General features: G+C 37.7%; 1 protein-coding gene and 1 long non-coding RNA gene across 2 annotated transcripts; both read right to left on the reverse strand.

Moving 5' to 3' along the window:
- Positions 1-28976: 28976 nt before the first annotated feature.
- Positions 28977-393581, reverse strand: LOC121657225 (CUB and sushi domain-containing protein 3-like). Its single transcript, XM_042012632.1, has 72 exons — positions 393506-393581; positions 304714-304936; positions 265537-265649; positions 235965-236162; positions 196440-196647; positions 178421-178533; positions 163845-163922; positions 158567-158654; positions 158319-158443; positions 145268-145389; positions 134952-135055; positions 133959-134071; positions 120995-121177; positions 120434-120760; positions 118364-118558; positions 117410-117548; positions 116831-117018; positions 113591-113779; positions 108638-108754; positions 108079-108294; positions 106740-106928; positions 102293-102393; positions 101997-102065; positions 101710-101866; positions 100050-100241; positions 97141-97267; positions 96596-96798; positions 95136-95327; positions 94709-94847; positions 94213-94400; positions 91908-92026; positions 91667-91742; positions 91406-91522; positions 85253-85366; positions 85032-85127; positions 84487-84690; positions 84171-84295; positions 83555-83651; positions 80951-81055; positions 80749-80867; positions 80222-80291; positions 79632-79748; positions 79161-79370; positions 77749-77937; positions 76989-77166; positions 72586-72731; positions 70413-70493; positions 68730-68843; positions 68450-68638; positions 68084-68230; positions 65645-65833; positions 63962-64147; positions 63478-63672; positions 62272-62445; positions 60313-60486; positions 56522-56695; positions 55629-55814; positions 55271-55444; positions 50319-50501; positions 50011-50187; positions 46813-46992; positions 46158-46331; positions 45795-45968; positions 42037-42110; positions 39633-39744; positions 39364-39543; positions 36944-37003; positions 34681-34839; positions 33404-33540; positions 33173-33260; positions 32652-32787; positions 28977-32012 (listed from the first exon to the last, which is right to left on the reverse strand). Exons 1-72 carry the CDS (start codon positions 393567-393569, stop codon positions 31853-31855), a joined length of 10719 nt encoding a protein of 3572 aa, XP_041868566.1. The 5' UTR covers positions 393570-393581; the 3' UTR covers positions 28977-31852.
- A 1137-nt stretch (positions 393582-394718) lies between these two features.
- On the reverse strand, positions 394719-426517 carry LOC121628221. The gene is made up of 3 exons (XR_006008111.1): positions 426467-426517; positions 422890-422974; positions 394719-394765 (listed from the first exon to the last, which is right to left on the reverse strand). It is a non-coding gene; the product is annotated as an uncharacterized LOC121628221 (long non-coding RNA).
- Positions 426518-555211: the final 128694 nt, after the last annotated feature.

Consider the following 555211-nt stretch of genomic DNA (forward strand, 5'->3'; position numbering starts at 1 on the left):
CAGAATAAATATCACACAATACGTATAAAACTGCACATTTGCTTGGAATAAATATATATTTTAGTGTTACCATATTCTGCAAGTGACAGTATTTTATTATCAAATATGTGTGTGGATGCAGCGAAGGGTTGTTTCAGTTTGTGGTTAGCACCACCCTTTGGTAGCGCCCAGTATTGTGTTCTGGAAGCACAGCATGTGTGGTTCATGTTAATTAACCTTAATGCACGAAGCCTACATGAATTACAACTTTAATTTAAGCACAGTTTTGTATGTTGTATGCAAACATGCCATCATTCAATCATGCAATGATTTGTAGCTGCAGGTCGACTCTTTTTTTTCCTTCTGCAATCATCCAAAACAAAGGTAACAATGAACTGATGAGATACAATGAAAATATTGAAGTTTATTTTAAACATTTAAGTAATTGTTTCAAGAGAGGCTGCTTTTCTGAAAGGGGGAGGGAAAATTCATTTAGAGAATTACCAAGAAATAATACTTGTATTGAACATTCAATAACTATACATATATATCAGAAAAAATATTAGCAGCCAAGAAAATGGAAGCGACAACTGAGGTAGTCTGAGACTGAGAATCGTCAGGGAGCATTAGCTTTGTGAGTAAAGTGAAGTGACTGAAATAACAGCAGTGGTAGAAAAAGAAGCAGCTATTTCGCTTATACTCTCCATTTGATAAATGTGCCTTTTGTGTAAAAGTAATCCTGATATTTCGTGCTGTCACTTCCTATTTAATTGCTTGCCTTGGAGACCTGTGTTCCTGCGATGCTGTGTTGCAATTTGACTGAAGACACAGAAGACCGACACACACCAATTAAAGAGGCTGCAGTGCAAGTTTTAGTCACTTGCACCAGGAGCACCTGACAAGTTAATTCTTTGCAATCATGTCAAGGCCTGCATGAGAATATTGTGGCAAACAATGCTCAATTACAGTCACAAGTCTATCAGGTGAACGTTTTAACAAGATACTCAAACAAGATGTTCAGTTGTTTTCTGCATCAGGAGGTGGATGTACTGCAACGTGTGCACAGAAAGTCTGACTTCTCCTTTTTGCAAGGTTGGTGTCACTGAACAGCATCATTAAAGAAATTAAATAATCAAATAAGTGCTTAAACTGACTTTAAAAGCAACCTTTTTTTAAGTTTCCAAATCAATTAATTAATTATTTTTGGCCAAAGATTAAACAAATAAAAATAAAATCACAAACAGGTCAAAAATGTATATTTAGAGAAGTGCATTTTTAACATTATAACTAACAAATTAAGCAAACACAGGCAAGTTCCTAGTGGATTTTAAGGTGTCTGTTTAGATGGAAGAACTTTTAGTGACGTTAAATCTGATTAAAACAGATGGAGATAAAACATAAATACAACATATGTTATTATTTTCATATAGATTTGTATTCAAGCAATTCTTTTGTGACTGATTTTTTTTTTTTTTTTTTTTTTTCAGTTTTGGGTGTAACCCATAATTTGTATTTTAGGTCAGTAAAAGTGAGTTAACTTTGAGAAGAAAACTATGTTTGCAGAGAGACAGAGAAAATCTGAAAAGAATTTTCCTTCTCTCCTTCAAATTGCTGCACATATTTCCATGGGTAAAAGAACTGATGAGTGAAGCTTGTTTACCCGTAAATGTTTCTATCTGCAGCTTTGATAGAACAATTTTTTAACCTGAGTGTCAGACTGGGGATGATAATCTGTGGCTCGAAATGATAATCAATGTTTTAAAGTTCTCTAAAGTTGCTGCATATCCATGAGCCATCTAAGGGGCTTCCTAATTAAGAAGTTACCACTCAGGCATTTTTTGGTGTTTCTTTTTTTTATCTAAAGCTGTTAAAAACTTCCTTAACTTCCATCGGTCCTGTACACTTTGTAGTGCCGGAGCATCAACTCTCTAAGTCAAGGAGCTTGGCTAGATTTCCCTCTGGAGACCATCTCTGAGATTTCCCTTTGTACATTTCCGAAAGACTACTGAGAAAGGCGAGTGATAACGCGGTTTAAGATGCTAACACCTCGCCATTAACATGTGGCCAGTCCTAGCGCCCTCTCATCAGCGCCCCAAGGGTTTCCTCCTCTGAAATGCTCTTTTAGCAGCTCCCTGACAGGCAAGCGCTTGGCTTTCTAGTTAATTAAAGGGAAAAACATGGCCTTAACTGGTGCATGGTCGCACCCAGCCTGCATAATGGGACGTAATTAACTTCCCCTCATCGTTACTTCACTTCAAAGGGTCGGTTTTGAGTCAGCCATGCAGACACACACACACACAGTCACACATACATATAAGATGTGTATGTATGACTGCTTGTGCACGAAATAGATCCCTATAACTCTCCTCGGGGAGTTGCTTATGAGAGCCCAAATTGTCTGGAAAATTCTGGGGAAAAAAAAATAAATAAAAACTTATGAGTAAACGTTGCCTATGAACACACACACATTCGGTGCAGTCTGTAAAGAGAGGTCTGCTCTACCAGTCTGAAGATGATGTTAAATCTTGGCTGTTGCTTTGCTCTGCTCAACTGCCTTCCTCTTGTTCCATGTGACAAAGAAACATAAATCTTGAAGGAGGGAGATTGTTGCACAGACATTACAAAGCACCTTTCATCGTTGTCTCATCTGTTCTCATCTTCTTTTTGCTGAGCCAGGGCAAATTGTAAAGTTTCAAGGTCACCTAATGGAGATAAAACAGTAGTACTTGAAAGGTCCTGCACGTGAGGATGAAAATTCATATTAGTTTAGTTTTTACGTAATTCATTTAATGTTATTTTGTATGAAAAGTCAGCAAATTTTGACTGCACACTCTAAATTTAAAAGACTTATTTAAAAGTACTGTTTTTCAATAAGAAGAAGAAAAATGTGGCTTGGGTTGCAATTTATCATACTGTCCTCAGTCTTTTTGCCATACATACTCAGAAATTCTAATTTAAAGTACCTTACACTAAGGCACACACATCACTGCAGGGTAGAAGAGAGAAAAAAACAACAAAACAAACAAAGAAAAAAACTTAATGCTGACATCTGCCACATACATTTGGCTGCTTCCGACATCGAGGTGAGCCCAGTGTTGAGACATTTTTTCCCCTCTTCCTCAACAAAAACCAAGTTACCGTGAATTTCCCAGCTGTGAGTAAACGAGCAGGCGACAAGCCTTGGTCAAATCGGACTGATAGCAGGGCTCTGTTTGCTTTTTGCTGTTATTTATTCATGTGTTTATTCTTCCTGTCGTTATCCCCTCTGATCCAACGCTCCTCCATCCTTTCCTGTCTCTCTCGCCGCCGGGTCAACGAGGAAACAGTGTCTCATTACATCAGGTGTGATGTACCCACCAATCCCTGTGTACGTGCCTCTGACAGAGAACAGTTGTAAAAGTTATAGTGAAGTAAACCTCACAGACGTCAAATTTTGAAAGAGTAAAGATAATTTATTAACATCTGTAGCTTGATAAGAACCTCAAAATTGTTTTTTCAAATACTTCAAATAATAGCTGTCTTGGTAATATTCCACTTATCTTGACTGTTAACATTTCTAACAAATGTTAATCTGTGCCCAGTGTGACATTTCACAGGATGAAATTTGCTTGGTGGCTGCTACAAGTGATGATGGTCAAATGGTTAGTCACAGCATGGGGTCTAACACGAGTGCAGGACGGGCCATCATTGGTCAACAGTGGTGGGCACCTCTCTAACCCTTGTATCATTCATGTGTAAACTCAGTGAACCACACACACGCATACACAGTCACCCCTGACACGCACACACACATCATGAACAGTTGCCGTGTTGCAGTTGCTTGTCCCTGATGTGCTCCACAGTTACTCTGAATTTACATGTGTGCTAATTAGACTGGAAAAAATGATTGGCCGCTCACAACATCGCAGTAAAAAGGGCTGCATACATACACAAACACACACGCTCGCCTGCACTTGCAGACACATATGGGCTTCTGCATACACAAAGCCCTGGTGGACAGTAATGCATTGGGGCGTGCCCCATCACACTGTGTCAAGAGACACACCTCGGCCAAGCTTGGGCTTTGTCACATGTGATTTACTTGCCGTCACACAACCTCACACCCCTCCTTCCTGAGTGTACAAATCTATCTCCTTCCAAATCTCCTGCATGCGTGCGTTCCATACCATTTCCTCCATATTGTGAAAGCTTTAAGCTGTGCTGTTGTGTTTTCCTCAGGGTGGTTAGCAATGAAACCCCCACAGAGCTTCACCATAATAGTCCTAAATCAGCCTTGTAATAATAACACCTCACCCTGTATTATTCCTCCTGCAATCATATGTGCTCAGGCCCCCTCCAACCTCTGCCAAATGGCCCCTTTTGATGTCTCCACTGCTGGCAGGACACAGCAGACCCTTTACTCTGAGCTTCACACAGTCACACAGTGTGAAGAAACAAGCATATGAAGAGCAAGAGGCAATGGGATCCACACAGCAATGCATGCAGTAGATCGAAAACAGAAAAATCTCATTACCTCCTCAGAGTTATGAATGTTCAGCTTTTAGTCATTGCTTCTTCCAAAAATGATTCTAGACTAAATAAATTTCACAGAATGGGAAAAAAAGTTCCTATAATTTTCAGATTTTTTTTCTCTCTTAGTCAATCTGAATGTCACTGAGCTCCGTTTTTCAGCTGGTGAGCTGAGACCCTAAAAGTGGGTCACGAGTTCTGCCAGCGTTGTGCTCAGAAGAATGTTATTCACTGGACCGTCAATTCATAGACAAGGTCAAATTGGATTACTAAGTTCAGAACCTCTGTGTTCTTAACTATTAGTTTCACACCAGTGCAGAACGATGTCTGCCTCCATTCAGCTTCAGCTTTATAATTTAAAAACAAGGTCAGTTGTTCACAGGTCCTCCTCTGGTGTGTGTGTGTGTGTGTATATGTTAAAGAGAAGAATACACATGCAGTAACAACAGCTCCAAAGACTCCATGCAGCAATATTGCTGAGAGACCACTACCTGATTCACTGAGACAAGGAGGAAATACTTGTGTCAGACATTTCATTCTCTTCCCTCCTCACTTTCATTTTGCAACATGCTCTTTTCTTTTCTTTTTACTTGTTTTGTCTCCTTTTTAAAATGATAGAAGCCAAACATCCTCAATTACTTGTGTGCTAGCAACAAAAGAGCAAATTTCCCATTCAAACCCCCTTTTAAATCATTTGATAATTTATGCATGAGCCATACAGCCATGCTCACAGTAATTACATATGTTTATGTACATTTCATGCGTTGCAAATTCCAAACCATCTGTGTCTGTGTTATAAGGTGTTTGACTTACTTTAATTAAATATATCTGTTAGCAATCCTCTGAAATGGTTAGACGGAGCTGGAATTACTGGTCCAAGATGTTACAACTAATAGGACATGTTTGCTGATTCCTGTTTCATCAATTTGTAGAGATGCCTTTATTAATTAAGCAGTAATTATTCTGTTTTAGTATAAATTTTCACTCAATTAAGATACGTAGATATATAAAAAAAAAAACAATGTTTAACAGTTCAACCTGCAAGCAGAAAACTAATCAAGGAATAAATTACACTTAAAAGCACAAATCTAATAAAACAATCAACTCTTTACTAATTTCAGTGTTCATTTCCTTTGCAGTAGGTGACAGAAATATGCAGCAAACACCACAAACAAATGTCTTTACCACATCCAACCTTTGAGGAATTGGAGCATGTGTGAGAACATGTGAAAGAAAACACTAATAATACATCTGAAATGGAACAAAAACTGTTTTCAATTTCACCCCACATCTCCCCAAAAAGTCCTGATGTATCTATCATCCCTTCACCAAAAAAAAAAAGAGAAAAGGAAATCATCCAATTTACCAAAAGAGGGACGAGCCAGAGAAAAAATCTGAAGCCCCAATTATGAGTAATTACCACTTTTCGCTCTCGACATGGTGAAATGATTTGATGCCTTTCAGAAGGTAGTCTGTTTAAGCTCAGCACAGACATCTCCCTCTGCCTTGTGTTAGTCTTTGGCGGTGGTTAATATGATCATCTGGTGGAGATAAAAGACACAGCGTTTAAAAATGATGGCGCTGAAGTTGGATCTGCTGGTCATAAATCATGCAAGGTGGTACAGTTCTGAGATGAAGCAAAAACTATACGTGCCACGACAGCCTTTAGCTGGGACCAAGACTGGAATAAAGATTAAAATACCTCTGAGGTGTACATGAGGTGGAGTGTGGTGCTGTGCATGTATTGTGCGTGTTTGTTTGTGTTTTAATGCCATTGTCTTAATGCAAAAGAACTTTTTTTTTCATTTCACAAACTAGTTTAGCTTTTTTGCGTGAGAGGAATTAAACTGTAAACTTTCACCAAGTCTAAATGGGTTAAATGAGTCACATTTTGCTCCTGATGTCAACACTTAGAAAATCCATCATTGCCTTATTAGCCTTTACAGTACCGAAAGTTTGGGACTTTAAATTATAATAATCCTAATTTTTCAGTTGTAGCTGAATATGCTAAATAGCAGGCTGATTTGTAGTACCTCTATTGGGACTGCTGGCATGGTGAAGACAACTGCTGTGTATAAGTAAACAAACAGGTTAATCTTTGTTTGTTACGCCACCATTTATGGTATATCCCCTATAACTATATCAACCATTCCCAGACTACGCAACAAAGTTGGCATATTATACACAGAGATTGAACATTGGGTCCAGCAGATTCTAGAGCGCCCTCTGCTGGACTAGAGGGCAAACTAAAGCCCTAATAGTTATAATCAAAAATAAAGTTCTTCCCCAATAATGTATCAATAATTTTCCAAGGTGATTTTCTACTGTAATTTATTTCTTTTCCTGGTCACATGTCAGCTATTCTGCTCCGCGCTTTCCACACAATTTCTGGTGGTATTGTGCGTCACATGATGGATAGCTAAGCTCAATGAAAACAACCAAATTACGTGCAAGGCAGAAGATGGACAGAAACTGTTCATCCATCTGCGTATCCATCTTCTGCATCGAGCATAAATGGGCCTTTAGTAATATGGAAAAACTCCAGTAACCACATCGTGTTTGAAAAGTTGGTCCTACAGCATTATAGTTGTGCAGCAGTTATCGACCTCGCTGTACAACTAAATAAATTATACAACTAACAGACTAACCAGATAGAAAATTACTAATCTATATTGCCCGACGAGGTGGCCATTATTATAAATTAATGGAAGATGAGGAGGCGTGAACCGTCCGATGCAAAGGGTCGTCCATTAATTTATGATAATGGCCACCTCAGAGGGCATTATCCCGCTTATACCATTGTCCATTGAGAAAGAAAAATATATTAAATAAATTATTAATGCGTTAATGTTGTTTTTTACCGGTAAAATCGGAAGTTTTTCACAAGAAGCGGCTGAGTGGACTATTTCGTTGTGACGCATTGCCAAGGTAACCGGCTCTGACACAGAACCTGCAGCTCGGTGGGCAGTTATGTTACACAAACATTTCAGAGGGCAGGTGCAGCTCTTACAGCTTGTGTGTGTCCAGAGGATGATGCGACATGTTATTTCAAACAGTCAAAGTCCACAGATAGTTTCCTACATCGTTAAATAAGTCTGCAGGCTGCTTTAACAGCGACACCCCGTCACAGACGTGATCTGGAGGGTCTCCAGCGGCGATTCTTAACCGGCTCTGACACAGAACCTGCAGATCGGTTTGCGGCAACTGTTATATTAGACCAGATCAGTGCAGAGAAGGGAGATGATTGCTTAACGTTATGTTACGTGACACAAAGTGTCATTTCAGAGGGCGGGTGCAGCTCTTACAGTTTGTGTGTGTCCAGAGGATGATGCGACATTTTGTTTCAAACAGTCAAAGCCCACAGATAGTTTCCTAAATCGTTCAATAAGCCTGCAGGCTGCTCTGATCTGGTGTCTGCTGCCCAGCATCTGAGTTTCTGTTGCCACGGTTACCAACTACCATTTAGTCAGCGCAATAATTTACAACAATAAGTCTATTTGACCGGAACTTCTTTTATAGGTGTCCATTATCACTTTTTAATGGACACCTTCCAGCCAATCAGAGCCGAGTATTCACCCAGACCATGGTATATATATATATATATATATATATATATATATATATATATATATATATATATATATATATATATATACTTTTTTTTTTACATCTTTTAAATTAGCTGGGAGAGCACTTCTTCTTGAACAGGCTGGGTCAGAGGGCCAGTAATAGAGAACTGTGTGAAGTCTGTGGTTAAATACTGTTTACTCAGAAACCCAACAACAAATACACAAAAGATGGCTTTTACACCCCAGGAGAAACTGTAAAATGAAAAGCTACTAGTTCTGAAAGTGCTGTGACCCCTCTTATACCTAAAATCACAACAAAAGCCTTTGGAAAGACAAGCAGAGAATGTCTGTCTATCTCAAAAAACTGCAACTCATATACACAGACACAGTGGTGTGTGTGATTCAGACAGCATTCATACACAGGCACAAACACACACAGGCATTCAAACCAACACCTGCTAACCCTCGGTACTGCATCTCAGCATCGACAAAAGGTAAATACAGTTCCAATCCACCTGGTCGTTTGATGGTTCACAGACTCACACATGACAATGCATTGATTTTTATTTTTCCCTCCCCCACTCTTTTAGCTCTGCTGGGCGTGTAGACAGAGCAGTGTGGAGAAATCCATTAAGCCGACACTTCTCGTTTCCATTGACTGACAGGCCTTGACGCGCTCGGGCTTTTGGCCCACCCGCTTGACTGGCAGCTCGACAGTTAAACAAGCCTTCCAGTTGCTATAATAGTTTAAAACACTTTCAATTACCCGAGTCAAACAAATCCAGCAGACAAGTGCTCGGGTGCTCTTCTACAAGCAATCCCACACCCCAGCAGGTCCCTCTCTGCCTATCGTTTGGTTTATCAGAAGACAGCAACAACCATGAGGAAAGGATTTTTTTTTTTTTTTTTGTTTGGACAAAGAAGGCAGGAAGTCAGTGAGAAAGTACAAACTGCAGGACATCTTGAAATAATTTTAGTTGTTTTTTTTTCTTTTTTCTTTCTTGTTGTTTCAGAACTCTTCAGCTCTTTGTCCATTGTTGTATTATTTCCCACTTAGAAAACAGAGCCAATCCATGTGCATGTGCCCGTAAGATTTATAACAAAACTCATTAAGCATTAAGTAAATGAGTTTTGACCAACCTTCTGACTTCTGCTGCAAAAATCAGACAATAACAGGGGGTTGGGTACTTTCCACAAATCAATGAAATCTCACAGTAATAAGATAGACTCATAAATCTCTTGTTAACAAGCACTTCACAGCAGCTCAGCTACATTTCCAGTTGCCTCTCAGGTTTAAACACTCCTTACAGCCTCTGAGACCTTAACTAGAATGAGAAAAGTAAAAAATATAAAGTCAGATTTTTTTTTATTAAAAATTAATTTAATTTATTTATTATTAATATAAAAATTGCAAATACTTAAAGGCGATTGTATAATTGATTACTATTCCAAATAATAAGAAAATGTAATTGTTTGACGGGAAGCACCTTTGCAAATCACCACATTTCACTTGTTTTTATCTTCTGAAATTTCAAAGACTCTTACCTGCTGATGCTGAGTTGATTTTTCATTTTCGCTATAGCGCTGTCTCAATCAATAACAGACAAGGCATTAATGAAATCAGCTAAATCAAAAGCAATGTTAAAAATTAATACACACACACATACACAAACCTTTCTGGCCCTGAAAATAATCCTTAAAAGCAAAAATGTTCACAGAAATACCAGAAACCTGGTCTGAAGCTTTATTTTTGACTGCAAAAATGAAGAAATTGTGTTTTCCTGTTAAAACTGACAACTAACCAAATTGCACAAAATGCTCCAGGATGTAAAAAAAAATCTGTTTTTTAAATCCAATAATTCTATATTTTCATATTTCTTCTGGTTTCCTATTATGTTGTCTGATATAAGCTGAGAGCCTTAGCAACACACTCCTTTACTGGAGGTTTGTTTGTTTATGCATAATTATCTGACATCAGCAGCACCTTCAGCTCCTGCTGCAGAAGCAATCTCCTTGTTGCCCCAGAAACACAACTCTTTCTCTCTCTCTCTCTCTCTCTCTCTCTCACTCTCTCTCGCTCTGAAAACACTAAAGTCATTCCCTCTTTATCCTTGAATTGCTGAGAGTTGTGGAGCTGACAGAGTGTAAGGTGTATGGCTGACACAGTAAAATACACTGTGGGGGAGTCTATAGTTGGCTATCCTTCAGTATTTTCTAATGTGGATTTAGAAGTTGCAAGTCAAAAAGTTTCGGTGGAAATAGCCTAAAAGAACTTCCTTTACTTCCTTAAATAAGTTTTGATGATTTTATTATGTGCAGTAGGACAGCTGGAAATGACCAATCACATCAATGAAAAGCTGTTACATAGAGTAAACATGGCAGATAAAAATTAACACGACCATCACAATTTACCAAGGTAAAACACATTACTGGAAACCAGAAATCCTTATATGGTCACTACTACTTTTTAATAAAATATAGACGCATTTTATAAGGACAACATCTTGTTTTGTTTTGTTTTCTAGCTTTCTCTGTTTACCAACTACTGCATTGTTTATTAAAGCCCTATAGCACTGTTGATACCAAACCTGCAGATGACAATATACAGTCGGGCACATTTGCTCCTAATCAGGAAATGGAAACACACTCTCTGGTGTGCATTTTCTATAAAGCAACATTGTAAAAGTTTAATTCAAATTTGTAACATTACACAAATGTGTCCGCAATACATGCACAATCAAATCATGTAAAAATAATGACAGCACCAATGAGCTGAGCTGTTGCTACAGCAGTATTGTAATTTTTACGTATTAAAAACTTAATAAAAAAGGACCAATTTAAGAGCAACAAACTGGAACATCTGCAGTAAAAAAATCCAGGACGCTGGATCCACCACATCTACCTTCGTCCGCCATAAAACGCACATGCGGAGGTTAGTCACTGTAACACGAAAGCTAATGTTACCGTTGATGTTAACAACAAGCTTAGAGCCACAGCGTGAGCTTGTTACTACTTTTCTGGCATCAGATTGGCTCCACTGAATGTGTTCAGAAGAAGAATCAAACATGGTCACGTTAAACTGGGTAACTGCAAGTACTGGCTCTAAATTAATATAAATTTTGAGTTTATTTTATTTAATTTTAAAAGGTTCAGATTTTCTGTACTCATCTTACACAGATGAAATAAAATTTTCTCATGCACTAGTGCAAGGATCACCAACTGTGGACCTCATGAGCCACTGTCCTGCAGATTTTAAAAGTTTACCTGCTGCGATATCTGCAGTATAACTTCATTCCAAGTATTTATGAGTCATTAAGAGGCTTGTGCAGAACTTGACAACAAGCTGACATTTGAATCAGGTGTGTTGCAGCAGTGAAATGTCTTAAACCTGCAGGACAGATGTTGATCCTGCACTAAAGTGTAACATTGGCCCTCCTTGTAAACTTCTCTGCCAGAAGAGCACAACAGATCATTCTAACACACCAACATGCCACGCTCAGATCTCCAAAATTTATTGCATTTGCCGATCTTCGCTAACTTTCTCTAGCTTAGGAATAAATCAATATTTCAGAAAGAAAATCTATCTGAACGCCGTTACAATCAGGGCAGATATACAGGAGGGCAAGAGGGTCGCACCAGTCCCCCTACTTTAGAACCTTTCCCCACTTAAACCAGCTCAGTTAAACCAGGTTACATCCTCACTGTCAGACTGGGAGAGAAAAAAAAAGGAAAAAAAAAGGGCTATGACAGTTATAAGTAATCTTAATGGATGCATCCTTTCATTCCTGCTGGACCACATGGGATGCTTTTATTCTCAACATAAAATTCCAGTGCAGAGATGTGGTTCAAACATGTGCAAAAACAACATAGATCACACCAGAATGAGTGCAGACATGATTTTTTTTTCCTGTTTATCACATCATGGAAAGGTTTAAACTATCACTCTGGGTTAAAAGTTCAATGCTATCAGGGCTGATCGGATAAACTGAAGTTTTATGTGGCGCATTTTATGCTGACTGAATGCTCGACTGGATCAATAGTGCTCCATGTAACCCAACTAATGCCACCCTGTCTAGACCTGTTGCTCCTCCTTTGCCACCCCATGTGAAATTTTCTAGATCCACCATTGGTTATAATGATTAGAACATTATGATGGTAATTACAGGAAATGGTTGTGATATGATAGTCCTTCACCTGGAACGCAATAGCTGGATGAAGTAAACAAATACATGTTTTTCTACGTTGTTTTAAAACCATTTGGTAGAGCCGGCTGACTGATAGGTGGCATCCTTTTGATGACATCACCAGAGGTGTGTCTGTCTTCTGCTGCAGCTTGATGGGAAATAGGTGGAGATTTACAACCTGCAACTTTTCAGGCACAGTTTATATTTGACTGATCACATTTCACATAAACGTCATGGATTGTGTTCTGCAGTCCAAAAACACTGCAGCCCTGTGGGCTGATGTTGTGTTTCCTAACACTAACACTAATCTAAAAGACCTTGACTCAATTCCAGTTCTAGTATTAATGCCCAAGAAACAGCTGTTATTTTCATAATAATTATGTGCATTATTATGTTTCTACAAAATCTTAAGAATGGCATAAAAACGAACAGAAAAAGTCAGTTAAATCTTTAATCACATGTATCTGTTTGACAACTCTTCAAGCAAATAAAACTTGAAGAATATCCAAGCCAGTTTAATTATTTATATGGAGTTAAACATTGTGTGCATATTTCTTTCTATCTTCCACAGCAGTAAATGTACTTATTAGTCTTTTTTTTTCTTAAGATTTTCAGAAGATTCTTTACTGATTTATTGATTAGCAGATGACTTTTACTTTTATCAATAAAAAACAATTTCTGTATTTTTAAGGGAAAGGGAAACATTTTTTTCTCTCTCTCTCTGAAACATGATGCTGAACTGAACCCTGCCGGAGCTGTTGGTCAGACAAAACAGACATCTGAAAATGTCAATTTAGCAAAAGAAAAAAAAAATGTTTTTTTTAGATAATAAATCATAAATGTTATTCTTAGTTTTAGCTCTATAAAAGTACAGCAAGAAGCTACTACATATATATATACACACACATTATATACACATATATATATATGTTTCTTCTCTTTCAGGCTATTTTGCTAATAGCACTTAATTATTGCTTCCCAGCTGCGTCGACTTGGTGAAGTGACACAACATTATGACAAGCAGTACCAATGCAGCAAGTGGATGTGACTTATGTGTTCAAAACACTGCAACTGTGGGAGACTATCCTCACACACGCCAGACCAGAAATGTCATTCTGCTTACCATGGTCTGGCAGGACTCAACAGGCATTAGATTTCACCAAGACTGTAAATGACAGCCAAACAGAAGAGCTTCACAGATGACTGGATCAGCTTTTTAACAGAGAATAATTATTATAAAATGAGCTTTTCTTTGGTGAGACATCAATGCAAACCTTTTCTACACCTATATTTACTTAATTCAAACAATTTATTAACTTAAGCACCCTTTCTGAATCATTCCAATCAAAGTGCTACACATTAGCAGCAACACACTATGTTAACTATGCCTTTGACGTCTCGTTGTTACCTGAACCACTTGCTGCTGCTCACAGAGCATCTTCTGGCTGCTGCACTCTGTAATCTATTAATTAATCATTTTGGACTAATAAAAAAACCACAAAGGTTGAATTCTGAGTATTCTTGTGAGGTCTGTGGATGCTTCTTCTAATACCAATTAAAGCCGCTTTCAGAAGTCAGTTTTTAATGCTTTGACATGTTGGGAATATGATAATATCCAAAGCAGTTTGTGCCTTTAAAAACTAAATATATAATAATAATTAAAACAAAAGGTTTTGGTTGGGAAAATTTACTATGTCACCTGCCACTGGAAATGAAAGTACAAAAGGAAAAAAATACCACTGTTTGGTTCCACACAATGTCAGCGCTGAACAAAAATGACAAAAATGTTCAGAGCTTTATTGGCAGGTGTGTGAACGGTAAAAAGGCAACAGAATAAAGCATATCTTAAAGAATATTGGATTTGTTAATTGTGCATGCAGAAAAATACATATATTTTTATAACAAGTTACATAAATGTCTTACATAAATTGTTGTAAACACAATTAAAAGTCTTTGAATGAATCTGTAAAGTAAAAAAAAAAAAAAAAAAAAACAGCCTGCTAACATAAAAATGGGACTTTGTCAACCGCATGTAACAAACATTTTACGTGATCCTTAATAAAAACATTTAAGTGGTCAAAATTTGATCAATTACAGATTAGATTTCTTAAATGTTTACAACTCAATACAAAAAGTTATCTCTAACCTCCTAATTTTCATGTAAATGGTTAGTTGTCACTTTTTTTCTAAGTATTAAAAGTCCAACTCTAATGACCTGAATCCCTGAAGCTGAAATCAATATTCACTATTCACTTGTCCTTATTTAGTTTTACATATAGTTAGAGAACTATGGTGACAAATTCTCCCTCTAATCTTTACCCAGGCTTTTTCTCCAGGTCAATATACGCAGGCGCCACATTGCAAACGGCCCAAGACCGACCGTGTAAAGTGACTCTACAATCCTCCATCCCCCAGCCTCTGTCGTTGGACACAACCCACCCTTAACAACCACCATTGATTTTTTTTTTTTTTTTTTTTTCCCCCCTGCCCTCTTCTGATGAGGATCTGGTCGGCATTTAATCTAACATTGTAGCCTCCTGCTGTAGGCCATGGCTGAGCATGCCATGCTAATCAATTGGCCACCACAACCACGGTTGAGCACTTATCTTTACTTCTGCTGATGGGAAGTAAGCAGCTGTGACGAAGATCTGTTTAAAATTGATCTATCCAGTTATCTATCTGTAAAGGCTGAATATCAAACTCAAAAAACACACAATGGATAACATGGTATGTCTTCAATCAGAAAACTTTCCCATGTCCATAGAGGATTATAATATTGCAAATGCCTCTAAGCCAAATGATAATTTCCATTTAGTTCCAGCACTTAAAGGAATGTTTGCCTAAACACTCCACTGAGCATCTTGAGTAGCTGTCTTGTTTGTGGAAATATGACTAGACCAAGAGTGCTGCTATCAAATCACAGGTGAGTCTTTACTGATAATCTTTTTGTCTGCAAACTGTCTTTAGGCAAGGACACGTTAAATACAGCTATATGCAAATTATTACATGAAATTAGCATTTTTAAGTACTGCGAGCACCTTTGATTCACTGGACTCTCAGGGCACGATGGGAGGTCTGTCAATCACATTTCAGCACTCTGATGCATTTTAACAATAATTCAGGAATGTGTATAAATTTAATTAGACCTCGTGTGAGATCATTTCTGACCTGGAAAAGAAAAATATGTATCTACATGTTTTGGGGCACCCTCAGCTATTAAGCTAGATTCAGTCCTCTCTAATGAGCGCTGTCTGAATGCTCGGCTTCAGGTAGAAGACATTAAAACTTGTAATTAAGCAATTTGTTTTAGGGCTGAATGATGTAGCTTTGCTTCTGCTAACACTGCACATTTAATTCTTAATCTTCAACCACAGCAGCATGTATTCAGCTGTGAAACAGAAGAAATATACATAGAAAGTGTTAAATAAAAATAAAAGATATTTATAAATGCTGCACAGACACTGATCTTCCTTATTTGTTTACCATCATTCCAGCAATGGCCATAGTTGTAAAACACAAGCGGCCATAAAAAAACATTTTATCTAGGTCTCCGTTTCATCACACGCAGCATCTCCATCACCACATGAATAAATAACAAACATATAGACCGCATCCCTGTTGTATATCAAACACAGCCAAGATTATATGTGACAAGTCTGGCAATTAACAATTTCTCTCACTCTGAATTCAAACCATAAAAAACGATGATCAAGGCTAGTTGATATCCACAGACTATGCATAATTTATGTGGCTGGTACAAAATACCGTTCTGTTGCAGTTCTGTTCACTCACTTGACTAATTCATTGAAATAAAGCGTCCCAAAGGGGTATATATGCAATCAAGCCTAATCCCAGATTGATTTGAGAGCAGTCAAAGACACAAAGCTGCCCAGAAATCTGGGGAAGCTCTGTGTTACAAGAAGAAGGAGAGAAGCAGGCTGATCAGGAAAAAACTGTTCAGAAGATCCACTTAAGAAAAGTATGAAATTAGCTCCTGGAACTGATAATTGTTTAAAGTAGAAATGTGGAGTTTAAAGGTGTTATTATTCAGTTTCTAAAAAACCTTCAGGGATCTTTCATATATCAGCAATTAAATTCCTCTTTTTCCTCCTAGGGTGGGCCCATTTTTACTAGTCCAACTGAAGCTGTTTACTGTCCGAAAGCACCAACAGAAAAGCTGAGATTTCAGGAAAGCACATGAGAAAATACAGAATAAAAAGTTAAAGAAAACACAGGATTTCTTTTACTGCTTGCCAGAGAGCCGATTGCAGCAACTACAGAAAGCAGTGAGGACAAACATGCATTACAGTAATATTCTAGGATTTGATAGATTCTGCACTTCGGAGCCAGAGAGAACTGCAAGAGATGGTGGGATTCATGCTTTAGCTATTCTTCAAAAAGTATCAAACATTTTTAACATTTAAAACTTAAATCAATTTCTGTTTCAACAACATCAACCTGGTCCCAAACTATTTTTTTCTCTCCCTCTAAAGACAAATTATGATCCCTGCCTTTGTCTTTGTTGCAATTACCCTCCTGACACACTCGTCTCCACACACACACACAGACTACATGGGGTTTCATACTCTGTAGGACTTCTCAGGGAGCTTCACTGCATCATTATCTTTCCCCACAGACCCTGAAGCTTCAGCTTGTCCCACTTTGACTAACACACAGCAGGCTCCATGTTCCTCTTTGTCCCTCGCTGTCACCACCAGAGAGAGAATTAAAATGAAAAACATTTAAAAGGAAGCTGATACTTAGAAAGAAAGCAAATACTTGGTACTAGACACTAATTATCTAATCTACTTCTTTAAAACTCCAGTTCTATAAAATAAAATAAATGAAAAAAATGCAATTAGAAGGAAAAAGTAGGTAATGCTGTTTTGTTCATTTCTTTTTAAATAAAAGTAACATTCTTTCTGGTTGAGGCTGCTTCACTGGAGACGTGCTCTAAAGTTAATCAGCAATATCTGTCATGTTTTATGCTTGTGATTCAAATACAAGAATATGAACATTAAGCATCACAGGTCATCGAGCTCCATCTACTGACGACATATACCCAATAAAACCCAGTGCAAATACACACATCACACCAGCAGGCTACTTTGGTGCGTCATTCATGTTTTTCTCTTTCTATAACTACACTTTAATTATCCATTTCTCAACTTATTCAAAGGCATCAAACAAAGCAGCCCTTTTATTCAAAATGTATACTTCACTTGGGCACATTTTCTTAAGAATTTTTTTTATTCATCTATACTTTTAACTCAGTCTGTCCTGGGAGAGCTTACAGTTTCTTTTTTTTAACTCCTTGTATCATTACAATTTATCATACCTAAGCCCACGTCCACATACCTCCTGCTTACTTAGATACTCTAAGTAATTTACAGTTGCATCCTGCCAACACTGGAGAAGCAGTTGCACAGAGAGAAAACTAAATTCATTTTGAGGTCAGCTGGTGCCACCTACTGTCGTTACATGTCCAACACATGCATTTGAATAGAGCTTGAGCAACAAACATGTACACTAACTACTGGCTGGAAACAACAACTCCATAAATGGCACCTTGTATTAACATGTGCACCTCCAGTAAGTACTTGAAGTCATTTCCCTCTTGTATGTATGAAAATGAGAGACTACATGACACACAACCAGCTTGGAGCATCATCTAAAAAAATGTAATCAGATATTAAGGTGTTTTACATCAACTGTAGACATTTCAATTAGTTATGCTGTAGAACTGATGGAAAATTAAATAAATAAACAATGAAAATATATGAGATGTTTAGTAATGATGTTTGAGAGTCTTGTGTGAGCAGATCCTGCACATTAAAATTGAGACTAGACCTTGTATTAAAACTCCCAAAGAGGTATGTTTGTTACATGTGAATTGTTTGCCTGTTTGTTAATAAAATCCCTCAAAAAGCCACAAAGTTGCAGTAACTTTTCTCTTGGAGCATGACTAAATAACTCTTAGTAGAGCTATGCGCTCTATGGCTACCTTTGGCATAAACATTTCTGTACAAGAATATTAAGGAAGTCTGCATAATAGAAAGAATTCTGTTCATCCCAGCATGTAACATAACTGCTTGAAATATAATCCCATCTCCAATACTACATATTAAATTCTCCTGGTCTTATCCCTCAGATCTTAATATAGCTAGGCTAATTACACCTGAATCAGAGAACTCCACTCTAAGTAGATTGCACCTGCATGCTAATGTCAAGTATAAAGATGATACACAACACAATATAAAAGATGCTAAATAAAAGCATTTTGATTATATCACAGACTTACACAGCTTTGATAATTTTATACATTTAAATTGTCTAATGAAACACTGTATATTGGCAGTTGACTGCTAAATGATGCACATCCTAACAGAGGAACGTTTCGCAGATCAGCTGGCTCCATCTACCTATACAGTGAGTGAAGGCTGAATCAAATCATGGATAACTGCACTGATCAAAACAATTTTACCTCTTCTCTCATTTCTAGCTGAGCTTCTTTAATTTAATTATCTTAATTTTAAAACCTATTTTTACTCATACTTGGAACACAGATCATATAAAATAGGGCAGGCAGCTCCAGTTTGATTAAAAGAGACTTGAAAAATGTTGACTTTCATCCAAGCTCTGGCACGACCACATCAGCAATTAGTTCCAAAAAACTTAATTATTGAAAAAAAAAAATAATGATAAAAAAATAGGCCATGCTTTCTTAAAAGAGACATGGTTGAACAGATTAATCATTGATGTTTTGTGAGCAAAATTCCTTAAGTTTATTTCCATCTTGGTATAATAGTTGGCAGAAGTGCTAATGAAGAAGTTAAAGAGCTCAGCTGGCACCATCTAGTGGCCAGTAGATGAATAACTGTCTGATCCAACTCCCACATGTTCTAGTTAACATCTTGGATTTCATCATTTGATTCAGACAAATGTGAAATTCTCTATAACTGATTTAAAAAACTCTACTAAATCATGTACAGATAATGGATAATATAAGGACAGACAACATTAGATGTTGATATATCCCCAAACAAGACACTCAGTGAAACAACACTCTGCAAGTCTATAATCCCTCTGCAAGACTCATCATGGCTGAAAAATTATTCCACTTAATTAAAGAGGAAAACAGAGCCAGCTTAATTAACTCAGACATGACGGTCATCTTCCATGCACAATATGTACAGAAATGACATCTCTCACAGCTACTCAGACTACCAGCCTGTCCACAGAGCATGCAAAATGAGATAAAATATTTGCCTTTTGTTTGTGAACAGAGCTCACTGAATAAACCGGTTAATCACGTCAAATGTGGGCAACTAAAATTAAGTTCATGTGGAAATTGGCTTAAGCCAATCATCTCTCATTCATATTGTTTAAAAGTCAATATGGACGATATATATCAATCAAGTGACATGTTCATCCTCAGATCCTTGTGTTATAACTTTTAGCCAACAACAGCCACTGAAAACCAGCTACTTCACTCACTGTTTAGATGAACACCTGAATCCAAGATAGAAGATATTCTCTTTCGAAATAACCGAAGAAGCTTGTGTTTGTGCCGTAAAACAAACAGACTCATTACACTTAAGTCCATAATACGCATTCCTTTCTTTCTCACCACGACAATGTGTATAAAGTAACGTTGAAGAGCAGGTATTGTAATGATCTCCAGTTACTGTAATGTCATGTCATGTCATGAGGAAGGTTACCATGACCACATGCTCCTGCTGATTTCTTCTGGAGACAATAAATACATACAGTGGAGGCAAAAAGTTTTCTGACACACCCATGTATTTGTGAAATATTGTATTAAGAACCACTCTTATGTCTTCAAGTACAACTTCTTTTAGTACAGTTGAAGCCAAAATACTAAACAAATCCTAAAACAGAAACATTTCAAACTAAAATATTTCATTATATTTTCCATCACTGTAGAACAGCCTCATAATTCCACTTCCTATTAGATAACTTGCAGGTCTGTTGATCTATTTTCTTTACCTGCTTTATCCTACTTGGGATCACTCACATTCACTTTTACAGTCAATACAGAATGACCAGTTGATATGCTTTTTATTTTATTTATTTATTTTTTTCTGGACGGTGGAAGGAAGTGGGAGAGTATGCGAAGTCCACATAAAAAGTCTCCAGCCAAGACTAAACCGGGAACCTTCTTGCTGTGATGCAACTAACCACCAATCAGCCTGTCACAGGTCTCCATCTCTGTAGGCTGATTCAACCATGATAAGATTTTACTCCGTAGTTTTACTCGTAGAATAAAATAGAATGTAGGAGTTATTTTAAAGCTCAGAGTGACATCTGGTCAGATGGAAGTTTAGAAAATGATCAAAATCTTTATTTACTCCTAATTCCAAACTTATCTGAGCTGTCTTCACCTCCATTATCACAGAAATGAATAAAATGCTTTGTTCTGTGAACCAAAACTATCAAGTTGGATCAAGTTTAGTGGAAGAAGTTGCTTCTTCTATTTCTGGATCTGTTTGGTCTTTTTCTCCTAAGATCTGATTCACCTTCTCTGTCTCTGGATCTTCATGTCCTCTCTAATGGGCAACCTAACATAATTTTAGCTGTTTCTTGAATAATGAACTCCATATTTATTTGGGTCAGAGTTCCTCTTAAATCCTTTAGACTCACTTCCTCAGCAGATGTCCCTGTCCTCTCTGTCCCTGTCCTGTCTCAGTCTGGATACAGCTGACGAAAATGATGGAGTGATAATTAGTTATCTTTTTAATTGATGATAACAGCTAGAGAACAAACTTTTTTTTACTAAATAGAGCTAGCAAGTCTTTTATTTGTAAAATATTTAGCATCTACTTTATCAATAACAGCCAAGTTTCTGCTGTTAACTAGCTGGAATTATTGACTTCTACTTACTTTCATCCTTTTCAAAAACTCCCTGTACATCCATTTTGATCATGGACTCATGTTACCTGCAGGTGTAGCTGCAATTAAGTCAAAGGTGGGAAGGAAAACCTGGAGCAGTGATAAACAGACCGGATTTGGCTGCAGGGATTTCAAATTTGTTCCAGACCTTCTGAACACAGCTCAAACTATTACTAACACCTCAATTATTAAAGCAAATGTTTAAATAAATGTACTTATGATTTTTAGGGGGGTTTAAGAACATTTTAGGGTGGCACAAAACCCCCTAAAATAGGCCTAACTACAGCACCTCCAGTCATTCAAACTTTGCCACAGACTCAAAGTTTAAGTAAAAGTGCTGTTAACACCAAACTTTTTACAAAGCCAGGGTAGTATGATTGTGTTTTGAATTATTTTTGCCACTAATGGTAACTCAACTATGCATTCTAATAAATATTCCAATCTGGACATATTGAATGATTAGCATGTAGCATATGGCTAATCAGACAGAAGTGCTAACTCATTACTCAACGCTCATGTCAGTTCAGACCTCCAACTGCACTTTATAGAGGACAAGTAAAAAATCTTACCCCTCATTTCCATTGGGTGTGTGTGCGCCATGTTACAGCTGCACCATGGTTTTGTTCTGACCGGAATACCGGAACATACACTCCTCCGTGTCTGATTTCCTATCTGAACTGCGGAGTTTGAGATATTCTGGTTGCGTGCTCTGTCAAAAATAGACTCGGCACATTTAGCAGAGAGCCGCAACAAGGCGCTTCTGGGATGCTACTGACACGCGCTATGGCGCACCCGGTGGGAACCAAACCATTGACTAAAATGGCCGCGAATAGCAGCGGAAGCCGCGGCGCAGCAGTAACGTGTGGAAATGAAGGGTTAGGGATTTAATGTTTGTGCTAAAAAATTGTTATTCATAGAAAGTAATGTCTATAGTTCCATGTGGTATGCATATTTAAAAAATATGGAGTAATAACTTTACAGGACAAAGTTAAATGTAATGTACTTGTACGAGGACACTGGGACATACTTTATAACATTTTACCACCCATGCAGAGTAAAAGTAAGTAAACTTAGTGGAATATTTAGGAGAGACTGTCTAGTTATAAGCATCAATTCTAAGTTTCTACATAATTTTGGATGTTAGCTACATTAAAAATGTTATTCTGGATCCCTGCTACTGAGAGACGTTTGAGATCACTATTCCTAATGAAGGTAGCTAAAATTTGCATGGGAAGAAGGAATAGATAAAGTGACCCATGACCTCCCTGACAGATCCCACTTTATATTTTAAATCAGTGTGGACTGATTTTTTTTTTTTTTTTTTTTATTCTCCAAAACTAAATAAGTTGAGGGCTTTGAATATAAACTTGTGTTCTATTTAATCAAATGCCTTGTGAAAAAATCTAGAAACAAAATGAAATCGTCATCTGGTACTATTTAAGAGTAGCCTAAATGATCAATTTTCCAAAATCATTTTATCTTTCTGGGGTTTAGAAATTGGAGTTATTAATCTCAGAGTTATTGATGGAGGAAGTTTTTCATTGTTGATGTTTTCATTGAAAACACAATGCAATGAGTTCTGCCAAAAACATCTTATAAAATTCAGACATTAGGCCATCTGAACAAGGGGATTTATTTGATGTAAGATTTTTAATAGCCTCTTTAATTTTATCAGCTGTGACTGGAGTATCACACATGCAATCATCAATTATTTTAGTGTCCTTTTAATGTGTTAAAGAAATTTTTCAGGCAGAACATGAGACAATGAGATTAGTTCAAATACCAAACTATTTACTATTTTATTTTTTTGTACTTCTGCACCTTTTCTCATTATGTTTTTTTTTTATTCATAATTTAGAAGTTTCCAATAATGTAATTCAAGCTTTACCAATTTAAGAAATGTTGCAATTTTCAGCTTCCAACATCCAGGAGTCCTTTTTATTGACTCTTTCAGAGGACATTTGTACATATAGCAGAATGACTTTATGACCTGTTAAAGGTGCCTGAATAATATCAGCAAAACAACTTGAAATATGTAAAGAGTCAGATTTTAACCATGTCTATTCTTGAGAGCTCCAAATTCTATTAGGCCTCTCTCATTCATAAAATCAAGGATGTGAAAATTAAATTTTATCATTTACAAGGATGTTGAAATCACCACCAAGATAATCTTTAAATCAATAAATTGTACCAAGAACATCAATGAAAGTGCTCTAAGCATCAAGGGTATCCTTAACATTTTTGTTTCCATAGATGTTACCGATAGTTATTGTGAGTGGTAACCATGACAACAAAAGTGTCCAGAGGGGTCGGTTTCAGTGAGGATGATTTTCCCATTAAATTTGTGTTTAAGAGTTAATGTTCCAGCTGCATGATGACTTCCATGTGACATCCATAAGTCCTCTCCCCGTTGAGATTTTCACAGTTTATTATCACTGTCAAGGGAACAAGTCTCCTGGTCCAAACAAACATCAATACCAAAGTTTTTTGCAAAAACACATAATGCCTTTCTTTTAGTGATGTCTCCTAGACCTTGAGCATTACCTGAGAAAAACTTCAACGTAGAATTTTATAAACAAAATAAGTGTTACTGTATTAAAGGACCCGCGACCCGAAATGGAATAAGCGGTCAAGATAATGGATGGATGGATGGATGTATTAAAGGACATATAATAGAACTTTTCCTCCATGGCAAGTTAGAAGTGAATTGCCAAAACTACTAAAGGTACTGAATGTCCATGCCATCCTAAAGCTCTCCCTCTCACGAAGTAGGCAATTTTCTTTTCTGTGTGTGCTTGTTGAATTACTGGCTAGATCCAGCTCCCTTTCTTGCAGTCTTCTGGGAAAAGATCTTCTTTGAAAAGTTTTTTTTTCTTTTTTTTTTTTTCCTCAAGTAGCAAGAATTCTTCAGCATTTTTCTAATCTGGTCATAGAAATGCTGAATTAAGAACTAAATGACGATATCACAAGGTTGTATTTTAGTTGGCTGTTTTCTGCCTAGTCAATGCATCTAATCCATAACTTCCAGAAGCTTTTCTTTATGAATGGCGATCACATTTTGACAAACCTTCTGGGGTCTTACTGTTTCTTCTTTGGGCAGCCCTCATGCAGATTCTATTATCTTCTGTAACGTGTAAGCTCCAGCAGCTGTATTTTTTCTTTGCTGACTCTTACTGTGGTCTGTGAGGTACATTTGATATCTTGTATGTCGGCAGAAAGAAAGTTGATGGATCCCAATGGCTGTGCCTCGCTCCTGGATAGCTAGCTTCTATACAGCTACAGTCCGGCATGGCTTGTTATATTTGACCTTTTTTTGGTGGAAGATGACATTGTAGTGGTGACTAGTAGGTTATGTTCAGTTTTGTATTGCGTTGTAGAAATTGAAGACAGTAGAACATTTGTTCTGACAAAGTTGTCGAAAAAAAAGTTGGAGCATGACTAAATAACTCTTGGTGGAGCTTTGCACTCTATGGCTACCTTTGGCATGAGCATTTCTGTGCATGAATATTAAGGAATTCTGCTTAATGGAGGGAAGCAGCGTCTATTGCCCAGCCCCCATCTTGGTCTCTGCTCCTCGATGGAGACTATATGCTTCCTGGTTGTCAGTAGGTGCATTTCCAGTACTCCTTGAATTGTGCAAAAACTAAATATTGCAATTAAAAAAAACGGTAATGGAAACACTTACATTTTGAAAAACCTCCAACACCTCTTTTGAAAAATACCCGCAGTATAGATAATGGATGGATGGACTTTACAAGTCCCGCGAAAAGCAGAAATTCAATGGAACATGTCACGTGACCAGTATAAACCAATGACATTGTCCGAATTTAAGATAGCCAATGAGAGTCTGCGCTCAGCATGAAATCCTCCCTTTTACTATAAGGTTTAGTTGCTAATACAAAGGGAAATGTCATGTTTGGATAAGATGACATTGTTCAGCAGAGCAAGAACTTTCAAAGGATACCAAACATGGTGCAGACGGGGTTCCAGAGTATTAATACACCCATCCTCATTTGAAAATAGAGAACTTGGCTGTAATAAGTACATTGTTGTCCAGATGTCTACAGAACTGTTCCTGAGGACTTTTTGAAGAAATTACAAGAATGCTTGTTTAAGAAGGTTCAGACTGTGTTGAAGAACAACACTGAATTCCACATATTTACTTTCAAACATGACATATATTATAGCTCCATTTTTGCTATTCTTTCAATAAATTTATTCACCAATTTCCTGTTTTCCTGGCAATTTATGATAAAATGAGAGGTGACTTTAAGATTTTGAGACTGTAAATAATCTAAGTCATGTATTTATCTTTACAACATCTTTGTCAAATGCTAACTGCAACAAAAATAGTTTCACATATAAAATATATATTTAGGACAAATGGAAAAAACACCAGGTGGCACACTAGAGCAGCAGAATCTCATTGCAGAACCTAAATTCCTCATGCAGTTTGTGGATCTTATCTCATGAAATTTAAAGGGACGTGTGCAGTAGACTATGTTTCTTTGTAGGAAGTTTTTTTGATGAAGTGATTTATTCAGGGAAGAAAAATCAGGAAGGCTTTCTTGCTCCTAGGAAAATTACCTCAGTTGGTTTTGATGTTCTATAGTTTGTGAAGATTAACTTTTTTTTTGTTTTGTTTTTCGTTTGTTCCCATTACTTTTTTTTACTCATTCTTTTTTAGTTAGACTGTACTTGACTGAACTTTAAAAGAGTAAATACCAACAGGAGAATATAGCAGAGGATTTTGGCATTTTTTGGAGGCATTACCCACACCTTTAGCTGTGTTGCTTATTCCATAGACGCACAACCCCTACAAGTTGTGTGTCATTAAAAAGGTGACTAATCAGGGTTTCCCACAGTGTACATTACAACACTTATAGGTATTATTAAAGGATAGAAATAATCAACCAAATTCAAATTTCCTTCAAGGACTCCTTTTTCTCAATTGGATGGCCAAGTCTCTGAATTTACAACATTTCTAGCTCCTCCAATATAGGACAATGCAGGCGTACATGCTGTGTGTACTTCCATGCAGTTGAGGGAGGGGAGTGTTCTGTGTTGAAAACATAAGCCAAGTTGTGACCACCTTTGTTTTTTATCTCTTTGACACGGATAGTAAAAGGAGGCAACATTAAGTAGATTTTAAGCTGTGCATGCAAACAGGCCATCCAAGTCTAAATATGTATTAGAGACAAAATTAGAAACACTCAGATTTGCTTACCCCTTAAATCCAGTAGCTGATTGGTCGGCCCACTGTCTCCTCATGGCATCCATGAAAACAACTATTACATTCACAATGTTATAATATGAATAAAGCTGAACCTGCTCTTCTTGTTGCATTTTCTCTGCACGGAACCTTCAAAGCTTGTAGAAAAACTTCAATCTGCTTCACTTGATTCTTGTGACCAGTTCAATGACTAAAATATGCTTTCCATAAATACACAACAAAGTGGAGTCTGTTATGCACGATTCATTTATTTCTAATCTCAAGGTCTCAGAATTTCATTTGGCTTTCCTATTATCTGCCTGTGTTGCAGAAAGTCACACCGGTGCTCACAGGTGCAGCAGCAAAAATATAATGCTGGATTTCAGGTGATAAAGACCACAGTGAGCAAATAAAATAGAAAAAAAAAACAGTTTATCTGAAGGTGAGATAGCTACGCTGTATTTCTATTTTTTTTACACACATTTATTTGGTTTTACAGTTCTTCCCTACAAGGAATGCGCTGCTGTTTGCCAGAAAGTGAAGAAAAAAGACACTTTTTACAAAAGCAATTAGCCTTTTTTAATTTTACATTGCATTGAAAATTTACATAATAGATTCATACATTTTACAAATAATTTCATCATAAAAATATATTTCTGTACAAAACACTTTTTTATTCTATATTTCATCTTTTCTTTTTTTTTCTTTTTTTTTTTTTTCTTTTTCTTTTTTCAAATGGTGAATATTTCCAATGTCCCCCAGGCAGGAACGGCTATAAGTCTTTCAAATCACTTGGGTCTTATTGCGGTCAATCATTAGGAAAAGCTTGTGGCAAAATAGACTGAAGCTTAGAAAAAAATTACCTCTGATGAAGGGGGTGTGTGTGTGGTGTGCTGGAGCAGGTGCATGTGTGTGGGTGTACCTGTGTGAGCGTAACATAGGATGTATGTTGGTTGATGGCTGGGAGGGTCCCATGGTTTTGGTAGGCACTGTGTCAGATTCTTACCAAAAAGAACAACAACAAGAGCAGCAACAATCAATCCAAACTGTGATAATAAGAAATGTAACCATAGCGATGCAGTACAGGACGGTCACAGCGTAGGTAAACAAGGAAGCCCCAGCTACTGCTGCTTTTAAATCAGTAATGACTTTAAAAGGAGTTTTATGTCAGCTGGTGGCAGTTGGCGCCCATGGTCAGAGCAGCGGGGGTGTTGAAAACACAGTGGATGTTTCCATGCACCCTGGCACCCTGTCTCATTAAGAATCACAGTTTTTCATTATTTGACAGAGCCAAACTTGCTGAACCACCAGACTCTCAAAATGAAGTAAGTACTTTTCTGAATTCTTCCATTTTCATGTCAGCTCTGGTTAATATGCTACATTTTCACACCTTACCCTTGAAATAATTTTACATTATTCAGGTGTGATGAATTGTTTCATACAAAAATCAAACATCTAATGTCTCAGCAGTGGTTTGTTGGTGGCACTTGGAACCACAAGAAAAGGCTGATGTCATGTGTAGCAGCTTCCACAAGCTGACAGAACAAAATATTGTAATAGTGGCCAGGTTTATAAAATGTTTTCATGAGAAGGCGGCAGATCAGATGTAAAAATTGGTGCCAGCTTTGGAACACTGAGCTGAGAATATATGGCTATACTTATAATGAAATAAAAATAAGTTATAAAATAAGGGGGTCTGTTCATACTAAAGCTTAACAATCTTATATGCACACAAAAAGCCATGTGTGGGGGCAATAAAATGTTTTTTTACACCAAATGTTTAGTGATTGTTTAGATGTACCAAAGCTTTTATGAAGTCTTGTACTGTCATTTATAATTCATGCTGATTGAAATTGAGTTGGAGAAAACAAATGGGGAGTGATAAATAAAGCAAAAATGTCAAAGATCATAGTTGTAAACATAGGAACTTGAATATTCACTGAGATCAAAATCATCTGTTTTCAATGAAAAAGCCACAAATATACAACAACAACAACAAAAAAAAAACTTGGTAAATGTGTTTTTTCCACCTTCATCAGGCATGTATAATGCCTGCTGTTGATGCTAAAATCCAACTATATTTTGCAATCACATTTAGCAGTATGGTAATGATCATTATTTAAGCTCAGAAATACTATACTGTAAGTGTCTATACTTCCTGTATAAGTATAGTATACTTACTTACAAACATTGCTGTGAATTGGACCTGCTCAGAGAAAAGGTACTAATGAGGATGAGACAGTAAGTGTCCAGTACTGGTGCATTTAGTTTGGGCGTCCCTGTTTACCACTGTTGTCTAATAGTTTTTCTTTTTAATGACAGAGGTTTGTCTGTTTTTTTAACCTTTCAAAATAAATCCCAAATCCCAAAGATTATTTATTATCACGATTGATAAATTTAGGATTTTTTTTCTTTTACATCTGCCTCTTTCACCTCAGAGGATGTCCCCCCCAGAAATTTACACATTTAATTTACAATTAGTTAAAACAACAAAAATAAAATAAAATAAAAAATAAGTAATAAATAATAATTATTAAAATAATCCCTCCAAAAATAATAATAATAATAATAATCCCTCTATTTTTCTTGTCTAAAAGTTATAATGTCCTATATGAGATTTTAAAACAAAGGCAAAATAGATATTATAAAAGCAATAAAATCAAATTAAAATGAAATGAAATTGAAATCAGTTATTTGGACAGGTCAGTATTATTAGGTGAAGCAAAATAAGTCTTTTCCACAAAAATAAATACCAGGTTTGAAGTAGTCCCATTTGCTATCCAATGAAATCAAACATTCCCTCCCAAATCCATCAACTGATCCTATGTGTGTTTGCGTTGACTCTTCAGCATGATACAAAAACACAAACATGAAAAAACAAGCATGTCAATGTACAACACAAAGTTTCTTAAGCCATCACATACAGACATGTTCATCAGCAAGGATCTCCATTACTATAATTAATGTTTCTTCATCCCCAGTTGCACATTTTTTAATTACTGTCTGTGTTGCCATGACGATATTGGATTTGTCAGCATCTCTCATGTGTGGATAAAATACAATTTGCACATGAAAACTATGTGCAAAAGTCTGTTTACAGTACCAGTTAGATAAGAAAACATCGCTGTAACTCAAGCTTGTCATTAAAAGGATGACATTGTTATGTATCCATCTACCAGTGAATGAGCTGGATCACGGCAACCAAAGATACACTAATTAAGGGTTTTAATAAATCTGCCATCTGGGATGAGTATTAGACAAAAACTTCAGTTTAAAGATCATGATTGTTGCTGGCAATCCTTGCATCTCAACAATTAGGACAACAACAATACCACTAACACTCACGATTGCCCCACTGGGAAAGACAGTGGTGGTGAGAGGAACTTCATGCTATGCAACAGATTAAAACAAACCAATTTCGTGTTACAATGGAACCAAAATTCTGTCAGTGACTTCTGTAATTTCTTTTATTCAGATATTTCTTTCACTTTTTTCTAAAAACTCTGCTATAATCTGTCTTTCCCCTTCAGCCCCTCCCTTGTGGTAAATATATAGCACAAAAATATAGGTGGTGAATGCTCCCGAATATATATGCAATAAATTTACAGATCAGAAGATTCTGCAGCAGTAACAAAGAAAGAAAATAAGCACTCTCAGAGTGCAGAATAACAGTGGAACATCGTCCACAGTCAAAGGGCAACAACCCTGTTTGTCTTTCTTCTAACCTGTCTGTCTGTAAGCCGGCTAGTCTGTGTTTATACCTGTTTGTCTTGTAGTGACAGTAAACAGCCTTTTTTGTTTCATTGTGAGACTTGTCTTAATCCCAACTGTCTGTGTCTGACTCTGTTGCTTTTAAGTGTGTAACTGTCATATTTCGTGTTGTTAGTTCACTCTGTCAGTCCTGTCTCTATAACCTTTCTCTCCCTGCGTTAGTTCACCTCTCAGTGAGTAGACAGGTAGTGTCCCTGTAAAATGTGCTTTAGTGCCAGAGCTCTCCATTTTCTCAAAGTCTTTTTCTTTGTTAGTCCATCAGAGTCCTCTGTTTCATTCAGTCCATTTCTGATCAAATTCCTTTGAAATTCACAGGATTGGGAACATCTTTCCTAAAGACCATACTCTGTCTGATCTGACTCAATATGTAGAGGGAGGGTTGACCTCTCTCACCAGATGATTTCAGGTTAGACAGACTCTGATTGGCTGTGTAAGACTTGTAAGATCTCATCTCTTCTCTTAATGACTCCCTTGCTCTCCTTCCAGTTCAGTTTGGGGCTGTCTCCATTCCGTTATTCTCCTCTCTTATCCATTGGATGGGAAGGGGCAGTTTATCCATTAGATGAGTCAGTCTCTCATCTGTTCTATTAGTGCTAGCTCCCCTTTAGGCTTCTTGTAGTTTTGCTTCACTCTAATCCCAGCTCAGTTAGGATTACAGCTCCATCTCCAGGGATGCCCTCATCCTCCTCTTGGGAGTTAGTCTTTTTTCAAAGCAACTTTTGCTACTGTCTGCTAGCATTAGCCTTCTTAGATTCCATTTAGGTAGGAAAAAAGGGAGGAAAAAAAGACTAGAGACTAGTAACACTGGTCTCTGGTTGCCATGGAGACAGGAGATTGTCCTGTCTGGTTTTTTTTACTCCGTGGTCATTTTAGAAATAGGCTTTTGTTCACAACTAGTTAGTCGGTGTACTGATGGTCTGCTGGTGACAGTGTTTTTCAGACTGCCAGGGTTGAATCTAAATTGATAACCAGTCCTTAGTTCACAGTGTCTTTGATGAAAAAGTTCTCGTGTCTCATTCCTCCGCCTGCGACTCCTGCAACGCAGTTGGTGTGAAAACATGTTTTAATAAAATCACCTTTTTTTTCTTATTGTGTTTTTTTTTTTAGCACTTTATGATGTATAATCATGGCTGGAGCACTCAGGGTTGGTGCTCTACTTCTCCATGAAGCAATGGCTGTAGAACTCGAGTGCTGTGGTGACATGATGAGATCAGACTAGCAGGTCATGGCTTACTTGTTAGTAATGATGTTACTGACATAAAGTGAGGTTAAATAAGAGTTCAAAGTACAATGGCTGTGTGCGGTTTAGGATCAGATCATAATAAAGTGTCCATGACCTGCAGTAATTTGGGATTAGAGTAAGGTGGTTTTCTGTTGCGTTGCATCTTGTTTTCTTTCACTTGATGTCACATCTCGCAGTGAGTTCCTTCCTGGTTGTTTGCATTTTTTTAAAGGCAGCAGACCATTTTCATTTTTGGATACAGAGTGCTGTTATTGAGGGGAACCAACGCTGGCTTTTGGTTTCAGCTGAAGACTTCTTCCTCTGGTGGGGAGAGATTGGGTTTCTAAATGGGGAGCGAAGGTCTTTTATAATCAGACTGTGCTGCTGGCGAGGCTGAAGTTTGACTCGAAGCACACAGTTTCCCTCTTCCACAGTCTCGTACCATTTGTGGTCCCATTAGGTATCATTAAGCTCAAGTAAGGATAATGGATCCTCATACCATGGTGCACACAGTATTTAAATTCGGATCAAATCTAACAGCTTTCCCCTCCACAGCCTTGGTGTTGGTGTTGTACATGGGGTTCTCAAAGGCAGCCTGGCCGTTGTTGTTTTCATGGACCGAGCAGCCTGTGTACTGTGTTTTTGGTGTAGTTCTGTGAAAAGAAATGGCAGCAAAGAGAAGCATGAACAAACTATGAAATATAAATTTCACTAATTTTCTATTAATATTAGCATAATTAAGTAGCCTGCAGACAATAGTGAATGCAGTCTTGGGAGTAGTGGCATAGTAAACAGGCTTTAAGAGGGATTAGAGAGAGTGTGTTGTGCTTTTTAGTAAGCCTGGTGAGATTCCAAACAGTCCATCCAAAACTAATTCCTTCAGCAAGCCTTTTTTTAAAGATATTAACAGCAGAACAGACGTTATCTGCATCTGTTAACAATGCAAACACCAGTCAGATGTATTTTAAATCTTGTCTCTGAAAAATCCAATTTACCACCTTCTAAACAAGGATTGTTTTGCAGCAGTGTTTGTAACAGACAGTGACTTAACTGCCTCTTAGCACCTCAACAACCAAACCACTCAAGCAGGAATTGTTTTCACAAATTAGACATCTTCTTAAAATGTTAATGATGCCCTTTTTCCTATTTTGAATGACAGTAATGAAAAAGAAAAAAACCAAAAGAGGAGCGAAGACTCTCTGACAGGAACATAATTTCCTTTTTTTTTTTTTTTTTTCTTTTTTGCTACGGCACTTCAAAGTGAGACATGCATGATTTTTTTAAGCACATACCTTTGTTTGTAGAGATAGAAGCCAAAGCCAGTAAAGATCAAAGCAAAGAAAGGCACCAGAATAGCGATAGCCACTGAACTGCTGTTGGTACCGAGCTGGGGAGGTGGGGAGTTTTGACTCTCTGACATGTTCAGACCTGTCACAGATGAGAAAATATGGAGTTAGAGTCCACATTACTTGACTGGATGATATCATAAGTTTATAAAATGGCACTTAAAGCTATCCTGGAAAAACCCTATAAAAATAGTTGATTGTTTAAGAATTCTGTGTTGCTGTTCGTAGCTTTAACTGTAATATCTGTGGCAGAGATGCTGGTAAAAAACAAATGTTTGACGTGGCCTAGTTCAGTAGTTTCAAGTAAAACCCCGTCAACATCATAATCACAATGAAGTCACTAGGAACTCCTTGATCATGCAAGCGGTTTGTCAGATATTTTTCTAACCGTTGTCACCTTTTATAGTTGACCTATGAGAAAGATGTTATTGTCTGGTGCTTCTACAAAACCTAAAAGAAAGAATTACCCAGTCGTTGCAGTCCAAACTGTCCATAGTCTTTTCCCTGAATGAAACCCTGGAAGACGTAGCTGGAACCATCAGGCTCTGCTGATACCTTGAAAGATGGAGAAAGGACAGAAACTAAGATTAGTTGCAAATAAACTAAGATTGGTTGCAAATAGTTTTTACAGAATTCGTGGTTATGGGTAGGTCATATATTGATTATATTATATTATATTTCTCTCCTCCAGGGCTTACAAATCCATCCATGGTCCAGGAGTCTTCAATAATCTTGGCTGGTGAGATGGCTGAGTCCTTCAGCTGGTTTCCCTGGTTCACATAGTTCACCTGGTACATCAGCAGAAGCAGCCTGGCCTCAGAAGCCTTATAAACCCCTAAAAAGGTAAGGACAGACACACAGCTTATGATATAATTGGGAATATAATAAAACCTTTGAAGTAATTGGATTGTTCAGCACAAGTTTCTTCTTCCCCTGGAGCATCAGCAAAAGACATATATCATGCTCAATTAGAAACTTGTAGAAAAGATGTTTCATGAGGACATAAAAGGAGAACAACAACCTGAATTCAGCAGTAAAATAAATTAATGTTGATTAAAAAAAAATCTAGGTAAAACTGGGAGGCAGTATTTAGACAACATATTTAGACAGAATATGTATATGTTGTAATTCCCTCGAATATTACAAATCATCTTAACAATATATTTTGTCAGTAAGACAGCTTTAGAGGTGCTTGCAGGAATATTTATCATCCTGAGCGGAGCCTGCTGTTTTCTCATGCCTCCAGTTTTTATGCTAAGCTAGACGGCACATGTCTCAGCATATTATGACTCCAGCTTCTCACTTAATGGCCAGACATATGATTGATATCATTTTCAGTCTCAGAAAAACAGCAAATGTGTCATTTTTCCAAATATGAGAATAAAAAGTTAGTGCTAGTCATACTCAAAAAAACTACTATCAGAGTGCTGCACAGCTATGAAAAAAACCCTAATATCTTAAGAAGGAAATTGTGAAAGTGTTAAGTAACTGGGTATTGGTCTTTCTTTGTGTGAGTGCAGCTTTAGTTGTTATTGCTCCTTCAAGCCAGAACATGATTGCTAAAAGTGGGATAGCAGCGTAATTTTGCGATATGGTTGCAACAGAGTTTAGCTTCAACAGGATTTGTGTTTTAATAGGGTCTTAACCCCCTACTGATGATGTTGAGGGACCTTGGAGGAATGCGTCTGAGTAAGTATGTGTGTTAGTTTAGAGGTACAATAACAACATTAAAAAGAAGCATGGCAGCTTCAAGAGTTTAAGAGACACCCATAGTCCACCATTAGAAAATCAGTAAAAGTGTTGATAGCAGGAAGTTAGTGCATATTTACTGTATTACCCATAGATCAATACAGCATCCTGTAGTACTAGACCATAAACATGACATATTTTCATGACATACAGCATCCCATCATGCCATGCTGTAGCATTACAGGTATAAATGCAGTACTTTATATAGAACCATTAAGTCACATGCCTGACAGGAGCAGTTCCATGTTGCCGTTGCTAAGGGTAACATTAACTCTCCAAGTTGTGGAGTTAAAGCTGGTGATACTCAGTGTCATAGGCTGCTTCCTCCCACGGTAATTGTAAGAACCTTTCCATATGTAGTTCGGAGCAAAGACATCATCTGGAACTAGAGAAAAGAACAGAAGAAAAATTACTTTCATATACTGATAATCCCTTTTTCCCTTCTTGTGTCCTGTCTTTTTATTTATTTTTTTAAATAAACAATAACATATACCTTTATGCAATGGTGCCCCTTTAAATCAAAATAATCTTTCATCTCCTTGCTTTCAAGAGGTAATCCAGTCCAAATGAAATCCTGATCTTCCACCAAAGATCCCAGCGGGTCAGATAAGTGAATTGATGTTTTATTTCTCCTGGTGTACAGCTCATATTACTATCCATTCTTTGCGATGACTGGGCTGCCAGGAGTCAGGTTTATGTAGAGCATAATGTTGCAGGTGCTGGTGACTTGTTCTCAAATGACACATCATTATCCTATTGGTCCCAGTATTCTATACCAGGGCTACTCAATTCGGTCCTACGAGGGCCGCAATCCAGCAGGTTTTCCATGTATCCCTGTACCAACACACCTGAGTCAAATTAATGAGTCATTGTGTAGAACCTGATTGGCTGTTAGAGCCACCTAATTGAGTAGCCCTGTTCTATACCATAAGCCAACATTAAGTTATTAAAGTAGCACTATGTAACTTTCCAACTTTAAAACTCCACGTTCCTGACTTGTTAGGTGGCACAGTGACATTTATTATGTACATTTCTGGAGCCATCCGTCCTGATCCTGAGAAACCTCACTTCACAATTTTTGCTTCCAGGACACCGTCTAATGTTGCAGGTGAGTTTTGCTTTACGCACCATGTCACACACTAGCAAGCAGATATTAACACTACAGCAGTCCTGAAAGCACACAGAGGCTGACTCAGCAGAAATGTTAATCATCATCAGAGGAACAGAAAAACAAAAAAATCTTCTGAAGTTTCGTAGTGCTTCTTTAATGAGTTATCTGAGCTGTGTTAATGTTGTATGGTTCATAGTATCCTGGGAAATAACTAGATAAAGCATGAGTTATTAGGTTGTGGGCTCATCATTGGTCCTGCTTTACCACTTCCCAGTTCTTTTTTTCTGGTGTCGCATCCAATGTCTTTCTGAGCTTTGCTCAGGTGCTGACTCGTGCCTACTCAATATAGCTGCTATGTTGCCTGAGGGAAGCTTCCACTACACTGTAGACCTGTAGTTGAAAGGTGTTGAACACTTGTGCTGATCCCACATGATCAGTATTGTCCCTAAAAGTGTTAAGCAGTCTCCTTAAATCTTAACAGTGTTCACCTCTTTGTGCTTTCAGGTAGTCTGGCTGTTCTTGCTCTGATAGTTTGCTGTGACCTACTCTTAAATCTGTTAGCATGGGATGGATGTTGTCATGCCTTTTTCTGCCACATGCCTTTCCAGTTTTGCCCAGTTTCAGCTCTGGGTGTATCTATCCTTGTGTGCTGGCTCCCTTGCAGCTGGGAGTTCATTCTGGATGGCAGAACAGGCCATTTATTTACTTAGCCTCTGCCTCTGTGGAGTTTCTCCTCTGTCCCCAAGGCAGAACTGAGAGCCTTTGTTGGATTCTTAATAAAAGACCAAATTTTGGCTTCATGTTAGAGAACAAAAAAAAAAAAAAAATCATGTAAACACATAGTCATACATTTAATGTTATCACAACGTATACAGCTCACTGGTGAGCAGTAAGAAATGAAGCTCACCAGTGAGCTTTAGGAAAAATCTTTAGCATATTTAAAGGTTACTTCCTGCTATGATATAAACAGAAACTTGTGAAACTTCTTCCTGCTACAGATGCTGGAACATGTCTGAGTTACAACAGTACGGGGAAGCCTACCACAGGGCAAAGCTGAAACAATAAATTAAAAAATGTTGACAAATTTGTAGCAAAGAAAAGAGCAGAACATTACAGTCGGTAATTTACCTTTCTGTGTGTAGTGAAGAAAGATAAATAATTTAGAACTACGATAGAGAGGCGTAAAGTACCTTAAAATCGACTAACAAGAGGAACAACACTGTGGCGCAGAACTGAGCAGACTGAGAAGGAGTAAATCAGAATTTATTAAACCAAACACTAAACCAGACTGGAAAGGAAGAGATAAGGAAGGCCATGAATAGAAAGAGAGAAAAAAAAAACTTCTAGCCTGGAATAGGAAAGTCTGTAATGAACTGACCATTAAGTTTTGGGCTGGGGGTTCCTGTTACTGGCTTCACAGGTTTCTTCTTCTCTCCGGCTGCAAATATAGAAGACAGAAATAAAGATATAACATCCTGTTACATCTTATTAGCAAAAGGTTGTAAAATGTTTTGGTTTGCATCATGTTTATCTTAAAAGTTTTCCATCCGGGTGAAAGCACACTTAGTACAACAAAATAATCACATTTAGACACATTGCTGGTGACTGTTAGTTACATGTGCACAAAATGACCTAGAAGTATGTTAAAAACATTGAGATCTGACCATTCACAATGACCTCTCTTCTCTTCTCAAAGACAAGCAAGGGAGAAGGCCTGTGTCCTAGAATCTCAAATTGGATCAGAGTGCTCTGATTTTGAAGATTTCTTCGGGGCAACTGGCGTGAGGCGGGATGGGAGGGTTTACCAGTGGTAGTGTTTTTTTTTTTGTTTGTTTTTTTGCAGAAACAAAGTTTCCCAGTTTTAGTCATTAGAATTCATTGCTGATTAACACCACAAGCTTATCATAGAGTGAATCTTTATGTTTACAGATCTTTATGTATTTAAAACTTATATTTGCTGAGGTTTCTGTGACCTGTATGGTTTTGGGTTGTGAGATTGCTCTGTCTATAACTGTTTATGTAATACACTTTAAAACCCAACTTTTCAGCCAGAATATAGGATTGAAAAATACACACTTTGGTCATTACCAGAAATTTATACAGTAGATATCATCTGGAGGAGATCTCCTACGTTGTGTGCCATCCATTGCTTGGGCCCAGATGTATGTTAGAAAGTTGTATAATAATCTGTATTATTTAGGTGTACTCTGATTAGGATTTGTTTGTTTATTTATATCAATGTGCTATTTTTAAGAACATTCTTTGACAATTATTGGATTAAGAGATGAGAAGGTCATAATGTGCCACATATGCATTTTATAACTCTTTTAAAACATAGCTATGATCTTAAAACAAATATATAGTTGTCATAGGGGTTAAGAGAAGGTACATTTTATTAAAAAAAAAAAAAAACTAACGAGAACAACACTTTAAATTAGGACTAAATTATACTGAGGCATTTAAATGAAAGTACCCCCCCGATTTTGTTTTAATTTTGTGTTGTGGGCTCGGGGTCCTGAACCATCATGCTGTGAAGCATTAGTTACGGGGCCACAAGTGGTTTGCAGAAAAACCAGTAAATAAACAAACCGAATTTGCTTATAAATTCAAAAGTTTGTTGTCCCATGATAACACTGAACACAGCTGTTTGTGCCACAATGACACTGACTAGTGTGACTGGAACATTCTGCTGAGTCATGTTTCACCTTCATCTTTTCACTAGACAATTACAACTGATAATTCAATCTTGGTAAAGGTTTTTTTTTCTCCTTTCCTGTAAATTCATGCGAGAAAATAAAAGCTGTTTGTTATCAATGATGTAAAAAGGTAGCTACAGCTAGAGAAATAGCTTCTGTTATGATATCTGTAGCCCTATGCTAATTAGCCTTGTGCTAGCTACTTTAATAACATATGTACCAAGTTTCTGGTTGTGTGTGTTTAAAAGAAACTCACCTGTCAATTGTTCATTTATGATGGAACATTTATTAAAGTTTTTTTCTTCAAATTATGGTACATTTAAGGACTTGAAATCAACTCTAGTAGTATTTTCATACTATTTTCAACTATTCGATTTTAACATCTGCTGCTTGCGGAGTTGACATTATCAGGCAGTTGGGAGGTTTTTTGTTTATATTATTTACTTGTGTGTGGGTGTGTATTATCTGATCTGGTGATGAAGCCTCAATAGCTCAATATAATCACTTAACTTCAGGTCTGAGTGGTATTGGTGCAGTTTAATGGCCTCTCTGATCGAGCGTTTTAGTCACTACAGATCAAATTATTTAGGAAAACTATCTGCAAATAACAATTGTTGCCCATCAATTAGAGCACCCGTAGAACTGTAATTAGACAAGACTAAAAATTTACTTTGAAAATGTGTTTTGCATCTTTTCATTTCCATAATTTGTGTTTGAATGCATGGAACCTAAGCCTGCTTAGATGTTATTAGTCAATACTGCAGATAAAAACTAGCAATCTTTCAGTGAGAAGAGGAAAAAATAAATAAATAAATATTCAACTGCCTTTAAATTTTTTATTCTGCGAACTTTTTGCAAACCTTCCAAAGGGACTAAAGAAAAACATGGTTGTTTTTGTGTCTTTTGCATCCAGACCACTTTACCTTACTCCAGATGGCCACTGACAAAGTGTCCTTAAGCAAGAGACAATAAGATATTCCTTCTTGTCTACTCGAGTGTAACTGCTCAGGGTAAGATCACCAAATCAACACACATTTTATTCATAATGACACATGCACACACAGACATACAATTAATAAATAAATCTGAATTAAACACATACCTCGACAAATGGGCATCTTTCCAGTCCAAGTGCCATCACTCTTGCATACTCTGTGTTCAGAACCCCCTGCCAGGAAGTAGCCATGTTGACAGCTGTACACCAAGGTGTAGCCAAAGCCAGGCAGATCCATCCCCACCACGTCCACATGGAGTGGGCTCTCCGGCTGCTTACATGCATGAGCTGAAAGTTGGAGAGCTTGATTGTTCACTTCAGATGGTTACAACGGATTGGTAAAGATGAATATAGTACAAAGACGTATAACTCCTTACGTATGCACTCGGGTTGTGTCCCGCTCCATGTCAGATCGGGTTGACAGGTTCTGGAAGATGATCCCTGAATCAAATGACCTGGCTGGCACTGAAATGAAACCACATTCCCCACCTGTGTCCAAAAAGAGATGGGTTTTGTTTACTGTCCAACAACCTTCAGAGGAACCTCATGGCACCGGAGTGCTATGATAAATGACACTAATTCAGCTTATAGAGGGCAGCAATTGTAAAAGATGGATTAGTGTGGTGCTGGCAAATATTAAACAAGTAAAATGCTTACTCATCTAATTACTTTAAAGCATTTGTTATGAGGGCTTGACCCAGACAGACATATTAGTCAGAAAGTCATGGAAAAGAAATATTGTGCAGTGACTGCACAATTGCAAATAGTTGTTTATTCAGACTTCAAAAAGCTCTGAGTTATAAAATAAACATAAATTAAATGTACTTGCTCAGTTTTGTCTTCCAGAAAATGTTTTATAAACCCTCTATCAACAGTCCTTGTTCTGAGCATAAATGCCATTTAAAGTTCAACCACAGCCTCAATAATGTGCGACCTGAGCAGTATGAGTCAGATCAAGCTGAAGTTTACAACTCTGCTGTCATTTTGGTGAAAATGCCTCTTTATGCCTTCCAAGGACAATGTTTACTTGTCAGCACAAAACATCAGCTTCATATTTCACACATAAGATGGCGGAAGCTGTAACTTAATTGCCATGAGGTATAATATTTGTGGTTAGTTGAGACCTTTGTTTCAGAATCTCCTCTCCTTTGCTGCAGTATATTGCAGAAGTAGCAAAGGAAGGTAAAATACCTAAAATATTTTTTTAAAAGGAACACTGGGCCATATAACATCTTTCATGTCATGGCTGGTTTTAAAAGGTCCCTCTGTGCAGCTCGGCTACGTCCCATTGCTTTCATTATCAGTTATCTTGCCAAATAAGCTCCCACATAGAAGTTTGTGGAGGGTATAGTCTCTAAAATTTTTCATCTCCACTAGCAAATGTTTTTGGTACTAAAAGTAAATAACAACTAACTGATGAATATTTTGGAGTGATCACTCACTGTTGTGTATACCTGCAGAGTGTTTCTAAGAGGATGTGTCAGGTGGGATATTCAGTGAATAAAGTGCACTCTGACTCTGTATGTTTGTCCTGTAGACCACCTGTCCTGTTGTAATTTATCTTTTTTTCATTGTGATCTGAAAACACCTTAGATCACAGGTGTCAAACTCTGGTCCTTGGGGCCGCTATCCAACAGTTTTTGTTGCTTCTTTGCTCTAACACACCTGACTAAAATTAATGGGTCATTGTCAAGAACTTATATACTTATATAGTATATAAGACAGTACAGTTATACAGTTTGACCCCTCAAAGCACTTTACACTACACATCACATTCACACACACATTCACACCCTGATAGGCACATCGGGAGGCAATGAGGGGTCTTGCCCAAGGACACTTCGACATGGAGGGAATCGATTCGCCTACCTTCTGGTTGGAAGATGACTGCTCTTCTTCCTGAGCTACAGCTACTGTTAGATCCATTTTCTTTGAATCAGGAATGTTGGATCACGAAAACAATAAAAATCCAGAGGATAGCAGCCCTCAAGGACTGGAATTTGACACCCCTGCCTTAGGCCTTATAATGTTTAAAACCTTTGTAACCCTGTTTTCATGTTATTAGCTGTCAGCACTGTGTGATATATGCTAAGACTGTCCAGATGGGTGGACATACAGTATCAATGTGTATTCTTTTGTTTTTTTCTTGATGATTCATAATCTCTCTGGACTTCTTTGCTCCAACTTTAATCTGTCAGCATCAAACCTCTTCAAGCATTTATTTATATTATTTATCACGGTAGCTGAGAATTATCAACCTAAAATTGAAACATTTTTGTTTGAGGGTCAATTTGTGAAACAACAAGAATAAATACACATTCCTGCACTGGAACACAATGTATCATCATGATGCAAAGTTAATTTTGGATCAGTCGAATTGGCCAGATGTACCACAGTGTTGGCATTTGGATGATTGTTGCTTAGTCTATAATCAATAATGGACAAAACTCCATGATGGGTAATTTTTTTTACACATATTTGAAGTAGTAGTAACTATAATCTGTCTAGGCAACAGTTGTTCATATAGAGTATTTTTTATCATGTGTTGGATTTATAAGCCAATCAGCAATATATTCATATCACTTTGCACTCAACAGCATTAAAACTGAGATGTAAATTGTAAATGATCTGAAGGGAGATGTGAACCTAAATTGCCTACTTATTTTAAAAGGTTTCATACCTTTTTGTCTTGGTTATGACTCCTGCAATAAATATTCCGAAACTTGGATCATTTTAGGTCTGTTGTACAATATTTTTAACTTGTCAGGACAGATGCTTTACCTTGAAACCATAGGTCCGATTTAAGGAGCCATATCGTGGCGTTCCTGGGTTATCACAGCTGGTTTTGGTTGGTTCTAAAAAGAAAGAAAGAAAACAACATGAGAGTTTAAGTAATTACACACAACACTAGGTGAAAGATAAATTAGCAGCAGCATTATATATCCTCTCTCAAGTCTGCATTCCTCTCCTCTGTTGTCATGGTAACAGTGGGTTATATATGCCATCAGAACAGCAGGGGGCAGTAGTACTTTATCAGAAAACGAAGCAGCGCCTGGTATGAGAGTTTGAGTGTGTGAGCTGGTGTGTGTGTGTGTGTGTGTGTGTGTGGCAGGGTCATCAGCATGTAGAGCACATCCTGACGCAGAGCTCGATTCAATACAGCTTCCGAAATGACAGATTCACTCTCCACCTCTGTTTCTCTCTCCTCCTGTACCTCTCTATCTGCCCTCTTTCCCTCTCGTTCCCTTTTTCAGTGTTGCTAACGCTCTCGATCTGCCCCCGCCCCCTTTCCCCCTTTTGCCTCGTCTGTCTTATTTAAAGAGCAGGCTGTTTAGCTCAAAACTCATTCTGTTTCAGTGACATTGTAATACACATCACACACTAACGTACAGCTGCAATCACACGTTAATAAATCATCCCAACACACACACACACACAGATGCAGTGTAAGTCAAACACTCAACAGAGCATTCTGAGCTCATTTCAATCATAGAAAAAAGCTGAAATAGCACACTGTAACTATCTCACTCTTAAAAACAATTAGAAAACAGAAAAGAAATATTTAATCTTTTAAGGACCATATTATTGCTGTAAATACTTCTCCTTCAGCAGTTATAGATTACATCTTTACATGAATGAAGCAAAACTTCACAGCCAGTGTTCTATTTTTAGATTGTCCATTACACAAGCAAAATTCAACTTTGTAGCAGCGATACAAGTGCTGGATGTATGCCTTATCAATTGCTGCGAGGGAAGACAAAGTCAGGTGTCTGTTCCTGTTACAAAAGCTCTGATTTATTACAATTCAACTCCATGCTTGTTGTTGAAGCACCCGCTTTGAATCAGACATGTGAAGTGGTGCTCTAAGCATCATATGTGGTGGTGAACTGACCCAGCGGGACCATTTGTAATATGTGCTGAATATCCCTTCTCATTTCCTTCTTAATCCATGGACAGTAGCTTGTTTGAAGTCGGATATGGATGCCTGCTCCTGGAAGCCTTTGACTAATACTGTAAGTTGCACCATGTACTGGTGTTGTATCACTTGTGAGCAAGCACTTTCATTCTCACAAAAATCTTTGTCCTCTTAAGCAGAGAGCAGTTCAGTTTTGCAATTATCAATCTTCGGTTGCAGATAATTCAGTAGTTATATGACAAGATAACAGTGAGTGTGCTCCAATATGCTTTGGAGGCTCTGTGTTGTAGGTGACAACCCACTGCTCTTCTAGCTGATGTGGCAATGCACATAAAAAGCCTGACCGCTGAGGAACAAACAGCTTGGATGCGTGTTCAACCTCATTCAAGATAGAAGGCGCATTCTGCAATTTCCCCTCATGTTCTTTTGATATGAAATATCATGTGAACCATGCTTAATCATATGTAACTCTATATTAATTACTTGTGAAATAGCATACAACCATAATATTATAATATAATATGCTTGCAAACAGCCTTTGTCATACAGTCCACTGGAGTGCATTTAATGAGTCAGGGTACAACTGGCCAATTTTTAAAAGCTAAAACGAAAATGAAGATGGCTGAAATCTTCTCAAGGTACTCAAAAGTTAGAATACTGAGAGTACATGGAGACCAAGTCCACATCTTAGATATTGACTTTAACAGTGGGAAAAAAAAAAAAGTTTTTTCAAGAATAGTTTTCAGTCTGAAAGTGATGCTTTCTCACTCAAAGGAATCCTTCAAGGTTCGTCCTGAAGGCTGCTGTTCCATTAACAAGACTTTCTCAGATAAGCTTCCAGTCACTATTCATTATTAATCTGATAACTTTCAAATTTGAACTTTTACTGAGCAAAAAAAAAAAAAAAAAAAAAAAAAACCTTCGCTGCAGACCCACGAGTAAACTGAAATGTGTCCGTCAACTCTACAATAATGAGTCCTTTACGGCCTGTGTCATCAAGCAGGTGATAATTAACAAAGCACATAAACTAAATAATGTGTCTCATTGGTTATAAAGCCGCAGGATACAGAACATTAAAACTTTGTTCTATCTAAGACAATTCTAATTAGATTTAAAAACCCATTAACTAACAAAACTTAACGCCTGAACCAGAATGATCATGGGTGCAGTAAAACCGTTCTGCCGCAGCTCTGTGCTGATCAGTCTGGCCTGGCGAGGGTGTCATATTATTTATCAAAAGAGAAACATATGTACAGCAAGGGGACTTTAAAAAAAACACTGTACTACTAAGCTTTGATATGTTATTTAAAAGAATATATTTATTTTACAAGAATGACCTCCTGAGGAATCTCACTCAGAAGTTTGGAAGCTCTGGTGGACCAACTAACACCGCCTTTTAATATCAACCCAAACTTTGAAGTAGGGAGGACACCCCTATTTGGGGATGCTTGGCTGTGCTCCAGCTCATGCGAGGATAAATTATTGATGATGAATAATTCTGAAAATGCTAAAAAGCAATTATTTAAAGCTTAGCTAATATTTTTGGAGCAGTTAAAAACCTTGGTGCTGTATTATGAAAAAAGTGTGAGACTAAAGACAGTCTATAGATAGAAATGCACAGTCATTGAACATCACAAAAAACTGGATATCACAGATAACGAGATATTACTATTCTACACTATCCAAAGAACATCTAAGACAGGAATTGGTGAATCTAGGAAGCGCTCTTACACACGTTTTTAAGTTTTAATTAAATTGGATAAGAACTATAAGACTAATTGAGTATTAAAACTTTTCATACTGAGCAGTGCTTATCTGCAACTTACTGTTTTGACTTATTTAAGCATTATTACTCATTAACACTCCAACTAACGACCATAGAATAAGTTGTGGACTTTGTTCAGTAAAGAAAAGAGAGAAAAATGACAGAGCAAGAGATAACTTTTACTACTTTGGGATTGAGACAAGAGAGAAGAAACAAGATGAAAGAGAGATGGTAAATTAGCCTCGTTAGGTGGCACCAATGGGCAAAAATATCAAAGTTCAGCTCTGCCACTATAAACCACATAATGCCCCTAAAGGTGGAAAGTGGCATGTCCACAACAGAGATGATGGCATTCTTTATTTTTAGAGGTCACAAATTCATTATAAGGAGCTAGGACTAGGAGGTTGGATGTGCCAGTGGTTCAATTTAAGCCCCAACATATCACAACTAGTTATCTTTTCTGAGTTTTGTTCAGATGACAATTCCCTTTTGTCCCTTCCTAACTGAAAATTCAACAAATACTTAGTATTAGCAAAACAAATCATGGTGAGAACTAAAACACACTCCTGTAACAAAACAACCATCCACCACTTGGTTGTCTTGGTTAACTTCATAACTCATCATAATAAAACTTTGTCACTTCCTGGTAGGGTTTAGGCAAAACCTTCATTTGATCAGCGTTAGAAAAAGATCATTATTAGGGCTGTGATATATTTTTATAATGCAGACTCTAGTTAATGGACACTGTTTTTTCATTTCACATGTTGATGTACGCTGCTTTATCTTAGGGAGGAGTTACTGCTTGATCAGCACTTCTGTGAAAGTTAGGCTTTTAGGTAAAATAATTAATAAACTTACCGATACAGCGTGGTTGCGTTCCACTCCAAGTGCCGTCACTTTCGCAAAGTCGGGTTGCCGTGCCAACCAGTATTAGAGGTGGAGAACAGCCGAAGGACACTTCTGATTGATAGATGAAACTGCGTCCCTCTCTGAAACCACCTACTGGAGTGCCTGGGTCACCACAAAACTTGGCTGCAAACACGCAGACAAACACAAAGTTACATATTAGTTGTGCTAAAATGCTGACAAGCGCAACACTTATTTTAGAACTAATATAGATTTTGCCTTTTGTTGTGACTGGTGGTTGCCATAGAGTACGTTCTTAAGCCAAGGCAAATGTATGTGTGCTGAATATTTGTGCTTGTGTTTGCAGATGCTTACGTAAGCACTGTGGGAGCATGCCGCTCCAGGTGCCATTGGACACGCAGGTCAGGACAGCTGGGAATGAGAGCTCATATCCAGGTGAGCAACTGTAACTCACACTGCTGCCCCACTCAAAGTCACTGCCTTGCAGTACCCCATTGCTGATGGCAAGGGGGGGCGGGCAGGTCACCGCTGGAGGAAAAGGAGGGGGTGGGGTTGGGGAAAAAAGAGTGTTAATAAAAAAAAAAAAAGATATGTATCCTGTTTTAAGCCGGTGTATATGCCTCACTTAACATCACTCTAAACTCATTCAGGAGTAAAAAAGATTGCTTAAGTAGAAAACTGATGTCAGCTACTGTGTTTCAGTTTAAATAACTGGTTTGTTTAAAAATACTTCCAGTGTCATCTGACTTTACTTGAAGGTCATCATGATTACTGAATATTACCAGCTGCAGTTGCATGTGACTGATTTAATTTATTTGTTAGTGATTGCTTCTCCTTCATGAAACAGTGACTAAAAAGTGAACACAATTAGCTCTGTCAGTCTTGATAAAGCTAGTGTTATCCAAGGGTTGTAATGAATAAATAGATTTAAGATAGAATCAGCTCTTTTTTTTCTTTAATAAGGACATTATTTGTGGCTTAAACAAAGTAGGAGGTTTGGATATAATACCTGTGCAGATGGGCATGTTTCCACTCCAAGTCTCATTTTGGGTGCACATCCTCACAGGTGATCCGTCCTCCTCCATTCTATATCCTGGTTGGCATTGGAAGGAAACATTCTGACCAATCGTGAAGTCCTCTCCATAACGAAGGCCGTTAGCTGGCAAGCCGGGATCCCCACAGTTTATCACTGTGGAATTGAACAAGTCAAGTTTACAATATGGCTTGAAAGGGGCAACTCTGGTCCTTGAGAACCACCATCCTGCAAGTTTTAGATGTTTCCTTAATTCAACACACCAAAACACCTGATTCAAATCGAATGGATCCAGCAGCATATGGTTAAGTTCTGCACAATGACCCATTCATGTGAGTCAGGTGGGTTGAAAGAGGGAAAGATCTAAAACCTGCAGGACTGTGGCCCTAAAGGACTGGAGTTGCCCATCTCTGCAATATAGGATGAAAAGTTTACCTTACAGGTCACTCTATGGCACAAGATAACTGGCATTTTAATCTGCATATTACCACTTTATAATTTTCTTTGGGGATTATTAAAGTAGGTTCTCATTTCATTTAATTAGTTTTATCCATGCTTTCTAAATTTTTTTAAAGGTAATTAACAAAAGGGTATTACACAACAAAGGAGATGGAGAGAAAGGCAGAGGAACAAATAGTAATAATATTTTTATTTTAATAATCCCCACTGGAAAATCAGTTCTGCATTTGACCCATTTACTGTATAGACGTGCTAACAAGCAGTGGGCTGCCATGTTTTGGTGCCCAGGGGAAAACGTTGGAAAGTGCCTTGCTTAAGTTCCCACAGTGGTTCACTTTTGTTGGCACACCAGGGACTTAAACTCCAGACCCAAGCCAACCTCTGTAACTACTAGGCTACCCCAGCACACCCACCCCTTAATAAGTGTGACCAAACTGATGACAAAGCAGAAAAACTGATCATGACATAAACCTTAATAAGCTTCTGAGTTCAAAATGTGATGTTTTATATCCTTTGATTATGGCAGTTTTACTACGGTGAAGTTTTTAGGATGCTGGGTTATTTTTTATTATTCAATTACTTTGATGTTAGATTTCGCTTAAAATATGAAAACAATTATTTCTTATTCTTAGTCAGTATGTGAGCTATCGGTTAAGAATGATAATGAAGAGGATTTTATTTCATTAATCCCGATTGGGAATGCTCTGTGTTTTACTCGTCTCTAGATTTACTAGAGAGCAGTCAGCTGCCATGTTTTAGCACACAGGGAGCAGTTTGGAGGGTTAAGGGCCTTGCTAAGGGGCCCAGGAGTGGTTTACCTCTGGTGGGACTTGAACTCTCTATATCTGTTAGCAACCACTAGGGCAGTGGTTCCAACCTTTTTTCCTCGGGGACCCCCTTTCATGCATATACTAAAATGCCGTGGCCTGCTTCACCCTGAGCTGAAACCATCCTGGTTTTAGGCTTTCAAAAGTGAGATTCTCACCATATATAATGTATTCTGGTTGAGTCCTGTCCTTTGATATAAACAAGATATAAACAAACAAACAAACAAAAAAAACCCAAAAAACATTTTAGGATAAATATGAATATCCTTTGGGAATGATTCAGCTGTAATCACAGTTCAAAATGTAAACATTATCTCCATAAAGGCCAACTGTGATAAAGCGCATCCGAACTAAAATGATAGTTTTACTACAGGCAGTTCAGATGAGGTCTCGGAAATGGCATTTTTTGGCAGTGTTTTATTTATTTATTTATTATTAGATTGTTAAATTTATTATTTTCATCTTTCATTAGGTTTGGTTCACCAGGTCTTATTGTTCTGTAAACCTAATTGTGACTAAAAGTGGAAAAAAAGGAAAACTGTGAATCAGCCAAGTTTAACAGCTGGCATGATATTTATTTTTTTTTTTTTTTTTTTTTTTTTTTTGGCTTCAAGAACCAAAAGTTCGATGTTATGGGTGAAAGTCCAGTGCTGAAGATATTCGTCCATTTTCCTTTTCTGACATAAACTAATTTGACTTTCTAATGGTAACATGATGGCAAACTTCTCCTAATACCAGCCCTCTCTGCACCTCTCAGTCACTCTCTTGTGGTTAAAGTAATAAAAACTAAATAAATAAATTTAACTCTGTACCCTGCAAAACTTTTTAACCAGTTTTCACATACAGTAAGTGCAAATAAATTGCTTCTGAACCTGAATACCAATGTTAAAAACATTTGTTCTAATTGGTACTGTATAATTAACACTGAAAGTTCCTGTTTTCTTACTTGCTTGCAGACTGAATAATAATTAACTGAATTGTAATATTAGATTTACAATTCCTAATGGACTTTACTGTTCATGAATAAAATAACTGGGATATTAAAAATGGCTGTTGCCATCTTGGGACTCTTTTAAGGAGCATTAGGATTCCCTTGGCAGTACTTTAAGGGTACTGTCCTTCATAGTCTAAAAGGCAGTTTAACTGCTTTTAAACCGGCCCTAGATGCTTGTTAATATATGTGGAGTAATCTACTCTAAAAGGCAGCCATTCTAATAAAATTTGGTTTCTTTTCAGAAACCCCTATTTAAAGATTTTGGTTTCTCAGCACTTTAATGTCTTTGTCCATTTATTCCGTCATTCTGGATAATTTATTATGTATTTCTATGCATAGTGCATTAAAGTAAAACAAGTCACTAAACGGGAAAACAGAATGACAAAAGTTCCTCTCCAGTGTTTTCATAAAGAAGTTGAAATATAAATTCTTTTAAGAGTAAATATTAGCACTATGATCCCCCGCCAGCTGATGCTTTCATCTTTAAAGGCATGCAAGCAAGCAAATCCTGCATAACACTTGATTCAACACATGATAAACTATGGCTTTGGTTATATTTCATACAGGAGTGTTGCGTTTTACGGTTATTTACTTTCTGGAATTTTCCCACAGGCTTCCAAAAGCAAATTAGCTAAACAACAATCAAGGTTATTTACGTCAGTTTATAAATTGTGTGTATTAGGAGGATAAAGATTTGAGACTCATTTCATTATTCAGACCATTACGATGATACAGAGTAATATAAAACAAGACATAAAACTGTGTCATCAAAGGGTGGGAAGGACTTATCTGAAGGGTTACAAACTTCTGAGAAGCAGGGATGATGCAGTGTGTTGTGTATGCAGCTGCAAATGTTGCGTGCACCTCTTTGCAAAGTCTCAGCAGCTGACTTACTGGTACAGTTGGGTTGTGCTCCTGACCACGTTCCATTGGCCTGGCACTGCCGGGTGGTAGCGCCAGTTAGCAGGTAGCCATCCATACAGGAGTAAATGACAGAATGAGAGAATGTAGTTCCATCCAGACGAAATACTCTGCCATTACTGGGAGTGCCCGGATTACCACACTGGACAGCTGCAGGGAAGACCATACAATGAAAGGACAATGACAATGGCTATTTTAGCAGACATAGTTGAACAGATAACCCAAAAAGTGTCAAAGTGCTCATAGGGATAGACTGGGATCAATTGACAGCATGTCCTTACGTTTACAGAAAGGTTGCATGCCAGACCAGGTCCCATTGGGGAAGCACATCCTCTCTAAAGAACCAATGAGCTCATAGCCCTCTGAGCAGGTAAAGTAGACTTTAGAACGGATTCTGAAATCTGTTTGTTCCCTTGAACCATGGGAGGGAATGCCAGGATCGCCACAAGAACCGGCAACGTCACCTACGGAGAGAAAAAGGAGGCAAACTCATATTCCAGGTGTCCTGATGGTCTGTACAGCCACAAAATCATTTTACCAAAAGTGTATTAGACAAATGACTTTAACAGATCAAATTATTAAATAAATAAAACAAACAAAAACTCTAATTTAATTAATTATACACTGCTAATCAATTACAGAGACAGCACTACCTGAAGAGATACTAAATGATTTATTAGTTTATTTATGTAGGTTCTGTGAAGTAGTTTTAAATAGTAAATATGTTATCTGTGGTAGATGGCAGTCAGAGCATTCCTGCTTTCCTGATGGGTTAAGCTAAAGCTAAGGCCAGGAATATATTTGTTTTTAATTATATGTACACTTGTTTACCATGGATACCTCAATTATCCATGACCTTAACATTAACCTATTTTATTTTCCTTCTGTTCGCTGTTTTCATTCTGCAAATTTAGCAGCTCTGTCCAGTGGGAATTATCTGGTGTGCCCCCTAGTGGAATCCTCAAGTAACAACAGTAGAACACACACAAGTATGTGAACTATTACACCTTTGACAGAGCTAATTTCAGTCCGCTTACATATTGTTCTTGATGCCAAGCTCTGCACAAGTCTGAGTCTGAATCAGATGTGTTGCAGCAGAGAAACTTGTAAAACCTGAGGACCAGCGTCGAGGATCACTACTCTATTGCAAGAACCTGCAAGAACCAGGACACGGTGCACAGTGCAGGCTATGCAAAGTAACACTGGCCTTTATCAGTTGCCAAAATGGTGACTAAGTAATCAACAGTTGTTCAATAAAACTACTATGGGCTTTTTGAGGTTTTCAGATGTTTTAGAAAATTCATTCCTGTGACAATTCCCATTCTGGTGAACTTAACTCTCAGGAATGCTTGTGATTCCCCAAACTGTTTGGGCCAGGTAAGAAAGTAGTACTTTTAACTACCTCATTAAAAAAAGGGGGGAAAAAAAAGAAAAAAAATCCCTTTAATATAATTTGAATTCTGATGATACACAAATGTGAAACAGCTGTTTACAAATAGCAACGGACTGCACACATTATGTTGGAAACAAGGGGCATATGTTTGCTCTCAAAATATGTGTGTATGGGCATGCATGCTGACCGGCAGCTGGTAGGCAGTGTGTATGTTTGTGCATGTGAGTCCTGCTCTGCCCTTGCAGAGCCGCCTAGTCAGCAAATTCTGTCTGACATACCGAGCATGCTCCTGGGAACACATACACTTCCACACACACACACACACAAAAAAACATTATAACACATATACACAAGCCTAGACTAATATATTGTCATTTAAATATTTCTTTTCCATACTGCTTATTTCATTAATGGTCTAAGATTTACACTGGGTGATGTGTGCATTTGAAGAATGATAGATTTCTGGGAGTTTTTCTAACTAACTTTAACTGTAATGTTTTAAAAAGTCGGAACACCATTTCGATAGATGACCATGGGTCCAGGGTTTGTAGTAAATTACTTTGTATGTAAAACTGCTGTTTCTTAATGTATGTGCAATGTGTTTGTGGTTCTCCCTCATAGTTTTGACAAATAGCCTAATTTCATACTGGCTCTGTTTGTTCTATATGGCAAATACCTAGAGGCTTGATGTCTAATTGAGCTCATCAATAGCAGAGACACAACACATTATGACATAACAGCTTTGGTGATGCTTTAGGTTTCTAGATTGTTTCTTAGAAGAAACAAACCCAACTTCACAATAGATTTAAATGCTCTGTAAAATGTCAACAAAAACAGAATTTAGTGATTTGTGCATGTTATTAAACAGCATTTCCCTATTAACAGTATATATTAAATATATTAAATGGTGAAAATGACACATTTTACATCTCATTCACAAAACATTACCTCATTTAAATTTGATGGCAGAAACTTTAAAAATAATTGGGACAGGTTTAACAAAAGGCTAGAAAAGTAAGCTGGAGGAATGTTGCAGCCTATCAGACTAACTGGAGGCAGATCAGTAACATAAGGATTAAAGAGCACCTTAGAGAGGCAGAGTTTCAGAGACAGAAATGCTCAGAGGTTCAGTAAACACTTTTCTGTTTTTTTTTTTTTACAAATTGTGGAGCAATTCAAGACTAATGATCCTAGACCCAAAATTGCAAACACTTTAAGTGTCCCATTATGTAAAGAATATGATATCATCAAATGATTTAGAGAATATAAAGTCTGTGCAGCCAAAAGTTAATATTGGGTGCTCATGGTCTTCAGGCTCTCAGACTGTTTTAAAAACAAAAACGATTCTGTCATGGAAATCACTGCATGAACACAGGAGCTCCTTTAGAAAATATTGACTGTGAACAGATTTCACCATGCAATCCACAAATGCAGGCTAATGCTCTTTCATGCAAAGAAGGAGCCATATTTAAACAAAAACCATAAATATTACGGTGAAGCTTATTTAAATTGGAATGAGGGAAACTCTTCTGTGATCAGATATGCTAAGATTTGAAATTTCATTTAGAAATCATGGTTATTATATCTTCCAGACAACATTGTTATCAACGCTCATTCCTAAAGTTTGATTTTCTGGATGCACCTATCAATTATTTTCAAGGAAGCCCTTGTGTTTTTCAGCAGGACAATGCTAACCTGCGTACTGCAGGTATTAGTCTGCATGCTGGACAGGCCTTGTTAAAACATTTGGTGAATTGTTAATTCAAAATATGACTAAAAAACCTGTTACTGTATTACAGCTAGAATTCTATGTCAAAAAAGAAATGGAACCTGTTTAACATGTTTACAGACTGTAGTTTAAAGAAGACCGTGGTAAATGTGTCCCAGTTTTTTTTTTTGTTTTTTTTTCTGACATTAAATTCAAGATCAGCTTATCTTTTTTTCATGGAATGATAAAATATCTCTATATTAGCCACATCTTTCATGTTCTGTTGTGGAGAAAATATTGTATGGGATCCAGAAATCCTGGTATTTCATTTTCTTTACATTCACTCTCAAATTTTCATATTTCTTTTTGGAAATGGAGTTGTATTTCACTCACTTAGCTTGTGATTATCAGACTTTAAAGCAACTGTTGAACACTTTTGGAAACGCATTTATTTAATTTCCATTGTCCTTTAAATGTAAAACTGAACCCAATAGCTAATTAGCTTAATTTAGCATAAAGACTAGAGATGGATGAATAATTTAACTTGGCTCAACCCAAAGATAATCTTCCTTCCAGCTGCTTTAAAGTTAAGTAATTAACACAGTATATTTAACTCAGTTTCAAATAGACAGACGTGATTGTTCTGGCTCCACTCATTTTCGTATCAAAGGAAACACTCTCTTGGTTGTTTATATTGCTTTAAACTAATTACAGTCATCTCAGGCACAGTTTGGCTAACATCAGAATTGAACCTATTTATTATAGCTGCATGTTAAATTGACAGATGCAAGTAATCTCATATAAATTACACTTACAAAAGCAAAAATTTACTTTTCTCAGGAGGTTGTGGAGATGTTGGACATTGATTGGATCAAGTCAATACCTAAGTAGTTGTTGTCTGCTTGTGACTGTCTAAACAGGAAAACAAGATATTTTTCTTTTTTTTCAAGTATCAGATTTTAAGGAGACACGACCTCACAAATGTCAAGATTTCCAACATTCAAGTAAATTACAACCAAATCCCAGTGTGGAATTTTTGCTGTAGCCAAATAGCTCCCAAATATTAAATGCTATGTTTAGACACATTACAATGACACCTGTTTAGAAATGTATATTAACTTTTCTCAGATATCATAAACAGCATTATATCAGAAATAACATTTGCTCATCAGTTATTATGAAACAAAACCACAGAGCGAGCGAGCGCCGCTACTCTGGGCTGAACTCTTATCTCTGCAGGACTCTGGTACAGACCTGCCATGTAGAAACCGTGAATCACTGCTTCCTAAACTATTACCCTCCCTCACCCCTCATCTCCCCCAGGCTACTGCTGTAAATAACAATGTATTCTTAGTCAAGTTGTCTGGAATGCGTTCTCACCCAGCTTGTTATATAAGCTGCAGCTGGGAGCCTCTTAGTCTGTAGAGCCATAATCATGCCCCGGTCAGCCTACTGAGAGCCATATTACTTAGAATGTTTGTGTACATGGTGGAAGGTAAGGAGGATTCCTATCTGCAGAGAAAATCGAGCTAAATAAGTGTTGGGATATGCATATACTGGGAATTCAGAGGGGAGAATATGTGCTTGTGTAAAGTATTTACTTTACTGAACAATGACAGCAGTGCAACTAGACTTCAGAATATTTTCATAAAATCCACTCATGATTCAGATAAAACAGCTAAAGGTAAAAAAAGAACACTGGAAATGCAAACACATGACTGTTACAACGTGTGTCTCATTTTATCTATCACAATATCCCTGAAAACTGATGAAACATTTCTAAAATAACCATTAAAAGTTAAAAAGTTGTTGATATTAAGTGACTAAAGGAAAAATGAATGTGGTTTAGAGTCTGAATATTGGGAGAAGTTATGCTCCAGAGGCCTTTCAACAGACACATACCGATATATTCAGTTCACATGCACAAACTTTCTTCATCCATCTCCTCGATCATCCCCCTGACTGAGATTAAAGTGTGCCAGCAGGATATAAAGGCATGAGCTGCTTTACACTCTGGTGAGTCTACATGTTTTAGATGTCTCACCTTTCATCTAAACCCCTGTCCATCTATCACTCCGTCTGATAAGGTGGACATTAAAGCCTGTATATTTAATAGAGGTTAAAGCGGTTACCGGAGCAGAAGGGCATTGGGGCACTCCACATCCCATTGAGCTGACATGTCCGGGATGATTCTCCTTTCAGCTGTCTCCCGCCCAAACAGGAGTATCGAACCGTTGAACCAAATGTAAACTTATCTCCGCTCAGCACACCGTTTGGGGGCGAGCCCGGATGACCACAATCTACGACTAGAGATTGAGAGAGATGCAGGGAGAGACATGGAGGAGGGATTGACAGGTCATTCTGACTCGGAGAGAAGAAGCTGTGAAGAACTAAAGACATAAATTCAGACACTAGCAGCTTTCCACGATCTCAAAAATAAGACAAGGAAAGTAAAAGGAAGAAACAATGTAATAATATTTCTCTACAAACCTATACACTCTGGAAGGGGTTTGTCCCATTGCCCAGTGGGCTGGCATGTCAGTACAGGTGATCCAAACAGGTAATAACCAGGGTTGCAGTCGTAGAAAACCACTGTGCCAAAGGTAAAGTTGCCATGCTCTATTTTACTCTGCCGAATGGAGTTGGCAGGGATACCTGGATCAGAGCAGTTGACCACTATACACAGAGAGACACAGACACAGATACAAACAGAAACAGAGACGAGGAAGAATGCATGTGTTATTTGGCATGAACCAGAGAGGGTCATCTCTCTTCCCTCCCTTCTATTTTTCGATGCTCTTGCACTTCAAATGCATTTCTAAGGAATAATTCTTCTTATTAAGTAAGGATAATAAGAAGGATGTGATGAAAAGGGAAGAAATAAACACAATTGCTGTTTAAAAGGGTGGATGAAGGAGATAATCAACAACAATATGGTGAGTCAGGTTTGTCTGTGTTCGATTCAGCATCCCAGCAACATTAGGACTTATTGTTATGCAGGTTCTTTTAATTTCGGTCGGTTCATTGGCACTTCATCCTGTAAACTGGGCAGAATGTCGATAGTTTGTGTACAAACTGAAACACACCCTCAAATGCTTGATGTGATTGTTATTTCAACAAGTCTTGTGTATAAATTGGAAGAGACAGGTGCAGGGCAGATTAAAATGTTCAAAAACTTAGACATTTTTATATTAGGAGACATATTTAGGAGAAATTATAGTCCTATTAAAGTCAGGTAGAAATTAAGTGAAATGAAAATGATGGGGGTAAATAAGGTTGTTGCAGTAAAAGGAAGAAAGGGTAAATAAAATAGTGGTTAGGGGAGTGATAAAAGTTAGTAATAAATAAGGTTAGGGGTGAATACACTTAACTTTTCTCCCCACCTTTACATGTTGGGGGCGGGTGGCTCCACTGGCGGTTGGCTTGGCACTGAGCACGTGCAGGCCCCTCCATTTCATAACCCCGATTACAAACAAAGCTGACCACGTCGTTAAGGTTGAAGCCATTTCCCACCGTACGACCATATATGGGACTTCCTGGATGGCCACAGCTGATTGCTAAAGGAATAACAGTTTGAATCATCAAAACATGTAGTTGCATACAAATGCAAATACAAACACAAATGCTAATACAAGTACAAATACAAATATATGTAGTTTTTTTTTTTTTTTTTTTTTCTTTATTGCATCTTAAAGGAACACAATGCAATGCATCATTCTGCAAACATCACTTCCACAAACACGTGTCAGGATAACGTGAGATTTTTCCATCTGTGGTCCTTAAACCTAAATTTACATTCTACATTAAAAACATAAATATCTAAAATGGATCAGAAATATACTGTACAGTGTAGTGTGACATTTCAAATAGGATAGTATTTCATCAGTAGATGGAATCCTCAGTTTTTAGCCACCACTCATCAAATAAAAAGTTCCAATCGATGGAGGACTGTTCTCAACATTTTTGTTTGGTCAGTTATTTCTCTGGTTTATTAATACCTGTTGGTATTATATTACATTGTTAGAAAGGATGATTAGTCACCTTTACAATGAGGCATGACTTATATGGATCGAAACAAGAGTGAATACCAACAGGAGACTGTAGCAGAGGATATTGGCACACTACCAACATGTTAAGTTGTGTTGCTCATTCCACAAATGCAGATGTGGAATGTGTAATACAACACCAATTTGAATTATTAAAAGAGAGAAATAATCGATCGAACACAATAACCTTGTTGCAATAACCTTGTTCATCTTTTCCCTTTTAACTTGAGATAATGACACTTTCACAGGATGAAAATTATAAACTGTTCTTGTCATCTAACTAGCAGAGCAGCAAAGCACCATAACTCCTTCTCTTGTGTGGATATTCCTATACCATTATGTTTATGCATATATCTTATCATTAACATTCTGCTGCAATGATAAGGCATGCCTGTGATTTAGTTTTTTCTGTGCCAGCAGTGCTGCTTCGACAGTCACTGTGAAATAACCGCAGCTGACCACTAATGCGACTTAGATGCAGCTCTAAGTTTTTCATGACCTATTTCTTCTTTTACTTATTTATTTGCAACAACGTAATCATATACTTTATTTATCATATAAAATACACATGTATAATTTAAACAATGCATACCCTCTCAAGCTGTGTGGTATTATTTTTCTTTCAGCAGTCGTTCACAAATAATCATAAGAATAACAAATGACTGACAGGACAAAGCTGAGATCCCAGTCTACAGTCATTATTTTGGAAATTGTAGGACTTTCCATTATTCTGTGTTAGCACTCAGTGTCCTCTGTTTGCCATTGTGTGTCATAATTATTCATCTTGTTAACTTCATGCACTGGAGCTTCTTGGGGTTTGCGTGATGTTTGTGTAAACAGGCAGTTTACAATTACTGCCCGACTCTCTCCCTCTCACCCGCCTCTCAAAATATCCAGTTTAAAATTTATTGGGGAAGAGACGAGAGGGGAAGAGAGGATTCCAACGGAAGTAAAACAGAATTGCTGGCTGCTAAAAACATGGTAGATAAAAAAAAAAAGTGGGGAGAGAAAGAGTGAGTACAGGAGGGAGGACCAGAAAAGAGAGGACAGGATGAATGGAGATGGGGAGATGATGTAGACGAGGGATGATGAGGGAGAAGCAGAAGCCAAGTAAGTAGATCAGAGAGAATCACAAGTTTGTTTGCATGCCTAAAATACAAATTTATCTGACACCGTATGGATGCCCTGCAGCTCAGCGCACATAGATACACACACGCACACATTCAAACACGCATCATAGTCTCATCATCATTCTGTGTTTGTGTCTCTAAACAAGAGCCTCTCATCTCCATAATTACAGTATAATTTGGCTGTAAAATGATTTCCCTCTATAACTCCTGCATGAATAACCTCAATAAAAACAGCACAGCTCAGAAACAGCAATAGAAACACACACCATCCAGACCACATAGACACTGAAACACACACACACACACATGAAAGCATACTATTAAGTCCCTATATTAAACAGCGCTTTGTTTTCAGGTCATGATCAAAAACAAAAAGCTCCATCTACTGTACTATAGACACTCAGAGACCGCCTCTGTGTTTTGAACATGGTCCTAATTTAGTGATGAAATGGGCTGTCGCTCCTGGGAGGAGGGACCCAGTAATTGGCCTCATCATCGCCACCTCAGCTGTGCCCTGCATGCTGCTTAAAAACATTCATGAGACTAGCAGCAAGCGACCAATTTTAGAAAATCTTCACAGTAGCCTGGTCACATCAAAGCCTTCTGTTGTATCCTCGAGCCCTGATAATAATCTCACTCAGATCAGTCTGACATATTTGGCCCTCTGGCCCGCTTCAAGCCTGCTGGTGTGAATCTGCAGATCCCAAACACCATCGGGTGTATAATTTAAAAATGGAGATATTTTTCGAATACAAATCACTGATTAGCTGTAATAAAATCCTGATCATTGCGCATGACTTCACTTCCCCCTTCCCCATTTTGGATTTTTTATTATCATCAAAGTGAAATTTAATTGGTATATAGATAAAGTTTTAATTCACCACTATGTAACAGTAATTCTACGTTCACATCAAAATAGACTCAATCAACTATATGTTTGTACATATTGTCATCTGCATCCTTAATGTACAGATTTTCTCCATCCACCGGAGTAAAACTTATTCTTGATTTCACTATTAGACATATTTTGGAGCACTACCACACACTGCCAGCGTACAGTAACAAGCATCCTGGCTTTGAAATGTAACCATATGTTAGTATTTCTATTATAATCTCAACCTAAGCTCTTGAGATTTTGATGTAAACATTAAAATCTTTTGTAAATAAATAAATATTCTACTGCACATACACATTCACAACCACACCAAAGTGTGCTTCATAGTCAGGTTTTCCTGACTTTTGCTATCACTGAATCACAACAAAGATATTTATTAACTGACGAGCTGGCTCGCATCATAGCCAAGGCTGCACTCCTGGTATAGTCATCTCCCACTGACTGACTCAACCCTGTCCAGTTTTAAAGGATTTTTCTCTCTCTAAATGAAACCATGTTAATCTTCAAAGCCAAAGAATGACTGGATTTTATCTGCTACATTACAGACATTACAGAATATACTTGAAGACTGCAAACTCATTTAGCAGTTATCATTTGCCCATTTTGCCTGCTTTACTTTGCTACTCAGCCAGTTCTTCTTCAACGCCTTAGACTAATTTTATCATGCAATAGGTTTCAATTCCTTGCCTCCAAAATGATTTGTTATATGTTCCAAAGATGTTTTATATTGATTGTTCCTCTCTAAGAGCAAGATAAATCTATAACAAAATCAAACAAGCTGAGCTTTTTAACTTTGCATCTAAAACGCCGCTGTATTCATTTTCCAATCCTAGTTAAAGATGCACTTTATAACCAGATCACAGCAATTTTAACGTGTGAAAGATGCACGACTGTCCTTTAGAGCAAGTTGGTGCATGGCCTGTATTTTTATTATTCACTTGGTCTAAGATAAGGGCTGAATCCAACATATGCACACTTGTATAGGATTTAATAGAAGACACAATGCAGGCATCGAGTTGTCATGGATACAGAAGGAAGTTAAAAGCATTAATTTGTCATTTAAGGCAGTGGAAGGTAAATGTGTGTTTGTGTGTTGCTCTTACGTATACAGATGGGCAACTGTCCTGACCACTGGTTGTCTTGGAGACAAATTCGGACTGATGAGCCAATGAGGCGATAGCCTGGCAGACACTGATACACAACTGTGTCACGGTACCCAAAGTTCTCCCCGATCACCTGGCCATTTACGATGCCCTCTGGGATTCCACAGTGACCAGCTAGAAGACAAACACACAGGACTATTTGAGAAGGCACTTCCTTTACAGCAACAGCTACTTTAATATTGCAAATCTTTGGTTTCTATATTTACAGAGTATGTATTACTGTTATGACATAGCATCAGAATAGGAGGTATATCTACCTCACTGTGCCCATTAGATAGGGACTATTGAAATACTTTGTTGTTAAAATTAAAAATATCCATTATGCATTTTGCATTCATATAAAAGCAACTATCTGCACCTTTTGCATCATCACCTTCATTGCATATATAAAAACATTGGTTTCTTAGAAAACACCTCATAAAACAGGAAAGAGATTAAAAAGCAAACATTCAGGGCACCAGGTAGCTGAACTGTCCAAAGTCATCATCGCAGTGGGTCTTGTCCCCCCCCGTCTGCCCACTTTCCTTTCCTTTCTACACTATTTGCAAAGGCTACCAGAGCCCACCAAGTCTTTAAAAAAGAAAACAAACAAGAGTTTCTGTTACAAATTGAAAGGCCACTCAGTTTCACTTCACTATTCTTTACAACACCTTCACAACACCTTTGCGCCTTTAAAAAATCTGACTTGGTAAAAATAAAACCTTACTAAACTTTTTTTTTTTTTCTTTCTTTCTTCTTCTTTTTTTCAAATGATCAGATTCAGCCACAGAGGTCTGATTGATGCACAGTGCTAAAACGAGACGCTTTAAAAGCCATTTCACAAAGTCAGAAGGGAATGTGTGTTTTCTGCTCACAGAGATTTTTTGGATTGAGTATTGATTTTGTTCTTTACAGTAGATAAAACCTTCACTGCATCCCTGATGTCAGCAATGATGCTAACGATTTAACCACAGCCAGGGAAGTAGAACCGAAAAGGGAAAGAAAAGGTTACTTCGTATTAAGTTTATCTCATTGTCATTTGACATATTTGAGTTGTTGATTTTTGATGTTAAAAAACTTACTAGAGAGACAAATTTTACCTTTTTACTTTTACGTTGCAGACACCTGTGTGTTTTATGGAAGGAAATCACAGTAGTTCACAAAGATTCACCTATTTACAGCAAACTATTACATCATACTTATACTACATACAAAGTTTTGCAAAATTTTGTGTATATTAACCGTAATTATAGTGGTGACTGAAAAAAAGTCAAATAACTGCACCAGTGTGCTTTTTAAAAATGCAGTAATGCCAGTTTAGTTTTGAAAGATAAGTTAATTAATGAAGTTGCTATTTTTAGATACTTCTTGTGGGTTTACATTTTGACAGAATCATGCCTCTTCATCAGTTTACGTTAACTTTTATTGAACTTTTCCTGTACAAACGGCATTGCAGATCCACCTTCAGCTTGTGAAGTTTTCTGGGAAGCTCTGGCGAGGTGACAGCACCATGTCATAACACCTTTTACCTCTGGCTTTGGCACACCGACAGAAGAAAGCTACATTCTACCTGGTTTATAAATAAAAAAGAACATTCTGAATTAGATTAGAAAGAGAGCTCAGCTGAAGCTCGGTGGTGATAGTTTTCCTTGTGAGGTAGACGAGGTCTGAGGGGATCAGCTGTTCAGCCAGATACGAGCTATAGGGCACAGACCTTCCTTTGATACTTGTCCTCGTTAGATTGAGTTAAAAAAATCACATCTTTCCTGCTCCCTCTTTAATGATGGGTGTTTCTTTGTGTGTGAATGGTAAGGTATTTTATATATATCATTAGCCTTGAATTTAAGATAAAAAAAAAATTATCACACTGTCTAGATATTGAAATATACTATAAAGAATAGCATTTCTACCAATACACACCCAAACACCGTGTCTCTGTTCCACTCCAAAGCCCTGATGACAGGCACTCTCTGACAGCTGACCCCACCAGCATGAAGCCAGCATCGCAGGTGAAAATGGCTGTTGCACCAAATGTTGTCTGAGTACCAATCTTCTTCCCATTGGGTGGAGAAGGCAGCTCACCGCAGGAGATAACTGTAACACATGGTCAGACATGAGCAATTTAAAAGCAGTTGAGTGCTAGTTTAACACTGGGTTAATCTGAGTAGCTGCTTGAGCTCATTGGTTTCATTAAGAAATGTTACTGTTCATCAGGCAACTCTGGAACCATCACCCCCCCCCCAGTAAATATCCACATATCATGGGATTTTTTTAAGTAAAACGAACAGTTATACAAAATGTTATTAAATCCCAATGCAATTTCTTCAAGGTTAGCTCATGTATTGAAAGGATTAGCATTGCATGACAGCTGTGTCACCTTAAGTTTGCATCAAATTAACAGAAAAGAAAAAAAAAATCAAAACAAACAAACGCAACATTCTCCATTAATGATAGTGAATGATATTTTTCTTTCATATGTGCCGACATAAAACTGTCAGTTGAGTTTACATGTAAGCATGATTTGATTTATGCTAACTTTAGCTGTCACAAAGCTAGCTGTTGCTCCATTATCCCAAAAGTGAAGCACTGGGTATTACATGGAACATGATTTGTATGGTCACATGTCTGGCTTGTATGAATCTCTTCACATGAGCTGAGATTTGACGTCATTAGCTGAATTAGATGAGTAAATAAAAGACTAATGGGTACACTTTGCGTGAGATGTAGAGACTTCACAGCTTGTTATGTGTTCAAACACATTCAGACAAACAGTCTCTTCTGGTTTTTCAATTTCCTGTGTGGCTCACACAGAGAAAACAGATTTAGCACTAAGCAACAGTCACATGTAAATTTTGCAGTATATGTTTATATCTAAAAATGCATATGCTGCAAAAGAAACTGATCTTGCCAAGCTTGAAGACCTTATCAACAAGGATGATAAACACAAGAAAATAGCTAGTCTTTCTCAATCCTATACTAAAAACTCCATCGCTCACAGATATATTTTTTAGTTTGATTTGAGTTATAAAATGTTTGCTAACTGGGACATGTATACTAGTATTGTAAAGCATAGTATGAATGTATGTTGTTCTAATTTTTAAATCATCACATATATGAGTCACGTACTCTGGCAGTGCGGCCGCTCGTTCTTCCAGCTCCACAGTCCGATGGCTAAACACTGGATGTGAGCAGGACCTAATCTGTAGTAGCCTGGGTCGCAGGTGAACACAATGCGAGTTCTGTACTCGTAGTGTGAGCCGTTGACAATCCTCCAACGGCCATGCTCTAGAGAAAAGGACCCGATGCTGGGACATACCACAACTACAGAGATAAAGGGAGAGTGGAGAGAAAACACAGCTTCATTGCTTCTGTTTGTATTGAGGAATAAACACTGTCCTGAAATCATGACAGAGCAAATACCTGTCTAAGAACATGGCAAAGCACCTGTGTCGTATTTATTTTTGACTATTTCTTATGTGGATTTTTTTTTTTTTTTTAAAGGAAATAATAATTTTTTCAGGTTAAAAAATGTGCATATTTGTGGCATCTACATCAATAAAGGGACACAATCAGATTTGGGATGTGTGTTTAAAGTTTAAGTGTTACCAACCAGAACATCTTGGTATCTTGTTGTGGTTGCTCCATGTTCCATCAGGCTGACAGATGGCTGACGTCACTTCTTTACTGGACAGTTTGTACCCGTCGTTACAGAAATAGGAAACTCTTGTTCCCACGGAGTAGTCAGCCGTTAGAACACCACCGTTTATAGGCGCCTTGGGTGGTCCGCATGAGACAGCTAAAAGAGGAGGAATACACACTGATTATTTAGGTAAAACAAAACAGAAACCCACCAGCATCTGTCACATGCTCAGAGTAAGTTTGTAATGTTGAACTATTCTGGGATTTCTTCAGTGCAGATATTCAGCTAAATTATGCAGTCATAAGATGCTTTACAACTTATTAAAAGCTATTCTGATAAAACATATCCATGCTGCAAAAACTGCTTCACCGTTGCTTTAAAAAGATCAGTGTGTAGCACCACTTAACCCTGATTTTACAAAGTTTTGACAGTCAGCCATACTTCTGTCAAACTTTCTGCAATAGCAGCTGTGGGCTGAGCCTTCTTATACTTATCTGGTGTGTGAAATGGTACAATGGTCATAGCTGAAATTTAATCAATTTAAATTATAACAAGATTAAAAAAATATTTACTTGTTTACTTGTAATTTTGAAGAGATATTATTTCTGTTTTGGCGGTTACATTAAGCACATTAGCTGCAATTAAACAGAGTTAAATGTAATATGGAGTTATTTTACAGACAAAGCTCATCACTTGCTGCAGTTTGTACTGAAGGACTGACACGACAGTAATGTCAAACACCGGTTATCGAGGCCTACTGTCCTGCATGTTTTAAATGTCACCCTGCTTTTAATAGGCTAGATTCAGATTAACCCTTTGAATGCATATTGTTTATAGTTCTCCTTGGATATTGCAAACCTACAATGAAATGAGTATATCTCTGGAACCACAAGGTCTATTTGAATACTTTTGGAGTCATACCAAAGGGAACACTGTTGAGACTTGTTAAGATGGGTACATTTCAGTATATATGTAAATAGTGAAGAAAAACTAAAGATGCCACAAGAGCACAAATGAAAAAAAAAAAAAATCAGGCTCAGCTAAAAAAAAAAACAAAAAAACAAACAAACAAACAAACAAAAAAAAAAAAACACTTTCAGGATAAATTTGAAAATCCATTTGGACTGATGCAGCTGTAGCTCGAAACCTCTATCAAATCATAACATGTAATGTGAACATTATGTCTGCAAAGGGCTCTACAATAAAAGGAAACAGAACAAAATAAAAAAAAATCAACATCTATCCTCATAGATTTTTCTTTAATTTTTGTAGACTTTCTTAAATATGCTGAAACATTGTGTTGTGGTTGGCTGCCATAAACAGTTGTTCCACAGACAACAAGAGATTGTTTTTCAACCTACCGAAAAGACACAAAAGCCCAGAAAGATGTGATAACTAGCTAGTGGCTATCAAGCTGGCTAATGCTGACGACACTGGGAGTCCTTCGAAATATTCAACAATTTGTTCAGATTATTTTGTGACTGATGAATAAAACATTTATTATACCTGTTTAAAACTTGTGCTTGTTTTTGTTTAGAAGATCAAATCAACCCTACAAACATCTCATCATTTGTAATTTGTTTACCTGCTTATTCATCTTTCCAAACCCTTTACTATAGAAACATACGATGATAAAAACTCATGCCAACACACCTTGACATGCAGGTACAGGAGAGTCCCAGGCATGGTAGCCCAGTGGTGTGCGGCGGCAGGTTGCTGTGGCATTTCCTATGAGACGGTAACCACGGTCACATGCCCACCGCACCACACTGTTAACATGTCCACCACTCTGAGAGGAGATGGAGCCGTGGAGGGGCGAGTCTGGGGTAGAGCAGTACAGGGCTGCAGTAAAAAAACACATTTAAAAGAAAAAGCTTTGAGATTGTTTCACTGTCATTGAAACAGAATGTAGACAGAAGCAACACTTTTACAATTTCCTTCTTTGCTGTTCAACATCTTTCTATAAATGTACAAGAACTAAAACAATGTTTTTGCAACAATGTTGTTTAGTACTTTACTACTCGTATATCTACTGTAGAAAAACTCAGATTTATACAGCAAATGTGCACCATAAGAGAGGATTAGGAATAATTGCAGTCTCACTGAAATGTTGGTTTATTGTCATAAAACTGCAGTTTGTGACTGTGAATGCCCTTAACATTTCCTCAGTGTTAGTCCCTACTTATTTATGAAACAAGATCCCTTCCAAAAGACTGATGTATAGTACATGATGGCTTGTTTGTGTATAGCATATCAATTTTAGAGACAGCAGTTTTGGAAAACATTGCACAAAATTGTGTTGTGCAGAATATGCTATGCAATTGGTGGCAATGAGAGGGCATCATACCTCAACATATATCTCCTACAACTAGACAAAATGTACAAGTATTAATAGCCATGTTCATACTAGTGATTATACCTTGCCATTAAATCTTGAAGAACAAGTGTTTTTCAGCCAGTTAGCATTCATCTACAGCAACAAGCTTTATGGATTTCAAATAATAAAATGAAAAATCCCCCTTGGCAAAGCCCTTTAATCGAGCTGTCAATGATCAGACTTACAGCAGATGTCAGACATTACACTGGACACAATGTTCACAAAGTCATCAATTTTTATAAGCAATTTCATAAAATTATCTTACAACAAGAAACATTAATTTTCAACTCCAGACAATATTGGCATCTACAGGAGGAAGTCCTGTTGTGGCTGCCAACAACCTGGCAACAAAATTAAGTAGCTGTCTAAGTTTGCAGATTATTCACATCCCTGTTTGTGTCAGTGTGTACAGCAATGTAAAGATTACCATACAATGATGCCAATATGTACTATAATAAGTTACTTGTGATGGTTTGATTATGTTTCTCCCTCCGTCATATCATGGAAAGGTTACTGAGGTGTATATCCAATTTTCAAAACTGCGCAAAACAAAGTTAACTGGCCTGGTTTTATACTCTTGAGTATACTGACCCTGCATCTGTGGTGGACTAAAAGAAAATGGCCCCACTTAAGAATTAGTATGTGCTCCTTTTAGGTTGCCATTGAGGCTTTTACAAGCATAGTGCAATAAATAGTCTTTTAAAAGAGTTGATTTTTACATGTATTAAAGTTGAATCATTTTATAAGAAAAGCAGACTACCTGTATTTACAGTGATTGAAAATATCTTTTCCTTGCAGTGATTTAACACCAAAGGCTGTAAATGGTTGATATCAGTCACACTTCTATTCATTTTAAATGAAAAGGACAACTTATCTTGATATAATTAAAAACATATTTTAATAAAATCTACATTTCTTTCTTTATAATTAAACTCTGCACATTCTGGTCTCTTACAGGAAGAACTGTGGTGTCATCCGCCTGATTTTGCAGGTTAAAAACCCTCTTGTAGTTGAACTCTGTTATTAGTAGGCTTACAACATATGTTTAGCGCTTTTTGCCGATGCTCACATTAATCACAGCTACCAAAGAAGGTTACTGAGTGTCTTCAGAGGCTTTTCTGTTACTCTTCAGCATATAATTCATCATACAGCACAGTGGTGCTTTAAAGGTTAAGGCAGCAGCCTCCTGACAAGAGCCTGGCGAGTGCATAAGCAAAGTGAACAGGTAAAATTGTCTCCTACTCTTTAACTGTCAAAAATGCCCTTGAATAAAGCACTCAAGCCTCATTACCCAACAGTTTGAAGTTACACTCAGCAGGCCGAGACAAAAGACCGACTGAATGCAAAGCCTGCTGTAAAACAGCAGCTGCGCTCATCCAGCCTTCTTTGGACAGATAAAACTTAAGCGCTAACCCATAATGCAATTCAGTAAACCCCTTTAGGAGACAGACAGAAGTTGGGTAGGACAACATGCAGAAGATGAATAAATAAAGTGCAAATATGAGCTGAATTGCTGATACTGTAGATACATTTTTCAAAAATATCTCCTCATAAAATCACCAAGTGTGCAAGTTTCACACCTTTAAAAACTCAGGTGGAAAAGGTGCCTTTTTTAATCCTTCGGTCTGTCTCTGTCTACCTCCTGTCCTTATTTCCATGCATTATATTATAAAGTAGTAGTAAAGTAAAGTTGGGATACATACTTTGGTACTCACCAACATAGCGAATTCTGAAGCCTTTCTTGTTGGTGCCATGGTCTGATGACCAGCGGACTAGAAACTGGTGACCAGAGGTTGTGATGTTAAAGGGTGTGGGCGGATCTCCACTCAGTGTAGCCAGAGTGGGACTGTTGGGTGTGGAACCTGAAAGACATCGAGAAAAAGAGCAGAAAGAAAGAGAAAAAAAAGACGAAGAATAAATGACGAACTGCCATCCGTTCTTATGTTTTGTTTCGTTTTCTTTTACTTTACCTCTTTAATAAAATGTGTTAAGATGTCATTCTGACAAATGTTGTGCTTCAAAGCTGTAATCTTATTAAAACATGTGTCACTGTGTCTGTTAAAGAATGTTTTTCTTTTTACCATCAAAAATCTCCAGTACATCGAATTCTCTCTCAGTGTGAAAACTCTCAAAGGTTATGGTGACATTGTATCCTTTCTCTACTGTAACGCTCCACGAGCACATCTGGAGGTTGGGGTAGCTTTCTGGCCAGCCGGGGCTCAGGATGACACCCGAGGAGTCGTATCGCACGTCGTGCGCAGGACATTGAACTAAAGGGTGAGAAAATTTGCAGTTTTAGGTGAGTACACGCTTTTATCTTCAAAGTAGTCAGGATCAGGTGTTTGAAATCTTAATTCACACCTTGGCATGTCGGAGGTGGTGCATCCATCTGTAGTCTCTCTCCTAATCGACAGGTCAGAATGTCACTGCCGACCAATGAGAATCCAGGGTGGCATTTGTACCTGATGATGTCACCTAGAAACACAAAATTAGTGTAAGGGGTAGAGGTAGGAATAAAAGGACAATCTAATGATAGAACTCTTTTATTCTCTAACATACAGTCAGTGATGTCTTTATTCATCCTTTACAGATTATAGCTACTTAAATATTTTCATTTCACACCATTTTAGGCTTCTGTTCTTGTGCATTTCTGCCATAAATCCATTAAACTTACAGAGAAATGCTGTACTTTTTACTCCTCAACCCCACCAGCTTTGTTTTTTGGCCTTTTTCAGTCTTCAAATATTTTCTTTACTTCTTACTTACTGTGAATCACACAGACTAAAGTTATATTTCCAGTCTAGGGCATTTACAAACCTGGTAAAATAAATAAATAAAAAAAACAAAACAAAAAAAAAAACATAGGCATTGTTTTGTATTGAATTTGAGGGTAGTAAAAAACGCTGGAATACAGCAGCTTCAAAAGGAACCTTATTACAGTCCTGTAGGTTTTATATGTTTCCCTGCTCCAACACCCCTCCAAATTAAATGAATTAATTAACAGGTCATTATAGAGAATTTAACAACAACCTGTTTGATCCATTTAATTTGTATCAGGTATGTTAGAACAGGGCAGCACCTAAAACCTGCAGGCTAGTGGCCCACAGGGATCAGAGCTTGATTTCCAGAAATAAAAAACTGGGTACATAGAGCAGCATTCTTGAGTCTTTCAGGAGTAAAGCCTGTATTGGCAAATTGTTAATCAATTTATAATAATCTATAATCATTTACATTATTCTGAAAGATCTTCGGGCTCTCAGCAGTCTGTTTAGTTTTAATACTCGGTCAGGATTTAGACAGAATTCTCAGCTGGATCATCCATTCTTGGTAAAGTAGAATTAGGTTCACAGTTTTGCTTCAAAACATTCTATAAAAAATACATTACCAACATTGTAATTAGAAGTCATTAATCCGCATTGTAAGTTTTTAGTTATTGTTCCCCAGGGCTTTCAGGGCAGGAATGACCTTCTATACCATTAAGAAGAAAAAGACTCAGTAAGAGTCTGGCCTTGCATGGAAAACACTCAGCTAATAAATATAGGCAAGGCTTTGCTCATTTTTGCTGGAATACAAATCACATTCTGCATGTACAACAATGGTATAGCTTCATGGTAAAAATTGTCTGACTTGACTGTAATCCAAATATGTCCTCAGCTTAAATACTCACTACATTATTTAATAAAAACGTATAAAAACAACCCTAAATAGTTGTTCACAATAAATTTTACATTGGAACAGAACACATTTTGCTCTCAAACCCACAGCAACTTGTCTCTTCAGATCTAAGGGAAAAGAAATGATGCAACGCAGTAGTAAAAATACACCTGTCCAAAATGTTTAAGTTCATGTCCTTCACCTAAGGCCAGGATACAAAAATGTTTCACCAGTAATGTAGGGAATATGATTCAAATGATAAAATACATAAAAATGTATTGCAAAAAGCACCAAATGCACCATCGCTTAGCAACTGGAAAGTTTCAAGTTTCCAGTTTGCATTCTCCGTCAAATTGACCCATCTAAAGGCATGACAGGTAGACAGCTCACCGATCTCCAGCTCGCCATCTTCCATCAGTATGTCAGCGTTGGGCACTTCTGGGGGAGGCTGGCAAACCCTTAATTGGTAGGCTGGGAGCACAGACAGCAGAGGAGAGGAGAGAGGATGAAGAGAGGGACATTATATAAAATCCACTGAAAAGGGATGTGATCTGTAAACCTGGATGGATTGAGAATGAAAGAGGGGGAAAAAAAGCTAAGTCATTGTTTACTGTAAGTGCCCAGACATCTGCAGTCCAAAGCACCAAACAGCGACACACCCTGTTTTGATTTTTAATTGTGGTTATATCAGTTAAACTTCACTTTTTAAGTTCAGATGGTCAGGTCAGCCAAGCATGGAATGAAAAACAGAGCAGCTGCATAGATTCAACACTGCCTTGAATCATAAGAAGGAACTGACTTCACAGCATCTGAGCTGAAGGCTGTAATCAATATTACTGCATGAGTGTAGATCACTCGCTAACAGAGAGAGAGGGCGAAAATATAGACAGACAGACAGAGTGGAGGACGAGAGAGGGAGAGAGGGCTGAGGGCTATAAGTCAGGATGAAATTGACTATGAAAATGAGACCTGCCAATAGTATCTGCTGCTCTCATGCATATCAAAGCCCTGTGGTGTGTGTGCGTGTGTGCCAACATGTCTGAATGTCTGCATGTTTGTGAGGTCCACACTGTCTATGCCTCTGAGCGTTAGGAAAGGATGATTGCAAGCAGTCACTGATTTCACTAAGCTCGAAGACCATTTTTATATCTACCTTCACATTCATGTCACATCTGCTTTCTCAGTCTCATATCCATGACAACATTACAACATTTTCCACCACTGTATGGCCCTTGTGTCTGTATGGAAGCACTGGCATTCAGTCTTGACCCAAAGATAAATAAATAGAAGGACAACGACAGAGATAAATATCCCCAACAGTGGATTTATGTTGCTTTTTGGGTTTATTTGGCATTTGAAAGTAAATTTGCACTTTCACAGCCCGCCTGGATGCCAGCAGTGACATTCTGAATTTCAATTTGGTCACCAAAGGACACCGAGTAAGAAACACAGGCTTATTGTGTTTCATTGTTATATCTTATTTCTAAAGAAATTTCAGCACAGCCTGTTGATAATCAAACAGGACACACTGCACTGTCTGACAGATCGGAAGGGACCAGAAAATATAATAACAAACACCACCATGATCCGTCACCTCTACATTTTCTCCATCTTCTGTGTCATTTCCTTCTCATTGTCCAATAAAACAGAAATTGGAAACACACTTGGACCCACCAGATGGTGGTGTTCATGATTGTGACAGCTGATAGTTAAAACCTGCCAGCAAAAATTCATGCACTACATGTTCTCCATATGGGAAAAGGGAAGGCCTTCTCAGAAGCGACCCGTAAAATTCTCCCTAAAAAGAGCTGAAGGGAAACCTCTAGAAGAAGTGAACACAGGCTGCATGAGGAAAAGGGACAGAGGCTTAGATGTGAAGTATGGAAAGAGGAAGGAAAGCTGAACTCATTTAAAGGCATGCTGTCCAATCAAATCTCATCTGAGGATGATATGGTCTGCTGACAATGTTGTGTCTGCAAAAATTCATGCACAGCATGATGACAGCTTATCATGGTGGCTGTAAAGAGCATATGGTAGGGTGACCAGATCTGAGTTGGTCAAAAAGAGGACGCTCTAGTAAAGCGTGTGTGTGTGTGTGTAGTATATCATATGAGCCATCATGATTGTGTGGACTGGCTACTACTGAGCTTCCCAAGAATTATCACCAAGATGAAAACTTTTTCTGTAGTTTGTCCGTGAATTTACATTTATGTTTCTGCATTTTCTGTCTTTACTAGATACTGAACAATCAAATCTAAAACTCCAGAACAGCTTCTTCTCCAAGCCATCATAACCATCACTCTAAAACTTGCACAATTATTCAAAAGAAGCAGTCTGAGACAAACTTATGAGGTTGAGGGTAAAATTAATTCAGCTCAACAAATAAGTATCAAGTCTCATCACAGCAGCTACAACTAATGACACCGCAATCACTTTACCCTGAGAAAGGCACAGTAGCTCCAGAGAAAACAGTCAATAAGAGTGATAGAGAATCCACTTTTACTGTACATTTCACAAATATTCCCCCTTTGCTCAGTGAAAGTGTGTATGGCCACTGTCTTACCATGATAACTTAAGACGAAGAAGCCAGATCCAGAGAAGTCAGAGTGGAATTTAATGAGGATGATGTTGGAGGTTGAGTAGACAGACTCCAAAGCCGTGTTCCCACTGAACTGGCCAATCTGAGGGGATGACTGATCTGGACCATCCCTGTTGGCAAACACAAACAGAAAAAACACTCTCAATTGTTGGGGGAAAAAAGTGTGTTACAAAGAAAACGAGCGGTTAGAAATGAAAAACCCTTAAAAGGAATGGACCTGATCTGTTGTTATTGAACAATGGGGCAGAAAATCTACCTAAAACATCATTTTTAGAAGCTACTGCAGTCATCTCTGACAGTTTGATGGCTGTTTGCGATCAGAAATTGGTTTCTCGCAGCTAGAATAAAAGATGGAGGGGAACTGGTAATATTTATGAGGAGAAAACTGGAGCTGCTCCATTGACTGCACATGCAGATGGATATTTTATGACAAAGTGCTGGAGCACAGGAGATACCGCAATATCTCAACTCTACTCCGGACGTCAGATGACCTTGACAGCAACAGTTCTTCTTTGTGAATGTTATTGGTTATTCGGTGCTTACTGGAAATTGAACTTTTTTTGTTCAAACTTTATTGGATGTGAAGATTGTAAACAATCACAGATAAAAGGCAAAGTTGGACTAGTGATGTAGAGAAAGAATGGTAAGAGAAAGCATTTTAATTGTTGTTTCTCTGTACCAGTTTGTATCATAAATCCACTAGTAAGTAATCTGTTGACTTCTTTTTCAGGTATGCGGCTATCATAAAAAAAAGTGCCTATGTGGAGTAAACAAGGATGTTGTCTTCTGGGTTTGAGTGCCCTCTCTACCCCAAAGTCATCAATGCAAGTGATATTGTGATCCAGAGGCAGTTCTGTGTTTTTATGACCACCAGCAGACCAACCAGGACCAGTAACAGACCAGTACCAGATGTTCAAGGGCTGGCTACACAAAGATTGTGCTGGAAAATACCACAAAAATCTCAATGACTCATTCTACAGTGGATACAAAGACACAACTGACAACCTTAGGTACAACACCAGTTACTACTTAAGCCTAATTAAACACATGGCTGACCTCCTAAACCTGCCCCTCTGTAAAATAAAGTAAATATTTTTTTTTCTTTTTAACATAATGACAAAATACCAGCTTTGTAGTGTTGCTAATCTCAAATTTTAGCAGTTTTCAGAAGAAATGTGAAAAAAGTACCCTTCTTTTGTCTAAAATGTCCTGTAAAGAAATTAATCCTAAAAGAATTTGAAGTTGTTATTATAAACATAACAGATTTTACCTACAAGAATTACAGCCAAATTTTAATTACAAACAATCAGCTGGATTATATTCCTGTCTGTACTCTGAAAATGTTCCGAATGTTCCTGTGCCAGAATAAAACTGAGGATGCAGAAGTTTAGTTACATGTAAGTTTACTTGGATATTCATCTCTTTTTGTACTTTAACAGTATAAAATCTACATTCAGCACTATTTCTATTTAGTAAGAAATTAAATATATCATGTAAATTTTGCTTTGCTGTAAATCTTAAATTTGTACACTAGAGATCATTAAAGATGTACACATTATTATTATTATTTCCACTATTTCAGCAGTATAAGAATAATGACAGCAGAATACAGCTGTTTACTGTTTGACTCATCTTCCAATACTGTTAATACTATTTGGTTTTTCTTACAAATGATGAAATAGATCCACTTACGGGTGCACCGATGTTCAATAAATTAGGCTTTACTACTTTTCTATAGGGATACCATTTAAACCGGAGAAATGTAATAAGCATGTTTGTGTTAAACAGAGACAATTAACCACATCTGCTCTGGAGTAAAACCTGCTTCTGCTTTTTCTTTAACTTTTGAGCATCTGTCACTGATTATTATTGAACACTTTATTGCATTAAAGTTTTAAACTTTATTCACCATAAATTCAAATATCAAAAACCCCAATCAGCTGCTAAATTCATAAACGGTTAACATCTAATTCAGTTTAAATGCAACAACCAATAAGTTGTTTTAGTCTAAGGAGTTCTCTACCTGCAGTCAGAAACTTGGCGCATCCAGCTTGGCTATAACCTCATCCTCCATCTCCAAACAATCCCAACTACAATGTCACAAAGTTCATTGAGATATAACCTGATTCACTTACAAAAGAACACATTCTGCTTAATGTGTAACTCTGATCTTTCTGTGAAGATGCTCAAGATCATAAATGCTGATCAAATTGTCAGATCTAAAGAAGGATGGACTCCTGACGTAGACTTGGGTTTACTTAAGTTAGTATGAAAGTTATACGATTACCACAGAAAGCACTCAGAAAGTTTTCGATGAACTCGCAGGTCAGCTTCACAGCGTGACATCATGAGCATATTTCACCTCTAATGACAGCAACCCCCAACTGTCAGACTGGAACTAACCAACACAGCCGACTCATTACCTGTGATTAAAAAGGATCATGATGGAGCTAAATGAAATGATTATTTCCAGCTGTTAGGTGATTTTGGATGGGGCTAATTATCCATGTCAGGCTACATAGGAAATCCACCCCTTCTTTGATTTACAGTCAGTGATTAAGAGAGTAGTTTTTCTCTTTGCTTTGCTGTTAACAGTTATTAGTACACGATGTCAACATATACAGTGAGAGGTTGCACAATACAGGGTAGCATCTGACACATCTGATGAGTCCTGCAAAGATTTCCTGTAGTAAGTCTCCCAGTATGAGACCAATTAGCAGACTTAGTGACTGTCAGGTTAGCTGGCTCTGGACACTGAAGACCGCTGAGAAAATCACACCTTATCAGTGACACTGTGCTCTCTGCAGGGAGCCAACATTATGAGTTGTGTGACTGAGTTTGTAGCATGTTCTTGTGCCGTCGCTGCCTTTGCTTTGTGCGAGTTCAGCTTTTTGCCCTCTTTTCCGACAGACTGCGGGGTCAGAAAACAAGCTGTGCGACCAATTCATGGATGTCACACAGCTGCCTTTGGGTGGGCGGTGCATGGTTCATCTGTCTTGAGGTGTTTGGCGTGGGACGGAGTGACTGAAATGTTAGAAATGCATAACCTCACTAAAAGGATCAACAAATAAACGACCACTCCCCAGTTGCTGAAGAAAACAACCTGTTTTTGTTTTTGTAATGTCAAATATGTTAAGTTGAAGTCAGATTTAGACGTTCAGTTCAGCTATGAAGTGAAATGGCAAATATTTTATGGACAAATGTAATTTCTAATCCATTCATTAAATTGATGAAGACAGCTCTGTGGAAATTATATTAAAACAAACAGAATTAAAGAGTGTGATTGTTGGTATAAATAAATAAATAGATTCTGAGAAATTAGGTGAGGCATTTTGTGTGGAAGCTCCATAAATGGTTCTTATTAACGACAGGGGGAGGTTTCAAATAAATTACAACCCCAGCTTCTCTTAACTTAGACCCCACTTTCGTTTCAATTTAACTTTATCTACCTGACTGTTGCCAGACTTTCTTTAAAAATTACTTTTTTAGTGATATAATGATTTAACTGTTTCCTGATGATGTAATCTACATGATTTATATTGCTTAAATAATCACAGGCTAAGACAGATATTTGCTCTTGATGTTTTCCAAAATTAGAATATTTGTAGGAAAATTTATCTGCAAACATGCTGTTGTATCATCCCTGCTTAGTCCTGCTTTGACACCTCCACGGTTTGTGCCAGAGGGACACTGCACCCTGTTGTCCATTTATAGGAAATAGGATTTAGAGAAGGTACTATAGAGAAGGGGCAGCGACATGGCAGCTGTAGAAATAGACTTAACAGTCTATTTATGGTTCTCCTGCCACCTTGTACCTGCAGATAACTACACAACATGGTATCAGAGCACCATTTAAACACCCACATTGACAAAATGTCTGCTGTTGCCAATGGTCGCCCTCCTCAAGAAGAATAATGAAGAGAAAAGTAAAGAAGGAGCAGGTAGAAAGCGAAAGATGTATTGTGTATTACTTACAGGACCGACTGAGCCTTAGAGATAATGTGAGGTGAAGGGATGGGGATAGAAAAACGAAATGCACCTCAATGGGGAGGGGTATGTCAAGCAACATTATATCTAAGGAAAGATGGTTGTAGTCATAGCAACCCTTCCAGGAACTAAGCCAATTAGTAGCTAACTGTAGAGCATAACATCCTTTTAAGAAGAAAGTCTAATGTGGTCGAAGTTTTTAGAATAGATGGTACAAATGAAATGGTAATTCAGTTAAATAAAAAGAACATTTTTTTTGTAAATAAATAATAACGAAGTAGAGAGAACAACAAAGCTCATAAATATACAGAATATCACATCAAGTCAACAAGTAGAGCAAATGTAAAAATAGTACATAAGAAGAAATAAACAGCACCTACCACACAGTGATGTAGTCATATATGGGCTCAGTGCTAAGAACCGTAAAGTTGATATAAATCCCATGGCCAGGAGGAACTCGAACACTCCACACACAGTCCTGGAAGTTTGGGTATTCCTCAGGGTGACCGGGAGAGTAAATGGTTCCATTTAAGGAAGTGATATTTCCTCCACACAGGGCTGTTAGGTAAGAAATCAACAGAATATCCATTAATAAATTACCAGCTAATTAGAATCACCATTGTAAAGCTTTGGTAACTGTCTAATTCACTGAGAGATAAAATGTCTTAAAGAGTCATGTAAGAACCACAGACTAATTTAAGCCTTTGTTAATTAGCAATTCGATTTTTGTGTCGGTTTTATGGTTCAGGTGCTAAACAGGTGCTGCTCAGTAATATTATGTTACCACCACTAAGAACCATATGACTCTGTATTTGCAGTTACTTCATTTTATGAAAAGAAAAAAAAAACTGCAAAAAATATGTAGATTAATCTGTATCCATTTTTTTTATTATGTGCTGGACAGACCCAGTCCAGTTTCAGGCATCAGCATTCTGCTTGTATTTCTGCAACCAGGGCTTACATTTGTTTTGCTTAGGTGACTGAGATATTCAATACTAGCAGAACTAAAAGAGTTAGCATGATTGCATTCCCTTTACAGCACTTTCACCTCTAGCATGTTGTGTGAAACCTCTTGGACTGAAGAAAAGAGCTGCAGCAGAGACACGGACAGGAGCATAGATGGTTTATATAATCAATCACCTTCACACCGTGGTAGAGCATGGTTCCAGTTCCTGCTGATTCCATGTAAACATGTAAGTGAAGCTTCACCAGTCAAAGAGTATCCGGGCAGACATTCAAACGATACTGTCATCCCAACGCTGAAGTCTGTGCCGATTACGATGCCGTTTCGAAAAGGTCGAGGGTCTGGACAACTCTGGAGCTGGTAGGCTGAAGACAGAGTAAACAAAATTATTAAAGAAAAGCAGCTACAACAAAGAACTATTTTGTACATTTCAGTTAAGAGTAGCAGTAAGACATGAATTTCTTTCCTTAAAAAAACAAAAAAAGACACAAAAAAGTATTAAAAGTATGTAAGAACATCCTTCCATTTTTACCTTGAGTAACAAGCAGTCAGTCAATAGATGGAATCTACAGGTTAGGTGGTTAAAAAGTACCAAAATAATAACCTAACATACTTGAACCCCTACAAGGTAACACCTAATCAAAATGAGGCATTCAAGCAGCAATCAATGACTAAACAAAGATGTTTAACATTGCAACATGCACGGCAGCTGTTAGTAAAACATATATTCTTTGTTTCTGAGCCATTAAATGTAAAATCCCTTCATCTGTTGCCACAAAACCAAGAATTCACCGCACTCTGAGCAAGCTGATTGATATGGATTCTCCTATTTAAAAGCTGTTGGTCTGTACCAAGGTTTTTGAGAAAAAGACAAACAAATAATGCTTTTTGAATTGTTTCAGAAAAAATGTTACTCCAAACTGAAACTTAGACACTGTAACACTGAAATACCTAATTCTCAAGAAAAATAGAGGCACACACATCATGCAGTGAAAAAAGCTTGTAATTTTCTTTCACTTCACATTTAACTTGTCAAGGTAACTTTCACAATCAGTGTTGTGAAGGAGTTTTCTGACTGAGAAAATTAGTTTTCTTTCTTCTGGAAAAATGACTGTGGAAATAATCAGGTTTTTTCTTCTTCTTCTTTTTTATATATAAAAAGAGTGTTTAATAAGCACTGCTGATGTTAACAGAAAAAAAAGATCACCAGCCAATGTAATTTTCATAAGAATAGAACTGGGTTGAATAAATATTGGATGCCTAAAAGATTTGTCTAAATAAAAGCTATATTTCAGTGGGTGATAGCATGAATTTAAAAATCATCTGAAATGTATCCTGATGAAGAAGCTGCACGTCCCTTGTAACATGTTTGATAAGCTGGCTTTTGACTCAAAAAATGTTCCCATTCAGTGTAATTTGGTTGTTAAAAGCTCCCAGAGGAGTGAAATCACACGGTTGTTTAAGCAACAGTTGGTCTTTTCCGCTAAACAAGCAGCACAGTCAGATGTCTGCGTTTTTGTTGTCTTTGCTCGGGGAAGGATCACAGCAAACAAGATGTTGGAAGGAAAACTGTAGAAACAACATTTACCTTGATACGTGATGTGGAACCCTGGTTTGTTTTGCGAATAGTCGCTGTGGAAAAAAAAGCTGGTTTGATGGGTGGTGCTGAACAGAGGTTTAGGAATGATTGGGCCGCTGAACCGGTCAATCACTGAGCCCGTCTCCAGTGTTCCACTTCGGATCTCTAAGTAATCATGGATCGCTTCAGTGGAGAAGTTCAAAAACTGGAGATGAATCCCTGAGAGAGAAATAACATAACTTCTGACTAAAAAAATACAGGCATTAAAAGTGAGAGTGAGACCTGCAACGAAACCTTGAGTGCAAAAATTGCCTTCTCAAAAACAACAATGATAAACGATACAAACCCTAACCAATGAAACAAGTGCACAAACAACTCAATATGGAAAATATACGAGACACACAGATGAAACATACCAAAGCAAATGGAAGGAGAGTCTAACTCTGTTTTTACTCTGGTCAAATGTTGACCGATTCTTACCAAAGCCAACAGGTAGGTTGACTGTCCACGTGCAGTCTAATCCACTGGGATAGTTGCCGGGGTAACCAGGACTTAAAATCACTCCACTTACATCCGTCATGGACCCACCACACTGAGCTGAACACAGAAACACACACAAATGTAAAACAAAGAAAAGGAGACGATAGATAGATAGATAGATAGATAGATAGATAGATAGATAGATAGATAGATAGATAGATAGATAGATCTGACATTTTGCATAATTTTACATAAAATTTGAAATGTAAATAAGTGCATGATAAGCTTGCATCTTTTACTTTTCCTCAGTGCACGCACATGTGCTTGTATATTCTGCGTGTCTGCAGCTGAGTCTGACATTGCATCAGTTTAAAAGCCTAATCATGCTGGGCACAGAATACTAAGTAATCAGGTCATCAAATAACAGTAAATTGATCAAACAGCTTATTTTCAGGAAAGTCAGGGAAACAGCAGTGGGAACAGCATGCATAATTTCTGCTGCACTGTAGTTCTGCATGTTTTTCAGCACCACCGCGCTTGAATGCATGAGTGGTATGGCTGTGCACATGAGAGAGATGCACAAGACCCACCAAGACACAGCGGTACAGGGTAGTTCCATCTTCTGACTGGTCCAGGCATGCAGGTGATATGTGCATTACCCTGGAAGTGGAAAAACAACCAGTTTATATTCATGCAACATGAGATTAATTAGCACAGAGTAGCTTTAAATGCTTTTGTAAAAAGTTCTCAACAATCATGTATTATAATGACAAGAAATCTGTATGAACTGTGAGTGTGTTCATTAAATAAGGACAAGGAAAGCATTGCCACAAATGCATCATATACCAAACACACCACACCAGAGACATCCATTATGCACAAGTGGTGCAAACCATACCAGAATTAAATTTTTAGTTAAAAATCTAAGAGTTGTTTTTTCTTTAGACTCATTTCAGATAGTTTTTGCTTGTGCAGTCGAGGGATTAAACAAATGAATGTTGGCACATTAGAAAACAAGAGCAAGCTTTAATGATTCCACATACAAATCTGGCAGAGAAATCACTGTGTATGCCGTGTGTCTGGCATGAGATATCTGCAACACAAGTAGAACTGTTACCTGAAGAGAGTACCCTTGTTCACATGAAAACTGTACAACATCTCCCACCATGAATCTGTCTCCAAGTCTAATTCCAAAGTTTGGAGTTTGAGGCTCTGGACATGACTCCAGACCAATGGCTGAAAAAAAAAAGTTACAAAGATCTCAGTCACTGCTTTGCATATTTTTTATTAGCTGCAGATGAAGCTGTATGAACACTCACCTGTATATTCCAGGTGAAATCCAGCAGCTGAGACACTAATATCAGAGCTGAAGCTGAGATAGAGGTTGTTAGATGTACTATTCAGGAGAGGGGGGATAGTTGTGCCTGAGAGCAAGGAAAGAGAGCAAGAATGAGGATAAGGATTTTTTTTTATTTTCTTCTTACCAATGCTAAAAACAAACGATCTTATTTATAAGGAGCACAGGAAACAACAAAGGCCTCCTAAACCTACATTTTTTTCTTAGTGAAGAGTTCTTCAACTAGAGAGAAGGAAATTACTTTTATTTGAGGGATCTATTTCATTTGAAATCATTTTTCAAATTTTAGCTTGACCTACTTAGAAAGGCAAAGGGAAGTATAAAGTTTATATATAAAAAAAGGTACTGCCTTTTTGAAGCAAATCTGGCCTGCACAATAATGTTTTTGATGATTCACATGGTAATGGAATAGTAGCTTGGGTAATATATTAACTTATTATTTAAAAAAGGCCTCAGTTATTTCAGTGGCAGGTGTGTCATCAAAACATATGAAAGTTGAGTGATTCCTCTAAATGAATTAACGCTGAATTAGGTCAGTAAATGTTATTGGCTGCCTGTTGTGATGGGAATTCATAAGCAGGATTTCTAAGCATCTGTAGCCCCCTCTGCAGCTCGGTTTCACATCCTAGAGGAAATCTAATTCATTATTGTCAGGAAAGATGATTAATAATTAACTGCATTGATTTAACAATATCTGCTATTTGGGGATGTATGGCAGAATTAATCAAGAGCTGTGATTAACCTCAATGAAAGTTTTATCTCCTCCCTGCATGAATTCACTCATTAATGATTGTTACATGGAAACAGAATCATCTTCCTGTTATTTCATTTCTCATCACATGATCTCTTCTCCAGTTTGTCACAAAGATGTCTGCCTGTAGAGGCTCCCTATAGATTATTTAATACAACTAGGAGATACCCAGACGACGTAGCTTCCTTAAAAGCATTGTTACTATCCCAGAAGAGGGGTGAAAATGAGTTGCTGAAGCAGCGAAGCAGAAGCACTTCCACTGCAGTCAGTGTGGACATTCAGGCGAGCTACACTAATGGCACATTAATGTACAACACTGTTCTTGGTAGTCTGTCAAGTATACTTTTTGTTCCTGCAGGCAAAGGATGGAAGGAAAAATGTAGTTTTTTTTTTTTTTCCTCTTTATATATGAGTGAAAAATGGGCATAAAACTCAACGGCTGTATAATAGATAAATATACAGTATAGATTCATAACATCTAAGCTGATATCACTAATGTCTTTATAAACATGTGTTTCAGATTCAGATTTTTTCTGAGAGTTATGTTTTAAATGCTACATTATGATAAAATGTTCAAAGCTACAAAGAGAGGTTTGATGTTTAAACAATTCTGCTGTGGATAGACGCAAAACTGCACCTGAGAAATCTCTGTGAAATTTGATTTTGAGTAACTAGGCTTTACATTCGAGGTGATAAATCAATGTACAGTAATACTTGCAGTCAGGGTTTATACTTGCTATACAGTACCCAGATAGCAGACGTGTTTGGGCCAAATCTGGGATACTTTTGGCTCAGTTATGGCACTGGCAAGTGTTGCCAGCCTGGCTTGGATTATGGCAAGTCTTCTGTGGGCCACATGTGAACCAGATGCCACTTGTTGGCCTGGACATGGACTATGGCAAGTATTTTGTGGGCAGAAATGTTTTGCCAAAAAGGCAGAAGCCTGTCTTTTGCGGATTTTCTTGTGGGCCACGTGGTGGTCATGTGACTGAGTTTTGGGAGCCAAAATCACATTTAGTCAACAGCATAAGTCAAGGCCCGATTTGGGCCAAACAGTTTGTTTGGCCATACAGTTTTTGCTATCTGCGATAGCTTCTTGTAATATTCCAAGGTAAGGACTGAACATGCTGCATCTTGAATGAGTGAACAAAACAGAGCCTCACATTCATTTTCACTAAGGTTTACATTTGAAAGCATTAAAAAAAGGTTAAATATTGATAATTACTTTGCTTCACAGATCATCTTACAGGCTGATTAAATACTTAATTTTAGAAAAAGAATTAGCCTCTAAGAGGATCAGCTAGTCATGTGACAAATTTATCATAAGTCTTTCAAGGAATCGCGGATAAACAAACAGTTGTGTCACTGGGCTCCTGCTGGGAGACTCAGAAAGCAACCAGTTTAGCTCTAACCGCGCTCTAAACTCGAAATAGCTACAAAGCCAACAGCTCTTGTCGCTCACAACACTGGGACAAGCTGTGATGTCTTCAGCATCTTGTTTTAATCTCTTTCCTGCTTTGTAATTTTAGGTAAAAAGAGTTTGAAAGGGGCTCTGCCTCAAAAAGAGCCTTCTGATATATTCCACTCCAAGCCACCACTAACCTGTTTTGCATTTCTTGTTTATTTATTTTTATTTTATTTTTTGTTTTAACAGTACTTAGTGATGTTTCACTATCAAATTACTTTAGAAAAGCTCACATTTCAGTTCTAAAGGGCACACATTATTAAATTCTTACTGAAAGTAGCTTTGATGTTAGCTGCCAAGAATAGCAAATGTGTCAGACACCAAAAAATATCATAATTTTTTTTGTTTACCAGAGTAGCTGCCCAGTCTTGGAGCATGGTTGTCGGCACCATCGTAGAAATCCAAGGAGTCCCAGTTATGCTCTGTGGCAAAACTTACTACTTGTATCTGGATGGACAGACAGGAAAAGTAAAATGTGGGAAAGAAGAGAAATTATCATTAGCTAGGGCTTAACTGTTAACTGCTGTTTCATGGCAAGTGAAGCAATAAACAACACATTTTCTTCATCAAGATACAAATTAATTAAACACATTAGGTATATTAATGCAAACTGAAAAGAAATTGTGAAACTGTGCTGTTTCCAAAACAATTATTTGCTATTGTATAACATGAGAAGAAAAACTAAATATTATGAGGTGTCCGTCAAATATTCACAATTGGCTCTACTTTGTGTAAGAGGCATCTTTGCCTTTGTATTTGTCCGTGAAAGCAGTTTAGCTTACACACAATCATGCCTTATCTTTCATGATTAGATCCTATCTAGTTATCTCTGATGGCCCTTCTCTCAGAAACCATCCATCCATTCATCCTACTAATAATATCTTATCTTCCCTGAGATCCTGCCTGCTCAGCTTTTAAGCCAATGATACATAGGTCAACTGGGAAGCAGCGTGTGACAGTTACAACCTGTATTCCAGCCCCTTCAGGAACGGAGACCTTCCACACACAGTTCTGGTTGTTGTCATATGGCTCTGGGTAACCGGGCGACAGAATGGTCCCACGGCGAGAGGTCAATACACCCCCGCAGGGAACTGGGAGTAAGCACATTGAGCAAAAGAGAGGAGAAAAGAGAGAAAAGCAGAGGTTAAAACAACACTTTCTCTACAAGTTTGTTCCAGTCTTCCCTACTGCAGAGAAGGAGAGCAATGCTTGAACATAGCTGCTTTTCAGTTGTTCTGCACAATGCACAGTATGACTTAGCTTGGCTTCACGTTTATTATACCTATGCATGTTGGCAGGGTGTCATTCCATTGTGCTAGATTGTCCGGTACGCTCTCACAACGAATGGAGGTAGAGCCATGCAGCATGTAACCAGGGTTACACTCAAATTGTACCAAAGAGCCAACTGCAAAGTCATTGCCAAGGCGTTTCCCGAAGCGTGGCTCCGGGACTGAACTGCACTGGGTGGAGCTGGTCCGAGGAACAGCTGAAGATGAGAGGGAAGTACCAAAATCATTAAATTGTCTTAACAGCACCAAGGATTTTAAAATCTGCTGCCAGTGCTGCTTGCGAATGGATGAAAATAATGTATTAAAACTCAATGTGACATTTCTAGTGAGGCAATATAAAGACATTAATTCCACAGCATAAACAATGTGGAAACTTTTACAAAATTTAAATAGTTTTATGAGGTCAATCGATTTAAAGATGATGTCCAGTTTTGGAAAAGCTTAAGCTCTTTAACATCCAATAAAATGTTTTTACAGGTGAAGGCTACATTAATGTAGCAAAAATATATAATCAGTAAAAGAAAGAAAAAGATATAACCTTGGTAGACAAAATGAAATCCCTTAGCAGTTTCTGGTCCAACTGTGGTAAACTTTATCGTAATCTGGTTTCCTGAACTCAGAGGGAGGGATTCACCTGAAGAGTGAAGGAGGAAAGAGTCAAAATTAGGATTGAAATCCGAACGACTAAGCTATGGCTCTGGCTTAGTTTGTGTCTGTATTTATTTCTCTCCTTATTTAAAGCCAACCTTCCATTCTTACCAGAGTGGGAGCCAGACAGAGAAGAGAGTAGTGTGTTCTGTTGGGTTGGTCCATCATAGATCTCCACCACATCATTTAGAGATGTCTGGAACATCACAAACTGACCAAAGAGAACTGGAGACAAAAGATGGAGAAAAGCAGAAAAAGAGATGAGTGAACCACTACCGAATGGTGGCAAATTATTATTCCATGCCGCTGTCTGCGTCTGACCTTCCAATGATAAAATTAACCTGTAATAGCCAATTTAAATGTTATTAAGCGGCGGTGTCAACTTCTATTTGAAGCAAACTGTTGGCACAAAATTACATATCAACACACTTAACAGTCAAAACATCACCTTATCTTCATCATGCACTTGTCAGACCTCATCCCCCTTTCACCCACCCATCTTCAGTTACAGCGTATCAGTGATGTCAGTGAGTGTGAAATGCTAACGTCGGCAAAAATGTACTTACATTTAGAAACACATTTCTTTGTGGGGATATATATATATATATATATATATATATGTATACACATATATAGCCTTTTCAACTGTCAGAAAAAACTGAATAAAAGGTTAACTTGATCTCCTTGCATCTGGTCACATTGGTCCAGAATATGTTGCAGTTTCTCCATAAAGACTAGATTCCTTCCTTGGTTTTCTACAGAGAAGCAGCTTACTGTAGGTCTTAATGTGTAATTGCTCTGACATTCACAGCAATTTGTGCTGGAGTGTTGCTAACTACATCATTATTTCCACTTTCTTTATAAGGCTACATCTAAACACTGTTATTTAGCTACACAGACACATAGGAGGGTGCAGAATGGTGAAAATGTTACTTATAAACCAAGGACTGTGCCACTGTTATGTTTAGGTAAAGTGGACAAATTTACTTATCGCCCATTTTCTTCTAAGACTTGGCTGAAAAGGTAAGAATGATGGCAGCCAAACTGTTTTTAAAGCAACATGAACAGTTGCACATTTTCGAACTAGTAAAGATGTCCAGCAAGAAACTATTAATTACACACTGTAGATGTTATACAGATGCACCAATTTTGACTTTTGTCATTGTCAGATTGTGACATGTATTTTTGTTGTATGTATTTTTTATTCAGAGACTCATTCAAAGACTGATCCATGATAGCACACTTATTTATCACATTTTCATCATAAACAAAGATTGCTATCACTACTATGCTGTTAAGAGACCTCTATTTTTAAGAAGCATGACTTACCGAAAATAGCAAAAGAAAAAAAAAAAAGAAAAAAAAGAAAGAAATTAAACTAACTTAGAGTTTTAAGGGTTAAAGTTTAAAAAAAAAACTATAGTTATAATATAAACACACCATAGAAACAAAAAAATGTATTTTATGAAAATTTGCATTTATGTGAGACTCTATCCCTGACTGCACACATATATCTCCTCTCCATCTCCTCCACCCACTCATTCTGGCCCCATGGGCTGAGTTGTAAAGGATTTAAAATGAACATTGCCAAGGATATATGGCTATAAGAAGGTCAGTGGCCACTTTGAACAAGGCTGCTTCTCTCATATTTCTTTTAAAGCCAAAGATCTTCTCTTAGCCTTCATGCAAAACCTTATTTCATTTTAAATTAATGACAAGCAATATCATGCAGAAATAAAAAAAAAAAAAAAAAAAACCTGGAGTTTCAGTTGGCAGTTAATTATACCTGCAGAACTGAATGGGGATTGGACTATGAAATAAATAATCAAGAGAGTTTTACTCCAGAAGGTAAGTTGAAGTCCCAACCAACAACAACGACAAACAAAAACATTGTTAACATGGCCATGAAATCTCTTATGTGTTATAATACTTCTCATGAGTCATCAGCCACAAGTACAATAGCCCACTTACAGCCTCAGAACGGTGAGGGTAAGGGTCATACACCCCATACTCCACATTAAAGATTGGAGGAACCAATTCTGACTATTTGCAGGATGTCTCAGTACAAGCAATATCAAATGAAGCAAGTAATGAAATAAGGGACAAGTACAAGCTACGGGTATAAAACAGTGGTGGGCTAGCAGCCACTTAACATGGCTTAGTGAGAGGCACTGGCCTCTATAGCCACTTGGCTGAGCTAGCAGTCGCTGTTACTCCCCAATATGAGTCGCTAGTAGATGTACTGTAAGTTGCACAAGCACCACAGGGTGATGTATGATCTATAAAAGCCAGGTGTTAGACAAATGTTGGTATATAAGCTTCAGTCATCTCTGAAACAAAACTTAACCGTTTTTGCTGCACCAACTATTTGAAATGATTAACAGAGTATTAGCTAGCTGCTATTAGTGTGGACCCTAGCAAGCAGATGCTAGCTGCCAGGACTTTTGTTAGCTGAGTGTTAGTTGTTAGTTGGCATTTCTAATCTTGTGTGTGAGAAAGGGTACCTTTATTACATAGCAGCAACAATTACTTATGATAATGGACTACTAGCAAGCTGCAAGTAGCTAGAACCCTCTCCAGCAACTATGTACACCCAAGCAACCAGGTGCTATCTGACAGGATTCCATAGCCTGGGGCCTTTTTCATAAAACCACATGTAGGAAAGATCACTACAAATGCCGTATGGAGGGAACTCAGGAAATCTGGCAGTGTGTTTAATATTCACAACCCTTTTTTTCCCTAGCAAGCTAGGGTTTGTCACAGGCGGACAAAAACTTCCTGATTTATAAAAGACCGACATCCTGCACCTGTTTCCGTTCATAAATCACAATCAAGTGTAAAGTTGGCATGCTTTGCCCCACCTATACGGTGGCAATAAAAGGTCAGGTGAATGTCCCTGATAAATATTCATGATATAATTTCCATGATGGTTCAAGAGGAGAGAAGATCAAAGAAATGGAATTTTACACAAAGTGAGATCCTCATAGACCAGTAGGTTTCACCAGTACTAGAAAGGCTGAGAACTGGTAGCAGGTCACAGACATAGAATTTAAAAAAGTGGTCCAATGCAAAAATGGAGGCAAAAAAGTGCATCATTCTACACAGGAAGAGTGGGCAGGGATAATTGGGGAGTCCTGCCTGGCACATTCCTGAGAAACGAATGTGCCAGAGCCACGGGATGATGTAAATAATTTATAATTTTTTAGAATAGATTAAATGAACATGTACGAACACTACAGTTTACTTTATTGAGTATTAAATTATATTTATTAATAGTCCCTTGGTGTTCCAGATGGGTCAGTGGAAAAGGGTGAGCAGCCACAGGTGAGAGAACATCCTCTGTCACCTGCTTTTCGGCAGCTCTTACTGTTCACCTTATTATTTAGCTATGTAAATAGATTTCATATTAACATGTAAAATACTCTGCCAGAAGTATCATTATCAATTATGCCTTTTTATTCATTTTTACAAATAACTTAAATATATGATATGTGGCGTGAAAAGTAATGTTTTATTTAGCATAAATGTATCACATTCCACATTTTTTATTTGGTTTTATCCTGATGCCGTAGGCGTCACAGTTTCCTGTTTCTCCAGATTTTGTGTGTGCAGCAGGGTCAGCGTTAACATGGAGGTTCAGACATTCTCCCACCAGGTTTTCTTTGTAAATCCCAAAAAGTTGTCTAAAAGTGGGGAGCGCTGTACCATGTACATATGCCAGCTTTATAAATGAGGACCCAGGTCACTTGGCCGGCAACTCTGTTTTACTTCCACTTACTCTGAAACTTAATGTGCCATAAATTGCTCCTCTGGGACAAATAAAGTTTTTTTTTTTTTATTGGATTGAAGGCAAGGCAAGTTTATTTATTTGATATTTTATGTGCAAAACAACTTAGAGTGCTTTGCATAAAACATTAAAAGCATTACAGAAAATGCACAAGAAACATTAAGAATAGGAGAACTGCAAAGAGAGAGAGAGAGAGAGAGAGAGAAATCAGTCTCCAGTGTTAACCACAATCTCCTCGACTGTGCCTTCTACTGTTTAATCAAAACATTTGATGTTTCTTTTCCCCATCTGAATGGTGTGGACAGAAACCTGGAATTCCTTTTCTTCTGATATTTGAGTCCAGGCTCTGTAAATGATTTCATTCATGCACAAACTTAGAACAAATCACCATCACACCTAAGCAATCGTTAGCTTCATAATGCTTTAGTGACATATTTGAAGAAGGTGGCGGCCAAACCTTTGAAAAGTTTTCAGGGGATTATAACTGCTGGAGTGGGAGTTAAAGTTATCCACGTTGTATGTGGGGTATACTTTTGTGCAGTGTAAATGTAAAGTGTTGAGTGAACATAGTGTAAAGAATCTGCCCGTCTGGTTAAACTTTAATAAAAAGTGTTTACCATGTGTGCTGGTGTGTAGGAGTTCACAGCTGAAAAATATTGAACAGCACAGATTTCCAGCTGGAGGACAAATATACACCAATACTCACACAGATCCATAAACAACATATTACTGCATGCAGTAAAAAACGTAATATCACTGGAGAATTTCTCTCTCATACTGAGACAACAAAGCATGGCCAACAGTATTTACATTCTAACACCCACAGGGAGAAGTGATCACAGCAGTGCTGTCCCTCACTGTGTTTACCACATGGCTCATTGATGCCTCTACACTCCACTCACATACACCCAGGAGAGCCATGCAGTCATCTGGGTTTTAAACTGTCCAGCAAAGTTTGAATCAATCCACTAGACGTGTTATCAGATGATTGAAAATGTTTCAGTGTTCTATTTAAAAGGATTCTCAAGCTCTTGACATCAGACAGAGAAAACCTGGGCATCGATCCCTGTGGAGCTGCCATGCCTCCCAATGAGCTGCCTGAGTGGGCGTCCTCAGCCATGCCATCATCTAACAGAAGGTATAGCATCTCCAAAAGAGATATATGGCAAAGGTTTTCCTCCACCTGGTGTTTCAACTGCAGGAGCTATTAGCATAAATGGTGAAACATTACCAGCTATTTAATAATAACAAGCCCAGTGGATCAATTTAAACATCACTGTTTTTACAACATAGCTATCGCAACCTTGAGCCCATTTCCTTCAATTTGCTGTGAGATACAAGATAAATAAATGAATAAACATGTGTAAAGTGAAAACCTTGTTATTTTACACAAAAATGAGAGCTCTCCTGTTTTATATGAGAGATTTACGATGGTAAGGCCATTTTCTAATATAAAACAAAGGCTGGCCAAATGTTAACACATCCTTGTAGAAATTTCTTTAAGCTTATATCCCAAAAGTGAAAATGTAAAAATACTACAACCACATCTGTCTCAGTAAATGGTGTTATGTATTCACAACACATATTTAAATGTCAGAATGAACAATTACTGACTGTTAAATCTGAAGTCACACTCACTGTGAATTGATATTAATGGGAATTTGTACAAAGATAAAGCAACGTTCTGTTGAATTTGAACAGCCAATGAGCTAGATTTAAGCCTATAATAAGTTTAAAGGCCACAAGAATTGTCTATCAAGACTTAATATTAGTTTTGCTTGCACTAAAATAAGTGGACATTGTCTTAAATTCAACAATTCTTAGAAGTTTTGTGGACATTTAGTCTGAATATAATTTGACACTGATGTTAAATATTCCAGCAGATAACATTAATAGCTGTGATAATAAAATTGCATATAACTTCTTGACAGCAACCTTCTGACTAATCTCTTTCCTCTGATGACCACACTCATAGCACAGGCTCACTTAATATGAAGAATCCCCTGCAATATTCATATCACTCATAAAGTGTCATTTAAGTCTGGCTCAAGGACCAATGATCAAATGTGCCCAGATTAAAAACAGTCTCATCTTTAAATGTCACTTCAATTATGAAACCCTGACCTGGAATCAAATGAATAGCAAGTAAGTGTCTTTTCATCACATGTAATATCACAGCTAGTTTCTCAGCATGCCTTAAAAAGCCCTCCATAGGCGTCCTTTAGGGGCTGCAGAGCATCCCCATTAAAAACCAGGCATGTTTTAATGTCAGTTTGTTTCATTCAGTAACAGTCAAAATAAGAACTCTTGTCAAGTAAAATGTTTGTCAAAGACTCAGGCTTTTTATGGAACCCTTTTTTTTAACATAGCACACTTGTAATTACATTAAATATTCCAAAATAATTTTTGACATACATGCAAGTGCTGAATTCAGCTGCTCGTCTCATTTGAGATGTACTGTGTGTGGATGAACTTACCGAACTCTTTTGGTACAGATATAGAGTAGACGCAGGTCTGTCCGGAAGTATAGTTTCTGGGGAAGTTCGGAGATAAAACCGTTCCTTCTGATCCCGTAGACCGACTTCCACAGGGAGCTAGAAATGTGCACATGTTCACATAAACACGTCAAAAATCGGCATGCTTCAAGGTTTTACAATCACAGGAAATAATAGAAAGTTGACATTAAATTAACTTCAGAAGTATTTCAATGTGAACGGGTTATTTACTCAAATTTTTACCTTGACAACTCGGCAAAGCTCTGTTCCATCCTGGTCTGCCGTCATCCCCCATAAGGCAGAGTAGAGTAGAATAGCCCTAAAAAAAAACAATGAGATACACACACACACACACAATTCTACCCATCATATCACCATACAACTGACAAACAAAACACTTCAGAAATCCACCTAATCATTCCCCAATCCCACATCCAATCAGTTAAACATTTCTCCAGTTTTTTCATATTCCAGCTGTCGGTACCTGCAGTACATATCCTGCTTCACAGTAGAAGGTGACGGTGGAGCCCAGCTTATAATCTGATCCCAACCTGGTCCCATTCAGAACCACACCTGGGTCGAAACAGGATTCCCTCAGCTTGGCTGAGAAGGAGAAAAAGTCAGTTAAGGAGTTGGTGAGGCAAAGAAAAAGTGACAAGCACACATGAGTAATAAGGCAAATTAATAATAAGTAAGTCCCATACAATAATCACACAAGGCAGGCGTAGCATTGGCCTTTCTAACAGTCTGTTTGACTTAGCCTCCCTTACCAAGATGGAGTAAGAAGGATAACTTCATCCCTCAGCTTTTGTGTGCTACATGACCCTCGTAAATTATGGCTCTATGTAAACTATGGCCTCCCCTTCTAAAAGATTACCAGCCACCCGCATCAACCTCAGGCTTAATGCCTGAGCCCACGCACATTCTTTATTGAAAGTGAATCCAACTCACACCTCATGACAGACATTTCAACACCCAAATCAACAGGGATTTTACAGTGAAGACAATCACTCTTTCATCTTGAAATTAGAACATTATATTATGTCATTATGTCTGCTTCTACATGGGCTCAGCTTGCAGTGGTAGCTTAATATGAAAAATGAAATATTTCTCAACACATTTAACACGCACCCCTGTCATGACAAGAGAAACATTCTGTCACGTTAACAGTGAAAACTTTAAAGAGTAATTTCCCATGCTGCTTTGTTTATGAAAAACAGATAAGACTAAAAAAGTCCCTGATGCAATCCCTTCAAGCAGACTGGATTAAAATGATTTTTCACCAACTGACAGTTACAAATTGGCAATAAAATCCGTCTCTCTTGGGATGTGTCTCTACTCTCTGTTTCTATACGACTGTCTTCAAAACAATTGCGAGTGTGTGAAATGTAGATGAATGCAATGCTTTCAAATAGTTCAACTACACACTGACATACAACATATCAGATGCTGAAACTGAGATTTATATACATGTATAAATCTTAGTTATAGACATATATATATATATAGATATATATAGATATATATCTATATATATCTATACATAGATATATTGAAAAAGATTTCATTATAAACTCTAAAAAGTTTAAATGGGGCCGTGCTTACCGCTCAGTTGCATCACCTCCTCTGTTAACAGTACTGTGAGATTTTGGCAACCCAGAGAACCAGCTGCTGTAGTTTAAAGGGTAAATAGGATCCCTGCGGTGTGCAAACTGTTTGTTACTTTTCTTCTTTTATCTTTGAAAGAGAAACGTTTTTTCATAAAATCCTGATATAAACTTTCAGCTGCCCAGAAGTTTGGGGACATCTTTTTTCTGTCTTTTTATCTTTTTATAGAGATGTGCTAAAAGAAGATATTTAGACACTAAAAAGAAAAAAGCATTTTTTATTTATTTATTTTTTTTTAGAATATTCTTGGGTACTGAATTCATTACCAACTCAAGAACTGAAAAATAATCCTCTCACTTTATTTGGTGAGATCTTTGTTTCAAAATATATCATTCAGCTGTTCAGATTTTCAGAAAGTTATTGCATCACCCTTCCAGTTTTGTGTAGAATTATTCATTCTCCTCATCTTTATCTCCACCCAACCTCACTTAGGAATAATTGGCTTTATCAGTGTTTTATTTAATGGTTTATATACCAAGCGGGAAACTCTAAGTGCTTATTTGCATTCTCTAATGCCCTCCCAGCTGAAAGCTGGACATTCTGATTCCCCACATGTCAGTGAATGCATCGTTTGTAATGCAAAATAATTCTTAAAAAACAAAAAACTAATAAACAAACAAAAAAAAAACTATAAAGTTGAAGCATTGCTCATAAAACCAACAATTTTTAGTGTTAACCTTTAAAATTTTACAGAAGAGGTGGCAGAAAATGTAAATCTGTTTCAAACAAATAAATAAATCAATAAAAAAACCTGAACATGTTCTGATATGCTGTGTGCAGTTTAAATAATTTGCATTTGATTGCATTGGTTTTATTTACATTTTTGATGTTGCCCCAACTCTTTTGGAAAAAGGCACATCGAGTTTATTAAAAACTGACCTCTGATTTTACAGAAAACCTTTATTAACCGTACGCCGCTTCATCTTGTACTCAGATAAACTGTATGCCATGTAACTAGTAAACACATGTACAAAACAATTAATATAAAGTCTTCTTGACAACTTGTGTGTGCTTCATGCTCATGTCTGCTGTAGTTTTTCTTTAAGTATTTCAGAATTGATTCAATCACCATTCACTTTAAGTACTGGAAGTAAAGAGGTACCATTAGCAGAATATTTTACCTTTGTATTCCAGGTGAAAGCCAGTGTAGGAAACAGACCCATCACTGCGGAATGCTAAGTGCATGGTGTTTGAACTGCTCTCGATCCGCTCTGGGAGTTTGCTGTCCTGGAAACTACCAATGAGAGGACTGTTGCTATCTGGACCGTCATAGATGTACAGGAAGTCATAGTTTGGCTCAATGTTGAAGCTGGAAAAACACAAGCAAACAGAGTGAGAAAGAAAAACAAAAAAAGTGTCAGCAGCTGAAGTGATAGTGAAGAAAGCTAAACATCTCAGCAGGAAGCTAAACGTTGGTTAAACTTTCCTAAACTTAAATCAATGGGAAACATTGTTTCCCTGTCAATGCTACAACTAATTTTCAATTTCAGCCTTCTTGGTTTGAACAAAGCTTCAATCCATTGTCCAGTTAGTTGCAAATATCAAGTCTTGAGGAAAATAAAACATCACACATGGATAAAACATTATTTAAAAAGCTCAGTTGACTTGGACCGATACCTGATGAAGGCCAATGACAGGACATAATCAGGGTTAACAGCAATAAGCCAATCACAGTCCTTTGAGTGAGGGTAGGGATGTGGGTAGTTAGGAGAGAGGATGAATCCATTGGAGCCAGTTAGGTTTCCTCCACAAGGAGCTACGATGAGAATGGAAAAAAGTAAGCACATATTAAAACATAATTAATGTAAAATATTATTATATCCTAATCTATGCTAAATTAAACATAATTTAAATTAGGCTGTGATGTAATGCATCAGTATAGAGACATGTTTGTATGTTTGTACAACATTTTTAAACAGCCTTCCTTGAAGTCAGCAACGCCTGTGCCCTGTCCTTGAGTCAAGTACTGAACTTTAAACAACTCCAGCTGTGTATGCAGTACATCTATTTTATGTCTCTATGGGATACACTGAAGCCTTTTCACCTATGCAGACAGGCGGGCTTGGCTGCCAGTAGTATCTGTTATCCACTTGTATGCAGGTTATTTTGTCGTCCCCCTGGAGCTCGTATCCGGGGTCGCACTGAAAGGACACCGAATCCCCCGGCTCACGGCCATCTCCGCTACGACTGCCATTCATTGGAACACCTGGGTCCCGGCAGGCTGTAGCTACTGAGCCTGGACAGAAAGGAGACAGGGACATTATAGGAAATGGAAGACAAATAGGACAGCAATTTCCAAAAACAGGGTCACACTCAATATTTAAGGCAGTTGAATAAATGCCCAATGCTTTGTTTAAAAAAAGTAGTAATTTAAATCATTACTTTATTATTATTGTTATTATTATTATTATTATTATTATTATAGAATAACTGAACCATTGTTATTCCAGTTTGAATTTGGGCTATTTTGCATCCATTATACTCTAGTTGCATACAAATAAAATGTAACAATAAAACACAGATGTTTATCTGAAATTAATGCTAATGCTAAAATGCTAAAAATGAAAATACCATTTATGCACATCTGAGAATATTAGATTTTTTTTCAGTTTGTAAAACTAGCAAAAGAAATTTCTCTATATGCAACAAATATTTAACTACAAAAATTTGATGGTGGAATCTGTTAAAATTTAAGCAAAACAGTATTTTCCAATGAAAATGTGGAATATTTTATGATTTATTAACTTTAATTAAAGACTGCTGTCCTAAAAAGGGTATTTCCTTATACTATTAGGCAGAAGCCCTCACAGCTCTTAAATAAATGTAACTTCTCTGTTATTTATTGTTATCTACTGTATATGGTGAACATTTTACACAAAGGTTTGCTCATCTGTCCTATAGTTGGGTTTGTATACTTATTTCTAAAAATAGGGTGGAAACATTTTTTTTTTCTACCTGGTAACATGTTTCTCTAAAATAATAATAAAAAAAATCAGAGGAAAAAAAAAATAAACAAAAACAGTGTTCATATTTGTAAAAAAAAAAAAATACTGACTAGTATGTGAAAAAAATTAAACAAGAAATTATATTCAGGACATTAACAAATTATTGGTCATTTGAGTAATAAAACCAAATTTAAATACTTACACATAAAATTATTACCTCAATGTATGTAACAATCTAAGAAATTATATTGTAATTTCAATTAGTTTAAACAAAGATATATTATTTGTCACCATAAGGATGATTTAAGTTGATCAAGCTGCTCCTTTTGTGGAGGTTTATGAGAAATATAGTCACTTATTCTTACATAAAAATATCAAATTCAGACTTTTAGTCAGTGTGTGGACAAAAAATTTCCACTTAAATTCTATTTAATATTATATATTGTTTTGTTAATGACTACCCGAGTGTGTTGTTGATGCACACAAAAGATACTGCATGTACATATTTCAAGGACGTACATATCAGAAATCAAAGCTAAGCTAATAGAACAACACTTACTCGAGAACTGAATAGCAAATCCTGACTTGCTGATGTAAAAGTCAGTCTCAAACTGAACTGTGACTGTATTCAGTGTTGAGTGGATTCCTTCAGGAAGTAGAGACCCGCTGAGTTCAGCTAAAGACATTTCATTCTCAGGTGGTCCATCCCAAACCTTCAACATGTCATGGCTGGCTTCTGTGTCAAAGGCCAGGAACTGAAGACTGTGATTTAGAGGAAAAAAAAAAACAAAAACTCAGATTGAGTCTGCTACTCAAAGTGCATCTGTATGTCTGCATTTTGAAAGTTGCTTCTTTTGATGGCAAAAATAAAAAATAAATAAATCATGCACAATAATTCTCCTTATTAATCTTTACAAGCACATAAGAAACTTCATATATAAACAGATCCTTTGTCAACTGAGTATTCACTGAACATAGTGAAAATATGTAAAGGTTTTAGAAATATACTCATCTTTAATAGTACAAAAGTTTTCAATTTGCACTAAAATGACTAGCACAGGCATAATAACTAATAATTCAAAGACCCAGGGAGACCCACTTTACCTCACAATATTTCCTGAATCCACCTCGATGGTCCAGGTGCAGCGGAGGTTGTTGTCATAAGGAAAAGGGTAACCAGGTGAGAGAATCCGCCCTGAAGACTCACCCTTAAAACGACCACCACACTCCGCTACAGGTGTCACAAACACAGACAAAACAGAGTGCACGCAGTTTAAAATGCACACGCTTTGAGAATATCTGTTTAACACGCTAAATTATCCCACATGCCACATTACACACTCCTTCCAAAGCACCACAAATTTCAAATTGGTGTAAGAGCGTTTCAGCATGTTTGTGAGGTATGACAAGTCAGCCATTTATCTATCTGCGGCCATTGTTTTTCAAAGCAATCAGATCCACCAGGTGCGCCTTGGCGACAACAGCGCAGTGATTAAACGATCACCGTGGAGACGAATGGACCTTAAAAGAAGCTAACGCTCTTCTTCTGAGTCTTGCTGTCTTTCTGTCTCTCTTTCTCTCTCTCTTACGAGCAGAAGATGAAGACCAAAAGAGAGAAGACACAAAATTTGCTGATCTTGCATTCCTCCCTAAAGAAATCACCTTACATTATATAACTGAAAAAGTTCCTTCTCCGTGCTTTGTCTCTCTCTCACTTCTATATTTTTACAAATTTTATTCCCTTTCTGCTTTTCCTCCCTCTGCAAGTACCTCCTCCCTCAGGCTTCCTCATCACAGGAATATATTATCTTGGGTAATAGGAGCAATATGAAGAGGTTGGATGGAGAGAGGATACAGAGGAAGGAAGTAAAAGAGAAGGGGGGGGGGGACCAAAGGGGTAAAGACAGAAACACTGGGAGTAATAATAATAAGAAATATAATATTAAGACTGGCAGTTTGATGAGGTCACCGTGTGTCACTGCTAAAATATAAAGGCAGAGAATTTTAGCCAGTGGTTTTATGACTCTTTCATTATTGATAGTAAGAAGGAAAGAGACTTATTAAGCTGAATTCAAAATCAGAAAGTTGAGAGGCAGGAATGAAGGAAGAAAGGTCTTAAAATTCTGGGCTGGTGTAACGTCTGCAGCTCCCATGTGTGGCAAACCTGCAACAGCAATTTTGTGAGTCACTTTCAAAAGACTTGGCATTTGTTTGGATCTAATTATAAGATGCAACACTTACTCTAAAGGAATGACAACATGTCCCAATGAAGTCTAAATAACATACAATTCAATGTACTTCATAATAACAAACTGATGAATGTAGGAGTGTGTATTTTAGCATGCATGTGTGAGTCCTGGCCTAAATTGATTGCAAAGCTATTGACCGAACATTATTGATGTGTTGACATCAATATTTGGACTGTGGTGTGATAATTTCCCATCAGTTTGAAGCCTTGGAGAATGAATTAAAAAGGCAATGATGTTCCAAGTGAATATTTAGAAACATGACTAAACTTGAAGGGAAGCTGCTTATAATGATTTTATTCTTTCTGTAAAATAGCTGGTGCTTTGATGTCACAAAAACAAATCAATTCAAATCTGTTTATGGGTCAGTTCTCATAAAAGGTGCTAAGTCCTTCATAGACTAAGTTAATAACAAGAATGTTTGTATATGTGAAAGGGCATGTTTGAGCACTGGGAGCTGATTATTGTTCCCGCCAGGTGTGGGAAAGAAAATCGGCCACAACAAAAGAGAACAAAAAAAAAAAAAAAAAAAAAAAAAAAAGAAAGAAAGAAAGAAAGAAAGAAAGAAAAAGAAAAAGGAAAGTGTATTATAGACAGAAGGAGTCCAGGTGGTGTAATCCTGAGTAAATGTGATTTTTATTTAAAACCACTGCAGGGGAGTGATATCCAGAAAAAAAAAATTGAACAGGAATTTGGGTTCCCATCTGTTTTCTTTTTTTTCCTGAGTTTAATCTGTCTTTGCATAAAGCAGAAAACCAGTTTATACTGTATTACAAACCTGGTACAGTAACGCATGCTGCTGTCAAAAAAGTCTGAATACACACTGGATGATTTCTCTAAACACTATATCTTTAGATTTGTTTCTAGATATTAAATTGCTCTTGATTGTGGTGTGTGCCCAAGTTCTATATGTGGAAATGTGGTCAGGGCACATTTGAATTCATAGGATGCTGCTTTGTTTTGTTTTTTTTGTTTTTTTTTACCTTTCAGTTTTCAGTGTTTAGGGTCACGACCTTTATCTGCATGTTGCTGGGTGAAGACTTAATGATGGACAAAGCATGCAGTTTCACACTGGAAGTGTGGTGGAGGAAAAAAAACAAAATAACAAAATAGTCCTCAGTCACTGTAGTTGACTCCTTTGGCTTTTATATTAGATTTATTTACAAAATTGCTTGATTTACAGAACAAAAATTACTATTATTCAATGATAATGTTACTTTCACTCCCTGCATTAAACCTCCATCATTTTTTGTTGACTGTGAAGCTATGGAAGTAAATCTGTCTCACCAGATGTTTTAATTGAACAAGCCTTTGAATTTCTTTTTACAATTAAATTATTTCTATGACCTTATTGTATCTGAATTATGCTTTTCAAAGGTTTAATAATCTACTTTTAGATTTAATTCCATTTGAACCTGCATCCATGGGATAGTGACATCACCCGCAGACAATATTTTGCTATTATTTTATGGCATCATGTTAACAAGAAGTCGCATTCACAAAGTGTCCTTTCGACGCAACTTAAAAGTAAAAACAGTTTGATACACTAAATCTAAACTTTTTAAAATAAATGTGAAAGTGATGGGATGCATATGAAAGTGTTGTGTAACAGATGCAGGAAGCTGCCTTTCCTTCCTTTCTTCTTGCTTTTAAAAGAGCATATTCATGGTTCTTTTGCTTAGTCTTGTAAGTCTACATAAATATGTGTCTGTTTTTTCAATAGACCTCTATTCAAAGTGTAAATGGCTTTGCAAGGCAAGGACGTACCTATACAGGAAGGCAGAGGGTTATCCCAGGCTCGCCTTTCACCTGTCATGCACTTCAGCGTGGATGCACCATGCAGAGTATATCCAGGCTCACATTTGTATGTGATGCTGCTGCCAGAGAAATGGCCTTGGTCATTGACTTTGAAGCCAAACTGAGGGACACCTGGGTCCTCACAATGAGATAACTCGAAACCTAGAAAGAAAAAGACAGAAATATTAACACAGTGTGAACTTTTTAAAGTGCTCACAAAGGGAGATCTTAGACCCACAAGAGAGAACAGAATCAGTTTTATGTAGAAGCACAGCAACACTCCCATAATATCAGGAACACTTAAGTATTCTGTTTATGAGCTTTCTGATATCACAGATCCTGGTAAGCTCTCAATGCAATTTAATAAGAAAACCTAAAACGTACATGAGAAACCATTATTGGCAGTGATACTGAAGCATTTATACACCTTATCCAATTTAATGTTGTTTTTCCACAATCTGTCTGAGCTCAGTTTCCATGGTAATATTCAGAATATTTGGTTAGCGCACAGTTTTAAAGCGTGGGATATGAATAGGTTTATAAATATCCTAGAAGACCATAACCAGTATTTGATCTACGGCATTGCCCAGAAGACAAGGTGTTGTTGAGTTATCTCCTGGAAGACTGATGTGGGTGCACGTCTAAATCCTTAAAAATAGCCATTGAGAAAGTTGCACATTTACCACAGACCAGCGTAAACACATTTGTCACCGTCCTGACATCCACTGTGAACGGTTGCCCATCTAAAATTATTCTGTTTTTTAGACGTATCAGAAAACATAACACCATGTATTATTCATCTAAGTACACCTCAAGAGTTAGACTGAATTACATCCTTTATCCGCCATATCAAAAATAACCATAAACAAAGTGAAATTACACCACAAACATAAAAAAGGGTTACTGCAGTTCTTTTAAAGCAGGCGCTCTTGTTTTTTTGTATGCTAAAATAACCTTACAAAAGCACAAGAAAGGTGCAGCAACAAGACAATAAAACCTCAAAGCACTATGCAAATCATCCCAGCAATCATTCCCCATGACTGCTTTTAAACTAATTACACTTTCTAATTCTAACTGCACATCTAAGAGGGGTACTGTCAACATCAGTGTGCTTTGGTGAACATCAGGATACACCTTTAACATCATCCTACACTGATATCTCTGAGAACTTTGTTAATCAAATGAGGCAAATATATTGTGATCGCTTCAGTGTTGGAAAACACTATCTTTGATGGTTTCACAAATGAGCCTGTTTAAAGATAAACTGATTCAGTAACTGTTTCATTTGTAAGCAATGAGCAGATTTGTGACGTGGTATTTAATGGCTGGATTGATGTGACTGAGATGATAATAATCTTTAATTTTGTCCACTTCAGTTTTTCTTTGTGTAGCTGCTCAGAGCTAAAGGTTTTATGTTGTGTAGTGTGTTAATGACACTATACTTAACCATACTGCAGAATCAAAATTTAATGCTGTAATTTACATTTTTGTTATTGTAAAAAAATTTCATGACACAATTGTTGATAGATTTTTCTTCTTCCAAACAACATAAAAGTTTGAAGTTAGTGAGCTTTACAAGATAAGGTTGTGTGACAGTAAAAATCAATGAATAAAAATCATATTAACTCACTTGAATACACTAATTTGAATCCCTCTCCTGTACTTTCAGCATCACTATAAAATTCCAGCCAGAGATGGTTTGATGTGGAAATCAACGTCAGGCCCAACATGGATGACCCGGTGAATGCTCCAAGAACCTGGGCAGTGTTGTCTTTGCCGTCATAAATCTGTAATAAGATTACAGCACAATGTGCTTGTGAAGCAGCATACTTGACCAAGCATGAACAGATCAGTGTTAGACACAGATATCAGGTAAGAATGACACAGAAATTCCCAAAAGTATGTGCATGTGCTTACCTTGAGAATATCGCCTTGGGCGAGATGAAAGGTTCTAGCAGAGATGTTGATGCCTTTCCCAGCTTGCACCTGGAGACAGCATTGAATGCAGATCAGGTATACTGACAACAGCTGCTTTTCAAAAAAATTGAAAATGGCTAAAAAAAAAGAAAAAAACAAAAACAATTCCCAATTTCTCAAAAGGAACTTATGATCTCTCATACACTCATAAATAATGGTGATTAGATTTTATTTTATTCAATAAAACGACCTGGGATGAACTGCATACTAAAATGTAGAAAAATGTACACTATTACCTGGATGCTGTAGATGCACTCATGGTTGTTATCGTAGTTCATTGGGTAGTTTGGAGACAGCAGAATTCCTTCGTTATTTATAACTGAGGAGCCGCATTCAGCTGGGAAAAAAGACACAAGGCAGGGAAATTAGAAAAGAAATAAAAGATATAGAGACATATTTTTTTGCAAGTAAGTGATCATCATTTAGGATTTTTTATTTGTAAAACAACTATAGTTTGGGGTGTTTTGAAGTGGTTCAGACTGACTCAGTGAATATTTTTGCTGACTGAATGATCAGTTGGAGAGAGTACAGGCTGTCCTTGGAGTGGTGACAGTTTCCAAAATCTTTCAGAAAACAAAAAGACCTTTTTTTTCATATGAAAGGAAAAACAATTCAGTGATTTCTGAATGTTTTTATGTGCACAAAAGTAATATAATAACCCTTTTAAACAGTCAAATTGTCAACTCTCTACTTCAACTGAGGAGAGTGTGAATTCAAAAAGTAATTTACCCAAACATACCCACTTTCTGTGATTATCCCACCTGCCCTCTATCTAAAGAGTTCATGTCCCCCATATTCATTTTTTCACTTTCTCTCCCTCCCACTCTCCCCCTGCTCTGTGTCGGTACTTGTGTAATCGTCATATTACAGCTGTCATATCATCAATAAATCACCTAGCTATAGTTTCCATTTAGAAAATTACCTCTCCACCCTGTCCCTCTTTCTGCTTTAATTCTCCCACTCTCGCGCTTTCACTCTCTCTTCCGCTCTGTATGAATAGTGCCTCCTTTACTGTCCTCTACTTCATTCAACCTTCCTCTTCCACTTATCCAGTTTCTTCCTCTGTTCTCCATCTTACTCTTTTTTCCTGTTTTTTCTCTTTACAAAATTACCTCTCCTTTTCCATCTGGTTGCTAATAGTGAAATCTAACAAAATGTTTTACCTAATGTTTTACCACTAAACCTCTGTGGTGCCTATCTAACTCTGTTCTGGGCAGTTTTACTCATGTAAAACCAAAAACAATATTTAATCAGAAGAAAAACAAAATCCTCTCTCAAACCTGCATCTCATTTGCAAGGAGCCCATTTAATGCTTAGGTTAATTTAGGATAGGATTACATACTTTAATGTTCACAAGCTACATTATTTTTCTAAAATTATATAACAATTTCAGATCTTGTGTCTTCAAAGAACAGCCCATGAAACTCAGTTTGCTTCAACTGGTCAAAAAGTGTCATGTGCAAGCTATTATTTAAGCCATGCTACAACCACTAGGCAGGTGTTGTGTGTATTTCATGGTGATGTAGACAAACTTGGACCTTTTTAACTTATTAGAAATTTTATAGAAATGTTTTACAAGACAAAAGAGAAAAAGGGAAAAGGAAGAAAAAAAATCCATCCACTAACAGACTGGGAAAAAGCACTTTGGAGGTGCTCTAATCTTTTCCTTTCTCTTCTCTTCACCTCCTCCTCAGTGATGAGTACCACACCACGCAGCGATGCAACACAACACACAGGAACTAAATATAGCAAAACTGCACTATGCCACAGAAAACCGACACACCACACCACTCCCACCTCTTTGCATTATCAGTCTTGTCACGTTGATGACAGAGGCAAAGATGTTACACACTGTCACTGTAAACACACAAAGCTGAAAATAAGACTGGAGTGTGTAAAATGTAATCTCAGTTGCTGCATGGTCTGAATTGCTCTGGCTTGCTGCACACTTTTTTATGCATAAAACACGTTATGGGGCAAGTGAGGAAGCAGGTAGTGTTGCTTCTTTTGCAAGGTAATTTTATTACTGGCCCTTACTCATGCTACATCTGCACCAAGATCGAATCCCATTTTACACTTTTTTTTTTTTTTGTACTTACCCCAAGGTTACTCATATCTTGTATTCATGCTTTGCATGAAACTTATCCTATCTAGTAAAGGGCAGGGGGATGCAATTCTCTGGTGGACAGGAAGCAATTGTAAGGCCAGTGTTGTGGTCAAGGACAGTTGCTCCTCAAACATCTGGTGGAAGCCAAATATCACATTTCTGCTTAAATTCCTTTTAGTCAGTCACTACTTTTTAATTTGCTTTATTAGAACAATTTTGACTATAATTACATGACATGCCAATTGTTAATATATGTTAGTTTAAACCTAAAAACCCTTTATTTTACTCCTTTTTTCCTTTTTGCATCAGACTCTGTACAGATTAAGAACTAGTACAGCTCAGGACACAAATTTACCAGTAAAAGTGAAAGATTTGAATCTCCAGTGCATGGCTTGTTTCTAATTGTTATCTGGAGCATATGATTCAACATGCAGCATTTTCTTACTCTTGCAGCCATTCAAACTACATGAAAATCTACTTCATGTTGTGCATTCCCCTCTTTGTCTGCCTCTTGTATAACTCTATAGGTGGTGGTATACAGCTGCATTTATGTTATGTTGGATTAGCACATAAGCCCACTGTAAAGCTGTTCCTACATTATCATTACAGCCTTTGTGGGTCTGTGCTCTGACTCATATATTGTATCTTCTGTAAAATTCTCAATGGAGTTACATTATGGAAAAATTGGCGTGACACAGCTGAACCCGATATTTTCTTGTACCAAAGACCTTTTTTTTCCCCTTTTTTTTAATGTGATATCCATTAGAATAGAGTACATCCCTGTGCAATATGAGCTGAATACCAAAAATTTAAATTACCTGTCAATAATCAACCAAATTATCTATTTTCTCTTTAAAATATAATACAGCACTGTTCCACTTTATCCAGAGTTAATGCCTGGTTGTGGTTTTAATTTTTTTCTAATCCAAGTTCAATAAAATACTAAACAATAAAAGCTTAGGGAGACAGGGAGTCAACTTGTCAGGTAGCCATTTTGGTTACAGTCATTCATAATATCAATAAGGTCACTCGTGGTTGCATGTCATCACACTCTTAACCAGTGACCTTCTAGGTGACTGGTTCGCGCCTCGGCTTGGGGGAGGTTGGATCAGTGGCCTTTCTGTGTGGAGTTCGCATGTTCTCCCCGTGTATGCGTGGGTTCTCTACGGGTACTTCGGTTTCCTCCCACCGTTCTAAGACATCCACGCTAGGTTAATTGGTCACTCTAAATATTTATACATATACATATATACAGCACTTTGGGCACTTTGTGTTGTTTTAAATGTGGTATATAAATAAACTTGACCTTGACTACGCATTTACTTAACTCTTAATTGGTTACCTATATCTTCCTGTATCTTTTCTATAGTAGAGGTACTTTTCTGTAGTAAAGCTGTGTTGTAGACATTTAAATCCAGCAAGACTAGGAAAGGTGAGGTTTTCACAGGTTATTTTTTGTCTAACTGACTGTCTAATTATGCTAACTGAAAAGCACAGAAAACACAAATTTATCTCAAGGATCATATGTTACAAATTGTATGTCTGTGATCAGAGATATATTCAAAATCAAAATAGGATGAAAAAGTTGCAAAACAAAATCAGACATTAAATGATCATACAAGTTCATTTTTTGTGGATATTCATACTTAAAATAAAGAGTGGTGGGATTGCGTAAGTGCAGCAGCACAACAGCTTGAACATTTTCAGAGCTGATAGGTGACAATCTTATTCGTCTTTGTACATAAAACACACAATAACTAACACACTTGTTCCTGCAATATGTTAAAGTCATGACATCACCCTGAAAAATCAAGAAATCTCTGACTTGAAATCTGTTTGCCTGTCTTCACCACACCTCATCACATCTAATCTTGGATGCTGTGTTGCTGCAAAGCCAAGAAAATGTAGAGTTAAATTTAAAGACAGTCTAACAAAGGATGGTATCACTTTTGGTCTTTTTCTGTTTTGTGTTTGACATAACTACAACATCATCTGTGACTTCACAGATCCTGCACACTCCTACTGGAAACCCATGACGATGTCACCAGTTTTCGTAAACAGTCTGGATTAAAACTCTCCATGAATGTGACAGCGACGTGGCAGGAAATGTGGTTTTTGGACCCAACCATCATTGGTTTGCTATTACCAAGCCATTTTACCAGCTAAAAGATATGCTAGTGTTGGTTTATTAAAGTTGTAATGACATGATAATGAATGCTTTAACAAGGAAATACTTAATTGTATTTGAGTATCTCATGTGGATATTTAGTTCAAAGATGTGTAATACCTCCTGCTGTCTGAAGGAGTGCTAGTTTAAAGGATGAAGTTATGGGTCATTTTCAAGGGTATGGATGCGATTTGAAGATTTGTTGCAGAGTGTAAATGTATTACCTTTTATAGAATACAGACAATTGCAAACAGCAACACTAGCTTAAAGATACATGCACACGGAGACAAAAAAAAAAAAAAATTAAAAAAGGTTTTACTGTGGAAGAAATATCCAAATAATAAAATGTTTTTAGTGGATTCACCTAAACTCATCTCCATGGAGACATGGCCAAAAAATGATAACATACCAACACATCTGGGTAAAGGAGCGCTCCACATTCTCCGCCCACCTCCCAGACAGATTAACTCTGGTGCCCCCTCCAGGCGGTATCCCATATTGCAGGAAAAAGACAAAGTGTCTCCAACTCCAAAACTGTAACCGTTTCTCCTGCCGAACCTAGGCATCCCAGGGTCCTCACATGGTTCCAAAGTATACTCTGCAGGAAAAACAAAAAGCTTTTTAAATGGGTGAAAATCAATTAGATGAGGAAAATCCACTATTATGACTACAATAAAACCAACATTAAAATATTTTAAAATGAGTTGAAATTAAGAAAGAAAAATTAGCCATGTTCCATCTTGCTCTTGGTGAATCAACATTTTAAATCATTCAGTACCTCTTGTGATTAAAAAAGGTCTTGACAAAGAAAACTAATGAATAAAATATATGCATGACAACTTATATATAGGTGTGAACAATTAGCACACAAGTTGTTAGTATTCATCACCATCAGCATATCTGAGTTAGGTCTGTTGAGTTAGTATTTACCAAAGGTACACCAATAGATTCATCTTTTTTTAGTGGAACAAGATGGATGATGAGATATCTATTTCTGAGAAGGCTGCAGTATGTTCGAGCACGCAGACTCTAGAAACTCAAATCTTTTTTGACACCTCCCATGTGTTACATTCTGAGTATCAGCTTATACCATCTGGGAGGCAATAAAATGTCCCTCAGTGCAGAATTAGATTCAAGTGCTCCTTAACACCAAAGATACTGAGACAGCACTGAAAGGCTAATTAGGCACAGGACCTTTTATATGAGAGGCAGATGAACCTCGAACTTTATCCTCCTAACTCTGCCCCTAAAAGCTCCGATAATCACTGTAGTATCATCACACTAGTATATTACATAAATCAGTGTATTGAATGGGCATGTCATATTTGTGTTTCATAAATAAATATATTTTCTTTGATAATTAAACACACAATCTATTTGACCACTTTAGAGTTCAGCAAGATCAGGAACCGACATACATTAGTGACCTCCTTCAGCTTTACGTCATCAAGGGGTCACTGATGTCAGACGATCTCAGGGCTTGTTGGCTGTGCCTTACTTCATGCTCTAAGCTACAACGCTTCACATGGGTGTCATACACAAGTCCTGTCAACTGTTCCTGAGCAGTTGTTGTTGAGCACAATTCATACTGCACGAATTTTCTCGTTATTTTGAATTGACAGAAAGTAAATTAAGAGGAAAAACCAATTTCCTATGATATCAAAACTGACATCTATCTGAAGCAAGACTTTCTTAGAATGTAATATTACATTGACATTATTGAGTATGACAACAATGAAGTAAAATACCAGAGAAAGTTATGTTGAAGCCTTCATATGAAATGGAAAAGTCAGAGATGAATCGTAGCTGGGCTTTGAAGTTTCCATAGAGACCAGCATTGATGTTGCTAGGCAACTCATTGCCGGTCAGTCGAGCCAATGGTTGCAGGAAACTCCCGTTTTCAGTAACCAAGAGGTAGTCATGTTGGTCCTCCAAATGAAAGGAATTGAACTGAAACTGGACCCCTGTTTAAAACACATACGCAGACCTCAAATTATACTCTGAACAAATCATGTTTGTGCAAGTTAGCAGGAGACGGTAACTCTAAGCGACAAATATCATCACTACACAAAACCTGCAAACATTACCTTTTAAACACTTGAACAACATTTTGCTTAAAAATATGCACACTACACGCTACAGCCTGAGCACTTTGATACAAACCTCCGAATACCTAAAAGTATAAGAGCTTTGTGTAATGTGAGTTTGTAGTTTTAATACAACAGGAACTGAACTACTGTGCTCATGGTACTGTCTGTCCGCCTGTCTCTGTGTATTAAGGAGCGTGCATTTGTGTGTGTCCCTTGCCTTTCCCGTGGCTGACTTCTACAGTCCAGGTACAGTTGAGAGATGAAGGGTAGCTGTCTGGATAACCGGGACTGAGGATGGTTCCCCAGGGACCTCTAACATCCCCGCCGCACAGAGCTGGATAGATTGAGAGAGACAGAGTGGGAGAGAGGGGGCAGAAGGAGAGAGATGAGCAGAGACAGGGGACAGAGGCAGAGAGAGGTTAGCATCATAGACATAGACTGTTGATTGCTAAAACAGATAATGCTTCCCTGTGGACCTTTAATACCACTCCTATAGTACATACACACATGCATAACCACACATAAATGCTACAAGAGTGGGAGAGGGAGATGGAGACAGATCGACAGGGAAGGAGAAAGACGTATCCTCTAAGAGCTGTGGGTTAAAAGGTCTGCATGCACTGCACGCTGCAAAATCTGTGTCCTTTCACACATTAGTGAATGGGAAAATGTTTCAAAGTGTATTCCCCTTAAAATTTGTTTTTAAGTCAGATTTTGTGATTTGTTTCTGACACTTTTGCAGACATATGATACGTGAATACAACTAAATCTGCCACACAGAGTAATAAATATATTATTTTTTGTTCATACAGTTTAAACTTAATGAAATAGACGGCAGCTTTATATCTACTTCAGTGATTCTTCTTATATAGATGCTAAAAATGTTAGGAAAGGAACTAAAAGTGTTTCCATTTCTTTTTGACATAAAATGCGAGTTGAATTCTAAGAATGTGAGTAATGTGAGCATGGTTTTAGCTGTAAAATGTTTCCATAAAATACACAGTATGCACAATCCCTTGGAGGATGATTATGACAACATTATTCTATTTGCAGTAGAAAACTACTGCGGTGATGGCCTTTTGTAAAGAGTAGTATTAACTAACTATTGCTATGCAACAACCAAAAAGAGATACTCAGCCATCTGATCAACTAACCAGCCAAATAACGAGCACAGTCTACTGCAAAAGCAAACCGGACACATTAGTGCTGTTTAAACACAAGGGGAGCTGAGGATAACCTAACTGATTATTTGGTTTCTACATGATCTGTATTATAATGTATTATAATATTATGTGTAGTGGTGAATGGGCAGCTGATGTGTGTCATGTTCCCTTTGACAAACCACCTGTTCACCTCCTGTGTAGCTTAAACTGGTCAGATTAAATGCTTGGTTGAATTAAATTCTTGCCAAAATTAAAGAAGAAAAGTCCGTCTCCACTGCTAAAAGCTCTCTGTATCTTTGTTTCCTCTATTTACTGCACTGATGAAGTTCTTTCCAGTTAAGTTTTGACTGACAGCAAAGCAGAATATATGCTAACTTCTTTAGCAGCAGATGTTGTTGATCCTGACTGTTCTGAAGCAACTTGTGACATTTATGTCCACTATAGCCTAACCCTAACCCTTGGGGCCTGGCTAAGATAACCAAGGTCCAAGGGAGCTAATTTAGATATGCAAGTGCTTACATGTGCTGCATAAACTGCTTAATTAAAAATAAATAAGCCTTAAAATCCATATTAGTAATTAAATGTAACCCAATATTATGGATATTTCTCAGAACTTCATGTTCATATATATCAGTGCTTTTTTGTATGTCTGACATGGAATAACTGGTTATATTTATGTTGCTTTTAGCTTTAATTCTATTCAGGCCTTGCATAACAGTTCCAAGTCAGAATCATAACATCATATGCAATGGAAATTCTGATATATGCAGCAAACTGCGTGGGAAACAGAGTTGCTGTCTAAAATGCAAAGGTCCTTGTTACATAACAAGTGACCATCTGGACAATAAGTGTTTTTTTCTGTTACTGTCAAGACCTGAAACCTATTTGAGGATTTTGTTTTGGAATATGCAACACTCTAGCTGTTGTTTTGAATCAGGAAATAGAGATTAAAAAAAAAAAAAAAAGATCTCCAGAAAATGAGGCAAAAATATTATCCAACCTATTTATTTATTTATTTATTTTAATGAAAATAGACTCTGGGTGTGTTTTGTCTCATAATTTTTTCTAGTTTGATTTAAAGTCAAACATAATGATATTCAGGTTTGTGACTGAAGATAACGGCTTCTTACAGATTATACTAAAAAACATTTTTAAAATCACATATGTCCTCAGCATGAACCTGGGAAACTTGCCCAAATTGAACATTGCTATGCTGGATGACAGCTGTGCTTCACAGATACCGGGTCCAAAAAGCATAACAAAATGTGTCGTTCATTCTGTACATTTCATGTTGTAAGGTGCTTCACTTGAGCCCCGCTCCAGTTGGTTTATCATAGAATGTGGTGGAAGAAGTACCAATTTGCCTTACAATAAATCTACAAAATGCCATAGCATTAGCTCAAAAGTGCATCAATGGAAAAGGAAGCAGGGAGGTCAGACCTGAAAGTTTCCTTTACTTTTTAAAAGTTACTGTTCAAGTGGAGGAGAAAAATCACCAACTCTGGCAACTCCAAATGGAATAAAAATCTATGCAGACCTTTTTATTTACTGAGTGCTACTGTACAGCCACTACAACATGGTCAGCTAGGAAGTGAATGTGTGCTCAAACCACATCAGGGCATCCGTATCTTCACACTCAACCCCTGCAGTTTTAACATCTGCAGAGTGAGAAGCGAGAAGTGAGAATATTTCCAAACTAAACAAATACACAGCAGGCACGAACATGCAGACACACGCAGCACTATTAATAATTAATACTTTTCTGCCAAGACGCCCTTCCTTTGAATGCTGAGTTGTGTGAGAAATCTGAAACACTGCATTGCTATCTTTATCTTTGCCAGTTAATCTTTGTCTGTCTTGCACTTGATCTGTCTGTTTGATCTCTACACCCCCCTACCTCAATCTATTTATCTATATATCAAATGTCTTTCATTTTCTGTGTCTGGGTTGGGTTGACTGATTCCCCTTCAGTTTCTGTACTTCATAAAACTTGACTAAGCGAACGAAGTTGATTGATTTAACTCATAACTGCTTCATAATTTATCTGTAACACATCTAGCTTTGCCAAAGTCTGATTGATTGGTGCTCTGTGAACAATGCATTAAAATGTTGAGTTCAACATCTAGATATCTTTAAAATATTCAGTTATATTTTAGTCGTTTTCTCCTTCATATTGCATTACATATATCTATCAAAGCTGGAGGAATGGAATGAATTTTATGTTAATCTCTGCAGATCATAAACATTTGCTTACTGTTGAATTTTTATATCTGAGTCAAATGTCTTTGGTGATGCCTTCAGTGTTAACTAGTTGTCAATAAAGAAGGTTGAAAACATACCAGATGAGGTTACAGTACATCTTGTGTATACACAGCGTAATAGTATGCAGCATGTACACTCTAGGCAGTCTTCTTGATGTTTATATGCTCAAACTGCCTCCTCGGAAGAAAACGACTTCCAGTACCAGGAATTGTGCGATTCTAATGTGCTTCAAAAGCCAATGAGTCAACAAGCCGAACTAAGTGAGCCACCGCAAAACTGATGCTGCAGTGCCGCATCCGTCTTTCCTCCCACCTCTCCTGCACCACCATGATTGGAATGGGAGAGACAGCAAAGAGAGAGACAGGTCTCCCCCCACCTCTCCTCTGCCCCCAAGCTCCTGATTTGAGAGAGAAGAGAGAGGAGGTGACAGCCAACACAAGCTCTCGTCAACCTTACCTCAAACCTTCCTGTGTTGGGAGTTCACACAGAAGAGGAGGTGACAGGAGGCACATGGATAAAGGCACCACATGCACACATGTATGTATAAAGTGCACATGCACATACACACACACTTAGTTTTTGCCCACAGATCTCTTATCTTTTCAAATCAGTGTGTATAAGCCCCAGCAGCCTGCAACTTGTCCCTGAGTTTTGTCGCATAACATGTGACTCGATTTCAAATACCTGGCTGCTGGTTTAACTTCTCTTCCTATATACCTCATCCTCTTTCTGTCCATTATAAAGAATATGGGAGATTATTTTGGTATAATACTTTTTGAAAGTGTGTATTTTAAAGCTTTTCATTTATTCTGGAAAATATGAACGTATATCATCTCCAGGTCTGCGTTGAAGTTAGCTTTAATAATCACGGCTAGGTGCTTCCAGATAGCATGTTGTCCATCTTCTCTCTGTACTAACGTTAATATGGTCTTTCTTTTTCACTGCTTGCAGCTTTCTGTTTTTTGGTAAAGGCTGCTGTGGGGTCTAATTAGCTTTAAACCTTACACTCCTGACAGCTAGATGCATGCACTGGATATGAGCATGTGGAGAGCAGTATCTGCCAGTAAATAGGATTTGTCAACAGGCAGCTAATCATCCTCTGATAGGGCACTGATCATTATCAGCTGACATTGATCTGTGGTCATTATAAAGCCCAATCAGAAGGATTCATCTATTATTTTTCTTTTAAATTATTGTGATAAGCCTATTATTTTTAAAAGGAGGGGAGAACATTTAGCACATGGCCAATTAGGTTATGGACACAGATAGTCACACTGAAGCCATTTCTCTACCACTCTCTTACAAATGATTATTTAATGTTTTCATTTTAAATTGATTACAGAATGTATTAATGCAGATTGACGTATTGGTACATTCCAAGGTTTCAGCTTGCAAATACTAATCCCAATGCAGCACCTTTTTGAGGCATGAGATATTTGAGATGCCATATTTGTATCTTCATACATAAATAATGCAAGGCAGGATTTTTCATATCTTTGGTATTCATCCACATTAAGTTATGAGGTCATGTGTGTAATTATGTCAGTTTGAAAAACAAGCCAGCTTATGTTTTTAAGATGAATTACTTCATTAATGCTTTTCCCTTAACTACTATGTTGCTCCAACATACTTAAGCATAATGTGGAAAAAGAACACACTATTTTATTGTTACTGTGGCCTGATAATGAACCTCTTTTTCTCATTTATCTTATGTTCCAATTAAAGACCCTTTTGGCCAAATTTACCATCACATGTGGGTAAAGGGTGGCTCCACCAGTGGTTCTTTTCGCACACCAGTGGCTCCTCGTGGCTAAGTCTGTATCCAGAGTCACAGCCAAAGGACACTGTTGACCCTATGGAAAAATCTTGTCCATACCGAATACCGTTAACAGGGATACCAGGGTCCAAGCACGAATAGCTGTCCACTGTAACACCTGCAGAAAAACATAAATAAATAACTTAAGTTGATCTAAATATCTGAAACCTTACAGTTTACAGAAAGCACCATGGTGTTCAACCATATCTGCTTACTTCTCTATCAGTAAAGACCACATGGAACTAATGACTGTAAAACTGCATCTGCGGGTGTCACGGTTTCTGGGTTTTGGTGGGTGTTTTGATTGTTTAGGATTTTGGTTTTTGTCATGATTAGTTTGGTCATGTTCTTGGTTTGTAGTTCTTATGTTCATGCTTTAGTTTTCAGTTTTGTCATGCTTGGTTTTCCCTCTTGTGTTCCTGTGGTTTTCTGTTCCTGCCTCGTTAGTTCACCTGGTCTGATTAGTCATCCACTTCACCTGTGTCTTGTTACTCCCTCTGTGTATAAGTACTCCCGGTTTTCAGTCATTCATTGTCAGATCCTCATTTTGTCATGTTTGGTTTTTGTTCTCTGGAGTTTATCCCCGTCGTCTATGGTTGCCTGTCTTGTGTTCCTGGGAAATAAACCTTTTACCTGCACCAGTTCTGCCTCCTGCCTGCATTTGGGTCCTCACCTCCACCGCCATTCGTGACAGTAGGATCTGACCACAACTGGACCCAGCAGGTTTGATGGCTTGGTATCAGTTTTACGGTTCTGAGGTTGCTGACTGGTTCCCAACGGTGGAGGAGCCAGACCTGTGGTTTCCTGATCCTCCTCCCACAAGGTCCAGGAGGAGGAGGACGTCCAGGCACCAGGGGCGGCAGCCCATCGAGTACATGACGTCAAATGAACTGGTGGGAATGCTCCTTGGACTGGACACGGAGCCTGAGCCGCTGGAATATCCAGAGTGGTCGCCGTTCTGGGGAACCAGATTGGCGATTAGCCCAAAACCACTGGGGCAGGCCAGGTCTCGGAGGTCGACACCAGCTCCTCGGTCCACGTCTCGAGTGACGCCATCAGCTCCACGGTCACGGGTGTCGTCACGGGCTCCCAGGCCCACGCCTCCAGTTTCACCTCCAGCTCCAGTGGCTCAGCCTGCGGAGGTCCTGTCAGCTCAGCCTGCGGAGGTCCTGCCTGCTCCCAGGTCTGCTCCAGTGCCCCAGCTCTCCACGCCTGCTCCCAGGTCTGCTCCAGCTCTTCAGCGTCCCACACCTGCTCCGAGGTCCTGCCCTACGCCGCAGCATCCGACGCCAGCTCCGAGGTCCTGCCCTGCTCTGCGGCGTCCCACGCCAGCTCCGAGGTCCTGCCCTGCTCTGCAGCGTCCCACGCCAGCTCCGAGGTCCTGCCCTGCTCTGCAGCGTCCCACGCCAGCTCCGAGGTCCTGCCCTGCTCTGCAGCGTCCCACGCCGGTGCCCAGGTCCTGCCCAGCTCTTCGGCGTCCCACGCCGGTGCCCAGGTCCTGCCCGTCTCTTCTGGTCCCAGTTCCTGAGGGGGTCAACGATTGTGACGCTCCTCTTCTGGTCCCTGTCCCTGAGGGGGTCTCCAGTGGTGACGCCTCTCTTCTGGTCCCTGTCCCTGAGGGGGTCTCCAGTGGTGACGCCTCTCTTCTGGTCCCTGTCCCTGAGGGGGTCTCCAGTGGTGACGCCTCTCTTCTGGTCCCTGTCCCTGAGGGGGTCTCCAGTGGTGACGCCTCTCTTCTGGTCCCTGTCCCTGAGGGGGTCTCCAGTGGTGACGCCTCTCTTCTGATTCCTGTTCCTGAGGGGGTCTTCAGTGGTGATGCTTCTCTTCTGATTCCTGTTTCCGAGGGGGTCTCGGGTCGAGACGCCCCTTACCCACTACTGGTGCCCAACCCAGAGATCCAGTCTGCCCGTCCGCCGCCAGAGATCCAGTCTGCCCGTCCGCCGCCAGAGATCCAGTCCAAGCCTGCCCGTCCTCCAGAGATCCAGTCCAAGCCTGCCCGTCCTCCAGAGCGCCAGTCCAAGCCTGCCCGTCCTCCAGAGCGCCAGTCCAAGCCTGCCCGTCCTCCAGAGCGCCAGTCCAAGCCTGCCCGTCCTCCAGAGCGCCAGTCCAAGCCTGCCCGTCTGCCTGGAAACCTGTCTGTGCGTCCTCCGGGTCGTCCTCTGGAGGTTCTGCCCCGGTTCGTCCGGCCTCCTGACCGGAGCCTGCTGTCTGCACGGCCTCCGGGTCGTCCTCCGGAGGTTCTGCCCCGGTCCGTCCGGCCCCCTGGCCGGCCGCCTGAACTGATCCGGCTGTCTGCACGGCCTCCGGGCCGTCCACCGGAGGTTCTGCCCCGGTCCTTCCGGCCCCCCGGCCGGCCTCCTGACCTAATCCTGCCGTCTGTTCTGCCTCCAGGTGGCCCCCCCTGAACTTTGTCCTGGGGCCTGTCTTGTTTTGGTCGGTCCCTCCGGGCCCCCTCCGCCCACCCTGGGTGGCCTGCTTGGGGTTTTTCTCTTTTGTGGACTTTGTTGGGCCGTCTGGTATCCGGCCCTTGAGGGGGGGGTTCTGTCACGGTTTCTGGGTTTTGGTGGGTGTTTTGATTGTTTAGGATTTTGGTTTTTGTCATGATTAGTTTGGTCATGTTCTTGGTTTGTAGTTATGTTCATGCTTTAGTTTTCAGTTTTGTCATGCTTGGTTTTCCCTCTTGTGTTCCTGTGGTTTTCTGTTCCTGCCTCGTTAGTTCACCTGGTCTGATTAGTCATCCACTTCACCTGTGTCTTGTTACTCCCTCTGTGTATAAGTACTCCCGGTTTTCAGTCATTCATTGTCAGATCCTCATTTTGTCATGTTTGGTTTTTGTTCTCTGGAGTTTATCCCCGTCGTCTATGGTTGCCTGTCTTGTGTTCCTGGGAAATAAACCTTTTACCTGCACCAGTTCTGCCTCCTGCCTGCATTTGGGTCCTCACCTCCACCGCCATTCGTGACAGCGGGACTATTATTGGCATGACATCACCCAACTACCATTAGTGTTACCAAAAAATTGGCGAGAGTAAAGCATCTCCCAAAATACATTTCCATTTTTTCCTTATATGCTCAATGTACACACATTTTTCCAATCCGTATAAGGACGGGCACAGACAGCATTACTCCTGGATCATCCCATGCATGAATATTGTATTTGTTTCCAACTTACTTTCATAGAGTATTTTGAAGCCAGCATTGGACCGGCTGTTATCAGTGGTGAACAGCAGATAAAGGAAGTTACTGCTGCTGAACAGGAACTGGGGCACCTGGGTGCCGTTAAAGGAGCCAATCAGAGAAGATAAGAGGTTTGGTCCATCGTGAATCTCTAGGAAGTCATAACCCAGCTCTGTCTGGAACCTGTTAGAAGAGAATATCAAACTGACTCAATCCTGACTTCAACACAAATCTTACTTGTTACTTTAAAATTTTGTAAAAAAAAACACCAATGAAAATAGATTTTAGAGGTATTTTCTGGCCACTATTGCTGGTGCAAAGCTGAGGGAAGACATAATATGAATAAAAATCACACCTGCCTTTAACTATCACTCTTAAATTTATAGCCTATAAAATGAATAATTTGCCCTATGTTAGTAATAAATCCTTATAAACGTCATGTTTTGCCTTTTTTTTTTTTTTTTTTTTGCTTGTTGCATGCAATTGATTGTGGTTGTGATGAATCTACACTTGCTTTCTCAAAGCCCTAAGAGTTTTCATAATATGTAGAACCAAAATAATTTATGTTGCTCACCTGTCAAATGTAATTTTGATAGAACGTCCAGGCTCTGCTTCAATTACCCACTCACAGTTGAGGGAGTCTTTATAGTAACCAGGCCACCCAGGAGACAAAATCACTCCATTTGGAGCTGAATAGTGGCCTCCACATGGTGCTGTGAGAGGAAAAGAAGAAGGGAATTAGAAGGGCAAATGTGGGGACATGCATCTATAATCTCGGTCTCAATGTAAATGAAGCTGATGTGAAATGTATGAGAAGTGGTGCCACACATATTTTGCAGGATTCACAAGTAGCTTAGGTTGGTGAATCTTCACCAGCAGCTGACATGCAGTCAAGTTAATTACATCTTGTATTCAGGCTTTTAAAAGTTGGTTTGCTGCATAAGCACAGCGTATGATGCTCGGATTTCACAGTTCAGCAGTAACACTATGATTCACATTTACTTAACAGGCTACACACTACAGATGATTCAATTTATCATTTCTGACCAGATCTGAGAGGTGCAAAAAAAAGTTGTAAATGCAGCACCGAAAGGTTTGTAGAATCTCTTATGCTGCCTTTTAACCTTTTATAAAATTAGCACCGATTTGGAGTTTATCACTGCAAGTTCATTATTCACTATGCATCAATCTCCACTAACTCATCCATCACTTCAGATGATGAAATGCTCCATTAGGTCTTGTTTGAGCAAAACCTTTGGCTGACTGTAAAACAAAATTTGAAATTTGTGTGCCGTACAAGCAAAAATTTTGGGTTTTTAACAACAATAGCTGCATTTAAAGTGTCTTGACTTGACTTGAGCCATATATTAACAACTATTTTTCTGAATGTTTGTGTCAGCTGGCCACCTTCATATAGTCCCCTTCTGTTTCCAACCTCATAGGTCTTAAAATTGTGGTAATAATTATATTTTGTATGATATACTGTTTCCTAGATAATAGCACAAGCAGTATTGTAGACAATATTTACCTTCACATTTAGGAATGGGCCCACTCCACATGACTTTTCCTCTTTCTAACTGACAAGAGATTGTCTCAGATCCTTGAGTTTTGATAAAGCCGTCCTCACACACCACAGAGATGGAGCTGCCAAGCTGGAAGCTGTCTCCAAAGCGACGAGCGTTAATGGGAATACCAGGATCTGGGCACTCGTTATGGCCAAATGCTGTGGTAAAAAATAAAAAAAAAAAAAAGATTGCACACAGATATGATGAGAAAGATATTGCAGGTAGACATATATACAAGAAATGATATTAAGGAAAATGAAACCTATACCTCACAGGTGTTTACACACTACACATTGCCCATCATTTTGATGAAATTTCAGCAGTCCAATCTTAAGATCTACAGCTGCAACATGGCATCACTGAATGTCCAGTGCCAGGAAAAAACTAAATTTCTCTTTTAATCTACCAGCTATATATTCCCATCCTGTCTTTCTATATCTTTGCTAATAAGATCACATCTTGTAGTTAAACAAACAGCACCCTGCAAAAGTGTGGGCATGCCTGGTCACAACAGCTGCCACTGTGCAGAATCAGTCATTCTTCCTCCAAAAGGCTTTAAGTTTTTTAAGATTTTTGGACCATTCAGGATGCATCGCTCTTTTGAGATTATGTCACATCCCTTCAATCATTTGTGGGCATTGACTCCTTTAAATTTTCAGAGACCTAAGCAGCTGCTTAGAGGAAACCTTGGCTGGTGATTTCTGGGGCAGCTAAAAGCATTTATAAAGCTTTAAAATATGCATCGCCTGGCCTTTTTCCCTCTAAGTTCACCTTGTGCTTAATTATTCACAGGAACAAAAATGTTGAGCAGTTTCCCAGTTTTTACATGTCGCTGTGTTTGTATTGTACCTTGGTTGGACCCGGGCAAACGTAGTTAGTTTCACAACTCATCTGAATGAGTCTGAGGATGTAGCCTGATTTAAGCCAGTAAAGTCCAACCTAAAAATACCCTTAAAGTATTCTGATGTAAACCAGCAATAGAACTTGTGGTGCAAATCTTTCCATAAAGGTGTCACATTTTAGAACAACAAATATGTAACTGTCTTGTGCCCATAAATGAGAACCATTTGTCTAAATTAACACAAAGACTGCAAATGCAAGCAAATACTTCCTATTTACAATATATCTTGTATTCTGTTGTCTGGTAAGCTACTAATTAGCACATACAAGCTTCACTTGGATGCTGATCAGTTACAAAAGTGTGCAGCTGACAACTTTATAATAAAGACAGTTTTTCTGAGAAGCAAACTGCTCCTAAAAGAACTACAATTTATGGCAGAACAAGGCTATTTACTTTCTACTGCTTTCCTGCTTTGTGCTAACTGAGCCTAAGCACATCCTGCACATCTTTCTACACTAAATGCAAAGAAAATAACCTTTTTTATGTGTCTCTGGTTATAAAAAAAAATAAAAAATACAAAATGTTCCCAAAAATTGCTCCTTTAAAGCCTATCCTATTTTACATTCCTTATGTCCTGCTAACAACACCTCTGTTCTGAGCTATTATAGTAACCACATGGTCCACCTTGAATAAGAAAAGCTTGCCTTTAGTCTTTTATAAAACATCTCTTTGCAGTGTTGAGGCTTTCTGTGTGATCCAACACTTAGTTAATCAAAAGAAACATCTAATACAAGAGAGGGGAAGCTGTGCCTGCTCAGATGACAGTTAAGAGACTTAAAAGTACTATTTGTGAGCCACTTTGAGACTGCTTTGTTTTGATCCTGTCACACAAATGAAGTTCAGAAAACAACAATTTCAGGTCTTGATGGCTGTCTGCTGTTTCGGAAAGTAAATGGATCACATTTAGTGGATGCAGATGTCTTAAAGTTATTCTTTATGCAGTAAAAAGAGAGGTGCTGCATTAAGGGAGACTATTAAGGTTCGGCATCATATTTTGTTTCTGCTGTTTTCAGCTTCAACTTACGGGAAAAAACATCAATTTTTGATCATATTTAACATTTTAACATAAAATTGGTAACTTTTGCTTTATTTCAGCAAAAAAGAAAAAAAAAGTAATGAAAGTAAAACATACTGCTGTATGTGATATTGAATCCTCTTCCGGACATGGAGTGATCAGCCTGAAACTCCAGCCTCAGCGTGTTGGTGTTGGACGTCAGATGGGAAGGACTCTCGGCTCCGGAGAACCTCCCAATGACGACGGCATCATTTGTCTCGCCATCTTTCACAGTTAGGGAATCATACGGTGCCTCGAGGTCAAAGTCATTAAATGCCAAGTGTATTCTTGAGCCTGGATCTGATTGGATGAGCCAGACACAATTCATGTTGTTCCCATAGCCTTCTGGGTAATCTGGGGAGAGGACGGTTCCTGAGGGGGCTGTGAAGTTCGACATGCAGGGGACTATGGGAGGAGAAAAAACGCATGCAGAGAGAGACATTTTCTGTTAAATATTCATCTTCACAACATCATCGGTCATCATCTGCCCCAGGCCATAATAAACTCTGTGCTGTCACCATGGTGACAGGTCAGACTGAACATTATCAACAGCAGGCATGCCATGCACACATGCCATATTTCTTAAGTTAGTCTTTTCCAAACACAGTTCTGAAAATAACATGTATTTCTAATACTTACATATACAAATGGGGATGTTAGCAGACCACTGATTGTTGTCTTGGCAGGAGATAGTTTTTTCTCCAATCAGCTCAAAGCCAAACTGGCACTCAAACCTTAGGATTCCCCCATTTGAAAAGCTGTCACCGTCTCTGATTCCATAGAGAGGAGTTCCCGGGTCACCACAACTCTCTTTGTCTATTTCTGGAATGACACAGATTCATAAGAGGACATCAACATCGGCATTGACCTAAGAGACTAGGATGAAAAGAGCTATGTTGATAAGAATCCTGAACTAAACTAATGTGGGTAACATCAGACACTGCACAAAGATAACTTAAAAATGTCTTGCAAAAGATTGCAGAAAATGATGCCATGAACAAACAAGCACTCTGCAGTTACTTGAAGCTGGAAACAGAACAACAAAGGCCAGATGAGAGAGGTAAAGAAGAAAAACTGATAAGATAAATAAAGGAAATAAGCATAGGACATATCTGAAAAATGTACAGTAGAGAAGAATACAGCACACTAACCCAAAAAAACCAAGCCAGGCTTATTATACTGAAACTATCTGAGACCCCTGGTGACACACAAGTTGCAAATGGAGCAGTATTATATTTTACAAACGACTTCTGCTCAAAAATGTTACACTGTGTGCAGAATTATTAGGCAAATGAGTATTTTGATAACATCATCCTCTTTATGTATGTTGTTCTACTCCAACCGGTACAGGCTTGAAAGCCTACTACCAATTAAGCATATCAGGTGATGTGCATCTCTGTAATGAGAAGGGGTGTGGTCTAATGACATCAACACCCTATATCAGGTGTGCATAATTATTAGGCAACTTCCATTCCTTTGGCAAAATGGGTCAGAAGAGAGATTTGACAGACTCTGAAAAGTCAAAATTAGTGAGACGTCTTGCAGAGGGATGCAGCACTCTTAAAATTGCCAAGCTTTTGAGGCATGATCATCGAACAATCAAGCGTTTCATTCAAAATAGTCAACAGGGTTGCAAGAAGCGTGTTGAAAAAACAAGGCGCAAAATAACTGCCCATGAACTGAGGAAAATCAAGCGTGAAGCTGCCAAGATGCCATTGGCCACCAGTTTTGCCATATTTCAGAGCTGCAACATCACTGGAGTGCCAAGAAGCACAAGGTGTGCAATACTCAGGGACATGGCCAAGGTAAGGAAGGCTGAAAAACGACCACCACTGAACAAGATACACAAGATAAAACGCCAAGACTGGGCCAAGAAATATCATAAGACTGATTTTTCTAAGGTTTTGTGGACTGATGAAATGAGAGTGAGTCTTGATGGGCCAGATGGATGGGCCCGTGGCTGGATCAGTACAGGGCAGAGAGCTCCACTCCGACTCAGACACCAGCAAGGAGGAGATGGGGTACTGGTATAGGCTGGTATCATCAAAGATGAGCTTGTGGGACCTTTTTGGGTTGAGAATGGAGTCAAGCTCAACTCCCAGTCCTACTGCCCTGGTGAAAATAAATAAGTGAAATGGGTATATATTTGGTTTTTGTTAAGTTGCCTAATAATTATGCACAGTAAGTATGTTTATTTGCAACTTCTGCTCGGGCAGGCTGAGTGACACCCCTGATTTTAAGCACAGAATTCCAAAAAAATGTCAGAAACAACTGCAGATATCAATAAAATGTTCAATGCTTTAGAAAACGAGAAAAAAAAAGGAGAGATTTTTTTTTTTTTTTGCATTTTTTCTGTTTCTTTTCTGTAGTGGAGAAGAAGGTGATGTGCATCATAGCAGACATTGTCATAAAACATAACAGTTCCAAAGGTTATAAGAGAATGACCAAAGATCCTGAAATCCCTGCAATGCCGCAGTCTCTGGTGGTGAGGCACTGGATATATCAAAGGAATAATGAAATCTGAATATTACCAGGACTTATTTAAGGCAAATGTTTCTAGAAAGTCAGAAAACTAGGTTTGCACTGAAGATCTTAGACTTTAACCTGAGCAACAACTCCAGAGGCCCACTCTTTTCAGCAGTCTGAAACTAGCAGTTCTGACCTTAATCCCATTAAAGACATTTAAAGAGAGAGAATTTACATTTGAGATTGAAACTAAAGTGCCAGACCCATATATATATACATACATACATACACACACATATATATATATATATATATATATATATATATATATATATATATATATATATATATATATATATACACACATACACACATATAGAGAAGTCTGGACATTCAACAGTTGCTTGGCATTTGCAATGTCTTTTCCTTCACTGACCAGTCTGTCAGCTGTTCTTTTTAAAGCCCCACCAACTCCGTCTGGCGCACCTTTCCCGTGGCCTGCTTCAAAGAAGCTCCATGTGCCCGCCTTAAAGCCCTTCTTAAACAGCTCTGTGCTGAACATATAGAAGTTACCCTTCTGGTGATACTGGGTGCAAGGTCCATCACTAAAGAAATGAACCACATTGCCAAGCCTGCATCTCTCCTTTTGTGCCCTCTCTGCTTGTTTTGCTGCCCTCCTTACAGGGTCGGCATCTCGCCGTGCCCTGTATTGCTGCTTCCTTTCTGCTGCTGACAGCTTCATCTCACCTACATCTCTCAACAAAAAATAAGACAAATATTTAACCGGGAATGTTCTTATACAAATTTAACCTTTAAGATAAAATTGGCATGCATAAAAGCAGAATTTTATGAGTTTTCATCATATCATTGTTTCTTTAAAAAAGAGATTCATTACAATATCACGATAACAGATTTGACACATAATTAATCTACTTTGGGTGTATTCTCAACATTTTGTACAAATTAATAAGAGAAGAAATTAAACATACCATTTTTCCCTTACAAAAGATCTCTGTGACAGGAAATGACATCACTGGGTGCATGTCACATGTTTTTATTTGAATGCTATATAGTTTTTTTTATGTGATTTTGTAACAGAGATAACGGAGTTGACCTGATCCCAAGGACTGATAGAAAATATATTTTCTTAATGTCATAATCTAATTTAATACAGCAAATAAGTACTCTGGGTAAATAATTGTATAGCTATTAAATGAATGAGCACAAAAAAACTGTACATTATACGTGTCACCATAATTCTGTTTAACATTATTTCATGTTAATTCAAGTTGAATATGTGACTCATGAGCTGAAGACAGCCAAAAACTGGTGGGGTGGGAATATTGAAATTAATATTTTATATATAAATTGTGCCAAAAATAAACACGAAGCATTATTATTAGTGAATATTCAACATAATTAGTGATATTAATCAAAACAAATCCAAAACATGATTTTTTAGGGCAATTAACTGAAGACTTTTCTCAGAGACATTAAATGTACCAGTAATTCTGAAATGACCCATATACATATCTATCTATCTATCTATCTATCTATCTATCTATCTATCTATCTATCTATCTATCTATCTATCTATCTATCTATCTATCTATCTATATATATATATATATATATCTATATATATATATATATATATATATATATATATATATATATATATATATATATATATGCTGTTATTTTGTTGTCTATATCTAGCAACAGATGAGGGAAGAGCATCTAGGGTAGTTATTATAAGTACTGACATCGTCTCTGAATCTTTAGAAAAAAAGGAGTTTACTATTTGCATTGGTAAATGTTTAAGCTTTTTTTTAATGTTATCAGTTAATAACAGTGTTGGACAGACAGCTCATTGAGGGTTGCTCCTGGAAATTTGCCTGAACAACATTTGTGCAAATGTCACCATGAAGTGTTTACAGCTTCAAATCTTCTGAATTGTGGGTTGTTTGAAGATGATTGACCCGTGGTTTGCTGAGTCAGACAAAACTTTGAATGACGACCACTTCTCAGTGCACTTAGCCTGGAGCAAGTTTGTATTTATCCCTTTCTGTATGCCTCCTTCCCCTGAGTTTGCAACTATTCACAACTCTTCTTTCGTTCTCGTAGTCGGTGTGACCGTAAGGTTATACAGATTCCACTTTGATTCCACATTGAAGTGCCACTGTGTCACCATAATTCTGTTTAAAATGTTGTGTGTGGGAATTCTGAAAATATACCCTCCATTTCCCCGGCGTTCCTCTGCTTTATTCCCCTGCTCTCCTCTCCTGCTTTCAGTATTATTTACAGGAGTGGCCCATGGCGGGAACAAAAGTGTGCACTTGGTGTGTGCTTTGCTGTTAGTGTGAGCGCCCCGTGCATGTCCGTGTGCTTGTGTGCGTGTTTGTGATGTATTGCATTAATTTCCATCATGACATCGTCTTTATGAGAACCACAGACTCAACCAATCACGGTCTGACCTAACACACATGCGTGTATGTGCACACACACACAGTCACACACACACATAGCGAAAGAATCGAGAACAAATTGCTTAGGAGAGAAAACAGGCATACTGTCGAAACATTCCTGTAGTGAGTCCCTCACACCAACTGCCGCACATGCAGGCAACACACACTCCTAAACAAAGCCAAGCACAAATCCTCAGTCAGTGTCTGTCTTTGATTCATGCACATTTCCTACTCTCTCTCTCTCTCTCTCTCTCTCTCACTCTCTCACACACACACACACACAAATAATCCTATTGTATTTGTAACAACAAGGCTGACAGATTCACAAAGGGGATTAGGCCCCTTAAAAAGAATATGTGTGTACTTGTGTAAGTATGTAAGAGTGTGAATGTGTGCGTGGTCGCAACTTCAATTTCATGTTTGCAATTGCACATTGAGCCCAATTCCATTCTGTTCAGTAATATTCCATCATGTTCACACCATATTGTCCATGGGAATACATACTGTATGTAGGCACACAAACAAACACAAACACACATACACATAAATATATGTAAAAGGAAAACAAATGCATGACTACTGCAGATCTGAGAGTGTAAGTAATAGATTTTGGGAGGGATAATGAGATTGGGGAAAAAGCTCATTGGCTGCTTCACTTTTGTGACCAAAGCGAAATTGATTTTAAGGCTAGGTTGCTAATAGTGATGGAATACTGAATCCACAGTTGCATAGGCTAATGTATGATATGTGGTGCCTACTGCTCTTCAATCTTAACAGCATTTCCTAAACAAAACCGGGGTGTGTTTAACGTAATAAACAGCAACGAGTAACATTTTAACATAGCTACAAAAAGCACAGAAGAAACATAATTGTGGTCTCCCCACTGTGTGTTAGTACTCTGAAGCAAAGTGAGGAATGAATGAGAACTTTAGCCAGTGTAATTATACTGCAGTCTTATTCTTTGTCCACGAAGTAGACACCAGAGAGAATGATCTCATTCATCACACTTACAATACTGTCATTTTTCCATCTCTGTCAGGCTCAAAACGGGAACACCGATGAGCCTTTGATGAGTTATTTGAGGGGAGATACAGTACAAGATATCATGTGTCAACACTCAGTAAAATGCATCTGTGGGCTTGTTACGTGAAGTGTAAAAAAATGTTTTAACATCAGAGATGTGTCTCCCAAACACCCATAACTCTTTGTAAATTGGTCTATGCGAAGACAGATAATAACCAAGCTGCTTTCTCTGATCTGGACGCCTTACAGTGCAGAAATACATCACTAAAATCTGCTGTAAAAAAAAATCCTCCCAGACTTTGTCTCATGACCTCATAATAAGCCTACGAATCTAACACCATCACTGAGTTTCAGGATGTACATGTCCTCAGAAAAATTCCTGCAATCATCTGTGCAGAAGGTACAGGTGAGAGAACAGGACACCCACATCTCGGGGGGCATTCTTGTCATTTTTCTTCGACTAAGATGTTTCTGCCTCCTCCTCCTCTGCCCATCTGAAAACATGTCAGAAAATCTAAAGGAAAACCGAGCAAAATAAACATAAGCACACATCTGCTCTATGCACAAAGCAGGAGAGTAAAACCAATAAAAACCTGCCAAGAATCCACTTACGAATGGTTAAAGCAGCATTTTTCAAACATCTCCTCTGCTTAAAGTAAACACAAAGAGCCAAATGAGCTCTAAACCATCTGCTTCTTCTCCTCAATGAGCGCTTCAAATTATTCACTACCTGTGAAAACGTAAGAAAAAACAGTTTCTAGGACGTCACTGTTCATTTCAATTATCCCAATGAAATGCACAATTTGAAATGAATGGAATTCATTATTTAGTTTTAATAAGAGAAACGCATCCACTTTTACAGTGAATTTGGACTGAATGAACCGCATAGCCCTGTGATATCACTGACCAGACAGAATATTGTTTGAGTCAATTATTCATGAGCAACAGATGAAATTCGGTTTACAGTGCTGTGATTAAGTAAGCCCTGACCTTCACGTTACCTATGGAGCTCACATGTAAGCATACATGCTCAGGGGAAAGCAGCCAGATTTGGCTCACTACCCCACCAGTAAGGTTGTAAACCATAAAACTCTGATTATGTCGTGAATGAATATTTCATAGATTCATATTTGGTCCACTCTGTAGGGAATTGGTGCTTAGTACTGTGAGAATAAAAGAGCCACGCTTACTACCTGGATTACAAGACAGAGAACTGCACAATCTAAAGACAGTTTTTTCTGATTGGAAACCCATGCAAGGAGGCATTAATTATACAAAGATGACCATGCACTTTATTTCTGTCCCTCTCGGCACATGCGAACACTCAAGACTCATTGAAGCAGGGGTCATCAGTGCAGTAAAAATCCACCTTGGCAACCTTTCATCTTATAAAAATCACATCATATATTAGAAACCATAAAAAGCTGATGAAAAATCTAGAACGTGAGGGCTGAAATCATGACTGAGTGATGGGATCCTGATGAGATAACAAAAGGAAAGAAAACAGAGAACAGAATTGAAATACATTATCCTGTGCTACTGATGATATATTTTAATTCAGTGGTTGCTACGTTTTGCATAATTTTTATTTGGTTTTATGTGTGATTTAGGCTAATAGTTGGCAATCAGCACACAAATATATTAACCTTGTAGCATCCAGTATTTTGTGGGGGGGGACTATTAAAAACATTTCTCAAAAGATTAAAACCATTTTTACCTTCTCTGTCAACTGGCTGTAAAGCAGGCACTTATTACTGTATGTATGCTGCATTTTGCAGTTTCCAGCATCAGAGTTATGTAACACAGGATGATGGGATAATGTGAGAATAGTGCACATAAAAAAATAAAAATAAAAATAAAAAAGCTGGGGCTCAGGGGAATGACTCATTAGCAAAAACATACTCTCAAAATCACCATTTATACTGTTTGTGTTTCAGTGAAAATGGATGACAGGTCAGGCAAATTGTGGCATTTCAGAGCTGTCAAAAAAAAAAAATAAATAAATAAATAAATGAGAATAAATAACTCATTATATTATTGTGTATTATTGCTTATATGTTGCTACATCAATGCTAATACAGTATGGTATACTTAAATAATCACTTGCTCTTACTTAACATTTATAATAAATACTGTTATCCTGCTTCAACTAGTCATGACTAGTAGCTCATATATTTCATTACACACATCACGCCAGGCATGATAAAAGACTCATCATATACTGCTGTCTCCCTGGCAGTTTAATCAATCTGAGGTGTCCTTAATGGCCACATCTCTTGTCAAAACAATGCTCCAGCGACTAGTGGGTGAGTGAGGGAAATTGAGCACCTGTGCCTGTTTTAAATGGCAGGAATCAGCTAGCACTTCGAAATAGAGCAGAGGGTTTCCTCTGCTTGGTGTTGCTTCTTGCATCAATCCAAATGGCAGCTGTTATCTTTAAATTATAGAAAGCAGTAGTGGTGTTATAAAATCCCTAAACTGTGACGGCACCTAAACTCTCCAAAAAAGATGAGGTGGTGCTGATGGAGGACTGGTGAAGGCTCACAGGGATCAAATCACTGATCACAAAAACACAGATGAGGAACAAAAACAGTTGCACACCACACATTAAATGTCTGTTCTTCTTTATATATACATATATATATAGGAGGCAGGAAGGAGACAGAGGACTAGTGAGTGTCAGAACCACTATCCAGGATTAAACATCCAACATCCTTGAATACATCAGGAAGATGGCCTCAACGGACAAAGTGCTCGGTGAATGTCTCAGGCAGTGGAAAACAGATCATGTGGTGATGGAGGAACCATCATGGGAGGAAAAGCCCCTCCTTGGGATGTACCACCGACAGATAACTGACTGATATCGAGAAATCCTACCAATGGCTAGAAAGGGCTGGACTGAAAGACAGCACACAGGCACTGCTCATAGCTGCACAGGAGCAGGCGTTGAGCACCAGAGCAATAGAGTCCCAGATCTACCGTACAAGACAAGACCCCAGGTGTAGACTGTGCAAAGAGGCCCCTGAGACAATCCAGCACATAACTGCAGGGTAAGATGCTGGCAGGGAAAGCTTACAAGGAGAGTCATAACCAAGTGGCTGGTATGGTGTACAGGAACATCTGTGCGTAGTACAGACTGGAAGCCCCGAGGTCAAGGTGGGAAACACCTCCGAAGGTGGTGGAGAATAACCGAGCTAAGATCCTGTGGGACTTCCAGATCCAGACCAACAAAATGGTAATGGCAAACCAGCCGGACATTGTGGTGATGGACAAACAACAGAGGAAAGCCGTTGTGGTTGACATCGCAATACTAAGCGATTGCAACATCAGGAAAAAGGAACATGAGAAACTGGAGAAATACCAAGGCCTGAAAGAAGAACTTGAGAAGGCCTGGAAAGTGAAGGCAACAGTGGTGCCCGTGGTCATCAGAGCACTTGAGGCAGTAACCTCCAAACTGGAAGAGTGGCTACAGCAGATCCCAGGACAAACCTCAGACATCTCGGTCCAGAAGAGAGCAGTCCTAAGACTGTGCAGAACCCTCAAGCTCCCAGGACCCGAGCTTGGATGGATGAGAGACCGCCCATAGTAGTTTAAGAATAAAAAAATACAGAGAAATTCACAGAAAAAAAGGAAATGACTTCTGTGTGTTTCTTTAATACTGTTGGTATGCTCACTTAAATCTTTAACTGTGACATGTCATTGCTTACATTAATGTAACAACTGACACTCTCTAGGGGCCTTTTAAAGTTGTGGAGACATAAATGCATTTGAGAAGTCACAACATGCAGTGTTGCATACCTTTTGGGGACAAAAAGCCCACCTATGTAATGTAGATCATAAAATCTAGGATTAGTTTTATTTATTCATTATTATTTTTGTAAGCATAATAAAGTGCAAAAGCAGGTGACCACAATATTACAGTAATTAAAATGCATTTCATGTCTTTTAAAGTGGCAAAACATGGCTGCATGTTTGAATGCACGTCTGTGTGATTTGTATACCTCACAACAGGAGAGGAGTCAAAGTGCTGCCAGGTTGGTGACCTTGGCTTCAGTAATAGATGAATGATGACAAGAAAAAGAAAGAGGGACATGGTCAGAGACAGGGAGTGAGAGAAAGCCAGAGAGAGAGAGAGAGACTGAGAGCATGTTCAAAAGAGAAGGAGAAAGATGCACTGCAAATTACTTGACAGACAACAGAAGAGAAAAGGAAAGTCTGACACAGAAATGTGCTGATGGGGAGAAAAAGGGAGAAGCTGTGGAACCAAACAACAGTGCATTAGAGAACAACTGACACAGAAAATGTTATGATTTCTGACAGAAGGGAATGAGAGGATGGTGGATAGACAGATGTCTAATGAGGAAAAATGAGACTCACAGAGACAGAAAGAAGGGAACTGAAGGGAAAATGTGAGGAGTGAAATAGGTGAGTGAGTTGTTGGGAGAGCTTCAGTGGCTCGCTGATGGAGGACCTGTCCTAACACACACACACACTTACATAGAAACACACATACACAAGTGACTTTGCAGCCGGGGTAGTTGCTGATAATGTTTATATTTCATAACCAAGGTCTTAGTATGTGCCTCTAGAAGCAAACACACACACACACACACACACACACACACACACACACACACACACACACACACACACACACACACACACACACACACACCCTGTCTATCTTTTCTTCTCTTTCACATTTTTTTCACACAACCATCCACCTTTATAGTAAATCTTGTGGGTGATGGAGCCAGCCAAATACTTCGAGACAAACACATTTATCTTCCACTGACTGTTGGTAGAACCGTTCATGGTATTTGGGTTCCAAACAAAAAGACAAATTTACTCATCCGGGTAACTGTTTGGTTTATTTTCTGTTTTTTGGTGGTGGGTGATGACTGGGGTCAGAAATGCTAAGGCTATTGAGACAGGTCATTTATGTTTCTACAATAAATTTAAGCAGAGAATCTAGTCATAATTCAAACATAAAGACTTGTAATAAAAAGTTAACCTTGAATAAGGCTCCTTTTACTGTTCTGGTCTGTATGAGAAAAAAGAAAAAAAAAAGCTTAACATAAGGCCATGTGTTGAGGTTCATTAAAGAAAAGCTAAAACTGAGTTCCACAACAACATAAATTATCATTATAATAACAAAGGCTAAACAGACAAATGCATAATGCTAACTGTCACTTTACACATGCCAGTAATTTACGCTAACCTTGAAAAAATCAAAGATAACAATAATCAAATACAACATTTAAAAACATTTATTGCAGCAAATAATGATACGACATTCACTGTCCTTCCAGTTAAACTTAAATCAACTTATTGTCCATGAACCCAGAGGGTAAAGAATGGATGCAGATTGTTGCCTTACCTAGATGTGCTTTCATCAAAAAAATACAAAATGACCACTTAACCACTTGGCAGGAATAGGAAGAAAATAAAAAAATAAAGAAAGAAAAGTGTCTACTTCAAAATAAAATTCACAAAACACTACATGAATGCTGATTACATTCAACTGACTCAAATGTTAACACTAGTGGAAAACTCAGCCATCTAAGCATCTTCAGTACACTACCACACATAGACTGTATACAAAAGATGGATGTAGCCATCCATCCATCCATCCATCCATCGGTCTGTGGAGCACTGCTCTGAAGCCTTGAGTGACATGATTCATGTTCACTGGGTAGCAGCCTCTGCAGTTCTTGTCTTTCAAAGCAGCCTTGGCTGTTGTAAATAGTCTTATTGCAATTTAAAAAGTATAGCTACAGAAAAATTGACAGGTAATAAAGAGTGGGTTGGTTCCAGTCAAAAGGATGTTTGGAATGTATATCAGAGTGCTTTAGAGATGCATTGAGAGTATTTCACCTTCATTCGTGCCCTTGCATGCTTTGCAGATGTTTGCTATAACATTTAGAAGAGTTTTTTCAGAAGTCAATAGCTTGTCTCTACTGACTTTTATGCCTTTTTTCTTTCTTTTCAAATAATTACAACACTTTTAGAAGGGTGTTATTGGCAGGAATGCTAAAACTCTTCTATAGCTGAAATGTACAACACATTAGCCTCCAAAAAGGACAATTACTTACTAAAATACAAGGCAAAAACACTTTTAAATGTTCATATAGATGAAAAGATTTTCCAGTTTCATTTTTTTTTTATGTTTGCATTATTTTATTTTTATTTTATTTTATGAAGAAATCTGAGTTTTTGTTTCAGCCTTTTGCTATCTTCACCTTAGTGTGAAAATATCATTGCTGTCAGCAGCATCCTAGTGTGAGGATTTAAATATTCTGACCACCTACTAAGATATAGGTTGGTACAAATAACTTTAGGAAGAGAACGATAACTATCTGAGCTTGTATATGTTATTTTTACCTTATGGATGGAAATGTTTCTGCTAAACAATAAACATATCATTTCAGTCCTAAAGCTTCTTTTGTTTTAAGCTCATTTATAAATTATGTCTTTTTCAACCATTATCTTGAATCTATATTTTGGAAATTCTGACCTGTGTTGGAAAAATACATTGTAATGTGGATACTTGTAGATCAAAGAAGGTATTCATCCCTGGCATTCATGCGTTCAAACTATGGTTTAATCCATAATTCTATAATTCTATTGATCTCTAAGGGATAAAATAAACGAGAACAATTAATGAGGACATGGGGAAATTTTGCTCAGCTCCTAAGCAGATGTAATTAATGATTCCAAGGTGATGCAGCTGCTCGGATATTAGAGAATAAACCTTTTGTCTACTCAGCTGAGAACACAGTGTATTATTTACAGCCTTTAATAATGGATTTGAATGATTTTGGGATTATGTTCTTTTAATCACTGTACTGTCAGTATATCATTTGAACACTGAAGCTCAAAAACTATAAAAGGCAAAACGGTGTGTCACTGTCACAGCATTTTTGGAACTCACTGCGTTTCCAGACGCAGCACTGTGACCTCATTATGACAATAAATCCACAGATGATGGCACCTAAATGAGGCACACAAAGTTCATTTCTGCAGCAAAGCTCCCCACTACGTCTCATAGACTCTGATCAAATGAAGACTACATCTATCAAACAGGAAACTTAGGAAAGGTCAATATTTTTAGTATGCCAGAAGCTGAAATGACAGCAGAGAAAAATACTTTGTTCTTAAGGGATATTAAGATAAAGGTCAGGTGTTGCTTGGCAAGCATTCATTTTGAAAGAAAAATAATTCATTGAACAAACCAAAAATACACATATCCCCTGCCTGATCATGAGGAATCATTTCTTTCTTCAGTGGGTTTTCATGGTGAAACATCAAACTGAGAAAAGTTTAATCCTTATTGTAGCTCCAGTGCAAACATCCTATCCATTCAACATGCCAGTAACAATAAAAACCATAATGACAGACTCATTAGAAGAGTCTAATCTGATGACCATCCCAGAATACCTCAGACTGAATCGAGAATTTTTTTCCACATTAGGACAAGAAAATATACACATAGCTTTATTTACCCTTAAAGAAACACATACACATGTTCCTTTCTTGGTTTTTCTAAATATACATAAAGAAAGAGTTATTTACATTACATCAATTTCTCCAACTCTTTAAAAAAACAACCAAACAAACAAAGAACCAACATGCTTATTACTTACCCTTATAATTGACCTTAAACCCTATAGATCCAACGCTCTCATCTGACTGCAGGTGCAGCCACATCTGGTGAGTCATACTGACAATCAGGTCAGGCACAAAACTACCTGATAAGCTGAAACACAAAATACATAACTATTAAATCATTGTTATCATAATTACCTGTATGAAAAGTAGAATTTTCATCAATGCAATCAGAGCCATAATCAGTTCCTCAAGTGCTTCTCTGAGTATGGACAAATTGCTGGAACACACTAAACTGGAGCCAAATGCTTTGTGTAATTCTGCCACAGGAAAGCACATCCACAATATCCAGCATTTCTTCAAATTTCCAATGCCATGCAAACTCTAACGCTGACAAGATTATCTTTGCAACTGGTCAACATCCATTATCCCTTGATGCACTTCAGAGTAGCTTGCAGGTAAATATAGGTAATCATTAAAGGGGAGCTCGCATGACGCATCCTGTTATATGGTTGTGTCAAGGATTTTATATAGTGGATGTGGACATTCAAACCAGAATGAACATTAACAAGAAAGAAAAAAAAAAAAAAAAACATGCAAGCAGGTTTTTGGCTTTGCTAATTTTAACATGAAGCATCTTAAATGTGGTGTGAAGAGTTTGATTGGCCGGCAGTAACACTGCTGCTTATGAGGGCAGCTGGTCAGTCTGGAAGTGCATGGTGTGTTGTACAATCTGCTACATGTCAGTGATAATTATTTGCCTCTGGAAACATCTACTCATAGGAGAATAATGCAGATCCATGTGACAACTCGAATTGGTCTTGTTGTCATTGTTTAAGTATTTATGCAGGAATCTCTACTTCTATCTTACAAAAACAAAACAAACAAACAAAAAAAAACATTATAGTCAAATTATCTTTATTTCCTTATTTATCTCACTAAACTCACTGTCTTACGATGCTCATCAGGAACAGGGATATTATACATTGTAATTGTAATTACATTGTAATGTATTGTAATGTAATACTTACACTTGTAGTATAGTTGTAGGATCTCCCACCTCCCCTCCATCTCCTATAGTTAGGGTGTCATATGCTATTTCCAGGTCAAACTCCTCAAAGTTGATCTGGATTACCTAAAGTTGACACACAAACATTCACAAAATACATACACATTACCATCAGTTAAAAGACAAATCAATTTAATTAAGTTCTACAAGAATTTCTAATTATTCAAAATTCCTAAATTTTCAAAAAACACAGACCCCCCCAAACAAGGTCTCCTTGCTTTGTGAATCCACTAATGGTGGGATTCATGTCCAAAAGTTTTTATTTTATTTTATTTTAGACTAATAACTGGCTTATGACCTTCATAAAAATTAGAACTTCCAAGGTTAATTTGGCTGAGGCAGTTAAATATTAAAAAAAAAAAATCTTTTATATAATACTGGTCTCCTATCTGAACTAAAATATTTTCCATTTCAGGGTTTGTAGTCAGACATTGACTTGATCAAAGATGACTCATTAAAATTTCTTGATGCACCACACAGTATGGTGTGACTTCATTCAACAGTGCAAGATGAAAAATGAAAAGATACGGCACACCTACAGTATGCTCTGCAATCGAACCAGTGCGGAAAAGCACATAGTGCAAAACTCTGATCAGGAATTATTGAACCACACTTTCTGTTTCATCTAAGACCAGAGAGAAACACATTTGGCAGAAGAGAAGAGAGAATAGAAGGAGGCTTGAAAGATAGAAGGAGGAAGATGGAGGCAGATGGAAGTGGGGAGAACAGAGCAAAAGAGGAATCGAGGGTAATAATGAGAACATCTTTGATGCTAGGAGTGTTAGAATATTTCAAACTTGAATTTTGACTGGACTCTCAGAAGAATTTTAAAACCACCATCTGCCTCCTTCCCCCTCATTCTCTTCTCACAAGGAACTTTCAACTTTGCCGATACAATATTCTGCAAATGGACTTCAAGCAGATCCAAAAAGTTCCTGCAGGTTAACACTGACCACATTCGCATAAATATCAACATCTTATCTCTTAAAACATTCTACTTGTAAATGTGTTCTTTCACTATTTGTAGCCTAACATGATACCACTGCTGTGATTGTTTGGAACAACAGCTTATACCTGGGGTGATATAAACAACTAAATCAGTAAAGAACAAGGGAACAAAGGGGAAAAAAACAAATACACTTGTTCATGAATTCAAGTTTTATTCCACTTAACTCAGGGGCCCAGTATGTTTTTGATTTGATCCCAGCAGCAAAGGTAGACTTACATTTAGTCTGAATTTACATCTGAAGAAACTATGGATGATGTGGCCAAACTAAAGCACAGATGCCAAAATCACTTCACTTGACTGGAGACAAGTGAAACAAGAGGCATTCAAAGACAAAGCAGTGATCTTCTTGCCACTCACAGTGCTGACTCAGTCTGTAAGACTGCAGATCTGATTGACGCATCACCTACAAACCTGCTAAACTCTCTCTAAAAGGCACACGGGCAGATACAGTTCTATCTTTGTCTGTGATTACACAGTTGTCATTTTCAGATACTTGAAAAATCAGCTAAAGCAAATGTTACTGACACAATTGCCTTGACATTTTTTTTATTAAGAGGAGAGATAAGAACCTGCAATCATTACAGCTATCCTCGTGAAAATACAACTTTTTCACTTTTCTTTATTTTGCACGGTGCTTGAAATAATAAAAACATGAGCCAAGAACAAAATGATTTACTTTGGTTAATTTTTAATGTGTATTTAACTGCAAAAAATGTATTTACCATTTGATTGTAGAGAACTACCAGTTGGAGATGCTGCCCTGCATCACAGTAAGAGGTGCTTGCAGAAACTCTCGTGGAAACAGCTTTAGGGCTCGTCAAAATACAAGTGTCTGAATGTTTTATGTGCTACTGTATGAAATAAAGCCCTCTGGACTTTTACATTCTTTGTGTCAGTGTGTTTCCAAGAGTATATTTTTGTTTTTAGCAGCTCCAACTTTATTGAAGAATTTCACACGGTGATCCACTAACAGCTTATATCCACTAGCAACTGTGGAAAGAAGCTATGCTCCTAGAGCGTAACTACGATTCACCAGAGAGAATGTGTATGTTCTAATAATGATGGTTGTTACTTAGCTTGCCTTTAAATATACATAGGGGGATAGCAAAGCGATAAGGACTAATATGATAGCAAAATCGTGACAATGTGATGATTTTATGGTACCAAGGGTACCAACATGTAACAGACACTGGAGATATTGAAGTCTGGGAAGGGTGGCGCTCATATGCTGCAATTTGGTGGAACTTTAATGTCTGGCCCACCAAATCGGCCACCTACAGTCTACTTTAGGGGTGTTGCATATGTACTGATATTTGTGAAAACAGTCATGTGAAAAAGAAAGAAAAAGATATTTTAGCATCATGCTAATAATAGGAATCATAACTAATCAAGAAAATAAGAAGGTTTATATAGTTCTTTCTTTCTTTCTTTCTTTCTTTCTTTCTTTCTTTTCAAGGATAATATATTTCTCTCCCACAAAATTCTAAAAGTCCTTGTGTACATATGGCTTGTTTCACCTTTGAATGATGTTTATGCTCTTAGATTCACTGCTAATTGTGCAAATGCTCTATTCTCCAGCTCCGCTCTTCTCCTTGCACTCATGATTCCTCTGTGCACTTGCAAAACTCATTTTTGCTCTTGAACTGGCCTCAGAAAACATAGTAAAAAAAACAAAACAAACAAACAAAAAAAAAAACCTTAGACCACTTCACTTCCCAGCAGCCCATCCAGACTGGAGGAGAGAGTGTATTTGCACACAAGCAAGGACTTATGACTGTTAGGACAAACTTTGGAAAGAACACAGTAACATGCAAAAGAATTAAATCAAGAAACCTTGCTATGAATAATAAAAGATAAGAATCTTGATTAGATACATCAGTGTACTGTAGATTTAACAGGCTGCAGGAAACAGAAATAACCTAGCTTTACATCTTGAGTGAGACAAGCCAAAAGGCCTCTTTGACTGTATATTGAAAGGACACAGAGAGGGGCCCATGTATTCTGATAGATGTGGTCTATGCCCTTGTGTGCATCCTTTACAGAGCAACCTGATGCCACATCAGCACTGTTCACACAGCATTAAACACAGCCAGGAATTTGCTACACTACACTGAACCCACTTGTGCCTGGATAAATGCACGTCTCTGAATGTTGTACTAAACATACAGTATCTCACAAAAGTGAGTACACCCCTCACATTTCTGCAAATATTAATTTTTTTCTTTTCATGGGACGACACTTCAGAAATGACACTTTGACACAATATAAAGTAGTCTGTAAACAGCTTGTTTAATAGAGTAAATCTACTTTCCCCTCAATATAACTCAGCAAACAGCCATTAATGTCTAAACTGCTGGCAACAAAAGTAGTACATCCCTAAGTGAAAATGTCCAAATTCGGCCCAAAGTGTCAATATTTTCCAGCTCTGTTTTAAACCTCTTGGTGTGTCATTTCTGCAGTGTTGTCCCATGAAAAAATAAAATTAAATATTTGCAGAAATGTGAGGGGTGTACTCACTTTTGTGTGATACTGTAACTTAGATAGAAGGCTCATTACTGACTGGGTCAGAGTTTATGCATGTGTTTGTTACATTGTGTGGTCATTACAGGTGATTCTAACACTCAACACATTTCTTCCACTTCTATAATTGGTGTTAATGCAAACATCTGTCCCACTCACTTAAAATCGTTCCTGCCTCCTTCTGTCTCTCCCACACTGTCATCCCCTCTCGCTCTATTTCTAATTGGGTGTTGTGTGTGTTCTTCTCATCCATCAATGGCTTTTAGCCAATGAGAATTTGATTTCTGCTTGATAAAGCACTTCCTTTGGTTGTCGTGGAGACAATGAAGTGTGTAAGGCTCCTTCTTGTTCATATCAGTATAAGATATAACCCACCTTGAAGATACAGTTACCATAGAAATTTCTGAAACACCTGCTGAGCAACACAGTAAGTGATGTAAAGCGGTCACTGTCAGGACTGAGGAATTACAGCTCATGCGTTACCGTGTTAGAGAAAATTCTCTTCCACCCACTCTCACTAAACCTGCTCCGGCCTACAATGTATAAATTGTGTCACTGTGAGGAGAGTTTGGCTTTAGCTGATGAAGATTGATAGCTGAAGCCCACTGCTGTTTAATGTTTTACCTCTTACTTCTATTTCATGGAACTAGGTGCCTCCTTCTCAGATGTCAATTCTTAGCAGGAACCAGTAAGAAAGGCTATGTGTACCTGATGCTGTTGCTATGCAACTATGGCACTATAAGATGAATTTGACACACAGTTGCTTGTTTAAACCCAATCCCCCTAGAAAGTGCTCAACCTGTCAAGAAGATGCAGGGATACACCATTTTAGGAATATGAAGTAAAGGAAGCAAGTACTGCTTTTAAGTGTGTGTGTGTTGGAAGTTTCATTTCTACAAGGTCTCAAGTCTACAAGGTATTCAAAGCCTGCAAAGTAGAAATGAAGATGTGCTTCCTTTGTGTTTGTCATAGCAATCTGGTCTCTAACAAATAAAGAAATTGTTATAAAATAAAAGTGTTTGGCGCACTTTGGCTCACACAGCACAATCTATAAGTAAAATATTTCTTTTTGAATTTAAAGGACAGGACATATAACCTTGGCAACCTAAAAACAGGAATTTTGGGTATTTTATGGACTTATTAAAGGAAGCTCACTGGAACACTAAACACAAAGTCTAATTATCTGATTTGGATACTTGCATTCTCACAAGCAGCCCCTCTGGAAAGTGTGAGATAAATCCAAGCTGCAGTGCATAAAAAAACCCCCAAAAAACCAAAACAAAACAAAACAAAAAAAATAACAAAAATAAAAGACATTGTTTTTTCGTAAATCTGTGGTACTATTTTGTCATAATGGTGCTTCACGAACTGAAAAGTGTGTGAGGACAGGAACATAGTAGCAAGTCAGTACATACAGTATTTTTATTGCTAACAGAGATAGGGACTCGAATCTGGGACTCGTACTTAAGCAGCATTTCCAGTGACTTGAGACTCAACTTGGACTTGCACTTAAAAGAGTTGAGACTCGTGAACAATCTTATTATTATGTTTTTTTAAATGATCGTCTCTCTGTCTGATCTCCTGTCTGCAGTCATTTCCCCAGAGGTAAGAAAGGTGGAAGAATGGACTTGTGGAAATCTCTGATTTCTAATAATAAAGCAGTCTAGAAATTTGCATGCTAGTGCTGTGTTTGGCTAAGACATAAAACTAAAAGATAAGTTAACCTGTCTTTATGTGTGGCTTCCACAGATGTCACCTTATCTAATGCATCATAAACAAATGCTATTAAGAAATAAATGCTTTCATTTGCTGATAGCAAAGGAGATGGAAACACATTGAAGAAAAGAAGAAGAAAGGGAAAATACAGGAGGAGAAGAGAAGAGAAGAGAAGAGAAGAGAAGAGAAGAGAAGAGAAGAGAAAATGACCATCCTGTCCTACCATCCTCAAGGTTAAATGAGAACAGGGGAGAATGAATTGGCTCTAAAGGCTCATTCTGCCAAAACTAAATGAAGCAATAACATCAGAGAGCTAAAGAACTCCATTAACACTTAACCTGGAAAAGAAGAAGCAGTGAAATAGATCGGCAGAAGAAGAGAAGGATGGAGGGAATGGGGCTTATGAAGAGAAATGAAAAGAAGAAATGATGAGCTACAGAAACATGTATTTTTACCTGTGAGAGTGTGAGAACCAAACAGTTTGTGATTAGGTGCAATGGAGGGAAAGATATGAGTAAAACAATGAAAACAAATGATTTTCCCCCTCTAGTGCCCCCTTCTTTCCTGTATTCTTTCTCTCCCTTTATAATGATTTGATGGTTTCAGCCTGAGCTCCTTAATGAAGAATCTGGGTAATTCTAAGGACAGAGCCTCTGGGATTGAAGGAGGAGGAGGGCTGGAAAGCATAAAAAAGAGGAACGAGGCATCAGACAGGAAGAATGAGAGAAAGGGAGTATGAGATAAAATTGGGAGAGACATGTACGATTAGTTAATAAAAAGTGCTGCTGCTGGTGGAGGTAGGATCAGTTGAGGCCATTCCTTCACTCTGAATGTGTTATTCTGCTTCCTCCACCTCCTCATCAGCCTCACGCTCCAAATCTCACTCTCATTCTTCCCAGGGTTATCTTGATGCCTTTTCCCTCCAAACATCAACTGACCACCCCCCATGTCTGCAAAGCTGCTCCTCATTCTCTCATCATCCTCCTAATTGAGAGCAGCTTTTTACAGCCGGTAAGCCAGATAGTCAATGCTCGTGTTTTGCTCCTGCCATTTTTGCCAGTTACCTGATGTTTACTTGCCAGTTTCCCACTGTGTGTTTGTCTCTGCCACCTGCCCAACATAAGCTTGCTTTTGAACAACTAAATTACCTTTTACACCACGAGAGGCATCTTTCCATCTGCAATTTTCTGTTGACTAAACATTTGAACTGTGGCAGAAAGCATATACCTAAACACACAATGAACTCATAAAACACCTAAACTGGCTCAACACCAACTGTGAGAAAAGCTTTGACCAGTGAAAGAAATAATAGTAATTGCAAAGAGAGCTCTTATGGCTTACTGTGTTTTTCAACTTTTAAAATGAATTGATACAAGCTTCCCTTATTCATTTTCCAACAGTTTGAATTGCTTAAATTTGGCACCTTTACAAGAAGCAGAGTTCATATTGATGGGCCAAACTTTTGGAGTAACAGACATGCTTAAAAAGCCAAAGGCAGAAGTAAAGCACCGTGGCAGTCGATAACATAAGATCACTTACTGAAATGGTGCAATCTGACCACCACCATCTGCTATGAAAATTAGCAAATGAAAGCCCTCCAGCTTCTAAGTTGAACTAAAATGTTTAAAAAAAAAAACAAAAAAAAAAACAAAACAAAAAAAATAGGGACTTAAACTTGGGGAGATTGTTTTTAACTTGTTGCTTTTTAATAAAAGACTTTAGATGTCACTTTGTCTTGTCTTTTTTTTTTCTTCCCCCAAATCAGTCATAGTATGCATTCAAAACAGCCAGTGTACTGATATCCAGTTTCTGGCTCCAGGAATGTGCATAATAAATGTCAGTGTCCCATAAAAATGAGTCAGACGCACAGAGTTTTAAGCTTGGAAACGTATAATATTGCTTTAATCTCATGTTTGCATAGACAATGAGCTCTATTATGAGTGTAATTGTTCGCATACTTGCATGTGTACTACACTTGTTACTGAAGGATTCCATTAGGGGGAACAGCAGAGATTTCAGACTGGTGAGAGCTGCTGAAGTTGTTGGGTATTTCAACATGTTAAACAAGGTGACAGTAAAGGAGGTTAGTACTTGAAATCACAGCTGAAAACTAGAAGCATTTAGACAGCACAGACCTCTGCCAAGCCATAGGGTCACTCACCTGAGACAATTGAATGTTGAATTATACCATCTACCATAATGTCATCTATATATATATATATATATATATATATATATATATATATATTTATATATTTATAAACATTTTTTTGACAATCATTGTGGACATTATCTGATTAGTTTGAAGCTATAATAGCAAAAATTAATGAGGAAGACTAAGATCGGGGAGACAAAAGTCAGCTCCTCTGATTAGAATAAGACCAAATTTAGACATCCTTGACAAGATGCCGAGGCAGTTTTCATTTCAAGCTGCAACTAGAAGATGGCCTGTTGTGGTGTTTTACAACATTTTTGGACATCACTGCACTGAATGCTTGGGTCCTCTACTGGAGCTAAACCAATACAAGAATGTCCCGCCGTCATAACATCCAGCATTTTGTTTCATTACTTTAGCATTATGATGCTTTTTCTGATTGTTCCCCATCAAATAATTGATAAAACTATAAATGTATTTAAAAATGGCTTTATTTGGTCAAATGTTAGTTGATAAGTGAATTTTCTATTTGAAATACGAGCCCAAAGTAATCCCACATGCTAATCAATTAATTCATTATTTATTTAAGCTGTGTCTACTTCCAAATGATAAAAATAAAGATTCAATGAAAAAAACAAACAAACAAACAAATAAACAATCGGCCTCAGTAAATGCCACCATTTTAATTTTTATGCTGTGTTGGTAACCCGGATTACCCCCAAAATCTAATCAGTTGTTCCTTATTCCATTTCAGAGATTTCCTGAAAATTTGATCAAAATCCACCCATTACTTTTTCAGTTATGCTGCTAATAGACAGACAGACAGACGGACAGACAGACAGATGTTCGCCACTGAAAATGTAACCTCCACCTTGGCGGAGGTAAAAAATACAGCAGAGGCATCATAGATGGAGCATTAAGACCCTATGAGACATGTTTTATTCAAATTTAGAATGATATATTGTATATAAACTACCCTACTATAACACAAAACTATAACACAAACAGGTGTTTCCAAGATGAGAGACTACCCATCTTTCATCTCACACACATTTAATAGCAACTCTGGTTTAGTGTTCTGTGGCTGAGATGCCTGCTAGGATTTGTCTCTTAATTGAAACAAATTTGTTTTCTTTTCTTTGACTAAATAAAAATATTTGAAGCGCTAAGTAGATTATGAGGTACAGGTACTATCCACCAGACACTGACTGGGTGTTTGTTCCAAACTTATATCCATCCATGTCATGTAATAAGGTTCTGTTCAAATTTATGGACCCCTGAAAACCTCAGGTTTGATTAAGTGTCTTGCAAGACACGTGTAACACGTGGTAAAGTGTGGTAAAAGACATGATTTAGGATAGTGCATGACAATCTATATTTAATGTGCTGTGATAAGAAGAATGGACATGATTCAGTAGGTGCAAGACAGGGCTATGGTTCAGCAGCTAAGACCACACTGTACCTGTAGAGCCTTTAAAGATATGGATTATAAAATATCTATGTAACCTCAGTCATTTTCATCAAACTGTTTGGTAACAGATATACTCAGTCTAAATACATACATATCATACATAGGATGCAAAGACACATACGCACACGTATCCCAAAGTCTTCAGCAGGGAATTAGTAACATAGCCTTCAGCAGTCACATAGGGTGTAGCCTTCAACAGAAAATGTATTGCTGGAGGCCATAAACCAGAAGCCTTGGGCAGTGGCGGAAAGGGCAGTGTGTGGGAATCGAGAAGGGAGGGAGAAGTTAAGCTTTTAAGATAGAGCAAATTTACAAAATGTGTGTGTGTGTGAGAGTCATATATGTAAAAGTATTTCAATGTGTGAACGGATGTGTGTGTGCAGCTCTATCATGCTGATGCAGGTGTTGTCCTTGACAACAATGTGGTCACTACAGAAGCCCAGAGTCAAATAGGGATGTGTTTCTGAATACCAATCAGATTTCTCCAGGGACATCAAAGGAACCAGTGGCAGATATCCATCTAACCTCCAACCTATTGTCTGCCCCTTTGTAGGATTAACCTATCACACAGGATTAGACACTAATATATTTTGACCATCATATAATCTATAATACCGCCAACTTGAATAATTATTGACCCATTCCAATTAGGTAAAATGCTGCTAAACTAACTTTGTAAATTCCTTATAGAAGTGCAGAGTTATATCGATTGAAATGACAGTGAATCCATGTATTTCAGATGAGCAAAGCCTTCAAGCAACTTCATGCAGATAACTTCATGCTGCTACACTTCCACACATCACACTCAACTCAGTGCAAGGCATACTTCACATACAACACATCCCTTACAGAATGGCAGAATTTAAGCTGACATGCATGCCCCACTCTGCCTCCATCAATGCTGCAGTTGTTGATTTAATATTTCATAAACCTCACTTCAACCCTGCTTAAAATCTTTAGATATTAAGTTCTTATTTTGGTGGATTTAATAACCCTAATCTGGTCCCCATTACATTTAGCTCAGGTAATGTAATGAGATCCCAGCTTGTATGAAACGTATTATATCTTAAAAGTGTACACTTTCATAATAGTTGTAAGGTGTGTTGGCTGACTGAAAAGACATTATGATGAAGTAAAAAAAAATTAAAACTATACCATTAACTGTAAATTACTGGCAAGGTTATTCTTAACAATAAAGCGCACATCATTCATCTCTGTGGCCCATTAATTATTTTCCAACTGAAGGTAATCTGGCTTGTGATGGGGACATGTTTGAATACGGTAGATAAACCAAATGGTCAAATTCAACTTGATTTCAAAAAGATGGACATTGATGATTGTGAACAGCTTGAAACTGAGTTTGTTCGGCAAAGTGAGAGACTTTGTCAAAAAAAAAGGGAACTCTACCTTATTGGGATTTGATGCCGTAATTACCCACACACACTGTGCATTGCTCTCATATTGAATTGGGAAGTTAGGAGATGTAAAGGTCCCAGATGGCCCCTGAAGATTACTGCCACAAGTCTTCACTGTGGAAAGGAGAAGAAGAAAAAAAACAATGTCATTGTTATTAGAGGGAACTGTAAATTTAGCAGTGGCATTAGTGAAAGCAGTTGCACACTGTTGAGTCATAACACTACAACACAGTGACAATTACCTTTATAATTAAACCATTTAGGAGATGCTTAGCTAGAGACTCTTGTAATAAATGCAACAACAAATTCTTAGCATGTGTGGGTCACGGTAGAAGTTCAGTGAAGAACAATTAAAAGTGACATCAATACAGCTGAGAGCTGAAGAGAAAGAGTGTGATGACAGGAAGAGAAGAAAAACAGAGGAAAAGAGAAGATTCAAGTACACAGAAGAGAAGGTCACATAGATGTTATTGATACTGTCAGCAACATCTCCCTGGGTAACATTACTTAATTGGGAGCTATTGGGTGTGAAATACCACAGGATTAGCTAGAGTTGTGGTATGGACTGATAAAGATATTTACCAGCTATTTACTCTTAAAATGTATTCAATGTCAACAACTTCCAAGTACTACTTGAGCTGGAATGATATTCCCCATTGAAAGAAGCAAAACCCCTAAACAGACTATCACTGCAGACAGAAATGATGACGATAGTTTGGTTGACGACTGTATTAAAAGTGCACAGTGACTGCATGTCATTTGAAAAGAGATTCTCTTTCCAAAACCATATGGTTTTTTGTCAACTCTGAAATAGTATTAACTCACAGTAATGAGGATGCTACATTCAGTGGGGTGTTGAAAATGACACATGCTAGGTGTTGGATAAACCAACTAAGCTTTTATTAGGCTTATTGCTCTGACTGGATGTGATAGAGAACCTGCTCGTCTGTCCTTGGGTCGTCCTGTTAAACTTGGGAGGTAATTTTCTGGTTGAATTGAAGCAGCGTTTGTGCCTTAATTAGTTTGTTCAGTGGCAGGCAGCGAGAATACTTACAGTCAACAGTCGCACACGCATGGAAAACAAAAGACTATAAGCATTAATGATTATATGCTTTTTTTTCTTTTTTTTTTTTTAAAGCTGGCAAGAAATATGCACATCTCGTTGCACATAGACACAAGTTGACAACATTCAGGAAAGAATTGCTACTAAATAAAATAAATAAATAACAGACTTATTAGGCCAATGTTTTTGCTAATTACATAGTCTACACAAGCGCATACTTTTAAGCACTCCCACTCAAATAATCACTCTTATGGATGCTACATCAGCTTAGTGGTCAGGGTATAGGAGAGGGATGAATAAAGAGTCATACCACAGCGTGTTTGTGAGCATGTTTCTTCTTTGTGTGTTTAATGGAGTGTATATTTGAGGTGCTACACAGCAGTTTCAGAACAAGTACAAGATCCCTTGGTGACAAGCTTATATAACTCGTCTGTGATTCCTTGTCTCTCCATGTACTGAACCCCTACCTTGGCTAGGCCCAGCTGATTCTTTTTTCTCTAATTTTCAATGCATCTTGAGTTGACCTTCTCTCGTGTTCAGCTCATTTCGATTTATACGCTGAGAGATACGCAGATTTAAAGTGTGTGTGCACGCTTGAGTTGCACGACAGAAATGATTTATCTACATGTCTCCAAAAGTATGTGGGCCTTTGTAAGTATGCGTGCGCACTGACAGCTCAATCAGCGTGTCTTGAACAAATGGCCAGCCCATCACCGTGCCAACAGCAAAATGGGCACCATGTTGCTATAGCGATAGTGCGGAGAGAGTTATCACCAGAATTACCAGAGAAGCTAACATCCCATAATTTATTTTAAAACTTCATCCATCTTTCAGGCTGTATCTGTATGTCTCTTGTTCTTTTTGTGGTCCCTGTAGAAGACATTTTATGTTGTTAACAGTTTATTGTTTAATGACAGTTACACCTCAGTGTTACCTTTTGTCAATGTTTCTCTCCCTGTCTCTTCTCAAATATTTTCTAGGTCTGTATGTACTTATTTACTTTTAGGATTCTAAGGACTGCCTTTTGCTTTTATTACAGCATGCATTCGCTGTGGCATTGTTTTGATAAGTTTCTGCGATGTCATGGGATTTATTTCCAATCCAGTGTTGCATTCATTTTTCACCATGATCTTATATTGATGATGGGAGAGTTTGACCACTGCTCGAAGCCTTCTCCAGGGCATCCCAAAGATTCCCAGTGGGGTAAAGGTCTGGACCCTGGTATGTCAAATGTGTGAAAATGATGTCCCATGCTCCCTGAACCACTCTTTCACAATTTGAGCCTAATGGGACTGTCATCTTGGAATATGGCTGAGCCATCAAGGAAGAAAAAATCTATTATTAATGTAATCATTTTGTATATTCAGGTAGTCAGCTGACCTCATTCTTTAGGCACATAATGTTGCTAAACCTAGAACTTACCAACAGAAGCAACCCCAGATCATGGCAAATCACAGCCTTTTTCTTCAGTTAGCCCCACGGATTAGTGGTTTTCTTGTGGCTACACAGCTGTTCAGTCCCCATCCCTCGAGTTCCCTTTGCATTGTACATGTGGAAATGCTCTTACTTTCATTATTAAGCACAGCCCTGAGTTCTACTGTTGTTTTTCTTTTATTTGATTTCACCCAAAGTGATCACTCATCATTTAGGATCTTCTTCCAAACACATTTCTTCCTTGAAGACAATCATTCTCCACTGTCTTTTCAGTTTTTAGTAATGCATTGGACAGTGCCTTACTCAGTTTTAGTAGTTTCTGCCATCTCCTTAGATGTTTTGCTTGATACATTATTTAACCCCTCTTAAATAGGCTAACATATTTTCTGTGACCCCAGGATGTTTCTTTCGACATGGTTGTTTAAGAAATGAGAATCCACTCATTGCATCAGTTGAGGTTAAATAACTTGTTGCCATCTGGAAAATAATTGTCCATGCCATAATTCTTAGTTAAATCCAAGTGGTGACCAGGCAGTGTATTAATCTATGTGACCAGAATTTCCCATCTGCTCAGCTATAGTCTAAAGTGTGCCTTGCAGTAAATGTTTACATAAATGATGCGTTTTGTCACAAAAACCATCTTGAAACCAGTGAGCTCAGCTCTAACCAGCCTATACTTGTAGATGAAGCAGAATCTTTCTGCTGCTCTAGGAAGGATGAATTTCTTTCCCAGTTACACGTCTCCACTGGTCATCCTCACCTTTAAAAAAGCATGTAATATCCAAAACACATCTGAGCCACTACTCCATTACCTGCCAAGTGTGCATACTCTCTCACTGTGTTGTGGTACAGACATGCCAGGTGGCACCAGCTCCACACTTAAAGGTCGCAGTCGAGGTCCAAACTGAAGCCCCAGACATGAAGGACTATGGAGTGGATTCTAGCAGAATGGTTGTGTTCACAAAATAATCTGTGTTGCCAGACAATAAGCTATATGTTAGTCACAAAGGCATTATGGCTCAGACCAGTCAGCATTCTGTAGTGGTATGTACTGGCCAGGTTTAGGTGTAACAAAAGGTTAACCTGTTGCTAAATGGTGATTTGATCAAACTGAAAAACTAGGGACTAGACACTGGGAGCCTTTCTCAAGGGAAAAAATAAATAAATAAAAATTGTTTTAGCGTCTGCTAAATGACTGCAGAACAGAATTATTTTCCTAAGTGCTTATGGAAAGAATTTCAGTCCAACTGGTTCTGCTGGTAGATGGTGGCAGATGTTTCATCCAATGAACTCTGCTCTTTTTCAACAAGCATCCATAGACACCTTCCAGATGGTTCTGTTTAACAAACCATCTGGCACATTAGGTGACTATATTGTTAAAAAAAAAAAAGAAAAAATGCTAAAATCAGTCATGATGTAATCAACCCACCAAGAACATGAATCATATCTTTAGTGCAACAAAAATAATCTATTCATATTAATACACTGTATCCAATTAAAAGCAGTAATATTTCAATTTGCAGGACTATTGTAAGACCTTTAGCAAAATGTCTGGGGTCTGACTCTCATATAGGACAAATAGTCTGTTGCTTATTTACTGGATCTTTGCTATTTGTTACTTCTTCTTTCAGTAATTGCTTTTTAATTTTAAAGTTCAGGCAGACTGTCGAAAAAAATGTGTTTTGTGAAGCAGGATGAAAAAAGTAATCTTTTTTTCATACTGTCACTAAAAAAACATGTACAGTATTTGATCCTTTTTACAGAAGTGGACATGTAGTAACCACAAATTGTGGAGAGACTCTTAAGCCCAGTAGCTTTGCTGCTTTCTATATCAAAACAATAACACAATATGTGCCTCACAAGCCCAGATTTTAAATTATATTGTTTTTGGTCTGTACCTCTTAAACTCTACAGTGGAATAAATAATAGTCCACTCTACTACCATAATTGGTAACTGTATTGTCTATTCATTTGGTGCTGAAATGGTAGTACATGGAAAGGCAGTGGGTTTTAGAGCTTTTTTGGTAAAAAGCTGTTTGGATTAACAAGGTAACAATAATAAGAGTGATGTTTCCAAGCCATGAAAATTAAAATCAGTAAGCTAAAAGAGGCTAAAAAGTCAAAAACAAAATCCCAAACATGTCTATCCTCTCTGTGTGTCAGTCTATCTAACCAACCTAGTCTTGCTTCAAGCATATCCTATGCCACTGTTCTGTCCCTTATGAGAAAACTGTTTTTTTTTTTTTTTAACTTAGATAGTTTTCATGCCTGAATTTAAACAATAAAGAGAAAAATAAATTATCTTAAATGGGAATCAAGAGACTGGAACTGCTGTGTCTGTGTTTAAAGTAAAAAGTTAACAATGTTCATACATAGGAACTGAACCAGGGACCCTGAAAGAGAACAAATAGTCATTTAAAAAGTGTGATTGTTTAAAGGCTTTTTGTTTTAAGCAGAAATGACCTCCTGCAATAGTTCTTATAGGAACAAACTTAAAGAAGTGTCTGATTGAAGACACTTAGCTGTTTAATCACTTTGTGACATAGGATCTGTGCAGTGTTGTCCAAAATGTTTAGCAACTTGTGCAACTTTTTACACAACAGTACACACAGCAGTGTAACTGTATAATTCGAGGTGGGTACAGTAGCATAGGTGGGAGGATAAGGGTGTTATAACAACCACACTTATAAAAAAAACAAAACAAAAAAACTTTTCCAGCAATTTTTGAACAAATCCCACTGTGCTAGTAACTCTCTGGTCCTATCTGTGTTTGTGTAGCATGGCTGCCTCCTCCTCTCCTCTTCCTCTCCTCCTCCTCTCCTGTTGTTCCGTGAATCGTGACACATCGGCTGTCAGTGATCAGCTGATTGGCTTTTCCTTACCAAGTACCTACTCTCTTGTTGCATTTGATTATCGTTCAGCTGAGGAGGAAAATAACATTCATGGATCACACCGACACGTATTTATCCAAAAATATCGTTTTTGGATGAGCTAGAAAAATTAAGCAACATCTTGCAGTCTCATGTTAATCAGGTCCATCATTATCACCTGAAGCTGATGAATGAAAAATGTTGATAACAACAGCAGCGTATTTCAGTTAGTGTGCATTTATTTCATATAACTTTTCAGTATTAATGAGGGTTGCTAGTGACACAGCTGTTAAATCTACTAAACATTAGACAGCAATGCAAAATTCTATGAAGATAGAGAGGTATAGGTTCAGCTATCTACTGAGAGTGAAACAGCAAAAGAAAGCAAGGAGAAGGAAATCTAAAATAAAGTGATCATCTAATTAGTTTTGGTGATACTGCATTGGAGGACTTGTCACTGCTACAGATATACTTCATGGTAAAAAGAAAAAAAAAACATTTTTTCAGAGTTTCTTCATTAATATTGACTGATAGGTGATGTCACCTCTGATGGTTGTATGATACATATTATCACCATTAAGATGGTTGGTGAGATGATGCTGTATGACTTCTGCATTATAATCAAGAACATGGTAGAGATTATGCAGAACAACATACAGAAGCACATTGTCATGTTGTCTGCAGGACAGCAACAAAACAACAAAATGTAAAAACTGCAGAAAAAAATTTTTTTGCTGAGAAACCCACGGTGGTTCACTTCAGTTGCCAGCACGGAGACTTTAACCCAGGTTTTCCAGACCACCTCTGTAACCACTAGGCTACCAATACCCACATATTGTTTATATTTGTAGCTTCTGTTTCATAGGACCCTTAGTGTGTATCTCAGAGATGCTATTAGTTTTAACAAGACATCAGTATTTGTTGCCCTTAAAGATGAAAATTGAATGGTACAACTTTGAGGCTGCATGATGATGTGGTGTTCAGCATTGTCCTCCAACATGTCGAATGTTCCCAGTTCCAACCTCAGCTGTGGCTTTTCTGTATTTGCATGTTCTGCTTTCTCCTACAGCTCAAAGAGATGTACATTAGGTTAATTTGTTACTGAATATCAACAGTAAGTGTTATTTATCTCATTCATCTCCATGTTGGTGACCTGTCCAGTACATATCCTGCTCCTCGTCCAATTGTAGCAGGGATAGGTTTAAGCTCTTCAGAACAATCTAGGCATAGAAAATTAATAAATTTTGTTTCTATCTTTATATCTCTCTCTCTTTATTGCTTTCCCTCCCTCCCTTCATTATCCACACTGGCAAATGGTCACATGATTATCAGAGTTGATGAAATCCGGGTCAAATTAAAAATTTTGATAAGATCTATCTGGTACTTAAAGCTTACCATTGAAATCAAGGCTGAAATTAATTGAAAGCTTTTGGTAGGAGGTCCATAGAGAATGGGGATCCATGTTTATTTATGTGTAAAATCACATATATTTCTATTCAGATCAATTCCCAGAGAACACACCTTCTTTGTCTCGTTACACTCACACACACCCACATAAATCACTGGGATGACAATTAAATGAGCTTTCAGGCAAAGATCCCTATGCCAAAGTCTCCTGTACTCTATGTCCTTGCTTATATTTTCCAAAGTTTAGTTTTATGGCTTTAGAGCATTACTGACGTGGCCCATAAGCTCTAGGAACATTGCTGTTAGGATGTTTTAAATTTTAATGCTAGCCAGCTTCAATATTTGGGCTCATAAGTATTTCCGTTAGTCTGAACTGTCTTACATTCAAGGTTTATACTGTAAGTTTGCTGCTTCCTAAGCCGAATGGCCTTTGCGGTTATTGGATCGTCCCTGCAGTGGAGGCTCGGCTTCAATCATCCATACAGCAATAGCTACTGAAGCATACCAAAGACAGTTAACCCTTACCGGCTCCAGATTATCTCCCTGACCCTGCACCTCAGTCAGACAGCATAAAGAGGACTGGAGGGGAGGTAAATCAGATAGAAACTAAAATCAAATCATACGGATGAGTTTTCAAAAGTTCACAATCCGGAGGCAGATTTGGAGATGGCATGATAGTAAAGCATGCCCCTGTGGAGCAGAAACATCTCTGACATTTTACTGTCTAGATAAAAATGACAATTTACCTTGGTTTGACCCAAGTATTTTAAAGTAGCCTGGTGAGACATTGTGTCTTTGTTTATAACGGTGCATTCTTCATCAAGAAAGTTTATTAATTAAATGTATTACTGAACTGACATCATCATGAAAGGAATATCTGCTACCAAAAAGCAAAGTTTAAAAGCATCCTATAGAAATCCTATTGATGGCTAAAGGAAACAGAAATAGTCAGATTGTCAAGTTATCTCAAATAAGTAGAGCTTCAGATCATAATGTTACATCAGATTAGCAATCAGAAGTTTAAGCTGGATGATCAAACTGGCTCTTAAACCAAACTGCCTACAGTAGCAAATAGATTGACCAATGGATACAGAGAATGATTGATGACATCATTAAGCTGGCACACAGCTTTCGGATGGCTCACATTTTGGTTGGAGCTTTAATGGATACACGCGCACAAAAACACACACACACACACACACACACACACACACACACACACACACACACACACACACACACAGTCATTTAGTAAAGTTGCTGTAAAGTGCTCCCCCTCATCTGCTCTCTTCTTTGTCTTCCTCTTTGCTCTTAAAAAATCAACATATGCGCATGCATGTGCATGTGACTGTGCATGTGTGTGTATCTGGCTGACATATAGTAGCCTTCATTGAGTCAGTATATTCAGGCGGATCAGCTGAACTCTCCTGGAGTTCACACACACACAGACAGAGAGAAAGAGTTGGCTCAGTGGCCTTGCCATCTGTCCATTAATCAAGGTGCCACATGGAGCCCCTTCTCTCTCTCTTTCTCTCTCTCTGTCTCTGTCACTGCTCACTCTCATAAACTGTTATAAGTGGAAAAGGAACATTGTAGTTTGATTACTGTTTTCTAGTTTATTTTTATATGGTTCTCTATTCGTTCTGTTGAAACTAATAAAGAGATTACAACTACAAATGGACTCTGTTTTCTTTTTTTTTATAGTTAATTAGCTCTTTCTGTTGATTTGCTGCTACAATGTTAGGACATTTTTTTAGGAGAAATGCACTCCATACTCTCGTCAACGTTCCAAATGACACATTTAGCTATATGAAAGTGTTTTGACAGAAGTGCCTCTTTAATAAGTTAGCTGGCTTGATGCTTCCCAACAGATTGCCTCTACCTCAATTTTATTCATGAGTTTTCACTGTAGCTGTTGGCTGGTAGAATGTAAAGGTCAAATCTGAGCTGTGTGCAGCAAGACACTGCAGTCCTCTCATTCCAGTTTTGTTTAATATGATGAGACAAAACAGGCTAAATAAGGACACTGTGGTTCAGAGAACATGATGCCATCTCACTTAAGAACAAATATATGTTTATGTGATTACCTACTGTACTTGCTGCGGACCCTTATTCAATTTCATGGGCTGACAAAGCCAAAAGAGGTGCAATTACAGGCACAAGGCCATTTTGTTGGGATCAAGTACCTAGTTTTTCTGCTTGCATCTGTTCAGTAAACTTCTGGCTGAAAATAAACACACTGGTGCAGAGATGTAGTGTCAATCACCTTGTGTCTATTTGGATGACGCACAGTATCTATGTTGGCCTACACCACTTGAAATAGTGTAACAGATGTTTCTAGCCTGGACAACCTCTTGGACATTATTGGTAACTTAATAAATCAAATTTTCTGTCAAAATAGGAAATTAACCTTCAGAGTTTTTCCAGAAGAATAGTTAGTCACACACAGCAGACAGTTATGCAGTTTACATAAATACCTGATGTTAACAGATTTGCTACTGCTGATATAAACATATATAATTTTTGAAGGGTAGGAAACATCTTCCCACTTCAGATTTGCTATTAAAAGCTGGGTCATTATTTACAATTATACAGGAGTTCATCATCCCAACATCTGTTAACATAAAACTGTATTTCTACAAATAAACGACAGTATTTAACAGGCAAGCCTCTTTGGGCTGTTTTATACCTTCATAGATATATCTTTCTGCATAGGTCTCAGAGAAAGTTCTCCAAAAAGCTAATGACACATAGGCTACGGATATGACCATATGCAGTGGTCAAATGGAGATCAGTTGAATGCAGCACCTATTAATTTCTCTCCATCACAAAGTAGATTTTTGCCTGCTTTGACTTGACTGTCTTGTCCCCAGAAGAGCTAAGCTAGAGGACCAACAACAGCATGTGAATAGCTAAGCGCAGCCCACAGCACAGACATATCTAAGGCTGCCCTCAAGTGGCAGCAAAATTTAACATGTAGTTGATAACGCTGTACAACAAATCTTCCATTAGTGAGAAGTGATCATCGTCTCTGCACTGAATCTATATCACAAATCCACAGTCATAACTATAGTCTGTATATATGGCTATTATAAAATGACTGACCCTAAGATAACAATGTATGTTATCTTGGGAGTCGTAGCTCAAAAAGTTTGGTAACCACTAACAGTGAGTATAAAGTGCAAATACCTACATTCAGCCGAGGGGCAGGGTTCGACAAAAACAGCTAAAGGGCAGTAAATCATAACATTTTGTCTTGGACTAAACTCAGAAAAGCTTCATAAGCTACTAGCTACCACTTTCTTTTTCCAACTTACTGACAAACAGTGCAGGCTCTCTCAACAATCCGCAAAAGTGAAACTTTTTCATTGTATTTGAGGCAAATCCCATAAGGACAATGCAAATAAATAAAGCTAGACTTTTACATACCTATCGTAGATTCCAATGGGAATTAACAGACTTTCCACTGACTTGGGTATAAAAACAAAGGAATGTGTAAACAAGGTAAACAAAGGAGATTTAGTTTTGAGGCAGTAAAATAAGGCCGAAAAAGATGACACTTCATTCTAAAAAGAACAATATATATGTATATGGTACTCTAAGTAGAAGTAGATAAAGATAAAGCCCTCAGTCTTTAAATGAGGATATACTGCAGTATAATACCAACAGTATAATTCTGCTGCAGATTTTGCCCCTTTGGTTACTATAATTGCTTATAAATGCATTAAATGCAGTAGAGCCCATTGTATAAGATTGACACTCTTTGGCTCAAATGTATAAAAACAGCTAAACCTACATCTGCCTGGTTTCTTACCCTTAATAAGAAGTCTGGCAGCTCATTGAATTAGAAACTAGTAACACAACATTGCCAGACATCTTTATTAGCTCTAAAGGAGCCTTTCTTTACTCCCTTCAAGAAATCTTTACTTTAAAAATTTCAATATTAGATTACTGTCCCGAGGGAAGACATTTTTATGAATAGGTTTAAAATTAGAAGAACAGCTTTCCTACTAAACTCCTTAGTTTTCAGCTATACACAAAGTCCCCTGCAAAATACCCTGCAAAATGCTCAATTTCCAGCTCAAATTGCATATCTGCAATTTCTATAGTTTTCAGTTTTCAGCGTTTCACTTTTGAGTGATTATGTTAGATAGTGCAAATAAAGCCTCATCATTGTTGTCAAGAAGAAAAGATTCCAGTGTTACAAAGATCTTGTCCTTCAAGCAACCTCTGTGTGGTTTCTCTGGGATTCATGAGACTTCTGAAGGCAAATTTCTTTAAGCTTCATCAAAGTACATCAATACATAACAATGGCACACTGCAGTGCTGGTAAGAGTTGCGCATCATAAAACTCCTGCTTCCCGTTTCAGCAACATTACTCTCTTAACTAGCACTGTATGAAATTATGCAACAAACAATAAAATGTAACTCAAGTTTAAATGTTTCTATTGTTTGCCTTACAGCGACTGGTTACCTAAACTTTCTTCATGCAACTTGTGTCATGGGAACATGCGGTGCCCTCTGTTATGAGATGCTTAAAATAAAGATGAAGTAACACAGACTTATTAGTTACTTAGCAACAGCTATAAATGGTGCAAATTGCCAAATAATGTTGGGAAAATTGAGAACTGTGTTTTACATTAAACAGTGGTTTAACAATGAACATGTGGGTCTTAGACAATACAGCTGCTCAGTGAATATGTCTCCCACTGCCCACATAATTTTCCCTGCAAAGAACCCTGCTGACTACTGGCTCTGTTTCCAAGTGATACAAGTCTTCCTTTTTAACCATGCTCTGCTCCAGGGGAACACATCAATGACTTTTAATGTCATGTTCTCCTTTGGGGGGCCTTAGCCCTTCATTGCATGCAGGTAAACGCATGACTTGATGGGTTTAATGTCAGTGGGACTATTTAACTTCTCATTATAAAGTATTTAGTGAAGATGAATCTCTCAGAGCCATTCAAAATAATAAAGAGCCAATCAAAAGTATCACCACTGTGATATCTCTAATAATGAGCTAGATGATAAGGTTGCCTGGCAGGAACCAACAAGAACCCAAGCAAGGCAGCTATACCCTGGTTGTACCTGCTTACAAAGATATGTGCTGTCATATGAGATATGAGCTTTATGGAAGTCAGTCCCACGGTGTGTCTAGTTTACAGAGGAACCCAGGGCAGCAGTTGAAGCTAGTGGTTAGACTGTGTCCTTTAACCACAGGGCAAGAGAGCACAACCCTCAACTAGCTATAACGTCTTCCCTGCTCAGGTGTCTCTGAGTAAAATAATAAATCCCCCACAGGCTCCCAGGGTGCACCTCGTTTTCCCTTCGTCAAAGGTTCAGCTGCTGTTTACAAGCAAATGTTTTGTGGAGGATTTACTGATTTTACTTCCACACATTATAATTTGAGCAAACACAAGGAGGTGACATTTTCCAGCTTTTTCCTGCCTCTTTGCTTTCTCTGCCACCATCCTATTTCATCTTCCCTCTGTGGTCTGCTGTTTGTCTCAGTCATTATTTGCTAGATGGTAAGTTATCACACTCATTTTTTTTTCTTTTACTCCCACACAACTACACACACCCACACACAAGTAGACCCACGCCCAGTGAATATTGTGTTTTATGTTAAAGTATGTGTGTCCAGCCACAGTCTGAAGCCTGCTGAAGGAAGACATGACAAACGACTTTGGCATTTAACATGACAGACACCCCCTCTCTCTGGCTCACTCCCTGTTTGTGTGTGTGTGTGTGTGTGTGTATGTATGTGTGAGAAAAAGTGTCTTGCAAGTCTTAGCTCACCTGCCACCAGGTAAATAAACAATGAAATCTGCAGACTGTCAATAACGAAGCAGATTACAAGTCTCTTGTCACGTAAATGTAGTTGTGCAATTTATTTAGCACATTTTTGTTTGATTTGTGTGCTATATTAATCATCACTGATCAAACCTGCTGCATGGTTACATTACTGTTTACGGTGTTTGCATATTTTTTGGTCTAGAACAAAAACTATTGTTCTTGTGATGACAGCACAAAATGTAGTGTATTGATGAGGCTCAATATTACAAACATCTGGACTATTTTCTTTCAGAATTTCATAGCCAATGATTTGAAACATTTGTCCCCGCTACTAACTGGACCCTATTCAATGCAGCTCTACTGAGGAGAGGCCAAGAAAAATGTGCATTTTCAGACTTTTCAGGTTTTCTTGCCTTCACATCTGTTTGTGTGCTACTGCGGTAATAAAGTCTGAGTGGCATGTGAAGTCTTACCTTTGCAGACGGGTCTGTGGTCACTCCAGGCTGCAAAGACTTCTGCCACTCGCTGGCAGCTGATGGTTTTACTGCCCTGAAGTACGTAGTCCTCTCCACAACTGAACTGCACCACACTGCCAATGCTGCAATAACAAACACATAAATAATCACGCACAGTGAAGGAGCTGACAGTGAAACAAATAAAAGTTATTTTTATTACAAACATATTTATGAGTGTAAAACATGTTTGTAGGTTTTAATTGCACCTGAAGTCATTGCCATGACGTTTTCCATTCTCGGGCTCTCCAGGGTCAGGGCAGGAGTTAGAAGCCTGTCTCACACCACCTTCATTTACTACACAGAGAGATAGACAGGTGGACAGCCAGACAGGTTAGAAAGAGACAGAGACATTTATTAGTATTTGCAAATGCTTCATCCACACAAACACCACAGAACTGCTTCATTGTTCCCTGGCAATTTTCTAAAACCATGAGTTTTTTGATCAATAACATTCAGCACGAGCCTCCCCGGGTAAATTTCCAGCTCTTTGCTTTTAGTTTTGGTTTTGGAAACCTGCCCGGCTTATCACTTATTCACTTCAAAGGCAGCAGGAAAGAGATCTGACAGAACAGGAGATCGACAGACAGTTGGATGGTTAGGTATGCAGACAGAGACAATAAACCTCTTTAGACATTTAATTTTCTCACAAACACAAGAGCTTATCTTGACATAAGACATGAAAACAGAGATAACAGTCAAATCTAAAACTACTTGCAACACAACACTTATATTTCCTCATCTTTTTTTAAAGAGTCCATTTATACTGATCTTCTGTTAAATGCTTGTAGTTTTTATTACTTTTCCCTTTTCTTCTTCTCTTCCTTCATTTAAAAATATTTTTTTGCTTCTGTGCAGTTTTCATATGTGAGTAAACATAAAGCTTTTTACATCTAGTGTTCATTGACTTGCATTGTGACAGACTTTTTAAATCTATAAACATTAAGTTAGTCCATCCAGCCCCCTGTTTCTCTTTAGCATTTGCAGTTTAAAACTTGTCAAGAAACATAGCTGCAAGGTTAAAGCCAAAAGACAGGTCTTGTGCACATTTCTTTGTGGATAATTGGAAAAAAAAATTACAGAAAGGTTTTGTGACTTTTGTGAAAAGCCAAAGACATGCCAGTTAGCTAGGTGAAAGGGTGCAAAACACGAATAATTTCTGAAATGTTTTTCATTGAAAAACTTTTCCAATTTACAATAATGTGTACGCTAAGGCTTTTTTTTTTTTCTGGTGCTTTTTTTAAGATTTAAAAAGTCCAACATTTGCTAAAAGCTGTTTCTTGTCTGTCAACACAGCTAAAGTGTCAGTGTTAATAAAGTGTCTTAATAAGATGCATTCCTACAATGACTTTGGAAGTCTGGTATTTATTTATGAGATGGCTGTAAAGTCATAATAAACCTTGTGTTCAGTGAATTTTTCTCTACATGTGTTTCTTCAGTCAGTCACCCTTTTCTAATGTCTGCTGTCAGTAGATACTACCCTGCTGGTGTTTAATTGTTTTAGATCTACAGCAAACAAAACAGCCGACAGCGTCTTGTCACATTCAGATGAATGGGCTGATATTTAAATCAGTGGGAATTATGTAATTTCCTGTCCGATAAGGTTCTGCTTATTTCTAAATGAGCAACTATGATAGTAATAATAAGTCATTGATTTCATTAGTCTGATTAAAGTTTCCAACTGAAAAATTGTGACCCGTTTTGATGTCACACTGGCATTCATCAAGCACAATCCTGGAGCTGTTGTTGCCCTGTAACGTCCAGGGGCCGAGACACTGCACTTTACCAATTTATTTATTCATTTTTTTTAATGTCCTTGAACAACATATCACAGATGTGTTTCACTTTACAGCTTCTCTGCCAAAGTTCAATTGTGTTGCTTTAAACTGCAATGGAAGAAAGAAAGCCACTGCTATACAGTCATTTTTTCCTTCTGCACATTTATTGCAATAATTTCACTTTTTTTTTTATCTTTTTGTTTTTCATTAATGTACATTTTAATGTCCAAGTTATAGTTGTTGCTCTAATAGGTCAAAATTAATCGCATCAAAACATGTTTCAACTGTCTTGGGGAAGAAAAATGTCTAAGTAAAAGGAAGATGGAAATTTTAATGAGCTTTTAAATATGCAAGCGATCCTTTCAAATAAGTACAAAAATATATAATTTCAGCCATTAATATTAAAAGGCAAATCATGTCCTAAATTTTCTTTTCAATCTAATTTTGAAATTTATCAATTTACAATACAAAGCAAAGAAAGAGTCAGAAATATTATACTCTCTCTGCAAAATGTTACACAGGTTATGCTGCTTGCAAAACAATTAGAGGTGTAAAATGATTAAGTAAAATTTCTCTCTACACAACAACAAAATCAGATCCCAGTGAAGTCAATTAGGTAGCAAACACAGGCCAAGCAGTAATACTGTCCATTGCTGCTGTCACACAACCACCTTCTCACCCACGCTGTCTGGGCTATCTGGCTAACATGCAACTACATGTTTAGTCCGTATCAACAAACCCAGCAGGTGGCTGTGAGTATGTGTGTGTGTTTGTATTTGTTCGAGTAGATAGTTTGTTGCTTTGTTGGAGCGGCTAATTTGACCATCTGGACTATTAACACTACAACAGAGGGAGTGGTTACAGTATACATACTGGGTACACACACTTAAACACAAAGTACACAAAAGGCAACCCAAATACACACACATACACAAATATAAGAAACAACATCTACAGAACATGAATGTATATCTATGGACAGACACAGACAGACTTTGTGCTTCACTGAAGAGTTGAACCTGTCTGAGCAGAGCAAATTAGCTCCCCAACCAATCAGAGCCAGACGAATTAACATACAAATTCACATCTGTAGAACAAACCTCAACCATGGCTTTCCAACCTGTCAGGAAATCTGATGAATCTCCGATGTGCTGTGCCTCTGTGCTGTGCCTAGCCCAGCCATTGCTTTTCCATCAACTTATACAGTATTTGAGAGATTCACACATGAAATTGCAATCACACAATTACAAGCAGTTAAGAAAAACAAGCAAATTAATTACAGATACTTTAAGGTGCAATTTTACAAAGCATGCAAAATGATCAAATACAAGCAAGGTTCATCACGGTTGTGTTTTGGCTTGCATTTTTTAGGAGTGGTACCTTTGACTTGTTGATGTGTGCACATTTGCTCTTGTGGGTGTTCAAAAATGTGCACATGAATGAGAGGCCATTGGAAGGCATGTAATCCTTTGGTTACATTGAACAACTAACTTATGCTGGATGTCTGCAGGGAAGATGTGCAGTGCAATATATTTTTTATATTTGCGGTGAACGTTTGGCATGTGATTGTGTGAGTCACCAGTTCAAAAAAACTGAATTTTCACTCTTAGAAAAAAAAAATGAAATCATGCTTGGTTTAATGCTCTTATTAGCAAAATTTTTAACACAAATACTGTATTCTGCCTAAGCCCTGTCCTTCAATGAGGCCAAAGTTAAATTAACAACATATAGCCTGACAAATTATCTTCTCTGTGGTGTTTGTCCAGACATGTTTTATTGATTAAATGTTGCAGGAAAAGCACGGTTACCAAGATAGAGATGAAGTGTTGCACTACTGTAGCTCCACCTGCTCACTGACCTCACTAAACCTCAGTGCATGAATGGAAATTTTTTGGAAGTTGTAGGCTTAAAAGTGGCTTTTTATTTATTTATTTACTAAAGATACACATGTTAAAATATTGTACAGCAGATTTTGACGATCCCCATTTATTTACTTTGGGATCTGTTTAAAATTTGAGTGGACACACATCAATTCGTTTCTGTGTGGACATGGTCTCAATTTTTAATCACAATGGTCTCGGGGACCCCCTGTGCTCTTTGGGGGACCCCCATGGGGGCTCCCAGACCTCAGGGTGAGGGAAAGACTGTTCTAAGGGATACAGTTACAAACAGCTTGCTGGTGCTGGCAGCATCATTGCTAAAGCTGAAGCAATGTTCTCTATACGTTGACTCTTTTGACCCATTTCTGTGATAAGTGCCATGCAAACATTGTGAAAAAAAACTTGTAAATAGATGCAAATGCACACTGCTCTCATGGTTGTTCGAGCCTGATTACAGTGAAAGGCTAATGTATCAGACACATTACACATTTACTGCAGCCACTTCATAAGTGTAATCGCCACTTCAGTGTGTGCTCCATTGTTTGTGATATGTGGAAAACACAGAATGACATCAATATATAATCACTATTATACACCTGACCTTCATAGAGGAGTATAATGTGTGCGGTATGGCTGTGTAAATGAAAAAAGTAGAAAAAAAGAGTAGAAGCACTGTAACAAAGATGTAGGGAAATGTAAAAGTAATGGAGAACTGCATTTGAAATAAATCTTTCAGGCGCTAACAGCTTTAAAAGGGAAAACTTTCCTGACAAAGCTGCAACTCTTGGAAATTTTTCATGCTTTCTATGCATGCCCTTCCAAAGTCAGAATGTTGAAAAAGGCTGAGTCAAATTAAATAATATCCACATGGCCATTTTTCTACTATAGTGCATCAGATGACAGGGGACCCATTAGCACTCATACTATTACCCTTCAGGGTGCCTAATGTAAGAGCTTGTTCCCAGAGGGGCTTATAGGTATTTCACAAGCAGTTGCATCTGCAGCAGCTCCAACAGGAGAGCAGCAAAAGAATTTATTGAGGTTGCACGTCTTTCAATTTAGATAGCATGATTGGAAAACCAAATCCGAAATAGTTTTATAATAAGCTGCAGACTAAGAGCGGTTACAGATCACCATACATACAGAAATACAGTACATTACATTCTCTTCTGTAATCAAATGGTTGAGGGTATGTTTTGATAAACTCGAAAATTGCTTTAATGACCTTAGTGGCCTGAGTATGAAGGTGCATAAATATGAAGAGAAGAGAAGAGAAGAGAAGAGAAGAGAAGAGGGGAATGAGGATAAGGAAAGAGGAACAGAAAAGTGACTGATAAACAATAGTACAACAGTTGATTCACATTCCCTGATCAGGCCTACAGCGAGCCAAAACAAACTGTGATTAAGCTTATCAGAGCAAGCCATGATTAAATATATCAATGCAAACAATGAAGAGGCAAGACACCGTGACCTGAACATACATTCACAGAAAGTCAAACCAGAGAAAAACACACAGCAGCCATGCAGAATGCAAAAGCAGTCTTTGTGCAAAGGCCTTGATGCTTTCAACACATTTGTGTCTGAATTATGTCATTTAAATATGTGAGTCATATATTTTAGCATTATGTGTCATTTTTCAGCGAAAGGTTTCATATTCTGGTTTTGGATTGTTCCTTATAAAAGGCACAAAAGTGTTGAAAATGAAAGCCTTTTTTTAAAAAAAAAAGAAAACAAAGAAAACAACTTAAAACTTAAAAACAAAGTCCTTGCCAAACCAAGCCATTACATGTTAGTTCATTAGCCAAAGGAACATTGAGATGTAAACTCACATATTGAAAACTTGTTGCCGGAGTCTTTGCCAGGGAATAATTTAACGCCCCGCGATTTAAAATCTACTGATCGCTTCACTGCAGAAGAGAACAGAATACAGAACAGAGAAGGAAAATCAGATAACAGATTGGATAAAGTGGAAAAAAATTAGACCTAGCAAAGGGTTTTTATCTTTTTTTTTTGTTTTGTTTTGTTTTTCTTATGGCAACTTCTTCTCCCTCACAATGCTGAGAGAGAGAAGAGCAAAGCGAAAAAGAAAGTCACAAAGGCAAAATAAATTTTAAAATGGTGAAACAGCAGGAGGGTCAAAAAGACAAACTAGGAAAGAGGCATTGAGAAGGAAGAACGTTGGAAAAAAATATTTCAGGAGGAGAATTGTTGATCGTGACAATATTTCTCTTTCTGTCACTTTTATCACACTTATGCAAAATGTGTAAAATGCTGGGATGTTCTGCTGGAAGCTCCATCATATTTTGAACAAAAGCGGATTGAGAAAATTGCAACCTTAATCAAAATTACTATGATGCTGCACTGTAATCAAAGCCTTCGGATAATGAAACGTTTGGAAATAACTGGCTGGACGGAATAAATCATAGACAAGAGGAGTAATCTGTGACTGCTTGAGCTTTGTTTTCCGACACCGGTGACATCATTTCATCGTGATGGAGGCTGGGCTATGTTAACACTCAATGCTGAGCCCAGATGTTCATGTAGCTCAGCAGGTGTGGCTCTAAATACAGATAGGCAATATCGGCACTGATGCACTTGGAATAAAAACACCTGAGGTGAGTGTGATTTCACTTCTTCAAGATTGTCTTTTTCTGCTCTGCCTTATAAATGAATATATAACCAATATTAGTAATGAAAACACAATGAAATCTCACCCTTAATGACAAACTACAGTGACAAATCACTTTAATGAATGTGTGACAGACGTCGCTATCATAATGACCTGACTATTCCATTGAATGCTGACAAATGGCAGAAGAGTTAATGTGCTTCAATTATCCTAATGTTATACAGTGGCCACATCTACGCACATGCATCAAAAGTATTCTGCTTGACATGGATGATTTACATCATGTGTATATTATGCAAACAATTATCCTAATGCTGCGCCCACATAAAAGCACATATGCTAGTGGTGCTACTCACCATGTTGACAAATTAGCATGTCAATTAATGTGCTAACAATTAATTTAATCTGAAGTGGCCAAGTCAACATGAGCTTCCTTTGAACATTAATGTGGGAACTTGCAGCATAACAATTAGAAAAGGTTCATTAGTGAGTGTGTGAAAATACAAGGGCCAGATACAGAAATCCCCAATTTACAGTTTTTTTATTGACTAAAAATAAATAATAATGAATAGCTGAGTAAATGCTGCCTGCTGGACTTCAACATGTATTAAAAACATTGTGACAGAAGTGAACATTAGATCAGACAGTAAATTTATTGAGTTCCACTGTTCATCATGTTAAAAACATCACTGCATGTGACACTTGAATCGTTGATTAAACTGAACCTTGATGTTATTACTTTATTATTGATTATGGCTTCAATAACATACTTGACAGTAAAAATGTAATTTGGATATTAAAAAAAAACAGTTTTAATCAGCCACAGAAAAAAAAAAAGGAATTAATACATATATTTTATGTTGAATCTTTTTGTGAGCACTAGGGACTCACATAAGAACTGCTTTGTAACTGGCAAGATGGGCAAATGCTTGGGGCCTCCGGCCAGAAGGGGGCCCCAGAAGGGCTGACCAGCTTTGAATCACTACAGAGAAGTTACAATGTGCAGAGTTTGCAACTAAAGTAGGAACTGGACTCTAAAGGGGACCCACCCCATGTGCTGCTCGTGTATGGATGAAAGTTATTGGTTGTTGTTTGCAAGTAGTGTTTATATCTCATTTTCCCCATATGTGCTCTGTGCTGAAAATGATTTATTTATATGCTGTATTATGCTGTAAATGTAATCCTACACAAGCTTCAGCACACAGTAGTTTAATCTCCTGTACTGGAACCATGATAAATCATCTCACCCCTGTATAATGACATGGACATTGCAAATAATAAAGTAAGAATAAGTAGAAGAAAAGCAAAAGACATACGAAAGAATACTTAAAAGTTGTATTTGTATTTAATGTTATAATACCAAAGCCTTAGGATTTACCTGTTACTGTTATGAGTATAAAGGTAATAAATGCTGGTTAGAGGGACCCACTTTCAGTTTTTGCCTTGGGTCCCATAAAACTCTAAAAGCTTTTTCATATCTAGTTGTAATTATTTAGCTTTTTCTTTTTTTAAAAAAACATTTTTCCCTTAACCTTATGTTAAAAGATCTTTCCATATACATTTACAAGCTCAGCTTTATGTTGTGTGTGTATAAGCATGTGCTGTCAATACACATATTTTTAATCTAGGAAAGAAGTTTTATTCAAACAAATCATTAACCAGGGTAGTTCCCCACATTTTAAAATAACTCTGTTATTAAACTCTCGAATTAAAATGTTCACTCCAGACGCTGATGGCAAAACAGAAAGTAAAGAAAAAACTTCTTAACAGCAATCCACCTAAACAAAGAATGAATTTTATCATTTCCAACACAAGTGTCATAGCTATAAATGAGAAAACAGGGCTGATAACTGATGAAGTAACTGCTGCCTATATATATATATATATATATATATATATATATATATATATATATATATATATATATATATGTATATGATGAGTCAAACAGTTTAAAGTTGTTTATTTTTGTTTGCTGCATCAAGCTCTGTTAATATGCATCATAAAACCTGTCCTATGTGAATATGCATCAAAGTTAAATGGGCCCTTCTTAATATTCTAGCCTACATGCTGCAGTTCCACTGCAAACAACAGATGGAAGGGCAGATGCATTTAAGTAAACCATATTTCTGCAGTTTAAAAAAAGAAAAAAAGAACATTTGACAAAACTATGTTTAGTAAGAGGATAACAAAGAGTTGAGATACAGTCACTGGGGAAAAATCTGATACTGAATTGAAAAATGGTTCAAATAAATTTAAGCCAACTGCAACTTATTCCACTACCCTGGTGCCCGATGACAACTTCGAAAACATTAAATAATATCTATACTTTTAGTGCAAACCAGAATTTATTATGAAAAGTAACAGCTACATTGCCACCCATGGCGTGATCCAAATCAGTGACAGGCTTATTTCACTCATACTGAATTGTTACACACAATACCATCTGGATTTCATATTTCGTGAGAATGGTAGCGGAGCAGCAAAACTTTCTCTAAGGACAAAAACAATCAGTAAAACAAATAGCTTTTGGACTAAATGCCCTTAGTTGGGGATCTTAATGTGAAATATTTGTAAAATATTTGTTTTCAAGAAAATGGAAAGTGGTCTAGACTGAGGGCTGAGAGATAATTGGCACATATAGTAATATCTGTCTTCTTTATGCATGTGGGAGAGTCCAGCCCATCATAAAGTAATAACAGAATCAACTGGTTAAGGTCAAAGATATAGCAATAATCTCATGTAGATAAAAAAGTGCTAAATAATCACAACATTAGGATAAAACAGTTGATGCTGCAAAAGAGGTTGAAATGCAGCAATCATTCAGCCTCACCACAATGGGCATATGCAAAATACCTGAATTAATTCAACCTTGTTCATCCTCCAATACACTTACGGTAATAATCTTTGTGCTAACGGCACTTTCCATAAAGCAAAAGCAGAACACCAAGTAAATAATGAAAGCTGGTACTGGTAAAATGCAAGCTCCCACAATTATTGAAGATGAAAAGGGGCAGTTCATAGATTTATGAGCTCTTATGATCCCCCTGAAGCTTGCAGTATCTCTACTCAGTTTGACTAATGAGTCTTAAGCTAAGGTTGACAAGGAAAAGGGCCTGGGGATTTATTTACACAAAAACAAAATTGTATATTCCACATGAGCTAAATGCTCTCTTTTTCTCTGGTGGCAATTATCCACCACTTAGCATTTTGAGATGTGTGCACTTGATCATGAATGGGTTTGAGACATTATGAGGGTCATAGAATGAAGCACCATGTAGCTGACAATATTCAATATATCAGCCTTCCTGAGGGTTATACTGTCTCACTGCTCGAGTTAAATTATGTTTCCATACCCATGGTTGACTGGTGTTTCTTTTGTGCTGACTGACTTATTTGTTGCCACAGCACTGGCTGACTGATAATGCCGTCAGCTGTTCATTAAGGGCCAATCACAGCCCTGCAGACACAGAAACTCATGAATACGTAATGAAGAGAGATGATGGAGGGATATGATTGGTAGGTTCTGCCACAGGGAAGGAAACAGATTGTTCATACCTGACACAGACATGGAGGCACACATAAAAACGCACCAGAATCAAGAAGACAGGAAGAAAACTATACACACACACTGTCACATCACATCAACAAACAACAAATACATTTATCACCCCAAAACGGACACATGTGTTCATAAAAGCCCAACTTCAAATGTAAAGAGACAAATTCAGAGCAGAAGATGAACAACACTGAACTCATGGGTGAAAAATCCCTCTGTGTACATAAAAACACAGATCATGTTTATAGATAGAACATACACAGATACAAATACATGAACATGAGCCAGGTTTTGAGGGTTGGACATTAAAACAGTACCATAGAGGGCCAAATGTGGATAGAATATGCAATCCATGTAACGTTTTTTTTTTTTGTTGTTGTTTTTCTTTTGCATTGGGTGTGAATTAGTAGAAAGAGAATTAAATATAAAGCCACAAACAATAAGTAAGAATGGTTAACAGTCATTATATTACTTTTATGGCCACAAGGGGGCAGACAGGCTGAGTGTACAGTTCAGTACAAATAAACGCATACAATGAGTAAGCTGTTGCAAATATCCTGAACTGAATTTTTTTTCCCATTCACATTTTGAGAGAAAACCTCTCATTGCACTGCTCTTGCTTTATGTGTTTTGCTCGTTTTAAAAACTGGCACAATTTGAGGTCAGTCAAGATGCTACTGAACAGGAGAGTGTTGTGACATTTTCAATATGCTGATGTAGGAGGAAAGATGCTTTTTAAACATTCAAAATTTTAAATGCAGAAACAGTCTATTGATTTAGAGGTGCTATCTAGAATTCAAACACACAGAAGGTCACAGAGAGCAGTGAGTTCAACTGCTTTCACTGTTTTATCTTGGACATGTTTCCATCACATGAAGCCCAGTCATTTTAAAAACTCCAGATCGAAGTTTCCTACAAACTACAAACTTTAATAGTTTTTGATGTAATACCAAACCAAATGAAATAGTTTTAGTAACTAAAAGAAAGACCCTGCAAGTTGTTTAAGGAGGTGGTCATATAACCTCCTTTGTCTTTGAGTAAATGGAATTTGCCACCTAAAGAACTTGACCTGCCAGTACAGTATGCTTCTCTTTAACTGTTACTCTAATCTGGTTTTAGAAGACACAAAGTAAAAACTGTAAAAGGCTTGAAGAGACCCTGGAAGCTCTCGCTCTACTTTTACAGCCCAATCAATATTTGGAAAAAATAAATAAATAAATAAAAAATAAAATATATATATATATATATATATATATATATATATATATATATATATATATATATATATATATATATATATATATATATATATTCTTTTTTCCAAATATTGATTGGGCTGTAAAAGTAAAAGCTCTCACTCTACTTTTACAGCCCAATCAATATTTGGAAAAAAAAAAAAAATAAAAATAAAAAAAAAAAAAAAAAAAAAAAAAAAAATATATATATATATATATATATATATATATATGAACAGGAGAGTGTTGTGACATTTTCAATATGCTGATGTAGGAGGAAAGATGCTTTTTAAACATTCAAAATTTTAAATGCAGAAACAGTCTATTGATTTAGAGGTGCTATCTAGAATTCAAACACACAGAAGGTCACAGAGAGCAGTGAGTTCAACTGCTTTCACTGTTTTATCTTGGACATGTTTCCATCACATGAAGCCCAGTCATTTTAAAAACTCCAGATCGAAGTTTCCTACAAACTACAAACTTTAATAGTTTTTGATGTAATACCAAACCAAATGAAATAGTTTTAGTAACTAAAAGAAAGACCCTGCAAGTTGTTTAAGGAGGTGGTCATATAACCTCCTTTGTCTTTGAGTAAATGGAATTTGCCACCTAAAGAACTTGACCTGCCAGTACAGTATGCTTCTCTTTAACTGTTACTCTAATCTGGTTTTAGAAGACACAAAGTAAAAACTGTAAAAGGCTTGAAGAGACCCTGGAAGCTCTCGCTCTACTTTTACAGCCCAATCAATATTTGGAAAAAATAAATAAATAAATAAAAAATAAAATATATATATATATATATATATATATATATATATATATATATATATATATATTCTTTTTTCCAAATATTGATTGGGCTGTAAAAGTAAAAGCTCTCACTCTACTTTTACAGCCCAATCAATATTTGGAAAAAATAAATAAATAAATAAAAAAAAAAAAAAAAAAAAAAAAAAAAAATATATATATATATATATATATATATATATATATATATACATATATTTTCTTTTTTCCAAATATTGATTGGGCTGTAAAAGTAAAAGCTCTCACTCTACTTTTACAGCCCAATCAATATTTGGAGAAAAGGTCTTGAGGGTCTCCTCAAGCCTATATTGCAATAAGAACCAGAATTTCTTTTTTTTTTTTTTTTTTTTACTTATTTGGAATTATTACCTCCGCCAAAGTGGAAGTTATTTTTTCGGCATTGTATGTCTCTCTGTCTTTTAGCAACACAACGGCTGTAGCTTAGGAGAAAGAGCAGTCATCCACCAACTGGAAAGTCAGTGGATTGATTCCAAGCTTCCCCTAACTCCATGTCGAAGTGTCCTTGGGCAAGACACTGAACTCCACGTTGCCAGTGTGTCAATTAGAGTATGAATATGTGTGATAGTAGAAAGCACTTGGTTTATAAGAATAGAAGCAGTGTATGAGTGTGTGTGTGTGTGTGTGTGTGTGTGTGTGTGTGTGTGTGTGTGTGTGTGTGTGTGTGTGAATGTGACATGCAGTATAAACATGCTTTGAGTTGTCAATATGACTAGAAAAGTGCTATATAAGAACAGAACCATTTACCATAACTCAGAAAGTTAAGGACAGATTTTGATGAAATCTTCAGGAAATCTCCGAAAAGGAATATGGAAGAACTGATTAGATTTTGGGGGTGATCCGGATCACCACCTGGATCCAAATAGGAGAAAATAGGAGAGTTAAGGGGACACTGACCCTTAATACTTCATTCCTTCTTGCCGTTGTTATTTATAATATTTTGACTCCATATAAAGTGCCCTTACTTAATAATCTATATTGGTGTATTAGAATAATATATCGTATAATTTGCATGGTGCTGTTTTTGTCTTGAGACTGACTGTCAGCTTATGTATGTTTGCATGTGTGTTATTGTTCTTGTTAAGTAATGTCTGATTTTTATCACTGACATTTAGACCTTTTGGAGAGCAAATCTTGGTCCTAATGAGGCGAAACTTTCTGGACTCCTGGTCAGAGTTGAGTGTAAGGTGTCAATTGATATTAAGTGTAAAACAGTGTCATCATGGGGAAATGTCATCCTTCTGAAACCTACTGTAGTGGAAACTACTAGTGAGGAAGTCAGAGATCTTAAGGCAATTTTTATACATCTGTTAGTGTTTAATCAGATTTCATTTGGGAAATAGTGTCACATCTGGGGCAGATGCAGTCATTAGCCTGGATGGATTTGGTCTGAAAATTCCCTGCCATTACTGCTTTTGTTGTCCTTTTGCAATTTGGTCTCTACTTTGTTATTTTTAAGAAGCATTTCCATGATGTATGAAAAGAAGGAATGATGGTGTAATATGGATACTCAGACAAGACTAAATGAATTGCATCGTCGTATTCTGAGCTGCTCTCCTATTTGTATATAGTATTGATCACACTTTCTATCTTTTAAGTCTATTGAAAAGATTTAGACTTTTTAGACAATTGTTCAGTATTATTAGATAGACTTTTGATCCTTACTTTGGCTTATAGCCAGACATTAATGTTCAGTGTTGTGACTAACATTTGTGTGGTTAATATAACGTTCGGCAGCCATTCAGTTTACTAAATAGCTTGCTGACAGAGTTGCTAACTGGTTGATATGCTTAGTTTGCAATGAATAAACAAAACTGAGCAGACGGTGACATACACAACTATAAGAATGTAGATGCTAAACAGGTCAGTGGTCACTAACTGGAAACTGCTAGAGGAAGAAAAATACATAAAACTTTGATTGTAAACTGGATATGGGTCTTCAGGGTTTTGTTTTTATTTTATTTTATCTTTCCCCCCCAAGAAGGCATGTTATATACTTAAATATCAGTGACTATATGCTACATTTATATTTCTGAAGCAAAAACAGATGACTAATTATGTAATCAGCCAAAAGAAAAAAGCAACGAAAAACATATCTGTATATACTTAGCTATATTTTACTCTGCCTTTTCATCGTTTTTATAAACTATTTCTGGTGTACGACTTTGAAATGCTCGTTTTTGTAGTGACAGAGTTGCTAATATCATCACACATTCTGACAATAAAAGAGTAACTTGGATCTGCTTGTACCACTGCTGTATGAAGGACTGAATACAGGCTTTCTCTTGGCTCCCTGTAATCATGCACAGCTTGAAATGATGATGATTATCCACATGTGTATAATTCTAATTTGTACATAATTGTACAGGGGGTTGTGAAGATGCATTAAAAGTTTTACAGTCACCACTTTTTCAATTATTGTATTAGGGATAATGTTTTCATGCCAGAGTCCACCAAGTGATCACCAATGTTTGCATGTGATTCATATACTTCTGATTTAATTTAATGACTATAGTTTAAAGTTGCCTAAAAGAATATGTAACTGACTGACAAAAGTCACATGGGGCATACTAGCGCAAAAGAACCCACAGCTTTCTTTACTAGATTCCCTGCAGAAAAGTAATTTCTGAAAGCCTTTTTCTGAAAATGATGATTACTTATTACAATTAGCTATTATTTATTTATTTATTTATTGTGACCAGTGCACCTTAAGCTGGATTCAATATCATGATTAATTGGTTTCAAGCATCGATGGTCACATTTGTTTTTATTTAAAAAGGCAACTTAACTTATTTCTTTGAAATAAGGGTCTTTTTGACAAAGATAGTAGATCGAAATGTACAAAGTTCAATCAGGAAGATAACTTGTTCAACCACAGTCATAATATACTAAATATTGTTTACAGAAAAACACTTATCACTGTGATTCCAGACCCCATTATTATCCAATGGCCTTAAGGGGAATTGAAAGCAGTACATGTTCTTATAATCTTCTCCTACAAAATGATTTTGTTTGTTTTCTCTTTAAATTTAATATTTACGTTAATATCTTTAGATCTTAAGCTACTGATCAAATAAAATACATTAGCTATGGAGGGTTGTTAATGTTACTCTATCAAGCTATAAGTCAAAAAGGCTGTTAAAAAGATTTTAAGTGACTGATGATGTTTTGGAAACCCCACATGGAGTTAAATCTTAGAGTCAATTGGGGGGGACCAAAAGTATAAAAGTGGAACATTTAGTATGCCACCAGACTATTGATGGAGCTCTACCTTTCCCAAATGACACATTCTGGGTACAAAGATGCCATTCCAGCAGCTTCCTCAGTGGGAAACTACATTAACACTAATTTCATCTTGGCCTATAAAGATAGGAGTAAATTCCTATAGTGTCTTTAAACACACCCAGAAATCATTTATTGGGTTTTTATATTAAGCTAAAATGAATATTTACTGTAAATGTGTTTTTATTTCTCCTTTTTGTCCTCAGGTACAAAACATTTACTCCTACTCAAAAATGTTGACATAGCTACATAAATATGGAGCTTTAATTAAATATGGTAATGGACACTTACTTGCTGAATTATATATACAGTAGCTGTGAGGAGACAGTTGGCTGCAGTAATGGTGACACATTTACTGCTTAAAAAATAGTTTTCATTTTAAACTATTTATGATGTATACATTTTAAATGTGAACATTTCCTGCCATATTCCTTCATTTTCTTAATACTTAAAGGGCTGCCAGGTTTATTGTGAATAAATATGTGATTCAAATAGGAGGGATATAACCCCTCCACAAAAACATGCTGTCCTTAGGGGGAGATATTTGAATCGAAATGCCTAATTCCTTTAATTTAGGTCTATCAACATAAAGCCTTTGACAGTTTTTGAAAGCCCTGCCAGTGTGAATTATTTTGAAGCATTAATTAGGCATTTAAATGGACAATTAATTTCGTAGAATTGGGTTTGCTATGTAGAGAAGCTGCTGGCTTTTATTTACAAAAAAGACAAATTCATAAACAGGCTCTTTTTCTGAGTCCAAGAATATATGAATATATCCTCACACACACAAGCAGACAAGTGTGTGCACACAAGTATTGGACTTTAACCTCCTCCCCTTAAAATGGACAACAGCAGCCATATTTGACAGCAGGATATTGAGATTTCTCCTTTTTTTTTTTTTTTTTTTTTAGCCATTTAGCCATACCGTGTTGCCAAATGACTTGTTTCTTTAAAACCCCCCGTCGCTCTCTGGCTATCAGTCTCTTTTTTCTGCTTCTCTGGCTCCATTAATCATTTCTCTGAACCTCCCCACTGTTTTACGTCCTCCCTTCGCCCCTTTCTTCTGGCGTTCCTTTGTAATTACCTTTTTTTTTTTTCTTTCTTTTCTTTTTTTTTCTGCCTTGCCCTCCCCATCACCCCTTCTCACCAAACTTATCTGAATCATTATGCCATTATTATTAATTCAAAACTTCATCATTTGGGCAGTGGCAGCAGGAGGAGATTTTTATGACCAGAAAGACTGAAACTTAAACACACACATGCACAAATACACACACAAGCACACAGAAGGAAAACAGTCTGGCAGCACCTTAAGCCAAATGTGTCCCTCTGTGGTCTCATAGCAGTGTCTTATAAACTCAACTAACCCTGCCAAAGCAGATTTGTTCATTTAGAGACAAATTTGGAACTGTTTTTATGCACTATTTGCCATGAAAATTTACTAACCCTGCACCATGGTTCCACCATCGCTATTTATACTCATGGATTGAGCAGAAGAACATATGATTTTTCTAAAATAAATGATGTTTTTAATCATTTAGAGTTGATGAACACTGAATAAGTTATAACAAAAGTAAGTATATCATGCCATCTGCAGTGACAAAGTAGTGTTTTATATAGTGCTACTTGTTTTTATTTTATTTGAACCTACTAAATTCATTTAATAATAATACGTAAATTTTCAATCATATGACCTTTTGAACCACCCACCCTGCCCTTCTGCTAATATGTAAATTGAATAATGGAGTTGACTGACAGCTGACAGGAAATAGATTATCAATCATAGACCTGTTAAAAGCTCTTCTAATTGATCAACTAACTTATCAAGTGACACCCCTCATTAACATGTTGATTAACCTTTTAGACTAATTAAGATCAATTAAACCAATTAGGAATAAATATCAAGTGGAGGGGGTCAGGTTGACAGTCAATCAGTCAAGGAAGTGAGGAAGTGGATGTAGAATGTGTGGATAGCTTCAGGTGGAGACGACAGGGAAGTAAGATAGACGAGAGGAAGAGGAGGGAGGAAGGAGGGGTTAAAAAGAGGGGTGTTTTCAAGAAAGATAAAGAGGATAGAAAAACTTTACACTTTAAAATCATTAATTATGTTCATTTTCAACTCTAAAATTTTATTTGTAGTGAGTTATGGTTATGAAACAAAATTCAGGCACTAGGTTTTTCCTTTGCAAAGAGCTGTTTTAACTCATGGTCGTTAATATTGGATGCTTGTTGGGGGAAAGGTTTTCACTGTCTAAAGTTTGTGTTCACATAGACGAACTGGCATAAACTCAAGAAAATACAGATGAGAACTATTAAAAACTGAGTAAATAGAGCCACTTGCTGCTTTAGCTTTTGGTTTGCATGTGCAACTTTATTTATGGTTATATTGTTATTTGAAACATCTCCCATAAACTTGTAGTTATGAGAAAAAAAATGAATGAAAGCTCCACATGAAGGCACTAAAAGCGCTGATATATGTCACACATATAAAAATAAACATCATCAACAAAGAAATATCGATTCATTTTTAGAAGTTAGTTTGGCTTGTTAACTTTGATCCCTGGATTTATTGTCATTCTTGCTGTTTTCAGTATATATTGTCACCTTTATTAAACAGCTGAAACTTGACGTTTCTGAGCTGGATTCAGCTCCATCATGTCACACTGATTCTACACAGTCACACAGATGCCCTCCCAATGGCCTCTTTGAAACTCAGGCAACAAGCAGTGAGGTATCATCTGGACTCATTTGCAACTTAATAAGCCAGTCATACCCACAGACTGGAAAATCACACAGTTAGTTTTAAATTACCACTTAAGTAATTATGTTTTCAGTTACTTTAGTTGGTTTAATTGAACAGATCCTGCAAATGCCACAAGAACTCATGACCTCCTGAAAAAAATATTTTCCTTCTAAATAGTATTTGTCAGTATTCTAACTGGGTACTTATATAATTTAGAAAAAAAAAACAAAACAAAACATGCTAAATAGGCAAAAACTACTATCTGGAGTGCATCAGTAGTTCTAAAACAACTATTACAAAATGTATTCGGGCGACACCTGTAGAGGTAGATAAAGGTCAATGTAATTAATCATACTTTAAGACTTAATGCTCAGTTCTGATATTTTGTTGTTCACATGGTTGTGAAGTGAACCACATGCACAGTTAATATGGTAAATATGGATGCTACACATGTTAGCATGTGTGTTTCAGTTATTGTGCAATTGAAGCCGAAAACAATGATGATATAATGTTCCATCCATTGCTGCTGCATCCTGCCTCCTCTGGCACAGAATTGTTAAGTCTTTCTTACTTCACGTAAACGTCCAAACTAAGGTTGCTTTGAAAAAGAAATGATTTGGTGCCACATATGACACTGGCCTGAGTGGGATTTGGAAAAAAAAAGATTTGTGCTGTTCAAACTGTCATTTAAAAATCCAATATGGGTCACACATGGACAAAAATGTCCAATTTTTTTGGAGTGTGAACGTAGCCTATGTCAGAGTGAATGAAACCTTTGGATTACAGCCCTTTAACAGCATTTCTGGGTTACACTGACTCATGCCAGTCTCAACACTTGCTCACTTCTACTTCAAAAGTCAATTTCTCAGATACTAAATATTCATGTCAGTCAACATTATGCAGAAGACTATAACTTTTCTATCTGAGGAGACCAGCATTGGTCCAAGGACATTCAGAAATTGTCATAAGCTTCCAAGATGAGCAAATATGTGATGAGAAAGAAGCTTAATTAGTGTTCATCAGTGTCTCTAAAATACCCTGTTGTTCATGATAAGATGCTGTTAAGAAGATAAGGAGGATAAGCAGGAGTACATAGTGGGTCATTTGTGTATATTTCTGCCATATCAACAGTTTGCATGGTGTTACTCATGTCAGTTTGTGTCTTATAAATTATTTCTATCTCTTGAATGTGAACTTTGATAACCTCTAGCAAACTTGAATGTGCTGGAGAAAAAATTAAACACAGGTCCAAGCCAACTCATAACCTGTGGGTCAAGTGGGCTGACCCTGAGGACAGGCAGGTTGAGTAAGTTTAATAGAAAATATTGCAGCTAAATTATAAATAACTCCCAGAAATCTTGACTACAATCAGAAAGGTGGTGATTATTAGTCGAACTGTCCCTCTATCAGTAGGCCATAGAGCACTCGCTGATTTTAATCACACAATGTTTTCCGACTGCCCACCACATGCCTCTGGCCAAAACAATGCCAAAATCCAAGTGTCTTGTGAAGCTGAATGGACTTATGGGGCAATATGAGACTAAAACTGAAAGCAAAAGAGTTACAAAAACAAGTCAAGTGTAAATAAAAACACTGTCTCTTCCCGCCTGTCTGAGCAGCACAAATTCAGCTCTCATTATCGCTGTTAGGGGGCATGGATACTGCCAAATGAATTTCCAACTGTTTTCCACCAGTTATGGTTTGCAACAAAGAAAAATAACTGTTTGTGTATGAGCAGTTACCCAGGAGAAAAAGAAAGGCCAAACCACACAGACAACAGAGAGAGAACGAAAGGGAGGCAGAAAGATGGAGACAGTGGAGGAAAGCGTAGTAGAAAACACAAGACGATTGGGGTCAACAAGCGTAATTAAAGAGAGTTAGAAGGAGGGCTGACTGTCAGGGAGAAACAAAAAAGAACACTGCGAAACTGCTGGAAAAAGAAAAGGAAACGGTGAAACAGAAAAAAGCTGAATTTTAAAAAAAATCATTTAAAATATATAATTGCAGAGGATTTATATACAATATATAGAATGCTGTTTAGCATAAATGTTTAGTCTGTTTTGTGTTTGCATGTTTATGTGTGTACATTTAACGAATCATCTCCATAGGTACTCTCATCTTACCCATCTTACCTTGATAATGTGCGCTGAAACCTCGGTAACGATGGTTGTTATCAGTCACAAAATGCAGCCGGAGCCAGTTTTTGTTGCTAACGATAGGAGAGGGGACGTTACTGCCTGACAACCTGCGAGACAAAAAGAAAGAATGTGTTTATGAAACAGAACAAACACTTACACCTCCTTGTACCCACACAAAAACCTCCATCCACCTGACATTTAAAATAAATATAAAGAATGACCAAGTATTGCCTCACCGCAGTCTTAACTTCAAAATGCACCATTAAAGACACACATGCCTTGTGCTACCTGCACGAATACTCATATCGAAAAAACTTAAAACTGTGTAATCATTCTGTAAAAGAACAAACAAGGTACAAACTTTCTTTTGTTGTAGTGAAAGTAAAAAGGAGTTTTTTTTTTTTTTTGCCCATTGTTACCTTTGTATCTCAGTCGCGTATATGACAGGGTGGAAGATATGCTTAAAGTTTTTCAAGTGAGTCTTTGTGTGTGCAGCAGGGGTCTTAAATGAATTGAACACAAAGCCTGTTCTACCTGTAATGGGGAAGACTGAATTAGGTGTACTGTCAGTTCTTCATAAGCCAATTCGAGCAGTCTGTTTTAGCAGCTCCATTGGTGTTATTTGAGATTTTGCTGTCCTCTCAAGGGAATCTGGTTTGCTCTTAACAAAATAGGAAATGCTATTTTTTCATTGTTCCATGCTGGTGTTGAGATACTCAGAAAGTGTGATCCCAAACTCAGTTTCTGAATCTGTAGTTAGTAGCTAAGAAAACTGTACCAAGGCTAGCAGAAAGGATTCAATTTGCAGCACTTTCATGAACAGGTAGGGTCAAGAGTGGTAGGTCACTACTGGTAAAACCAAAATAATCTACTGCTTTCTGGTCAATACCTGGAGAATAAAACACTTTTGTTATCCTGTGACAACAAACATATACGGCTGAAATACAGTCTATGCTGGCAGTAACCCTCTTCTACACATCAGTTCCTTGATGTATGGTTCTTTTATCTTGTAGCGTCAAGCAGCAGGTGCTGTTTTTCCTCTTTCTACGTTTTCATAGCTGCACTTTTAGTAGTATCACCTTGGCTGTTACACTTCAGACAAAAACATTCACTTCAGTTTTGACATGAACTGTCCTCTCCACATTCCCTCAGCACCTTCTATAAACTGTAGTTATCTATTACCATCAACGCATGCAGGCCCAAAAAGGAATGCTCATCCACAGAAATCATGTTGCTGTTGTATATAGCATAGTTTTCAACACCTGTACCCTCTAATGACAGGAGTAATAATAATGCCAGGTGGGTGTTTTAGATCTTGTGTGTTTGTGAACAGATAGGGGGTCACCTTGTGCTACAAATCAGTAGGGCTCTTTGATGTCTGTGATTAGTCACAAACACATGGTTAGCCACATGCAAACTGCCTGATTTAAATGCCAGCACAACAACACAGTACCACACCTGCGGATACAAGTGAATACACAAAGAAAAAAATAAAGTATTTTTTTACAATATTAACATGTTTTTGTAATTGTATTTGTCATGATGTATCAGCAGTGTCTTATGAATCTTAAATCAATAACATAAGTTGACTTCTCTTTGAGAAATCTACTGTAGTAGTTCACAAACCATGCTAAACATTAAATTCAACACTTCAAATATTGCGGTGAGGTGAAAATCCTTGATTATAAATTATTAGATCTATGCTTGTTATCTGGTAAAGCAGCTGCTATTTACTTTAAGGACTTTGTTAAGGCACCAGTACCCATAATAAATTAACCTTTCCTGATACATTTTGGCAAGTACATCTAAAGTATTGCAATTGTCCTTCTTATGATGTGCAATGCTATTAATGTTAAAAATAGTTTAAATGTTGTCATTCGGAATGCAGCACCATCAAGGAAGCATCTGATTAGACACATATACATTAGCAGGGTGGCAAAGATGCCAAATATTCTAGGTCTAAAAGATCAACCTTAGGTCTAAAAGATCAACCTTAGATCTTCACATGAGTGACTGAGTCCAGGGTTTTGTTAACCTGAATTTCCTAAATGAACTGAGACATATTATAGTCACACAACTTAACTTTTGCACATTTTCACACTGTGGTGCCACCTGACAACAGTTAATTTGGCATCTGTCCTGCATCCTGTCTCTTCTCTTAGTTCTTTCCAGCCAGTAAAAGTCAATCCAATGTTGACTATGGTCTCTTTATTTGCCCCACTTCTCTGATATCTTCATGTGTTTCTTTTTTTTTTTTTTTTTTTTTGGTGAATCACCAGCAGTGTGTGTTTAAAACATAGGGAAACTTGCACAGATGTAACATGGATACACGCCATGGCTTAGGCTAGCTTTTTAATGTTGTGTCTGTGCTTAGCTTCGACTTAGAACATGCACCCTATTGCATGTATTTTAGTGCCTCACTTGCAAAGAATAACTTGGGCTAAACATCTTACATCATATTTTAATGTCACCAAGCTGAAAGTACACACCCAAGACAATTGCTGTGGTGGTAAAATGTAAAATTTAGCTTGGGCTATGTTTTTGAGGCATTTGCTGTCCTCGCCCTTTTTTTTTTTTTTACACAATCTCTTGCCTTATTCCCGTTTTTACTTTCATTACCTTTTACTGCCCGTCCTTTAATTTCTCCAGCACTACTCTTTTTGTCTTTTCACATATGCAATCTCTTTTACACTGTATTATTCATGTTTACAGCTCCTCTTATATTTCCTGCAAGGGCATCATTATCCAGAGTACACTGTATGCATATTCAATTAGTTTCAATATTAAAACAGGGGTAAAATCGTAAATCTATACTGAGAGCTCATGGATGTGACATTTAAATATTTAACTCCATGCTCAGCAAGCACTCCAGAACTCTAACCTTCAAGATGAAGGTATAATTATAGAAATATCTCTTAGTAGTAGTATTGGATGGGAGAACAAGCTTGCAAATTAAAAGGTCATCAGTCTGTACCTCAACAGCTGGAATCATCTCTCCAACCGTTCTCTGTCTCAACAACTTTATTTGACATGCAATACTGCATCCTATGCATGAATGTACATCAAAGATGAAAAAGGACTGTGTCAGTTTACCAACTACTTACATGGAAAATTAAATATAAAGCTCACCAGCAAACCAAAAACATTGTCAGAGTAGCTACCTGATCTTCCCCATGTGGACAATTTGTAATGCATTATTAAACCATTCATCTATGCTGATGGCTTCCGTCCATGACTGTTAAGAGTTCTCCCAGGATATCTGCTATAAAAGCACTTTAGAGCAGCCCTGAGGTATTATAGATCATAGTCAGATGGTCTCTAATGATTTTTTTTTTCTTTTTTAATGACGTGAACTAAGAGGGTGCCCCATTCCATGAACTGACAGCAACAGTGGTGTGAAAGACAGGCTTCCTACGAAGGAACGCTAACATGTTCAAACATCTGACTGGAAAAGTGGTAAAAAAAAATATGTTATGTGAAAATACCATGAAGAAGGGCCGTGTTATTTCTGTGATATGAAGACTGAAAGATATATGGCATGCAATACTTTGAACATTTATCTATAATTTTAATGTCTTATACATTAAAAAAAAGTTTGTGCTGTCTTGATGGTAAAATGTCTCTGTAATATAAAATGAGATAAACTGTTAGTTGGGGCAAATTATTTGCTCTGATGACATTTTTCTCTTGCAAAAACAAACAAAAGCTTCCTATGTTTATTCTGGGGTATACTAATTTTAGGTAAAATGTAAAATAAAATAAAAAAAAAACACAAAGAAAAAGAACATTGATGTGTGTGTGTGTGTGAGAGAGAGAAAGAGTGTGCAGTAGTGAGAATATGAAGTGGAGTGTTGCCAGAGGGAGCAAGAGAATATAATTGATTAAATACACTTGACCAAAAGAGCATCCCCCCCTCCATCTCTCTGTCTACCATCCACCCATCTATCCTACCCCTCCACAAAAAGTACAAACCAGCTTTTCCACTGGCAGCAGTGGAATGAAAAAGGAGGAAGAGGAGGAAGGAAATAAAGAACCATTGGGTGGAAGAAAGGTGAAAGGAGGAAAAGATCAATGAAGCTTTGACACTGAGGAAGAGAGCAGTAGAGGCTGGGGGTGGGGTTTGGGGGCAGAGGCTGACAGAGGTGCATCACTTTGTTTGCTGGCTTTTTAATTATTCATCTTTATGTGGAATATAATCACACAAAACAAAAGCAGTGTTATGCTTATCTGTGTGTGGGCAATTTATGCATATCATATATATACTGTATATATAGGCTATATTAGCACGGTGGTCTTACAACAAGAAGGTCACTGGTTCGAGCCCTGAATAGGGAGGGGTTTGAAAAGTGGCCTTTCTGTGCAGTTTGCATTCTCCCCATGTATGCGTGGGTTTCCTCCCACAGTCCAAAGACAGGCATGTTTGGTCACTCTAAATTCTCCTTGGAAGTAAATGTGAGTGTGAGGGGTTGTTTGTCTCTCTATGCTAACCCTGCAATGGACTGGCGACCGGTCCAGGATGCCTCTTGACAACAAATTGCTGGGATCGGCTCTAGCTTCCCCATGACCCTGATTGGAATGAGCAGTATAGAAACTGAATGAATGAATAAAACATTTTAACTAATATAAAAAGCCATGCTGAATACATGAAGTACACATATAAGACAGGGTGTGCAGAATTATTAGGCAAGTTGTATTTTTGAGGATTAATTTTATTATAGAACAACAACTATGTTTGCAATGAACACAAAAGACTCATAAATATCAAAGCTGAATATTTTTGGAAGTTGGAGTGGGGCTTTTTTAGTTTTAGTATGTTAGGAGGATATCTGTGTGTGCAGGTGACTATTACTGTGTATAATTATTAGGTAACTTAACAAAAACCAAATATATACCCATTTCACTTATTATTTTCACCAGGGAAACCAATATAACAACTCAAAATTTACAAATATACATTTCTGGCATTCAAAAACAAAACAAAAACAAATCAGTGACCAATATAACCACCTTTCTTTACGAGGACAATCAAAAGCCTGCCATCCATAGATTCTGTCAGTGTCTTGATCTGTTCATGATCAACATTGCGTGCAGCAGCAACCACAGCCTCCCAGACACTGTTCAGAGAGGTGTACTGTTTTCCCTCCCTGTAGATCTCACATTTGATGAGGGACCACAGGTTCTCTATGGGGTTAAGATCAGGTGAACAAGGAGGCCATGTCATTATTTTTTCTTCTTTTAGACCTTTTCTGTCCAGCCACGCAGTGGAGTACTTGGATGCGTGTGATGGAGCATTGTCCTGCATGAAAATCATGTTTTTCTTGAATGATGCTGACTTCTTCCTGTACCACTGCTTGAAGAAGGTGTCTTCCAGAAACTGGCAGTAGGACTGGGAGTTGAGCTTGACTCCATCCTCAACCCGAAAAGGTCCCACAAGCTCATCTTTGATGATACCAGCCCATACCAGTATCCCACCTCCACCTTGCTGGCGTCTGAGTCGGAGTGGAGCTCTCTGCCCTGTACTGATCCAGCCACGGGCCCATCCATCTGGCCCATCAAGACTCACTCTCATTTCATCAGTCCATAAAACCTTAGAAAAGTCAGTCTTATGATATTTCTTGGCCCAGTCTTGACGTTTTATCTTGTGTGTCTTGTTCAGTGGTGGTCGTTTTTCAGCCTTGCTTACCTTGGCCATGTCCCTGAGTATTGCACACCTTGTGCTTCTTAGCACTCCAGTGATGTTGCAGCTCTGAAATATGGCAAAACTGGTGGCCAATGGCATCTTGGCAGCTTCACGCTTGATTTTCCTCAGTTCATGGGCAGTTATTTTGTGCCTTGTTTTTTCAACACGCTTCTTGCGACCCTGTTGACTATTTTGAATGAAACGCTTGATTGTTCGATGATCGCGCCTCAAAAGCTTGGCAATTTTAAGAGTGCTGCATCCTTCTGCAAGACGTCTCACTATTTTTGACTTTTCAGAGTCTGTCAAATCTCTCTTCTGACCCATTTTGCCAAAGGAATGGAAGTTGCCTAATAATTATGCACACCTGATATAGGATGTTGATGTCATTAGCCCACACCCCTTCTCATTACAGAGATGCACATCACCTGATATGCTTAATTGGTAGTAGGCTTTCAAGCCTGTACCGGTTGGAGTAGAACAACATACATAAAGAGGATGATGTTATCAAAATAAATAATAATTCTGCACACACTGTAGTCACGAATAGTTGTGATTTATGTAAACTTGAGATTTACTTACAATTGTGTCAGCTGTATCAGAGACTTAATTTGTTTTTTTTTTTATATAGTTTTGTTTTATTTTTAAATTTTATTAAATTGTGGACTGTGTTTAAATCCACTGCGAAACACCTCGATTAATGTAGTTAAAGTTAATACATTTTATTCAAGACTGTCTTCTGTGTGCAGGTATACTAAATTTTTACTGATCTTGCTCTCTTTCAAGACCTTTCCAGTTGTGGTTCAAGCCAAAGATTTAATCAATCAGCTTTCAACTGAAGAACAGCATCATTGTGGAGGACAAGTTTCTGTTAGGGTTAATGTATGTTCAATGTTAAATACACATATGCATATGAACAGAGCCTTTTGTCCATCCTCTCCATTCAATTTGTGTTGTTCAGTATTTTGTCGAGAGCTAGCAAGGGCATACCCAAATGCAGACAGAATAATACCACTGGAAATGTTGGGGGAAATGCGCAGTATAGCTCATGTATAACTAGAGAAAGGAACAAAGAAGAAACTGCAGTGTATTTAATGGTTGCACAGACCACTACTGTCTACTGTGTTGCGTCTTTTTCTCTATCTCTGTCATGACTTTCTCCACCGTCATCAGTTTTGCTATATTTCTATTAAAAGTGTCAGAACTTTGAATTAAACTATGAACTCTGTTTTGCCCCCTAGAGCAGTGGTTCCCAATCTATTTTCCCTGAGCTCACCCTTCATGTAACTACCAAAAATTATGGACAGCACCAGCCATGTGTTGAAACCATGCTTAGTTTAATGCTTTCATTAACTAGCTTCTCACCATAAATTCTCTATTCTGACTCCTTTTCTTTGACAAAAGTTAAAGTAATTATAAACATACAACCTTACTTTTTTTTTTTTTTTTTTAAATAAGGAGAAATATTTTTTACTGTGGCATTTCTCAGACATGTCTCGTTAATTAAATGGTGCAAGGTTAGGTGTTTTTGGGCTCCCATAATACTGGTCTATGTGAATAAAATATCTAATTGATCATTTAAAAAAAAGATCAAATAAAAGATATAAAACTAAAGGAAATACAACTCAACTTGTCTCTGTGTGGACATGGCCTTAATTTAAATCACAAGGCTCTGAAAAGTCAATGCCCTTGGTGCCTATTTATGTACATAGAAGGAGCTTAAAGGAGCCCTTTGCCATGTGGAGCAAGTCTGTCTCCATATGGTATACCCATATTCCTTTACAGGAGATGTGTTTTCTGGGAGGTGTGCAACACTGAAGGGCACCTATCACAAATGACTTGAGTGTAGGAAATAATCCTGTTTGCAAGGAGACTGTGTTATTTCACATTTATCACATGTCCAACAGAGATTTTTGTTCTTTTCCACATAGAAGTTTGCTCAAATGGAAAACCTTTAGTTACCTATAAGATACTGCCTCACAAGTAAGATCTTGTTCATAATTGATCTGACTTAATAATTCCAACATGCTTCCCTATGGATCACTCTGAATACGCATGCTAAATTCTTACATAAACGTGAATTGCTAACTGTTGTGTGTTCATGTACAGAATGTGAAATATCTGGTTGTTTGTTGTTCATTCAGCATAGAAATGCCACTTAATCAGTCAATCTGTCTTAATAGCCTCCTCTAATTAAGACAGGTGGAGCCTACTGTGCACATACACCCACAATCACACATTTATTTTGAGTGGTAGAGGCAGAAATTGCACATCACACATGCATGCACACACACATTGCTTAGCTGTTGTACAGAATGCAGTCTTGGAAGAGCCATCATCAATCAGTATGGAGAAATCAAGGAGTCTTTTTGTGTGTCTTTATGTTTGCGTGCGCTGTTGTTTAGGTATTAGTGTGTATTGTTTGTATGTGCGCATGTGGTCATGCTCGTGTGAGCATGCCTGCTGTGTCACTCTCCATCAATCTCAAGTTGGCAGAGAGTAATCAGTGTTCACAACAGGACCCTGCTCTGTCTCTCCCTCTTTTACCTTCATCTCATCTAAATTTCTAGTCTCCTTACAGTTTTGTCCATGTGAATGAGCCAGATGTTTTTAAAACGACATGTTCTAAAGGGCAATCAAGGGCTGAAAGAAAGCAAAGGTGTGTGACTGTGGACAGAAAAAAAACTTTAAGAACAAGGATGATTAATATAATGAGGAAAAACAGAGTATTAGAATGACAACTCTATGGCTGGTCATTATTTTGGTTTAGCTCCCTTGGGTCCAAATAAGGAAATATACTCTACGTTTGTGTACCCAATAAAAAAGCAGACCCGGGTCTTGTTCAGGAGTAGTTGTGATATCTATTTGATCCATTTGATATACATAATGTTCCAAAAGCAGCATTAGAACCACGTTTTATAATGGAAAGGTTCCCCAGAGCAACTATTAGCTACCTTTCAACACAGTTTAATTCTTGCATTAAGTTTTGTCAGAATAGAGTCATAACACAACCCATCTTACCAGGCTTCATGTTTAATCTAATGGACCGAATCTCTGCATGATCAATATATTATCCAACTAGTTTGTAAAATTGTTTTGTGAAATGACTGAGCAGATGGCTTATCTCTCCTGCACATGAAGTCAGAACAGCAGATTATTGATGTAAATCTTTAATGATGGTGATACTGTTCAAGTTCACACACTGTTGGTCAAGTACTGTGTCCTAAAACTACATCTAAATAAATGCTGAAATGAGCCCTGGTTAAAATGATACAGAAATCTCAATGCATTGACCATGAATACTAATGAAATGAAATCAGGTGTGTTGCAGCAGGGAAACCTAAAACCTGCAGGAGAGTTGGTGATCCTGTACTAAAGTGTACCATACTTTCTACAGTCAGAAAAAGAAAATGCTATGAACTGCAGTATTAATTTTGAACATTGCTCTGTGGGTCCAGATGGATTTTTATACACATTAAAACTCTTGGATAAGTTATGTTAAGAATATATTTTCTAATTTGAATAAATGCCCATGTTCATTTACAGGGTTTAAGAATGCAGTCAAGTAAAGAAATTGTCCTGGGGAGAGGGACTTGAGACTTGACTAGGACTTGCAAAAAAGAAGGACTTGTGAACGTCTCTGCCACCACGAACCAAATCAGATTAAATATCATTCTGTAGAGATCTATTTCAATGCCTGTATCTTTCTACGGGTGAAACCGTGAGCTTTAAATGAGTTGATTATTATTATTATATTATATACTTGTTTGTTTTATTTCTATATTCTTTTACAATCCTTTGCTAAAACCTGAGAAAATGGGTTCTTAATTTCCTCAGATTCCTCCCTCCTTCCTGAGCTGTTTTACAGACTGTCAAAATGAAAGCTTTTTTATTAATGTTATACATTTACTTTAGCCTGAAACAGCTATATTTTGCTCTTCAATGATCTTCGTTGGCCTGGGGTCTTGGATTTGACTCAGCAACATCTGGAAAAGCCGCTTGCTGTTGGAACAAGAAATAAATGCTTTACCCCCTATGAAGCATCAACAACAACAGCCCTCCTGCAGCAATGACAAGAGTGAAGACTGACACCATCTTTTGCATGGTAAGTATATTTTTTATATTTGATATTCTTTAGATGTAACTACCTTGAGCCATGATTACAAAAAAAAGTTAACTGGAGAAAATTAATAAATGCAATAATTGTTTTAGATTAAGGAATTTTAAATGAGTGTATGAAAAGATCAAATGAATATAAGTTTGCCAAGATTTAGTTCTGTCAGATGTCTTAAAGCCCTGGTGAGGAAGTGACCTAAATAGAGCTTTAACAAAAAACGAAGAAAAAAGAAAAAAAGAAAAAAAAATCTATCCTGAGCTAATGTGTATTACCTGACTTTGTTTGCATAAACATTAATCTAATTAACACACACTAATCTAATTATAGACTTTACTTTGATTCTAAGAGTAATTTCATTAAGCTGTTTACATGCATGACAGAGGAAGATTTATCTTGATATACCAATCTTTATGCAATCTTGCATAGTGTGTGTTGACTAAATTAGATGTTTTTTTTTAATTTTTTTATTTTTGCTTTTTGCTCTTAGAGTCAACAAGTAAATTCAGGAAATACAAGAAATTTAGATGTGAGTATTTTTTAGCAGGGCTTATAAGAAATGTTTAATTTGTACAGATATAAAACACTTAAGTTAATGTGTGTTGTTTGCATCTCTAAACAACTTCCTTATACAGCTAATTTCTCATGTCTCCACACACTTTAATCCGATCCTGAAGATTATTTGACCAAGTTAAAGAGACCGTGGGTTAAGTTGTCTGCATGGCTTTCATATAACTGTTGTATTTTTAGGATTACATGAAGCCTTTTGTACAGATGGCAACTGTCAGATAGTTTTTTTGTGCATGTCTATCTGCCCTTCTTTGCCTTTCTCAACCCTGCTCAATGTCTTTGTCTTTTTCTATCTACAATCACTTTCCTCCCCCATGAGTCCCCCTGATGGCTTTCTCTTCCTGTGTCTCCCCCTCTTTTCCCCTGATTCTTGCTTCCACTTCCCTTCTCCTGTCAACTCTCATCTCCCCCACCCCTTGTCCCTGATTCTGCATCTCTGCTTTCGTCTCCGCCTTACCTCCACCCTCTTACCTTTCATCTCCTCCTTTTCCCTCCTGACACTTCTTGTCACCTCAATTGCCCTTTTTGGCTCCTTATATCTTCCCGTTGGTTTCTTGTCTCCTCTCTTTTTTCCTGTCTTGTGTTCTTCTGCATGACCTGACACTTTCTCCCTAAAACACAATGACACCTCTTACACTGTTCTCTCATTTTTGCTTCTCTTGTTTTGTGGTTGGGGTCTCATGAAAGAGAGTGCTTTCTGAAAGCCTATCAGAGGTAAGGGTTAATAATGGGTGAATTTACCTAGACAATAGTCTTTTAGAACTAAATTATGCTTTGGGTTAGATTGGATTTAAAAATTGATGCCCCCAGCGAAACGTTGTGAAGGTCATTGCTATAACCTATAAGCCCCAATGTTGCAAACGGATTCAGAGGAAAATGGTCTGCATCATGAACTTGTTTACGAGCTCTCTAAGAATCATTTGGCCTGTGGATGAGGGAGGTAATGGATTCTCTCGAGTCCTCCTTCACTCTGAAATAAGTGGTTGATGTTATTTGCTGCAGCTCATTTTGGAGAAAAAAAGGGCCTCATTTTCTATGTATTTGAGATACACTGATGACAACACCTACTATGCAACAATGGATACAATGGGTTTATTAACATTTGATGTGTGTGTGCTAGATAAATACATTTCCATTTACTATCAAAAAGGCAGAATTATTTTTTTTAAATTGTGCCTGGTGAAAACTCTGTTTTATGGTTTTAAAAAAAAAATATAATGTTGATATTTACTTGCGAGGGACAGTTGTAAGTTAATGCATACAAGTTGTGGATACAATGATGTATTGTGTGTATATACATTTGCGTCCCTTTTAGACACACAGACTTGTATATTAAGCTCTGTCCTTGCAATTCACTGCTATTTTATTTACATCTGAAAACAGCTTGTTTTAGCTTTTGCGATTCACATGGCTGTGATAGTTGATGTACTGACTACACACAGGTGTTTCATAACATCTGCTGGAGAAGAGCATACAAGGTACATATTCCTTAATTTACAGGAGGAAATATAAGACAAGCTGCAACCTATATCAAGGGGAACCCATTCAATACTGCACATTTTTGCATCTCTTAATTTTTTTGTTTGTTATTTTATTTAGTTATTTAGTTTTCATTGATATTTGCTATTAAATTATGGAATTGTGATGTCATCTACAAATTCATTTGTGTTTTTGTCCAAATGAAGAGAATTAATATGTAGTGACTCACTGTCTAACACTTTGTTATTATTTGGCCACATACTGACTGATTCGGTCTTTATGTAAATAACAAAAGTCTATTTAGCCAACTTGGCCAATACAAACTTTGGGCCCAAGAGAATAAACAAACAAACAAACAACGAAAAAAGAAAAAAAAAGACTTTAACAGAGAACATTTATGTTGCTTTGCAGAGGTAATATGGTCAGAGACTCTGGTAACCCAGACAATGGATAAGTTTAGCACTAAAAAAATTTAAATGTGTCTCTTTTAACCTAATTTTTTTTTCTAAACAAAACCCTAAAGAAAAAAAAAGTAACTACTAAGAAGTTAATAAAGACAGCTAAAAAGTATACTGTAGGTACTTCAAGCTACGTGAATGCCAGTGCCCTGGGTGAAACTCTTGAAAATGATCCAAACAGAAAAAAACAAAGTATAAAGTAATTGTTCCAAAATCGAATTTCTAGGCGTTGGTGCGCTTAATAATGTCTAATTTAGCATCCACCTTGCACCCTGTCTCTTCTCTGATCTCTCCAGCCAGTAAAAATCATTTAAATTATTCTGTCTCTTTTCTTTTTCTTGCTTTCTCCAATAATGTTCTCTTGTGTTTATTTGCTAAATCAGCCACGGTGTGCGTTCAGAATAACCAGTGTACTGATATCCAGTTTCTGGGGCGTGATGCAGTTCAGCCTGGGGACACTGCAGGGTAACCACAGCTCAAGGGAATGGGCATATTGAATGTCAATTTCCAAAATACCAACACACTCTTTTTTTGTTTGTTGTTGTGTTTTGTCTTTTGTCTTAATACAATAACCAACTTAACTTACTTCTGGGAATGGTACTCATATTTCTGCTTTATCTACAACTTGCATTTATTTTATGTTTGCAAACAGTTTTAATATAATATGAACAGTAATAATGCCCTGATCTATTCCCTTAAGTTCAATTTGTTTTTTCTTTCTTTTTTTTTTTTTTTTTTTACTAGCTTACAGATACATTGTAAAATTTAAACCCATGTTCTGCTTACATTTAGCTTTTCTTGAGTTTTAACACATGCTTTGAGGCCATTTCTATCCTCATTAAACATTTGAAAAATAAATATTTTAAAAACCCAAACCATGTTTTTCTGTTTTTGAGTCCTTGCTTTTTACTGATACATGACCAGATTTCTTGGTTCATTGCTCATACATCATCTTCTTGCATAGTTAGAAACAGTTGTGCGATAATGGCTTTACTCATGTGTCTCCGTGCATGAGCTCTTAATGCACTTGCAGAAAATAATGTGAAAACAAGGATTTCTTAATCAAAACAGTAAATTCCCTTTTACAGAATACTTTAAAATGCGAGCCACAAAGTCAATATTGACAAGACTTATTTAAATGACTAATCTATGACAAAATATGCATGCGGACTGCCTATATAAGCCTGTACATCTTTAGATACATATTTAAAAGTATCTGGTATGTGTGTGTGTGTGTGTTGGTGAAAGAAACAAAAGTTGTGAGTTTCTGCTCAAGGTCACCGCTCCATTTCCGATTCGGGGTGGTGCTGCTATCCCAGCATCCTCTCTGCCAGCAGCATTGATTAGCACTCGGCAAGCATAACATCACTCACACACATCCACACCCACACAAACACACACCCATACCCACACAGCCTCTTTGTCTTTTACACCCTGCTTCTTTTGCATCTCTCAAAAGAATGCTAATGATCGAGCAGAGCACATCCCTCGTGCAAACCAACATGCAAAGTTGTGATGTGTTAGATTTGTATAAAGAGACAGAGTAGACTAAACCATATAAAGATGAGCCAAGCACAAGAACAGACCTATTTCAGCTCCCAAAGAGGAGGTAAATTTTGATTGATGATGCCGGATGAATTGGGCTTGTAACACAGGGATTAACCTGGCCTTGTTCCAGTCATACAGTACTCAGCTGATTATCTCTATTGAATGAAACAGTGGAAGCAGGTTGACATATAAAGCTTAATGTTAATTAAATGGGATAAATGTTATTTCATTTAGTTTCTTGAGACATTTTGGATCGGGCTTAGTGTTATTTCAGGCACTACATAACTTTAAAAATCAGTATTTCCTATTTAACCACATAGTTTTATGATATGGTTTTAATCAACAATGATCAGTAGCAGTATGTACTTGTGCTTTAAAAAAAAACAAAGAAAAAAACAAAAACAAACAAACGATATCAGCTCTTTTAACAGTACACTCAGATAAGATTTCAAGACTTTTGGACCTTTTTTAGGAAAGACAAAGTGATACACACTTCAAAAATTTTTAAAAACTCTGATTTTTCAAGCTCCAAAAATAAACATAGTTTTTGTCCAAAAATTGAAGTAGCCTTAAATCAGATAGCAAAGGATTTCAGATTTCGTTTCATTTATTTATTTATTCATTTATTTATTTATGTTGTGGTTTAATTAAATGGAAATTAACTGAGTAAATTAGATCAAGTTGAAACATCAGAAGTTTGGAGATGAAGATCTAAAGAAGCCTGATGCGTTTAAAAAAAGTAAATTGCTGGCTGATGAAGTTATCTTTTTTTGGGGGGGGGGGGGCTGCAAAGATCAAAGGTTTGTTAGAAGAGAAGAAGGATTTAAACAAAAATAGCACCTCTCAAACTGTGGAAAATTGGACTGGATCAATGCAACTTTGTACTTGTGTTGCTTTTCTAAGGTAAGTGGGAGAAAAGATTTAGATAAATACCTGTAACTTCTGCAGGCAAGCATCATTTCTGTTGTTGGCAAGAAGAGCAAAGCTTTGATGGTAGGATAATGACCCAGAACATCTCCTGAAATCCACTGTGCAAGAGCTGCAAGCTCCAGCTTTTGCCATGGCCCCGATCAGCCTTGGACATAAACATCATTAAAAGTCTGTGGACTGAACTCAGAAGGGCTGGCTACAAGAAATGTTTACAAGCTGTGATACTTGCCAAATGGGTTATTATCAATCGGAGATCATGCCTCATGCCTAAACCTCTTGAGAAATGTAACATCCTTTCTATTTTTTTTTCTTTAAATCTTTAAGCAATGATGTCTTTTGTAAATTAAAACTTGTTTTACTTACACTCTTGCCAAAATTTTGATAAGCCTGTGCATACCAATAGCAGTGTGCAGTTGCTTAGCTTGTGTACATGCTTTATATTTGAATTGGAAACTATATCTTGTATTTATGTTGTATAGTGTTTAGAGGTAAGAATCCATGTTGTAAGTCGATGTTGAGCCGAAATAAAGTGTCTACCAAACCTATAGTATTTGGCCTGAAGACGCCTTCCCAAAACCTTACAAATTTAATTTCTGTTGGGACTTTATTTGTTTTCATTTTGAAAAACAAAAAGAGGAAAAGTGAATGGCATGACTTTTTTTAACCTTTTCCACCACTGCCAAAGATTTTAAAAACATAATGGGCTGTCAAGTAGAGCACTAAAAGCTGTGTTTTCTGTTACTGTGAAACAGGTGGAAAGTCACAGGCTGAAGGAAAAAAGACAGAGAAATGGAGAGATATTTTTCATTTTAAGATTTTGTACTTTGTTGCAAAGGATTGGAAAAAAAACAACAAAATAACAAATGTGTGTGCTTGAATGTGCATGTGTATTGTTACTTGTGCATAGTGTTAGGATAGGATTACAGACATTTAGCTCACAGGGATATACATGTCTCATCAACGTAAGCACACCCTTCTGCATACTGATGAGATACTCACTGTGTGTGCAAAGTTTCTGAAAGTGTGTAAGGACTAACAGTATGTCTGTAGGCTTTGTGTGTGAACACTGAGAAAGGCTACATTATTGTGCATTGTTGAGTGAAAAACTGCAGCCCTGCAGCAACTAATAAACACAAATTCATCCAAACTCACTCAGTGTTAGCCATTAGCTTTCTCAGCCAATAGCCTTTGGAAATTAGCATTTGGTAATTAGCTTTGGCTATATTGCAAATGGAGGTTAGTACATTAGCACTAGGTGGTGTGCGGCAATCAGGCAATTTGGCTCCAAATTTATAAAGCTAATACAGAAACAAAAGGGTCAAATGTGTACATTTAGCAAGAATTAAGTTGTTTTAGTGTGGTTTATATTTACATTTGTGTCACCTCTCCTCTGTTAAGCTGTCTGTGTTTGTGACAAAGCAGAGCAGATGGGAGATGGCCATAGAGAAGATTAGAGTAATGTGGCAACTTGCAATATTATTGTAAGTGTAATTAAAAAAAAAATAAAAATCTGCCCAAGTTTCCTGTTGATAACTTCAGCTGAACCCAGAACAAACCACAAACATAAAAAAAAATCTAATAAATGAATAATAATAATGACATAAGTGAGTGTGGGTATTGAGCAGATGTGCTCCATTGTTGCCTATTAATGTAATTTAAGAACACTGACCAGCTGCTGGAGAACAGTAATGCTATGAGAACATCAGCACATGAACATTAATATTTGGTACTCCAGTCAGTGTAGAGCATAAATAACTAAGCAATGATAAGCTGTAACAATAGTTAATAACTTATACGTGTCATTACCATATTTCTCACCCAAAGTTGCTTTCTATTTAATTCTATTTAATATTAATTTTTTTTCTTCTTTTTTAATTTATTTCATATTTATTTGTTTATTCTTTTTTACAGCAGCCAGGAATTTTAGTTGCTTCAAAATGACACTAAATACAAATTTATCTCCTGTGTTTAAAAACATAAGGTTGTGATTAACTGTGACAAGCAGAGCATGACCGACGAGATAAATCCCTAAAAGTCTTTCATTTCTAAGTATTCTGCTTTTGTGTTCTAGGTAACCCCTGCCTAATCAATGATTACTGCGCATACACTCACATACAAACACACACAAACATACAGGTAATCACAAAGGAGCATGATGGTCTGCACCTGTGTAGCCATACTTAGGTGTGCCTGTAAGCCGTTACTATTACTGCTTCCAAATCAATAGACATGCGCACACTAATATCCCTAACCATGATTAGATTCAAATTGGTTACAGCAACAGCAATGGCTGATCAATACCCTAATTTACCAACAATCAATGAGCAGCCAGAGCCATGAAATGCTGATATGAGTGAACCATCTGAAAACACATGGAGGGCTGTAAAGTCTAACTAACAAAGATCAGTTAATATCTCTGTGATATATGAGACCCCTGCAGGTGGGCTAAATGTAAAGCAAGTGTCTTTGAAACGCAGCCTCATACATACACATGTGAACATAAATCATACTTAAAAACCTAACTTTATACTTTTAAAGATGTTTTTTTGTGATTTGTTTGTTTTAAATGTTGATTCTTTGAAAAAAACAGTTCCTTCTGCAGATTAATGAAATATTACTAACGAAGTTCAGCACTGGGTTCAGTTGTACTGTGATGCATCAGCTACACAGCCATACCAGCTTTGTATGAACTGTCCACACAAAAATGTTAACCAGACTTATAAATTTGAAAAAAAAAAGAAAAAAAAAAACATGGATCATAGCTAATACATCAACCTTTTTAAAACTTTAAAATTTAAAAAAAAAAAAAAAAAAACACTACCTAAGCTACATTTGTTTTGCTGCCTAACTCAATGATTCCTGCTGCATACAAAGCTCTACTTCCCACCTTTGACTTTATATGTAAAATTAGCTTGCCTGCACATGTAGCAGAAAGTGATGGATTAACATAAAAGGCATGTTTAATCCTTGGGTAAACCTCTCTAACTTTTATTTCAGGATGTTTTGGTGAAGCAAATGTGCATAGTTTCAGTTTTTCCCATGGGGCTCGTTGTAAATCTCTTCAATGTGAATGTATTCTGGACAGTTTTCCAATTCAACATTGAACCATGACTCATTTCTATTCTGCAACTGTTCTGAATAAATTTGGTGCAGATTAGCAGAGTCATAGCACTTTTACTCGTAACTCGATAAACGGAGCATACAGACATGAATGAATGAATGGAGAAAATAACTCACCAAATAGTTGGTGGTTCAGAGCCCTCCACTTCCAGGTAGTCATACTTTTCCTCGGTCTGGAAGTCTGTAAAGATGACAGAGATGGTGTCTCCAGGTTCGGCCAATAGGATCCAAGTACAGTCGGCTTGGTTACCATAGTTGCCGGGGTAACCGGGACTGGTCACCACCCCACTGCCGCCCCTCACAGTGCCCCCACATGTGTCCTCAGCTGTCAATCAAATCAGAGTGACAAATAGAAAACCTGGGTTAGGGAGAGGAGGAGGGACCGAGGGGCGGACTTTTTGAAATTTCAATTACTTGTTTTTGGGATAAATTGTGTTATTTTTTCTGCAATTGCAGATTAGGTGAGTCAATTAAGAAATGACTGAACAGATTCAGGTAATTTACCAAATTAGTGTTCAAGATCTCAATGTACCTGGGATCATTTATGAACCACTCTAGAAGATTACAAGTCAGCCAGCCCAACTCCCCAACTCTCCCTTCTAGGAGGTGATTTTTCTCAGTTAGCTTAATTTTAGTATTATAGATTCTTGCTTCTAAATCTGAATGTTATTTTGTGGCTTGAATGTTAGAAATGGGTGACTTTCTCATGACACAAACTGTCAAGTCATATTTATAAATCATATTGTGATAATATGGAGCTCTCACATCACACTTTAGATATGAAGTAAATATGAAAGATTGCAAGTAGAGGGTACATCTGAACAGTCCTCCTGTTTATCGACTGTCAGTTCTCTACATTTAAGCAAGTACATTTTGTAGAGTGACTGATTTAATTAAGCCAGGTAAAATTAGGGGTGATGTTTAGGGGTTAAGCTGCAGTTCCTGTCACACTCAGAGCTGCTGTCCTCTCCTTCAATAATATGGTATGTTTTAAGTTTCTCCAATCAGAGAGCTCCGCTCTCATCTCCTCCAATCACCACCTAGAAATTTTAGATTTGATTGTTTCTTTTTTTAATTTTCCAATTGTCTGATTTGAGTCAATTACTTAAACCTGAAATTTCCTCTGAGATCATGGATAAGATGTGAACTGTCAATCACATCTGATTGATAGCATTATGTAATTGATAGTAGTACTGATTACTATTTAACAGATAAAGACACATGGATTGCGCTGTGTACGCGGCATAAATTATACACATATAATTTATACAGATACACTCACTGAGAAAAAACATACTACATTGGATCTTGATTTGTCACTGAGACGCTGGCAGTTTGGCGAATCATTTTAGAAGGTAGCTCATATCAGCTTTTTAGAACATGTTGTTATACCCTTTTTTATATAAAAAAAAGAATGAATGCCTATACTTATTTACTTTGCATTCTTTGGATTATAATAGCCAAACCAAAGTCCCAATGACAAAAGATACAATGTTGAACCTTTTTTTCCAAGAGTCCAACTGTAAGTTTGGTATAAATTATACCTGTATAATTTATAGTTATACATAAAAAATGCAATAGTGCATGTAACACACTCTTATAGCAGACAGATATTTTCTTACCCACCAGTAAGTGCAATTTAAGGTGACACAGGATTTATGCTATTCTACCACCCAGTACACGTGTTGTTATCATCAGTATTTTCAGAAGACACAGACACACCTGAGGTGTGTCATCCTTTAACAGCACTCACTGATAAGCTGAAAAAGACATCTTTTATAAGAGTGTAGACAAGCGCTGTCAGGTGTACATGCACATGCTTTGGGCTCCATCTCGGGGGCGGGGGGCTGGCGGGCGGGGGGGGGGGGGGGGGGGTGGGGGGGGGGGTTGCATGTACAGATGACAGAGATAAGGGACCAAGCCAAACTCCTCCCATAAGATGGGTAAAGAGAATTACTCTGGTCCGAGACTCACATCTAGCAACAGATGATAACCAATAGACATGAATATAAACATTAGTTAGATATATTAGAAACTGGACAGAACACTGAGAGGAGACAGGAAATACATAGAGGCTAATAGGAGGGGACATAAATAGACAGGAACAAACAGACAACAAAACCAGAATAGGTTGGGATGGTACACACTGTACCAGACAGAAAGCACAAAGCAGAATGAAACAGAGTGCTCAGAAATAAATTTTAAGGTAGACGTAGCCCTTTTCAATAGATCAGCAAGTTAAGTTAAAGACACACTACATAGCTTTTGCTGATTTTTGTGACATGTTCCCTATTGACGGCTAATATGTCATCCATGTTGCATCCTACCTGTACTGTGAGCTCTCTCCAGCCAGTAAAAGACAGTGTTATTGTGACTTGTCTTATCTTTTGCCCTGTCCCTTTTTCAGCAGTGGCTCAGATGATAGAGCAGGTCGTCCAATGACCGGAAGGTTGGCAAACTTCAATTCCACTTGCAGTCATCTGTTCTTGTGTCTTTGGGCAAGACATTTCACCCTCCTTGCCTCCAGAGTCAGCATTGCTGGTGTATGAATGTTTTAGTAGTGATCGTGGGATCAGCCACGGTGCGTGTTCAAAAAGCTCAGTGTGTTGATCTCAGGAGGCTGGTGGGCAGCAACTGCTCAAGAAATGTGTGTAATAAATGTCACTTTGCCATCAAACATGTCAGGAACACAGAGTTTTAAGGTCAAAAAGTTAGGTAGTGTGTCTTTAAGAGCAATTAAAATTTTAGTTGTAACTGTCTCCATAGAAATGCTGCTTGCTGAACTGAAAAAATTGTTGTGCATCATCTCAAACTGTTGATGATGCACAACAAGTGCGGGCATTTGTTATTAATAAATTGACAAAGCATTCATCTAAACAGACTTAAATATGCAATTGAACAGTCACTAAGACAGACAGAAAGACAGACAGACGGAAACATTCACTTATCCAGATATTCAGTCATTCTGCTAGATAGTCAAGGAGATTTGTGTAAATGACCCAACACCCCAAACCAAAACGTGCTGAGACCCCATCGCATTTGCAGAAGAGCAATGAAGCATTGCAGTGTGTGTGTGTGTGTGTAATGAGTCTGTGTGAGTTTGCATCCACACCATGAGAGACAGCCCTGTTTGCAGGATGGCAGCTGTCACAGGTTTATTATGACGACAGGACATCCGCAAGCACCAGTGGACGTGAGCCTGCACCTTCACACACATATACACACATGCACGCACACACCTCTTCCAGCCCTCCGGCTTGTTCATGTGCCGGTGACAGTTGACAGACAGGTGGAAATCCCTCATGGTGAACTATTGTGTGGGTCTTAGTAAAGTGGAGGAAATTAAGTTGTGAAACAAAAGACAATTTACTGCACAATGTAACAGCAATCTTATGCCCGGAATATAACATTTTGCACTGTCAAGATTAATTATCAAGAACTTTGAGAGAAAAAGGCTTTAAAAGTTGAACAAACTGATGGAAATCAGTAAGAATCAAGATTTGCCCACACCAATTCCTAAAATTGTCCATTCAAACAAACACTGCCTTTACAACACATCTCTACAGTGTATGAAATGCAAGTTAAAGCTGCAACACAGTCAAGCCATCTTTAAAGATGACACTATGTCACAATAGAGTAAAAGGCTGTTCATGGAGGAGTCACGTGCAGTGGCAGCCAGTTGAATGCAGCGTTGCTGTAATCATAGCATCTATTCTAAACACCCTTTTCCTTGCATTTACTTGGCTCGGCTAGACTTGTCTCAACTTGGTTTTTAGGGTTTTCCATTAGGTTGTAACACCTGGTATGACATCCACAGACTGCAGGCCACTGATTGGCCAGGTAGTAATGTTTCTGGATGAGTCATGTGAGTCCTCAACAGGAACCCCGCTAAACTCTCTGTTCTTTGCCCGAGTGTTTTCTCTTGCTGCCCTCAGCCTTTTCTGGTTCTCTTCTTTTTTCTTTAGTCTGACAAAAATTAAGTTGTTTTATTTCTTAAGTGTGAATATTATAATATGGATTATATGTGATTTTTATTTAATGTAGTACAATTTTCTTAATTACCTCAAGGTAACGTCTCAGGGTATTATTCTAGATTCTACATTTGTATTATGCAATAGTGCAGAAATTTCTTATTAAAAGTTAAAACACTTTTTTTTCCCAATGTAGACATTTTGAGTTGTTGTCAAAACACAAACACAGTGCCACTGAAATACTTTGTAATGGAATGTGTTGTTGCAACTCAAATTTTCTGCATGGAACTGTGTACATGACCCTGGCACGAAAGAACTGGAGGAAACCTGAAGCCATGCTGTGTGATAATTTTAACTGACACATGATGCAATTAGGGTGCTCACCAATTCTGTTGTGCGTCATTGTGTGATGGCAGGGCTGTGCAGAGACCACTTCAGGAGCAGCTGCTCTAATAAAAAGAGACATTTGTTGCGTGTTCACAGGGGGAGGGTGTGATACCTATCGCCAGCTCTGATTACCTTCTGTTAAATGTGTGTGCAACAGACATGGCAAGGAAGTAGACAGCTTTTCCATGTTGCACTTGCTAATTTTGAATCCATCTTGCGTCCATCAATCAGATGAAACATCTTTGTGACAGTGTTAAATATCATGGTGTCTACTATGCATTGTCTTTGCCCCAAATTACTTCTTTTTCTTTTTCATAAACAAGGTGAGATTAATAGGTAGTCTTGTTGATAATATCTTTAAAGCGGTTTGGTTATGATTTTAGATATGCAGCTATTTGTCTTGATTTGTAATGTCCTCTTTGATAATCCACACCTTCTGAACTGAGTAATTTCATTATATTCAAATCTGATCATCTGATCAGAACTCAAGCAAAATTCTTTAAATCCAATTAGCATTCCATTTAATCTGCCTGATAAGGAAGAAATGCTGAGGTCTCTGCAGCAACAGCCAATGTGTGGATGCAGTTAGCTTGGATATAAGAAACAAAGTAAGTATGACTACGGCCTGATGTCACAGCAAAACATGTAAAAGATACATTTGTCCACATGTAAAACTTTGAGATTCCAAATCATGGCATGGCCATTATGACAAACCATGACTATTAAAACATGGAAACATTAACAGAGTATAATATTCTAATCCAAATCATATGTTTTGTAACATTTAAATTTAATATAACCATGTGCTTCTTACTCCAAAGCTATACCATTTGTAAATGACAGCAGAGTCAAAAAAAAAAAAAAAAAGAGGAATCATCATAACTGAGTTGGAAGGAATGTGGCTAAGAAAGTCTGACAGGTTTTTAATTATAAAAAGTCAGCAGACTAACTATTCACAACAAAAGCATTCCTCTGAATAAGCATACAATCAACAGCGTGTTACATGTGTACATGACTGTGCTATAGCAACATGTAACGGTTAAAATGTCCCGTCTAAACATAGAAAGACATATCTCTGTATAAACTAAGAAAAAATGAGTGTGGAAAATCCAGTCATGATACCAATTTTCTGTTTTTTTCGACCGCTTCATGCACTTTGAACCAATGAGTGTTTAGATGTTCTGTAATGAGATTAGGTTCATTATTAATAATAAAATTACATGACTTAAAGAAATGATTCAATGTGTAAAAGTTGCACAATTTTCATTCTTAAATACTTTTGTTCAGTTTTTATCTTTAAAGGCATTGGTATTTTGTTATTCCCATTTATCCATCAACCTGTACATGCATGCGCCTCCTAAAGATAGCTCACATGTTGTTTATAATATTGATTTTCAAGACTAATGTTGAGGAGCTAAAAGCCTTGCACTCCTTACCAAGCGTGTTGTCAAAATTAACATGATAATAACACCCTGGTCATCTTTGTCTGATTCCTCATGCACAGCACTGTAACTGTAATGTTACCAAGCATGCACAGTAGATTTTGCCATAACACACTTGACACATGAACCTGCAGAACTGTAGTGTACAAATGACCTTTTTCTGTTCAGTACAGTTACATTTCTAGATCTGCTGCTGCTAACCTGGTTCAGTTCACTTTGTCCCAATGATTTCCATTTCTGAAGCAGTGAGCACAGTTTATAACCCTAAGATGATCATTTCCCCACAACACAGCCTTTTAAGACACTTAATAGCGGATTGTTAGTAATCTAATTACCTCTGTCAGGATGCCTTTTAAGCTGTGCTCTGATAGTATTACTCATACACATGCCACACAGAGTGAGAAAGGGCTTCTCCCCTCCCACAACAGCATCAAACCCAGGCTACATAAGGGGCATCCTTCCTACACACAAACATGTGGGATTAAACATATTATCGTTATTACTTTTTTTTTGCATGGCAGTCCAAGCATAAATGATTTCCTGCTGGGCAGAAAAATCCGCTAGAAATGCAGGTCCCATAAATAAACAGCATAACAAGTAACCATGTTAAATTGTTGTGACTTATGGGCAGAAATACAGAGCAATGTTGTGTTTTTCCAATTTTTAATGCAGTATAATCAGAAACTTTTGAGTTATTATACTTAATGATGTGGTGTTCTTTCGTCGAAGGTTTCAAAGTCACTTAAAAAAGTTTTTTTCAGGCTGTTTAATCAGATTAATTATTAATGATTTAAAGAGGTTTCTGGTATGATTATATTATCAGCCAAAACCTGATATAATCAGCAGGTAAAGAATGCTTATGGCTGAAGTCTGGGGTCCTTTTCTCTTTCTATTTCAGATAGTGATGTCAGGAGGCTAAGTTCATGCCATGGTGCACTGGCCCAGACAAGGAGGGGAAGTGTGTGCAGTAGAAGGTGATATATGTGGAAGCTTCAGTGTTTGAGGAAAGGAAGGGAACAGAGAGGTAGAGTAGGCCATGTTGCCTTCATCTCTTATCACATCAGTGAGTTGGTGTTGCCCTTTTCTTTGCCTTCTCCTCCTTTGCTCTTTCTCTGGTTGTTATTGTAACATCAACTCTCTTTTCTTCTGGGCTGGTTTCTCCCCACTAGACACCCCTCCTCTTCCATTTGCTGCATCAAGATTATTTTTTTTATGGTAAAACAGCACATCTCTTCCTCCACCCATCTCTCATTAATTCCCCTTATTTGCTCTCTCCATACCACCCACCATTCTTCCTACTCTGTTGCTCATTCATCCTCTTCTCACACCCTATCAGTCTCCCTTCCCCATCAACCCCCCTCTTCCTCACTCTCCCCTTCCTGCTTTCCCTCACTCCTTCTCTCTCATGGCCTGGGGTGCTTTGATCACTCGTTCTTAGCCTCCTTATCCTGCCTCCCTCTCCCCCATCCGTTCATCCCTTTTTCCCCACTGTGCTGTCATCAATATCGCAGTCATCTGAGGATTCCTTCTTTATCCTTCTCTGTCTTGCTGTGGCTTTCTTTAAGATCTTACTTTCTCTGCATTTCACTCTACGTCTCCTGCTCCCTCCATCTCCTCCTACTGATTGATTTTATGTTTAATGGCTTTTCTGGCCTCATCTCTTTCTCTTCTCTTCTTCGCATTCTCTGGTTCTCTCCCCTTTTTCCTTCTTTTTGTCCCATAATTCCATTCCCCTTCCTGCATCCTTTTGATAGGCAGATCACTATCACCATCAGATTCACAGAAACACACACACACATACACACACAGACTTCAATCACAGAAGACCCAATGTGCTGTCAGCCTCTAAGGATTATGGGGCATCTACATCATCCTCTTCTCTCCTCTGTCTTCAGGCTGTATCCATCCATCCATTCTGCTTCCTTATCTACATCCATCCACCCATCCATCAATCTCTTGCCCCCATGTACTGTAAAGCTAGATATATGTTGCTGTCCCCTTTTCCTCCTCATCATTCTTTCCATACTTTTCAAAGCTCAGTTTACTTGCCATAATCGAACAAACAGACAATAAGGAAGAGTGTTAAACATGTGAGTACATATGACCCATCCCTTATTCTTAATAAATTACCCTCTGAGCTAGAAGGGGTTTGGCGGACATTTATCCAATTAAATCTACAGCTGCATAGTGTGTGTGCCACGTTGCCTGGCTGCGCAGAGGATGCAATTTCACTTGTGGTCTCAATGTCATATTTAGCATAAAGTCATGCCAGAATGCATTACATGGTTCTGGGTGCACAAGAGTCAGACCTTACAGCCAATGCCATCACACCTGCAAAACTAATGGAATCTGTGGCAGTGTGAACAAATTCAACTTAGGTTTTGGATGGTGCTCCAAAAACAATGTAGAGATGAGATTTGCGAAAGACATAGAGGGAAAATACATGCAAACTTTATTTATTCTAAATATTGGCAGAAGAGAAATAATCTTAAAATACTCCAAGCAAACTCGATCTACAGAGCATCATGTGCTCTGCTGTCTTAAGTGGAAATGACAGACATTGGGCATAATTCACCAACTGTTCTTAATGCACAAATTTGTTATAATATCCTACTTATGAACATTTTATGAAAATTATGGCATTTATCAAAATCTTCAAAATAAGATGAACTCTTACGAACATCTGAACGATGACACGTTCAAACAAAATTAGCATTTGTTCTGTTTTCTGCTGTTCTGTTCATTAAAATACAATCATAAAACTAAAGTTATGTTTTTGTCAGATTTTTAAATGTTTGGTAAAGTACAAAGCATTTGTTTATATAAGATAAATACCAATATTGCACATCCAAGTGTTATAATTTCCCTTAAGCAAAAATGAAACTATTTTTGAACAATTCGCAATCAAGACGTATCCAATGTTATTGCTGGTCTTCCTTTAACACCATCGGAAATGTAAAAATACCCATTCCCTATTCAGAAAAGCTATAAAAAATAAAAAAGCAGTTTCTCACTGTCACAATACTTATTAGTGCTCTGCTGGAAGCTTTAGTTACTGTATTTTTTAGCAGATGGGTCATGGCTGCAAGTTGACTCACATCATAAAGCCTCTCATAGAATAATTCAGAAGAAGTGACCCCACTCCTGGAATCCTGACCTTTTGTAGAGACGAGTTACAAAGGTCAGTGCCATGAATTTCAATGAATGAATTTTTGGGACATGAATTTCTATTTCAGTATTTCCAAATTCTCAAAAAATCTGGCAATTTTAAAAATAAAAATAAAAATATGAAGGATTTGCTCTGTTTTAATGGTCTTAGTATTATAGGAGTTAAAAAAAAATGCAATTAATATGCCTCAGGACACTCGTCAATAATTGCAATTAAATATTTTGAGTGACTGACAGCCCTTCTATATTTACAGTATTATATATATATATATATATATATATATATATATATGTATATGTATATATATGTATATATATATATATATATATATATCACCATCTGGCCTCCTGTTTCTTGGCTGCAATTTGGCCATACAACGGACATATGGGCTAAAGACATCAGTGTTGTTGCCAAATGTAAAACCATCTGGATGCAGAATAAATTTTGATATATGGCATGACTTCTTGTATTTAGAGGTTTACACATAGATGCCACTGTGTCATTGCTGTCCCCTGATAAAAAATAAAACACATATTTTTGATGCTGAGAATTAGTTTTGCTGATGCTGATGGCGATAAATCTCTGTAGTTACTTTTTAAGGAATAACTTTGAGAAGATTATATCTGTCTCAGTTTGTAGAGACTAACAGACAGATGTTCAGAAAACAGTTTTTAAACTATGGAGCTGAGCAACCTTTACACCATGTACCAAGCAGACCCATAAATCCCTAATGACATTATTTATCTGTGAAGTTACAAGATGGTTTAGTATTTTTATTTTCACCCTTGGTTTTGTCTTCCATTATTCTTCCTCCCCTGAATATTTTCCAAATACGCATATTGATTGCTGTCCTCTTCTGGGCTGTCACAGTCATTTCTTTTAGTGCACACACATCCACATGCAACTATCAACCACGCTGACCTTCAGCTCCTCCCACCATCTGTCCACAAATCACAGAACAGATGCTGTCTGCCAGTCAACTAACAGCCTGACATTTAGGCCAATTAAGGCATTAGAGTGATTTAATGATAGATCAACAGATTGAGGCATTAAAAGAGGAGAAATGATTGATAGAGTTATATCAAACTTATTCTTTATGACCATGACTTTCTAAATAACTGGGAAAAGATAAAGAGTTAAAAGTTATTTTTCTGTTATTAGTTATCAACATTTTGTAAAAGTTTGACCCCCGATAACAACTCCATTTCTTTCAATTCTAATTTCATTTCATAATTACACGAATTAGAGCTGAAAATCACAGGTTTATCTTATAGTGGCTCCTCTTTTCAGCCAGTCAGCAACACGTTTATTCAGGTTTTACCTTTAAAAAAAACGCTTATTGGGTGAGATAATGGTGGGGCAATAAACACAAACATTTTAAAATACATGCTTATGTTAATGCCTCCATACTAATAAGACTATAAATTAGTTCATTAGGCGCTCAAGTAATTTGTAAAACCAAAGTAACATAGTTCAGGATTAGGTCTGTTTTTTTTTAAGGTAGTTCCAGCTAAGAACTGATTTGCCTTTTCAAAGCTAAGACCTCACAATAGAAGTGTGTCTTTACATAAAGTGAAACACCTCATCCAATTCATGCTTTATGTCCCTCGAGCACAGGGATCACCGACTCTGCACCTCTAGGGGCAGTGTCCTGCAGGTTTTAGATGTCTTACCTGGCTCAAATTAATGGGTCATTAAGATGCTTGTGCAGAACTTGAAAACAAGCTGTTGGAAAACCATTGAATTTGAACCAAAACTGCTTGGGCATCTAACACTCTGCAGGACAGTGGCCCTCAAGGTCTGGAATGGGTTTTCCTGCTTTAATATATTCTTAGTTTTGGAACAGGGAGAAAATTTATAAGCACTCATCAACAACAAATGTTTTTTTTTTTTTTTCTAATTTCCTCAGTAACTGATGTCTTATTATGACAAATCTAGTTTTTCTGAACACCCTGCAATTTCAGCCAGTGTTTTCCAAACAATAACCACATTTATGAACGCAATACAAACGCGATTTATACTCGTTATATTCAGCAGAATCTATAACTCAATTCTACTTTATTAAAACACCTGACAGCATTAATAAATGTAGGTAAAAACACTGTTAAAAATGAATCATCAAACAGGGATTGTGAAAGCTGTTCTACAATCCGCATCGTGTTGCTTTCACAGATGTGTCTGGTGATATAAAACATTAAACAGCAGGAAAAAGAGGAACTCTGCTCATGTTCCCCCTCTGCTGCATCAACTTCATATTGGCTGTGCAGCTCAGTTTGCTCTCTCTCTCTTCCAGACTAAACACTAGATTGGTTCTGGATTTTCACATATGGCAAAAATAGTGTTTTAGTTGGCTTATACAGCTTCAATCACCCCAAGGTAAGCAGTTCTTTGCTCTGGCCCAGCAAAGAATTGGTAGTACTACGCAAAGGTTATTAGGTATTGAAGCCAGTGTGGTTGAAAAAGGAAGAAGTGGTTCTAAGTTAGGCTCTGCATCAGCACTGGAAATACTTTGGTGGCAAATCCTTAGAAAGAGAAATTCTACTGTAGATGGTTCTACAGAGAGGAGAAGGAAACCCTGAAACTTTAACCAAGACATTTCAATACACGCAATTAGCTCAGGTTAAAACATGATTGTCAGGAGTTCTCATTAGCAGTTTATGTCAAAGACTTACTGAGTTGTACAAGCACAGTGAATTGTTTGATTCCCTTAATGTTCATAGTCGAAATGTAACTTATCTTGTTTTTGGTTATCTAAGCATCTTGATGCTAACTTTTGACTATGCTAACTGATCTGCTGCCTGAACTACTGGAGTGACCCCAACATTCTCCATTTGTCTCTCTACCAAAACATGGCGTTTGCACATGAATTAAATTACATTAAAACCAACCTCATGTGGCAAGCTGATGTCAGCATGGCACAAAGTAAAAACAAATCAGCTGAGTGTTCAGATCAGTGTAAAATGTGACCTTTTGGTTCATAACTGTAACTACATTTACTTTGAACAAATGGCAGATAATAAGAAAAAAAGTATGATAGGTTCCCTTTAAAGACTACAAAAGTCTGACTAATAATGCTAAAATGATACTCTGAATAGCATACTGGTCAGATAAGGTTCACTTAGCTTGTCAAGATAAACAGATCAGCTGCATTACTGAGTCGGGGAGATGGTAAGGCTTTCAGAGATTTCAGTGGTATGTATTCAGCAGTCAAATGGTTAGAAACTTTTACACTTTCCCCAACAAAAAGGAAGCACAAAATATTGTAAAACACAAGGTGATCAAAACCAGACTGAGAGGAAATGCAGCAGAGAGGACAAAAAAGTAGATTGACAGTGAGTTAGAAGAAAACAAAAGGAGGGATAGTGGAAAAAGGCCCACCATTTTTTTTTTTTTTTTTTTGGGTGGACCCCAGATCTGAGATTAATCTCTGTATTCTGATCTGGTCATCAAGCAGAGTTTCAAAATTATTAACAGCAATGGCAAACTCCAAAACATGTGTTCCCTCTCCTTCATTTACTCTCCTTTTGCTCCGTCTTTTTGTGCGTCTGTCTGTGCGCTGTGTTTGACAGTGTGTGTTTGCATGTTCACCTCTGTCAGTCCCTGAGTTTGAGTACACGTCTGCCTTTTAGGATGTGCTTTCATCTGTGTGCGTGGGAGAGACAGAGACGGAGAGGGAAGAGATGCTGGCTGTTGGTGAGTGTTAAATGTCATCCCTGACTTCTTAAACAAATAGCTGCGCACTGAGAGTTTAACGCATCGCAGCGCTGACGAAATATATTTCACACTTGTCTCTCATCTTTTACAGCCATGTTCATTTCTCCTCTCCTGTGCTTGCCTTCTATATCTTTAGCTTTTCTTGAGCGGCATGAGAAGCTATGTGTTCGTGACTGTGAAACACACACACGCACACACAAAACTGAAATAAAGCTAAATGATTCATACAAACATCTGGCAAACATTTGATTAGCCAAGCCCTAAAAAAAAAAAGAGTGGTAAGTCATACAGGCAGAAAAGTCATAAAAAATTAAGGTTCTCTCAGAATTAGTTCCTCACAGTGTCATCATAACTGTCATCTGTGTCATGGATGTCATTTCAAATGTATGGCGTGTGCACTGCTGATGATGAATGGAAGTACTCAGTTTCGAGTAGTGCTGAAGAGCTATGGTCTGATAAGCAGATGGGCTGGGTTTGATCCTCTGTTGCATAGACAGTGCAAGCACACATAAAGAAACATACTTTTCTCTGGGTTAAACATGCAGATGATTTAAAACCCACTGGGACCACCTTCTGAGAATGATGCAGGTGAGTGCAGCGCTTCAGTCAGAGATGCATCAATGACTTGACCTGCATTTTGGTGAAATAAACTGATAACCATGCTAAATCAAAGCATACTAAAGATATAGCACCACCAGGTGTTATTCTTTGGGTAATTAGTTGGAAGGAGAATGAGGGGTAGGGGGAGTTTTTCAGGGAAAACAATTGTATTAAGTGACATCACAAAGACTGCATGGAGCTCTTGCATGATATATTTGTATGACAGGAAAGTTGAGACTTCTTTTAACTTTTTCAATGAATGATATCTACATCTTAAAACTTGAAAAGGCAACTGCAGCATGTCCTAACACAGATCAACCAAGCCATGTCTTATGCTGGTCTATAACTAGTTGGCATTTAACCTTACATAATCATTATATGCCCACAGAGAAGATGATCAATATAAGAAGGAAACAGCAAGTGAGCTCATAGCATGTGGAAATCCCTCCTAAAGCACATCATGCATTGTAAATGAATATGACCTTTTTTGATTTTCAATAGTCAATACTCAACAAAAAGGGTGAGAGTCCAGTTGATCAAGCGTGTTTACAGGTACAGTGCCTTCTCACTGACTGTACATGAAACTGCTGGAGTGAAAGATTGCAAGAACTACTGTTGAGAAGGTGAGGATTTGCTGAGTTTATCTGGCTACTGACCAGGCAGTGAGGAGTGGTCTGCCTGACCCTGATCACAACAATAGTAGTAGTAATGTTTTTATGGGACTCTTTTGTTACAAAATATATGCTAAAGTTGTTTTATTCTAAAAAATAATAGTTTTTTCCAATGGATGATACAATACAGTACTTTTGCAATTCAGTTTTTTCTTCAATTCCACCCAAAAAACAAATAAATAATAATAATAAAAAAAAAAAATGGCTACTTTTAAACTCAGAATCCTTCAGCATCAAATTAAGGTAATTCCTATTTAAATGAATGAAAATAAAAAAATATAAAAGTTTTTTTTTTTTTTTTTTTTTTCCCTTATCAGTTTTAATAGTAAAATTAATTTTCAATGCTTACATGTCCCAATCTTTTAGTACCCAGCAAAATTAGATATAGATATATTCTGTCAGTTTCAATGCAAAGTCGATGTGACACAACCACGCCAGATAAATAATTGTCAGTCACTGCTATTTCCGATGTTATCCAATTTGCCGATTGCCTGATTGCAGTCAACAAGCTGAGTACTGATACCAAAGTTAGGCCGATAAATCTTCACATGATTCAAATTTATGTCTCAGAATGTTTGAGAGACCTGATTGGTGGGATCTAGCACAACCCATTTTGTTCACAATATCAGCATTATACCTGAAAAAAGGTTTGGAAAGAGTTGACCTCTAGAGGATGAATATCACAATCCTCTTACACTGAAGTTAAACTATGTTTGAGAAATATATATGTGTGAATAAATCTTTCTGCAAGAAAAAAAAGATTGATTACTGCCTAATACATTAAAGCTGAGCAGTAAGAGGAGAGGAGAAGGGGCATTCTGCGACCGGATCAGATCTGAGATAAAGACAAAGATAGAAAGGAAAGACAAGGAGGGAAAAAGGAAGGAGAAAAGTGCATCTATGATGACTTTGAGATTCTCATTCAAATTGTTTCTCCATGGAAACAATGGAGAGTAACAGAAATAGGAGTGGCAGCAGAACAGATAGCTTTTGAAGAGTCTGTGATCACATCACTTTTCTCTGTATTTATGCTTTTCTATTGCTATGTTTGTTTGTTTTGTTCCTATTTAAAATGTCCTAAACCCACTTTTTGAAAATTTTTACCTCATCTTTCAGAAAAAGAAAAAAATCCCACAAGTATTCACACTGTGAATTGAATAACTAATAATACTTAAGCTTACTTTTCAGTGAAAAAACAGTGTGTTTATTAGAAAATGTAATCTTTTTTTTTAAAAGTGACATTAGATAAAATACTTTAAAAAATAACAAGGTAAATGTATTGAGAGGAGGAAAGACACATTGCTGAATCATCCAAATCATTTCAATGTAAATGAAGACAGTGAAAAACTTTCAACTCAACAGCACCTTAAATTGATTTTTAGGTTAAACCATCTATATAAATCCTATTCTAAGTCAGAATCTAAACTGTGGCATCTATCATACAGAAATGGATCAAGACAATGCTTGAGAGGGTTAGAAACAACAAAGGTGAAATAAGCATAGATTTAGTATAGATAGAGATAAAAAGCAACAACAAAAACAAATAGGAAAGTTAGGTAAGGAAAACAGCAAAAAATGTATGTAAAAAAACAATAATTTCAAAGAATATTGTGTGAAGAAATAAAGAAAGTGTTATGATGTGATTGCATGAATTAATGAGGATCATGTCTTTTGAAAGAAATGGCCAAAAATATAAACACTTTTGACCAAAAACTACCAGTCATTTTTTGTTTTCACTGCATTTCTTCATCTTCATCTTCATTTTTTTTTTTAATTTAGGAAAAGAGAACAAAGTGCTGGAAATTGTTTTTCTGCAGCTGCCTGAAGTTACAGTTGTTTTCTGATTTTTCATCATTTTTCAAGGTTTTGTTTTCCTCCCACTCCTTTCTCAGCTTCTCACATTAATTCAGTTCAGATTCAAAGTGCTTTAAGTTTAACACTCTTCCTCTTTTTTTCTCCTCTTTTTTTTAACCAAGAGATATCAACTCCATCAATTCCGTACCCTCTTCTTGGAAAGGTCCATTTCAAGGAGTTTTAAATACTCGAAAATCAATGCAAGTTGTGCCTTGTGTTTCTGTGTGTGTGTGTATATATGAGCATGTCTGTTAGTGGGTGGTGTGCATTTGCTAGTGTCTGTGAGTTGGTGTGGGTTTGAATAATTTATGAAGCTAAAGTGCTCCACTGGGAGAAATGCAATGCATCTTTTTAACAACATGTCTATCTATGTTTAAAACATGCATCGCCTCAAGAAGTTGAGGTTTTTAAATGCAAAACTGGACATTGTATGACTACTTTTAGTTATATATAGTTAATACCACAACAGAATACTTAACAATGTCATACATATAGGCTCTTTCAGTTACATTTTCTGAGTCACATTTAACATATTCCATTATGTCTTTAAAAATTCCCCACTGATATCATTTATACTGTTTCAGATTATGTATCCTTCCAAGATGGTTTGCACAAGATCATTGGTGGTAAATGCATGAATTAAAATCAGCTGTGATGTATAATATGTAGCATTGCTTTAGATAAAGTCAAACGCAGCGATATACCCATACCAAGTTTTGATTATTTGTGAAGTTTTTATCTGATTAGTTTCTTCGGGCTGCAAGGGAATTTTTAATTAAGCTGTAAATTAAGACTCAGGAACAAAGACCATGCTTCACACCAACAAATTTCCCCTCTCTACCCCTGTGGGTATGTGTAACCTCACCATCTCCTGTTTGTTTTCGTTTTTTAAGATCCTTCTTTTTTAGGGAACAAGGTATGCTTTACATTAAAGATGGATAAAAATATACATATGTACACCATTTGACAAAATGTACCAAATTATGAGGCTAATCTAAGCATAAAAAAGGCTTTAGTTTTCCATGATGATTGAACAAATTCAAAATAAATTCAAGTCTGCATGGGAAAGGAGAGAAGGATGGCACTACAACCCTGACACGAACTGTTGAAATCAGAAGGAAAGCTTGTAAAAAATTAGTCCTTGCCTGATTTCTGCTGATTGTATTTATTTATCATCATGGAGAATTTTATTGAGAACACTGTTTCATGCCACTATGTGTGTGTACTACTGCATTGTTGTAACCATACATGTGAAACTTAATCACGCAATAACAGCTGGAAAGCTCGGTTTAAAATGCACACTGCTGAACCACAAAAAAAAAAAGAAAAAAAAAAAAAGGATGTAACCCCTCGATACAGCTGGCTATAAGGATGGAACAATTTTTACAGAATCTTCTGATCACACTCATTTGAGATAATTGCAATTATCCTTCACATTTGTCTTAATCATCTTTACTGACTTCCATAGAAACAGCTGAGTAAACAGAAACAAAAAAAGTTATATTTCTACATAACTTTCTTCAGTTTGAAAGAGCAGCAGGCTGACACATTTTCAATGACAGCTTCTTTGTGTGCTCTTCTCCTGTAGCATATGAGAGGAGTTTTACTGGTGCCCAGTGTTTACTTTGAGGTGCTGCTAACATTAACATTATAAACTCATTTTCAAAGCCAAATGTTCAGAATTTGTGTGGGAACATTTTGCGTTTAAGTCATATGAAAAAGCCAAGTTAACTGAGTTGCAACAGAATGGTGGAAGTCTGCAGTCCCAACATCACTAATCTGATAAATTATCTTTGCATCCACAGCCCCACCCAGTTCGCTGACTTAAAATAAAATACGCAGCTGCAGATTACTTTCAGCAACTGGCTGTTGCCAAACATTCAAACAACTAATTCAGTAAAAATATCTGATGCTGCTCTTTGGCAGTGTAACTCACTATATACCCAATAAATGGAGCCATTCAACATGGTTAAAAAAAACATTAAAGGAAATGTTGACAAGTATAAAGTCCCTGGAAAAACACATCTGAAAAATTGAAATTTCCAACTTGTGCAAATAAATGGAGGACCTTCTCAATAATTTAAAAGAAATTGAGCTTTACTCAGCCTCCACTGGCATCTATTTACAAAACCTAAAAGGAAAAAAATGTGTTATTGTCCTGACCTGCAAAGCTATTGTATTATTTTTGAAAAAAAAAACAAAAACACACTTTAATGCCCTATAGATTGGCACAATATTGTATGTGAGTGTGAGCACTTGTGTAGTTACTTAACAAAAGCATAAAAAATGCAGACATGTCTGGCTTAACTAAGTGGTTTGTTCATGGTCACACTAAACAAGCAAATCAGGCATGTGTAGTGGCATCTCCAAGGGGCGTGTGTATTTGTATGTGTGTTAGTTATAATGTGTTGCTGGTGCATGGAAATGAATATGAATGACTACATTCATGTCAGGATGGTGTAAAGTGACATTTCATCTATTTTCATTCAACGGTGGAGGATAGCCACTGTATGAGTATTGTCTCTACTTTAAGGCAATGAAACGATACGATTGCTATCCTTTTACCACAAACCACATCAAGAGTGCTGGACTACAGTCATTATTTCTATCTAGTAAATATCTGAGGATGACTGCACATGGTTTGTTAAAACTGTCAGCTTGCGACATGTACAGTAATCCAAAATGCAAAGCCACAACTAAATCTCCCTAAATTGCATAAAACAAAAATGATAAAGAGGGAATAAAGAAGAAGAATGATTGTGCTTCGTTGTGAGTCAGGTGTAGGACATGGCTTCAATTGTTGTTGTTTTTTTTGTTGTTGTTTTTTGTTTTTTTTAATGGGAAATACAATACAATTCATGTATCAGAAACAGTCAAATCTGAGTCAGATCTTGTATCACTGTAAAGGTAGAACTTCTGGATAAAACGCCTGCAGATGAAAGTGTTCAGAATGCTGCATTGCAGGTGCAGGATAGTTAAAATTCATCTATTCTTTAGTACCTGCCTTTCATTTTCATTGCAGAAGTACACTGTTTTAAACACTTAACTTGCTTGCCCCCCTCCCACTGTGAGCTTATCTGTTATCTTGCAGTCTGTAAAGTGGCGTCATCTGGACTAACGTCCATCTATCCTGTTTCATGTAACACATCAAGTATAACACATAACCTCAACTACATGCAACACACTACCAATGAAGCTGTTTCCATTTTTTCCATTTCCTCTTCTCCCTTTTTTCTGTCAGCAACAAAATCTCTTTATGCTAAACTGTTATTATGCATTCAGATCGGATGCCTAACCAGCAGTCACCGTGGTAACCCAAAACACATCCATCATAATCACCATGACAACCAGAGATAGAACTGTCAGTCAGCACTGTCCCAAAGGGAACCAGGATAAACTTATGCAGCAACATGTGCAAAAGCAAAAAAACAGCTGAACAGATCCACCTGCATGCTCACACACACATTTATAGCACACTGACATGGCAGTCAGATAGGCACGCAGAGAAATGATGTCTGGGGTATTCACCTGCACACTCGATCAGCTGTGAGATCATGCACACAGACATGCACTTACAGACATTAAAGCTGGACCTGCACATATCCACCTTAAGCTGACATACTGTCAGGTCAACAGCCCCTCGACCACCAGGGGGCCACTAAGCAGTTGGCTTTAAAGTCAATGACAGAGACTTGAGCAGTATCATAAAAGTAAAACAGTTTGCATTGGTTTAAAACAATGACTTTTTTTTTTTGTTAATATGGTTCCAAAAAGATGTAGCTATGATCACACTGGCACCATTATGGCTTAAAAATGCCATGACAGCAAAATAACTGGTAGTGCGCTCACTGCTGATTTGTGGAACTACTCTAAAACAGAAATGTCTACAAGTTGTGCACTGAATCTCTACAACTTTCGTCCTCACACTCACTCTTTCTCTCCAGAGTGAAAGAGTAATGAAGCTTTCTCTTTCTCTACCTCCATTCTGTTTCCCACAGACATGTCCCAGCCATAACCTTTCCCCTCTTGTCTCTACTCAGCTCACTCTATCTCTCTGTATCTCTGTTTCACTCATGCTTTCTCACCATCCCTTCTTCTCACTCAGATTAAACTGTCTACCCTGCTGCCCCCCTTGAAATCCCTTGTTACAGGCCTCCTCAGGCTCTGTGTTGGTGCATGTGTGTGTGTGCGTACGCGCATGTGTGTGTGTGTGCATAAATCAGACATTGTAGCTGAGCATTAACCTGTCAAAGTATCAAAAAAAGCAACAAAAAAGAAAGAGGGGGAGGAGGACTGGAGTGACAGGGGAAAGAAAGGAAGGAAGGAGTTGGGTCAGCAAATCCAGAACCCTACATGTTGTTAGGTACCTGAGGTGGTTCTGTTCCCATGGCAACATTTTCTGTACTAGATTCATCACACCAGTTTCCCTGTTTCTCATTCTTTCATACAAACACAACAGCTTGCACTGTTGGCCATATTAGGACAAAGCACTGACCTGTATTTATTGATAAGTCTTCAGTGCAACTAGTGTAACCCAGATATTAAGTAAACAACATTTTAAAACATACCCTAAACCAAACCATAGATCTATACAGGAACCACATAAAAATATGCTTATTTATCTCTAGGGTCTTTGCAACCTCTCTCTGTTGGAGCTTCTCATGTCTTCATGCTATTGCATGTTGTTGCCACATAGGGACAGTAACAAAAGTATGTGGAACAGTCTGAGCTGTGGTCAGCTCCTGGTTGTGTATGTTATTATTTAGCTTTGTTCTGTTGTTCAAAAAACAAATGGACAAATATCTGCTTTGCGGTGGCATAACCTGAGTGTTAAATAAAAAAGCAGCTGTTGTCTTAGCTTTTCACTTGGGCAGCTTTGCTTTTTATTGAATTTGGTGCTTCGTTCTCTGTTATTAAATCGTTTTTTTATCATCCCAAGTCTGAACCTTGTGGCTTTTGCAGCCAATCCAGATTCAGCCAAGATATAATATCATCTATGGCAGCAATGCATTGTTTGCATTAAGACTTTTACTCCTCATAAAAAATGCTTCCACATCAGTTAGACATAAAGAGTACATATCGTTTTATTCGTCAGAGGAAAAAAAAAATTATTGTGCTGAGACAAAAATTAAACCATTTTGTTCTGCAAAGGCTGACAGCAATAGCAATATTTTAAAATGTCAAAATATCAGAATTTACAGGGTAGCGCAACTCCATTGCTAATTGTTAACCATAATTCACCTCCAACTACAATGCTGAAAGCTGTTTGCACACATTCATTATTAACTTGCTGACTTCTCACTGACCAGCAACAAAAAGAAAACAGCATATACACATAAGGCTTTTCTGTTTTAAATTGTCATCTCTCTGCTGCAAATACTGAAACTAAAGTGTTTACAGGTCTGTTGCGTGTTTTCAAGTCTAAGTAATATCATGGCTGCAGAACTACTCATGCATAAAAGTTTCCAAAGGATCATAAGACATTTCTGCAGAAAACAACAAAACACAACTCTTTAATGTCTTGAAGAAAAATGTCTGCAAAAATTAATCTGGAAGAAAAACTGTCAAACAGATAAGCATCAGGGTTTAACATGGACAAGATTAATAGGAAAGTCAGGGAAATGCTACAAATGAGCTTTATGCATTACTGCGTAATCTTTCAGATGAACAAGATGAAGGTGTAGTTGGTATACAATACCATTTATGGTAATGAGGTAAACATACCTTAAAAACACCGAGTGGGATACTTCCATTTTTCAAAAACAGTACAGGAGGCGTTGTTTTTTTTAATACCCACATTATTCAGTACAATTAGCATTTAACCATCTTGTCTTTTAATCTTCAAACAATTGAACGACTTTAGTAAATCTCATTCTCTATGACCATGTAATTCCAAAATTTCTTTCTAGAAATAGCAGCTTCTTAATGTCACCATGGCAGCCATGAATATTATATTATTGTCTCTTTAAAAGACTGTTTTGCTTGTCACAGTGGCCTCTTGTATTTCACAAACATGACTAAGCAGCCAAAACTAATCTTAACATGATATTGCCTTTAACCAAAAATGAAGTACAGAGGTTGCTCAAATGTAAAGCTACTTCCCCTCGGGCCCGATTGTTGTGTGTTTTCCAAAAACATGTAGTCTTTACTGTAAACATGCTATTGTCGAATTAAAACAGCTGGGATGAAATATGAATCCAGAACCACGAGGCATAGATAGGAAGGGATAGTGAAATAATAATGGCCATGTATGTTGGACAATTATACTGAGCTGTGCAGCTGCAGCAGCAGAGCGAACAATGGATGTAATACTCTAGTGGTCAAGAGCATCATGAGAGCCTCATTGAATAAATTGAGATATACTATATGAATAGTACAGCTGGAGAGTGTAAGCACTCTGGCTAAGCTCAGCTGTGTAAAATCAGCATGTAAAGGAGTAAAATTTGGTGCCGTCACACAGCCGGGTTCTTGATCATTCCAGAAGATAAAGCAGAGGGTTCAGACTGTGCTGAGCATGGTGTGAATGTGCAGACTGTTGCACTGAGAGAGAATTAAAGGTTTATAGAGGGCCGTTTCCCAAACCTAAGGGTAGTGGGGTGAATCTTTCAGCTTTTATCAATTTTTTATTTGCATTCTGCTGAGCTGACTTTTTTTTTTTTTTTTTTTTTTTTTTGTAGAGGGCAGATGTTCCTTTGTAATGCAGCTTTCTGACAATAGGTTAACTCTTGTGAAAAGGTTTATTCTAATCAAAAACGGAGCTTTTCATAAATGAAATTAGTGGTTTTGTGCCTTAACCTTATAAAGCAGAGAGTGTAGATAAAATGAGGTGAAAGCTAATCCTGTTCATTGAATAAAGGCTTTCCCACCACTATAATCTCTTTACAAAGACTTTAGAACTGTTGTTTTTCTAAAAGGAAGCTATTCTGTGGCTTTATAAATGCTGTAGGTTTTATCAGACTGTAATGGCCACTAGACATGTTACAGTAGATAATCATTACAGAAGTTATTATAATATATTTTGCGTGCTGATAATGTTTCTACTCAAATCTACAATAAAAAGTTTAAATCTGGTTGTTAATTTTTACTATTATTAGCTACATCCAATAATAAAGACTTAAAGTGTATTAGATTTGGGGAAATGTTAGCTTGGCTCATGTATTAGTAAATAAAACTGCTTGATGGATACAGATTGATTGTTGCATCTCCATCTTTGGAGATGCAACAGACTAGTGGGTTTTGGAGATTATAGCAATGCTGATACATACTTTTAACTTGCTTATGATAGTTCACTCTTATTCATGTAGCCCAGTATCACAACTGATCATGCAACGGATCCACCAGTGTACCACTAGATACCATTTCACTCATCTTTTGCCTTGACTTGTTATGAAAACTACACACAATTGTAAGAAACAGGACCCAAAACTCCTGTGTTAAAAGCAACAGACCTATGAGACCACCTTGTCCTGGCATCAGTGGGTTAACCTGTCAAGATCAGAGGTGCTCTCTAAACATAGGCGGAGGAACACTCAGACCTTAATGGGTAAAATAAACAACCATCAGCGGTTCACACATCCACACGCTGATTTAATGTACGTTTGCAAATCAGATGCTTTCAAGAGCTAGAATTTGCATCTTGATGAATAAATCAGTGGATGTCATTAATAAATTACGAGTTTCTCAGTGGAATCTTTTTGGTACCACAGGCTGTGTTGAAGCTGCAGGTTTTTTTGGTGATCGCCAACTTGGTGATCTAATTTTTGGGTATAGTTATGCAACCGTATGAAGGCCTTTAATAATTCAATATTGAATTATCTTTTAGTTGGATAAATAAGGAACAGGATAAAATGAATGAATTTATACTAAAAAAAAATGTGAATTCCTTGATAAACTGCACCTAAAGCTCTAATAAACAAATTAAGAATAGCTGTAATCATCAGCAGCAAAAAACTTTTCAATTTTCTTTCTCTACTTACTTAAGGAGTTCTTTCTTAGAAAGCTATAAGGAGTGCATCATTATAAGCAGAAATGATAGCCTTGTACGGTTTTTTGCAGATATAACAAGAGCAACATCATATGACACAGTTAACCAAAGTTTAGGTAAGCTACCATGTTCAGCATCAGTGCCAGGAGAGGAGAGGAGAGGAGAGAAGAGGAGAGGGGAGTGAGGACAGGAAGGGAAATGAAGGTAGAGGGATGTGGAGAGGGGAGGGAGGTAGGAGGTATAGAGTAGGTCTGCAGAGGAGAGATAAGAGTACTTCAAGTGTCACTACAAGACTGGTACATTGATCTAAGAGAGAGAGCGAAGCAGAGTTGCACAGTTTCATTACTGTGAACAGTGTTTTGAATATCATTTAAAAAGCAATGCTATTATGTCATAAATAAAACAGACAGGGGAGAGCATGCCACATTAAAAAGAAAGGAAATTTATTGTCGTGATGAGAGTTTTAATTCAACATATTCTATAATTCTGAGGTTTCCTGAAGCTAGCAGCTCTGACATCTAGCCTGAAGTGAACAGATGCAGAAATAAGCAGGAGCTTTCCTCTGCAGCATTCCAACAAGCAGCAGTCAGCTATCCAAAGCTACAGCTTATCATAACTTTCCAGTTAGTTTTTAACTGCCGTAACTAAAGACATCCATAAAATACTACCATAGAATGTAAACGTCATATCAAAAAAACACTTAAATTTGAATGAAATATTGGCAACTATTTTAAAGAGGCTCATTAAGAAAACCCTGCTGAGTACAACACATCAATAATGGCATGGGTTCATCTTTAATGAAATGTTTTTATTTAGTCCAAAGCTGTTTAAATACACACCCTGCCCAATCTGCAGTGGGACACTAATAACTGCAGTTTTGGGATCAACAGAAAAATATGCCAACAAAGTTTAAACAGTTTGGCAGCATATATATATATAATTGTTTCAGAAACAGAATTGCTCAGAGGAATGAATAACAGAATTAAATCACCACGGTGACTCCACAGAGACGGATTAGCTGGTCAAAATCCATCCCTTTGAGTGTGTGTGCATGTAACTCTGTGTTGAGATCCAGGTACAGTAAATAATCAAATGTGCAAAATATGTTTTGTATGAGTGCATACATGTGATTCTGGATTTACCTTACTCGTAACAAACACACGCAAGACGCAAGTGTGCGTTGCGATTTATGTGAGCTAGTTTTGCAGCATGGGTGTGTATGCAATAGTTTGTGTGTATCTCCAGTTGCCTGGATCAGCAGAGTTTTGCATCCACAGGGAACCATTAGCAAGATAATAATGAGACCATGGAGAAGCAGGTGTGTGTGTGTGTGTGTGTGTGTGTGTGAGTGAAACAAAGGGACATAGAAAGACAGAGAGTGATGTGTAAAACAAACCAGTTGTAGAAATAAACCCGTGAAAAGCCATGTTGCAGGTTTGTTGTATCCTACAAAGCATGCAACCATTGGAACTGCTTTTTTTTTTTTTAAACATGTTCTTCAAATTTGGCCCTCAAGGGCCACTCTCCTGCAGGTTTTAGCAGTTTCCCTGGTTCAACACACCTTAGAAATTAATGGATCAGTGTGCAAAACTTGACAACAAGCTGATGGATCCATTTTATTTAAGTTAGGTGTGTTGGAACAGAGAAGCGCTTAAAACCTGCAGGATGGTGGCTCTCAAGAACCAGAGTTAGAGATCCCTGCTGTTAGTTTAATATAGTTTTATAGGGTTTTAGAGAGTTTTAAACTTTACAAATAGAAAAGACAAAAGACAACTCTTTAGTGTAATTTGCAAATTGTTCTGTTGTTGTAATGAAGTGGTTATTCTGTTTCATTAACTTGTGTAAAGATAACTACTCATAAAAAATGCATTCATTAACCTTTAGTTTTGTTTTGTTTTTTTCAAATAAAGCACCACATTTTTAAACTGCATCAGTTTTACAAAGAGGTGTTTAGAGTGGATGATGATGATGTTGCAAAGACCCTGAACCTCACAGGAGCAGTTACTGCCAACCTTTTTGAGTCACAACCCCCCAGATTATCCAGATTGTATAACAATTGTATTTTTGTTTTCCTGAGTTATGCACAGTTGGCATTATATCAGCGCATACAGTCTGTGTGGACACACATTTTGGGTTAGCATCATGGGGCTCTTCACAGACAGGCAAATGATGAAATATAAATCGCACATACTGTCAGAAGCTTTTAGATTCTACTTATTAATGAATGCAGACATATGGCAGCTAGTGATTAAGTTTTAACACATAGACAAGGCAAGGCAAGTTTATTTGTATAGCATATTTTATCTACAAAGTACAATGAAAACATAAAACATTAAAAGCATTACAGCAGGGTGCAGAAGAAACTCTAAAATGTACATTAAAAACAAACTTTAAAGAGGGAAAATAAATAAAATCAGAAAAACCTGAAATGAAATGAGATAACATGCAAAAAATAAAGGTTAACATGTGAGGAATTAACATACATACATTTACAATGTATACAACCATAGAGTGTCTCAGTGTATGTACAGTACAACAATATGATGGCTCAGCTTAAAGCTGCTGCACTTGAAGAGGAGAATGAGCAGAGTATTTGTAAGTGGGTCTCAGACTGAGTGACTCTACCTGTATAAACACTGTAATTAGTTTATGCAAAAAAAGCAGAAATGTAGGTATATGATATGTCAGATTAGCAAGGACAGGACTAAACCTATACTTCAGCAACCTTTCTGACACATCATTTGGCCTTCATTAGTGAAATACTTTTTCTAGCAAAGTAAATACTGGAACAAAATAGCTTAGAGCTGGCAACCAACCCAACTTATCAACAGAGGTGATGATTGCTTCTATAGGCATCTTATTTGGTTCACTCCAAGTTTAACAAAGAGAGCCATTTGCATCAGCCACCATCCAACTGTTTTAAATTATAGCAAGTAGCACAATGAAAAGCAAAACAATAAGTGAGCACAGCAAGAATTCAGAAAGTCTAAAAATGAAATGGGGAAGCAAGCATGAAAACATGCTGCCTGGTTAGTAATACTGTCATGATAATAACACTGTCAGTCTCACAAACATACAGTGTTCACATAGTCGGTGATACAGACCTGTGAGAGGCCGTTACTGAAACTTAGAAGCATGCAAAGAGACTTATAATAAACCATGAGTCAGAAAAAGTTGTTAGAAAGTTAAATAACATGGAAGTCAAACACTGATCTTCAGCAGAATCTTTAAACACTGAAGCATATTCAAGTGAAAGGGTGCAACGCTTGCTGCATTTGTCTGATACATAGACTCAAAGTGTACTTCATCCATCAATCATTTTCTACCTATTGGAGATCAGCGTCACAGAGGCAAAATGTTTCTGGAATTAAACCCAGACATCCCTTCTCCCCAGTGACACTCCAACTCATCCTCAGGGATCTCAGAGCATTCCCAGGCCAGGAGGGAAATATATGACCTCCAGCTTGTTCTTGGTCTTCCCCGGGTCTTGTCCCAACTAGGGGTGTATGAAAGATTTCCAAAAGGAGATGACCAGATGCAATCAGATGTTTCTATACCACTCATATGCTTTATTTCAATGTGGAAGAGCAGCAGCTCAACTTTCACTTCCCCAAGCTCCTTATTTTCATGGCTGAGTCCCAACACACTCCAAAAGAAACACATTTCAGCTGCTTGTATTCTTGATCTCATTCTTTGGGCCACAACCCAAATCTCATAGCCATAGGTGAGGGTTGGCGTAAGATGGACCTGTGAATGTTTAGCCTTTCAGCTAACCTCCCTCTAGACAAATTATAGACCAATGCAAACACCAATCCATCCATCCATCTCCCATCCATCACTCCTGAACCAGACATACTTAAGCTCTTCCACTAAAGGCAGGGACTGTTCCCCAGGGACTAAACTGTACACCCAGTAAAACTAATACTGATATCACCATACTTGTAAATGACATTTTATTGCTAAACATCAAACAAAACATTTTTCTAATTGTTTGAAAACAGATATCAAATAGTGGGAATTTGTTCAATTCACTTTATCTCTGAACTTTGTGTCCGTGGGATGGATGAGCAAAACAATCATGTCTGCAATGCAGAAAGTTCAAAGGGACTTATGGTCCTCATTTTCTTTCAGCCGGTATATTCACACCTTCTTCCAGACAGATGTAAAATGATAAATGTCATAGCGCCTGATGTCCCATTAAATTCTTAAAGGCCCAGAATTCAGTTTCCAGTTTATGTCAGTGATACATCTAGACGTTTTATAACTGTTTCTCTAACACTACACACTAAATGAATATAACTGTTATCTGATGGTTTGGGTTTGATCTACCAGTTTATTTTTATGTTTTTATACCAGCCTGATTCTTGGGGTCAGATTGAGATAGCTCCCTGTGCTTTCCTCTGCCAGTTTGAAGGCATCCCAAAATAATTCACCTTTTCAATATAATCTTTATATTGCTGTCATACATAAACCACATTCAAATGTCCTCTTTAGCGTTATTGCTACAGTAAACAGTAATGAAGTGATAGTGAAAATGGATTGAATTCATTAAATTGGATTTTTCTGGGAGAACCAATTACATAAAAAACATATAGAAATCAACTTAGCTGAGAAGTAAATTATAAAGAAATAAAGGCTATTATTTGAAGATAAAAGTACTGAAACCAACAACACTTTCGTCAATTTTAAAATGAAGTCATTGTTTTTTGTCATAAATGTGAGCATAGTTTTCAGCATTATGATTTGGGGAAATATAGCAGAATAAGCCAATGGATTTTTAAATATGTGCTTTCTCAAAAGCAAATCACAGCTACACTACACTGTCCTTTGGGCACACTGATCCAGTTGCTGTTAAATCATGAACCAGAGTAGCTGGAAACATATTGAGCTCATTGAAAGATGTAACGAACTAGCTCAGATAAAGGATTTGCTAAATAAATAAAAAAAAAATGCAAGACTCCACCCTGCAAAAGTACTGCAAAAGCTTGCGGACTAATAATGCACTAGGAAAAGCAGCTTTAGAATTTAAAACACTTACTAAAAGAGAAAAACAGCCAAATTTTCAAAAGAGGTCAAAAGACACCAGCATCATAAAGTGGGTGACTATTATTGGCAAATCCAAATTAGAGTTGTGAGGTAGCCAAAAAAAAAAAAAAAAAAAAAAAGTATACAATTTGAGTACAAATGAAGACTAAGCAATAAGACAGTCATGGACATTCCTCCCCAATCCTTTAACTTTAATTCCTCCCCAATCCTTTAACTTTAATCCCATTAAAAATTAGCATGTGAAGACAGAGTAAGTCAAGTATTTATAAATTTCAATAGGCTGGTTACAACTTGTGGAGTGTCTAACAGCACCAGTGCATGCTGGTGTTGATTCCCAGTTGATTACTCCTAAATTCAGCTTTACACTCAGATCTTAGACTTTTGGATTCGTATGTTCATAACAGACAGAACAATGAGAATCAGAAAAAAAGTTACCTAAGTAAACTTGTTTCTAGGATCATTATTTAATAATTAACCATGACTAGTGTCTACACATATGAATGAGCAGATACAGTACCGCACGTTCATCTCCAGCAGACTGGAATAATAGCCGTTGAACTGCTTTCCCAAAAAGAGAATTTAAACAGCTGCAGCTCATCCAAACCGCTGATGCTAGAGTTTTAATGAAGACTAAGAGAGAACACATCACACCAGTTTTAAAATCTTTACACCGGCTTCCAGCTAGTCGCAGAATAGGTGTTATAACCCTTCTGATTGTTTGCAAATCCCCCCACGGCTTAGAGTAGATCTGTGAAATGTTCAGAGAATATAAATCTAGCAGAGCTCTTAGATCTAAGGAATCAGGTCAGCTAGTCCAGACCAGAGTCTAGACTAAACACGGAAAAGCAGCATTTAGCTGTTATGCTGCAAACAAGTGGAACAAACTGCCAGAGGAGATTAAACTTTCCCCAAATGTTGACACTTTTAAATCCAGGTTAGAAAAAAAAAAGTCATTTCTCATGCATGTACGCATGAAATCTGCACCGTATCTTTGAATTTATCTTCATAATGATTCTTATACACCCTGTTAATCATGTCTTAATATGATTTGTTTCTCTTTATGTTTTTTATGCATTTTTTTTCTGCAAACTGCTGTAATGCTTTTATTAATAAATGCTGAAACAAACAGGAAAGACACGGATGTTAGTAACGGTTACTTTGAGACAAGTTAAACATACTTTTTTGTGTTGGCAAGTTTTGAAATGATGATGCTAGATAATAAGTTGTTAATAGAGTAAAATCATTTTGTAAGCAGGTTTTCACTGTGCCCCAAGTAGATGACTAGAAGATATAAAAAAAAGCTGCTCTGATGCTGAATGTGAAGTGAATAATTCGCTTTAGTCACCCAAATAAGATGGCCTGAGCGATTTGGGATGTATTTTATTCAGCTATAATAGCCAATGCAGCAAAATACACACGGGCCTATAGGTAGCTGACAATGCACTTCTAGCTGTGTGTATCTTTGTGTTCGATACAGTATACAGTTGGAGTAGAAATTCTAGTCATTTGTCTTATTTCTCTTAAGATTCTTTTGTTGTTCATCTTGTTTATGTAGGTTAATGAATCAGTCCATCATCCTCAAGGTCTGAGAGAATTTTCATACATTTATTTTTTTGCCTAGCTTCATAAAATGAAAAAGGGCTACTCATTATATCAAGACAAAGAATTTCCCATTTTTTATGACACATCGTAGGGTTCATGAAATGCCATAAACTAAAACCAGATTCTACCCGACTGGCTTTTGTTTAGGACACAGTAAACCTGCACGGTTAATTCTTTCGATAGAAAATTCAAGTGCTTGATCAGACTGCAGCAGAATTAGTACTATGAGCTGAACCAATGATCTGAGAACTCCTGTTAACACACACAAACATGCAGCAGCTCAAGTCTTGTTATGCTCCATACACACAAACAACCACACACACACACACACACACACTCATTTCATTTCCGTTTCTCAGCTAGTCTAATTTTGTGTTTTGTCAGTGCACATTATTACTTTTTCAGTACCAACAATAACCCCATGCTTCCTCTCCTTCTGGCTCCTCCTCATCTCTCTAACGCCCTCTCTTCATCCATTTTCTATTGCTGTTTGCATATTTACTGCAGAGTTATTCAAAATATACCATGCTAAACATGCATGTGGTCAATCATAGTTTCTCTTTAAATTCCAACATCCTAGCAGTAGATCATCTTCTTACAGAGATATTGCGACCAATCAGCTAGAAACCGCAGACAGAGTACCACTGCTCATCTTATTGTAATGCAAGATTCTGCTGGGAAACCCTGCACCCCGGCATTCAGTCCCCACCTTCCCTGTCTTCTGAGAGCTCATAGAAAAATTCCTCACAGACCCATGAGTCTTAATGTATATGTGTTTAAACATAGATGCCTTAAATTCTGAAGGATTCTTTTGAACTGTAAATAAATCTTTTCCAATGTAGCAGAGCCACTCACTCTGACACTCATACATAAATGCATGGATTCATTCAGAGGTCCACAGTCTAACTATTCTTACTGGAGGTGGTACATGTTTCTGGAGATAATACATGTCAAAGTAGCACCCGCATGAATGCAAAGACCCAAGGTTCCCAGCATAACATTGAATCGTATTCAGAGGAACATTGTTATACACTTCACCTGTCACTTGCATTAATGTTGTAGCTGATCAGTGTATACACAGTTATTTGTATGGTTTTTTTTATACAGTTGCTGGAAAGTATGTTTCTCTATTATATCTTTTAATTAAATATAACATAACTTGGGGTTTGCAGTGGATTCTGGCATTTAAAAGTCTTTTCTATTTGTTTGCAATGTGAATTATTTTTTGGTTAACAACATACTAATAATGAAGACTACAATATGGCTCATCTTGACATGTTGGCGTGGACAGTATCATCCATTTCAGCAACAGACACACAACTTTTATAGTGTGTTTTTAAGTAACAATAATTAACAACACTAAACATTTTTTTTTACCAAAGCAACCTATAAGTGAAGACTATAATGCTCTGAATCCATATCCGTATGTAAAAGGGTTTTTAGCTTAAAGGGTTTCAAGATGTTTAAAAGTATCCTAGCTATTGAGCTCTACTGGGCTCAAATTTAACAAGGAGAAAAAAAACAAAAATAGGTTTATAAATCCATAGTTGTGGTTCATAAACATGCATTTATTCATTAGTCATGTACACAGCATGTGATCTGTGAGGAGAAAAAAGAGATTTCCATAATTTATGTTGGAAATTGTGTGCGGGGCTTTCAAAGATCACATAACAAAGAATAGCGTTGTTATGTGTGTGTGGCTGTAAAGATTTTGTTGTTCTGTACAGGTGATGATTATTTCCAACCAGTCAGATATTTGTAGTGTTTCCATGTCACCATATAGTAATGGTTGTTTTAACTGTAGTATCCTAGTGGAAGCAGACTAATAAATGACTCAGTTGTGTGGTACCGAACAATAGAAAATCATGTGGAAAAATAAAGAAAAAATTCATACGCTATTATGTAATCTAAGATTGTAGATGCTACTCAGAATCAAAGATCCTTATTGTTTCTAGAGTGAAACATCATCAAATCTCACTGAAAGACAGTTTCAATGTCAAAGACCCCTCATGGGACTTATGTCCTTTATATAGTGAAATTTCAAGGATGACTCTTTTAGTCGATGTTTCGAAACACAGAATACCCATGCAGCAACGGGCATTTAAATGTAACATAGTTTGTTTTAACTGTACTTGTTGTCACGTTCAAGGTTGTAGCATTTTAGCAAAATGTGTACCAGAAAACGGCAGCAAATAAATCGCCGGTACAAACACCTATTTAGTGGACAGCTATTTCAAAACCATGGTAACTCTGCCATGACATTACCCATCCTACTGAGGAATTATCTCTCACAGAGGCTTAAAAAAACTCTGATCCACTGCTGGATCAACATCATAAATGTATTTACCAAGCTGGGCTGACCAATACTTTTTGGTAATTCCACAAAAAACTGTTTCAGTCATGTAAATAGAAGAAATAAAGGGGCACAATTATAATCTAATGTATAATTTTTTAAACCATGGTGTTAACTCTAAAGCATCTCTATGGTACAAAAAGAAATAAAATGATAATGGAATTAAGTTTCATTATTTTGCCTCATGCACAGCAGGCTTTTTTTTCTTTTATATTTCTGCACTCTGAGTCACATCAGCTCCAATTTTGAGGCAGAGAGATGAAACCAAACATTCAAACTTACACTTATGGGTGATTAAAATTCCCAATCCCCCTGGATAGAGGGACTGAAAAACAAACACGGGCATCATTTCTTTCACACGGAGAATGAGCTGTGATTTTGCAGCTGTGAACGTCCACTTATCGCCGACATTCTGTTGCTCAGTTTTGGAGCAAAATTAGAGTTCATCTTTAACGTTCTTTAGTCATAAACGTGACAAATAAATGTGAACTGAAAGCAGATTCTTATTTGAAGTGAGGATTAAATTCTAAATATTCTATTCATGATTAATGCATGATAATTAAAGCACAGCGTGTAATGTAAAGGGACAAGATTAACGACACATGCATTCACAGAGGAAAACAGAGAGAGAGAGCGAGAGAGCACATTTCCAGTGCCAGTGCTAAAAGCACCGCATCTCCAGTCATTTGATTGCATGACTGAATAATTGATAGAAAGCTATTACAGCTAGTATGAATGTCCCTAGGTGTCACCACACATACACACAAGCAGTAACAGTACACCGCTCTGTGTTGATGTGTGTTTGTGTTTAAATTTTGTGTGGGTGTTTCTTTTTTTATTTTTAACATGTGTGTGTGATGTGTAAGAGAAAATGGGTGTGAATATCTGTGCATGTGGGTTTCTGAGTTGGTGTAAACATATTAGTAGCTTAGCTACTCTTAGCCTTACTGACAGAATGACAGAAACATTGCTAATCCAGCACTGACAACTTGCTATTTGCCTCGCTTCCTTTTCACTCCCCTCCTCTCCTGCCTTGCTTCTTCTCCTTGATCAAAATTACAGTTTACTGGACGGTGGGCTGTATTGGAAAACACTTGAGCACATTTTTGGATGCATTTGATATCTTTTGTTGGGTTTTGTTGTACACAAGAAGGTTGGACTGAAGAATGTAATCAAGGTTAGCGAAAGATCATGCTGTTTTCTCCAAAGTTAAATTTCTTCTCACTGGTGTGGTGTGTGACTTTGGTTATACAGACTAATTTGAGTTTTGATTCTATAACAGTGTTAGCTGTCACATGTCTTTGCTTTTTTCACTGCTTGGAAAGACTTATTTGATTAATGTGACTAAGATGTTAAAGTTCGTGAAGTCTGCTCAAAATAAATATATGTTTAGGTGCTCTACTTGTCTTATGTTATGTGCACAATCTTTTTTTTTTTGGTGATATTTTAACTGATTTAATGCAGCTCAGCATTTGTTTGGTTTGTTATCTGAACCAGTAACCATCAGCTAATGTTCACACCTTTCCCATCACTTCTGTTGTGTTTTCATGCAGCTTTAACCAGTATTAAATCAATACCCATGTGTCCAATCATGAAACCTAGTCTGAACAGTGGAGTGTCTGATCTTCAGCATTTCATAGGTTTATAATTAGAATTCCTTAACAATGCAAAGGTTATAACTATATTTGGTTGCAGCTGTAAGCAGACTGCATGCCATTTGCTAAGAGTCAGTGAATTTTAGACTCCATGTATGGACAGGGTTATAGGTTCCTAGTAGGGGTCTACATATAGCGTTACATGTTTTCATATGCAAGTCTTAGGAGTGGTTTCAGATGTCAGCTTAGGAATGTTGTTTGTAAGAGCAAATAAAAAGTTGATACTATGGTCAGACGAGATTCTCAAAATTGGCTTTAGAGACCTCACAGATTCTGCAGATCTGTTTAAGATGTCACTTTTTGTAATAAAACCATCTTTTTTATAATACATCAAGTTGGTGTCCAGAGCTCTTTTTACCTCTCAACTATTTTTCCACATCGCCTGCTTCAAGAGAGGGTCCAAACCAGAGAGAAGTTCACCACACAATGGAGCCACCTCATCATCGTAGAAACTACAAAAGTGTTTTGAAATACTTGATCAGGCTTGTCCTGCTTATATTTCTCATTCCTTTTGAGTCTCCCAAATAATTGCAGCCTACACAAAATCTACATATAGTAGATGTTATGAAGCTTCATTCAATTTATATAGTATGTGCTTTCAGTGATTATGAGCATTTACTTGTCCTATTTTTAAGAGGCTAGTGGTATTTCTTCCCTTTTGTTAACAATCTTATCTTGTTTATAAAATAATTACAAAACTAAAAATCGCATTTAGGATAAAGTTATCATCCTCCAAAGACAGTGCTGTTATTTCTAAATTGATTCTAAAGAGAGGATGGTGATGTTAGAAGTGCCTTCTCCAGTGTTAAAGGTGTTACTTTGCTGGATGAAGAGACTGTAAGTTCTAGACTCCAAGTTGTCCAACAGATCTACAACCAGAATGCATTTAGGAGGAAAAGCAAATGTTCAGTCCTGTAATTAATTCATGATTTCTGACTGTAATGGTTCAGGCCACTTCGTAGTAACTGCAGTTAGAGTGACATAAAATGAAGATGATGATGATGAATGATGGAAAATGAAGATATTAGTTTCATGATTTGACCCTTGCACAGGTCTTCAAAATTATTGTTTCAGCTGTTGTATGTGGACAGCAGAGAAAATAAAACAGACTGCACAAGGAAAGGAACTACAAAAATAAAACAGGAAAATAGAAGTAAACATGACAGGACTACACAAACCTAAACCAAAGCCCACAGATCATTTAAAGAGCAGTTATATTAATTTAGTATGATTTATTTTGATACGGCCTTAATGTACAAAGGGTAAGAGGAGAAAGATAAATACGGTTAATGAAAATACATCAGGCACTAAATAAAAATGTGGATAATACTTTTATTTATTAATGCTGGCAGGCAGAATAAAAGCATCTCAGGTTTAGCTGTGACAGAGATATTTGGGATACAATTTAACTTAATACAGCAATTTGTATTTTATTATGTTACAAGACCGAATAGAGTCCTACATCAACATACACATTTCCATTAAAACGGAATAAAAAAAAGATATTTTTTTCTTATCTGATACACTGAGATGCCACTGAAAGGAAGTGAGTGTAATCACTGATTACATAAAAATATCCAATTATTATTATTATTTTTTTTCCTGAATGTATGAGAGGTAAGTAATATTTGCACCATGGACTCTATCAACTGAGTGATAATAATCAACCAGACTAGTAATTAAGTGTGGTTCACCAGACAGGAACATAGAGTGCTGAGCATGTGCTTGTCAGAGGTGTGTAGTAAAAGGATGTTGTTGTTTTCCTGTTTGGTTTTGGTTTGTTGCACCGACTACAGCGAAAAGTAATATAATAACTTGTCACAGCATACAAAGCAATCAAAATAAACTCTTACATTAAGATGAATCTTTAATGAACAGAAAAACACCCTCCTATTTGAGAAATATGGAAAATGTCTGCGTTGAGCATGAAAACATTCTCTTTACTTTTAAATTCATAGTTTTGGTTTATTCATGTAATATAGTTGTATTAATTATACGTATATCAAATCAAATTAATTTATGGAATAAATCTAAAAACAAGAGGAGATGCCGGCCAAAAGACAGCTTAACTTATGATTGAGCTTTGCAAAAAAAACAAAGGAATGACTGATTTGAACACACAAAGAAAGTAGATAAAATAAATAAATCATTAAAAGCAAAGAAATTATGGATATAATCATATTAACACATCAAAAATGCACGGACAAAGTAATATCTAAGGTATGAAAACAAAGCATGCTCAGTTGTTTCCTTATGATGACTATTAAAAACATAAAGAAAACAGATCAAATATAAACAATGAGGAGCAGATGAAATGTTAATGAAAGGTTATTCCACAATTTATTCCTAATAGCATAAAGTCTTTGATCAAGAATTGGCTTTAACTATAAGTAGAGAGTAAGGGGTTCATAATTGTATTTTGCAGCTTAATGAAAACTTAAAATCATCTTTATGTCAAAAGCAAGAATTGACAGTAATTTGGGCAAATTACTGTGGGTGCATTTGTGTGTGGTTCTAAAACTTCCACAAACAGAGACAACAAGCTCATTTCAATCTGGACCAAAGCAGTCTGCCAAGACCAGCACAAATGAGTTCTGGGTAACAAACAAACAAGACTTTAGATAATCAAGAGGCAGCCGTTGCTTGTGTCTTGTTCCAAAACAAGTCTCATAAGTATTAACCCCATATTAAAAATTAGTTTAATGAAAAAAGACAGTTTATTAGGCTGACTATGATAAATCAACTCCTACTTTCACATGAAGGCTGTGAGACTATTAAATACTAAAGTGCAACAATAATGAAGACAAACTTTTAGATTAAGAAGCAGCCACTAACTGAACTTGCATACCACTTCTGGGAAATTGTAGTAAGTTTAGATAATGCAGATATTCACTTATAATGTATGCTGATCTTTAAGCAATTTTCTCAATTCATTGGGACAGTGTGGACAAATATGTGTACAAAAGCATCCAACCATATGATTTATGGTGTTAATAAAAACATAAAATTAAAACGTAGACATGTGCAAAACATTTTGGTGCAACTAGTATTGCATGGCTTTTGGTAAAGTAATAATGTGGCCTGGCAGTCATTCCGGTAACATCTTCTTGCATTCAAAATAGATTCAAACTCACGGAGGACTTTTTTCCTTCACATACTCCCCCTCCTCCTCCTCCTCTGTCAGTGTCATGAAACACCTGCCTTCTTTTACCTCCAAAATAGCAGCAATGTTAAAAACACATTTTTAAGATGTGCTTTTTCTGGCAGTGAATTGTGTTGTGCTTGGCAAATCACTCTGCCTGATTCAATTAAATAATCCCCTCCTTAAATTTTGTGCTCTAAAAGAGAAACTCCCATTAATAGATAAATAGCAGAGGCAGGCTGAAAAAAAATCACTCTGTGCGGGCCTTTCAGGCACTAAATCAGCACTGTGCCTCTTTAATAAATACAAACAGTAGCACTTTAATGCCAAATACAGGTTGGCAACAAGGCACAGAGCAGTAGTAAATTTGGGCCTTGAACTCTTTTCTTTTTAGTTTCATGCCTACATTTGAACCAGTTCAAACTGATCCCAACAGAGGGAGAAATGCAACATTTAAACTGTAAGAAAACCCAAGAATTTGTCATGACTGTCAAATATTTTACATACAGGAGTGAATTCAATTGCCAAGAGATCTGAGATGGACCGACTTAATTGCTGTCAACAAAGAGGCTTTATTTACCAGATGTTAAACTAAAGTCAGTGGCAATACTGAGAGTTCATGGATGGGAACTCAACATTCATTGGCAGATGCTCAAATGGCCTTACTGTGGCTGTGGGCAAAAGATAATACCATAAGCCATGAGCCGGTCCACCAGAACCAGGATGTTTCTTGCACCAAGTTAATTCAGAAGTGAGTTCAAACTCTGTCACCTTATTAAAAAGGAAATGAGTTAAGTTATAAAAATTTACTTTACCACTAATTAGGGAACTATAAACTTTTTTTTTTTGATCCATTATAATTTCAATAAACCTGAGGTATGAGAGGATGATGTCCAAGGAACGTGTAGGACATATCGTTTAGAGAAATGTGACAAATGCTACTCAGTCATGAGAAAAAGCCCTATTTTTGGGTTTTGTACATGCACACTGGACACTCTGTTGGTTTCTACAAAGATAATAGTAACGTCTTTTCCTGGAGAATGAGCTGGATAAAAGCTGTGCCAGTAGTTACCTATGTTTCGCCTTATTGTTAATTGTTTCTCTGTTTAGAAGTCCAAATGCTGAGTTTATTTTTATCAGGAGCATCAGAGACCTTTCTTGGTTCTTTTGCCACAGGCTCCATCATACTCTCAGCTGCTGTTGCTGAATCAATCTCCATCACTCTGACTGATCCCCTCTTCAGCTCAGGGAAACATAAAATGTACCTACTGGCGTGGCAGTGTGAGACTGTTGAAACAGACATCGGATTTCAAATTTTGCAAAACCATGAAATACAGATTTTCACTGTACAGATAGGCTTACTCGCCACTGTGCCAAAGGATGTTCATTCATATGTAAAAGTCCTTGGCTTCAGATTCAATGTTATTTTAGACATTGCTGTTATTCTGGTAAGAAAAATCCACTTAAATTTGAATATAACTATGCCAACACACATCTCAGGTACTTGCACAAATCAATAGACTTGTGTCCACCTACTGCATGAGGGATTTCTCTGTATCTTTCCTCAGCACAGGAAGTGTAGTTTGATATACAACAATCCTTCTCAAACAAGAAAAAAAACATACTGTACACTTTGCACACTAGCCTCTCTCCCACACATGACTGGTTAGTGCAGGATAAAAGACACAAACACACACACAACATTTAACAACTCTTTCATTTCCTGCCTCATCCTCTGCCACACACACACACACACACATATGCACACACACGAAGTCTGTCTGTCTGTCTTCCTCTCTCTCTGACAGACAAATAAACAAAAAATAAATGAAGAGTTTTCTTCTAAAATTCAACACGTGTTATTCAACATTTTGTGATATATTTTAGTCGTCTAATTATCTATAAAGCAGGTACTATTGGAAACAAATATGCACGAGCACATTTTGTTTTCTTTTTTTACATTTTTGGCAGATGAATGAATTTCCAATGGCTCTCTAGAATAAAACTCTTCACATCTAGCCATGCACATACACGTGGATTCTTAGTCTGTACCTCGACAAATAGGAGCAGGAAAATCCCAGACGGCCGTGTTCCCAGCATTGGTGATGCATGTGAGCGTGGCATGGCCATCTAAGACATAACCGTGGACGCAGCTGTACCGCACGCTGTCTCCTACGGCAAAACGGCCGGCACCGCTTAGCACTGCTTTTGGTGGCACACCGGGGTTCCCACAAGATGTACTGTGGAGTTCTGCAAAGAAAGACAAAACAGACAAGATCTGTTATTAAAATGTTTCCTCTCACTTTACTTGTTGAATTACTCAGGTATCAAAGAATTACAGCTAGTGTTCACCAATTTTTTAGTGAGGCTGCTTGCTTTAGGTCGTGTGTACACACAAACTTTCAGCCTTCATCCCTTCCATCCTAATCTGAACAAGCACATACATATTTTTTATGCTTGCAGTTTCCTTTTCTTTATATGTAGATGCAGTATAGCTCCAGCAAATATGCTTTGTGGTCTGAGTGCTTGAAAAATTTAGGTGACCTGAACCTATATGCAATGCATAAAATGATGGAGCATATGTGCTGCTAATGCTACATTCTCCATGTTCCAGCTTAAGTCTGCATGATCCCAGCACATCTAAAGACAGTTTGGGCACAACAGCAAGTTATTTGCATTAGGAAGATGCAGTTTCAATACCTACTCACATAGCCTTTTTTGCCCTCCCTTGTGTCCAAAGCAAGACTCTGCTAAGTACATGAGCCATGAGCCATGTAGACCCTTTGCCCTAGTCAAAGAGTCACACCTGAATCCCAGTGCATCTACTAAATTTCGTCCTTTGTGTTTGCTGGTCTAAGAGTGGGCATTCTTAATATGTGCATTCATACTTCTTATTTTGTGGCTTGGATGAACATTTTCTGGTTGTTATTAGAAAGATGTGCATGTTTAACCTTAACATATTATCACCTGGGTGCACAGAGACTGAGATGGATTAAAGTAAGATGAAATTAATATTAGCACATCAACATAACTTCACTGGTATTAGAGGAGAGCACATGTTTGCCAAACCTATATCAAGCAAATGTATTTTTTTATTATTATTTATGCATCAAAAAAAAAAAGATCCAACACTCTTGTTCTTACTTTTTTTTAAAGTGCTAGAGGGAGTTCACAGAAGTTCACTAATGTGCTGGTACTGGTCTATTAACACATCATTACAGCCTGTTCTGACATTTTGCCCCAAGTTTATACTATATATATAGCTTAAGCCCACAGTTTATATTATATACTGCCAGCTTGGTGCCTATAAACAGACATTTGATCGCAATCAAAAACAGACTACAAAGAAAAAGCCTCAGAGGAGGGGAGGCAATATGAAAGTGTTGATCACATTCTTCCCTCTAGATGCATTTGAAGTGTCGTGCCAAAGACATATACACAATTGCATGCATATAAACAGACACAGACACGCAAACAGAAGAGGGAAAGAGGCACAAAGCAAGGGAGAGAAGAGGTATTACAAGCCATAAACCAGGAAGTAGATGGGAGCACAGGGACCAACTCTAGTCTTATAGTTTGAACTTGATTGATACAACTATGAAACTGTTCAGACAGATACAGGGTTGGAAGGGGGGGCTGGGCAGGAACCAGAAAGAGGTGAGGGGGAGGAAAGAATGCAGAGACACTGAAAGGTTAGGGTGGGGATGAGAGAGCAGAGGCAGGCTGAGGATGCCTAACATGATAGATAGAACTATCAAACTACTTGGACAAGGAGAGTGACTAAGGTAAGAAGGGAGAAAGTTAAGGAAAGAAAGACCAATGAAACAAACAGTGGCAGTTTATGCTCAGTTTGCTTCCAAATGAGAGATAGAACTACAGCTGTAGCTCTACTCAAAATTACACTACAAACTGAAAATCAATGAAATATGTATGATAATGCTTAAATAAAAAGCTGGAATACAGTTACGGGGGAATCATTTCCAGGCAAACAGAAAAAAAATGTTTAATTATCTTTTACAAAGTAGACTCTATGTAGGGAAGAGTTGATGTCAGTAAATGAACCAATTCAGTAATTCTCAAATTTCTTGGTTGATTGTAACATTTATTAAATTACTTAATTTTCATACCTTTTTCAGTTACACTTCTGTCCCTCTCTTTTCTACTGCAGACATGGTGTTGCTTATATACAGCCAGAGTGCATTTAGGTTTTTTTTTTTTTTTCCTTTTTGATTTGCTTTAAGTTTAATTTACTACATTTTTCTTTCTCTAATGACACATCATCCATTAACTTGTTATAACAAGAATGGAATTAGTTCTTAAACTTTATAAGTGTCAGTAAAGGACAAAACACTCATGCACCCTTTATGTGCAAAATGTGTTTTCTTTGAGGACATATTTGTTTTTGTGCTCAGGAGGCATTAAAAAGCAAAACACAGAGAGGAAAACTATTTTGCTAAAGACCCTCAGAAATCCATCCAAATGCCATCCTGCTTATCTCCACACACAGTGACAGAGAAACACACACTGACAAGATACACTTGGACACCAGCACATGTGTGTATTCACATCCACATACACACACAACCGAGGCCATCCATCACTGTGGCGACCCCCTGTGCTGTATGGTGATTGGATGTGAGGTTGGCCTAGTGTTGTGACCTGTTGGCCTATCGATTTAACAAGTCAGCGCAGCCTGTACTCAGTGTCAAGATGGCTGTTGTTCAGTGTGTCCTATCAGGCACACATTTACTTTCACCGACACACACTTTCACATTAGTGGTAAAGGGTGCAACAACCAGTGATTCATTGGCTTTTATCTCTTGTCTAATAATAAACAGTTTGTCCATATTTACTGTGTCATTTGCCCAAATCCTTTATTAACTTTAACTCCTTTCCTAAAAGACTAAAACCAATAATACTCTCTAAAATATGGCCTTTGTCTTTATTCTGAAACGGCAAGTTTATTTCACAATTTTTAATAAGATTTATTACAGTCACAAAAAAATTTTGCTCCAACAAACAGTAGAGCAGGATGTTAAAGGGTTAAATCAATACTACATAAGTTTCCAACCTTAAAACTCTATGCCTCAGACTTGTTTAATGGTTCATTACTGCGGCTGAGATTCCTTGCTTTACAGCTCTGTGTTCCAGACTGGAGCATCATGTGACACGTGTGTTTTGCTTTATGGCACCATGTCACACACCAGCAACCGGATATCAACACACTGCCTGATTCAACAAAGAAACCCGGGAGGTCATTATTGGAGGAAGCGAGGAAAAGAAAGAGGGAAATTGACAGAGCAACAGGTTAGACAAGATCTTACTAGAAAGAGCTCGGAGAAGAGACAGGACACAAGACGGATGTTATATTAGCATTCACCAGGGAGAACCAAAGTGTGAAAATCTGCCAACGTTCAGGAGTGTTACTTTATTTACCACATCATAAAGTATAACCCATTTGTTTTTCTATGAGAACTGGTGACACTGATCCCATATTCCCTTTGCAGCTCTCTGCCAGATCGGCCCTCTGACCAATATTCCTGAGGGTATGTCATGCTAATAGCTGAAATGAGAATGGAATTACTCACCTGGTTTTAACAAGTATATCCATGTTTTAAAAACTTTCATACCAGGCAAAATATTGGTGTATAGCGGGTAATCCTTTCATATTGTCCATTCCCTCCACTCCACACTTTCTCCTGCAGCGAAAACTTCATGACCTTCTATTCATCTCCCTCCAGCTTTATCCATCCCACGATATTAACCTTTCTGTCCATCCCCTGAATCCTTCCTTCATTTGTCTAGTTTATTGTGAACATCACAGTTTCATTACACTACTTTATTCAGTATCCAGCAGCTACACTGCACTACTTTCCATAGTTTATTGTGGTGAGCCTTTTCTTATTTATATTCCCATACCCACACTTCCTCTTTAACTTATTATGCTCTCTCTCTATCCATCTACCTACCTCTACTGCTCTTTCCCCATCTCCCTCCTTCCCCAGTTTACCATAACCATGATTTCAGTCTCAGTTGCTTCATTACAAGCTGCTGCTTTTATGGGCCATCTGTAGAACTATCTGCATTTGTCACTCACACACACACACACACATATAAGGCCACAAAAAGGGTTGCATGCAGAGAAGACACTACAGCTACTCTTTCTATCACACACCCTCTCACACATAACTATTTACCTGTCTTTTATTTCTCCCTAGATAAGCAATTAAAGCCAAGTCCAGGCAGAAGCGCAAGAGAACGAGAAAGATGTGAGATGGGAGAAAAAGAACTAAGAAGTGAGTGAATTGTGAAAGTAAAAAAAAAAAAAAAAAGATGATAATAAAAGAAGAGAAGGAAAGAAAGCTGCCTTGCTTTCAGAGTTTTTAGTGAGACAGATGACATGGCAGGCTGTAAGAATGGAGAGGGGGAGTGAAGGACAGTGAAGACAGACAAAAAAAAGGAAAAAAGCATAGAAGGAGAAGTATGATTCATTGAGTCTGGAGGTGTTATACTCCAGTCAGCAGTAACTTTTATAAAAGATGAGCAGAGTTTTATACATGAACAGAATAGATGCTGAAATGCTTGAATACACAGCACAGTAAACGTTAACAGAAACCATTTATATGAATTTCCTGTGACTGAACCTAGAAAACAAAAGGTGTTTGGAAATTCATTCAAAGACATGTCACATAAACATAGAAGGTTCACATGGATTTTAATGGAACAGGCTTGACTATTGTAACAAACAGGCATGTAATGTGGGGCTCTTAGATTCATAAAAGCTTCACTTGCTGTCAACTTGCCTGTCAGTTTGATTTATTTAAGACTTTAACCAAGTTTTTTTATGGACTTCTGAAGGACTTGGGTCATATTTTTTTCTTTTAGTTGAGTAAGTTAATGACATTTTATGCTTTAAGTTGTAAATCATTTTTGTGGTCAGCTGGCCTCTCCCTGGAAATGCCATATACAAAAATATGGAAGCAATTTCACAGTGACTTTAGAATGATGACTTCACACATTGCAATTCAAGAATATACATAAAAATATACAAAAAGGAAGTTGATAAAGAATGGATCCTAAGCCGATAACAACTAATACAACAAGACAACAGCACTGCAACCCAAAAGCTGTTCAAGGGACTTCAACTTGTTGAAATCAGTTCCCTCCATCACTAGATGTGCTACAAAGAAGAGACAGAATCTGTTGTACTCTTTATAAGTAGGGGATGAAGGGAGCAGAAGACTGGGAGTTGGATTGGGGCTTACTTTACAATCTTTTGTGGTGAAAAAAGACCTGAGCCATAGGGGGAAGCTGTTGATTTAACAGTTTATCTATGTTTTAACCATCACCTTTCATCATGAAATGTGGGAAATGAACAAAAGAATTAGGTCATCAATAAATGTGTAATAAATTACTCTTTTTCAGTGGGTTCCTGGCCTTAACCTGGGGGATAGAGTGAAGAGCTTGGTCATCCGAGGTAAACTCAGAGCAGAGTTACTGCTCCTCTGCATTAAAAAGAGTCAGCTAAGGTAGTTCTGGCATCTTGTCAGGAAGCCTCTAGTCTCCCAGGGGAGGTGTTTTGGGCATGTCCCACCGGGAGGAAGCCTTGCAGGAGATCCAGAATGGGGATATAAAATCTCTAAGATGGCTTTGGATCCCTCAAAAGTCTGTCTGGAAGAGAAAATGAGATTTTCTCCACTCTGGGTTGTTGTGATTTTAAATCTCTTAGCTTCTGTACTGAATATTTCGACAATCCTGACAGTCACATGGGTGTTAGATTTTCTGTAAAAATATTCTCTGTTTATGTATTGGCTATATAAAAATTTCTGTCATAAGCAGTTCTAAGACAGAGGAATTATTCATTTCTCATCATATTTATATAGAACATAAGTATAAGCTGTTTGGACTTTGATACACACTAAGTTAATTTATGGAGTAGGTGATATTGAAGTCAGACAAGCAGATAGTGAAAGTTAAAAACATCACATCGTTTCATTTCAGCTCACAGTGATTCAAGATATGTTCACATGAAATGTGTAAAAAGTGTTTTCAGCCTGACATTATCATTCTCATGCTGCTTGGCAAAACGAGATTGGCAGCTTCCTGTTTGCAGTAATGGATTATCATTTCTCACTGAGTGAGAAGCCTCTGGAGTCACTGCAGAAAATGTCATTTGGAATTAGAGGTAAACTGGTGGGGGGAGTGACTTATTTAAGGTATTTTCTTGAATATTATGCAACAATCAGAAAGAGGAGGGTGATTTAAAAAAGAGAAATACTAAAAGTAATTACGCTGCACTACCATATTTCTTTTAGATTTAACTAGCTTGATACTGGAGTCCTATTATTTCTTGCAGTATATATAAAAAAAAAAAAAAACAACTAAAATCTGCTTAAAAATTATAAGGTGAATAAAGTCCAGAATCATGTCTAAATGTGTAACAAATCCACATGTCTATCAAATGATATCCTGTTAGTGACTCCCTTTTCCTTGCCTGGAACTAAAATCTACACACTGTTTCCAACCTTGCATGACTGTGACAGACTGAACTGATGGTTGGCTGCCAAGAATGTCGGCAACTTCAGTGAACATCTGCCCCCCCCTTGCTTTTTTAAATGTGTTTCACACTGTTGGCACTGTCAGGTCCCATCAAAACTTTTTTTTGATAATCAGCATCTAAACTGTCAGTGAGAAACACTTCTCTGATTGGTTGTCCTGTGTTATGGAGAAGCCCTGTACATTAACAGAACCTTTAACATTGTGTTGTTATTCAATGCATCCAGATAAATTGCTTAAAGTTTAAAAGCACAAAACAATAAATGTTAGCAATTTCAAACTGCCACAACAGATTTTGTTGTCTAAACAAATTAAAACATGGTTTCCTGAGCTACGACCAGTTACAGAGTGACTATTGGCTGTGGTTGATCTCTTGACTGATCCTCTTTAAGGGTGCATTCACACCAGTCCTTCTTAACCAAAACTCCTTTCATTTGCACAGAAAGTCTGGTTTGTTTGTTGAGGTCATATAGTGTCATGCAGTGATGAAAGTGTACAACTAAAACTACTACGGCCCATGGCCAACTAAACAAAATATAGTGCCAGCAGCTAAGGGAAGGAAAGCCAACAAACTCTATCAACTGGCATTTAAGGATTGTCTGGAGAGCTGGCCAGATGCTCCCAATCAGCCTAATTGATTCAACCCACCAATCCCTGCAAAAGAAAGCGGAACGAGGAAAAGGAAAACAAAACCAGGTCCAACCACTATGAGAGAAACGTCACAGGGTGGAAACAGAAGTTGCATTAACCAACAGATGGGCGAGTTTTCTGTCTCGCTTGTCATCTTTCTCTTAAGTAAAACTTGATGTAGCTCTCCCTCAGGCGAAGGGGAGAATAGGTTTGGTTCGCTTGACTAGATGCAGTTTGAAAGTAAACTCAGAGGGGCTGAATATTGCAATCCCCAACTGAAGCGAGTCCATAATCATAACGACTCAGTGTACTAGTAGATGTGAAAACAATCCAAGTGTGAGCAGTGGATGTGTCTCCTGAAACTCATCTTTTTATTAAATTGGCAGCATATTTTCACTGGTCTCCAAATTGCTCCTTACTTGATCATTGGTGTAGGGCTACCTTCCAGACAGTTTTGTTTTGTTTTTTTAAATCAGATCTTGTTTTATTAACTGACTGACTCCAAGTCATCCCATCCAGACATCCCACAAACCTGTCAATAGATACTGGGAATAAAACTCTCCTTCCTGCCTTGGTCTCTGCTCCTAGATCCAACAAAAAGTTTAACAATAGTGAAATGACTTTACAGAAAAGCTGCTTTATGTTTTTAAAGGATGAGAGTTGGAAGCTTTATCACCGGGAAACATGTCAACGTATACTAGATGACAAAATACCCAACAAAACTTAAAGCCTCTCAGTGGTTTAACTCATTACACGGATGCTTTGCGAACACTCAGATGTTTTCAGTTGGCTGAAAGCATGTTTGTGCCCATTTCACTAAACTAGAACGGAACACTATATCCTCAGCATTGACGATGGAGGATTTTTTTTCTATTATTTAAAAGTTACTGCTGAGCTGTCAAGCAGCTGTCATAGTAGGATTTAAGCTATCTCTACAAATTCTAACTATGACAGCTCGACAGTCACAAAAACAGTAGGATAATATGGAATTATTCTGCATGACTGTGTTAGTTATAATATGAAAAGATTAATGCCAAGATGAGATATCTACCATTTGGAAATAGTGACACCTTTCTCTGAATATGCATTTATAGCGTAAAATGTAAAATTCTGCTGAAAAGCCTATTAAGGATTACTTTGAGCAGACACTGAACATAAAAAAACTGAAACAGAGAGGAGGGAAGAAGGATTTTTCTTCTCTGTGTGGTCACATGGCACCGAAGCTCATTTGTGCAGGTGAAAAACAGGGATCTATATTACATTTTTAAGTCAGGTGCAATATAGTTCACTATATATTTAAAGCATTTGACAGATAGATGGAAAGGGGAAGGAGAGTTCATAAGTGGTCGCTGCTTCCTAAAATAGGAGCAGAGCACAATTCCCCAATCACTGTCGATGAGGGCGTTGTTTATGAACACTGGCTCTACATGGATATCAATACGAACAAGAGCAACTGGGCAGGCAAGATAACGCAAGTAATAAAACAAGCTCACGGAGCTCAGGCTTCCTCTAACCATCACCATCCTTAGTCCAGTAAGAGGAACAGCTGGGGATAGGATGACTGACTGTACTACAGACAGATCTTTTGAGTCCCCAGTCCCCAACTCCCTGCAGCGAAGCATGGAAAAAGCACCAGCAACACAGTACTTTAAACATTTTTTTTCCTGATTGGTATTCAGGCCCAAAGTATTTTTAAATTAATAACTAATAATGGGTTACAGCTCAGAGAAAATGGTCCTCGTGACGGAAGCACATTTAATAAGACTGAATGGCTTCTACTTGATCTCAAGAGACTATATAAAGAACCACGTCTACTCCAGTTTAAACCGTGGCAAAATGTGAATGGTAATTTTGATCATTTTTGTAATGTTATCTACCAAAAGATAATATAAGGAGAAGAACTCCAAGATTAGCATTGCAAATTATTTTAAACATCTTGGCAAAAAAAGTGGTTAAGACCCAAGTACCTAAAAACAGTGGCCTCTGCAGTATTTGTGTAAGGGTAATAGCCATGTTCCACCTCTACAGATTACAACAGGGGAAGCATTTAGGTGGCTGTCTTTTCAGAGTCCCACGGCTGCACCAATCATCCACTTCAGTTGAGATTACATGAGCACTTAACACTCAGAGTTCCTAAGTACAGACACAACAGTGAATCTGGTAAACTGGAAATGTGATAATGATGGCACAATTCATGTGTTTTAATTATAATACCACTACCCATTAGCTGCCTAATTGGCTCCTCTGAGGCAAGGCCAGAGCTGAATTTGGTCATAATTTCGATATGCAGTACCTCAATAAAAGGTTAAATCTAAAATAAGATTGAAAGAAAATTGTGAGTGTGTGTGTGTGTGTGTGTGTGTAGAACCTATAAAAGCATTTTCTTCCTTTTTTGTTTTACCATAAGCATCACATGAAACTTTACTCAGGACATCCATGTTTATGTTTTGTCACTAATTTGCGCAGATAAGTTGGTAATGCAGGGTTTGCTTAAGCAGAACTTGGCAATTAAAAATACACTGTCAGGGAAAACAAGACAGAACGAAAAAGTCACCAATATTTAGTTAAGCAACCTTTAACCTGGATTCCAACTTTTTTCTACCTAAGATCACATTCATTTTTCACTCAGAACTTGTAATGATGAGTCCAACTACAGCATAAAGTCTTCACCAGCACAGTGGGGTTAGCATCTAAGTCCGTGTGTGAAAATGAATTTAAACCCACTGAATCCTGTGATTACCATCTTGTAATATATTCATGCAATTAGTGAGGACAAAATAAACTGATGGCAGTCAGCTGGCCTGTTTTTGGACACATGACATTGCTAAAGCTACACCTGACAAAGTGCAGCAAACCCAGACATTAATGATGTCAGACAGTAGGCATGATGGGTGCAGCACTTTGAATTGTCCTGTACATTAAATGTGCTATACAAATGAACCTGCCTTGCCTCATCAGCTGCACTTTATTCCCCGATAAACCCATCACTTTGGAACACAGCGAATCTGACCTCATTAGATCACATGATCAGTAGAATTGTCATGGTGCTCTAGCAAATCAAAGCCTGTTTTCAATATAAGCCTCAATTTATAAGAGGGTTTCTTTTGGCTATATAGTTTTTTATTTTAAATACCTTGAGCTCTTTTTGCTTTACTTTGCTTGAAATTGGCATTCTTAATTCCTCTATTGTGTTCGGTGATCACAGTCAAATTAATATCTTGTTGCTGACTAAAATATATTAATCGCTGCATTCATTTTGCAATGAAAGGCTCCTACTTATATGTTTAATTAAATCTAGATAGATAGATAGATACTTTATTGATCCCGAGGGAAATTCAAGTGATCTACACAAGAGCATTTAAAATACCCATAACTTCTTGTGTTAAAGTTGCCCAAAGACAGAATAAATGCATAGGTAAATATTTGCCAAACCTTGCATTTATCAACCACATTTTCCCCTTTATGTTTAACTCTGTCAACAACAGTTAAAGGGGAACTGTTTCTGTTTCCTTGTGCAGCAATTTTGAATCTTCCTTGAAGAAAAACTTTCTCAAGAACCTTCCAGATCATTCCTCAAACAAAGTACACATGTCAGTTTGTTTTGTCATTTATAAGCCATTATATGGAGTCAAGGACAATAATGACCTTCAACTTTAATTCATACATACATATGCACACAAGCCCAAATTACTCTGACACCTCCCCTTAGAAACCACTTTTGATTAGTAGCCGTTTGGTAATCATAAGTAATCAAGATTAATTATGAAAACTTTAATGGATGGAAAGGGACTAAGTGGCAGCAGAAGGTGTGCAAGTCAGAATGAGACAGCGATACATTGAAGGAGCATTAAAATGGGAAAAACTGAGAGCTCCCAAATAGAGTAATAGCTTTTCAAAGCTTTAGATCATCCGGCAGCTGTGAAGATCAGTTAATACACTGTGTTGTTAATGACTGTAGCTTCTAGAGGAGATCAAACATTATAGACTCACAGCTGCAGACCACCAATGTCTCTTTGGGTTTATTGCACAGCACAGAAAATCACACACACATATACACCCACACCCACAAACCACTTTCCCTTAAGGTAATAGATGTGTTCAAGACTACCTCAGGGGTGAGATGGTGCTCGGTTGGAACAATCATCTGGATTTAAATTAATCATGAGGCAACGTGGTGTAACTATATTTTGGTTGGTCAGTGCATGCAGCATGTAATGACCTCCTGGTGTATTGCTCTGACACAGATTTATTTTTGAACAGGCTTATTTGGCAAACCAGACAAGATCAAAGATGTCTATGATTGGAACAGCTGTCTGCCAAACAGAAACGTGAAGAAAAAGCTGCTGTTGTAAAAAAAAAATCCATTAGACCTCAGCTTCTCTTTAAATGCCACTTACAATTGACAAATATACAACATTTCTAGAAAAGTTGGTGATATTTCTAAAGTGCCACAAAATCTTATGTCTGATTTATTAAGTTATTTTTAAATTGACAATCTACAGTCAGCAGAATAATTTGCAACAAGTGTGTGGTGTCAGGTTTGGTTATAAAAGGAGTATCCATTAAAGATTTAGTGTTAGTCTTTCAACTGCATGGAAAACTATTGTGCCACTGGGATCAGAAAAGCTACATGTGTTTGGAACTATCTTACACAACACAATTTGACACTGCATAAAAAATGCATTCTAAAACAGAAATATGCAGGGAGGAACCTATTTATGAAAGCAAAACTACATAAGTTTTAATGGCACAATGACATTCATCATGCACATTCTTGGGGCCGTGATTGCCCTGCATGTCCCACGGCTGAGAAACCACAGTTCACAGACCTGTGGTCCAGCCAGGACCAATATGTGGCTGCTGCATTCTGCTCGATGTCTCCAGTAACTGTGAAGAAGTTGACAACACGCTGTTGGATTCATTTTATTTAAATCAAGTGTTCTGGAACAGAAAAGCACCTAAAATCTGTAGGACAGTGGTCCTCAAGAACTAGAGTTTAAGATACATGCACAGCATTACTTCACATGCCAGCAGTGGATATTAACACACTGGTCGTTTTGGATGATTCAGCAAAGAAATGCAAGATGACATTATCAGAAGAAGCAAGGGAAAGAGAGAGAGAAAGTGAAAGCACAAGAGATAAGACAAGACTCAACATTGGACTGTTTTTTTCTTTTTGCTGGAGAGAACTCAAAAGAAACAAGATGCCAATTTAACCTTTGTTAGGGTAAAAAGGGTTCAGTAGTGTTGCTTTAACTCTGCAGGAAGGCTGCCAAGTTCTCTCAAGCTCATCTCAGATGGACAGCAAGCAGGCATATGTTCTGTTGTCAACTGAGACCACATTTCAGTTTCTTTCAGGAAAAATGAATATCTGGTCTTATGTTTCAAAGACAAGAAACCCAATTTAGGTTGTTATCAGTAAAAGGAGCACAAGTCAGCATCAGTGATTGTATTGGTTGCATGTGTGCTCATGCATGGGTGACTGAACCATATATTGGAATTCTGGACTGACAAACCTTATGCTACCACTACTGGAGCTCCTTTTTCTTTGGAGGTAAGAAGTTATTTCAACAGGGCAATACAGAATATCATTTTTCATGGCTTAAAACAGCATGGTTTCATATACACAGAGCGTGTGTTTGACCAGAGTGCCTGCAGTCCTGATCTGGCCCCTATTGCAAATTTATGGCACACTATGAGGACAAGAATTAAACAATGATGACCAGGGTCTATAGAACCAATATGGTTACACTTTTATATTACAATAAAAAATCTGGGGTCTATAACAACAATACTTTATGTGACAGAAATACATTATCAGTCTCAGCCAAGTGAAGATGCTATTTAATGTTAAGGTGTGAAACAAGTTAATCAATTTAGGAAGAAGACAAAAACCTTCTCCTCACAATTATGTCATTTTTGTGGATGGAATATCTGGTTTCTATGAATGTTAGTTGAAAAGATATGCTTAGTTTTTCTCTAGCAATGCAATTTTGCTGTACGTAATTGAATGAGCAGATAATGACAGCGGTCTGACGGCTCACAAAGAAACATGGGGATGTCAATTATAAGCTCCTTACCTCCACTTCACTGGTGTGTACGTGTGTGTGCATGCAGCTGTGTATCTACAAAGATAAGTGTGTGTTATGTGAGTGTGATGGCGTCTGCCTGTCTGTGTGGGTATAGCTCCTTGATGCGGTGATCAATGTTTCTCTGAGGCCTGGTTCAATAAACCATTAGATTTCCCCCGGAGACATCCTGCCAACAGAACTTCATTAGACCCACACACATACATGAAAAGAAAAACAAAATAAATATCACACACACCACACCTTCTTTCACTAATTGTCCTGTGTTTACGAACTGTAGGCATTAAGACTGTTAAAGGTCTTTTTTGCTCCACAGTGGAAATTTAGCAGTATTTGTCATAGCTGACTCACCTGAAATGGCCAACTCTCCCTCTGAAGACCAGAACAAATAAGCTCCATCACACTTGATCAAACAAATGGTAAAAGGTCCAGTGTTACAGGCCTTACAAGAATGGACACATTTCATATTAAACTCATACACACAGGAGTGCAGTGGGAGTTCCAGCAATTGATCTGTGATGTGCTCTGTGCTCAGGAAGATTGTTAGTTGTATTATCTTTGTCTCAAGCATTTACTTCACTGCAGTTAAACATTGTGTGTGTGATTCTTATGTCATCATGTCTGTTGTATCAGTCTAAAGATAAGACACACAGAGGACGAGCTATTTGCAAATTTCACAGTGGATAAAAGCAAGCTTATTTGTATTATCAAAACTCCGTATACCAATGAGCTCTGACATTAGATGGACGCTTCCATCAGGGGGCTTCACTGTTTTTTAGTCACACTCCTGATTTCACACATTCATCTCTACCTCCTGCCTCTTTCCCCCTCTTCTCGTCTTATCTCCCTTAACAACTACCCCTCACGTTACTATTAATTAAAACTCTGTTGTATGGGTCTCTGTGCTCTTGTGTGTGTGCCCGCACTTGTGTGCACTCATCAGGCTTCAGTATTAATTAAAGGTGTGAATGCTAATTGGTCAGATCAATAACAGGTCGTTAGGGCTCAGGGGTTGACAGCCAATAGGAAATCGTTATTTGTCTGACATCACTGTCATTCTGCTAAAGGTGCACTGCACTGTTGACACATGCATACACATGGATGCACACTTGCGGCTGCACACTGAGGTTTGAACTTACGTTCACACTCCTGCCATCTGTGAAGATAGGTTCACTTCAAAGGGTGGGAAAGATACAGAGAAAGAGCTCGGAAACTGAAGAGCTAGCAAGACAGAGGAAGAAAACTGGCACAGAAGATGGAGTCTTACACTATGCCCCTAAAACTAAATCAATATCCATTAAGGAGAGCAATCGTAAGAGAGACATTTTAAAAAAGGAATGAGTTGCCGTAGTTGTCATTGAACAAAAGTGAGTAAACAAATGTGTCATCTCTGAATGCCTGTTTGTGCTGATCAATATCAAGGCACCATTCCTCTGCCTAGCACATTCCCTCATCTTCCTCTCAAATATTCTCTTTTGTCTTTTAGTAAATTCTGTTTTCTCAGTCGTTTCACTGAGACAGAACTTGACCTTTAGATGTAATTGTTCTATTTACATCTACCAAACAATTAGCATAACTTTGTAATCACTATCTCCACAGGTTTAAGAGCACTCAAATGTAGCTTAAACAAACACATGTAATTTTACTAAGTGGCATCCAAGCCACACACTTAAACTCCCAATAATTATAACTGGAAACAGTGTTAGTGATTTCTGCATTAGGTTACTGGTAATGGTGAAATCTGCTCAATGTTTAAGATCCCCAGAAATGATAAGGGTGATTATCTTCTTTAAACTGCTTACATACTGTATCTAAACATAGTGTAGTGATCTTTACTATCTCCAAGGGTCACTAGCAGGGCTGCATGCTGTTGCTCCAATAATTTAATACCTTCAGATAGACCTTTTACAACTCCTTAAATAATCTGAGAAGTGAGGCAACAGCAACAAGAGGCTATGCAAAATTAATGAAGCTAAGTGATGTATGAAACATGCACTGGTAACCTGTGTACAGATTGTTGCTTGTACAGACAATCATTGTCACTGTGTGTATCTGATGAATGACAACTTTTGTTCTACGGTGCATGCTTACTAAAGGCACACACACAAAGTTTGAATTTGAGTGTGTGCATTTAAGAAAAAAAGATTGATGACTGAGCTGAGATAACATCTGCGTATGTTCTGCTTTGCTGCAAGACTGAATAGAGCAAGCTTGCTACTGTAGGTTTGTGCAGGTGTGTTCATGTGTGCAATATCTAATAGCTGCAGTTATTGCACACATGACTTATTAAATTGTAACATCAGAAGACCCCCCAGAAAACTGATTGACACTTAAACCTAAGAACAGACATGTAAGACAAGCTGCTAAAGGTTTAGTTGATTGTTTTTTTTTGTTTTTTGTTTTTTTTCTTTTTTGGTCCACCTGGCATTACTCTTGACCCACAAGTTGATCTATGAAACACAAAGATAAGTTTTTAACTTGGTTGCACTGGTTTCAAAAAGCAACATGAGGCGTCTGCCTTTATGATGGAGTGTAGTTCATGGTATTAACAGTAGGCCTCTGTCATGTAGCGGTTATGTCCTCCTGTTTTAGCTTTCCCTTTGAATCTCTTCTTTCATTTCTCTTCCCAGCATCATTTTCTCTTTCATCAATAGTCTTTGCACCATTAGTAGAATATAACTAGCACCAGCCACAACCCAGCAAGAGTTCCCTCTGCTCTAAACCGATATGTTTCCCTCACAGCATACGTCACTTTCTTTGTATGCGTTTTATGTTGCTAGTATAACAGCATTTGGATGCATGTTCACCAGGGATTCATTTTGTGTGAAAATTTCTTTTCATCATAGGACAAAACTTCAGTAATTGGAACAATCTGTTGTGGCACATGCAAACATCACAGGGCAAAACTTGTTCTTGCATCTGCTGCAAAGGGAAGGGGTTATTTTAATGAGATTTACTCGCTTTTGTTCTAGAGACCAACTGTAAGTGATCAAAAACTGAAAGGATTTAAATATAAGCTTTTCTTTAAGGTAGGACTTTTACTTATGTAATGAAAATCAAAGGAAAATATACCATAAGAAGAAAAAATTTAATTGAAAACCTGTTAAAGTCTGAATGTTTGTTTTACAGATGTGTTAGGTTTTTTTTCTTGTGTGAATAGAACAAATGAATAAAATCTACAAGCAAGATTATTACAGGCGATGGAAGATGGTGGTGCCAATTGACAATAAGCTCTAATGGTATGAGGTTATCTGCTAGCAGGAATCCTTTTTCTTTAAATAAACAATACCATCAGCAACTGGGGTTTCATTTGATCTGTGCATATTAAACACCAAATGAGATGAAAAAAATGATCCTAAAACTTTCATCCTAAAAATGAAGCCAAATCAGCAGTCGGGACAAAAACTATTGCTTTTTTGTTAGTTTTTTATACTTAAATTTTTATCATTGAACTGACTTTCCCTTCATATTTTGCCCTACTCATCATCTATGATGTATATATAAATTTTCAACATTAATAGACAGTTTAACAATTAATCTGACTGAATTTAAAAAATCCAATGGAATTGGACTGCCTCTGAGTGATCCGTGACTCACGGTACCAGAAACTGCCACGTCAGCATGGTCCTACTCATTTTCTGGTTATGCTAATCAGGTGACATTCCTCCTCACTTGGCACGGGGAGCTGATTGGATGGGCCGAGGTGGAGACCCTGAGAGTTGGCCGTATGATTGGTTGGCTCATATAAAGCTGAATAATGGACTGACATAGCTCAGGTGGCCATATTATCATAAACACACACGCACATACACACAAAAATGCACATTACTACAGCACAGAGGCACATATCTGCACACCTACTTATATTAAATACATACCAGGATAGATTATATTTTAGTCAGGTGGGCAGGGGTTGTCTGTCACACATAAATATCAGATTAATATATCATTTGATGTAATTTCTATCCTGTCCCAGACCAAAGGGGTTTGGCAGCAATGCCTTTTAATTCCATCAAAATGGCATTTAATATCATTCAGATATGCGCTCAATATATCATTTTCTACACTTTTTTTACTGTCAAACTCCATCTTTTTGCTGTGGGCACTGAAAGGCCACATTTTAGGCTGATTGCATTATTCAGACATTAGACACTGATAGCTATTTTTCTACACTCTTTGAAATGAAAATTTGGCAGCTCATTAAAAAAAATGCATCACCCATTTGCTTGATTTTATCCAAGTATAATATTAATTTGTCATTTGCTGTAGCTTTGTGATGTAAGGCATCCTTTCTAGATAGATACTAATACCTTTGGCAGCTATTGACTGTAATTACATTATCCTGATTTCAGATTGATTGTTGAAGAGTTGTTGAAGATCCAACACTAAAAGATTTGGCAGCTATTTTTCCATTAATTATATACAACAATCCAGACAATGAGCTTATGTCACCTGTTTTTGACAAGAATAGGTGACCTTGAGACGTCCCAGTTCTTTTTTAAAATTCTGAACAGCTCAATCATGATTACAATAGGGTTGTAACCAGGGTTATAACAACATAATTCAGAGTGCAATCATTCTAAATACATGAATGTGAGCTTTTCAACGCTTGCAATATATTTGCGGTGTTTTATTTTATGTTTTTTTCATTTTTATTTATTTTTTGTTTTGTTTTTGCAGGTTGGTTGGTGGTGCCCATCTCCCCAGGGTGCTTAGCTGTGGCATTGAGATGGATGCTAATGGGTTGCTTGGTCCTCCTCGACATTGGGCGGGGCCTCTGCTTGGGGGCGTTGGTAGTTTTCGGGCTTGTGGGCCCTTGGTCCAGTGCTCTACCCACTTCTGGGTGGCCAATGCCGAACCAGGCCAGCACCCTTGGGGCCTGTGCACCATGGCCGTAAGGGGCACTATTTGTTCCTTATAGTTTGCACTCACATTCACTAACACACATGCTGATACCAAAGATGGGGACTTGAGTCTGGGACTTTGGACATACTTTCCAATGGCTTGAGTTGGACTCACAATTCGATATTCGTGAACAATCTTTTATTTTTATTTTTTTTAATTTTATTCATGATTCTATCTTTGTGTGATCTCCTGTCAGCTGTCATTTCCCCAGATGTAACACCAACATAATGTCATACAAACACAGATGTGTCCGCACTCGCAATGAATAAAAACAATGGCAGCCCATTCAATGAGGAAAAAAAAAAAACTGAACTATTAAATAAAAATGTGGACAGTCTGAACTAACAATTCAAAACATATTTGAAGTGTACTGCTCAGGGCCATGGCACCAAAGCAAACTCAGAAATTAAATGAAGTTCAAAAGTGACATGGATTTTAATAAAATTAATATTTTACCATCCCTGTAAGAACGTGTGTATAATTGACTGTGTTGATGTGTTGGAGCTGACCTTGCAGGTGTCAACAATAAGCCACAGACTTCAGATAAAACAAATGCATAGCCTTAATATGGCATTCATTTCTTTTGTTCGACTACCAAACATTTTTCATTGTCAAATAATACTCTTATCTCAAATACTCACTCATCCCTTCATTCCCTAGGCTTTTCTTTCTTCTCTTCTTTTCTTACAGTCTTTTTCTTTCTTTCCTTCTCCATTCTCCTCTCTCAAGTTTCACATGCTTCACACCTGTATGCTATGTACACATGGGAATGCATAGAAAAAATGTGCATGTTTTATACTCATCCATACACACACAGACACACCTTAGTACTGGACTGGAAAACCACTCTTCTCCTGGGACAGCAATGACATATTCTTTCACATTTTAAATGTATGAGCATATGTTGAAGTTGTGCATGTAGGCACACCCTGCGTAGTACAATACTGTGTGTCCGTGAACTCCAATTTGCACAATATGAAGGAGAGTTGGAGGAAACACACACACACACACACAGAGACACACACAAGGTAAAAAGGAGACGGTAAGGCAGACAGCTGACTTAAAACAATACAGTATGTGCACAACTATGGGGAGATTTTTTTCTGGTAACGCAAAAAAATTTCAAGGTAACGCAAAAGAAAAAAGAAATCTCCCCATGCCCCCTAGGGGGCTCAGAACACAACAGATATTAATATAAAAAATTCAACATCATGTACTTTCAGTTTGCCTCTGCTCACACTGTTTATATTAAATGTATTTCTCCCCTAAAATGCATCAGCAAAAGTTTACCTCAAACCAGAGGGTTCAAACTTGCTACCTCTCTGTCTTATAACAGGTTGCAATGGAAAATTCACAATATTTTTAAAAGTAATTTGATATACATATTTAACATTTTTGCATATTGTTAAGATTAAGATCCCATAACTTTATTTGACTGGGGTTTATTGTATTGTGCAGATTTCAATGAGGGGATAGGAAGAAAGCCGGAGTGAGGAAATCTAAAGTGAGGAAGAAAAGAAAAAAATAGACAGATGTCAGGATGATAGATAGAAAGGTGGACATTGGCAGTCCCCTCAGGTCTCTTTGATAAAGATCAGAGCAGCCACAACTAGAACCTCAATCACATCCTAAAGCACGAGCAGATGCATAAAAACACACAAACATCTGTGCACCTCTGATACAGGCCCTCTTTCTCTCTTTCTTTGTCACACACACACACACACATATACAGAAACTCGACTTTTACACTCAGATCATGTTCAAGCTAAAGAGACCAGAGTCAAAATCAATCAATCAAGGGCTGATAAGTGATCAACGACCCTGAGATAGAAATGGTGGGGTGTTCATTCAGTGCCTGCCTCTAAATATGAATGTTAAGCATAATTTACCGTTTCCCCTGAGTACCTACATCACACAGTCAGATCAGACTCATTAATGTGAGATGTGAATGTTGTTGGCTTGTGTAACTGCTGTGACTGGCATATAGTTATCGACACTGAATTATTATTGGTGCAGGGGATGAAACATTTTCCAAGCGTGTCTTAATCAAAGACATTTATGTTTACTGAATTCTAATGTAGCAAGCAATTAAGCGATAAGCTGAATAAAATTTTACACCTCAATGCATCTATATTAGATGCAGGACCAACATATTTATTGCTTTTCTTAAATACAAAATAGTCTTTTTTTTCCTTCTTATTTTATTCTTTTTTAAGCTGCTTGAATGTCATAATGAATATGTATTCAACACAGGCAATTAAATAAGTAGATAAAACACTGCAAAGCATTTGTGACTGTTCAATTCTAACTTAAATATGAAATTTTGAAATTGAAATTTAAAAATAACCATTGATTCCTGCAAAAATGCTTCTCTGCTTTTAGATGCAGCTCAAACTAATAAAACATAATAAGAAGAAACTACACAGAGATCCCATTAAAAACTCCAAAAATTGAAAAATGTAACAAACTTATCTTTATTGAAGCAGTTTAGAAAGACTGCAGCTTGTTTTAATAATTTCCTTTCTTTCCCATGTATTCATTACCAGTCTTTTCACCTGTAAAACATTTAATTTAATGCTCTTATATTCTTAGTCGGACATTGTCGTGTTGGATTTATATGATTTTAGGTACCCTGTGTACATCTATGAGAAATACTTAATTGCCTTCTGTTATGTTTAATACATGTTATGCTTAACGTTTATACATAATTTTCTTATGTTATTTCCTTAATTGCATTTCTTTCTACCAATAGATTTCTCTCCGCAGTGACAGACAGATAAGGTTTGTCCACTTCAGCGGTTGTCTGCTGTCGTCAGACTGTTTTCATTTATCAAAACGATTTTGTCTATTTAGCAATAATGATAATATTTAATGAGCAAAAAGGAAAAAATGTAAAGTCTGCAGTGATTTACTTTATTAGAAAATCTGAAGACGTAGCAATCTGGTGTCATGTATTTTTAATGTCTTGCCCAGTTCAAATCTTGAGCATGACCAGATTTCTTGAAGGTTGCTGCAGGAATGAAAGGAAAAATATTAGAAACTTATGGATCGTTCTGTGCTCCATATGTCCAGCATTTACATGTGTTGTAACTTCCAAATATTTTCTTGCTGCACAATTATTGAGAAACATTTTAAAATAAAAAAAATAGTGAAAAGATCTCTACTGGCTTTCTCCTGTATATCTGAACTTTCTCACATAAAGGAACTTGGTGCGGAAGCAGAAGGGCACTGGATTGCCTGCCGAGCACAGTGAATGCTCTTCATGTTATTATGTGGAGCTGGTGGATAAATGCCCAGATGCAGACAGGCTCATCGATGCCACTGACATCTGGCAGGTGAGACCTCCTAAACTGTTTAACCAGCTGCCAGCAGCTTCTATGTGTTTGCAAATTACTCATCCCCACACCACCCACTCAAAATAGGTAAAGTTTTGTGAAGGAACAGATCACCATTTATTTACCTTTCAATTCTGTCTTTATTAAAAACGAATTAAAAAGGTAATTTACACTAAGAGTATTTTACTTCTTTTTTTTTTTATTCCCTTCCATGTTTTATCAGTCTCTCTATGCCACTTCCTGGGGTACTATGTAAACCCTCCTTGTGAGCTTTTTTTTTTTTTTATGTCCATAGTACAAGAGAACATAACAAGAGGTAAGATAGTATACTTGGTGAGGGAAAGAAATATAGCATCCACGAGAGGCTGCGGCTGAGGGGAGTGAGGCGAAATCTCTGCTGACTTGTTAGTTTCATGGCAGCATGTTCTAGGATTACGAAAATGGTACCTATGACATACTCTGAAACAAGTAGGGAGCTGTGCATGGATATTTCTAAATGTATATTTGATAAATGTATGTAATATACACTTGATTGTAAAATAATGTGGTTAAAGTTAATGAATGTTGGCATTGTTTTATATCATCTGGAATATCATCTTTAATATAAAATATTAAACTTATACCCTCCTTTACAAAACTACATCTGCCATTAACAATTAAAAAAGTACATATACATGCAAACATAGATGCAAAGAAACATGTACATTTAGATTATTTAAGCATAATCTAATTGTTTAGAAAATTTCAATCAGCTGTTTTTCTTGTCGAGTCTTAAAGATGACATCACTGGTCATTATTGGTTGCTAAAAAAGATGTGTATTACAGAAACAAGACCAACCAAAATAAATAAGCCTTTCTGAGAGTTTCTTAAACAATTCATAATATGCAGATTTAATATTTATTTCTCTAGTAAACTCAGTCATATTTTTCAGTTCTGCATTAAGCAGAAGATACTGGAGTCGAAAAATCACTTGATAGTACAAAGTTTCTTCACATAGCAGTAGGGCGCATTTTAAAGAAAAAGGTATTTTGTGCGTAACAATTAATGGCAACATTTGATGAAAAAAATCAGGATAAAAAATAGTCATGGCACAGCACTAATTATATATATTATATGTATATATATATATATATATATATATATATATATATATATGTATATATATATATATATATATGTATATACAAATGTGTGTGTATGTGTGTGTTCATGTTTGATGGAATGTAGCAAACCAGCCCCACTGGCCCAAATTAAATTCTACTTCTTTTTAAACCTTCTGCTAAGATCTAGTGCCCCCAAAACCCTATTTGTTTTTGTACATCAGAAATACTTTATGCCTCCAAATGAATTTAGAGTATAATTTATTTAGGGTCATGATAATTTTCCATTGTTATGAAGTATAGTTGCTAATTATGGCTGAGGTCAATACATATCTGCATATTTTTATATCAGTGTTTGCTAATTTAGCTAAAAAAAGTGCTGATTTAAACAAGGGCTAATTCCTACATATTTCTAAAATGCCTCTTCCAGAATGCACTACTATGTCTTTTCTAAGGACAGTAATAAGCTTCTTAAGAAATATGCACTCCAAGGTCTTATGAAAGCCCTGGTCTTCTCCAGTTGCATATAAAAGGAAACAAATGGCCTAAAATGAAAGAGAGATTTAGCTTACAATAACTTTAAATGCAGTTAGTTGCGTCATTCTGCTCTTTAATGAATCAGTCAAACCAGAACTAGCAATCTTCTTAGATCTTCTTATAGGAGTCAGGTTACATTTGCAAAGGAGATTGTGGTATAAACAGGTCTGAAAGGTAAAACCTTTGAGAAATGTGTTGAAGCTGCTATTTCACATCCAAAAAAATCTGGAATTTACATTTCATCAGTTTCACCTAAAGGCAATGATGAATGAATTAACCTACTGGGAATAGACTAAAATTATGACATCAGTCTGACAATTTCCAATCTCATCCCAGTCTTTAATGTTTTATTTTATTGATCCTATGTTGTTTACTGTCTGTTTAGCCTTCTAAAAATAATTTAAGATAAACACAATGCAATAATCATTTAAATAGAAATGCAAAAAGTTCAACCCTCTGAGGTAGAGAAGTAAAAGAGAAAGAGAAAGGAAAAAAAATAGAATTCTTCACCAATCATGCTTAGAAAGCACATACATATGAGACAGTGTGTGTAACTGTGCATGTGTGTGTCTGTGTCTAAGAACTGTGATAATATGCGATTCCGTCTCATCAGCACAATATCAAACTGCCTCCGACATCATATTAAATTATACATCACTGTATTCCTCTTTCTGGTCACATGCATGTGTATGGTATGTGCTGGTGTATGAATTAGTTATGACCTGACAGTCTTCAGAGGAAGAGGAAGACATATTCAAGGAGTTCTTCAATCACATCAAAGTGTTTCCCCGTGAACAGACAGGCTGGAGAGGATAAAGATGAACTGATGTACCTTTGCCCTTCAAAAAGCGAACTTCCTTCCTCAACATTGAGGAATTCTTTTTACTTTGCCTTTCATGATATGGATAAAAGGAAATACTTATAGACTCTTTGGCCATAGAAAAACAGTTGTCTTTCTGTTCAATCAAATCCATGCAAATATTTGCAACATTTGCACAAACAGCAACAGGCAAAGCAGAGGAGTCTAGACCTCCTTGTCCCTGCTGACCTCCTCCAGCTCTTCCTGCGCTCATGACTGAAGTGTCCCAAAGCATTCCTCTGCCAGGTGTGATTTGAAAAGCCTAAGGCCTGTTGTGGGTCTGCTCCAGGGTGCACGCTTAGCAGGATGTGCCTGGACTGTCTGCACAGGAAGTTTCCCAGGAGGCTTCTGGATCAGATGCCCAAACATTCCTGTTGCAAGAAATCATCAGCCAAACTCCACCAGAACAGATTAGCTTCAAATAGATCAAATTAAATCTGCTTTGATATTTTATCCTTGACTTAGTCTAAAATTTCTGAGTTTTCACTCTTAATGGATAATTGTTATTTTTAATGAAAAAAAGAATTGTGACTGTAAACCATAATCAATTCTTTCCAACATGAGCAGGTATTTTAACTTCATTTATTGGTCTAGGAATACCTGAGAAAATATAAAATCTGAAATGTCTCCAATAAAAGATTATGCAAAAAGGATTACATGAATGATGGATGACTTGCCAAAAATGGTATAAACCAGAGAGGATAATTCCCTTGGAGAATATATCCCCCTTGTTGTGTGGATTTACAGCCTTGCACTGTGGCGTGGACACATAATGCTGATTGTGGACAGAAGACTGACATATCAACAGCATAATGTTGTATTTCTGCAAATGCCAGTTGCTTTTGGTTTCTCTGTATCGCTGTCTTTCCCTCTACTACACTGTGCATGTCAAACGGCTGCATGTATCAACAGCAGGGGCTCCACAGATAAGTCCCCTGGATGTTCTCACTGAGAACGAACTCCTTCCCTGTCACATCAACACACAGTTAGAGAGATACAAAATCACACAGAGTGAGCATGGACCAAGAAGCTAGTAGGAATTTGTGCCAGTGAATAAATCTGGGACAACTGCTTCGAAATACAAGACACTGACACACAGACACCCACACAATTATAAGCCCAGAGACAGCATGTGTGGAGACTTTTAAATGTAGGCACTTTGTAATCAGTGGTGCAGTCATTACGCCGTGCACCAGACCCACAACAGGATGAACACCCATCAACTATCAACCTCACAGACAGATAAACCCAAAGGCCATCCTGGGATGCAGAAAGACAACAGTGAATCATTGTAACAATCTGTTAAACACTGTGTATGAGTGTGTATGTGGGAGCTATGCACTTATAGGCATATGGCATCTTTTTGAGGAGCAATATGACTCTAGGAACAGGATATTAAAGGAGTTGGGGGTTGAAATTTAGGATTCAGGGTTTAAGCTGGTAACAAATTTAGGCAATGTTTAAGCATGTATTAAGATTGCTGTGGAAAAAGATAATGTCTAAGGCTAGAATCAGAAGATGTAGATATCAGCTCAGGGAGGTGCAGGTACAGTAATCACACTGGCAAGATTTTGACCTTCAGTGAGTTTATGCCATAATAATGTGGAAAAAAAAATATATATATATGTACAAATATAATTTAATTATAAATCATCGACCATCAAACATTTAAAGTAATTCCCATGTACGTACAACAATGCAAATACAATTGAAATCAAAGTGCAATGACAGAAATACAAATAAACTCAAAAGTAAATTTAAAATACATGCTAGGCCAACATGGCTTTTTAAAAGACTCTAGCCTAACAATGAACATAATTTATTCAAAGTAAAGCTAATGTATTATAATGCTACATTAGCAATATGCTAGTGGGCCAAGGCACAAGCATGGTAATGCTGACAGCATGTAGCAAACAAAACAGACTCACCAATCCTCTTAAAAATCCACCCCACACGCGAACCCTGGCGTCAGCAGTTGGTTCGCAGCGTCTACACTCTCCAACAGAGTTTCAAACAATAATCAACCACATAAAAATGGAAAGCATTTGGACAAGAATCACCTGTTGCAGTCTTTTCATTCCCATACTCCCACACATCTGTTGGTGTAGTAACACAGATGGCTTGTATGGAGACTACCAGGAAGTGGCTGAACAAATGTCATGTGACCAAATAGTGCCTTCACGGACAACCAGGAAAACCCAATAGGGATATCTAACATGACCTTTAAGAGGAATTTTCATATGGGTTACATCCTCCCCACCTTAAAACATGCACGTCTCAGTGCATGTAAAATGGGCGGTAGAAGGACAGAACGACTAAAAACGTCAGACAAACCATGTAACATTGTTTAAACTACTGAAATCAGGGGATTACCCCAGATGGAATATTGTAGTCTCTCAGATGGTGCTCTTCATTGCTGTGAACCTCTAACAGTAACGCCAGCTCCGTCAGAGTCATTATTCGACGGTTCAACGGGATCAGACTCTTCGAGAGAACCTACAGTAGGTATATATATACATATATATATATATATATATATATATATATATATATGTATATATATTTGTGTGTGTGTGATCATATAAAGGCTGATGTGCAGGCACCTGTCTCTTTGGAGATGTATATTTATTTTCAGAATTCTATATGTACATCAATATGTTAAACTGCCTTTCAGCATCGGCCTACATTGTCCCACACAATGTGATGTTTGTCTCACGTGATTGGTTGGGCTCTGGTCATCGTATCAGTAACTCTGTTGTAAGAGTTGTTACATTAATTGAATTTCAGTTTCTAAAGTCTTTGGATATAATGATTATTTAGGTCTGACAAATCCAGAATTGTGAATTGTAATTTGTAATTAAATATATACTGATTAAATCAACCTCATGATCTGAAATATGCAGTTACATAGATTATGTGTGTTCTTATAGTATCATGTGGTATTGTATTTTTTTTTTCATTAAAAGCCTGAATGCAGCACGATTCATGACTGATTTAGTTTAGTCTTTATTAGACAAATGCAAACCAGATTACCACAAATATGATGAACAAAGGAATCCAACATACATATGTAGCCTGAGGTCAAATTGGTGGATCACCTGCTGGGGGCAAAAGTTAGAGTGTAAAAATTATGTGTCAGCATCATAGAAAATAGGAAGCCTTTAAATACATTTATTGGGTTACAGGCAGTGATGAAGGCTACATCACTTTTATCTAAAGTTAAGAGATCTGAAAGCTCCTTCTGCACAACAGTCCAACCGAAGCCAAACCAAAAGACAACTAAGGCCAAAACAGTAAAAAATAAGGCAACCCACTGGTTCCACAAAAGAAATGATCAAGAGTTTTTTAGATAAAAGGCTGATGCAGGTCTAACACCAGTTGTGTGGTCTGTGTTGCAGCTGAACTCTTTGTTACAGTGCTCCTGCTCCATAGCTACACTTTGAACAATCTTTTGCCTTCAGTGACCTAATGATTTTCACTCTTTATGAAAGAGTAATAAAACAAAAAAACTGACATTTAATTCTTTCAACAAACCACAGAATAAAAATATATTTTTTTCTTTTTTCTGTCTATAAATCTATCTGTAGCTTTACAAATATGCGCATCTACATCTACATTTGGATTTCTACCATACTTCCTTGTTCGAGCCAGTAAAGTTTTGTATTCACCACAACCATGCTACTGACCGACTTTTTATTACCGCTGTTTTTATCACATCAGCAGATAATTGAAACACAGTAAGTTTCAAAAAGTGTTATGTTACAGAGATTAGGGTAATTTTAATTAGGTCTATGAAATCATGTTTGATGACAGCACTAACATTAATTTTGTCTAGAAACAAATTAAAATCTTTGGTGAAATTTTTTGCAGCAAAACATTGGACTTCTATATCAATTCTGCATTAATTTCACTATATTTACATCTATTTGCATCTTTCTTTATTACTTTAACACTTTCAGTCTTTCTAAAAAAAAACATGCCATTTGTGATTATTTACATTTATTATGTATAAAATAACATATTGCACTGAGCTTTAAAACAGCATACAGTATTAAATGTGTAGAAATGTGACACAGCTGAGGTAATTTGTGAGATGTTGAATAGTAGATGACAACAATCTGCTTCCTGAACAGATATAATTTGTTTTTCTTTTTTTTTTTTAACCTGTCCTGTCCAGCATCATAGCAAGCCGAATGATCGTCTGGTTGTTGTGTTGGGCCGAACAAATTTGCTCTGCCAAGTGGAGCTTTATGGATACAAGGCTTCTATTGATAATCTGATTAATTAATTTATTTATTGTTATTTATTTACTTTGAATTAGAGAAACTATGTAATCTTGCTGGACCTGACCGGAGGGGACAGAAAAAGAAGGAAGACAGCGAAAGGGAAAGCAGAAAGAAGAAAGAGGAAACAAAAACACAACAAACAGAAGGCAACGACCTTTCAATCCAAACCATCACCAGACAACAAACTGCCACATCTGTACAGAAACACACCAGAATATTTCTTATGGCCCCTTCAGAAAAAAACAGAGCTGACAGTAATCAAGTTCACAAATGTATCACAACAACAATCGAAGTACCACATACACACTCACAAAAAACAAAAAAAAAATATATATCTCTTAATGTGGTAGATGGTGCCCAGGAGACTGTGTCAGCATGCAGCGCATGAGGAATGAGGAGTGATCAGTGATGAGGAGTGGTGAGTGAGATCATGCAAATGCAACCACACCTCCACAGGGGCTAGAGGCAAACTAGGGCAGCCCAGAGACCCGTGTCCTCAGCAGCAATCCCAGAGCACAAACCCAAGCCACCCCACACTGTAGATGACCCCACTTCCACCCAGAGGGTAGCAGAGGAGAACCACAGCCAGAGCCCCCCAGGATCAGGGGGCCCCGGCGGGCCAAGTTCGGCAGCCGCTGACCCCGCCAGGCACTGGCTATCCAGGGCGGCCTGAGCAAAGGGCAAATGCCCCCCCACCCCCCCATGTTTAATAATGCTTTCCTCTCTTGCTTGATTCAGTAAGGTTGACAGCCTCTCTTGTGAAAGAGGGACACAATTGTCATTACATTGGAAGTTCTTTCCTATGTTAACAAGGAGTAAAAGGAGACTGAGTTCAAGACCAGCCAGTTCTCATAAAAAACTTTGAAGTCTGAGCGATCCTTAAATCTCCATTTGTATTTAATTCTCCACAAAGAAATAGAATTAAATAGAAATCATGTCCTCAACAAAAACACTGAAATCAAAATATAAAATGTAATATCATGTTTTCAAGGTTCAATGTGTAGTATTGTGTTGTCTTATACAGGTATGAGCAAATAACAGAGGAAGCCACACGTAGACAACCCACGGCATGCAACCTCTATTATTTCTGCATTTAAAAACGAAGGCTCTATCAAGGTGAAACTGTGTTGACTGAATCCCTGTCTATGTCTATGTGTTTTCGCATACCCAAAGAACTCTATAACCAATAAAATATAATATGATTTGATATACAAATACTTATTTATGGTGCTGTTTGTTCTTCAGCTTTAGAAAGCTAAAGGAAAAGCTCTTTTTTTTCTTTTAAATGCAAGCTGCGCAACAGAAATTATACAAACAATTTCTTACCTTCATAGTTGAGTTTGAAACCATGAGCAGAGACAGCAAAGTCACTGGTCAGCCTCAACGAGAAGACACTTCCTGTACTGGTTACTGGGGAAGGAACCTGGAAGCCTGTTAACCTGCAGAAACAAAGAAACCTTGTGTTGATATTAAGAAGAAAATACCCCCTTTCAACATTGACCAGAAGTATCCAACCCTGTAGCATTGGCAAAGGAAACGTTAAGCATGTTTCTATTAGGCATGTTTCTATTAGCAAAAAAAAAAAAAAAAAAAAAAGAACATTTAATTTAGAATAATCACAAGAATGACACCAAATGACTTCTGGTATTTTCTTGTTATTTTCACAGGACTGAGTCAATCCTTTTGTTTTAAATATAATGGTGGGCTTTTAAATAAATCAAATGACAAGATTAGAGGGCAGGAGTCAAGAAAAAAAAAGGAATTGCTGCCTTTAATCTGATCCTAAGAAGTTTAAAATATCCTGACACAACAGGGGCTTCTTCTGTTAAGAAATTCCTTGAATCAAATGAGGAGGAAGTGAGAATGAAGAAGATGAAGATTGGATGATGAGGTGAGGACCCTACTTTCCTCATTCCTTCCATTTCCTCCCTTCTTTCTCTTCCTCTTCCTTTAATACACTCACCCTTTCCCCAATAACTGAGTCAAACTAATTCTTTTATTCACTTTTAATTTCCCCCACAAGATACCTCCCCACTCATCCTTTGACCCTTCTGTAGCGTTTATCCCCGTAAGACTTGCATCTGCCTTTTCTTCATCTATTAATCTCCCTGCGATTCTCATATGGATTTTTCGCTTTTAAGAATAAAAAGGAATACAAGACAAATAAATAGGACTATGAGACATAGTCCTTTTTATTTGTGTATTCTCATTTCTTTATTCCAATTTTTTTTTTCTTTAACATTTTTACAAATTTTTTTGTTAATTTTCATTTACCATCTCACTCTCCCATTATTCCCAATTAGAATACAACATTTCGTTATGTCCAAGAATGGAAAGACATGAATCTTTTTAAATGTGTCACAATAGTCATGTTACCTTTTAAACTGTTTGTATTTTTTTAATATGTAAGGGATAATGCCCAACGAGGTGTCCATTATCATAAATTAATGGACGATGCGGAGGCGTGAACCATCCAACAAAATAAGGGAGATGACTGCTTAACGTTGTGTTATGTGACACGAAGTATCATTTCAGGGTGCGGGTGAAGCTCTTACAGCTTGTGTGTTCAGAGGATGATTCAACATTTTATTTCAAACAGTCAAAGTCCGCAGATAGTTTCCTAAAACCGTTTTTATTACAAGAAATATTATCCACCATTCACTCTGTATCAAGTATGTAAGTAAGGTAATAAAGACAGAAAGACAGGCGACGACCTATTTAATTTTAAATAAATTTAATTAAATGCAACATAGCCGTTGATCGTAACATTTCATAAAGATGCGATGCCCATAGTGACGTTTGAAGGACGGAGATTTAACGTTTGTGGATCCTGACCACTGCTGGTTGGGACGTTGCAGGATGACAAAATGTTGCTTCATTCTCGTCTCTCCTGGACTGACGGAGCCCAAATAGCCTGCACCTGCTTTCACAGCAATGCACCATCACAGACATGACATATATATATATATATATATATATATATATATATATATATATGCATTGCATTCTGCTTGAATGTGCTTAACATTTCAGCATTCAAAGGAGATTTGGAGAATATTAAAAAAGTACACTTAACACGTGAGGCAAGTTTCTGTTGTGGCAACACATGCACCAAATAGTTGCTTAAAATAAGTCTTATCTAATGTGATAGTGGCAAGAGAATTCAATTTTAGCATAGCTCATATTCTAGGTTATGATAAATAATATTCAAATAATCAATTTTTGCATTCTCCTACCCCGTGTTTGCATATATCAATCAACCTGATAGGCTCCCTATTTTTCTATGTTTCAATATGTTCATTTACCTAGACTTTTAATCAGCAAAAATAGCCCTAAGAATCTACCTTTATCCCAACCCTGTACTTCATGCGTCAAATTTTTTACATCCCCTTCCTCTGCCTCCTTGCTTTTATCCATTATTTTATACTTGTTCTTACCCTTCCTCTTATCTTTTAATCTTTCTATTTCAGTCTCTCACATGGTTCCCTTCATATTTATTCATTTTCTGCCATCTGTAATGCTGTCTTTTGTCCATCTTCATACTCTCTTAACATTAAAGTGCCAAACACTAGATCATCTTTACCACTAGAACCTGCTCATGCTTCCAAAAAAGCTCTAACCAGTCAGGTTGGGGTATGAGCAATATGTTATGAAAGTGCTAAGTGTGAACATCAAATTAAAACCCTTTTTCTCTTTCAACAAATCTCAGAAAAATAGTTAATACAGACTTAAATCACTATACTTTTAGATGTAACTTAAAAAAGTGAAATGTGCAAAATAATCTGCCCGATTACATGATTGTGATCAAATATTATTCATTTCCACCAGTGCTTATAAAGACATGATATAATTCATGTGCACACGATACACAAGTGATGGAAGGAGAACTTTCACCTGTTTGAATCTGTGGTCCGAGACAGAGGTTTGCAATGTGACTGCACCAGTAGTTTCAGTGTGCGTTGGATACAGCTTTTGGCTAAATGCACAATTTATCTTTTTATTACATAGTTTATCTCCTCAGCACCCGTGTTATCGAGGTGCCTTGAACACATCATGACTCTCGTTTGGCATTTTACAAAAACATTTGGTAGCCGCAGCTGCATTTGGTAACCAGCAAACATGGAGGGAAGTGAGAAAACAGGTGAAGAGGAGATATTTTTGTTTAACTGTTATTACCTCTGCCAAGGTGGAGGTCATGTATTCGGTGGTGTTGGTCTGTCTGTTTGTTAACAACACAACACAACTCAGTTATAATTGGAATTTGATCAAATTTTCAGGAAACTGGGATAGGGGACAAGTGGTTAGATTTTGAGGGGTGATCCAGAGCATCACCTGGATCCATGAATTTTTTTAAAGGTTCCTTACTATGGAGAGATATGGATAATTTTTCCATTAGAGTTTCTAACTCAAAAATAATGCCCACAATCATTGGCAAAAAAAAAAAAAAAAAACATAATAAATAACTAAATTACAATGTCTTGGCAAACATCTGTGCTCTCTGAGTGCTTTTAATATTGTATAAATCTCAATGATTTTTGCTTTCACTGCCAGTTAGCCAACTGAAGAGTGTCAGCTCAACCTCATCAGTCTGGGAGGCAGTAGTATGATCATTGCACTATGATGAAGTTATTTGAATGCACATCGCTGATGCTAGAAATTGCTTTAAAAAATTATAAAATTACAGACAGAGAACAAAATTTGTCAAAGGGACCTAAAAGGGAGTGTTTGAGAATTGTCAATGTGTTTATTTTATTTTATTTTTTTTTGTTTGTTTTATTAAGAGGACAAAAAGAAATTGCCCAAATAAATGTATTATATTAGATTAAAATTATATTAGATTGAAAACAAAAGTAATGGAACTAACATTTTTTTTTTATTTATGACTTAGTGTGTATTAGGAATGAAGCAGTTGTCTGTACCATATTGAATTGGATCCTCTTTTTAAGTTTGATTTATTAATGTGCTTTATGACAAAATATTTGTGACGTTATTTAGAAACTAGATGTGGGCTTGTAAATTCTTTGTATTGTATTTAAATAGTTTTGAATCACATCATGAATTTTATTTAACTAAATCGCTTTCAATAAAGCCGAATCATCAATGAATCGCATCACATCATGAACAGGGGTGACTCATATTACATCGTATTGGGGCTTCACTGTATTGTTAATGTGTTGTATCGCTGGCAGCATCTTGCAAGAGATACCTTGGAACAACTGATTTATGGTAACTACAGTAACAACCAGGTCAACAATGTGTGGCAGTGATACCCCACAATCAGTAAAACAACTAACCAACAACTAACAAGTTTATTCTAAAGTAATCATTAGCCTTTTCTTTGTTTTCAGGATGACTAGGCCCCAAGTAGCATTATTACTGTTTTGGCGTCATACTGTCAGATGCTCATATTTTGAGACATACAACACACTGTGGTCTGTCTTCATTACCATTACTTGACCATCACCTGGTCATGCCTACGGATGCAAGATATGCCTCATCTTTGCTAGCAGTGTAAAACTATTAGCCTTGCTGTGCCCCCCCGTCATGGTGTGGCCCGCTCCCCAGTTTGGGAACCACTGCGCTACATGACGATACACATTTAAGGTAATGATCCAGAGAATCATTGCATTAGAGTTAGTACTAGTAAGTGCCCTCTTATAACTGGTTAGAACCCTAGCTAGTTTTGGTAGGGAAACTTCTGCCAGCTACAAGTATATAGCCTTTTTGAGTGTTCAATAGTGGAAATTCTGCCCTTTTACAGCAATAAAGCATTACTGCAGGCCCAATTTTAGTCAGTTTTCTGGTTTTATATTGAATCTAAGTTTTTCATTCTCTTTGCCCTTTAGCTAAATACCACCTATAACCAATCCCTATCTCTCTTGCTTCCTGTCTAGTGTCTAATTTGTCATGCTTCAGTCCTGGTGAAAGAAACTTTTAGCACATACCCAGATAAACCCCAAACCACATCGCTGCATTTTGCATTTTATCTCTGGCTTTATTAGATAAAACCAAAATTTCTTATAGAAATGAAAGAAGATGGAACAAAGGGTGTCTTCCACTCAAGATGGATTCCAGTTGGTGTGGGTAAGCTCTGCTGAATTTATGTGTATCTTTTGTACAGCACAGAGTGAAATCACATTAGTAAGTGAATGAAGACCTAGCTAATATCAGCAGAGTGCTTTCTCGGCATCCTCAGACACACATGTATACGGTAATGCATAAGATTATACACACTTCAACACAAACATACCACTTTCTTTATTTTATTTTACTTTATTTTTCCAAAAAGGCAAGCATGCAGTCTGGCTAATGCAATTGCCAGAGCCCCTTTCTGATTTTTTCTACCTTTGCATACAACAGTCTTCATTGCCATCAAGGAGAGGAGATTTTTCATTAAAAGTACTTTCATGACATGAGTAGTGAGACATCTGAAGAATGTGAAAATAAAAAAAAAACGTTAACAGAAAGAGACAAATAATAGCATGCAAATTATTGATTCTGAAAAAGTTTAAAAATATCTGCTTGTGAAGATTAAAATAAAGGGGACACCAGGGTAGAAATATCTACTTTCATCCAATTAATATAATATTCTAATCTTAGATTTTAGCTGCTGTTTCTTTGGGAAATGAGTACATATAATATAAAAGTCAAATACAGGTTAACTGAGTAAGAAAAATTTCAAGATTTAAAGTCTTTATTGAAGGAGGGAAAAACGGGCCTGGTACTAAAGTTTATGGGGTTTTAACTCTCCCTCAGCTAGTGTCAGTATGTGTAGCTATCAGTCCCTAACCCCATGAAGTAACACCACCAACAGACCACTGGGAGTATTTTTCTGTGAGCCACAGAAAGTGTGTAGGTCTGTGCTCGTCTGTGGGTGTGAATGTGTATTTTCACTTACTGGTGTGTATTTTATTGAGTTGATACTGACCCAGAGTCTGACCCCACACACCAAACTGCTCTGAACCTCCTATTCCTACACTCTCTTTCTATGCTCCTTCATCTATTTTTTCCCTTCCTGTCCTCCTGACGTTTTCCACTGGGAAAATGTAACTGTGTCAATTTAAAAACCAGTTCCTCTCAACCCAATACTACCAGGAAGGTATGGACTTTTATACCTGCCTGGTAGTGTTATATAGCATAATACAAGCATTATGTTCTTGTTTGTGGAGAACAACTACTGAGTTTGAGTTTCTGTTGTATAGAATTTTTTGTGGTATCTTCTTTCGTTATCTGTATATATATATATATATACACATATATATATATGTATATATATATACATATATATATATATTTAATAATGTAGAAAAGATGCTTATGTTTTTGCCAGTGGCCGGTCTAAAACTTGACAGATTCTGAATGTCATGACACACTTCTGTGAAGGAAATTATATTTATAAAACAGTCATGCAGACTGGGCAAAATCAAACTTCTAGCATGCACTTAATATTTTGATGAGTTGATGTTTTTCTTCAACATCATATTTCTTTTATTTCCACATCGTTTCATCATGCAGTTGTGTGGTTAATATTTATACAGTAATCTAACAAACCTTCTCTTATAATAGTGTTTCTCATTCCTGTTCTCGGGGACCCATGCTGAGCATGTCTTAGATCTTCTCATGTTTCAACATGAAATATAAACTCAAGTGAATGGGTCATGATCAGGTGGAGAGGCCGATTATGTACTAACCCATGCAGTGTGTTAGAACAGAGAAACCCATCAATGCAGTTTTATTGGCCCAAATTGAAAATCATAGTTTTAGACAAACGCATTCATTCCCAGATTTCTACAAACCATGTAGTTATGTCCATTCATTTAGATAATAATAATGTTTAATGTTACACCGTGGGCTCCTTGGGTTCCAATTATGCATGTATTCAATGTTTGGATATCATCAAATGGTCTGTTAAAGTTTTGGAGATTGATTAAAGCAAAGGTTTGTAACTTGAATGAAGAAGACTTTCTTTACATTCACTGAAACTCTTCCTCTGGCTTCTCCTCCTCCTAACACAATACCCAAAAATCCACTCTGCTGGAGTGAAAGCAACCAGTAAGAGCCAGGAAGAGTCTTTTACTGGTCTCAGCAAGCCACTTCCACAGTTGGATGTTACACCCTGAGTCTATATGACAGTCTTCCTACAGAGACAGGTTTGGAGGATGAAGCACAGCAGCAAGGGATAGTGGGAGACCAGCAAATTCCAACATCATCCTCTTGATGTTAACAAGTTCAGTTTTGAATGTGTAAAAGATTAAAGCATCTCTGAAACATAAAATATTAAAATAATATATTTAATTTTTCTTATTATGTATTTGTTAAAGTCTTAGCTTCAAAACAGGAAATAAAAAAAAGCAAAGTAACCTAAAGAAACAAAGTATCCCTGGCCAAAACTGTACAGACCTATGGCCGCACCTCAGCTCATTGAAAAGAGTAAACGATACCTGCTTTCACATCAGTCTCCAAAAGTCTCCAATAACACCAGAAAAAGTTGCTAGATTTGTCGCTGGATGCTTATTTGAAACAGAGTTGCTAGAGGAGTCTGAAAATAAATATAGCGCCAAAGTTGCTAAGTTCTTAGTTGAGCTCTGATGTGTGCACTAGTTTAATCAGTGAACAGGAAACTGTGCACTGACAAAAGTTCTGTACTGTTCGGAATTCAAATTACGATTAAATGTGTTCATTTTTTTTTTTTTTTTTGTAATTAATTAATTTTAATTAATGTCCCACCCCTAATCTATATATATATATATATATATATATATATATATATATATATATATATATGTGTGTGTATATATTGTAATGTGTGATGGCTTAAGTGATTGCGCTGCATTACTGACTTTGTATCTTCACTTTTGGGAATAAATTTATCAGCATGTCTCTCCTCCATTGGTAAAGTTAATTTTCATTAACTAGAATGGCTCATAGCTAGAAAATCATTAAAGCGACTCCACATTAGGGACATTCTGTTTATAAAAAGTATTTTCATCTATTTACATATATATATATATATATATATATATATAAAAGAGGCCCTGTTCCCCTTCTTTTCACCTCCATTCCTCTCTTTCCACTTCATGTCCAAGAGATTTATTTCCTTCACTGGTGTTCAAAGTTCAGGGTCTGTAGTGAGTGATTGATTAACAATGCACGCGCACACACACACACTGAGCTGTTCACAGAGTAATTTTTCAGGTTACAGAACATGTGGTCAATAGTCACTGGTATGTCTTGTAAATCAGTCATTCACCACCCTTCCTGGTGTGTGTGTGTGTGTGTGTTTCACTGTGTATGTGTATCTGCAGAGGGGCCTTGACCATGGTGGCATGCTATCCATTAAATTAGTCACACAAGTAAATTCAGAGGCCCAGACAACCAAATACACACAAACACACCCAGGCCTCCTGAATAGGTTACCCTTACACCCCATTCGCTGCCTCGATCCATTCATCAGACTATCATAGCTAGGATGAGTGAAAGACTGTGGGAGAGTCCAGTTGCCCAAGTCCTCAAAAAGAAGTAAAAGCTGAATAAAACATGCGATATACCCAAAAGAAAGCGACAGGAAATGAATGTATGTGAATATGCACTGTAGGCACTGTAAGAATTTGAAAACTTAAAATGAATACAATCTTGGCATGTGCTGAGTAACACTAGAATAATCAAGGTGGTCATTTTGACCATTTTTGAAATTTGCATATTCAGTAACTTTGTCAAATAAAATCATAAAGCTTTGCTGGTCCCTGACTTTTCCTAAAACTATCTAACTTTTCATTAAATTAGATTAAATATTTAATATGTAAAGAACAAAGGAAATTTAATCATTTCTACCTATTTTGGCCACAGCTCATCATTTTAACAGCACAGGATTTTGCGCTGTTCTACTCTTAGTGTCCCAATGTCGTGGATCTGATGATATGAAGTATTCTTTAAAGGGTAGTACACACATTTTTTCTTTTTCCAATACTTCTTCAGTAGCTGGAGGAGGAATGTGTAGCAGAATTTATGAAGGCAAACAGCCAGCAAGGCAGGTTGAACAACATGGACTGCAGCACAATCTAAAGGTGCAGCAGACTGCTAAAAGAAGGAAGTACCAGGTATGGAAAAGCTGAAAACACAACAAAAAAAAAACAAAAAAAAAAAAACAAAAAAAAACTCAGACACCAGCAGCAAAAACGTATGCAGCCAGGACAACACACATATTCTTGCTTTCATATAAGCTTGTTTCTGTGGCAAACAAGGCAAGAACTGTTGCTATGTAAAACATTTTTGATTAAAATTAATAATATTTTATCTATAAACTCATAAATGGAATTAACAGAAGTTTAAATGTAGCTGTCAAAATGACCTCTGGTGGTCATTTTAGTAGTCATAGAATTGTGGCTGTTTTAGTGTTAACAGAGTATTTAGTTATGAATCAAAGGACACATTTCTGATTCAATGAACTCTTATACACACACACACACTCACACTCAGACAGAGAAAAGCAGAGTAAACCTCATCATCCCTCATACACATATGCTTGAATGGACAGACACAGTGACACCAGACTGAAAGTCAAAATGGGAGAAAACCAATTTCTTCCAGCAGATATCATCCTGCTAGAGTAGCTTTGTCTGCTCATCTGTGTGCATGCTCCCAAATTTGCATGATCGCCTGCAAAAGCTCACACACATTTAAAAGAATGAAGATACCTCTGCCTCTGTGTGCATAGCACACTTTGTCACGCTCATTGGCACCCAGCAGAGCAAACAGCCACTCTTCCTAATCCTTTTTTAACATAGCTGTGATGTCTGAAGATGATAAATTGGAGAGGACAGGGTGTTCTCATCTTCAGAGGTGACAGGGGCTGTCGCTGTTATCTATGCACCCTCGAGGAGAGACCCCCTAACTTGGGTTGATGAGTGGATTAACGTTTTTGTCAACTCCAAAATTTCCAAGACAAACATGAGAAGACTAGACTTACATAAACTCATGCACATCAAAGATTCAGCTTGTGATGAGAACAATGCAGCTTCTTCTTGCTTTCTTATATAGATTTTTATTAACAATCATAAAATTATTACTCTAGTTGGGTACTAAAAAGTACAGTAATTACACAGTAGATTCTTATTAACAACAGATTAACAACACATGGCATATCACATGGTGCCATAATTTTTAACCCAAACTAAGTTGGGTTGCAAATTACATGTTACATGTTTAAACTGTAGGCAGGTTTAGCACCCAGACTCTGTAATGGTGTTATACTGCTGCAATATTTGCATTGCCTTGCTGAAATAAGCAAGTACTTCATTAAAAAGATATGTAAATAATAGAATCTACTGCTCTAAAATCCGTGTATATCATTAAAGATCAATGCCTGACAGATATTAATACCATCAAACAAGTAACAAATTCACTAATATTTTCTAAACTTTTTAAATATATTACCAGAAATCTTAAAATAATGTTAAAAAAAATATTTTGGTAAACTGGATTGTGGTGAAAAAAGGACCCAGAAAGAAGAAGAGACACACCTAAAAAGCCATGATTTGGAATTTCATCGATCAACAAATCTCACAGTTATATTTTGAAGGGATGACCAGAGGATCTTGAATGAGAGCACTTTGGTCTGACAGTAAATTATTGGTTAAGAAATGGGTCTGAGGAACACTCCCTGCCCACAAATCTGCCAGTAGAACTATTCAAAAACAGATATATAGATGTTGGAAACAGACAGCTGAAATTCTAGATTTACACAATGTTTAATTAATGAAGTTGTTTAGTTTTTTTTTTAGAGAATTTCTTCCTTTTTATCATACCTAATAACTTTGATTTTATGATTTTATATCTAAATCTGATATTCCAATACAAGGGAATAAAGAAACAGAAACATTTGTAACATTAATCAAAATCCCGATATACAAATTGAAATCCAAGCTGACAAAGCTGCAGAACTCCGTCTGCTCCCATTGGCTGAAGACAGTAAACCACGCCTCCTCGCAGGATCGGCCCACAAGTTCAGACACAGAGAACTCAGAATGATTAGAGTGTGATGAGTGAGGAGAGCAGAAAATAACAGGGAGGAGAAAAGAGAAAAGGAGAAATGGATTGAAGGAAAGATGTAACATTTTACATGTTTTGTCTCCATCTAGGTCCTTTTGTTCTCTGCCGCTTTGTTATGTTTCTTAACCAAGTTTAGCCTCCATCCTTCATGTTTATTGAATTTGCAGCAATTTAAGGAACACGCCTGCGTTCCACAGCATTGGAATCTACGGTAACAGTGCAAGTTTATTAATAGTTAACAACTAGGAGTTTTTGTTTGGTTCTTTTGTTTTGTTCTTTTGCCGCCCCGTCACTGTCCACCGTCTGGTAAAATCACTCCTGAGCTGCCTTTCTGTGAAAGACAACGGGAAAAAGGAACCGCAGCAAACCCGATACTAAGCTGATGGTCCACAAAGAGTACCGGACAAATTTCCAGGAAATTGGGCATCTAACTTTGCTTCAGGAACAGTCCAACAGAACCAGGCATGAGTGTTATCTCAGTCGGACAAAGACCGATTCCCTCTCATAGGTTTATTATTGGACATGATTGGTGCCACAAAAGATTGGTGATAAAGAATTAATCTTTCTATATTAATCATAATCTAGAGCTACCTCTTAAAGAGCCCATCACATTTAGTTTAGGTGGTTCAGGAATCCTTTCTTCATTGTCTTGAACATAAATAAATGGCACCTTCTTGTTTCACTTTCCTACATTTTTAACTTCTTCACAATACAAACTTTGGTTGAACATCATATTTCTATATTTCCTGTTTATATTTTAAATGGTCAAATTTTGTCTTATGCAGTTTGTACAATAGTTAATATATCATATCATAACTGGTCATTGTCCCTGTTTGTTCATGTGGTTTTATGAGTTCAATTCAAACAAAAGCTTTACTAGTAGCATGTGTGACTGATTCATTTAATAGAATAAGTTAGATAAATTTTTCCTCTATGGGTGGTGCCCTGATTTCTAATTATTAAATGTGTTAATGCTACATGGGTATATTGTCACTTCATTCTTACAAAAGAAAAAAAAATGTATTCACAATTTACAGTTACTTGCACTTTGTTTTCATCTACATTTTATAACGTGTGACGAATATAAATAATGTTGCTCACAGAAAAAAAAGAACTTGGTCATACTAAGATATACCAATAGAAAAATCACACCACTAGACACTGTGCAATGCTGTGGACTACAACTCCATTGCATCAATATAATGAAACATCAGCCATACCTATAATAACTGCAATGGAGCCAGTGTAAGACGTAAAAGCACATTGGCCAAATATTGGATGGCCTTTGTTTTTACTCACAAGGTGACAACAGTAAAAAATTCTCTTTCATTGTTGCAAAAGGAGTTGTTGCTTCCACTATTACATGATAAATGTTCTAAACATTCTTTCCACTTCCCTCCCTCTGACTCAGTTTCTCTCTTTTTCAGGCAGTAAGATAGATAGTGAGCACTACACCCCCCTCAAGCTAAAGCTTGTTTAGGCTGCTGGCTATCCCATCACGTACCAATCACCCGTACTCGCATACACAAGAAGAAGAAAACAAACGTTTGAATACATTTATTGGTAGGGACACATATTAATGTAGGTATGCACGAATAGTGTGTGCGCTTGCATGTGCCCACCTGTGTTTTGCAGATAGGAAGAGATAGATTGAATGTATCTTGAGGCATTTAAAGGGATGTCAAGACTGACAAGTCCTTAAAGGGACAGTCGTTAAAAAGATATATGGTGGAGGGAGACTAAAAAAAAGAAAAGCATGAGATGGGACTGTAAGAGACAGAGGGAGAATGAAGCAGAAGGAATTTGATAGTAAGGGACACAATGAAAATGACAGTCTGGTCCACAAGTACAGGTACAGTGCGACATTGTGGTAATTAAGTCTTTTTTTCTCTTTCCATACTCCTTCACTGGCATTATAATGGTATATTCTGGTTCATCTCCATTTCATTCATTCAAATAATCTTGTTCCAAAACTGGGTAATCTTTTTTTAAAAATATGTTTTATTTTAAAGTTTAATATGAATATTCTTTGTGTGTGTGTGTGTGTGTGTGTGTGTGTTTGTAACCATTGGCTTCATCCTGAGAAAGCATCAACTGACTAAAGATTGATAACAATTTGCCAACATAATAACTAACATTGACTTACATAGTTGAAAAGGAGTCTTTCTTTGCCAAGGAAATAATTAAAAGTCTGAAAAAATCTTCCAGACCTTTTGAGCTGTAAATTACACAGTTCCCATGACACTTTTCAAAAGTCAATTCATTAAACAATGAAATAACAAGTACCTGGCCTTATTTTAAGTCTGCATTACCAATCAGTCAATTATCCAGTTACATTTTGACACATGAAAATAGAAGCTTATTGATATGAATATTGCAAATAATTCGTAGATTATTTACTATATGCAAAACAAGAAATATGCCATATAAGAAATTAAACTATTTAAAACAAACATAAGTAATTTCTTTTATTTCATTATAATAAGGTTTAAGATATATATAAATTTATAATAATTTATTTACAGTTTATTTCATTTGTTATATTTTATTTTATCTTTTCATTTTTATCACGGCATCATTTTATTGATCAAATATCTATCTTTTTATGTCCCTGCATTTTATATATATATATATATATATATATATATATATATATAGTTTGGCGCCAGTATAAAAAACAGTTAAGAACCACTGCTCTACAGAAGGTGATTTGTCCTATAGAGGAATTGAATGTGGACCATATTTAATAAATGATACTGCAATGTTTTTCATCCCAAAGATTTTAAGTAATTACCACACTACAAAGATTTAATGGTTTTGTTCTGTTTGCTGATGTAGCATTTGCTGCACATTGCTTTTGACACTCATTGGCCATATGCACTTGTATTTGCTAAAGATTTTAATTACATTTTGACATATTTTGATCTTTGGCAGTGTGTCAAAGATAATGACTATATTACTTGCCTCTTTGGTTCAGTGTGAGATAACAGCCTTTAACATCAATTATCTGTTTCATTAAATCTTAGTAGACTAAACTTGGCTATCACTTCCTGCCAAATGCCAACTCCAGTGAAATGGGTTTTCTTACTTAGACACCTGCTTGCTAGAGGTAACCCTTTTTTTAAAAAGCTGGATTGTAGAAGTCAGCTCCATTGTTAGCAATTTTTTATGTTTTACCACATTGAACAACCTTGTTTTTCAGTGTGTGGTCTGTAGGTACTGAGGTTTGTAACCTTGCCTATGGTAATTGTCTCTTTGAGGCAGCAAACGACCACACAACAAATAGTGTCACAGAGCAAAACTGCAGACTTGTGTGCACATTCACAGTGATAATCATGCAGAATGCAAATCTTGGCAAACACTCAAATGCGCATGCATAAGATGAGTGAGTGCTTCAGTGTTAACAATAGCTTAAAGGATGTTTGAAGGTTGGTTGTTGGTTTATGAGAAATTATATGGTGTAAGACAGCTGTCAATTTGGATTTGTGTGCACAAGTACACACCAATGAATATTCATCTAAAGTTGTGCATAAATAAAAATTCTAGTATGTGTAAAATATTACATAAAATGTTTTTTGTTCATTTAGAATGTAAAAATATGATTGAAAAAGAATAGGAATATGATTAAATTCCTAATTGTCAGATCTCTTACACCATAAAATAAAGTGGAATATGTTCCAAATTTAAAAAAGATGGTAGTATTAAGTGTATTTTCCAATCCTTGGGCTCCATGTGTGAAAAATCACCAAATCAAGGGCTTGATAAGTAGAAACTCATGGATTTAATTTATTAATCATTCAGGAATCACAATGAATCATGGAATGATTAATTTCACTTTACAATGCAGCACAATCTGACAGCAAACGGAAGTAAATCTCACCGTACTGTTATCATTTTTTTTAGATACGAGTGATTTATTTCAAGACAATTACAGTCAAGTTAGTTTTTTAAGATGATTTTTTCACACTGGTTTGGAGGCTGTGCTGTACAAGTGATTTCTCCACATATTTTGGACTCCTTCAAGTTTTATTATGATGAGTTTCCATGTTCACCAGTGGGACCAACTGATTAAGCTTTCTAAAACCAAACTAATCAGATAAATAACACATCAAATCCCGAAGGAGTTAAAAAAAGGAAGCGAAGAGAATTGAAAGGCAGGAGGGAGGCAGAGAGAAAAACGGTGGAGATTCAAACCATTTCTTCCAACCGGTCTGATGGGTAACATGAGCTTGCTAGCTGACAAAATGGACTAGCTCAAGTTGCTAACAAGGTCTCTAAAAGATTGCAGGGAATACAGTATTATGTGTTTCACTGAAACATGGCTGCATGAATACATTCTGGACTCTGTTGTGTCTGTACACTGCTTTAAAACTGTGCATGTAGACAGCAACAAGAAAATTCAGTGGAAAACTAAAATGAGGTGCTTTTTAACCACCGTTGGTGCCATCCTGGACACGTAAAGGAAAAGATCTGCACAAGCAACATCAAACTGTTAGTCGGACGTTTTCATCCATATTGTTTACCCAGTGAGTTTATTCTGGTAGTGGTTTATATTATACCCGGTACCTTGCAGACATAGCCAGTGACATCATCAGCTCTGCCGTTGCTAGGCTAGGCTAGGTTATTGACTACAACACAAAAACAACGCAAAACAACGGTTAAAAAATGCAAATAGGACTACAGGAAAAAGTTGGAAATTTAGCTGCAGCAGAACAATGTGAAGGATATGTGATCAGGAAGGAAGAAGATCACAAGCTTCAAGTTAAAGGGAGGTGGACTGATGAAAGTCTGCACAGAGCTACTGAGCTGAACATGTTCTTCAATAGATTTAATATCCACCCTAATTCGCCCTAACATCTCACATCATGAAAGTCCTTGAGAGACTTTTCATTGGCTCAACACAACAAGTAAGTAAAGGGCGTTCAGAACCCATTACAGTTTGCATATCATGCATATTGTGATGGGGTTGGGGTCTATCTGTTTCAGAGTATCCCCCTCTCAGCTGAACCAATCAGATGACACTTTAACGATCATGTTTTTTTTTATTTCTCAAATGCTTTAAATACAATTCAACTGCTCTGTTATGTGAGAAACTCCATAAATTCCAAGTGAACGTCTCCACAACCACTTGGATTTATGATCACCTAACAAACAGACCACAGTTTGTGAGAGTGAAAGGTTGCATGTCTAAGAAGAGCACCACAAGGGACTGTACTCTCACCATTTCTCTTCACACTGTACACCTCAGACTTCCAATACAACTCGGAGTCCTGTCATCTGCAGAAATACTCTGATTACTCTGCAGTTGTGGGGTGTATCAGTGAACAAGACAAAAGAGATGATTGTTGACTTCAGGAGTATACTGTTTACATCCTGGGAGAATAGGTGGAGGTAGTGGAAGAATACAAGTATCTTGGAGTTTAGAATAGACTGGAAATGCAACACAGATCTGCAAGAAGTGACAGAGCAGAATCTACTTCGTAAGGAGGCTAAGAACATTCAATACCTGCACCAAGATGTTACATATCTTCTAAAAGTCTGTTGTGGAAAGTGCAATTAGCTTTGCAGCTAGCTGTTGAGGCAGCAGCCACAGATTTAAAGAAGCTGAACAAACTGATCAAAAATGCTGGTTCTGTGATGGGGATAACTCTGGATTAAAAAAAAAGTATTTTTAATTTCATTTAAACCAAAAGATATGTATTGTCAGAAAATAAAAGATATTAAACTAAATGTAAATATAAACATATACTGTTTATATTAGAACAGATTTTTTTGTTCCACATTTATTTTTGAAATGTCAAATTAAATTTTGCTATCAAGCAGGGATAGTGTTGTTCTAAGTGGTAAATCTATTTACCCTGCACAAGCTTGTAATGAACCCTCTAAGCACCAAAGTAGGAAAATTGCACCAAACAATGTAACTGAATGAACAGCCCATATCTCCACAAGGAGAAATATAAATGAGGTGGCTGAAGTGGTAGAGCAAGTCATGCAATGACTGGAAGGTTGGGGGTTCAAATCTTGCTGCCCCAGTCAATCTGTTGTGTTTTTCACCCTCCAGTGCTGGCATGACTGGTGAACAAATGTGTATGAATGTTCTGTGATATTCAGAAAGGCTGTTGTGACAGATTGGCTACTGTGTTTTCATCAGCCTGCCCCAGCTAGACATGCAGCCTCCTAGAGCCGAGTTCTGCTGGAGGATGTTAAAATATTTTTTTTTTCTTCTCTACTGTCGCACACCACCACATGCTTGCTCAGGATGATGGATTAAATGGCAGACTTCTTTTGATGCAATCCATTGGTTTTCCTTAGCTAGGCTAACTTTTTAATTGGTTTTTAACACTAGTATGATTATAAATTGGACTATTGTGCATCTGTTTTTATTAGATCAAAATGTATTAGCTATGAATGACTATGTCTGTAAAGTACCTTGGGTGACTTTGTTGAAAAAGTTTAAGGATGTCCTGGGGTATCTGGTACTGGGATGTTCGCAATTGATCCTTTGTGTCTTGCTGTTTGTGGGATGGGAATAGACTGCTCCCCACAGATGCCATCACATCCCTTCAGTTTGGTATCCAGGGGTTTGGAAGCTGGAGCTGAGTGAACACCTCAGATTATTTATTGGGTTCTTTAAGCCTTTACAAGTAGTAGAGAGGAATGCATTTGCCATGTGTGGGTTTTGACTGGTCTAATTGCTTTAGGTTGGTGGCAAGTGTTAAAATGACATCCATGTGAATAGTGGAATGCTGAGCATTACATTATAAGATGGGCAGTACTTGTGGTGGTTTTAATGTTGTTGATGGTTATTATATAAAATATAAGTCACTCGCACACACAATCACTCTCCTCCTCCTCTTTTAAAAGCTATCATTATTTAATTTCAAGGACAGCCTAGTTTAAATTAGTTTGTTTCTGATTGGATGGGATTTCATATAAATGATTTCACAGAACATTTATGAGTAAAGCAGATTTTCACCGGTTTGAATATACACTGCTGTGGTTTGAGATTTAAGCTAGCCCTGTAATATGCCTTGTGCATATAAAGTTTTCAAACCACTAATCTATTGAATTTAGAACATGAATAAAAGCACTACATTCACTTTAGGACACCAAATAAATGAGACTATGGTCAAATTTATCCTCATATAAATGCTAAGTAGAATTGGTATCTGGCAAAATGCCAGTGAATTTCTTCAGTTCCTGGAGTCCATTACATAAATAGCAATGAGCTGACCACCGTTGGTGACTTTAATTTGATGCTGAGAGGAAAATAAATTACATTCTTTATTCAAACATCACAATTTTAAGAATCACCTTCGAAATAGTGCTTGCTTCCAATGTAAGTTGAATCAGACATTGTGAGTGAACGTCTTGAGCTTTGCATTGTGAAGTGCATGTGTCTAAATATGTTCCACCATATTAGTTTTAGGCCAAGTTTTAGTTTTTAGTTTTAATGTTTAATAACATGAGGGAAGCATGGGGCAGAAATGTGTACTAATGTTTTGAGCACAAAAGACAGGACACAAAAAAAGGTGGTAACAATACTTTAAGAGTTGGGAAGAGTCATTAAACAGTAGAATGACATTTTAAAAATACTTAAACAAACTTTATAAATATATATGTAATTCCCATGGCCCACTGAGGATACAAAGGCTGTAATAGTCAAGTGACAGGCAGTGATTAATTGATACATCAACGCTGTGTGTGTTCACGTATGTACATGTGTGTTAAGGTCACTACATGGTCTTTTAATTGAATTCTTGTATTTCTGTCTAGAAGGATAATGGAGCGACCAACAGAGCAGAGAGAAACGCATTGTTCTTACTCTCTCCATGTCTGAGCATTTATGTCTCCTTAAGTCTGCCCATCTCTGTTCTATTATTTGATTCTCCCTGTGGTTTTGGGATTTAAAGTGTTACTATTACCCATGCAATCTTCAAACTTTCCCATCACCATGTTCGTGCAAGCATACAATTAGCCAAATGGCTAAATTAAATGTCACTTTAAAGGGTGGTGAAATGCTAAGCTAAAATATAATTATTACAGTTGAAGAGGTACAGTATTGCTGAACAGTCTTGAATCGGCACAGCAGTCATAATTTTCTAAAATCAGTATGTTATTGTGGGTATTTATAATAATAATAATAAAAATAATAAATAATAAAAACTTCTAATTTCTGTAAGACTGGTCAGAACAGTATGTTTATTGAGCCAGAGACAGAGATAGATAATTTGAGGTTAAAATCCAAACAGCAGAGGGGTATCAATGTCACTGCTGAGAGCAGTATGAGTAACGTGATGCCACCAATGGATGCAACGAAGCACCAAAAATGGCCCGTAAATAGTTCTAAGCTTGATGCTGTTTAAACATATGCATAGATGAGCATTTAGATTGACCGTTACATTGATAAAGTCAACTCTGATGGTCAAAGCAAAAGCCTGTTTCAAGTGAAGTTTAATGCATATGTATACAATAAACAGTGTTGAGAATGTTACTTTAACAAAGTCATTAGTTACTAGTTACCTCTCCCCAAAAGTAACTGAGTTAGTAATGGAGCTCCAGCATTATAAATTTAAGTTGAATCTCTAATTTCTCGCTAGGAGTGACTGTGAGTCTGATTGAATGTTTGTGTCTCTGTGTTGGTTATGTGAAGGACTAGGAAAAGCATGGTAAATGGTCTGTACTTATATACAGCTTTTAATTAAAGCGCTTTACATGTACGTCACATTCACCCATTCACACACACATTCACATTCTTTCTGTTTTTAGGAAATGGAGAAACAGAGAATTGTCTTTAAAATGATATCTTTTTACATCAAAGTGCCTCTGAGGGTACCACAAAAAACTTTTAAAGTTCCATGTCATCATGGAAATAGAAAATTCCAAATGTGCCAAGTGAGAATGAATTAAGTGGCACAAATGAATCATGCCAATGAGTCATGGCTGCTGTTTTGTACTGTTTGTTTTAAGAGACACAAAGAAAAAAAATGTTCCTCTGTCATCCTACAATAAAACAATGTGCCGACTGGTGAGGTGGTTAAACTGAAAAGCAGCCAGGATTAGAGACTTCATTCAAATGTCTGCATACAACCCGAGAAGTCCGATTCTTACTGTCCATACAGTTCAATATTAAGCTCTAGATGATTGGTGGGTAGCAATGAAAATCAAATACCTCTAAAAAGTTGGCTTACAGCCTCACTCACACTTAAAACTGTGAAATTATATTACAGGTTTAAAGGTCCACAAGGCTTCAACTTTGCATCATCTCTTCAGTTTAAGGGGAGGATTTTGAGACAATTAAATAATCTTGTGTCCAAAATGTAGCACAATTAATATTTATAAATGATGAGATGGTATCATGCATGTGCGTAATTATTTTGTTTCTTCATGTGACTTAACCATAAAAGTCAGTACTGAACATTGAAAGCACTAACAATGTAATTTTTTTCATCAAAATCGTGGATTTTATAATATTTAACCCATAAGAGCCTGACGTGACATATTTGTCACATACAGTTTAAGACATTTTGCTTCAATTTATGGTATAAACTTTGCTTAAAATCCTGATACTTGTCTTCTGTCCCCTAATAGATACCCAGAAGCAGAAAACCACATTATAATATTTTTTAAACTATCACATGGTAATAAATGGTAGTGACCCCCCCCCAAAAAAAAAATGTGATTGTTTTTTTTTTTTTTCTTCTTTTTTTTGTTACATTTTGTTAAAGGGTCTAATAAAGACCTCATATTAAAAAAATAGACTTTTCTTGCCATTTTTAATGGGTTGGGCCTTTATGGGTAATACCAAATAATTTGTATTAATAATTTGTATTAATTTGTATTTGTATAAATAATTTGTATTAATTGTGACTATGTGGTTTAACTTCCTAACCCTAACCATGTATGCGTGAGAGCAAAGTAGAAGAATGAGGAATCGTGGATGACTGACTCAGAAAACTGAAAGAACTGTTGTGTAAAAAAGTTATGTTGGATGGCTCAGGGTCACTTGAATGAACATTTGCTGATTAATATTATTTACCACCCCTTTTTCATCCTCTATCTCATAGTTGAGCTTATCAAAAGTGCAACATGTGCATTTTTAATGTAGGTGTCATGCTGTATTGTGGATATTAACACAATTTCAACTCCTCTTGTGGATGTTATTTGGTAAGCTTAGTCTCATGAAAAATGGAAAATATACATTGAATATAGAGTCATTTTAAAAATTTTCAAGCTTTTGTTGCAGCCTTTTCTGCTGTGGACAAACATATTGTATGTACTACACATCGGACCATGAGATTAGGTTGCTGCAGGACATCAGCTGATGTCATTTCAGAGACAGAAACCACAAGAAAGAAGAACAGTAGATAGTGAGAGTGAAGAAAGCCATTCTGTTCAAGAAAATGATTAATACATAAAATGGAGTTCTCCAAGTAGCATTGAGGAAAGTCTCTCCAATCTTTGATTTTTCAAGATAATCCAATTTAATGCAGGGGTCAGTTGGGTGAGCACAAAGAGACAGAGAAATAATTCTTCCTTTTTACTTTCAATCCTTTTTCTTTACCTGTTCCTCCTCACAATTACTCTGACATATACTCTCTCCAGAGTTCTTTTTCTCATCAGTAATCCCAAGCTAGCTCATTGCTTTATTTCCCTTTCTCTCTTCATCTCTCTCAATGTCTTTGTCCTTTTTTTTTATCTGTTGCCAACCAGTGTCTCCATTGCTCCCATTAGGGATCATGGGCCTGATCTGTGGCTGATCATAGTGATCCTCCTCTGAGGAAAACTTTGCTTGACACCTGGGTAACTGCCTCTGATGTATTGTGTTTGTATGTCTTGAATGTGTTGTATGTGTGTGTGTGCGTGTGTGTGTGTGTGTGTGTGTGTGTGTGTGTGTGTGTGTGTGTGTGTCAAGGGGCTAATGGGCAGCTTCAGGGGATTACCATCTTAGCCACTGGGATTACTGGAACTTTACACACAAACACACGTTTAACACATAAACACACACACACACATTTAACTCAGAAAAGCAACATTGCAAGAAATAACAGTCATGCAAGACATATTGGCTGACTTGATACACTTGCCTGGTTTTTCTAAACAAAGCAAACATGGTTAAGAAGATCAAGCCATTGCCGAAGCTAAATAAGTGTTACTATGATCCTGTGTAACTCAACAGCTTTAGCAAACACAATCAAAATCTATTATTTGAAACAAATACAACCCGCGTGTTAGTATTCAGAGATCAAAACCAAAACACTAGGAAAAAAGTGGAAGGCTTTGATCCAATAACAAGAATGCATTTTCACTATGCAATCTAAAAAATAATGAAACTACAGTCTGTGTGGACAGCTGTGGAAGTTTAAATGTGACCCCTGTTAGGGTAGGAAGAAATGGTTCTACATTGTTCTCAAAGGTAATTTTGAACAGACGACCTATTATATCATAGGCACGCACAATGGTCTTCTTTATTCCCATTGCGATGACTAGAAAAGGTACCAACTGTCATAAATGATGTAGTTTGCATATTTTTTGCAGTTACCTTTGAATATTCATGTCCAAGAACTGAAAGTACCCTTATTTGTTGTTTCCAAGTAAGCAGTCAAACTGCCAACTATATTTGTAAGAAAAGTTAGTTTCGGTACAATGCTCTCAGTTATGACTTATTTACTTGCAAATGTCAGTGTTTATTCTGACAATGTTGCATGCCTACACTCACCATCACTGATGCAAAGATAAAGTAACTAAACTAAAAGTTGTCTATATTTCCAGGGGACAGAGTATTTTACATCTTCATCTTACACTATATTTAAAAGTAGCCTATAAAATGCAATCAGAAGGCAAATGTCGGGACACAAATTAAAACAGATAGCCATTATTTGCAAATCACTTAAACCAATATTTTATTCACAATAGAACATAGAAAAAACACATTAAACATATTAAAAAGAGGAGCAATACAAAGCTGGAAAAGTTAGCAATTAAAAAAAGAGCAGCTAGCATGATGGAGCTACAGTATTTAGGTTAAAAGGCAACAGGTCAGTAATAAGATTAAGCCTTAAAAAGAGCACCTTTGAGATGTAGAGTCTCTTAAAAAGGACTTGAAGTTCAGTAATGTGCAAAAACTGTAGTAACAAAGTAGGGGGAAATTTAAGCAAAATGTTAAATCAAAAAGACTTCAAAAGATCTTCAAAAGTTTTCTAAAATCTGGAGACATCTGCACAAGACACATGGTTAAAAAAACAATAATAGATAGTTGTGATGTTTGGGGCCCTCAGGCAGCACTGCATTAACAGTGACATGATGCTCTAGTGGAAATCACTGCATGGGCTCAAAAACACTTCCAGAAATAATTTTCTATCAACACTTTATGCCATCCACAATTACAGGATAAAGCTCCATCATGGAAAAGCCATATGTGAATGCAACCAAACTCCACAGTTTTGTCTGTGGCCAAACCTTTTTAATATGGACTAAGGCAAAGTGGAAAAATATTCTACTTTAAAACTGGTGACCTTTAAACAACTAACAGTTTATGGGATGCTGCACAGTGGTAAACATGTCTCTGTCCCAACATTTCTGAGACATGCTGCTCCCATTCAACATTAGCTAGACTTTTTCATATCATAGCAAATTGTTGCACTTTGTGCATTTGACATTATCTATGTTCTGTTGTGAATAACATGAAAAAATCCTTTTATTTTGTACGTTTTGTTTTTATTTACGTTTTAAATGTGTCCCAGCTGTTTTGGAATCGGATCAACATTCTCTCAAGTATTTTAACAACTGACACTGAGCATGTCTGTGTATGGTTATTGCTCAATAAGTTTTTTTTCCATCATTGTTTGAATATTATCTTAGAAAAGTCAAACTAAACAGCAATTAATATGGCCTTTTCTGAAATTACAGTGCTAAATGGCTTATCGTACTGGGGAGGGTTTGCAAGAATATGATAGAAAATCTGCCCCTATTTTGTCTCATTATAATGAACTGACGGCTGAGTGTGAAAGGGAGGAAATCAATTAGGCCCAACCCCAGGTGTATTAAACACACACAGACATAATCTCTATAGACTATAGTGGTCACAATTTGACACAAAGAACAGGAGCTCTAAAGACTCAAGAGAGCTCCAAAATTACCAGGAGATTTGACTACTGAATATTACTTTGCATTGTTAACATTACGGTAATGATTATGAGTATAATCTTTGTCAGACTGAATGGAAAGAACTGAGCTTATCAGTTCAAAATGAATGACTTTTATAGGAAGAATTAAAAGAGAAACAGATGGGGTGGGCATGAGGAATTAATATTGTAAAAGAGACACAGAGAAGCATAGATAGAAAGACATTAAGAATCACATAGATGAAAGAGTGAATTACATTCATTCAGTAAAAGACAGATCTGAGACTAAGACAAATTCTGTGCAGTAAAAATGGAGATGCATATCAAGACAGGTTTAGTGATAGGTTTTGTGGGAATTTCTTAAATAATTTAACTATAGGCAAACGGGTAAGGGTGGCTGAATGGTGAAGGAACTGTTTTCCAGAGGACATTTGACATTGGTTTTACTCTTTGTCCTTTTTGTCACTGCAAAGGCAAACAAAAATAAAACAACAGTAAAGAAATATAGTCCTTTATGCTTTAATTCTATCCATTCAGAGGCACAAATGAAATACTGTTACCTTTCCTAACACTGTATTCTTATTACATAGATAGCTTACTGATTTCTTGAAAAGGCATAAAATATTTTTTTTTCCAATGAAAGCCTTTTTCTCTGAAGTGAATATGTTTATTCCAACAGCTTTTTCTGCTCTCTCTGCAAGGCTTAGCAATTATGCACAAATCAAAGCAAGACCACGCAATGTTTGCACTCAAGTTTTATTAATGAAATTGTTTACAGCAAATTGAATACCTGATGTACACTCACTGTGCCAAAGTGTATTTACTACAATGAAATGTGATGCGGTAAGAAAGTTGTCTTGACAGGTTTTATTAGCTTTAGCATTTCTATTCTTACCCATGTAGACTGTTGCTACCTGAGAGAGCCTAGTTGTTGCAAATTGTCCATGCTTCAGTCTTCTTCATTTTGACAAGATATGGATATACATAAATACTGAAAAAAAGATATTTAAGAATTTGTAACTGAATGTCTAAAAAAATGTTTTCTTTTCCTTACTATCCTCTTTTCTCTATTTCTTTTTTTTTCACTTGAACAAAGACACACAAACACACACACACACAAACATGCACAAAACCTCTTACCCCCTATAGGGCAGAACTGATGCAGGAAGAGATGAAATACCACTTCCTCAGGGGTAAACACACCTCAGTTCACACTCACACAAAACCAGTAAGTCACACACTGAAGCATGCATATATACATCTACAACCCCCCCCCCCCCCACACACACACACACACACACTGCTCACGAATATTGTCCCAACATCAAAGAGCGCATTTGTTTATTTTCACACCAATCACACACAGCAGCTTCCCATGGCCTTTGTGTGCATGTTTCTTCTGTACCTGTGTGCATGTCTTTTTTGTGTGCCTCATTGTATTTCTGCAGCTTAAGTTTAGTTTGCATCTGAAAGTATGCATCTTTGTTCCTGTGTATGGGGGGGGGTGGGGGGGGGTGGGGGGGGGGGGACCTAGCCAGGTGTAAAATTGATGCTGTAGCGGACTGCAGATACAAACTGGGTCAGTGCAGAAACAGGAGGCACAGCATAAGCTGGCCTCTATATGGAAACCTGAAAGAAGTAGAATAACGTGACCAGACCTTTTGTGACATACAGTAAAGTGCGTATTTTGCTTATGGCCCCCTCATTTTAGTTTCATGAATAAATGTCGAAACGGGAGGAAAGGGGGAGGAGAAGCTGCCTTATTTAAAGATTCATTCCAGTGTAAAGAAATGTCATTTGGTGATTTTACTTCTTTTGAATATCTTAGTTTTATTTTAAGGGGCATTCCTAAAATCCTATTTCTAATCATCTACAGACGTCCAGGACATTGTGTAAATTTTATTGATGAATTTTCTGAATTATTGTCGGTTATCTCTACTGATTTTAACCATTTCATCTTAACTGGGGATTTTAACATTCACATAGATAACATGACGGATGGTAATGTCAAGGAATTTTCTTCCATATTGGACATGTTTGGTTTGTGGCAACATGTTAAACAACCGACCCACATTCGAGGTCACATTCTGGACCTGGTTATTTCAAAGGGTGTTGATATTTCTTCTGTTGCGGTCACTGACTTGGCCTTGTCTGACCATTTTTGTATTTTGTTTGATTTACTGATCACTCAGAATGTTCAACCAACCTGCTTCTCCGTTAGAAAGAGGTACATTAATGAAAGAACAAGTGCTAAGTTTGTGGAGGCCATAGCGATGTTACCAACAACCAGTGCAGAGTCAGTTGATGGACTCCTGGATAATTTCAATCTGAAAATCTTGAATGTAATGGATGCTGTTGCACCGATAAGAATCAAGAGCAACTTGAGCAAACAGAAAACACCATGGAGAAACACCACTGTGGTTACCAGCCTAAAAAGAGAATGCAGAAAAACTGAGCGGAAATGGCGGAAAAATAAACTTCAAATTTACTATGAGCTGTACAAACAAAGCCTACGTAACTATAACAATGAGCTGTGCTCGGCCAGAGAGCTGCATTTATCTGAAATGATTAACAGGAATGTCAACAATTCTCGCACTCTGTTTGCTATGATTGAAAAACTTACAAATCCTCCCAAACAGATAAGCCCAGAGCTCCTTTCCACTGAGAAATGCAACCAATTTGCAAACTTTTTTAGCCAAAAAATTAAAACAATTAGGCAAAATATTAATTCCACACAGTCAAACAAGAAAATTAGTCTGTGTCTAAAACCCGGAAATAATTCTGATGTCATGTCACAATTTAAAATGGTGAATTTAAAAGTCCTACAAGAAACAGTTTGGCATTTGAAATCAACAACATGCACTCTGGACATGATACCATCCGACTTTTTAAAAACAGTTTTTACCTCAGTAGAAAGTGATCTCCTACTGATAGTTAACAGCTCGCTGGCATCAGGCATTTTTCCCAAGTCACTAAAGATAGCTGCTATTAAGCCACTCCTAAAGAAAAGGACTCTAGACGCCTCTATAATGAACAACTATAGACCTGTCTCTAACCTCTCTTTTATTTCCAAGATTATTGAAAAAGTTGTATTTCACCAGCTTCATGACTTTTTAAATGAAAGTGGAAATCTTGATAAATTTCAGTCCGGCTTCCGACCTCATCACAGCACTGAAACAGCTCTGGTCAAAGTGTTAAATGACATTAGGTTGAATACCGATTCTGGTCAAGTATCAGTCCTGGTTCTGTTGGATCTCAGTGCTGCGTTTGATACTGTAGATCACAGAATCCTGTTGCACAGGCTGGAAAACTGGGTTGGACTTTCTGGAGCGGTCCTTAACTGGTTCAGGTCCTATTTAGAAGGCCGGAGTTATTTTGTTACGATCGGCAGCTATGAATCCGAGCGAGTGGCCATGACTTGTGGAGTCCCCCAGGGGTCAGTCCTTGGACCTCTTCTGTTCAACTTGTATATGCTCCCTTTGGGTAAAATATTACAAAACTATAGCATTACTTATCAAAGTTATGCAGATGATACACAACTTTATGTGTCTCTGTCACCAGATGACTGCAGTCCAATAGACTTAATGTGTCAGTGTCTGGAGCAAATAAACACCTGGATGAGGGAGAATTTCCTACAATTAAATGAAGACAAAACTGAGATTATTCTGTTTGGTAGCAAAGAGAAGAGGGTCAGCATTGGCAAACACCTGGAGACTCGGGCTCTTAAAATTACCAACCAAGTTCGTAACCTGGGAGTGTTGATAGACTCAGATCTGACTTTCAGCAGCCATATCAAAGCTGTCACTAAGACAGCTTTTTACCAGCTCAGAAACATCAACAGAATTAAAAGTTTAGTCTCCCAGAAAGACCAAGAGAAACTCATCCATGCATTCATCTCCAGTAGACTGGATTACTGTAATGGTCTTTTAACAGGACTTCCTAAAAAGAGCATTAAACATCTGCAGCTCATCCAGAACGCTGCTGCTAGAGTTTTAACCAGGACTAAGAGATCTGAACACATCACACCAGTTTTAAAATCTTTACACTGGCTTCCAGTCAGTCACAGAATAGATTTTAAAACCCTTCTGATCATTTACAAATCCCAGAATGGTTTAGGCCCAGAATACATCTGTGATATGTTCAGAGAATATAAACCTAGCAGAGCTCTTAGATCCAAAGACTCTGGTCAACTAGTCCAGGCCAGAGTCCAGACTAAACATGGAGAAGCAGCATTTAGCTGTTATGCTGCAAACAAATGGAACAAACTGCCAGTGGAGATTAAACTTTCCCCAAATGTAGACATTTTTAAATCCAGGTTAAAAACTTTTCTTTTCTCATGCGCCTATGCATGAAATCTGCACGGTAACTTTTTTTTAACTTATCTTGCTTTTAATCATTTTAATGTAATTTATTATTTTATTGTGATTATGTGTTGATTATGTGTTGATGCCTTTTACTATTCTAATATCTGTAATGTCTTTGTTTTATGTAAAGCACTTTGAATTGTCCTGTACATGAAATGTGCTATACAAATAAACTGCCTTGCCTTGCCTTGCCTATGGCGTTTGACCACCATTCAGCTGCCAGGCATTTTAGTTCAAGTCACATCACATCACCCATGTAATTTATGTATGAATGTTATGACACTGGCTGTATGATTGAACCTATCCAGTATGAGAGTGCACACACATGAGGTGTGTGACCAGATGGCCAGATCACATTAAAAACAGGTTTAAATAGATGCTACAACTGTTATGCTGCAAAGTAGATTGCTTTGAGTTTTCCTGCTAAATCTTTCTATTACACTGTGAGCAGGATTTAACGAGGAACATTCCTTACGTGTGAAAAAGGAAACAGATTTAAAAAAAAATAAAAATAAAAAAATTCAAGCAAACAGATGTACAACATCAGGAAAAGAGCAACAACTGCATTTACTTCTTTAAATGCTGTCTATACAAATTTACATTCATTTACAAATTTGAAGAAATTAAACTTTTGAGCACGTTTCCCATTTTTTTCCTATATTACAGTGTACCTTTATTAGTATCACTTTTACTATACAGTATTAGTAATATTTTGTCAAATCTGCTAGGTTTCATAAACTAACATAAAATAATTTGACTACATTTTCGCCATGCAAAAGTACTTTCTAATGTCAGGAAGTTGATTACCTGAGTGTCTTTCTTTTCTTCTGGAGCTTCCTTTTTTGTTCCATTTTTCCAAACAGTTCTTTCTCTGGTTACTTTTCCTTATTGGAACTTTCTCTGCCTTTTACGTTTCTTCCAAGAAACTGATCTGTAGTCATGATTAAGACCAACAGAGTAAAAACTTCTTTTTTTTTCAATTAGTTTCAGCCATATATATATATATATATATATATATATATATATTGTGCGGATATGTTACGGTCACAGTGAGGGAATTTGAGATTCACAGTTGAAGATGCAAGAAAGGGGATGTAGGGGAGCATCTGTCTGAAGAGGGCATGAGGCAATGCTGTGGCAATCGCTGTGTTTTGATTACAGGATTTGAAGAGTGGCAGATGAATCTCTTTAATGACTTTTTTCTTCTCTGTTGATTTCAATAGCTAATGCATCTGAATATATGCACGAAAATGAGTGAGTGAAAAGCAGCATACAGATCAGCATATTAAGAGTATGAAGCAGCAACTCTCACTGCTGTGAACTCAATCACAGCAAATTCTCTGGAAGATACACTGCTGCTTCCATGCACTGACTTGGTGATCCTCCAGAGGTTTAAATAAGACTTGGCAGGAAAACATCCCCCCAAGATCTTCAACACAAAAGCTGTGGAACCGTTACACTCACATGCCACCCCTCCAGAACATCTTAAAATTTTATGACTGCTGTGCATGTGTGAAAACAGCTTTTGATGAGTGTGTTTTTTGACATCATTGCCATCCTCGTCATTGTTTAACATTTGGATTTCTGTTTAATGGATTATATGCCCAAGCAGCAACTTTTGTCTTGTTTTAACTTCATTTAAAATATATTTTTTTGTTATACATTTTCCAGTTTTTTACACATCTTCCGTGTTTGGGTTCTCTTCTTCATTATGATGCATACACTGACGTTTTTCTGCATAATCATTTTACATTTAGAAAGCTTGTTTTTGCACGGCTGTCCTCTTCAGACGTTCATTTCTGACAAACCCAGAGCTCAAACAGACACATGGAAAAGAAAACTGGCTCTTTTAAGACTGTGAACAGGCAATGGTGCCTCACCAAAACCAGAATATGGTCCATGTTGGAGCAAAGCAAACGAGTATAACACAATTTAAAAAGGCTGAATGACCTACCTTAACAGTTTATGATATTAGAGACTAATATATAAGAAAAAAAGTATTATGACAGCCTTTTGATTTCACACTTAAGTACCAATGATGAAGCAAGATAAACACCTGATAACTGCAAGGTTGGTGAAGACAAGCTATAAAATACACTTAATCCTTTCAACATATTTCCAACATATAAAGACTCAACTTGCTGCTTGCCAGAGCCATAAACAGCCCCTCTGCTCCATCATTCATCCTGAAGTTGTGCTTTTCTTAAAGATGCCTCTATTTCAGCTCTTCCAACTGCTCCAGGGCACCTGGCTTCATCCCACATCACAGAAATGCTTTAGTAAAATCAGTTTTCCTTAAACTTCTGCTTTTTGTTTTACAACTTTTGCAACATGTACATCAATTATTCTTATTGTTTTAATGATCATTAAACCCAGGGTTTGAATTAGGCTAAGAGGAGCTCAGCATAATTAAATCTCCCAAACAAAGCAGGTGGTCCATTCAGTTTCCTTCAGCACCATGGACAGCAGCAAACAACAAACGCTTGATATGCTTCCTTTTGTGGTTGTTAAAAAAACTTCTCATTCCTGTTTCTGATTAAACAAGCTGCATACAATAGTAGCAGAGGTTTTTTTTTCTTCTTTGTCTTTTTGGTAGTAACCGTATTTATTACCTCGCTACATGCACTGCTATATATCCCCGTGCACTGCAACTTACGCAAAAACGAGGCTCCCCCAAAAGCACTTGTGTAATTCGAGCCCTGATTAAACCTTTTACATCCACTCATATATTAAATTCAAAACAATTTGCAGTTGATACCAGAAAACAAAATGTGCTTTAAGTACTTACAGTTACACATTATTATTTATTAAAAAGTGTTACTGAGTTCAAACTGAGAGCTTTTAGCAGCCTCTTGTCTAGAAATGATGTCTCTCACACCTGTAGCTAATCATGCTAATCAACATTAATGCTTCATTCAGGACACTCACGAATCTTTACACATCAGTGAAAATCACTGGATAATTTGAAATGATTTAACTAGGGTGGTAGGTGATTAATGAGTTAGGACTATTTTATGCTAATCAGGATTTTCCTAGTCTTTAGTGTTTTAGTTGCACTTTCATATATTCAGCTCTTTGTCTTATCATGACATCTACATGTAGGTGTTATCTTTTACTCTGCTTTCTCCCTGGCTTTGTCTGCTACTGAGTTAAAAGGACACTGGGCACGGATCACAACATGAAAGGACATTAAAAGCTGCAGACCACAGTTATTTAAATTTAGAGCCTATTCTTCCTGACATCACAGTAAACTTCTGGGTGTTTGCTGAATTATTTCTACTAAATCTGCAACATAAATAACTTTGTTTGTAGTGTCTGACTTTTGGAAGATTCTGGATATAAGTGCAAAGAAAATAAAAAAAAATATTACTCATCATAACTTCAGAAACTGACATAATTTGAAGTCAAATCAAATGGAAAACTTGCTGGCAGCATGCCACGCAGGCTCTCTGAGACCTCAGATAACCCACTTAACTTTATATTTAAATCTCTCTTTGTTTTTTTGTTTTTTTTCTGTATCTTCCAAAACTAATCTGTTCATCCCATCTACATTTAATTAGGATTATTTATTTTCTCAGACTGTTGACATGCATCTGCTCTAATGTACAGTAGTTAATTTTAGCAAATGGAACAGATTCGCTTGCACAAAACAAATATCCACAGGACAGAATGGGCAGTTTGGCAGACTGGATTAATCAAATATTCATACAGTGACCTGATGTAGCTTCAGCTGTTGCTGTGAGCATGACATTGCAGATCCTTCATGTAAAAACACATCTTAAGTGTGCATGTGTAGGCCAAATGAATTACCACCTCTAACACATCTAAGAGGATGCAGCGGATGCACCCAAATCACATAAAGACATTAATGATACATTAGGATAAGAGAGGCTCACATAAAATGAGATAAAAGATATAAATGTAGAAAACAACACTAATCGGTCTTTACAGTAATTTGAAATGTTAAAAGAAACATAATGTATAGATGAAAATTGTTTAAAGCCTATATAATCCACGATCGATTTGCATCACAGTATAAAAACAACACAACTGCTCCTCCATTAGTTTAATAACAAGCCTGCAGCCTATGACTCTCATGTTATTAACCCTAACATACACCAATCCATTCTATGACCCACATGTTAAATGCAGTATGGTAAATTTGAGGCTTTAGTCCCATAAAACTTGAACCTTCAATGATTTTGTTAATGCATGATTCTGGTATTTACAGAGATGTGTGTGGCTGCAAACATGCTTTGCATTCAAGCAAATCCCTGCACTTTTACATTTTAAAAATCTGAGCAGATTTTCAAGTCACAAAGGGAAGGCTGGTTGATTTGTGCTAAATGTGGTATATCAGTAAGTGGCACATTAAAATTCTTTCAGTTACTCTTAATTATTCTTTGGAGAATCTCCTTGATTTCCTGTGAACTGACTTTTCATGCTCTAAAACCCAATTATGACTTAGTTTAAAAACTATTTATAACTACAAATAATTGCCTTTTTATTTTACGTTAGATATTGACATCTGTGTCAGTTTTGAGTTTTGCCTTTGCAACTTGTACTAAGCTTATACTTCAATGAGATCCAACCCTCAATCTGGTCATTTCCGAATGGAACCCTGAAAGTCTGGAAATAAAAGCATGTGCCTCATCCCCCATCATCTAGTACTTGTATTCCATCCATCTCCATGTATGTTCAAAATCTCTCAGACACTGCACTGGCACTCAGACATTATTCATTTTCAGACAGCTGGTGAATTCTCAGGAGTCTGCTTGTTGTCCCACTCACGTCTTCCACCCCAACAGTTTTTGTGATGCTATTTTACCAGGTTTTCACACTACACAAGAAGCCAGCCCTTTCAAATTGCAGACGATAACAAAGAAAGATAACTTCATACAATGGCAGGACCAAAGGAACCAAAGCAATAAAAGAAAGCTGAGCAATATTAAACTTATGCAGATTTCTAATCACAGTTATATTGTGCTTTTCTGTCAGCAAAAAAAAAAAAAATACGAAAGTATTTGTTCCATGAAAAAACCCCAAAATGAAACCAACAAACATGAATAGAAATGAATAGGCATTGACAGTATTATAGATGATGAAAACAAATAACTAAGATATTGTTTTTACTGTGAGTTAAACTTTCTTAAGGACCTGCCATACGAGAAAGGTTTTAATGGGAATTAATTTTATTAGATAAACAACCTAAATGTATGTTCAATTCACCGGATAACAACAAAAACAAAAACTCGTCAAATAACAAAAATTTCATAATGTTGAACTTTCTGTTCGAGCATCTCTACCAGTATTACACACACTTCCTTTAGTATTCTGCATTTGTCTGTTAACTCAGTCTCTGTCACCTGTTTTCTTTTGATTAATTCTACTAAAGAAAGTCATAAAACGAAGGGCTGTCATCAGTAAACTGGCATAAACTGGCTATGAGACATGCAACAAGTCTTGATAGAGATTTGTGAGACATGACAATGTTTCCAAGTCAATATCCAGTCCATCTAAGTCACAAAGTTCTTAAATGTAGTTTTAAAGGTGTTAAATGTAGTGTTATAAAAAAAATTCTGAAGAAAAATATTTCAGATTGTGTTACTAACATACTAACGAGCTAAATCCTTAACAGGTGGACAAATGCTAATGACAAAAAAGAGAAAAAATGAGTATAGAGGAGGAAAATCAGAGCAAATATAGAAATCAAAATAGCCTCCAATAGCAGGTGAGGTAACTAAAGCAAGTAATAAGGGTGCAGTATCACTAAAGTTGGATAAAGAAAAAGTCAGTATTGTCTTTGCAAAGTGGTAAAAGAAAAATGTTCTGTCTAACATGATCGGATGGCATAAATCCGAGATCTCAAACTACAGGCCTTGTGGGCCACACGCCTGCAGGTTTTACCTGTTTCCCTGCATCAACACACCTGACCCAAATTAATGAGTCATCGTACAGAACTTAACAAGAAGCTGGTTGATCCATTTGGGGCAAGGAAACATCTAAAACCTGCAGGTCAGTGGATTTTCAAGACCTGAATGGGAGATCCCTGGCATGAGTCCTGTCATAAATACTCATACTGCCTCTCTTTAGAACAATGTAGATGTGTTTTTGATAATGTAGGACAGTCAAACAATATACTGGTAAAATGAATTCTCCCTGTCAGAACCTAAAGAAGAATTATTAGTAAAGTTAGAAGCACACTCACAGAGCTTAACACAACTAAATACAGAAAAAAACATGCTTTCTATCTTGAATAAGTTGTTGGTGAAACTCATAAATAGCCTTAAACTTGTTTGGACAAGTAACATGACCTCTGATAATCAAATTCTGTAGGAAAAATGCCCATACATTCTTTAAAAAGGCCTGCTGGTGCCACTTCAGTCAGGATTCTCAGTTACATTCATGAGGCCAACCTATGTAGGTCTTGAGTTTGTGTATTGTGTGGTCACTCACAATCCTGTGTATGTGTAATCCTTGTTAATCACGGTCCCTATAATTACCATCTTCCTGTTAATAAATCTGACCTTTTAATCACCTTTTTGCCTGGTAGCCATATTCATGTGTTCATATGTGTGGGTGTGTAGGTGAAGGTGTGTGCACATATGTGAAGGGAGGGAAAAGACAGCAGAAAGTGTGTGTGTGTGTGGGGGGGGGGGGGAGTGGTTGTGGAGAGAATGAAAATGAGACAGCAGAGGTAATTTGGCTTAACTAGTGGGGTGATTGTAACCATGCAGACCATAAATCTTCCTCACTGACATGCACTCACACACACAAGCCAACACACATGAATGCTTGCAATACCACTCTCACCAAGTACATCATATCCTGTTATCTCTGATAAGCAGGAAATCCCAATCAACCAATAGGAGCAGGGAGGGCATTCTTCACTTTCTCCCTCAATCTGTCTGCTCTCAATCACCAACCCCCCCACCCAACCTCGCCTTTAGAAACAGTAATCACATGAAAACTGCCAAAATCCCATTGTCAGCCTATTATAGTCAATTCTACTCTATTGCTCCCTTCTTTAATTAACTCTGTATGGCTATTTGAGCACTAAAAGCCACAGGATTGTCCGAGAAAGGTTGATTAGTGCAGCTGGCTGATTAGAAATTGTGCCTGTTGAACCAAGTGAACATGGTTCATTCCCCATGATGAGAGAATTGCTTTTCAGCAACTGCCCAAGTATCAGGATGACTCTTTTCATCTCTCCATAACCCAAATCCCTTTTCCTCAGCTGAATCAAGCCAGATTTTGCTGTCTAACTCTACATCAGTGTAAATACCTAATGCATGCCCAATGTAATGAAAGAAATGACTTTCTGACTGCAGTCAACATTACAGTGAAAATGGAAATTCTGAAAATAAACAATGTGCTGAAGAGACAGCAAACATTTTATTATATTATATTATATTATATTATAATAAGTGTTTGGTTGTGTGGTTTGCTGCTGTTGAGCAGTTCTCTGTATCCATGTCATAGACTGTCAACCTGTCCAAAGTGTGCTTCTTACCCAGTGACAGCTGGGATAGGCCTGTAACAAATCCTGAACAGGGTGAAACTGATATGGCTAATGAGTTGATATTTTATTATTTTCCCATTGTAACAGTGTCTGGAAACAACTGATAATTGTCCACAGCTTTCTAATTTGCAGTGATAAAATTGCTTTCAAAAACGGGTGACACGTCACCTGCTCGTCCCCAATCGGCTCATTTGACCTCCTTCAGTTTGTGTAGGGTGAAAAAATGCAAACGGACGTCATCTCCAACCTACTACACACCACAATGAGCCACTTAAATGGGAAGAATGGGAATTGGGGAATGTTGTTTACTAACTCCACTCATTCTTAAACACCTTACTCCTCTTTACTTTGCCAAAATAAGAACAAACTCAGGAATAAACAACACTAGCTTTTGGACAAAGGATCCTCGTGACTTCTAGCTCCCTAATCCTATACACACATGCAACCCAAGCCTGTATACAACATCTGCATACAACTGCAAAGCCACCAAAAGCTAAACGTCCTCATCATGATTACCAAAAACATGTGTGACAGTAAAAAAAAAAAAAACTGTTGCACTTCTATTGTAATTTCTTTCATCTGAAGTCTGTATTTTGTCCTTTAATAAAATGTAAAAAAAACAAACAAAACAAAACAAAAAAAAAAAAAAAAAAAAAATTTTTTATATTTACCATTTAACGTGTGATATGTAAAAACTATTGCAGTGCAAAAGGTATCCACTATGGGGCAGAAGACAGGTATCAGATTGTGTTCAACAGGGTTTTGAGCAAAGTTTTTAACTATAAAATGATGCAAAACATATCAGAAACTGTATGTATCAAATATAATACACACAGTATGAAAGGATAAACAGAGACGCCCCAATACCATAAACATAACTTGTAAAAAGTGTCCACAGTGCAGATGCCTCTTAACTAAACTGAACTCTTCACATTCAGGTCATGCTGAAGAAATCCAGACAGACACCCAGGTGTTAAAATTGAAGGACTTCTCATCCATCCAGTTGGTCTCCACCATGCTATTTAAAGTGTCCTGTAAGGCAGCATCATCACCTAGTACAGGAGCAGATCTGCCTGTGACCACAGCACCCTGCAGAGAGTGATTCATTCAGCTGAACACACAAGTGGAACATCTCTTCCCACCCTGTAGGACATCAACCCCAGGTGGGCGAGACTAAGAGCTCACCACTTCATACAAAACACTTCACACCACAACAATGGCCTGTTAAGACTGCTCAAGTCAGACTTTTCTGCAGTCTCATGGATGAACTACTAACCTCAGGCTTTCTGGTTTATCAACACTTTGCACTTCATTTCAGTCTTGGAATAGTGGATTTACTGTTTGTGTCACTGTTACTTTACACATCTGTATATATATTTATATTTATATATAAAGTTAGATAACTAAATGCAGTGCATAGCTAGATACTATATTGTGAAGACAGTTTTGAGCTGTAGTTAGTAAAAGTACTTTTTCAAATATATCTCATGATGCACTTCGGTGGATTCAAGTAACCTGGATAAAATTAATGACTTGTAACCAGTTAAATTAATTCATCTAAGCCAGGGGTAGCCAACGTCTGTCCTCGAGGGCACCAATCCGGCAGGTTTTCCAGATTTCCCTGCTCCAGCACACCTGACTGAAATTAAATGGATCCAACAGCCTATAAGGATCTCCACAATGACTTGTTAGTTTAAGTCAGGTGTGTTGGAGCACGGAAATCTGGAAAACCTGCCGGATTGGTGCCCTCGAGGACCAATGTTGGCTACCCCTGATCTAAGCTGTTTTCTGTTTATAAACTTGTCTTTAGAGCAGGTATATCTTAAATAGAAGTTCCAGTGAGTTAAAGAATCATCATTTCATAAGCACCAGAAATTCCCTGAACTTTGCTTTTAAACACCAGGCCAAAACTAAAAAAAGACAAATGGTTAAAGAAATAGTAGAAGTTTAAGAAAAAGTTGACTGAATTGAATAACAAAAGTAGCCGTTGAAGCTAAAATAGCACTTAAGCTATCCCACGCCACCAGCAGGCACAGACTTTACAATTCTTGAAAGACAGGCAGTTGGGTGCAGAAAGCTGCACTTCATTTGAAAGCCTAAGACTGGTATGTGTAGAGGATGCTGTTTCCATGAGGAAAAAGAGCAGTTAGAAGTATACAATACAAGGTTACACAGTTTCAGAATGAATAATCTTAATTTAAATAATTAGTTCTATGTGGATGTTGACATCCACATAATCCTAAATGGAAATAAGTGTCTAATTCACAGTTGGTTGCTAATTTATCTGGCTTTTTGACATGTAAGTAAGATAGAAATGACCTTTTTTCAAGGCTCAAACACAACATTTAAGCAGTGCAGTGTGGAGCTATGGTATGGCTGGACACAGCTATATCTTTGCTCCCATTGTCAGCACAGACTAACTTCATTGTAATGTTGATTCTAGGAGGGAGACATGTTATTTTTTTAATGTATGCCTCTTCTATGTAAAGCATTACAATCATTTTAATGGAAAAACATCATTTATTAGTTTTAGGCAAGTACCTATAGTACCAATCAGCCATCCTGTAAGAGTTTTTTTAAAAAAGAAAGAAAGAAAACAAAGACATTCATCTACTGTCAGTGGAACTAAAATGCTTTTAAGATGATCAAACAGATCAATCTAATTCCCACAAGTAGCGAGTAATAGATTCAGCATTTCAACTGACAACTGTCACACACTTTATCATTTAACTGATGACTAATTTAATTACAAGGTTCAGTATAAATGTCAAATGTGAATAGAGTCAAACACAGATGCTATTTGGCTCTATTGATTGTCTGATAAAATCATAAGACAAGGAAATTTTAATAGCTCATCAGAAGTCAGGTCTTATCCGCGTGTTGTGTTTCTCACAAGAGAAGCTCAATCAATTAATTCAATAACTAAAAGGAAATCACAGCGGGGGTGACTGAGCGTTGGCAGTTGTGTACTACAGCAGGACAGCTCGCTGTTGTTATTGCTTGCGATAAATAAGCCAATTCTAATATCAGCTTGTCTATGTTTGTTGTAAAACTAAAACGTTTATACTGAAAAGCAGGATGCACCTTTGAAAAAAGTATCCACAGAAAAAAATTTGACATGAGCATCTAGTTCCTCTGTTGTTCGGGAGTTCTTTGAGTTCATTCACTTCCTTTGGCTTAAAAACAAATTATCATTACAGAAAAAGAGAAAAAAAAAGCTTTGTGTGTGTGTGTGTGAATTAATAATCATTGGCAAGGCAGCTTGATGCTCATAAAATGATAAAGTCAGGTTTAGATTTCACTACCACCATGACAATTTAACACTACAAGTGTAACAGGATCATTTTGGAAAACCATTGACTGCCATCTGATGACATTAAATCTGAGAGGCAATGGTCAATGTTTCCTGGCTTCCGAGGTGAAATATATAACTTATTGGTCTTACCTTGTCCTGAAGTTAGCAGGGTGTGGGTGTCCATCGTACAAGGACAGGAAGTCATATTCTTCTTCTATAGCAAACGACAAGAAGATGAGCTGGATTCTGCTTCCTTCATCCCCAACAATGACCCAGGTGCAGTTTGCTCCATTGGGGTACCCATAGGGAAAGCCAGGCGACTCTATGCTGCCATTTCGGCCTTTCAGCGTACCCCCACAAGTGTAGATAAAACCTGCAAATGCAAAGAGACCTTATTAACTTGATGTAACTCTTACTTTTACTTAAAAGGAGAACATCAAATAGTGCCAGAAATCCAGTGCAATATAAAAGCACATAGTTTAATTGAAGGCAGGGGAGAGAAATGGCAATATTTTAAAATGAAATAATTGTAAAAAAGGTATAATACTAAAGTAATTTTTCACTGGACTGGTAATAACGCCTTAAGGTTATTAAGAAACTTAGTAGGTGTTACACTGTTTAATAAATATATAACTACTCTAAACGTTTGCACTCTGTGTGATATGTGTTACTAACGTAAAGTGACCTGGGTATGGAATGACACAATTTTAGGAGTACTCTGGCATGCAGCACATACAAAAAAAAAGAATGACTACCATTGTGTGCTATGTGTTGAATTTAGTGTTTGTGGCATCACAGTAGCAGCTGCAAATCAGCAAAGGCAAACACATGCCAATAACTTTGTTTGTTTTTCTTCAAGTGAACACTACATTAGTAATAAGCTAGTCCTGTTGACCTACTGGCACTCTCCAATACTTGTGGTGCAACATTCTTCTTTTTTTTTTGTGGTAGGAGCACTAAATTGGAAAAGAAATATATAAATTATTGGAGGAACAAGCCACAAGTCAGTATGAGCAACACAAAGTAGGTCAGCTTAGTTTTGATATCCTGGTCTTTGATGCTGGTATATTATTACATATTAATGGAACAGATATATAGTAGCTTTGGTAAAAACTGGTGAGACCGTCAGAAGTCCTTACAGTGCAGTTTCACATATTTTGTGGTGCTGCCAGCAACATAATCTTTTCATTGCACTCCCTCGCAGTGAGGACAAAGGGCAGGCTCTGTTTTAGTGCAGTACTGACAGGAGCTGGGACTCTGAACCCAGGTCCCCTGACTTACTGGAAACTCTGTTGCCACTGAACATGTCTTCCAGTTCTGAAAAAGTTGCCCATTCCTTTGCATTTACTAATCAATTAGCCTGCTGACATGTCAGAAAGAGCAGCAACGATAGCTTAGCTTGAACAATGCTTCTGAAGCAATTTATAAGTGAGCAAGAGATGTTTATCTACATTCACTGCAGAGATTCAAAAGGAAAATAACAGATGATTCAAGTGGAAACTCGATTTAACAGTTTCTATAAGACACAAGAGGATAAATACGTCTAAATCTTAACGAGACGCAGGCTCTTTATTAAAGCTCTTGGTATGTAGTGGCAGGAAGGAGGAGGAGACAAATCCCACAGAATAAGAAAGTGCTGGAAAGCTGAATGATTTTCATTATTTTTCTCTATCAGACTGCAGTGTTTTGGCAGTGATTTAAATGGCCATCAGTGATTAGCTGTTGTTGCTATGAAGCACTGATTGCTGATTCCTGAATAAATCAATTTTAAAAAGTCTTAAAGGTTTATCGTTTGTGCCATGGTATTGTGACATGGTAATATTTTTCAAAGTTTTTATGAATGTGGATAAAGTAGCCAAATTGCACAATTTGGATCTTCCTTAGTGTTTCTTTTTAGGGGGTGTTTCTACTGACAAATTAGAAGCGAAGCTATTTCAGCAGCTGCTTTCTTTCTAAATCTCTATGGTATTACTAAATGCTTAAATTGTAAAATGTAAATGTAACTGATCTCTTTGGATTTTACAGTTCACATAAGACAATTATCTTCTCTCTTTGATCTTAATGATTCATTTTATATAAAACACTCCGCAGGTAGATGAAAACCTTGTAGTGTCTAGGAGTCAAGATTTTTTTTTTCCTTTTAATGCTTTATTGATCCCTGATGAGGAAACTCTTTAATTCTTCCTCTGCAGAGAAGAGGCACACTACAGAGTAGAAGCATTTGAATCCGGTGAGGATTGAGCATCATTCTGCTTAAGGACACTGTAGCAGAGAACAAAACAGTGTTAGAAATATTTAATCCTATATTATTTAGCTAGGGAATGATGTTATAGATTGCTTTACAAATATACCCCCCCGCCCCCTTTATATGTGCCTTTTGTTATGTATTTCTTAGCCATAATAATTATTATATTAAAACAGCTCAGTCTTACATGAGTGAGTTAAGAGGAAGAAGAAAGAGGAAAGGAATGTTATGAATTTGAATAAAAGAATTCCTGATTTTGATGCAGCAGCACCATGCCTTTGTGTATCTTTTTAACTTTAGGCAAATGTTTTTAATTGATAATTGCTCTTATGTTTTAAGTCCTTGAACTTCTGAGCCTTAATTGATCTCCTTTGAGTGCAAAGCTCAAATCAGGATGATCAACCCTCTGCCTTTCATGTTTATGAGCCTCATTATTTACCATGGCAGCTGGGGCCATGGGGGACAGCATGGCAATCCCGCTGGATGCTTTTCAAACCAATTATCCAAGACAGAACCCCAACCAAAAAAAAAAAAAAAAAAACGGCGTGTCCATGCATGTGTGAGCATGTTGTGTGTGTTTGACCAGCCATTGTATACCCAGACAATTCCACAAACATTACAGTGACAGATACAATGACCAATGGCAGTGTGAGCTGCTGACTAGTATCTCCGTCCTTTCACAGCCAATCTGAGATGAGATGTTGAGAAATTAGGAGGGACGAGCAGAGCTAATGGAAGGATACTAATGTGCACACACATAAACACTTTACAAACACTTGAAAGACTAAAACTGCACAGCAGGGCATGAAAACAACCTGCTGATCTGCCATTTTAGCCCAATTTTGAAAGGGAGGGAGAATGTGGTTTCCCAGCAAGAATAAAATGTTATGACTTCTTCAAAAAGCTGTGGTTCAACTGAAGACAACAAATATTTAAACCAACAAAGAATAAAAGTTGGTAGGAATATGTGACAGTTTCCAAGCATTATTTCCCTTAAAAGTAAATATTAATAATAATAATACAAATTCAGATTTATTTACTTATTTATATTTATTGTTCTATTGATTTATGTTTCTGCATGTTAAATTATTGTAGCATAAAACCTATAAAATAAAGAAATAAGGCCAGGTGGAAAACACAATAAAGACCACAACAGCTGTGTTTCCATTCAGTTTTGAGGGTGTCTTAAACAAATTAACTTCATCGGTTGAAAAGCTGGATACAGATTGGAGTGAATAAAAGACAAAACAGGGTCAGAAGGACAGAGATTGAAAGCAGAATGAACCGACAAAAAGGGACAGATTCCCTCCTCATTCATCATTGTGCAAGAATGAAAGGATGATTTAAAACTCATCACTCAAGAGAGGCAAGAGAGAGTAGGAGGGAAAGCTGGAAAAATATGAAAAAAAAGGAAAAGCTGAGAAAAACGAAAGAGGAAAAGGAAAGCGAAAGGCTAGAAGGAGAAGAGAGGCTTCTAATTATGCCAACTACCAGACCAAATCTGACAGCACCTCTACGCACACACACATACACACACAAAATGTAAGCACTGGGTCAAAAGGAAGAAGAAGGATAAGCACAGATTTCTCTGAAGGTTTTGACAGATATACAGAAAGACACATTCACACACATGCAGATTCTGAAGGATACAAACACATGTTTACCAAGTAGTCACAACAGTTTATTAAATATGCTGGTCATTTTAACCTTTCACTCATTCCACCATTTGTTTTGTGAAAGCCAAATCCCACACCCAAGCAAGTGTGAAGATGAGGCCTGCCCTCTTGCAAGCTGATCACATATATAGAAACAGCCTGTCTCTCCATATTCAACCTGTCAGCTGAGACACACACTAACACAATTATCATAGTGAGGACAGAGCGGTTCTGATCAACAGATGAAAAGGTGGGAGGAAGCGCTGAAAATTTTAGCTAAAGTTTGGTAAAAATTGGAAACTATCATAAACATGGAAAGTAGTGATTTAAGAAGAATCTTTTCTCTTCTTTTTCATTTTTTCCTCTAAAACTGGGTCACCACTGGTATCCATAACGTCTAGATCACTGCTGCCTCAAAGTAGTGACAAACTTATTTTAGCCATCCAAAGGCATGTGTGTTTCATTCTAAAAAGATTATGGGTGGGAATTCATTTAGAGCAAGGCCTTTTCCCCTGAAGACTTAAAAAGAGATGCTAATTGGCAAACAGTAAAAGATTTGTGGTTGGACTGGGTAGCTCCCAGGTGTGAATATATGCACTGGTACTAATGAGGAACAGGGTTTAGCTTGAAAAGAGCATGCGTGCTTAGCAAAACCCTCCCTGGATAAAAGAAGCTTAAAGACAAAGAAGAAAATCTGCTTCGTGAATTGAGTGGATTTAATGAACCCTAGTATGCAATATATAAGCTTGATCTCTTTCCTCAAAGCTCAATCTCATTTTGAATGTCTTAGATAATAGAACGCAAGAAAAATTAATGTTTTATTTAAAAATTAACAAGTGGCATTGCCCTCATCTTTTCAAGACAGTCAAGTTTTCACTGTACAACTTATTATGGATAGATTTTCTAAGGTTGCTATCTGATGTATCTTTATTGACTCTGAATAGGACACGATCAAAACATGGTGTTAGCATACTTTCTAAGCAGCTAGAGGGGCTTTTCGTTCTAGTTCAAAAACATGTGACCAGGTATGGGAAAGTCAGAAATAAGTCTCCCGAGGGACGTTTTGAGTTATTTACATATTTTTAAAGTGTGGTTTCTAGGTTTTCCAATGATTTCTATCACATGGAAATCAAAAATAATGAACATGTGACTATTATTTACTATTGAATGTCAGCAGTCTTCAAACACGTTTTGCAAGGAATATGGTTTTATTGTTTCTTCTGATGGGATTTCTTCTAAAAGAAACCAAATTAAAACTTTATGATTTTAAATTCCCCCATAGTGATATCTGAATTAAGGAGCGGCTTGCTTCAAATCTTTGAAAATTTTCGTGATTTTTGGTAGAATCTTTAAAAAAGTAAAAAAAAAAAAAAAAAAAGAAAGAAATAAAAAAAATAAATACTCTTATTCACAAAAATAAATAAGTATTTGTCTATAGAACATAAGCCAGGCTAACTTGGTGCAGATTTTCTGGTGGCTATTTAGAAATATCTAAGGCTTCCTGGGCTTGACAATCAGCATTTAGCTGCATTAAGTCTCTTCTTGTGTTTCTTAGTGAAATACATTCATTTTAATTAAATATCTTAGGAAATTTTGGTTCCAAATGCTTTCCTGGCAGAAGTGAAACAATTTCTTTAGACCACAGCTGTCTGTGTCCCCATTCCAGTCTTAATTCTTGCATAGAAATGACAATTAATCTTTCTTACACCATCCAAAAAAGCCAGAAACAATGACCACCATCAGGGTTCTCCACTACAAAGGGAAAGTGTTTCAGAGGCAATCAAATAGCTCTGCAGTAGCCAGTATTTTACTGACTTCCACTCATATGCACACTAATTTACAATGAGGGTGCTGCTCCAGGAGCTCTAAGAGTGGACACAGCTTGTGTTTTCAGAAAATGACGTTAAAAAAGACACACGGTTTACCACTTTTATATATCTGCAAGACAACCAGCAGTTGATTATTGGTCTGGCTGTGTGACACTTCTGTCCATGGTTCAATCAAACATAATAAAGTAAGCTAACTACCTGAGAAATTTGTGCTTATCAAAAATCATTGTCCAACGCAGTCAGTAATGCTATTCCTTCATGCGTTAATAGTTAAATCATTTATTTTTCCCCCCCGGAAGGTAATAATGGTTTCTAGACCAGTTATGAATGACAGTGCAATGCATGACAAAATTTGAAGAAGGTCAAACGGTAACAGCAATTTTTCCTTCAAAGGTTTTAGTGCAGACTGACAGGTAGATGAAGTCCAAAAAGAAGAAAGAAATCTTGAAAGCCACGACTATTCACCTATTAAGTATAAAGGAAGCGCTGCAAATGGCACTCAAGAAAAACAATGAAAAGTACCATCCCCAGACCCAGATTTGGGAAATAAAACAACTCATCTGTGCTTTTTTTAAGCTCCTGGTATTCTGTGGTAATTGCTATAGGTAAAAAGTACAACTTCATGCAATTGGAGCTCTTTTGCAATCAGCAGGGAGAACTCCTGCTAGCTATGAGCAAGTGTGGAGTTTTAAGGCACTTCCATGTTGGCTTCACTTATCAGACCTAGAGGCTGCATTGACCTACAGACTGTCCTAATTATTTTGCATATTGCCTCAGCCAGAAAGCTTACAAATGCTGACTGATGCCTCAGGCCTTTAAAGACATAGTTACAGAAAAACCTAAATCACTGCACTGCTACTAAAATTCTATTAATCAAGATCAATGCTATAAAAAATCTGCGGCTGTCACAGATAAGGAAATCTTTAATCATACATTACAAAATAAGCTTTTCCTTTCTGAACAAAGTTACAGGATTAGTCATTTTTCCAAATGGAAAATCATACAGATCATAGAGATTTTCCAAATCTGTATGATCAATATTTCCATTTCCCCATGGTGTTGACTGCTAGGTGAAGAAGTGGTTAAATTACCCTATTCTTCATTGGAATGAGACCTGCTGCACCCTCAAGGTTGCTGGCCATCTTCATTTCCTACTTGTGAAGGGAAGCAATGTTTCCCTGGGAGACTTTTGTGTGTGGTATGCACATATCCTGTAATATATTAAAATGTTTTTATCCTCAGCAGTACAGTGACATTACATAAGTCTTTCTGTGATAAACATATGGTTTAAATTCTTTTCAGTCCCTGCCTTGCTGTCTGTGTCTGCCTCTTTCTCTTTGTCTGCCTTTATTTCATCCTGATCCCGTTCTCTCTTCCTGTCTCCATCTCTCTCAGGGACTCAGTAATACCAGATTTGCTTAAAGGGGTACTCCGTCTCACTGACTCTCATTTATGATTAAAGGACTGCTGTCCCAGAGGACCAAACCAACCAACTAAATCATTGCAAATGGACAAACCATCCACCCAGTGTTCAGATCATTCCAGCGTGCAATGGGCAGCGTATATGTATTACAATTACACTGTATCAATCCAGTTATCACTAGAAGACATTTTTATCTGTTTATTTCTTTTCAAGTGATTTTGAATAGGAGATTGGAGGAGAGGAAAAATGCCAGGAAGGTGGGGATCAGAGAAAGGTAACCAAAAACCGCAAATAAAGATAAAAAACGGAAAAGAGTGGATGAATGAAGAGTGGAGGGGCAGAGGTAGTAAGCTAAAGAAGAAAGAGAGATACCAATGGCAAAAATGCAATAAAGGAAGACAGCAAGAAAGAGTAAGCATGTTTGAAATGTCCCATTGGTTCCTGCTGTCAGGAACGCTTGTCAGCCAAGAATTAGAGTGCTCCATGCTGCCAATGACTGACAGTTGGCCTGCGGTCTAGACTATACCCTGGAGTGGTTGAGGCTAAATAAGGGAAATGCCTAGAGAGAGACAGAGGGAGCACACCGGGCTGAAAATCAATTTATAGCACTGTCAGTCAGAGGCAGGAGGGACGATGGGATGGAGATAAGGGGTGAGAGACAGAGAACAAAGGGTGAGACAGTAGGACAAACATAAAAGGAAAAGACAAAGACAAGATTTTTAGAAAACAGTAAACAAATGGGACTGATTGAGAAAATAAGTCCAGAAGCGACTCTTGTGTTAAGGGAATCCAAAAGAATGAGGACGGATGCAGAGAAGAACACATTGACTATGCTACAAGCATGCTGTGAAGACACTGTAGGAGGTGGAGCATCTTCAAGCAGGAAACCATGGCTTCTAAATAGTCATGCAGCACTGATATACATCTACTGACTTGCTGGTATGAAAGTAAAACTCATTTGGAAACATCACTTCTTCAAATGGTGAAAATCAATCTATTATTTACTGCTGTGCATAAAAAGTTTTTAAGGCATTTTTTAAATCTTAAATTTATTGTACAGAGGTGCGGTACACAGCACAGGACTCTGTGTGGACTTTACCCAGCAAACTGCCTTGTATTAAATGAGAAAATATCTAAACGAGCCCTTGTGTAAACACAGCAGGTAATTCCCCAGAGAATTCACAGTGAGTGCGCTGATAACTGCCTCATAATTTTACTTTTGTAAAAACGTATGATGCTTTCCACTTGGTCTTTGATATTTCCAGATGTATCTAATGTCAGTATCAACACAAACAGAAATGAGTGCAAATACTGTAATTAGGGAGCTTCATCTTTGACAAGACACTGGGATTTTCAAAGTACCTTTTTTGGTTCCATTTCCTATCTTTGCTAAGCTCCACCCAGGTGTCACTCCAGAGAGCACATCTCATACCGGGAATCTCCTGCGTACAACTGTATGTGGGAATGGACGTAATTCTCTAGGCTCTCGGGTGAAAACAGCCTAGATTAAAGTTTAAATATTTATATAGGGTGGGATTTTACTCACCGGTTTATTTCTTTAGGAATTTCTTCTTGTAAGGACCTATTACTATATTTAAAATTATTACTTTGTATTAATAAAGTTATAAGGGGATTTATTTCAAGCTTGCATTTCTAAATTCATTGCAAAATACCATTTCAGTGGCTTTAGATGTTATTTAAATAAATGTGTCTTGTCTTGAAACACAGAGTTGTTAGAATTTGATAAAAGCATACAAAGAAGGTTTTACTGCCTTCCCACTAGAGCAACATCAACCAAAACACAGGCGAACATTAAATTACAACAGACACTGCAATCAAACTTCACTATTGTAAAAAACATGAAAATTCTACAAGGTAATGTGAGGCTTAGCAAAGAAAACAAGATAGCATCTCTGTGGGGGAGCTGTTCATACCGGCAGGTGTGTTTGAATTATGGGGATGTGAACATATACCAAAACACATGAGGGAATTTTATTTGAACTGTGTTGAATCTCTTGTTTCTTTGACTCTGATTAACCATTCATTATTTATCATGTAAAACTCTACTTACAGCTATTCAAAACAACAGAAGGTAGCAGGACAATTAAAAAAAATTAAATCAGTAGGTTCAAGTCTCCATCTGATGCAGAAAAGCTTTTTTCTGTCCTGCTTCCTTGCCTGTTTGAAGTTGATAAATTCTGCAGTCCCATGAGTCTTATGTTGCCAAAGTGGGAATTATTGGGTGTGATGTGAGTTCAGTGAAAGCTTGTAGTGTCAGGGCAGTGATGTAGATAATTACTGGAGAGTGGAGGAAGAGCTGAGTGGTTGCTAGGATTAACCACTGAGCTCTGCAGGAGAGTTGTGAGTTTAAGTGACGTATTCACACAGGCTTCTGATTCAAACCTGTTTGGGGAGGTGTGAATGCACATACAAACTCCAATTTGGATCAAAGAAATAAACTCTGGTCCGCTTATAAACATGGGTCTCAGTCTGCTTCAGGTGAACTAAATCCAGGAAGAAGACTACAAAGCAAAATGCATTGTGGATTCAGTGCATGGCATTGTGGGTAAACAATGCATCCACATGCTTGATACAATGGTTCTGTCATGGCTCGCAGTCAGATATGGAAGAACACGGTAAAAGTTCTAATAAAAATATGATCAATCCAGGACCGCTAGGAGTTGATGTAGCTGTTGTCTTGCAGTCACAAATTTTTTTCTTCATTGTGTATGTCTTGTCTTGTCATTCAGTAATTTTTGATGCAGTGCCGCCTCTGGTGTGGAGGGGAATACCTTATTTACCAGGTCTGGTTTGTTTGAATATGTGCAGTGTGAAAGCAAACTCGGGCCAGAAGAACATTGCAAACCCCAACTGAACTGACGCCCCAGTCATACAGACTATCCTGGTGTGAATGCAACCTTAGCCTTCAACAAAGTAAATGCGATGCACCTTTGAAAGTAGTTGACATAAACACTGCCAGTAATCTTTTTGTTCTAAAATATGAGTAATGGCACTTATTTACTTACTTATGTAGTTTAAAAGCACAACAAATAGTTGCACCACTTCCTTTGTTGTAGTAAAGCCATTAAACAGTTGTTATGCAAAAGATGAAAACAGAAAGAGACTTTTGTTTGTTATACACTATAATCTGCTAACCCCCCCTTTCAATGACCACCACCAGAGCAATTTAAAAAGCCTTTACAATAACTCAAAATTGTTATGGTTAACACACAGCCTACTTTAAATCGGGGATATATCTTTTATATCTGACCCAGACTAGACAAGACGTGAGCTTTCTGTAGAGCACAAATGTTTTCAAATTAAATGGAAACCATCAGTATTCCACACTGCTGGTGACTTGTAGAAACACAGATTTACTGAGACCATTTAGAATTCTGAAGGGCTTTTACACCCTTCTATAAAATTATGTGGAGGTACAATAAATAATCCCACACCATCCCACTTATTGTTACATTCACCTTAATGCTGTTTCCCCTTAATGCATTTTCATTTTAAATCCCATTAGCTTTATAAAGATAGAGCACACATGTTCACCTAATTGTTTATTTAGTGTTCTTTTGAACATTTGATGACGTATGTTTCTGATATGTTCCTAATAGAAAACTGATCAAAGCTCCCTGACATGGCAATGTGATGATTTTTTTTTTTTTATTGAATCCTCTGTGATAAAAGAAGTGTGGTTTTTCTGTGGTTGTTGCTCCCACTTTTTCATCTTTCCTTACTTAAAGTTATTGCCAGTTTCCCTACATTACTCAGTACAAAAACTCCACAGTTCTTCAGCTAGATTTTTTGCACTAAATCATTGATTACTATTAATTCACTACATCCTATTAGTAATGTTTTCACATAAACTGTTTCTCATTTGTTTAGCTAGTGTTACTGCTGGCTTCCAAGTAAGCCTGTGTTCATGACAAGATTGTGTGTGAAGACTAATTCTTCAAATGAATTCCATTTTTATGTCTTTACGTTTCTGTCTAAAAGAAAACTAGATACAAGACACTGAATATTTTCTTTAACACCATAGTTGTACGTTTTCAGAAAGTCTAATCATATCAGTGTCATTTGCTTCTCATTTGTATCTTTCAGTTAAAAGAAGCCCTGTAACCATGGTTTAGAAGAGCCATGGCATGAGCCTGAAAATCTCTCTAAACATAGGTTAACATGAGTTCTGCATACTTGTTTTTCATGCGTATAAACACGGGGTTCCAGTGAAAACTAACTTTTTTGTTATTTGCACAGGTAAACTTTTTGCTAGACCCCAGCATCACTTTTTAATGTACCTGATTCCCATTTTCCATCAATTTTTGATGATACAGCTGCAAGTTGCAATAACTAAAACACCAGCTGCATTAATACACAACCTGGAAATGTCATTATGTTCATTTATCAACAAGAAACAAAGACCATTAAGGACAAACCATTTGGAAACCTTTACTTCTTTTATTTCATTATTTAAGTCTTCATTATATTTTTACTATTCTTGTCTTTACAGCAAACAGTAAGTTAAAATATTGGCAATCTCTGCAATTATAGGAACTCGTAATATTTTAGAACACAAATTACCTTAAATAATCTCTGGCATCACAGGACCACAACAGGGTGCAGAAGATGGGAGTGGAGGGGTATGAATTTAGGAAAAAGGCAATGGAAATAATAACACTAATAAATTAAATAAAATCAACTTTCGAAAACTAGGACACTGGCAGCAGGCAAAGAATGCTAAGCAGAGGACTTCTTTGGTATGTAAGATTGTGTATTTGGGAAATAAGGCAATGAGGAAGAAAAACAGCATATTTAAATCGTGAAACTTAATCATTTTGACAAGAAGAGATGATTTTTGGAAAGTCGTAGAATAAGAATAAGTTAGAATGAGTAAAATAAGCAATAAAAGTATTATTGCTGTATCTAGAGCGTTACTATTGATTACATCCATCAGCTCATCATCTTCAGTGCAGCTCCTGAGACATCTTCCATGCATATATTGACATGCAGGCATAAAGAAAACAGTGCATGTGCAAAACCTTTACTGATTGGCACTTACCAAGCAGCATAAAGGATTAATGAGACCAGGAGACAGCTGCTGTCTTAGAGGGTTACTATTGACTTGTGTCTGCTGAGTGGCATCATTTCCAATGTGAGTAATGAGTTCCAACACAAACACACACTCAGTGCAATAAAGCCCTTTTCCCCGTGCCTCTTTTTCATACAGGTAAGTTGCTGTAAATCTGTTGTCGTAGAAACATAGACCTAAATCTACCCAACTGTTTTAACTGACAGTAATCTTCTCCATGTGTCTCCTGACTCCTTGCTGTCATTCTTTCTTTATTGTATTTTTAAGTACTGTCATGGCATTTTGGTCTTTTTCCTGCCTTCATTATTGTTTGTCCTTTCCCTCTACTTAGTAAAGAAAGGTGATGTAATACAAAATTTTATGGTCCTTTTTTTGAGTTTTGTCAGTGGAAATAAATCAGTGGAACAAATCTCTCAGTTCCACTGATTTATTAGCAAATATTAACAGATTTTTTATTTTCTGCTATACCTGCTATAAATGTATATTAATCATATTTTATTCACTGATGAAAGCATAACAGCAGATGAACTATGTCTAAGATAGTCAAAGAAATTTTACAAATACATTTCCCATTAACAAATACAGCTGAAGGATTGCAGTGTTATTTGTTTCAATACAGAAGATAAATAAACAGAAGAAGAAATCCTTTAGAATTGCTCGTTGAATTTCAGGCAGGCAGGTTGTCAACTCATAGAAACATTACAAATATGATTAATACTACAGTGTCTGTCGTAGCTCTAACACCGCAGCAGTGCAACCTTTAGTTTTGTTTCTGTGTGGCGTTGTTTAGAATTTGATTAGTTTTGCGCTTTTCAACAATGAAAGTTTTTTTTTTTTCTTTTTATTTCTGGTGTGTTTCATGTAATTTGCAATCGTAGCATATCAGATCATGAATTTATGATAGAGCTTCCTGCAGTGCCTGCAACTCTTTAAAATTCACAGCAAAGTGGGCCAGCTGTGGAAATGGGTTTCATGGTAGAACATGATATAAAACAATGAAGTGTTCCTTGATCTTTTTATTTCTAGTGTCACCCCCCCACCCCCGTTGTTTCAGATTTTTGTGAACCACATGTGTCTTGTAACACTTGAAATAGCAGTTATAACACTTTGCGGACCTTATTTAAAAGCTGATAAACTGGGATTACAATGGACACCTTGGGATAGGTCCCCTAAAGCAAGGGTCAGTCTGGTTATGATTAACTTCACAACACCAGTATGTGACCAGTTTGGTGTGAGGATGTTTTGAATCTGGCAGCTTTAGAGCAAAGCTACACAACATCAGGCAAAAGGTTTAATGTCATGCTAGATCAGTTTAAATCTGTACATTTAGAAACTGTTGTTGTTTGTTTTTTTCTTTTCTGAGACAACAACAATGAGATCTGCAGCCTCATTTTGTCCTTTTGCATTGTGACTTGTTTTCTTTTTGTCGTGTTCTCCTATGGTGTACCACAAATCCTCAGAGTTTCTCTCACCTTTATAGAGATGCACACATGCACATTTGCTTTGCTTTCCCATTATATTTTTGTGAAACAAAGCATTTGTTAAGTGGATGAGTTTCAATTAACAGATAAATAACCACTGAGTCAATCAAATGATTCTAGACAAAAAGATTGTAACTATTTAGATATCAAAATAATGTGTTTCATCTTGAAATTCTTTCATCAGTCAACACAGCAATCATTTTCACCACTGTGTCTTAATTTTATGATAGAAAAAAATAAAACTGAACTGAAGCTATTCTTATCTTGCAGACAAACACCTTAAAAATCATCTCAGGTTACAGTGAATCCAACATGTTTTAATAATGTAATTACATATGAAATTAGTCAAAAAAGCTAGTTAAATGTTAAGTGACTGTTTCCTGGTCAGTGAATCAAAAGGGGTAAAATCTGCTTAAATGAGATAAGTATTTCAACATCATTTGGACAGTAAAAGTGTATTACAAATCACTGCAGGGCTTCTTCACATCAATATTTAGCTAACACCTCTTGTCAAAATGAGGACCCCTAGCTTCAAGAGTGGCCACTCCACTGAGATTACCCTGCTTTCTGTAAGAGAAACTCAAAAGGCAGCAAGAGCTGAAACACAGTCCTTGGTTTTCATCTTATTAATGCCTCTGCAGCTTTTGACAGTAAATTATGGCAGCCTACCATGTGCATGGTCTAAGAAGGAGATCCCAGGAATGGCACACTCTTGGTTTTCAATCATATTTCACTGTTGATTATTTCAGAGTATCATGGGAAAAACACCATCCACAGCCTAGACATTCTTTGCACCATTGTGTCCCAAGGCTCAGTACTGGGACTCCTTCTTTTTGCGATATTCTTACGGCCCATGGCATCTGGATATGTTAAACTGACTGTGTCATCCCACTTAGACAATTGGAAAGCTGTCTGGATCCACCCCTGTACCCTGCTATGCTAGTCCTTGCCTGCAATTGACTGACTGTGACACCCCCTAAACAGGACTGGCTCCTTGCTCATCCTCTCTACCTGATCCTGGCTCATCAGCACTAAGGAGCAGGCTGACAATGATTCAGGGCAGCTGTGTGGTTTCAGCAGTTTGCCAAACTTTGGGTTTGAGTGTCTACTCTGTAGACCTTGTCATTGTTGTGCAGCTGGTTTGCTCAGTTGGTAGAGTATCTGTCTCCCATGCAGGAGACCAGAGATCGATACCTCCAGGGGATGATTATTAACACCTTCCAGTTGGGTCCTTTGGCAAGAACCTTAATGGTATTACCAAATCACTATAAGCTGTTTTGGACAAAAGCGTCTCCTAAATTACTGTAATGTAGAACTTTGTGTATTCAGGAGGTTTGTGGATCTTTTGTAAACTTTTGCACATTTGAACTTTTGAGAACCTGTGTTTCTTTGGTTATTTGTAGATAAAGTGGAGTTAGTTGTCAGCCCCCATGACTTGTTTTGTTTATTCCTTCACTTTTTTGTGTTTGGCTTGTAGAACCTCTGGGTTTCATTGAGACCTTGTTTTCTGTTAATGCACTTTATATTCCGCCTTGTTGTCACTGATAAATCACCCTTAAATAAACACTTTTAATTAAGAATTTGTTTTTGGTTCAGTGTTCACAACCCCTTTTCCCTAGTGAGATGGGGGTTTGTAACAAATATAAACCACCTCTTGGGTGCTGGTTATTAGCGCAAACGGCTTCTTATCACTGCTGTGCAGATGATATTCAGCTTTACTCGTCATTCTCTCATCATTCCCTATGATGGTTTCAGCTGTTCTCGCTCATATGGATAAAGGAATGCAACCTTAAGCTAAAACATTATTTGGACAGAGCTATTGACCATTCCAGCCAATCATTCCATCCAGCTACATATCAGCATACCAATCACCTCTGTAACTACTGTATATATCCAACAAAGGTTGCCATAAACTGGAGCTGTCCCCACCTACTCATCTGTATTTTGGTTGTGTCATTTTGCACTTTAAAACAAATAAAATATGTAATATTTGGCTTAGTATACAACTCCTATCCTTGACACAGGTCATGGTTATCTCTCACCTTAATTATTGCAGTAGATCTCCCAACATGCAAGTGAAACCCCTACATATGGTCGGGAACATGGTAGCAGATCTGGTATTTAATCAAGCAAGAAAGTACACGTGCCATTTTATAACTTAGTGAACTTCATTGGTTGTCCATGGCTGCAAGAGTCAAATTCAAGTCAAGAATGTTTACCAGCAGGGTGAATTTCTGCTCCTAAACATCGCTAGGGACTGCTGAAGGTGACAGCTCAGTTCCTCTGCTGCTGTCAATCACTAGCTTCTTGATTTATAAATTAATTTAATTATTCTGGTACACATTTTAAATCCCAGAAGTTGAATTCCACAGAAAGGATGGTATTGAATTGATATGTCCTTAACGCTTCACATCCTGTCACTGTCATATCATTTGCATTGATTTAACTAGGAATATTTTATCTTTGTCATGTGGGCTAGTAGAATTTTAGAGCATGTCCTAATATTGTCTTGAGGACAAACAAACCAAATTAAAACTGTACAGTTGGGTTGTAATGCCACAAGACATGAGGACCTATTCAAGGAAATCAATAACAGTATTCCAAAAAAAGAAAAAAAAGTCTAACCCTGCCGTTTTAGGAAAGATAATCAGTAGCTTTAAAACAAAGGCTAAAATCTACTTGACTGATCATGTAGAAACCAGCTATTCTTTGTATGCACACACATACCTCAGTTGACATTTTCACAGTTCCCAGATTAGAAGCCATGCAGCTCCTCTTTCTGCCAGTATGGATCAATGAAACACTTCAGTACCAAAGTTGTCTATAGTGACACAAAGCCCTAAATACACACAGCAGTCAAATCAGTGCAGTTATTGTGGGTATGGCACTAACTTAATTAACCTAATAATGCTCTGTTTATCTTACCGTTTTTATTAAACTTAGCTGTCTGATGATAAGTGACATAAAGGGCAAATGTGAGCAAAATTTAAGTCAAGAGAAACAGGCCTAAAACCAGTCCTGTGTTTATTTTATCCCTGTGCATGGTGATTAATGATGCAGAGGCACAAAGTGTAGAAATGCTTGCCCTTGTTTTTGTGAATTCTGTGCATCTGTTTTACTGGCTGAAGCATCTTATTGAATCTAAGAGTAGAAACCATTCATTTATTAGTTTAATCTCAACACCACTATGACTCCATCACAGGAATTACATTCAGTGACACATGTTAAAAATGGCTGTTTCAAGGATATATTTGTAAAATCCATGGTTATGCAACCCAAGTACAATTGTAGCAAATCCTACTGGGACAAAAGGCTCAGAAAGAAGAGACACACACCTAAAAGGACATCCTCATGTCAGGTTTTCTCCCCCATGTGGGTTGACAGTGATGTTTGCCAGAACCTGCAGCCCTGTTCTTATTTTCTTACAAAAAATGGTCTCAGCTATCATTTCAAATGTGCTTTATAACACTGAAGGTGTTTCATTTTCTTATAAATGTTATATAATGTTATTTTTTTTAATCAGACCTTTCTTTTAATATGACAGACAGAAGAGCTTTTTAAAAAGAAAATAAAAATCCATCTTCGTCTTCGTTGTTTTTTTTGTTTTTTTTTTTTATCAAGTTTAGCCTCCACTGTTCATGTTTATTATTTTGCAACAAGTTCAGTAAAATGCCTGCACTCCCCATTACTGGAATTTACAGTAACTATCTGGCGCAAGTTGTTAATAGTTAACAGCTATTTTTGTAATCAGAAAAACTCCCAAGAATTCTTTTAATTTTTCCAGTCCTTGCAGCTAAAGTCCTTTTTTTTTACTTTTAAATACCGGCAAATACTCTTGTAAGTAATTGCTGGCATTTTTGATATTTTCCTTCTTGTGACACCAGTCCTGAGCTGTATCTCTGGGTGAGACAGGAAACAACGGGAGGAACCACTGCAGACACTGCAGATGTTATGAACTGAAGGTCTGCATAGAGTTACAGATAAACTTCCAGGAGATCGGCAGCGTCATGGGCACCTGTCGACCCAAACTTTGCTTCCTTTGGATACCGGAACAGTCCAACCAAACTGGGCCTGAGTGTCACCTCAGTCAAAATGGAATCCTCTGAGGAGGACAAATCCCCTCTCATGAGTTTTCTATGAGCATGATTGGTGTCGCAAATGATTGGTGATTTAATCTTCTTATATTCATCTAGCCCTACCCCTCAAAGAATCCATTAAATTTCGTGGTCGGATTTAGAAATGCTTTCTTTTATTCTCTTGAACATAAATTAATTAACACCATAGTTTAATTAATTCATGCTTCATTTTCCTGGACTTTTACACTTCTTCACAACACAAACTTTGAACATTGAACATCATATTTACACATGTATGCTTTCAATGTTCACATTTTATCTTAAGTTGTTCATAGAATAGTTAATAAATATATCATATTATTATAACTGGTCATGGTCAGTGGTTGCCTTTTGTGTCCGAAGGTCCTTCAAATGAGAACTAATGAGATAAGCTATGCCCAGTTTTTATTTTGTATTTAATGTGTTAACGCTACAACAATGATGAGTAAAGCAGGTTTTTTCATGGTGTCAGCTGCTACAGATGACCTATGGTCACAATCTATTATCTTAGTATTTCAATACTGGAAAGCGGATATCAGAGAACTGCAAGCACTCTGAACAAAGAACTTTTATGAAAACAAGTTGGGGGGGAAGGTCTGCTGTTTTCAAGGGAGTTATCTTCTCAAGTAATATTTGTGCTACCATTGACATTAAGTGCTACTTCAGGATAATTAAAAAAAAAAAAAAAAGCGATAATGCATCTATGACATGGCCTTTTCAAACATTTGAACTTTTAGTCATGCATTAAAGAGATGGAAGAACATTTTGCCCCCTTTTTCAAAGTATTAAAGAGGCTAGCTGCATCCTTTAACTCAGTATTAAAGTGGTTCAAGTATACTTGAAATCTTATGCATTCTGAGAAAATACTAATCCTGCCATTGTCACTGTAAGATAAGACAGTGGATAGTGCTGAGATCAAATATTTAATGCATAGATGGAAGTGCTAAAGCAAGTATTTGAGAGGCAGATATGGAAAAGTATCACCGAACTAAACTATGGCACCCACAGGACTTTGCCTTCATCCCATACTTGCTGAGCACACATACTTTTTACAGCAACAAATTCCATCAAATCCACAGAGTCTCACGCAATCTCCCCAAGCAGGTGCTATTAAACACATCTGCAAGGGCCATAAGATGTTTTCTATTTAGACTAACCATATAAAATCTACTCTTCCTACCTTTAGGACTTTTCAGCTATGACTTCTTTCCATATGGCAGTAAAATCACTATCATTACCAGCGTAGCATCTTAGGACTTTTTTCTTTTCTTTTTTTTTTTGAAGTAGGTTGCTCTTTTTTTTTATTAATATTTCTTTATTTAATCATGTTTTTGCTTGTGAAGGAAGCCATCTTAACAAATTTGAATATCTAACGTTTCATTTTGATCTCATGACTGAATGTGAAAATGTCACATTAGTTCACAGTGCAAAATGTACAGATGTATGTCAAGTTTTAATACGTGAAGACGTCAGTGTTCAGCATCTCTATTTGTGTTTGTACATTTCCGCATCCACTAATCCACAGGCCTTCATAGAAAAGATCATTCATTCCACACTCATCCTGTTTTCCACACTGTTTTCCACTTTTATACATCTTCTCCCACTTGCTAATCCTTACTTTTCCACAGCAAAAAAAGCTGTGATCAAAGCGAATCTTCACTGTAATCTACATAATCAAGATAAAATTTTTTATATATATATTTGCTTGATAGAAATTTAAATGGCTGAGATCAATCGAAGTGGAAATCCTAAAAAGAATCACCAAAAATTAGAGCTAAAAGAAAAGGAATTGGTAATAGTTTGAGGACGTGTCATCACATGAGAAAGACAGAGCTGCATATCACACTTTACAAAATAGACGCTTTATACCCAAATAGCAACAATGAATGTCTGGAGCAATGATAAGAAGCAGCGTGCCACTTCACCCAATGGCAGCCATAATCCATCTACAACCTTTGACCAATCACGTTTTAGACTGGTTCAGGAGGGGAATAAGGCATTCAGAGCTATAATCATATGTTATATAAGGATTATAAGTCAGTAGCTCTGAAAAGGTATTCCGTGTTTTGCTCAAGGACAGGTCAGTAGTGAACAAGAAAGCTGTAACTGTAAATGCATCAATGCCACGTACAGCAGTCTCGCTTATTCAGAGGAAAAAAGGTTACTTATAATCTTCAGCTTCCTTTTAGCCCTGCCATGTGGGGTAGACGCTTCCATTATCCTCTCATATTTGGATCTGCTTCTAAAAAATATTTCTTGGGAACTGAAAAGCATAATTAGGGCACAACAAGGCTTCATGTTTTGTTTTTTTTTTGTTTTGTTTTTTTTTATTTTTTTTCCCTCAGATTTCAGAGTTGCTGCTCTAGCTCAAACCTGGAAAAGATCTGAAAGCTTGAAAAAGAAGACTGAAGGTTTCCAAATCTCTGAAAGTTATTCTGGCAGGAATGCAATGCTGTATGCACGCACACACACAAACACACACACACTCAAATAAATGGGGCATTTTCGCTCTTCTAAGATTAGCGTTATAAAAATATAAATAAAATATTGTACTTTAAGTATTCTGACAACCCCAGTGTGCTTTGCTTTCATCAAATCGTTTCTTTTTTTAATCGTTATTTATTTTATGCCAACTAATAAAGCATATAAGATATATATATTTTTTTTTTAAAGCTCTTCCGTCTGTCATGACTTTCAGGGCAGTATGTTTTCTGAGGCATAAATTCAGATCCTCACTTCATTTTTGCCTCTAACATAATAATCCTAAACATTTTTTGCGCACATATCACTTTTCTGGATAACAAAGAGACAACTGAATTCAAGCTTTCAACCAGTACAACCAGTTCTAATTGGTAGAGCCTGCTGTTTGACTTCCATACATACAATAGTAATGTAGCTTGCAGCAGCTACAATTGATCACATGCAGTCTAGACTGAGGATTGATTGTTTTCCGGGCAATGATTAATTCAAAAAATGAATCCTGTCAACAGCTGGGCTTGAATTATGAAAGTGATATGGTTAATGAGTGGAACACAATGACAAAACATGAACCGTTTGCCTGCCTGGATCAAACAGTAGGAACCTTTGCCTTGGGAAGCTCATTACAAATTCTTTGGCAGTATTGATCTCTGTGGGGAAATTATGTTTTACCTGAGAGCCTCCAGAGTGAATACAAATACATAAAACAAAGCAACACTTGCAATGTCAAAGTTGAACTCAATATAAGTCAGTGGGACCAAACACATCTGAGGAACAGAGAAAGTGATGATATTGTATCTTTGCTATGAAGTATAATATCCCAGGGATTTAGTGATGACCTTTCATTAAATGCTGGGGACTCAAGAGATTTAATGATAATAGTTTGCACTGCAGCATCAGGGGCCAGGCGCCCATACCTCGTAGTCTATATCCAGTTCAACACTCACAGTAGATTGGTCTTAATTTCCTAAAAAATACAGTAATCCTGATAAAATCTTCTTTTGAATCGTAATAGATTGCAGTAATTTTATTGTTGCAAGCTTTCTTCTTTATTATTGTTGCAAAATATTGAAATTTTAGTAGAAGGATCAAGGTTTCTTCATGTCAACAGTCTGTATTTATTTCTTTTTAAACTAAACTTTATGGCTCAGTTCTTTATTCCAGTAAAGTTGGAGTTTGTTCCTTTAACTGTCATGATTGTTTAATCTAAACAAAGTGAATAAGCCCCGCAGTGTGACATCAATTCACTAACTACCATCTCTTTCTTCTTTTTTTGACAAACACAAACACACACAATGTTTCTCAACCCTCTTAAAGGCTCTTCTATGTCTTCCTCCTAGTTTCCTTGATTGTTTTCCTCCCCACCGCCCTCTCTTTTTTGTAACCGTAGCAACAGGCAGAAGGTTGGGCTGTCAAAATGGGAAAGGATGTAAAGACTGAGGAAATAAATACAGGAAAAGTTGGAGAAAGGAAAAAAAAAGTGGGACAATTAGGACAGAGAAGAGACAAATAAAGGAGAGGAGAGCTTACTGTGTGGTATACCAGGAAGATTACATGACAGAAAAACAAAGTATTACTAAGGAAGCTGGGAGCAAAAGAAGGAGGGTAAATGTTAGAGAATTTAAAGAGGTTAACACAGAACATAGAAATTGACTGTTTGATTTTGAACCACTGAAGTGGACAGCACAACATCAGGGTATATAAAGGAGCAAACCTTACACAGCTGTATAAATGTGTACATTCACTAGATCCTTTTAGTCTATTTTCACAGCCCCTATTAACCTCAACATGTTCTTTTTTTCCTATAAAAAATAGGACATACGGCTAGTGAACCGTCTGTATGTGGCTTGTCTAAGTTCAGTTCATTAAAACATCAGAGCATAAGGAAAGATGACAGACCAGTGTTGGTTCAAGAAATGTGCTTTCAAGGGTCACAGGCGTTTGCCTTTTAATGCCAAGTCAACAATAACTCAAGAAGAGTAATTAACACATTACAAGAAGAGATGAAGAGGATTGATACTGATTTGCAATTTCAAGTATTCATTTCTATGTGACATATGATCACCGTATTCAATTCAGTATTGTCATGTTATGAAGAGGTAATGTCATCATGAAGCGGTAATGTTGAAGAAGTTTTTAAAAAGTGGACATTATTACCTGCCTCCACGTATAGACTGAGCAATACTTCCCTATATTGTTTCACTCTGTTTTAAACATTTTTTTAAACATTTATTTTATTTGGTTTGAATTTACTTTTGATATTTTCTCTAAGTGATGAATGACTTGAAGGGATATCCAAGCTAAAGGCATTAGTGGTCTGGATGAAGAGAGGCAATTCCCTTAAGATTCCCTTTAAGCCTTTAACTTTATTCTTGTCAGACCTCAAGTAGAGCTGATCACTTCAATCTAGAGAATTAAACAGTTCCAAAAGTTGACGACATTATTGCAGACAGAACCAGTAAAATTGAACGGGTTGGCATACTCAGTAACATTTGCAAAGACATGGGGGACACTGTAATATAATCTAAACCAATATCAATGTTTATTTTTATTACACATTCATATAAATGGGAATTTGTTTATCAGCAATTCCCAATACTCACTATTGAAAAGTCCATAGCTCGTGTGTGCCTCACGAAATTAAGAGAGCAAATAAATGTTTTCAGTATTTCTCTAAAAATCACAGCATTTCTTTTTTACATATATAGTGGACTGTGGATCCATGACAAGCACATTATTCTGCATTAAATTTTATTAGTTTTAGCTGCCCTCCACCATGAAAATTTTAAGTATATTTATATATATATATATATATATTTATATATATATATATTTATATATATATATATATATATACGTTCTAACAATGACACTGTGTTGCATCCATGGCTAAATTCACTCTGACATCTCTGAGTGCTCTTTTCAAGTTGTAAGCATGGACATGTCAGACAGAGTTTTGCTGCATAATGCTGTTTGTCTCATTGCATTTTTAAACAGCCTTTAAAGATGTTTTGAAAGCAATGCATATCGATTACCTTTGGTAGATGTGCAGTGACGTTTTCTTTTTTGGAAGTATCAGCATGTGAACAGAAGAAGTATGCAGAATATTGCACACTAGCTGGGAAAAGATTGTATTTGGGAAATTAATATAAAGAATAAAAATGATGAGCATGAATGTTTTCTAATAAATGTACCACATTTAAAGTTCTCTAATAATTCTGTTTCTAAAAAAACAGAATGTTGTGTAAAAGATTTAAAGAAAAAAGAAAGACTTCACTGATTTCCAAATCCTTTTAATTATATTATTCATTAGTACAAACACAAAAATATTAATATTATATTAATGTCACAGTTGTGTTCTTTTTCTTTTAATATGTTCATTTTGATGACAGCAGTGACCCATAAGAACTGGAACTATGTTACATCACCTTTCTCTTCAACTAGACTCAGTTTGGAAACTGAGGAAGCAAGTGGATGTAGTTTTGAAATTAAAATGTTTTCACACTATAACTTCTTATAAAATTACAGCCTAAACATTACCACTAAACAACAGACAACATACATATTCATAAGACCGCAGGACCATTTTCCACTTAATCTCTGGATCGAGTTTGTTTAACTCCAACACACAGAAATTTTATTTACTGGCAGCAATTTTATGATGCAGTTCAGGGCTAAAACAATGATTTCACAACACATTTTTTTTTATTTATTTTTTTTTTTTACTTTTTTAACTCAATCCTGCTGCTTTTTTTTTTTTTTTTTTATACCAATTGTATTTCAGTATTTGATATGTTCTGTTTCATACCATTTAACTGTAAAATAGAAGGAACAACTGGTTTGAAAATGTCTGTTAAAACAGTGATTTATGGAAAATGAATTCTCTTTTAAATTTATAATTTTCATCCATCATTCTTAAATGTCTTTCTTCTAGCTAAAACTCCTCATCTCGTTATTTTTTTTTTTTTCATTAAACCGAGGAAATGTGTTTTGAGGCATAACTTTTATGCACCTGGTTGAATTTCTCTTCTTGGTTGATGATCCATGTCTCTGCGTCTATTTCACCGTCTCAAAATGTGAATTTTTCATGTCTGTATGTGTAAGTGTGTGTGTGCGCACTGGGGAGAGAATAAAAGGAAGGTTGCTGCCGGTATTGGTCATGTGGCGCTATGCCAATCTCATTAGCTTAGCATGCAGTGGGCAGCCGGCCCGGATAGACATTGTGTGTATGTGAGTGTATGAGTGTTTGCGTGTCTCTGTCTAGGTGCATCAGGGCCAGTAAATGCCACCACTCTGGCTGATGGTTCCAATAACGGTATTAAAGAAGGCGAGAGCAAGGAAAGAATGATAGTATGTGTGTGAGAGAGAGAACAAACTTAAAGACATCATAAGAAGCTTAAAATATATATTTTTGTTTTTTTCAAAAGAAACACACTGTTGGAGCTACATGTATGGAAAGAAAAAGTTCTATTCTTTGCTTGTGCTGTTGTGCAAACCAAAAGATCTACAAGTAATTACCATACTGTAACACGGGTTGGTGCCTGACACTGTGTGTAACTGTGTGTGCTCTCGTGTTATTGGGTGGTTGTGAGTGTGTAAGACAGAGAACAAGTGAGAGGGAGAGGATAAAAAGTGACTGACTGTGTAATTGGTACTTTGACATTAGCTGTCTGCATGACTACTATATCCACAGAGGTGATACAGAAAGGAAGGGGAGGAAAGGAGGGGAGGTGTTATACATGTGCTAGAGAGTGTGCATGCTTGTGTTTGAAGAAAAAGATAACATAAAAGTGGAGAGAATAAGAGAGGGGATGTCTAAAAATTACTTCCTTGAATAAAAGCCATCTGCACTTCAGATGAAAATAGCTTTTGACCGCTCAGTGTTTGAAATTCAGTCAGCTGGCAGCATCTGACAAACACGAGGTAGACTCATAACTCACAGTTTATCAGCGGGAGGTGGCTGAATTTACTATTATCATGCCAAACAAAGTTTGGCTAATTTTAAAGACTCTTCTTTTTTCCTTTGTTGTATTTTTCTTTTCTGGCTTCACAATCAAACCATGAAGAGAAAAATAAAAATTTGAAGGAGGGGAGTTGGATTGATAGGAGAGCCAGTGTAAATGATGTCATCGGAGCTGGTGGCATTTTAATAAACTGAAAAATGTCAAAGAGCAGCATCAAATGAAAGTAAAGGTTACATCTCCCCACTGATGAGAACACTAAATATTTCAATCTTGTCTTTAAATAATAAGGATTCAAATATTTTGTCTATCAATATATTCATGCAGCTATCTCTTTAGTGCATCACTTCTCCCTCATACTCACAGACTTTAATAATTCTCTCTTCAATTCATTATTTAATCTACCCGTCCGTCCGTCACAAAGACAGATGCATCACTGGAAGCCAAGTGCAGGATTTGGACAGAGGCCGAGTGCAGAGTGATGACCGTAATGGCATACGGAAGGGGATGATGGGATAATTGATTGTTTAATTAACCACTTAACGTAATCAACTTAATTTAGACACAAACCACACACCTGTGTGGAAACACCTGCTTTGAGTGCATCCAGCATCCTGGCTCACGTCTGCTGCTTGCTGAGGAAAGTAGCAGAAATACCATTTTAGTCAATTATGCTAAAATCTGATTGGAGCATAATTCAGCATTTTGTCATAACTGTGTTAATTCTTAAAGTAAGATTATATCCATTTTCAGTCTACAGTAAATTCACACGACAAAACATGGGCAGTGATTAAATGTATCTTAACACATAAAGGATCCAACTTTATATAGTTTTGCTCAAGTTTAATTCTATCTCAGCCAAGAAAGTACTAAGATAGAAACTTTACAAACCACAATCAAAAACAACTAGCTTTTGGCTAGTAGAGATTACCAGCTGTGTATTTGACATCTGAATGCCCCTCTGAAACCACTACAGTCAAAACAATTAAAAGCAGCATTTAGACAGACTAAAAGACCCCATTAAAACAAATGTTAATGAAATTCTTTCAAATAACGCTCAGGCTTTAGTATTTCTCACTTGGCGCCTCCATGGAAAGCAAAGATAATGAAATCTTCTCGAGCAACATTTAGATCATTAAACATTTAAATGTTTTACCAATGCCAGTATTAATTAAAATGCCTCCCTAACAACTTTTAGATAATAAGAGGCAATGCATTCATGTCTGTGTCCCATGACACTAAACATGCAGTAACTCTTTATTTATAGAGTCAGTATAAACTGGAAAATCAGGGGCTTGAAGCAGATATTAAAATGGTTAAGATGGTTGTAAAACACCTGGAAAGTTAAAGTCTTGAAAAGTCAATTTCTATTATTATTTTTTTTTTATTTAAGTTTAAAAAGCAAGGACCCCTTGCTTCATGTTAGTTCCTCTTCTCTGAAGTACATTGGGCGAAGTACAATTGTGATTTGTAAGTGTTTCCACTGAATGGTGTTTAGTGCAGAAGCTTTAATTCATGTAAAATCTCAGCCTGCAAGACTCCACTTTGAGGAGGATGGAGATTTCTAATTCCTTGGAAAACTCTGCATTTCGCTGTTGTTTGCTACAGTGATGGTGGTTATATTTTTTTTCTTTATTTGTAAAAATATTTCCATCTCCTCCTCCGTCCACCCATACCACACCATCTTTACTTGAAATGAACTGGTCACATGATCCCTTACGTCACATCTGGTGACATGTAAATGTGACACACTTCTATATCAAATTTCTGAAAAACCACCTCATGAGAGCATAAACACGTTTTAGTGATATTTGAGAGGTTTTTTGAAATGATTTGGGGGATATTGTGCCATTAAAATTATTCAGAAGTACAGAGTTTAAAGGTAGGTAACAGAGTATTTTCTATCCTCAAATAACTTGCAGGTGGAGCTCTTAAAAAATGTACCATTACAATAATTTGTGATGACTTGACAATATATCTAAATGTTTGATATTTAAATGTAGTAGGATTCTATTTGAATTCCTGTATTTACATTTATATGGAATAGAGAATCAAGCTTGTGTAGATGGCCACATACTTCAATACACAACAAGACAATTAAGACTTGAAAAATTAGGATTCATTTTACCATTTGAGTTTAATAGGTCTGTTTCACATCACAGCACAAGAAAATTTAACAGTGGGGGTAATCTTTGCCTCTGTTTATGCTCTGCAGGCATCATAGAGTTATGACTAGACTGCAGCCTTCGCACACAAACACATGTGAAATTACACACAAAAATGTAGGCCCTTCCATAGCCTCAAACACAGATGCATATGCACACTGCCTGCAGCGGCGCAAGATGCTAGACATGAAAACATCCTCAATTGACTGGAAGGAAGATTCGACTCCTCTGGAGGGCTGAGGGAGAAAAAGACATTTTACATGGATACACACACACCTACACACACACACAGGCACACAAGCAAGCATACTGAAACACTTAACACCCAGACACAACCACACTGCTTTTCTTTGAACATTGTGCCCGTTACAGATGGCTACTGAGATAGCAAAGAGCGCAGCTGCTATGATGAGAGTACCAAAGAGAGAGCAAGAGACAGACTGACAGAAAAAGATAAAAACTCAACTTCTTTTTGTGTCGTAAAAGTCAGTATGTCTTCTGAGGGCAAAATCTAAACTGCTGCCTCTAATGTTTTTCTTGCACCCAGGTTTCTCTTTCTTCTCCTGACCTCAATTTCAGTGTGTGTGTTTTTTTTTTTTTTTTTTTTTTTAAAGCATTACTTATCCCAGAAAGGGGGTTTGTTCAACATGCATGCTCTTGCACAGCAAAGCCTTGCTCCATCTTAATGCCCTGAAATATATTCAGACCTGGGGGCTGCCCAGTTCAACCACAGTCTTCTACCTTTGTAATTGGTTCGTCTTGCAAACTTTCAGTGAAGCGTTTGGTGGTTAAGCGTTCAGCTTAGGGGCAAATGGAAGCTAACTGTTTAGGGAGCATGTCTCACTGACACTTTGCACATACAGGCGTTACCACTTTCCCTGAGAATTCACAACCATTTTTTCACTGCTTGTTCCACCCACTCACCACTCTCACGCATATATGCAGTCACTAATATTAAGGAATGGTTTACAACTGTTGCATCAGTCGGATGATGGAGATGCAGGCAATTAAGACTTGCATCCTGCAGGTATTGGAATAGATATCTTGTCAGATTTAAAGATGAGAAGCAGACATTTGTCTGAGATGCAAAGCCCCCTTAAAGTGCAAATTCAAACAAGATTACTCTGCGACCGCATAACTACAACCTACTAGCTTTGACGGTTTTCACCCTCTTTCCATCCATGAAGAATGCTGAAACAGGCAAAAAAAAAAACACATTCAAACTCCTCAATTAAGGACTTTGTTTGCTTCCATGTTAATTTGTCTGATCAAACTTTAAGTGATGACTATGTGTTTTTGTCTAATCTGAACATTCAACATCAGCATATGAAGATGGAGAAGAGTATTTCAGAGAATGCATGGACAAGATTTATACTGTACTGTAGACTGATTGAATTGTGTGTGTTTTTTGGAAAAAAGATCATCAATCTCACATGATCTGCCTTGGAGGCATCTGTGCATGGATGTTGGTGGGTGCATTTACTACGTAAGTGAATTTATTGTGGATTGATCCGCACATATATGCAGAAAATCTGCTCAAACTATAAGAACAAAAGATAGAGAATGATCAAGAGAATAAATGATCTCCCTACAGCATTCTACATACCCACATAGTGTGTGTGCGTTAGCATTTGACTTGAAAGACATGTTTTACACATGCTAAATGTACACAGACATCTTTGTCTCCTTTTAATGTCTTGTGAGATTTCCTTAGACTTCACAAATGCAGACATGTAAGATTATATATATATACATGCAATAAAGACAACTCTCTCACACACACACAAAGACACACAAACATGCCTCCACCCTCCAGCACCATCCCTAACAAGTCAAAACAATGTGGCAGAGCTGACAGCTCGCATTAGACCACTAGGCCTTTAAAAGACCAAGAGTGTGTATGCCTTTCTTTAAGTGTGTACGTGCATGTATGTGAGTGTTTGCTGTGAGTCAGTCTTACAGATAAATGTCAGGGGTTAGTGTAAAGTCAATGTCTTAAGAGTTGCCAAAAGCTTACAGCTCTTTTCGGCTGTGATTTCACAGATCTTAGGTCACAAAATGGAAATGGCTTCAACTGTTGATACATACAGTACATATGTGTACTATATATATATATATATATATATATATATATATATATGTATATATATATATATATATATATATATATATATATATATATATATATATATATATATATATATATATATAGAGAGAGAGAGAGAGAGAGAGAGAGATAGATAAGACAAAGAAAAATTTATTATTTTGTCAAATAAAAACCAAGTACATTTTGTCTTGTATAATTTGTATAAAAAATCTGAAAAGATTAATTTCTCTCTATAATAATTAAGTACTTTGTTTAATGTTAATTTTTGCATGACAGGTTAATTGCAGTTCCAAGTGAACTAAACTAAAAACATCTGAGGAAATTGCCATATCTGCCCCATTGTGATAAAGTGACGCTGAACCTTGAGGGCTGCTTCTCTTTCAAAAGCTCTTCAACAAAAAGTTTCTGCAAAATCTGTGTCTTTTTATGAATTTGTAAGTAGCTTATTAACAACAGTCTTTTCTAAAGCTGTAAATGACACTCATACATTATGCGCTTTCAATTTTCCAAATATCAAGCCACTTATGTTCAATTATTTTGTCATGCAAACTTGGACTGCACTCAGGGGTACATCTTTTTGACATTTAACACTGTTGTTTTAATGTTCTGCTGCCAGAACATGTTTTCATTGGAACTTGCAAACAGTAAAAAAAAAAAAAACTTGAAAAAAAAAAAAAGAAAAAAGATAAGACAAAATTAGGCAAATACCACAAATGTAGAAATGCTCACTAGTGACCTTATTAGTCATTGAAACCCATAATCAGTTCATGAAGCACTGCTGAGATAAGGATTTGGCCTTAAAATGGTGGTTACTATCTAAAGTGAGCAGGGCTATTTGGGTTAATTTTACTTCCAGCTTTGCTCATCTCTCATTATTATAATCATCATTATCATCAGCAGCGGCAGCAGAACAAGTATCCTACTGATGCTGCAGAGCAACTTTTGCAAATAGAAATTTACTGTATACTAAAACGCAGATTATTTTTTTTTATATTTCCTTTTTATTAAAATCAAACATGAACATGTAAGCAAAATGAGAACTAATATCTAACTGAGTTGCAATAAGTAGAATGATGACTTCTGTTTGATTACAGGACTCAATCAATTAATGGCTGAGGTGTATCCAAAAGGTTGAAAAGACTTGATTGCTGTAGTTTTATAACATCTGTTTTGTTCTTTAACGTCTATGAGCCCTTAGATTTTAGAGAGAGCAGGAAAGCATCTTAAACTTTCTGTGCCAACATTTGTATCTAAATTCAGCTTTATGGTTTGATGTATGTAAAACCAATGGAATTTTTTTTTAATTTAGAGTAACACAACTGTTAGGTTTGGGTCAGAAAATCTGAAAGCTGCATGTAAAACAGCCTTCAGTGTTCCTTACAAAGCACCACTATGTGTGATCGTGGGAGTGGTAATGGATCACTTGGCTGAGAAATTGGATTATTTTTGTATCTGTGGCTGTGAAACATGAAAATCATATGTTTTAGTTTTTGTTTGGGGTTGTGTTGGACTGGCCCTCTCCAGGGTGTACCCTGCCTCTAGCAGCAGCTGGGATAGGCTCCAACTCCTCACGATCCTGCATTGGAATGAGCAGGTAGAGACAATAGATGGATAGTTTTGTTATTGTTCTCTTTCTAGAAATGTGAAGCAGCAGCATTTTATGACTTGGTTGCCCAGTATTATATTCTTGTGTCATCTACCATAATAGCTAAGGTTAAAAGAAACAAACAAACAGAAAAAAAAGTCCTAAATTCATATTCTATCACTGCTGTGACAGCTTGATGATATCAGCTATGGTGTGAGTTGTCTATAGTGCATTGGCAAGTGAGGGTAACAAGCGACACAAAGACACACAGGAAACACAGACTTTGATGTTTCACTGGAAGAAAAAAACACAGATACGGGTATGTTGATCAAACAACATCCAGTTGTGATGAAAGTTGAATCCTGCTGGAGTTAAAATAACCTAAAAGTAACACTTTCTGCACTGCACACGATGATGCATGCAGACACACATGGACACACTTGTCTGTCCCTAACATGCCATTGTAGAAGACATGAAAGGTGAGGAAATGAAAACAGAAGAATATGACTATTTTTGTTGTGCATGATGCACAGTGTCTTATTTTCTGTTTTTAAAGTTTCAAACTTGGAAACAAATATGAAAAGAAATGTGAAATATAAGGAATACTTTACTTATTAATGTTACCAGTTTAATAACACCAGTTGGTATTGTTATGAGTTTAATTTGAGGCCTTTTTACATCTAAAATTTGAATGTGGACATGAAGGCTTGAGTACAATTATTAAATAACTAAATGAAGATGTATTGTTTAAAAACATGAGGGTAAAGCTTGTTACATACTCTGCTAGAGAAAGAATTTTGATCTTGTTCTTGAGGCTGCAAGAACAAGTTCATATTGTTTCCAGGCAATTCATACTGTATGTGATGGGCCAGGGATAACAGCACGGGGATTGTCTGAGTGTTTACATGCAGTGAACAGCTGACCGGGTTTAAAAATTTTTTAACAAGAAACTCTATTCGTGGCAGGGCGGGGATGTGCATGTGGCAATATTTAAATATCTTTAAATCCCACATGTTGTATACATTTTTGTACTTACTCACCACCTCAGTCAGCTGTTCATTAAAACTATCCGTTCAACCTCGCATCAAGGGAAATGCGGAAGCCACAACTTTCCACTTAATTCTTCCCATGTTTACCACGCCCACCTCAAATGTCTGACCAATCACTCAAAACTTTTCAGAGCCCCACAAGCAGAACGTTCTGCTCAGCTGATGTGTCGAGAACAAGCTGCAAGCTGTCCCCATTCACGTTTACAAGCACAAAATGACGTCATTTTGTTCTTGTTCTCGAGAACAAGAAAAAAGTTATTCTTCTCGCGGAGTACTTAACAGGCTTTAGAGAATTGGGTACCTTGACTGAGTGGGAGCCCCACATACAGAGGCTAAAGATCCTTGTGACAGATGGCCTGGTCTGTTGCATTAGTTATATTAGTCTGTTATAGTATAGTGTAGTTATACTGTCACTTGTCTCTATATTTAATCACCTTAAAATAGACTTGCAAGGTCATCTAAAAAAATTCCTGCAGATATACTGCAGACATAAGAGTGAAGTCTCCAATCATTCTTTGTTTTTAATGTGCTTGGGCTGTACAAAGCATCTGTTAAACTGCAGTTTTGTGTGCATCGCATAGATGAATAATCAATAAAGATACAATACACTGACTAACACCATTCACGAACAGCAGAAAGCTCCAAAGTATTGAGTGATCTTGTGATGAAAGGGCTTACTGAACTATTTACAGACATTTTCTTTATGAATTGAAATGCTTTAAAAATCTACAACTCTAATATTTCGAGACCACTTATCTATACTGTTTGTCTTCATTTGACCGGTTATATTTTCATCAGAAAAGCTGAGCAGTGTTCTGTTTTTGTTCTTGAAATAATCCTGGGAGACCAAACTGACATTTCCCAGTCTGGCCGATTAGTCGGTTACTCAGCTTCAGTCCATCTCTCGTCTGCGTATATACAATCCCTTGACACCCTGTGACATTTTGTCAGCTTATTTAGCATTTTAAAAATAACAGCATTTTTGGAAAACACCTTGCTTCTTCTCAATCAGTATGACTGCAAAAATCTCAGATAAGCTCTTTCACTTCTTTCTGTAATTAGTTTCTCTCTCTGTTCTTTCTTTTGTTGTATTAGTTCTCTTTGTCTCCTCATTCCTTCTCTTTTATCCACTTAGTTCCTCTCCTTCTTTCCATGAATAATAATGTTGTCTTCTGTGGTTTTTAAGTTGTAAAGCTTTATTAGAAGGGGCGTAAGGACGATAGAAGAGTCATGTTTGCCCCTATAGCTTTAGCAAGGGTATTATAAGCTCAATGCTCAGCCACATGCTGATCCCACAGAGATATGGCTTTAAAGGCTGTGCACACACTTTGGTGCACACAAATGGCCAACTTGCAGACACATGCTTGTGTGTGCTCTCATGCACAGAGAGAATATATTGATCCAGGACATTGTTATCTGATGGCCAGAGCGACCAGTGCTCCCCAAAGTTATCAAGAAAGTTAGGGCTAAGAACAATGAGAGCAAATGAGCAGAAACAAGGGCAGATAGGATGAAAAGAAGGGGATCATGTACGCGCTACAGGAGGATCAACACTGAGTAGAAGAGAGACAAAAATAGAGGCAATTTCAGTTTCGGACAAATTAGGAAAAAAAGGGAACAAGCTACCCCTTTAAAGGCCCAACCCTTGAAAAAATGGTAAGAAAAGTCCAATATTTTGAATACAAAGTCTTTATTCAGTCATATAAAAAAAATTTAACAAAACAACTAACAAATTTTATGTGTGACAGCCCCACCACCACCTGCTTTGAGTTTGTGTTGCAGGTGCCATCTGGTGATTAGTGGCACAAGCTACACCTGGGCCCGGTGTGCCCTGCCTCTCAAAAGCTTCACCAGCCTGAACTCAGTGGGTGGGCTTTGTGCAAGCGCAGCATGTTTGGTTTTGTTTGGTTCAGTTCGTGTTGTGTTTTCCGATACATTTTTATACATCCTTGCACTACTTACATCACTGATATGGACCTGTTATAGACACGTTTTACTCTGTTTTCTTTAAAAAAAAAAATATTTTTGTAAAGAGCCATCATGTACCCCCTGTGTGGGGGATGTGGTTTGTTACATCAACACAGAAAAATATCAACTGTTTTTCCTGATTTAACATTTAATGACCTCTTAAATTCTAATAGGCAGCTAAGTTTTTACTAAAATTAAGGCCTTAAAAAAATGTTCATTTGTGCCCCCACCCAATACATTTCCATATCTTTCCTTGTATATAAATCCTTTCCATTACCCATCAATCACCTGGTTAGAGAAGGTCCTGCTCTACTTTGACTTTCAGAACCTGTTCATAATTTCCCCTTCACCACATTCATGGCTCCTAAAAGATAAACCTGCCTATCGAACATCTGCACAGCACCAATGATTTAGAGAAGACACCCCTTGTTTCATGTTGACACAAGTTAGATGTCTGAACCTGATCCATCTGGCTGTATTATGACCAGCACATTTTACAGCTGTGTCACCAGCAAACCTCAGTTAGTAATGGAAATAATATAAAATAAATGCAAACAAAAAGCTATCTGATTGAAACAGGCTACAGTTTTGCATCAACGTCTTGCGAGTTTCTTCCTCAGCACGAGCTGAAGGATAAACAACAACAGAGATGCGGTAGGACAGAAAAGCTGATCAGCTGATCACTAACCATCACGTTATGATTCAAAGACCAACAGAATAATTGTCGCAATTACATGTTAAGTATGTCCGTTTTTTGTCTGCTGCAGATGTTTCCTGATGTTTTACAGAGTTAAAGTTGCACAAAATTAACTTGTGTAAACATGTGCAGGTTAGTGGCTAACTAAGTGCTCCACCACGGTTCCTCTTTGGGTGGGATGTGGAAGTTTGTTGAGTGGCCTGAGCGTGATGGAAACAGTTCTGTTGTGCTGAGCGTTTAAGTTGTTTTGCGTAAAATTCGATGGATCTGAACGTCTCTCTCATAATGTTGCTGTTTAGGTTTTGTGATTAACAGATCTCAACCTCTGCCTGTCATTTAATTCTAAAGTCTGGTTAATGGAAATTACTAGACTGATGTTATTTATATTATTCATTTATAAAAATGTTCTTTTTTTTTGTTAAATCTGCTCTGATCTTGTGTTGGCAAATTTTTTTTTTTTTTTTTTTTTCTATACCTAATCTGCTTCAATATAGGAAACGATTAAACTGGGGGGAAAAAAAAATTATTAAACTGGAATTTGTCCCCTCTAAAGTCAAAATTCATTTGATAAATGGGGCCCACCCTAGTACTCTCTCCAGGCACCGGGACTGCTCACAAGGGACTGATGTGGCCATAGGTGTCTCCATATTGTTGTGGTATTATTGCAAAAGGTCAAATGTTGCATGCAATGCATACATTTAACCCTTTTCTCTTCAAGGAGCTCAAAGTGATCCCAGACAGCTGATCTGGGGAGCTTTCTGCTTCCTTCCATTTTCAGACAATTCTCAAAAATGCTCAGCTCATTGTCTTCTGAAACACACGCCTCTGGTTGCTTTCAAAAAAAGGTAAAGCCCATACACATAATGATTTTTTATCATATGAGATTTTTTTATCGATTCGAGACCTCACACATGAAGATAAAAAATCAGGCATTAAACAGTTTTGATCATATTGTTTGTGGTGTGCGCCGATAATCTAATCATAGAGCAACACACACATAATGATGCTGTTCCACAGCTCATCTACAATGTAGTCCTCAGAGCCAGACAAACATTTAAACGTAGAAACAACCTGTCAAAAAGAGAAGAAGAAGAAACAAAGGAGCAATCAGAACACACAGCATGGAAGCGGATATATTGGATGAGGGAATGATGGTGGTCTTGGGACTACTGTCAACAGAAAAAGCCAGAACTGAAAAAAATAACAGAATGGAGACAGCGTGAACACGGACTTTATTTACTTCCTTGTTCCCCAGCTCGCTCTCTGATTGGCTACATTCTGAGCCACGTCACCATCCACACAGTCACAATGCACGAGTCTTTGGCGTTCCTCAGAAATCGTCTCTGAAATATTAAACATGTTTAATATTTCCAAATGTCGGCTACGACCCGTTTCGGAGCAGATTATCTGGACAAATCAGCTCGTAACACACCACAGACCAAATGATAATTGGACAGGGAAATCTCATTGTGATCTGGCGTTTGCCGTCTGAGGGCAGGAAGAGGCAAAATCTGGACAAAAAACAGCCCAAAAATCGTTGTGTGTACCAGGCTTTAGTTAGGTGTAGTGTGTTAGTATAAAACACTGGCTAAGCTCCTGCACAATGACCCATTCATTTGAGTTAGGTGTGTTGACTCAACAACTCCAGTTTGAATTTTCATAAATGTTTATTGTAGAACAAAATTTGAGCTCAGCATCTTAGCTCCTATCTCATTATCCTCTTCATACATGTCATCCCAAGATGATGTTTTCTTAGTATCCACTCCTGAGAATAACGGTGGATGCTGTATGAAGGGTAAAAAATAAATAAATATACTACGTTAAATAAAGTAGCCTGCAACGAAAACCACAGCAGTAACAGTATCAAATGCAGTATTGACATGTTGGAGGGACAGATCACAATTTAGCAGCTTAAATAGACTGAGTAAAATGGTAGAATGCATTTGATAGATACCAAGTCAAGTGAGAGGCAGATTACTTTGTGTGTGAACCAGCAGTGCAGCAAGTTGACTCCTTGAACTAGCTCTATTTTTTGACAATAGATTTAAAGCTTAAACATGATATGGTATAACTGCAAGCTACAATTTTGACTATTTACAATAACGGTGAAAACCCAAATCAGTTCTTTTTTGTTTGTTTTTTTTTTTTTTAAATCTGGCCTAAACTAAAGTTTAGTCGTCTGTTTCAGCCTAAACAAAATTGTGAGGAATGTATCTTTTTCAGCTGCTACTCCAGTATGTTTCCAACTTAATTTAGTCACTGCACTTGAATTTCCTTTTGTGAAATGCATCGCCTGGTTGAGGTAATTTTATTGTCTGCATTGGCAGCATTTTTACCATTCAAAAACGGATATGGTGCATATGAAAGTAGGTTGGAGTGGCTTACATTTAATTTCCTGCAATAAGCTCTTCATTTTAATATAAAAACCACTGGTGCATGAAACTGCCAAAAATAAGTTAATCTCCCCACCCAACAAAATGTATTGCAGACCCTTTTGCTGGAATAAGAACACATTTTCATTAACTGGTTATTTTAGATCTGTTACGCCCTTTTTTTCTTCTTCTTATTATCATCTACCTGCCTCTGTTTCCACTTTCTTCCCTTCTCTCTTTCTGTTTCTCGATCCAATATTAATTCAATTTAATCCTCTATTTAATTCAGGGACTCTCTGCAGAGTCTCCCTTTCTTTGATCGTCTCCTTTCTTTTCCCTCCCTCTTCCCTCTTCTCTTTTTTAGCATCCATATCCTTCCTCAGCCTATACTTTTCAGTTTTTCATCCTCTTTTCAATCTCATCTCCTTTCAATCTCATACAGCCTCTTTTTCAAGAGGGAGGAGGTGGAGGTAAAGAGGAAGTATGAAAACGAGGAGGGAAAAGGAGAGAAAGTAAAGAGGTGCTTAGAGAAATTGAACATCTTTATGAAATAAGTGATGGTTGGAGGGACGTACAAACAAAAGAATTAAAGTATAAAAAAAAGGCACAGAGAAAGAAGGACCAGAAAATGTTAAAAAATGACAAAGAAGAGGGAGTATTTAAAGAGAACAAGATGTGATGAGGAGTAAGAGAAGACGAATGTGATGGAAGGAGAGGGAAGGGACTGATAGCCCTGAGAGGCATAGTGGGGAGGGAGAAATAAGAAGTTAATAAGATAGAAAAGAGAGAGAGAGGGAGAAAAAAGACATCAGGTTTCCCAGATTGCTGATATTACTCTGGTTTGCATCATTCACAAGGTCCCTCTGTCAGTTTACTGGAGAATGTACATTAGCCTTTTGCCTTGGGAGAACCAATAAATCTCAGTGTAACCTGGCTTCCAGCTACAATGGTCAAGTGCATGCTTGCAAAAAGAAATTATTTTATTTTATTTTTATTTCCATAGCAGTGGTAATGATGAAAATCATTTATTTTAAACTATTTTCCAGTCACATATTACTAATTTTGGAGTATGAAGCTTTGTTCTGTGTATAATAAGCTTTCCTCCTTCCTGCTAGCTGTCACAGGAATGCAAAGAAATAAATTTGACACGTTTAAAAGTTTTCTTTTTCTTTCTGCTATCAGATTGAATATAAAAAATGAGGAAACCTAAAGCAATCTTAGCAAAAATTGCAACAAGTTCACTTAGTCATTATGGACAGTGACCCAGTTCATCCTAAGGTAAGTAAAAACCAAAGTTTAGAAACTTTAGGAAAACTAAAGGCTACTTTGAGCATGTTTAGGAACAGCAGTCATTTTTACACATAATTATTTTATAGGATTTTCTTTGTATACTTTCTGTGCTTGGCTGTTGCTGATTGACAATGACCCAACAGAGCCAGCATAATTCATTCTTAAGACCTGTTGCCACCAGTGGGTGCAAGGTGATTTGGGACTTTTGTGTGTGTGTGTGTGTTTACACAAGTAAAAACTGAAAAGGGGACCCTAATATCAGACCCGATCAATCCTACTTTGTTGGGACCCTTCCATTGGGATACCAATCTAACTGACCCAACCCACAAGGGTGGAGCTTGACGCACTACAATCCACTGATTGGCTGAAAAAAAAGTCCCTTTCTACCTTGCTTCTTGTTGAAAGCAACAGATTTTCTTTTTGTTGATTAAATTTTCATTTAAAATGGCATTACAAAGTACAGCCGAGAAGAAAGAACACAAACTGTTGGATGACCGCCATCCTCCACCTTTGTTTCTGAGTCGTGTTTTGGTTATACTTTAAGGAAGGCACTGTGATAGCGTCATGCTATAACGTGGCTGAGGCATCTCTCGCCATTCGATTGATACTCCGCCTTCCAAGTAAGGTTACGGTTGGCTGTCGGAACGCAATGTGATTACAGTTTACCAACCATACCTGCACCCTAACCATCCTGTCTCGACCCACACACATTGGTGGAAACGAGGCTTCAGAGACATTCCTGAGAAAAAGACATTCTGCCAACTTGTTCCACTTCTATAACTTTAAAAATCCAATGAGGCACAACACATTTGCAACATCCCTGCTTTGAACAGCCTGCATGAAAAGGAAAAGTGTTCTGGTTAGGTCAATGCAGTCTCAAGGCAGTTCTCATGCTGTCACAAAACTTGATCAAAAGATGGTCTTTCTTTGATCCAATTTTACATTAACCAGCAAGCAGTCACATATACCTATAAACTCTTGCTTGACTTACTGAAAGTGGTGTTTTTCTTGTCTGTGTTAGGAGTGTGGATGATGTAGTAGCAGAGTTATATACATAACACAGCTTGTAGAGGAACTGGGTTCATCTACCTAACCCCCTTCTTTTTATACTTTGTCTTAGTTTTAACTCTCCCTTTTATTCACTCTATCGTTGGAATTTTGCAAACAACACAAACATGTGGGTTTTTCCATTTAAAAAGACATTCTCCTGCTTTAATGGTCTGCCTTAAGATGTACACTTCAGTCTCTCTTACAGCACAAATGTGGTGTTGGTATGGAAAAAAAAAATTTCAGATGAAAAATATACCTCTGGGGCTAATTTTTAAGCTTTGGGTAAAGTGCTACGAATACGCAGTATGGAGATATTTTCCTGAATATATTGTTCATGTGGATTTTGGTTGACAGTCTTGGGAAGACCCTTTACAATTACAGTATTTCACAATCCGTATTGTTTAAAGCCTAAAAATGTTTTTTTTTTTTTTCCAATATTGCTGTGGAAGAATTTGACTGGCCACAGCATGGATTCCAGATCTAAGTCCAATAAAAACCCATGGTATCGAGATCAAAACCAGCTATGAGCTGAGCTTTGTTCCCCAATAACATGGCTTGACCTTACTAATACACTCATTGCTGAAGAGGCAAAAAAAAGCCCTGTAGCTTTTACATTTATCTTACTGGAGGTGATTCCAGATAAAGGGTGTTGGAGACTCATCGCAAAAGAGTAAAATTCACTTCTAACTAAGTATTAGTTAGCTTTGTATAAGGACTTGAAACAAGGAGCAACAACTGCCTTGGCTGTACCTAAAGCTAACAAAATCCACCTGCTAGCACCTATAAAGCTCACTATTTAACCATGTACCAAAATATAACTTAATGTCACTAACTTTTTAACCCTATTACATTATTAAGCTAATTTAATTCTGTGGGTGAAGGGACATTTAAGTGTATTTCCCAAAAATATCCAAGTACTTAAAGCATTCATATAAGGCAGAAAAACGTTTTTTTAGAAAAATACTTGTAGCCATGCATTCTACCTCTTCACTGCTCTATCTCCATGAATACTCAACTCTTGAGTATTGCAAGTGTTTCCTGTTCCTTTCTATGTGTCAGCCCCAGGCTCAGTTCATTTCAGAGGCTATCTTTGAAGGCTAACCACAATCACTGGATTCAAAATCCATGTCTGAGGCCAAATGATACCCCTGATGATTGGACAATGACCTATATTTTTAATTAATATTCTCAGTGAATTGTTGTTTTTATAAGCCTATGAGGAATTTCTCCCTATATATCAGACTGAATAAATGAATTATGATTGGAGCCACCACCGCTGAGTTTCACAGCCTTATTTAGAGTCTGAGTGCTCATTTTCCTTTTCCATCTACAGACTTCATCACATTCCCTTCTTAGAAGTCTTTCTTGTGTTTGATGTGTCTGCTGGAGGGGTTTTTAAGATATGGAGGGAAATTGAGCACAAGAACCTCCCAGACTTGGGCAAATAAAACTAGGAAGCAGATCATTTGATTTGTGTAATCTGAGTTCCTTCAATTACTTTACACCACTGGGGTGCTGGTTGTCAGTGAGTGATTCTGGGGTAGCAGCAAAGACAGCTGGAAGGGAGGGGTTTGCATTTCCTGCACAATTAAGAGCCCAACAAGTGACATACAATGGCAAATATACTGATATATTTGTCTTACATTTCGTGAATAGATGGGTTTTACTTGTCATCTTGATTGCAAAGTTTTATTTTTCCCTCTAGTTTCACTTCAAGAACTAGGGCATCTTCCCTCTCACTCCCCCTGTTTGCCTCTAACCCCCAGCCTATATGTCTTTCCACGTACATTAGCCACAAGCTCCAAAACAAAACACACCTGGCGAGAGAGACACAAGCAAAGACAGGGGGAAAAAAAAGACAAAATGATGGAAAGAAAGAAAAGTAAGAGCTGATTGCTGCCTGGAAATTGAGGCCAGGGAGAGAAAAGAGACACAGAAGGTCTCACAAACACATACACACATACAAACATGTTTCATCAAGTCACACACACGCTTCATGTGCTGCTCACACACATTAGCCTGAAGCTCAGCACAGCTACACCTGGCAAGAGACAGACGCAGAGAGGCAATGGATGTGAGCTTGCCTGTGAATTGGGGTCATGTGGAGAGAGACACAGGTAATGACAATAGGGGGTAGAACGAGTTAAGAAGTACTGACGGTGTGAACTGGGTACGAATGAACCTTTAAGAGAACAGAGGTAAATGGAGTAAAGATTTTTCAATAGAAAGAATGGCTGATTTATTACTGAGAGCTGCTGAAATTAATGGAAAGAGCTTAAAACTGAATGTTGTTGTTAGGAATTCATGTTTAAAATGGCAAAATAAGTTGTGGTCTTGATAATATAGTGTAAAATAAATATCCATTCAGAAATTTCTGGAAAATCTCTTTGAACATTCAAAAAGACTAAACAGAAATCAAGTAGCTAAAAGAACCAAAATTACTGGATCACACAAGAAATTATCAACAGTATCTTCTTAGGTCTTTTACTTAATACAAGTTATCCCATAACACACAAGCTGAGATCCATGGAGTGTAACTTATCAATGTGATGACAGCACATAATGTGCATAAAAAAACTACTATGTAGTAGTAATTGCCAAACCTATCGGAACAGTTTTTCTGAAACTTAACCAAAAAGTGGCTGACAAAAGCAACAATACTTCTACCAACTCACTAATGTATCGGCCAACACAACAGCAGTTCTGTCCAGGAATAAACTTACATGTCAGATACATCTGTGAGATCAAGTTTGTTTCCCTTTCCTAAAAAAAAAATGAAAGCATGACCCCTAGTCTGTCCCGTAGCCAGTCCTGTGTGCTCCACTTGATAGGAACAGTTATTGCAATTATAGTAAAGTGATGAGTTCTCTTATAAATTTACCCTCATTTTACCCGTCTCTCATTTCTCTTCCACTGTTTGTTTCTGTTTTGGTCAAATCTACCATTTTTCTATCACATTACCATATTAAAACTGTGAGGGGGTTGTGCAGCCAGGAGAAGTGGAGCAAAATGGTGCATGCACCAGTAGAACCTGATTGTAGTTGAATCTGAAGACTAGCATGTAAAACAAAGAGAAAAAGCAGCAAAATGCCCAAAGGAACTCTCATACTGAGCTAAAAGAAACACGTCACCCCCAGATTATAAGCTTTTGACTTGACTACATTAAAGAGGCTAAAACTGTGTTCTGCAAATTGACTGTATTGATTTCTTACATTTGTAACATAGAAAAACTTTCTGTTTGAATCCATATTTTTAACTTTTGTAACCTTCAGGTTCAAAGCAGAAAGGCTCAGCCATGGAGATGACCATTTATTAGAGTAATTGTTATTTATGTTGTTTTAGAGTGGAGTTGTGGAGTGGGGGGTGGGGCTCTATGTGTGTTTAGTTTGTGTGTGAGAGAAAGTATGATTAGGTGTGTGTGCGCTTGAATTTGTTTTATGATTAGCATAGGTGAGTGATTCCTTGTGTTTTTAAAGAAATATGTCAGTACACACACACATATATATATATATAGATATTATATATATATAGCACCATATGTGTATGTCAGCTAGGTTAAAAACTTAATTCACACATACTCAAAGAAGATCCTCTATGAGTATGTGTGCCTGTATATGAGCACACACGCGTGATTGTGTGTTTGAGCTTGTATGAGGTCCTGAGAGTATCCTGTTGTTAAGGCATGCTTTCTCACTTTTCTCAATTGGCATTCAGATTTTCTTCTCTCCATTATCTTCTTCCCCTAACACATTCTTATTTTCTTCACTGCCCTCTCCCAATCTTAATGTATTTTTACATTAAAATCCATTAACACTCCCATTTCCATGTAAATAATCACTGGTAATAGTGAGCTGTTAATATCCATCTTTTTGCAGGATTTTAGTGGATTTGTTTTATTGATGGAGATTTTCAGCAGGTGGCAAGTTCTAAGTGCTCCCCTCTTCTCCTGTAAACATGTTAACAGCATCTTGTTGATTTTCTCTTTTTGTGAAACCAACAATGTTGCGATGTGTAAATCACAGCACTCTTTCTAGCTGCCTAATTTTCTTTTTTTCCTTTCTGTCTTGTCCTTGTGAGGTTTCTTCACCAGGGATGTCTCATTGCTACTCAAGATTTTCCTCCATTGTGCTGCAGGCATCAATCTTATAACCTGCTCTCCAATATTGGCCCCTTAGAAATATGCAATATTAATTATCACCTCTTTAAACACTATGTTGCAGAAAAATGTGTTAAAATCACATGTCTGTACCACTGACACAATGCTCTTTGGTTTAATTTAACAAAATTGTTTGAGAAAATACCCCAAAAAGGAAATGAGTGTGTTTTTTGATGCAATAATAAAAAAAAAAAAAAAAGAGGAAGAGGAACTTGCATATTATGAAGAGGAATTGTAAATTGAAGTGGCCGTTGGATAAAAAAAAAAAAAAAAAAAAAAAAATCCTAAATTTTCATTTCTATTTGAGTCAAAGCAAAAGCTGAATAATTTGTTGTTTGTTAGCAAGATTACACAAAACTACTACGCCAAATTTCCTCAAACTAAGCGGGGACTTGGAGCATGGGTAGAGAATAAACATGGTAAAATTTGGTGCAGATCGGGATTACTTTTTAATTAAAATGACAAAGAACAGCTTAGGCCTCCACAGAGGATCCGCTCTCTGCCACTGTTGTTTGATGCAGTAATTAAATATAACTGGTTTGCATACTGAGATATTGGTTTGTGTTTGTTGAATGAACAGTTGATTGGCAGGGATTCAGCACCCTTCATGCCTCCATTCAGCACTCTGTAAATACAGCTGTTGGCCACAGAGGGCGCTGTTGCCTTTATTCAGTAAATTCTACAAACTCCCACTTCAGGGGGTCATGCACATAATTCTGTAAAAATCAAGCTTTTTTTTTACCCTTTCCTCCTATCTGTTATTTATTCTGCACTGTTACATAGTCGGCTTATAAATCAAAGTAACCTCTTGCCTCTTGTGCTTTTCTCACATCTACAAAGTCTTCAGAGACAACTGGATATTTATTATTAAACAAATGTTTATAATTTTTCCTATCGTGTAGTCACATACTAAAGATTTTTTTTTCTGTACATATCTATATGGGTTTACCCTCAAACATCTATCTGTGAGTTTAGCAGAAAATTGCAGGCAGTTCAAGATGGTGTTAGCAGCACTGAATTGGAGTCAAACCTTTTTTTCTGTTGTTCACACACGCAGAGCCAGAGATGTAATGGAGGAGCTGCGTTTTACCTTGAAGACATAAAGAGGACGAGGAAGAGAAAGAGACAGAAGGCTGGCAATGGGGCTGAAACAAACATAGGAACTGTGGGAAAAAGAACTAAATGAATATTTCTCTTCTATCTCTTTTCTACTTTTGCCTCTGCTGTAGTTTTCTGAGACCCTGAAAGGCAATAAAAAAAATAAAATAAAATAAAAAAAAACAAGTACTGGACAGGCATTTGAATTTTTTTCTATTCTATATGGGCTAAAATATTGCATATGCATACATAGCTATAATCCAATGAGTAATTATACTTAAAATTGTGCTACATCCAAAATGTACAGCATAAGGACAATAGATTGCTTGATTTGCCATTTTTGCACCTGAAAAGCATAGATACTACACTGATATACCAGAGTGAACAGGAAATCTCACAGCAATACTATTTAGTTTGAAACCCTAAGTTAACATGGCTCTAAGTGAAAACATATGACTGAAACATTTTTTCAAACAGATTATAACTCAGAAGCGAGGCTGATTCAGCTAATATGAACCAGAGGAGCAGCACTCTCACTTAATAGAAGTGCCACTTCAGAAATGAAGAAAATCTGTTTGTCAGAAAACCTAGCAGCACATCTCTTGCTCATATTTCCAAGTTTGTGTTAAAGTTCTTAAAGTGCTGAGTCAGTATTGTGAACTTATCAGACTGAATAAAAGTAATAAAAGAAATAAAATGGATAAATAAAATGGGGAGGGGGTGGACCTTACTTACCACAAACCAAAATCGCAACTCGGTCACACACACACTCTAAATGAAAGGAAAACAACTCATCCGGTCAGCACAACTCTGCCCCTCAGGAATGTTGCTTCCTCGATGAGTGTGTGTTCATATCACACCTCAAACTAGGCTAGCACATACCCGAGGGTCTGACACTGACATGCACACGCAAAAACACATGCACACACTTGCAGGAAAATGTTTCATTTCTCTCCCAGAGCTGCAGAGCTTGTCTCTAGATTCAATATTCCTGTCCACCTCATTTCTTGTATGCTTATAAATGACATCTACTGTACATGTAGCATAGCTTCATTTTTCTTTTTTCTCCCCACAAGTTGATAGAAAATGTGCCCATTTTTACATTCAGATCTACTCTGCAGTGGAAAGCAATCTCTCATACTGTATCCATCTTACATGCTGAATCAGCATTCAGTAAATCACGCAGAAGTCGGAACAACTCTTAATTCAGTTGCACAGACAGATTTTCTGAGCTTTGCATTTCAAGTCAGCTAAATGCACACTGTACACAAGTTCCACAAGATAGTGTTGCACTTTGACTCGGGGAGAAAGCAAGCACCACTAAAGGGAAAAAGAAAGAAATGAATCCTGTAACTGAAACCAGAGTTACATGTCGTTCACCACATACTTCCCAGTGAATCTGGTACCACAGTCTAATTTTGTCTCTTTGTCAGATACAGGAAAAAGTACAGTATCCACCATAAAACATGAAGCTGGTAAGATTACAGCCAAAGAAGGTGTTGCTACTGCTATTAATGTTAATTTAGCTTAATCACGTTGTCACAGAGCACACTGTTAGCAACACCATTTTAACAGGTGTTCACTGATTTATTAAATCCCCCCCAGTTAGTCCAATAGGTTTTGGCTCAAGTCCTCATTAAAGAGATTTCGTTTCTATCTAACAGATCACACTCCTCAGTATTCTGAATCACCTTGTTTTTAATGCATTTTCCCCCCGTCACCTAATTGTACTACATAATTCATATGCATATTGACTGCCACGTCCATCATTCGCCCATATGTGAGCCATGCATACAAAGGAGCAAAGAATTAATGCTAATGATGTCTGTTGTTTACAGCTTACTGAATCATATTTTGTATAAGATTAAAAAACATCTTATTTTTCTGGCCACAAGTGTAGAGGGACACTTCAAAACTTACCTGTATAAATTTAGGAACTTAGGAATTATGATATAATTTAAAACAGTGTAAGCCCCAAGTCTTCATTATATTTCCAGGTCATTCTGTAAACCACATCAAAATCAGTGCGAGTTTCCCAAACATTTCTGCATGCTTTACATAGGACAGCGACTCGTTTTTTTTATTAGAAGCATACTTAAAGTAGAAAGCGAGCAGCTGCTTTACACTATTTCAGATCAATCAGCAGCAAAGCACGAAATGAGATTAACATTTTGTTTCTTTGTTATTTCAATTGCTTTTGTAGAGACACTTGGGAAAAATACTCAGATCTACAGCTTTAGCCAAACCCAAAGAAAAGGTTTTAACTTTCCTTGCTTTTAAGTTTTTTTTTTTTTTTTTTAATTTCTTTTTTGTTCAAAAAAAGTCAAGACCTGGAAGAACAAACACAACATTAAATGTAATTGCAGTCTGTAATCAAAAGCAACTGAAGAGATTTTAAGATCTTTTTGGAGTGATGATGTAAGAAGGGAGCAATAAGCTGGTGGGGGGGGGATTTTCACAAGGGTAATACATAGTCATGGGAAATACACACAAATACTCCCACGCAATTACATAGCAAGGCCGCTATGAGCAGGCAAACACATGTTCAGTAATGTGCACTGTCACCCTAAAAAAAGATGTGAAGAGACTAAAAGATTCACACTGCTGTCATAAAATGCTAAAGATTTCACATCACAATATTTATGACAGAAGTAAAGTGGAGTGGGGTTTTAAGACTGGAATGAGAGCCAGTGACAGGATCGGTTGAGTGTAGCAGTTTGGTTGGAGGATGTGATGCAATTTAAACAGATTTAGTATCAATGTTACCAAGGCACTGTATTTTTGAGCAATATCACTTAAAGAAACTCCAGTAACTGCACAGCAACACGTAAATGTGGCGCATACACAACAACACTTCAAGTTTCATACAATGTCAATACAATCTAAAAAAAACAAAGCAGATTTAATCCAGATCCTTACAGAAAACAAATAAGTCCTTCAAAAGCTGGACATCTGTAAGCACAAAAAAGTCCTGCACAATAAAATCAAACAATTCTATGTGGTAGTTTAAATATTTCAATAGGAGTGTTTCTTAAGGCTCATTTATGCTCTAAACAAAAGACAGACATGAAGCAAACTGTGCTGCCTCTTTTCATGTCTCTTTCTGAGATGGCCATGTTTACTAGGTGAACTCTGAAATCTGCCCTGCTCTCTGAGAGACGTATTGGCTAACAACAATACAAACATAAGGGACACATGAAAGTATGAGGGCAGTGACGCTTAAAATGGGTGTACACGTACATAAACAATATAGGGATTAAGGCAGTGTGTTGTTTCTGATTTAGTTTGAGAATAATTCACACAACCCTGAAAGGAGCTAAATGACATCTCTAGGGGAAAAAGAAACATTTGGAGATCCCACAAGATTAGTAATTTGATCCCCAACTGGGGTGTTAAAGCAAGACACTGATCTGTGATTGTTCCTGCTGGTATGGACAGCTTCTAGCCTGGTAGCTTTAGTGCAATCAGTGTGTGAGTATAAATTTGAAAAGACTCAGTCCACTCTGTCAGTCCTGCTGTTTGTCTTTTTAGCCAGCTGCCAGCACAGCTTCTCATACAAAAGTCAAAATTATATGTGTATGCTCTGCTTCATTAGTTGGTCTTGAGCACAAATCCATTATTCAAGTAAAACTAGCAGTCTGCTAAATGTACTTAAGAGTCCTTAGCTCCTTTGCACCCATAAAGAAAAGCCTGTAGCTCTGGAGCTGAACAGCATAATCCAACAATAATGAAGACTCCTAATTAGCTTTTTGTGTTTGTGTGTGTATAAGTGTGTGTGATGTGAGCTTGTCAAGAGGCGGGTGGTATGATTCCAGTTGTCGGGGGGTAAGTGAGTGTGAATCAACCCTGCTGACATCAAATACTCTCATACACACAGACAAACACACACACACCAAAGCGCAAGTTAAGCTGTACGTGCCACTCATTGCACGAGTCATTGTTCTGAGTGCCATGAGGCATATTGAGTGCAGAAAAGTGAGACGTGTCTGTGTGTGTGTGTGTGTGTGTGTGTTACAGAGAGAGCGAGAGTACCTGAAAAGTTGTACAGTGACAAATCAACAATATTTATGAGTACTCAGCGTCTCTGTCCTGTTTCTGAATACTTGAAACATTTGTGCGGACATGATGTCTCACACAGACGCACTCGCACCAACACACACACACACACACACATAGGTGTGTGTTAGGATGCTTTTGCTGACTCATCTAGACCATTTAATTCACTCAATCTCTTCAGCAAACAGCTGCTGTGACATTGTAACCTTGGATAAACTTTATAGACTCACAGAACCATTTGGAGGAGCAAAAAAAGCAGATGACACGAGGCAGCCATTTTGAACTAAAACAGAAACTATGCAACAATGAACACACAAAGAAGCAGACTGAGAATATACAGTATGGACATGCTAGGGTGCCCACATATATGTACACATGTGCAGCTTTGGTACTTTGACATGGCAGCGATAAACACTGAAAAGGTAACACTGATCACACACTGTTCCAATGATGCATAATACTTCTGTTTGCATGGTAAGAATAAAAAAGGTTCAGTTCATTACTAAGTTAATTATTTTCTTTTAGCTTAAAATAATTATTTTATACAAGGATGAATGAAAAAATAAAGATTTATTCTCCTCATGTCTGCCTGGGTGGTGACAGTGTTGCCAGATTGGTGGGCCCACCAGGTGTGACGCAGCTAAGGGTGAGAGCTTATGAATACCACACACATGCGGCTGTCTTGAAAGATGTATAATCTAAATTCTAATCTAAATTATAATGCATTTTCCTGAACTAATAAAGACGAGACGAAAATGCAGTTCACTAAATAAAAACTGGGCTAAAATCTATGGACATTTTAGTTCACGGACAAAGACGGGATGAAAATTCTATTATATTATTATACAATATGATTTTGTCAAATCCTCTCTCCTCCTCGACTCTTCCACCCCTCACACAGTGGCACACCCCCTCAGTGTTGCCAACTTAGCTACTTTTTTTTTTTTTTTCCCCACAAAAGAGACTAGCGACATATTTAGCTTCTTTTTCTGGTAGTATTGGAGACTTTTGGAGACTGACGTGAATGAACATAGTTTACTCTTTTCAATGTGGAGTCTGTGCTGCACAGACCTCTCCCCCATCCAAAAGCACTCAGGAGAGGCTTGGTCCTCACGTAGCAGCACACGGCTCTCAGCTGCAGTCAGCAACTTGTTGATATTGTGTGTGGCTGGCTAACTTACATTAGCTTCTTAGCATCTAGCAATCATAGCAACTTGTTGATAGAATTATGTGTGAAATTGAATTTATGCTAACTTAGATTTGGTGACATAAAATGCTTTTCTATTTGTCTTCAGGTTACGATCACAAGAACATTTGATTTGAATTTGCATCAATATTGATATAAATAAATGCATGTAAAAATAAAAATGCCTGCAGTTATTTCTGCATAAAATAGGATAGTTATGTTTTAAGTATGAGTTTTAAATAGATTGTTAAATGTAATTTAAGAATGTTAAACTATATTTAATAAGGTTCTACTAACTACTAACTAACTACTAACTAACAATGTAATATACTACTAACAATGTTCAATATTATCTGCTGACAAAAAAAAGTAAAAGGGTAAAATGATTGTCCTGACTAAAACTAGACTAAAATGTTGACAGTTTTTGTTGACTAAAACTAGACAAATAAAATTATCTTTCCTTGGACTAAAATAAAGACTAAAATGCTCAACTTATAGTCGACTAAAACTTGACTAAATGTGAAGCGCAATCGAAACTGGACTAAAACTGAGACTAAATTTAAAAATGGCTCATAAAATAAACACTATTATCACGTCAGGAGGCAAGGCTTTTTTACAAGTCATTCTAAATTTTTTCGAGGACTAAAAATTTAACTGTGGATAAAAATTTAACTGTGAAGACCAGTCTGGGAAAAATAATATACTTGAAGAAACATTTGAATTGAAAGTAGTCTTCCAGCCATTCTGCTTCTAATGGTACAAACTTGGGAATAAAGTGCATAGCTGTGCTGAGCATCCAACAGATAATAGAGTAACAATCTTAATGTCCATCTTCTTGCTCGGCGCTGTTTTTAAACTCTTTTTTTAAAAAAAAGTTTTTAAAATCACAAAGTTTTTAGTTTCATCAAGAAGGAAGTAAAAATTTAACTGTGAAGATCAGTCTGGGAAAAATTCTTTTAAAGACATGTTACTACATTAAAAATGTTTTGCATGTGCAAAAGACAGTTTGCTGAGAGTAAATAGCTTTTCTGTATCTCTTCATCATTCTTTCTGCCTACATAGTGAACAGCAGGAAGGTTTTTTTTCTCAACAGTCACTATAGTTCTCAGTTCTATATAAATTAGGAGAAATGTGTTATTTGGTTATTATTGGCTTAGGGCAGAGAAATAAAGCACAACAAAATCCAAATAAACTGCCATTACTTATTTGTTTAGATATAAAATGAGAAATTATTGATCATATTCAGCTGAGGAAATTATGAAAACCCATCTCTTCATGGGTGTCTTTTCTGATTCTATACTGAGACTTTAGGATGAGGTTAGAGGAGAAGTGTTATTGAATGCTGACCCTAACCCACCAAAAAAATAAGAAGAAGAATTTTAACACTGAGTGTCACGGAGAGAAGGAGGCTGTTGTTTAGGGTTATTACAAGGTAAGAATACCACAATTTAATCACCCTAGAAAAATGTACAAATAATATTTATCAAGAAGCTCATCTCTGTCTGAGAACCAAACTTCCTTTACTGCACACTTAAAGATATTTGTTGCTATCTATCTACCTTCAAGGAGAACAATATAGGATTTTCATTACAAATACAAGGCAGAAAATTAAGTTGGCTCTAATTTTCCGACTTCTGTTATAAAGTTATGTTATTTCCCTTTTCTGAAAACCCAATGCTGATACAGTTTTTTATTTACTCTAAGATCTAGACATGATACTTCTGTATCAGTTAAATTCTATGTACACATAAAAAACCCTGGGAGTGGATGTGATACTGTAAAAACAGTGCAGAAGATGATATCTATCTATGAAATTTAATTACATTTCTTAAACTTCTCGATCTCTCCACAGATAAAAGTGTAGAAAGTAGTTGGCCAAAGAAGAGGACACAGTCAAGTTGAGCTATGAACACAGTTAAAGAAATTTTCATTCTCCGGGAGAAGCTGCACCATATAAACTGTTTTAGTGATGGCACGCACACAAAATAATCACATATGACATAAACTGAGCAACTTTGTGGGGCAAGAGCTTAAGTTTATGTTGTGTTTTGCACCTGGCCAATAAAAAGGAATTGCAAGAAGTTTTTAATGCTTTTCAGGTCCATGAAAATCTAGCTGAACATCCCCTTGGCACTTCTTCCAGAGTAGCTGTGGTTTACTGTGAGAAAAATCTACAATCTGAGTATAAAAAATATTTGTGGGTGCTACTGCATTAGCAAGTGAAAGCAAAGTCAACACCTGACAAAACCTTATTTTTATGCCAAAGCCAAAACAATAATAGAACAATCAAAGACCCGAAGAAGACAGAGGGTCAATTCCTTGTGGTTATTTTTATATTTGACACCTCTAAAGTTTTCATATTAGCTGTGTGGTTTGCTGAAATAATCTACTGTGAATCTATAGAGTGAAATGTGAACTTGATCCTGACATGATAGTCTGCTTTCATCATGTTCTCTGTAATGCTGGTAAGATCACAAGAACAGAGTCGACTTAACATCCTCAAAAGATTCATCGTTACCTGAAAGATTGTCTGTAAACACCGTACGACCATTTTTAAACATAAATATCCACACCCAGGGTAAAAGTTTCCTCTTTGAGGTAAAATAAACCTTTCAAATACAACATTTTGTTTCAATCTGAAGAATCTATATGGCTCAGCACATTTCGGTAAAGCCCTACTCCCAAATGATACCTTAAACAATGTTTGAGCTGTATGTTGCATTGGGACATGCCCTGATCCCAGTTGAATCTCAAAATAAAGATTTAAGTTTAAGTTCTTACAGAGGAATACAGAGCTGGGATATAAATATTGTTATTTGGAAAAAGGATGACTGATGCAATATATTTCTAAGATGAAAAAATAGAAAGAGGGATGGGAAGATGACAGAGAGAGTGAGTGATACCATTAGGAATATGATGGACAGAGATGGGGAGACTGAGAACAAGAGACCTCGATGGAGCAAATCAGAACAAAATGGTAAAAAGACAGTGAGAAAGTAAGAGAGACAAAGAAAATGCAAGAGACACGAACAGAGAGGCAGAGAGGGCCTTATCAGTGTATTGCAGGAGGCATAAGATGTAACTGGGGAGTCTGTGTGTGTATGTGTGTGTTTGTGTTATTGAAATGACTTTGGTCAAGTTTAAACCGGAAAGTCTAGTCGACAGATGGACAGAGAGAAAACCAAGAAGATGAACTGTTTATTTATGGCTGTAGTTAATTAGAAAATTCAGGAATACGATATAAATCTCAGATATGCAAATAGGTTTGACAGGTTCACTGTGAATCAAAGTTCGAAACAGAAAACTATTTCACTCCTGAGGTAACAAAACTTGAGAAAGTCAAAGGTTGCACACCTTAAAAATCAATGGAGAATGCTCTCAGAAGACTTTTTTTGTTGTTCCTTTTGTCAAATGAGACAATCGATTCAAAAGCAATCCCATCAATCAAAATGTAAACAAAGCCAGTTGAAGGGTGACAGCATTTTAAAAGGGGAAATCTTGCATTACTTAAACATTAGACTTCTTTTTAAATTTTCAAAAACACTGACAGTGTCACTTTCCTGCAGCTTACATCATAAAAAGATCAAATCATTTTATTCATGGTGGCTGAGAGGCTAGCAAGCTGTTACTTGACAACAAGATTGTCTGAAATCTGAACTCAAACCATATGGTGTCTCTCTGTATGCAGGCTGCAACTGTTGCTCTGTCATTATCCTTGTGTTGATGGGTTTAAATGTGTATAAACAATCATCCATCCATTTTCCATCACCAGCTAATCCCAATCAGGAGTGAATGAAGCCTATCCCAGCAACCATTGAGCGAGAGAGACGGTAGGCCCCGGACAGTCCATCACTGGGCCAAGACAGAGACAAACAACCATGCAAGTTTACACTCACACCAAGGGTCAGTTTGGACTCACCAATCAACCTAAAGTGCATGCAGAGGCACAAGCCCCGGACAAGAGTTGAACTGGGAAACCTTGTTACTATGGGGACAGTGCTAAACGCCTTATCACCATGCAGCCCACAGACAATCACATCGTTCAGTGACACACAAGAATAAGTGTGAATGGGAAATTTGAAATTTAGTTTCCTTTGACCCGAACATAAAACCTGTATGGATACTGGTCAAAATAAATGTTATTTGATGGTTAGTATTCCACCACACATAATATTTCTAAATTTGGTTGATATGTGGTGGATGGGTGTTTGTTTTTGTTTTATTTTGTTTTCTACAGGGGTTACATGGGCACTGTCTATTAAACCATGTTTTATCTAAAACCCAGTAGTTCAGGTGAAGAAAAAGTCTAAAATGCCTGCTTGTGTGAAATTACTTGATTACCTCAATTTACAAAAATATGAGCTTCCCCAACAGCATTAATCAAGACAGGAGATGCTTTTTCTTCATTTAGCCAGAGGCCAAATTGAAATTTGAGCACAAGTGTATGTGTTTGTCTGAAATAAGCTTGACGGAAGCTTTAACGGTCCCCGGATACCTCTGGCTGGCATTACAAACAAGAACACGTCAAGGAAATGATCAGTGAATCTCAGATAAAGAAGAGCCTGTCCATCCACTGGAACAAACTGCATCTAATGACACAATTTTATCAGCTGTAAACCCTTCAAAATACTCTGATCTATCCTGCTAGGATGGTGTCACAAACCTTTCAAGATGCTGGAAAATCAGCCAGTTTATGACACAGCATAACCTGAAGGTGCATTCATGTTTGACAGTGAATAAAGAAAAAAGTCTATCTCCCTTCCTTTGTCTTAGTTATTTCCCATTGTTGATTGCCAGTCAACCTGCAATCTTATTTGGGTTTTCTATCTCCCAAAAAAATTTACAGCCTTTAAACAAATATAACCCTTTGTCTTGCCAGTTTAACAAAATGCACAACTCTAATGGCCTCAAATAGTTTTCTCCCTCCTCTTTCTGTGCCCTTTTTAGGTTAAAGTTATCTCCTTTTCATAGGTCTGCTCATCTTTCTGGTTGCGTGGGGCTTTTTTTTTATTACTGTGTCCATGTCTGTGGGTGAAAACAAATCTCCTTTTTGTGTAAGTATATATCTTCCAGAAGAATTTCATTTGATCAGACTGGATAAAGTGTATTAGAGCTTTTTTTAAATGCCCACACAAACACAAGCACGTCGAGTGTGTTAACATGGGGTTTCATGCTGAGACACACACATTTAGACTGCACTTTGTCTCTCAGTCAAGTGTAGTGTCTTGCTGTATCAAAATGACTGTGTTCAAAAAACAGCCACCCTAGGCTAAAGCACACAACTAATTTTAATACCAAGCACACTTGCACAACACCTACACACAAGATGGTTCACAAATGCAAATGAAATGATTCACCAAGATATAGGAATCATGCAGCTTTTGAACTAATCCAGCAAGGTGAAACAAAAAGCAAATACTATGACTTCAAGCATACTGAATAGCACCTATAATTTTCACCAAATCTGCTAACAATCTTATTAGTCAGACAGAAGATTTGAAATATCAGATTTTTATTCTAAAAAATAGTCGAACTGGTAAAAAAAAAAATGGAGAAAAGAAAGAAAGAGCCAAATAAAGCAGCAGAGTTTGTACATGACTCATTGACAATTTGTGAAATACACTGCTTGTATTAAAGATAAATATTTTATACATCACATATCTGGGCAAACTTTGTTTATCAACCTGTCAGCATCCTGCCAGTCAGCCTCTTGCATTGGTTAGTCAGCAGGTATACAAAGCCTCTGTGTCACTCATTCACCCAGCCAGTAAATGATTAATTTCCCAAATCCATTCTTTATTCCTGCAGCTCCCTTATACCTGCACAGGCCCCTGTAAAGCTATTTTCTCCTCCAGCCGTTAAGAGACATCCTGCTAATTGCTGCGATAAAGGGCTTAGTGTGGGGATAACTATATATTAGTAGTGCTTTGTGTATAGATACTGGGCTGGGTCACTGGGATCCCTTACAGTTGTCAGAAAGCCAGAGAATGAACACAGGTATAGCGTTTAAATAGGTGATCATTTCTTAACTAGAACTTCATGCAGATATTTATCAGATGAAACCCTTCAGAAATTCAGAATGCAAGCATATTTCTCAAAAGGTTAAATAGCCTTTTAATTGTGATTAAAATATCATACAAATTATTTAAAAAATAAGAACTGACAGAGTCACGTGTCAGAAGTTTCATCATCTTGTCTTTTAACAGCAGCCATTTGGGAACTGAGGAGACCCGATGCAGTCGTTTTGAGAGCAAAATATTCTCCAATTCCTGTTAGAAATAAGATCTGAGCCTCTTGAAGGTTGAAAGCCCCTTTGTTGTATTTTTCATTTCAGAATGGAAAAACATATTTCAGTAGGTGACAAGTTCTTGCCTGAAAACAGACAAAGAAAGAACCTTGACTCACTCACTGACCAGTCATGATGTTTTAATACTTGCAGAATGTGAATTAAGCAGGACTTTCCCTGGAAAAGATTCCTGGTTAGCAACACATGTTGCTCCAAATCCTGTGTATACAATCATTATGGTGCCTCCTTGTAAATTGATATATTCAATAATGATTTTCAGATTTCATTTTGTACATACAAATATTGTTATTCTTTTAATTATTGTATCATTATAGTGCAAATAATTAATTCTCCCCTTTTTTATTGGTGGAAAATGTAACTTTAAAACTATTTTCCTCTTCTACTCCTCACCTTTCATCTCAAATTGCTTTACTTTTAAACATATTCAAAATCTTGACACTGACGTCCAGTTAGGTACACAATAGATTTTAAAACCCAAATAAAGTAAAGTACATCTGTGATATCCTCAGAGAATATGAACCTATAGGGCTCTTAGATGCAAGGACTCAGGTCAGCTAATCCAAACAAAATATGGAGAAGCAGCATTTAGCTGTTATGCTGCAAACAGGTAGAACAACCTGCCAGTGGAGAATAAATTTTCATCAAAAGTAGACACTTTTAAATCCAGGTCAATAACAACATCTATTCCAGTGTTTTGTAGCTCCTCTGCCAACCCTTTAGATACTAAAGTCGTTGCTAACAGTTTAATAATTTGATATGTTATTATCTTCAATTTAAAAACACATTTATTTTGTTTTAAACTAATCACATTTTCTTGTTATTTACATTTTACACTGTATTATAGAATTTTTGCCCAACACAAAGTTTAATTTTTCTCCAATTGGATGAGCATGTGCTCCGCAGTTCAGTCTAAGAACTGAAAATATTTTGCCCATTTTTTTCTTACATAGATTCTTTGGGTAGAAGGAAAATTTTCAGTGCATATTAGTTGATGTGTTAAGACCCATAGGATGAGTCATTTATAGAGAAAAAATCCCCTTTAAATTTCTGACTTTTAAGTGACACCAAAATATAATTTTACAGATAATTTGGAGCAGTGATGATCACTCGGTATCTACAACTCTGATTGAAATACAGTGATGATACATTTTGAGCTGAAAGCTGTGCGACTCATCTTTAGCTACATGTTTAGCATTCATCTGAGTGGAGTAAGTTCAGCCCTGTTGCCTGGGGACAACTAAGACATTCTGTCTAGTCAATCACTGAGTGAAGTGGAAGTTGACAAGGCTAGTAAAGGCAAAGAAGGTCCCACATGTAAGTAAATTACAACATTACATCACTAAAGAACTCCTGAAAGGCCCTGGATGTACAAAGAGAGAAAGAGAAGCAGTGATGCCATACAGAGACAAACCCTGGAGCTGCTTCACAGAACGTGAATAAAGGATCAACGTCTTGGACTCTTAACAGCATTTGTATCCCAAGTCACACAATCAAGCCATGTAATGCATAAAAAATAGATAATACAATAAAACTAATCTGGATGTAATATCTCAGATCATATGATCCCTCTCAGCCAGCCCCGAACATTAACAGACTAAATCAAACATGTCTTGCCTAAAGACAAGCAAGCAGTTCCTCTAGCTGCTACAACGTAAACAAAACGTTAAGTTTTCACACGGCTATTTGCTACTTTCACTGGAGTTTAGTGACGCTCAAACTTGACAACCACAAAAACAGCACCTAAGAAGTTGATACAAGAGCTGATTTCACTGGTATGAGCCTCATAACTTCATAAGGCTCATACCAGATAATCCAAAGCAACAAACTGTCACAGGACTGAGATGGTGCCCATCCAGACTTCTGTCTAGCCATTGTTTACTGTCACCGTTAAAATTTTCTGACTAAAACCACAGACAGTATGAACAAATGTGCAAGCTGCCAAGCGCATTGACCTGTTATGTTGCTGGGAATACATAGCAAATGCACAAAATGTAACTTTTCATACGATATTCTATGAGAATATAACGAGAATGCATTGCTATTACACAAGCTTTGTTATATTTAAAAAATTACCAGTTCCGTATGAAAAGAATAATAAACGTTTAATGAAAAAAACAAAAACAGAACATAAATAAAAAGTATACACATATACACATCTGCATTTTGAGACTTTAACAATGACTGCATGCGGTAGGGATGACAGATCCATAGCAAGCACACAACAAGATGAATAAATAAAATAAAACTTACTTTATTATAATATTTGCCACCCTTCATAGGAAACTATAAGTAGCTACTTAGCTATTTGATAGTCACTAACAGGGGCCAGTGTGTGTGCAGCTGCTGCTGTATGAAATCAGGTCAAGAAGACCACAAAAGAGTAAGATGCTTTTTGATTTGTAAAAAAAGCAAAATGTTTGTAGTCAGCAGGCAGTAGTCTGCATCAGTTAGCTCCATAGAAAGAAAAATACCACTGACCTGCTCACCCGCTTTTCCAGCCATCATCCTGTGGATTTAGCCACAGTAGAGCGAATAAGTTGGGGCTAGTCTGATAACCATAAATCAGGACCTGTTACATTAAAGTTGTGCTGTGCTTAGAAATCACAGAGTTGCATTTGACAGTAATTTCCATTCCCTATGGTTATGAATTAGGCAGGGAGCCTGTGATTCAGGTCAGTTAATGCAGTTTGAAGCAATGAATAAATAAAGAAAAGTAGAGATGGATGGAACACGTAAGGAATCAGCCATAACTAAAACATTGGCCTACTTATAGCTGAGTATAAGATGACCTTAAGAACTGAACTGACGCCAGGAAAAAAATAAATAAATAAGGGACAACCATTAACGTGCATGTATGATTACTTTTATTTCTCTATAGATATAAGTAATTTAGCCACAATTTAAAAAAAAAAGTAGTGACATAGTGACAGCCCTACTTAAAATGTAATCTGTTACTCGTTAAATATGTAATTAAAATTGAATCCTTTTAAATCTAAATTGTAGTAAAGTAAGTTACCAAAAGTAAGTTAAGTGACCATTTGGGGAAAGCAATGGTTTATTTATTTGTTTACTTATCTTTCTGAAAACAGCTGTACAGTATTGAAATAAAATCAGCTTTTATGCATGAACTCATCAGTTTCTCCGTTGCCTGTTTTTTATTCCCTTTTTAAATAGTTCAAATGTGTAACTTGGCATAAAAATAGACAGTACCTTGTGAGCAGAAAGTATACACAATAACAAAAAAGTTTAAAGAATAGGCTGTATTGTGTGCTTTTTAAATGGAAAAACCTGTGTGTTTAAATACAGCTTTGCAGTTTCCATCTCTCATTAATGTCCGTGCAGTTACTTTTTTTTTTTTTTTTTTTGCTTTTGAACCATTTTAAATCAGCAGTTTTTGCAACTCTCAGGTGACAGTGCCTAATGATGTGGAAAAGTATTTTTGGCTTTTCATTTACTTTACCTTTTTTAATATGAGGACAGGTTTGTGCGTGCATGTGCATGAGCTTGAGTAAAAGAACTATTAAACAGCTGTAAGCCTGGGAGGAAAAAAAAGTACAAGAACTGTTCTGGGCGAGAAATCACAAGCATAGACCGACAGATGCACACAAGTGCATGCACACATAGTCACAAAGCAACAGAATGGGAAGTAATGGAGTGAGGAGAGAAAGCTGCTGTCTGACATAAAAATCAGCATACCGTGACATGACCATTATACTCACACACATGCACATATACACAGATCAATAGCCAACTGCTTAAACCTGCAGCATTTTTTGGGAAAACACCACACAGACATATGTAGCATGTTTAGATATACAGAGGCACTAATGATTAGGTATTCTTAGGTAACCATAAGCATGCCTGCAACATCTGGCATGTGCAACCTTTAAACAGAAAAATAGAAAGCATCATATGGTATACACAACATTGATCATCACACCTGAAAGAATGATTATGCATTTAAAATATGACTCATACTTTAATATACATCAGTCAGAAGTGTGTACATTAATCTGTTTGAACCCCATCACAAAATGTAGTGTGTACATTTTTTGTCCTCTTGAGGTAATCCTATTGTCCGTATGTGTGCATCTCGACTATCTACTTGACCTTTTAAGGTAGTGTTTAAGTTTCTTCCAGAGGCAAAGGGACAAAGCAGTTCAGACAGATAGATGTGATATCATATCCTCGATGATAGATGTGTTTGGATTCTGATGAATCCAAACACATGCATACACCTACACACACAATGAAAGTTGACATTGCAGTTCTAAGTGATGAAAACATTGTGGCAGCTGTGACATTTATCCCAGAGAGACACAGCAATCCTTATGTTCCTACAGGTCTGCTTAAGGTTTTGATGGGTCTTCTTTTTCTTTAGCTGTGTTTCGGTGCAGCGTTGCTGTTGTGTAGTTTCATGCTTTCTGCAAAACCTGGATTCTGCAGGTTTTGGTTCTGTTAAGTCCACATAAATATCAGTTTCAATTACATCTGAGATATAATGCATGATGATGCTCTAAGTACAGTAGTAGCGGTTTAAAAGTTCCCATCCAAGCTGAAAGCCAGCCGAATACCTGCCGGCTTCCAGCCCAGTTCCATTCCAGTTCCAGCCAGCTGCCTTCCAACTTCCAGCCGCCAGAGAGGCCCCCTCCTTCTCCTGGGAGTGTCGATGTTTTAATCAAACTCCACCCATTCCTTGTAATATAGGGTAGACCCAGAAGATGGCGCTTCTCTCACAGACTTCTCATCGCCCGTAGTCTGTCAGATTTTATCTGAATTTACACTGACCGGCAGAGGCGCCACTCAAAGCACCTCTGATGGCCAGTCACAATTCATAAAAATGCATAAAACTTAATACATAATCATCGTTTGACGTGGAATGTGAAATTGTAACATGCTTGTGCGCTGCCAATTGTTTTATTCAGAAATGAATGCTAGTAGGTTAATAAAACCTTTCAAATACTGGATCACAGCCCCTAGCTCTATTCTCAATAGGATGTATTTATCATACTGATTAATCTTTTAATATTAGCATTATTAACATAGACAAATCAGATTTGGATCAAGCAACACAGAATCTGTTTGAGGTAGCTAGGAAGGGTTATTTTATTCTCATATTATTTATTTCACCTCCATAAGAAGACAGGGCGACAGATAAAAGCCCCACGCAGGATCGGAGATAATTTCTTCCACTTCAATGTGTCTAATCGCGGGGGGACATCCAACACTCGCTGTGCTGCGACTTCCTGCTCGCCGGGAATCCCGATTACGTCACCCCTCCAGGTGGGCTATTCCCCGACACGCTCTGATTACCATTCCAAAAGGTACTGTATGCAGCCCCCAACTTGAACATGCGCCTTCTTCAACATTCGCACCTGCTCCAGAAAATTACCATCTCTTAGGCTCCTCCACCACCACTTTGACTGTGGATTGATACGTAAATGAGCCGCAATGAGGCAGCTGAACAAGTGACCCAGTTTTGTGATTGTTGCACATTGGGTAAGAGTGGTCAAACGAGTCCAGTTTGTGTTGTCATGCTACCAGAAATTCAGTAGGCTAGTCGGTCCTAATGCAGTGAATTTCCATGTTAATGTTGCCAAATTCAATAGCATAGCAAGAGATGAAAAAAGAAACAATGATATTTCTTCAACATGTTAACCAAAATATTTACCTCTTAAAGCATAAACCAAGTATTTACAACAAGCAGTGTGCTTTTTAACGTTAACGTGTGCCATAGCCTACTGCACCGCTGTTCCTTCTTCCAAGTCTTCTTTTTTATTATATTGTTGTTTTATCATCTGAATATACTACAACAACACAGAGAAAATATATGAAAGTTTATTTTACGCTGGTATTTGCGCAGCAGAGTTTTCTGCCGCTGGATTTGTAGTCCAGGAACGGAGAACACAGCTGCTGCCAGGAAAGGTGGATTACATTTTGTTAAAGCACAGCAATCTCCGAGTAGCCTATTATAAATACCCTCTCAGTGGCAAAATAAAACACACTGGTCTGGTTTAGTCTTCACTCTGAAATGGTTCAGTCAGAGGAATATAAAGCTGTTTTAAAAATGTTGAGCAAGCTTAAAATAAACATTCATAGGCTATCTATGTGTTTTAGATTAACACAATGATAAAACAACAATAGGCTATAATAATGGAAAAGAAGCGGTGCAGCATGGCAATGATGCGTTAATGGCTCGGGTCGCGGGTTAAACATCAGTCTGGTTCGGATTTAAATGGAATAAATACATTGGTGACGAGTCGGGTTCGGGAGTCATTCTAACGGGTTAGAGCAGGTATGCGTAGCAAAACGGAACCGTGCAGGACTCTGCTCTAAGCAGTTCGGACTTGGTTGACCTGGAACCATTTGACAATAAAATCTGGAGCCATCCTGCAACGCGCTCGCTTAGGCGTCCAGTTAAACCGTGTTTATTCAACCAGTCCCTACTTCATTGCATTCATTCTTTCCTCATAGCCTACGTGCACATTTTTTTCAAGATTGTTTATGTCAGTTTTGTTTTGGAAAATGAAAAAGGAGTCTTTGCGCAGAACTTATAACATTATTCTAATCTTGCCACTTGCCTATTTTATTATTGTGTATTTTTGTAATAACATGTAAATTCACTGCATAGGAACCAACTAGTCTACTGAATTTTGTGTGACAACACTAACAGAACTGTTTTGACAATGCAACAATTACAAAACTGCGGCTCATTTACTTATCAATCCATAGTCAAAGTGGTGGTGGAGGAGCCTTGGAGATGGTAATTTTATGGAGCAAGTGCGAATGTTGAGGAATTTAGCCTTTGTTCAAGTTGTGGGCTGCATATATGCAGCCCACAACTTGGTATACCTTTCAGAATGATAATAAACAGAACAAGACACACCAAACCAGGAGCTAAGACCACGAAGTTCAGCATCATGCTTATCTATCTTTGGCGTTTTTTACACCAACATTTTTATACACTGGATAATGATAATAATTATCGATTAAAGTCACGGATAAAACTGCTGTTGTTAAAACACACCCATCTCTTACAAAATCTAAAATGTAAAACAAAAAAAACAACAAACAAAAAATCTGGATCACTGTAGAAATATCTTTATTCATTGCTGATCATCTGGCCATTGAAGCGTTTTTATTTGGAATTGGGAACAAATATTTTCCACCCTGTTATATTCTGTTCCACTCTGTTATGTTCCATTCCACCCTGTTAGTAAGGTGTTTTTTAATTTTTTTTTTTTTTTACTAAAAACATTGAGGACTGTGAACCTTGTTGCACCATATTAGGAAGTGAGGAACATTAAATTGATTTTGCTTTTCTGTTCCCAGGTCAAAAGGAATGTAATTATCTCTCATTTGAAATACTTGATTATGCTTTCCTTCTTGCCTTTGTGGAAACAGAAACGTGATAATCTCTCACTTGAAAGCAAGCTGGGCGTACAATAGTGTGATGACGATGAAAACTCACATGACCAATGCTCAATAAAGGGTACATGAAAATGTGAGAAATGGTCAAAAGCACAAATACCGTTTGTGGTGAGTGAAACTATACAGCACAGTCCACAAGGCTCTTTTCAAGCACACTCCTCCCCCCAAGGAGTATGCTTGAACAGCTAACGGCAGGTAATGGCTGTGTTTACAAATGTAAAGGTGCTAATTGTTGGCCATTGAATTGTTAATTTCAAACCGGGCAGCCTTTTGGTTGTACTCTGGGCATGGTAGAGGGATAAGAAATCTCTGGGTTTTCTAGTGTTAAACACTGGAAGCGCCGCCAGCGGTCTTTTGATGACCGCCAGTCATGCTACCATGCTTATAGTGTATTAAAAACTAAACGGCTGAACCTGGTATTTTAGGACTTTTATTAGATAGTTGTTGTCTATAGTTTTACCTGCTTACTTGTTTGGAAAAGTAAACACATCAATATTTACGAGCAGTTTAGCACGTCTAAACTTCCACAGAGCCGCTCAGGGAGACTCTTTCTCAGCCAAACTGTCGTATATCACGGCTATGGAGTTGTAATAAATGGCCGCCCTACTCTGCTTCTGATTGGCTGTAAGATCACAAACCCTGTGTGATGATAGGCTGCTGGTTCCTGTCATTCCTACCAGCCTTTGCGCATGTGCCTGCTTCAGACAGCGGGCAGGCAGCTGTCCCACCGCTGAGACACAGTTGTATGACGTTTTATCACGTTTTATCACTAGATCGCTATGAATAAAATCCAGGGACACTTCATTTCACAGTATAAACCATTTATTTACTTATCTACTTAGGATAATAGCACTTTGAGGCCTAATTCAGAATATAGGTTGGGCTGGGTCCGGACTTTTGTGATCCCTGCTTTACACATTATCAGTATTATGTTATTTTTACCTGCCGATATTACGTTATGATTTTGTCAATATTCAGTTATGCAGCAGCTGTATCAACCCCCACTGTGAATAACTTACGTTGCAGTCAAATGACCGCTGGCAGCGCTCCTCGGGATGTTTAGAAAGCTCGCTGCTAGTGACATTCACCACTTAGCCGACTTGAGGAGGTTGTGCTTTGCCTCATAACACCATTAGCTACACATGTCGGCTTTTTTGATACATTTATTTGACGCCATTTTCAAATCAAATCATTTTTTAAATGTTGGCAAAAATGCAACAAATGAGCGACACAGCTCATTATAAACTGTTTAGAGAGCAGCAAGATCAAATCACTGCTCCTCCCCGTGGACAAAAGAGGGATTGCAGCTGTTTTTTTTACTTGGGCTGCTTAGGGGCAGAGCCTCGCTGACGACGTCATTGCGGGGGATTACATTACCCCCACAGACCTGTGAAGGATCGGCCAAGGATCAGTCAAGGACCAGTCAAGGACCAGTCAAGAACCAGTCAAGGACCCATCATGGAAACAGGGGAACTTTTAAACCGCTACTACTGTAAATGAGAAAAAAAATAATGTTTTTCTTTTTCTGAAAAAGCGTAGTTTAGAGGAGACTGTTGCCATAATTACTGCAAAACTAAAACATTCTTATTATTTTTACACATGAACCCCAGAGAATGTCCAGTCCAACTTTCTCTATGATTTCCTGTAAAGACATGTACTTCCTCATCATTTTCATCATCATTTATTTCATTTCAAATACAACTTTAAAACAAATGTACAGAATAAAACAAAAAAGGAAAAGACAAAGTGTCTGAAAAAGAGTAGAAGTAAAGAAATGTATTTTTCCTCACCTTTTATATAATTACATAATAAACTATAGTATCACTTCGACACATTCTTTTGTTCACAATTCTGAAAATACCAAATGCTACCAACACATTTCATAAACCCTTATCTCCTGAATTACTCTATTAATACAGACCTCATTTCCACCCAGTAGTTGATTTGAGCCAGTTAACAGTGGGATATTCACAGTGGGAAAATGTTCCTCATAACTGTAAATACTCATAAATAGTCTCTGCATGGACCACACAGGAGGCATTTTGCTAAATATACTGAATCAATTGCTGCATTTTGTCAGTGGCAGATAAAGCTTCCTACTTATTAGTATTGAATGTGTTTAGACAAATTCACCATATTGGTCACCAAGTAGAAAAAAACGTATTAGTAAGCAAAAAAAAAAAAAAAAAAAAGAAAAACCGAGTATGATGAGCCACAGATGCACACTCCCTCATGTGTTTTCTAGAGAGTTCCTTGCTGTATTCGTACAGTCTTATAAATAAAGAAGATACATGGATAGAAATCTGCAACAAGTCTAGACTGCGTACATTTGCATTCTCGCAGGTAGTCCCTCAGGAAATTGGTTTGGATAGAAACCATGTGAAAACAGTTTAGGTACACACACTACAAGACAACTAAGCACAACATTGCTCAACTTGAAAATGTAGTCATTGTGTATGAATGCATATAATATATATATATATATATATATATATATATATATAAATCTTTTAAATGTTTTCACATTAGTCAACTATGTTATAGGAATGTTAGGCTAAAGCCTGGTACACACATGCCTATTTTTTTAATCTTATGAGATTTTTTATCGGTTCGAGACCTCACACGTAAAGATAAAAAAGCAGGCATTAAACAGTTTTGATCATAATGTGTGTGGTGTGCACTGAAAATCTAATCACGGAGCAACACACACATAATGATGCTGTCCCACAACTCATCTACAATCTAGTCCTCCTAGCTAGACAAATGTCAAAACGTAGAAGAAGAACCATAGCAACAACGACAAAGAAGAAACATAGTACCAATCGGAACACACAGCATGAAAGGGGATATATAGGACAAGGGAATGATGGTGGTCTTGGGATTATTGTTAACAGAAAAAGCTAGAACTGAAAAAAAAATAACAGACTGGAGACAGCATGAACACAGACTTTATTTACTTCCTTGTTCCCCAGCCAGCTGATTGGCTACATTCCGTACCACGTCACCATCCATGATTACAGTCAGCAATCATCTCTGAAATACTGAACATGTTCAATATTCCCAAATGTTGGTTACGACCCGAATCGGAGCGGATTGTCGGGACAAATCGGCTCATAACACATCACAGACCAAATGATAATTGGACAGGGAAATCTCACAATGATCTGGCGTTTGCCGTCCGAGGTCAGGAAGAGGCAAAATCGGGACAAAAACAGCCCAAAAATCCTTTTTTGTGTACCAGGCTTAAGAATATGTCCAACTAACATTAATTTAAAAGTGGCCACTTTCTTTAAAGCGAAATTCTTCCAAGAACAGATGAACCCAGCAGTGTTTTGTGTACCATATCTGAAAAGAGATTTTACTGGGGTCTATGTGCCTGACTATTGACCACCTAGCAAGCAGCATGCTGCTGTAAAGAAAAAAAAAATGTAAAGCTTACCTTTAAATATCACCTGATGTTTGCTAAATTTGTTTGGGACAAAATAAACAGCTGATAGCGTTTATGTGCAAACACAATTTTCTTGTACATTTGACTACAGCATTTTTATTGTGCAGCAGATTTGCGCAATCTTACGGAAATAGACATAAAATCTGAGATCTAAGTCCTATTATTTGAGGTAATCTTAAAATAAATATAAAGTACAAGATCTACGTACATCTTTGTGCACCTATTTTCTTCAGTTCGACATCATATGCATCACTGCAGGTCATTCTTTCACCATCTTCTTACGATGCCTAATGAAGTTAGCCTATATTGAAGAATATTTGCTGCTGCGTTTCTGCCTCTCCGTCTCCTGCTTCTGTCTCTGTCAGCTATAGTCGGCCAGTTAACAGTAATTATGAGGTTTTCTTGTTAATTAGCGAGGAGCACCCAGCTGTTTCAGCCCCAGAAGACAAAAGGCCTTCAGCACACACTCAAACACACATTCACGTACTGACATAGACACATGCTCATGGACACACCTGGGGGAGGTCTTGGTAAAATGTCAGGGCTGTTCAGATTGTAATTACAGGGAGATTTGCTGCCTCTCTCACAAAGCTCAGATAAACCACCTGACTGACACACAAATACATGCATTCATACTCACATACACTTAACACAGTCACATTCACAGACACTCAAACATTTACAGAACTGTCTTCAACTGAAACAGTCACAGTCAGCACCAAGACAGAAACTTGTCTTTTAGCTTGATAGATCAATATGCCGATCATCTGCCTGAAATATGATGAATATTAATGCATCTATAACTAAAGCAAAAGCCTATATGGAGCATATGCAAAAACCTCTCATGCACTATTTTCATTCATCTTTATGTTTTAAATTAAATGTTTACAGTAACTGAGAGTGCAAAAGTTGCAGCCCTCATCTCCAGCTGGTTCTTAAAATGTAAACTGCACATCTGTTTCCCGGTACGTTTTAATTTACAGAGGTCATACTGATTAGACAAACATAAAATGCTTGAAAAAATCCACCTTTAAATAACACCATCAGAATAAACTGATTTATCATGGGTGATTTGTGCATGAATCAGTTTAAATAAATTAAGTGTTGTTTAAATTTACAACATTTGTACGGAATAATTGACAATAATTCCATGTTGCAAACAAATATATTGAATAATGACTCCCTATGAGAACTTGGAACCAGTCTGCAAAAGAAAGACGGGCAAGGCCCAAAAACTTAAATGCCGTATCACAGTAGGAGGAGGCTTGCCTGTGTGTGTTTCTGAGTGGGCGGATACACACTTCCAGACAGACCGTCTTCCACTTCCTGTGTGTGCGTACAAGTGTATGAGTGTCTGTGTAAGCATGTTAAATGTGATCTGGGCAGGTTCCTGGGCACATGCTGAGCTGGAGGATGAGTTGCAATTATAATTTCAGCTCCCCACTGTTCTCTCCATAGTTACAACAGTACTGAGAACTTACGACACCTATTGCCCCAGTGTGTTCCTATTCATAACTCTTTCCTCCAAGAGTACAGACAACAACATCAGGGGTCAATTTAGTACAATCAAGACAAAATGAAAGTGGCAACCACAGCTGCTATCGACAAGGTCAAAGGAAGGATTAGTCAGTCTCTGAATTCTATTTTTTTCTGATATTTCACACTGAGATAACCTAACCTCATGTACCATTGCTGGTTATGACAGTTTTATCTACCGTGGCATGCAAAGTTATAATATTTTTGTTACTGTAATTAGTCTAAAATAATGTATTTACAAAAGATTAGGGTTTTTAATAGTGTGAGGAAAGGGAGATGAAGCATAAGTGCATGGGGATGAAGTTCTTAGTAACATTCCCCTTTGGGAGGTATCACAGCTTGTACCACTTAAGCATCTTTCTCACAGCTGTTCCAGTTTTTTGGGGGGGAAATTTTCAACTATTTATGCAAATAAACCTTCAAGTTCTGTGAGATGCATGAGCAATGTGGACTGTCCACACATTTTCATGTTCAGGTGACAGACAATGACAGTCATAGTTAAAGGCTTCAGACCCTACCTTGTGTATTTTGAAATGTGTTTTTAGTAGTGCCATTTAGTAGAATACTATCATTTCTCTGAAGCTGTTTACTGTACCTCTGACTGCACCAAAAACCTAAAGCTCACTGCATGATTGATCCACTCTGTTCTGATGTTTCTACTATCAAGGTTATATCTCTTTTAGCTGCCATTTCTTAAATATACTGTATTATAAACTAAGTTAAAAGGTATGTGAAAAGCTTTTATTGTGGCCATAACTTCTTTGGCAGCATTAATTATTCAAATTTTCAGACTCCAGGGCAAATGTTAGTAACAGCCTTCCTCTTGATTTTTGAGAAAATTTGAGGATTTTATTGGTTCTTTAAAATTTTATTATCACAACATCTACAAACATTAATATCTAAAATGCATTAAGATGTAAGAATAAAGTTGAATGTCGATTAATGAGACCAACAGGGAGTTTTGCTTTTGTGCATGTTAACTATCTAGCATGCACTGGTGCAGACATGGACGTCCAGCCCTCATTCACATTACATTTAAGTATTTGTCCTATATAGCAATATTCAACAATGACCATGCAAATCATATGTCATATAAAGCTACGATATCTAAATGTTTTTTTTTGGGGGGGGGCTAGGGGGGCATCTTATAAAGCTACACTTTTGCAAATCACCATAGCACCATTGTTGCCATCATAATTTATATTAATGTTGAAGGTTTCAGTTCTACATTGTGATTTCTCAAGCTTTTCAAGGTGGGTTTCCTGTGGATTGTTTTAATTTTGTTCAGATTTTTACCTCCAGTTCTTACCTTGGCTCTGATATTAGTTCCAACATAGGCCCATTCCCAAGAGGGTTTTTTTTTGTGTGTGTTTTTTATGAGCCTTTTGGTATCAAAACAGATATCTTTTACTTGAAAACACATTTACTGAAGCCATGGAGAGTGACACAAACCCCTACAGACAATGATGCTATTATTAAGCTTTTATGTCTCTCTGATGGATTAAAGGTGAGAGTGGATGACTGACTTTTCTTGATTATCATTAGATGCCTATAATGACGCCATCTGTTTGTAAGAACACTATGAAAGCAGGTGAAACAAGCAGGTTGTTTTCTGCTCTGTATATCATAACAGAATGTTTATAATAACAGAGCAGATGTAATTTGACAACTCCAGAATGTTGGATAGATAGATGCTGGTACCTGCACCTCATCTTCTAGGGATTTGTCAGTCACAGGTGTAAATGAGTTTTGTTTCATGAGACATTAAATTAAACCACACTGTCGTGCCGGATGTAAACTACCATGCATGACACTGAGAATGTCATGTTTGCCAACGGATTTTTAGGAGTCTACAGTTTAAGCAGCGATAGGAAACTCGCACTCACTTGACACTCATCATGACGCATTAGGATGAGTGGCTGCACATCAGCAGCAACACATTTCCAACAACAACAAAAAAAAAACAAAAAAAAAAAAAAACACCCTCGCTGTACAACCATATGTGACAGCTTGTTTTCACTTCTGCTCAAAGCCTACAGGACAATGAGGCAGTCTTCCATGATGCCATCTTCAAGGCTGAGTTCAGCTGTGCACACACCTCATGTGAAGTCACATTATTCCATCGTCAGTGCTGTTGTGTAACGTGGTTGTCACCGAGGCCTTGCTGACATCTGCTGCAACAGTTCTTCTATACAAATAATGACTTCATTAAGTTATTGTCTCTGTCATCTGTCCATCTAAGTAGTATTCTAAAGATGGAAAAAGGTCCATCAGCTAATACCACCCCCAAAGAGTTATTGTGTACAGTAAAGTTATATAATTAAGTTATTCTATATACCTCTTAAACTACTTCATTTTTGTTTTTCAAAAAGTGGACAAATGGATAACGACTACATTGTGAATGCTTTTTACGATATAAACAAATTAATCCCACATCCTGAATGAGATTCTTTTTCAGTTTTGTGTAAAATAAAATTTATTCAACATATTGATGACTAAATCAGTGACGATGTAAACGTGGTTTCACCTTTGGCCCGTTTGTGATTTCTCTGAAATCCAGATGCAAAAATCTTTCAACAGTTATCAAACTCAAATTAGGAACGTCTTTCATATATCTGGAGGACCAATGAACAAATTAATGGAAGTCATCCATTTAATCTATAATTCCTTGTCGATTTCATTAGGTGGGACAACAGTTGACAAACAGTTTATTGTAACTGAAAACATAAAATAAACTACAGAAGTCAGTTAATGGCTGGTCAAAATGACTAAGTGTGTATATGTGGATCGTAATATGAATAAAAAATTATAGGCAAAAAATGATGGGAATGTTAACCTTGGTTAAGTACATCTACAAACAGGCCAACTGCAATGCAGTGAGCACTGGTACACTGAAGCACAACTAGCTGAGCCTTTAATAAAGTTATCTTATGTTTAATTTGTTCGGAAGCGTAGGCCTTTCATCCAAAAAAAAAAAAAAAAAAAACATTATAAAGTGATAGTTTATTGTAAAAACGTTAAACTTAATACGTTATAACATCATGTATTTTTTGGCGAAATGTGGAATATAAACTGCATTTGTCTTTAAACTGTGCATGCAAGTTCAGATAAAAGTTTAATTTATCAAATGGGATAAACTGTACTTCGTACAAGTAGAGACTGGACAACAATGAAGCTTAGAGGACACTTTTTTTGATTTTGTTAACATTGCGACCTTATCCCAGACAGGACTGTTTTCTGTGTGTCGGCAACTTAATTCTCCCCGTCCCAGCTGTGCATGTAGCCTATATAATTTTAATTTTAGCTTTCAGAAGACAGCTAGGCCATAGGTGTAACTGCTGATACATGTTAACCAAAGCAACACACACACTAAGACACACACGCGCATTTCTCACTGCGTGCAGGGGCGTACCATGTTGCAGTGTGTACAACAATAAATCAGAGTTAAACAATTAATCCTTTACAAAAAGAGCTGAAATGTTTCTGCTTGAGGAGATTATTGACATAAAATGCATTTTGTTCCAATATTTCTGGGTCACAACATCTGCATGCAGTACTTTCTGTTTATGTTCTTATAACAAAACTTATCACGTTGACGCGTATCTGCTTTTTTAAATATTTTATTATTGTTTGTATTTTGTTTCTGAAAATTGTTAAGCACTTTGGTCAACTTCTGTTATTTTATTAAATGTCCTATACAAGAAAATTGATTTGACCTGTTTCACATTTTTACAACAAATTTATTTTATTTCTTATTTTTATTTATTTATTTATTTTTTGTTTTTCCAACGACAGGTCTACGCTTCCATAAATTTGGGAATATAGTGATTATAAAATTAAAAACAACGTGTCTGCTTACCTGGTTCCTGTCTGCAGACAATGCTTACTCACATTTGATATTTAGAAACCGTTTCCTCTAAATGCTCCATAAGCTACAATAGAAGAATTTTGTACATTTATGGTAGATTTATTTGGTAGATAATCCGTCCCGGTGTTCTGTCAGTGTAGCATACATTTTTAGATCAGCATACGCATAGTGCAAACTAACGACTGCACCTAACCCTAACCTTAACCCGCATGTGCATTAACATAACGTATGCTACTCTGATGCATATGCTAAACTGACAGAACACCAGCCTTAGGACAGAGTACCAGGGCAGGCAATGGATCGCTGTCAGCGGGCCCCATTTATCAAGTAAATTTTGACTTTATAAGAAGACAAATTCCAGTTAAATAACTGTCAATATTTGACCCATGTCGAAGCAGATTAAATACAGAATAGTATTAAAAAAATAAAAATAAAAAAAACTTGCAGACACTGAAAATTGGATCAGATCATTATGTTCTCATTGCAAAAAAGCACATATGAGAACTGATTCTACTTTTGATAAAAAAAAAAAAAGAAAAAAATTAAATAATTGCAAATGAAAACGATATTGAAAAGTATAGAAATTAAAATGAAAAGGCTGGATGGGAGGGCCGGACTTATGTATGGTGGGCCTTGCCTACTGGGGCCTGCCTGTAGCTCCGGGTCTGTAGATAATAATTGCTAAATCAATGACCTGAACAGAAACATTTGCATTTTCATGTCTTTGTATCCTATTGTCATTTCCCCAATAAAAAAAGAAACAAACTTCACAGCACATTTCTACCAAAAAATGTGCAGAAATCCTTTGTTGGACCTTTTCTTTGATAACATCTGTGGAGTGCCTGAAAGATGTTTTTGCAGAAACTGAGCATGATCAATTTTGTGAAGGAAAGGAAAACATTTTTGAAAGATGTGACCTTCATGACATATGTGGAGTCCAGTGCTCCTTGAGGTTGGATGGATTTTAATTCTGTTGATTTCTGCTCTATAAAGTCTGATCCAGTGACTCAGTTCCTTTTATCTTTCAGTCCCTTTTATCCTGTTATCATTCTGTTTCTTTTGATCTCAGAAACTCATTTCAGCTCATCCTCTACCAGGCATTTGGACGCTGACTAGTCCTTAGAATAGCCTTTTGCCTCCTTTCTATGTTGGAAGAGATACAATGAACCACATCCAGCAGACTGCTGTAACAAGGTGAAGACATCACTTGGCAAAGCTGAGAGATGCTGCAATACAATACCAACCTCATGGTATTGAGTTTCTCTTTAAGTCTTTTGTAAATGATATAGGAAAATGAAAGCTTGGCATAAACTTGTGATATTACATTTCCTTCTACTTTAGCTGTTTTTATTCTTCAACATTTATGTGTTGTGGAATTTTACACTGTGATGCTGAGGAATCGTTATTTATATTTTTCTTCTCTTACCTGTTCAAGATTTGCCAATTTCTTGATGCTACTGATTAAGTTTTCTGAAGCAGTTTCACCATTTGTGTTTACATTGCATCAAATATGTTTTGACAGTGGCGGCACTGCAGTGTGTTATGATGCAAACAAAGAACGATGGGCTGTGTGAGACGCCCTCTTATGGAAAATTGGATGAAGAGAAATGATGCCTGAACAAAAGTTGTGGTTCTGGTTTACTATGAGCAACAACATTGTGATTAAATTGTTTGATATAGCTTCCATGCCAAGGAAACACTTAACTATAGCTTTATATTTTGTAAATCTTTATAAAATCTCTAGAGAAATACAGTGACATGTGTAACAGGAAACTTGCCAAAGAAGACAAGACAGACACATCCAGTTTAAAAAAATATTTAGGGTGTCTTGAGAACTACAGTTTTCACATGAACCCATGCAATCAGGAGAGAAGCCAGATAACTGCTACTGGCTGCAAATTTAGCCTGTTAATCTTAGTTAAACTGGCATAAAGTAACTTTCAGAGCCTCCTTCCTCACATCACATCCAAAGTCTGATATAAATGTTGTCATACATACAGCCATACAATTTGAGATGGGCCCAAATATTTTAAAGAGCGCAGCAAAATAAAAGTAGACACTCTCACATGTGATTAACATAGTAAACACATAGCCCAGCAGAGTGGAACCACATACTGAAGAATGACAGAAACCCACAAATAGATGAGAGAAGATCTACGAACTTGAACTAATATCAACTTGTCAAGTTACTTTTATTAAAAGCTTCCCAACATGTGCTCATCCATCACAACAGATCCCGTATTATATTCCGGGACTTCTTTCTCATTTGTCTTCTTCATCGTTATTAAAAAAACTCTTGTTTTACATCAGGTGTAAAAATCTTAAAACTATGTAGCGTAGCGCGATCTATTGGCTATTGGCTGATCTGCTGTTTCAGTAATAAGCATCAGGCATCATGAAGTCGTCCTTGGTCAAATATTTATTTGCAAAAATGAGAAACAGCTTCAGAGGGACAAATCATATAGCAAAGGGAGATGACAGAATGGGAACATACTGTATGTATAAGGTTGTAGTCACGCAGTTAAGCAGCTGCTCTCTGTCTGACCCAGTGACCCTGACTGTGAGAGGAAGGGAGACAGAGAGAAAGAGAGGCATGGATATAGAGCGGGATAGGTTGGGGTGTGAAAAAAACAGATGGTCAGGGTCAAAGAGCAAAACGTTTAATGTTGTCCACTGCAATGCCCTGCTGGGCTTTTCTTCGGCAAGTTGGACAAATGCAGTGCATAATAATTTCATTGCCAATAAAACTTTGACACAAATGTAACAATGATTTATAATTTTTGCTATCCATTTGCAAACCTCTGCTATGCGCTTGTTTCCCTTGCATCTTTATGCTATTTTGGGATTTTGACTGCTCATATGCAGAGTTTATGTGTTCAGTGTGCATACAATATTATCCAAAAACCTTGATTATCAATCCTACCATTATACTTTACTTCCAAGCAACAAGACATTCTTGTCATTTCCTAAACTGGTGCTGAGTAATAGCTCTCAATCTTTCAAATATTTTATTTGGACTTTAGACATTGCAGTATTTTTTTCAACAAAAAAAGTGATTGTCCAAAGTTGGACAACAAAAGCAGAAGTGGAACATCTGAAAAATTATCAAGTGAATTAGCCAAACATTAACAAAGCAGTGTGGTCAAATCTTGACAGACAACTGAACAAAATGCTGTCAATGTCCAAAGAAGAGGTCTAAAATGTCTTCCCAAAGTCTGAAGAACTTCCTGAAGACTTTTTTAAGGAATTACAAGAAAGCTTACCAAACAGAGTTTAGGGTATGTTGTAAAATAAATGTCGGAATATCAAACCATCAGGCCATCAGAATAGTACAAACTTTTTTTTTCCTGGCAATACATGAAAAATAAGGACTGGCTTGAAACTTTTGCACAGTACTGTATGTACAAACACATGCTAGCAGCAATTTCAGCAATTTCTTGGTTATCACCACTTTCTGGCCTGCAGACATCCTCCTTTTATCGAGCATGCTGTGGGGAACTGAAGCATAGCAGCTAGCAGAAACAGCAGTTCTAGGGAAGACTTGTATTAAATGCTGCTATAAAAATAGGACTTCTAGATACCCAGTGGAAACATTTGGCTTTGCAGTCTCTTTAGAGTAATTCTATTGCCATCTATAAAGAACTGAAATTTCCCTTAAGTTTACTTGTTTTATAGAAAGAATCACTGCAACATGTAGAGATTAATAAATCATTTTTGTTATGACAGAGATAAGGGCTAAGTCATAAAAATTGGGGAAAGAGAAGAGAGGAGAAAAGAAGCAAGAAGAGGAGTGATGTTAGGTAAGCAGGTGACAGCAGCCGCCTCCAGCTGTGAACTGAGTGCGCCCAGAAACAGCCTGACAGGGCCTGCTGGGGAAATGAGTCTTCTGTGGGAATAAATCCAACAGGCACACACACACATGCACATGCACACACAGAAAATAGAAAGGCATCATGTGCACAAAGAGAGACACACATACGTAGACAGACTGAACAACAGTACAAAAAGGCTCCCAAGGCGCAAGACTCAGACAGGAAATACATCATTACTAAGGAAGAAATGTAACACCTGCCGAGCTTTGAGACTCCAATGAGATAAAAGGGGAAGGTGAAGTCACACGCAAACATAATTTAATGATTATAGTACTACTAATAATAATCTAAATGATTTCTTGTAAGGACATATTGTACAATAGAGTATTTAAAAACAGCGACCAGGATTGCACCTAATAAATACAATAAACTGTCCTCATAAGCCATTGTGCATATTTGTGCTGACATTGTTACTCTGTGGATTTGAGGAATATGTGTATTACACTCACAGTACGCTAGATCTAAACTTTTTTACAGAGGGCGGCGAGCACGGACACAGCAGCTTGGTGCTCTTTGTTTTAGTGTTTTGTATATGAGCATGTGGTAGTAGTGCTTCTTCTTTCGTATACTTTCTGTTGTGTGAAAAACATCTACAGCCGGCTCGACCTTCTTTAAGATTGGCGCTTGCAGTGAGAAAAGTATAACAGTGGAATTTTTCCACTCCTATAAAACCCCACAGTGAACGTGGTCTGAATTGCCCTCTACTGAAATGGGAACAATCAAAACCGGGGTGGCGTGGTGTTGGTTGAATTAGCGCAGGGCTAAGTGGATACTAGTGGGAAAGTTTCATGAGTTCCACTAGCATGCAAAGTGTGCCACCAGAGGAAACAATACATTGGATAAAACCTGCATAAACATCAACTACAGGCAAAAACCATGTCAATGTCACTGCTTTACTTGGACCAGTCTGATCACCTATCTCTGTTTTAATCCCAGCATACACACCAGTCAAGAAAACTGCTCCTACCACCACGTAGACCATTAAGATCTGTCCATCCCTGCCCCCCTGAAGTTCTCAGTCCCACTGCTAAGAAACAGACCATCACCAGTCTAAACGACTACAGGCCTGTAGCACTGACCCCTGTGGCAATAAAATGCTTTGAAAATCTCATTAAAAACTACATCCAATCATTTATCTCCCCCAAAGTTTGACCCACATAAACCTGTCTACAGAGCTAATAGTTCCACTGAGGATGCTGCGGCCACTGCTTTCTATGCTGTCCTGTCCCACCTGGAGCAGAAAGGGAGCTGCGCCCATATGCTCGTCATTCACTTCAGCTCTGCTTTCAGTACCATTCTCCTTCACATACTGGTAAATAAACCATTTGATACTGGACTCCTATATTCCACCTACCTATCTTTGGATCAAAAACTTCCTGAGGTATCACACACAGAGGGTGAGTGTGGGCTCTCACCTCGCCACAACCATCTGCATCAGCACCGGTTCCCCACAGGGCTCTGTGCTGAGCCCTCTGCTTTACACTCTCTACACATACGACCGCACTCCCACCCACCACAGTAACATCATCGTTAAGTACCACAGCGGTGGGATTCATCTCTGGGTGGGGACGAGTCTGCCTACAGGGATGAGGTGGATCGGCCGACAGAGTAGTACAGGAGGAACAACTGGCTACTCAAGACTGCAAGAATGATGAAGCTGGTTGTGGACTTAAAGGAGAAGGCAGATAGTGCTCAACCTCTTACAATCAATGGGGTCTGTGTGGAGAGGGTCACAGACTTCTGCTTCCTGGGAGGCAAAATCAAGAAAGACTTGACCTGGGAGACCCACACCGCTGAGCTCGCTTAGAAGACCCAGAAGAGACTCTATTTCCTGAGGGTTCTCAGAAAGAATAACATTGCCGAGAGACTGCAGGTGTCCTTCTACCGCTGCTGACCTACTGCCTCTGTGTACGGTTCTCCAGCTGCACAGCAGCACAGAGAAAAGAGCTGCAATGGGTTATACAGGTCACCCAGCGGATCGTCTGTTGCCCTCTCTTAAAGAACTGCATGACCTTAACTGTCTCAAAAACACAGAGCATTATTCAGAATCCATCACAACCTGGATAAGGACTGGCTGAACGTCTGCCTTCAGGTAAACGTTTCAGATCCTTGAAAACAAAGACTAGTAGATTAAAGGACAGTTTTTATCCCACAGCCATCAGGATGCTAAATGCTGCTCAGCAGTCATTTAGATAGCGGGTGTTTTCACATTCACTTCAGACCTCATGTTTACAGCCTGTAAGGGATCAAGTGCAATAAATCCTCATACACCCTATCATATGCCGCTGTCATTTTTTGTACAAATCCCTTCAACATGTGTGTATAGATGTATGCTTGTATATAAATATGCATTTTATAGAAAATTGCACTTGTTTTTATATGTATTTCATGTTTACAGCCGATGTAGCAGTGTAAGTGTAATAGCCCTGATGCCCTGGTGCAGTTCACTGAAAGAACTGCACTTTATGTTTTTGTTGTACAATACTGTATGAGAACAATGACAATAAAGTACTAACTAACATTAAAACACAAAACACACCTGCTGATGTTCTCTCATTTTCTCACCCTATCTTCCAGCCCCTACATGCACCTAGTCATGCATTTTTTATAACAGGGAAAAAAATGATAATGTTTTGTTACTCGATCCCTCGTTAAACATTAACCAAACCAATTTCAGCACTTCTTTTAATTCAAAAATACATGAACTTCCATCTATAAATTATGCTAATATAAATGTAGGAAAGCTGAAGAGCTGAGATTGTACCTTCTCACAGCAGTGAAAGAACTTGGGTTCAGAGAGGGTTCATCTGTTTGTTGTCCAGTTATATCTTTTAGAGACCTACTTTTGCTCCTTCTAAATAAACATCTAAATCATTTTGTCTATAAATCTTGGGCTAATTACTGAGAAGATTAAAATAAAAAACTGTTTCTGATAGTTAATGATAAAACCCTTTAAGCTCAAGGCTATGTTGTGATGTTTTCTCATACCTACACCGACACAAATTATGTTCAGCATTTGTATTAGTTAAAAACAGTTTTATGGATCTCTTTAGTTAACGTTAAATTGCAGCAACTAGAGTGTAACTATGGCTATTTTAAAAAAAATAATTCCTTAATTCTTTACATCATCTTCTCCCTAAAATAAATTCAGTAATTTCTTTTTTTTTTTTTTTTTTTTTTTCTTAATTAAGTTAATGGCACATTTTTCCAGGAAAACATGTTTCTATGCAAAAACCCTGTAAATAATCAAATGACACCAAATGACATTATGCATTGATGTATCTTGATGTAACATTATTACTAAGTTTAAGGATAACTTACAATTAAGTAAAGTAAAATTGATCAGAATTACAAAACAGTACATTTATTATCTGTAAAACTGCTTCACTTTGCTCATCTAAGGGGTTTTTGAATTATGATTGAATAATGATTCATTACTAAGAGTTAATTACAAGTTAAATTAAAATCACAAATTAAAACCATGCTATTAACATTTTTCATGAAACTAGCTCATCATTACAATAGTGATTAATTAAAGCTTTGTATCACACTGGTGAGTATAATCTGACACATCATTTACACCTTGTTACCTACAATCATGTGCACTGCTTACATATGCAACGTCTCCTTTCATTAAGACCTCACATTTATCATTAGCCTACTTAGGTTAAAAATATGATTAAAAACACTGAAGAGTAATAAGAAACAGCAAAAACAATCCACCTTTTAAGTACAGGATGAGTTACTCGGGAGACAAGACTGGAAGTCAAAATACAAAATATAAAATATCAATAAAGAGGCATAAATGAGAGGTGGAGTGACAAGCCAGTAAACAAATTTAAGTAAATGTTTTGTTGCCATGTCGGTAACATGACTGGGTCAGTGGAGCTTTTGTAATAAACTTCTACATCCATGAAGATAATAAACAACCTCAGTATTTGTGTTTTTTCACAAACTGAAGTATGTATTCTCCCCACAGAGTAGCACAGTTATGACGAGTATCCGTATCTTCTTCAAGGACAGGCTGGCAGGGAGCAACACTGGTTGTTACCAAGGAGCTAACATTTGACCAACTAGGCTTTTTGTGTCCACCAATCTATCTTCATCCTATATAAACTTTTTCCCAATTCTGCACCAACGCTCCATCTTTAAAGGGGCAATAAGCTAAATTGTTTCACCGCAAGGTTTGTGCATAATGAGCCACACCTCCCTCTGCCTCGTCCCCCCACTTGCCTTGTTTGCAAACAAAAGTGCAAACATACTGAGCAAACCAATATCACCATTTTGTGAAACATGTCAAAGTAACTTAAAACATCTGTTTACAACATTCATAAGATTATATAACATTACTTACTGTCCAGGAGAAGGGCTAGCTTCAAGTCAAACTGTAGCCTCTTTAGCGCTCGCAGTGCTTTCCTCTTTAAAATACAAGGCCGATGTTAATCCGGGCTATGTCCCTTTATTTATCCAACAGTTTTTTTCGAGGTAATGTTGATTTGTGGTCATGTTCTGGTCAATGTTTTGTTCTGCTCTCCACCATTTTGCTTTGAAAACATGCGGCTGCCATTGTGCTGGAGATCAACACAGAGAGACGGTGTGTGACGTCATGATACTCCAGATGAAATTACACCTCTAGTTCTTCACATAGTAATTTTTTATTCCTCCAATCTAGAAATGATGAATTTCCACTTATTGCTCCTTTAATGAATTTACCTCCTCTTTCTTACACACACACATACACACACAAGAACAGGATGCACCAGCTGGTTATAAGTCTGTCTTTGTTAGTTTCTCATCTGCCTTTCTTGAAACGCATCAGAGGGAGTCTGCATACGTGCATGTGCATGTATGCATGTCTTTTGTCCCTGTGCATGTATGTGCACTCCAGTGTTTGCATGTATTTGCAGTCACACCCTCAGGGTAACACATGCTATCTTAGAGTGTGCCCAGCATATTTTTGTATATTGTTTAAGTTAGCGTGGGAGTGTGTGTGCATGTACACTCTTGCCTACTCAACATGCTCACGTCATGTCTGCTTCTAATCATCTCTGAAATAATGAAGAGGCTACCAAAGACTGACAGATTGTGCGTGTGTGTGTACATGTCCATGTGTGGGCTTGATGTGACAGGGACATACAGGTGTTCGAGGATTCTGCAGAAATCACATATTTCCAGTATGTCACCTTTCTGATTATGTCAGGAAATCTTTGTTTCCTCAATTTAAATCGGCCTCTGAGCTGAAGCTGTATTATAATTGAAATATTTCAGAATGGTTTGAATATTATATTCAGAATACCTCTTTCATTTACAGAAATGCACAACCACCGACTCTTGAAGAGAGAAATTAATTAAAGACATCTAAGAAATGTACTTTTTAAAATCACTTAATTTAATTTCAACTATACAGAAAATGACCATGCAACATTTCTATTAAACTTTGATGAATTAGAATTGAACTTATTCGCTCTTATGACCCAATTCTGTAAATGCAAAGTTGTATCAGACCTTGCAAGAAAAAAGGAATTGTATATATATTTGAAAAGAAATCTGTGCTATATCCTCAGGGGCCCTTGAACAGCTGGTAGCTATCTTGAGTACAGTTTCTTTCTTCTAGTTTGCTTGGCAAAATGAACTCTTCTTTCAATTTAACAAGACTGTTGATAGCAGAGACGACTCAATATGTGCAAGCTGACATTTCTAAAATCATAGAGGGCAAACATAACTGAAACACATTAGTAGATTTGGCTCGGTAGCGACATAAAAACACATCATTTAAGTTGCAATCTATGTGAAGGAATTAAATGTGTTCCTTATTATGACAAAAAGCACACAGGGGAGATTAACTGAACTGTACCTTGCGAGTACCCGTCTCGTACAGTCGACACTTACAACAATTACACTAAGGATAGTCACTCAGGGAGGAAGGGGGAAGAAAGTGAAGGAGTATAGGCAAGACTAATGGACAAAAGAAAAGAGAGAAAGAAAGGAGATGAAGGAGGATGAAAGAGAGATGGCAGATGAGAGATGAATAAAAGGTGGCGATTACAAATTCATCATAGGTGGAGGTCAGCAGGAGGCAGTGGCAGGGAAGAAGAATGGATTATTAGGTAAGGAGGGGGATGGATGTAGATGGGAAAAAACCCTGAACAAAGACGCTACTAAATATATAAAAATACAAATAAACAAAATAAAATACATTCTTTCTCTTCATATATACACCCCCAGGCAGCAAATGCTCTCTGATGGGAAGTCATTAAATCCAAGTTTAAATCTAAATTTAATTAAACTCATTTTATAAGAAGAAAAAAAAAAGTACATTACCATTTCGAGAAAGACTCATTTTCGCTCCTTTGCCCAGGAGTGTCCGGACTTTTGCAAGAAAACTGCAATAACTCCATGAGAAGGAGGAAAAACGGCAGGCAAATGGAAGAGAAAAAAAGGGCAAAACGATCCATTTCTACCTGAAAGCCCCACGATCTCTAATGTTACAAAATATCAAAGGCTCTATATTCATTAAAAAATATGCTGCATCACCTAATAACATCAGCTCTAGGAGGTAAAAATTAAGGCAGGAGCTGCACTCACATGAGGCAAGTACTTTTCATTAGTAACACAGGCTTTGTTGGGAAATTAGTGCTGCTTGGGTCCCCATCAGACATGATGAAAATACTCTGACACTGTTTGAAACACATTTCGCACACACGGTCAGCTCCATTTAAGACTTACAGCCATCTCTTACATTGGCCTCCATTTTCACAGGCCCAAAAATAATTGGCCAATTGACTGATAAGCAATTAAATGGCTGTGCAGGTATGGCCTGCTTCTTGGTTATTTTATGACAAATTAATGAGATAAAAGGTCCAGAGTTAATTGGTGGCTGCTTGCAGGATTTCTCAATATGCTGTCCAAAAACAGAGCAAAAGAAAGATCTAAGAATTGGAAAAAGAAAAATCACTTGGCAAGGAGGATAGGTGTATACATCATGATCAAAGTCAAGATTAAGAGACACAGTCATTAAAGGATATGCTGAGGATTCGGCTCATTATGCAAACAACTGGTAAAATTCACAAAGAGACAAATAAAACCAACATGAACTTGTGTCAGACAAAGATAAGAGTATGGAAAAAGAACGAGCTTTGATCCAAAGTACACAGCATCATCTGTCAAACATGATGGAGAAAATGTTGCGCAATGGTTGCTGCTGCCTTCCAACTCATTTGGGTCACCAGTCGTTATCAATAATGCGACAGCTGATAGAAGCAGGAAGATGGACAGTGCAGATGAATAATCACACAAATAAACTGATTTCAAAGGCAACCTAAGGGCTTTTAAAGGCAAATAAATAGCTCCTAGTTGAGTTTGCTTTTCATTTACTGAAGTCAAAACCCACAAACAAGCAGCAACTGAAGTCGGCTCAAGCAAAGCCCTAGCAAAGCATCTCCAGGGAGGAAACAGCATCTAGAGACGTCCATGCAGCCACTGACGGCAAAGATACACATCTAATGGAAAAAATAACCCTTATATGTATATTTCTGTTTGTTTTTCCAAACACTTTTGCGCCTGGAGAAATTATATACAGTCAAAGAAAAAAAAGAAAAAGCTGCAATTCCTAAACAGTTAATGCAATATTTATGTAAAAGGCCCTGAATTTAAGATGAAAGTTTACACTTCAATCACATATTGATTGCTTCATTTCAAATACATCCTGGTGATGAACAGCAGCAAAAATTATGATTTGCTTCTTATATCTGCGGACCAGAATGTTTGTTTATATGACATGTAAAGTAAATGTATTAACTTGAAGACAGCTGTTAAATATTTGCTGTCAGTGTCAGTTTTTGATTTTACTAGGAGAAAGAAATTACAAAAACCAAAACACAGCTGCATTCAGAGAAATGAAACCACTTCTTCAGCTATGAAGATTAAAAGATCCTGACCCTGGTTGTAAATGAAAATTTACACAGTACATAAAGTAATCCTTAGTGTCTCATGTAATAGCCACATTCATATCTATAGAGGAATGGAAGAGGCAGAGGTTATAAGAGGTGTCATTTCTTATTAACATTGTAGACATTGTGATGTTATTTCAGTGGAAATGAAGGCGGAGGAGCGGAGAGAGGATGGAGTCAGAACAAAACCGAGAGAAGTAACATAAGTAAAGACAAAAGAATAGAAAAATGAAGGTGACAGAGGCGAGAGGCTAGTAACACTCAAGTCAAATGTTAACTGACTTGTGTTACATTTCTACCCCCACACTGTGACTGCTTGACTTCCTCAGCCTCATCTGCCCTTCTCTTCCTCCCTTTCTGTCTCTCCCCAAGTCAAAGTATTTATATGATCAAGAGGCTGACTCTGCGACAGACACATCTTCCTCCCTGAGAAACCAGCCATAAGCCACAGGATTAAATGTGTGTTAGAGAGCCTGTGCTGTGCTAATGCTCAGTGTGAGAGTGCTCACCAGGCTCAGAGTGTACACCCTGTGCTAATAGTCCAAATGGATGTGCGTGAGGGAGAAAGACAAGAAGTTGCCTCGAAGCTCTCCAGTAACATAAAGCATCAACTGTACATAGAATATCAAACGGCTAACTGACAGCAGAGAGTGATGACCGAAATGCTCAACCAGTAACTAACACAGACAAATTATTAGTACTGGCATGTTAATGGACAACATCAATCAGTTACTTATAATCAACATCAGGGTTGTCGACTTCCCCAATCAATCTGATATTCAGTGGTTGTTATGAAACCAGGTTAAAGGACCATTTCACTGCGTCCGAAAGCCTGTGCAATTTAACACTGCCGATTAGCATTAAATTACTAGACACTACCAGGGAATGACTGATAAATTTCAATTTTGCAAGAACAAAGCACTGCATTGCTATGGCTCGTCAATATAAATTAAATTAGCTATTTTTATCCTTCTGGGTTAATTGCATGGTCACATGCTGGAGACTAGCCTTCAGCAGAAAGAGTAACAATCCCTCACCCCACTGATGACCAGAGCTAGATTACCTGGCTGTCTAATTGATAATTAGTCCAAGATGATTGATCAGTGTTTCTCCTTTGATTAAGTGCTGCTGAGAGCCATCAACTCTGCAATGGCATTAAGAAAGAGCTCAAATAGAAAATTTGCTGTTAAAGTGAAAGTGCAGAGGCTGGACGCAGCGCTCATGTTGAGTCTGACAAGCTAGATGTAGCTCAGAATACATTTAGCTCTGAAACGTAGTGAAAAATGGAAAATGTGAGGGTTTTTTTCTTCTCGTGAGCATGTGCACATGTGTGATTTGGCATGTTTGGTGAGTAAATTAAGCCTCTGGAGCCACAGGACAAATCTGACAGATGAAATGAGGGGAAAGGAGAGGGAGAGGGAGGTGGAGGCGTGTTGAGCAGAAGACAGGAAGACAAGAGGAATAAATGAACAGGAGAAGGAAAAAGAGAAGAACTGAGTGAAGAGAGGAGTCTGGGTTGCAGAACAGCAGAAAAGGGGTAGGACAAAGAGCAGAGTAAGAGCAGGTCTACAGCAATTTTCCAGAATATGACAGAGGAACAACTTCTGAGGCATAAGTACGTCTGTAACGTTTCAGATGCAAAGACATGGTCTAAAGCAGATGAAGTGTCATCATCGCTGTCTGATTATGACCTGCTGCATTCATTTCACACCACAAAGCCTTTAAGCAGCACACACTCTTTAATTAAAACCCTGGATTATGACAGTGGTGCAACTACAAAGAAACTGATGCTATGTCTTTGTGTCAAATATGTTAAGTGAGTTGAGAAATTAACATTTTTTGTCAACCGGCTGCAGCAGCATGTGTATCCATTACTGTCTTCTTCATTACTTTGCCATCCAGATTGCTTTTTAGAATAGAATTGCAGGTCCACGCAGTGATTGGTTACCTGCCAATGGCCGGTAAAGCGGACTAATTTACCAGCTACAGCCAAAATAGAGCCGCATTTGGCTGGTGGGTGGTTTTAAATTCTCTGTCTATTTTTAAAGTCTTGTCCCTAAAATGTCAACATGAATGAAGGGGACACATATTTACACATTTATGTACTTTTTCTTTTGCTCAGCCTCTATACTTTTAAAGATGGTTTTACTCTTTTACTTACCAACCTTGCTCTATGTTTGATGTTTTGTTTAACTTCATAGTTTCATTTGTATTTAGCTAAAGCTACTCTGCAGAAGGTTTTAAATACAACTCCCATTCCCAATGAAGAATTTAAAAATGTCTAATACTATGAGGTATCTCACTGGCCACACAGCCATGTGGATATCAGTACTAGAATCTAGACCTTTGAGGATCTGGAATTAGATATTTTGTGCCTGAGGAAATCCCACCTTTCTTGCCTATGTTTGGTCGACACCCTACATATTGCAATTTCTCATCTGTCGATCAAAGAGAACCATAAAAGACACTTTTGAAACATGACAGAAAAAAGCTAGAGTTCCCCTTTTTTATTCTTATCTACAATGTTCCATTCTGTGATGGCACACAGCCATGTGTCTCCATTCACCATTCCCAGTGTCGATTTGTTTAATCACTGTAGAAATCCATAGTGTTTCGGCTCAGTCAGCCTACACATGATCTCCCTCCACTGGAGGATCATGCAGACTTTACAAAGACAAATGGTTCTCAATAGCTTCCACAGTTTCCTTTGCTTTCTTGTTCAATTTTCAGCACTGTCTCTCCTTTTTTGCTTGCCAGATCTTAAGCCATGGTCTCTGACTAAATCTGCCCGGTTAGGCATTAACACAACTCAGAGAAGGTTTAGTTAGAAACCTGGTCCTGCTTTAATTTCCAAACTTGTTGTCTCTTACTATTGCATTATTTTTCAACCCCTCTTTTCCCTTAACTCTTCAACTGTCTCATTTCCTAGCTCCATCCTCCTCACTAGATCGTACGTGCTGGTAATTGTGTGCTCACTCAGATATGTGTTCATAAAAATGTTTTCATTTCATGCTCATCACATATGGATATTTGATAAAACCACTTGATGAACTTTTCCAAGGCAAGGGGTGGTGTTATTTTCCAATGAGCAGACTAGTTTGGTAGGCTTAACAGATGTTCCTAAATGTCTGCTGTAAGTCTGTGGCCTGTGCTCTGCAGGTGACATCACTAATGAAACACACCACTGTTGTAATTCAACGCAGAAGGTGTAAGTTGCAAAAGGAACAAGTGGTCAGTCTTGTTTAATGTTAAAAAAAACTGAATTGTAGTTTTTCCTGAACCTAAACAAGACTTTTTTTTCCCTAATCATAACCACAGAGTAACTGAATGGACATTTGTATTCCAGTCTCAAGTCTCTGGAATGGAAATCCACCTCCAACATGGTCTTTGTCTGACCTCATAAGTTCTCACTTGGCAAGATGCAGATATAGATCACTACACTCTGTACACTGAAAAATTATCCTCGAGGAGCATCCAGTCCTTTGAAGTGTGACGCCCAAGGGCTCGTGACAAAGCAAGTGTCATTTTGTGATGAGCTGGAAGTGAAAATGTTGTGGATGAAAAAGATAAACTTGAAAATGGAAAGCAGCGGAATGGACAAGAATGTAGGAGATGGTGTGTTAAACTGTTATTTTGACATTTTTTTCAGTCTAGTGAGGAGGGGGGGTAAGACAAGAGAGGGGGAGGAATGAGAGCAGGGGGACAAGGACAGAAAGTGTGTGTGAGAGAGAAAAGGGGGAGATAGTACTGTTATATAATTCCCTTTGATTGAAATACAATAAATAAGAATAAATGGGCTACTTGATCAAGATTTGGGAATAAAATGCTGTGTAAGGCTTGGGCCTCATCACTATAAACAACTCACGTTCACACACCCGTACACACACACACACAGGAAAACACACTCCTGTGCACACTTTGGTATAAGCAACTCACGTTCGTTGCCACAGCCCAAGAGCTACCGCAAGAATATTTATTGGCTACCAGCTCAATGGCTGTATTGAAGAGAAGGATGGGAAGAGAGGAAGAGAGAGAGAAAGAGAGCAAGCTGAAGAGAGGAGAAAACGAGGAAAGAGGGAAAGAGGCTGTTGCCGCTTCTTCACCTCCTCTCCTTCTTTCACTTCATCCTCCCTGCAAGCCAATTTCTGTTTCTCTGCTTTCCTCCGCAACACACCACACATACATCCACGCGCACACAGCTCCTATTCTCACTTACACACATGCACTGACACCTCGCAAGACATCCTCACGCGCACGCAGACGTCATACACAGACGCACACTCCTTTCCTTCTTTTTAAGCTCACAGAAGCAGCATCTTATTTTTTTTTCTTTTTTTGCTCATGACTGCAGTGAAGGCAAAAAAAGAAAAAGTCTCACCCAAGCCGTGTGCGTGTGAGGGGAGGACATTTATGTCACTGCATGATTACGCTCATGCACGTGTGTGTGTGTGAGGGGGTGTCGCATCCCCTTACCTTGCGCGCGCGAAGAGAGCGAGCACAGAACAAGACTCCACAGAAAACAGCGCATCACCGTCATTCCTCCGTCCGTCAACCTCACGTTCATCCCTCTCATCCTACTCTTCGTCACCCTCTTCATCCTCCTCGACGAGAGGTGCACGAGACAGCGTTCCGTGCCGCTATTAGTAATATTATTAGCATCAATGCATCTTCCGCGAGCCGAGCGCGAGCCCTCTAAGCTCTCACCGGGCCGCATGCTGCTTCACATCCAGAAAACGGAGAGAGAGAAAGAGAGAGACAGAGAGAGAGAGAGAGAGAGAGAGGAGGGGGGGTATAGAAGGAAGGGACACGAGTGCGTTTTCTTCGCCTCCTCCTTCTAACATAGACTAAATAAATCCTTCACATCCGAAAATGAATTCAGTCAACATCCACAGAGAAGAAAGCAAAGACGCAGAGAGGACAGAAGAGACGGGCGCACAGGTTGTCTCTCTGCTGTCAGGCTTGTCGTCAATATATCTCTCTTCCCATCAGTTCCATCGCAAAAAAGTAATCGAGAGGGATCGAGAGCTTCAAATCCACACTTCCCTCAGCCTCCATCCCATCTTCACTCTGAAATATCCTTATTTCTATATAGGCTCTGGCTTTCCCCCTCCTTATCCCCTCTGTGTCGTTTTGTGGTGCGTGTGTGTCTTAAAAAAAGATCCTCTCAGCTCTGTTCCTGATTTTTTACCACCGGTATCGCAAACGGACAGGGGATATCTGTTTTGTATTTCTTTCCTGTCCGGATAATCTTCCTCTTCTCCTCCTCCGTCTCTTGACTCATGCGCCTGTGAAACCTTTCTTCTTCTTTTTCTCGTCTTCTCTTCTTGTCACAAACTGAGATGAAAATCTTGCATCTTAATCCACCTGGAAGAAAAAAAAAACATTAATTTTACCACTCTCGTTTTCATCCGACTTCTTTTCAAATAGGCATCAGTCACTCCTTTTTTTTCCCCCCTCACATCCTTACCTAAAAAGCCAACCAGGAGCTCGCTGGTACGTTGAGACAGTCCTTTTAGTTCTCTTTGAAACTCCAGAAGGTCTAATATATTATAAAAATCCTTCTTGCTGTCAGAAACCAGAACGGACATGCATCCTTCACGCGGCTCCGTCCACTCTTCTCTCCCGGTGAAGCAGGTTGTGTCTCCTCTCTGCCCGCCGGTACAGAGATGCTGCCTTCAAGAACCTCCTCGTTCTGTAAGCTCCCGCTGATACTCACGTGCTCTTTGCCGGAAACTATAGTGAAAAAATCGACTCTTATGAACTGGGTAGCTGATTAAGAGGATTGTGGTTTATTAATGTACTACATGCTATATTCTTTGCCATTCAACTGTGCAAAGAGGACACAGTGTGTTGGTGTTCACTGCCACTGAAGAGATGATGCTTGTCCAAACTGAATAAGATTAATTGAACCAGAACAAAAAGGCAATCACGTAAAAATCGATCTCCTTGAAAGATAAATCTAGTCTATAAGGGAATTCACATAAGGAGACCACTGTATTTTAACTGTCAATGGTGAGTCAGACACTAACCAATAATGGCTTGCCAGTCATCACTCATTGCTCCATTTGTCTTTTGCAATTAAATCAATACCAGAAGGGAAGAATTGGGGACTTTGTGGCAAATGACAGACACAGACACTTAGAATATATTGGTCCAATTAAATAACACAGCTGACTTCTTGAAAGAATTTAATAGATTTATTTAAGACTATTCTTTGGGTATGTTTAGAAGGAATTTAGCTTTTCAGTTATTTGCCACTGTGTACGCAATATCCATATTGAAATGTAGACTATGCATGCATTAACATTTTGAACATCTGGTTATCCCATAATAATTCCTATTATGCTCCCATATTTCTAAAACAAGTCAGCTGACCAAACCAGAGGAACAGACCCACTGGTCTGCTTATGGCTGGCTTTAGCAGAAGAATTGTAGCCAGTGAAATGAATGTCAATCTTACGATTGTGCATCTACAGCAGAGGGAATTGCACCACTGGGGCCATCGCTGATCAGATCAGATTTGCTTAGCAGGCGTGTCGAACAACATTCAAACGCTCTATAAAGACAGTGCCAGCTCCTAACAGTGCTGTCTGAATGGGCAGCCATTCCTTACAACCAGATCAGATAATACTATCGGATTATAGCACTGATTGCCTCCAAATTATACAGGAAACACTTGTTATTTACCATTTAATCCTGTAGTCCTCAGTGTTAAAAATGACCTAAAGAAAATAAATGGTTGTCTGCAAGCACATCATGTCCTTAACAAAGCCTTTTTTTATTTTTGTTATCTAAGTCTGATAAAAAAACAAGACAAAAGATAGAACAGCATGCTTTTAAAGAAAACAGCAGCAACTTTAGTTGATGACAAACTGAAGACTTTCCCCAAATATCCTGGGAAATACAAACTCATACAGCCTCACATCATAACAATCTAGTGCACTGCATCAGCCAGTTCTTCAGCTGACAGTTTTAAGGCATGTGGAGATTCTAAAAACACCCTATACCTTAAAATATGAAGGACAATAATCTGGATTGAAATATAACATTATTCAGCAAGTAAACTAATATATATATATATATATATATATATATATATATATATATATATATATATATATATATATATATATATATATAATTTTTTTTTGTTATTTTTTTTTTATTTATTTTTTTTACCTTTAAGTGGAAGCAAATCACAGCCCATCTCTGAACATTCATTTTCTGCTGCATAGCATGTGGTTTCACTCCAAGGTTATGAACAGGTCGTGTTCAAACTTAAAATGATGCTTAGTCCTTGATTCTGAGGTTCTCTGAATGGAGGGATTTAGCTGGTGAAGTTCTTTGGACAATTCAAAGAAGCATTTCACAAGTAGGGGGACTTTTGTTTACAATTTTCTTGTCATTCTGGGACTGGGAAAGAAACTGTACTCCCACTGCTGCTACCCATACATCATCTAAACAATGCTAAAGAAGTGTACCTTAAACTAAACTTGTAATCTACATCCATGTGAGCTTTTTTAAAATATTTTTTTAACACTTAATCTTCTCATTTTTCATAACACATTAAATTTTATAGCATGTTTTTTTTTGGGGGGGGGGGGGGGGGGGGGGGGGGGGGTGGGGGGGTATTTATCTTATTCTGGCAAGCAAAACCTGTTAGATCCACTAAAAACCAATTTGATTCCAAGCTCAGACATGCACACATATAGCCAACCAACTGTGCAAGAAACTTCTAAATCTATCAAGTAAATACTTAATTACATAAGAAACTATTTTTAGTCGCTATGGACACAAAACCTTTGCCAAATAACATGAAATAAATGAATTCCCTAAAGCACAAAAATCACCATATTCAGTATTACTTTTGAGAGAAATATGAGATGTCAGCGTCTCACAATACGTCTCATCACAAAGCACCTCCAAAGGGAATATGCTAATCTAAATTTCATAGCATTCATGTTATTGGTCAGTTTCCCCCCCTTCAATCATCAATGAATGGAAATTAATGGAGCTTCTGATTTTCTGATCAGTACAGCTTCACTGTAATCTGCAGCATTTGTGTGAGTGCTGAGCGGTACTTAGAGTAATGTATGTTTTTTTTTTTTTTTTTGGAAACCAGCTCAGGGAATTTCTGCATCGCAGAGAAATATTCTCATCACTGTGGCTGTATAATTATATTTGTTTGAGTGTCAGTAGGAATATGTCCATGAATCTGCTTGCATGCCTGAAAATAACATATATGAACCCTGTTCATGCTCCCTTAAAGCACTCTTCTGCCATCTACAGGCACACTCTCTCTTCCATTCTTCCTTTTTCACTTTCTCTCCATCACAAACCCAATGTTAATCACTCTGCCATCATTTAAATATTCACTGCACAACCTCAGTCTCTCAGAGTGTTCAGCATACTCTGCATACTGTCTATATGCATCTACCTAACTTCACCTGTGCCACAATTCCTCTATTTGCAGATTTCTGGGCCCTCTTTTAGCTCCACGTCTGTGCTGCTTTCAAAAATCAATAAGCCACGTGTGAGGTTTGTGTCCAGAGAGAGAGAGAGAAAAGAAGAGAAAAGACAAAAGGGGAGAGTGGCAGGAAAAGAGGGAGCTAAAAGAGAGGGGAAGTAAGGAGAGGTGTGAGGTTGGAGATCTATAGAGGTGTGAAGAGGACAGATGTAGGAGGGAAGGATACAGTATAAGAGAAAAAAAGAGGGGTGCAAAGAGGAAAAAACAGGCAATAAAACAAGAGAAGAGCCAAACAGATCAGAAAGGAGGGGAGGGAAAGAGGCAAAAGTGGTGAGATTTAAGGAAAGACGATGTGGAAAGAAAGGCAGGAGAAAACATAAAAGGTAAGAGAGGCAGAAAAGGGAATGCATGAAAAAACCAGGGCGGTACAAGATGTTAAACATTCAGGTTAGAGATTCACAGGTGGAGAGTGAGGGAGGAGATTGGAAGGGGTGGGAGGAGTGACTGTGGCTCAAAAATAAAATGGAAATTTGCATGAGAGAAGAGGGTAAGAGAGAAAGAGACAGAGAGAGGATCAGGAGAGAAAACGCTGGAGAGTCTTGCATGAGTAATTCACTTTTCTGATTGGTTCTTTGCGGTTGCCCCACAACGAAGACATACTCAACCAGCAGATGTAATATATTCCAGCATGTCCTAGAAACCCAGGAATCTAAAACTCGGTTTACATACTTGATTTATTCTGCTGTATGTTATAATTTTTGATTTTTATTTCTTTTTCCAGAGCAGATAATGAATCACAAGCAGGTAGGCAACAGCATCTTGATCAAGTAAAGCAGGTAGCACTGGTTCAAATGAGGTTGCATAGTTCATTGGTACAATTCCAAAAAGCCCATTTATTTACATCCAATACTGTGCAACTGTTGCAGACACAGCAATCAGTTTGTATTTGATGATTGGAGATGACTTACCCAGTTTGTTGGGATCCTGAAGCAAATGGCCGACAATGGCTTGAATCAATCTTTAATTTCTCCTCTATTTATGCCCCTTATTGTGGTAATTGTGGATGGCACAATGGAACATGGCAAATCTTTTAACAACCCATTTACAGATATTATGATTTGTATCATGTTTGTCATTGCTGAATTATCCTGAGGAGATCAACAACAGCAGCAACCACCTGCAGGAAAGAGCATGTTCCTCCGTCTCCAGTCAGTCAGATTTTTATTAACAGTGAATATCTTTCATTTAAAAAAAAAATCACTATCAACATGAATGGACGGATTTCCCTCAAAAACATATAGTAGTGTCATTCTAAAGGTTAAACTGAGAGCGATTTCATCTGTTTTACCTGGGAATGGCCTTAAAACGTAGAACTGAACCAATTCTAGCTGAATTTAGCTAAAAAAAAAGTAGCATTATCTCACAGGCTAAAGTCTTGCAGCTGTAAACTTTCAAGCAGTAAACTAATAGCGGAGTAAATAAACAGGTCATCAAAACTGCAATTTAAAAATAATAAAACAAAAAAAAAACTGAAGGACTCATTTAGATTTAATATACTGTAGTTCAGCAATTATTTATGATTTGGAACATTAATTCTGCTTCCAACAACAGCAAATTACCATCACAGCGTGAGCATGGTTCCTCATTACTTCATGCTTTTTTTGTATATTTGCATGACTTTTTTGTAATGTGTTTTTAGACTCAAGGATTGATCTAAGTCTATTTTAAATTTTTGTTTAATCAATCATTGAGCAGAGAGGTAAAATAAGAACAAATCAGAACATTTGTCACTTGATGCCAAGACACCATCTACTGTGAAAAGTTTGATCCAAACATGGTTGATCTCCTGGGGGAAACACTCCAGATGTAGCAGCTGTGTTCTAGAACAGCAGGACGGCATCATCCTCAGCAGAGCGGCGACCAGTCAACTGTAGAATATAGGAGCCACAATTTTTAGAAATTTTAAGTGGTGACAGATTGCACTTTTTTATCATCTTAGAAGACTGATGTTACTTATGAGATAATTACCTAACAACATATCCAGTAAGGAGGCTTAGTGATGGAGGGTGAGAAAACTGATGCTATAAACACATTCAAGTGATTTCAATTTTGCAAAATGTATACACGTTAACAGGGGCGCTCCCAGAGATTTTGGGCCCCATGAAGTGGGCCCCTCCTGAAAATTCTGATACTGTGTTACATACAATTAGCAATTTTAATGATGTTTTTTTGGTTCAGAAATGTTTCCAAAACAAAGAAACTTAGTGATACCAATGCATTGTAACTAAAATGTATGTACGATTGTAAGTTTATCATTGAGTATTAGATAATTTTGTTAGTATTACAATTGCATTGAGGGCCCTTCTGGGCCCCTATCAATCATGGGCCCCTAGAATCCTTCCCCTTCTCCTACCCTCCCTTTTCGGTGCCCCAACACATTAATACACTAGCATTCATGCCCACACACTTGACAGCAGAGAGGATATTTGTTTATCACCAGCTGGCTGTACAACACAATGTTGCTCATGGAGTGTGTATGAAGACAGAAAAATTGTGTGTTTTGTTGTGTTTCTTTCAGTCTGACTGTGTGAAGAGGACAATGTACAACAAGAAGGAGCATCATTGACTTTGCAACAAGGTGCCAGTGGCTATGGCAAGCTGACAAGCCCACACATAAACACTTACACACCAAGTTTTGGCAATGATTAGTTTCACACATGGCTGAAACACCAGAAGTGTTACCCACGGTTGTTGAGATGGCAGACACAGATGCCATTTGATTTAAAAGAGGAAGAAGAGAGGAATGGAATTAAAACGAGTGCCCTGCAGAAAACCTGAATGTGCAGAATTCAGTCTGTGATAAGGTGCTTTGATGACAACTACACAACATTTTCTTTACTGTGTTCCCACTGCCTTGAAAGCTGCCATAGCACTTTATATGCTGTGTATATATACTATGACTAGATCTGGCTAGATCTTTCTTCATTCTTTACTTTACTGTGGTTATATGTTGCTGTCAGACTTCCCACATGAGACATGGGAATATTGTATGAAAACAAGACACTTTTTAGAAACTGAACATAACTGCTGTCTGCCGTTTTAAAATCCTATTTTTGTCACTTTTAATGAATAATTAAAGGCACAAATACAAGCACATATGCAATGTCATGTACAGTGAATATTTGAAGGATTCGATCATTTCCAAGCAACATATGCACTGACTGGCCAAAGGAAAAAAAATCATCACCTGGATTTAACTAAGCAGTATGAATCTCCTATTATATGATAACTGCAAGGGCAATTATCTTTCAGCTGGCAATATTTAACCCCAACTGATGCAATAAGTAGCTTCTCATTAAATGAAGCATGTCAAAAGAAACATTCTGTGGTCGTGGAAAAGATGTTAGTCTGTTTAAGAAGGTTCACTGGCATCATCTAAGGAGATGCAGAAAATACTAAAGTTAAGAACTTTCCAGCACATTATTAAAAACTGGAAGGATAGTGGGGAACCATTGTCTTCCAGGAAGAAATGTGGTCAGAAAAACATCCTGAATGATGGTGATCAGCAATGACTTAAACATTTGGTTTAAGGCTTTAGTTTACTAGGGAGCATCAAGATTGGACTCTGGAACAATAGAAGAAGGTCATGTGGTCTGATGAGTCCAGATTTACCCTGTTCCAGAGTGATGGGTGCATCAGGGTAAGAGGAGAGACAGATCAAGTGATGCAGCCATCATGCCTGGTGCCTACTGTACAAACATGGGGGCAGTGCTATGATGTGAGGTTGCTGCAGTTGGTCAGATCTGGGTTTAGCAACGTTATGTGCCCAAAGAATGAGGTCAGCTGAATACCTGAATATACTGAATAATCAAGTTATTCCATAAATGGATTTCTTCTTCCCTGATGGCATGGGCATATTCCAAGATGACAATGCCAGGATTCATTGGGCTCATTATGAAAGACTGGTTCACGGAGCATGAGACATCATTTTCACACATGGATTGGCCACCACAGAATCCAGACCTGAACCCCATTGACAATATTTGGGATTCGCTTGAGAAGGCTGTGCACAGCGGTGGGACTCTCCCATCATCAATACAAGATCTCTGTGAAAAATGAATGCATCACTGGATGGAAATATAGTGTGACATTGCAGAAGATTATTGAAACGAAATGACAGTGAATGCGTGCCATAATCAACGCTAAAGATGGTCCAACAAAAATATTAAATTAGAGAGGTAGTGTATTATTAAATAATAAGCAGAACCACAAAGTCTTTATAATGTAAATAACAACTGTAAGTCTCAAACCCTAAATACACTGCTAAGTCAAATCATTAGACTGACCTACTTAAAATAGTTTAGCTTCCCCTCATGCCACCAGGACAGCTTTGATGCGCTGAGGCCCTCCGGGGTGTTCTATGGAGCATAGTACCAGGACAGCAGATGTTTTTAGGGCCTGAGGGCTGATGTTGATGTACACTGAGCCTGTTAACAGTGTACCCCTGAGATGGCTGTCTGGGGAGCTTGTGTGTCCAGACCCTGGGCTCTTTGTTACATTCCTTGAATAGCCCCTAAACAGTTCTTGCTGTTTGTTGTTGTAAAATGTTATTCAGGAGGAAAGGGCTCATGAAGTCATAAAGTTATTCTATCCCTGAATGTGATTGATTTGTAACAATATTTAAGTGGGTGCTTGGTATCAAATTTATTGAACAGACCACTTCATTTTAGTGTCTTGTTTAATGTCTGTCTATCTATCTGTCTATCTGTCTATCTATCTTCATTTTCTATACCACTTTGTCCAGCGGGTCGTGGGGGAGCTGGAGCCTATCCCTAATTAGCAGACGAGAGGCAGGGTACACCCTAGACTGGTTGCCAGTCAATCACAGGACCAACATAAAGAGACAAACAACCACACATGCTCACATTCATTCCTAGAGAGAATTTTTAGAGTGATCAGTTAACCTAACATGCATGTCTTTGGATGGTGGGAAGAAGCTGGAGTACCCGGAGAGAACCCAAGCATACACGGGGAGAACATGCAAACTCCACACAGAAAGGCCACTGTTCAAACCTCCCCTTAGCAGAGGCTCATACCAGTGACCTTCTTGCAGTGAGGTTGCATTGCTAACCACCACACCACCATGCAGCCCAGGTGAATGTGCAGTCCTTCCTCCTTGAAAGACCCCCGACCATCTAGTAGGTAACACTGGACATCCTCTGCATATCTAATGCATCTGACATGAGACACTGTATCCCATTATTCCTGGCATGTGTTCTTGGAAGTGGGATGGTCACCACTGAGGGATAGATCAAGTGTCTCCACCTTGGACAGGGGGCAGGGTCCAGCAAGAGCCAGAGGCATGGTGGTCCATTCATTGAGAACAGCCGACTGGTAAGACAAGTTAAATGTGAACGAGACTAGACCATGGAGTTAGTTGAGTAGAACTTCTCGCCCTACAGCATTTAGGAGCAAGGCACAAGGCTGGTAAAGGGCCTGCAGCTTGAAGTCTTCCTGAAAGAGTAATACAAGGTAGCACTCCAGAAGGCTGTGGTTGAGGGCCAGCCCATGTCTATGCCCACAAAGCTGATCTTCTCCAGCTCAGTGATCATATCGGTGGGTGACAGTCTTGAGCAGACTCCAGAAAAAAGGCTGACAGGCTGTTTCGTCTTTCTGCTCTGGCCTCCAGCTTCAGAGCGGATGTACTTGTTTTTGATCCCATGGATGAAGATGGCCTCCAGGGCACAACAGAGGAGGTTAGGTGACCACAGCATCTGATGTTGCATATTGTTTCTGCAGAGCCTTGAGTGACTGTGCCAACTTTCCTTTGATCTGTTTGACATCTTTAGCCTCCAGAGGTGTGTCTGGCATCTGTGTGGCAAGCATGGCACCTGCTGGGAAGATTTGCTCCCACATGAAATAAGTTGGCTAGCTCATCATTAATGTCCAAAACAAGCACATATTCACTTTGTAAAAATGTTTGTTTCCAAAGGTCAGTCTGTACAGTCGCTCTCCATTGTTTCTGTTTAAACACCCCCAAAACAAAATGAATAACAATAAAATTAAATCTAGACGATTCGCTCTCGTCACCGTCCACTTTTTTTTTTATCTATCTATCCATTAATAAAAGTGTATGTGAGACTTTGGCCCTGTAACATTCAAATGTGTGTCTAATGTTTTTAATCTTATTATGGAGGTTTCTTGTCACCAAACAGATCCACATGCTGTTTCCTAACACTCTTCCCTGGCCGAGGAGGCTGCAGAGGAAGAAGGCCATCCATCCCATTGCTGATACTAACGAACACATTATATTCCCACAATGTCCAAGCGTTTTAAATCTTACAGTCTATTACTCATTGCAACAGATTATACTATGAACCAGTAGTAAGTGGTTAAAATGTGGTCAGCCTTGCAGCAGTAAAATACAGCTGACATTATACTTCAGCACTGTTATGTAAATCTTCTAATGCAGCTAAAAAAAGAGGACCAGTTCCCTGTAAACTGATATAAAGTGCTTTTGACATTCAACTTGCTAATTTTACTGTTTATATTGCACATATGTTTTATGAACTTTAGAATACATTACCTTAACTCAGTACTACAGTGTTTTACAGTGAGGTATTGTCAGAGAAATACCCTCACATAATTTACCTGATTGGTAATACTGGAACTTAAACGTTTTGCTGTCAGTATGTGCAAAAACCTTTCAGTGTCAAGGTGTTAGAAAGTGATGTCTGATAGTCATATAGTGAGCCCTCAATCAGGTGTTTACATTTCCTGAAAGATTTTTATGCATATACAACCTCTTTTCTTCCTTTTTTCTCTCTAGTTGGGTTGGTGTCTGTTGAGACTACCTATTTAGGGTAGAAAAACATAAAATGTTGTCACTAGTGACAAAACCTTATTTCATTTAGTACTTAGTTTAAACCCAGGGTTCTTCAACTTCAGTCCTTTAGGTTAGACACAGATTTTAGTTGTTTCCTGCTTCAACACACCTGATTCATGTGAAGCAGGTTTTATTCTCAGGTTCTGCGCAAGCCATTAACTTGGGCCAGGTACATGCATGGAAACAACTAAAACCTGTAAAACTCAGGGACTGGAGTGTCAGAAAAATGTTAAATGAGATTAATATTTCCACTGTAACATTTGGGAATTAAAACTCTAAAAAAGAGGGACCAAAACACAAACAACAAACTACCATCCACAACATCCACCTTCATCCACCTCAAACACACCTTGAGAGGTTAGAAACTGTAATATGAAAGCTTAATGTTAGCATCTACGTTAGCAACAAGCTTAGCACCATAGCAACGTAAATGTTAGCTTGTTACTGCCTTTGTACTAAAACAATGTTAACTTCATCACATTGTCTTCACTGAATGTGTCCAGAAGGCGATTTAGACATTTACTGAACATAGTTTTCATAAACTGGGACTTTGCCATGATGACAAACTGGAACCTGTAATGGAAAATTTTATACACATGCACTTTGTATTGTTACAAAACCTTGTCTTGTGTTTTACTGAGGAAGGAGGATGACTTGTACCCAGATAAGAACTGAGTGAGTTCCATTTACTTCCCCTTCCAATCTCCTAGCATTCCTTTGAAACAGAGGACTAATGATTTGTCTTGATGTGATCAGCTCATGCTAGTTTATATAAACCAGACTCAAATGTATCTGTTCAGACTCGCGCAGCCAAAGCTTCTTTGACTGTGGGACTCTCATTGCTGTACAGCTCTTAATTAAATACTTTGTTTGATTCTCACTCAGTGTGTGATCTTTGACAATAAAATTCCACGACAAACCAGACCGACTAAACAACGCAGTTTTACTGGATCTGTTAGAACAGTACAACTGTTCCTGATTTAGGAATAATGATATGGCCTGCAAGTATTGGATCTAAATTAATTAAAATATTGAGGTTTAAAATTTAATTTTAAAAAGTTTAAAAGTCATATTTTCTGTACTTATTTCACACAGTTATGTGAAGCCCCTTAATGGGTCATTAAGAGGCTTGTGCAGAACTTGACAAAAGACTGTCATTTGAATCAGGTGTGTTGTAGCAGGAAAACATTTAAAGCAGGGCTACTCAATTCGGTCCGACGAGGGCCGCAATCCAGCAGGTTTTCCATGTATCCCTGCACCAACACACCTGAGTCAAATTAGGTGGCTCTAACAGCCAATCAGGTTCTATACAATAACTCATTAATTTGACTCAGGTGTGTTGGTACAGGAATACATGGAAAACCTGCTGGATTGCGGCCCTCGTAGGACCGAATTGAGTATCCCTGATCTAAAGTCTGCAGGACTTGCAAAAAAGGACTTGTGAACATTTCTGGTCAAGACTGCATGGAAAGTGTTGCAGGTATACATAACAGTTTACAAGAGAAGAAATGAATTAAATTACTGAATTGTAATATGACTAATTAATTATTACAAGACATTACTGACAACAGTTTGAATCTGTAAAAACATCTAAAAGCAGATATATTTTTCTCCAAGTCATCTAAACTAAATTTACTGAGACCAGCTCTCTCACATTCAGCTAATTTTCCATCTGATTTCAAACATAAGGAGCAGCCTGACTGAATCCCACCTTCCCCTCTTAAGTACAGGTGTTTGATCAGATAGAAGGAATTAGTGCTGGGAACAGACACAGCTGAAATTGGTTAAAGAATGGGAGACCAAGGTGAGATGGCTGCAGCAAGAGTGAGGGGAGCTTCATGATTATATCAATAGTCCACAGGTGGAAAATGCAGAGCATCAAACCCTTACATACAGGGAATATTTGTGGTAAAGGACCTTAAAAATGGTATTGAATATATATTCTCCACAGACTATCCAGCATCTGTAAGCTTTTCTAAATGTTATACTTGCGCTATAATCTAATGCAGACATGCTGAAATTGAGAATCTTTATGAAAACTGTCATTTGTTCACCACACTGAGTTTAATATACACATTCAGTAAATGTATTCAGCATTATCTACCATCCTTCATAATAAGAAAATGCTCTAATGCACTACATGTAAGAATAATCAATGTAGTGGTCAGCACACATCTTGGAATAATATTTACTAAAAACTGCATCAAAATAGTTTTATAGTTTTGCTGATGAAACTATCAAAGCTGTTTAGAGCTTTAGATTCTGGATTAACCAGGTGGTAGTATGCCAGTTATATCCAGGAGTGAACTAACTCTGTTTATAGTCAGCACTGCTCACACTAATGCCACAAATCGATAAGCCAGGATGAACTTCCGGTTTGATATATTTGTGCTTTAAATGGACCAATCGGGAGAAAGCTGGTGCAGTCCTTTGTCTACACCCTCAACTGTCCATAGACAGTTTCACTGAGCATGCAGAAAATAACTTTGAGAGTGGAGCCACTTGCAAGAGCGCAACTGTCCTTCCTCAAGTGGGGGTGCCTGACAGAAATTCGTGTGTTCATGGAAGGACTTTGAAAATGAATGGTGAGATCTGGAGTGCACATATGAGCGCCCCATGAGCTGCTCTTTTTGTTTTATATTGTGGTACAATATTTTTTTTCTAATAAACGACAAGCATAAAAGCTATATACATCTTTAACATTTCAACAAAAGAAAATTCAGCATCAAGTACTGAAAGGCTGGAAGTGAAGCAAAGAGGAAGACATGGTTGAAATCACAATAGATTGTCATGAATGAGTTGGGGTGTTGTGTTTGTAACCTGGCAACAACAGAGCTGATGACATTGCAGGCAGTGCTGGGAGCAACAAGAGAAATATACAGAAAATTGATTTATCATCATGGACACAGACTTGCTCCTTTACAGTGATATGTCCAGGATTACTGTGTGTTGTTAACAAGTACTACAATGCCTTATAAGTTTGGTGCCATTACTTTAGCTAGAAGAGTTTCAGTTTTAAAAACGGAACAGTTATTACTTCCTCGTACTTTTGTATATGATGGATTTTTTTTTTTTTTTTTTTTGAGGTTGTATTTGATTTAGGGACTGTGGGAAAATGTTTAAGCATACAGAAGAATCCACTCATATTAAACATACATATGTGTCATAAAAGTGCACAAATTTTTGACATATTACACAAGTTGCTCATCATAGTGAACAACACTGCACTTTGTCCACACAAAGTGATTAAACTAAAGTGTGCTCAGCCAGAGGCTTCTTCAGCTCTGTTGCAACAAAGACTAGAGCAGGAAGTAGATCCTGCCCACAGCAATAGCCAGGCATGCTAATCACTCACTGTGATCAAAGACTTGAAATTCATCAACTCTGAGCTGCGCTCTCACATCATATACATGCACTGAGCATGCACCATTGCTGTACTTATCAGTGTAGATAAGAAGTCATAATAGGAATTCCCTTTGTTCATTCTCAATACTCTCTTTAGTGCAAAAATACTGTTGTATAAGAACATCGGCATCTTTATCAAGTGAGTGTTAGCATTTCTGTTAATACTCAAGTTTTGAGTATTAAACACAGCCTAGTCTGGGAGCAATCTTCTCCATATTATTACACATTGAAATGCAATATTGATGTAGTGTCTGGTTTTTAAGGGGCAAAGCAGACATGGCCTCTAGCTACCACTTCCCATTACTTTCAGATAGCAATGATTTGGATGCAATCTACTGCACTCCACTGTGCCATGCGTGTGCATGTGTATGTGGTCATAGGTGTGTTGTGTGCAGTTTCAAATAAAGCAGTGATAGATTGTGGTGTGCAGCCATTTTGAGTGAGATGGACTGAATCTAAGTATTGTACTGCCTGCTTTGATACTCTCTCTTTGATTCTGTGTCTGCCTCTCCAGCATTTTTTCCTCAGTCCCGCACACTGCCTGGAGGATATAAGGAATCTTCTAAAACGGTTATTTATCTACATCTCATTCTCTCTTTTTCCTACCTCTTTCCTCTCCACACTATCAGAGCAGGACACAAACACTGCCTCAATAACACACAGTTGCACACTCAGGTCGGGCATCTTAGAGTTGTAAATCCAGCATCAACCGAGAGGCTGTCACTAGCCACGCCAGATAAATAAGAAGTCCTGTGAAGCATGTGTGTGTGTGAGCATGTAAACTGTGTGTGGTTTTCTGTGTTTGGGGGAGAGGGGGTGAATTTATGGCTTTCAGTTTAATGAAGTGAACAATGAGGTCACATGAAGAAAATCATCAGGAGAGAGAGAACAAGGGTGAGATACATTTGATTCAGTGCAGAGTGGTTAGACGTAGTCCACCCTTTCTATTTATTTGCACTAAAAAATAATGGCTGTGCACTGTGAAGTTGGTTGTGTGACTCTTGTTAACCTAAGTAGATCAAGTGAGATACAAGTAAATGTCTACTGAACTGAATCTTCTGCAAAAGATATTTCATTCTTTTGTTTCACAGTAACATACTGGGTCACTTTCCCAAGGTTAGACTTATAGTTCTTTGCCTAAGAATATTAAGTGAATCACTCAAAAAGAAATCTCTTTTCTTTTTGTAAAAAGCACAAATGGCTTTTTTCCCTGGATCTTACAGCTTAAAACTGTTAGTGAATAAAACATTCAGTACAGGAATAACAGGATAGTGAAATATTGCTCACCTTTCTGAAGTCATGGGGTATATATCTCAAATCAAATGACCAATTATTTTTAATTTTGCATTATTTAATTAAACATTTAAAGAAACGAAACTGTTATAATTTTAAAAGGAAAATGAGTATTTACATTATATGAATGTAAAGAATTGGATCAGATCTCATTGAAACACAATAAACTAGTTGCTCTGCTTCTATATGTAGCATCCCTTAAATGTCCCAGAGCTCATGTTTCCTGACATATGTGGATAATTCTTAAACAGAACTGTTTACAGGCCTTTTAATAGCATATTGGTGGGCATATTGTCAATGTTCTCAGTCAGATCCATCAATTGGGGGTAATCTCACATCCTCCATTTTGGTCTACCCCTCCATTTTCCACAATAAGTTGCCTCTTTTGTCTTCAGGATCAAGCTGAAGAGGTCATCAAGTCATCAGTACTCTTCGTTCAGAAAAAAGAAGTCCAAGGCTTCAAAGTGACAGTCCACAAACTAATGGGTCACTTCAAAGTGACCACTCCTACTGTCTTTACACAGGCTGTGGATCAATAACAGCCTTTTTTCCTCCCTGTTTTCATTTTTTTCTTTTTTCCTTTTCTTCAAAAAAATCTAAAGACATTGTTGAAGCACTTTTTTCAGTGTTTCATGTGCTTTAGTGAATTATTTCTTCCCAAACTAAGTGCATTACATGTCCCTGAATGTTTTTCTGTGCTACCGATGAATCATTTTGTAAAGGTGCAAAAGATCATTGTGATTCACTCCCCATTTATGTCTGATCAATGTATTTGTCCAGAGCCATGGCAACAGTGTACTGAGCATACCCAAAAGTAATGAGTGATATTGTTTCCCAATTGTTTACCTGATCACTGTGTGGAAGTGTTTAGCAATAACAGATGTTCTCAGCTAAAGAATTAAGCATATGAATACAAATTCAGAGTGATTATTTTAAAACAATCCAAATCCAAATAATCTGACTGTTATTTAAAATTGCAGCTAAAGATTCATAACCTGGGATAATTTAAGGTCGGTTTGCCATTCGTCAGCATCTTTGGCCAGACTATTTCTGCCACCTTTAATTCTTGGCCTTATAATATGTATGGTTCTACTTAGTTTTGAATTTCCATCTGCCACATGCTCACAGCCATGGAAAATAAACTAGAGTTATATTTAGATAATATGCTGTCCATGCTAACTAAGCAGTTTGCAAGTGTTCAGGTGTGCAGCAATAACAACATGCATATTTGTGCTTCAGAAACAATTTGCAAATGTGAGAAACAAATAATCAGGATTTATTTCTCAGATTTACAGCTTTGGTCTTAAACTGAAGCAGACTATCTTTTCCCTTCAGTTTTTTTTAGGTTGAGCACCTCCACTGCTCACCTTGCTTCTTGTTGAATCAGAAAGAAGGGGTCATGTTTGAATGATGAGTTTTCAAAACAGTAACCTGAGGTAAATTCACCCATAAGGGGAAACTGTATGATTTCAACATAGTTGTGGTAAAACAGCTAAAATGCAGACAAAAGGGAACAATTTGAAATCTTCCTTAAGCAGCAGCTTCACTTAAATATATGGTAGTTAACGTCTCCTCCAGGCTCATGATCATTACAACAACCCTGATACCTGAACAGTTTAACCAAACATGGCTCAAATAAACATGAACTTCCAGATTCAAGAATGAATGTTGAAACATCCTGAAAACTGAGGAGACTTATAGGCTAACAAGGACTAATCAACCCTTCTTTACTATAGTCACCTTGACCATGTCATGCAGCAGCTCTGTAAATCAGACCTGTGGGATAATGTCACTTGTCAATCTGCCTTCTCAAGAAGATGTCACTTCATTTCTTTAACATTGACCTCAAGGACATCATCATGTTGAGATGACCTGCATCTAAAAGATCAACATGCACATCCCAGCAAGTTACCTAGCAACAACCATGGGACAGTCAGGTTAGGCAAATTGCTGCAGATGAAAAAGGTTTTTAAATGCTGCTTTTGTTGATGGTGTCTGCAGATTCAAAGTTTTTTTTTCATGACTGATACATTTCTGACTTTTGCTAAACATCACATTTGTAGATTTTTTCCAGGAACTGTTGTAGTCATAATGACAAACTATTTCAAAAGACCATAGGTTAGACAGGCAAAATATCATATTCACTCCGCATTTCCCTCAAGGGATCCAATTAATCTCTAACAAAGTTTAATACAAGGCATTGTTCTTTCACTCAAGGTTTTCTTTTGTGAAGAACCACAAGTAAGTTTCACTACAGCTGATGTAGTTCTATAAAAATCAGAAGAAGAAAATAAGTTTTATTTAAAAAAAATGTTCATGGTTGCTGAGCACACTCGTTGCACCTGCTACCACATACGCTTGTTCTCTGCTACTTCTGATGGCTGTACTGTTGCAGAACATGTCATTATTTGAAGAGCTCTGCATATAGAAATATTTGCCCTCAAAGATTACTGTATGTGTGTCAGGTACTTAGGAGAATTATGTGGAGAGGAAGACAAAAACGATACATCAGAATGGTGGAGTGCTTGAAATTGTTATAGAAACTGAACAGCTCATCAAGAGAATCAGTGAGAACCCAAAAAAGGCAGATGCAGCATCTTTGGCACAGATACTGAAGAGCAATGTAAACCAGTTAATGCCATGATAAACAGTAATTATCTCACAGCAGCCTCCTTACTGGTAATAACATTAACAAATCACATGTAGTAACACAATGGGACTAATTTAATTAAATCCACTCGTTTATTAAACTATTGTTCTCAAGATTTGTTCTGAAAGTTTGAAAGCCTGCAAAGATAGCTTGACACCACTGGGAACAATGATGGAGAGCCTTAAGGCACTACGCTGCTGTTCAGAAATACCTGAAATATTCCCACAGTGGTAACGTTCTTTTATGTGAGCTGTCACTCAACACTCACCTCAAGTTCAGGGTCTAATAGCTGTAAAAAAAAAAAAAACATTAAGAAGTGAAGAGTGTCAGAAAAATTACACTAAAGAGGAAACACGGCATATAAAAACTATTGTTGACATATTATTATTATCCATATTACTGTGCAATATCAATTTCAATGGAGCAAATGAAGGTCTGAGATGAGAAGGACTATTATTATCAAATCAACAAGGTGTCCTAGTGGCTTGAAATCCCATCCAATAACTCAAAGGTCACTGGTTTGATCATAGATAAAACCACAGAGTTTCAATCCGCACCCATGTATCATGTTAAACAGTCCTTGAGACAGACACTGAATGCCAGCCTGCTCCCCGAGTTCAAGTTCATGAAAGTTAAACAGATGGATCACATGCTAAATAGTAGAAAATCCAATACAGAAAATTTAATAAAAATGATAAACCCTGAACTAAGGCCATCATGATACAAGTATTTCACACTTTTTTTTAAACCTGGCACTTACACACAATTCAGTTTCAGGAACAGTTTCCTGATTAGAGCAGTTTTTGATGTTGAATACAGGATACAGTCATCTAATATGGCTAAATATGCAAGAAAAATATGTTTGATATTACACAGCACTAGAGGGTTTTCCAATGTTAAGCACACCAATAGATACCTGGTCAGCAGAGCAGTAATGTGTTACTCAGCAAGAGCCTCTTTATCCTACAACAAAGAAGACAGCTTCTTGGGTTCAGTTAAGCTCTTTCAGACATGCACTCCTATCCATTAATCTGATGGCCTCTGGACATATCAGCTTTATGCTTGACTAAGAACCCTAGATGCTTCTAATTTTGCTGGAACTAACAATAGTTATTTCATATCATTATTGTTGTTGTTATTATTAAGATAAAATCTAAAAGAAATGCATATATTTAAATCATAAACTGCACAATGAATCGTACTGAATCCCACATTTTATCTGGTGACCATTATTATTTTAAAGTGACACCACATAACTTTCCGACCTTAAAGCTCCATGCCTCTGACTTGTTTTGATTTTACACTAACATTTGTTATGTTCATTCCCGGAGTTGTCATTGTCCTGCAGAGTCCTGGGGGCTGAGAAGCCACACTTAACTTTTTTCTTTTTTTTTCTCTGTCCCAGAGCATTCTGCTTTATGGCACCATGTCCCATGCCAACAACTAGATATCAACACACTGGTCATTCTAGACACACGACATGGCTAAAAAAAATGGACTGACTTATTGACTGGAGAAAGCTTAGAGAAGAGACAGGATGCAAGATGGATGCCAAACTAGCTTTCATTCAGGGGTTGCACAGAAAAAAAATCTGTGAAAGTTAAGTTGTGGGGTTTTAAGATTATGTTTTCTTTTTGTTTGTTTTTTCTGTCTAAAAAGTCTAAAAGGAAACGCATGGGCATAATCAGGCATGTTTGAATAGAGATGAAGTAAAACCGAGGAGTAAAACATGAGAATTGTTAGGAAAGAAAAAAATGAAGATTAAAGAGAAAAAGAGTGATGGTTTAGAGGAGTCTGCTGTTAAAAGGTCAGGTAATAGTTTTATCTTCCAAGACAGAGTCAGACACAAAGTAGATGACAGATAACAGATTTTGCCAGTTATCATTCAATAAAACTGCTTCTATTAAAGTGAGGCGACATCTGTGTGAGATTAAATCACTTAGTCCAGTGACTGGAGCAAAAAAAAAGCCCTTCCTCTCCTTTCCTCTCTGATAAATCTGTCTACTGTTTACAGGTATTTCGTTTGTAAAGGGGGAGGTTAACATGGGTTTAAGTGGTGAGCATGTTGCAGATCAGGAGCACGATAGGAGAAAAGTTCCATGGTTTCTCATGTCCAAAAATGGAGTTGAGGATGTGGTGCTCAACAGTAACTGCCGTGTACTAGTCATGAGGAGATAATAAATGCTGACAAATGGCAAAGTAAGCAACAGGAATTTTGTGGAGGAAGTTTCAGTGTTGGTATCAGTTTTGAAGTAACTGTTCCAAACTCAATTCTCCCAACTGAGACTGCTCTGATCTCTGACTACTTCAGGTAAAACACCAACTAATCATATATATGACTCCTCTTGAAAAACAGAAAATACCTTAAAGGCTGGGATCTAAAAAAAAAAAAAAGGTTGTCACAGTTACTGTTTGTCAAACTGAAAAGAGGTGGCTGCGGTCCACAATGTCACCCAGGGGATGGGTGATGATTATTAATTATCTGGCAGCACCATCTCTGTGACATCAGCTGGTTGTTTTAAACTAGTACTGTCTCGTTAAGCTCCTCGAGGAAACCTCTTATACAAGCAGCCTTACACCTGCCAGTACAAGAAGAAGGGTAGGGGTTGGCGTATCAGAGCAAAAATAACTGACTATAACACTCCAGACGACCTACTGAATACAGTATCGACTCAGCAGAACATGCCTGAACAGTGCTCAGTGGACCATTGGGTTTAGATATGGTAAAACATTCTTATATCTTAAGATTTAATGTAGTATTCGCTTTTTTCAGGCCACACAATGAGCTAAGGAGCAAATTTACCTGTCATCAGTTGTGGTCACATCGTACCATCACACAGTAAGAAACCAATAAAAACTGACAAGCTATTTGACATGATTTGTGGTTAACGTTACAAAAAAACTAAATTACACACAATCAACAATAAGGGTCATTTCATAACCAGCTAAGTTTAACTTATAAAATAAACTTATTTTTTAGTGTGTTATCAGACCTCAAGAACATGGAACTGATCATGGCGTCATGTAGGGGATTTTTAGAAACTAAATGGCAACAGAAGACATTATGTGTGGGTATGGGATTTCTTTGAATGGTTTCTTCTTGTATTTGTCAACTATATGAGGGAAAACGGTAAACTATGGCTAAACTGAGGACAATCTTTGATATCAACTCAAAACATTCAACCTGTTAAAAGGAAAGTGAAGCTGATCAGTTCATTTTAAAGACACAAGGCTGTATTACACTTAATGAAACATTGAAAAAGTATAACCGACATCTTAAAATATTGATAGCATTTCATTTTGTGAACCCAGAATTTTTTCTCCCAAGGTGACACTAATCAAATCATGTCTGGACTATCCCACTGAAATGTCCTCTCTAGCTGTCTCTTATTATCCGTTCTCCCTCTGATTTAGTGATTGATGAGTAGAAATTATTTTATTCATAAAGTAAAATAGGTGTTGTCTGTATATTATCAATGGACACTAAGAAATGTGTTTGAATCGATATGTTAATTAGCCAGGAGTACAATCTCAAACTAGAGATCAAGAGGGATTTTGCATTTTTACTGCAGTGTTTTGGACCTAATTAACATTTTGGAAAAAGACTGGACTGGCTAGCGTCTTTGGTTATAGAAATAAACTCTGTCTTGAGAATAAAAAGATGTTACAGGCTGTGTCAGTGTATGATTGATGCTGAAACCTATACAGAGCAGACAGTAACACCTGTTGGAATAAAAGCTCTTCCTTTCAGACAGAAAGATGGCTTAAGAACATGGTTGTTGATCCAGAAATGTTTTATGCTGCAGTGGTCAAAACCAGAGATGGAGGCTCTTCAATGTAAGTGAAAATAAGTGGCAGATGTTTCAAAGAGAGCGTGTTAAAAGTGCAGACAGCTTTCATAAGTCATGTGTTAGAGATCGGGTCATCTGCAGGAGAAAACTGGGCAATAATTTCCTCTGGCTGTGCTAGATCACATAACTATCTGCTGAAAATAGAAAAGGGTGGACAGAAACCATATAAAACATTATCTGATCCACATTTTTAACCCAGGGAGAAAAGAAGTTCCCGCGACAAGCACATACAAAAATGACTTTGAAAGAACCCTTTGGTGTTATTTGCATTTGTCACTCAAAGCAAAGGCACAGCTGCAGGTACAGCTATCGGCAAGCTTGTGGGCAAAGCAAATTGGAATAAAAAAATACAATCACAACCTGAAAATGAGAAACAATGTCAGTTTTGCTTGGAAAATAAAGAAAGAGTACATCTGAAACAGCATTAAAAATGGTGTAAAAACAAAGCAGAAAATAATTCCACCAATACAGAAAACACACATGAACACAAAGATGGAGTCAGAGCACCATTATGTCCCTCCTCGGTGCTTTGAATGACAAAGAGATAAACAAGCCCAAGCTCTCTTGCAAAAAACAGCTAATTAATTTCCATTTATAAAGTTATAATGTTGAAGTGTCTAATGACTTCCTCTTGTTGTATTCACACAGAAAACCTGATAAGAGTTTAGTAGTGGGGCTTTAAGTACAATCCCTCCTCCTTTCACCCTGCTGTTTTTCTCTCTTTATTCACTCGGCAACTCTCATTGCTATGAATTACTCTCTTACCACATTTATTTGGGCTAAGAGCAACATGAGTACAACTTATGCCTCTTGTCATTCAGATCAAGAGACCAGTTTTAAAAACATCTGGCTGTCCTTGAACACAGCATCTGACCCTGACTACTGTACCAAAACCGCTGATGCTAAAACCCTTCCAAGCAATCTAGTGGATTCATATTTGTCCTGAAGACCCACAGAGTATTCTGCTTTATGTGTGTTTGAAGTGCTGTTTTATACAAATTCTGTCCAAGGACATGTGCAAAAAAAAAAAAAAAAAAAAAAAATTAAAAAAACTTTAATTTATAAATTTATATAACAAATCAATCCATATCTGTGTTTGAGGGATGCAAGAAAACCAAACTTTCGTGATTAGCATTTTCTCTAGGCTCCTATATTGTTCTAAATAAAACATTTCTCAGGGTCTCAGTTCATGCTTAAGGTGGGTATTAGTGTAACAGTTTGAAATATGTGTATGTGTGGTTTTAGGGGTGTGCACATGTGCATCCTTAGAGTCCCAATCAATTGGAATTCATTGCTCCAGGCTACATGTCCTCTACTTGTTCTCACATACAAACACAACCACAGTGTCTTCTGAACGTGACAGAGCATATTAGGCATATAAAGCCAGGGAACCTTGTGTGTGTGTGTGTGTGTGTGGGTGCCCAAGCATTGCATGTTTGGCATGGCATCTATATTACTTAAGCAAAATTTAAAATCTGTCAAAAGAAAGGAAACATTCCCAAGCACCCTGCCCCTATATAGTGTTACTATGCAAGAAACATATTCAAGCACATACATGGAATTACAGAGGACATTCGTAGTATGTCGCAGAAGTGCAGCATGTATTGTCATGTGTTTGAATGTAATGCTATAAGTAGGAGCTATAAATTACTGACTTATGCAACATGCAATGTACCATGGGGATTAGGCCATCCCCATTAGAATGTATGTATGTTCAGGGTGACCCTGAGTGTTAAGCATCCACGACAGCAAAAACCGTAAAAATTAAACTCAGGGCTCATGATCGCTATCATCTGATAAACTTGTAAGCAAAAGCTAATCCATATAGACAATGCTGTGAGTCTGATATTGTGCAATTATATGATAAAAGAATGAATTCTCACTCTAATGTATTAAAATATACGGGCATTTATTATATTTGTGAGAAATTGTCAAAATACTTGACTCTTTTGATCTGCAAGGTGTCACCAAATAGGTTTGTGAGAAGGTCATTGGCTTTTAGTTGCAAAGTTTATGGACACACATGAAGGCACACATTTTTAACAAAGTCCTTCAATCCATAACACCTTAACACTAAAATAAGTAGCAAATTCCTACAGCCTCTACTAAAAAACATTGATTGTGTCTGTTATACAATTTAAACTAAATGTTTCTGTATAAAATGGTTTATTAAACAAACAAGTTAATTAATAATACCAGTGAGTTGAAAGTTTAATGAAATGTTAATTACAAACAGATTTATGTTCAGCAGAGAGGACGAATAAATCCACATAGATGAGTGGTTCCTCTCCTGCATTTGCTGGAGACTGAGAATCATCAATCTGCAGCATCTCATATGTTGTCTTTATCTTTCTGTCTGTCTTTCTGGCTGCATCTCAACTGTCCCACCATTTAATTATTCATATAAACCTTGAAGGAAAAGGGTTGTACAGCACACTGTGCAACACAATAAAAAGTATTTCAAATTTTCATCTTTTTATAAACATCATATCAAAGAAATGGACGCATATGAAAACATAGTACACTTAGAAATTCAATCTCACTTGTGAAAAATCTAAAATTCTAATGGCCTGAATCATTAAACACAAAGCATCTTAAACTGTGTTCTTAAACCAGTGGAGCAATGCACCGAAGCACAGACCCAAGAGTCCACAACAGATTAGCATGCCAATGCTCTGTTTGGCCTTGAAAGAAAAAAAAAATGTTGCATGACTTCACTGAAGACAATAGCACAGGTCTGATTAACAGCTAAAATGAGAGATGTTATGTGGGTAGGTTGTCTGTAACTGAGTCTATTCTAATCTTGAATTAAGCTTTTCCTCAACCTAACCCAGTCGTTTGGTGCCTAAACCTGATTAAATGGTATCAGAACTATTTAAAGCAGGGGTTTAAAGAATATAAGAATCAGACAAGACAATCTTTTACCATTTGAACATTTGTAGCGTCTGCAATGAACAAAAATGCTTTTTTTTTAATTGATTTTTAATATTTATGGCAGGTAATGATGGGGTGAAGTCAGATATCCCCAGATATCACCAATGAATGGGTTTCTTCCTAAAGTAATTAAGTGCAGCTCAGGCACAGCCTTGCTAAATATTTAACTTCTTTAACATTAAAAAGTTCTGGGTTTATTTCATAGAATGTTTTGTGTTAATGTCCATCTGTACTGAAAAGTCCTGTCCAATCTACTTTGCTGCATTCAGCTGAACCGCAGAGCAGACAGCATATCCCTATACATTTCAGCACTCACCTACCTGCTACTGTCTTCTGTCACATCATCAATAAATACCAGCAACCCGGTGCCATGGGAAGCCATGCATACCCAGACAGCAGCCAGTTGCTGCTCAAATGCACTTGATTAATTGATCATCAGCAAATGTGACCATCTTTGTTATAGCAGTTTGAACAGTTTAATGATCTGGAGCATTTAGGTGTGTGTTAATACAATGTCAACGGGAAAGACATCTGCAATGATCTTACAGTAGTACTTGTTGCTGCCCTTTGTTACACTATTTTACTGTGGCGCTTCCCATTCTCAGCTTCAGTTCAAGTAGGTGATTGACAAACACCCATACATGTCGGGCTGAGGTTATCATGACAGACTTCTTGTTCCACTCTCATGTGGGAAGAAGAAGTAGTGTACAGTTCACATGGATCTCTCTCCTTCTCTGCATCCAGCAGCACTTACTTTTTTTTTTCTTTTTTTTTTTTTAATCTTTATTAGTGAATATTTAAGTTGTCACCCTAAACCTGTTATGATACCTATTGTCATGTTTGGTTCTTGAGCCAGCTGCACTACTGTTAGTAATGGATGTATTCCTAGGAGTGGATGTTCCAGCCAGCTGATTACAGTAAAAGAAAAAAAAACTATCCATTAGACACTACAGGCCTTAGTTAGCATGTTAACTGGGGGACTGTGAAGCGTTTTGTTTTGACTTTCACATGTGGTTCACACATGCAGTTCTGAAATGTGTTTCACATGTGAATTACATATCCCAGGGTTTTTGCATGTGAATCGCAAATATATGTGATTCACACATGGTTTAGATTTGTTTTACACGTTTTTCACATGTGCTACTCACTTGGCTTTCAAGTGTGAATCACATGTTTCACATTTTTTCATATATGTGCTTCACATCTGAATCACACATATTACAAATGTGGTTTACGTGTGAATCTTGTGAATCACATGTGGTTCACATGGGGTTTATAAGTGTTTCATGTGTCATTCCTAGGCATGGTGCGGGCCCTCTGTCTTTTGGGGGCGGGGGCTGCCTCTGAGCTCCTGGGGCCCTGGACCCTTCGCTCGGGCCGCCCTAGCGGGCTGGCAGCTGCCGATCTTGGCCCACTGGGGCCTGTGCCGCAAGCCCACGGGAGGCTCTGGCTGGGGCTGGGTCGTCTTCGGGGTAGGGCAGCTTGGGTTTGTGCTCCAGGATTGCTGCTGATGGCCTGAGTTTCTGAGCTGCCCTGGTCGGCCTCTAGCCTCCACAGTAGCCTCCACAGAGGCGTGGTCGCATTTGCATGATCTCACTCATCACTGATCACTCCTCATTCCTCATATTCTGAATGCTGACACAGTCACTGAGATGTCCAGTGGGTTTATACTTTAAGAGAATTTTTTTTTTTTTTTTTTTTTTCTGTGAGTTAGTATCTAGTTTTTGTTGTGATATGTCTTTTTGATTTGATTATTAAGAACTCTTAACCTCTGACAGCTCTGTTTTTCTGGAAAAGCCGTAGGAAATTTCCAGGTGTTTTAATGTACAAGTGTAGCAGTTTGTTGTTTTGTGATCGTGTGGATTGAAGGGTTGTTGCCTTTTGTCTGTGGTGTTTTTTTCTCCTCTTTCTTCTTTCTGCTTTCCCTTTTGCTTCTATTTGTTGTCTTCCTTTTTGTTCTGTCCCCTCCGGTCAGGTCCGGCAAGATTACATAGATTCCATGAGTCAAAGTAAATAAATAAATCAGATTATCAAGAGCAGCCTTATACCCATAAGCCTCCCCTTGGCAAAACAAATTTGTTCGGCACAATACAGCAACCAGACTATCATTCTGCTTGCTATGATGCAGGACAGGACAGGTTTAAAAAAAAAAAAAAAAAAAAAAAGAGAATAGTGAATAGTGTGATCAGTCTATGACTACAAGAGGGTTGGGGAAAGGAGTATTTCCCCCTTCTCAAAATTTAAGGCATAGCAGCTCTCAACAATTGTAGTTTATGTAAAAAAAAAAAAAAAAGCTTTGTAGCACATCTCTTAAAATTAGCACAGGGACTTTGGTTTATTGGACCTCAGAGGTAGTTATGAGTTCACACAGGTCACTCGTCGTTTTTATCCTCTATTTTGGGAAAAGTGATCCTATTAACTATGTTACTTGCCTCAAGACAACATGAAGGTCAACAAGTATGAAGGTCAATGTAGAAATGAGTAAAAGTTTGATTTCTCTTTACAGTGTTTGTATGATTTTTTTTCTTCAAAACTAGACCCAACAGGAGTATTTCCCCCTTCTCAAACTTAAAGGCATAGCAGCTCTTAACACGATGTGTTGTAGTTTCTTATGTAAAAAAGCTTTCATTAATTTTGAAAGAACCTCAGCTACAGCCTGATTGGCAAGAGGTTTTTCAGCTACATGACCACATTAAAAAGGCAGTGCTTGGATTCTAGCTGTAGCGTGGCTTTATTTGTAAATGCAAAATAAAAGTCAGTTTCTTTGTACTCTCAATGTTACATAGGCTACTCAGCAAGAAGCAAGAACTTTTATGTTGTTCTTGATGCCACAAGAACAAAATGACGACATTTTGCTCTTGCAGACATGAATGGGGACAATGCCAAGCAGAACTTTCTTCTCGCAGGGATCCAAGAAGTATTGTTTGATTGGTAGGGCATTTGATGTGGGTGTTGTTTCTAACTTTCCTCACTTTTTAGTCATATTTAGGGCCAAGGCTCGGAGCCTGTTTCAGCTACCATTAAATGAGAGACAGGGACTAGACAGACCACCAGTCCTCTTAAGGACTTCATTAATTTATGAACTTCCATGAGACAAATAACATACCTAACTTTTTGATTCAGACACTCTTAAAGTCATTAATATGTTGTGAGTTTGCTTTGGTTTTGCACAGCAATAATCTGTTAAACTGCATGTTGTGGGTTCATGGCTCCACCTTCCAACTGTAAATTGCCCACTTGGAATCAACTCTAAACATTTTATCTACCTAAATAACAAAAAAACAGTTAAGCAACAGCCCTCATTTCTCCTTGAAAGAGCCCTGGAGTGAATTGTCTAATTATATTGGAGGTGCTGACAATGAGGCTTGTAAGTATTAAAGAGTTGCAATTCTGAACCCTTCCTCCAGTTAAGAGATGAATACCCATAAATGAAAATGATAATTTGCAGTTTCAGCTCACATTCATTAATTGTTAATTTTCTGCAGTTTTGTTTGTTTTTATTCATGAACTCAGGTTAGAGATTTAACAAAAGAAAACTGAAGCACATCAAAAGGAAAGATAACAACCCCCCCCCTTTCAGTTTTTCATCCTGGCATGTCGGTAGGGTGTCCATTTATTTGGTGGGATGGAGGAGTGGTCATCTGGCCATCTGAATGGCCTCCCAATCCCCAGATGAAGGACTGGATGAAGAGTACTCATTGGCTCCAAAAGACAAGTAGTGAAAGTATCTCTTTACTATCCTATCACCAGTCAAATTTTATGCCGTCTTGATCCGGTTCCTCAATCTCAAGCTTTCATACAGCTCTGCTCTACTGTCATCACTTCAGCCCATCCATCCACCTATCTGTTTATCCATCCATCCCTCAAATGCCTCCTCCAACCGTCAAGCCCACTTTTATCTAAATGTGCTTTAATCCATTTCTTAACCTTGAAACTGATGTTATTTACTGTGATTCCAGGAGGAACATGGTGCCATTTAGCTTAGTAACACCTTATAAGTCCTATAATTATTATATTAATTCTTAATTAAAGCATAGAAAGAAATGAAGCACCTCTGTAATGTATTATCAACAGAATTCCATTGATAAACGTATCTAAAGCAAACCATTAAAACATATTCAAAACATATCCTTATCCTTACAAACATATCCTTAGAACACGGATTCGTCTTTTAGTAATGCAGGATAGATTTTTTTTCTCCTTTCTTTTCATGATTATCTGTGTAAAGAAGAAGCCTCTTGGAGATACTGCTATGCTTACCCATGTCACCTGTTATTTGTTTAGCACTATCAATAAGCTGCAAACACCATTTCTGAGCTCAAACATTTAAAAAAGAGAAAGCAATGACATGCAGTGGATATATCACTTTACCTCTCTCACTTCCTCTTCTTTTCTTGGCTGTTTGTTGACAAATGAGTTCTTTGTCTTTTGATGAAGGACTTAAAAGTCTTGAAGCCTGTAATCATTGAAAAACACAAGGAAACACGTGTGAATTAATCATGTACTGCTTATTTATGTTTTAGGGAATTAGGTTTAGAATTAAGGTTTAACTTTAAGATTTAATTATTTGTCTACAGTTTGTGGTTTAATGTGTGCTTCTAAACAACATGGTGTAGCTGTCACATGGCGTTGTCTGCCTATCAAATACAAATATGTAAAAGAATTTATATAAGTACTATACGTTTTTACAATTTGTAATCATACATTCATAAACTGTTTACATGTACAATCAAAAATGTAGAAAATACTACGGACACCTGACTGATTAAATCTTCTTGAATAATCCAGTTAAATACATTTACTAAAAATATAGGAATATATATATATATATATATATATATATATATATATATATCCTCCACAGAGGATTAGTTATAAAAAAGAAAATATTTAGATAATACACTGGTGCTAATTCACGGAGCTTCCTTGATGTTTTAAATGAATAAACAGAAAAATATATACATCCCATTTGCTATTATACATGAGATTTTTTCATATATGACAGTTATTTTGAAAATCCATTTTCAGTACATCCAAATGAAACACTAGAAACACAAAAAACTTTTTTCTTTACTTCCATCTTAAAGACATTAAGGTCATCCACTACGTCCTAGTTGCTTCATTTTTTCCTTTTTTGGGTGCACAAGCTGAGAGGACAAATATTAGTGTTGGAAATTAAGCTATTTAAATTATGATTCATATGAAAGGTTATCTAAAATATCATTTCAGGAGTTTACTTCTCTTCATGGTAATATCCTTGGATTAAGCTTCCCCCAGCTGAGAAAATTTCACTAGAGGATGTTTGTAATTGTCTTAAAGTTCTTATGCAAAACCTGTTCAAATATGGGGGGAAAAGAAATAAAGAATCAACTTTAAAGATGAGAATGGATATTAGTGAGTTGCTGTTGCACATAAAACTAATTAACGCAGCAAACAGGTTTGTCTTCTTATGGAGTTTCCTGTTCCTTATACAATATACAATACACTGTTGCACCTTTTCTATAACACTGCTGGAGTCGATGTCACTGTTGTTCTACTGTCTGCTGCAGGGCTGGCAACATTAGCTGACAGGACAAATGGACTCTGTGAAACACGACCATAGCTCTGACATTGGATTGAGCCCACTGGCAGCTTTGGAGGAAAGGATGTAAGCAAAAATTCTGTTTTAATGGACAATGACCTCCACCCCTTTCCATGACAAGCTGTCAGTCCAGTGGAGGACCTTCAGTCATGAGTCATCTCGCAGTGTAGTGCCAAAGATGCATTGGGTATGCCAGCTGCCAGCCAACCTTACAACTTATCCTCCCACAGCAAAATTAGCAGGAGCATCAGATGCTGCCAGCTCAGAAATTGTTCATTCATTTTGGTTCCATTTTATTTATGGCTAACTCTGTTTTTTTTTTTTTTAATTTTCATTATTCATTCTATTGTTGCTATGAACACAGTAGTGCTTCATGAAACACAAGCATGACAATTCAAGTCAAATTGTCAATGTCATCTTTAAGTTTAAACTTGATCAAATGTAAACTGACTATAGAGAAAATAGGAACGATGCGATGGACTGGCGACCTGTCCAGGATGCACCCTGCCTCTCGCCTGCTAATTGCTGAGATAAACTCCAGCTTCTCCACAACTCTGAATTGGACTAAGCCGTATAGAAAATGAATGACTGAAAAAACCTAGGAGACTGTTTGGGTGGTTTTTCTGCAGAGTGAATACGTTTCACACAATGTTATTGGCAAGATTAAATTATACTAAGTGAGAAACTTTCCAATTAGTTGCAAAACATAAAAACACAAGTTATTAAATGAACCTAAAGTCCTTGTGAAGGAATCTGAAACAGCAAATTGGAGAACTCAGAGCAGTGACCAATTAAAAGAATAAAAACTCGTGATCAAAAAACACCATCACTTTTATAATCTTTGATATCATTCATTTTTATGATCTACTGTACCATTACATCTTCATTTTTTACATATCTAAACTTCAGGCTATGTCTCTTTAAACTTATCCAGCGTATATTTGAGAAAGCTGATGACAAGGTGCCAAATAGTTGTTCTCCCTTTTTTAAACTTTGTGTTTGAAAGGCAGAAGGGAGAGGTTACAGGAACTGATTGCTCTCAATTTACAGTTGGAGATGTGAGGGGTAGAAAAGAGAATAGAGGAAAAGAGAATGCGAGATAATCAAAAAGGGACAGACTGACGACAGAATATGGATGGTAAAATAAATTAAAGGAAAGGAAATGAGAAAATAAGGAGATTATATATTTTCAATTTAGACAGGAGTTTTTTTTTTCTTTTCTTCTTTTTTTCTGAAGAATATGGTCCTGTAGCATCTGTGCCTAATTTACTCCACTAAAAAATCAGAGTAAAAATGCTGAGTTTTTTTTTTTTTTTTTTTTCCCCCCATTCTTTCATGTTTCACTGTAGCTTGTTTTGTTTTACCAAGTTTAAAATCTGCAAGAGGATCTGTTGTGGGTAAGTTACAAAACTGCAAGTTGTATGTGACACTTTTTAGAAGTACCTAATCCTGTCTGAATACCTTTCAGTAATGGCTAACAAAAAATAAATATTGAATCATCTGACCTTGCCAAAATTAGTTTCAATAGTGGAGAAATGCAACAAAAGGCTACATATGTCAACACATATATGAGAAATGGTCTCATCACAGAGTCATGAGTAAATTATCACCAACACAGTTTGTTCCTTATAGTTTCACAAATCAATATACTATAAGAAACATTTTTAAGCGTGATATGGGCCAGAGCACATCCATCAACCACAATGTCCTGAATAAAAAGAAGTCATCATAGGAGCACACCTTTCACTTAACCAATGTATCTCACAGTATTTACCTCCACCAGAGACTTTATGCTTAGCAGGATTATTCAAAAAGTTATGTATGGAGCGGCTTTAAAATCAGTGGAAGGGCAAGGCACAACCTTTCCCTTGGGACTTGGTGGAGGTTGGCAATCTTAAACTGCTCCTGTAACAAAAGTGGCCCTGATCCACAGCCATAACTAATGATCTTTTCCTGTGTTCATATTTCATCACTTCATTATGTTTCACAAATTTCTGGTTAAGTAGTTTTTGTTGTGCAGCTAAAAGAAACCAACAGATGGTAAAGATCATTTGCAATCACCTCAGCTGCTTCCCTCAGCATTGCAAATATAGAATATCATTTAAAGTGTCATCTGTTTGGCAGTGTTAAAAGAGGTGATGAAAACACAGTGGAAGTTGGAGGTTGCATCTGATTTCAGATGTGTTTCTAAAAATTGTTCATTGAGTATAGATCAAGTGCATGCAACAAAGAAAAACTTGGCTCCTTCAGATTTTGACAAATGAGACTTAAAGAAGCAGAATTGAGGACCCAAATGCAGGTTGACGAAGCAGAACGCAGACTGGTGGAAGAATAAAGGATTTAATCCATAATGAGAAATAAACTTACAGAGACGAAAACAGGAGACATGATGGCGAAACATGGCAGCAACCTGACAAGAAGTCCTACAATGAACTGGAAGAGGAAAACTGGAACCAAGGGGTATAAATACATAGAGAAACTAAGAGGGACCAGGTGAGGTGAATTTGCTAATTAAACCAGGTGAGCTGACGAACAGGAATCAAAACAAAACATAATACCCAAAGGGAATGAACTACAAAATAAAGCAGGAAACCAGACCAAGACAATGAACCCAAAAGGAGTAACACTAAATCAAAAACACACAGACCATGAAAGTTTTTACTGTTTTTACTTGTGTTACCAGTATTTTTTTTTAAATGTTAGATTGCCTGCATTTTTTTAATCGTGATTCTAAAACAGAGAAAGTTTTAATTTGGTTTGAATCCTGGACAGGCGTGAAATGGCTGACATAGCACCTCTTAATGACGATCTGGAGTTTATAAACACTGACAAGCAAATCACCAACCTTAAAGAAGATTTCCGTAAACCCTGATCAGTTGAGGTCTAAGTATGAAACGCTGAATAGTCTGTTTTTACTTGGCCCACCAACAGTCCATGAACATCGCTTCACTAAAGGAAACTCTTCAGATCCAGACACCTCATCCCGGCCCTCCTTGAGTTCAACACCAAAGCACCCGCTTTGGTCAGAGGTGATCTGCTGCAGGAAGAAGACCTCAGACTGTGCTGGACTTGTTCTCTCCAACTGCTTTGAAGTTCTGTCAGCACCTGATGAAGGGTGACCGCTCCACCATCCAGCTGTGACCCAATGGCTACCTGGAAAGAAGGCTTGACATTAAGCAACACTTGGCCAAACACTGGCTCTGTCGACACTGAAACCAAAGTGTGCAAAGTGTCGGCAGCACCCTAGGGAGTGGCCACACCTGAGACTCAACACCGTTTAGTTCGAGAATGTGGTCCTGCGGGGCCTGGGACCACTGTGTTTCCTCCTAAGGCCGCTGCTGCAGGGACCCCTGCCTTCACTTCCATGGTTGCTTTGGCAGGGTCCTCCGCCTCCTCTCCTGGGGTTGCTGCTTCAGGGGCTTATTGTTGATCATTTTAACAGCAAACTTAAATAGCTGACTTTGTTGTTCCGTTCAAAATAAAAAATAAATATGAGCAAAACCCACAACACCAGGGAGAAATTATGAAATTAAGAGACTGAAGAAATTACAGGGTAGCATAAGGGAAATGGAGGACAACTACATTAACAATCCATTTAGAAAATTTTCATTAACTCAAAATAAACAATAATACAGTTAAATGAGCAAGAACATGCCACTTTCTAACTCTCATTGCAATTAAAACAACCCATAATTAATTTTGAGAACAATCAATCTTTTAATAAACATACATTTTAACAAGTCCTCTATGCCACCACCGACGGTGCATGTGAGGACTTTACTGACCACTTTAGAAGTAAGATCGATGCTTTTTAGATCAACCTTGTATCTCAAGATCTCTTATAAAGAAGAAAAGTTTGGATCCATCAGTTTCAGCTTTTAGACTAATATTCAAATTCTCTTTTATCTCCAAAGTTTTAGAGAGAGCTGTTTTTAACCAACTCTAAGGATTTTTAAAAATGCCTAATGGCTGTGAATGGTTTTACTTTGGCTTTAGGCCAACCATGTTGTGTGTCTGTGTGCATGTGTGTGTGTGTGTGTGTGTGAAAGGAGGGAGAGAGAGAGAGAGAGATAGAGAGAGAGAAAGAGATAGAGAGGGAGAGAGAAAGCGATTTGGATTGGGTGTTTTTAAAATTGTTAGAGTCATGTATTTGGGAGTGTGAAGACATGCTTTTAATGTGCCAAAACTGTTTTCATATTTGTGCTACGTTTTGTATGAAAAATGCTTTATAAATAAAATAAAAATAAAGTTAATTTGAATAACAATAATCAAGCAAAGTGTTGTGTGAAATTAGGAAGGATTCGGATAACAGATTGGTGTCAAAATTTTGAAAGCAAGTCACTGTCTTTCCCTTATTTCAGATATGCAAATCAGCTGGATTTGGTTAATATATTTCTGTATTCAACAGTTTCATGTCAAGAAAAATCCACTGACTGATACAACTGAATTAATATAGATTAGTGGCTTTAAAAATGAGAAAATTTTATATTAATAAAATTAGTGCATATGTTTAAGAAGGTCAATGTAAAATTGGATCTCATCAGCGAAGGCATTAAAAAAAACTTAACTACTGCAAATCATTGACAATTAAAAGCCTTTTTACAAGATGCACTAAATTATCTGAAACCCAGGCATTTCATAAATCTATTTGCCCACACTTCTGAAAGCAGATGTTTGTTCCCTTGTAAATTTTTATTAGCTAGTTTGCAAAAACCATAATGCTGTTATTCACGCTTATATTTTTCTTTGATAATAATGCTGACTTTGGTTGCTATTAAATGCTGACTCTGACAAAAGTAAGGCAATAAATGATTCTCAACAGCAACCTGATGTTTTCATCGGTATGTATCGGCAGAAACCGTGCAATATGTCACTTCATATGGACATGAAATGAAAATAATCGTAACCTTTGCTAAAAGCCATTTGAAGTCTGTAAAGGCCTCCCTAAAGGCAGGATAACACCCCTGAGGCAGAGTCATTATCTGATCTCTTGATGAAAGTATCAACCTGTCTATGATCAGATAATTGGAAATGGAGTTTGACCAAATCCCAACGAAGCAGCTCTGGTCTGTGACGGTTATTGTGCATTTTGAACATCAGGTTCAAAGAACACGCAATATGTCTGTTACAAAGGAAAACAAGAAATCCCTTTGAAAGTGTTTTAGCCCCTGACTGTTTACTCCCTATGGGGCACTCCACTGTAAATCCCTACAGCAGAAGAGGAAAGACAAAGCAAATGCAGGTTATTGAGGAAGAAGAGCTACATCACAGCTACAAAACTGAGATATTTCAGAGGCTTCAAACAGCTGTAAAATTAAACAAACTGTTATGATCTTTACCAGTGCTTCTCACCCTGTTTTGAGCCAAAGCTCCTCTGTCTAATATATAGTTCCCCTAATGCCCCCCCACCATTAAAACGTAGTGTAAGGTTATGTTCACACTGCTGGTTTTAAACCTAGATTCCAATCTTTTGCTGAGATTGATTTTTTTTTTCTTCTGATTTTCATTATAATTTAAAACGGTCTTGGGGATGCGTGTTAAGTTATTTTAATCTGCATCTTTTAAACAGCATCAACTCACAACAGAAGTCATTTGACTTTCCTTTTCCTCTAGAACAAGTTTAAATTATGTTCTTTTAATAAAAACTAAACAGTCTGTTGTTATTTATCTGATTTACATGACAGCATGTAACAGCTGCTCTTTGTGAAGTCAATGTGTTCACCCTGATGAAACACGCATAGACACTTGTGCACACACACACAGGTGCACACTTTCTTCAGCGGACAAAGTGTGTGTTTCGGAAAAGACGTCAACCAGTGGAAAATCAGGCAAAAATGCCAGAGGTTTTTAAAACTTTCCCAGTGAGGTGACGATAGAAACTCATGGGACCCAGCGAGGAGCAGCTGGATTATTTTTCCTGCTGCGGTGTTAAGCTGAGAACTTCCTGTCTATCACGGCAATGTGCACAGCTACACAGGCTGAATCTACCATCATTGCACTATTTTCTGAGTCGTATCCGGTGTTTTTTGTAGGTTCAATTACCAAAGAGTTATCTGAGTTCTGAACTTTAAGAATATTTAGTGAATCTCTGAATTAAATGGTCTTCATATGGACATTTAAAAAGTTTTCAAAAACTTTTAAAAACCTTTTTTTTCTGTCCAGAGTGTTTTTTTAAATTTCTTTTATTTATATATATATATATATATATATTTTTTTATCAGCACATATACATCATCTATGGAAAATTGATCCTTGATGAAGTTTGGAAATGCATCGTGACTTCATAGCTGAGTGTAGCTGTCACATGATTTTTAAATTGTTTTGTCAGTGTCAGACATGTCATATTTTGAAACTTGAATGGGCTTTAAGTTATCTGTTCCAGCTGCAGAGTTCATGAATACATGATTCAGCAGAGCTTATTAAGTGTGATGTGATTTACATCCTGTTTATTAAGCCTGTATGTAAGTTACACATATGAAACTGAAGAGTCAAAACAGAGTAATTATTTATAGTGTGCTTTGTTCCATCCATCTATCCATGGTATGCTGTTGGATCATTGTTTGATCATCAAAATCAAACAATGGATTGCCATCCCGTAAAAACAATTCAATGCCCCATTTTTAAGAATAATGCTACCAACGCCCCCTGGTGGCCTTTGAACACGCAGGCGTCTCTCAACATGGGACATACTACCCATGCTGAGAGATGCTAATCTTTACAAATATTATGCTCCCAGCACCCCCTGGCAGCCTTTGAAAGCCCCCATGTTTAGAGATGCTTACCTACTGTTATATACTGCTATAGTATATGCTAAAATACAAATATTAGGCCATTTGGGATCATACGCAGGTTACTCTTAATACAACAAGAGTCCAACCAAGATTACCTGCAAAAGATAAGTTGTAATTACTAGATTTAAAGGTGAATAATGTAGCCGTTAATATTTTCCCAACACAACACATTACAACTACATTTAAATGGTGGCAGCTTATTGGCTGTGTGGCCCGATCGTAGAGGAAGGCTACTCCTGGCCTGTCTTGGCCTGGCGGGCCTCCCGGGGAATGGGGGAGCCTAGTGCCGCCAGCAGCTCATCTTCTAAAGGGAAGTTTGCTCTGGGCGCCTCTGGGCTCTTAGGGCTGGGGTCGCCCCGTGACTGCGGGGGGGTTCTGACTCTGACTGTTGCTGCCAATCACTTGGTGGGTCCAGGGTCATCTCCGTGATGGGGGGGCTTGGGTTCTTGCTCTGGGATTGTTGCTGTTGGCCCGGGTCTCTGGGCCATCCTAGTCTGCATCTAGCCTTTGTAGAGGTGCGGTCGCATTTGCACGATCACACTCACCACTCGTCATCACTGATCACTCCTCATTCCTCATACTCTGCATGCTGACACAGTCACCGAGTTGTCCGGTCGGTTTATACACTAAGAGATACTTTTGTTTTTATTTCTGAGTGAGTATCTGTACTTTGGTTGATGTTGTCATATGTTTTTTTTTTTTTTTGCTATTTTTTAGGAACTCTTGATTACTGTCAGCTCAGTTTTTTGTAAAAGCTGTAAGAAAATCTCTGGTGTGTTTCTGTACAGGTGTAGCAGTTGGTTGTTTGGTGATAGTTTGGGCTGAAGGGTCGTTTCCTTCTATCTGTTGTGTTTTTGTCTTCTCTTTCTTCTTTCTGCTTTCGTTTTTGCTTCTTTTTGTTGTCTTCCTCCTTTTTCTGTCCAGCAAGATTACATAGATTCCATGATTCAAAGTAAATAAATAACAATAAATAAATTAAAAAATTAATCAGATTAGCAAGAGGAGTCTTATACCCATAAACCTCCCCTTGGAGCCAATTTGTTTGGCACAACACAGCAACCAGACGATCATTCGGCTTGCTATGATGCTGGACAAGAAAGGTTTTTTTAAAAAAAAATAAATAAATAAATAAAAAATTTAAAAAGCTACATTCAAATTAGGATACAAAAAACACTACATTTTGTCTGTTACTCCAAGTATGATTCTTTTACACAATATTTTAAAGGAACATTGACTACCAGAATGATCAGCATCTCTGAATCCCTATCCTCCAGGTTTTACAACACCTGCATTAGTCTAGCATTGATTAAAATCCTTTCAACTCCAATTGAGTAAGCCTATAGTTTAAATGCAGGCGCAGCTATATTCAAGCACGCTCTGATGGCTTCAGCTAGTCAACCTTTGCAGTCAGTGGGAGAGAAGAGCTATGAGGAAAATGCAGTTTGTTCTTGTAACCTAATGCTGTGCAGGTTTATTGATCACTTCAGAAATCGAACTGCATTATATAGTTAACATGGTATTTGTTGTTTTTATGACTGCCAACTTGGATGGTACTCTTTCAGAACCCACATGCCGTGAGGTTTGATTCAGGTTTTGATCTCCATTTTGTAAAAAGAAAGTGTTTATATTTTGTGAACTGACTGATCTAACTTTGGTATGATCTGTAATGCAAACTGTTGTGCTTTTTTGTTTTATCTTTCAATCAGTATGATCTTTTTATGTCTTCTGAACAAGTGCTTGTGCAATGGAGATGCATGCACCTTATACTAAAGGCCAAGTCGTCAAAATGCTGCAAAAGCCCAAGCACACATATTTCTTTATTATTGCTTGTTGTCATTGAAGATTTTAGGCCATGAAACTCAGAGTTTCCTGACTCTGCAGGTCACATGTGTCATTTGACATACATCTCATTTTTTTATAAATTCACATCTTTCACTCTGTCTGCATGTTTTTTCCTATTAAATAAAGACAATTTACATTGCTGAGGATTAGGGCCATCTGCTCTTATAGCAGCCAAATTTGAGAAATGGTGACAAACTGAGATAAAACGACAGACACACAAAGAAAGAACTTGAGAAAAGCTGGTAGTATATGTTGGAGAAAGACTTGGAGAGAAGACAGGAGAACGAAGTGCATAGAAATAGGTTTCAAAAAAGCAGAGACAAGGACGTAGATTTTAAGTGAAAATGAGGAATATAATGTATTTTTTCTGTGACAATTATCTGTTATTAGAGATTGACCAATATGGATTTTTTGAGTCCAGCCGATTCGGAAAAAAAATAAAATAAAAAAAAAAAAAATCTAATAATCAATCGGCCAATTATTTCCAAAAAAGGAATACAAACTTTTATTTCATTTATTTTAAATTTGCATTGTGAATTTGTTTTTCCTATGAAGCTTGCATTAATATAGCTACTCGTAATGATGAATTTATCTTTAGATTTAGAAAATAGGTTTACGCTATTCATAAGCAAAATGAGTTAAATTAATGGGAAAACATTATTTACACAGCCCTCTAATGCCCTTTAATGTTAGATCACCTTTTCTCTTCTCTATTATTTTCTTGGCTATGAAGTCATGAATCATATGAAACAAAAATAAAAACCAGAGAGGTCTTTCTCAGATGTCAGAACATGTCAACAGATTTGCATTTTTAACACATAATGGTCTTAAATAATCCAGCACATATGTTACTGCACTACAACACAGTAACTTGCTGTTACAGCCTGAGTGTTATGGCCCCTGGCCTTTTGGATTGGCCTCCAGCCTGTCACTCCAGACTTGGATATGCAAATGCTGCTGAGCCAGTGCTGCCTCGGGATTGGCTGTGGACCAGAAGCTGCAGTTCCTCCCCTCCGCCTCACCGATTGGTCGCTACTGCTCCCGCTCATCCCAGCTGGAAATCATTGAGAGATGCCTCGCCCTTAAATAGGAGGACCTGTCATTATTCATGGCAACTGTGTCACTAGGACACAGTTCGCCTCGTGTTGGGTTCTCTGAGTAGTTTGTACATTGTGTGGTTTCTTTGAGCTGTTTGTATGGTTTATGTGTCTGAGGACACTTGGTGGCTCTTGAACCTTTAGAATTCTGACTGGACTGTTCAACAGACGGATTGTAATTTCAGTGATATATAGTGATTGATTGTTTGGGAGTTTTCTCATTAGGAGAAACTCCCCTCCTTTTGTTATTTAGGATTGTTTGTTTTGTTTGACACTATAGTTTCTTGTTTGGTTAAGTTTCCTTTGTGTTTTTTGTAAGCGAGTTATAATTTGCCGCCGGTTAGCGTGCGTTTTCCTTTTATAGGTCATCTTTTGTTTATTATTGTTGTAATTTACCTGATAAGGACACTTTAAGTTTTTGTAAATATTGAACATTTGTGTAAATAAATTATTGTTATTTTTGATCATAACACCGGCTTGTTGTGTTACTCAACCCCTTCCACCCCTAGACCAGAAGGGGTCCGTAACACTGAGTCAAGTTCTAGTATTTTCTGACAAAGTAAAACTAAAAGTGACATGACATCATGACAGTTGCTGAGGACAGATTAATACTCATCATTTTAACTTTCCCCCTCCTCTTTACGTTCACATTGCTCCTCCTTGACTGCGTCTCCACACACAGCTGATGGAGTGATGAATGCTCCTTGTGTACTCTCAAATTCTTTGTACAATTACTTAATTTCTGCAGTTACGTATTGGCTTTTAAGCTGTTACCTAACGCTATGCTAGTTTGGCGTAACCATAGCAATGTAACATATACAGATAATGAGTATCTTATGCTAGGTTAGCAAAACTTCAGAAATGCAACGTAACTGTAAAGTGTGACCAACGCGATGAAACATGGGTCACTATCATGACACATGGCAAACAGATTTAAAATGAAACTCATGACATGCTGAGACATTCTTAATTTCACAATGTCATTATAAAAGTACCTGTCGTCAAGCGCCACTTGAGAACTGAGTGTTGTATGGAGCCAGAGCGCCATCTAGTGAACAAACAGCACAACAACATCATTCTGCACGACTCCGACAGTTGACAGCATTTACTATTTTATGAGTAATTAAGAATTTATTGATGTTTATTCGGCAAAACAACAGCCGATTATGCTTATTTAAGGGCTATAATCGGGCTACTTAATTGGTTGGCTGATTATTCGGTTGGGCTCTATCTGTTATATTCTGATATAGTGGAAAAACATCACCTACCATATATACCTACCATACCATCAAAATCACCATACAAAATTAAAGAAAATATGTGGTATAGCAGTCAAGAATAAATTGCATTGTGCAGTATCACCAGCATGATCAGATAAGACAAAAAAAACATAGCTGGATGTATCACCTAACACCATACTGTGGCTTTTACTAGTTTACATTCCTCATATGATGTGATAATTAGCGCAATTGAATTTGTCATGAGTGGCACACAGACTAGAGGTTAAAGAGATCTCCAACACTGATCAATGATGTAACAAAGAAGTCCGAAACCTTTAGATTTTGGTTCCATGTTATCTGGAAATTACAAAGTTGATTGTTGCCCTAACCAGGAAGTTCTTTTATGAAATCTTTCTTTGACAGCTAAATAAGAGAGCAGCCCAGACACAAACTGGCAGGCTAAAAGGGCTAAAATGCAAAGGTTGGGCTACAAAGTGAACAGCAAAGGTTGACGCACACATGCACCCAAGCAAGTGCCAGGAAGCCAATCAGATCATTTTGCTAAAGCAGTAATTACTTTGCAATATTTCTTTCCGTGCCTAGTTTGGGCCAGTATGCTGACATTTCTTAAGTGTCTGCTAGTTTGCATAATTATGCATGTGAGAATGTGATAGAGTGGAGATGACGGCAGAATGCCAGCACCCTTGTTTGACACAGAGAGACATTGACAGGTCTGAAGGTCTGCCAATGCGCGCACACACGTAAGTGAACACATAGAAACCCACCACACAATGTCTGCGAACTCACATCTGTAAAACTTTATTATGGCCAGAGGCTGTTATTGGGGGTGTAGGGAGTGGAGATGGGGGGGGAGATAGTGAAGGATAAGAGCGACAGAAAAAATAGGATATAGTGCATGAGAGACTGCTGAACATGTACACTCGCAGAAGGAGCTCTAATAAGGCTTTGGGGGTAAAACTAAAAAGCTGAGGGGATTTTGGAAGGAAGGATGAATTGATGGACAAAGTATAGAAAAGGGAGAGAAGAAATTCACAAGCTTTTAGGGAGCAGAGGCAATATACACAATAAAATGTGATTCAGCAAAGCTTGTTCTAAAAGCTTTTTCTTTCTTCTTTCATATATATATATATATATATACACACACATATATTTTTTTTTTTTTTTTTTTTTTTTGCTCACACCAAAATGCTCACACCAGAAGAAAAATGCACATGATGTTAGATATGTGACTGCACTGGTGTTAAACAAAGCTCAGTCAATGACCATGGACTGTTTAAGTGGTTCAAAAAGAGAGAAAAAGCATTTAAAATGGAGACGAGCTGTTGAGTGCCTGACTGAAGCAAAAGATTCAGAAAGACATCAGTGTCTTCTTTGTAGAAACTTACAAAGACTAAAGAAAAGAAAGACAGATGGATTACTCTGATTTAACTGGAAACCAGCCTCTGAAATATAGATTTGCAGTGAACACTTTTCGTCTGATAACTTTTGATTTTTTTAGGGTAAAAAAAAAAAAAAAAAAGAATATTTCTAACCATCAAGACTCTGCCTGTATATAATATAAGCTGCATAATAGAACTTGAAGTAAAGGTGATTTTCATGATTAAAAAAACAAAATGATTGGATGTTGTCTAAAACCAGGTGACAAAACAGCGTTGGCAGTCATAGGAGTGTAAATCATAGGATTATGTTCCCTAATAAACTTAAATTTTCAGTTTCTTTGAAAAAAATGGTTTAATTGTTGTTAGCTTAATATTTACATAATTCAGTTGTGAAAGCCTATTTCATAGTTTGGATATAAACTTGTGGACTAGTGGACTATATCAGCAACAAGGTGGTCACATTAGTTTCACTGGGCCTGACATGTAAAACGTTTATGGTAAGTTAGGCTTTACTACTTGGCACTTTTAACAGAAATTACAGTTTCTGTGCAGGACATTTAAAACTTTTATTTCCAAGAATAGTTTTGGAATATTATGATTTGATATATGATTTGCGATTCCCTAAATGTCACTATACTAAGTACATCTAAACACTCAGCAGTATGTGATGATAAATTTTACTACAACAGATATGACCCAAGCCAGCAATCCATCCAAGCCACTGTCCCAGACTAAGATACCCGTCCCATTTCTTTGTGAGTAGTTGCATGGTCTCATACACTACATTTAGAATGTCACAAATGTTTTCTCTAAAGGAAACTCTTCATGCTGTTCTCTATGTAGTTTTAAGAAATAAGTCAAATGACACAGGATTAGAATTATGCTTTCTGAGACATAAAGGGAGCACTGCAGAGACTTTTCTGCTTTTGGGACTTGCAGCACTTTAATTTGCTCTTTTACTTTTCTTGATCCACAAAATGTTCCTTCTCTAGCAAATGGCTGTGATCCTTTTAGAATTCTGTAAAATTTCTATCCATCTTTAAAGGCTAGTTGCACACATCTTTGTGATGTTGTTGCACAGAAACATTTCTATTCAATTTATTTGTGTAGCACCAATTCACAACAAAGTCATCTCAAGGCACTTAACAGACAGCATCAGTTTAAGGCAATTCATTAGAATTCAGTTAAAACATATGGGGAAATAAAAAATAACAAAAACAGCCCATCTAACAAAACCAACATATTGCATTAAATCTCAGTTTCTCAGTTTCATGCAGTAGATGCAGGCGGCAGCGAAAAGGAAAAGAATCAAAATAAGAAAAATAATTTTTGTTTTTCCAATAACATGAAAACAATTATGAACCTGTCAAACTAAACGTTGATTGTGGTCTTCACCACCTTCATTTTGCCAACAAATACCTTTTTGTATGACCCGAAATCTAGATTTTTAGCTACTATTAAGCTTTACCTGTTGAATTTTCCTGAAGTACAAATGAGGTTTAAAAAATATCAGAAAACCTGATATAGGGCTAGATGTTAATGCCTGTGATCCAAACATTCTTTAGAGGTTGCAAAGATTATCCCCAAAACCAATAACATTTAATAAAATGATATTCACTTATAATGACTAGTAATTGTAACTATGTTTGCCATTTAGGAGGGCATATAGGACTCAATAGAAGATGCATACTTTCCAACAGCAGCAATGGGACTGTCTAGTTTTGCAGCTGAGTTTTCAAAATTGAGCTGCAACATGTGGCACTACTATTTATTTCAATGATAATCAAAGTAATTTACCAAGAAGATCACAATTTGATGTCTCAAATAAGCAGATATGTCAATAATTGAGAGTATTTATGAACAACAGCAGAGATAGTCACTTTTCACAAGACAGACCATATAGACAAGCACAAAATTAGATATTTGGTGAAAATATTGGCTCTTACTTCTGTACAGAGGCACGTACAGACAATGCAGCAGAGTTCATCTGTGCAGAGTCCTGCACAGGTCCAATTTTACCACCCGTACCCATTGGAACCTGTTAGGATGATTACCAAACCTGACCTGTGGATATCTTCCAGTGAAATATGGACCCGACCTGATGATATAGGACATAAAAGATGACCCGACTCACATGTTAACACATTCTAATAGTAAATACACCCCGTCCCTCCCTTTGCCTAATTCGTTCATATATTTGAAGTGATGGTGTTTTGTTGTAGTTTTCATTTACAATAAAAAAGGAAGAGACAACAAAACAGTAAATATTGTGAAACAGCAAAATTGTGATGCGACTTCTGTGATGTTGAAGTCGGATGGAATGCGGCATGACTGTTCAGACTGAGGTCGCTTCCACACAGATCGGACAAGTATCCAATCTAAGACCACACATGAAAGTGGCCTGGGTGGGATTTAAAAAAACAAATCTGATTTGATACATTAAGACTGTGATTTAAAAATCAGATATGATATGGGTCAAAAAAATTGGAATTGAGCTGCAGTGTGAACGGAGCCCAAGCTTCATTAACTAGTCTCCTCAGTTCCAGATGTTTACAGACTGTTACCAAAACAGTACTTCTGCTAAAGTATTTTCATACTCTAAATGCATATGAACCTATATATGTTTAAGGCAAAATGCAACTGATGTGTGTTTTAGGATAAATTTGAAAGAAAAAAAAACAGTATCTGCATTTCCAACTGTGCCTTCATGTAGGTGTTAATCGTAAGTATGCCTCTGTATATAAAGGCCCTCATTTCAATTATCCTGCTTAGAGAGCACTTCCTAAATGTCAGCCAGGCTCCTGCAGGGCTTAACTTCCTGGTACTCAAGGATTATGGGAAAAATGTCATGAAGAATTGCAGTTGCTGACGAGAGCAAATGAATGTAAAACGGAAAGAAATGGAGAAAGGCAGTGTGGGGAAAAAAAATCCAAACACAGAAAATGAGTTGTGGGAATATAGGGATGGATGAAAATAATTCATAAGACAAATATTCGCAAAGGGTGAATACACACAAATTAATGAATACACATATGCAGGTGACACATTACATAGCTCCCAGCAAAATGACTCATTGAGGGTCCATTGGGAACATTATCTGTGTCTTGGTCTTTATGTGTGTGTGTGTGTGTGTGTTACATGCTGCATTCTGTGACTGACAGCGTGGGCATATACTTAGCAGACCCTACGGTCAGGTTAAATCAATAAACAAGTGAACAGGAAACAACAGGAAGCAGAGAGGACTCGGGGGGGAAAAAAAAAAAAAAAAAAACATGTCAATGTGGGAAAGAGACAAAATTAGTAATTAACATTTACTGAACATGACAACTCCTTAAGAGACTGTTATTAGCTGGAAGGCATATTAACACTTTGCCTTGATTTAGGTGCTGTCACATTAAGACCAGAAGTGTTCCACATAGCCTACGCTAAATCTTACGTGGCTTGCTTGAGGCTGACGTAAATTAGAGCCCTCCTTCTGAAGATGGTTGATTTTAGATTAAATCATCAATTTGAGAAGAACAGGCCATTTAATCAACACTGACAGCCGGTTCATGCAAATTTGTGTTGAGCAGTAGGTCCATATATATATATATACATGCATATATATATATATATATATATATATATATATATATAAATGCATATATGTGTGTGCATGCATGTGTGTGCGCGTGTGTGTGTATAAAGAAAAAAGAACTTTCAAAGCAGTGACAAACAAAAGACAAATGAGGAGAGAAAAATGAGGAGGCAGATGGACAAAAGAATTATGCTGGTGAGAGACTTTTAGCACAGTATCCACAGAAGCCAGGTCAACTCCCAGTGAGAAACATCAGATAGGACGTCAGCCAGCAGTGACATCTGTGCAAACGATGATACAGGCAGCAGCTCATATGCAGAAATATTGCTTTATATATGTCTGATTTGGAAGGTGACAGCAGCTGACGCAGCTGTATGTCTTGCAGCTTTCCAGCAACCTACTGAAAGAACACTATCCAGCTGTGCTGAGAATCACAAACGTGTCTACTTAATTCAACCACTCAATTTACAAAGATCCATGTATTAAAAAACGTATATCAACCCTTTCCTTTCATTTAAGCCATAGTTCCTCCAACTCCCACAAACACATACATACATGTATATATATATATATATATATATATATATATATATATATATATATACAGAAGTCGTTCCCAACTGGTCACTGATTTTTGGCAAAGGGCACAATGAAAAATGTTGGAAATGCTTTCTAAAAGATACTCAAACTCAAAGGTTTGATCGTTTTGATCTTTGGTAATAAACTATAAAGTTGCTTATTGTTTTGAGCTGAATGAGGGGGAAAACTTACAAGACCTTTTATTTAATGTAAACCTCTAACAAAATCAACAAGACACCAAGTCAGCCTCCTCCGTGTGTCAAGGTAACCAAGTTTCTGGTTGAACTAGAATCAAAGGCAGTCACCAAAAGAACTGTGAATGCTCACACAACATAGAAAATGTTGTCCCTTTGAGCGTATGGACATATAATATGGGGCAGGTTTTTGGTTCATGGTAATCAGATTATAATTAACACACTAACTAAATGTAATTACAATGTAATTACTGAGCAGGGCCAATAAATTACTTTGCCAGTGATCTTTCTAATTCCTTAAACAAGTTCAAATCATCTACACTTCCTTAATAAATGTGTAGGAGAAGAATATTTCCTTTAAAAAAAAAAGCGTTAGCTAACTAACTGTTAGTTACTGGAAATGTTTTCCATCTTTCACAGCTGCTTTGAACTTATTCGGAAATTTGCTTTTAAAATATATTATTTTTTATTGTTTCGACTGATTATTATGATCTTCATGAACTAATTAGCCACCCTGGGAACCTTTTCAAGAAACATAAACCCAGTTTCAAAGCTTATAGGTTGAAAAGTGTGTATTCTGAGTGTGTGCGAATGCCTCACTGTACTGAACAGAACATCTTTGTGTGCCCTATTGTTTCAAAGTGGTGGACCATCCATCACCATTAAACTCAAGCAGAAAGCCTGACTCACATTCAGGAACAATCTAATTCCACTAAAAACACCTTCTCACCAGGGCTCTCTTCTTTACTTTCTCTGTTGTTGGGTTCCTTCGCTTCACCTTCTTGTCGCCTCCCCTCTTCTCCATTTCTCTGCAGGATTTAAGGCATAGACTGCAGCAGAAGAAAACCTTCCAAGCATGTCTTAAGTAATACTTCTTGCACTCACACATGCCATGCCACACACTCAGAGGACACAGTCTTACAGAAAGTCCATTGTTCTGACTTAGATTTTGGTGTGTGTGCGTGTGTGTGTTGTTATTCTGTAAGAGGAACCAAATTTGAGATAAGAGCCTCTTCAATTTTTACATCAGCACAGAGGAAAATTTCCTTCAACCCCCCCCCCCCCCCCCCAAGAAAGAGCTAATAATCCTCACTTGGAAAGAAAACACTTAGAAATGGTGACTTGTAACTGGTCATATTTGAATCAGAGGAAATCTGACCTATTCTGGCTTGTATTTGATTCTTGAAACTTTACTGAAAAACATGAACGTAAAGAAGTTAGTCCATAAAGAACCTGTGTGCCCAAAGAAACTGACCATTACATAAAATTAAATGATGTTCTAAATCTTGAAACAGCAATCTGCATATCCAGAATTCCTTCAGCAACATGTACATCTCTGTAAAGCAGAGGTGTCCAAAGTCGGTCCTCGAGGGCCCCTGTCCTGCAGGTTTTCAGTGTTTCCTGCTTCAACACACCTGACTCAAATTATATAGATCCAACAGCCTATTAAATTTTGCATAATGACTCATTAATTTGAGTCAGGTGGTTTTGGAGCAGGGACACATCGAAAACCTGCAGGACTGTGGCCCTCAAGGACCGGAGCTGGACACCCCTGCTGTAAAGCAACTGTTACACATGCACTGGAGTCCCAAAATGTGATAGAGATGTTCCAGAGTGGTGGCTTTTTCCACCTTGGTACCTAACATCTCCAGACCATCAGTGAGGACAGTAAGGCAGTGTTGCTGCTATTCTATGCAAGAGCATCTGTATGCTGGTAAGAGTTTGTTCTGTTGACCTGAATACTGCCTTTTTGCTTCAGTGGAATAAGTTTAAACTTGTGTATTTTATCTTAGAGAGATTTATATGTGGTAGAAAAAGCACTTTAAATTGAACTTTTATTTGGTTGTGTTTGTTTGGTCTAATGTGCCACTGCTGCTGAACCCTTGTGCACAGCAGTCTCCCAAAGTAGTAAATTGCTCCTTTAATTTAGTTCAAATAGCCAGCAGGTGTTGGGCAATTGCAACATGTTGCTGTGTTTTTCCTTTTTTTTTTTTTTTGTCATTATTGTATACCCTTTTTTAAGGATTTCTTGGTTAAGTTTCCTTTGTGCGGTTCCCTTTATAGGACATCTTTTATTTGTTTTATATTTCTGTTCACCTGAAGGAGGACACCATTGGTTGGATTTTGTACTTATCTTTATTTCTGTGAATAAATTGTTGTGCTTTATATTTTTGTTTCCCGGCTCATTTGTGTTTCTGAACCCTTTCCTCCCCTAGACTATAAATGGTTCATAACAAAGAGCTTTAAAAATACATTTAGTTTGAAAGGAGAATATTATCATCCCACAGCGATACAAATTTCCTTAATGTTTTTGTTTTTGCTAGACAGGGTATGAAAGAAAATAAACCTACGGACACCTGTTGAATCAACGTATTATAGTAAACTAAATAAAGAAAAATCACATAGTGAATGCATTGAGATGAAAGTAAAACAAAAACAAGGTTAAAAATAAAAAAGTACAAAATGTGAGATAATTATACACCATTTTACACGAAAACAGAGGAATAAAAACAACATCCTGGACTCAAGTAAATCAGGTTGTTTTCAGAATGAAAACTGATCCTGGCTTAAAGTGTTTCCCAACATCACCCAATACAGATGTGACCATGCAAAAATATGCATTTCAAACTAACATAATCCTGATGGTTGTATGTAAGCGTCCTAGCAACTCATGGTGGGCTGGAACACTCGTTCCTGCACAGTTCTGCAGACTACAAATATAGAAATTTTTGATGTTGGCATAACCTTTTCAGAAATGGGGAAAAAAAATTTGTAATTTTCTAGTCAGCTCTTTTTTTTTTTTTTTTTTTTGAGTCCATCTTTTCAAAAAAAAAAAAGATGGACTGCATAGTCATGAAGTTACACAGTAAAATAGATTGTCTAGTGCAGAGTGAAATCTTTTCTATCTAAAATATTATACATATATAAAAAGGAAAGAAAATAAGCTCTGAGTTCATGTTATTAACAGGATCTAACAGATGTCTTGTGGAAATTTCACGACTGAAAGCATAATATACATATGTTAAATGACATAAATGGGTGACGTGTTTGTAGTTACAAATATAAAAGATATTTTAATAAAACATCTGACAGCCAAATACAACAGACGTTTTGTTCATATTAAATCAAAGTCAGCTTTATTGTCAGTTCTGCAGCATCTACATGACAAACAGAAAATTGAGTTACGGCTCTCTCAAACTTTGTTCATGAAATACAAGAATGTAAGCCAATAAACAAAACAAACAAAACAAGTACTATCACTAAGCAACAGGCTGAAGAAGCTGTGTGACGGGTGGGTGGAGTATCTCGCTATGCAGAGGGCTTTACAGGTGAGGCAAGAGGTGTAGATGTTTTCCAGGGAGGAGAGAGAGACACTGATGATCTTCTCAGCTGCTCTCACGATGCGTTGGAGGATCTTCTTGCAGGATGTGGAGCAGGCGCTGTACCACACGGTGATACTGCTGGTCAGGATGTTCTCAATGGTGCCTCTGTAGAAGGTGCACATGATGGGAGCCGGGACTAGCTTTTTTCAGTTTGCAGAGGAAGTAGAGGTGCTGGTTGGCTTTCTTGGCCAGAGATGTGGTGTTGATGGCACAAAGAGCCTCTATTAGTATTTCAAGTTGAGACCTTTCTTTGCCAGTCTGCATTCAAACTAAGCTTATTTGTGCAAGCTGTCACTGTGACCTGCTCTCAGATTTTAATAACAAACAACCTTTACAGTAGTAGTGAGGGTGGGAAGGAATCCAATCTTTAGTGAAGTCTTGGAAAAAAAATCATTTTGTTACGAAAGAGTGAATCTTAACTCAGTAAATTAGATTGTCTTTTCTGCAGCCATTGACTGAGAGGGAAAGAAGATGAAGGAGAAAAGGCAGACTGGCCATCCAGAGTATTGGGAGTTTTTCTGGTGGGCTGCTTGACAGTTGAGCTCATAAAGTATGTAGTACTGAAATGAAGGGGGTTAAAAAAGAAAAAAAAATCATAAAATTGAGTTTGATATGTGCAGATAAATTAGCCTATAGTTTGTGGTTACTGGCCCAGACTGGTGTGGAGGACTGATCCAATAGAAAAGGTCTTCCAGTCAGTTTCATCTTATCCCTGTAGCATAAGCACATAATAAGAGAACAAAACATCAGGGCATCACACTCGTTTTGAGAGATTAACATATATCATTAAACAATTTAGTCTCACTTCACTACTTAGAGTTCTTGTTTGAAATCAACTTGCAACCACACAAAGAAACCTCAAATCAGTTAAAATAAAATATTTGTTTACTTTTTATTCTATAAACTACATAAGATAATATTGGAATCTTAGAGCATGAACAGAAAAATGTGTTATGTTTAACCAAAGGTTATACTATCAAACTGTATGGCGATGTAGAAAAAAAAATTAACCATAAACGAGTTTAATCATGGTGTTTATTAACATAATTTTACTGGTTTTTATGTTGTTCTTGTTTTTTTTCTTCATTTTTACTGTTAAGTTGTGTGTTATTCAGCAGCACTGTGGCCTTACAGAACAGCTATTTTTATTCTTTGTATGTACTGACATATGGTAACTTGACAATAAAGAAACTTGACTTGACCAACACAACATAAAGTGAAAACACATTTCCAAAGTAGCTACATGGCATCAGTCAATATATTAGTTTACTACTCTGTTTTCGGGCAATGATACTTGGGAAATACTCAAAATGAAGAAAACTGTTTGTGTGTTGAATGGTAATTAGAGAGCTTCTGATGTGTAAACCAGCCTTGCAGAGCAAACAGTATTATATGTACACATCTAGCAAATTGTTGAAAATTGCATGTTTAACAACAAGTAAAAACTAGTGGGAACTTTTCCATAATAGAGACACTGTTTAATTAGATCCATGATAAATGTGTTTCCGCTGAAAGTTCCAGCATCTGAGCTCCACACCCTTTCACAGCAACTGTCACCATCGATCCAACTGCTCACATGATCCGCATTGTAGGATTAGTAGGTTCTAGAAGAGGTTTGACCCTCAGGCTGTTATTCCGATCGATACAAATAGTTGATCTGACTATGTGCATTTAACCTCCTTTCACATCCACACTGCATTACATAGCAGTGCTTTTTAAATGGGATGAATCTCTTAATCCATGAACACTGAACATGCTGCATATGTATGAGAAATACTTTTTTATACTAGATGTACAGCACAGGATGTTTTTGACAGCTCACTCTCTTGAGATAACTACTTTTAGTGGTTACAGTATATAAGAAGTACAAAGCCAAAAAGGAATGTAAAAATCTTCCCTGAAAATGCAAAAGGTAGGGGAGAGAATAAATTTTTCTCTAAGCTGAAAGTAGGAAAAGAATTGAAAGAGAGTAATTTATTTTTCAATTCTCTTCACATATGGTTGCCTCTTCTCAGAAACATGTGGGTGTCAAACTGAGTTGTCAAATGGAGCTGAAAAAGAGACAAAGGTTACTTCTGCAAAAGGTAATACGACACTAGAAACACAATCAATCTCAGGATTTGTTTATTAGTATCATACAGGTATCTGCTGGTTAAGTCCACTCAGTCACACACTGGTTTAACATTAGAAAATTTCACGTTGTGTGATCATGAAAATGAGCACTATGAGTAAGAAGATAAGAAATAAGAAGTGTCATCAATGTGTGGGCTGTAACTAAAAGCGGAGATGACGAAGGCTTAATGGGTCAAAATGTTTAATACTTATAAATGGCTCAGAAGGGAGACTAATGTAAAACAAACCAGCACTGACAACAGAACAGGAGCAAAGTGAACACTCATTTTGGACACAGGACTGAAATCAAAAAAGGAATTTAAGAGCTAATAAGTACCCAGCACCTGGAGCTTAACTAGATATACTAGATTTTTCCAGTTTAATTTCAACTCAGAGCCATGTTTTAATGACCATTTCAGCACCAACTAAGGCTAGCACCTTGGACAGTTCCTATATTGCTGAATGGTACAGGATTTGCTGCCGGACAGCGGAAGGGGAAATCAAGAACACAAAGTTGTTTTTTTTTTTTCAAAACTGTCTGATACAAGCTACTAATAAAATTTATAGTTGTTGTACAGAAGCCAAGCATTGCATTTTTTTTTTTTTTTTCAATACCGTTATCTCACAAAACCAGAAATAATTTATCTTTATCCAAATTCAGGGTTGCTGGGGGGCTGTTCCTATCACATACAAAGAGGGGCAAACATTCAGTCAGATTTGTAGTCACTCCTTGCAAGAATTTAGAGATTATAGTCAGCCAAACAAGCATGCATTTGGACTGTGGGAGGAAGCTGGAAGAGAACCCACGCATACACAGGGAGATCATGCAAACTCCACACAGGTTCCCCCCAGAATACTTGTTGTTAATATATAAGAGTTATAAAAATAAGAAAAATCAAGTATGTACATTAATATATAGCGGCCTATTGTAAGCAGTACTGGGTTCCAGTCTTACTGCTACAGGAATCAAGAACCAGCAATAACTCTTTCACACTTTGGATGCAGCAGTCTGTCTCTGAAGGAGCTCTGCCAGGCTGTCAGTGTTCCTGAGGGGTGTGGGGAGGTCAGGAGGGGAGGCTGTTCTTCAACATGGATGAGAGCTTAGCCTTTCTCTTCTTCTCTCCTACCACCTTAACTGGTTGGTCCAAGAGTCATACCAGTACAGAGCTGTTCACATTGGGATGCATCAGCACAGTCAGGCCAGCAACGGACACAAGCGGAACATCCATCACTGATCAATACATTAGATTTTACTTCTATCTGTCTGACAAAGGCTGAAATTGCAACATGTCTGACACATACACCATGACTGTAGCCCCTCCCCAGCTGTCATGGGTCTATTTTGAGCAATTAAATCATATGCAACAGAGTAATCAGTTACTTTTGAGCCTACCTTAATCACCTTGTTATCTCAAATAAATAAATAAATAAATTAAACAAAACCTGGTTTTCTCGACATAGCTAGATAAATTATCCCATAATTTCGTGTTAACGATTAAAAAAGAATAATAGTTGAGAATGGCCACTCTGGGCTTCCATAGTCTTGGACAAACAATGCTTCATTAAATTTACATGGAAAAAGTGATGTTTAAAACTATGTTTGCTTTGGATTCCTTTTAAAAAATACAAGATGTGTATACAAACAGTTTCAAATAACATTAAGATGAACTGGTGGCTCAAAAGAGCTACAAAAAAATCCCCAAATCATGTATCAGGTGTTATGCCAGCTTTTCAATTTATATATATTTATAAAAGGGCCTAAATTGGAAAGAAAATGTGTTGTTTCTCTAGACAGTGTTAAAATGTACCAAAAGTGCATGGATATTGTGGGTGAAATCTATCGCTGCCTTGGCCATTTGATATCCTGATAAATGCAGAGTTTGTTTTTCTGTGGGCGAAAATGTTTTTGTGAGGAAACAATCTGAAAGTCATTTTCAACGGAAGACTTTGGAGTGAGTGTGAGGGAGTAAGTTAAAGTGTGTGTGTGTGTGTGAGGCGAAGGGTAAAAGCCACAGACAAAAACACTTCAACTCTGAATTTCCTTCCTTCTGCTCCGTACACTATGCCTTTCATTCTTTTGTCCATCTTTTCTCGGAGGAGTGCTTAAGAAGAAGTGGTGCTAGATTAGCATGGATATCTGTGTGGGGGTTACTATGTGTGCTTGAGTATGTGTGTGAAACTATGTGTAGAGTTAGATTCTGATCCAGGTGATGAATATCTGGGCTTTAGAGATGAATGAATGAAGTGAATGAATTAAGCTTTTTTATCACTGCATGGTGTACAATGAAACTTAATTTGAGCAATGCATTTACAGCCTATAGAAACACCTCCAAATAAATAAAAAAAAAAGTATGTGAAGAAATTACAGAAAAAAATGTACTGGTAGAATTATATACCATACATAAGAACCATAAAATACAGTCAATACAGTTTAAAAATGTAGAGATTAAACCATAAGTCCATGTCCAACAATAAAAAGTGAATGTTTGGGTGCCCCTTGTCAAAAAAATCCCATTGCTGAGAATAGCTAAGTTAGTATAGGATGACCTCATTCCCACAAGCATACAGTTAAATGAGATACAGGGCATGTACTATTTTGTGGAAGATTTTTGTCTACACTGTTTTACAGTTTAAAGAGCCCAAACCAAAACTTTAGATACCCTGTAAGGTCAGATACTTTGCTGTGTGCCACCCCAGGCAAATGGTCAATTGCCAAAGAAGAGTGTCTTTTCTTATTTGGTCATGTTGGCCATTCATCTTAGAGTCTTAAAGTACTGTAATATTCTTAGATTTGCTTGCATGGATCCATTTAAGCAACAGCAAATTCTATAGCTACTACTTAAAAACTTCCATGATGCCACATGCCACACTTGAGACACAAGCCTGACTGATCCACCTCTGTGCTGAGCCATTGCAGAGGTGTCCTTTTCATAAAATTCGTGACCCATTTTCTCCAACCACATCAAGCAAAGTCGTATTTGTATACAAATTTTGTAGTGACTACGTGGGTAATTCTTCTTTATGACTTTTTCTTATAGGTCTTTTCAATGCTGGTATGAATACACAGTTCAGGTGTAAATTACATATCTAGAATCTGCTAAGTTTTCCTGCAATTCTTTTCTGGAAAAAAAATTAATAGTTGTAGGACCAAAGACTGCGGAACTTGCATTTAAAAAGCTTTGATCTTCAAAGTCTAAACAAACCATAGGCCTTACAAGCTAATTAAGAAGTATGATCTTAATAAAGGTTGTCGTAGAGCTTAAATTTCTAGAGGAACTCTATTTTTGTCCACTTTAAAAAAAAATTACAAAAGTTAAATAATCCCATTTAGCCTTAAATACTCAAAAATGGTTGTGAGGAATGAGAATGCTTACAGACAGAGACGTAAAGAGAGATTATGATAGTGAAAAACAGTCAATAAATACAGGAAAGGAAAAAGTGGCAAACAAGGGAGAGGAGGGAGAGAGTTGTGGGAAAGGATAAACAAGTGCAATGTTGGCTCTTGCTTCTTTTTCCTAAACCGTAGGCAAGCAACCCACTTCCACTCTTCTGCAACACTGACAGGTAAAAAATATAACTGGGTGGTAAAATTTCCTCACCATGAACCACAACCATTTAAGAATGAAGTCTTCTTCATGGCCTGAATATTACCGTGTGACCTAAACACTTGTATATGCCCATAAACAGACACAAGCAAACATCATTATCAGGTACTGTTGTGAGTCATGTAAGCCATGTCTCTAAATAAAGTCACAACAATACGCTTCAGTGTTTGGATTCAGCCTAGCTATGCAGTGGGAGTGTGTGTGTTTGTGTGTCATTTTTGAGCAAAGTGTGAAGTGTGCGACTCTGTGGGAGTTTTTATGATAGTGTGTGCATGTCTGAGTGCATGTGTGTTTAAAGCTTCTGCTGTGCTTCTCCTCTCAGCTGAAGCCAATTAATTTCACTGCTCTGTAGGTGATATCACACACATGTGTGAGCTGGTTTATAGACACACACATACACACAAGTACAAAGATATGAATAAACAGACTCATAGTCACACTTTTGGAGCGGAGAATCTCTTTACTAGGGCGCAGTCATTAAGGTGAGAAGACAACATTTAAGGGCTTAGATTCTGAGAAGACAATACAAAAATGGCAAAACAATCTGTTGCTAGGTTACGGAAACTTGTGGGATGCCATATTTGAGCTATTAGTTTCTATACGTGCCTGCTTTAATAGAAATATACCAGGAGATGGCACATTCTCCAGTCAGTAAAAGCAGGTTGAGTCTTGTCTTATTTCTTGCTTCATCACCTTATCAATAATGTGCTATTGCATCATCCAAGGTGTGTGTTCAAAACAACCAGTGTGTTGATATTCATTTGCTGAATTTGTCTTCTCCTTTTCAGCTATTCTGTTCCAGATTATAAAAGGGTTTGTTGATTCCTTAAGTGATAAGATGTGTTTCGGTTTGAGTTGATTGGCCAGTGACTGGCTTCACTGGCAGGAAAGGAGTGTTCCACAGAGCCATGTTTTAAGTTGCCTCAAACCTTCCATATTAAACCAATAATTTAGTAGCAGACAAAGTTTTCTCTTTCAGGAAGAGCTAATCCTCTGGTCTTTTCTTTAAAATCCAGCTGTGACATTTGTAGATCAATGAAATTCCAAAGTATGACTTTTTAGTTGTGCCTCTTCTTCCTGAGCCCATCCCACCAGAAGCCACTACAATCTTGATCCCTTATATAATAGCCTAATATACCAGCTGATGAATTTATATCTTCAACCCTGATCAGCCAGAAGACTAAAATCACTGTTTTTACTGTGTCATCAATGAATTACCATGAGGAGGTGTTGTTCTTTAAAACTATTTAAGTAGGTCAGACAAGCCTAAAGGAACATTGAGTTGAATGCCAGAGCTCATGGTTTTCCAACAGAACATTGGCATTGCAGCAAGATGATCAATATTATTTATTTTGCTATCTCTTGGACTTGATGTTGTGGCACATTGGTGTGACTTTAACTTTATATCACAGTCAGCAAGAAAAGCATCACTGTTGACAGCTTAAATGATTTAAAAATGGCCTAACGCACACTCATCCAAGCACAAAGACTAACAATCAGTCATCATTGTACAGACAGAGCGCAGAGCTGACAAAAGTTTGACAAGTTATCTCTGTGGTTGTGGCAGGGTCACATCGTTTGTGTTTTAGTGAAGCAAACACAGACTAGGACTATTGATTCTGCCTCTATGTTGTCATCCTTTGTGGGTGCAACACAGGTGTACGTCAATGCCTACCTCTCCCTCTCTTTCCTGTCACTCTTACTGAATGTTCTCTTGGATCAGAGGACAATTACCTTTCCTTCTACCAGTCAGTCAGACAGGTGTGATTCCACTTGTTTACTGTGCCAAGCAAACACAGAAAAACAGATATCGGTGATACCAACATTCAATTAATCAAAGAAATTTAAGCCAGAATAAAATTAATCACTTAACTTAAGACTGATTATCATAACCACACTGGTCTTGATAGAACAAAGCTGCATGTCACAGATTTGACATAGAATGGAAATCTCTTGAGACCAAATACTAAAAAAAAATATATATTGACAGACAAATCAACTATGTATATAATTATAAAGATAAAAAAGGAAAATCATTGACTTGCCTTAAATCCAAAGTATGGAAACAGAGTTCCACAAGGCCAATTCACTGGAACACTGTCCTTGTCCCAGTATACATGCACAAAAGGGGAACTGAGTTTCTGATATAGTGAAGCTGTGTGGTTGTAGGAAATAATGTTCTAGAAATTCTCTGCTTCCAACATTCTCTGAGATAGATCATTATTTTTAAGCTACTTGAATTTTGATTTTTTTTTAAAGATGATTGTGTTTATAAAATCAGGTTTTCATCAGAGCACAGTGACTGTCTGGAAACACTTTAAATGACCATGAACTGACTCACAGTCTTGGGCTGCTTTTCAGTCACAATTTCTAAGACATGTGGTTGTCTGATGAAAGAAATAGAAAAATATATGAGTGAGACCCACATTACTGAGAATTCAGCTATAGTATATTTACATGCATTTTTAAGTACTAATTTATGTCTATTTTTATTCATTTATTTATTTTGAATGCCATGAAAATATGCTTAATGCATTTTAACAACACAAAAGTCAGTTTGCAAAATCAGTAAAACTACAAACGACTGCCCATCTAACTCGGCACCATCCAGATCAAGACAAGGACTTACCCAAACAACCTGTTGCTGGCCATCAAATCCTGGGTGGGACACAGAATAAACTAATACATGGACAGGGAATGACAACTTGAGCAGGAGCAGCTTCTTGGAATCTATGTTTATAAAGCTATTGCTATATATTTTTACCATCTTTTCTAAAGAGCCTGCTTTAATACTGTATGGTAAGTCCTTATTTTTAAATGATCAGATGGAGTAAATTTGAAGGAGTCCATTTTTTCTGATATTATAAAATTGTCTAAGTACCTATTAGATTAGAATCCTTACAAAATACTACACAAACTGAATCAGCACTCAAGTATCACAATAACATTGAATATTGGTACAAGAGGAAAGACATGTAAATAAAATGATGAGTGCACTGGAGGAGCTTCTGCTGCATGTCACAGTCTGCATCCATGACCCATGATCCTCTTACCTGCCTTTATCTTCTGTTTCCATAAATCTCGTTAGAAAATTGCATCACATTTTTAACAAACTCTGCATACCAAAGCAAACTCAATATATGCAAGTAGGTTAAATATGTCTGGCATGACGTTGTGACATGGATCACCAAGGTGATTCCAGGGCACTGAAGGTTGCCTTGGCAACTGGGAATACTCTGGACTGGATTTGACAATCTAAGAAAGGTCAGCTGAATAATGCAAATCAATGTCAGATAATTAACATATACAGGTTATAAAAGACAGCGACAATCAAATGGATAACTTACAGCCAAGGAAGTCTGAAGTGCCTTGCTAAAAGGCACGCTGACAAGTGTTGCTTGCTATTTTCCTCTGGGTATTGAATCTACCTTTGTGGGTTTAAGTCACAATTCAAAATCTGTCACCACTTGTACCATATCAGTCCAGGGAGTCAGACCAAAAGGAATAATATATGTACTGTATTCAGAGGGATAAAAAATACAAGGATATATGGGAGGGTACAAAGAGAAAGGGACATTAAATAATGTATGCATTCTCATGCGAGACGGAGCAAAAAGAAAAAAAAAAGTACAGATGTGTGAGAAAAAAGAGGGGAAGTGGAGAGAGGGAGAGATTGTGTGTAAAAGAGACATTTCTGTGACCTTCTGCCTTGCAAAGCCCCATCTGACTAAGAAATGAGGAGGGATGGAGTGATGGGGAGAGCAGAGAGGAGACTGCTAATGAGAGGGAAAATGGATGAAGAGAGAGGGACAGAAACATAGAAGGGGGGGATTTTGGCCATAAGTACTGAATATTTGACATTTATCTCAATGATAACACGATTCCTTTTCTTTTCAAAATAGTTCATCTAAAAAAAGAAAGAAAAGACAGATTAGGAATTTCCTGATGTAAATAAAAAGAAAACCAGAACAAAGGTCTTACAATTTCATCAAAGAAATACTGTGTTATAGTTCAAAAGTAAAACAACGCAAACTGATATACACAGACGTTAACACTGTGGCTGGAATGCTGTCTGCATATCACAGTAAATCTGCATTACAAAGTCGCCACTTCCTTTTTCCAGAGGGATTTCAATCCCACAACTTGTATATATACACACAGATTAATTAACCGCAAGCTTGTTGTTGCCATAGTAACTATTTTAATGTACTGACCAACTGGCCATGAAATTCCATCCCAGGTGACAGACTAAAAGCAAACGAGTGACCAACATATATAAGGAGCAGCATCACTTACAGTCAAAATATGAAACATCTTTGTAGAAATGCTGTTTAGCTTCTCCAGAGACATCTTTTTATGAAAGGTTTAAAAGCTATCCTAAAAGGCAAAAGTGGAATGGAGAAAGAAGCTCTTTATGAACACAAGGTAATATGGGTATTTAGAGGAACCAGGAAATAAATCACTTAAAAGAAAAAAGGAAAAAAAGCTTTTCCACTTAATGATCAAAACACCCTGATGAGACTTTACAGTACTTTGGTCTGAGAAAAATGCATAATACATATATATATATATATATATATATATATATATATATATATATATATATATATTGGCTGAGACAAAAAAGAAATCTAAAAGGGTCCAATCCTAGCCTGACATTGTTCTATGAGTACTTCTATGATGTCAGGATTCAACTACTAATTTACAAATCCTTACAAATTTAAATTTTAAATTTCAAATTTGTTCTGTTGTTTTTACACATAAATGAAAACATGTTTTACCCTTACTGTAGGAGCTTAATCAGTTACCATCAAACCAATAAAGAACACTTTTTATATCTTAAATGAAAAATAGTTTGTATAGACCAGTGTTTGCCAGTAATTGGCACTGTCCAACGGCTGAACATACAAAGCTGATTAAGAGGCATCTGTGGGAGGCACAATGTTGTTTCTGTGGAAACACAGTAAAAGAAGTGTGAAACATGTGGCACTCCTTGGGTCAACTAAATGACCCTATGTTACATATCAACATGTTTACAATAATTGGCAATTTAGTTGAAAACATCAGTGGTAGTAAAATTACTTAGATCAGCAATTTTCTCTTTTTTTTTTCTTTTCTGAGAACCACACTGTAGAGACAAAAATCTGAAGATGCGCTTTTGCCACAAAACATAAAAAAGTCCCACCTATCATATATCTTTTTAGTCAGTAATGCAGCAATAAGCACTGCAGCAATCATAACCAAAAAACAAGGTTAACTTTATTCTCCAACTTTTCATATAAATAGATTTTTAGTTCATATTGATAGATTTTGACTTAAAAAGTCTGCAATACAACAGTATAATAGCCAGAAAAAAATAAAACCCATATTTTTCCCCTACAAAGGTAATAGTTTTAATTATTAGTTCAGCTCTACTTTAACTAAACAAAACATAAGGTTCATTTAGAAAAACTGGTAAAAGTAGGGTATGCTACAAGCCTAATACTATGCCAAAATGGTTTGCACTTACATCCCACCATTTAATGTTAAGAAACCTCACAGAGCACTGTACAATGTGTTTGTTTTCTTTTTAATCCACTCATACACACACTGGGATCAACTTGGGGCTTAGTGTCATTCAAAGATGCTTCAACATATGGCAGGGCTGTGGACACAGCACACCTTGTGGTCAGTGAGCAGCCTTTTGTTCCACCTGAACTACATCCATCCATGTTGCCTAAATATGGGCTTGCATATTAGAAATGATATAGTAGTACCTAAAAACATGCAGTCTGAAAAATCAAAATGCCAGTGACTGAAATGACGAAGTGATGATCATGATGGCCACGAGTATCTATTGTATTTAATCTATTTTGCAGGCTATGGTGACACTACCCATTCCTTCAAACCCCTCACCATCAATGAGCAGCAATCTTGATATTGTTATTTATACTGTTTTATTAGGGTAAAGTGTGTCTTTTTTTAAAAAAGAGTTGTATGAATTCATATCTGATTTAATTACAACAATTGGTCTAGAGATGCATGAAATGAATGAGTGGCACTGTATATTAGTGGGGATATAAATAGCAGCAAGCGGGCACAATCCCTAACTGCACCTTTCCTCTGCTCTCTTCACTGACACATACAGGGACTGGTAATGCAGGTATATGTCTGTATTTTAAAATAATGAATAAGAATATTCATATTGATTTATGTTTGTTTAAATTTACTCAAGGCTTGTGCACAGTTCCACAATGATTAAAATATACAGGATAGGCGCAAACATACAGTAAATTACACATTTTAAATTTACAATGGCCGCAAACCATGTCATATTCCTAGCCGCAAGGGAATTTTTTTAGACTTTAATACAAAATCCTGACACTTGTACAGATGCTACTGAATCTAGTTTGATAATATCACTGATTAAGTGTGTTCTGAAATGCCTTCTCTTAAAGATGAGTAGAGCAATGAATTTAAAAAGTGAAAGTCAGTCTGTGATTTATTCTCAAAGCAAATCAAAGCACAGACATGGAAAATGCTCTGCAGCTACTTATTTACGTGCGGTTTCACCTCAAGGCAAAAACTTTGCCGTTTATTCTACCCTGCAAATCATGAAATGGTAGGGTCACCTACTGTTAGATGAAAATTTGTTACTAAATGGAGCCAGCCTGTCTTAGCATGTGGGTGTTTGTTTGCAACTCATGGCAACAGCCTAATCAGTGAAAAGTAATAGTGCTTATGAGGCTAAAAGTTCTCACAAAAAAAAAAAAAAAAAAAAGAAATGCAACATAAAACCTAGAATCTGGAAGAAAAAAACTAAATCTTTAACAAAAAAAAACTAGACATAGTCACCCAAGAGTTTCATTTGATTTGGAGATGAAATAGTTGGAGAATGGAAGCTGTCTGGCAGCTGCATGTTGCACAGACCCAAATTCGGTTAGTCACTCACAGCAGGGGGTGTTGCTACTACATTAGACAACATTAGACTATCTGTCCAGCTGACTAACAAGTCATCCTGGTGTTTCATAAGTCTCAGAGGACAATTTGGATGAGAACTATAATAGACTTGTTTGATTAATACAGGGGTTGCCATCATTTAGACACAACACTGACATACATGCAAATACCATCTATCCATCCATCCATCCATCCATGCCTAAACAGGGAAGCCCAGATTTCCCTCTCCCCAGCCACATTTTCCAGCTTGTCCGAGGGATCCTAAGCCCAAAAAAAATAGTTCATCCAGTGTGTCCTGGGTCTTCCCTGGGGTCTCCTCCCAGATGGAGATGCCTGGAACACCTCACCAGGGAGGCATCCAGGAAGCAGGGAAGCATCCAGGAAGCATCTTGACCAGATGCCTGAGGAACATCATCTGGCTCGTCTCTATCTGGAGGAGCAGCGACTCTGCTTTGAGCTCCTACTGGAGGAAACTCACTTTGGCTGCTTGTATTCATGATCTTATTCTTTCAGGTAAATCAAGAGCTTTGCTCTTTGGCTTAGCTCCTTCTTCAACATGACAGACCAGTGCAGAGTCCTCATCACCACAGATGCTGCACCGATCCGCCTGTCAATCTCCTACTCCATCCTTCTCTCAGGTGTAAAAAAGATACTTGAACTTCTCCATGTGGGATAGGACCTCATTCCCAACTTGGCTGAGGAAACTCCACCCTTTTCCAGCTGAGGACTATGTTCTCAGATTTGGAGACTGCTTCTTACTCAGCTGTTAATCACTCCAGTGAGAGCTGGAGATCATGACTCAATGGGGTCACCAGAACCACATCATCTGCCAAAAGCAAAAAGAGACCCAATCCTGAGGCCACCAAACTGGATCCCTTTAACACCTCGTTTACAGTTCATAAAAGATATGAACAGAATCAGTCACAAAGAGCAGCCTTGGTGGAGTACACAGGACAGGCCTGACTGGCATTTTCACCCTCTATCTGAACCAACTCACCACCAGGTGGTGACCCACGTCAGATGACATTTTCTGAAAAAGACTAAAGTTTCAGTCAAAAAATGTCAAAAAGGTAAAATTACAACTCTTATAAAAACCCTTTGTCTAATCAAAAATAATTCTTACAACCACAACTGGAATAGGTGAAATGACATTTACAGCTCCGCCCGTTAACCCAAGTGTCCAAGACATGTTGACGAAAGTCCGACGATACGGCTACAAAGTCATCCTCAAACTGTGGCCAAGATTGTCCTGATGCCAAGTGCACATATGGACACTCTTATGCCTGAACATGGTGTTCGCCATAGACAATCTGTGATGAGTACAGAAATCCAGTAACAAAACAGCACTTGGATTCATGTCAGGGAGGCCTGTCGTCCCAATTTTTTCTCTCCAGGTCTTTTCCTAAGTAAGTACTCAAATCCCCCAGCAGAACCACAGTGTCCCATGAAAGAGTGCTCTCCAACATTCCAAAAGGGGAGGGTGCACTGAACTGAGGTTCGGTGCGTAGGTACAAACACCAGTCAGGACCCTTCCCCCCACCCAAAGGTGGAAGGCAACTACCCTCTCGTCCACTGAGGTAAACCCCAACGTACAGGCACCAAGTTGGGGGGCAAAATCCACACCTGCTCAGCGCCCCTCACCGGAAGCAACTCAGGAATGGAGGAGGGTTTAGCTCTTCTCAAGGACATTGATTCCACAACCCAATTTTTTTTTTTCCTAAATTAGATTGCTTCACAGTGGCACTCTTTTCAAAAAAGAGTAAGTCAGAATTCAAGCAACCTCACTGATGGTTAGAAACACTCTGAAAAAGCTGCAACTCTCTTTTCACAACAATTTTTACAAAACCAGCCATGGACGATATCACATGGACATCTTTGTCTGATTGACACAATACCTTACTTTAACAAAGCCACGCATCTGAGGTCTAAAAGGGATTCATGAAACTCACTGTTAGAGCTGCAGCTTAAAAGCACAAGTGATTGCTCATTATGACAGGTTTGATATTTCGAAATCAACAAAGAGAGGTTAAATTTGTCTTGGTGATTTTGTTATTGTCTTTAATGTAGTATTAACAAGTGAAGCAGCATCAGAAGACAATCACAATTTACCAAACCAAATTATTAAAATCCTATCCGGTGTGTCTAACAAACGCACACATTTGGTGCTAGAATCCAGCATGCATAAGCTTCAGTACACCAATACATGTATAAAGAAAAAGACATCCTGTGTATGTCAATGTGGGTGTGTTTTTCCTTTGGCTGTAGCAGCATTAAATCACTAGGGAATACACACAGCTGTCCCTGTGACTTTGTGTGTGTGTACATGCATGTGAGTGCTTGTGTGGGTCTCTTCCAGGGACATCTTGACACTTCATCATTTGTTAATTAGCCAGTTAAGTCAGCTAATTAACATGCCAGCTCTCTCCTTCTGTCAGACCTTCTTGTATTTGTCACCATATGTTTAAAAAACTGTTGCTTGAGTGGAGATATATGGTTTGAAATAAAAGAGTTTTTAAAGTATATTGTGGCGTAAGCACTTTTGAGATATTTGAAAAGACAGATGTGATAAGCTGTTTGTTTAAATATTTTTACCAGTTCCAATTAATGAGAAACAAAGAGACAATGACTCCGTTGCAGAGTAAAAAAAAAAGAAAAGACAAACATTTCATAATGTCACTTATACAAATAGCATCTTTTTATACGCATGCCAATTGTAGCATTAATCCAAGAGCATACAATGAATTTACATCACATTAAGAAACCATTATGGTTTCTTAATGTGTGTGTGTATGTGGTATCAAACCAATATATGTCAGCAGAAGAGTTCATTTTTATTCATAAACAAGATTCATATGTTTATCTTACTTATCTTAATGTCACTTTTTTTTTTTTGGTTGCTTTCTATGGATGTATTTGTTTGTGTAAACAATCCTTCCAACTGTAAATAATAGCTGGACACGTCTAACTGTAATTGGTCTGAACATTTTCTAAAATTCTAATCTAATGAACTTCAATAAATAATCTCATTCAGCACGTTAAGTTGCACATTTATTACACAAAACATAATGAAAAGGGTGTAGATGAACTCCTAAATGAGGTGCTAAAACAACATGAATGACCATATTTTAATGTTGAATAATTAACACTACGAAGTGCTGAAAACACCATTGATTTTTTGGAGACCAAACAGTGGAGGGCTAAAAAAAATAAATAAATAAAAACAGTACATAAAATGCAGCAAATAGTCCAATTTGAAAAATCCAGAAAAACTGTGTTGATCTTTGGACAAACTAAAGATCAGTTACAAGATTTAAGCTGTATTTTGCAATACAATCAAGAATCTTAAATGCTAAATCCAGACTGGGACCCATTTTTGGGAAGTAAATTTCATCACAATACTTTTAGTGTCTGGTTCCTACAGTGGAAATGCAGTGGCTCGTCTAAAGGTTTCTGGTCCCTGGGGAAGTTCCTACAGTCAAAACATGGCTCAAGTGTCCAGAGAAGATGGAAACAGAAAATAGCACACAGAGGCAGGTATAATATGGCAGATGAATTTAAAAAGGGTGAGCAGAACAAAGGTCATGACAAAAGTGGACGAGTAAAATACACTACACAGAACTTCTCACACACATAATATGAATTATCTGCTCCAAAATAACTCCATACTTATATAGATAGGTATAAAGGTCAACAAAGTCCAGTTTTGTTGTCTGTGGTGGATCTATATTACGAGTTATCGAGCCCATCTGTGTGTATTTTTTTTTTTTTTTTTAATACCCCTTCCAAATAGACTGACCTTTCTCTAAAGGTCAGGCTGTGACACCATTCACATGCACAATACCGCCCTGAACCGTCAGAGACAAAGTCACCAGCAGACTCAAACACTGGTAAAACATTGACACCGTCATTGCATGCTGTTTTTAACCTTTTAACGTGGGAAATATAGTTTTTTAAGATATGTTGAAAGGTTCCCCTGTCAGTCTGCCATCCATACTGTGTACAGAATTTGTGTTGGGCTAGTTGAACAGTACCTATGCCATATTTTTTAAATCTACTTTGGTTTGGTTTTGGTTGAAGGTGATAAGAAAATGGTTGTGTATATGTGGCCACTGTCAGCTGCAATGGGGTGAAGCCAGATTCTGAATCAGAGGGCCGATTTAAGACTAGTTCCAGACTAAAGTGCCTGTTTTAGCTGACTTAACTCAAAGGCCCTTGCAGAGACTTAGCTTAAATAACTTGAAGTTTTAGAACTAAACCAGTGTAAGAATGATTATTAGAGCTAATCTGTTACATCTAATCTGAGGTTTAACTGATTATTAAACTAATCCCTCAAAGAGGAAGGTTTAACTTCTCCTTAGTTTTCTGAGGAGTATGAACTATTTAGACTTTTTAAATAAAGACTGATATGCAGCACAGAGGTCTGCCACAACACTGCTTGCAGGCAGAAAGTATCCACTGATTTATTTTGATTGAATCCTTTTTCCTTACAATTTTTGTATGTATAAAGAAAAGGCTTTACAGTTAATATCTCTGCATGGACAAATGACCAAGAAGGACCTGCTGAATGCTTCCACAATGTAGCACTTGAGTGAAATAAGCAGCATTCAGATATGGAAGCTATTGTTTGCTTTTTGATTGCTTTTTATTTTATTAGGGTCCGAGCCATACAAAGTATGGCAAGGCCCTATTGTTTCTGCTATGTTTATTAGGGTCCGAGCCATACAAAGTATGGCAAGGCCCTATTGTTTCTGCTATGTTTATTATTCTCCTTCTCCTCCTCCTCCTAAGCATTTCGACGCCAAATTTGACCCCCTAAACACCCATGAAAAGTTGTGAAACTTGGCACACACGTCAAGCCCGGCGAAAATCGGATAATATAAGGTCCGCATACTATTCAATGCAAAATTGGCTCAACAGCGCCACCTAGAGTCACCAAAAATCACCACATGAATGGGGCCCAGGAAGTCTACTTCAACGTAGGAAGACGAAACTCGGCACACACGTGTACCACCCCGTGTTGACCAAAAACCTCAATGTAACACCTGTCGCCATGGCAACGGGGCGCCCGCCATCTTGGCGTGTGTGGCCATTTTTTCGCCATTTTTTGCACTTTAGACACATCGTATTTGAACGAACTAGTCTGAGGGGATTCGTGCGATTGACTCCAAACTTGGTGGGAAGCTTCCTGACAAGTTGGGGACCAAACGCTCCTCAAATCTCTCTAATAGCAGAAAGCGTGTTACCGTGGCAACCGACCGAAAAACGCCTTCTCGCCATGAAACACGGTTTGCTTATATCTCCATAGAAATAGATGGGATCTCCACCAAACTTGACAGTATTCATACGTGTCACACCCCAAGTCCAGCAAAGAAGTCAATCGAACACCTGTTGTCATGGCAACGGGGTGGCCGCCATCTTGGATTTCATTGCCATTTGAACGAACTAGTCTGAGGGGATTCGTGCGACCGACTCCAAACTTGGTGGGGACCTTCCTGACAAGTTGGGGACCAAACGCTCCTCAAATCTTTCTAATAGGAAAAAGCCTGTAACCGTGGCAACCGACGGAAAAGCCTTCTCGCCATGAAACACGGTTTGCTCATATCTCCATAGCAATACTTGGGAACTGCACCAAACTTGACAGTATTCATACTTGTTGGGTCCCTAACGCATTACAACACCTGTTGTCATGGCAACATAGCATGTTAGCTAGAAAATTAGCATGCTAGGAAAAAATGCTAACTAAGTATATCAACATTTCAGATTTGCAGCTGGGTGTTTTACCATGTTAACTATGATGTTACCAGGTTACCTACCATGCTAGGAAAAGGCTTAGGACACGGGTGGCGGGGTCCAGGCCGCTCGGACCCGATGGATGCCGCTTGCGGCTTTAATTCTCCTTCTCCTCCTCCTCCTAAGCATTTCGACGCCAAATTTGACCCCCTAAACACCCATGAAAAGTTGTGAAACTTGGCACACACGTCAAGCCCGGCGAAAATCGGATATTCTAAGGTCCGCATACTATTCAGTGCAAAATTGGCTCAACAGCGCCACCTACAGTCACCAAAAATCACCACATGAATGGGGAACAGGAAGTCTACTTCAACGTAGGAAGACGAAACTCGGCCCACACGTGTACCACCCCGTGTTGACCAACAAACTCAATGTAACACATGTTGCCATGGCAACGGGGTGCCCGCCATCTTGGCGTGTGCGGCCATTTTTTTGCCATTTTTTCCACTTTACACACATCGTATTTGAACGAACTAGTCTGAGGGGATTCGTGCGATTGACTCCAAACTTGATGGGAACCTTCCTGACAAGTTGGGGACCAAACGCTCCTCAAATCTTTCTAATAGCAGAAAGCATGTTACCGTGGCAACAGACGGAAAAATGCCCTCGCCATGAAACACGGCTTGCTTATATCTCCATAGGAATACGTGGGATCTGCACCAAACTTGACAGGTTTCATACAGGTTGGGTCCTTAACGCATTACAACACCTGTTGTCATGGCGATATCGGGTGGCGGGGTCCAGGCCGCTCGGACCCGATGGATGCTGCTTGCAGCTTTAATTGTTCTTCTCCTTCTAAGAACTTTGAGCCCAAATATGACCCCCTAAACACCCATGAAAAGTTGTGAAACTTGGCACACCCGTCAAGCCTGGCGAAAATTTCGATATGCTAAGGTCCGCATACACATCAATGCTAAATTGCCTCAACAGCGCCCCCTAGGGAAAAAAAATACCCCAAAATGAATGGGGACCCCAACGTCTACTTCAACGTAGGAAGACGAAACTTGGCACACACGTGTAACACCCCAAGTTGAGCAGAAAAGTCAATTGAAAACATGTTGCCATGGCAACGGGGTGCCCGCCATCTTGGCGTGTGCGGCCATTTTTTTGCCATTTTTTGCACTTTACACACATCGTATTTGAACGAACTAGTCTGAGGGGATTCGTGCGACTGACTCCAAACTTGGTGGGAAGCTTCCTGACAGGTTGGGGACCAAACGCTCCTCAAATCTTTCTAATAGCAGAAAGCATGTTACCGTGGCAACAGACGGAAAAACGCGTTCTCGCCATGACACACGGTTTGCTCATATCTCCACAGAAATACGTGGGATCTCCACCAAACTTGACAGTATTCATACGTGTGACACCCCAAGTCCAGCAAAGATGTCAATCAAACACCTGTTGCCATGGCAACGGGGTGGCCGCCATCTTGGATTTCATTGCCATTTGAATGAACTAGTCTGAGAAGATTCGTGCGACCGACTCCAAACTTGGTGGGAACCTTCCTGACAAGTTGGGGTCCAAACGCTCCTCAAATCTTTCTAATAGGAAAAAGCCTGTAACCGTGGCAACCAACGGAAAAGCCTTCTCGCCATGAAACACGGTTTGCTCATATCTCCATAGCAATACTTGGGATCTGCACCAAAGTTCACAGTATTCATACCTGTCACACCCCAAGTCCAGCACAGAAGTCAATCAAACACCTGTTGCCATGGCAACGGGGTGGCCACCATCTTGGACTTCACTGCCATTTGAACGAACTAGTCTGAGGGGATTCGTGCGACAGACTCCAAACTTGGTGGGAAGCTTCCTGACAAGTTGAGGACCAAACGCTCCTCAAATCTTTCTAATAGCAGAAAGCGTGTTCCCGTGGCAACCAACGGAATATGACCTTCTCGCCATGAAACACGGTTTGCTCATATCGCCACAGGAATAAATGGGAACTGCACCAAACTTGACAGGATTCATATACGTTGGGTCCTTAAAGCATTACACCACCTGTTGTCATGGCGACATCGGGTGGCAGGGTCCAGGCAGCTCGGACCCGATGGATGCCGCTTGCGGCTTTAATTAGGGTCCGAGCCATACAAAGTATGGCAAGGCCCTATTGTTTCTGCTATGTTTATTATTATTCTCCTTCTCCTCCTAAGCATTTCGACGCCAAATTTGACCCCCTAAACACCCATGAAAAGTTGTGAAACTTGGCACACACGTCAAGCCCGGCGAAAATCGGATATTCTAAGGTCCGCATACTATTCAGTGCAAAATTGGCTCAACAGCGCCACCTACAGTCACCAAAAATCACCACATGAATGGGGAACAGGAAGTCTACTTCAACGTAGGAAGACGAAACTCGGCACACACGTGTACCACCCCGTGTTGACCAAAAAACTCAATGTAACACATGTTGCCATGGCAACGGGGTGCCCGCCATCTTGGCGTGTGCGGCCATTTTTTGGCCATTTTTTCCACTTTACACACATCGTATTTGAACGAACTAGTCTGAGGGGATTCGTGCGATTGACTCCAAACTTGATGGGAAGCTTCCTGACAAGTTGGGGACCAAACGCTCCTCAAATCTTTCTAATAGCAGAAAGCATGTTACCGTGGCAACAGACGGAAAAACGCCTTCTCGCCATGAAACACGGTTTGCTTATATCTCCATAGAAATAGATGGGATCTCCACCAAACTTCACAGTATTCATACGTGTGACACCCCAAGTACAGCAAAGAAGTCAATCAAACACCTGTTACCATGGCAACGGGTCGCCCGCCATCTTGGATTTCACTGCCATTTGAACGAACTAGTCTGAGGGGAATGGTCCAACCGACTCCAAACTCGGTGGGGACCTTCCTGACAAGTTGGGGACCAAACGCTCCTCAAATCTTTCTAATAGCAGAAAGCGTGTTACCGTGGCAACCGATGGAAAAAGACCTCGCCATTAAACACGGTTTGCTCATATCTCCACAGAAATAGATGGGATCTGCAACAAAGTTGACAGTATTCATACGTGTCACACCCCAAGTCCAGCAAAGAAGTCAATCAAACACCTGTTGCCATGGCAACGGGTCGCCCGCCATCTTGGATTTCACTCACATTTTCACAAACTAGTCTGAGGGGATTCGTGCGACTGACTCCAAACTTGGTGGGAAGCTTCCTGACAAGTTGGGGACCAAACGCTCCTCAAATCTTTCTAATAGGAAAAAGCGTGTAACCGTGGCAACCGACAGAAAAAGCCTTCTCGCCATGAAACGCGTTTTGCTTATATCTCCATAGGAATACAGAGGAACTGCACCAAACTTGACAGTATTCATACGTGTAACACCCCAAGTCCAGCAAAGAAGTCCATCAAACACCTGTTGCCATGGCAACGGGGTGCCCACCATCTTGGATTTCACTGCCATTTGAACGAACTAGTCTGAGGGGATTTGTGCCACTGACTCCAAACTTGGTGGGAACCTTCCTGACAAGTTGGAGACCAAACGCTCCTCAAATCTTTCTAATAGGAGAAAGCGTGTTACCGTGGCAACCGACAGAAAACGCCTTCTCGCCATGAAACACGGTTTGCTTATATCTCCACAGGAATGAATGGGAACTGCACCAAACTTGACAGTATTCACACACGTTGGGTCCTTAACGCGTTACACCACCTGTTGTCATGGCGACATCGGGTGGCGGGGTCCAGGCAGCTCGGACCCGATGGATGCCGCTTGCGGCTTTAATTATTATTCTCCTTCTCCTCCTAAGCATTTCGACGCCAAATTTGACCCCCTAAACACCCATGAAAAGTTGTGAAACTTGGCACACACGTCAAGCCCGGCGAAAATCGGATATTCTAAGGTCCGCATACTATTCAGTGCAAAATTGGCTCAACAGCGCCACCTACAGTCACCAAAATCACCACATGAATGGGGAACAGGAAGTCTACTTCAACGTAGGAAGACGAAACTCGGCACACACGTGTACCACCCCGTGTTGACCAAAAAACTCAATGTAACACATGTTGCCATGGCAACGGGGTGCCCGCCATCTTGGCGTGTGCGGCCATTTTTTGGCCATTTTTTCCACTTTACACACATCGTATTTGAACGAACTAGTCTGAGGGGATTCGTGCGATTGACTCCAAACTTGATGGGAAGCTTCCTGACAAGTTGGGGACCAAACGCTCCTCAAATCTTTCTAATAGCAGAAAGCATGTTACCGTGGCAACAGACGGAAAAACGCCTTCTCGCCATGAAACACGGTTTGCTTATATCTCCATAGAAATAGATGGGATCTCCACCAAACTTCACAGTATTCATACGTGTGACACCCCAAGTACAGCAAAGAAGTCAATCAAACACCTGTTACCATGGCAACGGGTCGCCCGCCATCTTGGATTTCACTGCCATTTGAACGAACTAGTCTGAGGGGAATGGTCCAACCGACTCCAAACTCGGTGGGGACCTTCCTGACAAGTTGGGGACCAAACGCTCCTCAAATCTTTCTAATAGCAGAAAGCGTGTTACCGTGGCAACCGATGGAAAAAGACCTCGCCATTAAACACGGTTTGCTCATATCTCCACAGAAATAGATGGGATCTGCAACAAAGTTGACAGTATTCATACGTGTCACACCCCAAGTCCAGCAAAGAAGTCAATCAAACACCTGTTGCCATGGCAACGGGTCGCCCGCCATCTTGGATTTCACTCACATTTTCACAAACTAGTCTGAGGGGATTCGTGCGACTGACTCCAAACTTGGTGGGAAGCTTCCTGACAAGTTGGGGACCAAACGCTCCTCAAATCTTTCTAATAGGAAAAAGCGTGTCATTATTATTATTAGGGTCCGAGCCATACAAAGTATGGCAAGGCCCTATTGTTTCTGCTATGTTTATTATTATTCTCCTTCTCCTCCTAAGCATTTCGACGCCAAATTTGACCCCCTAAACACCCATGAAAAGTTGTGAAACTTGGCACACACGTCAAGCCCGGCGAAAATCGGATATTCTAAGGTCCGCATACTATTCAGTGCAAAATTGGCTCAACAGCGCCACCTACAGTCACCAAAAATCACCACATGAATGGGGAACAGGAAGTCTACTTCAACGTAGGAAGACGAAACTCGGCACACACGTGTACCACCCCGTGTTGACCAAAAAACTCAATGTAACACATGTTGCCATGGCAACGGGGCGCCCGCCATCTTGGCGTGTGCGGCCATTTTTTGGCCATTTTTTCCACTTTACACACATCGTATTTGAACGAACTAGTCTGAGGGGATTCGTGCGATTGACTCCAAACTTGATGGGAAGCTTCCTGACAAGTTGGGGACCAAACGCTCCTCAAATCTTTCTAATAGCAGAAAGCATGTTACCGTGGCAACAGACGGAAAAACGCCTTCTCGCCATGAAACACGGTTTGCTTATATCTCCATAGAAATAGATGGGATCTCCACCAAACTTCACAGTATTCATACGTGTGACACCCCAAGTACAGCAAAGAAGTCAATCAAACACCTGTTACCATGGCAACGGGTCGCCCGCCATCTTGGATTTCACTGCCATTTGAACGAACTAGTCTGAGGGGAATGGTCCAACCGACTCCAAACTCGGTGGGGACCTTCCTGACAAGTTGGGGACCAAACGCTCCTCAAATCTTTCTAATAGCAGAAAGCGTGTTACCGTGGCAACCGATGGAAAAACACCTCGCCATTAAACACGGTTTGCTTATATCTCCACAGGAATGACTGGGAACTGCACCAAACTTGACAGTATTCACACACGTTGGGTCCTTAACGCGTTACACCACCTGTTGTCATGGTGACATCGGGTGGCGGGGTCCAGGCAGCTCGGACCCGATGGATGCCGCTTGCGGCTTTAATTAGGGTCCGAGCCATACGAAGTATGGCAAGGCCCTATTGTTTCTGCTATGTTTATTATTATTCTCCTTCTCCTCCTAAGCATTTCGACGCCAAATTTGACCCCCTAAACACCCATGAAAAGTTGTGAAACTTGGCACACACGTCAAGCCCGGCAAAAATCGGATATTCTAAGGTCCGCATACTATTCAGTGCAAAATTGGCTCAACAGCGCCACCTACAGTCACCAAAAATCACCACATGAATGGGGAACAGGAAGTCTACTTCAACGTAGGAAGACGAAACTCGGCACACACGTGTACCACCCCGTGTTGACCAAAAAACTCAATGTAACACATGTTGCCATGGCAACGGGGTGCCCGCCATCTTGGCGTGTGCGGCCATTTTTTGGCCATTTTTTCCACTTTACACACATCGTATTTGAACGAACTAGTCTGAGGGGATTCGTGCGATTGACTCCAAACTTGATGGGAAGCTTCCTGACAAGTTGGGGACCAAACGCTCCTCAAATCTTTCTAATAGCAGAAAGCATGTTACCGTGGCAACAGACGGAAAAACGCCTTCTCGCCATGAAACACGGTTTGCTTATATCTCCATAGAAATAGATGGGATCTCCACCAAACTTCACAGTATTCATACGTGTGACACCCCAAGTACAGCAAAGAAGTCAATCAAACACCTGTTACCATGGCAACGGGTCGCCCGCCATCTTGGATTTCACTGCCATTTGAACGAACTAGTCTGAGGGGAATGGTCCAACCGACTCCAAACTCGGTGGGGACCTTCCTGACAAGTTGGGGACCAAACGCTCCTCAAATCTTTCTAATAGCAGAAAGCGTGTTACCGTGGCAACCGATGGAAAAAGACCTCGCCATTAAACACGGTTTGCTCATATCTCCACAGAAATAGATGGGATCTGCAACAAAGTTGACAGTATTCATACGTGTCACACCCCAAGTCCAGCAAAGAAGTCAATCAAACACCTGTTGCCATGGCAACGGGTCGCCCGCCATCTTGGATTTCACTCACATTTTCACAAACTAGTCTGAGGGGATTCGTGCGACTGACTCCAAACTTGGTGGGAAGCTTCCTGACAAGTTGGGGACCAAACGCTCCTCAAATCTTTCTAATAGGAGAAAGCGTGTAACCGTGGCAACCTTGGCAAAAAGCCTTCTCGCCATGAAACACGGTTTGCTTATATCTCCACAGGAATAAATGGGAACTGCACCAAACTTGACAGGATTCATACAGGTTGGGTCCTTAACGCATTACACCACCTGTTGTCATGGCGACATCGGGTGGCGGGGTCCAGGCCGCTCGGACCCGATGGATGCCGCTTGCGGCTTTAATTAGGGTCCGAGCCATACAAAGTATGGCAAGGCCCTATTGTTTCTGCTATGTTTATTATTATTCTCCTTCTCCTCCTAAGCATTTCGACGCCAAATTTGACCCCCTAAACACCCATGAAAAGTTGTGAAACTTGGCACACACGTCAAGCCCGGCGAAAATCGGATATTCTAAGGTCCGCATACTATTCAGTGCAAAATTGGCTCAACAGCGCCACCTACAGTCACCAAAAATCACCACATGAATGGGGAACAGGAAGTCTACTTCAACGTAGGAAGACGAAACTCGGCACACACGTGTACCACCCCGTGTTGACCAAAAAACTCAATGTAACACATGTTGCCATGGCAACGGGGTGCCCGCCATCTTGGCGTGTGCGGCCATTTATTTGCCATTTTTTCCACTTTACACACATCGTATTTGAACGAACTAGTCTGAGGGGATTCGTGCGATTGACTCCAAACTTGATGGGAAGCTTCCTGACAAGTTGGGGACCAAACGCTCCTCAAATCTTTCTAATAGCAGAAAGCATGTTACCGTGGCAACAGACGGAAAAACCCCTTCTCGCCATGAAACACGGTTTGCTTATATCTCCATAGAAATAGATGGGATCTCCACCAAACTTCACAGTATTCATACGTGTGACACCCCAAGTACAGCAAAGAAGTCAATCAAACACCTGTTACCATGGCAACGGGTCGCCCGCCATCTTGGATTTCACTGCCATTTCAACGAACTAGTCTGAGGGGAATGGTCCAACCGACTCCAAACTCGGTGGGGACCTTCCTGACAAGTTGGGGACCAAACGCTCCTCAAATCTTTCTAATAGCAGAAAGCGTGTTACCGTGGCAACCGAGGGAAAAAGACCTCGCCATTAAACACGGTTTGCTCATATCTCCATAGAAATACGTGGGATCTGCACCAAACTTGATAGGATTCATACTTGTGACACCCCAAGTCCAGCAAACAAGTCAATAGAACACTTGTTGCCATGGCAACGGGGTGCCCGCCATCTTGGATTTCACTGCCATTTTAACGAACTAGTCTGAAGGGATTCGTGCGACTGACTTCAAACTTGGTGGGAAGCTTCCTGACAAGTTGGGGACCAAACGCTCCTCAAATCTTTCTAATAGGAAAAAGCGTGTAACCGTGGCAACCGACGGAAAAATGCCCTCGCCATGAAACACTGTTTGCTTATATGTCCATAGGAATACGTGGGATCTGCACCAAACTTGACAGGATTCATACTTGTGACACCCCAAGTCCAGCATTGATGTCAATAGAACACCTGTTGCCATGGCAACGGACTGCCCGCCATCTTGGATTTCACTGCCATTTTAACGAACTACTCTAAGGGGATTCGTACGACTGACTCCAAACTTGGTGGGAAGCTTCCTGACAAGTTGGAGACCAAACGCTCCTCAAATCTTTCTAATAGGAGAAAGCGTGTTACCGTGGCAACCGACAGAAAACGCCTTCTCGCCATGAAACACGGTTTGCTTATATCTCCACAGGAATGAATGGGAACTGCACCAAACTTGACAGTATTCACACACGTTGGGTCCTTAACGCGTTACACCACCTGTTGTCATGGTGACATCGGGTGGCGGGGTCCAGGCAGCTCGGACCCGATAGATGCCGCTTGCGGCTTTAATTATTATTATTATACTAAGCATTTCGACGCCAAATTTGACCCCCTAAACACCCATGAAAAGTTGTGAAACTTGGCACACAAGTCAAGCCCGGCGAAAATCGGATATTATAAGGTCCGCATACTATTCAATGCAAAATTGGCTCAACAGCGCCACCTAGACTCACCAAAAATCACCACATGAATGGGGCCCAGGAAGTCTACTTCAACGTAGGAAGACGAAACTCGGCACACACGTGTACCACCCCGTGTTGACCAAAAAACTCAATGTAACACCTGTCGCCATGGCAACGGGGTGCCCGCCATCTTGGCGTGTGCGGCCATTTTTTTCCCATTTTTTCCACTTTAAACACATCGTATTTGAACGAACTAGTCTGAGGGGATTCGTGCGATTGACTCCAAACTTGGTGGGAAGCTTCCTGAAAAGTTGGGGACCAAACGCTCCTCAAATCTTTCTAATAGCAGAAAGCATGTTACCGTGGCAACCGACGGAAAAACGCCTTCTCGCCATGAAACACGGTTTGCTTATATCTCCATAGAAATACATGGGATCTGCACCAAACTTGCCAGTATTCATACGTGTGACACCCCAAGGCCAGCAAAGAAGTCAATCGAACACCTGTTGCCATGGCAACGGGGTGGCTGCCATCTTGGCTTTCACTGCCATTTGAACGAACTAGTCTGGGGGGGATCGTCCGACTGGCTCCAAACTCGGTGGGGACCTTCCTGACAAGTTGGGGACCAAACGCTCCTCAAATCTCTCTTATAGGAAAAGGCGTGTTACTGTGGCTACCGACGGAAAACGCCTTCTCGCCATGAAACACGGTTTGCTTATATCTCCACAGGAATAAATGGGAACTGCACCAAACTTGACAGGATTCATACTTGCTGGGTCCTCAACGCATTACACCACCTGTTGTCATGGCGACATCGGGTGGCGGGGTCCAGGCAGCTCGGACCCGATGGATGCCGCTTGCGGCTTTAATTGTTCTCCTTCTCCTTCTAAGCATTTTGAGCCTAAATATCACCCCCTAAACACCCATGAAAAGTTGTGAAATTTGGCACACACATCAAGCCCGGTGAAAAATTTCATATTCTAAAGTCCGCATTGACTTCAATGCAAAATCGGCTCAACAGCGCCACCTAGACTCACCAAAAATCACCACATGAATGGGGTCCCGAACGTCTACTTCGACGTAGGAACACGAAACTCGGCACACACGTGTAACACCCTGAGTCGACCAAAAAACTCAATAGAACATCTGTTGCCATGGCAACGGGGCGACCGCCATCTTGGCGTGTACGGCCATTTTTTTGCCAGTTTTTGCACTTTACACACATCGTATTTGAACGAACTAGTCTGAGGGGATTCGTGCGATTCACTCCAAACTTGGTGGGAAGCTTCCTGACAAGTTGGGGACCAAACGCTCCTCAAATCTTTCTAATAGCAGAAAGCGTGTTACCGTGGCAACCGACCGAAAAACGCCTTCTCGCCATGAAACACGGTTTGCTCATATCTCCATAGAAATAGATGGGATCTCCACCAAACTTGACAGTATTCATACGTGTCACACCCCAAGTCCAGCAAAGAAGTCAATCGAACACCTGTTGTCATGGCAACGGGGTGGCCGCCATCTTGGATTTCATTGCCATTTGAACGAACTAGTCTGAGGGGATTCGTGCGACCGACTCCAAACTTGGTGGGAACCTTCCTGACAAGTTGGGGACCAAACGCTCCTCAAATCTTTCTAATAGGAAAAAGCCTGTAACCGTGGCAACCGACGGAAAAGCCTTCTCGCCATGAAACGCGGTTTGCTCATATCTCCATAGCAATACTTGGGATCTGCACCAAAGTTCACAGTATTCATACCTGTCACACCCCAAGTCCAGCACAGAAGTCAATCGAACACCTGTTGCCATGGCAACGGGGTGGCCGCCATCTTGGATTTCATTGCCATTTGAACGAACTAGTCTGAGGGGATTCGTGCGACTGACTCCAAACTTGGTGGGAAGCTTCCTGACAAGTTGGGGACCAAACGCTCCTCAAATCTTTCTAATAGGAGAAAGCGTGTAACCGTGGCAACCGACGGAAAAACGCCTTGTCGCCATGAAACACGGTTGCTCATATCTCCACAGGAATACATGGGAACTGCACCAAACTTGACAGGATTCATAGACGTTGGGTCCTTGGCTCATTAAACCACCTGTTGTCATGGCGACATCGGGTGGCGGGGTCCAGGCAGCTCGGACCCGATGGATGCCGCTTGCGGCTTTAATTATACTTCTAAGCACTTCGAGGCCAAATTTGACCCCCTTAACACCCATGAAAAGTTGTGAAACTTGGCACACAGGTCAAGCCCGGCGAAAATTGCAATATTCTTAGGTCCTCATACACTTCAATGCAAAATTGGCTCAACAGCGCCACCTAGAGTCACCAAAAATCACCACATGAATGGGGCCCAGGAAGTCTACTTTAACGTAGGAAGACGAAACTCGGCACACACGTGTACCACCCCGAGTCAAGCAAAAAAGTCAATGAAACAGCTGTTGCCATGGCAATAGGGCACCCGCCATCTTGGCGTGTGCGGCCATTTTTTTCCCATTTTTTGCACTTTACACACATCGTATTTGAACGAACTAGTCTGAGGGGATTTGTGCGATTGACTCCAAACTTGGTGGGATGCTTCCTGACAAGTTGGGGACCAAACGCTCCTCAAATCTTTCTAATAGCAGAAAGCATGTTACCGTGGCAACAGTCGGAAAAACGCCTTCTCGCCATGAAACACGGTTTGCTCATATCTCCACAGAAATACACGGGATCTCCACCAAACTTGACAGTATTCATACTGGTGACACCCCAAGTCCAGCAAAGAAGTCAATCGAACACCTGTTGCCATGGCAACGGGGTGGCCACCATCTTGGATTTCACTGCCATTTGAACGAACTAGTCTGAGGGGATTCGTGCGACTGACTCCAAATTTGGTGGGGAGCTTCCTGACAAGTTGGGGACCAAACGCTCCTCAAATCTTTCTAATAGGAGAAAGCGTGTAACCGTGGCAACCGACGGAAAAAGCCTTCTCGCCATGAAACACGGTTTGCTCATACCTCAATAGGAATACATGGGAACTGCACCAAACTTGACAGGATTCATACTTGTTGGGTCCCTAACGCATTACACCACCTGTTGTCATGGTAACATAGCATGTTAGCTAGCAGAATTAGCATGCAAGCAAAAAATGCTAACTAAGTATATCAACATTTCAGATTTGCAGCTGGGTCTTTTGCCATGTTACCTTCCATTTTACCAGGTTATCTACCATGCTAGGAACAGGTGTATGAGACGGGTGGCGGGGTCCAGGACGCTCGGACCCGATGGATGCCGCTTGCGGCTTTAATTGTATTTCTTATTTACAAAATAAAAACTGCATTGCTGATAAGTTAAATAAGGCTCATTTCCACAATTCATTATGATGGATTATGCATCACGGTTCTCTGGTCCAACTTAATTTTCAATTCAACTGGCACAATGGATTTTTATTTCATCTTCTTTCAGATAGTTTAAATTTTGCTCATGAAAATTTGGCTAATTTTTTGTGGATGTTTATCTTTTTGTGTCTTTGCCAAGAGGTGATGGCAATGTTGCAGAATTAGAAGGAAGACATTCATTCATTCTTGTTCCCTGTTCAGATTTCTTCCCTCTGAGAAAAAAAAAATGGTTGTTACTATTATTAATAATATTATTTTTATATATATATATATATATATATATATATATATATATATATATATATATATATATATATATATTTAATTTGTAAAAAGGCATCATTTTTTTAAACATATTTTTAATAAAAAATGCATCGTTAGATGCACAAATATATATATATATATATATATATATATATAGAGAGAGAGAGAGAGAGAGAGAGAGAGATAGCTCAATTCCCAAAATTAAAATTTTTAAGTAATGATAAGTAATAATTATTCCAATAAAATAAAAAAATGGACAGAAGGGAATATTTTAGAAGGGAAATAAATATCTTTTTTTTTGTACAATTAACATGTGCTGAGTTTTTCATTTGCACTGTACTAATGGTCTTCATCAGGTTAACCATCAGGATGTTGCTGGTTCTTTATTATTGCAGAGTGGAAGTCAGTTAATCCGTCTTGTCATGAGGTAGTTCACCTCCAATATTAAACCACTCTCTTCTGATTTTTGTCTTTTATTTATTTATTTCAGGTTTTTCAAAAACAGTCTATAAAGGGAGATATAATATAATCTAAGTAACGTCACAGTATAAACATGAGAAGTATGGAAACTTGTGGTTACATTTTCTTTTTTCCAACTGTTTAACTCAACTCTTTCTTTCTTCTCTCAGTTGAAGTTATATGGTTTTAAAATTAGTGTGTAGTTTAGCACAACTTGTTTGAATCACTTTATTTTATTTTCCTATTTCCCCCTAGTACATGGTGTTTTTGACCCCATGTCTGATTTTTATTAGTTATCATTTGGCTTATTTAGTGTAGTCAAGGACTCTGTAGTTTTAGACTAAATAAACCAAGATTAGGAAAGTGATTTAAATGTACCAGTTAAACTAGTACAGATTAAGGCGTGGTCCTGGTTTATTCTAAGCCCTGCTTCTGAAACCGGCCATAGTGTCATCAGCTAAACCAAGAAAGAAACATTTCTGTTTGAGACGGGACCCTTACTAGCTCTTTAAGTTGCTTCTCTTGTAGCAAAATGCAAAATAATAAAATGATGTGGATTTTTTTGGTTTGTAATAGCCTTTAAGAAAGCTGTGTATGTGAACCAACTCAACCTTTTGAAACAGGTGGTTTCCTGAGAGTAAATGATTTTTACTCCTTAAAGAAAGGCCGCTGCCAGCCAATCAGCCACCCAGTGGGATAAACAAGTTGGACTTTGTGCTTGAAATAGAAGGAATTGGAGTAGAAGCAGGCTGCAACAAAGTGTAAGGTTGCATTTGAAGTTTTTGTTAGTTGGTGGCTGCTCTTCATTAAGCAAAGGTGTCTGCGTCTCTTTCTCAAGTGTTGGTAATTGGGCTATAGGAATTTCGACAGCTCAGCTGAGTTCATGCCGGGGCAGTTGGCTTACCAATTCAGCTAAAAAGGAGGCTTTTGTTTGTAATATAATCTTCTGCAATGCCTTGCCTTGACATTTAGTATAAGCCACATCTGTCAGAAAACAGTAAATTCTGCAAAAGTCTGTCTTATAGCCTGAGAAAAATACCTGGTCAAGCTTCCAATCCAATGCTTTAACATTTACCTGGATCACTTTGTCCTGTTAATTATTAACTGCTCTGTTAAAATTCAGCAGATTTTTCCAGATTTTCTTAAACAGTATTGAGATAAAGAACTAATATGAGGCTTGATGAGATGCAACTCTTTCCAGATAGGTTTGCTTTTCTGTCTTGACATCTTGTATAGCATGTGGGTGTTAAAAAGAAGGCTGATTTTCACATCATGTTGGATTCCTGAAACTCTGTGGATTCGATTTTCGCTCACATTTCCATCCATCTGTAGAAAAACACAACAACTAATAAGATAATCTGCGTATTTTTTAAATTATTTGCATGTTGTTTAACTTTGTATCTAAGGACACACAGGTCTTTAGCTGTCTTACATCCTGTGTAAATCTTTGGTCTCTTAGTAATGGGTTAGACTTGAAGCAGGCCTGCTCATCCAGTTATAATCCCCATAAACTTTGAGCTGGAGATGGCAGGAGGCCAGATAGGAAGGTGGTAGAGAAGTGGGGTGGGCAGTAACTGAAGACAAACAATTAATTCACATACAAAGTGTGTTTTAAACAACCCTCATGGAATGAACTGCATCAGAAGTATATCAACTTCTAAAAATTGCAATACTCTGTATTTTAGATTCCATGTGATCTGTTTTTGGGTAGTAACTTCTTAATTTTACTGACACACATCATGGTGATGGCAGTCAACTTTAATATTTCCTTTTTGTCAACAAGGACTCAGAAATGGAATCCTATACATGACTTTCCAAATAGCCTCAACGAACCTTTTTTATGATAATACTACCATAAATAAAAACTATGATCATGGTGAACACTGTAAAAAATGTTCCTGAAGATCAGCATGATACTTTGAGGGCATGATCCCAGTAGTTAGCTTAGCTAGCTCAAAGCAAATTGGAATCATACATGCACCAATGTCATTAAGGCTTTGTTTAGGCAAGCCAACTTATTTTGTCTTTGTGTGAGGTCATTTCAAGAAGGACAGAACAGTTGGGCAAACCTGGTGCTCCCTTCTAGCAAATCACTGTCCATTACAATATGGATATTGGTACAGATGACAAAGGATCTTATGAATCTTTGACACAATTTGGGATGAACATGTCTATAGAAACAGATTTTATGTTATCGCCCTCCCAACAAAGCCATACTAAGTCTTAAATTGACCAGGAAGAATTTCCTGTATCCTTCAAATTCCCTCAGATCACTTTGGTGTTGAGCTTGTCATGCTCATGCCATGTTCACATGTGTATCAACTGCCCACATAGGCAAACAGACACAGTCTTGCTCTGAAAACCAAGGGTGGAGGAAAGAAAGCTTGCTGTTACTTTGAGATAGTCATAGATGTTGCACAGGGCTGCACACTAAACAAGATCACATATTTAACCACAAAAACAGAAAGAACACACTAAATACACACAGTGAAAGTCACTGAATAAATACAAAAAGTTATCATCTAAAATACACAATACTGTGCATGTAGACTAAATCTGAACAAATTTAATTTATAAAGCTAATTTAAAATCAACCATAACCGACTGATGCACTGAACACTATATAATGTTCAATGGCAATAAAAAAATGTGCAACAGATTAAAATCACATGGTAGGAAAAAAAGTAATATATTAAATTAGTTCAATGAAGAATAAGGATGCAGTTAATTAATCAATATGTCTTCACTTGTGTTTAAAAACAAAATGATCACATTTAACAATGAAAGGTTTTCTAGTGTCTTGGAGCTGCTAATGCAAAGACAAGATCTCCCTCATGAAAATGAATTTGTAAATCAGTTTTATACATAATTGGTTACACTGATGTCTTCTGTAGTAGGTGCCTTGAATCACCACTGATATGTTCTCCTGGTTTAACTTCAGTGGCTCAAAAAGAAAAAAATGCTTCCAGTTAGACGCTTGGTATTAGGGCAAGGCCATTTCATTTGAAAAGGACTTTTCATGCACAAGACACCTCAATGTGCTTTAAGATGCAAGAGAAACACTTTAAATAGAAGAATTAAAACTAAAGAAGTAAGGAAATTATATATATAAACATATAATTTCCTGCTTGCTCCAATTTAGTTCACAATTGACAGACGACACACATCTCTAATTTTGATGCCACAAACAGAGAACTCAACTTTGACAAAGTCACTTTGACCCCGATTTAGAATTTCTTAATGTGTTTGGTAACTCTGACAATCAAAAGCTGATGTAATATTTTCTTTGACTTGATTTCAGTTTCTATATCAAAAAACAAAATTAACAACCTTCACTGCTGAGGTTGTGTTTTTGCTCTTCTTTGTTTACCTATCTGCTTTTCTGTTATGAACTCCAAAATTTATAAGGCGTTTCCATGAGATTTGGTGGACAGAAGGATGTTGATCTGTAGAAAAACTTATTCTAGTAGCCTGAAGCCAGACTTTTCCTCATAAAGTCTTTAACTTTGGAACTATCAGATATTTGATTATGGATTCAAAGGTGGATATTTACAGAAGCAGAAAATCAACAGCATGTCACAGCATTGAAGCAAAAATTCTACAGACTGTTTATCTGAAGTTATAAAAAGTAAGCAAGCTTGCATCCTTATTAAGGTCAGGATAAACAACAATTAAATGAGTAAATAGAGTCATGAACGTATGATGACGTCACTGTATTTGTGATTCTTAAAGGACAAAAAGAGGTTGTTTTGGTGCAACTCCGCATACTTGCATGCTTTTTTTTTTGTCTTGACATATTACTGATGATATTTACTGTCCCAGGTGCTTGCATCCAATAGCTTATTCAAATTGATTCCAAACCGCTCCAAGTATTGTCAGCACCACTGAACTGTGCAATTATTTCCCAATTGTAAGCCTGGTGGCAGCAATTTCCATGACTGCACTGTGTCACAGCAACATCAGCTCCATGTCTTCCTGCCCCGGCCTCTCTGTTCCTTTTCTGTGAGTTTTTCCTGTCTTCCATCTATGAGATACCTCTGGTACCACTGGAATAGTGTACTGTATACACAGGCAGACAGAGTATACCCACTTAAATTTTGAGTAGCAGTTAGTAAGTTCTTCAAATCCACATTGATGTGCATCACAATCAGTATTTGGTCTCAAGTTCTTTCTAAGATGGTGAGGTAATGAGGAGTCTTTCCCTTGCTCTAACTGGCAAATGATTGTTGCCCTTATTTGGGTCAGCTTGTTATGTTTCATTAATAAAGCAACTAAATATGGCCTTAATAGTTATTTTGACATCAATAGAAATGATCCAGGAAAATATACACACATAATTACACATCTCTTTGTCCTACAGTCAGCTCTTACAAGAGAACAATTGAAAAAAAGACAAAAAAAAAAAAAAAAACATTTCAAATTACACATACAAGGTAAAGATATAGTTTTCAGTTATTCTAATATTGGTGATGGCAAAGGCCAGGAGACTTTATTTATTTCCCATAAAAAAATCTTTTCACATGACAAAGAAAAAATATTGTCAACCAAGATAAAGTCGGTCACTTTTTACTAAAAGGGAATGAGGGAAATGAAACAAAACAATATTTAGTTTCTTTTTTATTTTGTAATTACACTTTGTCTTCTCATGTCACAACAATAATGAGAAGGGTTGGATGTACAGTTAAAGCAATAGACTGAATTGGTACAACTGGTAGAGCAATTAAAATCTAGATATCATGCAAGTCCCCTTACACGAAAATAAACTAAGTAACTAAAAGATGAACAGATTTTGCAGCCACATAGCTCATTTTCAGCAAACACAGTATTTATCTGTGCATTGGGGCCATTTTTACAAAGCACAACACTACATTTATTTATTTATTTCATCATCATATTGTGTGATATCATCAGTGTTGATTTGGGAATATGCAAAATAAAATTTCCAGTAAAGAAAAGTTACAAAAAGGATTCGGTATGCAAAAATAATTTTGATTTTCTAACATTCAGTGCAGCTATTCCTCACCTGTCCAACAGGTGTCTTCTGTCTTTAAACACCTGCTTCTCCTTGCCTCTACGATCCAGATGCTTGGCACAGCTGTCTGCAAAGCTAGTGCTAATTATTTCAATCTTTTCTTAATCTTCTAAAGTGTTATGCTGCAGTGTCTGTGGCCACTTCCTCTTACTTAAAAGCATGCAAACACTAATTAAGTAGTACTGTTGGTGCTGTATTTCTCCAAAAAAAATAAGTTTTATTTGAAGTAACTCTACTGGTCTTAAAATGGTCTTAAATAAAATCTTAAATGGAGTTTGCACTGGTGTTATCTTGGGCAAGGTGCTTTGGTGGATTTTACATTTAGGTCCAGCATCTGAGTCGTCCAGTGGTCAAGAACAACTTAGGATGCACAACATATAGTTTGGCATTACCAAAAACCCATGTGTTGTCGGCTCTCTGAGTCTGTGAAGCTTAACAAGAACAAAATGTCAGAGGTTATTAAAGGACGAGTCAAACAATGATGTAGTTTCTTTCCCAGTTTGGACTTTATTCATTCCTCTCTTATAATTCCCACAGCTGTCTCCAACTTATATAATCACATTTGTATTATACTTATTGTTGAAAATAGAACTGGTTTTGTATTTACTAAATGGAAAAATCATCTTTTTTGCTGCACAAAGATTTATTTTTGAGTATGTTGGCTCATGCACTTCTGCATACAATACTGAATCTCCAAAGCAAGACTAACAAGAACAGTGTTCAAACAGCAGTGTAAATAAAGTTCCGCTCTGATGCAGTGCTTTGAAATGAGATAACAGCTTATTAACCAATCAGAATGCTTTGAACTAATTAACAATCAGAAGACTGCAGTCTGGCTTTTAGACAATACGTGAGGACAATAGCAGAATTTCACCTCGTTATTAATTTATTCTTATTCCAGTCACATTCCCTACCCCATGGATTAGTCATGTGCTTAAAATGTACTGAATAACCCAGATAGCTGTCTGCAGTTTACTTAAATTTTATCACTGTTCTTCGCATCACGGTTGCAGCATCTATTGTGTTTTCAGTGAGTTAAGTGCATCACTGAAAACATGGCAAGCCCTCAACACACAATACGTATGTGTCATACATGAATAAAACATGATAAGAAATGGAGTAACAAGGTACTGACAGGTGCTCCGTGTTGTTAACATGAACATTAATGCTATAATATTATTGAAGATAATAAAACACAATATAAATAACAACACTGGTGTATGCAGTGATTTTCTAGGACTGGCAAATGAATGACTTGCATGAAAAATTCAAATGAACGCATTTACACCCATATTAATGATGCAGTCTTTTTTTCAAATGGCTAAAGTGCTTTGTTTTGCATTTGAAGCCTGTGCAAGGTCCATTTGAATAAACCTGAATAAGAGCTACTGAAATCATATCTCACATATTAAAAAGCCCAGTTTATTATCATGACTGGTGCATCTTACAAGATTGTCAGTCTGTATTATATGTTTATGTAGACTGATTACTTCAATTAACCTGTATGATTAATAGCAATTTTGAGATCTGAAGAAGATCTGGAGAAGAAAAATATACAATTGGTCCAGAATATGAAAAAAGGCCAACTGCATATGAGATTTAACAAAAGAAAACATTTTCAGTGTTGTTAGACTGACTTGTGGTTTTGAATTTTAAATCTTTCTTACGTTTTTAGTATTCTGAACTCTACGCTTGTCTCATTGAACTCTGTGATGCAAAAGGGCCGTAAGGATGTGCTGAGCAGACCTTCATTTTAAAGGGGCTAACCACAAAATAACCCACTACAAAAAGCTGTTTTATAAATCATAGAAAGAAAACAATGAACAGAATATAATTTTGTCCTGGCCTTCAAAATCTGTGGCATTGACTAATGTTTTGTATTACAGAGTTTTCCAAATCCAGTCACTCCTCATATCAGTACAGGTCCTTAATCATATCATCTTCCTTTCTGAGCGATAATACAAGGCTGCAAAAGACACAAAGGAAGAAAGATAGATTAAGATTTACTGAAATAGAGAAAGCCGTCTTGATTGCCATCAATCTGTTTTCTAGCTCATGTGAAATGTATGAATACACTGGGTGTGTGAATGGTACTCTCTTTTCCATCAACAGAATAGAGGCAGTACAACATGAACTACCTCCTGTAACACAGGCAAGCAAATGTAAAAACTACAGCAAATGGAATTTGAATTTACCAATACTTAATTACTGTTTTAGTTAAAGGAATTTATTTTTTTCTCATTAGCTTCTTATTAAGGAAATGTCATAAAATATCATATTTTCAGATTATATTATAAATTTTATTTTCACATAATGGGGGCTCAATTACTTATGAAATAATTAATATTCCCAACAGTTCAGTGGCATAATTTAGTGACATAAACTAAAAATAAATAAAAGCAGAAGTTAAAAATAAAATATAATTCTCAAATATATGCTTCTCCACAATAGAAGTTCTCAGTCGTTCCAGCTATTTTTCTTCTCATTGTAATTCAGCGCTGCTTGTTCCCTTTAGCGCTGAAGTTGGGGGAACAGAAGGTTCTCTGTACTATTGTATGCTAAATTCATGGTAAACGTAATGAAATTCTCACAAGGCTTGCTGAATTCAACCCAATTTTGGTCCAGAACAAATTGCTTTAACAAAGGCAAAAGGGAAAGGGAATCAAGAATCTGCTCCACTTGAAAAGTAAATTTTCCAAATGACCAAAACTGTATATCTCTGAGCTCATTAATTCCTCTATTGTTGCTGACACCTGAAAGCAACCTGCAACGATAGATGCCCCTGTGAATTTTGTGTTATAAATTATGAGTTATGGCTTGTAAATGTATATGTTATGATGAAAACCAGGATGTAATAATAAAATAGTTTACCTTCCATACAGGCTTAATAAACTGGATGTAACTTTCAACAACCTTAAAAGTGTTGCTGCTGAATTATGTAGGAATTCATGAACTCAGGAGAAGTATAAAATACAGGCAATACTTGCAAGTTCCAGAGCTATCTTGATGACTCCGAAAGCCAACAAGAGGACTCTTCCTTGCTGCATTTTTTTAAATTAGTTTTATTCAACCTGATTCTAGCTGAAGGCCAGTCTCTAAACTGATAAAAAGGAGAAGGGAGACTAGAAGGTGCCGCTGTCCTACTGTCTCGCCCAAACAGGCTGTTATTTCTAAACAACTGTTTCTATCTCGCAGCTGCCCACCAGTCTCAACTTTTCCCCATTTCACGAGTCTGGAAGAAAAGTGGTCAGCCTGACCTCACACAAGAACCCAACAGGAGAATAGTAACTTCAATGTTCTAGATAAGGAAAATACACATTATGAAATGTAATTGAGGGTAATAAATGAATAAATGTATTATATGAATAAAAGAATGATTACACTTGTGATTATTATATGAGTAAATATGATTGATTACCATATGCATTAAAACTACTTCCACACTCTGCAGCAGATAACCTTCCCATTACAGAGTTAACATGACAGGAGATAATGACTAGAAATTTAAACATCATACGACAGCTACACGCTTTTATTTAAGGTTTGTTATAGACATGGGTGTCATCAAAGTCCACACAAATGGGATAAATGAGCCCATACCTCATATGGGCTCATATATGAACATCTCATTAGTTCATATTAGATAATGTGTTGACGTTAATAAAACCTACTAATATTATTGGATCAATTTTAAACTGTAATACGACTCACTTAATCACTACAATGATGGTGCCGTTGAGCTGTTCACGTTCCCTCAATGTACACGACGTTCTCGGCTTAACATCGCGGCACGAAAAATACTTTGGTTGCTCCATGCTGGATCGAGTGTTTCTGTAAAACTCTTATTTTGACAATGAAAAACTTTATAAGTGTACTTATTTCCTATAGGAATGAAGGTTAAATTAAAGGAATCTAAGAATTGCATCAAAAAGCAGAACTGATAGGCATTATAATAAAATCTTATCAGTTACCATCGCTAGTTGTCATGGTGACACAGCTGTTCTCTAGTGCACTGGTTCCTAAACGTTTTGAGCCACAACCCCCGAGATAACGCAACCACTCAAAAGGGTCATCTCTAAATTTTAGGATTAAAAACTGTCAGAATTTTCATAAATAAGGAAGATCAAGTGGTTTTTGATGGATTATGTTCACAGCTGTGACAAAGCAGCCATATGTCCAAAATCAGCTTCTCTCGACAAGAAAATGCCAAATTTAGATTTTTAAGATGGCACCCGTAATAACTTTGTTTCTGGACACCCAGTGACAAAAATTCTAAATGTAAGGCTTGAGAAATACCCAAAACGTCATAAATAAGGACATCCTCATTGGTAAGGAGTTTTTGGTGATATGGCATGAGTGATAACTTTGTTGTTCCTTGGACCAAAAGTTTTAGTTTGCAAAGCACTGATGATAAATCTATGCCTACACACTGGAAAGACTTTAATTAGCTGATTTAAGTGGTTTTATGATGATTTTATGTCTTTATTAAAAGAAAAAAAAAGAACGATAATTTTTGTTAAAAAACAGTAATAGAGAATTTTATTCTAACTATAGTAATGATGCTCAAGTGTTATCCACACACTTCTTCACTGCTTGAAGAGGAGAAGAAAAAAATAAATTGTATTATGTCTCAATATTAATTATTATAATGAAATAATTTTATAATATAATTTGGAAAGTCCAGACTTTACTTAATCCAGAGCAGCTTTTACAAATTCTCTTAATGTGCTCCACTGAGATAAAGCATGCTCAGAGGGTTTTACGGGGCTTAGCAGTTGTTAAAAGATTGATGTCAATATTTTGCAGTATAGCACCAGTGGTTTAGCAGAACTCTTCCCAAAAATTTATTGTAAAGAATGGCCTCAACAAGTTTATCACTTAGTCCGGAGTATGTCTGAGTCACACAACTTTGTCCTTTTCTGTTCATCTTAAACTCCAGAACTCTAAATTCTCTTAATTTGTTAAGCTGTTGTTGTCTGTAGAGACAAAAAATGTATACTTAGTTCAAGAATGGCCAGTGCTAGTCCCCAAGAGCCACCGTCATAAAGGCTTTAGTCATTTCCTTGCTTCAACACACCTGTCTCATAATGGGTAATTACCAGGATTTGGTCAGACTTGATACCAAGTCGTTGTGTGCATCGATTTAATTTATCTGAATCAGGTGTGTCAGAACAGGAAAATGTCATATAACCTGCAGGACAGTGGCCCTCAAAAACCGGTCAGAAATGAGTGACTTAGTTGTTTTTCCTTTTAAACACAAACTCTACAAGTCTGTTATGTGGGTAAATAATATTCTAAATCATAACCTGTAAAAGTACATTCTGAATAATTGTTCTTTTTGAGGTTTGTTATAGACACAGATGTCATCAAAGTCCACACAAACGGGATAAATGAGCCCACAAGTATTTATCAAAATACTTCCCCTTCATTCAGGCAAGCAAAACACCCATGAGCAAAAGAGAGAAATACATATCAAATAGGTCACATGACAACTGAGCAATCCAGAAGCAAAATGAATGCCCCATTTCCACTGACCGGTACAGTTCAGGTCGGTACAGTCAAGTGTGTTATTTTGGGTTTTCCAATGTAAAAGAGATATGTACAACTGTACCAAACTATACCATTTCTAGGCCCCCTTCAGTTTTAGATCCATCTCTCATAACAATAGCAAGCTTGAGAGAAAAACACCCTGTAGGAGTTTAGTTATTTCGCTTCATTGTCTACCCTATCCTGAAAATGTAATGCTCTGTTAGGCTTTTGAGCTAAACCCCGCCTACCTAGTGATGGTCTGACTTGTTTTGGAAACACTCGCCTGACCAAGTCAGGTCATTCCCAACTGTAGGTAAGTGAAAGTACTGTTTTGCCAAGTTATGTAAATCTCTGAAACAAGCCAAAGTTCCCATCACTAATTTAGATTTTAATGAGTCATTGTTTCTAATGTATAAATCCAGAAAACTTACTCTCCCAGCAATAATAAATTATGATAAGTCTCCATGGCAAGAAATTTCAGCCAACCTCAATAACCCCAACATGTAAGAGATTAAGTGACGCAAGATGCTTCTTTAAAATATACTCCAACTGGACTTCTGTTGTTCTTGTTACACATCTCCAGATCTCCATTCCGACTTTTGGTCTTATGTAAGAACTGCCCAGTTACATTAGCCAAACCACATCGACAATTCAGCATGAGATCATTAGGACTGCTCTACATCACCCTAAGGGTAGACCCTGAATAACACAATAATTGTAGATTCATTTTTAAGGGTTCTATGTGCCCATTTACTATTTTACTAACTTTTACTAATGATCATAGGATCAAAAAGCTGACTCAAGTTCAAAAGAAATATAAGGGAGCATGTTCTGTTGACAGAGCCTGCAAAACACAAGTAGAAGGCTGAAGACAGAGGATGCTCATGTTTTTAAAGGAATTTCTTACATAGTTCATCTGAGGTGAATAGCAGAGGTAGCAATCCAGACAAAGAAGGATCAGAAAGTATTCATGAGATATTTTGAAACAGCACTTTTCTTGCTGTAGCTCTCTCTTTTATCAGAGAGGACTCCTTGAAGTTAACAATTAGTTTCTCTACATCTCCAGATGCCGCTTCTTTCCTCTCTGCTCATATCACCTTTTCTCCCTACAGTTTGACTTCTAGATGAGCCTTAGCACTGATTACAGAGACAAAGCAGAAGTGCATGCAAATTTAAACAAACTTGGACGTGTGCATTTAATTGCTTTTGTATGTCAAGGTCAGTATGCATTATGGGCTCAGACAAAAACGTAGCAAACATAACATGAAAAAAAACTTTTCTGACAAGTGCATATTGGATGGCTACTCTTAAAACAGCTCAAGGTTTTGATGAATATTGTTCAGGTCTATCATCTTGGAGACAGTTCAGTTTACCCTGTATAGAACAAATGGATGTAAACAGTTTTTCATCTCTGATGAAAAACCCATTTACACCCACCGTGTATTTGTGGTGTGTATTTAAGGATGTGTTGTTACGAAGTGTAAAACTATGAGGGGCCATATAGGACAAAATGCATTTTTACCTCACACACAAACATCTGAAATCATGCATTTATTACCATAATCATTTGCACATACACATAAAATCAACTCTCATTTACACACACGAGCAAACATATTGCACACATACATGTGAAAATTCACATTTATCATTATATATGTGTATATATGAGCTTATATGAGTATAAATGAGAAGTTATACATGTGTATGTGTGAGCTGACACTAGCTTGAATGAGAATTTGCAGTATGTGTCCGTAATTTTGTGCAGAGAGCACATGCATGCCAACAAGATGCATGTTTCCGCCTAGCGAGTTTTCAGACCCCTGTAAAAAAAAAAAAAAAAAAAAAAAAATAGTGACAAATCTAGTGAAGTCAAATGAATGAATGAAAGTCAAATGAAAGAGTTTAAGTGGGGTAAAAACTCCATGTGTTATAATCACTTTGTTTTATTCTATGAAGTGGCTGCAGCACAAAGCTGAGGAAAAAAAAAACAAAAAACTCCAACACGGCATGTGAAAGATCTGATCTGCTCTGGCTGTGACTACAAATTGTTTTAGTCTAATATAAAATACGGTAGAGTAGATTGTCATGACAGAAGGCTGTGAAGGCAATGAAGAGTGCAGACAAAAACATTTAAAAAGTTAGAGTTGCTCTAACGTGTAGACTTCTGATTAAAAACCAAACGGCAGCCTGAAGAATGTGCTGTCTGCACTCCCATTATAGCCCCGCCTCTTCCATGACAAAATTACCTCTTACAGACACATACTGCAAGTTCTCATTCAAACTAGTGTCAACTCACACATACATAGTGGACGCTGTAGGTTTGAAACCTGGATTAGGTGGTGTCTTACGTAAAAAATGAATTGCGTTCCTTTGCAGCATTCTTTATTGTGATTTCAGTTCAAAGACGATTAATTTTTCAGCCCTATTTAGTGAAGTTCAGACTTTAAACGATTCCTGTTATGTAAATTAAATATGGGCATTTACACTTGTCATACCATTGATTAAAAACTTGACTGTAACTGCACCTTAAAATCAACAGGTGGTCTCTAAGGTTTGGGTACTTCTGCCTCTCACAGATATGCAATATTGGATCATTTTATTCAAACGTTTCAACATGTATTTTCTGTCCTTTCCAATCATCAACCCTCTCCTGCATAATTAGTTCTTTTCATTAACAGTAAATTACAATGCCTTTGATGCAACAGTTCCTCTTCCCTCCACTTGTCAAACAAATGGCTCTTTGACATATGCAATGAAAGCCCTTGCATGCCCTTTATCTCCTTTCTTTTCTAATGTCCTTTCTCTTGTCATTTCACAGCCTTTTCTTCCACTGCTTTGCACTTTCCCATAATGCCGTCTACCACTGATATGCATGTGGTCATCCTTTCTCTCTTTTCATATTTTTGTGCCTTCTCCTTTTTCACTCCAGACTATGAACATTTTCCTCCTACTCCTCATTTATTAAATTCCATGTATGTTGTGGAAAATTAAGCATCTGTTCTTGTTTGAGCCGAGACAACAACAACTAACAAGTATTTCAGTATAAGTGAATATCTAACGGCTTGGTTTTGTTTGCATCTATTGCAAAATCATGTTAAAAGACTGAACAGTGTTATTTCCCCTTTCCATATGTGCAGTAGTACTATACAAACAAATTAAGAAGGTATTTTCTTAATTACCTTTTTTGTATAGAACACCCTCATTGCATCAATAATACAGTTATGTCTTTCTGTATGATGGCAAAGAGGTACGTCATGGTGAAATTTAGTGCAAAAAGTAAGAAAATTTGTGATTTGATTGTTTCTTCCCTGTAATAATACCAGTTGATGCTGTATTACACATTGTTGGAAAGCCTCAGGAGTCACCTTTACAATGAAGTATATGTTGTAAGGATTAGCAAAGTGACTTGTTTTTTTATTTTTTGTTTTATTCCCCCCTCCTCATGATTTATTCAATGAGCTACTCCAAGTGTGTCACAGTCACTAAAAAAGGATTTTGGCATTTTGTACTTTTTTTCATTAAAATTTTTGTTTGTGCCTTTTTTATTTAATGATCTGTTCTTGACTGTGATCATGGTTCATGCTTTACTGAAATGATTTTAACTTTAGATTAAACTAGCATCCTTACACCCTCACACAGCTGCCAGAGATGATCAAATCAAAAGATTATGCACTCAGCTTAATTATTATATTAAACATACATAGAAATAATGATGAGATTATCAGTCTTGAAAATTCTGCATAAAGTTTGAGTAACACAAAATAAACGTATTCACAATAATTATTCTGTACGCTCTTTAGAAGGAAGTAGTCCCAATGAGGAGTTTAAAATCTATGACATCTCACACGTCATTAATTCCAACACAAAAATAAAATAAATTAAATAAATAATTGGTGTTACTTTCATGCCATTACTCCTCATTTCCACAGTTCTTTTGTGCTTTGGGACCTCTTACCATAAAATCTTATTTTCTGGAGCATAAATGACATAATCTATTCTTGAATAGGACACCTCATGCCTTAAGATCTCCGCCTTTTCTTGCTCAGCTGTTCTCCTCCTCCTCCTTGTCTATGCTCATATTCTTCTGCTCCTCCTATAACTCCATCTGGCTTGTCCTCTGTATCACTCTGCTGATACTGCCTCTGCAGTAGCCTTCCTCCCAAAGAGAATGCTTTCCGCCTTGTCCAGCCAATCACCTTCTGTTTCCCCACTGTCTCCTCTTTACCTCCAGCTTTTTTTTAGATATGGGCAGTTCTACTCTCCCCTTGCTTTTTTCCTAAATAAATCCGAGAATCTCCACTCACAGCTTCTGCTAATCTATTTTTAACCTTTTTATACTTTCGGTTTTTTGATTTTCTGCATCTCTTTGTCGCCATTGCCATGGTTGTCCTCCCTGTCTAAAAACATTAGATCTATTGTTCGCTTATCAATTAACCTTGCAAATCCCATCTCTGCTTTTTTGTAGCCTAGATCCATCCACATGAATCATTTGTCTCCTCTGCTGCCTGTATTAGCTTCTTTACCATCTAGTATTTTAAATTTTCTGATTCATGTTAGTGGCATAGCTTTCTTTGGGGGGTTTTCTTCATGAATTCATCATCTGCTAGTCCATTCATATTCCAGTCATAGAAAGCTTACTCATATGACTGCATGTGATCATCAGGCCACATACCAACGATGTGTCCAATTAGAGTGCTTCATGGATGCACACTCAAGCTGCTGTCACACAGTGCCACACTGTCAAAATAACAAAACTGAAATCATTTCAAGGTTGGTGAGTAAATAAGTTTAGATGAGGAGCAATGATTCACCAGGCTGGATCTGGGTGACGTGCTTATTTTCTTCCCTTCCTCTGCTTAATCCTCTTTCATAATTGCTATTCTCCAGGTAGAAAAATATCTTTTAAAAATCTTGTAAACATTTTTAAAAAGCTGCAGACACTTTTAAGGCCCATTTATGCTTGACGCAAAAGACAGATATGAAGACAGATGGACACTTTGATCTGCCTTCTGTGTTGTTTATGCTCGTATTTGGTTAGTTTTTGAGAGGCTTGTGAACCTGTCGCTTGAGGTAGCAAACGGAATCAATACAATGTGAAACTGCGGGGGCAGTATTGAGCATTATAGCGAACATGTGACCATTAAAAGAAAACAAACCAGAGGAGAACAGAAAAACGAAGATGAGGGCAACTTTAGAGATGGAAGGAGCTTTTAACGAATGGCAGAATGTGGAAGGGAACTCTGAACACAGCACTGCTCACTTGTGGATGAATTGACGTAACAACCAAGGTAACATAAAAGGCCCATGGAAGTATGAAGGGTGGTGACGTATAACAACACTCGAAACAGACGTACCTATTACTTACGTAAGACAAAAACAGGTCTTTACACTGAAACCAATGAGCAATTGTATCTCAATGTACTGCTAACAATAAGGGAGGTCAAGTACAAGTAGCTTGTACATCTGTGTTTGCTAGGATTAGTATCCCTATGTGGAAGGAGATAGATAGATAGATAGATAGATAGATAGATAGATAGATAGATAGATAGATAGATAGATAGATAGATAGATAGATAGATAGATAGATATGCCAGACAGTCGCTCCATATGACATTTTTTATGTTTTCATCAAAATCTTAATACACCCACAAAATCTTTGGTATTATTGTACTTTATCTTGTCAGAGGAACAACATTTAAATCTTAAAAAATATACGGACAGTCAAAATTGTGTTATTCATCAACCACTCGAGTATGTGGGTCTCACTATTACCAATTTGTGTTTTTATATTTATCAGTCATTTTAAAAGTTTGATATGAAACAGGGTGTTATATAAACTCTAAGCCTATGCATTTCATCCCATTCTTTTGTGGCACTAGCGGCATTTCATCAACGGTGGTTGGACAAGAAGGTGGGCAGAAGGAGGGGAGGTGACATGTCGGTATTTAATCTTGGGCTGGCAGTTGATCCCCTGATCTATTGAAGAATTTAACTCATTTGTGAATTGATATAATACTCATGGGGCTGAGCACCCTTTCCACATATATTAGACTGTGAAAACAATCACATATTCACACTCAATTGCAGGACTCATACATTCACCGTACAACTAATTTAATCACACACACTAAAATGTATGTGCTCGTTCACACATAACATGAATTTGTGCATGCCACCCCTCTCACATATCTTTATTTACTGATTGACCTCAGGGTGAACCCATTCTGATTGTAGTCATCTGTCTGTTAACTATATTTTCCATGGGAGAATGACACAGTGATTGATGAAGGATGGCATGAGGGAGACTGAGAGAAATGGAGAATGGGCAAGACCATAAAGAACAAACCATAAACAGAAGACATGAGCGAGATGAAAAAAGAGGGAGACAGGAGGAGACAAAAATAATCAGGGAGGAAGTCTGAGTCAGAGATATAGTCAGAATGAGAAAAGGGAAGAAGAAAGATAATCATCCCACTTTCCAGTTACAGTATTACATCCTGATTGGTTGAATGACCTCTGGGCAAACCCTCTCTCTGTGCCATCAGCAACAGGATGACTGATGGAAAAAATAAGAGCTCAATGTGGAACCAAACAAATTTAGATGAGACTGTTGCTCCTCACTTACAGGCAACTATAGAACATTTTACATAACAGAGCTACATATATTTTTTTAAAGTTCAAAACAAGCCAATTCAGATTGTGAGATTTGCAACCAAACATATGTTAATGATGAATGAATGACAAATTAAAGAAATTATTGAAAAACATTTTACTAATCCAACAGGGAAATTGAACTGTATGTGTCTACAAATTAAAGACTGTGTATAAAGTGTGTACACACACACACACATATATATACTAGGATTGCAACGATTAGTCAATGTTGTTAACAATAGTCGACAATAAAAATAGCAGGCAACGGATTTACCAGTCAAAAAAAAAAAAAGAACCTACAGAGTGAGACATCGTCTTTTTCCCTATCTCTGCTGAGAGTTGATTGTTCAGCTGTGTGTGTTTCCCGATGAACATAAAGTTCTTCATACACAGGAAACTCCTCCACTTGCTCTTATTAATAAATAAGAGCTGATCTTAAACCAGATATTTCTGTCTAAGTTACAGGTGACTGACGCGACAATTTCCAACGTGAACTCCCTGTCTGCTGGTGGGAGTGTAGCTTACCTGTGTCTGCATGCAGCACGGCATGTACAGACATGAGTGACATAATTACATATCAACATGAGAATAAGATAAATAAAATGCTGTTTGGTTTTAATAATAAAAAGACTAAATATAAATCTGTTCTAGAGGAAAGGAAACCTTAGACTACTTCTGTTGTGATCTGGTGTAAAATAAAAATAATCAAATAAGTAAAATATAATATCTGAATATAAAATAATTGAGTGAGAAAACATATCAGATACTGAGTAATTATAGAAAATGAAAAGAACAAACTTGATCTTCTTGGGTTGGTGGGCTTTTCTGTTGGGGTGTTGGGTGCCTCTCTAACATAATGGTGGGGGAACACTTTTTATATATATATATATATATATATATATATATATATATATATATAATTTTTTTTTTTTTTTTTTTTTTTTTTTTTTTACTCACATTAGCCTGTCAGGTTATGCTGAGTGGATGTGACCCCTTGCTTTGGATGAAAATGATTTAGTTTTACAAAGTTTTTAAGGTTTTGTTTAATTACTGCTCTTAGCACTTAATATTCTTAATTATTATACTCTTTTTGTGTACAGCACCTTTTTACCATTTTGTCTGCAAAAAGAGTAATAGATAACTTACAGCAAGAACACATTTTATTTAAATATGTCATGGAGGTTAGACAAAAATTAATATGAACTCCTGCAAAATTCCTTGTCTTGGATGTCAAATTTTTATTTTAATAAAACGTTTTTCATTCTAGTGTAACAAAGAACAAACCACATATGTGACACAAATATTTTATTCATTTGCTGAACAAAATAATATTATATTCATAATAACACTGTAATCTTCTGCCAATGTCTTTAGATGAAATAGAGGGAAAAAATTAATGAATTACTCAGTTGTGAACATTCAGTCATCTTGTAATTTGCAATTGTGAAACGTGGACCAGGACCTGGTTGGTTGGCAGGAAACATGGCCCCAAACAAAACAGCTGGCAATGAAAACAATAGAACATATTATAAAGCTCATTAAGAGGGTAATTCAAGTCAGAGTGTGGCAAAATATGTTGGTTGTTTCCCATTAGCTTAGTCTAAATATTGGAACAAGTATAAAGAAATTGCAGCGGTTGTAAAGGAGAATCAAACAGGTCAACCAAAGAAGGTGTCCAAAGAACACAAATTAATATGATTTGAAAAAAGAAGATGCACAATATAAATACACTGTGTTACCGCATTTTGTAGAGCATTAAATCATTTTTTGACACTTCCTCTGATTTCTCACCAAATTCCTTGTTAGCCTTCTCCATTTCTAGTACTACAGTTGTTTTCCTGTTCAAATCTTACACATCCATCCCTTGTAGAAGCAAAACTCTTTAGTACACATGTGCCGCATCAATGGAATTTCAAGACCAGAGTTAGACTTTTCCTTATTAAGAAATAAAAAGTTCTGTAATGGTAACTTTAATTATCAATATCAATGGAAGATTCATTAGGGGAAAAAACCTCATTGCCTAACAAAGATTTTTGTTAAGGCTGACACATCTTAAAAGAGACAACAGCTTGTTATCTTGTTTTTCACTGAATTAATGTGAATTAGAGGAAACTAATTTATTACCTCTGCACCACTGCTCATCCATAGCACTGCCTATCTAATCTAAGCTTCATTTAAATCACTTTCCTGTGATTTTTATTTTATACTAGTTGGGCAGCTTCTTACTTTATAAATTTACAATCAAAGGATTACTATTACGTCTTTGTGGTGCTCTGAAAGTATGGATCCTGTTGGTGTAGAAAAGTTATCGGAAAGGTGAATTGATTGAGAATGAGAATTCAGAGAATGTAACTAGACCTGGACAGACTATCGTTTTTCCTACATTGCTTCTGCACTTTCACATCACATGCACAGTAGGCAGCCTTAAGAGCAGCTGTGTGCCAGCGTATGAGAAAATCCATCTCAAGCTTTTTCAGCCAAGAAATCTTGTGACAGGGTGCATGTACTTGTGTGTGTACACCCGTGTATTAGTGTCTGTATATGAATGTGATGGTGTTTGTGTAAACCCTTTCTGCAAAGTGTGCTCACAGCACACACACTGTAAGAAAAGAGAAGTTGACTGAACTTAAAAAAGTAAGGCAACCAGCTGCAAAGCGTTTTTGACTAAACTCAACTAAGGACTTTTGCATTGTGTGAACCTAAATTAAGAAGGTAAATCAATGCATACTATTAAATTAAATAAACTTAAGGTGGCAAGTCAAGTCTACTCATATCTTTGAGTTGTAACAACTCAAGTTGTTCGGTTGAAAATACACTTAAAAAAGTTGAGCCAGTGAACACAAGTTGGTTCAACTTAACAGTGTGAATATGTTTGAAGAGAAGTTTTGAGTTTGCCCAACTTATATTTCAACTTACATTTACCCTCTTGATGTAGGTTGACTCAACACAAGCCTGTTTGTTGAGTTTACTCAAAATTGCTTTGCAGCTGGTTGCCTTACTTTTTTTAAGTTGGCTGAACTTCTCATTCTTTAGTTGTGAAGTCTGTAATTAAGAATCCAAATACCCCTTCAAAATCATAATTTATTCAGAGAAATTGAACAGTAGTTTACAATGAATGTTCCAAGTTAAAGTGGTAAAATGAACATATGAAGACATTGTATATTTTTCAGTATTGTTAAAAGCAAATGCCACCTTTTAAAAGAGAATAAAAAATAATTGAGTTGTCAAATAATTTGATTTGTTGTTGCAAATAACAGCAATAATCAAACTAAAGACAAACTAAGAAAACAAACTTGTTTCAATGGACTCTGTAAATGAGTAAAAAGGTCAAAGTAACATACAATCACATAAAACTGGAGCACCTGGCAGACTGGGTCTTCTAGAGGGTCACCAACTGCGTGTCAAGGGTTATAAGGATATAAGTTCATGAGTGAATCTTCCTTTTTTTCTTTAACACTTTGGTCCAGTCTTTTACATCCTATCTCTGGTTCTCTTGACTTATTGCTGCAGTTTGTTCTGCTTGGATGTATTTTTCAGCACAGCAAAATAAACACCTGCACAGTAAGATGCACAGTAGTGCTTTTGACCTTTCTTATACATCTATATTAAATCTAGTTTTATATATTCATGTTTTGCTGCCACTGCATGGTGTATATTCTCAGTTGCATTGTATTTTCTAGTTTGCTTTTATAGTAAAGAAGCTCTTTGTGCATTTTATTTGTAAGGTACAATAAATAGTTTCAGGTTCTTGTCTAAACAATTCATCTGGCTCATAGGTTAATGGCCGGCGGGAAGGTGTTGGGGTCAGTGCATTTTTAAAATATATAAAGCAACCTTCCCTTTGAGAGTCTTTAATATAAACATAATACAATAAGAACTTAAAATTGACCCCAAAACAAACTGTGAATAATGTGATGAGTATCACAATTCATCAGGATTTTTTTGTCCATTAAATTATTAAATTGCATTTTCTTTAGCACAAGTATGTTGTGTCAATAGATTAAAATATGACTTTCACTTGATATAATATGTGAGTTTGTGATAAAACAGCAGTTCCAGGAGTCCCTGGAAGGGGTACCAAAGAGAGTTCCTGCTGGTGCTTTTTTTTTTTTCTTTTATTGGACTTGTGTGCTTGTCACAGATTGTCTAGAACAAACACCATGTTTAAGTCTAATGGGCTCGACACACGGGAGGCGATGTTGCTCCTTCTCCATTCATTTCCTATGTAACTTGTGCGATGATGAGAGCAGGCTATACAGCGCAGTACTTTCAACATGGAAGAACAGATCATTTTAGCTGTGTCTGACTTTCCCATACTTTACAATACTTCACACAAAGATTATAGAGATGTAAATAAAAAGGCAGTTGCGTGGCACCAGGGTGAATTTGAAATAACGCAGGTCCTGGATTTATCAGGATCAGCCTTAAGGTCTTTTATTAAATGATGATATTCACGATGTTGTTTCCTATTTTGTAAAATCGGATGAACCCAGGGTTGTCATTTCTGTTGTACAGTAGAGTCAACAGCAAGATTTTTGTCAATTCGAGCAAAATCTTCTGACTCTTCATCCTTTATGCCTGCTTTGAAAATGTCAAAATTCCCTCTATTATCATAACCAATCAAATGTCTTGAAGAAAAGCAGTCTCAGAGCATGATGTGTTTATCACCAAATTTATTGTCTTTGAACATGCGTAGTCTCGTTCTTGTGTCCTGTGAAAATACTATACCTTGTTGCTCGACATCACTGGTTTCTGCTGGCCTCTTCAGGCGCTCATTGCACAGACAAAGATTTGGTTTTACGAAAGTGGAGCAACATCTAAAGACTTCAGGGGGCGATAGAGAGCACATATCGGTAAAGTTAAGGAATGCGTCTTTAAGTAATATCTCATGACTGATAGTGTCAAAAGCTTTTTGAGAACAATGAAAATTCGTGTAACATATTTTCTTTAATATCCAGTTTTTTATATTTCTTCTGTAGCATCAATTGTGGCCCTTGAGGTGGATCTATTAGTTCTGAACCCATACTGGCCTTCATTAATTAAATTGTGCTTATCTATAATTTTTTCTAACATCAGGAAAAATACTTTTTCAAAGGTTTTAGAGAATTGGGGAACAAGTAAAATGGGTCTTTAGTTTGTGAAATCATGCTTATTTCTATTTTTATACATTGCTATGACCTTAGCAATTTTCATTTTCCTTGGAAAAAAACCACTTTGAAGCGTAAGGGTCCCAGATATGTATTAGAGGTGTTATAAAAAGCAAAAAAGGTCATAAGTTATATCATAACTGCCTTATCTATCGAGTGACAGTCTGTAGAGAATTTTTTTTCTGACTTACAGCAGAGAGAAATATAGTGCTACTGTTCCTTACAGAATTTGGCTCGATTTCTTGATTTGGTATTTTTGCTGCTAATCCAGGGCCCACATTTACAAAAAAATTATTGGGGTTATTGACCGTCTTATTCATGTCCTGATTTTCACCATTTGAGTGATCAAAAACACCCAAGTAAACATGTTTTTTAGATCTTTTCTTGATTATATTATTTAATACTGCCCATATTTTTTGCATTGGATTTATTATCAAATAAAATTTTCCTGTAAAAAATTTCCAGGTCAATTTCTGTCTCCATGGCATGATAATTGGATTCCATATACTTAAATGGATTCAGGTCCAGCTGTTGGAGATTTTGGATTCTCTCCATTAGCTCAGAATTATTGTCTATTTGTTTAGACATAATCAGTTCAGTATTATTGATTGTAAAATTGTAGATCTACATGCTACCTTGATGGATTCCTGACGTTAATACAAGCTTTGCATCATTCAGTTCACTGATTCTTGTTCAGTTCCAAATGTCTTTCTTTAATCATCTTGGCCTCCTCTGGTGAGCCATTTAACTTTATAAAGACTTTGCAGTTTGCTACCTATATGTTAGATTTTTTGTTGTCTCTTGAGATATCCTGCTTTCTTGGTAATTTCAGCCTTCTTCTTTGTCAAGTGTTTTCATTCAAATATCAATTTGTCTTTTGAGCTTGCAACCTTGCTTTAACAATACAGTTTTGTTCTTCCTGTTGAGAAATCAGAGGATGATAGTAGGCTTGTTGTTAACCTTCCTGGGTAGAGTAGCATGCTTTGATGTGATCCAGGTTCAGCTCATCTCCAAACTCTGGAGAAAGATTTCCACCTGTTGCTCCACCAAGCGCATCTCCAGCTCATCTAGCACATTCTCACTGTCCTTGAACGCCACACGTTCATACAAGCAGGGTTTGAATGGCAGACTGGTGATGACCACGTCGTTCATATAAGCCACAATCCGTTTGTCTTTGCCTTCTACTTGTGCGCGCAACTGTTTAACCTCCACCGAGAGCTTCTCCTGCTGCGTTTGGATGGCAGTAACTTCTCCCGTCAAAAGATCGAGAGCCTTTTTTTACATTCTGGCTTTCTTCTGATGGGTGTTTCTTTGTTCGAATCATTTTGTGGAGCAAAGCAATGTGTGAACATAGTGAGCTGTTGGCGGTGCTACGATGGTTACCCTGCCTTGTAGCACACCTCCGCTAAACAAGCTTACAGTCCAATCCAATGACGTACAGAGGAGTATAACAAGTCAGGACGTAACATAATGTTTGATTCAGATCCTTGATTCAGATACACATATATATACACACGAACACATGGATTGACCAATTGCTGACGGCTGATTCATATCTGTCATCTAGCAGTGGAAAGTGGTAACAGATTTAAGCTCTCTTCCTGGACATATGGCCTGATGCTTGTTGCGATTTTGCGACTTTCGCACTTCATGCGCACCTCTTCCAGACCTGACGTGCACCCCTGCTTCACAGACGGTTACGCTGAGGTACTCCATTGTGATTGGTCAGTTTGGGATCATGTGTTGCCAGATATCTGGGTCTTCTTGCTGCATTTGTGTGGTAACCACAGTTTTTAAAAACAATAGCCAGCGGATCAAGCTGATGAGAGGCTGATCAAATTAGTTCTTCGTTATCTTCCACAAGCTAATAAAGACACTGAACCATACTTGACGCCATTGCTGTTTTAAAACAGAAAATACCTGTTGAACTGACATGAACCATCAAACGAACTCCGACCTGGTGAGTTTACCAGCCGATATCCACCCCTGCTGCCGCCTTCAGGGTAGGAGGAGAAACTGCAACATAACACCAAAACTACGTGTACCCCCTAGGCTCAAGTGCAACGCAAACTCAGCTATGCTGTAAACAACCACACTCAGATGTCGCGCAAGCATAGATCTGGCTTCAAAAACTAAAGGCGACAGAGCCTTTTTAATAGTTGCTCCTACTCTCTGGACCTCCCTCACTCTGAGCCTGGGATTTGTGGACTCTGTGATCTTTTCTAAACCAGCTAAAACCCCATATTTTTAAACTTGCTTTTGTTTATCTTTTGTTGTGTTTAATTTTTTCTTGATTCATGTATCTCTTTGTGAAGCACTCCACAAAGCACTCCACTCCAGTTAGTTCAGAATCACCATCTAATCGAACATGCATGTTCTTGGACTGCAAGAAGATCGGTGTACTAGGAGAAATGTTATGTAAGCACAGAGAGAAAATGCAAATAGTTCAGAAACGCCACTGCCAAGATTCAAACCTATAACCTTCTTTCTGTGAGGTTACAGTGGGAACAATTACATTGAATTAATAACACTTCAGTTCAAATATAATTGGCTTTAGTTTAAACAAGTTATACGACTACTGTCAGGGTTTATTGCAGTTTTGCAGTTTGTTCAAAACCTGAATGTGTTTATAACATATACATTCACATAAATGCACACACACAACCTGCTGAACACAAACACTCAGTCAGCTCTCTTCTAAAATAAATAGCTAGTTGCATCCTCTCACACTGACATGGCAACACACACATAAGTGTAATAGATTTTCCCATCATCACTGTAGAAAATTGCCAATGGATGTACACGTGCATCCTTGATACATGATTATTAAACAGCAAATAGCAGACAGAGAGGTAGTGAAAATCATTTGGTGAACAACACAGAAAAAGCTGAAGAGGGAAAGTGAAGGACAGAGATAGCGAGGGAGAAATGGAGAAGAGGAGGAGATGATTATAAGGTTGTATTGGCAAATGGACATTGTGAGAGTCATTCACCAAATGACAAAAAGACAGAGTAATATTTACCAAACAGTTCAATGATAGATACACTGATTTATTGAGCAAATGGCATGGGGATGGAAAGTGAAGCGGCAATGTGATGGGATAAAGATTAAGAAAAAGGGGCAAGACAGCAAGAAAAAGACAGGACCATTTTGAAAATGGTCAGTGACATGACAGTAATTGTTGTCACCTTGTAAAAAAATGGAAACACATAGAGGGAGGGCAAAAAAAAGAAAGAAAGGAGAGAGGAGAAAGGTAGGAAATAATACATTAAGAACAGGTATGAGAAAATGAGATTGTAATTGGGCCATAACTGACACATAATCATAATTATGATTACATTGTTGAGATATGGGAGGACGCCATTAGTCGCTATTCATTATTCAGTTTTTTTCTGTAAGATTTTTTAAAATGTTTGTATGAAAAGTTACTTTCCAAAGCAGAAATTCGAACACTACCTCTGACAATATGTGTAAATGCGTTATACATGATATCCTTGATATAAGACAATCAACACCTTAACATACAATCTTTTTTTTTAATTAGGAGTTTCTAACCTGTATAATAATAATAATAATAATAATAATAATCTTCTCCCCGGGCTGCCATGTTTTGGCGCCTGAGGAACCATACCTGCATCAGGGCATCAGTCAGTCCCCTGGACATTTGGTGGTGCAACATGGCAGCAGTGGATGGAACGATGTCCCAGAGGTGCTCGATTCAATTCAGGTGTGGTGAACTGGCAGGCCTTTTTGTAGCATTAATGCTTTCATCATGCAAAAACTGCTGACACACTCAGCCACATGAGGCCGAGCATTGTCATGTATCAGAAGGAATCCAGGTCCCACAGCAGCAGCATATGGTCAGACAAGGGGTCTGAGGATCTCATCCCAGTACTCCGACTGCCATTAGCTGCCAGGAGGAGAGCCGCAGTCAGTCTGTGCTTCCCTCCAAGAATATGCCTACTCCGACCATCACTGACCCACTGCCAAACCGGTCATGTTGCTGGCAGCAGAAAGTTCTCCATGGTGTCTCTAGAATCTCTAACGTCTGTCACTTGTGCTTAAAGTGAACCTGCTTTCATCCATGAAGAGCACAGGGCGCCAATTGCGAAACTGCCAATCCTGGTGTTCTCTAGCAAAAGCTCAAAACACCTTTGCAGATTCTTTTTCTAATGGTTTGAGCAGAAACATGAACATTAGTGGCCTGCTGGAGGTCATTTTGTAGAGCTCTAGATGTACTCCTCCTCCTACCAACAATCAGCCAGAATGCATAAAGACAGGGAAATAGCCTGTGGCCACCACCTACAGGACCATTTCTTTATAAGAGTTGTCTTGATAATTGCTTCTCATTTCCACCTGTTATCTGTTCTGTTTGTACAACAGCAGGTGAAACTGATTGATAATGAGTCTTACTCCCTAACAGGATAGATCCCAGAAGTGTGACTGACTGAGTTAAATAGGAATGATTATTTTCTTTGAGCAGTGTGGTTTGATATCAGTTACTTCCACATATGCAGAACTGCTACATTCGTATTTGCATGTATTTCGACTGTGTGCGTATGGATAACAATTTCCATGTCAGAACAAAGCACCTAGCTGTCAAAAAGACTTACATGGAGAGATAGATTTGTGCATGTGGAACATTATTCTTTTAGCCCCCATCTCAACAGACAACAGATGGACAGAGAAGTATCTTGAGCTTCACTGAGCTACTGTGTTTCAGTTTAGTGCTTATTTTCCATGTGTGATAAGCAATAAGGACGTTATGATCAGCAAAATAAGCATCTAAAACATTGCTTCTCATCATATTGACTTCATGCCAGCAACAAAACAACTTTCTCTGTAGTTTCAGTGTGAAGGCAACATATCATAGACAGTAAAATTGCAGTTAATCTGCTATAATCGTTATGACAAAGATAAGTGGTTTTCTTTTTATTTTACTCTTGGTTGTTAAATCAATTCATCCACTAGTGGGTGGTGCTGGGTTCAAAGTTCACTCCCAGGAGCCGTCATTAGTTTCAGACACTGTTTGGCAGAAGTAATGTATTGTTAAAAATCTCCTATCACGCCACGAACACTTGCATATCCTTTCTTCAAAAGCTTGCACAGCGTCTACAGTTGTTGTTCCTCATTTTCATTTTTCTACTTCTTTTTTGTTTCTATCACTCAGCACTTCCCCTGTGATTTCCAGTGGTATTGCTCCATCTTCTGCATCAAGCTTTGGATAGCTAAGCTCCCCGAAAACGTACCAAATTACGCAGGTAACCGATGCAATAGACACATGAAACTGTCAGTGTATCAGTCTTCTGTGTCAAGCATAAATGGGCCTTAAGACTGTATGAATGTATGGCCAATGTCAGAGGTGTGAAAACACATGCAGCATGCCATGCAGGAGTTTAGTAATGAACACATGAAGCAGATGCTGAGGAAAATAACTGGTTCTGTTGTTGCTGAACGCGCGAGTGCAGTGTTTAGCTCATGTAGCATAGCTGGCGGCCCCTAAAGCAAGCCTAGTCTCCCTGACCCATTTCCTCATCTACCTGATGAACAATAAAGGACAGTAGGACCCAAACAATGTTAAAAATATAATTATGTAAAAAACACCATGTTTTTTTTAGAACACACACAATATAAAAATTACATCTCAAACGTTTTACAGTTTCCATTTGAAGATTTTTTTTTTTTTTTTTTTTTTGTCATTATTGATGGTATGATGATGTCACGACTAACTGACTTATTGTTTTTCCAGGGCATGACTGGTCGACTTCGAAATTCACCTAAAATGCCCATCCCTAGCTCCTACTTCAAACCTATTTAATCTCCAACAACAATAATTTTTGCCTAACACAGAATTGTCAATATCAGCCTTAATTTTGGAATATGTACTGTATTCTAGTATTTATTCGTTTAATAAGAAACAAGGCGATCATTGTATACCCAGATGTGAAACAAATTCAGAAGTCCTTGCTGTTACAAAGTGAAAACCAGCTCTATACTTGCTGCATGCTCGCTCCTTTCCTCTGTGTGATCAACACAAGTTCACAAGGGAAGGACTATGCAAATAATGCAGTGTATATCTGAGTTTTTCCTGCATTTGTAGTTTTAGGCATCTAAGAGATAATCAGATGCCAGATGAGCTGTGAAAGTGATTGCTGCGGAATGGTGTAAAAGAGGGAACAATCAAGGAAACAGTACTCATCACAGTCAGACATATACACACTGTAAAGTTAAAACAGCAGTTTTGCTTCCAAGATTGGACTTGCACTTATTTTCTAGTTTTCTGTTTCTCACATGACCATCAAGATATGCTTTTATCCTATATTTAAGAAAAAAATATTATATTAAAATAGAAATAGACTAAGGAAAATCAGCAGCAGTAGCAGCAATATCACATTTGCAGCTGAACTGCATCATCACAAACTTTATTGAATCCAACCAAACAAAGAAGCATAGTACATGTATCACAAACATCAAGTACAAACTGTCACGGCAGCGCTTAAAGCATCTACATGTGATTTTCTTTGTAGTTTAGCTTCTCTCACTTGCAGCCGACAGACAGCTCACTCCCCCACCCATCCAGAAAACTCTACTGCAAACATGTGCATTGTTGTTTCAGGGGAGTATGCAGCTAGCTAGCTAGCAAGCTAGTTCAGAATCACTGAGAGATGGAAGCTGAATGCAAGACGTCTATTTTAATCTGTAATACACCTGACTGTTCTGCTATGCATGTTTCCCGATGGACATTAAGTTCTTAGTACACCGGAGCAGGAAAAACTCCTCCTCCTTCACCTCCTTCATAAGAGCTGATCTTAGACCAGATACCAACATGCACTTTCTCTCTTCTGATGGAAGTGTAGCTCACCTGTGTGCATGCAGCACGGCATGACATGACATAATTACATGTCAACATGAGAATAAGATAAAAAAAAAAAAAAACAGGGTTTTCAGTTTTAATAAAATGGCCAAATATAAATTTGTTCTAGAGGAAAGGGAACCTTAGATTACTTCTGTTGTGATCTGATGCTAAATTAAAATAACCTAAATAATATAATATTTAAATATAAAATAATTGAATGAAAAAATATATCACATGTTAATTGAGTAATTATAGAAAATAAAATAAACTTGATCTTCGAGGGTTAGTGGAAGTTGCTGTTAGGTTTGGGGTGCCCCAACACAATGGTTGGGGAAACACTGGTTTTCACCAAGACCCTGGTTCAAAATAAAGACTTTATTGAAAGTGAAAATCACAATAAAGATCCTACTTAAATCTAACTGGTGTCTATGCATGATAATGTTGACTTCAATGTTTACACAGTGTTTTATAGGAGATTCCAAAACATTAGAATTTATTTTGTGTATTGGGATAAAGCCAAAAAACAATTAGGCCATCTTGCCCAGTCCCAATTTCACTTATATGATTTTTGAGAGCCTAATTTTAATGAAATACAGATGTCATGTAGCTAACTGGGGCACTGTTTAGTGGAGCTTGGAAAATTTATGCCCTGCAGCTGCATCTCATTCAGTTCATCTTTTGTCCAAAATCTGACTTGGTTTACTCCACCATTTCTTACTTTACCTTTCCCTCTGACTGTTTCAATTCTGTCTTAAAATGTGACCTCTTATTTCCAGCTTTTAACTTGAAGAACTCTGACGTTGCCCAGGCATAAGGGCACTCCTGCATAGCGCATTTTTATCACTGTCACTGCATACAGGTTTAAGTATCAAACATCCATATCCTTTATCCTCCTACTCATTTTGTATATGCGTGCACATATGACTGTGCACTTGAGTGTGTGATCACTTGAAACTCCCCAAGGGAGATGTGGTGTCGTAGGTCACATCTGTAACACCTCCCCTCTGTTCTTTCTTCCTCTCCTTGTTAAATGCTAGTTTAGAGGTCCTCAATTTAGAGCAGATAACGAGCACGGGTCAATTAAGAGGGGAGATAACAAGGCAAAGTGTGATGGGGGGCAACCTGGGGGCTGCTTCACACATTAATGAGACGTTGCAGAGAGGAAGACATTTTAGTTTCAGACTCAAACCTTCTTTCACACAGCTGCTGTGTATTAAAAGGTTCAGTGATTCAAGTTGTAAACAATCACATGAATGCCAAATATACAAAGAGTTGATACACTGACATCTAAGCTCTGCATGCACCACTCCCATAAAAAAAAAAAGAAGGAAGCACTGCACAGCATTGATTCAGAGGCTAAAATCGGATACTGTTGTGAAGGATGGGCCTAATGAAATGTTACATGGAAAGCAGCAGCAGAGCAAAAAGGGAGTAAGCAGAGCAAATGGGCCAACAGAGCATAAAGGCTTAAACTACCTTACTTCAAAGGACATCTGGTAGATTGCATTGATTAAAGTATGTCGTATGATTCAGGGCAAATTTACCAGTTTCATATTTGCTTACATTTTGCAGTGGTACTTGCAATGTAAAATGTCAAACACGTTTTACTTGAAATAAAGTAATAGTGATTGTGACACTTCAATCTCACACTCTTGTGAAAGATGGAGCAATCCTTTATTAACGCTTGGGCCCAACTTTTCCAGTACAAAGTGGTCCGGGGCCCATTATTGGTTTAATTCAGGGGTGTCCCATTCTGGTCTATGAGGGGCACAATCCTTCAAGTTTTCAATGTATCCTTGCCCCAACACACCTGACTCAAATTAATTAATTTTAAAAAAATTATCCATTCATGCATTTTCTTGCCACTTATCCAGTACTGGGTCGCGGGGGCATCTACCTAAACAGGGAAACCCAGACTTCCCTCTCCCCAGTGTTCCCAAGACAGTAGAGAGATGTAGTTCCTCCAGCATGTTCTGGGTCTTCCCTGGGTCTCCTCATGGTGGGACGAGCCCAGAACACCTCACCAGGGAGGCTTCCAGAGGGCATCCTAACCAGATGCCAGAGCCACTTCTTCTGGCTCCTTTTGATGTGGAGGAGCAGCGACTCTACACTGAGCCACTCCCGGATGACTGAGCTTTTTCCCCTATCTCTAATGGAGAACCCCGGCAACCCTGCATGGAAACTCATTTCAGCCACTTGTATTTGCATTCTTTTGGTCACTAACCACAGCTCGTGACCATAGGTGAGGGTACGAACATAGATCGACTGGTAAAAGAGCTTTGTCTTTTGGCTCAGTTCTTTTTTCACCACCACAGACAGTCCACATCACCCTTTTCTGGCTGAGAACCATGGTCTCGGAGGTCCAGTGAGAACTGGAGATCACGGCCCGATGAAGTCAACAGAACCGCATCTGCAAAAAGGAGAGAGCCGATCCTGAGGACACAAAACGAGATCCCCTCAACACCTTGGCTGTGTCTGGAAATACTGTCTATAAAAGTTATGAACAGAATCTGTGACAAAGAGCAGCCTAGGCAAAGTCTAAACCTCACTGGAAAAAAGAATCTGACTTACTGGCAATGCAAACCAAACTTTGGCACCGGTCATACAGGGACCAGACAGCTCATACAAGGGCTCCGGCACTCCATACAGGAGTCCCCAGGGGCCACTGTCAAAAATGTTCTCCAGGTCCACAAAGCACATGTTGACTTGTTGGGCAAACTCTTATTCTCCCTCCAAGACCCTGAAGAGGGTGTAGAGCTGGTCCACTGTTCTACCACTGGGATGAAAATCACACTCCTGACAACTGGTTCGGACTATTTGCAGACACATTTTTACATCTTATCACCTTTTAATAGTCCAGATATTTTACCAGCAGCATGGGAGGAAAATTTCTGCAGAAAGTCTGGAGCCAATGCATTTGTGTTCTCACATGCCACCACTCTGGAACATCACTAAAAGATTTTAGGTCCCCAGTGCACACGTTGGTAAAGGGCAAAAGACAAACAGAGCAGCAAACACAGCACTGAATCAGCAGTCCCAAGACAGCAGGGATAGCACTAGTGACATGGTAAGCTTGGTTATGAGAAGGCTAATTTTGCTTGTTTGCTTTATGGCTTGATCATGTTTTTATCTAATGTTTTTTTGAATCATCCTATGGTTGAACTGTGCTTTATGAACTTGCCTTGCCTATGGTGGTATCAACTCAGACAGCCCAGCTAACAGTGACATAGAAATTTATGCAAAATAAATGTAATTGTTTTTTCTTTCTTTTGCCTAAAACTAGAAATGAAATCCTTTTCTAGATTTGTTGAAATGGAATCTGATAAAAATAAGCCATAGTGTCAACCTGCTGTACCATATCTATAAATTATATTAGCCTTTTTTATGCTCACATAACTTATACTTATCTTTTTTATGCTTTGACTCAAACATGCACAGAAGTACTTAGATGTAGCCAATATGTAGGACCAATTCATTTCAAATGGTTGCATTAGGATTTTAGATAATGTTATCCAAAACCAATCAAAATAATTAAAGCAAATCACTTTGAGAACCATTGCCAGTTATTATCAAAGCTGTGAAAGTAGGAAACAGGTAAACTGGTACAGCTTTACAGTATAGACAAAAATATACTAATGCTTTCATCTGTGACCATTCAATGAGGTCCAACCCAAATCCAAAGAATGCAGGGATGAAGAGACTTTGCATTTATAATGAATCAGATGCATGCTTCTCCAAATTAAGACACTGTTTGGATGTTGAGTACATGTACAATATATCATTTGATCAAAAGCAATTATTATTAGTTTCAAGTAAAATGCAATTCCTAGAAACTAGTAGTGTCTGGATTAGATTAGAGCTTCATAGCCATTTGGTAGATTAACCTGCAGTCAGTTCAAATTAAAACATAGCCATCAAGCAAGTGAAAGTAAGATTTTTATGAACACATTTTTTATCTTCTGTACTACTAAAAATAATCAAGACTCAGAAAAGCTATTTCTAATGACAGAAATTTAAGCAGATGTTTTATATCTTACCTGTGCAAAAATAGAACAGCTTAAATGATGATGTAGAAACTGGTGGCATTAAGCAGCTTTGAACAATGTGGTAAACAACTATTTCTAAAACTACAGTATATAAAACTACATTTTTGTGGTTGAAGAAAAACATGTAGCATTTCTGGTGGACAACATGACAGGTATGGCTGATATGCAATGCCAGATGTTAAGCTTTTCTTAAGCTACTTGAAAGAAAGTATTTTTGGGAAGGAGTGAAGATGGAGTCAGATATAGATGAATCAGTTGGAGGACATTTTTTTTTCCATATGATCAGATTCTGTGTGACGTAAGTTATCACCAAAAAAAAAAAAATGCACTTATTTTTGACATATCATCGTAATCATCCAAGCATATGTCAAAACATGTTGTTCCCAAGTTTTTATCACCCTGACATCTGTATCAGCTTTTGTCTTCTTGTTTTGCTTAGCTTTCTGGTAACCATTTCATTTTGGTCTCCCACAGCGATGGGTGTGAAGTGGTATTTTCCCCATTCCAAACATCCATGAAAATTGTAGCGTTTGATGACAGCAATCCAATGTAACAGCCACTGAGTCGTAGTGAGAAGTGGCTTTTTTTTGTTTTTGTTACAAAAATTGAGCAGTCAAGACTGAAAGTGAGCACAAGAGATTCTTCTCAGCATAAGACTTCAGATTTAATCTACTTGCCATGTTGCACAATAAAAATGTATGCCACTTTTAAGTTTCATAGCTGCATATCAAGGCAATGCATCATATCAGCACTGCATATGTTAAGTGGTTTTTAGAGCTGCCCTTCTACTTCATGCCAAGTATAAGAAAAGCAGGATGGTTTTGTAACTGATGGTAAATCCCACAATGCTTCCATGTTGTCATTCAGGTTAAAAATTTAGAGTTGGCATAGTAACAGTCTGGATGGTAGATAATTCTGAAACACTACAATAATTGTTTTGTCTTTCTTCCACACTGTAGCAGTGGGTGGCATTTTTAACCATGTTTTGTAAACAGCGTGGTTTAGGAAACCCAGCAAGGGATGTGAAATTATTTCATTTTGTTCTGAGACATTTTTAAATTTGGTGGGTACGTCTGCTTTCTAAAAGATTATGTACAGGTGAGAATACAATGTGCATATGAAAGGAACAATCTGAAGCATGAACACTAACCAGAGGATCATTGTTGTGAAAGAAAAACTCTAGTGGACACATATAAGGCTTTAATTAATGCTTTCCAAGCATTTTCTTAATTTTATATCTAAAATACGTTGATTTAATCCATTTTTTAAATTATTATTATTCAGAAATTATGTATAAGAAAATATATGCTTTTGGGCATCCATCATTACTGTCCAAATGAAGCAAACAGGCATCACAGTAAGATATTTAGAAACTCATTTGCATTCTGCAATTTTGATACTAGTCATGGCATCCTATACATTGATACTTATGTTAGCTACAACCAGGTCTAAACTACACAATACTTTGTGTCCAGTATTAGAAGAAAAGCTACAGTCAAAATAGCATTATTACTATGGAAATAACCAAACACCTCAAAGAATAATTGTTGATAATGTATTTGTGTGCATGTGTTAACTGGTTAAAAAAGTGCAGACACCAAGTGTCCTCTAAAGTACTTTTGTGTTAGCAGTTTGATATTAAGTGTTTAAGAGATTGTGAAACTGGTATGTGTTAGTCAACTAATACATCAGAAACGATGAATTTCAGGCCTCATTATCTCTGCTAGAAATGGCCATTTCATAGGTCTTCTCAGATACTGAGGCATTCAGATATCCCCAATCCCTGAAATAATTAGCATTCAGATTTAAGCCCTTTTAATTGCTCGAATAGCTAAATTTCCACTGCTCAAATTTCTATGCCACTGCCAAAACATAAGGGGTATGTTTTCTAAGCCCTTCCAGAGTAATTTATTTCTGCTTTTTCTACACTTTTCACATGATTTAATGTGTAATTACTTTGACACCAGGCTGACCACTTCAGAAGCATTCTACTAGGGAAAAGGGGGAACAGAAGAGGACTAAGCTGCAGGACTGAGACTCACTAAAGTGAAGCCATGGTTACAATTTGTGACTGTGTTTGAGCACACACACAAACATTAAGGGACTGAGATTTCTGCACTAACCATTAAAATAGTGTTTGTGTGAGCAACACATTTAAATCTTGATGACATATAGGCACTGTGCTGCTACTTTTTTCCCTGTATGAGTGTTCGTCCTTGTGTTTCCTTTTGCTCCCAGAGATACTTGATATTTAATGAGGGCAGGGAGAGTGGGAAGGAAAGGGCCATCTGGGCTCTTGAGTAGTTATTTTTGTGCATTCTTTAGTTTTGTATGTGAAATGTTTATGATGACGCTGCCCCCTATATGTGCATGTTTTCAAAGAAAGTTATGTATATCTTTGCTTGTATGTCTGTAATTATGTGTCATCTGTGGCCTTAGTTTCTAAATGAAACAGCCAAATGTGTCAGGAGTTATTTTAGGTTGATGCTGTGACTGGTTATATTTTACATGATGGCAGAAAAGCAACAAGGTAATGGAATAAAAGCAGCAAGAAAGAATTTTAGTCTAGATCTTCTAAGCATTCACTTGACAAGTAGAATTAAATTGTGAGGTTTGCTACAAAATTATCTTGTTGCAAAACCTGAAATCCAGCATGTCACCCGGGTTGTCCCACAGCTTGTGTAAATCTTTACCTTACACGTTGTTTACAATACAAAAACAGATTCCTTGAAAAAAATTCAGGATTGGTGAGATTATAGTAGCCAACTATAAGATGCCAGTGGCTAAAATAAACAAGCATAAAAGTCAGAGTAGGTGTAATTATAAGAATTAATCAACCAAATGCAGTCAGCCCACACACATTCTTCCACTGATAGGAAATAACACCTACAGCAACACAATGAGCTCCCAATTAATGAGCTGGAGTGGGCAAAATTTCTGTATTAAAGATTTTTTAATGGTTTGTGCTTCCAGGTCCTATTCTGCCCTATGTAAAAAAAAAAAAAAACATAAATGGAATAAAAATATGTGTTATGATGCATTACATGATCAGATTTTTGAAGAGTCCAGCTTAAAATACAGGTGTTCATTTTTTTAGATGCATAGTGTTTTTTTCCATGTGACATCTTTAGCTTTAGCATGGCATCTGAGAAAGTGTCTGATATACAGTACAGCTCTCCTTTGTTTTTACAACTTTCATAATGATCTACCCATCAGTGGGTGGCCACCTCTTCATAAAGGTGCATTTCTTCCAGCTACTGTAAACCTTATTTTGTGTAGACACCATTGCAGCCAATATAATTTGCTTTTAAAAGGTATTTTTTAATTCCCATTTTAATTTATCACCCCTCTACCTCATCTGACAGCTAGAATAAAATAAGCACTGTTCTACTGTATTTGATTTTTAATAAATGTGGTTCTCTGCATTGTGGCCAAAGATCTCTATGTTTGTCTTCTCTGTCCAAAACATTCTTCCAGAAGTCTTTTGTTTCTTTTAGATGCAACTTTGCAAACCCAAGTAATGTTGAAATATTCTTTTAAGATAAGAATGTCACCTGGCAACCCATCCAAACAAGCCATTTAACAACTCATGCACTTTAACCTATAACATGCTAACTGAGGCCTGTAGAGACTGAGATGCAACTCTTGGGTTTTTCTTTATTTTAAATCTGAGCATTGCATGGTGTGACCTTGGACAGAACTTGCTTTCACACTTGCTTTCAGGCAGCTAACCTGAATGCTTTCCACTTGAGTAATATTTCTATATACACACATTTAACCAAATACCAACTTACCAATACCAAAGTATTAGTAATGATCTTGTAACCCTTCCCAGATTGATGGGCATCTACAGTTGGATTTCTAAGATAATTGGGGATGTCTTTCTTCCTTGGCACAATCCAGATCAAAGAAATGGCCAAACGTCCTGTTTATATAGAGGTGGTCACACTTGCTGATTATAAATTAAATCTAAGGCCTTTGATTGGTAGTAACTTGCCCTTCATGTTTTCATATATGAAACCTTGGAATTTTGGAGGAGAGTGTATTACTTTTTAAAGGATTAAATATATTATTGGTGAGAAACATCACTGAACATGGCACTTTCTTTGGCAATAAAAAGATTAAATATATAACAAGATGGCTGTAGTCATAAATGAGACCCTAAGGTCTCGCACATTAATATGATGCATAATTGCATTACACCTACTGTATTAAATTACTAAAAGGAGCAGCTCCTATAAATGCATGTAACCCCATGCACTTATTCTTGAAATATTTCCATTTCTTAATTATCTTTTTGCCTCAATCAGTAAATTGAAGTATCCTTAAAAAAGGTGTTCAGTAAGCTATGGTCCCATTTACATTAAATACAGGTCATTTTGCAAGAGCCCAAAGTCTATTTGCACTGTTGTGCCATCTTCTAACATAGTGGGGGGGAACTATTAAATTGAAAAAATGTGAACTAAAAAATGCAGGACCAAAAACATAGGAGCACTTGATAGAATCCAGTTTTCTACACTTGACATGCATACATGAAACTCTCACATGAAACCATGAGAATTTTCCAAGAGCCAAAGAAAAACCGAGAGATTGCAGTCTTGGTGAACTTTCTTCTAGCTTTTCAGTTCTGCCACAAAGACCTTTTAACACCTTGTTTTCAAGAGAGAAATATTGTCGGTCTGGCACCTTGACCCAAACTGTAGTGTAGATGAGACATCAGTGAACCCTGCTTGGGGTGCAAATAAATTAGGAAGGTTATTCAATTTCTATCTTGTCTTTTTAGCCTGATGTTTGATGACAGTCGCAAAAAGACTCGCTTTTGCTGTCAGAAGGAATAAATGCTCTTCTTGTTTCCCACAGTCAGAGCTCCTTCAGGTGGTTCCACTATGATTTCTTCACTTGAATACCACACTTGTACCAAAAGTGGTATTCATCAATCAGATGACAAAAAGGCATTAACATAGGCTTCCATCAAGGTTGCTTTACCATCACTGATTTGATTGTCATGACAAGTATATAATTAAATATTTGGTAGTTGTATATTCTTTTTTCTTTAAATTAAGAAATTGGAACTTGTTTAAAACATTGGAAAAATAGCCAGCACACTGCAAAAAGTAAATTAAAAGTAGTAAATCATTAAATTTTTAGGATAAACATGATCAAATGCTGACTAAATTCAATTTGTTAAATTTTATATATATGTATGTGTGTGTGTTATGCTTATGGTTATGCTCAAGAATTTCTACTTTTTTCCTATTTCCCAAAAAATGAAATTATATCCTTAAACATATGGACTCTAATGCATAGCCTGACATTTGTAAATCAATCATGCTATTTTTTCTTGTTCTATATTCTTTAAATAAATGCTAACATCGATGACAAATGCTTACAAAACTTCCATGTGATTATGAAACTGTAAATACAGCATTTTCTCACTTGAAGAAAGATAAAAAAAAAATAATAAAACATAGTAGTGTGCTGTCATCACAGCGGATTCCAGCCGGAAAACTTATATGAACGGATGAGGAGCTCTGTCCCTGATTGTTAACGGTTTTGAAGCTCAGAGCCAGGCAGGCCTGCAGCTGTTGGACAGACAACCATTTTATTCTTTGCCAGAATGTCCAGATGGCCTGTCCACCCCTGCTCTCAACTTCTACTTTATCTGACAATAAGCAGGACTGGCAGTGAAAAACCACAGCTGCTTAGGCCTCAACACTGTAGAAAATAAATAAAATAAACCACGTGCTGTATTGTAAATGAATTTTCATTCAAAAACCCTAGATTTACATGAGATGATAAAAAAAGGCTTGCCCTTGTTATACTAGTAGTATTGATGTGCCTTTCTGAAAAACAATCAACCCAAAACTGTTCCCATCCACCAATATAAAAGAAATGTCATGGCAGCTTCAGATCCCTAAAGATAATTATCAGTATCAGAGTGTATTGGGGGGAAAAAAAGAAGGCGCATCCAGTTTCTGGTGGCAGTTAAAATTAAAGAACATTTTAAAGAGTATACACACCAGACTGTCCATTAGTATCTTTTTAACCTTGAGCACTGATTAACTCAGCACTGGGTAAAACCTGGAAACACATCAACAACTCCCGTGACCCTACTAATGCGCCCTTTGGCTCACACAATCAGTACACATAATGCTCCCATTAAAAACGTGTTAAATGTTTTCTCTTCCCCCCCCTCATCTATGCAGATTTAAAGGCAGAGGAAACCAGAGAAAAGGAATACATAGAGCTGAAATATGGGACAGAAAGATTTCATTATTCAGTTCTTGAAAACAAGAAGGCAATATACAAGAAGGCAGTTTTTTTTTTCTTTCAAATCAATTGACATACAAGTTTTGTGCATGTTTGAGAAATCTGAGTGAAAACAGAAATACTACAACTGTATCTAAGACACACCAGTTCAGTGTGTGCTGTAAGTTCAGGCATATCTTGGCAACATTTCTTTTAGTGTGAAATATTGAGCCAGAAAAATACGACCCAATTTACAAGAGGCATGCATGTAAAAGGCATATTTCTTTGTTTTATGCAAGATTATTTTCTTTCTTTTTTTTTTGTTTGTTTTTCAAAATAAAAGGAAAGAAGTCTAGAGCAACTGTTGGTGCACCCCATTCGGTAATCATGCTGTGTTTGGACACCATAGCATCTAAATGCATGGGAGCTGCACAGAGGAAGTTGTTCATTTTCACAAATAAACCGGACTTCTACTCTGACAGCTGCCCTTTTAACATTTACAGGAACAAGATGTTACTGGAATTGCACCCCCATCAAGCTAACCAAAACCCCAGTTTACATTTTTATACCAACTAACCAGCAGGTCTCCAGCTCTGGCTGCACTTGGTCAGCTTGGGCTGCCGCAGAACCTTTATTTAGCATGAATTTTAAGCAACAGAGTAAGGTGGCACGTCAGTGTTGACTCCCAATTCTGTAAGAACAACAAATGAGAGGCCACTTTTTACCAGCCGGCACCAAACATACACTGAACACTAGAAACAGATGTTATGATTAGAGAAAAACCTTTTACACCCTGGTTGACCATCGGCAAACTTCCATGGAACTGCCAGACAACCAAATCAGCTTCTTTTAATACTGCGGTAACAACCTGCTGAGTTGATGTTGCCGCACTTTAAGTAGATAAAGTCTTTTATGCAAATGACACTAGACTTACAAATCACTGATCATACAAACTCATATGAACTGGCTTTAAGCTTATTCAAAAACAATGACAGGATTTAAAAGTTCTGCCTTCACACAATCCGGTCCTAATCTAAGGGCATAGCAAAGATTAGTGTTTCAAAGATCAACCCTGACTTGTTGAATCTAGTGTTAAGTTTGCTTTATAAATGTTTGCCTTTATAAATGTAGTGTATAAACAGACTATACTCTTATCTGTTGCACAAGACTTAATGTTACCAACCTAAAGGTTTGAGAACTCCAAAACCCTTTAGTAAACAGCTCTTTAATAATAACTGTGCCCAAAATTAGCATATTCATTAATAAAGAAAATCCAACAATCTGGCTTCTGTTTTGTTTTTGTTTTTGTTTTTTCGGTTTTTTTGATAATTTTCAGTGATTAAAAATTCTAAAATAATGTTTAATGGCATGCGAGATGTATTTAACTTGTATGATCATCACTGTAAATCCTGACGTAGCTAATAGGTCTGACATTGACTATTTTTTTAAAGTCATCTCCACAATATTGTTTTAGTTTTATCTTTTATTCAGGTCTATCTAAACTTTTTGATTTAGGTTTAGGCTGAGAGACTGAGGGCTGTGACAAAACCTTTAGTCACTGAATGTTAATGTATCTTTACTGTCAGGAGGACTAGTTTCATACTGACACACACTACCACACTAGTTTCCTAGAAAACATACTCTCTTCATATTTTTTTTTTCCAGTGAAGATTTGAGGTTTCCCAAAAGGATAACTGGTATTTAAGTGAATTATTTCTCTCTAAAGCATGATTGATCCACCTCCAGTTATCTGTGTTCTATGAACTGCAGTGTGTGGCCTCCATGGATCAGGCTTGTGGCAGTTTATCCTACACAAGCTAAATCAGATATGTATCTGTGAAGTTTGAAGGTCAGTTCAGTACCTTGAGCTTTTTTTCTGTGTTCCTTTAGCAGTTGAGCTAAGGGGTGGTAGGAAGCTGCATCCTGTATGGTGAGACTGCAGCAGTAGTCATGGGGTGGGGCACAGGATGCTTTTTCTACAAAAACCTTCAGATAGGTGATTCTGTTGTTATTGTTGTTTTTCTTAAAGAGTTTAGACTTACTTGCTGTAGGAAAATGGGAACATTTTCACAAAAACAAAGGAGGATCACATGCATTCAAAGACCAGAAGCCAAACATGATTTTTCGATTGCTAGAGTTAATTATCAATCATTTTTTTTATTTAAACAGTAAATAAGTGAAAATCAAACAAATGAGACAGCTCTAAACTTACCACCAACAATGTGCAATCAGTTCAAATAAAAAAAAAGCAAAAGCACAAACTAAAGACATGTTTCATGCTTGGGAATCCCCAGTAATGATAGGATTAAAAATGAGTCAAACCTTTTAAATTACGAATTAAATTTTACCCCCATGTGACCAAGCCTATGTTAACCAATGAAGTGGCGTCTGATTTAATGTTGCCAACTTAGTCTATATTCATGTGTGTGAACCATTAATTATGTAACAGCAGGAGGGAGATGTATAATCCAAAACTCTGATGGCATGCAATAAATTTGTTGCAGAAAGATGACATATGCACACACACCATCAAATTATATTACCTCTGGCTCTAGCCTTGAAGAGAAACCATATTTATGGCTAGGGCCAGTGTAATAGAAGGGGATTTGTAATTTGTGATACATCAGGAGTGAAAAATAACAAAATAAGTATTTTAAATAAAAACCTCTCAAGTAATGCCATCCATCAGTCCACTTCCCTGTCAGTAGCATTTTATCAGTGTCTGTCACTGTCACATGGTTATGAGAAACTGTACACACAGAGAAAAAAATAAGGCAAGCTGATGCAAAATCTCAAAGAAGGAGTTTGTCCTGTATTTTTTGCCCTTTCTTTCCCTTTTTAAAAATAAAAACAACCAACATTATCAAACACTTCCCAATCAAGTCATGTTCAAATGAGAAAAAGGGCTTGAAAAGATATAATTTTATTCTACTTATTTCCAATTTTTTCATCAGCTTTAGGTCTGCTTCATTTTCCCATTTAACTACAAAAACAAGTTGCAAAGCACTCAAATGTGTCAAGAATCTTCTTTTCTTAATACTCTGATCCATCGTATTTTATAAGCTCTGTAGCTTTATTTTGACTTCAAACAAGGAAAGAGAGGGAAGTCAAGATGGATGAGCAGAGAGGAAATCCATAGTGAAGTCTCAGCATTAAAGCTTTAAGCTCATCCTGTTTCCTCAACATTGTGTTTGTGAAGTATCAGCCTCATGTAGTTCTCACATGTCCTGTTAATGATGCACATTAAAAGCTTATATTTATTTTCACATGCTGAGAGAATTTTATTGCCTTACTGCAACAAACTAACCTATTTCATCCGATTTCATGGAGGTGACATGCAATGTCTGAAGCAAGTGTAGTTGTATTTTTAGATTTTAGCACCTCTCAAACTTAACTGTACTTTCCCATAATTTAATCTGAATGAATGGTTCTCAAGCTTTTTTCCCCGCATTGAAGCTTTCTATTTGCATCTACAGAAAAGGTAAGCCTTCTTTTCTTTCACAACCCTATAAGACCCCTGGTTGGGGATGATGATTACAAACAATTCTACATTATCTGAAAGGTCTGTTAGTCCCAACTCACTGCTGTAGCTTTGCAGGCTTAGGCTATTTGGGGGGTCAACTAGGAACATGTATTACTAGACCTTTTCACATATGATTTTTCAACTGGGCCTGACGCTACACTGAGACACCTCTGTCATCACTTTTTGATGTTGTCAGATTGTAATCCAAAAATGTTATAAGCAGAAAAATCTTACAAATAGTACTTGGAAAAGTCAGCAACTCTCCCTACTGGCCTCACAGAGAAGCAATGCAGGTTAAAAGGAAAGTTTGTTTACGGCATCTTTTTATCAGCCAGGTAATTCTTTACCCATCTATTGTTTTTAACCTGAAATAGCAGTAAATTCAGCTACAAATGTGACCTGAAAATGATTTACACTTCTTATTTAAAGACGTACATAAAATGTATTTACTGTAAACATGTCAACTACTTTATCACTTTTGGTTTTAAATAAACTGTAACAGCAATTTGCAACAATAAAGTAATACAAAAAAATAGAACTGCAATTAAAATCACTTAAACATTACCTCATTCACATGTTCTCTAAAAAAATCTACAAAAACTGAGTATAATATATATATATATATATATATATATATATATATATATATATACCAGGGTCAGCTACGCCCTAACAGACCTTACACAAACGCTGTGCGAGTATAAATCCAGCTTTAGGGTTAAGGTGTGCATTGATGCCTCTTTACTGCCCCCTCAACCCCCAACGTCCTGGCAGATGGCCGCCCTACTGAATCTGGTTTTGCTGGAGGTTTTCTCTCTTGTTAAAAAAAGAGCTTTTTCCCTTTCCACTACCACCTGCCACCCCGTGCTTGCTCAGGAAGAGGGACTGGAGTGAGAGGAAAGTTTGATGCAATGCATTGGCCTCCTCAGAGAGGCAGAGATATTTGGTTTCATCGCATCTTTATAAATGCGTCAAGAATTCCACAATTTTCCAGTTGCTAATACAAGTGAGCTACCGTCAATACATGTCAATTAGTTTGTAGATATATTTTATTATTCCAATCAGAGATGTACTATAAGTTTTTCGGTACTTTCTGAAAACTACTCCTGCCTCCCAGTATTAAACTGAAGAGGTGGAGAAGTCACTACGCTGTATTCTACAGACTGAGTCTGAACACAATATCTAAAAAAGAAATTATTAGGCAGGTTTTATATTTTTGACAGGGTTACAGGGGTCACTCCCACAGAGCAGGACTGGGATAGAGTTGACGGCTGTCTTGCCAACTGAGTAAAAAAAAAAAAAAAAAATCTTTTTGTCCTAGAGCTGTTGCTGTCAGTGTCAGAGCCTTCATGTGAGATGTTACAGTGTGGAAAAGTGGATTTTTTAAAATAAAAAAGGCAAACTGCACCAGGAATCCACTCAGGTTTTGGGCAGCTTCAACGTATGCCTATAATGTGTTCACCAGTTAGGATATATTTTTTTTTTTTATGTGTCTGACTTGTTAGTAAATCAGCTGTTTTCTAGTCACCAGCTCACCAAACGCTGAATTCTTAAAGTTTCGATAAGCTTTATATGGACATATGCGACATATGAAAGTTGTCCTCATAAACTATAAATGCAACAGGATCAGCTGTACATCACTTTGCATTTGTATTTTGTCATACACAAGCCTATTTACTTTCCAAAGGCATCTTTTATCAGTTCTTTTACCAGCTTTCTTGACAGTTGAGACAGAAACATCTGTAATTGCTGATATGGTTGACATCCTGACATGCTGAGAAAAACATTAAAAAAAAGATGAAATGTGGTCTGTATGGATGAACATAAGCAATGTTTGCATCATCCAAGCCCTGCATCAAGTCACCAACTTTAAGGCTTTTTTTTTTTTTCTTTCTTCCTCTAGAATATTCATATAAAAAAATCTATGAGCCACTGAGGCAACTTGTAATGATCCACTAGTAGATACAAAGCACCACATTGTTGTTTTCCTCTGGCAGCAAAACCAGAAAGACAGAAAATCCAAAGACACCATAATTTGGATGAACTTTCCCACTCAACTGTGAAATTCACTTAATGTCTGTGTCAATGCTTACTTGCAAAGTCGGTAAAAGAAAAGAAAAGGAGTGGGTGAAACAAAAGCAGACACTGGATGAAGGAAAAGTTACTGTGTACAACATGACCTGTGATTTGTAAACACTGCGTCTGTGAGAAATTCTTTCTGACTGTTTTTAACAGCATGCAAAAAAATAAAATTACAGATATTAACAAAACTGGTAACTGTTCCCATTTTTAAACAATTGCAACTAAGTTTAAAAGTATAACTTATACCACCATACTTCCCAACAATACGTCAAGGATTTGGTGAGGAGTAGGGTTTCATATAGAGGATGGACTCCTAAATATAAAATAATAAACAGAATTATATAATTTCAAGTTATTTTGCACAACATACACTATGTATGTAAAGATGTAAATTAAAATTACTGATTGCAGCAACAAAACAAGGCCGTAAGGTTTCCAAGCTTGGTATCAGAGCCACTTTCCAAGTGTCACTCAAAACCAAAAGAAGTACCACAAACCATGTTTCAATTACACTACTAAATAAAATCATTTTCAGTTTTAGTCCACCTTTGTGTTGCTCACTCATTAGCCCCTTGCCAATAATAGAAGCAACACCCCTGCTGTGTCTACCGTGTCTGTGGGGGCAAGATACCAAACTACAATTACCAATCCTAACTTAATAAATATAACCACTTTTCATTCAAACAAATGAGTTTCACCAGCCAGAAATAATTTTACAGGAAGGAACACTTTGTTAAACAGCAGGATTTGATTCCAAAATTAATGTACCTACTTTATTTTGTTCCGAAGTTTCCCGATCCTTTGCATTGCCACTGCCACTTTCCATTTTACTTGCAAAAACTTATTTTTTACATAAATATTTGATACTAAATTTATATATTAACCCCTTGGCATTCCTACAATCTAACAAGAAAGTGTCCCACCTGCGACCCACTAAATGTGTACTGTCTTCTTCTGTGTGGCATTCAAGGCGTTACTTATCCCAGACGGCGCTCTAGCACCTATCAAACAAAGCCGGTACTGCAGGTTTGATGCTTAAACGGTTCACACGCAGAGTTGTTTGTCCATTCAGAGACACCATAGTAAAAATGGTGGCACAAATATGGCAGTTGCCTTGTATGTGGACTCACAGCAAGTAGTTTAAAATGGCTCAGAGAATAAAAACATAACAGTTATTTTAGTAAAGTGGCTAGAAACCTATACAAAGAGATTTTAATTATATTTTAAATTTCATTTCAAATCACACTGCACCTTCAAGAGAACTGCACACTGCATTCTTATGAAGTTAAACTAAAAGTTTAATTTAATAAAACTTTGCAATTTCACTGTCAGCCTTTAGTTAAAATATATAAATATTAGCTAACCCTTGATAATGTTGAATACTGTTATAGTTATATGTTTTATAATGCTGCAATCCTTTCATCTCCTCATCTGCTTTCACTCATCTGGCCCCCATGTTGCCATTGTAGAATATAGACAGAAATCATCCTTTCATCACCACATCTGGTCAGCAGCTGCTTTAAGTTAAAAGAACAGCAACTTACATGAACAGTGGAGCATCAAAATAATGTCACCAAGGATATTTTTAGCATGTCATCCAATTTTCACTGCAGTTCAGAGCACACATCAAAATGTCAAAGATTTCTGATGCCTCATAGACATTCAGCAGCCCCCCTCCCCTCCATTAGCAGAGTAATTATTCCAATCACACCCTGCCTGTAATCAATGGCAGAAGGTCACACACAAGCAACATACATTAACAGATGGATTGATACACAACACATCCATGTATCCCAATGCATCGAGATTTGTGTACTCCTCACACCACCAGTCACACACACTCACATTCTGATGCAAAACACACAGCACACAGCTTCAGACACACTGTAGGATCAATGCGTTAGGTCATAATCCTCAAGATGAACCATATGGAACATCAATAGGCTCATCAATCACACAATCACAGAAAATAGAAGGGTCACTAAGGGTGTGTTTAAGAGAGACTGACTGAGTTTGTCACAGCACATATCTAAAGGTTATAATTCATTTTGGAGATCAGCTAGATTTACGGGTTGGTCCCACTGAGGCTTTGTCATTTTGGTGTTAGTGTGTAATCATATGTGCTTGTACTCAAGGTTTAAAACTATTGATCACAGATGAGGTGTGTGTTTCTTTCTTTGTGTTTTCCTTACGTATGAGACTAAAAGTCCTATTTAAACCTATGAACAGCATTAAAAAAAAATACTAAAGTCTGGTGTTCATGCATGCATTCAGGGCAGCTTCTTGGTTGAGTATTAGTCTGTGCTCACAATCTAGATATGGACATTTAACATCACCCATTTAACATATGAGAGCTGTAAACTTTTATCGAACACACAAAGATTATAATTAACACGTTGGCACTTCATTATCATTCTGACCTGTGAAGCCACCGTAAAATGACCTCTCAAAGTAATGCAGCCCCGCAATGAAAGATGAAAACGACTGGTAAGATTTCATTGTGAAAGGTAATTTTGCTTTTGCTCTCAGAGGTCACTGGAGAGGAAAATAAGGAACTAGTGAGGAGCAAAATGTCATCTTTCAGATCAAAGATTCCTTAAATAGGAGCATTAAGCAAAATGTCATTTATTTTTGGTCGAGGGCCAACATTGTTATAAAATAATGTCTTCCCAGGCTTTTTTAGAGCCATTTTTATAACCTGCCGCCACAACTTTGAATGACCAACTGTTTAATGATGGAGGGTTAACAAGAATATTCCTCCTCTTTCTTTTCCATTTCTATAGTCCACCTTTTCCAAGGGTTTAGTCACACATTTATTTACTTAAGACAAATTGTCCTTCTATAATCCTAACAATCCTTAAACAGATCATGTCAATTTCAGTAATGAATTGTCTGAAAAAGGCTTGAATGAACTTGGAAAAAAATGCAATTTGGTTTGTTATTTAAGCTTTTAAAATCCAGTTTCTGCTCAGTGTTCACAGATAAGTGTAATTATAACAATTATTTATAACAAAATAAGGGATTACTACATGAGATGACATCAAAGTATGACAGATATATAACCTTATCACCTGCAAGATACAATGCATCTTTTGCAGCCTCTTTTCTTACAGAATTCATTGCACACAAGATGCATTACCTTTTTTTTTTATATTTTAGTAGAAACGTGACAAAACCAAGTACATTAAAAATATGCTTGTTAAATGGTGGCATTAAAATTCTGTAATATTTGATATTTAAAGGGTCAATGACGTGTCTACCGACTAGAAAACAAAAGAGCCTCAAACAGTTTTTTGGGTTTTTTTTTTTGTTTGTTTGTTTTTTTTTTTTTGTTTGTTTTTACATTATTAGTCGGTTGGTGTTAACGTTCACTAAAGTGTCCTGTGATATGCAAACAGTAATTTCAGAGGTTTAGGCGATTTAACGTCCTACGTTGCTGCTATAAGAAATTCTCGTTGACAAGGTATGTTGTCTGTCCCATTTCACAAAAGTTAAGCACACATTCGAAGTGTGTAGGACACTCTAGCCTACATAATCTGCATAAGTGTGCAAACCCTGAATCGGCACACAGCTCATGAGTTGTCTGGTAATACCCCTTCCTGGGGAAAACTCATTGTTTATTTGTATATGTGTGTACTTGCTGTCCTAATTATGAGCACAGGTGCATCAGGGATATGAACACACTCCCGCTCCTCTCCTCTTTACTTCTCACATGAATAAGCAACTCCTCTAGTGCCTCCCCTTCAGATGATGCCACACTGGCATTGATTCAAGCTAGACTCAGCCGGCTGTCATCATCTAGTGCAGACAAACAAATTGGAGCTTAATGTGCAGATTCAGGTCTCCCACTTTCATAGACTCATAGCCAATTCTTGCCCTCCCATGCGTAATAGATTGCAGGGTGGCTCAGTTATTAGAGGAACATCATTCTAATAAGAAGGCTTTTTTAAAGTCGTGCTCTGACCTAAATAGGAGGGACAAGAGGACTGTATACCGATCAATAAAGTGTCACATTATTATAAAATAATAGGGGAAACAGTTCCTGTGGATTATTTTCTAACAGACTTGTAAAATCTGCCCACCTTCAACTGACAAAGCGCAACTGTCTCAGCTAAACACACCCCATGAGCTCTAAATTATACTTATCCAAGTCGCTACACCTGTTACTTTTACAAGCATCAATGCAACAGCTATCACTGGCTGGTTTTAAACCATCCTCTTCAAACTACCAAGCATATTTTGCCATTTAATTTATCCAGTTGGGTGGGTCAGTCACTACCTACTTCTCTGTGTACAAACTGTAAATTCTTAGAGGTGTAGCAGAGCTTCCCATGACCTCTCTCACCCAAATAAAAACCTGGTTGAAGCTGCATGCCTTGTTCTTCAGCCCTGCCAGAAGAAAAGCCTTCCACAAAGAGCACACCTTCTCCTAAAAGCTGTGCTAAGAATGATCCAGTTTCAGCTCTAATATGCTACCGGATCTCTAATAGATCAACTTTGAGTTTCATTCTGTTACCATTTACCACTTAATTAGCAAAGGGGAGCAAATTTTTTTTCTACTGTCTTCTTCCCCTTCTTGTCAGCAGCACATTAAGCCCCCATTTCAACCATTTAAACCAGGATAAAAATCTTTGTTTCTGCTCCATTCCCCACAGTAAAACAAGCCATGGATCGCTTCACTGACTATTGATTCTCTGTCTGCAGCATCCACGCGGCTCAGATAATTTTATCGTGCTCTTGGACCAAAGACATCTGTTGTTCTGTGCGGCTAGATGATACATCTGAGCAGTTTAGACTGAAAATATTGCACAGTGCTAACAGACTCTTGTCTGCTCATCAGTCATTTTATGAGCAGACAAGGTGTCTACACTATGAGCAACACTTGTCTACACCCAAATTAGCCTGCAGGTCCTTCTATCAGTGATGCCTTTAAGGCCACAAACAAAAATTGCCATGCCAGTCAATTCTACCTGACCTCACAGTGTTGGCAAGTACAAAGTAGATTTTATTGCTACACTAAAACACAATTATAAGTCATTTATATTCAGTGCCGGAGTGAAACCAATTTTAAGCCTGGGAGTTTTATGTTTAAGACCAACCTACTGCTTTTTGATGTGGAGTAACATAGATAAATGAAACATCAGTTTACTACTTACAATTCTGTAGTTTGTATTACTACTGTACGACTGTAGTTTTTTTATTGGGAAAATAGACATTAAAAGCATTATTTTCTGTAGAAATGCACCAGATTACAAAAACATTGGATAGACAACTTTGTTTCTATGCTTTCCCTTTGATGAATAAAAACAATCGATATAGGTTTCCCTTCCCCAGACGTGTGTTCATGGGGCCCCCCTCTGGAACCAGGCCTGGAGGTGGGGCACAGAGGTGAGCACATGGTGGTGCTGCCTTTACCCATGGGGCCCACTCAGGCTCAGCCCAAAAGGGTGACATTATCCCCTCCCACTGCTTATCAAGGGTCACGTTGCAGGGGCAGCTGCCTAAGGAGGGAAGCCCAGTCTTCCCTCTCTCTGGCAAAATTCGCCAGTTTGTTCAGGGGGATCATGAGCTGTTCCCAAGCCAGCCAAGAGATGTAGTCCCCCCAGCGTGCCCTGGGTCTTCCTTCCCAGTGGGTCGTACCTGGAACACCTCACCAGAGAGGCATCCAAGAGGCATCCTGACCAGATGTCCGAGCCACCTCATCTGGCTACACTTGATGCCCCTACTCTCAGCCCCTCCAGGATCACAGAGTTTACCTTATATCTAGGGAGAGCCCAGCCACCCTGTGGAGAAGACTTACAGCTTGTGACTATAGGTGAGGGTAGGAACGTAGATCAACCAGTAAATTGAGAGCTTTCCAAAATTCTCCCATGCCCAAGTTTTTGCCTCCAGCCATGTTCTGCTTAACCTGTCAATATGCATCAGCTGCCTCTGGAGTCCTACAGGCCAAAAAAGGCCTGATAGGACTTCTTTAGCTAGATGGCATCCAAAGAGTTTGGGGATTTCCGCTGTGACAGGCACAGATGACCTTACAGTCACAGCTCCAGTTGGCCACCTCAACAATAGAGGCATGGAACACACACCACTTGGACTCAATGTCCCCCGCCTCACTAGGGACATGGTTAAAGCCCTGCTGGATGTGGGAGTTGAAACTCTTTCTGGCAGGGGGCTCTGCCAGATGTTCCCAGCAGACCTTCACAACACGTTCGGGTCTGCTATGCCTTACTGGCATCCTCCCCCACCATCTGAGCCAAATCACCACTCTGCCCCTCTCTATATCCAAGTGTCCAAGATATGTGACTGCAAGTCCGATGATACGACCACAAAGTCAATCATCGAACTGCAGCTTAGTGTCCTGTGCCAAGTGCACATGTGGACACTCTTATACCTGAACATGGTGTTCAATCCAAGACGAGCACAGAAATCCAATAACAAAACACCACTCAAATTCAGATCAGGGGGGCCAGGAGCAGTGTCAGCTGGGCAGCAGCCGAAAGCGGGGACCCTGGCAGTCTGATCCTTGGCTGCAGAAGCTAGCTCTAGACAGTGTTGGAAGTAACGTGTTACAGTGACGATAGTACTTTTTTGGGTAACGAAGTAAAGTTGTGCGTTACACTTAAAATATTGGTAATGAAATTATTTTACTGGACTACAGTAACGTGTTTTTCTGCATTACTCGAGCCGTGTTTGTCTATGTGTAAAGTTCTGATCTGTTTTAAGTGGTACGCACATGCTGCTGTCTGTGTGTGTGCTTGCCTGGGCACGTTGCCATAGAGATCAATTTGCACGACGTAGCTGATTTTGCGCCAACTAAAGAGAAAGAAAAACAAAGCTGGAGAGTCTGAGATACAGGCTTTTGGTCAGTGGCGATTTTCACATTATTTTCAGTTCAGTCCAGTTTCAGTCCAAACTTGTGGCGAAAGAACCATCGGTCAATGAAAGGAGTCATTCAGCAGCCGACCCGCCTAAACAAGCTAAGCTTTTTTCAACATTTCTTGGAGCGCAGCAGCCGGTAACACAGGTATTGAATTGCCCAGGTTTTGAAAAATACTAGATAAAGTGATTATGAGACAACTGTGCCCATTTCTTCCCACAGACAGGGATGTTGTTCTGGTGGGTTTAAAGCCATTTTGTTTACAATATACAGTAAACACTATGCAGACAGGCAGGGATGATTTGGCTAGGATGTTTGTCCATGTCTACACGATGAATTAAGAGATGGTAAAGTAAAGTAATAAGTAGTGAAATTACTTTTCAAATGCAGTAATGAGTAAAGTAATTTCATTACAATTTACAGAAGTAATGAGTAACTAGTAACTAATTACTTTTTTTGAGTAACTACCCCAACACCGGCTCTAGAGACGTGGTATCATTTGTATAGTCAACTGTAACTTTTGTATTATCTGTAGTCGACAGCATGCATAAACATACTGTATATGCACCTTGTCTGTTGTGAAACAGTGCAACTTTGTGCTCATAGCAAAACACTGACTATTAAATAACTCCCATGGGTGTTTGTGAATACAGAAAATCCAACTAGAAAACTATCACAGTACATCTATAATTTACAAAGCATTACATGTAACAACTTCATATGTATTTTAAGTATAATTGCGATCATTTGTCGAAAGTGAACATTACTGCATGTGTTAAAAACTAATTTACTGTTTAGGCCATTAACCCCCCTTACATGCCAATGTAAAAACACACATCCCTCTCTCTCTCTCTCTCTCTCTCTCTCTCTCTCTCTCTCTCTCTCTCTCTCTCTCTCCCCCTAAATAAATGGTGGAACTTGGAGATTCATCCACAGCAGGAGTCACCCCACTCATGGCTACAGAGGGTGTCACTCCAGAAACTATCTAGATCAGGCTGGCACTGCAGGGCCCCCCAATCAGTCAGACAAAAGCATTTCCCATGGTAACAACTCTGCAGACCGAGCAGGAATAGCTCCTGGTGTGGTGGATCCCCCAAAGGGAAACACTGGAATTAAAAAGAATCCAAAAAACAAAGATTAAATAAACCTAAAGAAATAAGAGCAATAAGTATGAAAGTATACATAAAAGGAGGAGTTCATAAAAACAATGAAAAATGATGTAAATTGGTGTAAACAACATGAAAGCATGACACCATTTGAACTTATGTCAACGGTTTCAGCTAGTGGTGTGGTATAACGGGGTGGAGGATATTTTCTTGGCACACTGTGGGCCTCTTAGTACCAACTAGGCACCCCATAAATGAGTATTTTGCTGACCCCATCTATCACTTTATGACAACTGTGTACCCATCTTCTGATGGCTGCTTCCTACAAGATAATGAACCATGTCACAAAGCTCAAATAATCTCAAACTGGTTTCTTAAACATGACTATGAGTTCACTGTACTCCAATGGCCTCCACAGTCACCAAATCTCAATCCAATAGAGCACCTTTGGGATGGGCTGAAACTCGAGATTCACATCATGCATATGAGACCGACAAACCTTCAAAAACTGTATGATGCTGTCATGTCAGTATGGACCAAGATCTCTTCTATTTTAGTGACCTACAAAAATTATGTCATGCAACCTTGATGCAAACAGGTGGCATGACAAACAAGAACACAGATAACAAAGTGAAAGCGACAGAACCGGCTAGGCAATGACAGTTGTGTGGTGAAATAGATCTTCAGGGATGCAAGTGTCAAGTTGAAACAAGACATGAGCATCACATTAACAGCAAATAGTACTGCATGACAGAGAAAGTCAAATAAAAAAATCTCACAAGACAGATGTGGATAAAGATCCAAGCAAGGAAGTGTATGAAGACAGATTTATGACTGCAGGTTTTTGCCCATTATCCCAGTACTAAGCCCATGCAGGATTAGTGATTGAAGGAATCAAACCAATCCAGAAGTAGGGATGGGAATTGAGAACCTTTTCCAAATTTTCCATTAGTAAAGCATTGGAATCGTAGCCTTCAGAGCTTTTCTTTTTCTTTCATTGTTACTAACAGATGCTGCATAATGCTCACTGCAGATCAGCATCATATAAGCAGGTCTACACCTGATGCAATGAGAACAAACTCATACCATAAAAATAAAATTTAAGTAATTTCCTGAGATGAGGGGTTGCAATGACTTTGTTCTGTTTGGGAATTTCAGATAGTATGCACTTCTGTTGTTGAAAATGTGTGTAGTGTACCACTAACGTATGGAAATCTGGGTCAAGAATCAATAAGACACCTGACAAACAGCTTAATAAGCTGCATATATTATGCCACCTGTATAAATGAGGTCCAATCCCATCCTTTTCCAGAGCCTACAGAGACAGGTTAGCAAGCTGTGCAAAAAGCTAACTGCTTTGCCCCTTTGCAGTTATAATAGACAAATTGGACAATGGACAGTGTAATGAAGCCACAGTTCGTTACATGGATATTACATCGTTACATCTTTAACGTCAATAATTGTATAGCACTGTAGGTTGTTTGTTCAGGCACATTTGCACTTTAATTCACATTTTGCACTTTAAATATGCATAGCTACACACAAATGTTTTATAATTTATTGGGTTTTATTGACCAAAACAATGTTAGAATGATATATCTGATTCTGTCTTCCATATTCGTGTGAAAGAGAACTGTGGCTTTTATCTGTTATGCAGTATGGCAAAACAAAAATAACAAAAACAACAAACACAAATAAGGTTAGACAATATTTCAGGTTTATTCCCATTTTTTACACAGCCCTGAAGAAGCAGAGGAAAGCTACAACAGGCAGAAATTTTGTGAGAAGCATGCCAACTTCTTCACCTAATCTGTCCTTTATTGGTTTACTGATCTTAACTGATATTCATGTACTACTTAAAACAGCAGGCAGTATACCCTCACATATGCAAATGCATACACAAACCTGAAATGTACATGCTCACATGCTGAAAGATGCACATACACACACTGTCATATAAATCACTACCATATGGAGGCCCACAAGGGTCCATTTACTCAAAAATTCATTCAAGCATTAACAACCCACTCACAGAGACAAACCAGAACACACACACATACAGGTATTCACAGTCTGAGTTGGCTGCAGGTGGGAGTAATTGTCTTAGCCTGAGTTCACTTCTCTTCTTCATTGTCTTTTTTTCTGACTCCTGCCCTTTACCCCCTCCCCCTTCATGCTTCACCTCATCTAGTCCTTTCTCCTTGCATTTTGTTTTGTTTCTTTTGTTCTTTACAATATTCCTGCGACCTGGGTTGATACTGCTGTGGAAAATATGGCCACAAACACACTGCAGACTAGAATAATGCCTGATAGACAGCAAACTGAGTGTCATTCATTTTTAATGAGAGACACTGGTTGAATTGGACTCTGCTGAATTGACTGTGAAAACTGCAGAAGCTAAAATAGTGGTTGATTTTAACATTTTAACCAGGAAACACAGATGCTCATAGCAGATGTTCTTGGTGGAAAACCCTGTGATTTCAGCATTTGGAAAGTATCCAAATGCATTTTGTTGATATTATGCACAATATTTCAATCTTTCCCCCTCTGGCTTATCTCATGTCACAAATGTTGATCTTTCTCAAAATACTGCTGCTACTGAGTGTCGGGTTCATTATCTACAGCCATGTTAAGATCAGCATAGCAGCAGAGTCAACCAGTTAGCTTACAAAGCATCTTCAGAAAGGAACAGATGCTTTTAACGACACTGTAATTACAGAGAACATCCAGATCAAGGTTACCATTTTTTTTATCATTTTAATCTTGGTTCCTTTGGAGGTAAAAGACACTGTGAAAGAGAAGATTGAGATTTTCCTATAGTGGACATAAAGAGTCTAAATATCAATGGAATACTATAAAGAGTTGGGCAAGAGTAGGGTTGGTTGGTATGGTAGGCCAATTCATTTGTCCAAAAGGTATCCAAAGCGACTCACTTAAACAGAGACGTTGTGCTGATGGACTAGGGGGCAACAGAGCTTCAGTGGGCAACAAAGATAACAACAAGATTTTATGAATGTTTAGTATTTTATGAATATTAACAGCACCATCTAACCAGCATAATTAAATTATGTGTGACTAGAAAGTTTTAAGACATTTAAAACACTTAAAACAACTAAACATCACCAGACTTGTAATAAAAGAGGATAAAATTCAAAATTTAATAAAAAAGAGACAAAATATCACACATCAGATTCTTTGCTGCCATGATGTGTATAATGAGAGATCTCATGCTTGCTTTTTCAGGTAGACAGCCGATGCAGTTCCTGACTTCATCATTGTGTTTGTGAAGCAGCTGAAGACCAGAGATATGCCCACATCTTCAACACACTGATGTAATACAGGCCCTGATCACTACTGCTTGACAGAATGTGGCTCCAGAGCTGGTCAGTGAAGCAACTGTAAAAACCTTTATACAGTGCAGAACAAAACTTGATCTCACAAACTACAGCGACCCACAAACTGAAGCTGAAAACACCACAGGTGATGCAACTCAAGCAACACACCAAGGTGGGCTGCAGATATCATGCCTAGGAGAAACATAACCTTTTTCACTAGCACTTGGCAGTTGTTTACACACAGTATGCCAGCTGCAATAGTGGGATCATTCTTTCCTCTGACAGGTCAGAAAACTTCACCCAAGAGTCCAAGTGTTCTGTACACTCATGTTCAATTACGAGGCACTGCTCACATAATTTGAGAAGCCTAGCTGTTTGCTAACATCAGCAGCCCTGTGTAAGCAGAAAATATTTAAATGGGATAAAACCTTCCCGATAACCATATCAGACAAAGCATAGGCATTTTATGTGCTATTTCAAGATGTGGATATAAAGATATGTATTGTCTGGTTGGATGCGTTCAAACAGCTGCTTGACTGTCAGGATATAGAAGGTGAATGGTACCATGTCGCTGTTCAACACTCACAGCTCAAGAATGGGTCTCATCATCAGGTAAATTGTTGTTCACATAAATCTTATTGGTCTATTGCAGAGGTCACCAATAAGCAGACCGCGGTCCAGATCCAGACCCAGAACCTGTCCCACATGGACCCGGCGTTAAAATATAAAATATTTTTTTTTTTTTTTTTTTTTTTTTAATTTAAAAATATAAATGAATAAATAACATAAAATCTGATGGGTGCTTTTATTTTAACTGGCCCAACTTTTCTTCGCGGTAGTGGTCAGGAAACACGTGGACCTATTGCATGTGAGGTAAGCCATCCTACGTGATGTCCTCAGCCAATCAGTGTGTGAGGCGCCTGGCAAGGCTGTAAACTGCCAGCTAGATCAAACAAAGCAGAAATACAGACAACTATGCCAGAAAAAGGCAGCAGAGTTGCTAAATCTGCCTGTTATCAGCAACTTTGAACTGGTTTGTCTGTGAAGTCTTGCAAATATGGTCAGTTCATGGTCAGTTTTTAGGCTTGTTTTCTTGAGTGTAGTTTCTTTTTTGGGCTTGTACTGTTATGAAGCCCTCCTGATTCTCTCCCAGCTGTCCACAATAAAGAAAATAACTCCTTGGATATATATATATATATATATATATATATATATATATATATGTTTGATGTGTTTGATGCATCTGTATTTAAAATGCATCATAGTTTTAGGACGCTCCCTCTGTGTGAAAACCATAAAAGCCACAGCTTGCATGGCGATGGATGGGCTAGATGCCTGGTTGGGAGGAAATACAAGAAAACAAATGTCACATATGGTTAGCCTGCTGCCCTTTTGTAATTCAGCTTCCAAACATCTGTAAACAATCTGCCACTTAAAACTTTCTCACTGATCATCATACTAGTAAATCTAGCTGAAATCAAAGTACAAGTGTCTTTCACTTTTAAAAAAAAAGAGCATGGAACACTAATGGATGGGTCCTAATGGACTAAAGAGCTTCCACATATCCTTGAGGACAGGGGCGTTGCTAGGCATAAAGCTCTACTGGGGCACAGGCCCCCTACCACAAATACCCCGTCTCCCATACACACACACACAGACACACACTGTCCCATGCCACTGCCATATTTCTACCAAAAATACTAATTGTGATTTTAAAGAGTGTAAGAACATTGTTATTTACACAAATATGAACACTTTCAACATGGCAGCAAAAGCATCTATTCCATAACAAACGATGGCAAGTCAGAACTCTCTTCATACACATTCCACAGTAATGGTTATTACCATGTTTTCAGGGTGATAGGTCAACTCATTCTGAACAGTTTGTTTAATTTTTGAGCATTAAAGCATACTACCTATTTTTCAGTTCCACAAAGTGGTCAATCACTTGACTGTGACTCAGCTTTAAGAAAATAAGGAAGGTTGTTTGTTGTTTGGATGTTCATCTGCTTCAATTCAGCTTTGGTTTAGAAGCTATTGGATTTTTTTTTTTTTTTTTTTCTTTCTTAAGACATTATTAAAATGCACTCACCCAACACGAGGAAGAGCTGCATGTGTGTAGTTTAACTGCTGCTCGTGCACGGTCACATGCAGTGACCGAATGTGCCCGAGATGTATCCTTTATTTGGAGTTACCACTCTTGTTAGGTGTTTACGTTGAAATATATATTTTCTCCCCTGTGAATTATCTGAATTTATGTATTATAAATATTTATTGTCGAAAATTAATCGTAGCATTTATACTGGAGCACGTACCCCAGTAAATGGGGTCTGGCGACGCCTCAGCTTCAGGACCATACTCTGTTCAACACTCCAATACCGATATTTCTAACTCTGATGTATGACAGACGTTACATGTCTATAAATATATTTTAACAATCGCAAACATGGAGACAAAGACCACCACCTTTCTATCTGAGTTGTCATCTTGTCCCCACCATTTATTTCTCTTCATTTCCTTTTCCTCTGACACTCCCTTCATCTGTCACACTCCTTATCTCCACCTTGCTCTTCTAATGCTCTCCCCCTTAACGCCTCAGGATCATTATCATTCCCTGCTTTCTTTTTGTGCTTCATTTATTCATTCTTCAACTACCTCCAACACATTTCTTTCCCAGTTCTCTTGTACCCCTTGCGTTCATGTTACTCCGTCTCATTAATCTATTCTGCCTCCCACCCCACCTCTTGTTCGCTAGTCTCCCTCACTTGCTGCAGCGATCCGGTGGTTAATTCATTTTACTAAGTGGGGCTTTCATTTTCTTTACAATTCATGCCCATCCTTTTCTGTCAAGCAAAATATTCTATTCATTTCATTATTTTTGTGCCTCCTTTGTCTTTCATAGTGTCATCTCATCTCTTCATTTTCTCACTTTTTATGCTTTTCAGTGTCTCCCCCCCCCCCCCCCCCCCCCCCCCCCCCCCCTTTTTTTTTTTTTTTTGCCCATTAACTAAAGTACTCGACCTCAATCAGTCACTCACTCCTCCAATGCCGTTACCCCAATTTTTGCAATACCGCTCCAATTTATCTTGGTACGTTTCATCAGTCTAGACTATTTATTAACTAGATTTTCTCTGATTTTAAGGCTATCCAAATAAACAAATAAATGAATAAAATAAATAAATAACTGTTTTAATTCAGTAGCACGCCATCCCTACTGTACACAGTGTTGATTGGGCACTGCTGAGCCCCTGGAAGGTGGACCAGAATCTCCTTGAAGCCGTCCAAAAGTCAGTCTCCATGGCTTCTCCAAACTCCCATGTCTGAGATTTTGCCTCAGCAGCCGCAGAAGCTGCATTCCACTTAACCTGCCAATAGCTATCAGCTGCCTCCAACAGGCCAAAAAGATCCAGTAGGACTCTTTCTTTAGCTTGACGATTCAGAGTTGTGACCTGCCACATGTGCTGCTTATGGTACGTTATTACTATGGACAGATGTGCCATGTTGACGCATCACTTTCACTGTTGCTAAGGAAAGATTCCCCTCCAGAACGCAATTCGTAATGTTGCATGTTTTGTCTGTAATCCACTCTGTGGCTATATCATGGCACTGAAGCCGGTTAAGGTGTGAAAACGGTGGCAAAAACTAGTAGAAAGTGCTTCAACATCCCCACGACACCGCTGTAGTACATACAACAGGTTGTGGGAGGTGCTAAAGAGTAACACTTCAAAGCTAGAGCAAAACAACGCATGCGCAGTTCACATGGGAAGCAGAGAAGAGAATATATATAGAGGATTTACTGCAAAGTAAAAGAGAAACATTTCTTTGGACTAATAAAGAAGTTGAGCTTCTTCAAAAAATGCTTGAGCATAAAAAACTTGAGGAAGGGTGGATTGGGAATCGATGCGTGTTCATCACATTGACCTCATATCCTCGAGTTGTGCGGCTTCACTGTACGCACAGTACCGCCGACGGTAGAGGACTCAAACCTATCCACTTTGGTACCTGGCTTCAGACATGGTCGGTTTCATGGAGGCTAATCCCTGGCTTCGTGGGGATGAAAGGGTGGTTTGCTAAAATACTTTAGCGGTTTTGCTGCAATCCAGCATTGTGGAGACAGCCCCTGTATCACTATGAGCATTGCCCCATCGCCTCCATATAGTGTCTTTCAAATGTGATTTCCACGTGAATAGACCTCCGCTCTGCCATATGTCTGCTATCTATTGGTGGAAAGTGGTAACACGCCTAAGCTTTTTTTTTTTTTTGGAGATATGGCCTGGTGCTTGTCGCAATTTTGCAAATTTAGTGCCTAAAGGAATTAAACCAACCTTTTGAAATGGGTTAGATGCAGATTAGGTCGATTTAAAACTTACAAGTCTAAGAAATTATGTGTCTGTGTTAAGATATTATCCTCTTTCCTTTTTTTTTTTTTTTTTTTTTTTTTTTTTTACCAACATTTAAAATAATCCCAAATCCTGCAAAACCATTACTGATAGTTTGAGCTCTTTAGGACAATTTCACAAACAGCTCATTTCCCCTAGTGCTTGCTTTGGAGTGGGAGACTGTGAAGCATTGCACTCTCTTTCAGATGCTGATTGAGACTCATCAGGCACAGGCGTTCATAGTTACCATCTCCTTAGCATTTGTGTTCAGACAAATGGTTCACACTTGGGCTTTTGATGACTGTCGAAGCATCACAGTGAATGCTTCTCCCCTCCAGCCAACACTGCATTGCTTGAGGCCTACAGTAGTAGCGGTTTAAAAGTTCCCCTGTTTCCATGATGGGTCCTTGACTGGTTCTTGACTGGTCCTTGACTGGTCCTTGACTGATCCTTGGCCGATCCTTCACAGGTCTGTGGGGGTAATGTAATCCCCCGCAATGACGTCGTCAGCGAGGCTCTGCCCCTAAGCAGCCCAAGTAAAAAAACAGCTGCAATCCCTCTTTTGTCCACGGGGAGGAGCAGTGATTTGATCTTGCTGCTCTCTAAACAGTTTATAATGAGCTGTGTCGCTCATTTGTTGCATTTTTGCCAACATTTAAAAAATGATTTGATTTGAAAATGGCGTCAAATAAATGTATCAAAAAAGCCGACATGTGTAGCTAATGGTGTTATGAGGCAAAGCACAACCTCCTCAAGTCGGGTAAGTGGTGAATGTCACTAGCAGCGAGCTTTCTAAACATCCCGAGGAGCGCCGCCAGCGGTCATTTGACTGCAACGTAAGTTATTCACAGTGGGGGTTGATACAGCTGCTGCATAACTGAATATTGACAAAATCATAACGTAATATCGGCAGGTAAAAATAACATAATACTGATAATGTGTAAAGCAGGGATCACAAAAGTCCGGACCCAGCCCAACCTATATTCTGAATTAGGCCTCAAAGTGCTATTATCCTAAGTAGATAAGTAAATAAATGGTTTATACTGTGAAATGAAGTGTCCCTGGATTTTATTCATAGCGATCTAGTGATAAAACGTGATAAAACGTCATACAACTGTGTCTCAGCGGTGGGACAGCTGCCTGCCCGCTGTCTGAAGCAGGCACATGCGCAAAGGCTGGTAGGAATGACAGGAACCAGCAGCCTATCAGCACACAGGGTTTGTGATCTTACAGCCAATCAGAAGCAGAGTAGGGCGGCCATTTATTACAACTCCATAGCCGTGATAAACGACAGTTTGGCTGAGAAAGAGTCTCCCTGAGCGGCTCTGTGGAAGTTTAGACGTGCTAAACTGCTCGTAAATATTGATGTGTTTACTTTTCCAAACAAGTAAGCAGGTAAAACTATAGACAACAACTATATAATAAAAGTCCTAAAATACCAGGTTCAGCCGTTTAGTTTTTAATACACTATAAGCATGGTAGCGTGACTGGCGGTCATCAAAAGACCGCTGGCGACGCTTCCAGTGTTTAACACTAGAAAACCCAGAGATTTCTTATCCCTCTACCATGCCCAGAGTACAACCAAAAGGCTGCCCGGTTTGAAATTAACAATTCAATGGCCAACAATTAGCACCTTTACATTTGTAAACACAGCCATTACCTGCCGTTAGCTGTTCAAGCATACTCCTTGGGGGGAGGAGTGTGCTTGAAAAGAGCTAGGGACTGTGCTGTATAGTTTCACTCACCACAAACGGTATTTGTGCTTTTGACCATTTCTCACATTTTCATGTACCCTTTATTGAGCATTGGTCATGTGAGTTTTCATCGTCATCACACTATTGTACGCCCAGCTTGCTTTCAAGTGAGAGATTATCACGTTTCTGTTTCCACAAAGGCAAGAAGGAAAGCATAATCAAGTATTTCAAATGAGAGATAATTACATTCCTTTTGACCTGGGAACAGAAAAGCAAAATCAATTTAATGTTCCTCACTTCCTAATATGGTGCAACAAGGTTCACAGTCCTCAATGTTTTTAGTAAAAAAAAAAAAAATTAAAAAACACCTTACTAACAGGGTGGAATGGAACATAACAGAGTGGAACAGAATATAACAGGGTGGAAAATATTTGTTCCCAATTCCAAATAAAAACGCTTCCATGGCCAGATGATCAGCAATGAATAAAGATATTTCTACAGTGATCCAGATTTTTTGTTTGTTGTTTTTTTTGTTTTACATTTTAGATTTTGTAAGAGATGGGTGTGTTTTAACAACAGCAGTTTTATCCGTGACTTTAATCGATAATTATTATCATTATCCAGTGTATAAAAATGTTGGTGTAAAAACGCCAAAGATAGATGAGCATGATGCTGAACTTCGTGGTCTTAGCTCCTGGTTTGGTGTGTCTTGTTCTGTTTATTATCATTCTGAAAAGTATACCAAGTTGAACATGAACAAAGGCTAAATTCCTCAACATTCGCACTTGCTCCATAAAATTACCATCTCCAAGGCTCCTCCACCACCACTTTGACTATGGATTGATAAGTAAATGAGCCGCAGTTTTGTAATTGTTGCATTGTCAAAACAGTTCTGTTAGTGTTGTCACACAAAATTCAGTAGACTAGTTGGTTCCTATGCAGTGAATTTACATGTTATTACAAAAATACACAATAATAAAATAGGCAAGTGGCAAGATTAGAATAATGTTATAAGTTCTGCGCAAAGACTCCTTTTTCATTTTCCAAAACAAAACTGACATAAACAATCTTGAAAAAAATGTGCACGTAGGCTATGAGGAAAGAATGAATGCAATGAAGTAGGGACTGGTTGAATAAACACGGTTTAACTGGACGCCTAAGCGAGCGCGTTGCAGGATGGCTCCAGATTTTATTGTCAAATGGTTCCAGGTCAACCAAGTCCGAACTGCTTAGAGCAGAGTCCTGCACGGTTCCGTTTTGCTACGCATACCTGCCCTAACCCGTTAGAATGACTCCCGAACCCGACTCGTCACCAATGTATTTATTCCATTTAAATCCGAACCAGACTGATGTTTAACCCGCGACCCGAGCCATTAACGCATCATTGCCATGCTGCACCGCTTCTTTTCCATTATTATAGCCTATTGTTGTTTTATCATTGTGTTAATCTAAAACACATAGATAGCCTATGAATGTTTATTTTAAGCTTGCTCAACATTTTTAAAACAGCTTTATATTCCTCTGACTGAACCATTTCAGAGTGAAGACTAAACCAGACCAGTGTTTTTTATTTTGCCACTGAGAGGGTATTTATAATAGGCTACTCGGAGATTGCTGTGCTTTAACAAAATGTAATCCACCTTTCCTGGCAGCAGCTGTGTTCTCCGTTCCTGGACTACAAATCCGGCGGCAGAAAACTCTGCTGCGCAAATACCAGCGTAAAATAAACTTTCATATATTTTCTCTGTGTTGTTGTAGTATATTCAGATGATAAAACAACAATATAATAAAAAAGAAGACTTGGAAGGAGGAACAGCGGTGCAGTAGGCTATGGCACACGTTAACGTTAAAAAGCACACTGCTTGTTGTAAATACTTGGTTTATGCTTTAAGAGGTAAATATTTTGGTTAACATGTTGAAGAAATATCGTTGTTTCTTTTTTCATCTCTTGCTATGCTATTGAATTTGGCAACATTAACATGGAAATTCACTGCATTAGGACCGACTAGCCTACTGAATTTCTGGTAGCATGACAACACAAACTGGACTCGTTTGACCACTCTTACCCAATGTGCAACAATCACAAAACTGGGTCACTTGTTCAGCTGCCTCATTGCGGCTCATTTACGTATCAATCCACAGTCAAAGTGGTGGTGGAGGAGCCGAAGAGATGGTAATTTTCTGGAGCAAGTGCGAATGTTGAAGAAGGCGCATGTTCAAGTTGGGGGCTGCATACAGTACCTTTTGGAATGGTAATCAGAGCGTGTCGGGGAATAGCCCACCTGGAGGGGTGACGTAATCGGGATTCCCGGCGAGCAGGAAGTCGCAGCACAGCGAGTGTTGGATGTCCCCCCGCGATTAGACACATTGAAGTGGAAGAAATTATCTCCGATCCTGCGTGGGGCTTTTATCTGTCGCCCTGTCTTCTTATGGAGGTGAAATAAATAATATGAGAATAAAATAACCCTTCCTAGCTACCTCAAACAGATTCTGTGTTGCTTGATCCAAATCTGATTTGTCTATGTTAATAATGCTAATATTAAAAGATTAATCAGTATGATAAATACATCCTATTGAGAATAGAGCTAGGGGCTGTGATCCAGTATTTGAAAGGTTTTATTAACCTACTAGCATTCATTTCTGAATAAAACAATTGGCAGCGCACAAGCATGTTACAATTTCACATTCCACGTCAAACGATGATTATGTATTAAGTTTTATGCATTTTTATGAATTGTGACTGGCCATCAGAGGTGCTTTGAGTGGCGCCTCTGCCGGTCAGTGTAAATTCAGATAAAATCTGACAGACTACGGGCGATGAGAAGTCTGTGAGAGAAGCGCCATCTTCTGGGTCTACCCTATATTACAAGGAATGGGTGGAGTTTGATTAAAACATCGACACTCCCAGGAGAAGGAGGGGGCCTCTCTGGCGGCTGGAAGTTGGAAGGCAGCTGGCTGGAACTGGAATGGAACTGGGCTGGAAGCCGGCAGGTATTCGGCTGGCTTTCAGCTTGGATGGGAACTTTTAAACCGCTACTACTGTATAATACTCAGAGGCTGTAGTCTTATCTCAGCGCCAAGAGCTCCAGCTTCAGCCTGATAGAGTTTAGGACCACTTTGGTCTTCCATCACACTAACGCCTGCTTCAGAGGACTCCTGAGGAAATGTTCTCTACTTTAAAAGACAGGCAGATATGTTATGATTAGACTGTATTCCCCCTATGAATTTACCCACTGGTTTATGAACTAGCATTTTGAGCTCTTGATTTAGCATTGGATTATCAGTATCAACCAGGAAATAAATACAGGTAGCTTCTTTCAGTTAGACAATAATTACAGTGAACTAATTCAGACAAAATAATAAAACTGTCTATGGAAAACATACAGCCTCAAAATACTGGTTAATCAAAACACTTAGCAATTAGCAATGAACTTCCTGGGCTTCCATCCATATAGCACGTCACTAATTCATTTTTCTCAGGCATGCCAGTCCAGCCACTCACAACTCCAAGGACACATCTTTGAGACCTAATGTTTATTCAGTAATCATTTTTATAAACAAGAACACTGTTCAGAAGAGAAATTAGCTGATAACAGTACACATTTTTTTCCATTGGCTGCAGCAAGGTGTATAAACTTTGAATTGTTTTATTTATATTTCACAGGAGTGTACATTTCTCTGTAGTGCCACATCACCACACACTACCAGTGGTTTATAGGTTCATAGGACACGAGTGGGACAGAATGCTTCTGTTCAGTTGTTTTTCCTTGGAAATATCCAGGTTAGATGGCAAATTATGTAAAATACTTTGATTTTCAACTCTCAAATATGGTTCTGGTGGGAGTTTTTCTAATCTTACCTATCTACTGTAGAAATGAGGCATATTAATACGGTGTTTACCAGTCACTTGGGAAAATGTCTAAATTAGCTGGGTCTTAGGCTGATTTTGTAGAGCTCTATTTAGACAACAAAATTTAAAAAGGAAAGAATGCAATAAAACAACTTATTCAAAATCTGATGGACTCTATGATGGGCAAGTGAAGGTTCTGAGCAGCCCCCCCAAAAATATAAAGATATGAGGAAGAATGACTGCAGGAATAACAAGTGTTTTCATTTAAAATGCGAAGGAACTGAGTAAATGTTGACTGCAGAATATATCTGACATTCATCAGCTTGATACCTTTTCAAGTGCTGTAACCTCTTTCAGTTCAGCCTTGAAAGATTCTATTTTTGTGCACAGGGAGTAGGAGGAATATGGATAGACATTTGTTGCTCAAATCTTTAAAGAAGAAAAGTACAAATACGCAAAAAAGACCAGCTCCTGACTCAGTTCCTAGAGGAATCTACATGTCTGCAAATGTATCCACTTTATGAAAGTTACAAATGAAATGCAAGATGGCTGCTCATGAATAAAACCTGACACAAGTGTCCCTCAGATTTCTTTGTGTTTGTGCTCTGCCAAGCATGTGCATATACAGACAGAGGTGGAAAGTGAGATGAGCGACTGACAAAAAACTTTTCTTTATTGTAAGAACAAAAGCTACATGCATGTTTCTATAATTAAAACATAGAAAAAAAATATATCCATAAAAATTTGATTCCTTAAAGCAAGCTCTTTACTCCCTGTGGTCACATCTGGGGAATATGAAAGTGTGACAGTCAGTGAGATGAAGAAAGGAAAGACACAGTGGAAAGGTGGAATGGGCAATGCAGTATAGACGAGATTGGGGAGATGTCAAGAAGACACTGAGAGTTTGACCTGAAGGTATGCTGAATAATGGATGCATGAGGTGGAGAGTAGAGAAGAGAGGATGGGTGGGAGTCGCCACCACTTCATTCATCCCTCTCAACTTTTTTGCTTTATTTCTTTTCCCCTCTTTGTATCATCTCCACAAGCAGCATTTACTTACGCTGTCTACAACACATAATACACAAATGTTTTGAAATTCTCTGGCTAATATTTTGGAGAGCTCATTGGTTCATTGCAAAAGCAAAATGCAGTCAATGGTACACAAACATAGCTGTTTAAATTCCTGCATTGCCTGATAATGAGTGGGCCATAATCAGGGAATGTAAAGGCCAAAAGAAAAAGAAAAAGGTGTGAGTTTCTTAGAAAGTTGCCCCATCACAGCACTGGCAGTGTTTTAAAATGTTTTGGGGCTTTTTAATAAAGGGGACAAATATATATATATTTTTAAAATATTTTGATTTACATTTGATAAGACAAGCATCAACATCGGGCTGACTTTTACTTGTCATGGTCTGTGTGTTTTTGGTTTAGTTTTACTGTACTGCTGGTTCATTGTTTAGTTCTGGTTTCCTGTTTTATTTTGTAGGTTGATTACCCTTGTGTATTAAACTCTGCTTTGCTTCATGTTCATTAGCTCACCTGGTTTTATTTCCTCATTCACTTTACCTGTTCCTTGTTAGTTCACCTCAGTGTATTTATACCCTTTGCTTTCAGTTGTCCTTTGTCAGCTCATCCTTCATGTTTCCTCGTCATGTTTCTTCTGTTTCATCTTTGTATGTTTTTACATGATTCTGGATTAAAACCTCTATTCTTGCATTCTGTCTGCCTCCTGCCTCTGAGTCCTGAATTTAGGTCCACTTCCTCACCTCTGACACCACGTGACATAATGACCAGACAGTATCCTACGCCACAGCCCAGGTCCTGTCCAGCACTTCAGTGTGCCATGCTTCAGTGTTCCTGGCCACCTGTGTTCCAGCCCTGGTCCAAGGCACCTCCAGACGTTCCTGTTTCCAAGAGGATCAAGACACTCTTCTGCCTCCTGAGGTTTCTGTCTCTGAGGGGGTCCCGGGTTGGGACGCTCTTCCACCTCCTAAGGTTCCTGCCTCTGAGGGGGTCTCAGGTCGAGGCACTCCTCCACCTGAGGTTCCTTTTTCCAATGGGGACACTCCTCCTTTTGCCTTTAACGCCAAAGTCTGTTTTTATCATTCAATTCACTTGTTCCTTGTTATTTCACCTCAGTGTATTTATACTCTTTGGTTTCAGTTTTCTTTTGGCCGATCATTCATCGTGTTTCCCCATCATGTTTCCTCTGTTTCACCCTTGTAAGTTTTTATATGTTTTTGGATTAAAACCCATCCAGCACTCCCTCTGAACTGCCACCTTACTGGGGAGTTTCCGCATCCTGAAGATCCTATGAGTTCTGTTGTTTGGGATTTTATGCCCCTCGTAGGGTCACCCATGGCAAACAGGTCTCTAGGAAAGGGACCATGCAAAGCAACCAGAGAAAACAAAGTTATGCTGAGTCAAATCAAGGTATGCAGGTTTCCTTTGCCCAGACATGGGTCACTGGAGGACTCCCTGTGGAGCCAGGCCTGGAGGTGGGGCACCGAGGTGAGCACCTGGTGGCCAGCCTTTGCCAACAGGGCCTGGTTGGGCTCAGCCTGAAAGGGTGACATGAGTCCCCCCCCTGCTGTGGACTCACCACCTGCTGGAGGGGCCATAGGGGTTGGGTGCAGTGTGAGCTAGGCAGCGGCTGAAGGCGGGGACCCTGGTGGTCTGATCCTTGGCTGCAGAAGTTAGTTCTGAGGACATGCAATGTTACCTCTCTGGTGGGGAAGGAGACTGAGCTGGTGCGCAAGGCTGAGCAGTTCCGGCAAGTTATAGTTGGACTTACCTCCATGAATGGCTTGGGCTCTGGAACCACTGTCCTCAAGAAGGGCTGGACTCTCTTCTATTCTGGAGTTGGTCCCAGTGAGAGGTGTGGGCATATTCATTGCCCCCCAACTTGGCACCTATACAGTGGGCTTTACCCTGGTGGATGTGATTGTAAAAATCTAAAAAAGTTCAATTGTGTTGCTTTAAAAATGTCATATTCATAAGATGTAAATCTAAGTTAGACCCTTTTACTTTTTGTTCCTCTGTATGTGAAAGCATTGATCATTTTAGTTGTTTTCCAATAAGTTTGTTTTTGCATCCACTGTTGGTTTTCTCAGTAGTCTATTAAACATACAAAAGATTTATATGTGTAATTCTCTGCTCCTTTAAATTGTAATGCCTTGCTTTTATTTGCTTAATGGCTAAGAGGATCATTTTGATGGCAGTTTTTTCACCATATGCTTTTCAAAAACACTGATGGGAAAACAAAAGCTTGAAGTTGCTGGTAGATTCTGACCAACTGGGACAATTACCAATTAACTTAAGTGTTAACCACTCATTTCCAAGGCCACTTTGATCATCTCCTTTTCTTTTTATGATCTAAAGAAAACTAATCTTGTGATAACCAGTTGCGATAGGTGGTTATCTCCAGAAAAGGCCTTGTGAGCGCTATATATATATATATATATATATAGATATATATAGATATAGATATTATAGTGAGAAGGGATATTGGAATCCTTTTAGTGGACTTTGTGGGAATTGTTAGCAGGTGGATTTTAAAATTGGTGCAATAGTCCTGCTTAATTCTATGAGGGTTTTCAGTCAAACTATAGGAATAGAGTATGGCATGCAGCTAGCCAACCCTTCTACATTTTTTATTAATAAGCAATATTCCTCTTTAAGTTTCCTCAGGCAGTGTTAACCTAGAAGGAATATATTCATGGAAATTAATCTTTGGTTACCAGTAAGTGTCTTCAAACAGGTTTTTATATTCCATGTATTTGCTGAACTTTAATATGCTTAATATCCATGCTGTATTAGTGGTTGTTGATGTAAAATGTCTGCAGTCAACAGCCAAGTTAAGATGCATACATGGTATTAGAGTCATCACTGATTAAGTCAGTGAGTCATATACTATAAATTGCCCTCAGTGTAGATTTTTAAACCAACAACTCTTACTATCACTGCAGTTCGAAGCCTGATGAGCATGAATAGAACATTAAATAACACAGAGAGTAATTCATTACAGTATCTAGTAGGTTCTTGCAAAACTGCTGTGTAAAAAAACAACAAATGCACACTTTACACAGAAATGCCAATTGCAGCTTTTGCATGCACTAAAAATTGGCTTCTTATAATTATGGTGATAAAACATTTGCCGTATTGTGCTAATTTTACCAAATGTTTCAGAGAAAAGGTGAAAAAAAACTTTACAGAGTTTTAAAGTGAATTCAAAATTTTGCTTCCAAAACCGAAAACATTTCACATTTAGCTCTGAGTCCCCAAAACTGATTCTTTCTTGAAAAGCTGCAACCTGATGATTGAAAAGTTGAGTGTTTGGGATTAATTTTTACCTGTGTGTATGGAACTATGCAATCATTTCATTTTCGAAGATGAAAGAATGCAGTTGAGGGATATATTAGTCTAAACGTTGATTCAGAGACTGTGGGGCACAAGGAACTAAAGAATCAACACAGCATGGGTGTAAATCAGAGCCTCATAAAGTCTGAGCATGGTGGATAAAACAAAGACTTCAACAAGTAAGTGCAAACTTTTGGGAAACAAAAGTCTTTCTTATGTATCACAGCTCAAACATCCCCATAAAAGCACAAAATGATAAACTTTAATAATAGTAATTGCATTAGGAGGTACAACACACTCATTGTTTAAAACATGTTTAACTCAGATTAGCAGAGCGTCTCCCTCGTGCTTCTGTTGATAGCTGAAGAAAAAGAAATGTTATTAATGTTTAAATTTGCACATAAACGTATCCAACACACTGAGCTTTTCTTTCATTAAAAAAAAAACATGCACAAAGAAGATAAACACTCCCATACACACACACAAACACACACACATATATATGTCTATCAAAAAGTTTCATACAGTGCACACTCATAACTCAAAACTGTACTGTGTGGAAAAAAAATATTTTAACAAGAAAAGAAAGTAAAGACAGTAGAAGAAAATCTACTTAAACTTAAGTAGGAAAGATTTTATTATCAATTGTTCCAAGTGCTCGCCTGATGTCCTTTTATGTGCTTGGGAGAAAATTAAAATGCAGGTTATTGGAAAATTGTGAGAAGGACGGTTGCAGGTGAAGAAACTGAGCAAAAGCTTATCTTTTCCACAGAAACAGAAATAGTCTTTCAAGGACGTGCAAATACACACACTCAGACACATAAGTACCTATCCTTATCAGCGTTATTGTGCAATGATATTATTAAGAGAATGATTATTAAAGAACTTCACAGCCATAATGTGAAGGACGGGGCAACGAAAGGCTGTATGTTCATGGTGCAGTGTGTGGGTGAGTGTATGCGTGTGTGGTTGACACATTATATAAGCACGAGTCTGTACATTTTCTTATTAGTCTACTTCTTCAAATGGTCTGCACACTGATCAACCTCAACATTAAAACCACTCAAAGTCAAAGAGCAACCTTCCTCCAGAATTTCCAGATATCAGTCTGGTTAAGCATCAGTGCAAAGCACCAGAACAGGAGAGATATATCTCACGAGGAAGAGCAGTTGTTGACCAAGTGGAAGGTTGACGGATTTATACCCGGCTTCCCCAGGCATTATGTACCAAAGTGTCCATGAGCAACACCACATTGCCTCATAATGTGCCCATGACTGTGTATAGAAGACCTTAAAGATGCTGTATGAATTTGTGTTTGATGGTGCAAATGTGGTTTGCAGTGGTAAATCAGCGCTACTAAATCTAACCAGATTAATTCAGCATCCTGTCTCTTGTTCAAAACAGCCAGTGAAAGCCAGTCTGATGCTGATTCTTGTCTTAACTCTGCCACTTTCTATATTTCACTTTTCTTCACTTCTTCTAATATTGTCCTCTTTCTTTGCTGGTGTGTGACGTGGTGCCATAAAGCAAAACGAAGCTGTCATGTGACGTGTCAAACTTTTCAGCTCAGGGATTCTGCAGGCCAATCGCAACTCCAGGATTATGTATAATGAATGTCACTGTGCCATCGATATGAGGATCATAGAGTTTTGAGGTTAGAAACCAAAGTAATATTACTTTCATTCAGGCAGTCAAATAAGACTGGAAAACACAGTCCACTTATCATTTAACAGGACTATGGGTGTTGAACTTCACCATGCCTGGACATCTCCAGAGGTCCACAAACCATAACCTGCAAGTGAGAGATAAAAAGAGAAAGAAGCAATTGTTTTTACCAATAAACCTGATCAATGGTTGTGCACATGCCTTTACAACCATTTCCCAGTGTGTCATCTCCACCTGTGGGGATGATTTGAGAACTTAAATAATAAAATATAGAAAATTTCATGATATTTTAATGTATTTACACTGATCTCACACTCTGTTTTCCTATTAAAAGACAAATATTACAGTAAAGCAATTCTGAACCACAAGAATATCTGTGTAATCTGCCTACCCAAAATCTGATACATGTAGCCTCTTTGTGCCTTGTATATCACATTTATTGTTGTCCAGAAATTACATTATGGTCACTTTCATTAAAAATTAATTTGCTATTAACTTTCAAACCATTGCAAATTAATACCCTAGTACATACATTTTCCTGAACCTCAAGTAATATCAAACAATCGAGCCTTTGTGTTCAATGTCAAGCTCTGCTTTTTGTTGTGATTTTTCTTTTTTGTTTTAATAAAAATAAATCAATAAATAAATACATAAAGACACCGTGTGAAATGTAACTGTTGCAACTGGGCTTGGCTAGGGAACAGTGAAGTAAGATGCAATAAAGATGCCAGATATAAGGTGGAGTAACAGGGAGTTTATTGTTCCACTAGGCAGATATAATTCAATCAAACATGAGGGATGGACGGGGGGTGCTGCTCAAATTAAAGAAACAAAATCAAATAGAGGGGACTAAATGGAAAGATATCTTTCTAAACGTTCAACACAAAGAAACCAAACCTGCCGGACTGCAAAGAATATAAACAAAACACAACTGGAAGCAGCACTGCTAACTAATAATCTAACAAAGAAAATTACTGTGACTTGTCTAAACATGGCCCAATCTTCAGACAACAATTCACAATGACTTTCAAACACTAAGCAAAACACCTTAGAGGCTCAACAGCAGACCTCAACAAAACCTAAGAAGTCAGGCGCAATCTAATACTTTCCAAATTACAGCCCAACTAACAAACAGCATCTCTGCAAAGTGCTCACACTGTCTAACAAACTAACACAGCTGCCACTGGACTAGGTAACGCCACGCCTTTTATCCCCGGACCAGAGGCGGGTAGAGTAGCCAAAAATTATAAAAATAAAAGTACTCTTGCTGTAGAAAAATATGGCTTAGGTACAAGCAAAAAGTAGTTATCCAGAAAATTACTCAAATAAAAAAGTAGTTAATTAAAAAAACAACTTGAGTACCGAGTACTTCCTGAGTAAAATCAAACTTATTGTTCTTTTAAATGTAATATGAATAATTGTTAATGTAAAAAAAAGGAAAACATAAATGAAGGCATTAAATAAAATACTCTTCTTTTCAGAGCATTGTCTTCTGTCTGGCTGTCATGCTCTTTCATAACAAAACTTTTGAGACAAAGGACACATAAGCTAAATGTCTTCCTGAAAAACCTTCCGTCTGTTTCACTCCGGTTTGCCATATACAACAACGTGTTTTCTCACATGGGAAGTTGAGTTTTTGTAGGCTGAAACGTCGACTTGTTTGGGCAGACACAGATTACAGTGCATGACAGACACTCACCTAACACACGCCCCAATTCATATATTGCATTCATATGCTCACATGCAAGTGCACACACGCATGCATGTGCACACACACACCTAGGCTAAATTTTATACCAAATAAATACCAAAGCTTAATATTCTGTATAGACTAACATTCACACACAATTAAAAGCCACCAGTCCAGTACTTTTCTCTATCTTACTCTCATCAAAAGACTCAATACAACAGTCCTAACAGGACTCATTATTCAAAACATGATCTTATATTAACCTGAAACAACATGATCGAGTCATTTTGTCAGCAAATAATTTAGATGCTAGTTTACCATAAATATAATATGTAAACATTAATATTCGTTATAAAAGTTAACTCAACTTAAACAGATAAGATACTTTCCATCCTTAAGAGGGATTCTCAAACATTTCCATGCAGCAGCCCACCTTTGGAGGTATGCAGGACCCACCAAATATTTCATGCAGTAGATAAGCGGTATTGGTTGTGGTGCAAATAAATGTAAGGTGCATTGAAAATATAAATACAGTAAATAGTGTGTACAAAAAGTGAGATAAACACACTGACATCTAATGAAGTCAAAAAGTTCCCTCATCAGCTTTTAACCTGGATTAATAAAATGTTCCTCACTGAGCTGGACAAGGACAGATGTGGACAGATGTGGACAGTACCCTATGTGTACAAACATGGGCTGAGCAGCCGTAGTATTGAAATATCCACCTGTTACTGTAACACAGCAGATAAAATAATATTTAATGTGTGATACAAGGAAATCCCATATAGGACCCCCTTTATGTCCAAGGTTGGAATAAGCAGTAGTTTTTATGTTTGATGGGCTGATGGGAGATATAACAATACAGCAACAAATCACGACAACATTGACAATAGAATGAAGTTTTGACAACAAGTAGTACAAAGATCATTATTACAGCAGTAGTACCAGAGTCATTATTACAGCTACATAAAAAGGGTCATGAAGAAGCTCAATTAGTGCTCATCATATCATCCTCAGATAAAAGTTTGCAACTTGTAACACACCTGCTGTCTCTCCTCTATCTCTCATTTATTAAACAGTGAAGTCACATGATGATGATTTGAACATTTTCTGACACCTCCTCCTCCTTAACTGTCTCCCTCTTTTATCTTTATCCTGAGTCCATTTAACCACCATGTTTCTCTGCAGCTGTTCCGCCTCCGCGTGCTTTGCTCGTGTTGATCTACCGTGGGCTAGTCCAACCCTGGCTACATCTGATTGTTGGTACGGAGTCAAATATAGCTAGTAACCTTTGACATGGCGACTAGCTACATTTGATTTCTAAAACAGTCAAGTGGAAGTCTTTCTAACAAAACCAAACAAATGGTTCGTGCATTAACACCTGACCCCCCCCCCGAAAAAGAGAAAAGTAACGAGCAGGATGTATGCCATTCTAACAGAGTAGAGGCAGTGTTTCTTCTTCATAAATATACTCAAGTAGAAGTAAAAAGTGTGTCATAATAAATTACTCTTAAAAGTACAATTTATGTAAAAATGTACTTAAGTAAATGTAACGGAGTAAATATTACTACCCACCTCTGTCCTGGACTGCGGCAGCTTTGGCAATGATTGGTCTTGAAGGCAGCGAACCAGGGAGCGGGTGAAGAAGGTGTGGCCATGTGGAGCCAATCCCAGCCAGGCGATGGAACACGGCAACTTACATACAAAATGAGAGGGAACAATTAGAGCAACAGCTGACTTTAGTAAAAGAAGCGTTGTCATGTTGGATACTGTCAATCCTTGGGCCATTAGAAAAAAAAAACTTCCCTTAACATTTTGAATGAAATTACAACAGAGAGGATGCATTGCCGATATCCAAACGTGACACTCTGAAAACCAGCTAAACATCCTCCTAAGAGTGAAGGACCCCACAATGACTTACTGGTGTGCATACAGCTGCCACTTTATAACTGCACCAGTCAGACTTTGACAATGCCCCACTGACCAATTAAGTTCCAGCTTCTCTTTCTCAGGCTGAACTCACGTCATCCACAAAAATTAATTCATGGGGCCTCTCGGTGGAATCCAATCCAAATACCTTCTATATGTAAAAATAGATACAGTGGCTCAGTAAGTCTTATGCATTATGTAGATGGTGTGAATTTCTGATTTACATGAATTCCAGTGTAGCTCTGCTTGACAGCCGTACAGCTCTGCATATAAACACTTAGCACTGCATGTATCTGTTAGCAAAAAGTGAAATCTTAGATCCATTCTGTGGTGCACTCAGAGGGGATTCTCTGCATGTGTTTCATGCACATGTCATAAGGCTGGAGGACACAATAAATGGTAGAAGCGCCTGTTGACTCAGAACTGACAGTCTTTAGCTCTGTTCTCTATTCAGCGCAGTTGAACGACTTTATTTTGAAGAACCATTTCAAATACAACATCTTCTTACTTCTGGGAGGATGAAGAAAGTGAAAAAGAAATCCTTGAACCCTCACATGGCTGTCTTACAGCTCTAGATGTAGTTTCTAAAATTAACATTCAGTTAGCTTATATTCAACTTACTAACATTCATCCACTAATGGGCTTTACCTCTCCGCTCTCTTATTTAATAAAAAATCTGTATACAGTAAACCTTTAGTGAGCAAAACTAGAAAAACAAAAAGATTAATTTGCTCTCTTCTCAGCACCGTGAGTTGGTGGAACTCTTTGCCCTGCTTCCTTTTCATTTTACAAACAACATCATGTTCATATTAACTAAGAAATTACTCCTCATGTCCTTGTGTTTCCTTATTCTCATAGTACACCTCTCTCCCCCATTGTTGGTAACAATCATTAACTAACCCCATGCCACCTGTGTACTACCCTGAATCATCACGTACGACCTCCACTTTATTCTGAGAAGTGGAGGTGAAAAAGTTTGTGTAGTTATATGTCTGTGATATTTGGGCTCAACATCTGCTTCCTATCAATAGAATCACAGTGGAAAATGTGTTTTCAAGTCTTAGGCTGAGAATATACTTGCTCTTAACTATGTGTACAGGTTTTCATCATGGCTGTCTCATGTATTTTCTGTTTGTTTTAAGTGTTTGTGCACCTCCTCAGAAAATCCAGCTACGTGTCTGCAAGCTGCAATATGTGCATAATTCAAATCAATTCAAGCTGTATTTGTTTGTCACCAGTTCACAATAAAGTCATCTCAATGTACTTTCACAGACAGTCCAATTCAGTACATTTAATTTTAGTCTGATTACAATCCAATTAAAACAAATCCAATATATGATCCATATTAATCCAGTTTATGATAACCCAGCTAAGGAAACCACCAATGAAATCTTTTCTTTGATTCAACCCCCCATTCTGAACAAGCATGTGACTGAGGGCGACTGTGAAAATTAAAAAGAATGAAAAATACTTTATTTATTCACTTTGTTTAGTTTACACCCTACAAATCCGGCAGGTCTATCTGGTCTGAATTCTCCACTGTGCCCCCTAGTAGGATCATCAGGTAACATGCATAGTACAGCCACTTTACCTCAAGCACAAGAGGCTAAAAAGCAAATCTATTCTTAGTTTTACACACAGAATTGATCAAATCTGAAAAGTGTGTCTAAATAAGTGAAAACGATTAAAAGTGACATTTCTCAGACATAGAATGGCCTTTCATGTTTCTGCATTTCAGAAAAAAATATTCCTATTTTTTTTTTTTTTTAATTATTATTATTCTATATTTGTGACAGATTTTGGAAAAACAAATTTCTGGTAAGCTGGCGGGGTTGGAAAGCTCAGAGAGAAGGCTTAGAAAAAGGAAAAGAGTGTGTTGTTGTAATTACAGTAGTGTAGAGGAAATAGAGGGAAAGGAGATTATGGATCAAATCCCTCTACAGTAAACTTGTGAATATGATGATGCAGAGCTCTAATTATGCTTTCATCAGGAATTAAGGTTTGAGAGTTGGTTAGAGGCAGAAATCCTGCTCGGCTTCCAGAAGCTCATCTTTCCTCCATCTAATCTTATCTTTTCCTGAGTCAGGTCTCAGACCCCAAAGCATCTGATGCTGCTTTACTCTTCAGTATTTTCATTGCCTCAGCCCAGAGGGTATAATCTTTGCATCTGTCATTGACCTATTTGCCAGAATATAAACTCTTAACTGTTTCATAATGTCAGGTGCTTGTGATCCTTATAAAAACATATCCAAAAACCTACAACAGCTTTATTATAGGTCTCTACACATCAACACACACGTCTGAGGCTTCCTGCTAAGCACACACAAAGTCAAACATCCTGTCATCGGTGCAACTCATACATAAACATGAATTTCAATAAACTGAACTGCTGTTTGTGAGATGTTTAAAAAGAGATACAGCCAAGCTGACAGAGAACACATTCAGCGTTTGCAACCTTCATTTGATGCATAGTATCCATATGGGGCAAATATCTTTTTCATTCCTTTTTATTTTAATGTTTATTCATAGATTGAATCTCTTTTGCCTTGAGCAGGTTCATAATTATGTACTGCAGGATGTGTCTGCGGGTTGACCTCTCCAGCTGACACCAGGGTGTTTGATATTCCGGTTTGAAACCAACTCTGTGGCCAATCATCTCACACTCGTAGGCTCTCAATGCAGACACACACTCGCGGATATAAATGGCATCCTGCTGCTACATAATTTTCCTGCAAGTTCAAAGGCAGAGTTAATCAACGCTGATCAACGCTCATTTTATAAGCACAAAGATAAATTGATATTGCTAAACATAATAGAGAGCAAAGATTAGAGGCTTTTTGTCTTCTGGCAGATAGCACCGCCGCACTGATTAAGTTTGTCAAAGATCCTGACACAAAGGAGGGTTGTTGGAAGATTAAAACAGGTTCTCAAATGAGAACCAAGCCTCTGGTTGTAATGGCAGCCTGGTAAATGAGCGGCTGTTTCTCTATGAAAATTAAAATATGTTGTGGTCATTATACACCATAACACTCATTTAATGGTGCCCTAATATCACCATATGACCCTGAATGATAGCTTAACTAATTGCCTTGGCTTTAATGTGAGTTTAATGACTGTCGTTTTGCAAAGCTGACATTTGGACCTGGAGGCGGACACATGTCAAAAATCATCAACACTTAGATTAGAATCTCATATTTTATGTTAGCAAAATAAATTAATAAATCAAAAATACTTTCTCTTCATCCATGAAGAAAAATTATAATGTAGTAGTAGTTTTTTTTCCTCCTTTTTCAAAAATCAATATTTCCTACAGGGTGAAGGCTGCTGGCCAGAATGACCTCCTGCACTGGTTTTTTTTTTTTTTTTTTAGACTTTGGCTCTGATGCTGCTGCACAGCATATTACACTTTCCACAACACTTATCAAAGATATGCAACATCTTGGTGCAGTCATTGTAAGATCTCAGCTTCCTCAAGTAGTAGAATCTGCTTTGTCCCTTCTTGTAGATGCCTCA

The sequence above is a fragment of the Melanotaenia boesemani genome, chromosome 17, assembly GCF_017639745.1.
Source record: "Melanotaenia boesemani isolate fMelBoe1 chromosome 17, fMelBoe1.pri, whole genome shotgun sequence".
In the NCBI taxonomy this organism is placed as follows: domain Eukaryota; kingdom Metazoa; phylum Chordata; class Actinopteri; order Atheriniformes; family Melanotaeniidae; genus Melanotaenia; species Melanotaenia boesemani.

Excerpts from the sequence above, each read along its gene's own strand:
- LOC121657225 (XM_042012632.1), bottom strand. The coding sequence starts at position 393,569 with ATGACGGTGATGCGCTGTTTTCTGTGGAGTCTTGTTCTGTGCTCGCTC. Across the intron at positions 102,066-102,292 it reads AGTGCATCTACAGCATCCAG|GTGCAAGCTGGGAAAGGCAT; the intron begins GTAATAGTGTAC and ends TGCTGTCTCCAG. Across the intron at positions 39,544-39,632 it reads GACACAACCCGAGTGCATAC|CTCATGCATGTAAGCAGCCG; the intron begins GTAAGGAGTTAT and ends TCCAACTTTCAG.